Source organism: Myotis nattereri (assembly GCF_964212035.1).
Source record: "Myotis nattereri genome assembly, chromosome: 3".
In the NCBI taxonomy this organism is placed as follows: Eukaryota; Metazoa; Chordata; class Mammalia; order Chiroptera; family Vespertilionidae; genus Myotis; species Myotis nattereri.
In genome coordinates, this window is record NC_138077.1 from 84,997,688 (window position 1) to 85,574,403 (window position 576,716).

At 39.9% G+C, this 576,716-nt stretch overlaps 4 protein-coding genes and 3 pseudogenes across 7 annotated transcripts; 2 read left to right on the forward strand and 5 right to left on the reverse strand.

Annotated features, from left to right (window-relative positions):
• Positions 1–106,451: 106,451 nt before the first annotated feature.
• LOC308515404 (peptidyl-prolyl cis-trans isomerase A-like) lies at positions 106,452–106,944 on the reverse strand (annotated as a pseudogene). Its single transcript has one exon. The product of its transcript is annotated as a peptidyl-prolyl cis-trans isomerase A-like (transcript).
• Positions 106,945–141,522: 34,578 nt separating this feature from the next.
• Positions 141,523–142,856, reverse strand: LOC308516369 (adiponectin receptor protein 1-like; annotated as a pseudogene). Its single transcript has 2 exons — positions 142,684–142,856; positions 141,523–142,480 (listed from the first exon to the last, which is right to left on the reverse strand). The product of its transcript is annotated as an adiponectin receptor protein 1-like (transcript).
• Positions 142,857–155,537: 12,681 nt separating this feature from the next.
• NSUN3 (NOP2/Sun RNA methyltransferase 3) lies at positions 155,538–227,236 on the reverse strand. The gene is made up of 6 exons (XM_081086754.1): positions 227,120–227,236; positions 226,266–226,375; positions 209,652–209,995; positions 191,298–191,452; positions 190,140–190,261; positions 155,538–157,636 (listed from the first exon to the last, which is right to left on the reverse strand). The coding sequence occupies exons 1-6, from the start codon at positions 227,132–227,134 to the stop codon at positions 157,366–157,368; spliced, it is 1,017 nt and encodes a 338-aa protein (XP_080942880.1). The 5' UTR covers positions 227,135–227,236; the 3' UTR covers positions 155,538–157,365.
• A 5,073-nt stretch (positions 227,237–232,309) lies between these two features.
• ARL13B (ARF like GTPase 13B) lies at positions 232,310–317,737 on the reverse strand. Its single transcript, XM_081086295.1, has 10 exons — positions 317,374–317,737; positions 290,898–290,968; positions 282,223–282,472; positions 248,160–248,265; positions 246,913–247,115; positions 243,831–243,945; positions 240,361–240,583; positions 237,942–238,058; positions 236,893–236,961; positions 232,310–233,184 (listed from the first exon to the last, which is right to left on the reverse strand). The coding sequence occupies exons 1-10, from the start codon at positions 317,430–317,432 to the stop codon at positions 233,108–233,110; spliced, it is 1,290 nt and encodes a 429-aa protein (XP_080942421.1). The 5' UTR covers positions 317,433–317,737; the 3' UTR covers positions 232,310–233,107.
• STX19 (syntaxin 19) lies at positions 269,896–270,780 on the forward strand (the record flags this gene model as incomplete). The annotated part of the gene is made up of 1 exon (XM_081088119.1): positions 269,896–270,780. The coding sequence occupies one exon, from the start codon at positions 269,896–269,898 to the stop codon at positions 270,778–270,780; it is 885 nt and encodes a 294-aa protein (XP_080944245.1).
• A 4,083-nt stretch (positions 317,738–321,820) lies between the features above and the next one.
• Positions 321,821–322,795, reverse strand: LOC308515405 (large ribosomal subunit protein uL22-like; annotated as a pseudogene). Its single transcript has 3 exons — positions 322,651–322,795; positions 322,192–322,426; positions 321,821–321,958 (listed from the first exon to the last, which is right to left on the reverse strand). The product of its transcript is annotated as a large ribosomal subunit protein uL22-like (transcript).
• Positions 322,796–339,648: 16,853 nt separating this feature from the next.
• PROS1 (protein S) lies at positions 339,649–425,891 on the forward strand (the record flags this gene model as incomplete). Its single annotated transcript, XM_081087262.1, has 15 exons — positions 339,649–339,832; positions 360,622–360,779; positions 363,745–363,769; positions 374,028–374,114; positions 376,600–376,722; positions 376,822–376,953; positions 381,352–381,477; positions 383,583–383,704; positions 385,480–385,595; positions 399,040–399,229; positions 404,827–404,994; positions 406,898–407,066; positions 416,904–417,052; positions 419,517–419,742; positions 422,989–425,891. The coding sequence occupies 15 exons, from the start codon at positions 339,649–339,651 to the stop codon at positions 423,147–423,149; spliced, it is 2,136 nt and encodes a 711-aa protein (XP_080943388.1). The 3' UTR covers positions 423,150–425,891.
• Between the last annotated feature and the right edge of the window lie 150,825 nt (positions 425,892–576,716).

The window sequence follows — 576,716 nt, forward strand, 5'->3', positions numbered from 1 at the left end:
TGAATTTTAATTAGTGATATCCATACCTTAACACCCCTCCCCGCCCCCCCCAGACACACATATGCAAATCATATTTGGATCCAAAGAGGCAATAGAAAAAAAGTTCCTCCGAAAAAAAATTTTACTTTAAGAATAAATAAATCTCTAAAACTTCAAGTCTTTAAAGAAAGTTGAAACAAGTACAATTAATCTCATGTTTATTACTATACTATAATATTCTATAAGAGAACCTCTGAACACTATGTAAAGCATCATTACAATTGTTTATCTCATTGTTTATATTTAAAATATTCTTTAAAATACTAGTAATTCTGAATAGCATTTTTTATTGTCTTGAGTGACTTTATCTCTGATTTTACACTTATTTCTAAATTATTTTATTACCATGAACCTTATTTTTTAAGGGCCTGGGATTACTGGTTTTTGCCTGTCACATTTTTATAACCATTATAATTCATGTCACCTCATAACACCTCTGTGAAGCACCATGTATTTTTATTTAACAAGTGACATGGAGTTGGCACAATGTTCAGGCTTGGAAATCTGTTCATCGTGTATTCATATTTTTTGATATATTTACTAGCAGCTAGTCCTTACTTTCTGTAATTTAGAAAAAAAAAATTTAGATTCTATTCTTAAATTTGTTTTTTTCTTGAGATTTGCTCCATGCACAATATGGAAATGTTAATTTAGCGGAATGTCTTTGCCAAACTATAATATTGTTTATGGTTATCCTGCTCAGGCCTAAGTGCTACACACCAGTTTAAGGGAGACATCATGGGATGGGTATAGGGGCGGGGGGGGGGGCGCTTCTTCTTGACTTTGTAGCCCCAGTTTCAGCAAAGCTATGCGTCCTGTCAAGTTGATGCAGTTGTTACACAGACCAACCCAACCTGGATATTTACCACTCAGGAAGTTCAAAAAGATGTCCTAGCAGGAAAAAAATGGTCTGACAGCCCAATTTGTATCATGTAAAATGATTGCTTCATTTCCTCACATAACCCCTAAATGGTTATTCATGAAGTATATACAGGCACACCTCGGAGATAATGCAGGTGCAGCTCCAGACCACCCTAAAAAAGTGAAATATAATCTTTCTTGCCTTCAACTTGTAAAAAACACATCTGTGAAGCTCAATGAAGCAAAGTGCAATAAAATGAGATGTGCCTGTATTGCATTTCCCCACCTTTACTTACATCTAATCATTAGCAAGATAAAAGCATCTATAAAGCCAGTGCTTGCCTCCAGCTCTAGCACAGGGTTCTCAACCTTTCCTGCCTGTCACAATCTCCTTGAGGACTGGCCCACCCTCCTCGAGTTCCTGATGTGGGTGGTTTGGGGCAGAGTCTGATAATTTATATTTTAATGTGTTTCCAGCAGATGCTGATGCTACTGGTCCAGGAATCAGGCCTTGGGAAACACTGTAGGCCCCATGGCCTTTCTGCTTATTGTAACATCATGCACAATCCTACCATCCGTTTAAGTCACAAGCACAGTCTCCATGCAGATGGTAAAACTATCTACACCAGTGGTTCTCAGCCTTGGCTGCACATTAGAATCACCTGGGAATCTTTCTAAAATCCTGATTTCTGGGCCTCATCCTCCAGAAATTCTGTTTCTTTGTTACTAATATTGTGGCCTCACCCCATAACAAAAAAAAAAAACAGAGTTTCCAGAGGATGGGGCCCAGAAATCAGGATTTTAAAAAGATTCCCAGGTGATTCTAATGTGCAGCCAAGGTTAAGAACCACTGATCTAAACCAAGATATTAACCCCAGTTCAAAGTAAGAGTTGCCCAGTGTTCCCTTGTTTGAGTCTGGTGCACCAATGGAAAGGAAGGACTGCCAATGCCTGCTCTCTCTCCACTCATCTGCTCCCCACTTTCAAACTTTAGGAGCACACCCTACTAGCAGGGGGTGGGGGGACATATGAGGAGGAAAAAATTCAGGGAAATAAGATTACAAAGTTCTGAATTATAAGCACAACCAACAGGGCAAGTGCCGGGGCTTAGGGGAGGCCGGGGGGAGGTCAGTGGGGAAAAAAAAAAAAAAAGGAGACATATGTACTATTATTTGTAATACCTTAAACAATAAAATTAAATTAAAAAAAAAATTCTGAATTGGCTGCTCTCTGTTGCTGTCCCAGGCAGGCTTTATATACTTATTTTTTTTTTTTTTTAAGAATCCAAGGAGCAACACCTTTATTCCGGTCTCTAGCAGACAGTTCCCAATTTCATTCCCCTCATCATCACTAGTAACAAGAATACGGATCCTGGGCCACTGAAGCAACTGTGGTTCCCTGGCTCCTGGGCCCACGCCCTCCTTAGCCTGCGGGGAGGCAATCTGTGTCAGAGGTAGAGTTGGCACCTCCAGAGGGTAAGCAGAGCTGGGCAGATGCCTGGGCCGAGGACAGGAAGAGCAGGGAGCAAGGGTGTCAGTCCATGAGTCCAGCTGGAGCTTTTACTTGCTGCCTGCCATGACCTTGAGGTCCTGCAGGGCATGGCGAGCAGCCTGGCCACGAGCTGCCTCTCTGGGGGCTGCAGAGCCATGACACACGGTGTTCAACTGTGTGGACAGCCCACCAGACACTGGCAGAGCCCACTCAGACTCAACTCCTCAGTATCTAGGAGTTGACAGGGAAGGCCTGCTCCTCAGACAGCTCGCTAGCTAGAGGACACTGCAGCAGGCAGGGCCCAGGCACCTAAGGAGCCCAGGGAGCAGCTGCGGATGTAGAAAGCTCACTTCAACATCCTTGCTCCACTTCCTCCTTTTGCCATCCTTACAAGTTGAGAGACTTCCTACCTGTTCTCCTTTTCTTTGAAAAGCTGCATTTTAGTCTGGCATCTCACTAAAAGTGTCTTATCTCTTATCTCTCTGGGAGCCCCAGCTGAAACTTTCAATGTTAATATCCTCTAACCATGGAAATCTTGTATCTTCTGGAGCCAAACTGTTTGCAATACTCATCCCCAAGACTGTGTGTTCTCCAAACTATTCCCTATGCAAATGCCCTGATGAAGAGTGAAGATTTTATTAAAGGTGCCACAGGGACAGACCAAAAGTCACCTATCAGATACCCCTGTGTATCACACCCGAAGCCAGTGATGGCGAACCTTTTGAGCTCAGCATGTCAGCATTTTGAAAAACCCTAACTTCACTCTGGTGCCGTGTCACATATAGAAATTTTTTGATATTAACCATAGTAAACCAAAGTAAAACAAAGATTTATATTTTTGGTATTTATTTTATATATTTAAATGCCATTTAACAAAGAAAAATCAACCAAAAAAATGAGTTCATAGGTTTGCCAATCACTGCTCTAAGCTCATTCAGCCATTCCCTTTCTGGGTTCAACTTCTCTTTTCTCTCCAACCTTCCAAATCCTTCCTTGGGAATATCAAACCCTTCGCTTCTTTATTATGCAGAGTAATTCTTCCTCAGGCAAGCTGGACCTAGCAGACATTAGGGTCTGGGAGGTTCAGATTCTTGCAAGTAATCGCCTCAGTAAAATCAAGTGGGAACCTCTACAAGCTCCTTAATTTTACTCCTTATTGTTGTAACTATGTTGTCTCATTTAATCTTTAGGATAAATACTGTGGATAAAATATTAGAAGAGTTATTATAAATGTTTAAAATGGGATACAAAGATCTTAAGCTACTTACTCAACTTCACAAAGTAGAGAAATAGCTAAATTTGTTTTTTATATCAGAGGCACAGTCCATTATCAGTGAATCCCATGCCAGCATGCCTTACCCACAGCCTTCCTTCCTAGTCCACCCAGGCATATCCTGACAGGCTAGTGCCAGAAGCAGAAACGGGTGTGAGCAGATAACCTGGCCCAAGGACAGGGAAGGCTTAGTACCAGCTGACCAGAGCCAGCACTCCATGAGAAATGGAATTGCTTTTTAGCCAGCAGCTGCTATCGTCAACAATTGCATTGGCCACCATTTAAAAAAGGTTAATTTCAAATTCCTTGTATTCAAAATTCCCACCAATTAGCTCAGACTGACACAGTTGTGTGCATATTATAACAAGAGGGGCAGCCATCCTCTCCTGTGGGGGAACAAGGGATTTACTTCCGAAGCTACTATTATCATTAATGGGAGCCATGAATCTACCTTGTCTCATTTCAGTGGGGGAGAGAGCTAGCTGCATGATGAATGTAGATAAGATTATTCTATTCAAAGCATTGCTCACAATTTCTATGAGGCCCTAAGTTTATCTCCCTATATGTTTTTATGAACCAAATTTGGCTCCAAAGTCATAATGCTTTACATTATCAGCTGTATCAGGTAATGTCACCAATGATAAGCACCTGCTGTTAAAATAAATGCGGCATTCTGTTCTGCATCTCAACTTTTTTTTTTATGCAGGCTCCTAGGGGCTGTGCAACAGTGGGAATCCATTTATCAGCACAAAACAGCCTCCTGTTTACACATGACCACTTGGTAATCATGCAGCCTGTGTACAAGAAGTCAAGAAAAATAATAAGCATGGCTCAGACTGCAAGGCTGGAACAAGGGGGCTGTCTTTTGACAATCAAGCACTATTTATGAGGATTAATGTGGCTTTTGATAAACTGTCAAACCACCATGGAGGCCAGCTTTAGAACAGGGCACACTGAAGACCTTTTGTGCTCTTCATTTTCATGAAGACTCTTCACAGGGCATGCTGAGCAATTGCTTGCTATTGGAAATCAAATCTATTAAAAGAAAGCAGAGCTTATGTATTCTCCCCGAAAACTCAAGTTATCTCACTTATTCTCTTTTCATACCCAAAACATCATGTTCTGCAATCATAAAAGGTAAAGATATCGTATCTTTTTTTCCCATAAACCCAAGGCCCCAAAGCATATGTACACTTTTCCTGAATTTGAATTTATGCTCCTGGTATGAGCATAGTTCCACAGAGGAGCCAATTGCTACAGAATTTCTGAAATGCTACAAAGCCCTGACAACTGCAAAACTTTCTGGTCATCTCATATGGTTGAAGTGGGATTACAATAATATTTTCAAGGTAAGTGTTGGGAGACAGTCCTTCATGTATTTCTCAGGCTTCTACACATCTTGCTGGGCATGCCAGGAGTGAAATGCCATGAATACTCTACACAGTGCCTTTATCAGGACTATGTTTGCATTGAGAACCTTGAAAGATGAGTTAAGCTATTTCCCCAAAGGACAGGCTTACTGCTTGCTATAAAAAGTAGTGAGTTCCCAAATTATTGTTTCTCAGGTATGATGCAAAACCTCTGCATGTGTGTCCATCTCACGTGGGACTGAGGCAGGGAAATGGATATGAACATACTAATGCTCATGCTGCTTGCTGTACCATGAGTAACAAAGCCCATCAACTCTGACAGAGAGTCTCTTTTCTGCCAGCATCCATGAAATAAAAACAGGATGATGGATTAGCTTACAAGTAGGATAAAATTTAACTCTGGGCCTGACACTAAGATGTAGTATCTGTGCATAATCCAATATCCAGAAGACTACTGGTAAAATAATGGGAGAAAACTCTATTAATATATTAGCACATTTTTTCATCCTTCCCTTTCTCCTTCCCCCTTCCCTCCTCCCTCCCTCCCTTCCTACCTCCCTTCCTTCCTCCCTCCCTCCCTTCCTTCCATCCTTTTTCCTTCCTTCCTTCCTTCCTTCCTTCCTTCCTTCCTTCCTTCCTTCCTTCCTTCCTTCCCTTTCTCCCTTCCAGAAGTGGAAATGTGATCCATTCCAGGATTACACCCTCCTGTTCACAACAGTTGGTTCAGGAATGCAGCTCAAGCCAAGTAAATGAGACTCAATTTATTGTATACCAACTTTAAAATAAAAACTATTCTAGCAACTGCAAATATATTTAGAAGGAAAATAGAGAAGATTTTTCTTTGGAAAAGCTTATATATGAGTGGAATTTTCCTGGAAATATTAGGAAAGAGCTGCTGTCATTGAGCTGGGGTTGCTAATGTAGTAGAATGTATGACTAAATTTGCGGTGGTCATCCTATCTCCTCACTGGGATATCCTATGTAATAATGAACTTACCCCAGACGAAAGCAGAGGAAGGGATGGATTCCATTTGAGAACCTTGTGTACCCATGAATGTCTGATCCAATCTACTCCTGGATAGTTGAGTCACATAGTAGATCAATTCCATTTTTAAGTCAAGCCATTCTGAGTTATGTGTCTGTCACCTAAAACCAAAAGCTCTATATTATTAAGTAAATTTGGGTAATACTGAATACTATACTGGAGAAGTCCTATGCAAGTTAGCATATTAAAGTCATATAAAGTCCTACTATAAAAAACATTGTTTAATTTGGAATTTCTCATACTATTTCCCATGGACCTTTCCACATTTTTTAAGTAATATTTATCAACTTTTTATAAAACTGATGTCCCACCGCAAATTTAGTCATACATTCAACTGGAGAATATTGGAATATTCTTTTCCCTGCAAATTCACCATAAACTCATAAATCATAGAATAAAGCAAAATAAACAGAAAATGTGTACACACATAAAAGTGTTCATCTGTATAAGCTTGTACTTATTCCACTAGCATTTAATGAAAACCCACTATGTGTCAGACAGTGAAGGACACTGAATACATAAACTCCAAAGGAAAATTACAGCAGATTATTACACAAAAACCAGTGCCTTCCTATCGATCATAGAAGCATTATAAATGTCTAAAAAATGTTGGAGTGTTTAATTCCCATAAAGAAGTATTATATTAAACTCTATCAGGAGAGTTTAATCAGAGAAATGGTGGTGTAATGGTGCATCTTTTCCTCTCCCCCTGAAATTTCAACAAGTTAACCATCTATAATTCAAAAAGGAAATCCTGCTCAATGCAGATGCATGCCTGAGAGACCCATGGAATAAACACCTGAAGTTGGGCAACTGGGAATAAACTGGGAGACAAGACTCAGCCCTACAGTTTGGAGCTCGTGGGCCAGGAGAGGGAAGAAAGCCGGCAGTAGCAGGGACTTCCTTTGGCCATGAGGAACAGAGAGCTGTGGGGGGAGGGAGGTGATGGAGATAGCCTAGCAGGGTGAGTGGCAAACAATGAGAGTGAACAGTGTCTGAGTCAGCAGATACCTGACAGAGCATGGAGTTCCACCATGTGGCTCCCCACTGTGGGGCTGGGCCATGGTGTTTCAGACAAAGAAGCAGAACCACAGAGCCATGTTACTAATTAGACTCCCAAAACTCACCTCCCATGGCCCTTGGAGTTGGGTCCAGGAGCATATTATCTGTAAATCAAGAGCTATTGCACTAGAATCACTATTTCCCTCTGTGACTCTTCCCCAGGAGGGGAATTGGGACAGGACCCCATGAGGTCAGGGGTCAGCATTATGGTGAGGGCAAAACAAACCCCACCCCCAAGGAGCAGGGCTGTGCTGTCTTATGGATGCCCTGGAGGTTCAAGCCTGGGAGACCACAGAGGTAAAATCTTGCAATTCAGCACCATCTACAGGAAATAATAGAAAGACCTCTTCAGAGATAAAAGCATAAGCAAAGTAGGACAGCAAATACCATGAAGAACCACAGTAACAATGATGACCAGAAAGAAAATGATAAATACCCAGAAAGCAATCTGGAATATGTGGAAATATGATATAAATGACAGAGATTTCAAGATTGAAATTCAGAAAGCACTCAATGATATGCCAGAAAATACTGACAGGCAATTCAGTGCATTCAGTAAACAAATCAATGAACAAAATAAGTACTTTACCAAGGAGATTGAAACTTAAAAATAAAAATTGGAAATCCTAGAAATGAATCATGCAATTAAGATTAAGAGTGAACTACTGAGCATAGGAAACAGAACCATCGAGACAGAGGAAAGAACTAGTGATATTGAATATAGGAATTAAGAAATTATGCAGAAAGAAGAAGAGAGAGACCTGAGAATAAAGAAAAATCAAAGAGTTCTATGAGACCTATCTGACTATATCAGAAAAAAAGCAATATTAGAATTATGGCATTGCAGAAGAGGATGAATGGGAGCATGGAGTAGAGAGTCTATAAAACAAGCAGTGGGTGAGAACTTCCCAATCTATGGAAAGAACTAGATTCTTGAATCCAAGAAGCAAATGGAACACCTAGTTACCTCAATCCAAAGAGGCTCTCTCCGAGGCAGTTTGTATTGAAGCTGTTAAAAATTAATGACAAAGAAAGAATTCTCAAAGCAGCCAGGGAAAAAAGGGAAATGACCTATAGAGGAAAAGCCATCAGAATTTCATTCAACTTCTCAGCAGAAACTCTACAAGCCAGAAGGTAGTGAAACCAAATATTCAAATGTCTGAAAGAATGAAATTACCAGCCACGCAAAATATATCCAGCAAAATCATCTTTTAAATATGAAAGGAAAATGAAGATGTCCCCAGACATACAGAAGCTGAGGGATTTTTATCACCAGAAAACCTCCCTTGCAGAAAATACTCAGGAAGTTATTCTACCTGGAACAAAGAACATAAGGTCACAACTACAAGTAAGATCACCAAAATCTTACAGCATAAACAGGGATCATTTGTGACAACAAAAACAAAAAAGGGAATGGGGAAAAGTCTGAACTGGCAAAAGATGATGAACATCAGGTGCACTCAAAAGGGTAAAAACTATGATATATATTCATTTTTAATAAACCTAATGGTAATCACACACAAAAATCCTCAAACCAGACATATAGCTTTAAGAAAGAGGAAAGAAACAAAACAACTCACAGAAACATAAAGCAAAAGAACCAAGGGAGGCACAGAGCTACCAGAAAACAAAAGATAAAATGACTATAGGAAATCCTCATATCAATAATTACCTTAATGTTAATGGTCTGAATTCACCAATAAAGAGGCACAGAGTAGCAGAGTGGCAAAAATAAATAAATAAATAAATAAATAAATAAATAAATAAATAAATAAATTACATGCTGCCTACAAGAGACACATCTGACCTGCAAAGACAAAGGTAGAGTCGAAGTAAAAGGTTTGGAAAATGATTCTCCAAGCAAATATCATCCACATAAAAGCAGGTAAAGCCATACTTATATCTGACAAGATAGATTTAAAGATAACAAATATAACAAGAGACAGAGATGGACACTTTATAATGATAAAGGGAACACTCCATCAAGAAAACATAACCCTTCTTAATATATATGTGCCCAATCAGGGAACACCAAAATATATAAAACTACCACTCACAAAACTAAAGGGAGAAACAGATAAAAACACAATCATAGTTGGAGATTTTAATACTCCACTGACAGCCCTAGACAGATCAACCAAAAATTCAATAAAGAACTATTGGCCTAAATGAAACGCTAGACCAAATGGACATGATTGACATTAACAGAATCTTTCGCCCCAGAATATCAGATTATACATCCTTCTCCATTGCACATGGAACATTCTCAAGGATATATCATATTTGGGGTCACAAAACTAGCATCAATAAGTTCAAGAAGATTGAAATTATACCAAGTATATTCTCTGACCATGATGCTTTAAAATTAGAAATCAAATGCAGAAAGGAAAAAAAGAAACCCACAAATACATAGAGATTAAACAACATACTACTAAAAACTGACTAGGTCAAAGAAAAAAAAAGAAAACAATGAGATCAATAAATATATAGAAACAAATGAGAATGACAGTACAACATATCAAAACCTCTGGGATGCAGCGAAAGCAGTAATGTGAGGAAAGTTTATACCTTTACAGGCCTATCTCAAGAAACAAGAGAAATCCCAAGTAAATAACCTAACATCAAATCTTAAAGTACTAGAAAAAGAAGAACAAAAGCAACCCTAAGTCAGCAGAAGAAAGGAAATAATAAAAATTAGAGCAAAATTAAATGAAAGAGAGGACAAAAAGACTTTACCCAAAAAACCAATAAAACAAAGAGCTGGTTCCTTGAAAAGATTAATAAAATTGACAAACCCCTGGTTAGACTTACTAAGGACATAAGGGGAAACACCCATATAAACAAAATCAGAAATGAGAGAGGAAGTCACCACAAACATCACAGATATACAAAGGATCGTACTAGAATATAATGAAAGCCTTTATACCACCAAATTCAATAACCTAGAAGTAATGAATAAGTTACTAGAAATATATAACCTTCTTAGACTAAATCATGAAGAATTGGAAAACCTAAATATATGGATCAGCAGTGAAGAAATTGAAACAACCATCAAACCCCCCTCCCCGCCTGGACCAGATGGCTTTGTTATGACAAAATTTCCAGGCAGCAGAAAGACATACAACCCGGCACTCAGAAAATGCACTTGATTTCAGGAGTACCAGTGCTATGGCTCAGGGGAACTGGCTCCTAAAGCTGCGCACTGATTGCAGCAGGCTTTCTTACAAAGAGCAGTAAGTTCTTTGTTCCCAGTTCCCGGGCTTTTTGTGGGCTTTTGCAGCCCCCACTTATGACAGTGGTATGGGGGAGATGAGCCTACAATCAAAGGCTGCAGCTGGCATCAGCAGTCAGCTACCCTTGTGGGGGTTATGCATGGTTTACGGCCCCTGTAAGGTAAGTATTCAGGGAAACAGGTTTTTCAAGGCTAGGGCACAAGTGGGAAGTGAGTTGGGGTACAAGATGCAGCTATGTGCAGGCCTGAGGGATCCACAGACGTCAGCTATTGTAATTAGTCATCAGGCGATGAGATGATGTTGTTGAGATGATGTGCTGAGATGTTTTGACTCCTGGTGGGTCAGCCTGACCATGCCTATCAGTTCTGCTTGCTGGATTCACAGCTGAATCACTTCCCCAATCGTTTCCCACAGGCCTTGAAAAGGAAACTTTAAGAAAAACTTAACTCCCTATTCATATACTAGAGACCCGATGCATGAAATTCTAGGCCTGGCTGGTGAACAGGGCTGGTCAGTTCCCCGCCTCACTGTTTCCTCCTTTCCTTGCGGCCCATGCGCCACCACCTCATGGTTCCCCACCTTCCGGCCTCCACGCCTCCTCCTTCCCTCACTCCCTCAGTGCCCCACCACCACCACTGGTCACCCACCATGTTCCACGCTGCACCCTGGTGGTCAGAGCACATCATAGTGAGAGTTCAAATTCCCGGGCTCTTGGTCAAACTCCTTGGGGGACAATTTGCATATTAGCCTTTTATTATCTACACTAATAAAAGAGAAAGATGCAAATTGACCATACCTACATGATGCCCACCAGCCAATCAGGAGTGAGTATGCAAATGAACCCAACAAAGATGGTGGGTTAATTTGCATACACAGGTGCCGAGCGGCTGGGGGCAGGATGCTTGCATCATTGTCATGGCAACAACTCAGGTCTTACTCACCGCCCCAGCCGCTCTGGGCCTCTGGGCAGTGTGGGAAGGCAGAAAGGCAGCTCTGGCCAGAGCAGAGGTGGTGTCGGCAGCCAGGGGAAGAAAGGCCCATTCTTGCATGAATCTACGTGCGTCGGGCCTCTAGTGTAGGATAAGAAATTTAACCCCCTGTGTACATAAGTATATGTATTCTAAGATTTAACATAATATGATTACCTTTTAGATTAATTCAGGTGCTCTATCTATCCTATATAGTAAAGCCCTAATATGCAAATTGACCACTCGGCGGAACGAATGCTGGAACAATCAGTCGCTATGATGTGCATTGACCACCAGGGGGCAGATGCTTAATGCAGGTGCTGCCCCCTGGTGGTCAGTGTACTCCCATAGTAGGAGCGCTGCTCAGCCAGAAGCTGGGCTCACAGTTGGTGAGCACAGCGGCAGTGGTGGGCGCCTCTCCTGCCTCTGCTGCAGGCAGGCGGTAAGGAGCAAGGGGTCCCGGACTGCGAGATCCCTGGACTGCAAGAGGGATGTCTGACTGCCAGCTTAGGCTCGATCCATGGGGGATTGGACCTAATCCGACAGGCAGACATCCACCGAGGAGTCCCAGACTGCGAGAGGGTGCAGGCCAGGCTGAGGGACACCCCCCCCCCAGTGCACAAATTTTGTGCACCATGCCTCTAGTTAGATTATAAGTCCCCCTATCAGCTTCACTAGTGAATTCTACCAAATGTTCAAAGGAGATTTAAAACCTATCCTTCTCAAACTCATCCAAAAAATTGAAGAAGAGACAATACTTTCTAACACATTCTATGAGGCCAATATAACCCTGATACCAAAACCTGGCAAACACACACACACAAAAAAACCTACACATAAATATCTCTGATGAATACAGATGCAGAAATCTTAAAAAAAAATACTAGCAAATTGAATACAACAGTACACCCAAAATATAATCCATCATGATCAAGTGGCGTTTATTCTAGTGGCACAAGGATGGTTCAACATATGCAAATCAATCAATGTAATACACCACATTAACAAAATAAAGGATAAAAATCATATGATCTTGTGAATAGATGCAGAAAAAGCATTTGATAAGACACAATATCCATTTATAATGAAAACACTCAATAAAATAGGAATAGAAGGAAAGTACCTCAACATAATAAAGGCCATTTATATATATAAAAGCCTAAGTGACCAAATGACTGAACAACTGAACGACTGGTCGACCAATCGACCGGTTGCTATGATGCACACTGACCTCCAGGGGAAGACACTCAATGCAGGAGCTGCCCCCTGGTGGTTAGTGCACTCCCACAGCCAACCTCCTACAGTTCCTCTCCCTGGCTGGCCAACCTCCCACAGCCCTCCCTGGCTGACTGACACGCTCCCCCCAATTGGCCATGATTGCCGGCCAGGCCAATGGACCCCACCCATGCACAAATTTGTGCACCGAGCCTCTATATATTATAAACCCTTAGCTTATATCATAATCAATGGTGACAAACTGAAAGCTTTTCCTCCAAGATCCTCCAAGGATGTTCACCCCCACAACTCTTATTCAACTCTAGTGGCCCGGTGCATGAATTCATGCACATTGAAAGGAAATTTATTAGAAATACTTTAATATCGCTATTTGCCCTTTCTCTATAAGAAGTGTCAACCAAATTCACAATCGACAATGACAGATCGAAACACACATGTGCAATTGGCACCAGCAAGAGCTTTATATATATCGCGCATGTGCGAGTCAACTTAGCCTTTTATATATATAGAATAAACTTGTTTAATTAGACCTGCTTCTTGATTTAGCTAAACTTTTTCCAGCCAAGTGAAATAACCCATCTTCTCTTCCAGGTAATTGTCAGCAACACAGCAGTAAATATCAACAGGAAGCAGATAATTATTATAGATCATGCAGGGAGAACAAAGAGTAAAATATTTATCTGCTGCAGTGTTTGACTATATTCTGTGCAGTGAGAAAACCTGAAGTCATTTTCAAGGTCCACCATTTCTTACTTCTTTTCAGTCAGGTCAAGTTCCTAAGCTTTCTAAATCTCCATTTTCTGGCTAATGAAAAGAAAATAGGATTCTACTGAGTCTCCTACTCCAGGACTTCTGTGAGGATCAAATGAGATGAGGTATGGGAAAACACTTCATAGACCTTTGGTTAAAGTGTAAGATGTTTGCACCTGGCTATAAAGCAAGTCATGTTCCCGTGCTGAAGAAACTCCAAGAAGGCTAGTCGCTAGGGAGAGGAAGCTGAGCGTTGCTATGTGACATCCTTACCCAATGCCCACAGCCACCATTTCTGGGCTGGGCTGTGGGCTGCATTTTTCTCCATGGGGTCTTGGCAGTGTCAGCTGCGATTTGGTGGGGTATCACTCCAGGGTGGTGGTGGGGCCTGTGTCCCACTTGGGGGAATCCGAGAGTTGCTTTGTGGGCACCAGGTCCGTGGTGCCATTTCTCTTTAAATGGCCAGTGCGTAAGTGCACATCATGGCAGCACCTGAGTTGAGTGTCTGCCCCTTGGTGGTCAGTGTACGTCATAGCAACTGGTCGGATGGTCAGACACTTGGCATATTAGCCTTTTATGTATATAGATAGTGCTGGAAGTCCTAGTTAAAACAATAAGGCAAGATAAAGAAATAAAAGGTATCCAAGTAGGGAAGGAAGAAGTCAATCTGTCACTTTTTGTGGATGATATGATTCTGTATATAGAAAACCCTAAACATCTCACCAAAAAACTATTAGAAACAATAATCAAATACAGTCCATTTGCAGGATACAAAAATCAATGTGCAAAAATCCATTGTCTTCCTTTATACCAACAACAAAACTTCAGAAAAAGAAATGAACAAAACAATTCCTTTTGCAATTGCAACCAAAAGAATAAAATACCTAGGAATAAACTTAACAAAGAACGTGAAAGACCTATATACTGAAAATTACAAAGCATTATTAAAAGAAATTGAAAAAGACACAATAAAATGGAAAAATATCCCATGTTCATGGATTGAAAGACTCAACATAGTTAAAATGGCCATATTACCCAAAGCAATAAGCAGATTTAATGCAATCCCAATCAAAATCCCAATACCATTTTTTAAAGAAATAGAATGAGAAATCATCAGATTTGGACCTTGAGAGCTTGTTCGGAGTTTTCAGCAGGGGAGCGCAGCTACTCATGTACCCTTGGCCGAAGGCTGGTCCTCTCCTGAGTGGGGAAAGGACATCCTCTTCGACTGAGCGTGCTTCAGGAGGGATGCACCTGGATCGGTGAGGGACGCCTAGTCAGCCAGATTAGCCAAATCAACCATGGAGATCAATAGAGTGACAGATGTCACAGCCAGCTCACTGTCACATCCAGAAATCATCAGATTTGTATAGAACCGTAAAAGACCCTGAATAGCCAAAGTAATCCTGAGAAAATAGAACAAAGCTGGAGGTATCATGCTACCTGACTTCAAATTATACTACAGAGCTATGATAATAAAAAAAGCATGTTATTGGCAGAGAAACAGATGCACAGATCAATGGGACAGAATAGAGAGCCCAGCTATAAAACCATATGTATATGGACAGATAGTTTTCCACAAAAAAAGACAGAAACACACAGTCTCTTCAATAAATGGTGCTGGGAAAACTGGAAAGCCACATGCAAATGAATGAAACTGGACAAAAATTTGTCCCAGTTTTTCCCATGTGCAAAAATTAATTCAAAATGGATTAAAGACCTAAATATAAAACCCGAAAGAATAAGTTACATAGAAGAAAACATAAGTACCAAACTTATGGACCTGGGTCATAGAGAACATTTATGAACTTGACCCCAAAGGCAAGGGCAGTAAAGGCAAAAATAAATGAATGGGACTATATCAAATTAAAAAGCTTCTGCACAGCAAAAGAAACCAACAACAAAACAAAGAGGCAGCCAACCAGATGGGAGATGATATTTGCAAAGAGTAGCTCCAACAATGGTTTAATTCCCAAAATATATAAAAATCTCATAAAACTCAACACCAAACAACACAATCAAAAAGTGGGCAGAGGACCTGAAAACACACCTCCCTCCCAAGAAGACATACAAACAGCCAGTAGATACATGAAAAGATGTTCAACCTCACTGGGACTTAGGGAAATGCAAATCAAAACCACTATGAGATACCACCTTACACCTGTTAGAGTGGCCATTATCAACAAGACAAGCAATGACAAGTGTTGGAGAGGTTGTGGGAAAAAAAGAACCTTCATTCACTGCTGGTGGGAATGTACACTGGTACCACTATGGAAAGCAGTCTGGTGAGCCAGACCGGCATGGCTCACTGGTTGAGTGTAAACCTATGAACCAGGAGGTCACGGTTCAATTCCCAGTCAGGGCACATGCCTGAGTTGCAGGTTCAATCCCCAGTGTGGGGCATGCAGAAGGAAGCTGATCAATGATTCCTTTCATCATCGTTAATGTTTCTATCTCTCCCTCTCCCTCCCTCTCTGAATATATTATAAGATAAATATATTATATCTTTTTGTACAATATATTTATACAATATATTTATACAATATATTTATATAATATATTTATACAATATATTATAAGAGAGAGAGAGAGAGAGAGAGAGAGAGAGAGAGAGAGAGAGAGAGGGAGAGAGAGAGAGAGAAAAGAAAGAGAGAGAAAGCAAGCAAGCAGCCTGGCGATTCCTCAACAAGTTAAGAATACAGCTACCATACAACCCAACAATCCCTCTCCTGGGTATATACCCAAAAAACTCGAAATCATGTATTTACAAAGATATATGCATTTCTATATTCATTGCAGCATTATTCACACTGGTCAAGACATGGAAACAACAAAGGGTCCTGCAATAGAGAATGGATAAAGAAGATGTGGTACATATACACAATGGAAAACTACTCAGCCATAAGAAAGGATGAAATAATGCCATTTGCAGCAACATGGATGGACCTTGAGAACATTATGCTAAGTGAAATAAATCAGTCAGAAAAAGCTAAAAGTCATATGGTTTCACTCATATGTGGGATATAAAACTGAAATTCATGAACACACACAGCAGTGTGGTGGTTGCCAGAGGGAAGTGGGAGGGGAGAGAAAGAGGTCCTAAGGTGACAGGAGGAGATTTGACTTTGGGTGAGAGGCAAATGGTGCAATATATAGATTTTGTAACATAGAAACCCACACCTGAAACCTATATGTTCATGTTTACCAATGTCACCCCAATCAATTTAATAAATAAATATTTTTTAAATAAAAAACACTCTATCATATTAAAAATTAATCTTTTTTCTTGATTTTTACTAGGAATTACAAAGTCAATTTCTCAGATTAAAAATATTCATGACCTCTCAGAAGATAGAAATAGTGAAATATCCAACCTATTTAGAGCATGAGGACAATGTAATTTTGTAATAGGAAACTTAATATCAGATGTACAGCCACATTATAGTCCAAAGTGTTCCAATTCGGTCAGGAAATAAAACCTAAATCAATAACCTATGTGTTGAATATTCTAAACAATGAATGGAAATGCTTTGCAATATTATAAAAAAGAAAAAGCACATAAAAGAAGAGCAAAAATGTAATCTTGAAACCAGACTCCCAGGAAATGAATCGTGTGAATCAATTCAACTCAACAAGTTTTTTGATTCCTACCATTTGTCTAGTGACCTCGTGGTCAGCAAACCGCGGCTCACAAGCCACATGCGGCTCCCCAGGCCCCTGAGCGCGGCTCCTCCACAAAACACCACGTGCGGGCGCGCACGTACAGTGCAATTGAAACTTCGTGGCCCATGCGCAGAAGTCGGTATTTTGTGGAAGAGCCGGTATTTTGTGGAAGAGCCACACCCAAGGGGCCAAAGAGCCACATGTGGCTCGCTAGCTGCGGCCCTCCGAGCCCCAGTTTGCCGACCACTCTAGTCCATTGTTAGGCACTTGGGGCTATGTTAGCCACAACAAAACTTATTCTACAGTCATTTTATTTAGTGAGTAATCAGCCTGGAAGGCAGGTATCAGTTTTGACTTGCCCTCTAAGTGCCCATGAAAAATCAGAGCACACAAGGTATCCAGTCAAGATGCAAGCTCTAGACACCGAGATTGAGGGAGAAATGAATCCCGTCAGAGTAGCAAGGAGACTCTGAAGAGAAGAATTAATATATGCAAAGCCTGTATTTGGGATGTTTTTTTGTTTTGTTTTGGTTTTGTTTTTAGTTCATTTGTTTTTAAACTACAAAGTGTACATAGTGTAACTGCCTTGACTGAGGCAGAGGGAAAACATTGACAGGTACCTGGATTTACTAGTAAGTTTGGGCAGGAAGGATAGGATTGATGACAGACAATAGGGATAAAAGGGGGACATATCTTGTGCATTTATTTTAACAAGCATTTCTTTTTTTAAAAAACATATATATTTTATTGATTTTTTACAGAGAGGAAGAGAGAGAGAGATAGAGGTTAGAAACATCGATGAGAGAGAAACATCGATCAGCTGCCTCCTGCACATCCCCCACTGGGGAAGTGCCCACAACCCAGGTACATGCCCTTGACCGGAATCGAACCCGGGACCCTTCAGTCCGCAGGCCGACGCTCTATCCACTGAGCCAAAACGGTTTCGGCAACAAGCATTTCTTGAATACATTATGGCAAGCCTTTAAAAGTTTATAATAATTAATAATTTCCCAGATTTGTCACCAAAAAGTGTCAATAAAATCAGCTACACAAAATAGTGCCCTGAAAAAAGCATGCAGCAGGGGATGTATGATTGAAACAATTGCATGCTATTGAAGGCCAAAATGGGGTAAATTCCTTCCGGCTCAGAGTTAGAAACAGCTGGATACGTTCTGAGCCTTAACAATGAGAGATTTTGACAGGTGGAAACGCACATGAGAAAGAGTGAATAGAACTTGATAATTATAGCATAGAGAGAATGTAGAATTCTACCTCAAGGGAGAGAATGGACTTGAAACCATTTTGAAATGGTCTAGCACAGTACACCTGTAAGGGATTACACAGTGGCTGGGTCAGCTCACTCCCTGTATCTGAGCCTTGTTTCTTCAACTGTGAATTCTAGACAGTCATGCCTCTTCTGTATGTTTCACATGGCTTTTGTCGAGGCTTAATAAAAAGATGAACTAAAACATTTTTAGTAATTTTGTTATCATATGTGTTTCTTTTTTAAAACAAGTTGTTGATATATAACTAATATACAAAAAGGACTGGACAAATTTAAGCTACACAATCTGATGAGTTTGGGTATATGTATGCACCCGCAAACCACCACCACAATCAAGGCAATAAATATATTAATCAACTCCAAAAGTTTCCTCACATCTCTTTGTTTTTTTTGTTTTGTGGTAAGAACACTCAACATAAGGTTCACCCTCTGAACAAAATGTTTTAAGTGTACAATACAACATTGTTAACTATAGGCGCAGCATTGTACAGCACGTCTCTGGAACTTATTCATTTTGAAAAACTGAAACTGTGTATCTATCCACCTCCGCATTTCCCCCCTCCCCATTCCAGGGCAACCACCATGCTATTCTCTGCTTCTATGAGTTTGATTATTTTTTAGATAGTTCATGTATGTGGAACCATACAGTATTTGTCTGACCAACATATTTTTGTTATCAATCACTTTAAATGTAAAGAGTGGGTTTGTTTTTTTTTTTGCTTTATTATAGTTTTTTATATTTTTGTACACCCTAGTGACCAGACATTACATAACTTAATATGTGATCATCCCAATAAATCCCACACCCATCCAGCACCAGGCCTAGTTGCTAGAATAGTATTGACTATATTTCCTAGGCCAGCCGTGGGCAAACTACAGCCCGCGGGCCGGATCCGGCCCGTTTGAAATGAATAAAACTAAAAAAAAAAAAAAAAAAAAAAAAAAAGACCGTACCCTTTTATGTAATGATGTTTACTTTGAATTTATATTAGTTCACACAAACACTCCATCCATGCTTTTGTTCCGGCCCTCCGGTCCAGTTTAAGAACCCATTGTGGCCCTCGAGTCAAAAAGTTTGCCCACCCCTGTCCTAGGCTGTACTTTACATCCCCATGACTATTCTATAATAACCAATTTGTACTTCTTAATCCCTTCACCTTTATCACCCATCCCCCCAACCCCAAGTTTATTTATGACCCCCAAACCAAAACCTGCACCTTTAGGTAAGTTGGTCAACTCTACTAGTAAATGAAGTTAAAATAAAAAAAACAGAAGAATCATTTCCAAGCAAAACCAACAAAGCCATCTGACTAAAGATGCAAATATGAAAACCCAAATACATAGATTTACAGGGAAAAAATGAAATAAAATCTACCTCTCTCTCAGCCTGCTTGCAATGCAGGTTTCTGCCATAGCCTTAGAGAAATTCTAATGTGCTTTGACATATTTATCTGTGGGAGGCTCTGCCATTGCATTAGCATTCTTCAAATTATTTTTACATTTAAATTGATTTCAATTACATAGACATTTCAAAACATTAATATTCATTTGAGATATTTCTGATATCGTCTCTCAGTGTGCTAAACTTTTTTGGCACTGGTTCATAATTAACTCACTCCACACGTAACTGCTGGAGAACAACCCTATGAAATTCTGATTAGTGTAAGAGCCTTTTTTGCATATGCTCGAAGATCCTTAGTTATAAACATTCCATTGGCAAAGAGTCCACAGGAATAAAGTCTTCCACTAAGATTTCACTTTCAGGTTTCTCTCTCTCCTATTGCTTGAAAATAAGTAACTTAGATGAGAGAGAAGCTCAAGCAACAGATACATTCATTCGCTTATTATGAGGAAAAAAGGGAGATAGGGAAGGGAAATAGAACCTGGAGAGGGAAAAGGCAACTTGACCCCCATGTGGATCCCCTGAAAGATTTGGTGTGAATGGGATGAACATCCTACAGAAACATATGGAAAAACTATATTGATTTGTGCAAATAGAATCAGCAGAGACAATTTCAGGAGCCAAGACAGAGCATTGTTATTTTTTTATTATTATTTTAGAAATCTTTGTTGTTGAAAGTGTTAATAAGTCCCCTTTTTTTGCCCCATTGACTTCTTCTAGCCTGCCCCTGTCCCCTGCCCCAAGTCTTCACCACACTAGTGTCTATGTCCATTAAAAAAAAAAAAAAAAAAAAAAAGAGCTAATATACTGATTAAACCAAACAGCAGAACAACCATCCAGACGACCTTCTGGATGAAGCTGGGGTTGCGAGGGCTAGCTGAGGCTGCAAAGGGCTACCAGGGCTGCGAGGGCCGGCCAGGGCTATGAGGGCCGAGCCCCTTGCATGAATTGCATGTGTTGGGCCTCTAGTCCTATATAATAAAAGCCTAATATGCTAAATGTCAGGTCAGCAGGTCAGCAGTTCAATCAATCAAAGCATAATATGCTAATGATATTCTAAGGCCACTCAACCGCTCTCTATGATGTGCACTGACCACCAGGGGGCAGACACTTTAACCAATAGGTTAGTTTGCTGCTGGGATTCAGCCGATTGACACTGAGCAAGACAGGCCAGATGCACCCTGGGACCCTCCCATGGTCCCTGCCTGGCTGGCCAACCTCCCGTGTCCCTCCCCTGATTGTGCACCAATGGGGTCCATCAGCCTGGCCAGTACTCTCTCACAATCAGGGACCCCTCAGGGGATATTGGAGAGTCAGTTTCAGCCTGATCCCACAGGCCAGGCTGAGGGACCTCACTGGTGCATGAATTTGTGCACCAGGCCTCTAGTGTAAGATATAAAACTGAAATCAGCAAATGAAAAAACAAGGCAAACACAAAAAATCATAAACACAAACAACAGTACAGTGGGAACCAGAGGGAAAGAGGGTTAGAGAAGAGGTAGAAGAGAGTAAAGGGAGTATGATGACAGAAGGAGATTTGGCTTTGGGTGATAAACGCACAATGCAATATACAGATGATGTATTATAGAATTGCACATTTGAAACCTGCATAATTTTATTAATAAATGTCACCCCCGCCCAATAAATGTAATTTTAAAAAAGAATATGTCTATAATAGAAAAATCCAATAATCAAAGTTATTTGGGAAGAAAGAGACCAAAAAATATTTTCTAATTTTTCCATGGGGTGACAGTGTGGACAATAATAGATTTAGATAAGCTGGGATCCACTGAATTATATAGCTTTACTTGTCATACCATTTACAGAGTGCCTACCAATGTGACTGATTTCTGATAAAATATTACAAGTTTTTATTTATTTATTTACTTTCAAAAGTAATTTTTCTCTAACCATTTTTATGCCCTTTTGGAGAACAAAGGCTGTCCTTAAATAATTTAAATTTGACTCTTGGATATCCCTCACTCTTCTTTTTGAAGCAGGGTGCCTGGTTCAATGGAACTTAACCCTAACCCATAAATCTGATCCTCAAAGGAGCTTCCATTTGAAAGTTACCATGTTATTTTCCGTGTAGGCAATAGGCACTCAAAGCCCTGAGAAAAATATGCAACAGAAGAAGATGGGCATGAACAATAGCAGTCATGATCTGGTCCCTCTAGTGTTTCAAACAGAAAGAAAATTAATACGAGCAGTTAGGTGCATACCCAACTGTCAAACATGCCAGAGGAATTGGCATCAGGAAATTTAGCCACTAGCATTTAGGAGATGCTATAACCTCTTGGAGATTCGAAAATTTGCAGTAACCACAAGAAAATGCTGATGGTGACCAGAGCTGCCTCTAGCACTGAAGTAACTCATTCACAAAACAGTACTGAAGTTCCTTACAAAATCTCACATCAGTTGAAGCCCACATATCTGACCACAGCGATCAAAAGGAGTAATAATGGATTTCTGGTTCTCTCTCACCTTCCAAATTTCATACAAGTGAGGCTAATAAGAAAAGCTGTGCTTCCCCCTATGTCAGGGACTGGAAGTTCTCAGGCAGCATCCAGACTTCTAATCATTAGAATGACTTCTGGCAGGAGAACACTCTAGGTCCCATAAGAAGCACTTATTGTTAGGGATGATCAATCTAAACTGATGACTCAGGCATATTTAGTGAGGCATTGTCCTGGGACAACATGTAGCTGAAATTGGAATCTCATTTCAGTCAATGGGGGCAATATGCTGGAAACATTAGCTAAGCATGTGAGTCTAAACTAAAAAGATGTGACTCTGAGAAGAGTGAGGGTACCTCATCAGAGAATCTGTGCAAGGATAGAGACCCGCAAAGCATAAATGCAGCAGCGAATCAGTCAGTTCTCTTGTTCTCTCTTGGTTAGACAATTGTAAGCAAGGTTTGCCCCTTTGAGTAGTCCCTGGAATCATTATACAGTTCAGAAAAGAGAGGGGAAAAAAGACACTGGACATCCTGCTAATTTGGAAATTATAAAATTGAGTTGGTTTTCATGTCAAATTTTTAAGTTTTAAATATAATAATCAATAGATTCAGAAAAAGCATTTGACAAAATCCAATACCCATTTTTGATTAAAAAAAAACAACTCTCAGCAAAGTGAGAATAGAGGGATCATACCTCAACATAATAAAGGCCATATCTAACAAATCTACAGCCAACATCATGCCTAATGGGCAAAAACTAAAACCATTTCCCCTAAGAACAGGAACAAGATAGGGATGTATGTTTTCACCACTCTTATTTAACATAGTACTGGAAGTCTTAGCCACAATGATCAGACAAGAAGAAGAAATAAAGAGCATCCAAATTGGGAAAAAAGAAGTAAAACTGTCATTATTTGCAGATGACATGATGTTGTACATAGAAAACCCTAAAGACTCCACCAAAAAATTACTAGATTTAATACATGAATTTGACATTATAGCAGGATATAAAATCAACACCCCAAAATCAATGGATTTTCTATACATCAATAATGAATTCTCAGAAAGATAAACTAAACAAATGATCCCACTTACCATTACAAAAAAAAAGTAAGATACTTAGGAATAAACTTAATCAAAGAGGTAAAAGACTTGTACTTGGAAAACTACATGACATTGAAAAAAGTGATAGGAGAAACAATAAATAAGTGGAAGAATATACTATGTTCATGGATTGGTAGAATTAACATCATTAAAATGTCCATACTATCCAAAACAATCTACTCTATATATTCAATGTAGTTCCTATTAATATGCCAATGGTATATTTAACAGATCTAGAACAAAGACTTCAAAATTTTATATGGAACTAAAAAAGACCCCAAATAGCCACAGCAATCTTGAGACAGAAGAACAAAGTTGGAGGGATCACAATATCAGATATCAAATTATACTACAAAGTCACTGTGCTCAGATCAGCCTGGTACTGTCACAAGAACAAGCATATAGATCAATGGAACAGAAAAGAGACTTCAGAAATCTACCCAAGCCATTATGTTCAATTAATATTTGACAAAGGAGGTGAGAGCATACAATGAGTCAAGATAGTCTCTTCAATAAATGGTGTTGGGAAAAATGTAACTAGACCACCAACTTACACCATACACAAGAATAAAACTCAAAATGGACAAAAGACTTAAATGTAAGTCATGAAACCATAAAAATCCTAGAAGAAACCAAAGACAGCAAAATCTCAGAAATCTCCTGTAGCAATATGTTTGTGGATACATCTATTTCCTAGGGCAGTGATGGCAAACCTATGACACCCATGTCAGAGGTGACATGCGAACTCATTTTTTTGGTTGAATTTTCTTTGTTAAATGGCATTTAAATATATAAAGTAAATATCAAAATATAAATTTGTTTTACTATGGTTGCAAATATAAAAAAATTTCTATATGTGACTCAGCACCAGAGTTAAGTTAGGGTTTTTCAAAATGCTGACATGCCAAGCTCAAAAGGTTCACTATCACTGTTCGAGGGCAAGGGAAACTAATAATAAAATAAACAAATAGGACTATATCAAAATAAAAAAGCTTCTGCACAGCAAAAGAAACCATCAACAAAATGAAAACGGAGCCCACTGTGTGGGAGAACATATTTGGCAAAGATCCATCTGATACAGGGTTAATATCCAAAATATATAAGGAAGACAAACAGTCCACTTCTCCAAAGTGGACATACAGATGGCAAAGACACATATGAAAAAATGCTCAAAGTCACTGATCATCAGAGTGATGCAAATTAAAATGACAATAACATATCACCTCACATCTGTCAGAATGGCTACCATCAACAAATACACAAATGACAAGTTCTGGAGAGGATGTGGAGAAAAGGGAACCCTAGTACACTGCTGGTGGGAATGTAATCTGGTGCAGCCATTATGGAAAACAGTATGGAGTTTCCTCAAAAAATTAAACATGAAAATGCCGTTTGACCCAGTGATCCCACTTCTAGGACTATAACCCAAGAAACCAGAAACACCAATCAGAAAGGATATATGCACCCTATGTTCATAGCAGCACAATTTACAATAGCTAATATTTGGAAACAACCTAAGTTCCCATCAGCAGATGAGTGGATTAAAAAACTGTGGTACATCTACACAATGGAATACTATGCCATGATAAAAATGAAGGAACTTTTACCATTTGCAACAGCATGGATGGAACTAGAAAGCATTATGCTAAGCGAAATAAGTCAGTCAAAGAAAGATAAATATCAAATGATCTCAATCATAGGTGGGATATAATGATCAACATAATCTGATGAATAAGAATAGATCCAGAGACAAATGGCAGGGGAGCGGGTTGGGGGGGGGGGGGAGGGCGGGGAGAGCAACCAAAGGACTTGTATGCATGCATATTGGCATAACCAATGGACACAGACACTGGGATGGTGGGGGCTTTTCCAGGGTGGGAATGCCTGGGGGGGGGGTGGGGTAGGGGATCAAGCAGGGAAAAAGGAGACGTATGTAAAACTTTAGACAATAATTAAATAAAAGAAACCAAAAACAACAGTCTGAAAGAATGTATGCACCCCTATGTTCATAGCAGAACAATTTACAATAGCTAAGATCTGGAAACAGCCCAAATGCCCATCAGTAGATGAGTGGATAAAAAAGCTGTGGTACATTTACACCATGAAATACTATGCAGCCATATAAAAGAAGGATCTCTTACCCTTTGAGACAGCATGGAGGGACCTGGAGAGTAATATGCTAAGCAAAATAAGCCTGTCAGAGAAAGACAAGTATCACATGATCTCACTCATATGTGGAATCTAATGAACAAAATAAACTGATGAACAAAATATATGCAGAGTTATAGAAACATCTCAGAGGGAAGGTGGGATTGGTTGGGTGGGTGTGTGGGAAGAGATCAACCAAAGAACTTGTATGCATAATGCATAACCCATGGATACAGACAATAGTGTGGTGAAGGCCTGGGGCAGGGGGTAGTTGCAGGCTAAAATGCGTCATTGGGAAAAAGGGTAGCATAGGGAATACAATGAATAATCTAGCTATAATAATAAAAGCCTAAGCAACCATCGCAACCGAATGGATGACCGAACAGGCTGTGTGGGGCAACTAGGCCAGCAGGGGGGTTAGTGAGGAACAACCAAAAGACTGAACAAGCAGGCTGCATGGGGTGACCAGGCCTGCAGGAGGGGCAGTTGGGGGTGACCAGGCTGGTGGGGGGGGGGGGGCAGTGATGGGCAACCAAACAACTGAGTAGCAGGCTGCATGGGGCGACCAGGTCAGCAGGGGGGTTAGTGAGGGGCGACCAAATGACTGAGCAGAAGGCTGCATAGGGCGACCAGGCCAGCAGGGGGGTTAGTGGGTGCTGACCAAATGAGTGAGCAGAAGGCTGCATGGGGCAACCAGGCCAGCAGGGAGGTTAGTGAGGAGTGACCAAATGACCGAACAGCAGGCTGCATGGGGTGACCAGGCCCACGGGGGAGGGGGGGAAGCAGTTGGGGGCGACTAGGCTGGCAGAGGGGGGCAGTGAGGGGTGACCAGGCTGGGGGGCGGGGCAGTGAGGGGCAACCAGGCCGGCAGGGGGGACTGTAAGGGGTGACCAGGCTGGTGAGGGGGGGAGTTAGGGGTGACCAGGCCAGCAGTGAGGAGCGAACAGGCTAGCGGGGAGGGGGGGGGGCAGTAAGAGGTGATCAGTCTGGCAGGGGGCCAACTAGGGACAACCAGGTCAGTGGAGGTGCAGTTGGGAGCGACTAGGCTGGCAGGGGGTGCAGTTGGGGGTGACCAGGCCAGCAGGGGGGCAGTTAGGGGTGATCAGGCAGGCAGGCAGGTGAGCAGGCAGGAGCCAGTAGTCCCAGATTGTGAGAGGGATGTCCAACTGCCTGGATTGAAGAGGGTGCAGGCTGGGCTGAGGGGACCTCCCCCCCCCACACACGAATTTCGTGCACCAGGCCTCTAGTCTGTATATATACTAGAGGCCCGGTGCACAAAAATTTGTGCACTCAGGGGGGAGGGGGAGGGTCCCTCAGCCCGGCCTGTGCCCTCTCGCAGTCTGGGACCCCTTGGGAGATAACGACCTGCTGGCTTAGGCCTGCTCCCGGGTGGCAGAGGGCAGGCCTAATCCCTAGGTGCAGCCCCTGGTCGGGCTCAGAGCAGGGCCGATTGGGGAGTTGGGGCGCCGCCCCCAGTCATGCACAGAGCAGGGTGGATCGGGAGGTTGCGATGCCACCCTCAGTCATGCTCAGGGTAGGGCCGATTGGGGGGTTGGGGCACCGCCCCGTGTCACAATCAAGGCAGGGTCGATGGGGAGGTTGCGGCGCCACCCCCTGTCACGCACAGAGCAGGGCCAATCAGGGGGTTGGGGAGCTCCCCCCTGTCACGCACAGAGCAGGGCCCATCACGGGGTTGGGGAGCTCCCCCCTGTCACTCACAGAGTAGGGCCGATAGGGGAGTTGGGGCACCACCCCCTGTCACACACAGAGCAGGACCGATCAGGGGGTTGGGGCACCACCACTCTCACACTCAGGGTAGGGCCGATGGGGAGGTTATGGCTCTACCCCGTCACACATAGGGCAGGGCCCGTGGGGTGGAGGGGTTGGGGCGCCACACCCTGTCACACACAGAGACACAGGGCGATCAGGGGGTTTGGGCGCTGCCCCCTGTCACGCTGATCCCAGTGCCTGGAGGCCTCACGGCTCCGCTGATCCCGGTGCTGGGAGGCATATTACCCTTTTCCTATATAGGATAGAGGCCTGGTGCATGGGTGGGGGCTGGCTGGTTTGCCCTGAAGGGTGTCCTGGATCAGGGTGGGGGTCCCCACTGGGGTGCCTGGCCAGCCTGGGTGAGGGGATGATGGCTCTTTGCAGCTGGTCACACACCCTTCAGGGTGGGGGTCCCCACTGGGGTGCCTGGCCAGTCTGGGTGAGGGGCTGAGGGCTGTTTTCAGACTGGGACTGAAGCTCCCAACTGCTCCTTTTTTTCTTTTTTTCTTTTTTATTCTGGGCCAGCTTTAGCCTAGCTCCAGCTCTGAGGCTTCTGCTTCTGAAAGAAGGTATCTGGTTTGTTTCGGTTCTATAATCGAAACAATGTATAACTCCAGCTCTGAGATCCCAGCTCCCTGAAAGCTGGTTTCTGGGGTTTTCTTTAGCTTCTATTTGTTACTATGTTTCTTAAACTGCAAGCTGAGAGGCCAGCAAGGCAGGCAGGGAACGTTGCAGTCCTCCGTCACTGAAGCAAGCAAGCCTCATGTTCAGTTTAAGCTTCCTGGCTGCCGGGCGCCATCTTGGCTGACAGTTAATTTGCATATCGCCCTGATTAGCCAATGGGAAGGGTAGCGGTCGTACGCCAATTACCATGTTTCTCTTTTATTAGATAAGGATAAGCCTAAGCGACCGAATAACTGGTCGCTATGATGTGCACTCACCACCAGGGGCACATACTCAATGCAGGAGTTGCCCCCTGGTGGCCAGTGCACTTCTATAGCCAACCTCTGGTGGCTGGCCAACCTCCCACAGCCCCTCTCCTCTCCTCTCCCCAAGCCAGCTGGCCCCCATTGGGACTGGGCAAGATGGTCGGATCAGCCCCAATCACCACCCAGGCCGAGGGATCCCACCTGTGCACAAATTCATTCACCAGGCCTCTAATATTGTAATAACTATGTATGGTGCCAGATCAGTACTAGAGTTACCAGAGGATCACTCTGTAAATTATATAAATGTCTAACCACTGTGCTGTACACCTGAAACTAATATAAAGTAATATTGAGTGTCAAATGCAACTGAAGGTTTTTTAAAATAGAAATTAAAATAAGAATTAGAATGGCATTAACTTTCTCAACATGAAAACAGAAGCTAGCCAAAACCAGTTTGGCTCAGTGGATAGAGCATCGGCCTGCGGACTGAAAGGTCCCGGGTTCGATTCCGGTCAAGGGCATGTACCTGGGTTGCGGGCACATCCCCAGTAGGAGATGTGCAGGAGGCAGCTGATCGATGTTTCTCTCTATGTTTCTAACTCTCTATCTCTCTCCCTTTCTCTCTGTAAAAAAACAATAAAATATATTTTAAAAAAAACAACAACAAAAAAAAAAACCCCAGAAGCTAGAAGAGAGTGTAACATTGAGATCTGAATTACAGAGGGACATAATATTCCACCTAGAATTTCAGACCCAGCCAAACCAGCAGTTAAGAGTGATGGTGTAATAATAAAGACAGTTTTAAACATGCAAGGACTCAAAAAGTTTACCTATTGTACAGTTTTTTTCAGACTGCTGATAGAAATTGTGTTCCACCAGAACAAGGGGTGAACCGAGAAAAGAAAGGCCGGGAAGCTTGGAAATGCAATCCAACAGCAAAGAGAAATGAAAAGACTCTTTGGGGGGATAGAGAAGAGAGATGTCAAGACAGTGACTGTGCGCCAGGCCCAGAGATCAACCAGTCTATAGAGGAACAGAGAAATGTGCCATTAAAAAGATGACATTGAATGACAATATCTGCAATACTGACATCATCTTGAGAGGAAATTTAAAGGGCGGGGAAAGTTGGAGATAAGATAGTGGTAATAGTAGTACTAGTAGTAACAGCAGCAGGAATAGTGTTTGTATTACAGAAAAAATTAATTTACTTCAACCTGGCTGAAGGAAAAGAAAAACTGTGAAGGAAAAGAATAAATCAAATAACATAAGAGCGTGTATGAAATACTAGCAATTTATAACTGAGTAGTCAGCTAAAATTGCAGACTTTTAAAATGTCTAGCTCTGCCTATAGGTTGATTGTTTCAATTTTTCACATTCCATTTTGTTTCTCTTTTCAGGAACACATCCTCTCTGGATGCAGAAGATAGCCTATGTTGCCACTATGAAGATAGACCTATCTTTTCTTTCTGGGTGTGGCCTAGATTTCACTTTTTCATAATTGTTGCCTTTAATACAAAGCATTAAATTGAAATCATTTGGTAGCTCCTGTAAAAATATTGGCAACATCTTCAAACTCCTATTAAAATTTTGATCTTTTAAACCATAAATTATGTCCTTTGAGGAAAGGTATTGGCAATTCTCTGTGAATGTTATGCAAAATAAAGTTAATCTTTAATAATTAAGAACAAGAAAGGCAAGTTGGAATACTGCAAAAGTAGGAGAACTACCTATCTATCTGGTACAATTTGTGCCAGCCATACCAATTAGTACAAATTTAATACTTGCAGGAAATTTTCCATAGTAAGGAAAAAAGTAAGCCATATTACTTTGACCTAGCTTAACAGACTTCAGGAATCGTCTTTATTCATACCACAACAGAGCTTACATGAGAGGAAAATATAACCCTATCTTGCTTAAGCCAGGGTTTGGGGGATTTTCTGTATGTGTGTGTATGCATTTTCACTCAATCTCTGCTAATGACACCAAATTCACTCCTCCCACCCCAACACATCACAACTTCAGGTCAGATAACATAGTGTGAAACACTGATTAAGGGGAAAGATTAGCAGGGTTTCTCAAAGGGCAACTTGTGAATCACATACCTAAAAATTGTCTAGAGTATTTGTTAAAAATGCAATTTACTGGGCCCTGACACAGAACAACTGGTTCAAAATATCTATGGTAGGTCTGATTAGCTGATTTATTATTTACAAATATCCGATGTGATTCTCATGCTGCTGAAATTTGAAGATGCACTGATTTAGGATGTGGGATCCAAAGGTCTGGTCACTCTAGAAGTCTTACTGCCATAGAGTTCAAGCAAAGGCAAGAGACTTTCATTCTCAGAGGCAAAGGCAAGATAAGGTTCCTTCAGAAGCCACAGAGTCACTGAAATTGGAGAACAAGAAACAAGCCTTGAAGCTACAAGTTTGCAAAGGCTGAGAATCAAAGACAAACATTTGAAGACAAATCCTGGTAAGGTTCTGCCCAATTTTCTGTAGAGGTAGAGGTTTGTGATTGTGCATAGACATTCTTGGACTGTAATATTATGTTATTACTTTTATAACTCTAATTTTATAAATTTTCTTTTAAATAAAGAAGTGAAACAAAGCAATGGAGGGATGGGTATATTTGGTGTCTTTACCTATTATGATTGAGTATAGCTGCCTATATAAGAAAACTAACCCTGGTGTAAGCAAGATGGGAGTTCTATTGTCCTCTGGCATAAGAGCTGATGAAGCAGGTTGAGAACTTCTTTAGGATGCTCCCTTCATCCTAATAGTCTGGCTAGGAGCTTATGTTTACACCATGGCTGCTGGGCTCCAGGCGTCGTATCCTGTCCCAAGCAGGAAGGACCGAGGACAAACATGTACATATCAACCAAGCCAGCCCCCTTTTTAAGGCACTTTCCCAGAAGCCCTACAAAACAACTTCCAGCTACATTTCATCAGCCAGTTCATTTCTGTCTACTATGCAAAGGAGCCCGAAATGTCGTTTTGTCTGGGCACGTTGCTATCTCCTGCAAAATTGGAGTTCCAATGCTCGAAAAGAGTGGGAGAACTGATATTGAGTAAAGAAGTCCAAAGTCTGGCCTGTAATTAATATTTGGCTGAGGGAAATTCACCCCTTTTTCCCTCTCGGCCTCAGTTTACTCACCTGTAAAACAGGAGCTGACACTTTTCAGCATTGTTAAAACATTTAGAGGTGACATACATAAAAATCTTGACATACATTAGGAATATAATAAATGAAACACTTACCAAAAAAAAAAAAAAGCTCCAGGGAAATCCAAGCTGGCAGCCAGCAGGACAGAAGTGAGGGAGAGTGTGAGGGAGTGAGGGAGCGAAAGGAGAGTGCGTGGATGTGTGGGGCGTGTGTGTGTGTGAGTGAGGGACAGTTATATTTCACAGAACTGCTGAGGCTGGTGGACCAGGCTCTCCTAGCCGGGCAGCCTCTGCTACCACTGAAATCTCTCCCAGGGTGGCCGGCTCTGCCGCAGAGACCGCACCATCTTGAAGGGAGAGCGACTGTGACTAGGAGCCCAGCCTCACCTCCACCCAGGGAGACCTCAGACACCACCTGGGACACTACAGCCACACCAGCCAGGGACCTGCTGCCTTGGCTGGGAATCCACGAACATTGAGACTCCAGCCTCCCCAGCCACGGGCGCCTAAGAAGTTTGTCCAGGGGGGAGACAAGGTGGTGGAAGAATAGGCAGACAGGTCCTGCAACTTCTTACAGATTAGATAGAAGGAACAGCTGAATTGAATAATATCCACCAGGAATTGGGGAATTAACACAGCTGGTGAGACCATCCGAGACTGGAAAGGACAGAGGATGCCTGGAGAAAGGTAGGACTGGGGACCTGGCCTGGAGAGAGATACGTGTGCAACAGGGACTAGAGCAGTGGTTCTCAACCTTGGCTGCACATTAGAATCACCTGGGAATCTTTTTAAAATCCTGATTTCTGGGCCTCATCCTCCGGAAATTCTGTTTCTTTGTTACTAATGTTGTGGCCCCACCCCATAACAAAGAAACAGAATTTCCGGAGGATGAGGCCCAGAAATCAGGATTTTAAAAAGATTCCCAGGTGATTCTAATGTGCAGCCACGGTTGAGAACCACTGGACTAGAGGGTCAGAAGAAAACTGCGCTGTGTACCAAATCCGCGTCCCTTGGGGATACACGTAACATTCGACTCTAGAAGGGTGTCCACAAGGCTGCTGGCAGCGGGGGGATCTAGATCTAAGCCCACAGCCATAGGAGGCTGCACCCAGAAAGGCAGCCTGAAGTTCTGTACCGGCAGTGAAGTGCCAGGGCGAGAGAGACTCGCAGAGGCACCATTGCTCTGTCTTTAAATTTTCCTTGCTTTCACTCGCTACTAGTAAACCCGGTACACAGGATCTTTCAATTACAAACACTTACTGAGGCTGCGATGCAGGTGGAGGTGGTTTGGTGGAGGCTAGGGAGCAAAGCAAGGAGAGGCAACCAGGAGTCCAGCTCTGAGATAGCCCAGTCCCTCCACCCCTGAACAGTCACTGTTCTCCAGAGGAGCTGCAGCCCCCTCCTAGCAGCCCCAGAAACGAATACAGCAACACCGCCACCTAGAGCCCGTGTCAGCAATAGATGTTTGTGTAAATATGAAAGCAGGCAGACAAAAAAAGCAGGCAGATTAGTCCCGCAGCCATGAACCCAAGGCTGTGGATACAGACACAGAGGAGCGGTAGATCACTGGGAACTTCAACATGGTGCTGACTACCTCACAGGAAACTGAGAAGTGCCAGACAGAACAGTAGAGAGGGGTCTTAATCCAGCGCCCATGGGACATTAAAACTCAGCTGAAGCAAACGACACTTTGCCACTTCACTTTTTTATTTTTTATCTTTTACTTAAGAAAGGGAAAGAAATTTTTTTTCTTTTTTCTTTATTTTATTTTTATTATTATTTAACCTTTTATTTTTTATTAGTATTCTATATTTATATCATTATTTTACTTTATCTCACTTTTTTCTTTTTGCCAACCTTTTCTTCCTCATGTCTCCCTTTTTCATCCTATTTCTCTTCATATTTCTGCTTTAGTTTTTCTCTCTCCTTTCTTTTTACCCTGTTAAAAATTGATCTTTTTATCTGCTTTATTGATGCATTAATAGTAGTCTCTGATGGCTTACTCATATATCCAATTTCCTCTCCCCTGCTCTAAGTCCATGCACCCTTCTCTTTTCTCTTTCTTCGCTAGCCTATTTATTTTTTTTAATGCTTTTCTTTTTCCTTTCGTGGCCTGCTCTCTTCTTCTACTAATTGTTTAATTAGTTTTACTCACCAAACTCAAGCCTATTTGCTCTCTACTCTATTCTCCTTTTCCAAAAATAGTTGAATATATAGATAGCTAGATTAAAGAAAAGGGAAAATTTTTTTATCTTTTTAAAATTTACTGACTATTTTGTTTTTTACTTTTCTTCTCATCCACTCATTCTATTTCTACTTCCTCTACACTGAACCTTAGCCATTCCCCCATTCAGTCAATTCCTTTACCTTATTTTATGAAAATAAGCTCTGCCTCTTCAGATTCAGTTCCCCCCTTTTTCTCTAGGTGTTCGTTGCTTTCATTTTTTGGTTTGTTTGTTTGTTTTGTGGAATTTTTCTCCCCATATACATATTTTTTCCCCTTTTTCTTTCTTCTTTTTCTTTTCTCTCTTACCTTTTTTCTTTCCTCAATATCATTTTTGTGCTCTTTTCTCTCCCCTAATTCTCTTTTCTATAGTGGTCACCTTTATTAGGGTTATCGGTGTCATGAATACATTCGTGTTTTGATCCCTCTGTGTTGTGTCTTGGTGAGTAGTATTTTGTTCCTTTCAGTCAATGTGGTAGAGAGTGAGCCACGTAACCAGATACCCTGTTTCATATGGGGAGAAAAAGAAACACAAAGAAACAGCCCCCATACAAAAGAAAAGGAGAAATCACCAGAAAAGGAAGTAAATGAAATGGAGGCAAGCAATTTGTCAGAGAAAGAATTCAGATCAATGGTCATAAGGATGCTGAAAAGAATGGAAGACATATTCAACAATATGTGGAAGAATCATAAGGAAATGAAGAAGACAAAGCATAAATGAAGAATGACATATCTGTAATAAAGAACACAATAAAAAGCATCAATAGTAGACTAGAAGAAGCTGAGGACTGCATCATCAAGCTAGAAGACAAGGTAGGAAAAAACATCCAAGCAGAGCAGCAACTAGAAGAAAAAAAAAAAACAAACTTAAAAAGTAGGAGGAGAGCCTAAGGGAGCTTTGGGACAAATGAAAAGAAACAACAACCACATAATAGGGGTTCCAGAAGGAGAGGAAACTGAGCAAGGAATAGAAAACCTGTTTAAAGAAATAATGACAGACAATTTCCCTGATATTGAGAAGAAAAAACTCACACAAGTTAGTTAGCACCCAGAATTCCAAACAAGATGAACCCAAAAAGACCAACACCAAGACTTATCATAATTAAATTGGCAAACACCAACAGCAAAGTAAGAATCTTAAAGGCTGCCAGAGAGAGACAGAAAGTTGCCTATAAGGGATCTGCCATTAGCCTATCAATGTATTTCTCAACAGAAACATATCAGGCCAGAAGGGAATGGAATGAAATATACAAAGTGATGTAAAGAAAGGGCCTGAGCCCAAGAATACTATACCCAGCAAGGCTGTCATTCAAAGTTGAAGATGAAATAAAGAGCTTCATAGACAAAAAAAGGGCTAATGGAGTTTATTACCACCAAGCCACCAAATGCAAGAAATGCTAAAGAACTGTTGTAAAAAAAAAAAAAAAAAAGAAAGAAATAGGAAGGGAAGAAGGAGTACAGGCATAAACAATAAAAATGGCAACAAAGAAGTACCTATCAATAATAAACTCAAATGTAAATGGATTAAATGCTCCAATCAAAAGACACAGGGTAGCTGAATGGTTTAGAAAACATGACCCATATATCTGCTGTCTACAAGAGACCCACCTCAGAACAAAGGACTCACACAGACACGTGGTAAGGAGATGGAAAAAAAATTCAGACAAATGGAAATGAAAAAAAGCTGGGGTAGCAATACTTATATCTGACAAATTAGACCTCAAAGTGAAGGCCACAATAAGAGATAAGGTTGGCCACTTCAGAACATTAAAGGGAGCAATTCAACAAGAAGATATAACTCTGGTAAACATATATGCACCCAATACAGGAGCACCCAATTATATAAAAAAAAAACTCCTGGAAGATATCAAGGGAGAGATCATCAGCAATACAATCATAGTAGGGGACTTTAATACCTCATTGACACCACTGGATAAATCCTCTAAACAAAAAATCAGCAAAGAAACATTATTCCTAAATGACTCACTAGTTCAGATGGAATTAATTGACATCTTCAGAACATTTCACCCCAAAGCTATAGAATATACATTCTTCTCAACTGGACATGGGACATTTTCAAAGATAGACCACATATTGGGACTCAGGCAAAGTTTCCTCAAATTCAAGAAGATAGAAATCATATCAAGTTTCTTCTCAGATCACAATGGCATAAAATTAGAAATCAACTGCAATAAAAACAATGAAAAAAATAAAACACTTGGAGGCTAAATAGCATGCTATTAAACAATGACTGGGTTACCAAGAGAGATCAAAGAAGAAATAAAAAGCATCATGGCAACAAACAACAATGAAAACACAACAATCCAAAATCTATGGTACACAGTGAAAACAGTCCTGACAGGGAAGTTTATAGCTCTACAGGCCTACCTCAAAAAACAAGAAAAAAATGGTAATAAATTATCAAACCCTGCAACTTAAAGAACTAGAAAGAGAGCAACAACAAAGCCCAGGTTAAGCAAAAGGAAGAAAATAATAAAGATCAGACAGAAATAAATGACATAGAGACAAAAAAATAAAAAAGATCTGCCTGGTAATGGCACTAACCAAAAGCTGGTTCTATGAAAGGATAAATAAGATTGATGAACCTCTATCTAGGCTCACCAAGAAACAAAGAGAGAGGACCCAAATAAACAAAATCAGTAATAAAAGAGATGAAGTAACAACAGCCCCCACAGAAATACAAAGAATTGTAAAAAAATAAAATAAAAATACTACAAACAACTCTACTCAGACAACTCTACTTGGACAACCTAGACAAATTGGACATATTCTTAGAAAAATACAAGCTTTCAAAATTCAATCAGGAAGAATAAAAAACCTTGAATAGGCCAATAACTACTGATGAAATGACGCAGTAATAAAAAAATCTTCAAACAAACAAAAGCCCTGGTCTGGACAGCTTTACAGGGGAGTTCTACCAAACATTCAAAGAGGAAATAAAACCTATCCTCCTTAGACTATTCCAAAAAATTCAAGGGGAGGGCACACTTCCAAGCTCTTTCTATGAAGCCACCATTACCCTAATTCCAAAAGCAGATAAAGACACCATAAAGAAAGAGAACTATAGGCCAATATCCCTGATGAACATAGATGCTAAAATCCTCAACAAAATCCTAGCAAATCGGATCCAGCAATACATTAGAAAGATCATACACCATTACCAAGTGGGATTGATTCCAGGAATGCAAGGCTGGTACAATATCTACAAATCAATAAATGTGATACATCACATAAACAAATTGAGAAACAAAAATTGCATAATCATATCAATCTATGTAGAAAAAGCATTTGACAAAATCCAACACCCTTTCTTGATAAAAACTCTCAGCAAAGTGGGAATAGAGGGATCAGACCTCAACATAATAAAAGCCTTATATGACAAACCTACAGCCAGCATCATACTCAATGGGCAAAAACTAAAACCATTGCCCTTAAGAACAGAAACAGGACAGGGATGCTGACTTTCACTACTCCTGTTTGACAGAAGTGCTAGCCATAGCAATCAGACAAGAAGAAGAAATAAAAGACATACAAATTGGAAAAGAAGAAGTAAAACTGTCATTATTCGCAGATGACATGATATGGATATAGTAAACCCCAAAGACTCCATAAAAAAACTACTAGACTTAATAAATGAGTTCAGCAATGTAGCAGGATACAAAATTAACACCCAGAAATCTATGGCTTTGTTATACACCAATAATGAACTCACAGAAAGAGAAACTAAAAAAACAATCCCATTTTACCACTGCACCAAAAAAATTAAGATACCTAGGAATAAAGTTAACTAAGGAGGTAAAAGACCTGTACTCAGGAAACTACAGGACACTGAAAAAAGAGATAGAGGGAAACATAAACAGATGAAAGAACATACCGTGTTCATGGATTGGTAGAACCAACATCATCAAAATCTCCATATTACCCAAAGCAATATATAGATTCAATGCACTCCCCATTAAAATACCAATGACATATTTCATAGACCTAGAATGAACTCTCCAAAAATTCATTAGGAATATAAAAAAGACACAAAATAGCTGCAGCAATCCTGAGAAAGAAGAACAAAGCAGGGGGGGATCTCTATACCAGATATCACGCTGTATTACAAAGCCACTGTTCTCAAATTGCCTGGTACTGGCACAAGAACAGACATACAGACCAATGGAATAGAATAGAGAACCCAGAAATTGACCCAAACCACTATGCTTAATTAATATTCGACAAAGGAGGCAAGAGCATACAACGGAGTCAAGACAGTCTCTTCAATAAATGGTGTTGGGAAAATTGGACAGGTACATGCAAAAAAATGAAACTAGACCACCAACTTACAGCATCCACAAGAATAAACTCAAAATGGATAAAGGACTTAAACGTAAGATGGAAAACCATAAAAATCTTAGAGGAATTCACAGACAGCAAAATCTCAGACATATGCTGAAACAATATCTTCACCGATACAGCTCCTGGGGCAGTGATGGCAAACCTTTTGAGCTCGGTGTGTCAGCATTTTGAAAAACCCTAACTTAACTCTGGTGCCATGTCACATATAGAAATTTTTTGATATTTGCAACCATAGTAAAACAAAGACTTATATTTTTGATATTTATTTTATATATTTAAATGCCATTTAACAAAGAAAAATCAACCAAAAAAATGAGTTCGTGTGTCACCTCTGACACACGTGTCATAGGTTCGCCATCACTGTCCTAGGGCAATGGAAACTAAAGAGAAAATAAACAAATAAGACTACATCAAAATAAAAAGCTTCTGCACAGCAAAAGAAACCATCAACAACACAACAAGAAATCCCACTGTATGGGAGAATATACTTGCAAATGTTATCACGGATAAGGGTTTAATCTCCAACATTTACAGGGAACTCATACAACTTAACAAGAGGAAGATAAACAACCCAATCAAAAAATGGGCAATGGACCTAAATAGATACTTTTCAAAAGAGGATAAAAGGAAGGCCAAGGGACATATGAAAACATGTTCAAAGTCACTAATCATCTGAGAGATGCAAATCAAAACGACAATGAGATACCATCTCACACCCGTCAGAATGATTATCATAAACAAATCAACAAATGACAAGTGCTAGCAAGGATGCAGATAAAAAGGAACCCTCGTGCACTGCTGGTGGGAATGCAGACTGATGGAGCTACTGTGGAGAACTGTATGGTTGTTTTCTCAAACAACTAAAAATGGAACTCCCATTTGACCCAGTGATCCCACTTCTAGGAATATATCCCAAGAAACTAGAAACACTAATCAGAAAGGACATATGCACCCCTATGTTCATAGCAGCACAATTTACAATAGCTAAGATTTGGAAAAGCCTAAGTGCCCATCAGCAGATGAGTGGATTAAAAAACTGTGGTACATCTGCACAATGGAATACTACGCTGCTCTAATGAACTCCTACCATTTGCAACAGCATGGATGGAACTGGAGAGTATTATGTTAAGCGAAATAAGTCAGTCAGAAAAAGATAAATATCACATGATCTCACTCATTTTTGGAATATAATGAAAAACATAAACTGATGAACAAAAACAGATCCAGAGACAGAAGCAACGATCAGACCATCAAACCTCAGAGGGAAGGGGGAGGGGGGGCAAGGGGGAGGGATTAACCAAAGGTCTTATAGGCATGTATATAAGCCTAACCAATGGCCAATGGACACAGACACCAGGGAAGTGAGGGCATGAGCGGGGAGGGGGGGGGGAGAAGGAGTCAAGGGGTGGTTAAGGACACATATGTAATACCTTAATCAATAAAGAAAATTTTAAAAAGCCTGCTTGACTAATAAAACAGGTTGGCTTCAGGAAAATATTTTTAAAAAATAGATTCAGAAACTAAGAAACACTGAACAGACAGTCCAACTTTAGAGAGAAGGCAGGGGAGGGGTATGTAAGAGATCAACCAAAGGACTTGTATGCAGGCATATTAGCATAACCAATGGACTAGGACCCTGGGGCTGTGGGGGCTTGTCCTGGGGGGAGGAGTGGCTGGGAGGGCAATCGGGGGAATAGGAGACATATGTAATTCCTTAAACAATTAAAAAGCTCTAACTTCTCAAATATAGTTTTATAGTTATTGGATGGTGTTGTAGAAAGGCTAACTATCTGATCATGTATGTAATGTCATCAAACACTGGCATTACATCCCACTGCCTTGCCAGTGTAGTCCAACCGCTTCATTGTATCCAATCCCATCATCTCCATACCCCCCTCTGGGGAAGTACTGATTAGGAGCTAACAGACTCTTTTGAGGTTAGTCAATTGCTAAAGAAAATTGAGTATCTAGAAATAATGGGAAGGACTAATAATGAAGGGATTCACACAGCACCTGTGATGGATAATCCAAATCCATATAACCCTTAACTCTCCACCAAAACAATGGCTTAATTAGCACATTAGACATTTTGTCTTAAATTCACACCACTTTCCTTTCTTAAAGTTGCAATAATGTTTCTATAAGGAGATTGAAGAATCTAAGCATGTTTATTCCACTATTGTCATTTCTCAACTTGTTTTTGTAGATCAAAAAATATGACTACCAAGTCCTCCCATCCCAATATGTACATGTCCCTTTGCAAAGTGATTTATCACTTTTCCTATCAAGAGTTAGATAGTTCTATTTCCTGACCTCTTGAATCTGGCCAGGCCTTGTCCTTACTTTGACCAATAGAAAGTGTCAAAAGTGACGTGATATAACTTACAAGACTGGGGCAGGGCCCTAACCAGTTTGGCTCAGTGGATAGAGCATCAACCTGCGGACTGAAGGGTCCCAGGTTCGATTCTGGTCAAGGGCATGTACCTTGGTTGTGGGCACATCCCCAGTAGGGGGTGTGCAGGAGGCAGCTGATCGATGTTTCTCTCTCATTGATGTTTCTAACTCTTTATCCTTTCCCCTTCCTCTCTGTAAAAAATCAATAAAATATATTTAAACAAAAAAGACTGGGGCAGGGGCCTCAATAGGCCATACAGCTCTGGCTTCACCCACTTGGGGCATTGCTTTGAGACCACCATGAAAGCAGGTCTAGCCTGTGTGGAGGCAGAGGTTGGTGACCAGAGGATGGCCAGCACCAACTGCCAGACATGTGAGTTACCACATCAAGCTTCTAGCCCAGGAGATACCTCAGCAGAAAGCAACCACATGAGTGAGTGAGCCCAGAATAAATCAGCATAGGAACCACCCAGCCAGCAGACAAAATGGTGAGATGTAACAAACCTTTGTTACTATAAACCATTAAGCTTTGAAGAGATTTGCTACCCAGCATTATAAACTGAAATATTATTACTCTGTGAAGAAATACATTGAAGCTTTTGTTTACCTTACAGTGGTCTCTGACCATGTAAAAGGAAACCTAATATAGTCCCAGTACATGGTGGGTCCTCAAAAATTATTGTAAAATGAATGAATAAATGAGTCATGATAAGCTTCCTTTAACTCCATAAAGATCCATGGTTTGTAATCTGCATCATTAAATCTCCACCAGGATCAAGATCAGAGCGCCATCTATTGGTCAGTCAGATAATTTTGAAAAGGCAAAGCAGGAATGAGCTCCCTTTCAATGTGAAACTGAGTAATTCAGAAACGCTTCAGAGTGAGCCATGTGCTCACCTTAGAGAAGAAATTATATGGATACCCTGGTGCTTTTCTCCTCTGCTCCCTTTTATATTAGGAGCAGCTTCAACATAAAATGGCTTCCATTATGTTATTGCTATTTAAAAAGCTAGCCCAAAACAAAACTCACTCTTGTGGACTCAGACTCTCCAATATCAAATGGGATCATTTCTAACTTTTCCAATGTAAAAAAAAATAAAAATAAATAAAAAAAAAATTTAGTTACCTGGTGTACATTTTATATCTAGTTATTGTTATAAATCCCCGGGAATTCACATGGCTCAAAAGTAAATGTTTTAGGAGTATCTTACTGAGATTTTTTTTTTTATCACCACAATGGAAGATCAGTAACTGTCCTTTGAAATATTTCCAGGCCTAAATCACTGAGCCTATGTTTTATGATGCAGAACTTTAGTGCATCAATTGCCCATCTGAGTGTTGGAGTAAACCCAAATTGTCTTGCAAAGAAAATCTTGGCCTTGCACACCAAACCTCGTGAGGCACATACCCACAGAAGGCTGTGTGGCCTTCAAATCAGACTTATGTGCTTTGTGTAAAAGAAGATTCTCCCTTTACTGCTAACCTTTACACAGCAAATAAAAGCAAGAGTAGTGCCCAGCAGCACCTCACATCCACAAGCCACTTGGTACCTGTCAGTTGGTACTTTATAGACCTGCCCCCAGCTTGAACAAGAAGGCATGGATCCCTTTCTGAAAGCAAACATCTTCTGTGATTAGGGGCCCCCTTTTCTAAGAAGTGTTTTTCCTTTCTCTGTGGCCATTGGCTTCCTGTGAGGGGGATCTGTGTAATCTTTGTAGTGTAATCTGTGTAGTTCCTTGTAATTCATGGAAGATTGTGATTAGGGCGCCTTGTAGCAATAACCGTGGTCTCCACAGAGATAGCTTGTTATAAAGTGGGGCAGGGGCCAGAGGTGACATAGAGTGGCCTGCAGACACTCTTAGATGAATAGAGGTGATGTGGTCCTCATTACTGCTTAAATGTCAGAAGAGATTTCAGTTAACTATTGAAGCACATACAGAATTTGTGCACTTAAAATTATTACCAGGAAATGTAATCCAAAATCCCTTCTATTATTTAATTCTTACGTAAAGTGTGTGTGTGTGTGTGTGTGTGTAAGAGTGTGTGTGTGTGTGTGTGTGTAAGAGAGAGAGAGAGTGTGTGTGTGTAAGAGAGAGAGAGAGAGTGTGTGTGTGTGTGTAAGAGAGAGAGAGTGTGTGTGTGTGTGTGTAAGAGAGAGAGAGTGTGTGTGTGTATAAGAGAGAGAGAGAGAGTGTGTGTGTGTGTGTGTGTGTAAGAGAGAGAGAGAGAGAGTGTGTGTGTGTGTAAGAGAGAGAGAGAGAGTGTGTGTGTGTGTGTAAGAGAGAGAGAGTGTGTGTGTGTGTGTGTGTAAGAGAGAGAGAGTGTGTGTGTGTGTGTGTGTAAGAGAGAGAGAGTGTGTGTGTGTATGAGAGAGAGAGAGAGTGTGTGTGTGTGTGTGTGTAAGAGAGAGAGAGAGAGTGTGTGTGTGTGTGTGTAAGAGAGAGAGAGAGAGTGTGTGTGTGTGTGTGTGTCTGTGTAAGAGAGAGAGAGTGTGTGTGTGTGTGTGTAAGAGAGAGAGAGTGTGTGTGTGTGTGTGTGTGTAAGAGAGAGAGAGAGTGTGTGTGTGTGTGTAAGAGAGAGAGAGTGTGTGTGTGTGTGTGTGTCTGTGTAAGAGAGAGAGAGAGTGTGTGTGTGTGTAAGAGAGAGAGAGAGAGTGTGTGTGTGTGTGTGTGTGTTGGAAAGACAGACACAGAGACAGAGACAGAGACAGAAGACCGACAGTGAGAGAATACCTAAAGGTCATTTCATGTTTCATTGCTTTAAATATTCTAAAATGTATCCTGGGATCAAACCAGACCATAAGAGTAAAGGACATGTGTATTTCATTGTTTTAACCACCACATAATTTCTTTCATTTGATCAACCATCATCTTTTGTCAGGATTTCCTGCAGTGTCTTCTCACCTGGCCTCCTAATCTCGGTTTTCATACCCTCTGATGTATTCTCTACATGTCAGACTGTTCTTTGAAAAATGCAAGCCCTATATTGCCACATGTGTGCTTAAAACCTTCTGGAACTTCCTGATAAACTTTACATTAATGACAAAATCTGCAACATTACTAACAGGGCCATGCATTATCTCATCCCTACCTACGCCTTTAGTGTCTTTCTAGGTCACATATCCCCTTTCGATAACCTAATGGAGTAAAAGGGAGGAAGCCCAGTAGACAATGTCCCTCTTCCCTATACAAGTTCTAAACCAGCTGTGTAGGCAAAAGAGCAAAGTAAATGAGAGACTTTAAAAAATGTATTTATTACATATTATATTGGCATTGGAGAATATAACCTTTAAATAAAGGGAAATTCTAAAGGCTGAACCTGAGAATTAGCTTTCCCACCCAGGTACAGGCAACACTGAATGACTACCTTCATGAGCAGAGCCGCAGCTGCGATATCCCTCCCAACTGTTATCCAACTCACGTGGGTGTGGTTCTAACCCTTCTGCGTCGCTGCCCCTCCTACCAGTCTGGATGCACCTTCTTCTCTGTATCTTAGTAGCAGACCTCTCTCTGTTCAGCTAAATTTCAGGCAGTTTTGAATGATGGGTGCGCTTTAGTTTAGTTGTAATTTCTATGTGGTTGTGGGCGGTTCCAAATACTATATTGCATGTACTTATGCTGCCATGTTGACCCTGACTCCTAAACTCTTCTACCTTGACCCAAAACTTCCCCCTAATGAGCCTGTATTATCAGGTTCTATTCAGGCGCAGTGACTATGAGCACTGCCTCTGGAGTATAACAAATGAGTTGAAGTTATGTCTGAGCAGCCAGGAGCAGTTTCTGGGCCTTGGTTGTGTTCGTGTTACTCAAACTCTCAAAGCCTAAGTTCCATCATCTGTAAAATTATAATTATTATTATTATTCACAAAGGAGTGAGATCATATTTTTAAAGTACTTAATAGAGTACTAGGAACATACCAAGGACTCTATAAATTATACCTGTTATAATTATGTGGAATAAAAACGTCAGGCAACTGGCCTTTGGATATTAAAGGATATACCCTATTTAAATTATTAAATTGAAAACATACTTATTCTCTTTTGCTTTGAATAGTTGAAGATAATGATTGTATTCAACATTTATTTTCTGAGGAACACAGAGCCAGTTAACAGTATCTTAGAATCAGATTCATTTATTTGCTTGTTTGTTTACACAAATGAATAAGCTGAAATCAAGGCAATCTATGATGGATTTGTACTCACATCATTTGTTAGCAAAAAAGCCAAGAACTAGATTTTAATTTCTCTGACTTTCAGCCCAGTGCTGTCTCCACTATACCATGATCCATGCACCCAGCCATACCTAATAGACCTAACACTTACTGAGTGTCATATAAGTACATGCCAGTAAAATTCAAACAAAAATGCCTCTCCCAGGAAAAGGTGGAAAAACACTTTCTGTTAGATCAGGCTGACTTCCATTTATTCCATTCGGCAGCCTCTGTGCTTATGGAAGGGACTGCAAGGAGATTACTTCTGTATTAGAAGATTGCTAATATGTGGTATTAAAAATTAATTCCATTTCTGCATATTCTGAACAAAGGGGGATATTATCAGCCATCTGCTGCTGAGTCCTCTGTTTTCTAGGTTGCTTTTATTTATGCTAATGAAAACTCAGCCCTCAGAACTCTCAAAAGCTTTTGTGCTTCTCTGCTCCTCACACACACCCTAACCAGAAAAAGAGTAGGACTGAGACTGAAATTAGATCGTTGTGAATTAAATTTCAGTGGACAAGTGTCAGGAGGCAAATTTGGGCCTGAGGAAGGAAGTAAGAGAGCAGGTGTTGAAGAAGAATTTCTTCAAGTATTGATGGTTTTGGTTTGGGAACTTGATTTAGTTGAGAAAAGAGCTTTGAACTTGTGTTTGAGTCGTGACTTCTTGATGTTGAATTCTACTGTTAATTCAACTGTGGCCTCATTTTAATATTTTCTTTTGCTTGACATTCATTTTCTCATCCCTAGAACACCTTCTATAACTGATCTATGAAACTAATATAATTTTCAGCAGCTATAAGATGAGAGGATTTAAAGCTTTGTATTTCTTTAAAATACAAAGAAAGCTCATATGTCTCAGGCACTCAACATACTACACAGCTACATCAGTCTCATAATTATTACTATTATTGTTTTATTTAAATCCTATTGACAAATCAGAGAAAACTTTTTCCTTTAAAAATATTTAAGATTGAAAAGAGTACATTTCCTGTCTTTTAATAAATAGAAAGGAATACTATAATTAGAAAAGAGGATGCATTGGAGACACTTACATTGGCAGATCAAAGAAATGTTAACATTTAATGCATGGAATGAAAATGCAGGCATAGAAAAACAAAATTTTTCTTAACCACTATATGCATTTTATGAAATGACTATATACTGGTATTTTATGTTATTTTAAAAGCACAACACATGGAGATGGCATCAATAATTCCAATTACCTACTTTGTTTATGGGCTATATTTTTCCCTCAGATAGTAAGTAAACAGATGATCTTGTGGTATTCTTGAAAATAAGTAATGTCACCCTATTGCCTTCTATAAAGAACTTCAAAGCAATTTATTTCTTATATATGCATCATAGTACTGACTCTGAAAAGTGAAACAGTATGGAAAGCCCACAAGGATCAGTCTCAAAGGAAACTGATTTCCATCTTAATAGTCTGGCATATTTATAAGAGTATCATTTTCAAGGAATTTTGTTTAATAAAGCATTCAAAACTTGGTGGTTAATGACAATAAAAACTTAATTAATCCTATCTAATAAAAGAGTAACATGGTAATTGGCGTGCAACCGCTACCCTTCCCATTGGCTAATCAGGGCGATATGCAAATTAGCTGCCAGCCAAGATGGCGGGCAGCAGCCAGGCAGCTGGAAGCAAACATGAGGCTTGCTTGCTTCAGTGACGGAGGACTCCAACGTTCCCCGCCTGCCTTGCCAGCCTCTGAGCTTGCAGTTTAAGAAACATTGTAACAAATATAGAACTAAACAAAACCCCAGAAACATGCTTTCAGTGAGCCGGGATCTCAGAGCTGGAGTTATACATTGTTTCGATTATAGAACCGAAACAAACCAGATACCTGCTTTCAGCAGCGGAGGCTTAAGAGCTGGAGCCTCAGAGCTAAAGCTGGCCCAGAATAAAAAAAGAAAAAAGAAAAAAAGGAGTGGTTGGGAGCTTCAGTCACCCGCCAGCCTGAAAACAGCCCTCAGCCCTCACCCAGACTGGCCAGGCACCCCAGTTGGGGACCCCCACCCTGAAGGGTGTGCGACCAGCTGCAAACAGCCATCATCCCCTCACCCAGGCTGGTCAGGCACCCCAGTGGGGACCCCCACCCTGATCCAGGACACCCTTCAGGGCAAACCAGCCAGCCCCACCCATGCACCAGGCCTCTATCCTATATAGTAAAAGGGTAATATGCCTCCCAGCACCGGGATCAGCGGAGCCGAGATGCCTCCCGGCACCGGGATCAGCGTGACAGGGGGCAGCGCCCAAACCCCCTGATCACCCTGTGGCTCTGTGTGTGACAGGGGGCAGGGCCACAACCTCCTTATCTGCCCTGCTCTGTTCGTGACAGGGGAAGGCGCCCCAACCCCCTGATAGGCCCTGCTCTGTGTGTGACAGGGTGCGGCGCCCCAACCTGCCCCCCCACACACGGGCCCTGCTCTGTGTGTGACGGGGTAGAGCCATAATCTCCCCATCGGCCCTGCTCTGAGTATGACAGGGGCAGCGCCCCAACCCCCTGATCGGCCCTGCTCTGTGGGTGATAGAGGGCGGTGCCCCAATTCCCCTATCGGCCCTACTCTGTGAGTGACAGGGGGGAGCTCCTCAACCCGCTGATGGGTCCTGCTCTGTGCGTGACAGGGGGGAGCTCCCCAACCCCCTGATTGGCCCTGCTCTGTGCGTGACAGGGGGTGGCACCACAACCTCCCCATCAACCCTGCCTTGAGTGTGACAGGGGACGGTGCCCCAACCCCCCAATCGGCCCTACCCTGAGCATGACTGAGGGTGGCATTGCAACCTCCTGATCCACCCTGCTCTGTGCATGACAGGGAGCGGTGCCCCAACTCCCCAATCAGCCCTGTTCTGAGCCCGACCAGGGGCTGCACCTAGGGATTGGGCCTGCCCTCTGCCACCCGGGAGCAGGCCTAAGCCAGCAGGTCATTATCTCCCAAGGGGTCCCAGACTGCGAGAGGGCACAGGCCGGGCTGAGGAACCCCCCCGCCCCCCTGAGTGCACAAATTTTTGTGCACCAGGCCTCTAGTTTTAAAATAAAGTTCCTTTTTTTCTCTGTTTATATTCTTCACAGTGAACAGATATGTTGGTTATATTATCCGAAGAATAAGAGACTAAGGAATACTTTCTGAAGTAATTTTATCTACCCTTATTTGTGTACTCACAAAAGTACATTAAACACAAATGCACAGTATGGCAAATAAATTTAAAGCAAAACACCTATGTATCAACCACCCAGGTCAAGACATAGAGTTCTGCTGGCCCTATCAGTGTCTCCCATAAGTTTTTTGTTTGCTTGTTTGTTTTTGTTTTTGTATATACCTTCTCTCTCAACTTGGGATACCACTATCATGACTTTTATCAAAATATCTCTTCATTTTCTTTATGCTATTATCACCAAAGTATTTATCTCTAAAAATATAGTTTGCTGCAGCTGCTTTGATCAGTATGTATTATTTTATGACTTACTTCTTTTTTTTAACATTATGCTTCCTGCTTGCAAGCTAACAAGTCATAGCAATAGTAATAGGAAGAGAGTCAGCATTAGCACTGGTTCCCTGGGCCTTCATTTCCACAAGGTGACACAAAGAGGGCCAGATAGAAGCCTATAGACAGAGTGGGCTGCATTACAAAGCAGAACCCTAAGCTCAGGAAAACCCAGTTTTTATAACACACAATAAGCCTAACCAACCTTTGCTTCAGTAGGGATATTGTCTCTATCTTCCAAGCCTATTTTCTGCACAAATATTCTAGAAAAGATAATCAGAAAAAAAGGCAATTAGTGCCTCTGCCCAACAGATGCAAACAAATATAAGGAAAACATGGAGAATCATCTCACAATATTAGGTAAAGGCCATTGTTATCCATTTTTTTCCATGTCGTTTTTTTTAAAACATCTATGGGAGCTATTCATGAGTTTGTGAAGATATTAAAATTCCCATTTACGAATATATCTTAAACATAAAATGAATTGTTAGAGGCAATTTTTAAATGTTTTCTTTTAAAAATTCTAAATTTTATGGTTTAAAAATTATTGTTTTATTTTCTTATTTGATAGCTGATAATATAAAACCTTCCAGAAACTATTCTTTATTTCTTCAAATTCTTAAGGAAAATTCTAATTCCATGCTCCAATCTCTAATGCATTTTAGATAACAGTTCATCACTGTAATGCAACTCTAAATGCATTAGTGGTTTGCACAGGAGATATAAGTGAGTCATCATTCAGAGGAAGGAAAATACTAAACTTTGACCATGACCCAAATTCATTCTCAACACCAAGGTGAACCTCAGGTCAGTAAGTAGAATGTCATCATGACCCGCTGCATAAACAGATTACATTAAGCAACAGCCTTGCTCAAGCACCTATGGGATTCAGCAAGTGCTACTAATCAGATTGTGTTTTGTTGACATTTTTTAAAAAACATTTACCAGCTGTAATAAGCATATTTCTTTATTCTGATGCTTAGATATCTTGGGACCTTGCTGACACTGAAAGAGACTGCCCCTTCCAACATAAGCCAGTTCCTAGAGATAACAAACAACCCCTCCGGCAACGTGACTTTCATATGCAAGTCAACCAACCCAAAACCTATACCCCACAACTACCTCCTTTATCTAGCCCTCATGCTCAGAGCTACTACTCAGGACCAGATATCAGAAAACTAGGGACAGCCCTATTTCCCAGAGCCCACTAAAATTATTCAAGTTAGTTCATCCTAAACCTGTTTAACACATCTCACCTGCTTCCTGTCATAGTTCTAGGAGTCTTAGCTAAAGTAGCAAAGCAAAAATAAGTAAATAAAGGAAAAGAATGCCTAGAACCCAGATTTCAGTTTCTAAATACTTTCTTCCAAGAAAAGGAACGAAGACTCTTAGAGGAATGCCTCTTGCCCACATTGCCTTTCACTCCCTCTACCTCTGACCAGCCCTGCTATTTCCCCCTGTGGCCAAGCATGGTATGTCATGCACCATGTTTCTAGGGATCTATGAGTATAAATACTTCCTCCTTCATGACAGCTATTCCTGTGTCTACAGGTCTTACTAAATCTGATTAAAACAAATCCTACTACATTTTTAAATATCAGTACATCTCTTATAGTCATCAGCTCTAACTACATCCTACCCACACAGCATATTTTTTACAGTTATCAAGAGGTCCCTTTGTTTCTGCTCATTTTCTCATCTTGGTTTACAAATAATAAAGAGAAAGCACACACTTTGGACTTTACCTTAAATGTAAGTAAAGAAGGCAATAAATAGTGAAATTCAGCATACATATTAGCCAAACAAACTCACTGGCAGGCTATTGCCAAGGAAGAATTATTCTATTACTCAGTATGGACTCCAAAAAAGTTTTTAATAGGGTTGCTGAAGACAGCAAATATCCATGCATCCCTCTCTGCCCACCCCAGTGTATCCCATTCTGTTTGTCTCTGTGACACACAGAAATGGAGAGCATTGGCCTTATCAAAGTTGGAACTCTCGCCCTGACTGGTTTGGCTCAGTGGATAGAGCGTCAGCCTGAGGACTGAAGGGTCCCAGATTCGATTCCGGTCAAGGGCATGTACCTTGGTTGCGGGCACATCCCCAGTGAAGGGTGTGCAGGAGGCAGGTGATCAATGTTTCTCTCTCATCGATGTTTCTAACTCTCTGTCCCTTCCTCTCTGTAAAAAATTAATAAAATATATTTTTTTAAAAATAAAAAGTTGGAACTCTCCTATGATTAATTTCTCTGGTATTTTACAAATGATTGTTAGGGGAAGAGTTCTTGAGGAACAAGGGAGCCAAGAACAGTGTGTCTGCCAGGAGCCTTAGAGGGGCAATTCAGGTCCCGCATCTAGCTGCTATGAGCTAGAACTGAAGAGACCTGTTTGGAACAAAAGAACCTGATATAGCTAGCATATGCAGTAAAGAATCTTAAGACAGTGTGTCATGACTTGAATGGACTTATCTTTTCTGATGAAATTTACTTAGAAAGATATTGACTCAGATAGAGCCAGATTCAATATTGAGAACTTGGAAGGAAATCCAGCAAGCATCAGATAAGCAGTTATCACCCAAGGAAAAAATGTAAGAGAGAAAAACAGAAAATAGGAAAGAGTGCAGGCCATGGCTATAGCCAAGTTACAGAGGGAATCAAAATGCAACACAAAAGAAAGGGAGACGCTCGTAAATGAGGGGGAAGTCGGATGATTATTACTGTGCTCTCCTCTAAATCTCTCACAGTGCTAAGAAGAAAGGCAACCCGCTGACCTGAAATGACTGCAGGAAGCCAAGGAAAGCAAGAAGGAAAGATGTAGGCGGTCACTGAATAAGCCGGTCGTGTGGGAAGTATCTACACAAGAAAGTAACCCTTCCAGATCAGAGCATGCACTTCGGTATTGTTGGCTCCAGAGAAGAACTCTTTTGCAAAAGCCTGTCGCTGTAAATTAGACAAGGACATTTGTTTACCCAGCAATGTGCCAGAAGCAGAGGGAGGAGTGTGGAGGCTGAACAGAGGACCACTTACTATATTTAACCAAGTTTGAGGGTGAACTTGGGGATCCTGTCTGGGAGCAAAGCAAGACAAATAGGAGAGGAGCAGAAGGGCAGTCAGGTGTTTGCTGAGTCACCCGGGAAAATGACTAAAATTATTGTGGAGACAATGACTGTCTCTACTGTGAGCTCACAGACTCCAAGATAATAAATGGAGTTTTGTTTTTTTTAGAAGAGGCAGTGACTGGTTCAAAAACAGCAGTTCTCAAGCCCAAAGGTTCCTGTGCTTTCTTTCAAAGGCTCTAGTGCTTTTATTTCCCAGACACCCTCAAAAGATCAAGGAGCACGGGGAGGAAAATGGATATGATGAATAGCTGGACACCTATGTGCATAATAAAAAATGTAAACACTGCATTTAATTGCACTCTGTCCACAAGGCAATTGTTTATTCAGAATAAAACAAGTCATAACCTTGAAGTTCTGCAATTTGTACAAATGATGTATAAATGCCCCCGTCTCTAAAACCACCCTGCAAGGCTCCACTCCCACTTCATCTCTGAAGCTGCTACCAGTTGTTGCTTTGCCTTTACTCATATCTCCTAGTTTTTTAATTCTATCAGTTAGTACCATTGAGATTGCCACCTAATTGTCTTCTACTTGTTTCATGCATGCTAATTGCCATTGCTCAACTATCTTATCAGATCTGTGAGGAAAGATATCATAAGTTTCCTTAAAACATTTTAATTCCCAGACCATCTGGAGTAGCACTAAGGCAGAAAGTAAGATCTCCATAAAGAATTATTTTTTTAAAATGGTGCCTTAACCAACAATACTTTTTTTCACTTCAAAATGAGATAGTAGAGTAGGCTGAAAACAAAACTTCACTAATTAAAAGAAGCATTTTTAAAAGACTGGTTCCAAAATTTCAGTTTAATATTCAGAACTTTCTTGGCTTAGTATGGGCAAACATTAAAAATGTAATGCAGTACCACTACTATAAAGTTGTTCTTGTGTGCAATTAAGACATATGGTGGTTAAGATGAGAATTCTGGAATTAGGATGGCTTGGAGTCACTTTGTCATTTAATGAGCTGGCACTACTGGGTATAGTGACATAACTATGTCAAGGCCAATTTCCTCATTTGTAAAATGAGCATACTAATGAGACCAACTTCAGAAAAATTATATCAGAATTAAATGTTACTAGTATGTATATATATAGTTACTAGTATTTATATATATATATATATAAATCTTAGCATAGGGCTTGAAAGATAGTAAATACTCAATGTATGTTGGAACCTACTCACCTACTGGACATCCTAGTCTATCTGTAGGACACTTACAAATTCTAGTCAACATCAAAGATATTGGCTCAGTGTTAAAAGTATAAGATCATTAAGTTATCCCTTTAATTTGGCTTATGTTTGGAACAAACTGTTTTTTAGAAAACCTTTAATATGACTCTTCAGTAAGTATTTGTTTAGCACTCATCATGAGCTTACAGAAGTGATTCAAATAAAAAGTTTTGGATATATAAGATAAATGAGATATCATACTAGACTCTGGATTGATAGAATGAAAAAATTCATAAGACATAATTTCTGAATTTGTAAAAGACAATAATCTTGAGAACTAGAGAAGCTAAGATGAGCTGTATGCCAATGAAAATGCAGTAAATACTTTTCTTCAGACTGAGAAGAAAACACAAAAAAATATGGGACTTGGCCAGTGAACTTTCAGGTTGGAAAGTCAAGTTATAAATTAATTTTTTTAAGTTTTTATTTTAGTACATAAAAAGGGTCCAAATGAGTGATACAAAAAGTAAGCAGGTGTGAACAATAAAAAAGATTTGGAAGTAGTAGCAGTGGTGTGCTTGTTTAAAAACTGGTTCTGGTAAGAGAGGGAGGGCTGATTTTTACTGTTTGCCAATTGCTGTTGTGTAAATATTCCCACCACTGCTGAATTCAAACTGCTAATAAGATATCACTGAACACAAAGTTGGGAAGAGGTGCGCACACTTGATTCAGGCATCCGCCCACCAGTGTCAAAATTTGAGGGAAGCCTTGAAGGACAAACTGAATTGGAAAAAAATGTTGGAGAGTAGAAAAAGTTCCAGTGGAGAAGAAGAGCTGGAAGGAAGCATCTGAGTGAGGATGAAGCACAGAGAATTAAGGGACATGGTACAAAGTCAGTCTGATAAGAGTATAAATGGTGAGTTTGGAAAAGTGGATTCAGGCAAGCTTTTGGCAATTTCTAGTAGACTAAAGGGCCTGAACTTCATTCATTAGCAAATGAGGATCACCAAAGAGTTGTGAGGAGACAGTTGACCTGATGCAAGTAATTCTTTAAGAGGAGCTATTAGTTTGTTGAATTCTGTAAGTATCAGAAAAGGAAAGTGACTGGAGACATGATGACCTGGTACAAGATGAAAGCAGCATGACAGTGAAAGGCAAAGAGAATTAGAAGTGACAATCTGGCAAAATAATTTTATGGCATCTGAACACTTCTTGGATACAGAAGAAGAAGAAAGAAAAGAGGATAGTGACTAAAACATTCATTTCTGGGTTTAGAGTAGAATTATCATCTAACTGAACAATTTAGGAGAAACAATTGAAGGAAACTAGTTTATTGGAGCAGCTAGTAAGTTCAGCTTTAGACATATCCACCTTAGATTCAGTAACATCTGCTATACTCCCTGCCCTTTGGCATTCATGGGCCACAGAGACCTAGGGCCCCTCCCCATTTACTGTGTCCTGTCATTCTCAAAGTGCAAACCCCACTGGAATCCTCTCCAATTAAATGATACAGCAGAGACGTTAAATTCTTTTTCTTGTTGGATTCACCCCTCCCTTCTCACTTATTGATATTTGCACCTATCTTCTTCATCTATTTACTCTCTTTTAATCCAAATCTAAGAATCTTTCTTTTATAGAAAATATTCTCACTTAAAAAATTCCTTTTTAAAGGAATGCAGTACATTCCTGTGCTAAAATAGTGTTGTAGTGTTATAATTCATATTCTGAATATCTCACTTTAGATATACAAGTGTATTTATTATTCCATTCTTTCTCCTAAAAAGTCCTAAGAGGTAAGTGAGGGTAGCTGTAATTAACCTCTTTCTGTAAATAGAGAACAAAGGCATAAGAGATAATTAATACAATCAAGTAACTGATTTAGAAGCATTCACTGATTTAAGATTTCCTTCTCAATATCCTACTCAATAAACAAAATGCTGCTTCCAACCTCTTAATTTCCTTAGAAGAAAGATGCTGCATAAATTTGTTTTTGTTGTGTATGGTAATACAATTGCATCTCAAAGCAATGTAAGATAAAGTCTAAACTAGAATTAAGAATAAATGTCTCCTAATCAAAATTCCATTGCCTTTTTCCAAACTTGACTCGTTTTTTAGGATTATCAACAACAACCAGAGGTTAAGATTACTAAACAAAATTCTGAAAGAAGATAATTCTATGCTTTTTGATCTTGTGTGCCATCATTTACTACTCAGGTAAGATAGATTAGAAACAAAACACTTAGCTTTCGTGACCCTCTCTGGCCTGAACACAGAAGCCTTATAATGTTTAGCATCTCTTCAGAAGCAGTAGAGCATGTTTAAATACAAATAATAGGATACAAAGAGGAAAACTATGCATGGCAGCTCTAGGTCCAAGAGGCGCATACTCTGTAAGTGTCTCAAACTGTAGTCTCCTCACGTCTCAGATCCTTAGCAAAAGGCATGCAATCAAGCCTCCATTCTGAGCTGAATGCTTCTAAGTTATTAATGCTAACAGACAAGATAAGGGAAAAGAAAACCTCTGAAGCATGTAAATTCCATTGTTTTAATGTACAAGTATTTTTAACCCTAGAGGAGAGCTCACCAGCTATTGAGGAGCTCTTGAATGCTGAATGATGTCCTTCAGTCTTCTTTCTGAGTTCAACACAATTGTTCCATATATGAACAACTGCTCCTCAAAACACTGATTTTAAAACTTAGACCAGTTGTTCTCACTAATGGGAAACAAACCTCTGAAAAGCAATATATATATGGCCCAGCAATGGTGTCGGCTGAATGACCAGAACAACTGGTCGCTATGATGCACACTGACCACCAGCGGGCAGATGTTCAATGCAGGAGCTGTCCCCTGATGGTCAATGTGCTCCCACACAGGAGCACCGCTCAGCCAGAAGCTGGGCTCACTGCTGGCAAGTGCAGCGATGATGGCAGGAACCTCTCCTGCCTCTGTGGCAGCACTAAGGAGCGGAGAGCCAAGCGGTAAGGAGCGAGCAGGCAGGTAGTTAGGAGTAAGCAGGTGGGTGGTTAGGAGCAAGGAGTCCCAGATTGTGAAAGGGTGCAGGCCAGGCTTAGGGACCTCCCCCCACCCAGTGCACGAATTTCATGCATTGGGTCTCTAGTAGGGATATAAGCATATTGAATGTAGACTGAGGGAATGATAGTTTGCATTTACAGAACGAGGTTAATTAGAGCTATCTTTACTTATCTCATAGGATTTTTTCAGGTTAATGTATAGAATATTAAACATTCCAGCATGATTCATAGTAGATTTCCTAATCATGTATTTTCTAGTCAATGAACCTAAAAATGCAAGTTCTACCTCCTGGCATCTTCAAAATATTTTGTTACAATGCAAGGATTTTCATACTATAAAAAAGTTGGGATCCATTACTTAAATCCTAGAGTGGGCAGAGTATTGCACTAGTGGCAGTATTATTATCATTTAATACTTTCTGATATCTTCATTTTATATACCTTGGAATATATTTTTCAATCAGCGAACAAACATGAGAGCCATGTATAATAAGCAATACATGTAAATATAAAGAAAGAAAGGTTATTATTATAAGGGTCTCTCTCAAATTTGAATGTCACCATGAACTATCTTTGATTATGTCTCACCTGAAAAATTTGGAATTTAGGGTACTTTATAATTTCCTTATTCATGTAACTATTTTTCAACATTTTAAATTATATTAATAGTAAAGTCATATCTATAAGAGCTTTGAACTCCTTGGAGGAAGGGAGTATGTAAATGCAAAGCATTACTATTGTTACTCTGTAATAAATCCCAGCTAACAGAGTAGGTAATTAAGGGAGGGAGCTGGGGAGTAATTCAAAGTAATTGATATCTCACCTTCCTTCGAAGGTGGTGTTTTTGCTGTTCCTTGATACCTTCAAAGTAGTGTCAAGTACAAAAAATAAATACTTCTTAGACTTAGATGAAAGCAGAAATCTGTCAAGTCTCCTGTTTCTAACCAGGTCACTCTGCACACAGTATCACCAACCTGAGAGGCACTCTCAGTAATGCATGGACCCTGATATTAACCGAAACCAAGTTAAGAGGTTTCAGAGTCCACCATGGCATCTAAGGTCCTGTGTTTCTCACATGAAGGTGACTGTGAGAGCACTGTCTGGTAATAGTCTGAACATAACTGCCTTCTGATTCCTTGGGATGCTGGTATAAAGTACATTGTTTAGTGCTCAAAAACACATTGCTAATCATGCCAGTTATGAGAGACTGGAAAGGCTGTGGGCACCGAGATCTTCTCACAGAGATTCCCCCTGCCTCCTTCACTTCTAGCAAAGACTGGTCTCTAGATTTTAAGTAAGATTATCCCCACAGGCATGAGTTTGTTTATGTTTCAACTAAGAATGACTTGCCCAGCCCTGGTTTGGCTCAGTGGATAGAGTGTCAGACTGTGAACTGAAGGGTCCTGGGTTCGATTCCAGTCAAGGGCATATGCCTGGGTTGCAGGCTTGATCCCCAGTGTGGGGTGTGCAGGAGGCAGCCGATCAATGATTTTCTCTCATTGTTGATGTTTCTATCTCTCTCTCTCCCTCTCCCTTCCTCTCTGAAAGGAATATATATATATTCCTTAAATTAATTAATTGAAATAAATTTAAAAGAGAATGACTTGCCCATTTTCCTCTCTCACACAAAACCCTCTCTCACTCTCTCAATCACCTTATCGAAGTGATCACTTCGTAAATTATTTAAATGTCTAATCACTATGTTGTACAGCTGAAGCTAATGTAGTATTGTATGTCAATTGTAATGGAAAATATTTTTAAAAATTTTTAACTTGTCCATCACTCAAGATTAACTCTTCCATAATTTCATTTTTCAGACAGAATTCAGATGTGCCTTCCTAGGATCATATTTAGAATTTCTTTTTTTTAAATATATTTTTATTGATTTCAGAGAGGAAGGAAGAGGGAGAGATAGAAGCATCAATGATGAGAGAGAATCACTGATCGGCTGGCTGCCTCCTGAACACCCCCTACTAGGGATCGAGCCCACAAACAAGGCATGTGCCCTGACCTGGAATCAAACTGTGACCTTTTGGTTCATAGGTTGACATTCAACTACTGAGCCACACTGGCCAGGCGATATTTAGAATTTCTTGCTACAAAACCTTGGAGATTCCTAAAGATACCAGTCACACAATAAGACAGTGCTGATATTCGGGAAATACTTTCTGACCAAGGTTATGCATGCTTTTTGGAATAGGGAAGCAAAGGAAGTTTGAAAACCTTTTGGTATCCTTTCAGACTGTCATAGCATTGCCCTTATCAATCCATGTAAATCACGCTGGAGTAAGGCAGGTGGGGCAAAATTGACCAGGGCCAGTCATCTCATTATACGGGAGGAATCTCCTGAATTGTTTTGGTGTGAAGCCAGGTCCATAATTAGCAGCACAAAACAGTTTTTCTTCTGCCCTGGCATTCTATCTCCAGTCTGGCTTTAGTGTTTCCTCCAACTATTCTTTTAGCCTATAGGCAATGCCTACATATTTAAGTAACAACATAGTTTTCTCAGCAATAACCTTGTGGCTTTCTTCCTTCCCTGCTACACGGCTCCTTGTGATAGCTTCTTCTGAAGTTATCATATCAATGAAGCCGCCACCTCCACCCGCCCAAGGTGCCTCCACTGCTGGTTGTGACGGTGGCAGAAGCTGCCCGAGTCTGCAGATGTCTCAACAAGTCAGAATATTGGGAGTTGGGATTCCCAAGTAATGGGCAGTTAAGATAGATGTAAAGAAAAACACACACACACACACACATTTAGAGGACTTGCTATGCGAGGCATTAATGCTGGTACATCCCTATTCAGTTAGTCCTTACAGTAGTCTTGTTGAGGACACGGCGACTTGGAAAAGTTAAGTGGCTGTCCCAAGGTCGCATTCCCTCAGAACCAGGATTGCAATGTAGTCTGTGTCCTTTCAAAGCCCTTCATTCTATTGTGCACATCTGCAGGGTCTAGTGTCCAGGAAGCAGCGAGTCCACTGAGAGTGCCACCGAAGTGAACAGCTGGGTGCGTTCAGGCTGTTTATTCTCTGAAAGGTTTTTACTGTTGGTTGAGTGTAGAGATTGGGGGCTTACCATGGTGATTATAATCAGACAGCTTCTAGAAACTGCAGGTAAGTAAACCTGCCTTCAGGGGACCTGGGACGGAAAAGATGAAATCTCTCCCAAATGTGAGTTGAAATCATAAAATAAAAGGAAACCAGCATTGTGCAACAATCTTTGGAGAGCACTTCTAATGAGTGACTCTCTGTCAGTGCTGCTATGTACACAGAGGTCCCTGCCACAGGGAGACAGTGGCTTCCTCATTAACAGCACCCCTTAAGTGGAAACACTGTGAGGGACACAGCAAATGCATGTCATCAGCCAGAGACTGGCTTGCTGTTTTCTACGAATTTGACATATCCCTGTTCTCCCATGTCTGGCCTCTTCCTGCTACACATTGCCTTCCCACTCCCTCCTCCTCTTCATTTGTCGCCTTCTGTTCCCTCCCCTGCGTCTTCTGTTTTCAATGTAATGACGTTAAGTGTTTTAAGTGTGGAATAATATGCATAATACTGAAGCTCTTCAGGAGAACAGTAGAAATATATGTACCATCCCTCTGTGTGTGCACATGATCATAGTGTATGAACCATAGTAATAACATTCACAATAATATAGCATGACCCCTGAAATAAATGGAAATAAAAACATGAAGTAGTCCAGGGGCACTCTAACTCTCCTTCTTTGTACTTTGATATCTGCTGCTATCCATGTATCACTACAAAAGTGCTGGCAAATGCAAGAAGCTCTGATGACTATTCCACAGAGCAGTGTAAAGGTCTGCATGGCTCTAAGATGCTTTGAGTATGTTGGCATGGCAACGTAGCATCTGCTGGGGTATCCGAAGGATGTTAGTAAATTAAAGCATTACACATTTCTCCAATGTTGAAGAACCTCAAAGCACTTTATAGATGACAGCCAGATTTACAGACAGAGATCTCAAGCTCACAATAGTGTTCTTTGTATGAGTAATATTTGAAAACTAGTGACCTTTGAAACAGCGTTCACCATACAGTAATACTTGGATTAGCACAAACTTTCCTGAATCAAAGGTCAAATGTGGACATGGTTGGGATGACTTTTGCTGTTCTTAGTATGAGGTCAACCAAAGTAGCAAATGAAGAAGACGAGATAGTGATTTTTCAAGCAGATCAATTCTGGGCCTGAGTGGCACAAGCACACATTCTGGGGCAAGGAAAATTGGATCATCAAAACAAACAAGGGTTTTCTGCCTAAGCAAAATAGAAGAAATGCACAGGGAGAAAATGTTCTTCCCAAGACACTTATAGGAAGGAATCTACCTTCTGAAACTTCCTATATTACTCAGTAGCAGGACTAATGGTGGAGACAGACATAGCAAGAAATAGCCGTAAGTCAATGTGACAAGTGTTGTAATGCTATGGTATAGAAGAGAGAAACCCTTCTTTGACTTTGAAGTGTGCGGTTTTCAGAAAAGATACCAGAGAAGAGGTTGTGTTAGAGCAGGTGTTAAATCATAAGTTGAGTTTTAGCAGAATGATAGGATAGAAACTTGATATGGTAGGGAAAGCATATGCAGAAACAAGGAGGGCATTTAGGAAATGATAAGGAAGTCAGCTACCGGAGGACAGGGCATGCTGTGGGGAGTGCTCAGAATAGTGTTTTGAAATGTATGATAGGGTTAGACACTGAAGTATTTTGAAAGCCAGTCCATGGAGTTTGGACCTGGCACTGATATTAAGCAGGAGTGTGACATGATCAGATTTTTGTCTTTAAGAGGTAAGTCAGAAAACAGTATAAATCATAAATTAAGGTGGTGGTGAGATTCTGGATAGCAAACAAAACTACTGAATAGATACTAAGGAGTCATAAGATCTTAATAATCTAACTTGTACTGGAAGTAGAGAAAGAGAGAGAAGATGGGCAGAGGAAAAGTGAAGGAGGGGGAAGTCCTGGGTATACAGATTAGATTTATAGAGTGTAAGGGAGATAGGACAGACAAGTAGCACATTAAGATTTCTCTGCTTAAGGGACAAAGTAGATGGTGATGCTTTCAAACAAGACAGAAAATATAGCCCAAATGAGTAGCCTTCCATCTGATAATAGTAGATCCTCAGCTTCCATCTCACAGTTTTTTTTAAAATGTAACCACAGACGGTAAGTCAGTTACCATCATTATGCTGTACCTCCAGTCTTCTAGAGAGGACTTGCTTGGGCTCCCACTAACCCACATGTGCTGTCTGCAAAGAAATTTGGAACAGCTTCCCCCTCTGCCATAAGAACATGCTTTTCCAAAGACCAAACCAATGACACTATATCTAAGGCTTCCATGTTGGCAGTCTCCAGAATGCCACTGCATTCGATGCCAAGGCAGAACACTGGGAAAAGTGGGCCACAAGAATTTCTCCTACATTAGAATGTATGTTCTGAGTACAAAAATTTTTATGTTTCATTTACTGCAATACCTCCTGTGTCTGTAATAGTTTTTGCCACATAACAGGTGCTCAATAAATATTTTAATTAAACTTTTTATTTTAAGGTAATTGTAACCTCAGATGCAATTATATAAATATATATATATATATATATATATATATATATATATATATATATAATAATAGAAAGGCCCTGGTAGCTTCCCAGTGGTTAGAGCATCATCCAGATACGTCAAGGTTGAGGGTTCGGTCCCTGGTCAGGGCACATATAAGAATCAACCAGTGAATGCATAAGTAAGTGGAACAACAAATCAATGTTTCTATCTATATATCTATCTATCATCTATCCATCCCTCCATTTCCCTCTTTCTCTCTAAAATCAATAAATTAAAAAAAATAATAGAAAGATCCAATGTACCCTTTAACAATCTTCCCCAGTGGTGACATCTTCAAAAACTACAGAATAATATCACATCCAGGATACTGATGCTAAAGCAACCAAATCAAGGAACATTCCCGTCACCACAAAGATCCCTCACGCTGCCCTTTGATCACTGCACCCACTGCCCTCCAAAGAGAAGTTGCTCCAAATACTGCTGTCCAGTGAGGACTATGGGAAGCAACTGTAAAAGATTGAAGAAAATCTAGAAGAATTCTAAACTCATTGTTTCACAAGTAATTCAACTGTACATCAGTTTAAATAAACTTTAAAAATGTGACAAATTGAAGCTGAGCTTTAAAGAAAAGAAAAAGAATTCTAATCAGTGAGCTAATTAGATACTGATCCTAAATCAAAAGACTGACAAATCACAGCAGGTCTGGGGGGTTGGGGGGGGCAACAGGGGATTAAAGGGGGAAAAGGGAGACATCTGTAATACTTTCCACAATAAAGATAAATCTAAAAAAATAAAATAATATAAAAGATTGGCAAATCATTTTTATTCACATATTTATTTATGCTAAAATGAATTAAAGATGTATCTTTTAAGATGATTATTCCATACTTAATAAAACCTTTTGATTAAACAACTACTGGCCCCTAATTTCTTGGATAAAAGGTCTTCTACTCTGAGGCCATCACTCTGGTTATGTTGTCTTTCACTCTCAAGAGAGGGACAACCTCAGGGAACTGGAGGGGGACAAATGCCCTCCCTCCTGTTTCACTTTTCTTCTTTTTAGCCTTTCCTTTCATCCCCAGTTTTGTTCTCCTCTTTTAATTACAGAAAAATATTATGAATATTATTTAAAATACTATGTGAGATGTTGAGGGGAAGGAAGAATGAAGGTCACCATCTTCAAGCAGCAGCAAGTCACAAATGCACTCTTACTTAAACAGAAAAAAAAATTGAAGCAACAGGAAGTTTAGGGGAGCTGGCAACCAGAAAACAGGTTTAATGTTGAAGGTGTTATGCTTCAAGACTTGTTCCCTATATCCATCCTCTACAGACCCACAAACTTGCCCCTGTCACTCCCTGGCTTGACTGCCCACTGCCTAACAATGCTCAAAGCCATTCGCATGGTCCATTGGGATCCTCCAGGCTCTGGTCCTGGATGTTTCTCCTGTCTTTCACCTGGTGCTCCCTGCCTTGTACTTTCTCTCTCCTGAAATGCTGTCTGACATTTTCCTACAGAAGTGTGTTCCTTCAGAACCTCTGCTATCCCCTCCATCCTGACTGCCTCCTCACCCTCACATTTCTCCCCTCACTTCCTCGGGCTAGAGCCTGACTCTTATTCTCTTACTTCTGTCTCACTTCACACATTACTTCTTCCACAAAGCTTTCCTGGAAGCCTTCCCTGCCACCTGCTGAGTTTGATAACTTGAGCCTATTTATTAATAATCCTTTTCTCTAAGCCACAGAAACCCAAGTCAAGTGAGCTTAGGAGAACAAAGGAAATCTATGTCACTCAAAAGCAAATTATGGAACGAGCATACTATAGATGTTTATTTAACTGTGAAAAAATCTGCATTGCTACACTTAATACATGGTATTATCATTTGTTTATCATCTGTCTCCCTCCATCTATATGCATGAAGTTATTCATTTTAGGATTTCCCAAAGTTAAACACAATGCCCAGTATAGTAGAAGTTGAATATATCCTATCTAATAAAAGAGAAACATGGTAATTAGCGTACGACCGCTACCCTTCCCATTGGCTAATCAGGACGATATGCAAATTAACTGCCAGCCAAGATGGCAGCCGGCAGCCAAGCAGCTTGAACCTAACATGAGGCTTGCTTGCTTCAGTGATGGAGGAAACCAACATTCCCCGGTTCCCCGCCTGCCTTGCCGGCCTCTGAGCCTGCAGTTTGAAACATTGTAACAAATATAGAAGCTAAACAAAACCCCAGAAACCTGCTTTCAGGGAGCCGGGATCTCAGAGCTGGAGTTATACATTGTTTCGATTATAGAACTGAAACAAACCAGATACCTGCTTTCAGCAGCAAAGGCCTCAGAGCTGGAGCCTCAGAGCTAAAGCTGGCCCAGAATTAAAAAAAAGAAAAAAAGGAGTGCTTGGGAGCTTCTGTCACCCGCCAGCCTGAAACAGCCCTCAGCCCCTCACCCAGACTGGCCAGGCACCCCAGTGGGAACCCCCACCCTGAAGGGTGTGTGACCAGCTGCAAACAGCCATCATCCCCTCATCCAGGCTGGCCAGGCACCCCAGTGGGGAACCCCACCCTGATCCAGGACATCCTTCAGGGCAAACCAGCCAGCCCCCACCCATGCACCAGGCCTCTATCCTATATAGTAAAAGGGTAAGATGCCTCCCAGCACCGGAATCAGCGGAGCCGTGAGGCCTCCTGGCACCAGGATCGGCTCTGTGTGTAACAGGGGGTGGGGCCACAACCTCCCTATCGGCCCTGCTCTGTTCGTGACAGGGGAAGGCGCCCCAACCCCCTGATCAGCCCTGCTCTGTGCCTGATAGGGGGGAGCTCCCCAACCCCCTGATCGCCCTGTGGCTCTGTGTGTGACAGGGTGCGGCACCCCAACCACCCCCCCCACGGGCCCTGCTCTGTGTGTGATGGGGTAGAGCCATAACCTCCCCATCGGCCCTGCCCTGAGTGTGACAGGGTGCGGCACCCCAACCCCCTGATCCGCCCTGCTCTGTGTGTGACGGGGCAGTGCCCCAACTCCCCTATCGGTCCTACTCTGTGCGTGACAGGGGGCAGCGCCCCAACCCCCTGATTGGCCCTGCTCTGTGCATGACAGGGGGTGGTGCCACAACCTCCCCATCGACCCTGCCTTGAGTGTGACAGGGGGTGGTGCCCCAACCCCCCAATCAGCCCTACCCTGAGCGTGACTGAGGGTGGCATCACAACCTCCCGATCACCCTGCTCTGTGCATGACAGGGGTGGCGCCCCAACTCCCCAATCGGCCCTGCTCTGAGCCCCAGCAGGGGCTGCACCTAGGGATTGAGCCTGCCCTCTGCCACCCGGGAGCAGGCCTAAGCCAGCAGGTCGTTATCTCCCAAGGGGTCCCAGACTGCAAGAGGGCACATGCCGGGCTGAGGGACCCCCCCTTCCCCTCGAGTGCACAAATTTTTGTGCACCGGGCCTCTAGTACTTGTATAAAGGAAATCATTACATTTTCTTTGGAAGCTCAAGAAAGTGATATCCAGAGGGAATATTCTATATATAGGAGATCTTATTTATAAGTATAGATAAAGCACTTGGTGTGTAGAGTTTCTGAATGAGAAAAAAGTTATTCTAGCCTTACAGTTTGAACTTGGGGGAAAATAGGGATGTCTTTCCATTGAGATGGGAGGAAAAAACAAAATTAGTAACGATGCAAGTGAGATCAGATCAGAAGTGAGAAGACAGTGGTATTTAGAACTGGGGTAGGAGGTTAGGAAAATGGTAACTTATAGGAAAAAATACTAAGGAAAATAAGAACAGTTCCTTCCAAGGGACAAGGAAAAGTAAAGTGGAGGGAGACTTTAACCCATGCTTGACCACAGACCATATGCCTCACAATTCAACAAAACAACTGGCCAGGATATTCCATGAATGTTGATGCACAATTTTATTCACTACGTTCCCAGAAAGCACTCCATTCTGTTTACCTCTATCCTCAGACCTATATATTTTAACCTATCTTTGCCTCCTTTCCTTCTTCTAATAAATATGTTCAACTTATCCTAAAAGCAAACAAACAAAACACAACTTTTCCTTTCCATGTAACTATAGCCTTTTCTCCTTTTCATCCCCAGAATTTGTAAAGAGTAGTAATTACTCACCCTTTTCTTATTTACTTTCAATTCCACTCCCTCGGCCACTGCTCTCTGACTTTGGCTCCAGTACTACTTACTGAATAACTTCTGCAAAGGTCACTATCACCCAGAGACAGAGAACTATAGCCTTGTTCTCAATCTTCCTTCTTTCTGGTTGTCTGAAAGCTTCTCAGCCCATTGACAATCCCCTCCTCTTGAAACATGCTCATCCTCTGGCTTTGGACATAGGAGCCGTCATAGGAGGTGAGTAACTGCAGTGGTACAAGGCAGAGATCGTGGCCTCACTCCAACCATGCGGTTTCCTCACTGTGTGGTGCTAGAGAACTTTGGTCTCCACACCGCAGTTTATGTAGCTGCAAAAACAGATATAATGCCCATTTCGCAGTGCTTTCTTCAGAATTCGATCATTTAATACTTAAGAAATACTGAACACCTACTGTGTACTAGGCACTCTCTTGTGTGCTTGAGATACATTAGAGAAAAAGCGAAAAAAAGTCCCTGTGTTAGCGAACTGGAAAGGACAGACAATAAAAAGTACATATAACAAACATGTATATGATATGGCATGTTAGCGGGTGATTGTGATGTAGAAAAATAGAAACCAGGGAGAGGGATTGGCAGAATGGATTGCAACTTTAAATAGGGAGGCCTTATTGAGAAAATGACATTTGAGCAAAAACTTTGAAAGGGAGGGAATTAATCATGTAGAAATTTGAGACAAGACAGTTTCTGGCAGAAGAAACAGACTGTGTAAAGGTCAGTGGGAGATGGGTTCAGAGCAGTAACAAAGCATGGGGTGTGCTTTTTAGGCCATTGTGAGGATGTGCCTTTGACTCTGAGTAAAATGCAAAGCCTGCGGAGGGGTTTTGAGCAGAGAGGTGACATCATGTCTAAAGTGTTGTAACAGGACCACTGTGGCTAATGCATAGAGAGTGACTACATGGGGTAAGGACAAAAGCCAGAACCCAGGAGCTACTGTAGCAATCCTGGTGAAACAGGATGGTGGCACATACCAGAAAGATGGTAGCAAGCCGTGGTAAAAGTGGTAAGCAGTGATGGGACTACAGGCGGATTTTGAAGGTAAAAATGAAAGTATCTTCTGATTCGGTTGGCTGTCAGAGCAACAGAAAATAAATGTATCCTCCCAGGCTGGGCTGGCCTGGGCAACAGGAAAGATGAGGCTGCCATCTTCTGTGATGGGAAAGACTGGTGGAGGGAATGAATGTCACATAATAAAATCTGTAACCTGGCAAGCTTGGCTCAGTGGTTGAGCGTCTACCTATGAACCAGGAGGTCAAGATTTGATTCTCCGGTAAGGGCATATGCCTGGGTTGCGGAATCAATCCCCAGTGTGGGGCATGCAGGAGGCAGCCAGTCAATGGTTCTCTCTCATCATTGATGTTTCTCTCTCTCCCTCTCCCTTTCCCTTCCTCTCTGAAATCAATAAAAAATATTAAAAATAATTGTCTAGTACAAATTTAGAATCTGTGTTTTGAATTTGCCTCTTTGATTCTAAGACTTGAAGTATTTGTTCCCTTCCTTATCCCATAGCATTTCAGCATTCTTGATGTACATTCATATGCAAATTTTCATTTGTTTTGATATTTATAACCATTTGTTATAGAAAGGCAGGAAATATTTATTTCCCATGTAACTGATGAGATGATTAGGGCTCAGAAAAGCTATGAGGTTAACCTAAGGTCCCAACATTGTTAAAATGGATTGTAACCTAAAACATTGGGCTTTTGACTCTTTACCTGGTATATTTTAAATCATATAATGCTTTCTGAGAATCAGTGTAAGATAACTTCAAGGTCATGCAGTCCAAAGCATTCCACATTATCTCTGAAGAAACTAACTCAGAGAATCCAAGTAACCTGCTCTGAATCACTCATTTTCACTTTTGGAATCTTCTAGAAATTTCCCCAAAATGAGACTGCATTTTGGGTTTTGAATGACTAATGTGCTGCATTTTCCAATCAGAAAAATGCCCAGTAGGGTAGGAAGGATGCCAGGAGACAGCAATGTCCTGGAAGCCAAATTTAAAAAGTGGGCGAGGAGGGTGACCTCCTGCGCCCAATGCTGCTAACTGAGCACGAAGGATGCGGCCTGAGAACGGGCCATGGGCTTTAGCAACGGGACCATCACTGCGGACACAGACAGGAGCAGTTTCAGAGCAGTGATGGGGCAAAACCCTGACTGGAGTTGGTAAAAGTGAAGGGAGGAGAAAACTTGGGAGAGAGCAAGGAGTTTATTACAAATTAGAGCAGAAAAATAGAGTCAAGAGAAAAGATTTCTTTTTTCTCGTGTTTTTTTTTTTTAAATATAATATTCTTCTGGCTTAATGGAAACCTAACAGTTGTGATGGTCGTGTTTAACCCCTTGGTTCAGTAATGAGAGGGATGGGCAGGGGTATCGAAGAGGTACGAGGTACGCAAAGATTTAACATGACAACAGTTATGTTAAATAACATAACAGTTCGCATAATCCTTAGCCCTTCTGAGCAAGTCCACATGGGAAATCTGTGACAAATGCCCTGTAATGTGGTGGCTTCCGTCTATCAGTGACCATTCTGTTCATGTGTTTTAAGCACTGAGAACTAGATTCAAAGTTTGCTCAACAAGCTTATTAATACTAATAATCCCTTATATGAAAAAATAGTTTAAATTTGCAAAGTTCAAGATAAAGCATACTTGTTTTCATAATTACTTTTAGATACAATTGAGACTCACTATACTGTACATAATCAGTATGTGCACAGGTAATTCTAGTTACCGTATTTTATATTTGTTGGTCATCAACTGCACAAATGTTATGCCCCATTTGCAAACTGCTCCCAAAAGAAATGATCAACCCAGCAAAATGGTTACATTTAATTTTTTTAAAAGACAAATAAACTAAACTTAAGGAAGAATAGGCTTTTCCTGATATCTCATTTTCAAATTATTGCTACAAACTTAGTGAAAGAAATAATTACATATTTTTCCCCAGCATCAAATAATCTGCAGAAAGTTTCCAAGATAGACACATTTCTTGTTCCATTTCCAAAAATAAATAAAGGCTTTCTAACTGAAAGCATTTGCATTCTTCCCTCTCTAGAGTAAACATAAGAAGCAAAGTACAAAACAATGGTCTCTTGGCTTCTGAAGAGTTACAGTAAGAATTTTCTGTCCCAACACTGCCTCAAATTCAAAAGAGATTTACTTCCTAAGAGCATGGCAAGCAGTCTTCATCTCAAACCAGTCAGTCCGTTTCCATGGCAACACTGCTGGATTCCTTGGCTACCATAAGTCGCATCAGTTGACTGGAATTTCTCAATCTTCTTTACATCTTGAGCTTGGTCTGTTCTGTACACCAGACAAACTAAATCATCTGTTACTTTATACACAAACTCCCATCAGAATGCCTATATTTGAGAACCACACGTGCCCTCATGGGGTCGGCGAGGTAGAGCTTCTGGGCCGCGCGCCTGAACTCCTCCCAGGTCTGGAACTGCGGCATCGTGGGCCCGCGGCGGAACCGGACAGGGAGGCAAGGCCCCGACCTGAGCGGCGCGACCCGGCCCACCTGCCTTCCTACCTCCCGCCGCCGCCACCCTTTTCTCGTTTTTTAATATGGGAGAAAAGCAGGTTTGTGTACGAATGAAAGTAGCCTAGCAGAAAGGAAACAAACTGGTGATGTAGGAAATAGAGGAAAGAATGACGGGGTAATGCCCTTGACTTGGCAGGAGGGATGAAAACGAGTGCCCAAGGGAAAGAATTGACATTCGGATGAGAGCTGTGCCATTTCTGTGTAGCGGGTAGGAGAGTGAAGTACGCAGGTGCAAGGGCTGCTGGGCAGGAGGCTGAGGGGGAGTCTTGGAAGTTCTCTCCGGGTGCTTCTGGGTGCACAGTGAGGTAGGAGTGGGTCATGTGCAGAAAATGAGGACTAAGGAAGAGGAGCTGAGAGTTAGAGGAGAGAGACAGTGGTGTAAACAGTCATGTAAAAGCTTGGGTGAACGAACAACCTCGGCACAGACAGCACGATGGTCAGGGTAAATTTAAGGACGTACCTGACGCGCCTGGTCCGGGGCCACAGTCCAGGGCGGGCAGCCTAGCAGCAGCACCAGAGAGCCCCTGTGTGCTCGGCAGTGGTAGCTATGACTGTTGTGTTACTCCAAACCATTCTCCCTCTTAACAGAGGTGTTCGAGGGCACGAGATTATCTACCTGAAAATTGCTCAACATTTTTTAGACAGAAATTTAAGAATTTCCTCTTTAATATCCAATTGCTTGGCATTTCCATAATCCTTTACATTTGCAAACTGCTCCACAGTCATGCTCTTTATGTCTGCTTCACTGTATCACTGACTGACTTGCACATAGAACAAAACCAAGTGAAGTAAGTCAGGAGGCACAGGGCTTCGTTCAGCTCATGCTGGCAGCAGGGAACAGACAGGAATCGTACATCCTGGATTCAACAGAGTACAGCAGTATTTCCCCAAAGTGCATTTTGTGGACTATTAATTCCAAAGGATGCTCCTTGAGTCGAGAGTTCTGTGGTCAAACAAGCGTGAGAACTTTAAATGTTATATTGCACTCAGCTTGTCACAACACACATTCGTATCTTTGAGAAGCCTGGTGTTAAAGAGATCCACACAACTTTATTTAACTCGGCATTTCTGAGGCTTATTTGACCACAAAAACATTTTTTTAAACAGAGACTACTTTTACAGGCGTATGGAGCATTCATTGATAGCATCACTTGCCATAGCCATCTATACTAGTACCTTCCTCCTTTCTAGTGGAATACTAGTTTTAGCTGGGCTCATTGCTGCTTAGCCAAATGGCGTTACTTCCAGCTCCCTTTGCTGCTAGTCCTGGCGGTGTAACCAAGTTCTGATCAATGAGATGTAAGTGGAAATTATATGCATGACAACCTGGAAACAGCTCTAAAAGAAAGGAGCACTCCTTTGTTGGCACCACCTCCCTTCTTCCTTTTGGCTTGCTGGGATGCAGCGTGATGGCTGGGGCCTTAGCATTTGAGTCTGTAGGAAGCTCACAAGAGACAAGAGAGCAGGAACCTGGCTCCTTGATCATTGTGGAGTCACCACCTGGCACACAGTGCCTACTCCAGACTCCTTCAACTGAGAGAGAGTTCATCTTCCATCTTGCATAAGGCACTGTTATTCTGGTGTGTTTTATCTTCTGTTACTCAAGGCTGAATCAAACCGTAGCTAATACAATACAATGCTTACCTTCATCTCATAGAACAGCGTTCTTCAGAAACACCAAAAAGTGCAGATCTAAATTCAGCCACTGAAACTCCATGCCCTTTCCTCCCAACAAGTGCATCTTCGTCTGAGTCCAAACACATGGAATCATCACCTATGTTTGGTGTTTGCATTTCATTTCAAGTATTCTCACATGAAAGGCAATAGGTAACTGGAAAGAGCAATGGCTTATGTCAAAATATAAGTGTTCAAGTCTCAACTCTGCTTCGTGACCTTAGGCAGGTACACTAAAATCAATTCCTCTGTTTCCCTGAAAGCACAGTAGTAATAGTATGTTTTCTGTTTCACAGAGTTGTTATAATGGTTAATGAAATACAAGCCACCACACACCCCCGCCCCCCAAAAAATCCTAATTATGTAGTACACTACACGAAAGATCTTACTGTTACTGTTTGTTATTCCGCCATACCAGAGGGCACTCTGGTCCCAAACTTACTAATGTGTGGGTGTGTGCATTTGAGCTCTTGCACATCATTTCTATAAATGTCACGTCTCTGTGGACAAGTTAAACCAAACAGGCTTCTTGATGCCATTTCAATGTAAACTCTAAGTGCAAATGTTATTCTCAGAATCTTAATATTAGTGTTAGCAACTAGGGTTACTGGCTGGAACCTCAGTTCTCGTCAATGCTGAAAATAATTTAAGGCCAACGAAAACAAAAGTAAAGCAAAGTAGGATTTGTTGAAAATACAAGGAGCAAGGAGCAGGCCAGTCAAGAGAGAAAATGGCCCCAAACTCCCTTGGTTATTTGGTTTAAATAGGGGTTTTCTGGGTGGAGACTTTTATTTGCATCCAGGTATGACTGACAGAAAAGGGTTATATAACTATATTTCTTCTGTGCATGCCCTTACCCATAATGCATACAGAAAAACCCACGGGGGGGGGGGGGGAGCGGGTGCCAAAACTACAATTCAAATCTATATACATAAAAGCCTAAGTGACCATTACAACCAAATGACCGGTCGACCAGTGGCTATGATGCGCACTGACCACCAGGGGGCAGATGCTCAATGCAGGAGCTGCCCGCTGGTGGTCAGTGCACTCCCACAGGGGGATTGCTGCTCAGCCAGAAGCCGGGCTCATGGCTGGTGAGCGCAGCTGCGGCAGTAGGAGCCTCTCCCAACTCTGTGGCAGACACAGCAGGCCGGGATGAGCAGGAGCAGTGAGCTGTGCAGCACCCAGCCCCAACTCAGGTTCCTCCCTGGCCACCTGCCACTTGGAGCACTGCTACATCCCTCAGAGGATGTCTGACTGCTGGTTTATGCCCAATCCCTGTAGGCCAGGACAGTCGGACATTCCCCGAGGGGTCCCGGATTGTGAGAGGGCGTAGGCCAGGCTGAGGGAACCCCCCCAATACACGAATCTGTGCACTGGACCTCTAGTTTTATTATAATTCATCCAGGGCCCTAGTAAGGCCATATTGAGGTCATGTATTTTCCTCTGTACTTGTGCCAAAAACCAGCTCATTCTGAACCCGCCCCATCCTAGCTGCTCATGTCTAGTTTCCTACCTAACACAGGGTGGGGCCTTTGGAAGCTCATAAGTCTATGTCTCTACATTAAGGTGAGATATCACATAAACTATCCTGAAGTTATTAATGTATTTGTTTATAAAGATCCTGGAAGAATAAATTCTAAATCCTTGCCCGCAAAATCATATCAGAGAATTTAACAGCCTTCACTATAAAATAGCACCTGAGGATTAAATTTCAATTCCTTAACCTGATTTAAGTCTCGGCCTCTTTTGTGCATATCAGGAAAAAGTTGGTACAATGTGTTCAACATTAAATTTTTATTCATTTGAAGACAGTTCTGAAGACAACCCTCACATGAATATTGAGCCTAAAACTCACACTTGCCATGGCAACTGGTGTTCCTATTTTTATTTTTTTTTTAATTGTGGAAGATATTCAACTCACTGATAAGGGTTTTCATGAACATAACAGTAGTACTTTACTTTTAAAGTTATGGATATTTAGAAATACATTTCTAAAAAAATAAACTGGGTAACAAATTTGCAAATCCAAACATGCATTAAAGCTAAAAGTATCATTTCTAAACTAAGTAGCTGAAAAAATAAGCCTATTAGTTAAAATAGGTACATATATTATTCAAATGAGATAGCTAACATTTTAAGCTTAAAATAAATTAAAAACAAGTACCTAATTGATATTCATTTATTCCTGTCACTATGTAACCACAACAGTGAAAACTAGTTTTGTATGGCATCATTCACAGGAAGAGTGTTCCAACATCCTTTACAAAATTAAAATAATGCATAATATTAATTTTGTTTGTTTTCAGTAGCTATAACATGTCTGACATATATAACGATATATTCACTCTCAGTTTGCTATTTTTATTATAAGTCCTGATGAAAGGGTGTTAGCATTGTACTCAACAAATCCATCAAATGATCGATTTTCTTAAACCAGTATGACATTAGCCTAGTAAAATGGAATTACTTAAAAACATTAATTAAATGTCTGTGTTTGCTTACTAACCCTGATCTCCTGTGCACTGTTTAATTGCATAATTCTACAAAGCTGGAATATCCATTTGTCTCTTGACAGACTTATTTATAAGATCTAAAATGCAAGGAAAGTTGAAGGTAGAAGTAGAGACAAGGGGGCTACAAGAGGAGAGTAACTCTTTGGTAACTATCAAAAGCCAATTTCCATATGTAAAGATCTATACTAATAAAAGGGTAATATGCTAATTAGAGCAGATGTCTTCCGGACGTCCATCCGGATGTCCATCTGGACAAAGCCACAGCAGCTGCGAGGCCCGGGCTCAGGAAGCCGGGGGCTCAAGCAGCTGTGAGCCCCAGCGGCTGGCAGTGGTAGCAGCAATGGGGTGATGGGGGTGGTGCCTTCCCCTGATCAGCCCGGTCACCTCCCACATAGGGAGGCCAGACTGTGGGAGCCCATGGGGAGCGGGCCTAAGCCATCAGTAGGACATCCCCTGAGTGCTCCCGGACTGTGAGAGGGAGCAGGCCAGGCTGAGGGACCCCCCCACCCAGTGCACGAATTTTCGTGCACTAGACCTCTAATATTATAGAAATGAGAGTGCATTTTCTCATAGAGAAATGAATTATAAATAAATAAAGAAGGCTAGAACAAAATCTATGGTGGTGGATTAAAATAAGAAGTTTCTATATCAGTTTTTAATAGAAATATGACTAGACATGTGGTGGGCAGTTAGACAGACATGAGCAGAGCAAAGATGATAGGCCAGGTGGAATGTCTATGGAACACACCTGTGCCTTTAAGCACCCACTGCTCCCAGACACATTTTATTTGCCTCTTTCTTCCTCCTAAGCTCCAAGGGCCATTCTTTTGCCTCTATAAGTTGTTTCCTGAGCCCATTTCTTCTATGGCTCACTTCTTCTACCTTTGTGACTTTCTAAATAAACTTTCTCTTATAGTGTGAGTCTTAGATCCGAATTCTTTCTTAGCCAGAACTCAAGCACTGAAGTTGCTGAACTACTGTCTGGTCTGACTCCACTGGTCTAACACCTGGTGCTGATTTGCCACCAATAGATAGTTATAGAAATAAATACAGAAACATCTGTATGCATAGGTTAGTTTATATGCATGTATATCCCAGCTCTGTCCCAGCAATACTGTTCCAGTAGTAATGAGAATACCTAGTTTCTAGATTTTAGTTTCTAAATACTTTCATCCAATGAAAAGAACTAGGGCTCCTGGAGGAATGGTGGATACCAGGACTAAGGTAGGGGAAATATCAAACAATCTTGAAATATCTTGTGGTGCCAGAAAGAAAGGGAATGTTAGAAAATGATGGAAGTACAATGACAAACAACTTGAATAATTTCAATAGGCAAATCTGGACCAATTTAAACAATGAAATAAATGACATATTGTATTTTTTATAGCATGGTGAAGTATGGATTATACAATGACATCCTATATAATAAAAGCCTAATGTGCAAATTATCCCCTCTGGCAGGTCGTTGGACCACCAGTTGAACTGGGAGAGCGGGAGTTTAACAGCTCGCTATGATGTGTGCTGACCACCAGGAGGCAGTGCAAAACATGGTGGGCATTGGCGATGCGGTGCTGGCAGAGGCGCTGCCAGCCCCGATAAGCCCCAATGAGAGCCAGGACCACAGCGGGATGGTGGAGCAGGTGAGCAGGTGGCACAAGGCCAAGGCAGGGTGCCAGACGGGGCTGCGGGGCTGCGGGGCTGCGAGCCTGGGGGCGTGAGCTGGGGCTATGGGGCTGAGGGTGCAAGCTGGGGCCCAATCTCTGCAGGCCACCTCAAGGGACCCCACCTGTGCATGAATTCGTGCACCAGACCTCTAGTATTATATAACCCATAGTGCACCATGATATAAAAAAAATAATTGAATAAATAACTAAAGGAAAGAAGGAAAAGGGACAGCTTTTGTTATAGTCAAATTCTAATTAATATGTGTAGAGAAACTATGAAAATAGAAAATCATCACTGGGCAAACCCCTCAGTAATAATTATTGCTGAAAAGAGTAACAGATGGATGCTAAAATTGGTAGATAAACATATTATAAGAAACAGGATATTAGCATAGTTTCAAAATATCACCTTACCAGGTACTTATTAATTATGAAGAAAACCAATGTTTTGCCACTCCAAAAATGTGCCTTTTGGAATATTGATTTAAACTTGGTTATTAAAGAAAATGGGGAAGAAAAAAAACACCTTTGAACTTCCCCCCTTTTCTGTGTGAGATTTGAGATGGAAAATTCAGTTCCAGGAAGGGAATCTTATATTCACTTAGCATTAGATAAGAAGGGTCTGAGCAGGAGGCTGTTAGCTAGATTTCTCTGAGGCGTTCCATTGTTTCTAGGTTACCTAACAGGAATTTGTTTGCTATATGTGTTCTGCTCTTTTCAGCTACATATGAATTGCCTTTTTTTCCCTCTCAAAATCCAAAACCCTTAACCCTTTTGCTCCTTTGTCCACAATAGCATATAAGTCTCAACTTTCCAATGAGTGTTGGGTCACATTCTTATAGCTCCCCCCAAATGGGCATTTGTTTATTAATTTTTTTTCTTTTAATCTGTCTCTGTTAGTTTGATTATTAGTCCAACTAGAAGGTGGAAGGATTTTTTTAACCCTCCACAATTACAAATGAAACAATAATCTTACAATAGAGAAAACTGGTAGATATCACCTTAACCAAGTGACAAAAGTTAAAATTGCATAATAAGATACAATGAATGAAGACATATCTTAATGCTGTACCTGATACAATATACTGAGAAGGTACTTCCTTGATATTCTTGCCAAAAACCGCATAACTTGAACTTAATCATGAGGAAACATCAGATAAACCCAAATTGTGACATTCTACAAAATAACTGGTTCATGCTCTTCAAAATGTCAAGGTCGTAGGAGACAAACAAAGACTGGGGAATTATAATAGATTTGAGAAGGTTAACAAAATATAATAACTGGAGGCAAAGTGGGGTTCTGGATTGAATCTTGGACTAGAAAAGCGGCACTAATTGTTCAACTGGAAAAATTCAGAGTCTCTAGGTTAGTTAATGATATTATTGTATAAATGTTCATTTCTGATGTCATTAATTTTGCTGTGATTATGCAAGATGTTGCCATTAGGAGAAGCTGGGTTAATGGCATATAAGAGCTCTTTGTGCTATTTTTGCAACTTTAGCAAGTGTAAGATTTCAAATGAAAGCCAATTTAAATAAGTACATCTATATCCCCCATCCCCATAAACTTCAGTAAACAATACCTTTGTGTTGTGGTTATATATTGTTGTAAAATAAATCACTACAATCCATAACATTTTTTATTATGTCTCATGATAATATAATAAGATGAGAAAAAGAAATAAAAGAGAATCATATATGGAAGAAGAAATAAAGCTATCTTTGTTTGCAGATGCCATGATGGTCTATGTAGACATTCCCCCCAAAATTACAAAAATATTATTTAAAAAAACCACACCCAACTTCTTGGAAATAATAAGTGATTATAGCAAGCTTGCAGGATACAATATTAATGTACAAAACTGAATCACTTTTCTATATACCAGCAAAGAACAAGCAGAATTTTAAATTGAAAGTACATTATCATTTACTTTAGCACTCAAAAAATATTTACATATAAATAAAATAAAATATTTACAAGATATTTGTGAGGAAAACTACAAAACTCTGATGAAAACTATCAAAGAAGAAGTAAATGAATGGAGAGATATTTCTTATTCATGAATAGGAAGACTCAATATTGTCAACTTGTCATTTCTTCCCACTTCATCCAAAGATTTAATATAATCCAAATCAAAACATCAGCAAGTCATTTTATTGATATAAATAAAAGGATCCTAAAGTGTATATGGAGTGGAAAAAGTCCTAGAAAAACCAACTCATTACTGAAGAACAAAGTTGGAGGACATATATTATTGGACATTAAGACTTATTATTAAGCTGCAGTAATCAAGACAATGTGATATTGTTGAAATAATAGACAAATCAATGGAACAGAATAGAGAGTCTGGAAATAGATCCACATGCATACAGTCGACTGATCTTTGATAAAAGAGGAAAGACATAAAATGGCGCAAAGATTGTCCTTGTAACATATGGTGCTGGAGCAATTAGACATCCATATGCAATATATATAGATATTGATACAGACCTTATCCCCTTCAAAGTTAGCACAATATAGATCATAGTGCTAAATTTAAAACACAAAATTATAACTCTTAGAAAATAACATAGAAATAAATCTAGATGACCTTGGGTATGGTGATGGCATTTTAGATAAAATACCAAAGTCTTGATCCATGAATGAAAGACTTGATAAGCTGGACTTCATTAAAATTAGAAAGTTATACTTTGTGAAAAATAATGTCAAGAGAATGAAAAGACTGAGCCACATATGGGATAAAATATTTGCAAAAGACATATTTGATAAAAGAATGTTATCCAAAGTACACAGAGAACTCCTAAAAATCAACAATAAGAAAATAGACAACCCTACTTTAAAAATGGGCAAAATATCTCGACAGACACCTCGCAAAAGAAGATATACAGATGGCAAGTAAGCATATGGAAATATGTTTAACATCATATGTCATTAAGCAATTGCAAATTAAAACAGCAATGAGATCCCACTACTCAAATATTAGAATGGCCAAAATACAAAACATTGACAACACAAATGCTGGTGAGGATGTGGAGCAACCGGAAATCATTCATTGCTGATAGGAATGTAAAATGCTATAGTCACTTTGAAAGGTGGCTTGGTGGGCTCTCAGAAAAGTAAATATTCTTTTACCATATGACCCAGCAATCACATTCCCTGCTATCTACCCAAATTAATTGAAACTTATGTTCACACAAAAATGTGCCTGTGGATGTTTATAGCAGCTCTATTCATATTTATTCACAACTAGAGGCCCAGTGCATGAATTTGTACATGGCTGGGTCCCTCAACCTGGCCAGCCTGATGGGGCTGGCCAGGGGGAGGGCCATGAGAGGTTGGCTGTGGGAAGGCACTCATCGCCAGGGGGCAGCTCCTGCATTGAGCATCTTCCCCTTGGTGGTCAGTGTGCATCATAGTGACTGGTCGTTCAGTCATAATGGTCACTTAGGTTTTTGTATATCTATATACTAGAGGTCGGTGCACAAAATTCATGCATGGGAGTGAGGGTCCCCTCAGCCCAGCCTGCACCCTCTCCAATCCAGTACCCCTTAGGGAATGTCCAACTGCCAGCTAAACAGGCAGTCGGACATCCCTCTCACAATCCAGGACTGCTGGCTCCTAACTGCTCACCTGCCGGCCTTTCTGATAGCCCCTAACTGACCCCCCTGCTAGCCTGATCAGCCCTCATTGCCCCCCCTTCCAGGCTGGTTGCCACCAACTGCATCCCCTGCCAGCCTAGTTGCACCACACAGCCTGCTGCTCAGTCGTTTGGTCGTCCCTCATTAATCCCCCTGCCGGCCTGGTCACCCCACACAGCCTGCTATTCCGTCGTTTGGTCATCCCTCACTAACCCTCCTGCTGACCTGGTCACCCCACTCAGCCTGTTTGGTCATCCTTTTAGTTGTTTCAGATGTGACAGCCCCTGGCTCTTTATATATATTGATAGATTGTCAAAACTTGAAAGCAACTAAGATGTGTCGTTCAGTTGGTGAATGGGAAAACTGTGGTACATCCAGACAATGAAATATTATTCAGAGCTTAAAAGAAATGAGCTATCAAGACATGAAAATACATGGAGGAAACGTAGATGCATTTACTAAGTAAAAGAAGCCAGCCTGAAAAGGCTACATACTGAATGATTCTAATTATATGATCTTTTGGAAAAGATAAAACTACAGAGGCAGTAAAAAGATCAGTGGTTTTCAGGGTTAGGGTAGAGGAAGGGATGAATAGACAAAGCACAGAGGATTTTTAAGGCAGTGAAATTATTCTGTGTGATCGTACAATGATGAATACGTGACAACTATGACTTCCTGATTCATATGTCATGATGGCCAGGCTTATGGAAATACTTCGTAAGCAAGGCACAAGAGGTGCCAACCAAAAATGAAAATATTAATTACCTGATTACATTAAAATTAGGAACTTCATTCTGGGAGAAGATATTTGTAACTCATTCATTTCCAGAACAACTATAAAAGAAGTACAAACAATTCAATAGAAAAGTAGTAAAGGAAATGAATAGGCATTCACAAAAGAGGAAACCCAAATAGAAATAAAACAGATGCATAACCTCACTAGTAATCAGGAAAATACAAGTTAAAACCTCAGTGAGATATCATTTCACATCCATCAGTTCAGAAAAATTTTTAAAACCCAAGCATCGATCAGACTGTCAAACTTCAGAGGGAAGGTAGGGGAGGGTGGGGGTGAGGGGGAGAGATCAACCAAAGGACTTATAAGCATTCATATAGGCCTAACCAATGGACCAGACAACAGGAGGGTGAGGGCATGAGTGGGGGACATGGAGGGTAAATGTGGGGATAAGTACACATATGTAATAATTTAATCAATAAAAAAATTTAAAAAATAAAACTCTAAAATTACTAATATTTGGTGTGGGTATGGAGAAATACAAATCTTCTCTCCAATGATGGGAGAATAATTGGCACATCCAGGATAAAGAGCTATTTAGCAATATCTTGTAAAGTTAAGAGGAAAACACTCAGCCATTCCTAGAGATAGTTTTTCCCTTGTGAATAAAAAAGTACGTACAAAAAATTATTGTTACAACATAGTTTAATTTAAGTGTCCACCAGCAAGAAATGATAAAGTAGATTGTTATATATTCATTCAATGAAACACTGTACAACTGCTAAAATTATTAAATTAGAATTCAATGCCTCATCATGGGCCAATCTCAAAACCAGAGTTGAGTTGGGGGAAGGGGGAAAGAGTAATTGAAAGGTGTATACAGTATAAGAATATTTATTTAAAGCTAGAAAATCTGCAGAACAGTGCTCCCTATTGTTTGTGAATACGTGAAGTTTTAGTTATTATGTAAAAACTTGCAGAGAAATGATAAATACTAACTTGGGTTCATCTCAGGAGAGGGAGGTGATTAGATTGGGGATAGTACGGTACCTAGGGTAGTTTCAGCTTAATCTGCAAAGTTTTATTTCATTTAAATGTTTTTAATATATTTTTATTGGTTTTAGAGACAGGAGAGGGAGAGAGAGAGAGAGAGAGAGAGAGAGAGAGAGAGAGAGAGAGAGAGAGAAAGGAAGGGAGACAGAGAGAAACATTGATGGGCTGTCTCCTGTACGTCTACTGGGAAGTGAGCCTGCAACCTGGGCATGTGCCCTGACTGGGAATAAAGCCTGTGACCTCTCAGTGCGTGGGATAATGCTCAACCAACTAAGCCACATTGGCCAGGGCTTTTTTTTTAAGCAAGTAGAACAAAAGTGTTATATTTTATATAACATTCTTTGAAATATTTCTGAATTATGAAGAAATGTGATAAAATTGAACAATTTAAAAAATATGTTTTCTCTCATTATCGCCTATCCTTGGCATAGGCAAGGGATTGTTCTTGAATTTTACAGGTAGAATAGAAGAGATTTTGTAATAATATGATTTTAACAAAAAAATTAAAAACAGTATCGAACATCAGGACATAAATTTGTAAGAAAAATACATAGCCACGAATCCCCAAATCATGAAAATGAAAGAATGCCTCCAGGCATCATCTTTCACTGTTCAGTAAGAGAGGAAACCTGACAGAAATTGAGTATACCAAACACAAGATTGTATTTGGTTCTCTAGTTATTAGATGAGACTTCACTCAGGAATTGAAATTATGCAGAGTTGCCATCTGTAAGTTTATAACTCATCGTAGTAAATGAAAGGCTAGCCTTTCATCCTGAACTGAGAAATTAAAAATCATTCCTAGGTGAGAGTCTAAATTAATATGCAGGAACTTTGTACCTTGTGTTTGATGGCGGAACTTCTGCAGGAGGGACGATGACATGGCGAACAGTTTTGCTGCAGGAGCATCCAAGGATAGCATTGCCACGAGAGGAATAGAAGAGACAGCTATAATCCCAAGAGAAATGTATTCAAGAAAAACTCTTGAACCTCTTGATTAGCTTTCCTATTCCTTCTATTCTTGTGCTATTATTCATTTCTCATAGATTGGCTTATAGATATTTCAAAGCTGAAAATCTTCTATCTTCCTTGAACTGAATGAAAAGGTGGAAAGTCAACAACGTCCTCAAATGCTATTGTCACAACCCGCACAGATCTCATTCCCTACCGAGCGAGGCCTGAGAAGGAAGGAGATGGTTTCCTTCATTTCTGAGGTTTTACACAATTTCATTCCAATTATATTTGACTTTACATTTCATAAAGCACCAAAAAGTAAATGTCATGTTATCAGCTTTCAGTTCTAGGGCTAAAGGAAAAAAAAACACCCTAAACTATTAAACTATTTGCTTCTTTAATAGTTTGACTCTCGCTTTTCTGGGGCCTTGCATTGCAGTGCAATGACTCCCAGGTGGGATCTAATGTCATATCCAGATAAAAATTTAAATTCATAAAAGACCAAGACTAATATATCTTCTAATTATAGAAAAGTATATATTAGGAAAGCCTTCTAGATAAGTAACTGAACTTTATTTTCATTGCTCTGTTTGATGTTCTTTGACTTTAACCTATGTAACAGATATAACAGACACATTTTTGCAACAAGAAAAATGGATAACATGGCAGAGTGAGTGTTACTATTTATGAGTTTATGGACAGTTAATTTTGCTAGTAAATCATTTCCTGAGGTTTCAATTACAGCCTCAAAGCATGCGGGGTACATCACAAAATTCACGAGAAGCCCTTATACTAGTATTTGAACAAAGGAGTGCCTACAGCATTGATGGCAAACCTATGACACGCGTGTCAGAGGTGACACACGAACTCATTTTTTTGGTTGATTTTTCTTTGTTAAATGCCATTTAAATATATAAAATAAATATCAAAAATATAAGTCTTTGTTTTACTATGGCTGCAAATATCAAAAAATTGCTATATGTGACACGGCACCAGAGTTAAGTTAGGGTTTTTCAAAATGCTGACACGCCAAGCTCAAAAGGTTCGCCATCACTGGCCTACAGCATGCTGTCTTGGTTTATTTTACAGCTTCCATTGGAAGGGAATAGAAAGGTTTATAATACTGATGTTTTAAGTACTTGAGTCCTTCCCAATCACAACCCCAATGATGAACTAAGAAATTAAATGAATGATCCCCATGCCCTCTGCCTCATGCTGCCTTCTGGCTCAGTAACATGTCTTAAGGATAAAACTGCATCATTGCATTTGTTTCCTTCTCTTAAGTTGGTGGAGTGCCTGGTATACAGTAGGGTTTCAATAAATGTGACAGCAACAAATAAATTCCCCTTGTTTCACAGATGTAGAAGCTGAATTCAGAGTTGTAGGGGCTTGTGCAAGGTGGGGAGGCATATCCCAAGCCTGGCTGACATCAGCAGTCCCCTCGCCCTCACCCTCGCCCTCACCCTCGCCCTCACCCTCGCCCTCACCCTCGCCCACAGTAAGGTCTGGAAGGCCCCTGGTGCTGCATTCTTGTTAGGCCGCTTCCTAGGAAGACTACAGGTTTCTTCTGTTCCTCAAATGAAAGGTGGCTCAAAGAGAGTGAAACCTAATGAGTAGGATACTTAGTGGAAAATGCCATTTACCATAGTGATAACATCCTGCGCCAGTAAACTAGTGATGACATTTCTGACTGCTGCCTTACTTCTCAAAGCTGCTAAGAAGGGTCATTTTCTGTTTCTAATGATTAAAATCCCTTGAGATCTTTTTATGCTTAATGTAATTAAAGAAGAAAAGTGAACATTGCCCCCTAACAAGCGTACTTGGAAGCATTTTCTCTTCCCGGGGATTATATAACAGACACCTTTCAGACAGTTCGGTGTCAATTAATAGGAAGCAAACCTTCATTGTGATTATGGATACTTAAGCCAGGTGCGATTACCCTTGCTGTGTTTAGCCAGATCTCCTGCAGACCCTTCCCATGCAGCACCTCTCATTTTGGTCTGATCAAGGTCGATTGGCATCCTTTTCAGTTCACTGTGGCACAGCAAGCTTCCAGTGGAATCTTGTCAGTGCAATTTCACACACTGGGAGGGCAGATGTGTTCTGAATATTAGGAAAGGCTCCTGTTTGCCAACGCAACAGGTCTTTTATTCTGAATTCATTTAAAGCCTCACATGAGGTTACAACGGTAAATATCACAGAGGAACAAGTTAACAATGACAGTCACGGTTCTCAAATATCTTGGCTTTGTCCACCAAACCATCTAGGAGGAGACTTGCTATACTGTGCTCTGTTCTTGCTGCTTTTTAATTAGTAAGGCTCTGATTATTTTATTAATGGAAAATATGTTTTGTTTTTCATTGTTTATAAATTAAATGCATAGGGAAGGTACGATTAACTCTCATTTCTTACTTGATGCATTTTATATTGTTTGAATTTTCAAGTAGCATGTGCTACCTTAGTAAGTTTATATATTAAGAAATAATTTTAAAAATAATGGACAGTTTTCCAAATAAGCAAACACAAGCAACCTGCTTGTGTTTTTAAAGTCAAATAATGCCAAAATATACAAAATAGAAAGCAATCCTACCATCTAGAGACATCAACTGAGAATATTAGCATGTACATATTAAATTGTGAAAATACTTTTAACTTGACTAATATAGTTTAGTTATGTATTTATTTTATTTGTTTATTTTAATTCTTAATATTTGTCTTTATTTTTTTAATCTTTATTGTTGAAAGTATTACCTATGTCCCCCTTTTTCCTCCCATTAACCTTTTATAGCTTGCCCTGCCCGCCAGGCCTCCACCACCCTATTGTCTGTGTCCATGGGTTATGCATATATGCATATAAGTTTTTTGGTTGATCTCTTCCCACCTTCCCTCTGAGTAGTTATATATTTCTTTGCTTAATAATACATAATGATCATCTGTCCATATAAATGTACGAGTCTCTGCAACATTTTTTTAAATTCTTTATTGTTTAAAGTATTACATAAGTCTTCCTTTTCCCCCCATTGACCTCTCCCCAGCCGCCCCCACCCTCAGCACATATCCTCACCCCCTACTGTCTGTGTTCATGCAACATTATTTTTAATGGCTTCAAAATATTCCAATTTGGGCATGCCTTAAATGTTTTTTAACCAATCCCCTAAAAATACGTTGATTTGCTTCCAATTTCTCAATGTTATAAATATGTTACATAAACATGTATGCACTTCTGTGATTAATTCTTTAGGATAAGGAGGTTGAAGAGGATGCAGATTTTAAGTCTCTTGCCAAAGCATCATCCTAAAGTTTGAACCAATATGTATTCCTATCCACAATATAGTAAAATTACCATCCATTTATAATGGTTATATTTTACCACAGGAAAAAAAGAGAGAAACTATTTTAAACATTCTAATTAATGAAAATAAAAGTTAGAAAAGCAAAAGTACTAATACCAGTACCAGCTTTGTTCAAATTCCTTTTCTTGGGAGGAAAGAAAAAACTAACTACATTTTGTGGAGTACCGATAATGGACCAGTCACTGTGCAGTACCTTGGCATAAGGTATTCCATTCAGTTTTTATTAATGACCTTAGTAATAGGTACATCTTATCTCCATGTTACAGATAAGGTCATTGAAGTTCATGAAGGTCAAGTATCTTGACCAAGGTTACCTAGATAACTTTGACGACCTGAGATATGCAGGTAGATTTGTCGAACACCATGTTCTTTTCTCATTCAGATTATTCACCAGATTCCCAACTGGCTACCATGTTAGTGATACATGACCTTGCTGAGTTCCATGTAATGCAATGTCTCAGGTATGGAAGAAATACCTGGTTCAACATATATATCATTTATTGTTAACACAGAAAGCAATTAAGGAGTAAATTAGGAACGATATTAATTTGTAACATCTATAATAATAAAAGCATAATATGCTAATTAGACCAAACAACCTTCTGAGCAACCTGCCGGACGACCACGCTATGACACCCACTGGCACCAGGCCAGCCAAGGCGGGTGCGATGCAATTGGTCAGGGGCCAGGCCATTGCCCCATGATCTCCCTGCAGAGGGAGGCCCAGGCCACTGACTGGCAGGCTGCAGCTGGTCAGCAGGGCCTCCCTCTGCGAGGAAAGCCCAGGTCCCAGGTGCCAGAGGGGAGCCGGTGATGGCTGCCGGGGGAAGGAAGGCCTACACTTGCATGAATTTCATGCATCGGGCCTCTAGTCTTACCTAATAATAGACAAACATGTAAATTAACCATCCCTCTGCTATGCTCACCAGCCAATCAGGAGAGTATGCAAATTAACCTAACAAATATGGTGGTTAATTTGCATATGTAGGCGCGAAGCGGCAGAGCAAAAACTGAAGGCTCTGGCCAGAGCCGCGAAGATTGAAGGCTCCAGCCAAAGCGAAGGCCTGGGTCCCGGGGGCCGGAGGAAAACCAGTGCAGGCAGCCAGGGGAAAGGAAGGCCTATTGCATGAATCTCTTCGTGCAACGGGCCTCTAGTTTTCACATAATTTTCAACTCAGGGGTCATTCATACTCTGTAACACTTCTCTCAAAGTTTGAGACATAAAACTTTTCAAATGGGTTTTGGGAAAAAAACATTATAAGCTACACACTTTTGCCTTAAATTAAAAAACAACTTTAACTTACTAATGATATGCACCTTGAGAAATAGACAAAAGAAAAATAAAAAGGCACAATGAAAGCTAAGAAAGCAATGCTTTACATCAGGAATATGCACTTAAGAACAATAGTGACAACGTCTAATGCATAACTCACTTCCCACACACTCTTGTGAAAGGCAACATCTTAAGTAATAGACTTAGCTGTCAATTATAATAGCTGTTCTCACACTTAGTGTTAATAAAATGAGCAGCAGGAGAAAACACATTTTTTGTTAGAATAATTAGGTGACTTCATTTGCTCCAACTGTTTAGGTTCCCTTTGTTGACTACATTTTCAGATTTTTTTTTTAAATGTTGCATTTTAATCATAAAGTCACAATTTTGAAAAGAGAATTACCCTCTTGTAATACCCAATGCAGTATCTTCCTAACATGTATAACTTCAGTTATGTTTCCTGCAGAAGTGATCACTCTTGGCATTTGAATGAAGTAGGCAGAGCAACACAAAATGTTTTCAGCCTTCTCCCCTTTTTCTTCTTATCAAAACCTTTTCTAAAAATATATGCTGTGACCCAATTCTTATAGGAAATTCTCAAAATTCATAGGAAGCTAATCTTGCTGTTTTGTCTCACAACTTTGCTTTACAAAATGGAAAATTAAAGTCAGAAAAGAAACTAGGAAAATCCTTGCTTACACTTGGGAGAGAGAAATGTCTTTTTTCTTTTTCTGTTTGTACATAAAAGCCTAAAGAGGAAAATTTAGGAGCAGAAGTTATACTGGCATTATCATCTAATCTAATAATTGTTTGAAAAGCAGATCTTCATTCTTATTTATCTACTAGAGGCCTGATGCACGGATTTGTGCACTGGTGGGCTCACTCGACCTGGCCTGTGGAGATTGGACCGAAACCTGCTTTCTGACCTCCCCCAAGGGATCCAGATTGCGAAAGGGCACAGGCCAGGCCAAGGGACCCCACCGTTGCACGATTGGACCAGGGAGGGACCACGGGAGGGCTCCAGGGCATCTCCATCCTATCTCACTCAGCCCTGATTGGCCAGACCCCAGCAGCAAGCTAACCTACCGGTCAAAGTGTCTACCCCCTGGTGGTCAGTGCACATAATAGCGACTGGTAGAATGGTCAGATGAACAGTCAGACACTTAGCATATTAGGCTTTTATTATATAGGACTAGAGGCCAGGTGCACAAAAATTTGTGCACTCAGGGGGGGGAAGGGGGGGGTCCCTCAGCCTGGCCTGTGCCCTCTCGGAGTCTGGGACCCCTCGGGAGATAATGCCCTGCTGGCTTAGGCCTGCTCCTGGGTGGCAGAGGGCAGGCCCAATCCCTAGGTGCAGCCCCTGGTCGGGCTCAGAGCAGGGCCGATTGGGGAGTTGGGGTGCCGCCCCCTGTCATTCACAGAGCAGGGCGGATCGGGAGGTTGCAATGCCACCCTCAGTCACACTCAGGGTAGGGCCGATTGGGGGGTTGGGGCACCGCCCCCTGTCACACTCAAGGCAGGGTCGATGGGGAGGTTGCGGTGCCACCCCCTGTCACACACAGAGCAGGGCCAATCAGGGGGTTGGGGCGCTGCCCCCTGTCACGCACAGAGCAGGGCCCATCAGGGGGGTTGGGGCGCTGCCCCCTGTCACGCACAGAGCAGGACCCATCAGGGGGTTGGGGAGCTCCCCTGTCACACACAGAGCAGGGCCCATCAGGGGGTTGAGGAGCTCCCCCCGTCACTCACAGAGTAGGGCCGATAGGGGAGTTGGGGCACCGCCCCCTGTCACACACAGAGCAGGGCAGATCAGGGGGTTGGGGCACCACCCTCTATCACCCACAGAGCAGGGCCGATCAGGGGTTTGGGGCACCGCCACTCTCACACTCAGGGCAGGGCCGATGGGGAGGTTATGGCTCTACCCTGTCACACACAGAGCAGGGCCCGTGGGGGGCGGGGGGTGGGGCGCCTCACCCTGTCACACACAGAGCAGGGCCAATCAGGGGGTTGGGGTGCTGCACCCTGTCACACACAGAGCCGCAGGGCGATCAGGGGGTTGGGGAGCTCCCCCTATCAAGCACAGAGCAGGGCTGATCAGGAGGTTGGGGCACCTTCCCCTGTCACAAACAGAGCAGGGCGGATAGGGAGGTTGTGGCCCTGCCCCCTGTCACACACAGAGCTGCAGGGCGATCAGGGGGTTTGGGCGCTGCCCCCTGTCACGCTGATCCCGGTGCTGGGAGGCATCTTACCCTTTTACTATATAGGATAGAGGCCTGGTTCGTGGGTGGGGCTGGCTGGTTTGCCCTGAAGGGTGTCCTGGATCAGGGTGGGGGTCCCCACTGAGGTGCCTGGCCAGTCTGGGTGAGGGGCTGAGGGCTGTTTTCAGGCTCACAGGTGACTGAAGCTCCCAACTGCTCCTTTTTTTCTTTTTTTTTTTTTTTTATTCTGGGCCAGCTTTAGCTCTGGCTCCAGCTCTGAGGCCTCTTCTAGGTTCTATAATCGAAACAATGTATAACTCCAGCTCTGAGATCCGGCTCCCTGAAAGCAGGTTTCTGGGGTTTTGTTTAGCTTCTATATTTGTTACAATGTTTCTAAAACTGCAAGCTCAGAGGCCGGCAAGGCAGGTAGGGAACGTCAGAGTCCTCCATCACTGAAGCAAGCAAGCCTCATGTTAGCTTCCAGCTGCCTGGCTGCCAGCCGCCATCTTGGCTGGCAGTTAATTTGCATATCTCGCTGATTAGCCAATGGGAAGGGTAGCGGTCATATGCCAATTACCATGTTTCTCTTTTATTAGATAGGATACTGTGGGAAATCAGTTTTAACCATGCTTTGACAAACAGCATCTTCCAGAACCCTATGCACCAATGCACATAGGGTGGTTATCTTCTATCTAAGATGAAGTCCAAAGTGTTCCTCCACCCTCACCCTCCCTCACGCACACAGGGGGTTCCTGTCTTCCTCACAGAAAACCTTTGGAATAACCCATGTCATTTATTCAGCACTCATCTCAACTGGAGCACTTCTTATATCAAATCAATTATTTTAATCCTCTGACAGAAATCTCTCCAAATGAACAAATACTAGAATAGTATGGCCTTATATTCACTGAGCATCAGAAGTTTTAGATTTAGCAACATGCAGTATAGTGACTAAAATGAATGACTTTCTAACAAATACAAGACATTGGCATTCATTGCTCACACTATTAAAAGGAAAAAAGGCATGATTATACTATATGTGATGAATCCCAATTTTAAAAGCCACAGATAAACTCTGTTTAATGTAATTTGTATTGGTCAGAAAGCATCCTTCAATTCTCTTAGACATATTGGGAACGTAGCCTCATCCAGCTCCCATGTCCCTGCCTGAGCTAAAGCAGAAATTCAAAGGTGAGAATTCTGCCATTAGAATGTGTAAGAGGCAGGACAGCTGTGCTCAGCTTGGCAGGCAGTGTTCATTAGAACTCTGCTAGCTGAGATCTCTCACCAACTCAATTTAAGTAACTTTTATTTACTTAACACCTAGAAAGCTCATAAAGAAAGAGCAGGTAGCCTTCAGGCTATTCCTAAATTACCTCAGGAATAATACAACTCTTCAATTCTGCTGGGTAGGGAATCCACTTACATTTCCAGAGAGGAGTTCTACTTTCCCTTTCACTTTTATTGACAGCAGCTTTGGGTCTTCTGCTGAGATTCAGGCCTGGGGGCAATTTTAATTAGAGCAGGCAGAGGCTTCTTAGGATTCTTACTATTATTTTGACCCAACTGCCCTAATACCCTGGGTTGGACAACACACAGATTGGAAGCTGGTGTTTATACACAATCTATACATCCATCCTTGCTACATTACAAAAATGTAAGATCGGAGCACTGAAAATGATGATGAGGGAACACTTAAAGTCATTGGATTTTTTCCAGACCATGAAACGCCACCTGTGCGGCAGACCTGACATTAACCATCAAAATGCATCTGAAGTGTTGGGTGGAGGGGAGGAGCAGGGGAGGCCTGGGGGCTTGCAGTTGTGAAAAGGGAGACCCAAAGTTTAGTCCACAGAGAACAGTTGTTACCTCTTATAAGTAAGAAGTTGAAATATTTTAAATTTTACATTCAATGTTTTAGATATTTTAGAAGAGATCATTTCAAAGTGTCTATACTATATGTATGTACATTAATGAGCAAATATGAGTTGTTTATTTAGCAAACACACAGTGCTTACTTAGTACTAGTCGCTGTTCTAAGTGCTTTACTTATATTAAACTCCCTAATCCTCACAACCCTACAAGGTGGAAACTGCTTTGATCATACTATTACAGAGTAGAGAGCTGCAAGTTTAGATCACTTACTCAAGGTCACACAACTAATAAACTAGCTGGTGGAGCTGGATTCATGCTGAGGTATTCTAGTTCTAGAGTTCATGCTCTTAACCATCACACTATACAACCTCTTTTCAGTTTTTGGAAAATAATTACAATTTACTTTTGCTGTAAGCCACCATATAGAGATATTAACTTGATTTATTCTCAGCACTCAATCCTTTCCTCCATTTCCAAATGCCCTGAGTTTATCATACAAGTATGCACATTGAAGTTTTTATTTTCTCAGAGATGATTGTGTAAATAGCATAACATTGTTTGAAATTCCCAACTAAATGCAAATAAAATTTTGAGTCAACATTTGATGTGCTAACAAGCTGTGCCAAAGCAATTTTTATTAGCATAAAAGGCAAGTTTCAATGGCCTGATGAATCTTTTGTTTATTTATTTATTCAATTATTTGAATAACATCTAGAGCATATAACATCTAGAGCATCTGATCTTTTGGGTTAATTTTACAGGTGAAAAATCTCAGAGATTGGAGAAAATAACAGATGGTGTAATTCCAGGAAAGGCCAGGAAAATTAGTAGTTTTCTACATAGCAATTTAAAGTAAAATACGTATCAAAACTGAAACATGTGACTAGTCCAAGAAGGCAATCTGTTGTCTGGGTTAGAGTTTACAGGAAAAGCTTAAGTTCACCAGTAAGCACATCATCTCTGACTCCAGGGATGTTCCCACACCCTCTCATTGGGCCATTCTGTACTAATCAATACATTACAAGCACCTAACAGACACTCCTGCAAATCCTAGGGAAACACCTTGCACCACAGAAAGCCATGTAGCCCTGAATACTCATACCCAAGTGCAAATGTTAATTCATGCAGTGCTTGCTTTAAACTGGCCTAATTATCTACTGAAGGAATCTGTTAAAGGCATGCTGTCAATCCTAGAAATTGAGTTCAGCAAAGTGGAACTGAATTGCATGCTTTTCAGCTATTTACAAGATTCTGCCTAGCATGCTTTAAGAATGATAAAAAAATAAAATAAAATAAAAATTTACACACAGCCAGGACACAGTTCCCCAACACACACTGTCTCCTTTCTTATCATCAAGAAAATACAAGACATGATGATATAAGAAGAGAGGTACAGCCTAGGAGACCAGTGTCCCTTCTTTACATCATATATATATATATGCCTAATAGGCAAATTGTCCCCTTGGGAGTTCCACCAGGAGACCTGGAGTTTGATCGCTTGCTATGATGTGTGCTGACCACCAGGGAGGTGGTGCGGAATGAAGGGAGGCCCCAGCCAGCAGCCAGCAGCCAGCAGCCAGCAGCCAGCAGCCAGCAGCCAGCAGCCAGCAGCCAGGGAAGGGAGGCCCCAGCTGGCAGCTGGAAGGCCCCAATCGGCACTGATCACTGGCCAAGCCTAGGGACTCTACCCGTGCACGAATTTCGTGCACTGGGCCTCTAGTGGTCTCATAAGGAATGTGGCATGCCACAGGTACCCAGATTGTTAAGAAAATTTAGGCTGCATATAATTGGGTTTTCGTTGTATTTATTGCAATAACCAATAACTTTTAAACACTTAGAGATATTCCTCAATGGCTATGTTTTGTATTCCTACATATTTAGCTAAAAATACTCTGCCTATAGAATTATGTTTGCTTTTGTCTCCAATAGTAAGCTAAAAATCCAAGAGGAAAGTAGGAGTCTTCCCTTCTGCTTCTCCCACATTCTCTAGCTTGACTGGGTCTCAAGTTTCAATCAGCTCATTTCACACTCAGATAATACTGAATAGACTTTATAAGGAGTACAGAGAAAGCAGTGTATAATATAGCAATATCTAGTTAATATACCAAAATATTTTGTGGGGTGGTGCCAACATGCTGTCAAAACCAGACATTCTTTTCCTCTACCTGCAAATGTTCACTATCACCCAGTCCAGCCAGAATTTCCATACCCTCTTGTCACATAGGTTTCATACTATCCACACCTGGGTTTAAAACAAATAGAAACACTGAGTTTCAAAATAATAAATAACCCTGAGCTATCAAATAGGCTGCTTCAGCATCCTCATGTTATTATGGAAGCCACACAGCATTGAGGATATTTTACAAATATTACCCTCCAGGACTGATGATTAAATTTTTCAGAAAATTCATTCTATATTTATATCCTCTTTCTCTCACATGACATGTCTAAAAATAACATCATGTCTTGCTTAGACCACTGCAATAGCCTCAAAATCTTCATATGTGATCCCACCTTTGCCGCTCTCTTAGTCTATATCCCCTTCACACAGAAGCCATAACATAGAGATAATATAATAAAGTCAAAATATAAAAATCATGTCAAATTGAAATAAGCCAGTCACAAGATGACAAACACTGTATTTTTTCACTTAGATGAGGTAGCTAAGTAATCACACTCATAAAAAGAGAAAGTAGAATGGTGATTTACAGGTGTTGGTAGGAGGGGAAAAGGGGAAGTCATTGTTCAATGAATACAGAGTTTCAGTTAACCAATGAAAAAGTGTTTGAGACCTGTTGCACACTGTGGGCATAGTTGACACTACTGAACCATACAGAGAGAAATGGTAAAAAAAAAAAAAAAAAAAAATTAACAATTCATGGCAGAGCTTATCTTTCCTCTACTCAAAAATCTTCCCATGACTTCACATGTACTTACTGAAATTCTAAACCTTTTCCATGGCCCAGAGGGCTAAGCATGATTGGTTCCCACTGCCCTGTGCAGGGTCTACACCAGTGCCTACCTATCCTACCTTACCTCCCATTCTCATTCTCTCCAGCCAAACTGGCCTTCCCTCCTTTAATGCACCAATCACTCATTTACTCCATGCAGGGCTCTGAACAAATATCACCTGTTGGGGATGATGCCACTGAACTATCTGAAATCCCACATGTGGGCAGTAACTTTTTCCTGATTTACTTTTCAGCATTTATAAGCACCTGATTAATTTTCTATCTATTTCTTCTCTCTCTTTCCCAACTAAATATATAAACTCCAAGAGATCAGAAACATTTTTTTTCTTCACTGCTCAACCCCCAATACTTGGAACTTGTCACTGATCAAGAAATATGTATTGAATAAATGAATGAATAAATGGCATGAGTGAATGTGACTGTGGATAACTAAACCATAAAAGGAAATAAATTTCATTAATTTTTGTTTGAAAAATCTTTACAGCAATTCCTGACCTCAATTCCTAAGGATGCTCAGCTTAACTCAATATTATTTTTACTAAAGTGGACAAATTTTTTATAGGGACTAGAAAATATGTTAATATATGAAGTACAAAAGTATTTTTGTCTAGTTTTTGATGATGTATGTATTTTTTTCATTCTCCTGAAGTCATAATATACCCAAAGATATTATGTGATATGAACAGTATTGCTTAGCAAAGCTGTCCTGAAACACAAGTATTGAATAGTCTCATTTCTGCCTGGGGTGACATAGGGAATTAGCCATAAATTACAGATCAATTACACACACACACACACACACACACATCAAAATTTGTGTTTTCTAAAGCTAAACTTTAGCCTGCAATCCTGACTACCGATATGAATAGGTGCCAAGAGGTCTGTAAGAATAAATTTTTTAAAAATAGGAATGTAAAGAGGAGAAGCATTGTTAAGAAAACTGGAGCAAAAGATAGAAATAAAAGAACTTCATTTGCAGCAGGCAGGAAAATCAAAGCCTCTTTAAAAAAATGAAAAATTTCAGAAATGCAATATCAGAAGTTAAATAAGGTCATTCATAAGAGAATATCTGTAGCAGGTTTCCAACCCACTGTGGGAGTAAAACTCATGAATAATATTAAAGGTATTTACATGATCCACTGTTCTCCTGAATAGTGTTTGCTAATATAGTAAGACATGGGTAGCTTGAGAAAAACACAAATTTGTAGTTATAAGACCTAAACCTGACTGCCCATGTTATTAAAAAGAATACAGTAGTTTACATGAATATCATCACTCTGTTTCATTTGTTACAGATCATTGTTATTAAATTAATACCCTGTAATACTTATACTGTACTACCCATGATAGAGATTCTATTCTCCTCTTTGAGTATACTTTGATGTTGGTTTCATTTAAAACAAAGTCTTAAAATTAGAATTTAACTTAAACAATCATAGACTTCCTTTGTAAATAACATGAGAAAAATGCAGCTTATTCTAAAGAAAACAGAATATTCTTTAATAAATTAAAATTGCTCATCTTTCCAATTTTTATAAAGTCACTTTTTTTCTGGTGTTTTTGCAGTTATTTAAAGCAACTTTATCTTTCATTAAATTTATTGGGGTGACATCCTATATAATATAGAGGTAATATGCAAATTGACCATCACACCCTCACACGAAGATGGCTGCCCCCATGTGGTCACAAGATGGCCACCACAAGGTGGCTGGCAAGGGAGGGCAGTTGTGGGTGACAAGGCTGGCAGGGGAAGGCAGTTGGGGGGGAGGAGGGGAACCAGGCCTGCAGGGGAGGGCAGTTAGGGATGACCAGGCCAGAGGAGAGTGGCTAGGGAGTGATCGGGCTGGCAGGCAGAAGCAGTTAGGGGCAATCAGGCAGGCAGGCAGGCTAGTGGTTGGGAGCCAGCAGTCCAGGATTGTGAGAGGGATGTCCGACTGCCAGTTTAGGCCCGATCCCTGCAGGGTCCTGCAGGGATCGGGCATAAAACAGCAGTTGGACATACCCCAAGGGGTCCCAGATTGGAGAGGGTGCAGGCTGGGCTGAAGGACAACCCCCCCTCCAGTGCACAAATTTTGTGCACTGGGTCTCTAGTTGGTTATTAAGATCATATAAGTTTCAAGTGTACATTTCTATGATACATCATCTGTACTTGCCTTGTGTGCCCACCACCCAAAGTCACATCAGAAGAATTGTCCAGATGACTCACAGATGACTCTTCCATTACCATATATTTGATCTCCTTTCCCCATAATTACCCCCTTCCCTCTGGTAACCACATACTGTTGTCTGTGTCTATGAGTTTTTGTTTGTTTTTCTTGTTTGTTCACTTTTTTAAAACATACATCTATCTCATTTTCTTCTAACTTTTAAAAATTGACAGATTCACATTTAAAAATGCAAAAGGCAACTATTTACAGTTAAGAAGATTTCCTCTTTCTTTTTTTTTAAATCTTATCTCAATGTATATATATATATAATGCATTTATATATATATATATATATATATATATATATATATATATATATATATATATATATAAATTTTGGGGAGAAAATGAGTAAAATAACTCCTTTATTAATATCAAAATTTCTAGCAGAAACATGTCTCTCAAATTCTATGAGTGAGGATCTCTTGTCTTTATAATTTAACTGTATTTTACCTGGAACTTATCTCCAGATAGTTAGGTCCTCATGAGAATAATTTAAATGCTTGTTGTAAAAGGCTTGCTTTATCCTTTATTAACATCATTACCTTGGTTCAACTATGGGAAGCGTTTTTTAACTGCACCTTTCCTGTTCTCCGAGCACAAGTTTGTATGGCTTTGGCTCCACCAATTTTAACTTCGCTGTGGCTCAAGGCAGAACTTCCGGCCCTTTTGCTTCCCCTCCTAGTTGTTTTGTTGTTCTTAGCCAGCATTTTAACTATCTGAAGAAATCAATCCTATCTCTTCTCAGAAGCACCAGATGACTGTTACTAAGTCAAGTTTAATGTGTTTCAGTTTTCCTCAATAAATAGGGAAGTATTTCAACTATCCAAATAATAATAGGAAAGCACTTTGAGTTTGCAGTATGTCCATGCTCCTTTAAAGCCATGTGGATGTGGAAGAATGTCTCAGTACAGCACTCCCTGTGCTCTTTATTGCAGATTCCTATAATTGATTCAGCAAATATTCTGAGAGTCTGTTGTGTGCAATGTGCCATGGAAGAGGAGGAGACGAGTTAGGAATGTTCCTTGTGCTCAAGGAGCTCAAAAAAACTAAGGGTTCGCATTTTAGTTTTATGTATCACAGTAAGTTATGAAACATACAGAAATAAGACAATTGTGTGAAATGTTTGACAAGCAAGAAATTTTGTGTAAGCATTCTATCAGATACTGAATCTGTAAAGAAAGAAATTGTGGTAGATTGCCAAAATGCCCTCAATTCCTCACCTTCTATTCATGCCCTTTGCAATGTGGTCCACTCCTCCCTTCCAAAGGTAAAATCCATTTCCCTGCCTCTTGAATCTGGACTAGACTTTTAACTTGCTTTGGAAAACAGAAAGTGCCAGAAGAGTCCATGTGCCAGTTCTGAGCTTGGGTTTCAAGAGGCTTAGATCACTCTTCTCTTCCTTGGAACCTTCCCAACAGTAGGTGGACAAGACCAAGCTAGATGGCTAGATGGTGAGATGCACCTGGCCCGGTCACCGCCATCACACTAATCAGCAACCAGCACCCAGACAGATATGAGTTAGGCTACTCTAGATGAGGCAGCCTCCAGATCTGCCAGATTTCCACAGACATGTGAGCTAGCCCAGCTGAGATCCGCTGAGCCTGGTCCAGATCGGCAGAACTATCCAGATGACTTGCAGGCTTATAAGCAATAACACAAGTTTATTCTTTGGAGCCCCTGGGCTTGAGATAGTTTATTGCATGGAATAATGTATTGTTGCAATGATACATAACTGATATGGGATAGTGGATATAGCACTTGCAAATGCATGGGGAGCCATGGCTTTCTCTACCAGGAGTATGTGACTGCATCTCTGTAATTTGAGTTGTCTATATGTTTCAATGTTAAAAATAAAATAAATGAAATTTCATGAACAGAAATGTAGTAAAAAAAAATGTACGTTCTACAAAAACATGTATTTTTTTTTCTATTTTCTTCACTGATGGAGCCCAAGCATAAAAAAGAGCGACTGGCACAGGGTATGTGCTCAAAAAAGTTTTGTTGTTGATAAAATCAATGCATTTCTGCAAATATTTATTTGATTATCTCTGAATGCAGAGTTAAAGCCTTGGGAAAAGGCATTTAATGGATTCTGAGGAACTGAGTAGAGTCCAAGAGGAAAATAGAATGCTGTAGTGATATTCCAGGTGCCCTATAATGAGATTTTAAATTGGAGTGGTGACAGCAAGAACAGAAGAGGAAGGACAGATCCATTTGGCACCATTTAATGGGCTGCACTTACCCCCCAAATATGTGTAACAACCCATTCTCTAGAATCCCTTCATCTATCCACTTCAAAAAATAATGAAAATGTGATAGAGTTTCCAATCTCAAGTATTCACAGTCTAATGATGCAAACATTCTAGCCATGGCTTCTTTGTATTACAACTCAATTTGACAGTGCTATGATGAAGGGAAATGTAGGCAGAAAATGGGGATGCAGCAGAAGCATTTTCCTGGGGAAAGGTGATCTGTTGTTGAAGCCAAAAGAAATACCCACATAAAGGACCAGGTGAAGGATGTGTAGGGGAGAATCAATGAACACAAAGAGCTGAGGCAAGAGAGAACATGCATTTGGAAATTGCAAATAATTCAGTCTGGCTGAAGTAAAGCTCCCAAGAGGAAGTGAGGCAAGAGAAGAAGTAATCAGGGATTAGTCCATAAAAGACCTTGGAGATATCAATAAATTTTCAGTTTCATGAGGAACCTCCAAGGTTTCTTAAACAAAAAGTTTCCATAATGAGGATTAGAATTTAGAAAGATCTTCCAAATGTACCATCGGGGTTGGGAGGAGAGAAGCAATAATGATGTCAAGGAGCACATTCAGAAAACTGCCTCAGTGCTCCCAGTGAGAAATGGTGGGTGCCTGATGACCGTACTAGGACTGAAGATGGATGTATATAGATAAATTTGCTATTTTGGAAAGGAAGTATGAGGCCGTAAAGAGTAGGTAAATAAAATTCTGATTTGGGCAACTTGTGAGTAGAAAGGTCAATCATGAAACTAAAAGATAGAGGCGGGGTAGCAGGCTAGAGGGGAGATAGTAAGTTCATTCTTTGACATGTTGTGTTTGAGATCATTTGAATACTGAAGTAAAGATGTGCAAGAGAAACCATCCACTTATCCAGACTTTTGTCTAGTCCTGTGTGGTGCCTGAACAGCAATCAGTGCTCAATAATTCATTTGTGAATGAACAAAAGAAGCTTAGTGAAGAGACCTGGACTTAAATGCAGAAAAGGGAATTGATATATACCTGGAAGAATTTAAATCCAATCTGTTCAAAGTGTGGACTGCACACAATGCTGGTTGGTCCTCAAACTGTCATCTGTTCTCAATGAGGTAAGTATAGATATAAAAATAAGCATTCTGAAATTTTTGTAGCAATTTAACAGAGTAAATTTGTTTGTTTTACCTAACATAAAGAAATTGATCTAGTATTCTATGTTTTTGTTTTCCTGTTTAAATTACATTTTTCTAGTAATTTATTCTCTTTGTACTGTTACAAAAGCATTGGTCTGTAATGGGTTGTATTTAAAAACAAACAAATAAACAAAACAAAAAATCCTGGTCCCTCGCCACAGGTAGTTTAAGTGCTGAATTAGACCATTTGGGGAAAATGTTTATAGCAGCTCCTCTTTGACCCATTCTTACCTTCTATTCTTCCGTCTTAACTGTTTTTCTAACCCAACTTTATTCCCTCTCTGGGATCCCAATAGTAAACTAAAGCCTCTTTTTAAATTTTGTATGCTTATCCATTTAGCTCCAAAATTGTTTCTATCGCAAAGATAAAAGACACTTCTTTCCCTTGCCTGAGTCCTGTAAGAAATATAGTGTGGGAGACAAAATTCTAAGGTAACTCTCTGGTGTTATTACCTGTATAATCCATATTCTTTGAGTTTGGGCAGGACCTATGACTTGCCTCTAATCAAAAAAATATGGTAAGCATGATTGAATGTCACTTTCTTGATTGATAGAATAATAGAAAGAAACACAGGTAGGCAATTGATCTTCTGGCAAATTTACTCTTGCACTGGCTCTGAGGAAACAAGCCACCAGATATTCTAAAGCAAAAGGAAGGAAGGAAGGAAGGAAGGAAGGAAGGAAGGAAGGAAGGAAGGAAGGAAGGAAGGAAAAGAGAGAGAGAGAGAGAGAGAGAGAGAGAGAGAGAGAGAGAGAGAGAGAAAGGGAGGGAGGAAGGAAGGAAAGAAGGAAGGAAGGAAGAAAGAAACAATTTCTACCAACAACCTGTCTGTGGGGGCTTAGATGTAGACCCTTTCCCAGATGAGCCTTCAGATGCACCCTCACTCCCAGCCAGTATCTTTACTTTAACCTTATAAGACCCCAAACTGAGGACCCTGTTAGTCATGCCTGGAATCCTGACCCAGAGAAAATGTGAGATGACAAATGTATGTTGTCTTAAGTGGCTAAATTTGTGGTCATTTGTTATGCAACATAAACAACTAGTACAATCAGACAGGCGGTAGTTGCTTGGATTTGAGTGAAGAGAAACTTGGATAAATGGATGCTGATGGTGCCATTTTTATCATTCAAAGCATGAGGGGGGAAACTGGGAGGGGGAAAGAAAATTAATTTTAGATGGAATGAATTTACAAGACTGAAACTAAAAAAAAATATCTAAATATCTTATGCTTAAAACTTAGAAGTTTGTTATCCATTTGTTATCCGATATTTGAGTGTGACTCATTATTAAACGAAATGTCATATAACAGAAGAACACAGAGAGGTTGGAAAGAAGAGCTATGGGGAAGCCAGGAGTCATGAGAAAATCTAGGAAATGAGGAAAAGAATTCATGAAGAAGAGAATTGAAAACCAAGTAAAGTGCTTAAGAGATGCAAAAAGAAGAATTATGAAAGGCCATTATCCTATATAATAAGAGCCTAATATGCAAATTGATTGAACAGAAGAATGACTGGTCACTATGACGTGCACTGACCACCAGGGGGCAGATGCTCAATGCAGGAGCTGCCCTCAGCCCATAGGCCCCAGTCCAGCCAAGGCGTATGCCAGTGGGGGGGGGACCCCTGATGGCCCCATTGGTTGCCCCACAAATTGGCCCTGATCGCTGGTCAGGCCTAGGGACCCTACCCATGCGCAAATTTCATGCACCGGGACTCTAGTATGTCATAAGAAAATGGAAAGTGTCACTGGGCCTCTTGAGAGCAGCTTCTCTAGACTTGGAACTTCAGAATCAATATTGTAAGGAACTGAGAGAGAGGATGGATGGTGCAAATTTGGAGATACTGACTATAAATAAACAGAATAATTTTTGGAAGTTAAGGAAAGAAGAACTGTTTAATGTAACTTGGGTGATACAGAATGAGGATTAAGGAAACCATATTTCAAGATGGTGGAAGTAGAAAGAAGGAATGAAGTTGAATAAGTACTAATGATGCTGAAGGAAGAAGTGAGGAAGGCATGGCACCTGGAGCTTAAGTGAAAGTGTTGGCCCTGAAGAAAGATACTTTTACTCTCAGACTGTTAAAAAAAGAAAAAGACAAAGACAAAAGAACGTGGAGAGAGGAGAGGATATTTTTTTAACGCTCACATATAATCTCTAACTTCTTGATAAAGAAGAGAAGTTGTCCACTTCAAAATGAGAGGGAAGGATGGGCCCCTGAATTGGGAGTGAAGGTTTGGAAAGCTCTTGTGCAGACTGTGTTAGAGGATCAACAAGAGATTAATGAAAGGATTAAGAAGCAATTAAAGTCAGGCAGTGTGAATTGGTAGGAGGCCAAGTCTGTAGTTTCACTTGAAATCTGTCACTGATGCCGGGTAACAGCTAGCAGAAAAGCTGGATTGATGGCGAATCGCTGGCTCATAGAAAGCACAGCATACATCACTAAGGATGAGGCCTGCCTACGCGACCTGATTCGAAAGCTCAGCCAGGAGATGGAGATTTTACCAGAGTTGGCAAAAGTGCTTTCAGCTACCTATGACACTGGTCAATTTTTAAAATTCAACCACTAGAAAACAGAAAACAGCCTACAGTGCTTTTATCGCAGCCTATTCTTGTATTTTCCTTAATAATCCAGTTAACTTCTTTAGACCAGTCCTTTTTATTCCCAAGTTCCTTATATTTTTACTTAAAAATACATACAAGAAACTGCCATTTTCTTAAAATGTTTGAAACAGAAACAGCATGGCCCATAAGGAATTTGTAAGTAGAGCACAGTGTTCTGGTTCACTAGTTTCCTTGGGAACGTTATTTCATCTCTCTGTGCCTTAGATTCCTTATCAAAAGAGGACAGTAATCTCCGACTCTCAGTGCAGATGCGATCATTAAGTGAGATCATTTATCTATTGGTATCATGGCGTGTATAATAACGCTATTCAAATTTTGTCATTAAAGCAACATCATTCCATATACCATTTTTTTGCTTCCTAAAACAACAAACAAGAAAAGCCAGTGAAATACTGAGAAAAATTAGAGCACACAGAAAAATAAAAGAAAGAAGGTAAAAGTGATTTTTAAAAATCCAGCACTCAAGCATTAAAACTTTTAATATTTTAATACCAAATGTAAAATTTTATAACTTTGAGGCCATAAAGTTCAATCCCTGCATTTTACCGATGAGAAAACTCAGGTGCACAGAATACAGCTGGCTTTCCTAAGAGCACAAGCTCATTAGCTACAGAGCCTGGGCGAGACTGAGGTCGTCCACCTCCAGAGCTTCTCCACCCGCTGTGATGAGGTGGGTGAAACCCTGCACACTGTCAACAGCCCATACTTATTGGGTCCACACATACTCGGGGCATTCACTGCTCTGAGTGTATAATCATATTTGTTATAATTTCACACCTATTAAGAAACCAGTTGAAAGTGTACATGTAGATCAGCAAAAAGACAATCTTTCTAAACAAAGTGGGGAAAAAAACACCTTATACCTATGCCTGCAGCATAAACTGTACAAAATTCATTTCCTCCAATATCATAGTTTGCAAAAAGTCTATTTTTGCAAGAGAAAAACATCATTTTTTTTCAACTGTCCTTGATATCAAGGAAAGCATGATGGCTCTAAGTCATCCACTTTGTAGCTCTTAAAACTCAATCCCAGGGGCCCTTGTGCCCTATCAACAGGCCTAAATGATGTAAATTCGTTCAGGAAAAAAATTTCCCAGTTATTAAAGACCTCAAGCCTAGCCCAGGGACTCCATACTTAATGTGGTAAGGCGCAAACTAGCGTTTAGAGGTGAACAAGGTGAAAAACAAGGAGATACAGAGTAACCTGAAAATGATGTTCCCTGGAGGTCCATGTTTGAGTTCAATTTGCAGATGATAATTTAGCAAAGAAATAACTGCAGAATATTTTCTTGTAATGATTTAAACATCAGTTCCCCAAATCTTGTTTGCACAATTTTAAAGTTATTTGCAAAAAGAACACTTCTGTCTGCTTCTTTTAAAACACTAAGAAGTTGAGGATTGTTAATTGGACAGCATACCAGCCTAGGGGCATCCCTCCAGCTCAAGGTATGTTTATGGAGTGTGTGCACAGCATGTATGGTCAATGTGAAGAGCCAGCTTTGGCCAGTGCAAACATTTTACTAGTAATTTGGATTAATAAAGACTATCTGCCTACTATGTGTTAGTTTTTTTAGGCCCTTGAGGATACAAAGCTAAGAAAGTCCCACGCCCTGCCATCCAGAATTCTATAATCTTCTCAGGGATGCAGACACAAAAACAGATAGCTTCAATATGTTAAATTAGAGATATAATGAGGACTCTATTTTAGAGCACAGAAGGGAAGTGGGTGGGAGGGTGGGCAGTATTAAGCCTCATCTTTGATTCAGGATTCCTGAAGAAGATGACTAATGTACTGGATAGGATGACTAAAGAGTTAGCAAGGTAGTAAAAGTTTAGAAATGCAGCTAGGCACAAACAAAGACCTAAGGCATGAGTCAGTATAATATGTTCTGAAAACTGCAAGTTGTTAGGTACTATGAAATAATACATTTCAAAGCACATAGTAGAAAGAGAGAAGGATTAAGAAGTATTTATGGCCAGTTATTGGAGAGACTCGGGTACTTGATTCTGTAGCTCACAAGGAACCAATCAGGCAGGAGTGAGTGGTAGAAAGTTCCCTGGGCAGTGTGGTGGGTGAATTTAAAAGGGACTGGACGAGAAGGACTCTAAGGTCCAGGTGAGATATGGTGAGGATCTCATGCAAGATACTAAGTGTGCATGAAAGGAGTTCATAGATGAGAGAGCGTTTAAGGAGGTAAGCTTGGAGGAGGCCATGATGCATCCGAGGAGGAGAGGGGGGGAGTCCAGGAGGACACGTGGTTTCTGGCATGTGTGCCTTGATGTTCTTACCTATGGTTAGGAAGACAAGAAAGAGCAGGCAAGGGGAAAGGAAGTGAGTTCAATTTGGTACATGTTGAAAGTAAGGTGTCCGAGAAACATTCAGGTAAGCGGTCTGGCAGACAGAGGCCACTAAGACTGATGTCCGGAGGTTCCTTGTGATGACTATCTTCCTCCTGCCCAGTGGCTTACGGCAATTCTTCCTGGCACCGGCCCCAGGAAGAACGTACCCAGAGAATCCAGCTGACAGCATATTCCCTTTGCCCTTGGAATATATTCCCTCCTGGGAAGCCTCTCCAGAGTGGCTAGGAAGCTAGCTCTGAGTAGGGACCAAGAGACTCCAGTAGGATTGCGTGGCAGGTGAAAATTGTGGTGCCTCATGGGACACCGCAGTCAGTTACTTCTCTCAACCTGTTCCTACTGACCATGTGGGACAGCTTCAGGTACCGAAGACAATGGGGTTGCCAAGCATGTTCCCATACCTTGTAGCCTGTTCTGCTTTTGTCTCCCCATCTCATCACAGAATCCCTTCCAACAGAATTGGATTGCTCAAGATCACATTCAAGTCTAACTGCATGTCCCAGACACCCACCTTTCCATCTTCCGTGCTTCATGCCAGACACGTCCCTCTGCCACCCCTGCCTCACCCACCACCCCAGATCAGTCAGCTCATTTGGTCTTGCATTTCACTCACAACATGGATATAGGTTTTATTTAGTAACCTATTTTTTCCTCCCATATTACAGACTTTGCAGCCCATTTTGTAAACTCAAGGACTTTTTATTAGTGGCGAGGTGACGCAGTGAACTTGGATTTGTATCCCAAATCTACCACCGGAATATGGAAATATAAATAAAGGTAAAAATATTTCCTTTTTTTAGATTGGCATGAAAATTAAACAAGAAAGCAGGTTAAAGAGTGTGGAATGTGGTAGGTAGACAATAAGCATTGTCTTTCCCTTCCTGTCCTCTCTTTAATTCTAAGCTCTCATCTCTTCTTCATAGTGCATTTCATGTTTGTTTTTCTGCTTTCATATTTTTTTGAGTTTTTATTCCCTCATCCAATTTCCCTCCCCAAGTAACTCCTTTCTGGTTTCATACTCCCAGTGCAGAGATGAGGAAGAGCTGTGAAGAGAAACCTAGATTGCAAAACATGTACAGTTATATCAATTTTCTTCTCATGTCTCTCATTTCTTTTAAAGAAACAGTCTCCCGGAGCAAGACATATCTTTACTTATTTCTATAGCTAAATAGCCACCCAATAGCTACTTAGTCAGCATTTCTAAATCATTACTGATGTGTATCTCAGTGGATTAAGTATAAGTGAGTCTCCTTTTTCTCTGCCACTTTTCTATGCGCTCCTCTTGTCCCCATTCCATAAGACCGAGGTAATCTGCTCATTAGTGCTTGTGTTTCTCACCCCTGTGTCCTGAGACAACTTCTCTATAACAAAAGGTTGCAGGTTCCTTTCTGCATTCATTAATACCAAACCCCTAGCTATGCAGCTCACTCCATAAATTAAATTAGGTAGATTAATAAGATCTCAGGTCTCCAAAGCTGTTTGTTTCTTTAACCATGCTAGAAAAGAAAGGAGATATTTTGTGTGCTGTTTAATTAAAGCATTAAGGGAATGGCAGTCTCCTCCATAGAAAAAAACTCTACAAATTCAGGATATTTGATTGCATCAAATACACTTTCAGCTAATTAACAGAAAATCACTAAAAGTGGCTTCAAACTTTATCTCATATTTTAGAATCCAGAAGTAGCATTCATTTGTGGTTAATTCGGTGGGGCAGCCTTGTCACTAAGGACCCAGGTGCTTGGCATTGCACTAATCTGCCATGTCATGCATGTCAGCCATCCATGCCTCACAGATGAAACAGCTGTGGCAGAGCTAGGCATCGCTTACCAACAAGACCATGTTTAGCAAAGAAAAGAGCTTCCTGCCTGTGTATTCCTTTTTATTAGGAAGGACACTTTTCCCAGGAGCACCCCAGCAGAATTCCTCCAGGTCCCACTCACCAGGACTGGATCACATACTCATGGCAACCAATCACCGGCAAGAGGCCGGGCACCATGCTTGCCTTAGACTTATCCTGACTCAAAGATCATGACACACCCTGTAGAGGAGGACAGAAGCTCATTCCTGAACACAGAACTCTGTGGAGGCACCTGAATAAAACTCAGTCTGTATCAGCTTGACAAAAAGAAGTGGCTGTTAGAGTTGCAACCTACAGTGTCTTGCCACAGTCATAGCAAATATTGGTTAAGTACTATTCCCCGGCATAATGCAGTGGATCAGAGCCAAGATTAGAGCTCCTGAGGCACAAAATTTAAGGCGACATTTACTCTTTTTGTTGTTGTTACTTAGTTTTTATTTCATAATCATAAACTTAATTCTGCAATTCAGCTAGACTGGGAAGGGTAGGGAAATTATGGAACCCAATGAACTGGGGCAAGAGCACAAACATTATAGAACACTAGAGGCCCAGTGCATGAAATTCGTGCACTGGGGAGATGATCCTCAGCCCGGCCGGCACCCTCCCGCAATCGGGACCCCTGGGGTATGGTCCCTAAGCCTGGCCAGGGATCAGGACCTATCGGGACTTTCCTTCCCCCAGCTGCCAGCAGCTGGCCCTGCCCCTGCACTGCCACTGTTTTCCATCTATGCAGTGCTGCCCCCGCTCCCCACCACCGGTCACCTCCCTCTGTGGGTGACAGACATGGAGTGCGATCACTTGGCTGGCCTGGGCCTCCCTCTGTGGGATGATCGCTGGTCAGCCTCTGGCACCCACCACAGTGTCGCTAGCCAGTGGGGCAATCAATCACGGGGCCCCCAGATCGATCAATGACAGAGGGAGGCCCCATCCACCTGCCGTTGTGCCACCAGCCAGGTAGCCTCGGCCTTCCTCTGCTAGGCGACTGATGGGGAGCCCTGTGATCAATGGGGAGCCCTGTGATCAACTGCCCCAAAGAGGGAGGCCCAGGCTACCCAGCTGGGGCTCCACAGTCCATCCCTGTACAGAGGGAGGACCCGCCCACCCACCGCAGCCTGCTAGCCTGGGTCTCCCTCTTTGGGGGGGATAGATCATGAAGTTCCCTATCAATCATCACCCAACAGATGGAGGCCCTGCCCACCAGGCTGGAGCTCTGCAATTGATGGCTCCACAGAGAGAGGCCTCACCCACCTGCCACAGTGCCATGGCTGAGTAGCCTGGGCCTCCCTCTTTGGGGCAATTATGGGGCGATGGCAGGCCCCCCCCCTGACCAATCGCATCATACCCGCCTTGGCTCCAGTGCATGTCATAGCGTGGTCGTCTGGAAGGTAGTCCAGACAGTCATTCTGTTATTCGGTCCTTCGGTAGATTTGCATATTACGCTTTTATTATTATAGATTTCAAGCTAATGGGGGTGAGGGGGTCCTCTCCTGAGTTACAGAAGGAATGGTCTGGTAGTTAAGATAAAACACAATTCAAACTTATAAGAGTTGTCCACAGTCAGCAGTGGTGATCTTCTTGCTGGTCTTGCTATTCCTGGACCCAAAGCGCTCTGTGGCTACCACAACATCCATGCCCTCTCTCACCTGACAGAAGACCACCCACTTGCCATCCAACCCCTCTGGCTTGGCAGTGCAGATGAAAAACTGGGAACTGTTTGTGTTAGATCCAGCATTTGCCATGGACAAGATGCCAGGACCTGTATGTTTCAGGATAAAGTTCTCATTCTCAAATGTCTCCCCATAGATGGACTTGCCGCCTGTGCCATTATGGCGTGTGAAGTCACCATCCCGGCACATCAATCCCAGAATAATTCTACGAAACAGGAACCTCTACAACCAAATCCTTTCTCCCCAGCGCTCAGAGCATGGACGTTTTCTGCTGTCTTTGGAACTTTGCAAACAGCTCGAAGGAGACGAGGCCCAAGGGCTCGCCATTGATGGCGATGTCAAAGGACACGGAGGGGTTCACCATGGCTGGTCTCGGCAGCTCCAGGGTGGCGGCATCTGCAAAGCCAAGACATTTACTCTTTGCACTTGTCTGACCCTAACAGTAGATGACTTCTTAAATTTTGTGTCCTAGGAACCCTGGTGGATTCAACCTAGTCCTGCCGCTGGCTGTGGACACAGTACAAGCTCAATAAGTGCATTTTTTTTTTTAATTTTGAAGGTGTGTTAGGAAACCCATTTGCCCATAAATATCTCAACTGATTCTTAAAATTCTATCAGTAGCAGTTTATTCCTTTGTGTAACGCCTTGTTATTTTCCTTCCTTCAAATGCCCCTACAGGAGTTCATTAAACTATCATAATCTTTGCTCCTACAGAACAGATGCATTTTGGTTTTTTGTTGTCTTTTTTTAACTTTAAGATAGCATTATTCTTCTTTTTTCAATGTTTATTGGTTTTTAGAGAGAGAGGAAGGGAGAGGGAGAGAAAAAAACATCAATGATGAAAGAGAATCACTGATAGGCTGTCTCCTACACACTCCACACTGGGGATCCAGCCTGCAACCCGGACATGTGCCTTTGACCAGAATTGAACCCGGGACCCTTCAGTCCACAGGCTGGTGCTCTATTCACTGAGCCAAATTGGCTAGGGCCAGATGCATTATGAAATCAAACCAGTGGGTTATTTGCACATATTGTCTGTGTGAGACTTGGGATGCTTGAGGCAACTTCTCTGGGAATGTTGTACGTCAGCAGAGTGCCTTCAAAGCATCACGGTATCTTCATAAATTTTGAGGACAATATCACTGGAAAGGGATAAAGTAGGAGAGGGTAAAGGGAATGATATTGTAAGCAGTTAGCTTTGGCTGCAGAACAAATCATCATAAAACATAGAGGCTTAAAACAACAAACACATTACCACTCAAGAATCTACGCATCAGCTGACAGGTTCTGCTGATTTGGGATAGACTCAACTGATACCCCTTCGGCTCACTCATGTGTGGTTTGGACAGGAGCTGCATGGTTTTGGATAGTCTCACTGTACTGGGCCATGTGTCTTCCATCATCCAGCAGGCAAGTCCTGGCTTAAAACCTTTCTCTTTTCCACTTATAAGAAGAGTATAGGAGCAATCCCCAGAGTGCAAGTGCTTTTTCAGGCCATGTTTGTGTTATTTTGCTCATGTCCCATCGGCCAAAGCAAATCACACTGCCAAGCTGAGAGGGGGATGTGTGAGGATGGGGGTGGGGGACAGGATGCTAATAGGGCATATATAGAGGGTGCGTGGGTGTGTGTGTGTGTGTGTGTGTGTGTGTGTGTGTGTGTGTGTGTATTCATGGCCATTTTTGCAATATAATACAGGAAATGTTCTTGTAAGGCACCTGCAGAAGGATTCCAGAAATTACTGGTAGGCTTGCTATGGATGTATGTGAGCCAGAGGAAAACCTATTGTGTAAAGAAAGAGTATATCATTCAGAATAGTTGTTTCAAAGGAAACAGACAAAGCTGACACTGTGACCAATACTGGCAGTATCTATCCAGGTACTGTCAAGGAGAAGGACACCCATAAAATCCAGACAGACCTTCCTGTGGCCATGAATATCCACCTGTGGAGATGGAGGAATCAGGTTCTTTGAATCACAAGCACCTTTGCCCAATGTCTTGCTCATAAAGCAAACCTCCTGCACTTTAACGTATGAATTTATTCTATAGAAGGAACAATACAGTAAAAACGAAATGAAGATCTGGTTGCTTGACATATCTATTCCTCTGTAAAAATTACTACATTAGCATTGCGGCTTATAGATTTCATTATTGTATGAGATCTTAACAGTACCTTAGGTTTTATTTCCAAAACAAATCACAGATCTTTTCATATCACATTGCTACATGAAATATTTGCAAGATACAATTTATATTCATCACTACTTCACCAGAACTTGTTATTTATTGAGTTGATAAAGAGACATAGATTACCATAGCATAAAGTTTATAACTGTATTTTAACATAATTTTTATTACAAATAATCACTAGCAAATGTATTTTATTTTATGGCTTTAAAAAATTATTCTGAAAACAGATCATTGAGCTTAATAAGATTGCAAAGGAGGAAAAGGCTTTTAAAAGGTTAATATCCTGAGTTACCATAAGCCAGCCTTACCTGGTATAATAAAATCTAAAGCACTGATATGAGTAATTGGACTTGCAAAGCTAAGAAGCAGATCCTAAACCAAGTAAAGTTGCTATGGATATGCCCCTCTTTGTATTGTAAAATTACATAGATATCCTCCCATACTTAATAGTGAGCTAGAAATACTAGGGTGACCCTGAAGTGAGGATATTGGACTAGGCAACCTCTAGTGGCCATTTCAATCTAACATTCTACATATAACTCTGTCCTACCTCAGCCCTGGACCCAGTCATTCTGTAACTAAATGGAGAAACTTCTATTTGGTCTTTTAGAATTGGATCACAAACTCCTACCCACAGGTCCACTAACTGTTTTGGCCTTGCTTGTGAGGGAAGAATGTTTTCTACATTTTTAGTGGTTGAAGATGTCAAAAGAAGACTATTTTGTGACACTCCAAAATTATATGAAATTCACATCTTAATGCCAATAGATTATGCTTTTTTGTAGCACAACCCCATTCTTTCCTGTGTGGACTGTCTATGGCTGCTTTTATGCCACCCTGGCGGCATTGAGTAGATGCGACAAAGACCATATGGCTTGCAGAGCTGGAAATATTTACTGTCTTGCCCTTTACAGAAAAAGATCCCCAATCCCTGTTCTGGAGGAAGAAAACCGAGCATCTGATCCTCTGCTCCTCTGTTCCCATTAATGTTCCTTCTCAGATGAAGCAGACCTAACATAACCTGCCCCGTCCCTACCTTTACTGCCGTGTGGAGAGGTTTCAGTGTGTGCTCCACATCACAGGTAGCATGTCAGGCAAATCACACATATAATTCACATTGTAAATGAGTTAATTATTTAAGTGCTCAATCTTTCAGTCCATCAGCCAGCGTTATAACTAGGAAATGAATAAACATGAGGACACTTCATCTCCCCCGCCCCACCCCCATCATTCATTAGAAACGTTTCAGAGATGCATTAGGAGTTTAAGCAGCCTTTCTAGTAAGTAGGCTGATAAGATGCCAGGCATTACTCTCCAACTGCAGGAGTATCCCCTAAATGGAGGGAGTGAAATTCCTGTCCACTCAGTAGAAATTAGCGGCGACTCAGCCTCTCACTGCCTTTCTCTAGCTCTTCAAGAAAATCTAATTCCATCTCTGTGATTTATTTAAATTGCTGGAAAAATGGTGAGGCAAATAAAGCACTTGGATGCATAAAATGAGGTGTCACTTGCATACCATGGAGTGCTTTCTGTTCTATCATCAGGAAATGAAAGAGAGGAAGAAAAAAGCAGGCAGTCCTTAACAGGAGTTTAAATCAGAACACTGCCCACCCAGCCTCTCTCATGGCTCCTAAAAGCCTCCATTGTACTTTGTCCATTTTATGACTTTACGACGGCAAACTATTCTTGTACTTTAAATTCTCTTTCCAAAACACAGTGTTGCTTTTAAACAGCCACACTGGCAGCGCCGCTGAGTAACTTGTGCTGAAAGGCACACAACTGTCTGTGTCTTACTCCTAGCTGCCTGGTGGTCCTCCCTCTAGCCCCCACAGTGCATGTATTGCAGCAGGACGGTGGACAGTGACCTTCGGGAAAGTCCCTTGGGTCCAGAAGCTTTTGGTGGCATTTTATGATATTTCATTTTTATGGCCTCTTGCAGTTTCTCTGCTCTCCTCTGGTTGCTGGGCTCATTTGGGAGCTTATTAAAAAGAGCATTATGTTTCAATAAAGGAGCAGTCACTTGAGAGGGGTAATGAGGAAGGGGTTTATGCTTCCATTTTTGTGTCAAGGTCTGGAGAATTAAATAAAATGAGTGTCTTTTGAATGCTTGTAGTTTTCTCACTTGCTCTTCGTGTTGCAAATCCCTAGAGTTCAACCTGTGCCCCCGGTGCCAGCGTGGCATCTGTTAGCAAAGGTGGGATCGATTAAATTGTAGACTCCTGAGAGCTGGCTTCAAGTTCCATGAGTTGAAAGTGTATGCCTGGTGGGGAGAAATGTTTGTTTTGGCAGAAAGGGAAAGGACAGCAGATTGGAACCTTGAGCCGCCACTTAAAATTAAAGTCTGCCTACCCCCTACGAAATGGTAACACTTGGCAGTAAAGTGCTTCTGATGCAAAATAATGAGCTCGCTCATTAAAAAGCAATCGTTTGCAAAGTAAAATTTCAAAGCATAATTGATGAGCTTGTGGAAAGTGCCAGGAGAGCAGTAGCCTAAATGTCAGTGTTGAGTGTGACACGAGTTTCTATGTGGCAGGGAGGATATGTGCTGGCAAGGTTTGAAGGTTTACCCAAAACCTCAAACAACTTTTTTCTTCCATAAAGGTCTTTACTACTTTCTTTACCACCCATTGCTGATCATACTTCCCTTGAATTTAGAGTCTAAAACATTTCAATTAAAGCTTTTAAAAACATATGTAAATTGTCATATAAAAGCTATTAAAATGTTTTTGTGAGAGCCAATCACTAGAATGAGCCTCAAACTAGAATGATTAAATTTTCCAATGCAAAACTTTGAACACATGGTCTCGCAGCGGAACAGAATATTTAAATCAGGATTGTTCCAGAAAATCCAGGATATTTGGCTACCATAATAAAAAGTTAAATATAATATTGCAAATGCATTTACTCTTAGTGAAGTAAACCATGGTGCCTACTGCGTTTGTCGGCATAATATGCAAGCATCCCGTCCCTCCTTTTCTGTTGACAAATACTGCCCAGTCCCCCATCCCCTGCAAAAAGAATGAGCAAGGGTTGGCCATGGGTGCTCATCGCACCATCCTGGCCTCTGTGACTCCTTCACTGGAGGGTGAGCGACCAAGCAAAGATCCAACAGAGACTCTTCCTGGCATTTCAAATGGAAACTGGGGGGAAAGTCTTGGCTCTCTTTGAAGATGATAAGCTGGTATTCTAGAGGCTGGGGAAGTGGGGGGTGGTGCCAGCAGAAGAGAGCTGGAAGGGCAATAGGAGAGATTGCGGCTGACACAAAAAAAGAGGTGGAGCTGAGTAGTAGAGAGAAAAAGACCTGAAGATGCCATTTGTATCCTGGATCTGGTAAAACTTGGTACCACTTTCTTTTCTTTCTACCAGGTGCTTAATCAATAAAGTGCATTGTTTTGCTTAGGCTGGTTTGAGTTGAGTATCTGTCTCTTATAACTTAAAAAGGTCTGACAATCTGTCAATGGGGGAGATAATCTCTCATAAAGAGTGCGAGGTCTAGGTATAATGAGAAAGTTATTGAAACTGTATGTAATCAACTCCATGGCAACTGTATACCAGGGAATGATATAATTTGCCCTTTTCTAGTTAAAATAAAGAGGATATTGAGCAGGAAGAAACAAAAGATTAATGATAGCTATCTTCAGAATATTAGTGCCATAGAATAATGTTAGATGAACTGGCCACCTTAGGGAGTCCACAGAATTCACATAAAATGAAGAGTTTAAAACTATAAAATAGACAATAGCAGGCATACTAGTTTTGTTGAATTTTCAGAATTTGGGGGCTTTCATAATTTTCCAGTGCTTACAATTTCAGTGCCATATAGATATTTCCATACAGATTAAAAGAAAAATTCTCTAAAAGTTCCCTGTCACTGTAGGATAGATGAAAACTGAAGACATATTCATGAAAGTAAAGCAACATCTAGGACTGAGGAATCAAAACTTAAAGAGCGAGCCCTGGTCGTTGTGGCTCAGTTGGTTGGGCATCGCCCTGTGCACAGAAAGGTCGCAGGTTCAATTCTTGTTCAGGGCACTTGCCTGGGTTTCAGGCTTGGTCCCCAGAAGGGGGTGTGCAGGAGGCAGCCAATCAATGTTCCACTCTCAGATCAATGCTTCTCTTTCTCTCTCCCTCTTCCTCTCTCTCTCTCTCTCTCTCTCTCTCTCTCTCTCTCTCTCTCTCTCTTTCTCTCTCAAAAAGTCAATAAAAATGTTTTTAAAAAAACTTAGAGAAAGACAACTTTTACAATAATGATTTCAAGGTTGTGCAATCTTAAAATTGGTTACATATACAAGTTGACAGCACATGCATTTCTTCAGCAGCATAGACCATAACTGAGCCTAGTTAGCAAGACAAATTAGTCAAAAAGCAGCAGCTGCCAGGTGGTGCACATTGTTAATCATCCCATCTGTGAATTACAAGGCTGATTTGTGGGTGCATTTGATGCTTCTTTTCTTGGACAGCAAAGTCAGTAGTAACAGCTTTCTGAAGGTGCCTGGGTGCTCTAGTGGCTTCACACGTAACTACTCAGCCTGGAATTTTGAGGAAAAGTAGCTTCTTCTAGCCCAATAGTATCATGTCACACAAAGGAGCAAACTGTGCCACTAGTACTTGGGGTTATAGTGAATGGTCCTCTTTTTCAAAACCTGTGGGGAGCCGATATAGGGTTAAGCCTCGGACTGACCTGTTAGCAAGTCACAAACAGGTCTTCCGAGTCTTAAACAACCCAATCCGAGAGGTGGCCGCTGATTTACACGCGCTGTCATTTAAAAAATAAAAATGGGGGAATTTGCCGGAAGCCGGTCCACTCTTGCTGCTTGACACAGTCGCTGCAGGGAAGAAACATCTGCACAGCTTATGTTTCAAGGGACCTGGCGTATATGGCAAACTATTCTTAATATGTTTGCTCCCCTTCTTAGCACTATGTGTTCTAGTCAGGGCCACCTCCCCGAGAAAGGACTTATGAAGACCTTGGACTAAGACTGTTGGCAATAAATTTGGGACTTGTTGGGCCCACATCCCCAGGGGTCTGCCCACCAGGGAAAGCACCAAAGCCTATACCCCTGGAGATCCACCGACACAGGGCAGTCCCAGGGAAGGCAAGCAGCGAGGCTGGGAGGACATAACCCTTACTGGGTAGGATAATCTCCTTCAGTCACTTCCTTGTAGCCTATCAGTAGATCAGCGACCTTGGAATAGCCCTTATAATGGAACACAGAGATTAACCTAGACAAGATTAAAATCAACAAAACTAGATAGAGACAGAATTTTTGGCAAAGGTCAGATAAGAAACAAGGAACTGTAGAACGTTACCCAGAACATACCATGATGTGATTATAGAGGCATGCTTATAGGATCAAATGGTATAAATATAGATGTAACAGGACAATAAAAAAAGAACCTAGCTATGATGATCAACAGAATGCTGTCTCCGTGTCATTCATTCTTCGCAGACTCCATCCACATCTTTGGGAATTCCTGGAACTGTTGGGGTTGGACCCCAACAAAAATCTAGGAAATTCGTAAAATGAAAAAGGCTTTAGAGTGTTAAACTGTACCTGGATAAGGATATAGATGTGCAAAGTCACTCAAAGGAGCCAATCCTCTAGGGACAGGAGTTTGTGTCCAGCCAGGAAGCAAAGAAAAAGGAAGGAATGGGGACTCAGTCTTGGCAGAGTATAACTTTAGGAAAAAAACACTCAACACTTCAACTGCCTTCAAGGAGTCCTCGTCTCACTGGCGAGGTTGGACGAAGGTGGCATATGGAGGCTACAGGCAACAGATTTTGAGTCTCCAGGTAGGTACACAGACATTGGTATTTCAGACTATGGTATTCTGATGTCATTAGACAGCTTGATTCTTTGGATAATCTATTTTATTTTTGTATTTTGTTTTTATTGAATTTATTTGGGTGACATTGGTTAATAATATATACATTTCAATTGTACAATTCTATAATACCTTACCTGTATATTGTATTGTGTGGTTTACCACCCCAAGTCAAGTCTACTTCTGTCACCATTTATCCCCCTTTACCATCTCCTACCACCCTACCCCCCTTTTCCTCTGGTAATCACCATACTGTATTCTGTGAGTTTGGGGAGCTTTTTAGTTTAATCCCTTCAGTGTTTCTCCCAGCTTTGCAACTCCCCTCCCTTCTTAGAGATGTCAGTCTGTTCTCTTATTCTGATTCCAAAAGCAAACGTCTGACTCCAAAGTTGGTCAGTCTATACCGTAGAATGTTCTAATTATTTGAACCTCAAGTATTTCTATGCATGTTATGGTAATTTTAAACTTAATAAAGTACTTATTAATTATTATTGTCTTTTCATGTATTAAGTTAAACCTTATAAATGTGATAATATTTAACTACTTTTAATCTACAAAATAATACCTTTATAACTTGACTACATCAATAAAATGAATTAAAAACACAGGCATCAAGAATTTTTTCTACATGTCACTTAATTTATTTTGCAAGCAATAAACTGGTATTCTAGTGTTACCTCAGAACCATTTGCCTTTAATTTAGTGTAATACATGTAATCATGAAAAGTCATAACTGGAAAGTACCAGGTATCAAATAGTCCAATTCTCTAATTTTATAAAAGAGTAAACCAAAGCCCAGACTGGTTCAGTGACTTGTTTGAAGGTGTAGAGTGTCCCAGTGTCAGAAGTAGGTCCCAACCTTGGCTTCCAGTAGAGTGGTTTTCCCATCATATTATGTGGAATACGCTATGCACCAGGAACAGCTAAGGAAAAAAAAACCTGACCTAAAATAAGAGATGAAAGCCTTGTTCGAGCTCTTCCTTCAAGCTTTAACTGTTTTGTTGTTGTTTTTCCTTTTTTAACTTATTATCTAAAGTATTACATATGTCTCCTTTTTCCCCAATTGAACCCCCTCCACCAGCCATTCCCACCCTGGGCAAGTCCCCCACCGCCCCAATGTCTGTGTCCATTGGTTATGCTAATATGCATGCATACAAGTCCTTTGGTTGCTCTCTAACCTCCCCCCAACCTCCCCTGCCAGATCTCTGGATCTATTTTTGTTCATCAAATTATGTTGATCATTATATCCCACATATGAGTGAGATCATGTGATATTTATCTTTCTCCAACTAGCTTATATCGCTTAGCAACTGTTTATGCTGTTACTAGGGGCTCAGGGCATGAATCCGTGCACCTTGAAAGGAATTGTGGGCCATGAGGCTGTGGTGGGCACAGGTGCGGGTCTCGGCCCATCCTTCGCGCCCCCACCCAGCCCCTCCCACTGTGGCCCCCCAGCCCCTCTCTGCCGCCCTACTTCTGCCACCACCACTCCCATGCACTGACAGCACCGGCTCCACTCGCACCTGCTGATGGTGCTGAGCAATTAGGGCTGGCGCTGGGTGACAACAGCAGGTGTGAGCACTGGGTGGGACTGCAGCGAGCAGGAGCAAAGAATTTTCAGTAACCACCAGAGGCTCGCCCTGATGACAGTGACCGGAGCCCTGCCTTGGTCTGGTGCCCCTGTTCACCTGCTCCCCAATCCCACTGCAGCTGACACCTGCCATGTTCTGTGCACACCCCCTGGTGGTCAGCACACATTATAGCAACTGGTTATTTGGTTGGTTGTTCTGCTGTTTGGTCTATTTGCACATTAGGGTTTTATACATATAGATTATTATACACACTGTAAAGGTACTGTACAATTAAAAATATGTAGTATTCTAGTTATAATTTTAAATGTCTTTTATACTATTGGAAAAATGCACAAATGTATGCCAAATAATAAGTATGATCTATAAAAATGATATTAACATTTGACTTATGTTAACTTTTTTCTAGGCACACATTTGTGTGTTTTGCTTCCTCCACATGCCCAACAGTACCTAGCAAAGAAAAGGAAGAGCCTATGTGGATTAAGAACACAGACTTAGGCAAGAAACCAAGATGGCAGCATAGGTAAATACTGGAAATTGCTGCCTCCCACAACAAATTCAAAAATACAACTAAAAGACAAAACAGACATCATCCAGAACTACAGGAAGGCTGGCTGAATGGAAATTCTACAACTAGAAGGAAAGAGAAAAGCACACTGAGACTCAGAGGAGGTTCAGAAGTAAAGTGCAGAGGTACAGAGATGCACGTGGAAAGGGCTGGCAACTGAGGACACGGTTTCAATAGGGAGGGAGTCTCAAGCTCCAGACTGCTCTGAACTCCAGTTCCGGGAAGTTTCTGGGGACCCAGAATTGTATGGGGAGAGACTGGACGGTCTGGCAGCAGGCAGAACTCGGAACTCGAGGGCGGCTTTCCCTCAGAGGTGCTTGCAGCAATTACCAGGACACTGAGACTCGGGGCCCCTTAGGGCAGGGCTGAGGATCAGCCATAGCTGTTTGCTCCACCCTATTGATCCCCTGAGACCCCACCCCACCCAAGCTGCGGCACAGTCTTTTGCATATGAATGCCCTGGCCTTTTGCAATCTGAAAATTACCTAACAAACTGCAGCTGGGCCAGACAGACCCAGAACTTCCAAGAGAAGGCCCAAGGCTCCACAGCAGCTTGCATTGCTTCACAGCTGGGCCTCAGTTGGGCACCTCCAAACCCCAAACAAGGAAGGGGAATCTGCATATATCTTTGTAGCTCCTGCTGGGTAGCCTCAGGAAGAGGCTAAATTAGCACCTCCTTAGATCCAAGAGCCAGTGTACCCAGTGGTCAGCGTGGGACCATCCAGATTACAATTTCTCATATCCATAAGGGACACACTCAGGGGGCAGACTCAGTGAGCACCAAAGCCCCAATGAAGCAAGTCTTACCCCATAAGGGTGTCTTCAGCACAGAAGTTCTCCCACTGTAGACACAGCTGATTCTCACAGACAATTGGCCTGGAGGTCAATTCCACCCAGTGATACCTACAACAATCAAGGCTTAACTACAACAAGACTGTGCACAAAGCTCACAAAGGGGTGCACCAAGAGTATCCACCTCAGGTAATAGGGGAGGCTGAGCCACTGGGCCCTATAGGACACCTAGCACACAAAACCACTCTACCAACACAGGGAAGCATAAAAAATGCAGAGACAAAGAAACAGGTCACAAATGACAGAAATGGAGGAAAGCAAAATACTGGATATAGAGTTCAAAACCACAATTTTAAGGTTTTTCAAGAACTTTCTAGAAACCACCGATAAATTTAGTAAGACCCTCAAAAAGTCTGGAGAGACAGCCAATAAATGTAGTGAGACCCTCAAGAAATCTAGTGAGACCCTCGAGGTTATGAAAAAGGACCAACTAGAAATTAAGCATACACTGACTGAAATAAAGGATATTATGCAGAGTTCCAATAGCAGACTAGAGGATCGCAAGAATCAAGTCAAAGATTTGAAATACGAAGAAGCAAAAAACACCCAACTGGAAAAGCAAAATGAGAAAAGAATCCAAAAAATACAAAGATAGCGTAAGGAGCCTCTGGGACAGCTTCAAGCGCACCAACACCCGAATTATAGGGGTGCAAGAAGAAGAGAGAGAGCAAGATATTGAAAACCTATTTGAAGAAATAATGACAGAAAACTTCCCCTACCTGGTGAAAGAAATAGACTTACAAGTCCAGGAAGTGCAGAGAACCCCAAACAAAAGGAATCCAAAGAGGACCACACCAAGACACATCATAATTAAAATGCCAAGAGCAAAAGACAAAGAGGGAATCTTAAAAGCAGCAAGAGAAAGACAGTCAGTTACCTACAAGGGAGTACCCATAGGACTGTCAACTAATTTCTCAACAGAAACTTTGCAGGCCAGAAGGGAGTGGCAAGAAATATTCAAAGTGATGAATGCCAAGAATCTACAACCAAGATTACTTTATCCAGAAAAGCTATCATTCAGAATTGAAGGTCAGATAAAGAGCTTCACAGATAAGGAAAAGCTAAAGGAGTTCATCACCACCAAACCAGGATTATATGAAATGCTGAAAGGTATCCTTTAAGAAAAGGAAGAGGAAGAAAAAGGTAAAGATACAAATTATGAACAACAAATACACATCTATCAACAAGTGAATCTAAAAATCAAGTGAATAAGTAATCTGTTGAACAGAATAAACTGGTGATTATAATAGAATCAGGGGCATAGAAAGGGAGTGGACTGACTATTCTTGCGGGGGGAAAGGGGTGTGGTGGATGCAGGAAGAGACTGGACAATAATCGTGCACCTATGGATGAGGACAGTGGAGAGGGGCGGGGGGGGGGTGGGAACCGGGTGGAGGGGAGCTATGGGGGGGAAAAAGAGGAACAACTGTAATAATCTGAATAATAAAGATTTAATTTAAAAAAAAAAAGAACACAGACTTAAGGCAAAACCATGTTCTGATTGTACTGACCATGTGACCTTAGGTAATTAATGTCTTTCCTACTCATAAGGTCAAAACAGCTCCTACTTCATTACAAAGTTACAAAGATTCAGTGACATTAATATTTGGACATGCTTTGAATAGTCCCTGGAATATAAGTGCTAGATAAATATAAATAAAATAAACAAATAGGTGCTTAATAAATATTTGTTGGATAAATAAATATATGTGTACACACATTAAAAAAACTGTAATAGTGAATACAGAGTTCATACCCTGCTTGTTTCTCTAAATAGTATATTGTTAACTTTTTCTACATTAATAAAAGAAATCCAATTTCATCAGTTTTTCACTTTCTACTGAATCATTCCTATCAGTTTATATATTACTATTTCCCTTCAGATTTTTGCATAGCTAACACCATCACTCAATTTTTTATCATACTGCCTTCTCTGTGAGACCCACCCTGGCCATTTTGCAGCCACCAATCCCAGCCTGCAATACTTTGCTCTAATTTATGTTCCCCAAAGCCCTCATATTCTATAAATATTAATTATAAATATTAATTTATTATATTTACTTTGTCTTCTTCACTGGTCCATAAATTCCCTGAGATCAGGGAAATGATTTTGCTCACTGATATGCCCCAAACTCCTAAAAGAAAATCTGTTACAGAGCACATGTTCAGTAAATATTTGCTAAATAAAAAGGGTTCTTTCCTCTTTTTTACTATTATAAATAACTAGAGGCCCAGTGCACGAATTTGTGCACGGGTGGGGTCCCTCGGGGTGGCCTGTGGGGTTTGAGCCCCACCTTGTGCCCCTAGGCTCATAGCCCCAGGTCATGCCCCCAGCCTCGCATACCTGCAGCCCCTCCTGGCACCCTGTCTTGGCCAGGCACTGCCTCCTCACCTGCTCCACCATCCTGCCTATGGGGTGATCGGTCAGGGCTGGGCCCCCTGTCTGGCTCCTTCAGTGCCTGGGAGCCGGCCACTGCTGGTCACCATCTTTGGGGCTATCGGCTGGGTGATCAGGCCCCCACTGGCACCCATTCGCACCCACCTTGGCCTGGTGCTGCCCGCTCACCTGCCCCACCATTCCGCTGAAGTCCCGCTCTCAGAGCCCGTCGGGGCCAGCAGCGCCTCCACTGTTGCCTGCTGCCAGCGCCATGTCGCCAACGCCTGCCATGTTCCGCGCCACCCCCTGATGGTCAGCGCACGTCATAGCGAGTGGTCGCACTCCTGGTCAAACAACCACCTGAGGAAACAATTTGCATATTAGGCTTTTATTATATAGGACTAGAGGCCAGGTGCACAAAAATTTGTGCACTCAGGGGGGTAGGGGGACACCTCAGCCCGGCCTATGCCCTCTCGCAATCTGGGACCCCTCAGGAGATAACGACCTGCTGGCTTAGGCCTGCTCCCGGGTGGCAGAGGGCAGGCGCAATCCCTAGGTGCAGCCCCTGGTCAGGCTCAGAGCAGGGCCGATTGGGGAGTTGGGGTGCCGCCCCCTGTCATGCACAGAGCAGGGCGATTGGGAGGTTGTGGTGCCACCCTCAGTCACGCTCAGGGTAGGGCCGATTGGGGGGTTGGGGAACCGTCCCCTGTCACACTCAAGGCAGGGTCGATAGGGAGGTCGCAGCGCCACCCCCTGTCATGCACAGAGCAGGGCCAATCAGGGAGTTGGGGCACTGCCCCCTGTCACTCACAGAGCAGGGCCGATCAGGGGGTTTGGGGCTCTGTACCCTGTCACCCACAGAGCAGTGCCAATCAGGGGGTTGGGGTGCTGCCCCCTGTCACGCACAGAGCAGGGCCCATCAGGAGGTTGGGGCGCCGCCCTCTATCACCCACAGAGCAGGGCCGATCAGGGGGTTGGGGCGCTGCCACTGTCATACTCAGGGCAGGGCCGATGGGGAGGTTACGGCTCTACCTGTCACACACAGAGCAGGGCCCATGGGGGGGTGGGGGGGGTTGGGGCACCGCACCCTGTCACACACAGAACAGGGCCGATCAGGGGGTTGGGGTGCCGCACCCTGTCACACACACACAGCCGCAGGGCGATCAGGGGGTTGGGGAGCTCCCCCCTATCAGGCACAGAGGAGGGCTGATCAGGGGGTTGGGGCGCCTTCCCCTGTCAGGAACAGAGCAGGGTGGATAGGGAGGTTGTGGCCCCGCCCCCTGTCACACAGAGAGCCGCAGGGCGATCAGGGGTTTTGGGCGCTGCCCCCTGTCATGCTGATCCTGGTGCCGGGAGGCCTTGTGGCTCCGCTAATCCCGGTGCTGGGAGGCATATTACCCTTTTACTATATAGGGTAGAGGCCTGGTGCATGGGTGGGTGCCGGCTGGTTTGCCCTGAAGGGTGTCCTGGATCAGGGTGGGGGACCCCACTGGGGTGCCTGGCCAGCCTGGGTGAGGGGATGATGGCTGTTTGCAGCTGGTCACACATCCTTCAGGGTGGGGGTCCCCACTGGGGTGCCTGGCCAGTCTGGGTGAGGGGATGATGGCTGTTTGCAGCTGGTCACACACCCTTCAGGGTGGGGGTCCCCACTAGGGTGCCTGGCCAGTCTGGGTGAGGGGCTAAGGGCTGTTTTCAGGCTGGGGGTGACTGAAGCTCCCAACCACTCCTTTTTTTCTTTTTTTTCTTTTTTATTCTGGGCCAGCTTTAGCTTTGAGGCTTGGCTCCAGCTCTTAGGCCTCTGCTGCTGAAAGTAGGCTTCTGGCCTTTGCTAACAATGTTGCGATCCTGCTGGCTGAAGCCCGGTGGACTAAAGCTCGTTTCTGGGGTTTTGTTTAGCTTCTATATTTATTACGTAGTTGCTTAGAGTTGCAGCTCAGAAGCCTGCAGCGGCAGGCAGGGAACGTTGTAGTCCTCCGTCACTGAAGCAAGCAAGCCTCATGTTAGTTTCAAGCTGCCTGGCTGCCGGCCGCCATCTTGGCTGGCAGTTAATTTGCATATTGCCCTGTTTAGCCAATGGGAAGGGTAGCGGTCGTACGCCAATTACCATGTTTCTCTTTTATTAGATAGGATGTGGTGACAAGCATTTCTGTATGTAAAGTTTTCTCACAATATGTATTTATGTCTTTCATATCCTAGAAATTGTTAGATTAAATGATGAGAGCGCCTTTAAAGTTCCTACTATTTATTGCCAAACAGTTTTCCAGAAAGTTTCTCTCTTAGGGAAGATAAATTGTATAGTGTGTATGGGGGTGGGGGGAAGGGTGAGAGGGCGGAGTGTGAAGTGAAATATCAACAACCAGCCCTCCCCCATGCTTCTGCTGTGCCAACCTGCTTCCAAAGCAGTGGGGATATGCTAATCTGATCCAAATCCTGGACATTGATTGGTCAAAACATAGTAAAAACATAGAAGTGAATGAGGCAACTTTGTACTATATTAAAAGATGTGGCATCTATGTGCATTCTCTCTCAAGTAGTTTTCTTTATTGGAGCACCTTCAGGAATTGTAAACACACACCTCTTGAAGCAGCCAATTATCTTCTTATTTCTTTTGATTCAGTCTATTTTCTTCTATGCATTGGGTCTAGGTCCATATAACTAAATTTAACTAAAAATACAAACCTTAAGTCCATTGAGTTGACTAAATATTTGAATATGTTTCATATATGACATAGATTTTTAAATATCCTAACATTTTGAATGTTCTTTTCTGAGAATAGCTTTGTTTCTATTCTTTTAACAATTTGCTATTCAAAATATAATGCAATATTCCAACAACTGTCTGAGCAGAGTATGCTATCCCCTTTCTCATTCTAGATAGCATTCTGTTAATACCCATTGGGTTTGTTGGCTGCCACAACACCCTGTGGTTCATTAAGTTTCTTGCTGAATTTATCTCCCATTTGGCAATTTGTGCTGACACCCAACCTACTCTTCTCTATACGTATGTCCCTGTATTTTGGAATAAGGTTCCAGGTCTTACATAGTGTTAGTTCTCATAGAAAATAGACTAATATTCATTCCATAAAAACCATTTGTTCATTCCTAGAGAGTTTTCCCAACTCCATTGTAATCTCATGCTTATAATAAGCATTGTTCAAAAAGAAAAAAAATATAAACATGGTATATGGGGTACATGCCATACGCAGTCAGCAAGGGAATTTTCAGCATTTTCTGTAGCAAAATTCTAAGCCAATTTTGAAGGATGCTGACTATAGAAAACTGGTACAGGAAATAAGTCAGCAAATGAATTTAAAACACAAAGGACAATAGAAGTACTAAGCACAAAAATGGCAATATGAGTTGGTTTATACATATGGCAAAATTAGACTGTCATCTTTAAGCACTCATTAGTTAGATCTTAACTTTGTACCTCTTTCACAGACATAAGTTTTGTGTGTAAATCTCACATAAGTGTTTAAACACTCAGATTATATATCTATATTGCTTTGGTGGAGTACCGCTGGGAGAATTGCTTTAATTACATTTAATCATATTTAAGACTGATAGAGAAGCATTATAAAATACTGGAGGAGAGGGGTAGATGTAAAGTTCAGGTCAGAGGTTTTCTATGTTCTTATGTGTTTCTTATGTTCGCCCCTCCACTACTGCATATAAACATTTCTAGGATCAAATAGTTGGGTAGCAAACCAAGAAAAACTGGGAGAAATATGTGCCACTTGCTTTGAAGAATTGTATCTTTCTTGGAAGGCCATACTTGATGGAGAATTTGTAAAATGACAGATTATATTTCACATTTTAAAGTCATGATTCCTGTGTATCTCTCTCTTCTCTCAATGTAATTTTCCCTGATCTCCTTCTACCATCTAAACTTCCCTCTCTTATGTTTTGTTCCATTGGGAACCAGCTAGCTGACTAGCTAATTAATAACTTGGCATGGGATAAGGATTGTTATTTTTGAGAACCTATGTATTGATCTTAGGGGACTCTGGGAAGCTTTGGACAATTCCTGAAACTCAAAGTACCTAGATGCTCTCACCTTGTGCCTTAAAAGAAACATAATGAAAGTGGTTTGTGGTTGCCAATTTCCCAGGTACCATGTTCAGACACTATCAGCAAGAGCCTTGTACTACTCAGGACAGCATAGTGGTTAAAAATAAAGTCTGTGATAAAATTATAACTCTTCCACTCACTAGATGTGTGAGAAGACCTTTCTAGGCCTCCATTTTCTCATCATTTAATGAGAATAATGCTGCCAATTCAGAGAATTAGTATGAGAATTAAAGCATTGCTTGTACATGGAAGGCATTCAAGAAGTGCAGCGATTATTATATTCATTAACTACTGCTATGTAACAAATTACTTCAAAACTTAACAGCTTAAAACAATGAAAACCTTTTTATCTCATAGTTCTTATGGGTCAGGAGTTGGGAGCAGCTTAGCTGGGTGGTTCTGCTTCATGGTCTTCCGTGACAGTGTAGGCAAAATGTTGTCCAGGGCTACAGTCATCTGAAGGCTTGACTGGGGCTGAAAGACGCACTCCCAAGCTGGTGTATTCACAGGGCTGTTGTCAGGAGGACTCATTACTTGCCCTGTGAATCTCTCCAGAGTATTATATTAATGACCTCATGACATGACACCTGGCTTCCCCCAAAAGCAAATGATCCTAGAGAGAAAGCCTGAAGCTGCAGTGTCTTTTATGACCTAGCCTCAGGTAATAATTTCCACAATATCCCACTTGGTTGCACAGGTCATCCTGATTCAACATGAAGAAAACTACAAAAGAGTGTGAATTCCAGGAGGCAAGAATCATAAGAGCCATCTTGAAGACTAGGCGATGACAACAATGTTGATGACGCAGATTCCAGGATTCAAGAGCTCAGACAGAACCCAGCCGAAATGAGTGACACTCCCTTTTGCCTCAGACTACAGAAGAAGAAGCTGGGTATGCAATGTGACACTCTGATCATTTTACAGTGCCTGGAGAAAGTTCCTGAGTGAACTGTACTCTTGAAGAACTATATAACTTACCATTTCCCAGGTTCCTAAAATATAACATATTCTAATCTTTCTCAACAAATATTGCTAAGTGCTGGGAATTCTTCTATCTGCTTGAGATACATCAGTGAACAAAACAGATGAAGATCCTGCCCTAGTAAAGCATTTATTATAGTGGAGAAAGAAGCAATAAAAACTAATGAATTATGTGGTATGTTAATGATAAGTGAAAGAAAAGGAAGGTGCACAGTATAAGGGGGATCTGTAATGTTGGGCTTGCGTAGAGGCTGGTGCAGGGCTAAATAACATATAAGCCTACCTCTGAGTCTGAGAGAAAAAAACTTCAAGTTTATATATAGTGAGGAAAATAACTTAAAACACTAACTAAAGCAGTAGCTTATAGAACCTGAAACACATACTTCACGTGGTGTTGGGCCTCAGAACACCAATGAGAGTAGCTGTTAGACTGGACACAGTAGGAATAGCACACAGAGGCCGTGGATCTGGACACTGTGTGTGGCAACCAGCAATTATCCAGTGTAGTCCGATCACTGTGAATGAGGCCCAGCCAAAAGAAAGGGTGGTGGACTGGTAGCTTCGTCCTATCTGGAGGTCTCCAACTTGTAGGCCATGTAGTCACCTTTAAGGCAGAATTAGCATCTATATTACACAAAAGAGAAAAACAACTATTCAGAAGCCAAATGGCTTACTAGGCACCTGACTCTTCAAAGACTTATGGTGTGCTTCCCATAAGGCATATCTCTTCTTCCTGAATGTACAAAGGCATCGTGTGGGATGCTAAATGTGGGACTCAAGAAGGGACCACAAACCTAAAATTTATAACTGCAGTATGGCATGTAGTGTCTGTGCTGATCTCTTCTTAACATCTCAAACAAGATTTCTTAAGCTTCATGAGGCATAAAGCTAAACATGACTGAGAACCTCCTGTCTCTCTTGCTCTCTACTGAAGGAGCTATACATGTCATGGAAAGTACAAGTAACAGAACACAGAGACTGCTCTGCACACATGGAGCTTCGGGACTTTCCTTCATGTGCCAATAGGAAAGTGAGGATCACCCTAGAAGAACCTGCATTCAACATGGCAGCAGTGGCTAGTGGAGGGGAGGAAAACTTGTCCTCAACCCTCTTAGGGTCCCTGGCTGGGCCCACAAATTAAACGGACAAAGAATAGCAGGAGAAATTCAACAAATGTATTTACATGACATGGAAGCCTTCATACGAAAATGAAGACCTGAAGAAATAATTAATCTTGAGTGTTTTTATAGTAGGTTTGAGGAAGAGTGGAAAGTTGTGGGGAAATGTGATAGGATAAAAGGATATAAGCTAAGGATACAAACTGAGGGAAACAGCAACACCCACTCCTTTAGATTCTTCTCCGAGACCCTCCAGAGAAAGGATCCTTTCCTTTGGGTATAGGGAGGGCATCTCTCACACAGGATCTTATGACCTGCTTGTGGGAGAAGAGGGAGGTCACCTGCTGATCCTCAAATTCCTCCAGTTTAAGATATTCAATATGCCAATAGGTCAGTATTTGGAAGTAGCATGTCCTCAATCCCATGACTATGAATTTGGATCAAATGGCTCTCACTTAACCAACTCTGTTGACAAGTACACAGAATGCAATTAATCCTTAATAGCCCATTAGAAAATTCATTATGTGCTCATACTCATGATTATCCCTTAGTGAAGTTGGACTAAACGATTTATAATTCTTATTTTTTATACACAAATAGCTTGACTGCTAAAACAGCATGCTACACCAGAGACAGAGATAGAGAAGACCTACATGTGTATTGCCAAAGAATTGTGAAGGGCTGGTGATCCTTATGTCATTTTTCTACTTTCTAGAGGTAAAGACCATTTTTTGTAGCCTTAATAGAAAAGGGGGAGAGACAGGGGTGACAGCTAAAGAAATCATGCCCCTAGGATAAAATGAGTGGTCTAGAGTATTCCTCACAACATAGAGGCAGCTCCCATACATGGGATTCTTTGGAAACTTCCTGCAATGGTCCAGTGGCCAAGCACCCGTCCAAGTCCATGCCCTTGCTGCATGGTATTGAATAATTGTACATGGCATACCAAATGTATGCTGATGGCTTAAAGGCAAATGAAGCCAACAGTAACTTCTGAATAAATACAACTAAAACCTCATCTTGCTCTTTGTAAAAAAGAAAAAAACAACTATGTATTCCTATACATAAATCATAAAGCCACTAAGCTCAGCCTCGGAATTTGATACCAATCTTTTCTCTTGAGAGTCATTACTCAGGTTCTCATCTTTGAAAGAGAATGGTGACATTTTTGCTTTAAAAAGAACTCATTTTAATTTTAATTCCTACCCACCATGCATATTAAATTATTAAACCTAGCAGTGTGAGCAGTGGAATGCTTGCCTCTGCCCCTGCCAGGCCCAGAGAAGCCAGTCCAGAGGAGGAAAGGGGAAGAAGCAAAACACCAGACAAGCCTTTGAGAACCTGCGGATGCCCAGGGCAGGCAGAGGCCTCGGCAATCAACACAAGCTTTGACACCTGTCACATCACTGCTGTCATCTCCCTTTTACCAATGTTCAGCTCTTATCATATTCAAGAATTAAACTCTCAACTTTGAGGGGGGGAAAGAATGGAGATAATGTTTATTCCACATACTCTTATCTCCGGTTTGCCAAGCTGAGTTCTGAATATGTAAATATGTTGCGCACGGAGATGTAAAAGACTGTCTTCTTGCACTTGTTAAAGATAGGAATTAAGCCAGAATGTTCTCAGGGTAGGCTGACAGAGAAGGCAGGGAGGTACATTTCCACTAGGGTAGCTGTTGAAGCTAATTTATCTAGAAATCCTGACAAAATGACTAGGTACTTTGTAATTGCTGTTTTAGAAATACAGGTTTATGTAGATGGGGGAGGGGGTTGGGAGAAAATAAAGGGCTTTAAGGAGAAAGAGTGTTCTACTGTTGACAGGTTTTTGTTCCAAGGTACTCACCAGCGGGGCAGCCTGCCAGCATAATGCATGGCTCCCTGAGCAGAGCCCGGGCATTTGCTTAGCAATAGCAGCTTATGGTGAGACTCTTGGGAGTCATTAGGCCTTTGAAGTATTTTGATCTGGCAGCACTTGAAATTTGTGACATTAGATGCTATGAGTAGAGACACATCACACTCAGGAAATAAAATATTCTTATAGTGCAGAGTGAAATATATGATTAGTACTTTGACCATTTCTTGAAATAAGGCAGATTTGTGCTCTACATTTGGGAATTTGCTTAAGTATTGATAAGCCATTTTTGACGGAGACCTTCACATAAGGTTGGACATTCTGGTACATCTTTTTGCCCTCTTGGCTGCATTTTAGAAAAAACAAACAGCCAAAAAGGAGACAGAGTGGCAAAAAAATACATTACAAGAATGTTAGAGAGACAGGCTCAATGCATTCCTCTGTCACCTCCTTTCTAAGTCCCAAACCTTTAGTAAAGGTTATTGATACCCACAGAAGTAAAATCTGTTAATAATTCTGAGGGACAGTTTGGGTTTGTTCCTTTGATGGAGAGCTACTATTGTATTTACAAACATGCTGAGGGCTATTTCTACTGGAGTTGAATCAGAAAAGTAGGCACAAGCTACGTGAAGGTTGTGCCAAATACCTTTTCTCACAACTGTTCTGCGATGAGGTTTATTGAACATTGCATTCCTTCCTTCCTTCACTCATTTATTCACTTACTCCCTCATTCCCTCATTTATTTAACTAGCATTTACTTTTTAATTTTTTAAATATATTTGTATTGATTTCAGAGAGGAAAGAAGAGGTAGAGAGAGATAGAAACATCAATGATGAGAGAGAATCATTGATCAGCTGCCTCCTTCACGCCCCCACTGGAGATGGAGCCTGCAACCCAGGCATTTGACCTGACTGGAAATCTAACTGTGACTCCCTGGTTCATAGGTTGATGCTCAACCACTGAGCCACACTGGCTAGACTCAACTAGCATTTATTGAATGCATACTATGTTCCATCATTCTAGGGTGCCAGAGATAAAAACTAAGTAAGATAAAATACCTTCCTTTAAGGAGCTCACTATCCTGTGGCACTCCTCTCAAGCTGCTGGGATTCTGAAAATTACAGAGATTAAGCCTAAGAAAAATGAAATTACTGAAAGAGTCTATGGACAGAGAGACTGGTCCTCTGTCATTGATATTGATACAAAGGAACTGCTCAATGAGTTCACTGGAAGCTATAATATATGAATGTGTAAGATTATAATTCCTCATAAAGTAATAATTGTGTGAGAGGATAATGAAAGTATTTTATCATATTCAAGAATTAAATTATCAACTTTGAGGGGGAAAAAGAATGGCGATAATGTTTATTCCTACATACAATATATATATATATATATATATATATATATATATATATATATATACATATAGGCAATATATATTGCTCTTTTATACTTGAGCTTGTTGGTGGAGGAGTACTTGCTTCTGTATGAGGGGGTCCCCTTATGAATCTCTTGCTTCGACACCTATGACATGCAGAAACAGCATTAAACTGGGAAACTCAATGTTCATGTTGTAGTCTTAACTCTACCACTAATTCACCATTATCAGAATCTTAACCAATTTGGGTATATCAGCATCCTTAACTGCAAACCAAGAGGGATATAATATATAAGATTTGGCTATGAAGTTCTATGATTCTTTATATCTTGCGTTCCTGAATCAACTAGTAATGTGTATAATCAAAAGGTAATAAAATCCAGCCCTGGCAGGTTGAAATCAGTTGATTGGAGGGGTTTCTAGTTGGATTCACAGTCGAGGATACATGCCCAGATTGCAGGCTTGATCCCCAGTGGGGGGCATGCAGGAGGCAGCCCATTGATGTTCTGCTCTCATATCAATATGTCTTTCTTTTCCCTTCCTCTCTGAAAATCAATAAACTGTTCTTTAAAAAAAATAAAAAGGTAATAAAATCCAGATAGGCCACTGCACTTCCACTCTTAAATCCTCAAGCCTTCTGTTCTCACTTCTCTGTTAACAGCTCAGCATATACAGTCACCATCTCTGAACCTCAAAATTACCAAATCCAAGAGGCTGTTGTTACTGTGCTTTCCTGTGAGCTCTTTATAGCACTTGACGCTGGTGGGCAATAGCGCCTCTTTACAATTAGTTCTTCCTGGCAACTATGGAACCATCCTGCTTCCATCTCAAACTAGTCCTACAACTGAGCTCTGACTAAGCATTGGCGCTGTGACAGCTCAGCTAGGGTTTCTCATCTGAGGATGGCATGCAGACCCCACGCTTTAGTAGTCACCTCACTGCTTTTCTCCCTCTCCCCAAAGTCTTTCCAGGAGATTCCATTCTTACTAGTGGTTTACAATGTCATATATCTACATAAATAAAAATGTAAATGTTCGTTTGTTCAAAATCTTAAATCTCTGAAAGTTCTTCACCAATTGCTTTGAAATTTTGACGCAACATTGCATTCAAATACACGCGTGTTTTTATATACCTGTATACCTACTATTATATAGATGTCACACCTGTGACAGGTAAAAACATGCTTTCTTGAAAAACAGCGCCATCTGTTGGACATAAAAGCAACACACGCTATACTAAATATTTTATGATTCCATTTCAATGTTTCTGTTTACAATTATAAATTGTAGATTAAATTAACTACAAATATGCATGTCCAGCTACAAAACGATCCATCAGCTGAGATATTCTCACATCAATTGCTGGAAATTGGGAACGGAAAGGTGCCGGTTGATCTGACCTCAGGACCAATTTCATTGCCTCATAACTTCTGCAATTTAGTGATGTCAAAAGAAGAATTGGTTGAAAAAGTGTTTCCCAATATTCAAACCAATTATAAGAATCACGATTGGCTGAGTGAACGAGCTATTCTTGCGGCCAAGAACAAAGACATCTACGAACTTAACAGTATTCAGTCTAACATTCAAAGCGAAGTAGTCACATACAAGTCCGTCGACACTGTTGTGGAAGCAGATAAAGCAGTTAATTATCCAACAGAATTTTTGAATTAACTCGATCTGCCAGGAATGCCACCGCACGTACTGCAATTGAAAATCGGCGTGCCAATTATCATGTTGCGAAATACCAACCAGCCAAAGCTTTGCAACAGCACGCGGCTTGCAGTAAAAAAATTAATGAGCAACGTTGTAGAAGAAACAATCTTGATAGGACCTTTCAAAGGTAAAGATGTCCTCATTCCTCTCATTCCTTTGATTCCAACGGATATGCCATTCCAATCTAAGAGATTTCAATTCCCAATTCGATTGGCGTTTGCAATCACCATCAACAAAGCTCAGGGCCAATCTTTAAAATTGTGCGGTTTATATCTAGACGCAGATTGCTTCTCACATGGACCATTATATGTTGTGTGTTCTAGAGTCAGCAAACCAGACAATCTCTAGATCTGCACAGACAATGGAACAACAAAAAATATTGTATACCCACAAGCATTGTGAAATTAAACATATTAGAAACGTGCGCTTTCTCTTTTCTTTCTTTTCCATTTAACCAGACTGAGCCACAGCAACGCGTGGCTGGGTACAGCATATATATATATATATATATATATAGTCATTTGCTTACCTGAAATCGCAGTCAGGTATTTCCAATTGCCCGAAAAATAGTTTCACTTGCATGTGAGAATCCACCCTCAGACCCAACATATCCAAAATGAACTCTTTGTCCCCTCAAAGTAGTTCTATTTTTAGTTTTTGCATCAACAATAATACAGGTTCACTATCCTATATCTAAAACCGTTAAGCTGTATATGATTTGAAATTAGATATTTTCAAACATTAGGAAAGTAATGTGTTACATATACCAAGTATTTTTAAAAATGCTTAGGAATATCTCAATCAGTACTCAAATTTGTTCCTTTGGTTGAGCTGCATAACAAGATGAGGGCTATGTATTTACAAAGATGCTAAGGAGTTGAGTCAGGAAAACAGACAAATCGAGGTCATGAAGTTGAAGCAAATACCTTCTCTTACCCTAAACATATTAATATTCAGGGAGTAAAACATATTGTTATCTACACAGTAAATAAAATAAAAAAATTCTTCAATTCAGGAAAGGTCATGCTACTAAAAGATTTCAAGACAGTTGATCAAAAATATATTTTCAGAGCTTAATGGTTTGGGAATTGTGAATTAAAGAATATGGTCATAACAATTTTAAAATTATTTTACTAGAAACCAACAAGCATTCAAGCACTGTGCTAGACATTTTATATACATAACAATAATAATACAAATGTGTGCTTACTATGAGTTAAATACTCTCATTACCTTATTTTATACGCAGGAAAACTATACAGTACTACCATCATTTCTTAATAGCCAGGTTGGAAACCCAGTCATCTTTAGTTCTCTTCTTTCTTCCTTCCCCATACCTAATTAGTCTTCAAATCCTATTAATCATTCCTTTCCTTCTATACCTCCTTTTGAAGTACCATTGCCATGATATGACCTAAGTCAGATCCTATTACTCCATAGGCCATGTCTCAGATCCATAGTGTTATATAGACCAGAGCAATATTCTCTTTCCTCCAATTCAACCTTCCCCCAATTATTACTCTCCTTGAAATAATACTTTTAGTATATATTCATTCTTTTTATCTAAGAATACTTATTCAATATTACTCTGTGTGGCATCCCTCTTCTGAAAAAAAGGCCAAAGGATTGCCATTGACTATTGAATTAAGTCCAAAATCCTTGGATTCATATTTGAGGATTCAAATAATACCTACATTTTCTATTTTATCTCTTCCCATTCATTTAGTTGAACTGTGGACTGCAGCTAGACTGCCATCAATATATTTCACTGTGTGCCATCTGCTCATGTTACCCCAACCTCCTGGAATATCCCCTTCTGTTTTCTCCATCTGGCGACACCCTGCCCATCTCTGTAGTTTAGCTGTGGTCCTTACTTCCCACAGCCATCTTTGACATCTCCAGACTATAATTCCATCATTTAACACTCTCTATTCATTTGGCTTATAATTATATACTTCCTTCTACAGACACTTAACTCTGCACATTTGTATCTTACCTTTACAACTGGATTGAAAATTTATTGATAATAAAGGTAATTGCATAATTTGTACTTCCTACAATGTTGACTATAACTCAACTGAAAGTTATAACAAATTTTCTGTCTAAACAACCTGGTACAGTACAGATTTTAAAAAGAGAGAGAACCAATATCTTCATAACTCTTTACCATTTCAATCATATTTCTCTCACTGGTTATCTCAAGGTGTCCTAGATGATAATAATTGTAATAGGAATAATATAGTAAGGTGGTTTCTTTATTAAATTTTGGGTCTAGAAACAGAGTATTAAATGTAAATAGCATATAAAATATTGAAAAAAATCTCTTAGGAAACTGCTATATTGGGGATCTACAAGCTGCCAATAAATGTAATATATCCAGCTTTTCCTCCAAACTTAGAAAAAAATGCTGGTTCTTCAATTTAGCACCCTAGATTAAATAGTTAAGGGCCATGTTATCTAATTAATATGTGTATATAAATAGTAGACTCATACTCAGAGAGGCAAGATGTTTACAGTAACAAAGACCTACAGTGAGAGTACATCAACCATAAGCCTCTCATCGTACACTCACTACAGTATAAACTCTCACTGAGTGTGGAATGGTGGAATCAAATGTGATTCTCTCTTTTTAGTCACTTGTTTCCCAAAACTTAAATGCTTGTTCAGAGAGGATCTGAAATTACTTCTTGTGTTAGGCAGAATTCTAAGATTACCACCTCCTATGACCCACACCCTTATATAGTTTCCTCTTCTTGAGTGTGAGACAAAACTGAGACTATGATGGAATGTTCCTCCCATGACTGGTTTACTGATAAGTGACTCTGAGTTCATCAGATTCATCAGAAGGGAGATTATGCTAGGTGGGTCTGACCTAATCAAGTGAGTACTTGCAGGGACTGGGAAGCTTTCCTGAAGGAAGGGATTAAAAAATTCATAGAGTGAGATGTGTGGAATCTAAGTAACAAAATAAACTGATGAACAGAGCGGATCCAGAGACATGGAAGCATGGAACAGAGTGCAGAATCTCAGAGAGAAGGCGGGGGAGGGCGGGTGGGTGAGACTAATCATCCAAAGAGCTTGTGTGCATATATGCATAACCCATGGACACAGACAATAGGGTGCTGAAGGCCTAGGTGGGAGAGGGTGCAGGGAGGACTGGAGGAGGTCAATGTGGGGGGGGGGGGGAGAAAGGTGACATATGTAATACTTTCAACAATAAAGAATTATTTTTAAAAAATTCATAGAGTGAGAGGGCCATGTGGCAAGAATCTATCAGTGACTTCTAGCTGCTGAGAGTGGTTTGAGCCAACAGCTAGCATAAAAATTACACCAATAAACTAAGGGAGCTTAGAGAGAAATCTCTCCCTAGTCAAATCTCTAGACATGGCTTATACTTCATTTTAGCCATTTGAAACCATATACAGAGGGCCCAATGAAAATATGCTTAACTCTTGACTTATGAAAACTGTGATAATAAATTTTTGTTTTTTTAAGCTGCTAAGTTTGCAATAATTTGTGACACAGTAAAAGAAAACTTAATACATCTGTTTTCTATACATAAGACATTGTGCTCAGCACTTTAAATTCATGATCTTTTAACTGTCCTTAGTGTAGAGGTAAAGGATCTGACATTTAAAGGAGTTATATAACTTGCCCAAGTTTGCATAACTATGAAGTGATGGAGAAAGGATTTTATATCCAGATGTACTAACAAAGCCCATGTTCTTAAACATGGCTGATAGGAAAGTTGAGCATTCTCCTTTGGTCTCATGGCCTCAGCTAATGTTCTGACTATCAAATTCTCTGTGCTTTCATCAAACTCTGTGGGGATTTTCACTCCTTTTTACTGAGATTGTTTTTGCTTTATTGACATTGAAAGGAACCTGTTTAATTAATTAGTTTTATTAAAGATTAATGAAATGCCTACTATAGGAAAACACTGAATGAAGTGCCAGGGGAATCCAAAAATTAATAAGATAGTCCCTGACCCTCAAGCTTCTTGCATACTGATGGGAAAATAAACTCAGACATAAATATCATGAAGGAGTAAGAGGTAGGGTGGAATTACCCAGCCTCAAGATTCCAAGACAAAACATTCATCTGCTAATTCATTTGACAAAGGAACATTTATAAAATGAGATGCAGGACACACATGCTCACTCAGGTGCTTATGGGACTTGCCTGATTCTGTAACCCTGGGAAATAAGGAATCCTTAACTAATTGTATATTTGCTTCTAAAGATGGCACTGGTAATTGCTTCATCATTTTCCCCTTACTATAGGCTAAGCAATATTCTAAGAATTTAAAAGTATTATCTCATTTAGCTATAACAAAAACTTACATTATATAGATATTATTATCCTAATTTTACTGGTGAGAAAATTAAGATACAAAGAGGTTAAGTAATTTGCCTGACATCACAAACTCAGCCGTTTAACTCTGGTACATATTCCCTTAGCCAGTACATCTTCCACAATATGATCATTTTATCAAAAAAGGAGGATAAAGGGAGAATAAAAGCCATGTAGAGAATGGGGTATGTGAAGGGAGATAAAAATATCTGCTGCAACTGATGATAGTATTTAGCTATGTTACTCGCCACCCAAGCAAAATGAGAAAAAAAAAATCTTAATTTACATAGGTTTCCTAACCTAAAAACATTCATTCAAATCTAACAGAAATTCATAATAAGGGTCTTTATATGGGGAGGACTTTGAATGACATAATGCACCATGTCTTATAGAAGGTGTTTTTTTTTTTTTATGTTTTGAAAGTGACTCTTACTTAAACCAAGAACAAAAGAGTAAATTGAAGTTCTGTAAGAACACATGGAAATCAATTAACATAGTACAGTTATGTACCCTTTTACTTCACTTCATACAGAAGGGAATGGCTTGTTAGTAGTGTTCTCAAACTGCAAACCACAAACCATTAGTGGGTCATGAATTCAACTGAATGAGTCACACCATTTTTTAAAATAAATTTTATATGGGCAGGTACCTCTTAAGTTTAAGGATATTGTGGAGTATAAATTTTTGTATGTCTATAGGTTTGCATGTGTGTGTCATTTGGCAAATGTGATTCACATAGTTTTACAAAAGTTTGAAAGCCACTGCCATTCATCTTGACTATCAATGATCTCAGCTGGGATCTTGTCAAAGCTCCTTTAAAAAAATAACATCAGAGGAAAGTCATTAGTGAGTGCTCGGAGTGCTGCATCTGAGCTGTTGATTAAAAGGAGATCCTCATGCTTTAGATTTCAGGCAGAGAAGTGGAAAAGAAGTCATTTTGTAATTAGAGACTTTTATTTGTGCTCAGATTGGGGAGCATCTTATTTCTGCCAAAAGGGGGCTGTAGGAAAATGTGCAGGGAGGACACCAGCCCTTCTCAGGAAGCACGAGAGCTATTGATCTATTCAAACGAATGAGTGCCCACCCTCACCTTGCCCGATGCTCATTTGGGAAGACCACGTGATCTGTGTGCCCATGATAGTCCTAGTTACACTGGTTGTCCATTATTTTTTTAATACATTTTATTTTTTTTTACAGAGAGGAAGGGAGAGGGATAGAGATTTAGAAACATCATGAGAGAGAAACATCAATCAGCTGCCTCCTGCACACGCCCTACTGGGGATGCGCCCACAACCAAGGAACATACCCTTGACTGGAATCAAACCTGGGACCCTTCAGTCCACAGGCCGACGCTCTATCCACTGAGCCAAACCAGTTAGGGCTGGTTGTCCATTATTAATAGCTTGCCCTTCCACTCTCAAACATATCCTGGTTGGACAATAAATTACAGGACCACCTTTTCCATTAGCAAGAAAAAAATGTCCCTGGCTTGGAAAGAAACTTTCGTAAGGAAAGGCTGTGTACAAAATATGTTTTTTTCTTTTATTCAACTTATGACTTTCCTGTGCTTTCTTTCTCCTGGCAAACCCTCTGAGACATACTTGTCAGAGTAGACTCCACATTTTCCTATTCAGGAGTGTTCATAAAGACCAGAGAAATGTTTCTCATACCGAAGCTCATGGACTTGATGGTTCTCAGATAATCCTCAAGTAACTGAGCTCCCTATAAGAATTTGGGTAATTTTACATTCCATTTAAAACTATTCTAAATTTAAAAAGTAAAATGTAGGCATACTCTGCATCATCTAGATGATTACAATAATATTACAGTCCTAAAGATGTTTCTGTTATCATCTAGTTAAATCAAGCAGTACTATTTTAATATCTGTTACATAATAATTTAAAAACCCCAAAAGTGTTCTTAATATATAAATTCTGTACTCATGAAAAGTTGGAGACAAAATAGGACACCACAAAAATGAAAGGTTTTTCTTCTACAGTCCAAAGAGAGAAAACTGGTGAAAGAAGTGAGAGATTATATGATGCATGGTAGCTGAGACAGGCTCAACTTCAAAGCCCTATATATTAAGTACCATGCTTGGATTTCAAGTGGTGCTAGAGTTTCAACAGGACAGTATCATCGGAGCTGTTAAATTAATGCTGTTAATTTCAACTTTTAAAAACCTTATAAGATTTTGTGGGCTTTAGAGTTGTATAAAACTATACACATACAGAACTTAACATACCGTTCTATTTTAAATACTTGATAAAACACTGAGGCCTCAGAGACTATTTGCTTTTAATAAGGGGGACCTATATTACCAAAGTGTGAGGTACATAAGAGTGAAAAACTGCATGCTTGGAAACAAAGACTGGTTTTCTGCAAAAAATAAACAGAAGCAACCAGGCTTGTTGACATGTTGGCTTAATAGGAATGCCAGTTTAGCAAAATGAATGTTAATTGCCAAGAACGTGAACTAAATCGGGCAGCTGTCCTCTCCAACCAGGCCCTTCTGTCTGCTTCTCCCTAATCAGCCCCATTGCCTACTCAGAATTACTCTTCTATTTATCAATTCCTCTTAGGTCTGCTTTGGTTCTCCACTACTGTCTATTTTCCTTCTTGACTTTTGTAAACAGAGTTAGCCCTTTACCTGAATCTCAGTTACAGTTAGAGAACTTTTAGAAAAAAAAGATTGGAGTACATAAAATAACAAATATATAAATACTTAAAACAATGCCTGAAATAGAGTAATGTCTCAAAATATACTCAATTTTCTTAAAAATAACTTTTTACTTAAAAAATTAGGCAACCAAGGTTTAGAAAGTCCAAGACTCATTTAATGTCATAGATCAAGTTGAAGGTACAAGTATTTCTGAGTCATATTAATTTTCACATTTCAAAAAGAGAAAAAAAAAACTCTGGAGTAACTGATAAGTTTATATAGAATAAGATTTTTTTATAGTTTCTGCAAGTCTGCTTTAATAATCTATTTTTGACTGTCCTTGATGTGCTGAAATATAATTTCTTTTTCTATTTTAAGACATTCTTGTCTGCTGTTCTGCCCTTGATATTCCTTGTGCATCTGAAGTATCCTCCAGAAGACAATTATGAATTTATCCATTGGCATTCCAGCCTTATTATTGAACCTATTTCATTTTGAAATTTTCCCACACTGTATGCATGACTAAGCATGCCCATAATATAGTGGATTCTCTATTAATTTACAACTCTCAGTCCAATGCACAAGCTTTTGAAAATAGTTTCACTTTTATTTCAAATTTCTATGGAAAAACTAAGCAGTACAGAATAACTTTTTCACATAGGGGTAAGTAACAACAAGACTATACTTTTAAATATCTAGAACAATTAGATAAAAAAATAACAGCAGATTCTCTAGTAGAACTCTAGCTAATTATAGAGTGAAAAATGTGGCCCGTTACTTAGCCAGTATCCCAAACCATAAGTTTGGGACACTTTTTTTGTTTTTTAATTTCTCTTTTATTGTTATTGAATTTATTGAGGTGGCATTAGTTAATGAAATTAGGTTTCAGGTAAACAGTTCTATAATACATCATTTGTATATTGTATTGTGTGTTCACCACCATAAGTCAAATCTCTTTCCATTACTATCCCCCCCCCCCTTTTTCCATTTTTACCTCTCCCCATACCCCTTCCCATCTGGTAATTACCATACTGTTGAGAGTGTCCATGAGTCTTCCTTTTTTTCCTTTGCTTAATCCATTAACCCTTCCCACCCAGCCCCAACCCCACCCGTATTACAGCTCTCAGTCTTGTCTACCTATGAGTCTACCTCCACTTTGTTTGTTAGTGTATTTTGTTCAGTAGATTCCACATATAAGTGAAGTCATATGGTACTTACCTTTCTCTATCTGGCTAATTTCACTTAGTATAATACTCTCCAGGTCCCTCGATGCTGTCGCAAATAATAAGATTTCCATCTTTTTTTGGCCAAGTAGTACTCCATTGTGTACATGTGTCACAGCTTTTTTATCTTCTCATCTACTGATGGGCACTTGGGCTGCTTCCAAATCTTGACTATTGTAAATAACACTTCTATGAACATAGGGGTAAATATATTCTTTCTAATTAGTGTTTAGGAATCACTGGGACATAAGGAAGTTCCATTTTTAATTTTTTAAATGTTTTGGTTGATTTTTTAAAGAGAGAGGAAGGGAGAGGAATAGAGAGATAGAAATATTAATGATAGAGAAACATCAATTGGCTGCACTCCCTCACAGGGGATTAAGCCTGCAACTCGGGCATGTGCCCTGACTGGGAATTAAACCAGTGACCACTTGGTTCCTGGGTCGATGCTCAACCACTGAGCCACATCAGCTGGGCCATCTTTAATTTTTTGAGGTAACTTCATACTGCTTTCCATGGTGGCTGCACCAAAATGTGTTCCCACCAACAGTGCACAAGGGTTCCCTTTTCTCCACATCCTCGACAACACTTGTTGTCTGTTGATTTTTTGATGATAGCCATTCTGACAGGCTATCATCAAGAAATCAACAAACAAGTGTTATCTCACTGTAATTTTAATTTTAATTTCTCTGATAATTAGTGACCTTGAGCATCTTTTCATATGTCTATTGGACACCTGAATGTCCTCTTTGGAGAAGTGTCTATTCAGGTCCTTCCCCCATATTTTAATTTATTGTTTGGGGTTTTTTGTGTTTTTTTTGGTGTTGAGATGTAGAAGTTCTTTATAAAGTTTGGAAATTAACCCCTTTAAGATATATCATTGGCAAATATGTTCTCCCATTCAATGGGTTGTCTTATTTTGTTGATGGTTTCCTTTGTAGTGCAAGAACATTTTAGTTTGATATAATCCCATTTGTTTATTTTTTTCTTTTGTTGTCCTTTCCAGAAAGATATATCAGAAGATATATTGTTATGAAAAATGTCCAAGATTGTACTGCCTATGTTTTCTTCTAAGATTTTTATGATGTCAAGTCTAACATTTAAGTTTTTAATCCATTTTAGTTTATTCTTATATACGTGTATTTTCATTTTTTTGCATGTATCTGTCCAGTTTTCCCAACACCATTTATTGAATAGACTATCCATTGTGTGTCTTGCTTCCTTTGTCAAATATTATTTGACCATAAAGGCATGGGTTTATTTCTGGGCTGTCTATTCTGTTCCATTGATCTATATGTCTAGGGTTATGCCAGTACCATGCTCTTTTAATTACTGTGACCTTGTACTACCAGTAGAATTTGATATTAAGTAGCATGATTCCTTCAACTTTGGTCTTTCCCAAGATTGGTGTAGCTATTTGGTGTCTTCTGTGGTTCCACACAAATTTTTGGTATATTTGTTCTAGTTCTATGCCATTGGTATCTTGATAAGAGTTGCATTGAATATATAGATTGCTTTGGATAGTATGAACATTTTATTTTTTTTGAATGCTAATTGTCTTCTGCACTTCCTTTTATTGTCATCATAGCCTTTGCATCAGGATACACAGCAATGATAGCAAATTTCTTTTTAAAGCTTAGTATTAAATATTAACTATCTCTTCCCATTTTAATTTTACATTACTCTGCCAAGAAAAAAAATTAAAACTCAAGTTATCTGAAGCCTGGACACACTTCCATGATTAGCTGCTGCCTCAAAGTTGGTGCCTTCTTCCTGCTGTCAGCAGATCCAGGCCCCAGAGACGGAAGCGCTACAATCGTTTCTGAAAAGTGTGCTACAAAATGGATGGCCTGTTCCAAGCCAGGTTACAAAGTAAGGACAGAGGTAAGGGAGGGACATTTTCTTCCAGAAATAGAATTTCTGTAGAGTGCCAGCCCATCATTTTTCCCAAAATGGTTGGAGGAGGGATAAAATCTCACTCAGCATGAGCTTCAGAGCGCTCTGTGCCAAGGGGACAGAGCTGCCTTGCTGAGGAGAGCCGTGGCCAGTGGATTCTGGCACTGAATTCTCTAAGAGGTTTCTTTTAGAAACAGACAACTCAGACGCTTCCTTTCACTTCAGCAAGGACGTTATTTTTGAAAGAAAGCACTTGGGAAGTTCCCCTCCAGCCTCGAGTGGGAGGCTCAGAGAAGAGAGTCATCGGTACAGCCGCCTTCCAAGCCGTAGGAATTGCTGAAGGTTGGAGACCCCACAGAAGTGGGCGAAGGCTGCTGCCACCACCAAGACATGAAAAATCGGATGCGACCGGAACCATATGTCAAACTTCCCAGGAAAGAAGCGCTCAGGAATCCGAGCAGCATAGAGGCCGGCCCCGGTGATGTACATCACGGCCATGGGGAAGAACCAGCCCATCTGGCCCACGGTGGCGGCCTTGACAAAGCCCTCGGCGATGGTAAAGTGCATGGTGGGCGCGACGCCGCTCAGACCCAGGCCCAGGAACACCCCTGCTCTTGTCTGCCGGTGCTTAGGAGAGGCAAACCGGTCCCCCCGTGCCACAATGATGGCGGAAATGCCCAGGACACAGATGATGGAGAGGTAGGTGAGCCGTGGCTGTGGGGAGCAGCAGAAGGAGTAATAGAGCCAGGGGACAAAGCTCCCCATAATCAGCAGGGCAATCCCTGAGTAGTCCAGTTTGGAAAAAGTCCGAGAGACTTTCTCTGAGTGACAGTAGACGGTGTGAAAGAGCCAGGAGAAGCTGAGGCAGAGCACCGTGCCCAGGAAGAACATGCCGAACACCACCTTCCCTGCAGGGGCGCCAGGAAGTACACGTTTGGTCTCAGCAGGGTCAAGATTCCCAGGAACAGAAACAGCACGAAACCAAGCAGATGGGTCCAGACTCCAGATATTGCCCGTCTCTGTGTGGATGCGGAAGATGCGCCGGAAGCAAGCCCGGAAGGAGGGCATGGGCGGCCTGTGGCCGTGGAGCAGGTAATCGCTGTCTTTCAGCCAGTCAGGGAGCACACTGTATGGGAGGACCCTCCAGCGGCCCTCCCAGACCTTATACACGAACTCCTCCATCTTCTCCATGGCATGGTGTGCTTGCAGGGGAAGTGTCAGGACCCTCACCACCTCCTCCTCCTCCTCCTCCTCCCCCTCCCCCTCCCCTTCCCCTCCCCCCTCCCCCTCCTCCTCCTCCTCCTCCCCCTCCCCCTCCTCCTCCTCCTCCTCCTCCCCCTCCTCCTCCTCCTCCCCCTCCTCCTCCCCCTCCTCCCTCCTCCTCCTCCTCCTCCTCCTCCTCCTCCTCCTCCTCCTCCCCCTCCCTCCTCCTCCTCCTCCTCCTCCTCCTGGGGCACTGGGCATGCTTGCTCTTCTTCAGCTTTGGCTGGGTCAGCAGTCCCGCGTTTGCCCTTCTCTTCCAGCAGGGGTCCCAGTTCGCCAGCTCCACCCTGTCAGTCTCCCTGTTACTGGCAGGAGCCCCATTGCCCTGTGCCACCACCGGTCCTTTGTGAGAAGACATCTAGCTGGTGCCTCAGGACCCTGCAGCTTCAGCTTGGGGACAGGCTGGGTGTCTCAGCCCCAGGGAGCAGACACGCCGGGCGACGGGCTCAGCTGGGGCCGTGGACCACGCGCTATGTCCCGCAGCTCCGCAGGCGGCCGCAGCCCATCGGACTGATCTTGACGCTCCCCGCGCCGAAAGGGGTAGTATGAACATTTTAATGATGTCAATTCTTCCTGTCCATGAATATGATATAGACTTCTACTTATTTGTATCTTCTTCAATTGCTTTCTTCCGTGTCTTATAATTTTCCAAGTACAGGTCTCTTACATCTTTGATTAAATTTATTCCTAGTTTTTAAAAATATTTTGATGCAATTGTAATGGGTATTGTTTACTTAGTTTCCCTTTCTGATAGTTGAGTATTGGTGTATAAAAATAAAACTGATTTCGAATATTTATTTTGCATCCTACTACTTTACTGAATTCATTTATCAGTTGTAGTAGTTTTTTTAGTGGAATCCATAGGGTTCTCTTATACTAGTATAGTATCATGTCATCTGCAAAAAATGACAGTTTTACTTCTTTTTTTCCAACTAGAATACCTTTTATACCTTCTTGTTGTCTGAATGCTGTGGCTAGAACTTCTAGTACTATGTTGATAAGAGTAGTGAAAGTGGACACCCTGTCTTGTTCCCAAGGTTAAGGGAAGTGGTTTTAATCACTGAGTATGATCTTGCCTGCAGGTTTGTCATAAATGGCCTTTATTATGTTGAGGTATGCTTCCTTTGTTCCTACTTTGCTGAGAGTTTTCATCATAAATGGGTGCTGGATTTTATTAAATGCTTTTTCCACATCTATAGATGTGATCATGGATTTATATATTGTATTTGTTTATGTGGTGTATCATGTTTATTGACTTGAGGATATTGTACCAACCTTGCATCCCAAGTATAAATTCCACTTGAGTATGTGTTTGATCTTTTTAATGTACTGCTGAATCAGGTTTGCTAATATTTTGTTGAGGATTTTAAGATCCATGTTCATCAGGGATATTGGCCTATAATTTTCCTTCTTTATAGTGTCGTTACCTGGTTTTGAAATTAGGATAATGTTGGCCTCATGGAATGAGTTTGGGAGTCTTCCCTCCTCTTAAAATTTTTAAAATAGTTTGAGAATGATAGGTATTAGCTCTTCTTTGAATGTTTGGTAAAATTCACCTGTGAAGCCATCTGGTACATGACTTTTTGTTTGTTGTTGTTGTTGTTGGAGTTGTTTTTTTTTATTACTGCTTCAATTTCACTACTTGTGATCTGTCCTTTCAGATTTTATGATTATCCTGATCAGCTTTGGAAGATTGTATGTTTCTAGAAATGTATCCATTTCTTTCAGATTGTCCAATTTGTTGGCATAGTTGTTCATAATACTTTCTTAAAGTTCTCATATAACTTTGGTGCCAGTTGTTACTTCTCCTTTTTCATCTCTGATTTTATTTATTTGGGTTCTCTCTCTCTTTTCCTCCCCCACCCCCTCTTTCTCTGATAACTCAGCTGAAGGCTGTTCAATCTTGTTTATCTTTTCAAAGAACAAGCTCTTGGTTTCATTAATCTTTTTTATTGTTTTTTCAAGACTCTATTTCACTTATTTATGCTCTGGTCTTTAGTATTTTCTTTCTTCTACTCGCTTTGGGATTTGTTGCTTTGTTTCTAGTTCTTTTAAGTATAAAATTAGATTATTTATTTGAGATTTTTCTTGTTTCTTGAGATAAGCCTAATAACACTAAGAATTTCCCTCTTAGGACTGCTTTTGCTGTGTACCATAGATTTTGAACTCTGTTCTCATTTTCATTTGTTTCAAGGTAACTTTTGATTTCTTCCTTAATCTCATTGTTAATCCATTAATTGTTTAGTAACATGTTATTTAGCCTCCATGTCTTTGTATATATATTTTTTTTCTTGTGGTTGATTTCTAGTTTCATACCATTATGGTCAGAGAAGATACCTGATATAATTTTAGTCTTTTTAAATTTACTGAGACTTGTTTAATATCCTAACATATGGTCTATCTTTGAGAATGTTCTATGTGCACGTGAAAAGAATGCATATTCTGCTGCTTTGAGGCGAGATACTTTGAAGATTTCAATGAAATCCATCTGACCTAGTGTGTCATTTAAAGCTGCTGTTTCCTTGTTGATTTCTGTCTGGACGATCTATCCATTGATGTCAATGGAGTGTGAAAACCGCCTAGTGTGACTGTATTACTGTCAATCTCTTCTTTTATGACCATCAAGATTTGCTTTACATATGTTGGTGCTCCTATGTTGGGTACGTAAGTGTTTACAAGGGTTATATCTTCTTACTGGATTGCTCCCTTTATCATTATGTAGTGTCCTTCTTTTTCTCTTACCTTAGCTTTCTTTTAAAGTCTATTTTGTCAGATATATGTAATACGACACCAGCTTTTTTTTCTCCTTTCCATTTCCTCTCTATTTGCATGAAATAGCTTTTTCCATCCATTTACTTTTTAGTCTGTGTGTATCTTTTGTTCTGAGGTGGGTCTCTTGCAGATAGTATATATGTGGGTCTTGCTTTTTTATTCATTCAGCTACCTTATGTCTTTTGATTGGAACATTGAAGCTATTTACATTTAATGTGATAATTGATAGGTAGGTATTCATTGCCATTTTACTTTTAACTATGTTCCCTTCCTTCTCCTCCTTCTCCTGCTGCTCCTCCTCCTCCTCCTTCTTACTTCTAAAAGATCCTTTAACATTTTCTTGTAGTACTGGGTTGGTTGATGGTAACAAGTTCCTTTATCTTTTTCGTGTCTGAGAAGCTCTTTATTTCTCCTTCAAATATAAATGATAGCCTTGCTGGATAAAGTAGTCTTGGTTGTAGGTCCTTGCTTTTCATCACTTTAAATATTTCATATCAATCCCTTCTGGCCTGAAATCTTTCTGTTGAGAAATCAGCTGATGGTCTTATGGAAGCTTCCTTGTAGGTAATTAACTATCTTTCTCTTGCTGCTTTTAAGATTCTATCTTTCTCTTTAATCTTTGTCATTTTAATTATGATATATCTTGGTGTGGGCCTCTTTGGGCTCCTCTTGTTTGGGACTCTGCACTTCTTGTACTTGTGTTTCTTTTTCCTTCCACCAGGTTACAGAAATTTTCAGTCATTATTTCTTCAAATAGGTTCTCAATCTCTTTTTCTCCCTCTTCTCCTTATAATAACCCTATGATGTGGATGTTTTCCCAAAGGTCCCTTAAACTACCTTTTTTTAGAGAGAAAGAGGGGAAGAGGGAGAGAGAGAGAGAGAGAGAGAGAGAGAGAGAGAGAGAGAGAGAGAGACATTGATCAGGGGCCTCCCATACATGCCCCTTTGGGATCAAACCCACAACTTAGATATGTGCCTTGACTGGAAATAGAACCTGCAAACTTTTAGTGTATGGGAGAATGCTCCAACTGAGCCACATCAGCCTTGGCCTCATTTTTTTTAAATACATTTTTCTTTCTACTGCTCTGATTGGGTGTTTTCTGCTACCTTGTCTTCCTAATCACTGATTCAATCCTTTGTTTCATTCAACTTACTATTTATTCCTTCTAGTTTATTCTTCATTTCAGATATTGTATTCTCTATTTCTGAATGTTCTTTTTCATGGTTTTTATGTCCTTTTCATACTGTTGTAGTTCTCATTAAGTTCCTTGAGCATCCTTATAACTATTTTTTAAAACTATTTATCTGATAAATTGTTTGCCTCTGTTTCATTTAGCTCTTTTTCTGGAGATTTCTCCTGTTCTTTCATTGGGGCATTTTCCTCTGTCTCCCCATTTTGGTTGCCTCTTTGTGTGTGTTTCTATGTATTAATTATATCTGCTATGACTCCCAGTCTTGGTAGGGTGGCCTTGGTAGCAGGTTTCCTATGGGAAGCAGTGATGCATTCTCTTTGATTACCTGAGCTGGGTGCATCAGGAATGTCCCTTGTCTGGGTTATGTGGGCTCTCCTGTTGCAAGTGAGTCTTGATTGCTCTTGGCACGTTCATGTGTGGGGTCGACCCTCAGAGGTTCTTGGCCCTCAGGTCCCTGTGTACAATGTTTTTCTGGTGACAGTAGTGCACAGCCGATACAATCTGTCTAACTGGCTAACTGTAAGGCTCAACCCTGACCACAATGTATGAGCTATTCCATATGTGCTGACCACACTAAGCGGAAATTTGCCTCAGCGGGGTTTTGTGCCTGTTAAGATCTTCCTTTAGATATGCTGCGTGTGAAGGTAATTGGATCCTACTCTGATGTTGTCTGAAGCTGGCTCCTGGGCATGTTGGTTTTGGTGCCTCTTGGTAAAGACTCTGCTGTAGAGCAATGTCAGACCCAACCTGTTTGGAGCTACAAAACCATCCACAGTTTGTGGCAGCCTCTCCTGGACCTGGATGTGTGAGGGAAGGACCAAATTGCATACCAAGGCCAGCTTTCACCAGCACCAGGCCCAGGGGATGGTCAGAAAAAGCACCAAGACACACCACATGGCCTCTGCCTGCCAGATGCTTGTTAGGCTCAGTCACTGAAAGAGCCTCAGGCAGTTCTCAAGTTGAATGAAGTACGTTCTCAGTGCGTCACCAGGGGAGGCCAGTGGTGTTCACTAGATTGATATAGGTTCAAATTCAGTGCCAGTGCTGGGTCTGAGGCCACTCAGCAAATACCCCAGGCCGCCTTCTGGTTGTTTGCACAGCTTTTTGGTGGGGTGGGTATCTCAAGGATTCATCAGGGTGAAGCCAACAGAGTTTATAAGGCCCAAACAGACCAAGATTTGGCCAGATGAAGGGAGGATTTTGTACTGGTCAGGTGTGCAAGGGAAATATTTCCTCTGTCCTAGAGCCACACAACTCAATCTGTCCCAGATTCTGTCTGGAACCTGATCTCAGCAGGGCTTCACTACTGGTTTATTAAGTTAAAGAGGATGCAGGTGTGTGTGTGTGTGTGTGTGTGTGTGTGTGTGTGTGTGTGTAAGAGAATAAGAGTGTGCAAGAGAGATACAAATCGCAAAGTTAGAGGACCTAATATGAAATGCTAAGGGTTCTAAGGGTTCAGATTTCATCCTGTAGGCAACAGGGAACCATTAAAGAATTCTGAGCAGGTAATGCCATATTAGGATTTTGTTGTGGGATGAGCCCTTCTGCAGCAACAGGCAGTGTGGACTGTGAGGTGTGAGGTAGCAGGTGGGAAGATGAATTGGGAAGAAAATTTAATAGGCTAGAGAAACCAAGATGGCGGCATAGGTTAATGCCGGAGATTGCTGCCTCGAACAACCAATTCAAGGGTACACCTAAAAGACGGAACGGACATCATCCAGAACCACAGGAAGGCTGGCTGAGTGGAAATTCTACAACTAGAAGGAAAGAGAGTATCATACCCAGACTCAGAGGAGGCGCAGTGCTGAAGTGAAATACTCAGGTTCGGAGTGCGCACGGAGCGGGCTGGCGGCAGAGGGCGCGGTTGTTGTTTTCAATCGGGAGGGAGTTTCAGACTCTGAGCTCCAGATCCGGGTGAGACTCTAGGGACCCAGACTCAAACGGGAGAAGCGGGACTGTCTGGCTTCAGTCGGAACTCGAAGGCAGCTTTCTCTCCGAGGTTTGCAGCGGTTGCTGGGACTCTGTGAGGCAGAGCCCCTAGGGACGGAACTGAGAGCAGCCATTACTGCTTGATCCGGCCCACCCTGTAGATCCCCGGGGACCCACCCTGCCCAAGCCCTGCGCAGAGCCACTTGCCTGATAGCCTCAGGCAAACACTAGATTAGCACCGCCCTGTGATCCAGCACAGAAGCTCTCCCACTGCAGACACAGCTAACTCTCATAGCCAGTTAGCCTGGAGGTCAAATCACCCCCAGTATTGCCAACAACAATCAAGGCTTAACTACAACAAGGCTGCGCACAAACACCACTAGGGGGTGCACCAAGAAAAGATAAAAAAATGCGGAGACAAAGAAACAGGACGCAAATGTCAGAAATGGAAGATATAGAGCTCAAAACCACACTTTTAAGGTCTCTCAAGAACTGTCTAGAAGCTGCCGATAAACTTAGTAAGGCCCTTGAAAAGACTGGTGAGACCGCCAATAAATGTAGTGAGATCCTCAAGAAATCTAATGAGACCCTCGATATTGTGATAAAGAACCAACTAGAAATTAAGCATACACTGACTGAAATAAAGAATATTGTACAGACACCCAACAGCAGACCAGAGGAGCGCAAGAATCAAGTCAAAGATTCGAAATGCGAAGAAGCAAAAAACACCCAATCAGAAAAGCAAAATGAAAAAAGAATCCGAAAATACGAAGATAGTGTAAGGAGCCTATGGGACAGCTTCAAGCGTACCAACATCAGAATTATAGGGGTGCCAGAAGATGAGAGAGAGCAAGATATTGAAAACCTATTTGAAGAAATAATGACAGAAAACTTCCCCCACCTGGTGAAAGAAATAGACTTACAGGTCCAGGAAGCGCAGAGAACCCCAAAACAAAAGGAATCCAAAGAGGACCACACCAAGACACATCATAATTAAAATGCCAAGAGCAAAAGACAAAGAGAAAATCCTAAAAGCAGCAAGAGAAAGAAACTCAGTTACCTACAAGGGAATACCCATATGACTGTCAGCTAATTTCTCAACAGAAACTTTGCAGGCCAGAAGGGAATGGCAAGAAATATTCAAAGTGATGAATGCCAAGAACCTACAACCAAGATTACTTTATCCAGCAAAGCTATCATTCAGAATTGAAGGTCAGATAAAGAGCTTCACAGATAAGGAAAAGCTAAAGGAGTTCATCACCGCCAAACCAGTATTATATGAAATGCTGAAAGGTATCCTTTAAGAAGAGGAAGAAGAAGAAAAAGGTAAAGATACAAATTATGAACAACAAACATGCATCTATCAACAAGTGAATCTAAGAATCAAGTGAACAAATAATCTGGTGATCATAATAGAATCAGGGACATAGAAACAGAATGGACTGACTATTCTTTGGGGGGAAAGGGGTGTGGGAGATGCGGGAAGAGACTGGACAAAAATCGTGCACCTATGGATGAGGACAGTGGGTGGGGAGTGAGGGCGGAGGGTGGGGCGGGAACTGGGAGGAGGGGAGTTATGGGGGGAAAAAAGAGGAACAAATGTAATAATCTGAACAATAAAGATTTAATTAAAAAAATAAAATAAATGAAAAAAATTAAAAAAAATAAAAAATAAATGGAAAAAAAAATTTGATAGGCTAGATGGTCTTAACTAAGGCAATGCCAATAGTAGTAAACAACAAGAGAACAATATAAAAGGTAAGATTTGATTATTATTTAGAAGTGAGAATGAGACAGAGATACATAAAAACTACACACGACTTCCTGTTTACTAACTTGTGGGGTCAGATAGATGGTGGTGCTTCCAAATATAAGGTGTATGCATCAGGAATGATTACGGACATTCACTCTGATGACCACCATTTTCAGAAGAAACTAGGAGGCAGGGGTATCTTCTAGGGAGAAAAGAGGAGAGTGTTTATATAAGAGAGTAACAGAGAATAGTGGAAGTTTGGACAAACCACTAATGAGAATGGAAAAGGAAGTTGGCCAAAGAAGAGCCAAAGTTACTGAGCAGTGTAAAAGTCATAGGAGGCAGGTGAACATGAATTTGTAGTGAAATCAATCTGCACAGGTGTGTAAATTTTCAGCGCCATCAATCTGTACTGCTCTATGATTTTCTTTTCTAAACAATGCTCAACTATCTAGATATGTCAGTAGAAACATGGACTATTGGACCGATCTAGAGATGAAAGTTTAAATATCAGATGCAGTGGAGTATAAGAGCATGAAGGAGATGAAAGTACTGTGAGAAATTAGTTTAGGGAATCAACCATAGCATCCAGAATCAATAAGGGAAGGAGACCAGGGGAGGAAACTATAGTCTTAGGGAATGAAGGTTTAAAAACAACAGGTGTCAAGGAAATTGGATTGCAGTTTTTAATGAGAATAAGAGAGATGAAAGAACAGAAGGTACTGAGATTAAATTTTCCTAAGTGGAGAAATTTTAGATCTGTGCTATCCAGTATGAAGGTCACTAGTGACATATGGCTATTTACATTAAAAATAATTAAAATTACAATTATTTTCCTCAAGTGTTCAATAGATTTGCAATGGTTACCATACTGGACAGGGCAGATAAAAAAATTTCCAACATGTAGGAAGGTCAATTGAGAGTGTGGCTCCAGACAATGCCAAGTTCTAAGGAATACCTAGGAGTGTGAGTTGCTGAAGACAATGGAGACAAGAGCCACTGAGGAGGAATCAGGAAGGCAGGATATTGGACAAGTTTTTCATAGAGATGTTCAATTCAGCCTGTGGCAGGAGTTGCAATGGAGAAGATATGAGCTAGACACTGACATCCTCAGTAAATATAGAGTGTGTGACCAGGTAGATGAACACATAAACCTTTTTGGGAGTTGTAATGTGCTTCCTGTGTATACTAAACCCTCCAGGCCTATCATAGTGTCCTTCCCTTCTGAAGCATGTTTGACTGACTCATTCCAGACCCTACCCCAAAGTGATATTTCAGATCCCACTTAAACCTCTTCAGAACCACTCTCTTGGTTAAAAAAAATCACCTCTTCTGAAACTATCAAATTGCTTCAGCCAACTCAATACTGTGGGATGGAAAAGAAGCCTGCTGAGTTAACTCTATGTGGTCAGGTTAACTAGATAGCTAATAATGCATCTATGGGCATAGCTATAGCTTCATAAGGAAAATGTAACAGAGATTATCTGTACCAGAATATATGAAAAAAGAAATATTTTTATTAAAGAGCATAGGTAGTTTGTGTATTGTTGAATTTATTAAACACACTTGTTATAATTTAAGACTTACACATAAATTTTTTTATGATTAAGTCAAGACGGATGTCTATCAATGTAGAAATGTGGTATAGCTTGTTATGTTGGCTATTCATGGCTAAAAATATCACACATCACCCAAAACAATTTCCAGTAGCATCATGCTACTTGCCACTACCACATCCCCACTTTCCTTTTCTTAAGAGTTGCCAGCTCTGAGCTACAAACAGACAGTAATCCTTCCCACTAACAAATCATGAGTGAGCACAAATTCTTCTACCCCTCAAGCCAGTGTACTGCTGTGAAATAAGAAGGGGAGAAAGGTTTACCATTTTGGAAAGTTGTTAACATCTTGTTTAGGTGAGTAAATGAGTAATCTCTCTATAACTTAATTATAAAATGGAATAAGCTCGTCCCTCTTTTCCCCTGTCACCAATGCTAATCCCTCTTAAATTTATTCATTCTTGTTAATATGTGTACTTTTACTCCTACTTTTTTTTAAGAACTAGGGAATAGCTGTGTGCTATAGTCCTGTTTCTTATTTTTCAATAGGCAATACATTTTTAGTCTTTGTTGAATCTGCTAGGTTGAATAGTTATTTGTGAATAATGGGCTCTTCCACAGCAATATACAGCAGAAAATTCCTTTTGACAAGCCATAGCAAGCTTAATTGAATCATAACGTATTCCATCAAATAGCTTCCAGTGAGGAAAATAGTCCTTTTCCTAAGGTAGCATATGCTTTCGCACAATTTCAACATGACTGTATGGTCTCACATGATTGAAGAAATTCATTTATGAAAAGTTACAGAAAGGTATGGAGTTAATATTTGATTGAGCTAATTAAATTTTAAGGAGGTATATACTCTAGTCTCAGAGGGAAGGTGGGGGGAGGAGGGAGGGTGACGAGGTGTGAGTGGGTAGGTCGGGGGAAATCAACCAGTGAACTTATATGCATAAAGCATGGACACAGACAATGGGATGGTGAAGAGCTGGTGTGGGGGGCGGAGGTGGGCTAGAACGGCTACGTGGAGGAAACAGAAGGCATATGTAATACTTTCAACAATAAAGGTTTTAAAAAATAAATAAATTAAGAAGTATACACTCTAGGCTTTCTTCCTCCCTAGATTTAATGAAACCTATTTCTTAAAAACCTTACTACTGAATTACAGATCAATTTTACATTTTTTTTACTCTATTGTTTTCCTAGTGAGAATCCCAAATCAATTCTTTTTTTATTTTAAATGTCATACAATAATATGAATAGAAACTATTCTATCAATTTATTGAAGTAACTGGTTAATAACAAATTTCAGGTATAAAAATGTAAATTGATACAGCCACTATGGAAAACAGTATGAAAGTTCCTTTAAAAATTAAAAGTATAACTACCATATAATCTAGCAATTCCTCTACTGGGTAGAAAAATATGAAAACATCCCCTTGTAAAAACAGTATTTCTGATTCACACCCAATGACTTTGCAGCCTGAAGCCACTTCAAATTATAATATTACTTTTAATGTTTTCAGGACAGATGTTGTTAGGGCTTTTGGAACAAAAAGTAGATTATCAGCAGATATTAGTTAACTTATGAACTTTCATCTGAATACCCTTCAGATACCCATGGGACCTGGGTGATATTATAGCTCAATGTCAGCCAGAAGAATTCCATCAATCATGGGCACCATCCTTTCTTCCCTCCACAATGCAACAATAAGGCAAGGAAAGAGAGACTATAAACCATTTATTTGAACCATATAAATGGGTTGAAAGTAAAATGTGCTGTTCTATTTGTCCCCAAAGTCAAATTTACCTAGCACATAATACAAGTAGCCCGTTCAATTGCATCAAAAGACTTCCAGGTATCTAATAAAAGTGTTGCTATTGGTTCCAGTTTTTTCTTTGTATTCCAGATGAGTTACATTAGCCTATGCAGATTATCTGATGCTTATCTCCCAAGATACAGCCTAGTTGGATAAGGGCCTATTGGATTTGCAACAATAGTTGCATAGCCAGTGGTCTGGTCTCTATTATTTCATTTAGTTGCATAGCCAGTGGTCTGGTCTCTATTATTTTATGTCTACTCATCCTGTATAAAAGGATATTTTTCACAATACTGCTAAGGGGATAACATGCAATCTTGAGCATAAGGCTAGATGGATATATATAATTGGATAAAAGGACTGCAGACTGCCTTGATTCCAAACCACAGATAGTATCTGATGCTTTAAAAATTCAGTACACACCATTTAAATGCATTACATTTATTCATAGTCTATTTCTGAAACTAGTGGCTGTTCAGTGTGCTGATGGCAGAGAGAAGTTAATGTGTTGGTAAGCAACCTAAATTTTTATAAAGCTATTTTGAAAGTAACTCAATGCCACAGAAAGTAGTATCAATTACTCCTTGCTTTTCAATTGACATTGCAAGGCTGCTCCAAATTTCTATTCTTCAGTTCAGCATCTGCAAAGAAAAGGAAGGCACAGAGTATGTCCTTGGGATATTTCTGGGTATGACAATCACAAGAAGTACTTCTTTAGAACACACCCTAAAATATTTGGGGTAAAAAAAAAAACCCAAATATTGACTCACCCTAGATTCCCTGTGGATAGGGAATTGCTTTAGAAAACTGAGCAATGGAGAATAAGGGTAAAGCCAGTGGGTGACCCTGAGGGTTCTTATAACCTACTAGAGGCCCTGAGCACAAAATCGTGTGGGTAGGGTCCCGAGGCCTAGCCTGCGATCAGGGCCATCTTCTGCCCATTCGCCAGTCCCCAAGCCTAACGCTGCCTCCTCCCCCGGGGGCGGGTAGGTCGCAGGTGTACCCCACAGCTTCTGTCAGCACTGCAAGCCCCAGCAGCAGCGGCAGCAGCGGCGCCCATGTGAGCAGCCCAAAGCGGGCAGCGCATTCCATCAGCAGCTGCCCAGCGCACACGCATGGAGGTGAAGTCGCCAGTGTCTGCTTGCCCGCTGGCCTGAGCCCCCGAGCAGCTGGGGATGAGCTGGGGATCCCAACTGCCTGACAGCCAGCCTGGTCCTCCCACCACCCACCCCCGTTCCCCAGTTCACCATCACTGATCTATTGGAGCCTACAGGCCAGGGGGAGGTCAGCTGTTCTGCCTACTAGCCAGTCCCCAGTCCCACCCCGCCGCCACCCACTTCCCCATGGTTCCTCCCTTGCCTGCAGGCAGAGGTGGGAGGATGGGGGAGGTGGGGGAGGGGAGGGACTGAGAGGTGGTCAATGCACCTCATGGCAACTGGTTGAGCGGTCCTTTCGGTCATTCTGCTTATGGTCCCTGGCCCTTTATTATATAGGATATCCTGAGAGACAGCATAGTGCAGAGAGGGACAAGGGCCTGGCCTTTGGAGCTAGTTTTAATCTTGGACCCAAGAATAGTACTGAGCTTGGTTTTCTCATCTACAAAAGGTAGTTACAATACTCACTCCTGAAACTGTTTAAAAGATCAAAAAAGCTATCTATCTTTTTTTAAAGTTGTATGTATATATAACAATCAAATATTTAATGGTCAATAGATAAATGTCAGCTGTTTCATTATAATGATTGTTAATAATAAAGTGAGATATCTATATACACATATATAGTTGCATTTTTAAAGTACTCATAGGAAGGTCTAATCCAATGCACACTGAGTACTCAGAACAGGCTTCATGGCATTGTGTTGGGGAAATAATGACATTCAATGAAGTGCACTGTGAAAATTCACTTTGTGATTAACCTACTCAGAATGAATGCACTTCTTAAACCTACAGTATCTAAAGGCAGGATTTCATATTGAAAAAAATTAATGAGCACACACACACAAACAAATACCTTTTTCCATTATCGTTAATCTTCTTTATTATCCCAGTATATCTGATTGAGTCTAAGAGATCCAGCTTTTCTTTAAATATATTGATTAGATATAAAGAAAAAAATGGTTGTGCTCGCTTCAGCAGCACATATACTAAAATTGGAATGATACAGATAAGATTAGCATGGCCCCTGTGCAAGGATGACATGCAAATTCATGAAGCATTCTAAAAAAATAAAAAGGTTAATGGAATGAAGGTATAGAATAAACATTCTTCCTCAGACTTCCCAGTTTCAGTAACCCAGTTATACATGCTTGCAAAACAAAAAAAGCTAATAGGTAAATAGTCTATTTACATGCACAGAATAGGATAAACAATTCAAAAAGCTTCAACTTCAGCATAATTTTATATTTATACTAGAGGCCCAGTGCATGAAATTCGTGCATGAGTAGGGTCCCTATCAGCTACCGGCAGCCGGCCGGGACCTCCCTTCTCCTGCCCCTAGCTGCCTGCCACTGCTACCAGCCAGGGCCTTCCCTCAATTGGCTGGCCAGCCCCGCCCCCTGGTCGAACTCTGGGTTGAACTCCGGGCTAACTCTCGGTCAAGGGGACAATTTGCATATTAGGCTTTTATTATATAGAATAGTCAGAGTTTTTTAAAAAAATGCTTATTTCCAAAATGATATAATCTTTTGAAGTGTGCATACTTTTTCTTAACAGTTGGAAAAATATGTTTGGACTCTAAGTGAAGCAATTTCTAGAGAAAACACATGATCCACCCTGAAACTAAAACTCTAAGTACATATACAGAAATGTGTACAACATTCCCAAGATATATGTAAACAGGGAGAGCCACTTAGTAAATGTATTGGGTTTTAGTAATAATATAATCCACTCTCATTAGGCATCTCCCTCTTGTGCATTAACATGTGACATCATACTCTCACATAACATTTCATAACAGAGTGAAATAAAAAGCCCCTCCAGATTGCAACTCTAAGATAATCAGATTCGGTGGTGCTCATTATAACTGCAATTATGTAACAAAACTCTCCGAATATAGTTCCAGTTATTGCAGTTATTAATCATTCTGGTTTTGTTTCAAGCACTTGCTTTATAGTCTGCTGGACAGACTCCATTATTCTACTAGCTGAATGTCGAAAGTCAAACATGTGCATGTGAATCTGCTCTTCTAATGGCCTTTCAACAAAATTCCCCCTTTCAATTTGTATTTGTGAATACAAAAATCGTGCAGAAATAAAGCTGATGTCAGTAGAGTCACTGACCTTTGCAGTAAACAGAAGACAGTCCTTAACAAAAAACAACTTAGCAAGTAGGAAACATATTTTGCTAGAACTAGAAATAGAGCTGCTTAAGAAGTTAGTCTCAGAATACCAATCAGTTCTTAAGAAAAAGGGGGAGGAAAACTCTCAAAGAATCTGTATATTTGATAAGGAGACAAATCCTAAGAGGGCCAGCAAATGTGCATTTTTAAAGGTTCAAAGTACCAACCTCATGGATAGGATGTACTTCCAAACATCCTATGCACAAAACCATGTAGATTAATTTAACTACAAAATGCTACGTAAAAGACAGCAATTTTATTATACAGAACAAACACCATCTGCACCACCTTAAATCACTGCTGTAGATGTACTTCTAGGAAAAATATACACCTGTAAAATTCTCAAGCCTAAACTCTGAGATGCTAGAGTATTAACTAGCATCTAAAACTAGCAACCTGGATTCCAAAACAGATCTCCATAATTATTTAAATGTTCACATGTAGAAAGCCCAGAAAAAATAAATACAATAGTACATGGACACAGTTTCCAAAGTGCACATCACCAAGTTCATACAGTCCACGATTTTTTCAGTTTGGCTACGTACATTGGGCCCCACGCTTTGCCCTTTTCTGGAATCACCAAAAGTCCACACTCCTGGCCAGTGGGCGCAAATGCGAAGTCTTGGGAGCAAGTCCTTGCCATTTCCTCTATGTTCACAGGCATGATATTACTGCAGGAATTTAAAATTTCACTGATCACATCCTGATTTTCTGCTTTGGAAAGTGTGCATGTAGAGTACACAAGTAACCCTCCAGGACGCAACGCCTTAATTGCAGACCTGCGTGTAATCAGGAAAATGCATTAGATTGGTTAGGTACATTAAAAACAAGCTACAGCGTTTGAGGGCAAGGAAACTTACATACTTGAAACTTTTTTGCAATCTTGACTCAGACTGCAATAACTCTGGATGTTTTCTAGCCACACAACTATTTCTCTCTAACTAGGTGACTAGGAAAATGGTAATCAAATCAATCAACATGGGAAAGACAGAGTGTATTTGATTTGTTGGCTGTTGATCTTTTAAGGATAAGAGGATGGGGGTAGAACATGATGAAAAAATAGGTTTATCTTTGACTATATTGAGTGGTATGTACGGGTAGGTGGAACAGAGCAGCTGACCTTCAGTAAAGAGATTAGGGCTCAGTGACAGATGAAGTCATGGGAATAAGTAGGATTTCCCAGGAAAAGAGCAAGAAAAACTAAAGTGGACTAAAGACAGACCCTGAGAGAATGCCTATTTAAAGGGAGGCAGAAATTAAAAAAGAAATTAAGGCTTCACTAGATGAAAGAGTAGCTTCAGGGAAAAGATAGGAAGAAAGATTTATCTGTCTGTCTGTTTGTTTGAAAGAGAAGACTTACAAATATTTGTAAATGTAGATCCAAGAGAAGAGCAGTTCCAAGTTTCAGACTACAAATGGGGAAGTTAGTTTTTGAAAAGATAGGGTTCAACTCTTCATGAAAAACAGGATGGGAGCATGGATAGGAAACCAGGATGTTTTAAGGTAACAAAAGTTCATGATAGGCTGGCTGGTGTGGCTTAGTGGCTGAACTTCAACCCATGCACCAGGAGGTTGCCAGTTCGGTTCCCCGTCGGGACACATGCCCAGGTTGCGAGTTCCATCCCTGGAGGCAGCCCATCGATGTTGATGTTTCTATCTCTCTCAAATAAAAACAAAACAAAACAAAAAAACCCATTTTTTTTCTTAAAGAAAGTTCATGATAGCCTCAATAAGAAGAGTAGAGTGAGAGGCAAGGTGATCTACTGAAACATAAAACTAAAAAAGTTTTAATCTTGATGCTGTAGTGATAACCCCAGAGCAATTACTAATCAGTAACTTAAAAAAAAATGATGTTCCACAACCTCTACTGGATTTGAGTCCAGTCAGCTCCATGTCTCACAACTATATTTAAACAATTAAAGCGCATCCCCAATAATTGAGATTTAACAATAAAGATCTACATGGCAGAAGGACATTTGCAGATGTGATAAAATTAAGGCTCTTGAGATAGAAAGATTCTGGATTATCTGAGTGGGCCTAACGTTTTCACAAAAATATTTACAAATGGAAAAGAGAAGTAAGAAAGTCAGAGAAAGAAAGTCGGTAACTGGTGCTAAGGATGGAATGGCAGGATTGCTGGCTAAAGGCCAGGAGCCAAGGAGTGCAGGCTGTTGCTAGAAGTTGGAAAAGGTAAGGAAATGATTATCAACTGACTTTACCTGTGTGGTCAGTTCAGGCTGCTACAACAAAGACACCATACACTAGGTGGTTTAAACAATAAACATCTACTCCTCACAGTTCTGGAGGTTGGAAAGTCCAAGATCAAGGTCCTGGTAGGTTTGATATCTGGTGGAGACCTGTCCTCACATGGTGAAGGGGAGAGGGAGCTCTCTCTGGTCTCTTTTATAAGGGCACTAATCCCACTCATGAGGGCTCCACCTTCATAACCTGATCACCTCCCAAAGTCCCCATTCACTAATACCATCACCTTCGGGATTAGAGTTCCACATATAAATCTGGGGAGGACACAAACATTCTGTATATTGCATCCCCTACAGCTTCCAGAAGGAACACAGCTCTGTCACACCTTGATTTTAAAGTTTTGACCTCTAGAAGTATAAGATAATACATATGTATTATTTTAAGTCATTAAAATTGTGGTAATTTGTTATAGCAGCAATAAGAAACAAATACACACTCGGTGATGTGGTGGGGGGTTTTTTAATAATAATATACTAAGGCATCAGTATATTTTGCTACAATTGTATAAGTTACAGCTACACTCAGTTTGGATCACTTTCAACTGACTACAGCAATGAACAAAAGACTTTCTTTTAAAAAGTTAGAGTATTGTGCAAGGGATATAGGCAGATATGAATACAGATATCTGAAACTTATAGTAAAAAGAATTTTTTTATCCTAGTTTCACAATTAGCAAAGCCAGTCCTTAATCAAGTAAGTATAATTCTTTCTCATTACAGTTGTACAAAAGTATACAGAAGCCTCATCATTCACAAACAATAAGTTTCTGGCTTGATGCAAATTTAAATTAATTTCTATAATGTTGCCAATGTTGGCTAATTCTTCTGCTTTGTTTTCATTCCAACATTCATAATTTATCTTTCTAAAATTAGGTTGGTATAACTTAACTGGTCTCATTAATTTCTAAACAAGGAAAGGCTTTTTTATCAATTGGGTTAATCTCAACACCCTACGACAGTGGTGGGCAACCTTTTTGTGAGTGTGTGCCAAAACCAGTAAAATCTCTGAGTCAAAATTCTTCTGCGTGCCAACCCTAATTTTTTGAGAACATGTTACGCCTACTTGATATCTCTTACGGTGTACGTATGTGAAGAACTTTGAAGAAATAATAAAATTCATTTGAGCAACAAAAACACAGTATATGATGATGAAAAATAGATTTATTTTTTTAAAAATATATTTTATTGATTTTTTACAGAGAGGAAGGGAGAGAGATAGAGAGTTAGAAACATCGATGAGAGAGAAACATCGATCAGCTGCCTCCTGCACATCCCCCACTGGGGATATGCCCGCAACCCAGGTACATGCCCCTGACCGGAATCGAACCCGGAACCCTTCAGTCCGCAGGCCGACGCTCTATCCACTGAGCCAAACCGGTTTCGGCAATAGATTTATTTTTTAATGTATACATGTACACTGATAGTCCGACAGAAAATTTTATGACTCCGTTTGATATCAGTGGGACTTTTGCTGCTGCATCACTGATGACAGAGATTTTACATCAGGTTTATATTTCGTGACCTTCAGAGATATGCATGAGCTACTACTTTCAACCGTCAGGCTACTCCTATTACGAGACTTAACAAAATTCATCACTGAGAACAAAGATTCACAAGCGTATGTGGATGAAACCAAAACACTGGTCGGATCTAGGAAGGCAGGGAGAGTTAAGGCAGAGGCATAGAAATTGCTCTTCCCCTCTCTCGTCAATCCATGTCTATGGTCTTTAAGATAACTTTTTATGTAAAATTATTTATTTATCTAAGATGCACCTACACTGAATTTATCTGAAAAATAAAAAAGTCGATATTAAGAAAAAAATGTAAATGGAAGATTATAAGAGAGGGTTTCACGTGCCAGCAAAAGTTACTGGCTTGCCATGTTTGGCACGTGTGCCAGGGGTTGCCCACCCCTGCCCTAGGGCAAATGTTAGGAATTCCTATCAAATGGTTGTTGCTGTTTTGCTGTTCATGACTGTTCTTTAAATACCATTTCTATCCTTTTGCTGGTAGTAGTTATACATTTTAAAAATACCATAATTTGTATTCAAAGATCAAGGAAAATAGGCAATGTGGGGGGAAAAAATCACTTCCAGGATTCATATAACCAAGACTTTTCTATACTAAGAAATATGTTATGCCATAGAAGGCATTTTTCTCATGAATTGAACCAGCTCATACTGAGGTTACACTGGTTATGCAGAAAGTGTAAATCTATCTCTACATTAGCATTTATAAATACACATAAGAATTCCTTTGCTTTTGATACATAAATGGCATTAAGTACTCAATTTTAATTAAGACTAGAGTATTAACCACTCTACAATCAAATGATTTAAAACCAATACTTTTGGTATTTCAATAAAAATCAAATGATAGAAAAACTGCTGATGTCAAGACCAGCTGCACTGAAATGCCAATCCATCAATGGAGACCACAACCCTGGAAGGACACACATGAAAAACTGCTGAATATTCTATTGAGATCTTCCCTAGGACCTCCCCTAGAATCTCCACCCTAAACCCTTAGGAAGGAGGACCCAGTGCGCTCTAACTCCTGGGAGCATGCCCCTGTCTTTTCCTACCCTTCCTCTCCCCCACCCCCAAGGCCTCTTACCATTAGCTTCCTCACTTCCAAGCTCCAAGGGCCCTTCCTTTACCTCCATAATGGCTCTTTCCTAAGACCATTTCTTCTAGGAATTAATTTTTCTACTTCTATAATTTATCCAATAAATGTTCTCTTACAAAAAAAAGAGATAAATGTAGTATGTGTTTTACAATATATTAAATGAAAATTAACACATGCCTAAAATATAAGTACCTAAATATATAGTATTTTGCCCACTACAGTAGTGCCTAGGATAAATCATCTGCTCCCATAACAATTCACACATGTTTTGAAACAGTCCATCAGATTCTAGTAACTGTTATTACAGGTTTCATCCAAATCATAAAAAGAAGACTGTATATGTATTTGCAAGACAGGCAGTAGGGTGTGAGAAAGATTGTGTTGCTCTGGAGAGAAATGATAAAAATGGAAGAAAGATACTACTTAGTAGTTCTTAACAAGCCCAGTAAGAAATTAAAAATTCTGGAAGGTGAAAAAAACATTTAGACGTTAGAGAGACTGGAGTAGCACTAATACACTGGCAAAGTTGTGGTAATGACCATATAAAGAGGTAAGTCCGGATCACAGAAGAAAAATAAGACATGTTGGATCTGGGTTCTGATAGCAAAGAAGGCAGAGAGTTCTCAATGCTTGTGTCAATTTCTGTGCCATGCAAAGTTATTCTTATGTTTGTTTGTTTTTAAATAAGAGGAAGAAAAACCAAACAACTAAGCAACATCCATTTTGGCATAATGCTATCTTCTGCCAATCTCCAAATGAGCCGTGCCCCCTGATTTCTTAATGGCTGTAAGTTTTATGGCTTAAGAAGATCCTGAGTAATGGATTATTTTTCACCTGTGCTACACCACTAACTATATTGCATGAAATTACTAAATAACAAGTTGTATTATGATTGGAATTATTTACCATTGAATTATGAGTGATGGTCAGCAGAGCTTTGTAATCGTACAAAAAATGTCATGACTAACTACAATAGATGAACCAAAAGTATTATTCTGATCAGATTAGGGAGAAGGCAAACCTAATACTTTAAACAGAAATGGGAACTAGTAGACATCATCTTAGGTTTTAAAATATTATGTAAAATTCAATACACAATGTCCAACTGTAAATACAGGGCTGGGGGAAGCAGACTTGCCACATAATACAATCCTTCACTCATTTTCCTGAAACATATATGTTCCCCTCAGAAGCCTCTTATGTAAGTGATTAGACTTAGCCCTACTTGAAATAAGAAATAAGATTCTATCTCACAACACTGTTGCAGGAAATAAAACTGACCCTGATTAATAATCCTATCTAATAAAAGAGAAACATGGTAATTAGCGTACGACCGCTACCCTTCCCATTGGCTAATCAGGGCAATATGCAAATTAACTGCCAGCCAAGATGGCGACCAGCAGCCAGGCAGCTTGAAACTAACATGAGGATTGCTTGCTTCAGTGACGGAGGACTCCAACGTTCCCCGCCTGCCGCTGCAGGCCTCTGAGCTGCAACTCTAAGCAACTATGTAACAAATATAGAAGCTAAACAAAACCCCAGAAACCTGCTTTAGTCTGCCTGGCTTCAGCCAGCAGGATCGCAACATTGTAAGCAAAGGCCAGAAACCTACTTTGAGCAGGGGAGGCCTAAGAGCTGGAGCCAAGCCACAAAGCTAAAGCTGGCCCAGAATAAAAAAAAAAAGAAAAAAGAAGAAAAAAAGGAGCGGTTGGGAGCTTCAATCACCCACCAGCCTGAAAACAGCCCTCAGCCCCTCACCCAGACTGGCCAGGCAGCCCAGTGGGGACCCCCACCCTGAAGGGTGTGTGACCAGCTGCAAACAGCCATCATCCCCTCACCCAGGCTGGCCAGGCACCCCAGTGGGGACCCCCACCCTGATCCAGGACACCCTTCAGGGCAAATCAGCTGGCACCCACCCATGCATCAGGCCTCTATCCTATATAGTAAAAGGGTAAGATGCCTCCCAGCACCGGGATCAGTGGAGCCGCGAGGCCTCCCAGCACCAGGATCAGCGTGACAGGGGGCAGCGCCCAAACCCCCTGATTGCCCTGCGGCTCTGTGTGTGACAGGGGGCAGGGCCACAACCTCCCTATCCACCCTGCTCTGTTTGTGACAGGGGAAGGCGCCCCAACCCCCTGATCAGCCCTGCTCTGTGCCTGATAGGGGGGAGCTCCCCAACCCCGATTGCCCTGCGGCTCTGTGTGTGACAGGGTGCGGCGCCCCAACCCCCTGATCGGCCCTGCTCTGTGCATGATAGAGGGCGGCGCCCCAACCCCCTGATGGGCCCTGCTCTGTGCGTGACAGGGGGCAGCGCCCCAACCCGCTGATTGGCCCTGCTCTGTGCATGACAGGAGGTGGCACCGCAATCTCCCCATCGACCCTGCCTTGAGTGTGACAGAGGACGGTGCCCCAACCCCCCAATCAGCCCTAACCTGAGCGTGACTGAGGGTGGCATCACAACCTCCCGATCGCCCTGCTCTGTGCATGACAGGGGGCGGCGCCCCAACTCCCCAATCGGCCCTGCTCTGAGCCCGACCAGGGGCTGCACCTAGGGATTGGGCCTGCCCTCTGCCACCGGGGAGCAGGCCTAAGCCAGCAGGTTGTTATCTCCCGAGGGGTCCCAGACTGTGAGAGGGCACAGGCCAGGCTGAGGGCCCCCCCCCCCCCCCCCCCGCCGAGTGCACAAATTTTTGTGCACCGGGCCTCTAGTATATAATAAAATAGAATGGGAAATGCTTTTACCCAAAGTACTCCTAACAGAAAAAGAATGATGGTTTTCTTGCAGCAGAATGTATGCCTAATATCCTGTTGCTTTATGGCAAAGATTGGCTGTACACATTTCTCCAAATCTTTGATTGTCTTTCAGTGTTTATGGAATCGGCTGAAATACATTCTTGTGCTTGAACCACCTAGTTACTAAAACAGAACAACACATACACTAAAAAATAAAACCATTAAAAATAATATAATGTTAAATTAAAATTTCCCTATTTACAAACAGAAAACCTTACTGATTTTTGGCAGTTCGCAGAGTAGACCTGAATACTAGATTTACACACTGTTGTGAAGGCCAAAAAGCTCTGCAACCTACAGTTTTTTCTTAAGTTTGTGGCAGATTCAGCCTCAAAATCTGACCTAAACTGATGTAAAGCTATTTATGATCAAGACTTACCTCCTGTGGTATAACTCTTCATACATTTTGCTGAAAACATATTTATTTTTTATTTCAGGGTGCTTGCTGTCCTAGAAACTACTGGGGAAGCTGGTGATGTGATATGCCAAATATGTACATCATTACCTTTTTATAAATAAAAGAAATTTGGAATTCTGAAATACATCTGGCCTCAAAGGTTTAGAATAAGATTTTGTACTTGTATTTTAGATTCAAATGAGTTATAAATATATTATATACTCTATCAGTATAATAAACTAGCCACATAGTTATATGATGAAAGCTCAATTTAATTACCTTTTAAAAGTTAACTATTTAAATGTTAACTTTAAAAGCATCAGATAGGCAAATCTGCAGTCTAGATGCAGGAATCCAACAGTGTTCTCTTTATTCTAGCACAAAGTAAGAAGGAAACTGGATTGTTTTGTGTTCTCTCAATGCATCAAGCTTCCTCTGCAGCCTCCTCCAACCCTACTCCACAAAAAAGTGTTTTAATTTGTATGTTTGTTATTATTTTTTAATATATTTTTAATTGATTTCAGGGAGGAAGGGAGGGGGGAAATGAGAGATTGATCGGCTGTCCCCTGCATGCCCCCTACTGGGGATAGAGCACACAACCTGGGCATGTGCCCTGACTGGGAATGGAACTGTGACCTCCTGGTTCATAGGTCCACGCTCAACCACTGAACCACACTGGCTAGGCAATATGTTTGTTATTTTTTAAAGAACAGTTTGTACAATCAATAATAAAGCCATTTTTTTTTCAGGAATTCATTTTGTCTTTTTGTTCAGTGCTTTCACTAAATTTCTCCATCCTTGAAAGATCTGCTTAGAAAAAAATAGAGAACTAAGTCTCAAGAGTCATTTAAAATACTGGCTTAGAAACAACATGAGAAAGTGCTGCTTTCCCAGCAGAAGAGAGACTACTTTTATATTTCCAGATTTATAGTCCATGTAACTTTCCAACTATCAAGTAAGTAAAATATAATGACCCAGGAAAATAAAAAGAAAAATAATTACCTAATTTTAATACCTTGAAGAAAATAAGTATTATTCTAATGAAAGCATTAAATTCAATGACCTTGAAAAACTAAACAAACAAAAAACTAAAATATCTTGGAACCCTGACAATTATCCAAGTTCCAGAGGGAGGGTATTTCAAACCTGATAACTGAAAACATGAGGCAGGGTGTCCTGTTGTTCCTATGGCAAATCTCTGAGTCTCAGAGAATGTTATTTTTATACTTAGCTATTAAAACAAGCTAACAATTTTTAAAATGTAAATTCCACTTTTCTGGTCCATTCTTCAGGTCCTTGATTAGAAATCTGGCATTCTATTGGGAGGGTCAGTATAAATTAGATCACTAAATTTTACTGTTTTCTGCATTTAAAAAGACTGAGCCCAAATTGCAGAAGAAAATAATCAGCACAGCAATAGTGCCATCTTTTGTCCGAAGCAGAAAGTAACTTTCCCCCTTTTCATTAATTCCTCATGATTTATCATCAGGAGATATATTAACTTCTTTTTATGTCTTCCTTGTAACACGTTTCAAGCTACAACTACTGTCTCTCCTATAATTTGTGATGCAGAAGTAAAACAATCATACATGCCTATACTCTCAAAAATTTTACGATTACAGCTAAACATTACTGCAATTAATATGCTTATTCTTTCTCTTTCTTCTTGACTTTTCTATTATAATTAAAGCATCAGGGCAACAGCTACCACTCTTTCAGATGTAAATATGGGGAAGCAATCAAGTGAAATAGAATTAAAGGTTCCTTATGGTCACAATATTTTTCAAAAATGTTTTATTGATTTTTTACAGAGAGGAAGGGAGAGGGATAAGGAGTTAGAAACATCAATGAGAGAGAAACATCGATCAGCTGCCTCCTGCACACCCCCTACTGGAGATGTGACCACAACCAAGGTACATGCCCTTGACCAGAATCAAACCTGGGACCCTTCAGTCTGCAGGCCAATGCTCTATTCACTAAGCCAAACCGGTTAGGGCACAATATTAATTAGCAAGCCTGTCCTTGTCCCCCTTATCTTAGAAACTCTGGCACTAAACTTTTTTTAAAACCAAGTATGATTGTAGTAATTTAAAAAATTTAAAGTCATAGGAGCATCAATCCTGCAATTGGTTCTTTGTAACCATTTAATATTCAATTGATATTTCAGATTCTATATAAAGCTACTTTATAAGGTCACTTACAACTTATGAGGAAAACAGTTTCATAATTAATAAAATGAAAAAAAATATATGAAAGCTCCTGGCAGACTTTGTTTCTTAACTGACAATTTAACTAAATCCAAAACTAAGAAGGTGAAATGCTTACAGAGGACACTGCCCACATTCTTCCATGAGGAAATTATTATTTTCAGAATAGAATAGAATAGAATAGAATAGAATAGAATAGAATAGAATAGAATATTCCTGAATCAATGGGAATGTGGATTTGGTCCAGGAATAAAATGAGATGCTGATGTTATCGAGTGAGGGACAAGTGATCAGCCTAATTAAGAATGTTACCTTATGTTTATTTGGTGCTTAATTTAAAGAGTACTTCACACATGGAGTCTTAATAAAACCTTATGAGGTGCGCAGGGTGAAGAGTCTGACCCAACTTATCAAATGGAGAGTCACAAAGACTCGGTGACTTGTCTGAAGTTACACAGCCAATTAATTTAGCACAAAGACTGCCAACCTAATCTAATACCAGGAAATGGACTACAAACTTTGCCAGTGCTACATACCCTGAAGCAAATATTACCACTGCTAAAATAAGATGGAATCTGGGGCAATAAGACAGAGGACGCTACATGCATACATTTTATCTTCCCAACTGTCCCAAATATTCACTGAAGGTAAAGAATAACTATGTGCTTTTAGGCACTTTTAATATAAAGAACTAAGAATTAAAAGGTCTGAAGCTATACCCTGAGAAGCTGGGCTACCTGCTTCTTTTATAAAGCATACAACCTTCACCTATTAAAGTACTATTGCACAGAATTTATGATGAGATAAATGAAAGTAAATAACTCAAGCTGAGACATAATTTGAGCCTTTTCATTATAGACTGTCATCTAAATCATATTTTTAAAGAATTTTAATAAATTAGATTTAAGTTAGAAACTCAAAGGTAGTTACTTCATTAACATTCCAAATAATCTGGAGTAATTTGGTAATTATTCTAAATTCCAAATAATCTGGTAATTCATTGAACCAAATTTTGTTCCCATAACTCTAAAAGGTAGATATGTTTTCCTCAGAAATTTGTTGATAAAATCAGTACAAAACCAACCTCTAAGTTAAAAGGCTTATTTTCAGCCCTCATCTTACTATAACTATACTATTGGATTCTTCCCTTCAAAACTTTGTACCACTTTGGCTTCCTGGATGTGACTCTTTGTCCATCTCTCACTTTTCTGAAGTTTTCTTGTGGCCTCCTTCTGTACCTTTTCTTTTCTTCCTATCCCTTAAATATCTGCTTTCCCTATACCTTTATCCTTGCTTTATCTATTTTCCTAAACTTAGATGCTTTACGTATTATTTCATTCAATCTTTCAATTAAGTTTTGAGACATGAATTATCAGTCTCACTTTGCAGGTAAGAAAACCCAGGTAAGACAATTAAGCAACTTGTACAAGTCGACTCAGTAAGTGTCCAAACCAGGACTCAAATCTGGACACTAGAGCTGTACATAGCATGCGCTTAACCACAGTTATCCTTGACACGTTCTTTTCCCTCCCACTCCAGAGCCAATCAATTACCAAATTTAATTAATTCTCCACTGAAAATATATTGCAACAAGTCTGTCCACATGGGACCTTTGTCATCTACTTCTTTCAAATTGGCTTTCTTATTAATTTTCAGTGTTCTCTGATCAAGGAATTTCCAACTTGTGACAGATACTTCTAATTGTTCTTCAATATCTGTTCTCATTTTTCTTTAGTAGTAATGAGATTTTTAATTGGCATAGCTAAGGCTAATTTCCTAAACTGCCTTTCACTAAAGGTAGTCATATGACTAAGTCTGACCCATGAAATGTGAGTGAAAATAATGTGTAGTATGCTCTTTTGGAATGCAAGTCAAATAGCAAAAGCTGGAATAGCAACCCTGGACCATGAGGTAGAAGACAGATGGGGCCTGAATCCCTGATAATTGTGGAGTCTGGCAATCAACTGATCACCAGAGCAACCCTGAGAAACCTGCTCAGACTTTTATTAAGTCACTATTGTTTTGAGTCTCTCTGTGTCTTTCTCTGCCTATCACTTTCTCTGTGTGTTATATTAGGAAAAAAAAAATTAACTGATACTGAAATTGGCACCAAATGTGGAATTGCTTCAGCAGGATATAAAAGGAAGAACTGGCGCCCAGCGGCTCAATCCCTGGTAGGGGGTGTGCAGGAGGCAGCTGATCAATGATTCTCTCTCATCACTGATTTTTCTCTCCCCCGCTTCCTCTCTGAAATCAATAAAAATGTATCTAATTAATTAATTAATTAAATGCAGAACTGGCTTATTATGTAAGCAGGCAATACGAGACAAAGTCAAACATATACTACAGCTAGAAAGCCAGTGATTACTAATTTTATATGTCAACCTGGCTGGGCTACGGTGCCCAGATGTTTGGTTAAACATTATTATGGATGTTTCTGTGAGGGTATTTTCAGATATGATTGACTCCTAAATTGGTGGACTTTGAGTAAAGCAGATTTCCCTCCACGATGTGGGTGGGCCTCATCCAGTCTTGGGAAGGTCTGAAAAGAAAAGGCTGACTGACCTCCTCTGAACAGGAGGGAATTCTGCCAGCAGAAAGCCTTCGGACTTGACCCACAACATAGACTCTTCTCTGCATCTGAAGACTACTGGCCCACCCTGCAGATTTTAAACTTGTCAGTCTCCATAATCATGTGAGCCAATTCTTTTTAAAAATCCCTTTACACACACACACACACACACACACACACACACACACCCTTTTGTTCTGTTTCTCTAGAGAATACTAATACAGCCATGGAAAAACATTTAATAAAATCACTATTTATGATATCTTGCTAAGGCAGATCACAACTAAACAATAGATCACATGCTAAACAAAGCTTATATAACTCTAAGATGACTAGAAGAAAATCTCAAAATGCTAGTATGTGTTAACAAGAGAAGGCTCAGGAAATATCTTGGGAATGTGGAAGCAGAGATGGAAGGAATATAGCCTGTGGATTATAATCTAAGTCAACTACAAATTCAGTAATTTGGGCCTTGTGGGATTGGAAAAGTCAACAGGTTCTGTGCCCCAAAGTGAAGCAGTGATGAAAAGGTATCCCTGAGGAGGCAGCTCTTACAGAGATGAGATGGTGCCCAAGCACTTCTGAGTAAATGTTCTTGTGTGGACAAGAGGATTCAGTTCAAAAGCAAAGATGTTGTTTTCTTACCTCACCTAATAAAATCGAACAAACTTCTGATACACACAATATGATAAACCTCAAAAACATTATGCTGAGGGGAAAACCCCAGATAAAAGAATACAAGTTTGACTGCACTCTTATGTAGTTTGAGAACAGACAAAGTTGTTCTTCAGTGAAAGAAATCAGAGCGATGGTTGCCTCTGGTGAGTGGTGTGACTGGATTCTGAAAGAGCGCTAGGAGTCTTTCTAGGGTGATGAAATGTCCTATACTTGATGGGGCCATGGGTTACATATGCCTATGTAACTGTCAACATTCCTTGAAATGAATATGTAGCTTAGTGTACCCACATGTTTTTACAGATCCACTGGCTCAACTTGTGGGTGGGGTGGGGGGCTTGGTTTAATCACTTTAAGAAACTTCGCCATCGCAGAACGACTCCAAGCTTGTCAGCTAGATACCCCATGAGTCCCATTGTTTCTGAGCTGCCTAGCAAGTTCCTGCCATACATGTTCCCTCTTCCTCATCACTTGTAAATCGTTTATTCTCTTATATCTAACACCCTCCTCCCCCCCCCCCATTTCTTCTTTGTCTAAAAATCTCTTATCACCGTCTTTGAAATTTTTATGGGATGCCCCATGCACATGTATTAGAACTTTGATTTTTTTTCCCTGTTACTCTCTCTATTAAATTTGAGTATTAGCCCAGTCACAGAACTCAGAAGGCAGGAGGAAAAGTATTAAAATTTCTCAATACCCACAATAGAAAGGCCTGGTTCCTCTTTCTCTTCCTGGGTTCTAGTGTGCCTTTGTCCTTCCCTCCAGTTCAAGTGCTGGCCACTGACCCTGCTAACTTGGAGCCCCACACCAGGAGTAGGGAACAATTACACACAATTTCTATAGCCTGCTTAACCAGCTCCCATGATTAAGATCTAATTCCTATAAGAAATTGCTTACATCATTTGCAGGGATTCCTCTCTGACCAAACCCTGACAGCCAGTAATACCCTGCCCCATGTAGAGTAAGACAGACACAGTTGTATAATTAATTATCAATTCAAGGAATTAAAATTCATTCTTTGCCTCATCTTTCTTGATGCTTAGCAAGTTGTAATGCTTACATAATTATTTTTCAGTTTCCTTTTGACTAGGCAAACTTTTATTCTTCGTCTAGACCCGGGGTGGCAAACTTTTTGACTCGAGAGCCACAATGGCTTCTTAAACTGGACCAGAGGGCCGGAACAAAAGCATGGATGGAGTGTTTGTGTGAACTAATATAAATTCAAAGTAAACATCATTACATAAAAGGGTACGGTCTTTTTTTTTTTTAGTTTTATTCATTTCAAACGGGCCGCCCGCGGGCTGTAGTTTGCCCACGGCTGGTCTAGACCCACTTCAAAGCTCACATAGACTCTGAAACCTTCCCTGATTCCCCATAGAATTCTTCCCTTTTCAGTTTTTCCCAAGCAAGACATTTTTAGCTTCTTGAAAACAGGCTTTATATTATATTCATTTTGTTTTATATATAACATGACTAGAAAGAATGTTCCCAAAATAGGTTTATTAAACAAGTAAATGAATGAGTGCTATTTTAAGAGGCAGATCAGGCAGAGAATTTTTCAGTGTAAAACAAAGGGATATATCTTTTAGCATAGGTAGCTGGGTATTAATAAAGGAAGGGAGTAAAGGGAATCAGACATCAAGCCTAACAAACTAGGAAGCATAAGCCTGCTTTCCTAGGAAGTTGCAGCATTCATAGGCACCCCAGAGGATCTCAGCATTTCTCTGACAAGGGGATTAACACCCCTCCCTCCCTGTGTAGGGAGAAAAGACCAGCTTTCCAATCTCCTCAGGGTACAAATGCTCATTCCTCACAGATTATGGGGGTGGAGGAGTGGGGGAAGGATTAAAACAATAAAGGGGAAATTCCTCTGCTGGGTACAAGGCTAGTAAAAGCCACGGTGGCAACATGGAAGGTGCTTCTACTATGACACATGTGCAATAGGAGCCAAGTTGATGACCAGAGACCTGTCATTTTAGCCTGAAAAAAGAATAGATTGGATAAGGGACACAGAACCCTGGAAGATCTAGAAAATGGGTTAGGGGAAGGGTCCAGTAACAGCCTGAGAAAGCTTGGGAAGATGACTGGTTAGTTTGAAGAAGTGCCTGGTATTTTTCAAGCCCGAGATAATATAACCCAAGCTTAACAAACAGCTCTCACTCCCTCTTGTCTGGCAACATGCACTTGCCTCCTTTGTGCATTCTCTCTCCACAGCAGCCATGTGGGCACTAGTAGCTGCGCGGGGTCTGCAACCTGGCCTCAAGGGCTCCAAATGTGGGCCCAGGCACAGCCAGACGGAGTGCAGCCGGGAATCCAGACTGTGAGAGCTGAACAGTGACAAGCACTGGATAGGACTGAGCCAATGGCATAGAATTTTTCGATCTAGGCCTTTGTACTGGACTTGATGAAGACAGAACTATACTTTTTCCATACGGAGGGACATACGGAGATGCTGTGGTAAGCAATTAGACACACATGAGCAAGGCAAGGGCGATGGACAAGGCACAGATGGACCAGGAAGGAAAGCCTCAGGTGCCTCGCAGCAGACAACTGTAGGGTAGGATCTCATCCCAAGGGCAACCTTTCCTCTCCTAGCATAACACTGCTCATAGACTTTAGACTTTGACCTTTCTCCCCTAGAGATAACATCCAGGCCTCAGTTGTATTTCAGCTCCAGGCCCAGAAAAGCTGCAAAGCCAGATAATCAACACCACCTCAGGTCAAGCTGCACTGAATAATGACCCCTGCTCTGGAACCAACCAATCAGTGGAGACTTAGACCCTGAAAGGACACACATGGAAAGCTGCTTAATATTCCTCTGAGATCTTCCCCTGTGACCTCCCCTAAAACTCCACCTTTAACACCCTTAGGACAGAGGACCCAGACTGCTCTCCCTTCTGGGAGCAGGCCTCTGCCTTTCCCTTCTCCCTCCACTTTCCCATCCCCCCAGGCGCAACACCTTTACCCTTCTCACTTCTAAGCTCCAAGGGCCCTTCCTTTGCCTTTATAACCTATTTCTCAGTCTATTTCTTCTAGGAATTACTTTTACTCCCTCTGCAATTTTCTAAATAAATGTCATCTTACAGTTTGATTCATGGCTCTGAATTCTTTCCTAGCCAGAACTCAAGTCGGAGGTTGCTGAACCCAGGTCTGGTCTGATCCCACAGCTCTAACACCTGGTGCCATTCCCACTGCTGACAACAATGGGACGTCGGGAATCTGGGGGCATTCTTCTATTTCCACCGCAAAAATTCCTACCATGAAACCACAACCATGCATGGGTCTCCCAAAATGCTTTTCTCTTGACCCCGTGAAAGGACACCATTTCCACTGGCAATATAGCAAGCATCTAACACTCAAAGATTCTGAATAGGGAACAACTCACACAACCTACAACTCTTAATTTTAGAACACATAAAAATTATAGAAGCCAGAGGCTTTATTAGGAAAAAAGAAAATTAAAAATTTTGTCAACAAGTAATTTATAAAAGTGAGAAAGACTTTTTTCCTCTTGCCAATAGGGGACATAGATAAATTCCTACAGAAGTAAAATAATCTGCTAATGAAGGTTAGTACTTAGCCATTATGGTCGCATTTCTGATTTAATTGAAAAGTTTGGTAACTTTCAGAAAGTGAAATGGACTCTATGAAAACTATGGCCACCACTTTTAAACTGAGATAAGGTGGTACTATGATACTGTAATTTATAATATGAAATATATATTTGGTCTTCATCCCCTTTTCTGCACACAGCTCCTAAAACCATGGGATTTCCTAAATGATGAGAGAAACAAAATTGTCTTCTGTTATGCTAGCAAAGTGACTCTGGGAGGGGACCTAAGTTTGGGGGCTAGTTGCCAGGGGAAATAACCACAGGACTAGAGGACTTTCAGATCAATCCTTTGACCTCTGGGGAGGGAAAAGGGGCTGGAGGTTGAATCAAGTGCTAATGGCCAATGATTTAATCAGCCATACTATGTAATGAAGCCTTCATAAAAAAACATAAAGGGCAAGGGTTAGATAGCTTCTAGGTTGTGGACCAGGTGGTGGTGCTGGGAAAGTGCCATACCCAGAGAGGGCATGGAAGCTCTGTGCCGCTTCTCATGTACGTTACCTTATGCCTCTCTTCCATTTGGATGTTATCTGTAACCTTTATTATACACTTTAACAGACTGGTAAATGTAGGTAAGTTGTGTTTCTAAGCCCTGTGATCTTTGCTGCTCTAGCAAATTAACCAAACCCAAGGAGGAGGTGTTGGGAACTTCTGATTTACAGTTGACAGGTTAGAAATTCAGGTGACAACCTGAATTTGCAATTGGCATCTGAAGTGGGGTGGTGGTAATCTGGTGGGACTGACTTGAGTCCTTAACCTGTGGGATCTGAGACTACCCCTTGGTAGATAGTTAAACTGTAGGACACTCAGCTGGTGTTGAAGGAAATTGCTTGGGGGTGTTGGGGGAAACCCTCCACCACTACATTGAAATTTGTACCAGAATACTTTTTAGATATCAAAAATTCCATCAAGACATATTTAAAAACAAAAGTTATCCCCATGACACTACCTTTCTGGAAACAAAGGAAATCTAACAGAGCAGATGTTAGTGTAGGGAGCAAACAATCTTATTTAAAAGAAAGAAAATAAATCTAGTCTTTAAAAAAAAATATTAGACTAATTTGATGTACCTACATATACGTGTATGTATGTGTATGTGTGTGTGTGTGTGTGTGTGTGTGTTGTTAATCATCACCAAGGATATATTTTTCCATTGATTTTTAGAGAGAGTGCAAAGGAGGGAGACAGAGAGAAAGAAACATCGATATGAGAGAGACACATTGATTGGTTGCCTCCCACACATGCTCCAATCAGGGCAGAGGATTGAGCCTGCAACCAAGATACATATCCCTTGACTGGAATCAAACCCAGGACCATTCAGTCTGTGGGTTGACACTCTATTCACTGAGCCAAATTAGCTAGGGCCCAATAGATATATTTTAATTACTACAAGATAACTTAATAAATGGTAAAACCACACTTTTAACCAATTATTATGAACTCCACAAAGCTTTTATCTCTAAGTTGTTCCTTTTTTGCCTCACCCCACCCTAAATGTTTATTACTCTACATTTCATATCTTTTTTCCCTCTCAGCATTTCAGAGATTTTTGTTTCATTTACTTTTTCTTACCATTCCATATATTTTTTCTATGTTATATTGTTGGCTTCTAGTATTCCTTTCCAATTTTTCTATCTTTGCTCCTTTTCAGCAGTTTTCATTTTTCCACTGCTTGTTTCTCATCGTTTCACTCATTTGATACATTTGTATCAGTTACTATTTCTGCTGGTAAACAGCAGTCTGGGCAAGAAAGCAAATAAAAAATTCCTACCACTATTATACACTAAAACCAAAGAAAACATTAAGGTGAAAAGTAGAAGTTCATGTACAATCTATCAATTAAATGCAGATTTAAAATTAAGTTTCAGGTATGATAAGTATGTAAAACAGATTGTATTTCTGGGTTGATAGTTACCTAGTGCTAGCATCGTTTTTTTGTGTTGTTGTTTGTTTTTAAATATATTTTCTTTATTGATTTTAGAGAGAGAGGAAGGGAGAGGGAGAGATAGAAGCATCAATGCGAAAGAAACACCAAATGGCTGACTCCTGCAACCCGCGCATGTGCCCTGACCAGGAATTGAACCAGTGACCTCCTGGTGAATGGGTTGACGCTCAACCACTGAGCAACACTGGCTGGGCCCCGTGTTTTAAACATATTTTACAAGCCCTGAGGGTACTCTTTACTGTGCTCACAATAAGTTATTAAAATTCCAGATACCAGGGAGCATTATCTTAATTCATTGATATTCTACTTCCAAGCAACTGTCAACAATTTGGAGCAAATAAACTCACACAAATCCTTTACAGGTTTGAATGTTTCTTCACATTAACATATGCATTAAGAAATGATTTATATTTATTTCCATTTTTAAAAAGGGGGGAAAAATTTCTAGATACCGAAATGTTTATTCTCGAAGAAGTTCTGTAAATTTAAGAGAAACATGACTCCGCTTGCAATTTTCAGAGATACCATACCCAGCAGCTATGCCTTTGTCAACCTAAGAAATGAAAACAATGCTGTAATTATCCTTCTCCACTAGCAATAAGTTTTTATCTTGAAGAAGGGTATCTTTATACAGTACTGGTAGAACAGAATAATGACACTAGATACTCCTGATACAGATTAAAAATGACAAGTTTTTGCATATTTAAAATCAGTTTCTACTTGGAGATCTCTAGTTTAATACATCTTCACAACAGTTAATTTCCTCAAGACGTCAGAGGAATGGCTGTTCCAAGGATGCAACTTTTCCTTTTCCCCTGACATTTCAACAAGTTAACCATCTATAATTCAACAAAGAAATCCCCGCTCAACACAGATGCACGCCTGATAGACCTGGGCAGTTAAACATCTAAAGGCTGACAGATGAGAAGGGAGGAAAGTGCAGACGGCCCCACAGACACAGCCCTGCAGCTGGGAGCTCCTGGCTCAGCTGGGAGAGGGGAGAAAGCCAGTAGTAGAACAGAGAGTTGCAGAAGGGAGGGCAGGGGCAGCCTAGCAGGGTGAGTGGCAAGTGGGAGAGTGAACAATGTCTGAGTCAGCAGATGCCTGACAGAGCATGGGCTTCTGCTGTGCAGCTCCCCACTGTTGGGCTGGGTGGTGGTGTCTCAGACAAAGAAATGGAACCACAGAGACCTGCCTTTGCTTGGGCTCCCAAAACTCGCCTCCCTTTGCCATTGTAGTCCAGGAGCATATTATCTGTAAACTAAGAGCTGTTACAATGAAACAGCTGTTTCTCTCTGCAACTGATCCCCAGGAGGGTAGCTTGGGGCGGAACTCCATGGAGGTCAGGGGTTGCCATTAACACAAGGGTGAAACAAACCCCACCTCCAAGGAGCATGGCTGTACTGTCTTATGGAAGCCATGGAGGTTCAAGACTGGGAGACCACATAGGTAAAAATCTTGTGATTCAGCACCATCTACTGGGAAATAGTAGATAGATCTCTTTAAAGATAAATGCAAAATCAGAGGACAGTAAATACCATGAAGAGCCACAGTAATGACAATGACCAGAAAGAAAATGAAAAATCCCCAGAAAGCAAGCTGGAACACATGGAAATATCTATACTAATAATAGCCTAGGAGCCATCACGACTGGAGGGATGACCAAACGAGGAGGGGTGGGGGAAGGGTGGGCGCTGCGAGGTCCTTAGCCTCCAGCCTGAGCCTGCTGGGAGGTTGACTCCAGCAGGACCTGGGCCCTCCCCTCTGTGGACCAGAGGCCCTTTTCCTGATACCATGTTCCCAGATCTCTCAGACCCGTCTGTGGAAGTCAGAAAACACTGCGTGTGGTCATCCCACCCCGGGAACTCCCAGGGCTTACAGGGGAGGCGGCCTTGGTGGGGTCCCCTCTGTTGTGGCTCCGGAGTCCCATTAGTGTTTCCTGCGGTCCTTGCCTTGCCTCTGGCAGGACCTGGGCCGGTCCTCTGCGTACCTGAGGTCCCGCTCCCTGTACCAAAGCCCCGAGCCTCTGAGACCCAGATGCAGGAACCGCCTGCTGTCAATTCCCTCCTCCCCTGCACCCACCTCACCTCTCCGCCGCTCAGGAGGCTGAAGCCATGGAAGCGCAGCCATCCACCTTGGAAGACCGTCTTGGAGGCAGTGTGTGTGCCCGGAGCCCAGCCCGCCCCCGGGCCTGCACTGCCAACAGGCCTGGGCCTGGGCCATGGACAACTTCCCTGCACTGAGCTGCCCCTCCTGCGACCCCACCTCTGGTTCCTGGAGCGGAGCTGCGGGGCCCTCGGGGCAGCTGCCCCAGCCTGGCCCCTGGGACGCGGAGGTTCCTGGAGCTGAGAGGGGCCAGGAACGGGGCCCAGACCCGCAGTCACCTCAAGGGGAGGCCCAGGCACCGGACCACACGGCCCTGTGGCTCCTGAACCAGCCAGGAGGTGCCAGCGCCAGAAGGGACGGAAGGAGACGGGCTCCTGGTGCCGTGTTGTAACCAAGCCACCTGCACCAGCGCCGAGCAGCCAGGCTGCACCCCAGGAAGCGGACAGAAGGCAGCTGACCTGCTCCAGGAGCCCGCACCCCTGCGGAGCCCTAGACGGCCCTGTAGGCAGCCCTGTTGCTTCTTTCTCTCCTGCTGGACGCACAGACTTTCCTGGGACAAATCCCTCCCCGAGTGCAGTCCATAACATGCTAAGGTACTGACTTGGCTTTTGCATCTACTTCTCATCTCTCTGTTCTCTTCTGGAACCTGTGGACCGCGATTAAACCACAGATCCCATAAAAAAAAAAAGATATTGCCTGTTGTCATCATCCTGCCCTGGGTGGGATGAGTCTGTTCTAGGGTCCAGGCTCCCTCCCTCCTCCCTCATGTTCCTCACCTTGAGCCCTGGCAGGTCCCAGGATCCTCCCTCTGTTGACACAAGGCTGGACTCCTCAGATCCAGCCTCACTGCCCTGAGTCCTCTGCAGGAAGTCAGTTAGGTCACATCTGGTACCAAGCCCAGCAATTCCAAAGCCTGATGGCAGGGGCTGAGATGGATTCCGTAGGGTCCTTTAGCCCTGTCTCTGATCCACACTTGACAGGGCCTGGGCCTCCTGTCCTCTATGAGCCTGAGTCTGCAATCCTCAGACCAGGGGTCTGACTGCACAAGTTCCCTGAGGAGGTGGGGCGGCGGAAGGTGCGGTTTTCAACATACAAACAGGAAGCCCAACTTCAGGAATTTAAATTTCTGCCTCATTCACCTTATACTGTTAAACCCCAAATCTAGATACCATATCTACTATGATCACCCCCAAGATTTTAAACAAAGCTAAGATAACCAGTTGAGCAACTCTATTCATTAAGGACAGCCTAAAGGCAATGATTTCAACCTTGAAAACAGAAAGTTGGGAGAGACATATGGACAGTGGAAAAAGGGGGGTGAGATGGAAAATTTCTCTGGTCGTAGCCAAGAAGTGAATGGTTTTCAAGGTGCATAAGAGCAACCTGTACTAGAGAAGCAGGATGATTCACATCTCCACAGAGACAGTCACATTACCTAGAAAAGATCTTAGGTAAATCTTATGAAAATGAGCTAATGGTGAAGGATGAGAAAGAACAATGAGCCACTAAATGGGTGTCCTAGGGAAAAGTTTGGAGGAAGCATCATCTCCCTACCATGTGACCCATCAGAATTGAACATAGGGTCAATAGGTTTGAGAAGGCTTAGGAGAGCAAAAGAAATGCCCCCTTTCTCTTACCAAAGCATCTCGGCCTCCTCACCCCTCCCCATGGAAGTGTCAGAATGGTGCTGTATGATGTCTAAGTTTCTCTCCCAGAGCTACCATTAGCTGGAGGAGAGGCTTCCTGACTAATTAAAGCCTATGGGGTGTGTCCCCTCATTGTCCTAGAGAAAAGCATATGTTCAGGAGGACTGGGTAGGGCCCTGGGAAATTTTGACATGGTGAAGATGACCAGGAAACCACAAACTCCTAGCACAGTTATGTAACAACCAACCCCATTCACCAAAAGAAGGTAAAAGAGGAAGAAGCCCTGTTAACCTAGGTCCAGTGTCAAGGATGAAAGGACCACACCCAAACTTCTCCTCCTCTTTAGTGGCATATCCCCAAGACTCCCTGGTCTTGCCTGGAAGATTCCATCCTCAACCCATACTTTTTCTCATGAAGACTTTTTTCCCTTTCATCCCAGCCATTTCCCCACAAAGCAATGTCCTTCTGCACTCACTCTGTTGTCCTTCCAGGTACTAAAGGTATCTATAGGGGTGAAAAGATGTCTTTAAGGGAGTTCAAGGAAAGGAGCCTTTCCAAAAATTCCTACCCCTTCAAGAAAACCTACAAAAGCTATAAAACCAACAATATGTGGCCATTATCACAGGCCAAATGAGGAACTGAATAAAAATGATCCAGAAAAAGACCAAGACAATGTAGAAAAATTCACCACCTCGAGTGATAACTTGGGCAGCCAGTAACTTCAGAGCAAGGCCAAAGACCTCAGAACTTCTAGGACCTAGGTAAAGTACTTGTGTTGTTCACTGATTGATTTTCTGAGTGCACTGAATTGCCTTGCATCTCATTGAATATTTTCAGAACTGCAATCTTGAATTCTCTGTCATTTATATCACACTAGAGGCCCGGTGCACAAAATTAGTGCATGGAGGGGGTTTCTCTCAGCCCAGCCTGCACCCTCTCCAATTGGGGACCCTTTTAGGTCCTAGGAGAATGAAACTAAAAAAGAAGCAATAAGAAATCCTGAAAATGAAGCATGCAATTAAGGAGATTAAGAGTAAAATACTGAGGATAAAAAACAGAACCAACAAGATAGAGGAAAGAATTAGTGATATCTAAAATAGGAATTAAGAACTGATGCAGAGGGCCCAGCTGGTGTGGCTCAGTGGTTGAGCATCAATTTATGAACCAGAAGGTCACGGTTCAATTCCCAGTCACGGCACATGCCTGGGTTGTAGACTTGATTCCCAGTAGGGGGCATGGAGGAGGTAGCTGATCAATGATTCTCTCTCATTAATGATTCGCTCCCTCTCCCTTCCTCTATGAAATCAGTAAGAAAAAAAAAAATACACACACACACACACACACAAACTAGAGGCCCAGGGCATAAATTCCTGCATGGGTGGGGTCCAGCTGGCCCAGCCCCAACTGGGGCAGATCGGGGCTGGGCCTGTCGGGAGAAGGAGACAGCAGGAGGTTGGCTGGCCAGCCTGCCCTGATAGGGGCCCGATCAGGGCCAGGCTGGCTGTGGGGAGGGGCTGTGGGCAACTGGCTGGCGGGCCCTGCCCCCGATTGGGGTTGGGGGGGCTGATTGAGGGTGTGGCCAGCCGTGGGGAGGGGCTGTGGGTGGCAGGCCAGCCAGCCCCATGCCCAAATTGGGTGGGGGGCCAATTGGGGGTCAGCGGCCGGGCAAGGGGCCATGGGAGGTTGGCCGGCCAGCCCAACTCCCAAATGGGGTGGGGGGGGAAGGCGACTGGGGGCCAGCGGCCTTGGGGAGAGGCCATGGGTGGCTGGCCAGTCGGCCCTGCCCCTGATTGGGAGGTGGAGGGCTAGTAGGAGGCAGAGTTGGCTGGGGCGGTGGGGGGGGGGGAGAGACACGGGCCGATTGGGGTGGTCGGGGCCCATTGGGGGCATGGCTGGCTGGGGGGAGGGGCCACAGTTGGCCTGCAGGCCCTGCCCCTGATTGGGGGGGGGGGGCAATCAGGGGCAGGGCCGGCCACGGGGAGGTGCCATGGGGGGGTTGGCCGGCCATCCGCCCTCAATTGGGATGGGAGAGGACGATCAGGGCCAGGGCCAGGCAAGGGGAGGGTCCACAGGAAGTTGGCTGGCTGTCCCCACCCCCCTCGATCGGGCAGTTTGCTGGCCATGGTGGCCATCATAGCAACTGGTCGTTCCAGTCATTCCAGCATTCCAGTCACTGGCTTTTATATATATAGATATCTCACATGATCTTATCAGTAGATGCAGAAAAATTATTTGATAAGATACAACATCCATTTATAATTAAAACATTCAGTAAAATAGGAATAGAAGGAATAATAAAGGCCAGCTAATATTATACTTAATGATGATAAACTGAAAGCTTTTCCTCTAAGATCAGGAACAAGACAAGGATGTCCACTCTCACCAATATTATTCAACACTAGAGGCCCAGTGCACAAAATTTGTGCACTGGGGGATGGGACAGGTCCCTCAGCTCGGCCTGTGCCCTCACAGTGTGGTTGTTGCCAGAGGAAAGAAGAAGTAGCTAATGTAGTCAATGAATGGTATCCATTGTTATTGTCTGATTAGTGGATGGAGATCAAATGGATCAAGTCACTATTCATTAGCATTAATGACCTCTTGTTTTCTTGGACCTACCTGAGCTCTGGTACAACAGGTCCTATCCCTTCATCCTCTCAATCATGATTCCATGAACAGGATATAATCATGTTCCTAGCAGCTGGCTGGATGAGATGACTGAGTTCCAAGATTTAGATGTGGGGCTGGAATAAGAGGTTTGCACTTGGGACTCTGATCCAAATGATGTTTTCAATTTAGCTTCATTAGAGGTACCTAGCTGAGATTTAGGGGTGAGCTAAAACAAAGGATTAGATTGTCAAATCAGATTCTCATGAACCAGAGATCTTACCTACTATCACGCTTAACTAATAATCTCAAGTATACAAGCAACCAAGTGGCATAAGAGAAGCAGGGACATTCAATGCAGCTTCCTAAATCCTGTTTCTAGCTCAGAATGTTTTCTAGTCAGTAATAATAGATGAGCTCTCTAAGCAAAATTCACTGATCAACTCACACATGGTAAGCATTTAGCTTGTCATATCTCAAGAGTTGAACAGTTTATAGGATACTCTCCAAGAAGCCATGCCTCATAAATGTATAGATTCTAAGTTGTATTTATCACAGGCAGTCCTAACCAAGGGCATCCTCCTCAAAGTAAGCCATAAGCAAGAGGTTTCCTCTTAGAGTTTCCCTCTTAGTAAAGTTCATTAGTTTATTTACCAAAGAGGTCAGTTATCAACATGTTTAACTGGGTTACCTACCTACTTTCTTTCCATGAGAGTGTCTCCTGGGAAATCAAAAGAGAAATGATCACAGGCCACCTGCTAACTCCTTCCCCCAAAAGTTATCAGGCTCTTGCTTGGATCATTAAAAAAAACCTCATGTTTTAATCTCCATTAAGATATGTTTTGTAATTATTAATCAATCAGATTCTATTATTAGAAAAAGCAGTCTTTCATAGTCCTACCTGAATAAGTGAATGAATGAAGTGATTTCATATGATGCCATTTCATAAGTATGATTTCAAGGACTACTTAATAATTAAATTTTCCTAATAAATTAAGTAGAAAAAGATATCAAATTGTGTATCACTATAATTTCTATTTTATAAATACTATATGCAGTCAAAGGAAATGTCAGTAAAATAAGTTTCTTTCAATAGATGGTTTATATTATTCTTTATATTTTTTGTATGTTCCAATGGCTTTATGAGACTATATTACTTTTATGATTAAAAAAAAATTAGAAAATATATTTTCAGTTTAAATATTTACCTGTTTCTTGTTTGGTAAAATAGACCTTCTTAGGCCCATACCATATCCTTATCCTCAGCAAAGTTAGGTGTCCCCCCTCTTTCTCCCTCTGCACCCTAACTATTCCTTCTATTATTACATTCTTATTACGTTTATGATAATTGCCCTGCAGACCTTGAGAACAAGGATCATTTCCTATATATTTTAGTATCTGCAGTTCCTAGTAACATTCCTAATACAAAGTAGATACTGAATAAATGTTGAATAAATCAATAAAGCTGATAAATTATTTTAACTATTGTATGTCATACTGTTAATCTACATTTGACACATAATTTTATGACAGAAAATACAATAGCTACACGTTATAGCTATGGATGTCTTCTCAATCTTTTATAATTTCACTTAATGTGGAATATTTTGATCTGTATACTCTTACTGAAAAGAAGCATGAACTTTGCCCCAACAAATTACAAACTTTTAATTTCAGAATCTCTGACTCCTGACACCTAACTTAAAGAAAACAGAAGAAAAAGGAGGAGGAAGAAAAAGAAAATTAGTAGTTAACAACAACAGTAGTAGTAGTAGTATTAACAGTGGCTTGCCTTTGTCTTAGAGATTTCAAACATAAGACTAAGCATATGATGATAGCATGCAAAGTTAAATGAATTAGTTAACTTTAAAAAGAAAATATATACATATCTGAAATAGTGGTGGGAATATTCCATTCTAATCCTATATAATAAAGAGGTAATATGCAAATTAACCCTCACACCGTCACAAGATGGCTGTGCCCACAGTGGAGGCAGGGTTCCCGTAATGAGCCATAACGAGCGATCGGTAGGCACTGGGCCAGGGCAGGGGACCTGAGGATGCACCCCCTGCCCAGCTGGGCTTGACAGGGGACCTCAAAGTGTGCCCCCAACCTGGGGGACCTCAGGCCATGCCACCACCCCAGTGCCAGGATGGGGGACATCAGGCCACTCCCCCCTCACCTGGCGGGTCTTGACAGGGGACCTGAGGCTACGCCCCCTGCCCAGCGGGGCTTAACGGGAGACCTCAAGGTGCGCCCCTGCACCCAGACCGGGGTCAGGGGACCTCAGGCCATGCCCCTCGCCCCAGTGCTGGGCCGGGGGACCTCAGGCAGTGACCTCTGTCTTGGCGCCGGGCCAGAGGACCTCAGGCCCCATCCCCCACCCTGCGGGGCTTGACAGGGGACCTCAGGCTGTGTGCCCCACCCTGGTCCGGGGACCTGAGGCTGCGCACCCTGCCCAGTGTGCTCCAGGGGACCTGAAGCTGCACCCCCCCGCCCCTGCCCGGCAGGGCTTGACAGGGAATCTGAGGCTGCGCGCCCCCCCACCTGGTGGGACTGGACAGGGGCCCTGAGGCTGTGCTCCCCCACTTGACAGGGCTTGATGGGGGATCTGAGGCTGTGGCCCCCTCCCAGCGCCAGGCTGGGGGACCTGAGGGTGCACCCTCTGCCCAGCGGGGCTTGATGGGGGTGGGGCCGGCCAGGTCTGGATCTAGCCCAATGGGGGTGGGGCTGGCTGGGTCTGGGTCTCGCGCAATTTCAAGGTGTGTGTGGGTGGGCGAGGACTTGACTCTGGGTCCCACAGCGTGCCCCAGACTCTGACAGGAAGAAGATTTTCATATACATTTTACTAATTTTCTTTCATCTTTGACACTTCTATTAATTACCTTTTAATGTGCACAAATTTCATGCACCTGGCCACTAGTATAATTATATGTCTAAAGATTATTTTTCCACTATGAACACATCAACATTTTGGGTGCTGTGTTGATGAATGATGAAGGCCCATGCTCCACAGTCATTAGGTATCTCTTAGCTCAAGAGCATAACAGGTACAATGTTGGTGCTGTTTTTTTCAATGTTTCTTTTGAAATACAATTTTCACTGTCAAAGAACCACTTTTTAAGGACTGTTGTACGGATGATTTATACGAATTTTCAAAATGTTACAAAATAATCTAAGCTTCCTTTTTCAATGAGTTCACAAACTGGATTTTACTTGTCAACTGATGAGAAAAGAAAACCCAAAGGGGTCAGTATTTTAAATGCAATTGACTTCCTCTGAGGAAATGGATGACATGAAACATTACTGCAATAAGATACCTATATTTTTGTTATAAATCATACTCTTCAATTCATACTTTCCCACCTAAAAATCATGTAAATTTCTCTTGCACAGAAAACATGGTCACTTTCTAAAAAGACTACATATAAATCATTTTTAGCATACTTCCCCACTGTTTTTCTTAATATATTTAAATTAAAAATGAGGCAGACAATCTGATTATGTAGTATGTACATGTATATTATGTAACAGAAATGGTCTCAGAAATTATTTTGAGAGATAATAATAATAAAGGTATACTTTCAATTGGCACTCTATAATTAGAACTGGCTTCTCTTCAATTATTCCTTATATCCCCTTCCCACATTCTCATCTTCTGAAAATGATTTGGGGGGACAGATGTTTGAGAGAAGTTGTATGTAACTTTTCATGTTTTATCAAGTAAATAGAAGATTCTAACTTTTCTAATTCTGTGTGGACAAATCAGAGTGTCCTTAATAAGTATACAATGAGCTCATCTGCTTTGAGATCTTTCTCTTGTCATCACTGTGCCTTCCAGTATGCTTTTCATGTTAAAATATCAGGTTAGATTATTTTCATGATTATATACATTCATTAATTTTTTAAAGAATTTTTGAAAGACTATTACATATATTTTACTATACCATATCCATTAACATTAGTCCTTCTAAAAAATTTAATATCAAGAAACTTCTAATAAATAAAGTGTCTATTTTCATTTAAGTATCACATTCATAAAAATTTGTACAAGATTAATATTTGGTTGTAGAATATAGTGTTTTCATAAGCTAAAATTCTGAATACTATGCAGGCTGCCTATTTACTATAAATATGAATGGTTTCTGATAAGATAAATGACTATATAGCCATAGAGAGCATCAAGTACCTTTGAATACATCTGTCAGCAAACAAAAGCAGATACAAGTCTAGGCCAATCAAGAAGTCTTCCTGCCTGACCAGTGGTTGAGCTTCAAGCTATGAACCAGGAGGTCATGGCCCAGTCAGTTGGAGATGATGCAGGAGGCAGCCAATCTCTTATCATTGATGTTTCTATCTCTATCTCCCTTTCCCTTCCTCTCTGAAATCAATAAATAAATATATATATATATATATATATATATATATATATATATATATATATTGCAAGTCTTCCTTATTTGTTTCTCACATATCCTTTCTATTCCTTTTCTCCCTCTGAGTGCCATCTTGTCAACAATACCAGGTTAGGCAGTATTTACTTGCTAGCTTTCTAACTGTTCTTTGCAAATACAAATGAGGATCCATTATCAATCCAAAAGAAAGAGAAACTTTTTTGTATGTGATACAGTGATCGATTCATCCCTGATGAGAAAAATACTATAGACTTTCTTCATTTTTTGCAGTCAGGAAATAAGAGAGATTGTGGCTGGAATTATTTTTGTCCCATTATCTTTTTAATCCCCAGACTTGTAGATTTCAGAGAATTAGAACCATTTTCTGTGCCTATAGCTGGGGCATCCCCACCATCCCCTTTATCATTATAATCACACAGCCAAGGGGTTCAAGAATTTCAGCTGCTTCAAGTGGCTCCAAAACCTCACACAGACCAAGCAGCAGAGTCAAGGAATATAGTTTAACTGCTCAAGGAAAAGAATGGGCGATGGCTGGTATGATGGTCTTTCCCCATCACATATGACTGCATGAACACCTACAACCATTTGACTGAGATGTCAATTTTGTGCCCTGTGGATACGCTACTAAAGAGATGTGGTGATAAAGCCAATCCTTTGCAGGAGTAAGATGATGGAAGAGAGGAGAGGCCACTGAAAAAGAGCCCCAGTTGTTAGGACATAAGAAGGTGCCTATATGAGCTTTATGTAAATGCAGGGTCTTCGTGATGATTGAAATCTTATATGACGTTAAGGGAAATGTATTTACATGGGGAAAACCTAAACTAAACTATTGCTTTTAAGTAAAAGCAATACTAATAAAAATAAATTATGTGAACTGTTTTACATTTAAGCCTAATTACCATACAGCACGATAATGATCATATCATTATTTTTGTCAGATTAACTTTGCTCTAAATTTAATTACAGATGTGGATTCTAAATACTCAGCCCTTATAATTTCGTGTTTTTAAAAAATTATTTATTGACCCCTCCCCCTTCTACATTCCAAGAAACAAATCATATAATGGGAATAAAAACCCTTAGACAATCCCTGCTCCCATGGGGCTTATGGTAATGTTGAGGAGAGAGACAAGTACTGGGCAAATGTCAAGCACAGGAACTAACAATCAATAAATTTTTAAGTAAAGTGAAAGACAGAAGGGGGATATCAATCTCAGTCCTAGGAAGTCAGGTAAGAACCAGTAGAGTTAATCAAGAGAAAGGAGAGAATGAGTTAGAAGAACTTTTAAGCAAAAGGAACAGGAAATGCCTCAGAAATGAGATACTGTAAAGTGAGTGTGAGGAGCTGCACAGTTGGAACACAATGCAATGGAGTCCTGAAACATGAGGTAAGTGAAATAAGAATGAACCATATCCAAAAAGGACTTCAATATCATACTAAAGAACTTGACATCGTATGGCAATGGGGAATTACTGCAGAATTTCAAAAAGAAAAATGACAAGATCAGATCTACATTTCAGATCAGATTTGGCTTTATCATGGTGAGTGAAGTAGAGCTCACACCTGGAGAAATTCAGGACAGTTAGGAGCCAGTTGCAATAATTTAGAGGACAGATGCTGGTAGCTTAGATTAGGCTAATAAGGATGAAAAGAGTTAGATGGGCTTGAGAAATATACTGATACAACTAAAATATCATAGTGATAGATTGCATATGAGAAAGGGGTGTTGGAGATGAACTTTGACTTGGGCAAATGCAAGGTGGTAGGCATGGCAATTATTAAGATACTAGAGCAGTGATGGCGAACCTATGACACGCGTGTCAGAGGTGACACGCGAACTCATTTTTTTGGTTGATTTTTCTTTGTTAAATGGCATTTAAATATATAAAATAAGTATCAAAAATATGTCTTTGTTTTACTATGGTTGCAAATATCAAAGAATTTCTATATGTGACATGGCACCAGAGTTAAGTTAGGGTTTTTCAAAATGCTGACACACCGAGCTCAAAAGGTTTGCCATCACTGTACTAGAGGCCTGTTGCACGAAATTCGTGCACTCAGGGAGCAGGGTCCCTTAGCCTGGATTGTGAGAGGGTGCAGGCCAGGCCAAGGGACCCCACCAGTGCACCATCAGGACTGGGGAGGGATGCGAGAGGTTGGCCAGCCAGGGAGGGACTGCAGGAAGGCTCCAGGGCATGTCTGGCCTGTCTCGTTCAGTCCCAATCAGCCGGACCCCAGCAGCAAGCTAACCTACAGGTCTGAGCGTCTGCCCCCTGGTAGTCAGTGCATGTCATAGCTATGGTCGACCAGTCGACTGTCTGCCCCCTGGTGGTCAGTGCACGTCATAGTGAGCGGTTGAGCAGCCTTAGCATATCACTAGCATATTATGCTTAGATTGGTTGAATAGATGACTGGACGACCAGACACTTAGCATATTAGGCTTTTATTATATAGGATAGAAGAGAGGAAGAGAGACAGGTTGGTGGGGTTTCTATTTTGTTTTTTGTTTTGTTAATGGGTGGGGCAGAAGTTCACTAGAAATTATGAGTTCTCTCTTGACAAATTGAGTTCTGTATGTCTGAGTGACTTCCAAATAGACATCTCTGGTAGAATATTGAATATAAAGTTCTGAGACAAAGGAGAAATATCTGAGCTTAGACCCATATTTGGGAGATAGTGTCTTATATCAGTTGAAGCCATCTGATAAACAGAAAAGAGCTCTAACTAACATTAGTTGCCTAAGGAAACCCAAAATTTATGGGATAAGCTAATTAAGAGAAAATTAAGAATATAAATAGAAGGAAAACATAGGATCCAAAGCTGCATTCTGGTTCAAATCCTGATGAAAGAATAAGGTGATGAAACCTAGGTTTGGGATGGTCCCAATAAGAAAACAATTTTAAACCACAGTAGAATCACTAGTGCCTTTTAAAAGATAATGCACAGTAATACAGTACTTCATTATCAGGGCAGGGGCAGAAGGAACATTCCAGCATGAGAACTGAAAGGGAAGAGATTGAGAATTACCTGGGTGTAGTCTTTGGAGGAATAAGATTGATAATTACCTGGATGCAGCCTCGAAAGGGGTAAGATTGAGAATTATGAGGATGCAGCCTTTGGAGGAATAAGATTGAGAATTACGTGGGTACAATCTTTGGAGGAATAAAATGGAGAATTAAGAGGGTGCAGTCTTTGGAGGAATAAGATTAAGAATTTTCTGGGTGTAGCCTTTCCAGGAATAAGATTGAGAATTTTCTGGTTGTAGCCTTTGGAGGAATACGATTGAGAATTATCTGGGTGCAGTCTTTGGACATCTACATAGGAAACCTTCTATTTGGGGACTTTCTTGTGTCATGTTTTGTCACATTTATTTAAATTACATTAGAACCAAAATAAATGTTTACATTAACAGCCCTTACCTTAAGAGTTCTATCTGTAGAACCGGCAACTTTCTCCTTTGGCTTATCCTACAGGCTGCCTTCTGAGAATCAGAAGAGAACAACCAACTTCGATCATTTGAACATGGAGCATCAACTAACACCTAGGGAAAAAGAGGACACATAATGCAAATATGTGCTGAAAATACATCCTCAGACACAAAGTATATAGGGAAGCTATGTAAAAGATGACCAAAAATAGCAAATAAAGACATTTCTTTTAAAGCCAAAAATACACCATGATAATTCTTTATGACATTTCTTTACTAATACTTTGAACAAATTTCCTGTGCACTTTCAGTGTTTGAATTTTTGGAGGGGGGGTGGGGAGAGAGAGAGAGAGAGAGAGAGAGAGAGAGAGAGAGAGAGAGAGAGAGAGAATATGAATGGGGGGAGGACTAAAAATCTACTAATGTCCACTAATATTTCATATACTTGACAACTATAGCAGAAGATTTTATTAAAGTGACTCATTTTAAACAGATATTATATTTTTGCATTCTCAGCATTTATTTTTAGTAACTAATATTTCAATTTCAGTTTACTGAAATGTTCTTTTTCTTCAACTATCATACTCTGATATGAAATGTTACCAAATTAGAGCAATACAATGCACATGTTTGTGTACTGACACAAGTACTATCTGATCTTTTCCTAAATATCTTTTAAATAACTGGAAATAAAAAACATTCTATAATCTCCAATCCCAATGTTACCGCTTCCTTTGAACCATGCTGACCACCAAATGAAAACTACTTCCAGGTTCACTTATCAGAATTTCCCAGGGTACTAAAAAAATGTATCAGGCTTGCCAAAACCGGTTTGGCTCAGTGGATAGAGCATCGGCCTGCGGACTGAAGGGTCCCCGGTTCAATTCCGGTTGGGGGCATGTGCCTGGGTTGCGGGCACATCCCCAGTGAGAGATGTGCGGGAGGCGGCTGATCGATGTTTCTCTTCCATCGATGTTTCTAACTCTCTATCTCTCTCCCTTCCTCTCTGTAAAAAATCAATAAAATATATTTAAAAAGAATGTATCAGGCTCTGTCTGGAAACAGATGGAAAACAAAACAAAACAAAACAACACAACACAACAGTGGTATATCTGGGCGTCCATCCGTTTGTCACAATGTAATAAAGTACCTTGTCAAACTTTTCAGGCTGGGCATCTCCCATTTCTCTGCCATCCAATTCAGACACTTTAATTACATTTTCCAAAGGCTCCGGGATGAAAGATTCTAACGTCTGCCTCAGCCACCTCAATCTCAGACTATCATATTCATTACAATGAAGATAACCTAAAGATAAAGAATTTTAAAGTTTTAAAATGAATGCAATGGAATTGTTAAACTTCTACTTTTGGTTGACTAAATTTAAAAAGAAATAAATGTATTATATTTATGCAGAAATAGGGCTCAAAGGTAAATATTATTATTATTATTATTATTTAAAAAACAGAAACTCACACACACTACATAAAACATTAATAGTTTTGCTTTTATACAGCTTCTCAGGAACTTTCAATATTTATTCATTCAAACTTAATTTTGGAAGTAAAAACCTGTAATATACAACAGATACCTCAATTCTCCCTTAAAGAGAATTGAGCTGTTAAGAGTAAATGACATATTCTATTACATATACAGAGCTCCTTCCAGAACGGAACAGCTTCATGTTAAATAAAGGAAGATATGTGGTATGTGGGAAAAGCATGTAAAATGCAATTATCACTATGGTTAGAAAGACATGGGCCCAAGTTATGGGCTGTGAGACTTCACTGGGTGGGGTATAGAGAGAGCATGGTTAAGCCAAACAAAGGGATGATTCACATCTGGGGCAGATTGGAGCAGGGCAGTGTAAGATTTCATTATGCTACTCAGAATGGAGCACAATTTAGAACTCCCTGTTGATTTCTTGAATTTTCCATTTAATATTCTGAGATCATGGTTAACCTTGGGCAACTGAAACCACAGAGAGAGAAAATGTGGATAAGGGAAAACTACTTTACAGAAGGCACTTAGCAAATGCCTCTCCCCCTAATAAAATTGATGTTTTGATTTTCCTTTATTTGAATATATATATATTTTCATTGTGCTATATGTGTAATATAATTATATCCTATCTAATAAAAGAGAAACATGGTAATTGGCGTACGACCACTACCCTTCTCATTGGCTAATCAGGGTGATATGCAAATTAACTGCCAGCCAAGATGGCGGCCGGCAGCCAGGCAGCTTGAAACTAACATGAGGCTTGCTTGCTTCAGTGACGGAGGAAACCAACGTTCCCCGCCTGCCTTGCCGGCCTCTGAGCCTGCAGTTTAAGAAACATTGTAACAAATATAGAAGCTAAACAAAACCCCAGAAACCAGCTTTCAGCCGGCTGGGATCTCAGAGCTGCAGTTGATACAGAGTTTCAATTATAGAACCGAAACAAACCAGATACCTGCTTTCAGGAGCAGAGGCCTAAGAGCTGGAGCCTCAGAGCTAAAGCTGGCCCAGAATAAAAAAAAAAGAAAAAAGAAAAAAGGAGCAGTTGGGAGCTTCAGTCCCAGCCTGAAAACAGCTCTCAGTCCCTCACCCAGACTGGCCAGGCACCCCAGTGGGGACCCCCACCCTGATCCAGGACACCCTTCAGGGCAAACCAGCCAGCCCCCACCCATGCACCAGGCCTCTATTCTATATAGGAAAAGGGTAATATGCCTCCCAGCACCGGGATCAGCGTGACAGGGGGCAGCGCCCAAACCCCCTGATTTCCCTGCGGCTCTGTGTGTGACAGGGGGCGGGGCCACAACCTCCCTATCGGCCCTGCTCTGTTCCTGACAGGGGAAGGCGCCCCAACCCCCTGATCGCCCTGCGGCTGTGTGTGTGACAGGGTGCGGCACCCCAACCTCCCCATCCCACAGGCCCTGCTCTGTGTGTGACGGGTAGAGCCATAACCTCCCCATCAGCCCTGCCCTGAGTGTGAGAGTGGCAGCGCCCCAACCCCCTGATCGGCCCTGCTCTGTGGGTGATAGAGGGTGGCGCCCTAACCCCCTCCCTGAGGAGCCCTACTCTGTGTGTGATGAGGTAGAGCCATAACCTCCCCATCGGCCCTGCCCTGAGTGTGACAGTGGCGGCGCCCCAACCCCCTGATCTGCCCTGCTCTGTGTGTGACAGGGGGCGGTGCCCCAACTCCCCTATCGGCCCTACTCTGTGCGTGACAGGGGGGAGCTCCCCAACCCCCTGATGGGGCCTGCTCTGTGCGTGACAGTGGGCAGCGCCCCAACCCCCCTGATGGGCCCTTCTCTGTGCGTGACAGGGAGTAGTGCCCAACCCCCCTGATGGGCCCTGCTCTGTGGGTGAAAGGGGGTGGCGCTGCAACCTCCCCATCGACCCTGCCTTGAGTGTGACAGGGGGCGGTGCCCCAACCCCCCAATCAGCCCTACCCTGAGCGTGACTGAGGGTGGCATCGCAACCTCCCAATCTACCCTGCTCTGTGCATGACAGGGGGCGGCGCCCCAACTCCCCAATCGGCCCTGCTCTGAGCCCGACCAGGGGCTGCACCTAGGGATTAGGCCTGCCCTCTGCCACCGGGGAGCAGGCCTAAGCCAGCAGGTTGTTATCTCCCGAGGGGTCCCAGACTGCGAGAGGGCACAGGCCGTGCTGAGGGACCCACCTTCCCCCCCCCCCACCCGCAAGTGCACAAATTTTTGTGCACCGGGCCTCTACTAATATATATTTAAATACAAGTATTTTTTAAAAAAATTTATAAAAGTATGAAGAAAACACATTAAAAATTACCTGAAACTTTGTCTTCAGATAACTGTCATTTAATATTTTGATAAATAATCATACTGTATCTCTTTATACATATACCAGCACAAAAATTTACACAAATAGGATTATCTTTTGTGGTATCATTTTTTTCATGTCATTCTTCATCTACCCCTTCCACCAACTGCCCAACCACTCCATCCTTTATTCAACTATTACCAACTATTGGGCATTCACATTGTTGTCAGTAATAACAACATTCAATAAACATCCTTGCTTATTTTCATAATGTGGTTTTACTATTATGTGGTAGTACCAGAGGAATGGATAGGTTTGAGTAGGGAAATTATTAATTTTAGTAAATACTACTACAATGGCCCTCCACCAAATTCCCACAAGAAGTGTTATTAGCTTGACATGGGATGCGATGTTGTGGTGTAATCCTTGATCTCTTAACAACTGAGCATCTTTCCATCTGTCTATTCACCATTTGGTTTTGCTTTTCTGTCAAGTGCCTATTCTTAGCCTTTACCCCCCCCCCCTTTTTTCTATTGTATTATTTATATTTTTCTCATTAACAAGACATATATTATAGTTATTAACACTTTATCTTCCATCTGATTTGTAAATGTTTCCTAAATTGTCTTCTGAATTCATTTGAAGTATCTTTTTTAATATATGTTTCACAATATTCTTATGGTCAGTCATATCACTTTTATAATTTTGGTCTTATTTAAAGTGTTCTTTTCACCGTTTGATTTTCATCTGATTTAACTAAACATTCAAGCAGATCACATTTGTCACCAACGTACACAGGACAGGAACCAGCTTACCAAGAGGGGAGGGTGAGACACTGCTCTTTCATGGAAGGCCTTCTGATGGTCCATTCAGGATGAGACTCACATTGGGAGGGTGGAGCTGTCCTGGCTTAAAAGCCCCACATCCCACAGGTGCCCATACCTCGTCTAACAACTCCACAGGCATAGCTTCCAGGGCCCCCACAAGGGACATGCTAAGTTAAGAATCACTGCACTTAGGGCTTATTTATTCTTTCTCCCAGTGCACATGCATTTTACCAATCTGGTCATTTTTATCAGAAGCAATGCTGCCTAGAAACATAGTGATAATCTCTGCCAGGTTACCAGGGAAGCAAAGTAAGAGAACTAATTGAAGTTGAAACTCTAATGCAGAGGGGGATACATTTTTGTAAACCCTTGTCTCAAATACATACATGTATGTACAAACGTGTATATGTGTATATACATCTCTATGTATTTATAACATGTGTTGTCTTCTTCTGATTGTCACTCTATTGTTAAAAACTTTTAATTGACTTCCCATCATCCACTAAATAAAATTCAGGTACCTAGCCTTCAATTCAAGGTCTGTAATATTGAAACCTCAAGACAACCTTTCCATTTTAACCTCTCACTATTCACCAACATACTCTGTACTCCATCAAACCTGGCTGACTAGTCCGTTTCTCAAACATATTTTGTGCCTCTACTATAGAAGTTACCACATTTTTATCTCAGATGAGAGGTGTTCAAGTGTATTGCTTATCTTTTCTACTACCAGGACTCCAAATTTCTATATGGCAATAGCTCAGGAGATGGCATCAATTTTGTTAAAGGGAGGAAGAGGTAGAAAATCAACTTAGAGCTGCATATGCACAGGTAGGATATTTTTTATTATTTAGTTTTCATGTTTATTTTGAATGGTTTCTGGAGGATTTGCTAATGAAGCTTATGGAGAGGTGTCTCAAAGTTGTGTCTTAGCCTGGCATCACTAGAACACAGCTTAAGACAAATGTTTATGTTATCAAAAGGGTGCAATCCCAGGAAAGCATGAGCGAGAGAAAAAAAGGAAGTAAGTCATTCAAGGAGGGAGCACTAATGTAAGAGGGTCTGTTACCAAGCTGGCTACAGCTTAGCTCAGTCTCTCACGATATGTCCACAGTCTGGAATTACTGAGCCTTGGAAGAAAAGACAAAGAACAATCTGCTAGTTTCTTCCTGTCTCCCGCCTTTCCTTGGTTAATGTTCATTCCAAGTGTTGGTAACTCCCACACACAGCGGGTCTGTGTTACCTGGTCCTTCCAGACAAATGCTAAGGAAGCCAGAGAGTGCCAAGGCGAGGTATTGCAAGCACTCAGGCGTGGTCACCTCTGCTTGTCAGCTGGCCCCCTTCCAGAGGCTCCTCGATTAATGGCAGTGGTAGCATTGGCAGCAGACACCTGCAGGAAGGCCATGAGCCTTGGCTAGGATTCTCCAGTCTGGAAATAAATCAAAGCAACTCAAGCTTTGAGGTGAGGGGTGGGAAGAAACACCAAGCCAAGCAAATCTGTGTGGTTCATAAACTGGGGCAAAGAGAGCCCCCCAAAGTTACTCCCTGTCTCTACCACTGCTTAGTAGGTACCCAGAGCCACAAAGGGAAAAAACAAACATGTCTTAATTATCTTCAATTCTATTTCTCCATTTTATGGTTTACAGATTTCATAGTCTATTTCTAGTCTTTTAATAGTAACCCTTAAGGTTTTAACATGGATATGTAAAAGAAAAGTCTAAATTAAGTAAAGTTTTACAAGTCTTCCAAAAAGATTCTTACAAGAATCTTGCAAGAATCCTTACCCAATTAGATGCCACTGTTATTATATATGTGGGTTTTATTTGGCTTACATTTTTAACTGCACAAAACATTATCATTGGCTTCTATAGCCAATGCCTGTTAGATTTTCCCAGGTGGGAAAATCTTTATTTTTTGGTATCTTCTATCTTTCAACTAGGATAGAGTTTTTCTTTTTCCTGAAGCATATCCTTCAGAGTTGTTGGTGGCAAACTCTTATCTCTTTCTTTTTGTCTTAAAAAGGGGGGGGGGGGCGGGGATTTCACTTTTGCTCCTCCAAGATTTTTAGGTGACTATACTTCAGGAATCACAGTCATCTTTTCTTAGCCCAAAGAAATCATCATTCCTCTGAATGCAGGGTTTCCGTTGTTACTCTCAAGGTCAACTCTCAGTCTAACTGTTGTTCCTTTGCAGGTAAAATGTCCTCCCTGGCTTCAATTAAGATCTTTGCAGTTTCAGTGTTCTGTGACTTCACTATAATGGTGTACATTGCCTTAATTGTGGTTCCAAAATTTCAGAGGGTATTTCCCGCCCTCTCCCACCACCAAAGTTGAACAGTCCCTTGGAAAGGACAATTTCTTCCTAGTTTACCTGACATAGAGAGAACAGCACTTTTATGTAACTTAATCTAGTAGATGTTCTACTTGGGCAGTTTCTGGCTTTGTCTTCTATTCCTGTATTTTCATGAAGTAATAATCAACATGTAAGTTTTTTAAGATTAAGTAAATGCACTCAAGAAAGTCAAAAGCCACCTTCAATGCTCAATGTACCTTCTAGGTTCCTCCTATCTCTTAGATTTTGGCCATTGAGTATTTGGAAATGATTAATACATTTAATAATAATGTCTTTCTTTAATATTATACCCTACCTACCCTTTTTGATTGTTTTCAGCAGGAGGGTTGGTTATGGTACCTAGTCTGCCATATCTCAGGAAACAGAAGTCTTAGTAATTTCTATATCCCTCACTGCTCTACACCTACCATCCAATGCCTTTCACAAAATATGTACTCACTAAATGTGGTTGAGTTTATTTGAAACATGCCATTATAATAAAAATACTTAAACATAATAGAATATTTACTACAACTGAAAATCAGGTAGTTTTTCATTAAATTATAGTGTTAGTAAGGATTCTCAATTCAGTGCTTTAAAACAGCTCCCAGTTGAAATCTAATTTTATCATAAATTACTGTTTTGCTTATAGAATTTAATTTTAAACAGTCTTAGGTTGGTTAAACTTTTAAAAATATGTACTGTACGGCATCACAACCCAGGTTTCATATAAATATTAAGTCTTATTACACTGAGATAAATTTCATGCTGAGATTGTCAAAAACTAAACAAAATATTGATGTTTTCATCTAAGTAGAAGGGGAGAGGTGAATTTAACAAATTCCTGAAAGAGTCATTAAGGCATTTATACATGCCAGCCTTTGGTCCATGAAAAGGAACTAAAAAAAAAGTTTCACTCACTAATTTATTTTGGTACACATAATTTAGAAAAAAAATAATTCTGCTTATTTTTTGTTCTAATTATTCCTTGGAGCCATAAGTCATAATGTGATTATTTCTTTGTTTGTCTAGTTGAATTTATTGGGGTGACATCCTGTATAATAAATGTGTAATATGCAATTTGATCGTCACTCCCTCGCACAAGATGGCAGCCCCCATGTGGTCCAAGATGGTCACCACAAGATGGCCTGCAGGGGAGGGCAGTTGTGGGCAATCGGGCCAGCAGGGGAGGGCAGTTGGGGGGACCAGGCCTGCAGAGGAGGGCAGTTAGGGGTGACCAGGCCAGCAGGGGAGGGCAGTTGGGGGGGATCAGGCCTGCAGGGGAGGGCAGTTAGGGGTGACCAGGCAGGCAGGCAGGTGAACGATTAGGAGCTAGCGGTCCAGGATTGTGCGAGGGATGTCCAACTCCCGGTTTAGGCCCGATCCCTGGGATTAATATTTGACAAAGGAGGCCAGAACATACAATGGAGTAAAAATAGTTCATTCAAAAAATGGTGTTGGGAAAACTGAACAGATACATGCAAAAAAATGAAAATAGATCACCTTTTTAAATGATATACAAGAATAAACTCAAAATGGATTAAAAAACTTAATATTAGACTTGAAACCATAAAAATCCTACAAGAAAATATAGGCAGTAAAACTTCAGACATCTCTCATAGCAATATTTTTTCTGATGTATCTCCTTGGGCAAGGGAAACAAAAGAAAAATAAACAAAATGGACTAAATCAAACTAAAAAGTCTTTGCACAGCAATGGACATCAACAAAATGAAAATATAACCCACAGAATGAGAGAACATAATTCCTGATACTTTTGATAAGGGATTAATATTCAAACTTATAAATAACTTTTAAAACTCAACACCAAAAATCCCCAAACAATCCAATTAAAATATTGGCAAAGGACCTGAGTAGACACTTCTCCAACGAAGACATACAGATGGCCAATAGACATATGAAAAGATGCTCAACATCACTAATCATCAGAAAAATGCAAATTAAAACCACAATGAGATATCACCTCACACCTGTCAGAATGGCTATCACCAATAAAATTAACAAACAACAAGTTTTGGCAAGGATGTGGAGAAAAGGGAACTCTCATGCACTATTTGTGAGAATACAGACTGGAGTAACCACTGTGGAAAACAGTATGGTATTTCCTAATATGATTGTTTTATATGTCCTTTTCTATGAAAAAATTGTAATAATGATACTGTCCATATAGTAAACGTGCTGAAAAAGCTATCTGGAAACAATGTAACAAATTTACACAGAAATACAAAATGGTAATAATGAATTTTAAAATACATTTGAGAGTATAAATACCCTAAGGTTCTGGTTTATTAATCACCTGTTATGGACCAGGAACAGTGCTAGTTGTTACAGACACAAAGGCAAACTTCCAGGAGCTGGCTAATGGAGGATGTTGGACAAGACAGCAGTTGGGTAACACTGAGAGAATGTAGAACAGAAGCAACAGCTAATATTTTAGTGAAAACTTGCCACTCACCTAGGGCAATTTAGGCAACTTCTTTTTGTTTTGTTTAAAATGGGGACAATGCCCAAATAATGAGTTGCAGCATTAAATGAGATCATATGTACTGTGTTCCTCAGAGCCCTAGGACTTCAGAAAGATGTTTATAAAGAAATTTAATCTAAGATGCTAGAAGCAGAGACTACTAAAAATGTTTGAAAAACACAGATTTATGCAATGTGGTTAATTTAGTCCTTGGCACATACTGAGTGTTCCAAGTTGTTTTTTATTTTTATTATCCCACAAAGAAGATGCAACTAATGCAGGGAATTTAGGGAAGTGGATTCTTGAGTAAAAACCTGAAGAACAGAAAGGAGTTAGTAGGAGAAAAGGGGAGAAATAGCACCTATAGCAGTGATGGCGAACCTATGACACACATGTCAGAGGTGACACGCGAACTCATTTTTTGGGTTGATTTTTTTTTTTTGTTAAATGGCATTTAAATATATAAAATAAATATCAAAAATATAAATCTTTGTTTTACTATAGTTGCAAATATCAAAGAATTTCTATATGTGACACGGCACCAGAGTTAAGTTAGGGTTTTTCAAAATGCTGGCACGCCGAGCTCAAAAGGTTCGCCATCACTGACCTATAGGGTATGAAGGAAGCCAAGAGCAATTCACAGTAAAGAAAGGAATCTTTTTAATCTTCTCTATCACCAAAGATTAACCTGATGTCAAAAATGTATCACTAGAGTGGGGCAGCGGGCTGGGGGCGCTGAGTCCCGCATTGCCCGGGCCCGGGGCGGTGACGGTGTGGGGTGCGGGCCCTCCGGCTCCCCTGGGCTCGCTTTACACTCGCCCTCCCCCCTGCAGGCAACAAGGAGCGCGGCTGGAACGACCCGCCGCAGTTCTCCTATGGGCTGCAGACCCAGGCCGGCGGACCCAAGCGCACCCCGCTAACCAAGAGGGTCGCCGCTCCCCAGGAGCCCCCAGAGGTGCGTGGGGGCCCAGGGCGCAGAGGCCGTCCGAGAATGGGCGGTGCCGGGGATAAGCTTGTCCCGCGGTGAGGAGAGGTTGGAGCCCCAGGAAGGGCCTCGGGGCAGGCCCTTTTCTGAGCCCCTTCTCTACTGCCCAGGTCAATAAATGGTACGTTGGTTTCAAAAAAAAAAAAATGTATCACTAACAACAAAGAGAATTTCATGCCTGGAGAGATACAGCATGAAACTGATCAAGCCACTCTGCCAAGGTAAGTCATTCTTCATGTATTATTGTTTTCCTATTTTGAATCTGAACTGTTTGCTCTTTTTCTATAAACACCAGGACTTATCACAGACTGTGTTGACCAAAACAAACAAACAACAACAACAACAACAACAAAACCAATGGATAGTCTGTCACTGTGCTTACAAGTGGGAGTAGCTAGACCAACAGAGAAGTAGAATAATTTTTTTTTTAATCAACCTCAAACATGAGCTATTTAATCCTTCAAAGTTGTAAGCCTCCTGGCCCAGAATAAAGTTCAGTACTGATGCAAAGAAATTTGGTGTATAAGTGAACATTTAGCCAAGCCATCACTTTAAATTTTGCTTATAAAAGCTTTGATTAGCATTGCTTCTGCATTCCAAATTCAAGCACTGTAGCTAACCTAATTTGGGCTTTGAGCATCAGCATGAAGACATCTGTACTTCTTAGTAAACCATTATCATTAGTCCTACTTAGATGAAAAGCTACTTTACTTGGACCACTGCCTGTAGTTCATTACCCTTGATGTAAGAACAGAAGATTCTTCTCCACTTCAAAGTCCTAGAATATATTAATTTGTCTTAGGATTCCTCAATCACCTTCAAATCATCTTCCCTACCATAAGCATGTAAAATATTTACAGCCTACTAATAAAGATAATTTAAGATTAAAACGCCCTCTCTTTAAAATACCAAAAATTGACATTTCTTTTCCACCTTTTGCAATACTAAAAATTCTATTTTCAAAACTGATATAACAGCCAAAATAAGAATACTGTCAAAGAGTACAGAGTGAAAGTAAAGCCCAGTACTCCTTATGACACGATTCCATAAAACTTCAGCTTAAATTATTACAAAATAATCTTTTGTTATTTCTTACATAAAAATACAGCAAGCTGTAATATCAGAGTTTTAATCACCATTCTGAAACACACAGGATGTTTGCTCTTAAATACATTGTTAACTATATATTTGTACCAAAGCTTAATACAACTGGATTCCTGGTTCTCATAAAAATGTTTGTAATCTGTTTCAACAGGGAATGCTCTCAAATGGAGATATAAATGAGCAGTCTTCAAACTGGGATACGCATGGCCCGGGGATACACACAATGTTCTAAGGGATACAGTGGGGCCTTGACTTACGAGTGTCCCGACTAACGAGTTTTTCGAGATATGAGCCGTCTCTCGGCCGATTTTTTGCTTTGAGTTGCGAGCTAAAATTCAGGTTACGAGCCAGCTTCAGATACCCCACCGCTAGTTGGCGCAGCAAACGTCACAGTGAACGCCACATCAGCCCAGCATCACGTGTCTCACTCGTTCACTTTAGGCGGTTAGCTCTTAGTTGAAGCATCAGTGTTGTGCTCGCATTTGTGCTTGCAGTTATTTTGCAAAACTTTGTTTTTTCAACCATGGATCTGAAGAAAGTAAGTGCGAAGGACAGTGCTGAGAAGAAGCGGATGATGTGCACTGAATTAAAGAAAGGAATTATTGAAAAACATGACCAAGGTGTGCATGTAATCGACTTGGCGAAGCAGTACAAGCGTAGCACTTCTATGATCTGCACCATACTGAAGCAGAAAGACTTGATGCTGGCTCCAACTCCAGCAAAGGGCGTTAAAATAATTTCTAAACAGCGGACATCTATCCATGAAAATATGGAGAAGCTGCTAAAGGTGTGGTTAACAGAGAAGCTATAATCTGCGAGAAGGCACGAGCTATTTACACTGATTTGCTGCAGCAGACCCCAGGCACTTCAATGGACGAGGCATCGGGCGAGCCGTTTAAAGCCAGTCAGGGCTGGTTCGAAAATTTTAAAAAGAGGACCGGCATTCACTCCGTTGTCAGACATGGTGAGGCAGCGGCGGATATAAAGGAAGGTGACATCAACGAGCTCATCGAGGAGCACTCCGAGGAACTGACAACGCAGGAGCTAAAGGAGCTACAGACGCAGCAGCACACGGAGGTTTTGCAGGAAATAGATGACACGGAGGAGGAGGAGGTTATCTCTATAAGTGAGATAAAGGAAATGTTGGGAATGTGGGAGAAACTTTCAGACTTTATTCAAAAGAAACACCCAGAAAAAATTGCAACTGGGCGTGCGATGGAGCTATTTAATGACACTTGCCTAACTCATTTCAGAAATATTCTGAAAGGGAGGATGAAACAGATCTCATTGGACAGGTTTTTATCGAAAACTCCTGTAGATAAAAGTGATGAAAGTGTGGCGAAAAGGGCAAAAATCAGCAAATAAGATTCAGTTATTCAGTTATTCAGTTCAGCCTTTCTCCTCCAACTCCATCAGCATCTTTAAGTCGTTTGATCTCCAAGGTAAATGCTGTACATTAAACTTAACAAAACAAGTTTATTGCACTACATTCTATTGTTCAGTATTGTGTTTTTATACGTATTCATTATTTTTAAATACATTTTTCTTATTTAAAAACATTTAACAAAACAACTGCGGTGTTTTTTGGATGTCCAAAACGGATTAATGGCATTTCAATTCATTGTAATGGTGAAAACTGATTTGACATACGAGTAATTTGAGTTACGAGCTCTGTCACGGAACGAATTAAACTCGTAAGTCAAGGCCCCACTGTATATGGGCGTGGACAGTTTCGTAAGAATCAATTTTCAGATCAACTTCCTAAAGGGGGAGAAGGCTTGAGTCAGGGCACCTTCACCAACTTTACATATGGGGAGCCAACTTCCTACCCATCCAGAAGCTTATTACTGAAAACTGTGCCAGGGCGTAGAAACCTCCAAAGCACCAAAGTTCAACACATTGGAGCCTTGGCTGAGAAAGTGAATGAGGTGACAGTCACAGCCTTTTGTAACTGAGATGGTTCCAATACTTTGCCTTCAACAAAATAAAAAGGGAACCTAGAGAGTGCTCACCTAGCTGATAATTAAAATAAAGCTTGATGAAAGATAACTGTGAGGTGGGTTATAATTCAGGAACTTAAAAAACTAGTCAATCTACTATATAACACAGTTCCCACTACTTCCATCTTCCTACCTATGTGAACAATAGCATTTGCATTTATAAAAACAAAACCATCAAACAAACAAAAGAGATAGAATTAATGCTAAACCCCATCTCATCTAGCTATAAGTAATTTTTTTAAGTCCCATGGTCTCATTAAAAAAATGATGATGAATGTTGACTAATTACTTTTAACAAATATTTATGAAAATACACATTATATATATTTCATCATTTTTGTACTAGGAATAATGGTAAATGACAATTCACTTCAAAAGAACTTTAAATCTTTTAGAATTGCATTGTCCCACTTGTGGGCTGGTTCAAATGAAATGAGCTGTAAGTATAAAATACACACTAATTTTGGAAATTTTCTAAGAAAATAAGAATGCAAAATATCTCATTAAAATTTTTATTCTGATTTCATGTTGAAATGAAATTTTGGATGTACTGGATTACAATGTATTATAAAAATTAACTTCATCTGTTTCTTTCTACCTTTTTAATGAGATGAAAGGGACCAAAGTTTTGCAACCCTAGAGCTGACTTTTGGGATATTGACTTTAGTATTCAGAAAGGACATTTTGGTACCGTTGTAATCAACCTAGTTATTAATAACAGGAAAGGAGCAAAAGAAAGGCCAAATATTATAGGTGTGCCATTTGTGCAGATTTGCCAGGGAGCTGCAGTTTAACACTCCCCAGGGAATCACCAGTCTATCCCCCACAGATTGCTGGGGGAAGGGACTGGACAAGGGGAGAATAGACGCATGCCCAGTAAAGTCTGGGTGAAATAGGGAAGGTATTTGTCTGTCAATCTTACCTGGGAACAGGTCATTGGCCAGAATGGGCATGACCACAGCAAAAGCTCAAAATTTGGGATATTTAACCCCCAAAGCAAAGGAATTTGCTCTCTTAGTTCCTCTTGGCTAATTCCTGGCTTGCAGGGCACTGGCTCCTGCTTCCTGGCATTCTCCTGTGCGGCCCATGGCCATGTGGATCCCACACACAATGGACTAATGAACTGCAACTAGCCTGATGCTGAACTGGACCCAGCTGCAATATGGAATGGAAACTCTGCACACTGGCTTTCTCTTTAGCTCTACCAAATCCCCAACTACACTTCTTCCAGGACTGGATTAAAGGAAATGGGATGTTTGAAACACAGAGATGAAAGTCTATACAAATGAAAATCACTTATCCTCCTGTGCGAATCTCAGAAAATTCTTTTTCTTAAGATACTGTAAGGACTCCACCCCCAGCACAATAACAACTTGATTCTCCCCTTTTCCTGTCCATAAAATTCAGATGGAAAGACTTGCTGTAGGAAAGAAATCTTAGCTTACTCATCTTACCCTAATTTGAATTAAGTATGATGGATAGGAGGGCTCCAAGCGGGGGCCTGGTAACTAGATTACTCCTTGAGTCCCACCGATTCTGGGTTGCCTAGTAAGAATGTGCCTACAGCCTGGTCAGCGTGGCTCAGTGGTTGAGAAACAACCTATGAACCAGGAGTCACAGTTCCATTCCCAGTCAAGGCACATGCCCTCACTGCAGGTTCAATCCCCAGTAGGGGGAGTGCAGGAGGCAGCCAATCAATGATTCTGTCTCATCATTGATGTTTCTGTCCCTCTCTTCCTCTCCCTTTCTTTCTGAAATCAATAAAAATGTATTTTTTAAAATGCACCGACAAAGCTTGTTCTGCTCTTCCTCAACTAGCTGTGAGATCTCAGACTCCTGCCCGCTTTCTCCTTTGTCCACAAAGACATATAAACTTCAACAGCCCAATGTATTGGGGTCATATTTCATGACAACCCCTGGCATGTACATCTGTAATAAACTTCGGACCTTTTCTCCTGTTAATCTGTCTTTGTTAATTTGATTTTTGTAGGAAATAGGCCTCTGTGATCCATCTTCAGCATGGACCACTTTTAGAGAAAACGAATAGCATGTGGCCAGTTGGTTACTGAAGTTTCCCAGAACAAAAAGGATGTAGGGAGGAGGGGAGAGGGTATAAGAACAAAGAACTGTGTATGTGACCAGTAGCACATTTTCAAAGAAGACTTGCCACAGCTAAACAAAGGGAGGTGGAGGTAACTAGAAAAGGCCTCAACTCATTTATTTTTAAATAATCCAATGGGAGACAATAGACCTAGGCAATGTATGGAGAAAACTGTTAACCCCATAGTACTCAACCAATGAGGAACTGGGGGAGGGACTCTCACACACTAGGAATAAAAAGCCTGTGATCACCGATCACCGCTCCAAGTGTGTGCCTGTTCAACCAGACGACTGATCTTGCAAGACCGCATTAAAAGTCTTGTTTTCGCCATTCCTCTGTCTTTGAGTCCATTATTTGAATTTGCACAAGTGAGTGTTTCTCACAATTATTAACTGGGAAAAAACATAAAACTATTTGTTTAGCCCTCACAAAGAATACTCAAGTTTTAAATTATATGTAAACTAGGGGCCCAGTGCATGAATTAGTGCACCTTTAAAGGAACTGTGGGCCTTGAGGATAAGGTGGGCACAGGGGCAGGTCTCGGGCCCATCCTCCACGCCCCCGCCCAGCCCCACCCGCCACAGCCCTTGGTCCCCTGTCTGCCAGCAGCCCCTCTCCCGCCTCCGCTCCTACACACTGATGGCAATGGCCCCACTCGCACCCGCTGACAGCGAAGAGTGATTGGGGCCAGCGCCAGCAGCGGGTGCGAGCGGCAGCTGCTGCCCCAATCACCCATCAGAAGCAGAGGGAGGTGGGGAAGCTCTCAGGAGCAATGGGGGCCAGAAGCCGCCGCTCATACCCGCTGATGGTGTGGAGTGATTGGGACCGGCTCCAGCACCGGCAGTGGGTGCGAGCGGGGCCGGAGGTGGCAACAGGTGCGAGCACTGGGCAGGACCGAGGCACACAGGTGCAAAGAATTTTCAGTAACCACCAGAGGCTCCCCCTGCCATGGTCTGGCGCCCCCGCTCACCTGCTCCACCATCCCACCGTAGCCGACGCCCGCCATGTTTCACACTCTGCCACCTGCTGCCGATGTCTGCCATGTTCCACGCACGCCCCATGTTGGTCAGTGCACATCATAGCAACTGGCTGTTCGGTTGTTCTGCTGTTCGGTCTATCTGCATAGTAGGGTTTTATATATATACTAGAGGCCCGGTGCACAAAAATTTGTGCACTTGGGGGGGAGGGGGGTCCCTCAGCCTGGCCTGTGCCCTCTCGCAGTCTGGGACCCCTTGGGAGATAACAACCTGCTGGCTTAGGCCTGCTCCCAGGTGGCAGAGGGCAGGCCCAATCCCTAGGTGCAGCCCCTGGTCGGGCTTAGAGCAGGGCTGATTGGGGAGTTGGGGCGCCGCCCCCTGTCATGCACAGAGCAGGGAGGATCAGGAGGTTGCGATGCCACACTCAGTCACGCTCAGGGTAGGGCTGATTGGGGGGTTGGGGCACCGCCCCGTCACACTCAATGCAGGGTCGATGGGGAGGTTGTGGCGCCACCCCTGTCACTCACAGAGCAGGGCCCATCAGGGGATTGGGGAGCTCACCCCTGTCACGCACAGAGCAGGGCCCATCAGGGAGTTGGGGAGCTCCCCCCTGTCACGCAGAGCAGGGCGCATCAGGGGGTTGGGGAGCTCGCCCCTGTCATGCACAGAGCAGGGCCCATCAGGGGGTTGAGGAGCTCCCCCCTGTCACTCACAGAGTAGGGCTGATAGGGGAGTTGGGGCACCGCCCCCTGTCACACACAGAGCAGGACCGATCAGGGGGTTGGGGTGCCGCCCTCTATCACCCACAGAGCAGGGCCGATCAGGGGGTTGGGGCGCCGCCACTGTCACACTCAGGGCAGGGCCGATGGGGAGGTTATGGCTCTACCCCATCACACACAGAGCAGGGCCCGTGGGGGGGGCTTGGGGCACCGCCCTCTATCACCCACAGAGCAGGGCTGATCAGGCGGTTGGGGCACCGCCACTCTCACACTCAGGGCAGGGCCAATGGGGAGGTTATGGCTTTACCCTATCACACACAGAGAAGGGCTGATCAGGAGGTTGGGGCGCCGCACCCTGTCACACACAGAGCAGGGCCGATCAGGGGGTTGGGGCGCCACACCCTGTCACACACAGAGCCGCAAGGGCGATCAGGGGGTTTGGGCGCTGCCCCGTCATGCTGATCCCGGTGCTGGGAGGCATATTACCCTTTTACTATATAGGATAGAGGCCTGGTGCATGGGTGGGGCTGGCCGGTTTGCCCTGAAGGGTGTCCTGGACCAGGGTGGGGGTCCCCACTGGGGTCCCTGGCCAGCCTGGGTGAGGGGATGATGACTGTTTGCAGCTGGTCACACACCCTTCAGGGTTAGGGTCCCCACTGGGGTGCCTGGCCAGCCTGGATGAGGGGATGATGGCTGTTTGCAGCTGGTCACACATCCTTCAGGGTGGGGGTCCCCACTGGTGTGCGTGGCCAGTCTGTCTGGGTGAGGGGCTGAGGGCTGTTTTCAGGCTGGCGGGTGACTGAAGCTCCCAACTGCTCCTTGTTTTCTTTTTTTTTTTTATTCTGGGCCAGCTTTAGCTCTGGCTCCAGCTCTGAGGCCTCTGCTGCTGAAAGCAGGTATCTGATTTGTTTGGGTTCTATAATCGAAACAATGTATAACTCCAGCTCTGAGATCCCGGCTGCTGAAAGCAGGTTTCTGGGGTTTTGTTTAGCTTCTATATTTATTACAATGTTTCAAACTGCAGGCTCAGATGCCAGCAAGGCAGGCGGGGAACGTTGGTTTCCTCCGTCACTGAAGCAAGCAAGCCTCATGTTCGCTTCCAGCTGCTGGGCTGCCGGCCACCAGCTTGGCTGGCAGTTAATTTGCATATCGCCCTGATTAGCCAATGGGAAGGGTAGCGCTAATTACCATGTTTCTCTTTTATTAGATTTCTACTAGAGGCCTGGAGATGGGATTCGTGCACTGGTGGGGGTGTGGCCTGCAGGGACTGGCCCTCTGTGGGAGTGCTCATCCTGGTCAGCCGAGTGGCTGTGGACCCGCCATCTGAGCGGCTGCTCCCTGGTCCGGAATCTTCCATGGAGCCAGAGCACTCGCCTCTCCAGGGGACCCGATCGAGGCCAGGCCCCAGGACAACAGCACTGAGAGGCGGCGGAGTAGCTCTCAGTCCCGGGGCAGCCACAAACCCACCTCCCAGCTTCCAGGGTCAGCACTGTGAGCCTGGCGGCAGCACTGCACAGCCTGTGGTGTCTGGAGGAGGCATCAGGGAGCAAGGAGGAGCCTGGGGTAAGAAGACGATGATCACAGCCCAGGTTCCTGTCGGCCCGGGGTTCGCAGCAGGAGCAGCCGCTCATCTCGGTCAGCTGTGGTACTGCACTGACCACCAGGCGGCAGCTCCTGCGTTGATCGTCTGCCCCTTGGTGGTCAGTGTGCATCATAGCGACTGGTTGACCGGTCGTTCTGATGGTTCTACCATTTGGTCCCTGGGCTTTTACTATATAGGACTGGACAGAACTGCCATCGAACCTTATGGTCCAATGATATAAAAAAATGATCCTAAATGTATATATTTCTACTTCATAGTAGTATTACAAGGAAGTCAATATGACTCTTAAGTATGAATGTAATAAAATTTTAAAAATCTTTGTTATTGGTCTATCAGAATTCATATTATCTGATAGATTTTCATTCCCAAAATGTAATTTTGTTCCCAATTACCTGCTAGAATTAAGTAACTGGGGGAAAATATTATTTACACTGATTTCCTCAGCTAAAATTTCCATTCTCTCCATATTGTCCTGGTTTCATGCTTACAAAGTCTGCAAACTCAATCTCATGTTTCTCCCCCAGATATTTTAAAAGCACTTTGTACAGATGGACATTGAAAAGTGGTTGATAACTGAAAGAAAAGCACACTACCTGGACAAGCACACTGCAGCAGAGCGACTGATTTGCCTCCAGGAGCAGCACACAGATCCAGAACCTTCTCTCCGTCCCTTAATTCAAGAGCCAGTACTGGGAGAAGAGAGGCAGCATTCAGGAGATAGTATTTTTTTAGGTTTCCAATTTGGTGTCTTTCTGAAGGTATCCGGTGGGGAATTCTGCTAAGATAACACTTCAATGATTTAGGATAATAGGGTAAAGATCCTTGAAAGAGTGTGTGATAGCCCTTGAAATGTAAATCCTTTTCCAGTTCAAAAGGGTAATTGAATCGGTTAAGAAGAACAGCATGTTGCCAGCATGATGGAGATGTTAGTATATCCCTAGAAATACAAAAACAAAAGAATATTATTATAAACACTAATACAATTGTATATTACTAATCTAGGAACTGTGGTCCTAGTTTTACATTTTACTGACCTGAGATTTTCAGAGCCAAGATTACTGACTTTCCTTTTGACTCAGGCTCCGATATGACTCTACCCAGCACTTATAATCCTGTCTTTATTTAAATCTTTGACATTTTGTTCATCTTTGCTTTTTATATCAATTTTGGCCATTAAAATATTATTTATGTTGATTATAGATAAATAAATGTTAGGTGCCCTTAAAATTCTGCAATGTTGAGGAATGCCTCACTTGCCTCAGCTTAGTCCCTCCCTGCAGAATATCTTGCCAAAAAAAAACACACAAAAAACCATGGCCTGCCTTTACATACTTCTAAATCCATCAAAATAGATTCTAGTCAATCATTCTTTGCACAAGGAAGTGTTTTTCTTAGAGACAAAATTTAAAACCTGAGACTATTAATATCAGAAGGAAAATTACTATCATTAAAGGATGTTTAAATTATGTGTTAAAATTTTCCTTATGAAGATAAGAGTATGGAAAGCTAACTACAGTGAATTGTACAGTAACAGAGTTAATGAAGTGATCAGTGGATGGCTGAAAAATCTCTTATGGATGGTGCAGGCTCTCACTCCTTCCCACAGCAAATTTAACTTCCTAATGTTTTATTTAGTCCAACAGTTAGGTCTCTTGACAATCACAGGTTCTCATCAACTGGCAGATGATACACCAGGAAATATTTAATTGATCTATGAGCTGACCTTTCTAGCTGAGTTATTTGGCAGCCTCATTAACCATAGTCAATTAAATAAATTCCAGCTGCTGCTCACCCTGGAGGTGTCCATGTGAGGAATGGCTGAATTGAAATGTAACACCTGTGACTTGAAGTGTGCCACGTGAATTTCCATCAGGAGCTTATTTGTAAGTCTGCTTTCTCCTTTTTATTATGATGGTGCATCATATGAGCCCCGTGCATCTGTTTCAGCATTCTAGAGGATGACAAACCATTTCTTTAATAATGCGCTTCACAAACTTTAGCATGCATCCAGTGTCCGTAAAAGACTGCTGGGAGCTAATGCCAGAGTTTCTGATCCAATAGGTAGTATGTGGGGACTGAGAATTTGTATTTCTAGTTGGGTCTCATATGATACTGATACTGCAATCACAAGACCACTCTGGGGACCACTGCATTAAAATGAGCCTCAAAGGGAAAACCGTGAATGCCACTAACGTAAATCTTATGTCAGTCCATCCTGATCTTAACTCTGCAAACAGTAAAAATCTACCCAAGGTTCTGAGTCATGTAGTAACAGGGAAATAATGATTAGAAACGTAATTAATACAGATTGGAGTGGCTTGGCTTACATCACGTGTCCACCCTTAACTGATAAGGGTAGAAAACTTCCAATTGGTTAATATCTGACGGGGCAAATCTCCGTTCTTTTTTTTTTTCTTCATAATTTCCAAATCTACTTTATGTTTATTCTTTCAGATGAACTTTAGAATCAGGTAGTAAGTTTAAAATAATTATAAAACATCTGTGCAGCTAGATAGTAACTTTGATTAGAATTATATTAAATACACTAAATTTGGGGAGAATTAACACCTTTATTGTATTCAGTACTTCCAAACCTAACCACAGTATTTATTCACCTTTCTTTCAGATCCCTTAGTAAAGGTTATTAATCTCGCACAGTTCCTGTTAGCCTTATTGTATAAAAGAACTGTTAGCTTAGGAACACAACCGATTTTTGTACATCATCCACTATCTTGAAGGATGAGGAGGAATTTGCCATAGGACGCAGTGAGAAAGGAAATTCCAGGGTGAAGGCAGCAGCACATGTCCAGGCACGAGGTTACGAAGGACAGTGCATTTTGGGAATTAAAAGCAGTCCATTGTGACTTGTGAGAGACAATTATATGGGTGAAATATAATATGATAAAGTTTTAAAACTGTAACTTATAAGTGATGGGAAGTCACTGGAAGAGTTTAGGGGGGAAGCTTGTTAGACTCAAAAACAAGTGCTTATGGCAGAGGAAGGCAAGAATCTTCTGAAAGTATCTCTCATTCTTTAACAACACCATCAAAATAAAGCCCTACTTAGAACAAATACATTTTCTGATCCCTCCTAACTCACACCCAGCCCTACTGAAGTTCTAGAATTTCCTGTACCAAGTTTTCTTCAGTCTTTACCAGGTTCAATATAAAGTGTTCCCTCTGCCTAGAATGAGCTCTCCTCTTTCACCCACTTGTAGCCTGGCTGGCTCTCCTACTCTCTACTGGAGGGCAATTCAGGCTTTATTTCTTCAGGGAAGGTTTTCTACCTACCCAATCCACCTCACCCAGATTATATTAATAACTAGAGGCCCGGTGCACAAAAATTTGTGCACTCGGGGGAGTCCCTGTGCCCTCTCACAGTCTGGGACCCTTCTGAGGATGTCCACCTGCTGGCTTAGGCCCGATTCAAGCTGGCAGTCAGACATCACTCTGGCAGCCTAGCAGCCCTCTGGGGATGTCCACTTGCCAGTTGGGAGCAGGCCTAAGCTGCAGTCAGACATCCTTAGCGCTGCTGAAGAGGCGGTAGAGGCTCCCGCCACCACCGCTGTGCTGGCAGCCGTCAGCCTGGCTTGTGGCAGAGCAGAGCTCCCCCTGTGGGAGTGCACTGACCACCAGGGGGCAGCTCCTGCATTGAGCGTCTGCCCCCTGGTGGTCAGTGTGTGTCATAGTGACCAGTCATTCCCAGTCGTTCTGCTGTTAGGGTCAGTTTGCGTATTACCCTTTTATTATATAGGATAGAGGCCTGGTGCACGGGTTGTCCCAGATCACGGTGGGGGTCCCACTGGGGTGCCTGGCCAGCCTGGGTGAGGGGCTGATGGCCCTTTTCAGGTTGGTCACACCCCCCGGCAACCCAAGCGCCCAGCCTCTCCTTCTTTTCTTTTTTTTCTGGGATTTATCTTCTATAATTAAAACTTTGTAGCCTTGAGCGGAGCTCAGGGCTGGCCAGGGCAGGTGGGAAGCTTGGCTTCCTCCATTGCTGGGGGCAACCCAAGCTTCCTGCTCACTCCAGCTCTGTGGCCACTGCCATCTTAGTTGAGTTAATCTGCATACTCACTCCAGATTGGCTTGTGGGCATGAGTGTAGCAGAAGGATGGTTAATTTGCATGTTTCTCTTTTATTATATAGGATAATTAAAATTACTGATCAGATGATTACAATGTGCATTCTGCATGCTTACCTCATTTAACCATCAAAACTGTGGTTAGGTAACTGAAGCTTTCAGAAATTAGACATCTTACCCAAGGACACATTGCTATTAAAAAGTACCTAATTCAAAATCTGGCTGGCTTCAAAGCTTAACAGGGGTGTGAGACTCTGGTACTGTAGCACTAATGTACACAACAGAAAGGAACAGAGAACTTTTACTCTAACCTTCACCTAGTGCAGTGATGGTGAACCTTTAGAGCTCGGCGTGTCAGCATTTTGAAAAACCCTAACTTAACTCTGATGCCATGTCACATATAGAAATTTTTTGATATTTGCAGCCACAGTAAAACAAAGACTTATATTTTTGATATTTATTTTATATATTTAAATGCCATTTAACAAAGAAAAATCAACCAAAAAAAATGAGTTCGTGTGTCACCTCTGACACGCGTGTCATAGGTTCGCCATCACTGACCTAGTGCCTGTGGCCCCGCCTTCCTGCTATTGTCTCTAAGAAAAGGGAAGAACTTGACACATGCTGCAACAGGACCAACTCAGTGAAAATATTGCTCAGGCTGCTCAGGTTGGTGCTTCCTAGCTCTGAGAAAGCAAACTGGTGTATTAATGTGGGTCTCAGCTACCCCTTCACACACACACACACACACACCCACTCCCTGCAGGTGAACTCCCTTCCTCCAATACAGACAGGCACACACCCTCCAGTGCTTGAACTGGTGGGATGACAACCTGGGGCTGGCAGGACGGAGGCTACTCAAGTCTAAAGCTCTGATGGATGGGCTAGCAGTCCAACAGATAGCAGAGTGAGTGCACATTAGAAGAGTCAAGACAACGCTGGCCAGGTGCCATACTCCAGGCCTCCTCCCAAGATTCACGAGGAGGAGACTGAAGCTGCTCCACACACTTACTGATCTCTAAAGCCAGAAGTTCAAGTACACCAGTAGCCAGCAGAACTGGGACCCAAAACGTCAGTGGCTGCCAACTATTTTGCTAGGATATTCACTGATATCATTGTAATAACAATGATGTACCCTCTGGTACATTTTCAGTTGACATCAAAATCTTCATATGTTCAAGAATGTGATTTCTAGTATACTGTAAAAAAACTGACATTTAAAATGTTATATTACTTTTTCAAGTGTATCCCATAGAACCTAAATATCAGAGTGATTTTGAAACCCATTATTGTCCATTTAAACTTCATGGACTATTCTTGAACAGATGAAAATTTTACACTGTTCCTTTTTCTCTTTTACTTACATTCTATTTTCCTATATAACTTTATCCTAAAATATTACTGTGCTTTATATCTTTTTTTACTATCCTATACTTCTTTGACACACACACATACACACACACACACACACACATATGTATATACTAAATTTGCTTTCACTGTGGCCTTAAATCTCTAAATGTTAAAATGGTAACTTCTGGATTCAGTTATAAATATAATTATTAACACTAGTTGATCAAAATAACATCACAAATTTAATAATTATTCAACATAAAAAGGAAAGACTGATAGAAAACGATCTCTTAATGAAATTAGTGTTTGTTTTTTCATATATCCAGGGATAAATATACCTGGTGCTATGATTCAGATATTCAACATCAACTTTAGCTCTATTTTGTGATTTTATAAGGGCCGAGAAAAAGCCTCACTTAAATAAGTGGGTGAGAATTAAATACATTTGTTATAGCAATGTCTCCCTTTTGTTGAAATTTTTTCCAAGTTATATTCCCAAAGAACTTATTATCATCAAAAATATTTTAACCCTAGCTGGTTTGGCTCAGTGGATAGTGTCAGCCTGTGGACTGAAGGGTCCCAGGTTCGATTCCAGCCAAGGGCACATGCCTGGGTTGCGGGCTCAATCCCCAGTAGGGGGCGTGCAGGAGGCAGCCAATCAATGATTCTGTCTCATCATTGGTGTTTCTATCTCTCTCTCCCTCTCCCTTCCTCTCTGAAATCAATAAAAATAAATTATTTTTAAAAAGGTCTTTAAAAATATTTTAAATGACCTGTTAGCTGAGAGGGAAAACAATGGAACCTACCTGACCGGTCAAAGAACTTTAGTCATAAGTCACTTAGTTTCTAAACCCTTACAATGACATTCCAGTAGACTGGCCTGTAGAGGTTCTGACACTCAGAGGAATGCAATGCAGAAGAGTCAATCTTTGTAAAAAAGGAGAAAGACAATTATATAAGGACAGGCTGGGAAAGAATATTACCCCTTAGGCACATAGACAGCAGAGTAATTTTCTGAAAAATTATGTGGCAGTTGAGGATATGAAAGTTGACTGTTATAATTTGATTGGGCCTACATATTCCTTAAAAAATTGCATAGTGTATTATTTGCACAATGTTTGTCATTTAATAACATGATTTTCATTCAATTTTTCTGTGACTTTATTCTTTTACTCTTCTATTATTCATTGTAGCTTCCTATATGAGAACATTTTATCTAGAATGTTTTACCTAAAAATTGCTAAGCACAATTGGTATCACCCTCTAGATTACAAAACCAATTCACTTTTCATGGTTAAAAAAAGAAATCCCTGCCCTGGCTGGTATGGCTCCATTGGTTGGAGCATTGTCCAGTACACCCCATCAGGATACATACCCAGGTTGCTGGTTCAGTCCCTGGTCCGGGATTGTACAGGAGGCAACCAATCGATGTTTCTCCCTCTCTCCCTTCCTTTCTCTAAAATCAGTAAAAAATTTTAAGAAGACACAATGGAATGCTATGCAGTAGTAAAAGAAGGAACTCTTACCATCTGCAGCAGCATGGATAGACCTGGAGAATATTATGTTAGGCGAAATAAGCCAGTCAGAGAAAGGTAAGTACCACATTATCTCACTCATATGTGGAATCTAATGAACAAAATAAACTGATGAACAAAATAGATCCAGAGACATAGAACCATGAATCAGACTGATGAGTTTCTATGGGGGTCTGGGAGGAGAGAGAATAACGGGGAAATTGTATGCATATATGCAGAGCCCATGGACACAGACAGTAGTGTGATGAAGGCTTGGGAGGGGTGGGTGTAGGGAGGAGGGGGTCAATGGGAACTAGGAAAGAAAAAAAAGTTGTTAGAAGAAAACATTATTTATTATAATTAAGAAAAATAAAAAATTCCTAATAGAAGCAGTTCACTTAAATGATACAACTGCCATATCAAAGTACACTTCAGGTCACATATATCAAAAAGGGCCAATGTTGATATGAAACTGGCTTTCGGGACATTTCCTATGAAGAGATGTTGCATTTGCAGAATGCCTAGTATGACAAGTCCAAATGCACTTCACAGGTGTCATAAGGTCTTACAATCTTCATGCTTCATGAAAATCTTCTACAAGGTTCCTCTAACAGTTGTGTTTATTCTTATTCATTTACTTTCAAGTTCAAATCAAATCTCAGAAATCTGAACTAGAGGGGAAATTGGAGATGATTTCATCTCTTCCCTTCCAACTCATTTTCAGATATGATTTATTGAGACCCAGAAAAGTCTGGTGATAGGTCCAGTGTCTTCATCCAGGTGATGAAAGGACCAAGACTGATTGAAACCCTGGTTGCATGCCTCACTGTCCATCGGTGTTGCTCTCAATATGCCACTTGATCAATGATCTTGCATGGTGCCCTGACAACTTCTTTGGAATTTCATACTCTCAATAGCCACCTGAGTGCACTGCATCTGGCCATTTAAAGAGCAAGTTAAAAAAGAAACAGGAATATGTTCATGGAATTCAGAACTAGCCAAGCTTTGTCTAAGTCACAGAACTATTGTAAGGATCAACTGACATAAAGTAGGTAAACTGTTAAAACAGCAGGTTTTGTAAACTGTAATGAATGATACATATATAAGAAATGTTCAAGGTCATAAAACCTAAAACATAACTATTGAGAGTTTCTTAAAGAAAAACCTATACGTCTTGTCAAAAATGCAGGTATGCCACAAAATATCTATGCCAAATTTTACCCACAAAGAAGTTGATTGGATACATTTTAAAGATATATTAAATATATATTGTTAGGAGTAATCTTATAAAAATATAACTGAGGTGGAAATAAACCTGAAATTCAGCAAAAATGTAACCAGCATTTGTAGAACTTTGGCTGCTTTCTAAAACTGTACCAAAATGTTAATTCTAAGAGTAAAAGGTTAAATAAAATCATAATTTCATGTTTTTATTTAATTAAAAAAATACATTTTAAATTTAAAAAGAAAAACAATTTTTCAAAAAATTCCTTTTGTTTCCACGAGAGGGCACTCATTCCCTCACTTTTAAAGTCTGGTTTAGAAATGAAGAATAACAAATACACCTAAGTATGTTTTCCCGCCATTTCATTTTTATTCTTCAAAAATTCTAATGATGAGAATTTCCTTCTACTCTTTCTTGGCACTGTTTCCTCCTTGTCTCTCATACAAGGGCAATCTATGTCCATATTTGTTACCACAGCATCTCAGATAAGAAGTCCTGAGTGAAGGTTTGTTTCTGGTGGCAAGCGTGAAAACACTGCACACAAGGAGTCGCATCTGTGAGGAAAAGGTGGGTATACTCCCAAAACTGGACTACAGACCTCTCACAGCAGTACGTTAGGTAGAAGAAAAGGCAGAGACTTTCGAGTCATAGGTCTTGACTGGCCATAAACTGAGACACCTGGCAATTTTTCTAACCTCTGACTACGAGGGGCTGAAAGTTACTATCTCCCAGAGATTTGCACGGATTAATGTTGAAAATGTACATAGAGCCAACATAAGCACAAAACAGGAACCAAGCCACTAGTCATTTCTGCTTCCCCCAACTACCTCACTCCACTCCACCCCCCTCCCCCTTCAGATTCTGGTAATGCAATCTGGTTATATAATAGTTTCCCCTCTAAATGTGAACTATGTGAATGCTGGGTTAGTGAAGACAGTATCCAAATAAAAATATTTACAGACAGGCCAGGCTTAACAGAGGTTTCCCTGCCCCACCCCCGAAGCTTTCTACAAAGTGCCCACAAAATTCCAAAAGTTTGTAACATTTTCAATTAATCCTCCCCTCATATATATTTGAGGGCAGAATATATAATCCATCATTGTATCCCCAGTGCTTAGCAAAATGCCTGGTATATAAAAAACACTGCCTAAATTGTGAAAAAGTAGATGACCTGCCCAAATCTTAAGGTATTGGTTCTTAAAGACCCTCCCTTGGCAGGGAAGAGACAGCAAGCTACTAAATTATGACAATTCAATCTTGAAAGAACTACAACAGTTGTGTCAATAAATTGCAATGGAAACACAAAGGGCAAAACTAATTTTGCCAAGGGTATATGAGACAGCTTGATGGAGAACTGGTTATAATCACAGTAACAATAATAAAAAGAACACTAACATATATCAAGGGTATATCATATATCAAATACTATTCTAAGCCATATATATATATATGGCTTAGAATTTTATATACATACTAGAGGCCCAGTGCACGAAATTCGTGCACTGGGTGGTGGGGTTCCCTCAGTCCATCCTGCCCCTCTCACAGTCCGGGAGTCCTCAGTGGATGTCCTACTGATGGCCACAGTCTGGCAGCAGAGGCTCAGAGCAGGCGTCCCGTGTGTGTGTGTGTGTGTGTGTGTGTGTCTGTCGGCTAGGGCCTGCCCCCAGCTGCACCACGTAGGCTCAAAGCAGTTGCCGTGTGTGTGTGTGTGTGTGTGTGTGTGTGTGTCTCCCCACTGGGGGTCTGCCCCCAGCCACATTGGAGGCTCAGAGCAGGCACTGTGTGTGTGTGTGTCTGCTGGGGGCCTGCCCCCAGCCACACCATGGAGGCTTGGAGCAGGAGCCCCTCTGTGTTAATCTCTCAGGCTCCTGGCCTCCACTGCATGTTGTACTCTCCCTTGAGCTGTGGCCAGGATGGGGGTGCTGCTTGCAAGCCGGGTTTTCCTGTTCCCGGATCGCCATGGCAACCAGGGAGCAGGCCCAGCTGGGGACTGCCCACAGCCCAGGCTTTCCCACTCCCAGGTCTCCATGGCAACCGGGTAGCAGGCCCAGCTTGGGGCTGCCCACAGGCCAGGCTTGCTTTCCTGCTCCCGGATCACCATGGCAACTGGGGAGCAGGCAAAGTTTGGGGCTGCCGCAGGCCAGGCTTGCTTTCCTGCTCCCAGATCAGGCGCAGCTGGGGGCTGCCTACAGGCTGCACTTTTTTACTTACCGATGAAAGGACAGAACAGGCCTGATAGCTGTGTCCTTAACCCCTCTTCCAAGAAAAAGCCGCAGAATGTATCAGTTACTCAGCCTGCCCTTATCTCAGCCAATGGGAAAGCGGGGAAACTAGCCCAAGGCCAAGAGTATGCTAGCCACCCCCCTGTCTTTGTGTAACCACACCCTAGCTGCACCCTGCCCTTGCGTCACTAGCCCCCGGCCCTCACTCAACCAACCGGAATCGGCCAAATCAGTGGTCAGAGTGTGCCACCACGCCCCAACCCCAAGCCCTATAAATTCTTTGTTCCCTTGGGACTCGGGGCTCTCTCTTGCATCCAGTAATGGAGGCGGGGGGGGGGGGGGGGACCAAGTCCCGGGCTTGAATAAAAGACTCTATGCTTTTGCATCGGACTCGGCTCCCTAGTGGTCTGTCTTGGGGGATCTTGAAATCTGGGCATAACACCGATGGCCGGATCACCACAGCGACCCAGGGCCCAGAGGCACTTTCCTGCTCTCCAATAGTCATAGGGTCCCAGCTGGGGGCGGGACTTAGCAGTGTGGGGCTTAGGCAGCATGGAGGTCCCGGCTGGGGGCTCAGGTGGCACACAGGGGTCCCGGCTGGGGGCGGGGCTTATGCCCTGCTGCCCAGGGCTGCACATGGGGCCCAGATGGCAGCTCGCGCTGTCCCGCCCTGCCTGTAGTATAGGATAGAGGCCTGGTGCACGGGTGGGGGCCGGCTGGTTTGCCCTGAAAGTGTCCCAGATCAGGGTGGGGGTCCCACTTGGGTGCCTGGCCAGCCTGGATGACGGGTTGATGGGCTGAGAGCCGTTTTCAGGCTGGAGGGCAACTTAAACTCCCAGCCTCTCCTTTTTTTCTTTTGTTTTAATCCTGGGATTTATTTACCTTTGATAGCTGTCACTGGAGCTGAGAGCCGGCTCCAGCTCTGAGGGCTGAAAGCAGGTTTCTGGGTCTGTTTGGCTTCTATAATTGAAACTCTGTTGCCATCACAGCAGTTCTAAGCTCTGAGGCCGAACCTGGCTGAAAGCAGGTTTCTAGGTTTGTTTGGATTCTATAATTGAAAATCTGTTGCCATCACTGTAGCTCTAAGCTCTGAGGCTGAAGCTGGCTGAAAGCAGGTCTCTGGAGCTTGTTTAGCTTCTATAATTACAACACTGTTTCTTAGAATGCAGCTCAGAGGCCGGCAGCGGCAGGTTGGGAACGTCGGCTTCCTCCGTCACTGGAGCAAGTAAGCCTCCTGTTCGCTTCAGCTGCGTGGCTGCCGGCCGCCATCTTGGTTGGCAGTTAATTTGCATATCCTGCTGATTAGCCAATGGGAAGGGTGTCGGGGTTATGGTCAATTTGCATGTTTCTCTTTTATTAGATAGGATATATATACACATACATACACATATATACTAGAGGCCCGGTGCACAAAAATTTGTGCACTCAAGGGGGTCCCTCAGCCCGGCCTATGCCCTCTTGCAATCTGGGACCCCTTAGAGGATGTCAACCTGCTGGCTTGGGCCCACTCCCTGAGGGACCGGACCCAAGCTGGCAGTCAGACATCCCTCTGGCAGCCTAGCAGCCCTCTGGGGATGTCCACTTGCCAGTTGGGAGCAGGCCTAAGCTGCAGTCAGACATCCTTAGCGCTGCTGAAGAGGCGGGAGAGGCTCCCACCACCACCGCTGTGCTGGCAGCCGTCAGCCTGGCTTGTGGCTGAGCAGAGCTCCCCCTGTGGGAGTGCACTGACCACCAGGGGGCAGCTCCTGCATTGAGCGTCTGCCCCCTGGTGGTCAGTGTGTGTCATAGTGACCAGTCATTCCTAGTCGTTCTGCTGTTAGGGTCAATTTGCATATTACCCTTTTATTATATAGGATAGAGGCCTGGTGCACTGGTGGTGGCCAGCTGGTTTGCCCTGAAGGGGGTCCCGGATCAGGGTGGGGGTCCTGCTGGGGTGCCTGGCCAGCCTGGGTGAGGGGCTGATAGGTGTTTGCAGGCTGGTCACACCCCCTTCAGGATGGGGGTCCCCACTGGGATGACTGGCCAGCCTGGGTGAGGGGCTGATGGCTGTTTGCAGCGTCATACCCCCTTCAGGGTGGGGATTCCCACTGGGGTGCCTGGCCAGCCTGGGTGAGGGGCTGATGGCTGTTAGCAAGCTGGTCAAGCCCCCCTCCCAGTAGGGACCCTCACCTCATGGAGGTTTGGCTAGCCTGAGTGAGGGGCTGATGGCTGTTTTCAGGCTGGCCACAACCCCTTTAGGGTGGGGAGTCCCCACTGGGGTGCCTGGCCAGTCTGGGTGAGGGGCTGAGGGCCGTTTTCAGGCTGGAAATACCCCCCGGCGACAGAAGCTCTCAGCCTCTCCTTTTTTTCTTTTTTATTCTGGGATTTATTTACCTTCTATAATTGAAACTTTGTAGCCTTGAGAGGAGCTCAGAGCCGGCCAGGGCAGGTGGGAGGGAAGCTTGGCTTCCTCCATCGCCAGGGGCAACCCACTCCAGCTCGCTCCAGCTCTGTGGCCACTGCTGGCTGAAAACAGGTATCTGGGGGTTTATTTACCTTCTATAATTAAAACTTTGTTGCTTTGAGTGGAGCTCAGAGCCGGGCCGCGGCAGGCAGAAAGCTTGGCTTCCTCCATCATTGGGGCAACCAAGCCTCCTGCTTGCTCCAGGTCTGTGGCTGCTGTTCGCCATCTGGTTGGGTTAATTTGCATATAGTTGCTCTGATTGGCTGGTGGGCGTGGCTCAAGGTGTAGCGAAGGTATGGTCAATTTGCATGTTTGTCTTTTATTAGTGTAGATATATATTTCATTTTACCTTCCCAAATAACTATATGAAATAGGTACTATTTTTTCCCATTTTACAGAGAAGAATGGTGAGGCACAGAGATGTTAAGTCTCTTAGCTAAGTCATATGCTGTAATATGCAGAAATGAAATTTGAACCCACACTTTAACCACTGTACAGAGGAAGAAGGGAGCTCATTCCTGGCAGAGGGAAAAGGACCTAAAGAATAAAGGACTCTGTCTAGTCATGATAAATATTTAGTCTTAACAATGCAAACAGCAGAGGAGCAAAGGAGGCTGTACTCTAGTAGTGACACAATGGAGTATGGTTCATTAAGAAACAGCTCCCAAAGCTCTTCCAAATGTGAGCTGTATATCATTGGGTAAGTTACTTAAACTCTGTGTGCCTCAGCTTTCCTATCTGTAAAATGAAAATAATAATAACTACCTCAGAATTTTGTACAAAGGATTATATTACTATTTATAAAGTGATTAGGATATTGCTTGGCATGTAGTACTTGCTAAAATAAGCAAGCAAATGAATACTACAAGTGGCAGACGATGCTGGGGGCTGTTGTAATATGCCAGGTAAGAAATGATGAAGACCTAAGTAAGCAGTAACAGCAGAGACAAAGTGAGATCTAAATTAAGAAATTTCTCAGGTAGAACAAAAGTATTTGGTGGGCATTTAGACTTGGATGGGGGCAGGGCAGTGGTGTGTGGTAGTACCTAGGGGAATACCCAAGACCACCCTAAGCTCTGACACCAACTATAGGATCAGGGTCCCCATGACCACTTTCAGGTTTACTTATTAGCTAGGAGGACACACAGAACTCACTGTTATACTCACGCTTATGGTTATGGTTTATTACAGCAAAAAGATATGGATTAAAATCAGTCAAGGTAAGAGATGCATGATGCAGAGGGCAGAAAATTTCAAAGCATGAAGCTTCCAGTTGTCCTCTCCAGTGAAACATGAGTAAGGATAACTTCCTTGCCACAACGTGTGATAATTCACATAGGAGTACTGCCAACTATGGAGGCTCAGTGTCTACATTTTATTTTGCCTCAGCCATACAAAAATGATAGACAGCCTTATGTGGCCGATCGATGGCCCCTCAAGAGGTTGGAGATCAAAGGTCACAGGCCAAGCTGATGCTGTGGCCCAGAGCCCTCACCATAAATCATATTGTTAGACTTTACTGTGTGACTTAAGCCCCCAGGAAAACAGACACTCTTAGGCAGGGCATGGCAAGGACTGAGACCACCTCTAAGGACCTGAGGGAAAATGTCAGACCTGTTTTTGAGTAAAGGTCATTCTTAACTGCAAAGGCAGTGAAGGTGTGGAAAAGAGAGGAAACTAGATGGATGGGATGCCTTCAACGGAGATAAAGTATGCAAGTAGCAAATACAAAATAGAATTGGAAAGGAAAAATAATAATATGCTTTTGAGTTTGCTTGGCATAGAACTAAATGAAGTTACCAGAAAACACCTAGAAGTATGGGACTGAAGCCTGGGAAGGACTGGATAGCTTGAAATGACGGCATAGTGAGGGAAGTTTATAGACATGCCATGAGGGGCCTCACTGAAGGAGAACATGCAGGCAACAGGTAGAGCAAAAACAGAACCAGGGTAAACTCCAACTGATAGGGTTGCTCAGAAGGTGCCTGTGCAAGAGTGTTCATTACAAAACAATAAAATTAAAATAAATACTAAATCTTCTCCTCTACCACAGGAAACTGAAAATACTGAGCAAATTACTTTCTAGGTAGGACTAAAATACCCTCGCCTTTCCCTGGATGTAGACTGCAAACTAGATTGTACACAACATTATGTCTTGCAAATAAACCATCAAAAAACAGAAATATTTTTTTCTTCCCCCATGCTATTTTTCATGCTCAGACTACTTTCTAAACTGAGAAAGCCTTTATTTTGCCTATGGCAAATTTAGCACATGTTTATGCAAAACTTAAATCACCATGAAAACCCAACAAAAAGGTAGATGAAGCAGAAGGCACAGCTAATTAAATGGATTTGAGGTTCACTGCTCATTTTGTTTAGGGTCAAGTAATACTTTATAAATTTGTCTGAGCATATTAAATACAAAAATAACTCATTACAGGGTATGGGCAGCCAGATTACTATAAAGTCTGCACACAATATACCTCCTGAAACCTGTGGTTTTTAAAAAACCATCCATGTATGTATAATTACATCACAGGTATGAGAAGCATACAGAATAGAAGTTGGCAGTGGGAGTTCCTGAGTCAGAGCCTGGACACACATCTCAGCTCTGCCACTTACTAGGTGGATGAACTTAGGAAAGTTACTTAAACTCCATCCAGTTTCCTCAGGCTGAAAAATGGGAAACAAACCTCCTAAGTTCATTCTGAGGATCACAGTTAGTGTTGGGCAGCACGTAATAAGCATGCAACAGGAGTTTGGTTACTTGGTTCAATACATTGCATACTGAAAACCTCATGAATTTACTGTTCACTTCACTATCCATTCTTTCTCATTTATTCTCTATGACAGAAAATACCTATTTTAAAAACTAGTTTTGAAATAAAAAGCACAAAAATAAAGTACATTTTCATATCACAGTATTTACAAGTTATCAAACCTGCTTAATTTGTCCTAAAATTATCTCACAATCACCTCAGACTTAATCTCTTTGTTTTAAAAAGTGCTTTAAACTTCCTTTGTATAGAAGGAACTGCTATTGAGTTGACCCAAGAAGAGATGACTAAGACAGCCATCTGATCAAGTTCCAGATATTATCTATAGCTGTGTCACTTTTCTTCCCTGAGCAGAATGCACCAGGTTTTTGTCCCTAACTTCACAAGCAATGCTCTCTTCCCTCCGTCTAAAACGTCTGGCTCCTTTTGCCAAGGTAACTACAGACAGTCCTCGGATTACGTTGGACTTGACGTACGTCGTTTCATGGTTACGTCGCCATCTCCCATTTATTTATATAAAAAAAGTTCCATCATTTTGACGTATGTACATACGTGCTTTATGCTTTTTATTATTTATTTACCACAAGTAAAGGTCAGGAATGATCTTTCTTTTACATTTTTTTTACGGTCTCACTCATCACTGCTGTGTATGTGCTCCATGTGAGTGACGCAGGTGCTTATGTGGGTGGGTTCCGACTTAGGGTGAAAATCGCATTACGCTGCGCCTCAGGAACGGATCTCTGACGTAACCCGAGGACCTGCTGTATATAAGTCACCGAGACCTGACTGCTCCTCAGGCCTCTGCTGGCACCGTCGGATAAGCCCAGGTGCTCTGCCTATTTCTGTCAGGGTACTTACGGAATTAGAGGTTTCCATAGCTTTAACCAGGCCCCTCTCCCCCGTGACCACAGACTAAAAGCGCAGTGAGCACGGGGACTGTCTTGCTCTTTGCATCCCACAGGGCACAGTAAGCGAAGGGCTCAGTGTGAAGAGCCCAGAGAGTCACATCCCGAAAAAGGAAAAACTCACTAAACACACAAATCAGACTTCCCTCACTTACTTCTACGGGTTCAATGCTTATCTGTTTTCTATGATACATTTAAGGAATCTGTGTCTATACGTGTGCGCAAGCTCCCACGTGTGTTCAAAACATCGCTGCCATACAGAGGGAAGAAATAAGATTGCCAAAAAAAAAAAACTTTAACAAAGATAAAGCAGTGCTGGCTTTAAAGATGTGCTGTATTATCTTCTGGATTTCAGAAACAGGTCAAACATCCTCAAAAGCTTAACAGGGATTTCTGTTACAGTATAGCTAATGTTGTCAAATTGGAGGGCATGCCTGAGTCAGAGATCAAAGCAACTGCTGACGGCAAGGGCGTAACCACCCGTGTGTGCTGTCGCCGCGGCTGTCACCTCCCTGCCCGTGCCCCTGAGACGGACCCGCCTCCCCCGGCTCTCCCCTTCCGCAGCCTCAGGAGGCATCCGGCCAAGGTTAGACGCCTCTCCTTCAGTCCTCACGGCGCCCTCCCCTCCACGGCTCCTCTCTTACTCTCTGGCCAGAACTGAGTAACTCAGGGGTGCGTTTGACTGACCTTGCCGCGCTCCAGGCCTCTCCGAGTTCTCCGGAATACTGTGTGTCAAAATGGGCCAGTACCACTTTGCAGAGCTGCTTGGCAAGCGTCCTCTCTGGTTTTGCTGTCAGCTATGACGATAAGAAAAAGCTGCTGACACACCTTTGATACTACACATGTATTGAACCTCCACGTTAGCAGGCTTTTTTCTTAAGGGCACTTCAGATAATCACCAGTTCTTGCAATGGGAGCAGTACCTCACACACGAGCTAACTGTACTACCGCGCTCGGCTCCTGATTTTAAAAAGTGTTTCTCCGGTCGACTACGGCTCCGATGTACAGCAAGGGCAAAAGCGGAGTCTAGCGCTGTTAACACAGAAAGCCCACGGAGGTCATCATTTCAGATGTTAACATTAGGGGGGACTGGGCGAAAGGCATGTGGGAAGTCTGTATTGTCTTTGGAACTTTTTGGTAAATGTAGTTATTCCGAAATAAAGTTCATTTAGAAGAAAAGTCACTCTGGTTTCCTCGGAGACTTCCTTGCAATTGTTTCATTTACGCGTCCAGGAAAGGCTTACGGAGGGACGACTAAGTAACCGGCACTCTCTGCGCTGCCAGGCTGAGCGGGCCGGAGGGCGCCCGCCCCCGAGGAGCCGCCATCCAGCTCAGCCGACGGCGCAGGTCCTGCAGCCCGCGCGCGGTGCACAGGTTACCTGCGGCGGAGGTGCGTCTTGGACGAACACCACGGGCAGCGCTCACGAGCTAGCCTTCTGGACAGTGAAACCTGAGAAACCCGGGGACCCCCCCAGTTCCCGAGTCCCAGCGCCCTCCGGCCCCGCCCAGGCCCTTCCATAAGCGTCCGGCCCGACCCTCACCCGGGCCAACATCATCCCGCCAGGAGATGCCAAACAAGAGGTCTCCACCGTCCGACATCTAAAGCACCAGGGAACCAAAAGCGCCCGGCTTCGGCGTTTCGCCGGAATTTCCTTCCTTGACGTACTTTCACCTTCTCGCGAGATACTGCTTTGCCAGCGTTATCGAAATCTCGCCAAAGTGGCTTAGGTCCCGCAAGAGGCACTCGCGGAGTTCCTTCCAACCGCGGCTGGAGGGGGCGGAGCCTACCCCTGGGGGCGTGGCCGGGGTCCCTGGGCGGACCCGCGTTAGAACTCCGGCCGCGCGCTGAGCCCACTTTTTTTGTGCTCTTGGGGCTCCGTAAAAATTGTTTTTAAATGTTTTCAGAGGTGAAGCTAGTTGCCGAATCAATCTACCAAATCTCATTTCGTCTCTGTTAGCCCAGATACGCAGAACTCAGGATAAAAGGATGGATAAGGTGAAAGAGAAATGTCACATTTCCTAGAGATGGCCCATGGGGTAATCTTTTAATTTTAATGGGGGTTACATGATCGAATTGATTAAAATAAACAAGTAGAGCGCTTAGCGCAAAGGCTAGGAATCAGTAAACGCTCGAATGTTAGCTGCTGCTGTGCATTTTCACTATCATGATTTTTATGGTTATCACGTTCTGATACCAAATGCCTGAAGTTCAAAATGACCCACACACCGGCCCCCTCCCCTGTGCTAGGGGCGGTGTTACCGGCTCTCAGGTGAGGGGCTGCAGTTTGTTCTTTAAATGCTACTTTTCAGCTGCTCCCTTGTAACAGCAATCAGCAGCCTAAGAGAAAACCAGTGCTTAATGTGATCCCTGATATTTAATGAGCATCATGATTTTGAGACCCTTGACACTCAAAGTATCAGTGTAGGTGTGTAGGCTATAGGTGCAAATCTTAGGGCCATGTAAACAGGTAAATGTTATTACCACTAATGTGATTTGAAACTTTATTTATTTAAACAAGTTCTCCAGGAATCTAAATATAAATTTAGATTTGGTCGTGAAAAAATATATGGTATTAAGAAGTGAGATGAGCACTGTGAATATGCTTAAGCTACAAAGCATATTCACTTTCTAGAATACAGCATCTTAATAAGTTACTACTAAACAGAAAAGTATTTTTTTACAATCTTAAGCAATTTTATTGTTAAGTCATTTATCTAAGAAATGTTTCAGAATAAGTATACTTCATAGACTCCTATACTGTTTATGGATATTCATATTTACATAAGACATCTCTCCAAAAACTTCATGTTTATATAGAGGTTTATGTGTCAAAAAGCAAAGATAGACTTTATAGTAAAACAATCTGACATTAAGAGAACATTAAACCTGGCCGGTTTGGCTCAGTGGATAGAACAGCCGTGGGCAAACTACGGCCCGCGGGCCGGATCCGGCCCGTTTGAAATGAATAAAACTAAAAAACAAAAAGACCGTACCCTTTTATGTAATGATGTTTACTTTGAATTTATATTAGTTCACACAAACACTCCATCCATGCTTTTGTTCCGGCCCTTCGGTCCAGTTTAAGAACCCATTGTGGCCCTCGAGTCAAAAAGTTTGCCCACCCCTGGGATAGAGCATCAGCCTGAGAACTGAAAGGTCCCAGGTTCGATTCCGGTTCACAGCACATGCCCGGGTTGTGAGCTCGATCCCCAGTGGGGAACTTGCAGGAGGCAGCCGATCCATGATTCTCTCTCATCATGGATGTTTCTATCTCTCTCTCTCCCTCTTCCTTCCTCTCTGAAATAAATAAAAATATTGTTTTAAAAAAGAACATTAAGATGGCAGGAAAACACAGGAGACACCTGCCATCAAGCAGGAGAACCACGCATAGTTACAGGCACTTGGACTTCAGGTGAGCAGCTAGTTAGCTGAGGCTCTCAATTTAGGCTTCCAATGCCATGTGTACAAATCCCAGCAGACAACCCACTGAGAGTGGGAAGTAAATGTAATAACTTGTATTTTAATTTTATCTAATCTTTAAAAAATGTTTAGGGGGATATATGTATGAAGTACAATAGACCAGCGCATATAACGATTACGGGCTGAAACGTATCCCCTCAAAATTCATATGTTGAAGCCCTTAACGCCCAGTCCCTCAGGATGTGACATATTTGGAAAAGTGTCTTTCCAGAGATGATTAAGTTAAAAGGGGGTCGTTAGGGTGGATCTGACTAGAGTCCTTATAAAAAGATGAAATTTGGACACGAGGGGAGAACCTACACAGAGACAAGGCCATGTGAAGACACAGGGAGGAGGCCATCTGTGAGCCAAGGAAGAGAGGTTCCAGAAGAAACCATGCCTACACCTTGACCTGGCATTCCAGACTTCAGAATTATGAGAAAATAAATTGCAGTTATTTAGGTCACCCGGTCTACTCAAAACGCTTACTGAAAGGGATGCATTATTATAAAATTTGAAGACCACTCGTTCATTCCCTAACTCATATATTCTGTTTCCTCATCAGCACACAGAAGAAATTTACAACTCAGGTTCTAAACATGCAAATGATTTTTGTCCTGATTTTCCTTTAATTATAAGCTAATCCCCTTATTAAAGGAAATTCATTTATGATTTCCTATTTTTTTCCCAAAAGAGGGCTTTTAGTCTTCTGTTTCCACAAGCTATAGGATTATCACTATTTTGTTAATTTATACATTTTAATATGCATTTTGAAATATCTGAATTTTTTGTTCTTTGGATGAGCTGGACTATATATATTTTTTCTTTTTTTGGAATCTATTTCTTGGTAAATTAAATAGTCACTATTAACAGAATTTGATTTGCAACATAAACTCCTCTTATAGAAAAACTTATAGCAAAAGGTATTACAATTTATAAGTTACAGCTTCAGTTTCAGTTTTGATAAATTTTTGCTATCTGGAAGCATTGGTTTCTTTAGTGTGGAATGGGAGAAACTGAATAATATAAATAGCTTGGCATATAGAACCAAGTAAACTAAAATATTGTCTTAGTAAAAGAACACTTAGTAAGAAATCAACTGCAAATATACTGACTGGCATATTCTACAGTTGAATGTCTCTGAGCTACTGACAGGAAGTTTTACATATTAAGTGAATTCTATATAGTCCTTCATATGACACTTAAACGAGTATTTAATTTTAAACTTGCATAAAAATTTCAAATTTTCTTTCCTATTATACAAGTAAGCAAAATTATAAAAATTAGCTTGAAAATTTGAGGAAAAAACACAACCAATAACTCTAAAACAGATACTATTAGCATTTTGCAACACTTCTTTCTAATGTTGTTTCCATACCGTTTTATAATTGAAATCAATTATATACAATACTAGAGGCCTGGCGTATGAAATTCCTGCACTGGAGTGGGGGGTGTCCCTCAGCCGAGCCTGCGCCCTCTCGCAGTCTGGGGCTCTTGCAGTCCGGGACCCTTCGCTCCTTACCTCCCACCTGCAGCAGAGGCGGGAGAGGCTCCTGCCACTGCCACTGAGCTCTCCAGCCGTGAGCCTGGCTTCTGGCTGAGCGGTGCTCCCCCTGTGGGAGCACACTGACCACCAGGGGGCAGCTCCTGTGTTGAGCGTCTGCCCCCTGGTGGTCAGTGCAAGTCATAGTGACTGATCATTCCGACAGCCGTTCTGCCATTCAGTCAATTTGCTTATTAGGGTTTTATTATATAGGATTGTACATGTTATTTATGCATTTTACATATAAAGGCATAGAGAATTATCTTTCATATAAGTAAAAACATATCTTTTGGTCAGTAGCTTTAACTTAACAAATGACAGACATCAAATCATAGAGAATCATAAGATGATTTTTAACTGTCTTTAAATTATTTCCCACATATATGAAACCTTTTGCAAATTTTTCCCATGTAAAATAGCAAAAAATTATTTTAATCTATTGACTAAAATGTCTTTCAACAATTATATTTTAAAAGCTTTCTATTATTTTATTATCTCAAAGAAATAATTTAAATTTATCAAATGATAAGAAAAAACAGCATACTAATATAAATTATGTTTATTGTTGAAATTGCCATAATTTATGGTATGTTAATAAAAATGCAGCATATAACAAAATAGACATTTAACTGTTAAAAGCCACCTGGATTTACAAAACTTCTTTTAAAGTATTTTTAGAATCCTTTAAGAATACAAATTAATTTTTGAGATATATAAAACATGAATTCTGCTTCATTAAATATTTAATTTCAAAATTATTTTAATTAAATGGGCTCAGTGATTATTGTATACTACAGTAACCACAAATTTTTTTTAAAAAAACATTTATTCTCAAATTAGATGAATTTTAAAAAGATGGCAAAAGTATGAGTTTAGTTTTTTTTAAAATGAAGAAATGTAAACGTTACAAAAGAAACCAAAAAGATATACAAGTGAGTTTTTTATCTAAAATCCAGTTTAAAATTTATATCTGTCTCCTTGTGTTGATTTTCCTTTCATTTCAGCTGCCTATCACATTTAGGTTGTTACGAATTTTATATCTGAAGTAGAATGCTAGGTGGGTTCCATGTACAAAACTCAAAAAAGCTGACTCGAGTAATAAGTGACCTGATTAATGAAAGTTCAGGAAGTTTAAAATGCAAATAAATGGTGATGCTCTCAAGTAAAACTTTCAAATAATCACACTAAACTGCCTTCAACATACTTCTCATATTATTGTCAGTACAAGTTACCAAGTTAACCAATTTTGACAAGGTTATCTAGAAATCATACCGTTTGTAGTATTTTTACCGTGACAGAAATATGTGCTTTCAATTAAATGCAACATTATGAATCTACTCCTCAAAACATACATCTAAAAGCCAGACAAATAAAGAATCCTATAGATGCCATTCTTCTGTGCAAGAGAAATGCTATTATTTTAAAATGAGAAATTATTTTGGAATTATTTATTTATAAAAATTATTTTGGAATTGTTTCTTCATTCTTGCTTTAGTACCCAAGTATATCCCTGTTATGAAACACAAGTTTCTGAAACTTCAATAGCTTTTCGGTCTTTTTGCCTTTAATTTCAAGGCACTAAAGAATTACAATAACCTACGAGTCACTGTAGCTGCTGTTAGACAAAGGAGTGACAAGGAGAAATGATCTTGGAAGGGTTTTATCTTTTAAAGAGGGGCTTATTGGGACTTTTAATAATATCTCACATAACCTTTTAATTTCATTTTTCAAGTCTCTTTTATTAGGATCATCATCAAAGAAAACAACAACAAAAAATTGAACTTTCTGCTTGGGTAGTGCTTTCAAGTAATATAATTTGTTAGAATAGAGATCTGAGAATCTATTTTTAAAAAGTATTATTTTAAAATTAGGTCAAATTAGTATGTATACCTCAAGAACAATACTATTATAAAACATACCTCAAAACATATAAATATATCCTTTGTATAGTTAATGTTTGTCCAGTATACCAACTGTATTTTCCAGATACAATTTAAACAAAGCATCTATAGAAAAGTATACTGTCAATATTATAGTAATAAAATTCTTAAACAAAAGTTTTAGAAAAATATAAAAAGTTAAAAATTTAGGTTATAAATTCCCAAGAGTTCCTCTTCCATGCACATGTATCTTACAAAAAAGGTTTACGGTACAGAAATAAAGACTATTAAACAAATAGTAATGAAAGTGTGCAAAGTCCACTGGCTTTTTCTGAAAGGTTTTCCTTCAGGAATATGCCCAAGAGTGGGGATGTATAAACCAGAGTCAATACTAACTCCTGCTAATTTGATACATAATGCTCATCCCATCTGCTGGTCTTTTTGCTTCCTTTTTTTTTTTTATTAAACCATGAACAACATGAATAAGTAATTATCAGATCAGTGAGATCTTTGGTTGTCAATCTCATTGCTGAATTGCTATGGTAATCTTGCCCCAGTCATCAATGTACAGGGGTTTTCTTTTTTGAGAAAGAAGGTCTTCTAGGTCATCTTGCTGATATTAAGGCAGCTCATCCATGCAACTTGGTTATGAGATCATGTCATGAGCATCACCGTTTGGTCTCTGTCGCACCGCCAGCGGAGGCAGTGGCTTCCCATAAAAATCTATGTAGAGAAGGAATAATAAAAATACCAAACAGTTATGGTAAATAAATATTTCGGACACAATTCATCATTTGCCAACTAATACCTTAAAAAATAAAAAGAGATCTGACTTGACAGATGAAGCAATGGGAGAAAATCACAATCAAACTCAAAGAAAACTTGAATAAATTTAAAAGACAACCATAGAGTAAATTCTTAACTCTGGATTATACATTAATCTCTACTTCATTTAATAAAAAGTTGCACATAATGTATACATTATATTTGTGTTTCCAATTACACATTCACATTAGAACGTATTTTAATTTACATAATTTCAGAGTATAATAAAATAGGAACTAACCTATCATAGTCAATAAAAGCATTGTGATGTAAAGTCAGTCAACCAAACAGATGTGATTTCACTGTAATTCTGATATAGCCTAACGACAAACTTTTCTGTCTGTATTTATTTATTTTATTGATTTTGAGAGAGAGTGAAAGAGAAACATCAATTTGTTGTTCCACTTATTTATGTATTCATTGGTTACTTCTTGTATGTGCCCTGACAGGAGATTGAACCTATAAATTTAGCATATCAGGATCATGCTCTAACCAACTGTGCTACTGGCCAGGGCCAAACTTTTCTGTTTTTAGACATGAAAATAAATATTTTAAAGAAATATTTCATTACTGACCTATAGTATTCTGAAAAAGAAAGCAAAGAGCACATTTATATTTATATACTCTTTGAATAAAAGTATTTTATACAATTTCAAATTATATAGTACAATAAAGCTTTTTTAAAGATTACAATTCTGACTTTTTTTTTTTCTAATAGATGGGTCTCTGTAGGAAACCAAACTCTAGATTAGGTAAACAGAGTCATCAGAAAGCAAATTGCATGAACATACAATGGAGTCAAGACAGCCTCTTCAATAAATGGTGTTGGGAAAATTGGACATACATGCAAAAAAATGAAACTAGACCACCAACTTACACCATACACAAAAATAAACTCAAAATGGATAAAGGACTTAAACATAAGATGGGAAACCATAAAAATACTAGAGGAATCCATAGGCAGCAAAATCTCAGACATATGCCGAAGCAATTTCTTCACTGATACTGTTCCTAGGACAATGGAAACTAAAGAGAAAATAAGCAAATGGGACTACATCAAAATAAACAGCTTTTGCACAGCAAAGGAAACCATCAACAAAACAACAAGAAGACCCACTACATGGGAGAACATATTTGCAAATGTTATCACCGATAAGGGTTTAATCTCCAACATTTACAGGGAACTCATACAACTTAACAAGAGGAAGATAAACAACCCAATCAAAAAATAGGCAACAGACCTAAATAGATACTTTTCAAAAGAAGACAGAAGAAAGGCCAAAAGACATATGAAAACATGTTCAAAGTCACTAATCATCTGAGAGATGTAAATCAAAATGACAATGAGGTATCATCTCACACCTGTCAGAATGGCTATCATCAACAAATCAACAAATGACAAGTGCTGACGAGGTTGCAGAGAAAAAGGAACACTCGTGCACTGCTGGTGGGAATGCAGACTGGTACAGCCACTGTGGAGAACAGTATGGAGTTTCCTCAAAAAACTAAAAATGGAACTCCCATTTGACTCAGTGATCCCACTTCTAGGAATATATCCCAAGAAACCAGAAACACCAATCAGAAAGGATATATGCACCCCTATGTTCATAGCAGCACAATTTACCATAGCTAAGATTTGGAAACAGCCTAAGTGCCCATCAGCAGATGAATGGATTAGAAAACTGTGATACATCTACACATTGGAATACTACGCTGCTGTAAAAAAGAAGGAATTCTTACCATTTGCAACAGCATGGATGGAACTGGAGAGCATTATGCTAAGTGAAATAAGCCAGTCAATGAAAGAAAAATACCACATGATCTTACTCATTTATGGATAATAAAGACCATTATAAACTGATAAGCAAAAATACAGAGGCAGAGCAGCATGGAACAGACTGTCAAACTACAGTGGGAAGGCTGGGGAGGGTTGCGGGGGGAGGGTAAGAGATCAACCGAAGGACTTGTATGCATGCATATAAGCATAACCAATGGACACAAGACACTGGGGGGTAGGGGAGGACAGGGGAAGGTCAAGGGGGTAAAAAAATGAGACATATGTAATACTCTTTATAATACTTTAAGCAATAAAACAAAATTTAAAAAAAAGAACATAAAAATAAAAATTCCATTTTGCTAGCACTGTCTCTACATTAGAAATGGAGTTACTACTTTAAAATAAATAATGAGATACTTAAAAAAATAAGATACTCAAAATTTTTTCACTGGTTCTCTACTACCTACAAATAAAGTTTGAATTCCATAAAATAAAAAAAAGAAACTAGAAACACCAATTAGAAAGGATATATATACACCCTTATGTTCATAGCAGCACAATACACCATAGCTAAGATTTGGAAACAGCCTAAGTGCCCATAAGCAGATGAGTGGATTAAAAAACTGTGGTACATCTACACAATGGAATACTATGCTGCGGTAAAAAAGAAGGAGTTCTTACAATTTGCAGCAGCATGGATGGAACTGGAGAGCATTATGCTAAGTGAAATAAGCCAGTCAGAGAAAGATAAATACCACATGATCTCACTCATTTGTGGAATATAATGAACAACATAAACTGATGAACAAAAACAGATCCAGAGACAGAGAAGCATCAATCAGACCATCAAACCTCATAGGGAATGTAGAAGAGGGTGGGAGTAAGGGAGAGAGATCAACCAAAGGACTTATATGCAAGCATATAGGCCTAACTAATGGACACAGACAACAGGGGGGTGAGGGCATGAGTGGTGGGGGGGAGTAGAGGGGGTATCGTGGGTATGAGGACACATATGTAATAACTTAATAAAAAAAATAAAAAAATAAAAGCATAAATACAAATAAAAAAGCAAATTGGATGTTATTGATGGAGAAATCTATTGAGCTATAATATACATATATTATCCTTTTTGCATTCCAGAAATGTATCTTTGAAAGAATTTGGGCTGATGGTCTAAAATCAGAAATTCTGCCTGGTACAAGGCAGTCCTTTACTCCCAAAGGCCCTTTCTCTAGTTTTCCAGTTGTGGAGTTCTAATGCCATATGCTGGCTAGATTATACCTTATGTCAATTTCATCTAAAGAAAATTACTTTCTTGAGGCAATAAAGCCCTCGTAACTTTCTAGTTAGCTGAAGTTTATTTGGTATACTTTGATTAGTCTGATTCTACAACTGTGTTGATCTTTTTACTTCATTTTAATATTCAGCAGGTTGGTGTCTTATTAGAAGAAGAGGAAGAACAATTATATGACGTCATTCAGTATATTGAGTACATACATATAAGACAATGCAGTTTGTAAGCACTATAATTTTAATGTCTATTTAATTTAAATTGCTGTAAAGCCTTTCCCTATCCATTACTATTTACATAAATAAATAATGGATAAACATTTTTATCTCTGTATTCTAAGGTAAACATCAATTCAAATTATTTAGAGGCAAAGGGGCATTAAGAATAAAAAAATTAAATAGAAAAAGAAGATGTATAATGAAAAAGGATGGCTGTGGATTTGAAAGGCTTCCAAAAATAAAAGCTTGCTGAAGTAATGAGGTAAAGAAAAGTGAATGTAATATGTACAGATATTTGAAAACTGATCCTTTTGCATTACCATTATGACGTGTTTCACCAAGAGGCTCAAGTTTTGGAAGTCTAGTGACTTTGGGGGTTCCCCAGCCAACTAAAGAAAAAGAAAAACATTTAAAACACTGTTAAATAATATATCTTTAGTTTGGTTGAGAGGATCCCTCCCTAGACAGGAATGTATATAACATTTAATGTCAATTCATATATACTGAATGACACAGTACTGAATAGCCATAATCCCATTTTAAATTACTTCTATTTTAAAATATCACTATAGGCTGATAACATTTGCTTTAAATTTTTATTTGCCTTCAGTTAAAAATACAATCATCTTCACTACTACCATAAATAACCTTAGGCTATTGTTGTAACCGCTATCAGAAGCTATAAGAAATGTTTACTTATTAAATGGAATGCTAGAAATGAGTCTTCAAATAATTCTCAAAGGAAAATGTTACCATATAAAGCCTTCTGGCTGAGCTAAAAGGACACTATAAACATATATGTTTAGATATTTATTAAGCACCTATAGTATACGAGGTTCTGTGTCTAATGCTGAAAAATTACAAATATTATGCAGCTAATAAGTCCCAGGACTTTACCTGCAGTATTCCATTTAATTCTCATAACAAACTTAGAAGGTCAGTATGTAAATTGAAAATATAATGGAAAAATTCACATATGTTGGTTTCAAGTGTTTACTTTCAGGATGAAAGATGCAATTTTTTAAAAGCTCATATTAGCCATCCATTCAATAAGCTTAAATTCCTTTGAGCATCTGTGCACTGATATTTTAAATAAGATTGAATCCATTCTAGGAAGTGCCTGCGTAAGATTTTTTAATTAATTTTTACTTATTTTTTTTACAAAATTTTACATTTTTTTATTGTTAAAAAAGCAATAGGCAACTTATGTTGATAAAATATGAACAAAAGAGAGCAAAGAACTCTAACTTTTCACAAATTTACAAGATAATGAATATACTGAATAAAAACTACACAATTTCTTCCTTTTTCTTCATTGTTTAAAGCAGTATAAATTGTATAAATTCAGTATCGATATTAAATTACTCACCCGGAGGGGGCGGCGGGGGGGGTACTGGGCTCTTAGGAGCAGAGTCATCTGTAGTCACAGGTTCCACACGGTGACTCCTTTTTATTCGCAGTTTCTTCGTTTTCTTTTTACTGTTATCTACAGAATTGAAACATGGAATTGGGAAAATTAAACTTCTATAATAAAAATTAAGAACAAAACTAGAATATTGATATTATTACCATAGAAATATACCTTCAATTCAACCTTGAAATTATTACTAGTAATGAAATATGAACTTGCTTTTACTAAGAATTAAGCTATTAATGTTTCCTTATTAAATAATTAATGAATATGATACCAATAACAAAAGCCTGTATTCTAAGTTCTAAAAGAAGTTATTCGGAATACAAAGAAAGTTCATATAATATATTCTAGGTATAAATAGTCCAAAATAATTCTTTGAAGTGTGAAAAAGACCCCAATCAAATCTAAACACATTACCCATTAAAATAACCCCCAAATAAGTAAGGTATGCCCAAATATATATATAATCAAAACCCACATTAGACTTTGCAGAACTGAACTTGTGTTCTTTGAAAAAAAATAATTACAGTGTAATTACATTTTAAGGACGTGTATGCTGTTAACATGTAGACTTTAACAATGTAAGTCAAGATGGCATAGTCGTTAAATAAACAAACATTAAAGTTACTGAAATATTTTCATTGACAATCCCAAACTTACTTTATATACTATATATTTTCTAACATGGGAATTATCTATTACTTAAGAAATTACTTTTTAAAATGTATACACTCTGTAACAGCTGATAGCTCAATTTTGAAAATGAAATGTATTTTAATAAACACTGCCTTTATAATTACTCAAAGTGTGTGTATACATTTTGGGGGGACACCCTATAGTCAACATCTACAAAACCTACAAAGCAATGAGAAATACAACAATATTTAGAAACATATTTTCTAAATCAGTTAGTGTAATTTGACACATTTACTCCAGATAGAAACAAAGACATCTTTCTATAATTAGAGCTGCAAGCTTTACAGCTAGAAGAACGGAAAGAGAGCCTCCATAATGATATGGTACTTTAGGATGGACAGCAGTTTGGGTCATGAAAGAGTATACAAGATAGACCACATGATCCAAGGTGGGGTCTCAGCACAGCCACAGACAAGATGTATGATTTTAAATGCCATAACCGTCTATAGACACTTTAAAAAATAATTTTTCATGAGAAATTTCAACTGAAAATATTCAAGAACCTCAGAATTATGAGTAATATATTTACTTTTATAATACATCCAAACTTACAAAAAGTATAACTTTCAAATCCAATTATTGCTATATAGCAAAACACCCATGTTAGCTAATCTATACCTCAAGATTGAAATCTTATTTTTATAAACTTTTTGATACTACATAAAAATTCTCATATATAATGGAACCATACCGCTAACGAGGAATGGAAAGGAACTAATTAATTAGGTAGCTCCCATGTGTCAGGCCCATGCTCGAACATTGTAGAGTTATTCTTACTATAAGTAATCCTAAAATCCCTCTAAAAATGATGCTTATTTCCATTTGAGAGATGAGGAAGACTGAAGAACATCATATAACATAGCATGTGTCTAGTACCATGGTCGGCAAACTGCGGCTCGAGAGCCACATGCGGCTCTTTGGCCCCTTGAGTGTGGCTCTTCCTAAGCCTTAGGAGTACCCTAATTAAGTTAATAACAATGTACCTACCTATATAGTTTAAGTTTAAAAAATTTGGCTCTCAAAAGAAATTTCAATTGTTGTACTGTTGATATTTGGCTCTGTTGACTAATGAGTTTGCTGACCACTGGACTAGTAGATGGAAAAGTCAGGGTTCTATCCCAGGTTGTCTGATTCCAGACACAGGCTGTGTCTTTATGATACCAAAAGACATGAATTTCCTGTTAAATTACATAACTACTGAGAAAAAGAAAAATAATTATGAATTGAAATTTTTTGATATTAAAATAACAGGAAAATGACTATGTGATAAGACTTTTAGAATGTTCAACTAATTATGTTTGCAACCTACAGAAATAGCATGTCAATAAATAAAGTGAGGCTGATTATAGCATTATCAGTCTTAAAAAGAAACAAGGAAAACCTCAAAAAGGCTTAAAGGTATTTAATACATTCCAATGATTCCTGGGCTATGCTATATTCCAAATTTATGAAAGTAAAATTAAAAATTTCTGCTGAAATTCAAGTTACAAAAGAGTACATTTTAAGACATCATGAATAAAAACATGTTAGCAAACTAATGAGTAAAAACCATGAGAAAACCATGATAAATACTGCATTTGCAGATAAAAAAAAATTTTGTGTGTGAAAATAATGACAGGTGAAAGAAGTATAATTAAGTTATATATGTATATCTTTTTTATTTAATAACCAGATTTACCTGATTCTGATGATGGCTGGTCTGTCTCTTCATTCTCCAACTGCTGTGTTAATGCTTCATTATAATTTTCTACGGTTGCAAACTCATTGCTTTTCTGGCTACTGTCACTGATCTGGCTCTGTGTTTCCATTTGCTCACGCTCCATTTTATTTCTCAGGGGGCAAGCATCACAGTCTTTTTCCACATTTTGCCTCTTTTTCTCTCTTTCAAGTTTTTTTTCATTCTAACAAAAATGAAATAAATCATCTTTAATATAACAGTTGTATCTAAGATAATTTTAAGGGAAAAATGAAGTAATCCAAGAGCTTTCTGTACCTTCAGGGAACTGTGATATTTCCATTAAAAACTATTTGTTAAAAACATCACTGAAACATACTAATTGCCAAACATTCAGAAAAAAGATTGTATAAAGGAATGAAACAACTACTACCAGTAATTCCATAATCTAGAGATGACCACTAGTTGGTGTATAATCACTAAGAGATGTTTCTCTTTGCCTAACCGCACACGTACAGACATACACCACCCACAAACATACACAAATGTGATAGATTGTTTCTCTTAATATATACATATTTATTATTTGTTTTTAAACAAAAAAGAACTAAAGTTTTAAATTAAGAATATATATATATTTTTCTTAGAATAGTGCCTGACACCTCATAAAATATTAGCTATGTAAATGACATATATGTTAGCTATGATTACTTTCACCAATTACATTATCATTTTGAATGGTTATATCATAACTTATTTTACCAATTCATAATCAATGAGCTAAGAGGTTACTTTCAATTTTCACTATTAAAAAAACACAACTATTAAATTAGTTATTTAGAATAAATTCCTAACACTAGAATTGTTGGTAATGGGTAAGCACATTTTTTAAAATGTGACACACTACAAATTTCACTTCAGAAAAACTGAAGTCAATTTACATTCTAGGCAAAAGGTTGAAACTAATAAATGTTACTAATGTTTTTACCTTAGTGTGGGATTAACATACTGATTTCAATACTGTTTATCACTTTGAAGGTGAACTATTAAATACTGTTATTGCCATATTTCTTTTTCTTTAGGGAATTACCCATGGTAACCCAATATACACTTTTCTATTTGATTATCATTATTTTCATAGTAATTTTTAAGGGTGTTTTTTTTTTTTGTCCTATGTGTCTCAAATATTTTTCATTAGGGTTTGGTCACTGCCTGTAAATTTGTAGAAAAGCTCCTAAAAAAAATGAATATAATAAGATCTATCTATTTTTATTTCTTGACTTGTGGTTTGATTGTCCTGCTTTGAAAGTTTTTTCTCCTCCACATATATACAAATGTTTATATTATGTGCTAGTATTTTTAAGGCTTACTTTTTAAAAATACCTTTAAGTCTTCTAGGGTTTAATTTGGTATATACAGTGTTACTAATTTTACATTTTTCAAAATGATTATTCAGTGGTCTCAATATCCTCTTCTTCCACATTTGAAAAGTCACCTTTATCTTATACAAAATGGTTCAGTCATAATTATGTTTATTGAATGTTTATCAATGTTCCATTAATCTCTCTGTTCTAGAACCAATACCTCACCAGTTGTATTATTTGTGGTAAAAAAAAAAAAAATAAAAGGAATGTGAGGTGCTTCTCTAAAATACCACATTTTGAAATTGTGTGGGGAAAAAAAAGAAAATATACTTGGTATAAAATAGACTACAAGTAATTGGTTTTCATTTGTTTCATATATTTACTGATCATCTTCTTAAAATTATTGTAGCTTAACAGCATAATAAGTGCACGTTCCCCATGCCACTAATTAATTCAGGGATTTTCAATATAAGATATTGTTTACATCTTTAATCAGTGAAAAATACAATGTCGGTAGAAGTACTAAGGCCGTTTCTAAGTAACCATGTATAACAGCGGTTCTCAACCTGTGGGTTGCGACCCCTTTGGTGGTCGAACGACCCTTTCACAGGGATCGCCTAAGACCATCCTGCATATCAGATATTTACATTATGATTCATAACAGTAGCAACATTACAGTTATGAAGTAACAATGAAAATAATTTTATAGTTGGGTCACAACATGAGGAACTATATTTAAAGGGCCAGAAGGTTGAGAACCACTGATGTATAACAATAAAAGCATAATATGGTAATTAGACCGAACGACCTTCTGGATGACCTTTCGGAGGAAGCAGTGGCTGGGAGGGCTGAGGCAAGCCACCACAGCAGTTAGGGCCGAGCCCCTTGCATGAATTTCGTGCATTGGGCCTCTAGTGGTATTATAAAATTGGTCATCATTTACAAGGTAAGCTTTATTACACACACAATAAATGTTTCAAAGTTAAAAGTCAAACTTGATTTCTCTCTTCATCAATATTTTTAAAGAGCATAAAAGACAAAAATAATATTTAATAGGATGGAGACAAAAGGAGAGTTTAAGTTATTAAGACAACTTTACTGTACTTAGAAAAGCACACAGTTAAATGCAACAGGATTAATAAAAAAACTAAGTACCATTAACCTTCTGGTACCTAAGCAACTTAAGTACAAATAGTTCATATTGATAATTAATTTGCAAAATAAAGCAATACCAAAATTATCCAATCATCTTCTTACCTGTGGAGCTGCCTCCCTCCTCAGCAGCAGCCCCAGGAAGAAACAATCATCCACCTTTCCAGATGAGCACCTGCGTGGAAGGAGGCAGTGACAGGGGAAGAGGAATGGAGAACATGCAGGCAGTGGGACCAACAAACCAACTGCCACATTAAGCTCTGGTGAATGGAGGGGAAGTTGAGGAAGCTCTGCCTCTGAGGAGGCCTGGCTGCTGAAGCAGGGCAATTAAAGTAGGTCTAACGCAAAGTCTCTGTCGAAAATGAAAACAAAGACACAAATACAGACATACACACACACACACACACACACACACACACACACTTAACTTCTTCATGATTATAATCTACAAATTAATTTTGGTAAAATTTCTCATAATTAAAATAAAAATAAATCATATTTACATATAGAATTTATGATCATTTCAAACACTCTTAAGTATCCTGGGTAAATAAGTAAAAATTCATTTATGCATCTAAACATTACTGTAAAGAGATGACAGTAACAGCAATACAGGGACAAAGAGACAATATAAATAAGAGTAAATATATTACTATTATCTGAAATAAATGCCAAAAAAACGATTTATCAGAACAGTAACTATTACAGTTGCTACATTCAACCTTCATTTTCATTCTCAGTTAATTCTGAAGTCACCTTTCCTGTTTATACTAGATCCAAAGATAAATTTGAAGAGGATGAAAAAGCAGCAAACCTTAACCTGTCCCTCCCACTTAATGTTTTTAGAAATAATTGGTCTATGATAAAACAGTTATTTCTACCTCCCTACCTCCTTTCTCAATTCCCTGCCAACTTTAAAACTTACGATATAAAAATCACATGTGCCACTATTCATACCTCAATGATTACAGTTGCTATCGGCTGGAAAGGATTAACAATAATTGGCTCTGGATCCACCTCAGCCAGACCACTGGTTCCATCGAGTTCAGCCTGCTCTCGCTCTCTTTGTTCTCTATTGTTTGAGGGGAAAAAATTGTAATTCCTGAGAAAATGCTGAACCATGTTTAAGAACACTTGCAATAGGTTTAAGGCTATTAAATTTAGTAATTTAAACATCTGGATATGGCTTTAAATTACTGATTTTCAGAAATCCTTATGCAGTTTACAGGCCTCTACCCCTGTGTAAAGATTATTCATTTGAATTTTTAAAAGACAGAAATGACAAAAATAACATTCCCTATGACTGATTTCTTAATGTCAACAGTGCACATTAATTATCCTATGTGCTATTTATTGTATTTCGCAATTTATTAATTACCATCCCAAACCAATGCTGTCCTCTTCATTGATGTTAACAGATAAATGAGTCCTCTTGTTAACCCTCTTCTGAAGGGCTGTGTCAAATTACTTACCATATATGAACTAGGTAACGACTGCTGCTTTGCATAATAGAAGAGGCCATAAAGATAAGTTGCACTATATCACTTATATTAAGTAATTCCATACTTGTTACTACTGAAACATTTACTATCTCTGTGACTTTTAGTTAATGTTACCCCATACATGAAGAGTAATTAAGTTATAAAACAATTAGCTGGTGACTAGCGTAGATCTGCAACTGGGCTGCAGGTTTAGTACAGCAATGTGAATGTTCATTGCTATGACGTTTATTAATTATGTCCTCTGATGGAAAGATCTATCCTTTCATTCTGAACCTAGCAAGCCAAGATTTAGAGGGCTGCAATTTATGACCTCTTTGACCTCGGACATGTACCTGGATCTTTGAATGACAGTTTTCCCATGTGGATAAAAATATCTACTTCATAGGGTTGTTTCAGCTAAAGCAATATATGTGAAAGCACACTGTATATGAACATACTTATAGGACAGTAAATGTTATTAATATTACTAATTTATTAGTAAGCAGTTTCAGGTATTTAGTATTATTTTCAGATACCAAGAATAAATTTTTTACAGTTTTTCAAAAATACCTGAATCTATTAGATTGGATTTAATGAAGTAAAAAGGTTGTTTTTTTTAATAACTCCTCTCTAAATGCCAATTTACTTTTAATTATGGAGACTGTGCTCAACGGGAGAGGTCTTAGACCACACGTAGCATGGCTGGGAGAAAGGAGGAAAGGGGAATGGGTATTAGAAAAGCCTACCATCACATGACCTAGAACATCTTTATGGAAAAGGTAAGAACTTGGGGGTGGGGTGGGGATGGGGGAAATGACTAATATCAGATTTCTTTTATCCAACTCATTATTTTTTGTTCTCTTTGTTTTCTTAATGGAAAAAAAAGCAAAGGAGTCTTCAGAAAAGTATGGCCATATATTTTATTTTTATAAGTATACAAAAGGTAGACTTACATGAACGATTGGTTAACTGAGCTTTATATCATGAAAATGTACAGTAGGATAGAATACCAAATTTCTCACATGAACTAAAACCTTATATCAGTATCAAGAGAGATCCTAGATAAATGATCTGCTCATATTATTGAGCACTTGGCGATGGGGAGTTATCACTACAAGTATTTCTTTCCTTTAAGTCCTACCTATAAATTAAATGAAAGATACCTGTAATCAGAGGATTTCCTTTCAGAGTAAGAGAATACCTCACCAAGGCACCACCAGGGGCAGTTTAGTGGGTTCATGTCTACTAGGCTGCAAGTATGTTAGAGGACATGGAAGGCCAGTATTTCTTAGTTAGATGGGAGACAACTTTAGATCTTGCAAGAGCTCACTTAAATATCTTTTGATTTCTCCCCTTCCCTATTATGCAACTATCTAGTTGAGAAAAGAAAGAGAAATCTTGGGATAAAGTACTAAATTTGACTTTTAATCAAATATGAGTACTTTTTCACAGCATTAAGATTATTAGAAACTAGAGGCCCAGTGCATAAAAATTTGTGCACTCGGGGGACGGGGGTCCCTCAGCCTGGCCTGTGCCCTCTTGCAGTCTGAGACCCCTCAGGGGATGTCCACCTGCTGGCTTAGGCCCACTCCCCAGGGAATTGGGCCTAAGCTGGCAGTCAGACATCACTCTGGCAGCCCAGGAGCCCTCGGGGGATGTCCACTTGCCAGCGGGGAGCAGGCCTAAGCCACAGTCGGACATCCTTAGCGCTGCTGAGGAAGGCGGGAGAGACTCCCACCACCACCACTGTGTTGGCAGCCGGCAGCCTGGCTTGTGGCTGAGCAGAGCTCCCCCTGTGGGAGCACACTGACCACCAGGGGGCAGCTCCTGCACTGATGATTCTGTGGTAGAATTTATGAAATCAATGTTTTTTAATTCAAAGTTCACTAAATTTAGTTTGAAAGGTCCCTTTGAAAAAAATTTGAAAAATATATTTAAAAAACCTGAGACAGTATAATTTAGTTTATTTTGTGAGAAAACTAGTGTTGAAGATCAGATTTTGTTTCAGTTGATTGATCCACTATCAGCTTGCCTTCTGTCTTTGCTGAGACTAAAGAAGCATTTCTCAATAATGGACAGTGGACTCAATAATTCTCTGTTGTAGGGGACTGTCCTGTGCAGCACTAGCTGATGAGCAGCTTCCTGGCCTCTACCCACTAGATGCCAGTAGCACTCCACCTTATCCCCAGCTGTGACAAGTAAAAATGTCTCTAGACACTGCCAAATGACCTCTGAGAAGCAAAATCAGCATACTGATCGAAAACCACTGCAATAAAGGTACTCATAAGAGATAGAAATTTTAAATCTTAGAAATAATAAACACATAAGGAATAAATTTAACTACCCTAATACCACCAGGAAAAGTAGAATCCTGTCACCCAAACTTGTGTAGAGAAAGATCCATAAAAACAGAAAATTTGTATAGTGTCTTCCTTCAGACACAAAAAAGTAACTAAATAGACAGAACTAATAAATTATTCCTAAAATTGTGGTGGTTTTTTTGTTTGTTTTCTTTTTTATGTTTCAAATGCACTGTGGTATAAAATTAATCTACTTACCTTTCTTCTCGTAATTTTCGCACTCGTTCAGCCCTTTCTCGTTTCTCTTGTTCCTCAAGAGCACGTTGTTCTGTTGTGTCCTTTTGGATGCGTTCATTTAAGGCATCAAAGTCTCTTGCAATGATATCTAGCAGCCAATAAAGGCCTTTTTTAATGGACTTGTCAATTTTCTTTCCAGATCCCAAGATTGCTGAACAAGGTTCCTGAAAAACACCAATTTATTTGGCTTAAACAGTAAAACTGAAAGTTCTCCACAAAAATCTACTCAAAAACCATTAAGTATAATTATTGGTAAATCAAAATTAACCCATTAAATTAATGATATAAAGCACCTGCTTATTTAACTCACAAAACAGACCATTGAAATGACCACTAACATTAGTACATAGGAGCTGAAATATTTCAAGTACAATATCTGTAAGCTATGAGAGATACTATAACACAGGAAGTCAACAGTGCCAATTAAAACAAACTCACTGGAAGACAAAATCAAACTTCCAGTCCTTAAGGAATTTATAGCAGTAAACATCTTTTAAGTTTGACAGTCTTAATGTCCATCTTATGAAGCCAGAATTAATACTTAAATCTTCTGCCCATCTTTCTTAAGATTATATAACTCTCCTGATAAGATTTTTCAAAACTCATTGCAAACCTCTCATATGTTTAAATTTTGTATTTATATGTTTTCTTTACCATTTAAAAAATTTGCCTGGCTGGCATGGCTCAGTGGTTGAGCATCAACCTGTGAATCAGGAGGTCACGGTTCGTTGATTCCCGGTCAGGACACATGCCCATGTTGTGGGCTCAATCCCCAACAGCAGGCAAGCAGGAGGCAGCCAATCAGTGATTCTCTCTCATCATTGATGTTTCTTCTCTCTCCCTCTCCCTTCCTCTCTGAAATCAATAAAAATATATTTTTTAAGAATTATAGCAAGACGTGTTTGTATAGCTTACAAGTCCTGTCAGCAATATCTTAAACAAAAAGCAAATTTGGAGTCTTTGAAATCTCAAAAGACAGTTAATGGAAGTCAATAACAACTAAGCAGAAAACAAATATTACAATATAAAATAATAGCAACAAAACAGTGAGAATGCGATTTCCTGGGTAAAAAAAAAAAGTTCTTTCAAAACACTAACACATTATTTTGTTAGCTGTCTGCCACCTAATTGCCTTTCACCTTTACAAAAACTAAGTTCTACTGAACATATTTCACAGGGAAGAAAGGAAAACAAACCCCAACACTTACTATCTGACATAGGCACTTGTGTTCATTGACCATTTTTTCCAGAGACAGACATTCAATCACATCAGCTTCTCCTAAAGCCCCTTCCTTGTCTTGTTTATTTGCCAACCTACAGAGATATAAATAAAGTGTTTTTATAGCAAATGTATAATCAGACAGCCACTTAAAGATACTTTCACCACGTTCTCATCCCAAAGTTTTAAACCTATTGACTACAGAATATACTGGTTTAAGAGAGTACTACAGAATTTATTTCACCATTTTTTCCTAAAATAAGTTCGTGAGAACTGACCTAAGAAAGAGAAGTCAGGTAGGTTAAGAAAACAAGCAATACGTCAATAGGCCAACAAGATAGAAAGAGACTAGTTTCGTACCCCTCAGCGGTCAATTCTAATTTTCACATTATGTCTTTATCGTCTTAAAATACATGCACCATGATGCAAATACGCTTATCTTATGTCCTTATCTTCTGACAATACGAAATAGTCTTGTTTTAAATACTCAAATGTTCATTCTGAGCTTGTAATATTTGAGCTCATCTGTATTTCCAGTGTGTGAATGTGTCCACATAAATCATGCAATTTATGGAGAGGTGGAGCCACTTCTGTCTCATTTACTTTGCATAGCACTGCACATAAAGAACATTATATTCAATTAGAAACAAACTGGGAAACAACAAAGTGAAAAACATCAAAAGTTCTTTATATATATATACACATATATATGTGTATATATATATATATATATATATATATATATATATATATATATATTTATTATTATTGATTTCAGAGAGGAAGGGAGAAAGAGAAACATCAATGATGAGAGAGAATCACTGATCCGCTGCATCCTGCTCTTCCCAAACAGGGGATCGAGCCTGCAACCCGAGCATGTGCCCTTACTGAAAATCAAACTGTGACCTCCTGGTTCATAGGTTGACAATCAACCACTGAGCCATGCCAGCCAGACCAAAACAAGTTTTTTTTTTTAAAAAAAGAGTTATCACAAAATAACACAATTTGCTATCAGATGGCAGAGGTCAAACAGTTTAATAACACGCTGTCTAGGTTAGGTTTGATAGGTATTTCAGGTGAAAATATATTATTTAATGATTATATAGAACAATAAATCTAATGAACCCTTATCACCTATTTTTAAAAATTATCCACATCGCCCAGCTGGCATGGCTCAGTGGTTGAACGTCAACCTATGAACCAGGAGGTCAAGGTTCAATTCCGAGTCAGGGCATATGTCTGGTTTGCTGGCTGGGGTTGTGGAGGAGGCAACTGATCAATGATTCTCTCTCATCATTGATGTTTCTACCTCTCTCTCCCTCTTCCTTCCTCTTTGAAATCAACAATATATATATATATATATATATATATATATATATATATATATATATAAATAATGTATATTTTAAAAATTATCCACATGGTGGTTACTTTGAAGGCCTCTGGTTGTACCATTTAGTGATGTAAGATGGATCACTGGAGTCAGCTGAAGTCAGCCTGATTCAGCTAAAATACTTCCATCTAATGAATTTAGTATCCACTGATGACCTTTGCTAAATTCCATTATTTTGTAAGAGCTTATAAAATATGACTTTTCTATTTCTATATTCCTTTTGCATTTACTGGCCGAATTTTTGCTAAAAAGTAAGCTTTCATCAACTACCTGCTTACTCTTACTTAAATGCAATTTAGAGAAAAGTCGAGGTAAACCTGTGATCCTTTGGCTTCATTTCCTAATTTTCATAATAATAAATTGATGCTCTATCAACCTCCAAACGTGATCAAGTTGCTTTCTTTGGTTTGTGGGGCGCACAATTATGAAATAGGTTTTTAAAATACATGTTTCACTCTATTATAGTTACTTTTTAAAGATTTTTTTCATTGATATTTTGAGAAAAAGATGAAACGGGAGGGAGAGAAGAAGAAACATTGATGTGAGAGCGAAACATTGATCAGCTGCCTTTCACACTGCCCATACTGAAGATTGAGTGGTGGGAGGGGGGTTATTTTTGAGGCTCAAAATTACACAATTTGGTCAGTGGGAGTCCCCATGGTGTTGGCTTCTGTGTTCTTCCTGTACAACTTCCAGAGTCTTTGATATCTTCTTGCTTTTTTGTAAGAAACAATATTTCATACCTGGAATCATCCATCTTCCTAAGGAGCCCTTGTTCCTTCAGTGAGGAACAAGTGTGTGTTTTAAAGACCACAATCTGGGTGCTATGAACTTTTATTGCTATTGACTTGCCATTGTTTCCTAGACCTTTTCAGTGGACAAAACTGAGGGGAGGGGTGTAGTTTTTTTAAGAAAGAAAAATTTAAATCATGAGCCAATATTAATTTTCCCATTTTTAATCAAATATTACCACATTCTACTTAACTTCTTAAATTGTATCACTTTTTTCTTATGCTGAAAACTATAGTTCCTAATAATGCTGACATTGACTACTTGCTTTATCCTATATAATAAAGCGGTAATATGCAAATTGACCATCACACCCTCACAAGATGGCTGCCTATGACCAGGCTGGTAGAGGGGTTAGTGAGGGACAACCAAACAACTGAACAAGCAGGCTGCGTGGGGTGACTAGGCTGGCAGGGGGGTTAGTGAAGGACGACCAAACAACTGAACAGCAGGCTGCGTGGGGCGACCAGGTCATTGGGGGGCCGTGAGGGGCAACCAGGCCAGAAGCGGGGACAGTTGGGGGTGACCAGGCCAGCAGGGGAGGCAGTAGGGGGCAACCAGGCCAGCAGGGGGGGAAGTTAGGGGTGACCAGACTGGCAGAGGGGGGTAGTTGGGGGCAACCAGGCCAGCAGGGGGGGCAGTTAGGGGCAGCCAGGCTGGCAGAGGGGGGTGACCAGGCCAGCAGGGGGGTGACCAGGCCAGCAGGGGGGGCAGTAAGAGGTGACCAGGCTGGCGGGGGGGAGGGTTCAGTTGAGGGTGACCAGGCCAGCAAGGGGGCAGTTGTGGGTGATTAGGCTGGCGGAGGGGGGCAGTGAGGGGCAACCAGGCTGGCAGCAGGGGCAATTAGGGGCAACCAGGCCGGCAGCAGGGGCAATTAGGGGCAACCAGGCCAGCAGAGGGGGGCAGTTGGGGGTGACCAGGCCAGCAGGGGGGCAGTTAGGAGTGACCAAGCCAGCATAAGGGAGCAGTTGGGGGCAACCTGGCTGGCAGGGGGGGCAGTGAGGGACTAGGCTAGTGGAGGGGGGACAGTTGGGGTGACCAGGACAGCAGCAGGGGCAGTTAGGGGCAACCAGGCTGGCAGGGGGGCCAGTTAGGGGAGATCAGGCCAGAACAGAGAAGCAGTGAGGGGCAACCAGACTGGCAGGGGGGACAGTTAGGGGCAACCAGGCAGGCAGGCAGGTGAGCAATTAGGAGCCAGTGGTCCAGGATTCTAAGAGGGATGTCCGACTGCCGGTTTAGGCCGGATCCCCGGGATTAGGCCTAAACCAGCAGTCAGACATCCCCCGAAGGATCCCAGATTGGAGAGGGTGCAGGCTGGGCTGAGGGGACCGGCTCCTGTGCATGAATTTCATGCACCGGGCCTCTAGTCCTACAATATATATAAATTTCAACACAAGAATAATGATATCGTTGGTATTAACTAGTTGTAATATACTCTTATGAGTAACTGGAAAGGGGCAAAGGAAAGGCCAAATACTAGAGGCATGCCTAATAAAGTCTGGGTAAATAGGGAAGGGACTTACTTGCCTGTCAGTCACACCTGGGGACAGGTCATTGGCCAGGATAGGTGTGACCACTGCAAGTATAGGAAGATTTGAGATATCTAAACTCCTAAGCAAAGGAGTTTGCTCTCTTGCTTCTTGGTTCCTGCTCCTGGCTTGCAGGACTCTCATGCTCCTGCATTTGCCCACATGGTCCATGGCCAGGTGGACCACACACACAATGGACTATTGGACTGCAACTAGCCTCATGCAAAACCAGACCCAGCTCCAACATGGAACAGAAACTCTGGCCACTGGCTTTGCTTCTAGCTCTACTGAATCCTCAGCTGCACATTATCCAGGACTGGATTAAGGGAAATGGGACTTTGGAAACAGAGGGGTATAATTCCACGCAAATAAAGCTTTCTACCACATCTCATCCTCCTGTGAGTGCCTCCGGAAATGCTTATTCCAACAGCAGCACTCCAAGAACCCCACTCCCACTATGGAAAAAGACTATCCACACATTTCTCCGATAACAATGCCAATATTATTAAAAATAAGATTACTAAATGTAGGTTAAAATCTCTTCGTGATTATTCTTGCCTCTAAAATATATTCCACAAGAAAGGCACAGTCAAAATACTGACTTTTAAATTAATTAAATAATCCCTCTCTGGTTACGACACCATCTAGATATATAGCTAGGTTCACTTTTTCAGGCTGCTTTTGCTTTTTAGTTTTATTTATTATTTTAAGATTGAATTTTTAAAACATTTATGTGGTTCCAAAGTCAAAATTATAAAAACAAAGTACAACCAAAAGTATTACCCAACTCGGTCCCTTTTCTTCTTTCTATTCCATCCATTCTCCTATAAGTAACCCTTTTCATTCCTTTTTAGTTCACCATCACCCGCTCCCCCCCCCCCCCCCATTATTTCTTTTTGAAAATATAAACGTGTGTTTGTGGAAAACGATAAAGGTCACAATTTGGGTCCTACAGATATTCACTGCTATAGATTGATTGGGAGATGTTTGTGTATGTGAGTCTCCACACTCCCTTTCTTCCCCCAAAACTAGAATGTTATATATACTCTTGTGTATCACCTTCTGTTTTTTTTAAACAGGAAATCTTAAAAGTACCCTGAAGTAATGTAAAGACATTTTCTTTATTATTATAGTCTCTATAAATGAGCAAAATGCTCATAGGCTGTTTTATCGGTTATTCATCCAGGCCCACTCGGAAGGAACTTTTGGGTTGTTTCCAGTGTTTTGTTTCCACAAGGAGTGCTGTGAAGAATAACTGTGGGAACGAGTTATTTCTTATTCTGGGAACAGATTCCAGGAAGTAGGGATACTAAATCAAAGAATAAAGGCAATTGTCACTTTGATAGAAATTATACCAGTGTCCCTCCTCTTACCCTCAAATCACAAAAATCATGCAGAAAAAAAGGGACGGTAAGGAAATTTACTAATGTTAGAGACATTTCATTTCTAATTTTTCAAATAAATGTTTCACTCTGGTAAAAATTAATTTTGAATTGTTATATTGATAAAACAAACTGCATAGCATTGTGGCCCAACTTCAGTTTTTCTATACTGAAAACTCTGGAGGAAACTTATTTTAAAATAAAAATACCAGGTACAATAACAAGAAAAGTGGGGTGGAAGGTTTAAAGACAGGAGTTCTTTTCTGGCAGTTGTCATTCTGAAAATCAATGATTTTATGAGTGAAGCCCTTGGGATTTCCTAAAATAGAATAGAATTCAATCATTTTAAAGTAAATGGAACAAAAAGCTTTTACACCAAGCTTCTTTCCATTCCTATTTATTCTGAATTCTGTATATTTTAGCAAGTTTTGATACCTAAAAAAACCCAAAGAAACCTTTAATTACAACCCCCTTTTTATTAACTAATGCATTTTATATGTAATATAGAAATGGAATTACCGAGCCTGTGCCAAATACTCTATGTAGGCAGTTTAACAAGGACTTCCTGTTACCAACCCGCTCCAATGAAAATGATCTTCCTTTAATCTAAAGAATGGGCGGTTAACTGGCAGAACCGGATTCTCCAGGTGTGAAGTAAGCAATTTGTTCTTCTCAGCAAAAGGACAACTTTATCTCTAACTTATTTGGCTTCATAATTTGGCTTTCAATTAAGTTAATGATATGAAAATGTACAGAAATTGCCTGTGAACTATAAGATAGAGACAAATAATTTGATCAAAACGTTACAGAGGATAGGTTTTCCTCTCACAGGCAGGACTCCAACACCGCAGGTGGAAAAGCAAAAGGAACAAGACAAAGGTAATGAACCACTCTTTTCTGTGTTTTTTAATGTGAGACACCCGTAGCTGAAATTTGTGGCATTTAAAAATAGCTCAATAGATAATTAAAATCACTTGTTTTGTTCAGATTTGGACCAGGCTACCAGCAGCTGATCTGCTCATATATATTGCTAATAAATTGATCTTGGTTTAGAGATCTCAGAAATAGACGACCATAGTAAAAATCAACTTCTTCTTTTAAGTCCTTTAAAAAGGAGCTTCTCATTTTGGAAACACTGGAAATTCGGATCCTATAAAAACAAACTTTAAAAAAAAACAAAACTTAAAATTCTTTCTTTTATAGACTGGTTATAAATTAGTCATACTGTGCTTGCTTTACAGAACACTTAACACTGAATTCTGAAAAGAAGCTTATGCCTAAATTTGACACAAATGTATAACCTTTAAAAAGTTAACATAATTTTGTAGAAGGTCTTAATTAATTTATTCATTGTTGTTTCCCAGAATATTGTAAAGTTAATCTGAGGAAATTAGAACATAATCTTGTAAAAGGACCACTGTGAAATATCAAAGTATTAACTTTTAAAATGTTTTAGCTAGTATATGAAAAAGTATGTAATTGTAAAACTTAATATATTATACTTGATTTACAGTTTTACATTTTTAATTCAGAATCATTTAATTGCTACATATATATGATGTCTAACACTTTCAAAATAAAGCAATATATAGAGAGAGGCTTAACCAAAACACACTTTATTTTCTTATATTTCTTCAAAGTTATTTTATAATTGTTAACAAAGTATGTATGTACAGCATACTTTCATCAGGTAAGAGTCTTAATATTTAAACAAGTCAGTTAACAATTAACTTACTTAAACTAAATAAAAAGTAAAATAAAAAGGCTCTGAAGGACTGCATTACAAAAACATCATATAATTCAAACTTTGAGAAATTATATACAACTTGCAATCAGTTGTTTCTTTCCTCATTTAAGTAGCCAAAGTGGTGACCATTCCAATAACATCAGCTCCTTTCACCTTGAACTAGGGAAATTCTGCAAGCGGGTCTCATTCACAAAAGCCAAAAATAAAATAAAATGCCCCATTTTATGTTAGATAACAACTGGTTCTGATTACATTTCTTGAAATATTTTATTTAATCAATATAGTAACTATAAAAAGAAAATACCTTTAAAAATCTATAAATCTGTAATGTCTCTATCCCAGGGTATATTTCTTAAAGCACTAGATAATTTTCATATATATTCCTATTCCTGGAAATGCTCTCTGTCTGCATTAGGGTGGAGAAACTTTTAGTTGAGTCATATAAGTTTACTTTTCTATTTCCCAAAACAGTCAAAGTTGATTAGCATGTTTAAAAATTAATGCTCTTTCTTTTTGCAAATATGTTCAACCTAAAAAATATAGTCAATTATTGACAGTAGAATTCAAAACAGTATAGTAATGCATTAAGTTAAACATGCTGAAATATGATTCATATTTGAACAGAACTCTTCCAACATTAAGAAAATAAATTTAAGGTATAGTAAAGATTGTGTAAAATGGTAGTCTCATCTATTTCACCTAGCCTAAGCAATTAAATGATAACTGTGAGCTTAATATTTTATGTTCATAAACTTTGTCTCTTCTACCTTTTAAATTCTAATATGATTACATGTCTCACTTTGCCTAATATTCTATTTTATAAAGATATATTTTAAATTAAGCAATTAAATTGCAAATAGTTATACATGTAGTTATAAGTATGTAACTACTAGAGTACAATTTGCATACAGCATGTTAAGTGCACTTGAGTACCTACATTAAGTCGATTTCTGCAGAAATGAACAAGGATTTGAGGAACATTCTGAATTGTTAGCTCTGTAAAGAGAATCATTATGGCTCTGGACAGTTTGGCTCAGTGGGTGGAGCATCAGCCTGCGGATCAAAGGGTCTGGGTTCAATTCTGCTCAAGGGCATGTACCTTGGTTGCAGTTTCCTCCCTGGCCCCAGCCCTGGTTGGGGCTTACGCAGGAGGCAACCAATTAATGTATCATCAATGTTTCTTTCTGTCTTTCCCTCTCTATTCCACTCTCCCTAAAAATCAATGCAAAAATATCCTTGGGTAAGGATTAACAACAACAACAAAGATAATCATTATGACCTTCAGTCGAGATGAACAGAACAGAAATCCTCCCCTCTTCTACATACAGAAGTGTTTGATATGATCTTGAGAAAAGAAAAGACAAATTTTAAAACTACATATCATATTTGAAGTAAAGAAATTTCCAACTACCAGAGATAAGGAGGGAACATAATCATAACCAAAGCAGAGAACAGCAATTAAAGCAACTCCATGAGCTACTAAAAGCTGAGTTTTAGGTTTTTTTGCATAATAGGGAACTAAAACTGAGCTTCCTAGATGAAGCATCAACCAGAAAAAATAGAACACAGTCTATATACAGAGATAGGAAAATCTCTGTTGGCTTGTCCAGGATTACAACAAGAAGTGAGGGATCCACTCAGGCTATAAAATTAGGCCCATATTTATACTGCCTGGGTTACTCCATGGGGCCCCAAAATTGGATAAGACTGTATCCACATGCAGGGCACTGCAGGCATTCTTGTATAATATAATTCCCCACTGAAGATAAACTACTGACAAACTTCACTAAGTCCACTTGTCCACCACCTAGAGCAGGGCTGGGCAAACTTTTTGACTCGAGGGCCACAATGGGTTCTTAAACTGGACCAGAGGGCCAGAACAAAAGCATGGATGGAGTGTTTGTGTGAACTAATATAAATTCAAAGTAAACATCATTACATAAAAGGGTACGGTCTTTTTTTTTTTTAGTTTTATTCATTTCAAACGGGCTGGATCCGGCCCGCGGGCCGTAGTTTGCCCACGCCTGACCTAGAGAAACAGTTCATGACTACAACAAAGATATTTATTCCTCAGAGATCAAAATAACCTAATAATGTAAAGGATTTTTAACATAAATACCCTTTAACTATTCAAAGGAAATAAATGAAGACATGGGACCCATAAACCAAGATGAACACAGTATATAAACTTTATAGTTAATTTTATATAAACATCACTATATTATGCATGCCATGATATAAAGCCCCAAAAGGAAATGTTTTTCCTATAGTATCAGTAACATATAGAGATTCATATAAAAAAAAAGATTCAGCATATTTACTTGGTTTTTTTCCTAGTCAAATTATTAAGATTAATGAATACAAAATACATATCAATATATTTTGAAGAGTTCCTCAAAGTAACTTTTATTCAAATATGAAAGTATGGTAGGTACTCTTTCAGGAAACTGTTCTTCCACAGACAGGAGGAACCCAGGGAAAGACAACCTTTACAAGGATCAGAGTCAAAAATCTTGGTTTCCACAATCAGTGACAGTAACATTCACCTTCCTAAAGTATTTTGTAAAGGTATACTGTGCTACAATATCAATTTGAAATATTCTATTTCTTAAAAGCAAAAAATTTAATCTATGATGCTTTGGAAAAACAGGCTTTTGATGGAATTGGTCATTTATTTCTAATTTTTTAAAAAAAGGAAGACCCATCCAGCCATAAAAATGTTAGCGGGGTTGTTTCAGGATTTGTTCTAAGTCATACTACCAAAGAGAAAGTTGGAGACCTTGTAGTTTTTGAGAAATTGAAAGGTTGCTAGATGCTTCTTAGCAGTTATATAAACATCTTAGATAGAAGTTGATTCTCATAAATAAAAAATCAGAATGTTTTGTTTACATCCCCCTCATAGCTCATTGGAGTCTCCAATACTGTTACTCTTTTCTTTTTCCCATATTATCAGTATCACAAGACCATTTAAAAAACAACAACAGTGCACAAACAGCATATCTGCTATATACTTTGAAGCTATAAGAATTCATAGTTTCAGGTTAGTACAAGTGTAGGAAACAGGCTCGGCCAGTATGGCCCAGTGGTTGAGTGTTGACCTATGAACCAGGAGGTCACAGTTTGATTCCTGATCAGGGCACTTGATCCCCAGTGTGGGACGTGCAGGAGGCAGCAATCAATGATTCTCTCTCATCATAGACATTTCTATCTCTCTCTCCCTCTCCCTTCCTCTCTGAAATCAATCCTATATATGGGTAATACGCAAATTGACCCTAACGGTAGAATGACCAGGAACAACCAGTCACTATGATGTGCTCTGACCACCAGAGAGCAGACACTCAATGCAGGAGCTGCCCCCTGGTGGTCAATGCACTCCCACAGGGGGAGCTCCACTCAGCCACAAGCCGAGCTGACGGCTGCAAGTGCAGTGGTGGTGGCAGGAGCCTCTCCCGCCTCCTCCTCAGCGCTAAGGATGTCTGTCTGCGGCTTAGGGCCACTCCCCGCAGAGAGTGGGCCCAAGCTGTCAGTCAGACATCCCCTGAGGGCTCCTGGGCTGCCAGAGGGATGTCTGACTTCTGGGGAATAGACATCCCCGATCCCCTGGAGAATAGGCCTAAGCCAGCAGGTGGACATCCCCGAGGGATCCCAGACTGTGAGAGGGTGCAGGTTGGGCTGAAGGACTCCCCCAGAGTGCACGAATTTTTGTGCACTAGGCCTCAAGTACAAATATATTTTTAAAAAAGATTAGGAAACAGAAATCTCTGTATGTAAATAGTAATGAAGTATACTTCACTTCCATCTGTGTTATCTCAGGCTATGACTATGAGCTAAGGCAGAAGAAATTATAACAATCACAGTTTCTACATGATGTCAAGGATAGAATTCAAAATTTCTTAGAGACTTCCTGTGACCTAGGTCTATGAGATCAGTACTAATTCCTTTTCCTTTTCTCAACTGTAAAGTGTTTAGTTTGGTCTGATTAAAGATCCTAATAAAGCTGCAAACAACATAATTATTTTGGATCTGATATGCTATATTACCTTCAATAAGAATTTTTTCCTTTTAAACACAGTATCTTTATAATAAAAACCCAGAGGTTCTGACACTGTAACGACCAAAAACCGGCCACCAGGAGGCTTCGCGTACGGCGAGGCACACACAGGTGGGCAGGGCTGCGTGCACTGCGAGTTGCATGTGGGTGGCCGGGGCCATACGATTTCGCACACTGGGCTTCTAGTTTATAAGAATATTTGATACAGATCAACTTCATTTGTATGTTTCACTAGGATAATCCATCACTATGGATTAGGAAAAAAGAACAAGTCAGGCAGATTTATATCCGAATGTAGGCTCTGCCACTTTTTAGTTGTGTGGCCTCTGACAAGAAACTTTACCCTGCAGACACTAGGAATATTTAAGGTAGTTAAGGAAGTCACCATCCAAATAAGGGGAACTTCAAAGAAAAAGTTTACAAAGAAAATGGAGAAGCTGAAGTTCTTTAAAAAATTAAGATCTGTGCCCCCCAAGAAAATTCTAAACACATGAATTTTCAGATTGAGAAAGCTACTAAGTGTCTAGCAAATTCTGCATAAGGACATGCCCTGGGCTTCTTATTGTGAAATTTTAGAACACCAGAAATAAAGAGAAAAGGCCAAAAGTTTCATGAAAGGAAATTTTTTTTTTAAATCTCAGATTTTACACAAAATATCAGGAATCAGATGGCAGATTTCTCAAGGGCAACAAAAGAAGTTAGAAAAAAGAGCAAAATTTTCAAAATGCTAAAGGAATATATTATTATTTTTTAAAAATATATTTTATTGATTTTTGACAGAGAGGAAGGGAGAGGGATAGAGAGTTAGAAACATCGATGAGAGAGAAACATCGATCAGCTGCCTCCTGCACACCCCCTACTGGGGATGTGCCCACAACCAAGGTACATGCCCTTGACAGGAATCGAACCCAGGACCCCTCAGTCCGCAAGCCGACGCTCTATCCACTGAGCCAAACCGGTGCTGGCATATTTTTAAGTAAGAATGATATCCACAGAAAACATATCATTCAGGTGTAAAAATAGAATAAAATATTTTCAAAAATAGAAGTTGTTAGCACATTTACATTTTAAAAGGAAGTATATGGCAGGAGACATACTAGAAAGGAGAAAAAAAAATTCCAACACAACAGCTATGTGGTAAATCAGGTCAAGATAGAGGGATCTGGGGAAGAAGTCTCAAAAGATGAAATACTACAATGAAAAGGAAAAAACACAATACCTACTATATTTACTAGTAAATGTATTAAGAGGGTATTTTCAGCTCAACTTAAGAGTTTTGGAAGGAATTAGTGATGTATATGTAGAAAGTGAAGCAACTGAAAAACTTAGGTAATTAATAATTTCAAGAAAAATTAAAAAGTTAAATGGTTCTTGAGCATTGTGATGATTATATGGGTATGCTCACTTTGTGAAAAATCATCAAATTACACATTTTGTTTTAGGCACTTTCTGTGTATGTGAAAGTACGTCAATGAAAAGCTTTCCGAAAATAAAAGTGTAAATCTCTTAGCTCTAGCCACAGAAATGGCCTAGAAACAAACAAAAAACTTATTTGAGAAAGAAAGTATATAGTACCTTAGGTGACTCTAATGTGTATGATATTTGGTTATAAATGCAGAACACTGATTAACCCAAAACTGTGATATAACTATATTGAGGTAAAATTTGAGGAGATGATGGGTATAAAAAAAGGTTAAGTCCACATCTTTCACAACAGATATTCAGAATAATTTTTAAATCTAAAAAAGCAGAGATACCTACATAAGCAGATGACCAAGAAATAGGGAGTTTAAAAGCAACTTGTATCTAAGGAACTGACAATGACTTCCTTTGGGAACTGGGAACTGAAAATGAGGTGTTATGGGGCAGGCAGAGGTTGGCTGTATATCGTTATAAGCATTGAAACGATTTGACTTCTTAAGCTGTGTATATGTAATAACTTGATGAAAATGAAAAGCATTTAAAAAGAGACAATTTGGCCCTAGCTGGTTTGGCTCAGTGGATAGAGCGTCAGCCTGTGGACTGAAGGGTCCCAGGTTCGATTCCGGTCAAGGGCACATGCCCAGGTTGCGAGCTCGATTCCCACTAGGGGGCGTGCAGGAGGCAGCCAATCAATGATTCTCTCTCATCATTGATGTTTCTCTCCCTCTCCCTTCCTCTCTGAAATCAATAAAAATATATTTTTTAAAAAGGGAGACAATTTGTATTCCCACCAACAGTACACCAGGGTTCCCTTTTCTCCACATCCTCACCAACACTTGTTGTTTACTGATTTATTGATGATAGCCATTCTGACAGGTATGAGCTGATTCCTCATTATAGTTTTAATTTACATTTTTCTGATGATTAGTGACCTTGAGCAGCTTTTGATATGTCTATTGGCCATCCATACGTCCTCTTTGGAGAGGTATCTATTTCAGGTCTTTTGCCTATTTTTTTAAATTGGATTGGGGTTTTTTTGTGTGTGTTGAGTTTTATAAGTTCTTTGTAAATTTTGGATATTAACCCCTTATCAGATCTATCATTGGCAAATATGTTCTACCATTCAGTGGGTTGTCTTTTCATTTTGTTCATGGTTTCCTTGGATGCAGATTGGTGCAGCCACGTGGAAAGCAGTAAGGACTTAACCAAAAACAAACAAACAAACAAAAACTGCCAACGATTCCACTTACACTAATTTGAAAGAATATATGTAGTACCCCTATGTTCATTGCAATGTCATTTACAATAGACAAGATTTGGAAGTAGCCCAAGTGTCCATCAGCAGATGAGTAGATAAAAAAAAAAACTGTGGTACATTTACTCAATGGAATACTACTCTGCCATAAAAAGGAAGAAAATTTACCCTTTGTAACATTATGTCTGAACCTGGAGAACATTATGTTAATTGAAATAAGCCAGTCAGAGAAAGACACTTGTAAGTACCATATGATTTCACTCATATGTGGAATTTAATGAACAAACTGAACTACCAAGCAAAATAGAGACAGACTCATAGAAAGCAGGCAAATAGCTGGATGTGGGTGTGGGTGGGGGATGGAAGATTGAACAAATAAAAAATAAAAAGAGAGAACTCATGGATAAGGACAATAGTGTGGTGATTGCAAGAGGGGAGGGGATGGGTGGAGGTAGAAGAGGGCATAGAGAGGATAAATGGTGGCAGGAAAAATAAAAAAATTTAAAAAGCAACAATTTAAAAAAGGAAAAGCTATGGCTATATCAAAAGTGACATGATATCTTAAAAAACACTTTTTTAAAATATATTTTAAAGTTTTTAATTTTTTAAATTTATCTTTTTATTGTTGACTGTCTTACAGATGTCCTCCACCCCCCCCCCTTGACTCCCTCCCACCCAGCCCCCACTCCACCATAGGCCATCACCACACTACTATCTGTGTCCATGGGTTATGTATATATGCATATAAATTATTTGGTTAATCTCTTAAAGCCCCCACCCTTCCCTCTGAGATCTGTCAATCTGTTCCATGCTTCCATGTCTCTGGACCTATTTTGTTCGTTAGTTTATTTTGTTCATTAGATTCCATGTATAAGTGAGTTCATGTGGCATTTATCTTTCTCCGACTGGCTTATTTTGCTTAGCATAATCTCCAGGTCCATCCATACTGTCTCAAAGGGTAACAGACCCTTCTTTTTTACACCTGCATAGTTGTCCATTGTGTAAATGTACCACAGCTTTTTTAAAAATTCTTTAATTGTTGAAAGTTTTACATGTTTCCTTTTTCCCCTATTGACCTCTCCCAGCCCACTCCGGCCTCCCAGCACAGGCCTCACCCCCTAGTGTCTGTGTTCATTGGTTATGCTTCTATGCATGCATACAAGTCCTTTGGTTGATCTCCTACCCCTCCTCTCCCCTCCCCTGCTTCCTGCTGAGGTTTGATGGTATTCGATGCTTCTATGTCTCTGGATCTTTCTACAACTGGCTTATTTTGCTTAGCATAATGCTCTCCACACCCATCCGTACTGTTGCAAATTGTAAGAGTCCTTTCTTTATTACAGCAACATAGTATCCCATTGTGTAGATGTGCCACAGTTTTTTAATCCATTCATCTGCTGATGGGCATTTTGGCTATTTTCATATCTTAGCTATATAAATAATGCTGCTACAAATACAGGAATGTATATATTCTTTCTGATTGGTGTATCTGGATGCTTAAGATATATTCCCAGGAGTGGGATCACTGGGTCAAAACACAGTTTCATTTTTAATATTTTGAGGAAACTCTATACTGTTTTCCTTAATGGTTGCACCAGTCTGCATTCCCACCAGCAGTGTACTGGGGTTCCCTTTTCTCCACATCCTCACCAGCACTTGTTGTTTGGTGACTGATGGTAGCCATTCTGGCAGGCATGAGGCAATAACTCATTGTGATTTTTAATTTTCATCTCTCTGATGATTAGTGAAATCGAGCATTTTTTTATGTCTATTTGCCATCTGTCTGTCCTATGTGGAGAAGTGTCTATTCAGGTCCTTTGCCCATTTTTAAAAAATTATATTTTATTGATTTTTTACAGAGAGGAAGGGAGAGGGATAGAGAGCTAGAAACATCGACGAGAGAGAAACATCAATCAGCTGCCTCCTGTACACCTGCTACTGGGGATGTGCCCACAACTGAGGTACATGCCCTTGACCGGAATCGAACCTGGGACCCTTCTTTCCGAAGGCCTTTGCTCTATCCACTGAGCCAAACCGGTTAGTGCTCCTTTGCCCATTTTTTATTGGATTGTCCTTTTGTTGAGTTGCATTATATATTTTGGAAATTAATCCCTTACCAGATATATCATTAGCAAATATGTTCTCTCATAGTAGGATCCCTTTTCATTTTGATGATGGTTTCTTTTGCTGTGCAGAAGTTTTTTAGTTAGATGTAGTCCCACTTGTTTATTTTGTCCTTTATTTCTCTTGGCCTAGGACCATGGTCAGCAAACTGCGGCACGCGAGCCACATGCGGCTCTTTGGCCCCTTGAGTGTGGCTCTTCCTAAGCCTTAGGAGTACCCTAATTAATAACAATGTTCCTACCTATATAGTTTAAGTTTAAAAAACTGGCTCTCAAAAGAAATTTCAATCATTGTACTGTTGATATTTGGCTCTGTTTTTTTTTTTTTTTTATTAATTAAATCTTTATTGTTCAGATTATTACATTTGTTCCTCTTTTTTCCCCCCATAACACCCCTCCTCCCAGTTCCCGCCCCACCCTCCGCCCTCACTCCCCATCCACTGTCCTCATCCATAGGTGCACGATTTTTGTCCAGTCTCTTCCCGCATCTCCCACACCCCTTTCCCCCCCAAGAATAGTCAGTCCATTCCCTTTCTATGTCCCTGATTCTATTATAATCACCAGTTCATTCTGTTCATCAGATTATTTATTCACTTGATTCTTAGATTCACTTGTTGATAGATGCATATTTGTTGTTCATAATTAGTATCTTTACCTTTTCTTAAAGGATACCTTTCAGCATTTCATATAATCCTGATTTGGTGGTGATGAACTCCTTTAGCTTTTCCTTATCTGTGAAGCTCTTTATCTGACCTTCAATTCTGAATGATAGCTTTGCTGGATAAAGTAATCTTGGTTGTAGGTTCTTGGTATTCATCACTTTGAATATTTCTTGCCACTCCCTTCTGGCCTGCAAAGTTTCTGTTGAGAAATCAGCTGACAGTCGTATGGGTATTCCCTTGTAGGTAACTGAGTTTCTTTCTCTTGCTGTTTTTAAGATTCTCTCTTTATCTTTTGCTCTTGGCATTTTAATTATGATGTGTCTTGGTGTGGTCCTCTTTGGATTCCTTTTGTTTGGGGTTCTCCACGCTTCTTGGACCTGTAAGTCCATTTCTTTCACCAGGTGAGGGAAGTTTTCTGTCATTTCTTCAAATAGGTTTTTAATATCTTGCTCTCTCTCATCTTCTGGCACCCCTATAATTCTGATGTTGGTACGCCTGAAGCTGTCCCAGAGGCTCCTTACACTATCCTCGCATTTTTGGATTCTTTTTTCATTTTGCTTTTCCGGTTGGGTGATTTTTGCTTCCTCGCATTTCAAATCATTGACTTGATTCTTGCGCTCCTCTGTTCTGCTGTCGGGAGTCTGTATAATATTCTTTATTTCAGTCAGTGTATGCTTAATTTCTAGTTGATTCCCCAATATAACATCGAGGGTCTCATTAGTTTTCTTGTAGATCTCATTAAGTTTATCGGCGGCTTCTAAACAGTTCTTGAGAGACCTTAAAAGTGTGGTTCTGAACTCTAGATCTCCCATTGACAATTTTGTCCTGTTTCTTTGTCTCCGCATTTTGTTATGCTTCCTTGGTGCACCCCCTAGTGGTCTTTGTTCGTGGTTTTATAGTTAAATCTTGATTGTTGTAGCTAATTCCAGGGAGGGTTTGACCTCCAGGCCAAGTGGCTATGAGAATCAGCTGTGTCTGCAGTGAGAGAACTTCTGTCCTCTAGGGAGGTGCTAATCTAGCCTTTGCCTGAGGCTATCCGGCAAATGCCTGTGTGCAGGGCTTGGGCGGGGCGGGTCGCACAGGATCAACAGGGTGGGCCGGAGAGAGCAGTGATGGCGGCTCTCAGTCCTGTCCCCAGGGGCTCTGCCTCTCTGAGTCCCAGCACCCGCTGCAAACCTCGGAGAGAAAGCTGCACTCGCTCTGACCGAAGTCAGACAGTCCCGCTTCTCCCGTTTGAGTCTGGGTCCCTAAAGACTCGCCCGTATCTGGAGCTCAGAGTCTGCGACTCCCTCCCGATTGAAAACGCCAACCACGCCCTCCGCCGCCAGCCCGCTCCGCGCACTCCGCACCTCAGAATTTGACTTCAGCACTGCGCCTCCTCTGAGTGTCCGTATGCGTTTCTCTTTCCTCCTAGTTGTAGGACTTCCACTCAGCCAGCGTTCCAGTGGTTTTGGGTGATGTCCGTTCTGTCTTTTAGTTTCACTTTTGAAGTAGTTGTTCAAAGCAGCAAACTCCGGCGTTAACCTATGCAGCCATCTTGGTTCTCCTGGCTCTGTTGACTAATGAGTTTGCCGACCACTGGCCTAGGAGATGTATCAGTGAAAATTCTGCTACGAGAGATGTCTGAGGTTTTATTGCCTATGTTTTCTTCCAGGATTTTTTATGGCTTCACGATTTGCATTTAAGTCATTTATCTATTTTGAGCTTAATCTTGTGTATGGTGTAAGTTGGTGGTGTAGTTTCATTTCTTTTAACGGTTTCAAGAAATTTATTTCCTATTTTTTCTTTTACAGTTTTTAAAATTTATTTTTATTGTTGAATGTATTACAGATGTTCCCTTTTTTCCCCTTTGACCCCTTCTAGCCTGTCCCGACTCCCTGTCCGCCCGGCCTGCCCCAGGCCTTCACCACACTATTGTCTGTGTCCATGGGTTATGCATGTGTACATATAAGTCCTTCGGTTAATTCCACCCCTGCCTTCCCTCTGAGATTCAATAGCTTGTTCCATGCTTCTATGTCTCTGGATCTATTTTGTTCATCAGTTTATTTTGTTCATTAGATTCCATATATGAGTGAGATCATGATATCTGTCTTTCTCTGACTGGATTATTTTATTTGGAGGGGAAGTGACAGAGAGACATCAATGTGATAGTTTCATTTTTAATTGTATATTGTCCATCTCCCCTTGGATAGTAAATTATTCAAGGACAGGTATTATTGAAAATATAATACAGCACTTAAAACTTTGCATATAGTAAGCCATAGTAATTAATTGTTAAAATGTCAGTCCTTTAAAAACAAAGGAATATTATCAGGACATTGGTTTAACTTTTTATGCAATGCAGGCATCGTTTTTACATCCTCAACTGGGTCATCATTGAAGAACATCTTGAACATCTCCAGTGATGGCAAGCTTATTATCTCATGAAGCATTTCATTCCATCTCAAGACAGTTCTGCTTGCGTGAAGAGTCTTCTTTATACCAGACCAAACCTCTCTCCATATAATTTCCACCTTTGGAGTTAGGCCAAGTAAGTCGAATTCCTTTTACATATCCAGTCTTACACATTTTAGACAACAGTTGTAGATATTGCCCATATCTTCTCTTTTGCAGGGCAAATATTTCCATTCCTTTGAATAATTCTCCATATATTACGTATGGTCCTCCAATCTCATCCTTTCCATGACAGTTTGGAAATTTCTAATTTGTGAATTTTCGTCACAAAATACCACATTCAGAACTTAACACAATCCCTCTCCCATTTGCTTTGACTAACAGAGTCAGTGGAACAAATACCTTTCTTAGCACTATTACTCATGAGAGCAAAATGACTATTCTGATAGTTCTGATAGAAAGCTTGTATCTAACTAAAATCTCCAGTAATTTCATAAGCCCTGCTATGAATGCAAGGGCCTTCCATTTTGTAGATGTGAATTTGTTTTCTAAACAACTGGTGAACATTTTATATCTACCCTGATTAAACACATTGTTGTAACTTTTAGTATAGAGTTCCATGTTATTTTAATCTTTGAATCCCAACTCTGTACTTCCACATAATAAAGACCCCTCCAAATTCTGTGCCATCAACATATTTGATAAGCATGCCTTTATAAGAACATCTAAATCACTGATAATATATTTGCATAAATAGCCTCAGCCAGTTTGGCTCAGTGGATAGAGTGTCATCCTACGGACTGAAGGGTCTCAGGTTCAATTCCCATCAAGGGCACATGCTCAGGTTGCAGGCTCAGACCCTAGTAGGGAGTGTACAGCAGGCAGCCAATCAATGATTCTCTCTCATCATTGATGTTTCTATCTCTCTCTCCCTCTCCCTTCCTCTCTGAAAGCAATAAAAAATATATTTAAAAAATATTTGCATAAATATATTAAAACTGAGTCCCATAGCATAACAGCATAACATTAGAGTTCTTTTCTTGTGATTGATATTAATTCAATGTGTAGTTCAACGAGCTATTTGTAGCTCCCTTAACAGCTTCTTCTTAGCTGCAAAAATATGATGAAAGGTATTATTAAATGCCTTTCTAAAGTCAAGATGCTCTATAAAAATTAAATATTAACAAAGATTGCTTTTTATTCACTTCATTTCAGATATATATATATATATCATTACATATAAATTATGCACATCAACTTAATCCTATGGATAACTACCAACACAATGTCAATATTATCAGTGCCCCTAAAATAATAATTTATATTAATACTAGAGGCCCTGCACGAAATTTGCAGTCTGGGAGCCCTCGAGGGATGTCCGACTGCCCACGGAGGCAGGAGAGGCTCCCGCCACCGCCGCTGCGCTCGCTAGTCGTGAGCCAGGCTCTGGGGTTCTGGCTGAGTGGCACTCCCCCTGTGGGAGCGCACTGACCACCAGGGGGCAGCTCCTGCTTTGAGCATCTGTCCCCTGGTGGTCAGTGCATGTCATAACGACCGGTCATTCTGTCATCAGGCCAGGACTGGCTCTCCAACATTCCCCAAGGGGTCCCGGATTGCAATAGGGTGCAGGCCAGGCCGAGGGACCCCACCAGTGCACAATCGGTGCACAATCGGGGCCAGGGAAGGATGCGGGAGGTTGGCCAGCCGGGAAAGAGCCGTGCGAGGGCTCCAGGGCTTGTCTTGCCCGTCTTGCCCATCTTGCTCAGTCCCAATCGGCCAGACCCCAGCAGCAAGCTAACCTACCAGTAGGAGCGTCTGCCCCCTGGTGGTCAGTGCACATCATGTCAACTGGTCAACTGTCTGCCCCCCTGGTGGTCATGGCATGTCATAGCAAGCAGTTGAGCTGCCTTAGCATATCATTAGCATATTATGCTTTGACTGATTGAACAGCCAACCGGACAACTGGACACTTAGCATACAGGCTTTTATTATATAGGATATTCTCATTTTTGTAAAAATTTTCCTAATGTAAATTTTGTTCTAAGACAGTCTGGATATCTTTGCAGAATAATGCTACAATTGAGAAATCAGCAAAATCAGACCAAGACTAGGTTTCCATACGTATGCAATGGATAAGAGAACAAAACTATATCAAATAGTGCATTACTCTGGAAGCCTCAGTTATTTTAAGATAAATTTAACATTATCTATATTGCTTAAAGCTCTCATATGAAATCTTCCCTGTCACTATACTGGTTTTAATTAAAGCAAGTATATTTAGCAAAATGAGTACATGGACCAAATTAACCCAGAACAGTAGCTTTAGTAATAAGGGCACATCCAAGTGCCCTTTCCACTTTTAAAGTTAAAGATACGGTCAAGTAAAATCTTCCATTCCAGGACATATCTTCCCATATCAAAAAAAAAAAAAATCTATTATTATGTGACAGCATCATGACACAAAATATTATTTTGGGGCAGCCCAGCCAGTGTGGCTCAGTGGCTGAGCATCAATGCAAGCATCAGGAGGTCACCAGTTCTATTCCCAGTCAGGGCACATGCCCCAATTGCAAGCTCATCCCCAATAGAGGGTGTGCAGGAGGCAGCTGATCCATGTTTCTATCTCTCTTCCTCTCCCTTTCTCTCTCACTAAAAATCAATAAAAAAGAACTTATTTAAAATTACTTGGGGGCAGTTGTATCTCTGTCACTACTTTCTCAGCTACTTCACACAACTGAATAGACGCATAGTAGCCCCACAATCATGCAAAGTAATTTAGACATTATTTTACATCACTATTTTATCGATGCTTATGAGGAAATTCTTACTGATTTTTCTAATTTTTTAACCTCTTTTCAGAAAACTGGGAGGATTTCTCTGGGAGATAGAGATAGCTTTGTGAAGCCAACTAATCCATGGGGAAATGCTCACCTTTTCTTTGTTCAACTCAACCATTTTTGCTTCCTAGGAATAAAGGGAAGATGAAGGATCGACTTCAAGAACTAAAGCAAAGAACAAAGGAACTCGAACTCTCTAGAGACAGGCATGTGTCAACTACAGAAGCAGAGGAACAAGGAAGGATTCTGCAGCAAGCTGTTATTTATGAAAGAGAGCCTGTAGCCGAGAGACACCTACATGAGATCCAAAAACTTCAGGAGAGTATTGACAGTTTGACAGACGATGTTCAAAAATTTGGGCAGCAACAGAAAAGTCTGTTGGCTTCAATGAGAAGATTTAGTCTCCTTAAGAGAGAGTCGGGCATTACGAAAGAGATTAAAATCCAAGCAGAACACATCAAGAGAGGTTTGGATGATTTGGTAAAAGAAGCAAAAAAATCAGAGGCTGAAACTGGTCCCTCATCAGTGGTCACAAGGATACTTAAATCTCAGCATGCCGCAATGTTCCACCACTTTCAGCAAACCATGCTGATATACAATGACACAATAGCAGCAAAACAAGAGAAGTGCAAGACATTTATTTTCCGTCAGCTTGAAGTTGCTGGAAAGCAAGTGCCCGAAGAAGAAGTAAATGATATGCTTCACCAAGGAAAATGGGAAGTTTTCAATGAAAGCTTGCTTACAGAAATCAATATCACTAAAGCACAACTCTCAGAAATAGAACAGAGACACAAGGAACTTGTTAACCTAGAGAATCAAATGAAGGATTTAATGGAGCTTTTCATTCATATATCTCTTTTAGTAGAAGAACAAGGAGAAAGCATCAACAACATTGAAATGACAGTGAATGGTACAAAAGAGTATGTTAACACTACTAAAGAGAAATTTGGCCTAGCTGTGAAATATAAAAAAAGAAATCTTTGCAGGGCACTGTGTTGTTGGTGTTGTCCATGCTGTGGCTCAAAATAAAGAACCTGTTTTAGAAAACTCTTCAGCTTTAGAATGAAGGATGCCCTGTATTTCAGTATCTTGGTTTTCTTCATTTCACAGATTCATTCACATACTTTCTTATTATTGTTATAATTTCCTCCTTTGGTCCTTACCCACTAGAATTGCGTACACTTCCAAAGCCAGTGACATAAAACGTCTTCAATTACTAAACTAAAAACATTATGCTTAGCTGTTGAAAGTGAGGTGAATGATCTTGTTTCTAATCAGGTATGTATCAAGCTCTACCATATATTTTTGTAATTTCCAATGTCTTTAGGAGATGAACGTCAGTAAGTGACAACTAGTTAAACATTCTTTTGGTTCATTTGAGAATATTTTGGTAGGTACGAATTGTATAAAATAAGACCTCAAAGGATACTTACTATATTCAAGCAAATTTAACGGCACCTGCATCAAATCTTTTATGTTCAGATATTGCAGATAATTCAGTGGTCAACTAAATCCTGATAAAATCCAGCTATATACTTGATGAAGACTCTAGTTCAGCCGTGGGCAAACTACGGCCCGCAGGCCGGATCCGGCCCGTTTGAAATGAATAAAACTATTGAAAAAAAAAGACCGTACCCTTTTATGTAATGATGTTTACTTTGAATTTATATTAGTTCACACAAACACTCCATCCATGCTTTTGTTCCGGCCCTCCGGTCCAGTTTAAGAACCCATTGTGGCCCTCGAGTCAAAAAGTTTGCCCACCCCTGCTCTAGTTGGTAACTGGGAGCTGAATCTAGTTTAAGGCCTAAGAAGGCAAATTAAGGCACTGTTTCCCTGAACTTGGGTTCATTCGGGACACCGTGTAACATACAGAGCAGGAAGGTTGGGAAATGAAGTAAAAAATAAAGGTATTCTCAAAAGTTTCTCCATCACTTTTTTGTAAAGCCAGACACTACACTAGGAGCTAGGGATATAACTGGAACTCACAAAGGCATAGAAATCTGTAATTCACACTCTAGTGGAGAAAACAGATAACAAACAAATACAAATATCAGATCATGCTGTCTTGGTAAACTTAAAATAAGGGTATGGTGAGTTAGAGACTATCACTGCCAGAGTGGCATCTTTCGGTTGGGCGGTAAGAAAGGTAATATTAAGTGAAAATCTCAATGATGAGGACAAGGGATGGTATCTTCCAGGCATAGGATACAAACAGTAGAAAGACCCTGAGGAGGGTAATTTACTCTGGTCAAAGAAAAATGAACAGTATAGCTATATCACAGTGGCTAAAAGAGCAGTAAGGGAACAATGAAGTTAAAAAAGATCAGCAGGGGCTATAGTTAAGAGTCACGTAAGTCTGAAAATTACAGCACGTATAATCAATGAAAAGCCCGCAGATTATTTTTTTTGGGCCTGGGAATGTTATATAATCTATATCTGAGAAAAGTCATTCTATTGTATGCAGAGTGGGTTAGAATGGATTTGGGGGAGGTGAGTGGAAAATAGGAATATAGGTATAGAAAACAATTGGAAGGTTAATGAAGTAGTCCTCATAAGAGATGAGAGAGGCTTATACTAGGATGGGAATGGAGGTGGTGATGGTGGTAGAAGCAGTACTCATACTCAAGATGAATAAAGTACTTGCTATGTTCCAGCATAGTTCTAATAATTTCACAAGTTTACCAACAAGAACACTGAGATATATAGCGAGGTTAAGTAACCTGTCCCAAGTCACAGAAACTGTATGTGGAGAATCAGGATTTGAACTCAGGCAGTATGATTCCAGAATCAGCTATTAACTACTATATACTATACAGTGGTGATTTAAAAAAAAAATTAGACTAAACTGTGATAGATTTAAGAGGTAGAAACTACAGGGTACTGATTAGATGATATTGCCATTTATTGAGATGGGAAAAGACAGAAATGAAGGTTTGAACAAGGGAATCTGTGAGGATAATAAAATGTCCAAGTGGAGGTTTCTAAGATAGTAGTTAAATCAGTAGCAACTCTTGGGAAATGTCAGGGCTGAAAGTATAGATTTGGGTTATTTGAGTAAATAAATGGTATTTAAGATCAGCTGACTTTAGGATGAAGTCATCTAAAAAGTATATAAAAAAACTGGAGGCCCAGAAAGGAGCCTGAGGTATTTAAAGCATAAAAGGAGTTACTGAGAAGAAACCATCAATAATGTAGAAACCAAGAAATGTGCTACAAAATGCAAAAGAAGTGTGTTTAAGAGGAACCAAGTTGAGGAAACTGTCAATTTTATAGTTTGGCCAAGTGATAAACAAGAATGGCAAAGTGACAGGGGTTTTGGTAACATGGGGATATTTTGCTGAATCCAACAAGGGCAGTTTCAAGCAATTTTAGGGATGGAAGCACAAGTGGAGTATATTGAGGAAAGAATATGATATGAAGAACTACAATGGCCACTACAGACAATTCTTTCCAGAAGTTTGAATAGACGACTATAAAAAGGAGTCAAGAGCTGGGGAGGGATGTGGAGTCAGGACTCTGTAATAATTAAAGCTAAGAAACATGAGAGCACATTCTGCTATTGGGAATAATCCAGAGAGAAACTCTTGAAATAACAAAGGGAAGAGAGAAGATGGAGGAGTAGAGAGGGGTGGGATCTGGAGTACCAATGGAGAAGCTGGCCTAGGATAGGAGCAGAAATAATTCTTCCATATTACAGGAAGCAAGGAGAGGGCTAGGAATGAAACCGGATAGTTGGGCAAATTTGGTGTGGGAACTGAGAATTCTTATAAATGACAGTTTCTATTTCCTCAAGGAAGCATGAGGCAAAATTATTAACTGAAAGCACAGTGGGATTAAGAGAGAACAGAAATATACATACACATACCTCCTAACACTATAATTTTTAATTTATAAAATATAAAGATATTGAAGAGCTTTCCACTCTGTCAATTATCAACTATTACTGAAGAAAAAGATGTTTCACATATGCCAGCTTCAAATGTTTCAGGAACATTATAACAAAGATAAATGTAGAACTGATGATGAACTCTCCAGGTAATGAGGTAGCAGACATATTTCTTCTGCCCCTTCCAAAGCTGTGCTCTATCCTTTTATCTAGTGCCTTACCCATATTTGTTAACAACTGTTCCTAATTTTTTTATCATGAAAACAGAGAATATTAAGTACTATGTAATGTTCATTAGCATAATTATATCCAGATGGATTTATAAAATAATAATTTTCTAACAGCACTTATAGCTATACTTCGCATTTTAAAGCAAGACTTCAGCACAGAAATTTTCACAGCAATGTAATCACATACAACTTTGCTATATTTTAAAACCATAGTATCATCCTAACTTAAGCAACAAAAATAACATGATATTTAACTAATTAGTTGCTGAACATTTTGTATATTTTATTCACATATTTAATAGGCACTAATAGTAATTTTTCCTTCAAATCACTACCTTAATGGAAAAAAATTCTTAATCATTGGAGGCACAAAATATTAGTAAACTACTAGTTCTGAAAGTATGCCATATTAAAAATAAAAATATTATGAGTACTTGGGCTCATATTCTTACCCACTAAACTCTACTGTCTCCTCTAATCAAAAGCTTCATGTTGCCTAAATTCATATGATGAGACAGTGCCAAACTGGATCTCCTAATTCATCTCCATCTGGACACAACATAACATCAATAGTAATTATTCATATCCACTATCACATTTATAGAACACTAATAAAATACTGCACTATGTGCTTTAAGCACAGTATTTGGAATTTGCATGACGACACAGGCATTAAAAACCTTATTTACAAGTGGAGACACAGAAGCTCAGAAAGATTAAGTAAGCTATCAAAGGACTGACTCCAAAGCCCACACTTCCCCATATCCCAGGAGTTCTCAGTTTTTGCTGTGTACCAGAATTATCTGGGGAAAACGTGTGAAAGAAAAACAGATGTATTCCTGGCCCTATCCTCTCAAGTTTAGGGGCCTGGGCTGATATTGAAGCAGGCATTCCCTGAACAACATCTTGCTGCCTAACAACCCTATGAACAAGCTTTTCTGTTATTTTGTCTTTAAATAGAATGTGTTGGGATGTGGGTGGGGAAGGATGGGCATCTATGCAGGTTGCTTGTGCATAAATTACCTAGGACATCAAGGAACTGAGAAGCTTTGGTGTGAACTACAGCTGCCAGAGTGAAGTTGGATGCCCTAAGAGAAAAAGGAAGCCTCAGCAAAAAAGTGTGGAGGTGAATCAACAGCATAAATAAGATTTGTGAACATGAAAGCTTGGTAAAGTTTCACTGAAATAAGAGAAATCTTAAGTCCATGGACCATAGGGGTTTCAGATCTTAAGACCATAGGGGTTTCAGATGGTAACAATAGTAAAATTAGGGGACTCAACACTAGATCTGAGGGTGAAGTGAATCAGTGACACAGGTAATCCATACTTGCATACCTCTGGGTCTCCAGCACTCTATAAAGGACCCAGGTCCTTCTGGTTATTATTTAAAAGTCTAACTTAGTAAAAGTACTAATGAGAGTATTAGTAAAATCATAACCTAGTTAACTTCTTCTGGATACATAGGATAAAGAATATGATTTTTTTTAAAAAAAACCCAAAACTTGCAAAGTAATATTTGCCTGTTAATATTATCTAGAAAGAAGGTGAGTCAAGTAGGCATATAAAGGTCAGAGATGAAAATCCCATATTGGAAAAGGTAATAATAAAAGTTTAGTTACTGTGTCATCTAATATGGAAGCTCACTGTCATAGTTTTTAAGCTTTTTGGTCATAAACTCCTTTCAGTGTTTGATGAGAGCTACATTCTGCTCCCAAGAAAAATGTCCATGCACTTAGAATTGTGTATGTGATTTCACAGGGTCCGGTAGGCCACCCAGGTGCACAGACCTCTAAATCAAAAATCTCTTTTTTAGATATTGATGCTGTGTCATCCGTCTGCTTCCAGAACAAGTACCCAGGCCCCTCTGATATCTCCTGAATGAGAACAAGGGGATTTAATAAATGAATTTTAAATGTGCGGGGGAAAAAGTCTTTTTTTATTGAAATGTTCATAATATTTCATAAGATCATGTCAGAGATATTATGTTTTCTTCCCTTAGTGAAATCCCTCTATATTCATCACTTTTGTTGTAAAGCATCCAATTTGTGAGATTTGGCCAAAACTTAAGTTAGGTCATATGACTCCACAGAAAAGCAGGCAGTATGTAATGAGACAGTGGCGCCATTCCAAGAGTTCAAATGTGCTAACACAGGTAGAATTGTTATTATCCTGGGAGGAAATTTTAACTGGATCTCCAGCGTTATTCCAATAATAAATATTAGGAGATTCATCCATAAAAACGGAGGGTAATTTACTGTTTCTCAGAGGCTTACTTTCAAGACTACACGAGAGAGAGGAGATGTAGAAAGAGCATGTGCCTTCTTAGAACATCAGTGTAAGCTTGGGCTTCTGAAAATTCAATAGGCCGAAATGTTTAAAATAGCTCCCAGCTCAGTTCTTTCCATGGGTCATTAACAAATGGAAACTTTTTATGGTGGATGTTGAGCTTCAAATTTGGAATTACTGCTTGATTTTAGTACTTTTTAAAGTTGCAAAAGTTATTTACTTTTTCTTGGAAATGTTTTCTTTATGTCAAGATTACCAAGTTTTAGGTTTAAAATAAAGTTATAAATAGGCACGAGGGTATATAACATAATTCACACCATAATAAATCAGAATATAGGCTAAAGTTCATCTCTATATAGATATGAGAGAAAAATACTTTCTCGGAAAATAAACAGGTTAATTACAGAACAGAATGTTTGCATGGCATCTATTTCTGCTCTCTTTAGAAGGAATACAAATCACTTTTACCTTTTTACTGAAATGGATTCTTGGGATAACTACAGTATGGTTCATGTGACTATATATGGTGGAATACAAATGCATAATTAGAACACTTTACAGCTGCTTTTATTATAGAAGAGGTATTCAACCACTATCTGCGGAACAGACTTCAGGGCTAATAAAACGCAGAGGCCTAGTGATATTGTATGATTTTGATCTTTCAGGAGAACCCTCAAGCCTATGACATGAAGTGAAATTTGGCCGAGGCTTCATTTGCAATGACAGTTGCTGTCAGACTCATGTGCATGAGCAAGGTAGGCAGAGGTAGACTGTCCAGGACCTCTGTGGTCATCTACCCTGCTTCCCATAATATGAATGAATCTGGCTCTTATCAATTTGTAATTTTATGATTATAGACAAGATTCTCATTCTTCAGGTTTATTTTTCTTCTGTTGAATGACTGGCTCTTCTTGAGGTCTGTGGTTGTTCTCTATGTGCTCATAACAGGGTGGGAAAAGAAAATTATCTAGGTGTTTAAGTGAGCTCTAAGAGGCTTTGTGGGACCTACTAGTAAACTAGTGTAGGCTCAGACAAGGGTTGAACAAAAGAAATCAAATGCTGTAATTGGATTTTGCAGTTGAGAGGCCCAAATGTCTGTGGGCAGAAAGGAAGCAGCTGTGTGCAACAAGGAGCACTGTAGACTGCCTCCTAAGTCAGGGGCCCTCCCCATACTTCTCCATAACCTACCAGTCCTTAGCACTGAGCTTAGTCGGATTCAGCTGGAGGTCCTTCCCACTTATTATCCACCACACTTTCCAAGGCTACAACTATTAGGTGCTAGAGTTATATCAGTTAAAAAACAGAATTTATTAGCTGCATGACCCTATGAAGGCAACCTGAAGGTCTGTAAGCAGAGGAGTAGCAAAATGATCAAATTTGCATTTTAAAAAAGAAAGCTCATGTTCCTTATATCACTTGCTTTATATCACTTGTTAAAGAATCTAAAAGCATGTACCGGCTTTATAATTTTAAAAACATCAAATAAAAGAGCTCCTGCTAGAAACATAGAGGAGATTGGAGAATAGGCGAGTCTGCTGGCAGGGAGAGAAACTTGTTAGGAAACCACTGCTCTCAGTGACATGGAGGAAGTGATGAAGGGATGAAAGAAGGTAACAACAAAGGGAATAGAAAGTAGGAGGGATATGAATAATATTCAGTCAGTAACATCAAGTGGAAGAAGTAGCAGGAGAACTCTCAAATATGGGACTTGGGGAGATAGTCAAGAGGAATATAAACATAAGAAAGAATAGGATACAAAATTGTATATATTATGTGGTCACTGCATACATTATATTTTTACAAAAATATGCACAGGAATTCATCAAAATAGAAGTGGTTCACTCTGCATGGTAAGTCAATCATTTAAAAAAAAACAACTCCTCCCCTGAATCTTTTATATTTATTAAAAATATACTTTTTTGTACATTCTGTATATTTTTGAAGCACATTCATTTCGAAAGCAGTTCACCTTCTTAATAAAAATCCTATGGTTGTAAAACTCCCTTGAGAAAAATTGGTCAAACCAAATGGCAAACCATATTTCATAACACGTTATACCACCTATAATTAATTTTCATGTCTTTGTGAGATCTCATTGACTATAAAATTGGAATGGTGAAGCAATCACCCTAGCTGTGGGTCTTCTCTTTCTATTCTAGAAATTCACAGCTGAGAGAGGTGATGGAATTGCCAACAGTCATTTGATTACTCAGTAATCACTGTAGTCACTTATGAATTGCATGCTCCTGCCTAGGGACTTTTCCACTTCCATCTGTGTGACTGGCTTTCATCTCAAGTGTCATACTCTCAATAACATCTACTATGTTTATCCTGATTATAAGAATAACTAGTGGCCCGGTGCATGAAATTCATGCACGGGAGGAGGGTGTCCCTCAGCGCAGCCTGCACCCTCTCCAATCTCAGACCCTTTGGGGGATGCCGACTGCTGGTTTAGGCCTGATCCCAGATGTCTGACTGCCGGGATCGGGCCTAAACCAGCAGTTGGGCATCCCTTTCACAATCCTGGACCGCTGTCTCCTAACCACTCACCTGCGTGCCTGCCTGATTGCCCCTAACTGCTTCAGCCTGCCAGCCTCATCACCCCCTAACAGCTCCCCTGCCGGCCTGATTGATGCCTAACTACTCCCCTGCCGGCCTGATCATCCCCAACTGCCCTCCCCTGCTGGCCAGATCACCCCCAAAGCTTTTATTAGTATAAATATGACCCTTCACAGAAAATTTCACTAACCCTGCTTTACAATAAGGGATTGACGATTGAATCATAGGGGCACCAAGATTTCCTTTCTTTGAATAGTGGAGGGAATAATTATCTTGTCTTTAAATTGCCCTGAACATCAAATGAGATAATGAATTAGAAAGCATAAAAGCACCATATAAAGACAACTGTCTTTTTCATATACTGAAAAGACAATAAAGTGGTAAAATGAAAAACACTATTTTTATTCTCCCCCTTCCTTCTTTTACAGCCTTTATTTAAACTTTGAAATTTAGAAAAATTTCACTCCTATTTTCATTTCTTTACATTCAATATTATTTTGTATTAGTTTCAGGTTTATTAGTTATAGAATAGTGGTTAGACAATCATATACTTTGCAAAGTGTTCCCTGATATTTCCAGTATCCACCTGGCTTCATACCATCATTACAACACTGTTGACGCTATTCCCTATTTAAGTGACAATAGGTTTACAGGTTCCTTCCAATCTTTCTTTTGTGTTGCCCGCCCTTCCTTTTCTTTCTCATGTCCTCCCTCATTTTCTTTATATCGTATCTCAATTGGCCCTCAAAGCTCAGTGAAGGCACTGGGACACGCTTAACACATTTTACAGAGCAGGAAGCTGAGGCCAATTCCAGTTGGCTGTGGAACTGGACTCCTCGCGCAGGGAGCCCTCACAGCCGGCTCTCCGCCTTTCCTAAGGGACAGCCGCAGGGCAAACAGAACGAACCTCCCCAGGAGGCTTCCAAGCCTCATTCTCCAGCACATCTTCATCAAGGATGCTCCACATTCTTTCCTCTCCCCTGACCCCACCCCATTCTTTACTGCCCCCCCTTCTGGGGAGCAGGTGGTGTGCACCCCCATGGAGTGGGGCGAGAACTTGGGGCGGGGCAGGCGCAGGCTTGTTTTTGGGCCAAGGCAGGAGCAGGAGTTCTGGCCTCTCAAGTGTGCAGGCCGCGGGGAGGCCGGGTCAGCGCCAGGAGCTTCACCAAACCGCCGCAGTGGGGTACCCAGCAGTGCAGCGCTCCTCCACTGAGGTGGCGCCGCCCCTCCACCCCCGCCTCAGGGCTGCGAGTCTGCACCCCTCCACCCGGGCGTCCTTCTATGCCTGCAGTCATCGCCTCTTATTTCCCGCCTATTGGGGCCAATACAGAACCTCACTCTCCCCAGGCGAGGCACATCCCCCGCCTGCACCCTGCCCAGGCCTGAGCCCCGCCCAGTGCACCCCACCTTGGCACTGCTCTGCGCCCCTTGGGCCGCCCGCTTCCTGGCCAGCCGCTTCCCCGAAGCCATGGCACTTGCCCAGGATCCCCCATCAGGCGGAGGCCTGTGCACACGCCTGCAGACCCCATGGCCTCGGCTCCTGGCAGCCACTTTGCCAAAGGTTCCTCTACCTTCAGGCTCTCTCCTCAGACCCCCAGGAGCTTGGCTCCCGCGGCCCAGCCCTTCTGTGGCTCCCTGCAGCCCCCGCTCTCCTCAGCTCTCCCGCCACCCACCTGTCAGGATGCTTCCGGGCGCCTTGCTGCGGGCAGTGTGGCTCTGGGGCAGGGGCTGGGGGTGTGGGTAGCAGCTCCAGTAAAGTTTAGTAAACCCCAGGCCCCCAGCCCCTCCTTGAGTGGAGCCCAGGGCAGGCTGGGGGGCCTGGGTCTGAACACTGCAGCTGCGGAGGCCCTGCCCGCCCAGGGCCTCACACAGGGGTCCCGGCTGACGTTGGGGCTTAGGCGCCACACCAGGCCGGATGGAAGCTCGAGCTGGCCCTCCCTGCCTATAGTATGCAAATTAGTCGCCATCTTGGTTGGCAGTTAATTTGCATATCGCCCTGATTAGCCAATGGGAAGCGTGTCGGAGGTACGGTTAATTACCCTATTTGTCTATTATTAGACAGGATGTGTCCCTGTCACCACCACCACCACAGGATTCCCAATATTGTTTTACCTGCTTTGTTTTCAATGCACTTATCACCTTGAGTCTGCAGGCCGATGCTCTATCCACTGAGCCAAACCAGTTAGGGCCACACTTATCATCTAATATGTGACATAATTTATTTATTTTATTCAGTGTTTCACCCCCTAGAATATAAGTTCCTGAAGTCATACATGGATTTTTATTGTTTTTGTTCCCAAACGTGTCCGCAGCATCAGAACACTACTAGCACATAATCGATACTCAATAAATATTTGTTGAATTAACATATGCATAAATGAATAATGCATGAAAGAATAAATTAAATAACTATTAGATTTAAACAATCACATGAAATTACTTTACAAATGAATATCAGTCATTACTATTTTCTACTTTAGAAGTTTCTGATTTTCCGCTTAAACATTTGTAGAGACTAATTTAGCCTATGGAGTTCAATAAAGTTCATTCTTCTTATATATATCTATTAAAGTTTTCTGTAGATTCAAAAAGGTGAGGATCGTGTTAATAAAATAATATCTCTAATTAATTAAATGTATAAAAATTAAACAGTATAAGCTTTACCAATAAATGATGTAATAAAGTTTCACTTTTTGTAATTAGAGCTACCAAACTGTCTTTAAAGATATTCATTTGTGGATGAGGACACTGAGAAACCATGCTCACAATTTCTCATTTAACCACGTTTGTCTAGTTTTTTTAATCGTTAGTAATGAACAAGAATGAGGGCAAATGCACGAGAAGGGAAGGGCACACATTCAACTTCAAATATAAGAGCAATTTAAACTACTTCACTATGTCTTGGAGTTATGGCACCCTCTAGTGTTTACTATGCAGAAATGCTATGAGAACAAATAATGCAAAAGTCTAGTCAGCTTTTTTAAAAAATTTAGGCAGCTGGACAAAATGATATAAGCACATGACTAAGTGACAGATCAAATGTTTAATTTTGAAATATATAAGGAAAGTTGAGAAATCAAGGTGGCATAAGAATAAACCATTTAAATAACTTTGAAACAAGAATATTCTTCAAGAAAAAAAGGACAAAGGCAAATTAGTTATTAAAGAAGGAAAAACTTGAAAAACTTTCTAGAACTCTGTGAATAAACCATTTCAAAATGTAAAATTTGATAAAAGTAAATTATCAAATAACACAAAGAATTTATCTTTGAATACCCAGGAGCTATAATTATAAGGCTTTTTCATAACATAGCCTCAACCCTTAAACCCTATGGATAGCATTATAACAAGGCCTCAGTAGATTAAGAGCTCCCAGGTAACTAAAAAACATTTTATTATACTAGGGTGTGACTATTTCAGCTTATTCAGTATTTTCTAACTTAGGTAAATTTCTTTATTGGCTAATGCTGCTCCAGGTACATTTGCAATGACACTAATATTACTTACACCAATATAGGCTTTCCCGATATCCTAGGATGTCTTAGCACTTCTGACATTGTCTCTTTTGTCTCTTCCATTCTCTCTTCATCACTGGAATCCACGACAAATATTACCCCATAGGACTCAGCATAGTAATTCTTCCAGATTCCCCGAATTCTTTTTCCACCTCCCAAGTCAAAGATGGTGATTTCAAATTTCCCTTGTCTAAGGTCAATTTTGGAAAATCCAACAGTAGGAGCTACGTCTTCAGGATATTCTGTTTTGAATGATAAGCAATAAAAAATCTTTAGACTTTAAATTAATAACAATTTAACTTCACAACTTAAATAACGTACAATGGAATGAAATGTGATGGAATGGAATGTTGGAATAGAATGCTTATTATTTCCTTACACAATGAGCATTACATCTAAGCATACTGGTCTGGGGGAAGGGTGGATAATATAAAATACCCAACTAGAATTCACTCTCCATGCAGATAAGAGTTTCTGTCTATTTTTATTCATTTGCTTTTATTAATATATACCTAGCTCCTAGAATCATCCCTAGTGTATAACAAGTACTTAATAAGTATCTGTAGAATGAATGAATAAATGAACTTTTGCCTTTAAGATATTTACTCTCCGAGTTACAAACAAATTTCAATCTTTCAACACCACAGACATCTCCAGGAACCATAACAACATCTACACAGTTATTTTTTTTAAATCTGAACATTTAGAGAACAGTTTAAAAGAACCAAAGAATGGCAGAAGCTAAGGACCACTCTTTTTTAATTAACTGAATTCAAGCTATACTTAGAATTAATAAGACTTGTGAGGGCAGCTTATCAATATAAAAAGTATATTTCATTATTTCTACATGTTTTGGATGTTCTTGTAAATTTATAATTGAATTTTTTTACTTCTGTATATGACCAAGATGGTACTAGAAGTATATGATTATAACTACTAAGGATTGGTAATGACATTAAGGGATTTAAAAGATCACTAAGGTTCAAGAAAGACAAACTAGAAGCTGGGATTTATACCTTAAAGCTAGGAAGGATTTAGACAGAAAAGTGATCTAAGTAACAGAAACGGTAAAGGCAAGAAGTACGGACAAGTTGAACACTGTGGTTGGAGCAAACCCTTAAGATTGTTAATGCAGACTGAAGAGAGTTCTGAAGAGAGAGAATTGTGAGCCACAGAAGATATTTGAGCAGACCAATAATATAATTAAGGTGACTAGAGTGTGATTTATTAAGATTCATCTTTGCAAAAGTCTCCAGAATTGACTGGAAATACGAGTGACAGCCACTTTTCAAAGAGAAATGAAAATAAAAAGACATTATGAAAGAGTAACAGGACCTGTGTCTCAATGGTTATGGAGAAAAGTTTAAACTTTATGTCTGTTTCTTCCATTCTCTCTCCACCACTGGAATCCACAACCAATATTATTCTATGGGGCTTTGTTTATAGTTGCAGGGCTGAAAATTACATGGGGCTTTTAAATTTTAAACCAATAAAATAAAATAAAATAAAAAATTCAGTTCCTCAGCTGTATTAGCTACATTTCAAGTGCTCAAAAACCATATGTGGCTAGTTGCCCACCTTACTAGACACAGCCAATCTAGAACATACCCCTCATTGCAGAAAGCTCTAATGAATAACCCTGGTTTAAAGGGTCTTACCCCGCCCCCTCAACATGTGCATTACAAAGATAAATTTGAAAGGCTTCTGCTGCTAAGCTTAGGTGTGACTGACAAACAGACTTCCACTAAGCACTCTAGGGCACTTTACACAGCTTCCTAGAGAAGTTACAGGTCACATTTTTGTAAGACTTCCTTATTTAGAAGGAAAAAAAGGCAAGTTTAGAAGCAGTATAAGCAGCCAGATATTCTAAAAACAGGATTACACTAGACATTTAAAAATGTGAAATCTAGTCCAGGCCAGAACTGCTTTCCACAGTTAAAATAGGCAGCTGGTCTTTGAGTAGGATTTGAGAGCTATCCTCAGGACATTATCAGTGAAAATAAATAACTATGCTGGAGTAGGGACAAGGGAACTAAAATGTACAGAACACCTACTGTACCAGGATTTGTTAGGCCGTAGGATGTACAGGTAAATCAGATAGGGTTGCTATCCTCCAAGAATACACAGTTCAATACAGAGACAGCATATTAGCACGATTTTAGCATCATAAGAACTAATACATTAGACTGTGAAGGGGTTATGGACTGCATGTCTGTGTCCCCACAAAACTCTATGTTAAACCCCACCCCGAATGTGATGATATCTGAAGGTGGACCTTTGGGAGGTAATTAGGTTTAGGTGAAGTCATGAGGGTGAAGCACCCATGATGAGAGTAGTGTCCTTATGAAGGACACAGAGAGCTTGTTTCCCTTCTTTCCTTCTTCCACCTGAGGACACTATGAGAAGATGGTTGTCCGTAAACCAGGAAGAGGGAAACACCAAGAATCCGACCATGCTGGCACCATGATTGCAGACTTCCAGTGTCTGGAATCGTGAGAAATAACTGTTTGTTTCTGAAGCCATAGTCTATGGCATTCTGTTATAGCAATCCAACTAATAAGACAGTGAGCATTGTTTATGGCATTCTATTACAGCAGCCCAAACTAAAACAGAGGGCATTCAAGGGGAAAGGGATAAAAAGAGGGGTGAGTTATGGTCTAGAAAGGCTTCAGAAAGGAAAGGAAATGGGACTGAAGTCTGAAAAGCTACAAAATTATAACAAAAAAGGGATAAGAACATTCTAGACAGGAAACCAATGTAAACACAGATAAAATGATGGCCACATTTGCAGGAACCCAATCAAGATTAAGTAATTTTTTCAAGGTCACATGGTAGGCAGAGCCAGAACTCAAATACAGGACTTTATTTTTTTTTCAATTCTTTATTTTTAAAAGTATTACATATAGTACTACATATGTCTCCTTTTTCCCCCATTGACCACTCCCTGGCCACCCCCACCCCCAGTTCAAATACAGGACTTTAAAAGCCTGCTTATTTTGATACATCGAATGTCCTACCCTTCTTCTCTATTCTTTCCTCTGGTTCCTACGCATGATTCTGTGTTTCAAGATTCAAGACTAAATATTCAGGTTACAATCTTCCCCTAAATCTTTCTCTGACAATCCCTTCCTACTTTCAGCATCATAAAATTTCTTCTTGCTGGTTTTCACAATAGTCTATAACTTCCTAATAGCTGGAACCTATCTCTGTAGTCTTAGCATTCAGCACAAAGCATATAGTGGCTCCATCCATAACACCAGACTGCTAAGATAGCTGAAGCTGCTATCCTTATGTCTATTCTTCTTTTTCCTTCCATATATTTATCCACCCACCCATGCTTACAATCATTTATTGAGGGCCTATTATATATTGGCATCATACAAGAATCAGGGATAAAAAAAACATATGGTTCCCAACCCTGAGGATTTCATACAGTATGTGTTCAGAAAACAAATCTATAAAGTCTAAGATAAAATTAAAATACATAATAACTATTTATTAAACATCTGTTATGTGCTATGCACTGTGTAAGGTACTAGATATCTAAAGATTAATAAGGCCCAATTTTCTGATCTTAAAAGGCTATTACATAAGAAAAATAGGAGGAAACATATAAACAAATAACTATAATATAATGAATATGCATTAATATCCAACAATCGTAGGGACCAATTTACACAAAGAATTTTCCCACCCAAAATACCGATAGTTCTTTAGGAAATTTTAGGAAACAGCATTGGCTAGAGAATCCTGGATTATTTTATCTGAGCACATGGCTTTTTAGGATAAAGACTGCAGGCCCTAGTCTCTACAGCAGTCAGGTGTGGCTGAGAGAGCAGGTTCTAGGTAGTGTGCTGGTGGCATATTGTTAGACGTTTAATTGGGTCAGTGGAACTCTGATAGGTAGTGTTTACCATGTCCATGGTGAAAATACTCCCACTACGGACAATTTCAAACTACCAACATGAGATACCAGAATACAGAGTTGGAAAAGAAATGTGCACACTTGGCTCTTGCTTAACTGATAAGAGGCAATAAGCAGGAGCCAGACCCAGAACACCACTGATTCCAGTCAATGGCAGGTGGTGTCCTCTGGTCCCGCACTTAAAGGAAAGGAGGATGGCCTCCCCTTGCCCTTTATCTCTTCCTTCCAGCTGAAATGCATTAGGGTCATGAGCCACCGTGGACCACATAGGCAAGGGAGAATACTTGTAATGGCAAACAGGAGAGGGAACTTGAGTCCCTAACACCATGGAGATACTATACCAGCCATAGACTGCTTTTGGCTGCATTGTTATGAGAGAGAAATACACTTCTATTTTTAAAGTCACTGGTATTTTAGGTCTCTGTTAGAACAACCACATCTATACCCAATTCATACAAACATTTTGACACCCCTGAAGAAGAGAAGTTGATGCATAACCCATGGACACAGACAATAGGGTGGTGAAGGCCTGGGGTGAGGGACGGTCTGGAAGGGGTCAATGGGAGGAAAAAAGGGACATATGTAATACTTTCAACAATGAAGACTTTTTTAAAAAAAGAGAGAAATTAAGCTCAAGATAGGGAAAGTACTCTTAGTTTAGGAGGCTATAGTAATGCTATAGATGAAAGACACTGTAGGTCTGGATTTAGACAATGGCAATACAGTTAAAGAGGAAGGAGATATATCTCAAAAGAAACAAGCAAATATCAAAAACAAAGAAACAAACAGAGAAGAGCCAGAAATAAGCTGAAGAGAAGTCATGAGTAAAATGTTTTAAGAATATTGGCTGCAACACTTAAGATGTGACCTAAACTGTAAAACAAATAAAACTATCCTTTGGGAATTTACAATTTGGAGAGGTGGAAAGATACATAAACAAAAAGGCAATTAAGTGGTGATTCAAGCAAATTTAGTAAAGGTAAGAGTAGACCAAAACAGAGGAAATAGTTCTACTCATGATAACAGATGAAGGCAGCAGAAGATCAGAAAGGATTTCATTAAGAAGGCAACTGTATTACAAAAATATATATTCGGAGATAAGTAGCTATTCTATCTTAAAGCCTCAATTTGAAAAAGTTCAAGTACTTCTATATAACTGGAATCTTTAAAAAAGAAAAAAATTAGTCTCTGGAGTGTGCTGAAGAGTAAATATGAGGTGAAGAACAAAATCAGAGCCAAAGTTAAAGGTAGTTTTGACTATTTGTTCACTTGACACCTTGAACATTTTCTAACTCTGATAAAGAAACGAATGGATACATGAAGGTGGAAATCAGAAGAGGAAGGTCCACAGGGGAGGAAACCTTTTTTCTGCCAAGGGCCATTTAGCTATTTATAACACCATTTGTGGGCCTTATAAAATTATCAACTTAAAAATTAGCCAGCAGCCCTAACCGGTTTGGCTCAGTGGATAGAGCGTCGGCCTGCGAACTCAAGGGTCCCAGGTTTGATTCCGGTCAAGGGCATATACCTTGGTTGCGGGCACATCCCCAGTGGGGAGTGTGCAGGAGGCAACTGATCGATGTTTCTCTCTCATCGATATTTCTAACTCTCTATCCCTCTCCCTTCCTCTCTGTAAAAAACCAATAAAATATATTAAAAAAAATTAGCCAGCATTTGATCAAACATTTAATTAACTCACAGTTAATGCCTTGGCAGGGCCAGACCAAATGATTTTGTGGGCCTTATATGGTCCGCAGGCCTGAAGTTCCCTACCCCTGGTCTAATAGAAAGAGGATACTCTAGGTACACATAACAAATTAGATGATCTGATGAGCAGATTCCTAGAATCTGTTCCCTTCAATGTTAAGACTTTGAAAGAATAGAAGAAGGGAAGATGTTTAAAGGAGTCATGACTGGAAAGCCAAATCTGACTCACCAATGCTGTTGTTTTTTTTAATCCTCATCTGAGGATATGCTTTTACTGATTTTAGAGGGAGAGGGGAAAGGAGAAGGGAAAGGAAAGAGGGAGGAAAAGGGGGGAGGAGGAGGAGGGAGAGAGAAACATGGATGTGGGATTGACACCAATAGGTTTCCTCCGGCACATGTCCCAACCTGGTGCATGGGATGACACGCCAACTGAGCCAACCAGCTACAGCTTGCCAACTTTTCGTTTGTTTGTTTTTAACAGGTGTTGATCATCACAGATTTTGCTGCAAGAATCTTTGATTCTGAAATATAGGAGCCTGTGTAATTTTATCTCTAATTTTCCAAAGGCACCAAATGCCTGCCATTGACTTTTTCATTGAGCGCCTACTGCAAAGAATGTGTAAATCCTCTCTCATTTTCTGCTCTTATGACTGCAGTTTTTGAGTTCTCAGGCTAAGAATATGCTTTACATCTTAAAATAATTGCAAAAATAGAAAAAAGAAAATTTCATAACACACCAAATAAAGTTTCATTAGAACATGATCATGCTCATTTGTTTACACACTGTGTATGGATGGCTTTCATACTAGTATGTTAGAATTGTATAGTTGGAAGAGGGCATATGATCCTCAAAGGCTAAAAGATTTACTATCTGGCTCCGCAGAAGTTTGCCAAGCCTGGTTTAGATGATGACAGCAAGTGCTCTACAATATCTAGGAGATAGCATGAAGGTACCATAGCTTTAGAACAGTGGTTCTCAACCTTCCTAATGCCACAACCCTTTCATAAAGTTCCTCATGTTGTGGTAACCCTCAATTTCATTGTTACAAATTGAACATAATTAAACCATAGTGATTAATCACAAAAACAATATGTAATTATATATGTGTTTTCCGATGGTCTTAGGCGACCCCTGTGAAAGGGTTGTTTGACTCCCAAAGGGGTCGCGACCCACAGGTTGAGAACCGCTGCTTTAGAAGAATCCACAGACAATATGCCATTTACATCTAATATCACATAGTAAAATTTGGGGTGACAAAGTATTTTTCTACAACAGCAAGTTTTGCAAAATGTTAATTTTCTTTTATAAACTTGCATAAATAAAAGCTCCCTGACTGTCTGTATACATGGTATCTTCTTGAAACATCCATTTTCAGAAACAAATATATGTTAGGTTTTCTCCCACTTCATTCCCTTCAGACACCTGGCTGGTGCTATCTCTCCTAGGTACACAAAAAACTCCCTAGCACAGTTATTTCTATACTAGAGGCCCAGTGCATGAAATCCATGCATGGGTAGGGTCCCTAGGCCTGGGTGGTGATCAGGGCCCATCAGGTTCCCCACCTCCCCACCTCCTCGCCTCCCCGCCTCCTCCTTCCCTCACTCCCTCAGCACCCCACTGCCGCTGTTGCTGGTCTCCCACCATATTCCGCGCCAACCCCTGGTGGTCAGCACATCTCATAGTGAGCAATCGAACTCCTGGTCGAACTCCTGAGTTTGCATATTAGCCTTTTATATATATAGGTTGTAGTACAAAGCACTGAATTAAGACTAAATAAATACATCCAATAAGTTATAATATAAATGGCATAAAACCCTTTAACAATACAGAGGTCCTATCTATATATAAAACCCTAATATGCAAATAGACCGAACAACCGGTTGCTATGATGTGTGCTGACCACTAGGAGGAGCATGTGCGGAACATGGTGAGCGTCGGCAGTAGGCAGCAAAGTGTGGAACATGGCAGGCACTGGCCATAGCGGGATGGTGGATCAGGTGAGCAGGGGCGTCAGACCAAGGCGGGGCACTGGTCACTGTCATCGGGGCGAGTCTCTGACTGTTACTAAGTATTCTTTGCTCCCACACACTGCGGTTCTGCCCTGCACCCACACCTACTGCTGGTGCCAGCCCTGCTTGCACCCGCTGCCAGTGCCAGAGCCGCTGCTCATACCCTCTGCTGGCGCCGGCCCCGATCGCTCAGTGTTGTCAGCAGGTGCGAGCGGCAACTGCCGGCCCCAAGTGCTCCTCAGGACCTCTCCACCTCCCCCTGCTCCTGAGGGGCGACTGGGGCAGCAGCCACCGCTCACACCCACTGACAGGGCCGGCCCCACTCACACCCACTGCTGGCACCAACCCCAATCACTCTGCACCATCAGTGGGTGCGAGCGGAGCCGGCTCGGTCAGCACGTGGGAGCGGCAGCAGCGGGAGTGGGGCTGCCAGCAGACAGGGGAGCAGAGGCCACGGCAGGAGGGGCCGGGCGAGGGTGCAGAGGATGGGCCAAGACCCACCCCTGTGCCCACCGCAGCCTGGCAGCCCACAGTTCCTTTCAAGGTACACGAATTCGTGCAATGGGACCCTAGTCTTCAAAATAATTCTAAAACTTACATATCCTATTGAAAACATCAAAAGATGCAGACAATTGTGCTGGCTAATTATATTTCTACCTCCCTTTCATTTAGTGTAGCCTTGTGACTAAATTCTGGCCAAGAAGGTATAAGTAGAAGGTGGGTATTCTTAAAAACAGGGGCATGTAGCTTTTTTACTTTTCCTTCCTATGGGCTAGAAGACCAATGTAATCCCTATTAGCTGATAAAAGACCTCAAGGAGCCTCTGCATCTTTGCATTTATTCAAATATGAAACATGAAAACAGGCTGGTATTATGAAGGCGAAGTCTATTCACCACATTAGCCACAATACAGTGAGAATATAAAATAACGGAGTGCACGCTACCTGTACTCAAGGAATATGTAATAGAGAATGTAAATAGATAAATAAATTGGAATAATTTAGTAATAAATATTTCCTGCTTACCTCCTTGGATTCCTTTTGCCGTTGCCGTTTTACCAGCATTATCAAGTCCCACCATCACAAGAGTCACCTTTCTTAAAAGAACAAAAATTTTAAAATTACTTTGAGTTAATTCAATACTGAAAAAAATAAAAGCAAATACATTCATCCAAGCAACATTTAGGAGGATCTGCTATACAAGACAATCAGCTAGATATTAAGGGTAAAATGATGAATAAATGTAGACTAAAGAGCAAAATTCATGAAGAATACCTTTAAAGTATTATCCTTTCATTCTCTAAGAAAAAAAAAAAAGAGGGGAAGTGGGTTGGATTGTACAATAGAAACCCAAAGGATAGAGAAGAAATAAGGAAAAGAAAAGAGAAAAATGGAGGGAGGGAGATGGATTCTGACATGAGTTATGTATCATGACTAAAGATGAAATGTTCTAGTTAATTGAATTCTAAGGATTATCAGAAATCTGTTTTTCTTATGAAATTACATAAGAAAAGAATTATTGTTATATTCTAGGCACTACTTGTGTGCTAAACTGTTTTTAGAAATATGTAGCACCTTACCAAGTACAAATCTTACATATAGTATAGTCACATGACTATTAAGTGCTAACATATTTTCAAAGAGCACTACAATTACAAAGCTTAAAATGTATCTGGTGATATAGCTAAACTTCACAGAATCAGAAAAAAAAATACAGTCTAGTTCAATTTTACAGCTGAAAGTCATAAGCCCAGAGTTGGAAGACGTAAGACAATGAATAGGTTTAACAAGAACCAAAACCTAATTAATTCACCTAAATCCTAGAAAATTCTTTAACCTGGGACAGGTACAAAGGAACAAACCTATTATACTGGTCCTATTAACATGACAATTCAGTCCACCACTAAAACTCATTTCTGTTCTAGGCTACACTACTACACAATATGAGATGAGACTGTCCATTAACAGCATGGATTTGAGAATACAGAGAGAAAGCCACAGCATAACACAGCTAGTTGCTGGGTTAAAACCACAAGGCACCCTAGCCAGTTTGGCTCAATGGATAGAGTGTTGGCCTGTGGACTGAAGGGTTCTGGGTTCGATTCTGGCCAAGGGCACATGCCCGGTTTGTGGACTTGATCCCCAGTGGGGGGGTGGGGGGGGAGGAAGAGGAAGATGCCGGAGGCAGCCAATCAATGATTCTCATCATTTATGTTTCTCTCTCTCTCCCTCTCCCTTCCTCTCAGAAATCAATACAAATATATTAAAAAAAAAAAAAAAAGCACAAGGCTATGGGAGGCAACCAGTCAATGTGTTGCTCTCACATCGATGTTTCTCTTTCTCTCTCTCTCTGTTCCTCCCTCCCTTCCACTCTCTCTGAAAATTAATGGAAAAAGTATCCTCAGGTGAGGATTAACAAAAAATAAAATAAGTAAATTATGAGTTATATAGTATGTTGGAAAGTGATTAAGTACTATAGGAAAAAGAACGGAGCAGGATAAAGGGAGCAGTAGTGGGGATGGGAGGTGGGCTGCAGTTTTATATAGGGTGACCAGGGTGGGTCTGATTGAAAAGGTAAAGCCTGAGCAAGGCCTTGAAGGAGGGAGTTAGTCATCTGGGGCAAAAGAGAACAGCTGGACCAAAGGCACTGAAGTGGGGACATGCTGGCATGTTCCAGTGTCAGCAAGGAAGCCACTGTGGTAGAACTCAGTGAGAGCCCCGGCCCGATGGCTTAGTTGGTTAGAGAGTCGCCCAGTGCACTAAAAGGTGGCAGGTTCAATTCTCGATGAGGGCACATATCCATGTTGCAGGTTCCATCTCTAGTCAGGGCCCATATGGAAGGCAACCAATTGATGTTTGTTTCTCTCTCTCGCTCTCTCTCCTCTCTTTCTCTCTCCCTTCCTCTCTCTAAAATCAATAAAAGCATATTCTCCAATGTGGGTTAAAAAAAACCAAAACACAAGAGTGAGAAAGCGGCAGGGAAGGGCAGATCAGAAACACATCAAAGGCAAGATCATGCAGGACCTTATACACTATGGTGAGGACTTTGGCTTTTGTGAGTGAAATTAATGTACTCTCCATGTTAATTTCCTTTGTTATCCTGAAGCCTTAGTCTTTTCCAAATGTTTCAACCATCCCTACCCAGGATGGGGAATAACTGGAAGGATGTCTATGCTTGAGTCAGTGAAAGAACAAAGCAAGCCACAACTAGCAGCATCCCCATACACCATGCCCAGTCAGCCAGTGCCGGGATCAGAAAGCCAAAGAGATCAACAGCAGATTATGAATTTAAAGAGCTGAGATAGTATGCAGGTACTACTATCCATGTGAAAATTTTACCTGCATTATCAATTTTGAAAAATATCAGTTTATTTCTTGAGAAAGCTGTGAGGTATTTAGAGTATAATTTATTATTTTGTTTGAAGAAGTTGTAACTACCAAATATTCAGGAATGAGATTTAAATGCAAAATACTTTCCTAAACAAAATATAGTAAATGACTATACTAAAAAAGGTAAATAATGTAGCATTTTAAGCAATATTTTAGAAAATTCAAGACACTACATATACAATGAATTGGACTAAAATTATATTAAAGTTAATTCAATTGTTCTTTACTAATTTATAATTCAGTTCAAGATCTACAGTACTACTAACATCACCATGAGCCAAAACAATTACTTTTGGGAACAAATCACCATTCACTGCTTGTTTGCACCATTTATTCTATAAATATTGATTAAGCACCTATTATAAAATAGCAAATAAACATCCACAATCCCCAGCCCTCATAAACCATAGAGCCTAGCAAGAAAATAGGCGATGGAGAGGTAATTATGTGTGATGACTGTTGTCCAGGGAAAGCACAGGCAGCCACAGGAAGAGATAACAGGCAGCTGTGCCTATTCTGGAAGTCAAGGAAGACCACACTACACATATGCAGCAGCTGGGTCAGCAGTTCCTAGAAACATCATAAAACCTTTCAAATCCCTTATAAGACAAAGTAAACCATCTTAAATTACCTTTTAAGGAAAATGGCCCCTCATTCTCTTAAATGGGTAGCATCTTATGTCCACCTCCCCAACTCCATCCTTGTTAATATTTCAGTTTTAAAAAAAACTTCCAGCCCTGGTTGGTGTGGCTTAGTTGGTTGAGTGTCATCTCATGTACCAAAAAGATCAATGGTTCAATTCCTGGTCAGGACACATGCCTGAGTTGCAGGCTCAATCCCCGGGGGGGGACATGCAGGAGGCACCTGATACATGTTTCTCTCACACATCAAGGTCTTTCTCTCCCTCCCTCCCTCTTCCTCACTCTCTGAAAATGTTTGTAAAAATATTCCAAATTATTACTATTACACATTGTTCTTAAAGCTAGCTACCAAAAATGTTAGCTTTTACCTTAAATGTTTTCATTATTTAAAAGTGTATCTTGCCCTAGCCGGTTTGGCTCAGTGGATAGAGCATCGGCCTAAGGACTGAAGGGTCCCAGGTTCAATTCTGGTCAAGGGCATGTACCTTGGTTGCGCGCATATCCCCAGTAGGGGGTGTGCAAGAGGCAGCCAATCAATGCTTCTCTCTCATCATTGATATTTCTCTCTCTCCCTCTTCCTTCCTCTCTGAAATCAAAATATATTTTTTAAAATGTATCTTTATTGTTGAAGGTATTACAGATGTGCCTCTTCCCCTGCCCACCCCCCCAGTTGACCCCCTTTATCCTACTCCCACCCCACTCTCAGGCCTTCATCACACAATTGTTGATTGTCTATGTCCATGGGTTATGCATATCTACACTAATAAAAGACAAACATGCAAATTGACCATACCTTTACTACACCTTAAGCCATGCCCACCAGCCAATCAGAGTGGCTATATGCAAATTAACCCAACCAAGATGGCAGCCAGCAGCCACAGAGCTGGAGTGAGCAGGAGGCTTCATTGCCCCAATGATGGAGGAAGCCAAGCTTCCTGCTTGCCAAGGTGACTCTGAGTTCCACTAAAAGCAACGAAGTTTCAATTATAGAAGGCAAATAAACCCCAGGTACATGCTTTCAGCCGGCTGTGGCCACGGAGCTGGAGCGAGCAGGAGGCTTCCCTCCCGCCTGCCCTGGCCAGCTCTGAGCTCCTCTCAAGGCAACAAAGTTTCAATTATAGAAGGTAACTAAATCCCAGAATAAAAAAAAAAAAAAAAAAAACGAAAAAAATAAGAGGCTGGGAGCTTCCGTTGCTGGAGGGGGCTTGGCCAGCCTGAAAACGGCCCTCAGCCCCTCACCCAGACTGGCCAGGCACCCCAGTGGGGACCCCCACCCTGAAAGGGGTGTGACCAGCCTGTAAACACCCATCAGCCCCTCACCAAGGCTGGCCAGGCGCCCCTGGTGGGGTCCCCACCCTGATTCGGGACACCCTTCAGGGCAAACCAGCTGGCCCCCACCCGTGCACCAGGCCTCTATCCTATATAATAAAAGGGTAATATGCAAACTGACCCTAACAGCAGAATGACTGGGAATGACTGGTCACTATGACACACACTGACCACCAGAGGGCAGATGCTCAATGCAGGAGCTGCCCCCTGGTGGTCCGTGAGCTCCCACAGGGGGAGCTCTGCTCAGCCACAAGCCAGGCTGATGGCTGCCAGCACAGCGGTGGTGGTGGGAGCCTCTCCCGCCTCCTCAGCAGCACTAAGGATGTCCGACTGCAGCTTAGGCCTGCTCCCCAATGGCAAGTGGACATCCCCCAAGGGCTCCCGGGCTGCCAGAGGGATGTCTGACTTCCATCTTAGGCCCAATTCCCCAGGGAGCGGACTTAATCCAGCAGGTGGACATCCCCCAAGGGGTCCCAGACTGCAAGAAGGCATAGGCCGGGCTGAGGGACACCCCCGAGTGCACAAATTTTTATGCACTGGGCCTCTAGTATTCATATAATTTTTTAACAGGGTATTAGGTTCAAATAAAAAGAATTCAAACATGAAATTCACTTGGAATATTGTAATCATCCTGAGACGAGCACAAAATAAGCCTCTCTCTGGATTTCTATTTACTTTGACTAACCTTGCAAATTAGTTAATTTTGAAGATCATTAAGCCATATACTTGAAAACATGGATTTAATTAAATATTTGGGGTAATTAAAGCCTTAATGAATAATTATAACATTAGCAGTACAAATAAAAATCACACTGTGAATTCCGACATTCCTAATAAAACATTAAATTTGTACATTCATAATAGAATGAGTTTACAAGGTTAACATTTACCTAACACTCAAAATTCTATTTAACTCTTTATATAATGAAGATGTTACAATCTAATACATGTTAAAACGTACATGCCACTATAGTTTTTTAAAATATAGTAAATTATCACTGACTGGAAACAGTTTGGCTGTGGTGGTCTATGACCAACAATAAGAAGAAAGATTGTCTATGCCTGTTAATCTTGTGATTATTGATCAAATGCATTAGTCCTTCAATTGAAAAAAAAATAACATACAGTGTTCTTAGATTTACAGTATCTAGAAAAGTTGCCTAGTAATAAATCAATCATTTAGTCATTTAGTCAGACAGTAATTTATGAAAAAGTACATCAGACACTAAACATTGTGGACACAAAAATGCCTGAGACATATTCCCTATGCCAGAGTGCTCATCCTCTGAGAGTGACTAAAATGTAGACAAATATTGGTAGATTGTGACATGATAACAGTTTAAAAAGCTCATCTCTATACACAAGATGCTAAAGGAAAACAGAGCAAGGTGACTTTATCCAGCCTAGAAACATAAAAAAAATCAGGGAAGCTTCTTTCACAAAGTAATGCCTCAGCTAAGTTCTTAAACTGGAGGAGTCTGCCAAGCAATGGGAATGTGAAAGCAGAAAAAAGGAGGAAGAGATTCCAGACTGAGAACACTGTCTAAGGAGACACCACATCAAGGGGGTGCGAATTGGCAGCGTGTTGAGTTGCTGAACCCAGGAGTTAAGAACACACTTCAGTAGAGCAGCCTTAAACAAAAGGAGAACATGCTCGTTAGACTCATACATAATCACAAGTCAGTACAACCGTGTATTGAGTCTAAAGGGAACTTGACATCTTCTACTTAAGAAATCAGTATTGCCTGGCCCATGTGGCTCAGTGGTTGAGCATCGACCTATGAACCAAGAAGTCACATTTCAATTCCTGGTCAAGGCACATGCCCAGGTTGTGGGCTCAATCCCCGGTGGGGGGCATGCAGGAGGCAGCCAATCAATGATTCTCTCTCATCACTGATATTTCTATCTCCCTTTCCCTCTGAAATAAATAAGTAAATACATATATATGTGTGTGTGTGTGTGTGTGTGTGTGTGTGTATTACCAGTATCCTCAAATAGTAAGTAATCTAACCTTTACAGAAGTTGAAAGTGACCAATTCACTCAGTACAGTTATTCCTGATGTTCAATTATATAACCAAACTATAAAAGCTGATATGGGAAGAACTCTGGTATTGTAAGACATGCATTACATTTGTATAGTAAGTAACATAAAAGGGACTGTAGGCACTCATATATAGCCATAAACCTGGTGTAAGATCTGTGTTCAAATCCTAGATTTGTCACTTCCAAGCCTGGGACACATTATTTAATTTCTCAGCATTTCATCAGTAAAATGAGGATAATAACAATATCTAATCCAAAATTAAATAAGACAATGCAAGTAAGGTGCATAGTGCTTGTGGCACATATTAAGTGCTCAACCAACAACTACTCTTATTACAGTACCAAATTCAAGACAGGGAGTCCACGAGATGAGACCAGAAAGATGGGCAGGTACCAGGTAAGGAGGAGGATTAAGGAGTTCAGTTTTGCACATGTTAAGAGTGGTACTTGTCTGACACTGAAGTCTGAAGCTGGAGAAGATATTTGGACTGGGTTTATGAGACATATCCGTGGTAGTTGAAACTATGACAACAGACAAAAGAGCCAGAGAGAGCACAGGAGAAAGAGGCGCCGTGGACAGGGGAACATGGAACTCTGGGAATCTTGGAAGAAATGCTTAAAATTGTGATGAGAAAGAAATGAGCAGACCAAAGACATGGCAGCACTGGAGCAGTTTCCAGAAGGTAAAAAATGAACACTATCAAAGAGTGCAAAGTTTTGTAAAATAAAGGTATGTTTTTAGTAGTTGTTCCAAATTAAGTACCTCAGAAATAAATGCTTTCAGTTTTTCCCAAACCCTGCAATAACCAATGCTTTGAATTTATATAGCATGTCTTGACAGTCCAAAGCTATTTTACCCTGTCATTTATCTTCATACTGTCCCTGCAAGTGGAAGAGGTACAAGTTACCCAAGGTTATGAAATAAGTTAAAGCAGAATTAGGTAAACAGTGTAAGGAGTGGAAGAAGGAGAAATCATGGAGCTAGCTAAAACTACAAAATGTTTTGCAGAAAAAACAGGATAGCAGAAACACAGGATGTTTTTCTTGCAAGTGCAAAATAAAATGTTGTAAAAAGGCCAGGAACCAATCACAGAGCAGCACAGATAGACAAAGAGCGGGCCTTTAGCAGATATAAGGAAAAGAGCAGAATGCTTTGGTGGCAAACCATTGGGGGTTCCCTCTCGGAGTGGGGAGTCTGTGTTTGCCTGTAATAAACTCCTGCCTTGCTTGAATTCCTCTGGTCTATGGCTTCACTCCTCGATTCCATGAGACACGACCCTGGGAAGAATTCCAGCTCACCAGATCCAGTATCAGTTACAGTGATAATAAGAAGTTAGTCAACAGCAGTTTCCATGTGAAGTTTAAATACAATGGTTTGTAAAAACAATAATTATTATTATTTTAAAGGATAACTTGAACCATTTTGATAACTTGAACCATAAGATTTACTCACATTCATATGTATACTAGAGGCCCGGTACACAAAAATTTGTGCACTTGGGGGTCCCTCAGCCCAGCCTGTGCCCTCTCGCAGTCTGGGATCCCTAAGGGGATGTCCACCTGCTGGCTTAGGCCCGCTCCCTGGGGATTGGGCCTAAACTGGCAGTCAGACATCCCTCTGGCAGCCCGGGAGCCCTTGGGGGATGTCCACTAGCCAGCGGGGAGCAGGCCTAAGCTGCAGTCGGACATCCTTAGTGCTGCTGAGGAGGCGGGAGAAGCTCCCACCACCACCATCAGCCTGGCTTGTGGCTGAGCAGAGCTCCCCCTGTGGGAGCTCACGGACCACCAGGGGGCAGCTCCTGCATTGAGCATCTGCCCTCTGGTGGTCAGTGTGTGTCATAGTGACCAGTCATTCCCAGTCATTCTGCTGTTAGGGTCAATTTGCATATTATCCTTTTATTATATAGGATAGAGGCCTCGTGCATGGGTGAGGGCTGGCTGGTTTGCCCTGAAGGGTGTGCCATATTAGGGTGAGGGTCCTGCTGGGGTGCCTGGCCAGCCTGGGTGAGGGGCTGAGGGCTGTTTTCAGACTGGCCACACCCCCTTCAGGGTGGGGGTCCCTACTGGAGTGCATGGCCAGCCTGGGTGAGGGGCTGAGGGCCGTTTTCAGGCTGGCCACACCCCGTTCAAGGAGGGGGGTCCTGCTGGGGTGCCTGGCCAGCCTGGGCAAGTGGCTGATGGCCGTTTTCAGGCTGGCCACACCCCGTTCAAGGAGGGGGGTCCTGCTGGGGTGCCTGGCCAGCCTGGGTGAGGGGCTGATGGCTGTTTGCAGGCTGGCCACAGCCCCTTCAGTGTGGGGGGTCCTGCTGGGGTGCCTGGCCAGTCTGTGTGAGTGGCTGATGGCTGTTTGCAGGCTGCCCAAGCCCCCCAGCGGGGACCCTCACCCCATGAGGGTGTGGCCATCCTGGGTGAGGGGCTGATGGCTGTTTTCAGGGTGGCCACGACCCCCAGCCACCCAAGCTCCCAGTGGAGGCTGGCTGAAAGCAGGTATCTGGTATTTATTTATCTTCTATAATTGAAACTTTGTTGCCTTTAGCGGAGGTCACAGCCGGCCAGGGCAGGTGGGAAGCTTGGCTTCCTCCATCATTGGGGCAACCAAGCCTCCTTGCTTGCTCCAGCTCTGTGGCTGCCGGCCGCCATCTTGGTTGGGTTAATTTGTATATAGTCGCTCTGACTGGCTGGTGGGTGTGGCTTGGGGAGTAGAGGAGGTGTGGTCAATTTGAATGTTTCTCTTTTATTAGATTAGATATACACATAGATATACTAGTACATCAGGTATCCAGATAGTCTGCCTCATTTCCATCAAGATAATTTATAATTTTTTCCCCACATTTAGGCCTATCAGAATCATAACCTAGTTTCTGGACGTAATAGGTATATTACCTAATTATAGGTAAATTAACTAAAGTCATAAATTGCATGCTGTTAATAAAAGCTACCCATGATGTTGATGAAAATCAAGTCATAGTATTTTTCTGCTTAAAGTCCTTAAACAGAATCAAGAACAAACTCTGTAGACTCTTCTTCTGCCACTCCCCAGCAGGCCTATAAGACCAGGAATTCTCCCAGTCCTTCCTGACCATCTGTGCGACCACAGTAAATAGATCCTAACTTTGTCATGCAACTTATCATACAGTCTCCTCTACTAAAATCTCTCTTCATCAACTCTGTAGCCCCAGGATCAAATGTGTGAGGCATCCTTACTGAATGAAAAAACATAAATATAACATGTCATTCCCCCATTTGCTGAGTAAAAATTAAGCAAAATTAAAGTATATAACATTAAGCAAAAAGGTACATATACAATTTATAAAACTCTTTACCTCAAGGTAAAAGTTCAGTATTAAAGAATGTAATTAAAATCAGATATCTTCTAACATCAAACCGAGTAAGGTTTTCTGAAAAAGTTTACATGCTCATGGTTTCGGGGTAATAATTAACAGTGTTTATTTCAATTAACAGTTAAAAATTTTTTTAAAACTGAAATAACTTCCAGTAAAAAAAAGGAAAGTAGGGATTAAGAGAGTAAAGGCCTGTTTTATATATTTTATCTCATGGTCTCTTTTTATATAAAAATGTACAACGTAGCATACCAGAAATATAAGCAACATAATATTGGAGTTTTAACTTAGACTCAGAAAACACTTGAATTTGAATATTTTCTGAATGACATTACTGCAATCATTTGAACATCTACAACTCTAAGGAAGACAATACTTCAAAGGAGGTCATTACATAAAAGCTATTTCTAAAAAGTATTATACAAATCAAAATAAAATATTTCATTAAAAAACAAAACTTGAGACATCAAAACTGATATGTATTACCTAAAATATTTAAAACTATATGGAGCAGGTTCTAAATTTACAAGTAATAAACACATACATGAAAAGGGATTTGGAAACACTGTTTTATAACAGATATTTAAGAGAATGAAAAAAAAAACCCTACCACAAAGAAAATGACACAATGAAAAAAATTATGATGTGATTTTATTGTGCAAGTGTATGACTTTCTGAGATTTTAATTCAGATAGTACAGCCCAGGACAATAGCACACCAAAAACACTATCTGAACTCATGGAGTACTAATAAGTAGTAAGAGGATCAAACTTGGGATCATATGCTTTTAAATCTTGGTCAAGTGAAATTTTTAGTGTCAGTTAGTTGATTTCTAAAATATAAAGAGATAGAATCAGGATATCTCTAGGTCCTAACATACCCTGAAATTCTAAAATTCTTACCCTGAAAAACAAGAAGCTGTAGGGGGATAAAAAGAAATGTAGGATATTCCAGTTCTGCATACAACACATCAGATAATCCCTGCTAATCTGTATGTACAGCTTAATTTAAAAAATTAGGAACTCTGCTATTTCTAGAAATGGTATAGATTTACAGTTATATTTATTTACAACAAGAAAGATGGCTATTAGAGTGCTAACTGTTCCCCCACTGAAAAAAAATTCACAGCAAGGATGACATTGCATATCACTGTATGTTTCCCAGACACCACACTGGTCAATGCACACTGCTTACTGTGACATCTGAGGCTCTTCCTTCAGACTTGGTCACAGTGAATAGCAATTTACTTAGAAATTTGAAGGAAAGCTTTGCTTGTCTGAAATATGACATCAAAAAACACAGGTGGACAAGTAACTAGTAATTCCAGGGAGTGAGTAACTGTGGGGAGGAATGGTAGGAGATGAATATAGTGCAGGGAACTTCAAGGATTTATTGCCTTTTCTTTAGGAAAAAAAAAAAAAATGACATGTCATGAGCAAAGGTAAATATTCTTAAAACTTGGGTGATAAGCACATGAGTACTTACTATATTTCTCTTTTTGTTTAAATGATGGTAAAAATACTCTTATTATTTTTACATTATAATCCTATATAATAAAGAGCTAATATGCTAATTAGACCAAACAGAACAACCGTCCGGACAATTGTCCAGAAGATGCCAGGGCTGCGAGGGCTGAGCCCCTTGCACAAGTTTCGTGCATTGGGCCTCTAGTATTACATAAAATTCTTGCTGTAAACATTCTTTCACTTAAATTACTGTGAATTCACTTAAATTTTCTGCTTCTCATAAGGGGAGCATTCCTGAAATCATGCTCATAGTAAGCTTAGGGAGCACAGATTTCTTCAAGACCCAAGTAAAATTAAATCCCTCCCAAAATCCTGCTACCAATTCCTGATAAAAATCTTGAAGATCATCTTTCAACTGTTGAATATTCTCTCCTACTTTATATGCACTATTTCATCAACTAGATGCTACTTAATATAAAAATAGGAGTTCAGAGTAGGTAGGTGATAATATGTTAGGATGAAGACGTGCTTACAGATATTTACTGGTCCAGATATTTACTGAGCAGCATGGTTTAACAGACCTTGTGTTGAGCCCAAGATGAAGACTGCTCCCGATACACAAAATAAATCTGAATAGAGATCTAAATGTTAAAAGTTAAAACATAAGTGTACTAGAAGAAAGTATAAGTGAATATAATCTTGGAGTAGTAATGAATGTCCTAATTTTACACTGAAAGAATGATGTATTTGAATAAAATATTTTAAAATTGTGTGTTTCACCATTTCCCCTAAGAACAGGAACAAGACAGGGATGCCCCCTCTCACCACTCCTGTTCAACATAGTACTGGAAGTGTTAGCCATTGCAATTCGGCAAGAAGAAGAAATAAAAGGCATCCGAATTGGAAAAGAGGAAGTAAAACTGTCCTTATTTGCAGACGACATGATATTACACATACAGAACCCTAGAGACTCCATCAAAAAGCTACTAGACTTAATACATGAATTTGGCAATGTAGCAGGATACAAAATTAACCCCAAGAAATCTGAGGCATTTCTATACACCAATAGTGAACTTTCAGAAAGAGAGATTAAAAAAACAATCCCGTTTACCATCGCACCAAAAAAATTAAGCTACCTAGGAATAAACTTAACTAAAGAGGTAAAAGACCTCTACTCAGAAAACTACAGGACGTTGAAAAAAGATATAGAGGAAGACATAAACAGATGGAAGAACATACCGTGTTCATGGATTGGTAGAATCAACATCATTAAAATGTCCATACTACCCAAAGCAATCTATAAATTCAACGCACTTCCCATTAAAATACCAACGGCATACTTCAGAGATCTAGAACGAACTCTCCAAAAATTCATCTGGAATAAAAAAAGACCCCGAATAGCTACAGCAATCCTGAAAAAGACCAAAGTAGGTGGGATCTCAATACCAGATATCAAGTTGTATTACAAAGCCACTGTTCTCAAAACTGCCTGGTACTGGCACAAGAATAGGCATATAGATCAATGGAATAGAATAGAGAGCCCAGAAATCGGCCCGAACCAATATGCTCAATTAATATTTGACAAAGGAGGCAAGAACATACAATGGAGCCAAGATAGTCTCTTCAATAAATGGTGTTGGGAAAATTGGACAGATATATGCAAGAAAATGAAACTAGACCACCAACTTACACCATACACAAAAATAAACTCAAAATGGATAAAGGACTTAAATGTACGAAAGGAAACCATAAAAATTCTAGAAGAATTCAAAGGCAACAAAATCTCAGACATATGCCGAAGCAATTTCTTCACTGATACAGCTCCTAGGGCACTTGAAACTAAAGAGAAAATGAACAAATGGGACTACATCAAAATAAAAAGCTTCTGCACAGCAAAAGAAACCATCAACAAAACAACGAGAAAACCCACTGTGTGGGAAAACATATTTGCCAATGTCATATCTGATAAGGGCCTAATCTCCAAAATTTATAGGGAACTCATACAACTCAACAAAAGGAAGATAAACAATCCAATCAAAAAATGGGCAAAGGACCTAAATAGACACCTTTCAAAAGAGGACATTCAGAAAGCCAAGAGACATATGAAAACATGCTCAAAGTCACTAATCATCCGAGAGATGCAAATCAAAACAACAATGAGGTACCATCTCACACCTGTCAGACTGGCTATCATCAACAAATCAACAAACAACAAGTGCTGGAGAGGATGTGGAGAAAAAGGAACACTTGTGCACTGCTGGTGGGAATGCAGACTGGTGCAGCCACTATGGAAGACAGTATGGAGTTTCTTTAAAAAACTGAAAATGGAACTCCCATTTGACCCTGTGATCCCACTCCTAGGAATATATCCCAAGAAACCAGAAACACCAATCAGAAAGGATATATGCACCCCTATGTTCATAGCAGCACAATTCACCATAGCTAAGATCTGGAAGCAGCCTAAGTGCCCATCAGTAGAGGAATGGATTAGAAAACTGTGGTACATCTACACGATGGAATACTATACTGCTCTAAAAAGGAAGGAACTCTTACCATTTGCAACGTCATGGATGGAACTGGAGAGCATTATGCTAAGTGAAATAAGCCAGTCAATGAAGGAAACATACCACATGATCTCACTCATTCATGGATAATAGAGACCATTATAAACTTTTGAACAATAATAGATACAGAGGCAGAGCTGCCTCAAACAGATTGTCAAACTGCAGCAGGAAGGCCGGGGAGGGTTGGGGGGCAGGAGGTAGGGGGGTAAGAGATCAACTAAAGGACTTGTATACATGCATATAAGCATAACCAGTGGACATAAGACATTGGAGGATAGGGGAGGCTAGGGGACTGCCTAGGGCGGGGTGATAAAATGGACACATATGTAATACCCTTTGTAATACTTTAAGCAATAAATTAAAAAAAAAAATTGTGTGTTTCACAAAAACCACCAAAAAATTTAAAACCATAATAGAAGAAAAATATATTCAACATATACTACACAGAAACAGTTCCTGCGATAAACAAAATCTTTTTTTAAGAAAATTCAATAAGAAAATGAATGCAGCTGCCCAAATAGAAAAACATCAACGAGAATCATTGGGAAATTCCCCAGACAATACAAATGTCCAAGGAAAAATGTTTAATCTTACCAGTAAACATGAAAATAAAAACTGCCCGGCCGGCGTGGCTCAGTGGTTGAGCTTCAACCTATGAACCTGGAGGTCACATTTCGATTCTGGATCAGGGCACATGCCCAGGTTGCAGGCTCGGTCCCCAGTAGGGGACCTGCAAAAGGCAGCTGATTGATGATTCTCTTTCATCACTGATATTTCTATCTCTCTCTCCCTCTCCATTCCTCTCTGAAATCAATAAAAATATACATTTTTTAAAAAAAGAAAAAACTAAAACTAAATAGTGTTTTCCTTTAACAAAACAACTCCTGCTTTTTAAGGGGAAAAAGGCACTCTTAAACACTGCTAGTAGGAGTAGAAATTAGTTTAAAAAAAAAAAAAAAAGCTTTTCTGAAGAGGAATCTGACAATATATATAAAATGCCTTAAACTTTTTCATATTATTTGATCTGGAATTTTCAAAGATATTTATATAAAAATGCTCCCCAAAGCATTGTTGGTAAATAGTGAAATATTTTAAACATTCTAAATATATAGTAACTAGAGGCCTGTTGCATGAAAAGATTCGTGCAATAGGCCTTCCCTTCCCCTGGCTGCCGGCACCGGTTTTCCTCCGGCACCTGGGACCCAGGCCTTCGCTCCGGCCAGAGCTGCCTTCAAGCCTTCACTGCTCCGGCCATAGCCGCCTTCAAGCCTTCGCTGCTCCGGCCAGAGACACCTTCAGTCTTCACTCCACTGCTTCGCACCTACGTATGCAAATTAACCGTCATCTTTGTTGGCGGTTAATTTGCATATCTCACTGATTAGCCAATGGGAGGCGTAGCAAAGGTACGGTCAATTACCATGTTTGTCTGTTATTAGATAGGATAGGAATGATTAAACACACTTTAATGAATGTATGCAACACACTACTCTGCTATTAAAAATGATGTTGAAAAAAATACGTAAGGATGCAAAAAGATGTGAATTATACATTAAAGCAAAAATAAAAAATAAAAAACTATGAAACAGCACTATTACTTCATTGTTGTTTTAAAATTTACATGTCTGTAAGAAATTCTGCACTTAAAATACTAAAAATGGTAATCTCTAGAGGCATGAGCTAATGGGTAACTTAAATATCACTTTTAGCTTAACTGAGCCTTCAATGTTCTCCAATAAACATACATTTTTAAATAGCAATAAACACAAATTATTTTTAAATGTTTGAAAAATAACAATAGTTCCTGTCTACAAGATATCTTGGAGAACTAGTGAAAAGATTAAACATTTCACTACAATAAGTGATTAAATGTAGAGACAAATACAAGGTGCTAGGCAAATACAATGAAAGTGTGAAGAATGTAGCTGGAATTCAAAGACAGTTTCCTGAAAAAAATAATCTCCCAGCTCAGATTTGAAGCATGATAAGGAAGAGCCAAAGAAGAAAAGGCATTTGGAGGAAAGGAGGAACTAGAGAACTTAAGTATCCCAAATTTGGCATGACAACAGGAGAAAGAATGGCTTATGAAGAGTCCAGTTAGCCCAGGGGTCCTCAAACTTTTTAAACAGGGGGCCAGTTCACTGTCCCTCAGACCATTGGAGGGCTGGACTATAGTTTAAAAAAAAACTATGAACAAATTCCTATGCACACTACACATATCTTATTTTGAAGTAAAAAAACAAAACGGGAACAAATACAATATTTGTATTTGCATGTGGCCCACGGGCCGTAGTTTGAGGACCACTGACTTAGTCAGTTCAGGACAAATCATGAATAACTTGTAAGTAATAAGATTAGATGCTATTCGTAAGGCAATTAGGAAAGATTTTGAAGACTTAAAATCCATTGAATACTACAAAAGACCACTGACAGCAGTGTGGAGGATTAATCAAAAGGGGATAGTGGAAAGTCTGTCAAAGAAATGGGAGAGCCCAGCAGGCGTAGCTCAGTGGTTGAGCATCAACCTATGAACCAGGAGGTCACAATTCAATTCCTGGTCAGGGCACATGCCCTGGCTGAAGGCTTGATCCCCAGTGTGGGGTGTGCAAGGAGGCAGCCAATCAATGATTCTCTCTCATCATTGATGTTTCTCTCTCTCCCTCTCCCTTCCTATCTGAAATCAATAAAAAATATATTTAAAAAAAAATCTGGGAGAGAACGGAATAATGGATAGAGCACTGGGTATGGCAAAGCTGAAAAGAGTGCAAGATAATTAAGTGGTTAAAAAACAGGTAGAAATCAAAGGATTTTGATGATTTAAGAGAATAAAACAAAAGGGTGTCCAGGATTACATTTGGCCTCTGATTTGGGTAACAGAAAGACACAAGCAATTTGTCATGGAAATCAGAGACTTAAGCGCAACTTGGATGTGGTGGGATTGAGGGTTCTGTGAACTGGATATGTATGTCTTCAAGTGGTAGATGAGTCTTTGTGCTGGAAACTTGTACTTGGGAGTGAATGTTGAAGTGGTAGATGAAGTCCCAATATTAGGTGAGATTGACCACAAAGAGAGAATATGTAGAAGAAAATAGTTGAAGACAAACCCTGGGGCAATCCTGGGGAGTCAAATGAAGAAAGGCTAACTGGCAAGTAGACACAGAAAAGGAAAAAGGCAGAAAAGCAAAGATTTAAAAATTCAGGGGGAAAAACATCAGAGAATTTTAAAAAGGGAGTTGTGTTTTTTAAATTTAAATACTTATTGTTGAGAGTATTACAAATGTAATACCCACTTCCAGCAAGTTCCCACCCTGCCCCAGGTCTTCCTAATTTTTGTGTTCATAGTTAATGCATATGTACATATGTTCTTTGGTTAACTTCTTCTCCCCCACACCCCCTGCCCTCTGAGATTCATCAGTCTGTTCCATGTTTCCATGCCTTTGATCTATTTTATTCATCAGTTTATTTTGTTCATTCGATTCCTATTGATTTTGATTTTTAGATTAAATCATTGATGGATATGTATTTATTGCCATTTTATTGTTCATGTTTTTTCTTCTCCTTCTTTTCCTCTTCTTCCTGAAGAATACCCTTCAATATTTCATGTAATACTGATTTAGTGTTGATGAACTCCTTTAGTTTTTTTTTGTCTGTGAAGCTCTATATCTCACCTTCACTTCTAAATTATAGCTTTGCTGTGTAGAGTGGCTGTAGGTTCTTGCTATTGATCACTTTGAATATTTCTTTCCACTCCCTTCTGGCTTGCAAAGTTTCTGTTGAGAAATCAGCTGACAGTCATATGGGCACTCCCTTATAGGTAACTAACTGCTTTTCTCTTGCTGCTTTGAAGATTCTCTCTTTGCTTTAACCTTTGGAATATGAATATATATATATACATATACATATGCATATACATATACATATATATATAGACACCCTAATATGCAAATATACTGAACTGTGGAATAACCAAACAACCGGTCGCTATGACGTGGACTGACCACCAGGAGGCGCGCAGAACATGGCAGGTGTCGGCAGCAGGTGGCAGAATGTGGAACGTGGCGGGCATCAGCCGTGGTGGGATGGTGGAGTAGGTGAGCGGGGGCACCAGACCAAGATGGGGCGCTGGTGGCTGTCATCAGGGCAAGCCCCTGGTGATTACTAAAAATTCTTTGCTCCCGCACACAGCGATCCCGCCCAGTGCTAGCACCTGCTGCCAGGGACCCCTTAGGGGGTGTACGACTGCCAATTTAGGCCCAATCCCTGCAGTCGGACATCCCTCTGGCAATCTGGGACCACTGGCTCTTAACCGCTCACCTGCCTGCCTGATCGCCCCTAACTGCCTCTGCCTGCCTGCCTGATCTCACCCCCAATTGCTCTCCCCTGCCAACCTGGTCTTGCCCCCAGCTGCCTCTGCCTGCCTGGTTGCCCCTAACTGCCCTCCCCTGCTGGCTGATCTTGCTCCCAACTGCCCTCCCCTGCCAGCCTGATCACATCCCCAATTGCTCTCCCCTGCCAACCTGGTCTCACCTCCACCGGCTTGATCACTCCTAACTGCCTCTGACTTGGCCCCCACCATCACGGCTTTGTCCAGAAGGAAGTCAGATGTCCCGAAGATGGCTGGTCAACCCGGTCTAATTAGCATATTACCCTTTTATTAGTATAGATGATGCCAAGAGATTGAAAATAATTCATTGGATATAATAACCAGGCTGCATCTAATATAGTACAAACAACTGAATTGAAGGGTCTATGTCAAGCATGTCAAACTCAAAGGCTAATATGGGCCAAATATATAAGGTTTAAGTTTATGTGGGTCGCAAAAAAACAAAAGCTTCAATTTCATAGAAAAATAGGTTTATTTTGATAGAGACATGCTGAATACAAAGGGCTGAAATAAACAAGTAATCATTAACATAAAATAATGGAACATTTTAATAAAAACTGATATTTTTTCTTGAACATTAACTTACCAGACACTGAATAACTGCACAAATTAATAAGCATAATGCAAATAAACCTATTTTTCTTGTTCTCAAAAAGCGAAATATTTCCTATTGTGCACACCAAACAAGTCAGTACAAGACAAATGACTTGCCAATTGGCTGCTAAAATATTCACTTCTAGTATTAGTGAAGAGAAATGGTGCACCTGCACATAAGGGAAATGAATGCAACACGATTACAGTAATCAGTTATTAGCAAACATAGTTTGTTATTAATAACTAGAGGCCCGGTGCACAAAAATTTGTGCACTGGCGGGGGGGAAGGGGGTGTCCCTCAGCCCCACTTGTGCCCTCTCGCAGTCTGGGACCCCTTGGGAGATAACGACCTGCTGGCTTAGGCCTGCTCCCGGGTGGTAGAGGGCAGGCCCAATCCCTAGGTGCAGCCCCTGGTCGGGCTCAGAGCAGGGCCGATTGGGGAGTTCGGATGCCGCCCCATCATGCACAGAGCAGGGTGGATCAGGAGGTTGTGATGTCACCCCCAGTCACACTCAGGGTAGGGCCGATTGGGGGGTTGGGGCGCCGCCCCCTGTCACACTCAAGGCAGGGTCGATGGGGAGGTTGCGGCGCCACCCCGTCACGCACAGAGCAGGGCCGATCAGGGGGTTGGGGCACTGCCCCGTCATGCACAGAGCAGGGCCGATCAGGGGGTTGGGGAGCTCCCCCATGTCACGCACAGAGTAGGGCCGATAGGGGAGTTGGGGCACCGCCCCCGTCACCAACAGAGCAAGGCCGATCAGGGGATTGGGGCACTCCCCCCTGTCACACTCAGGGCAGGGCCGAAGGGGAGGTTGTGGCTCCACCCCATCACACACAGAGCAGGGCCCATGGGGGGGTTGGGGCGCCACACCCTGTCACACACAGAGCAGGGCCGATCAGGGGGTTGAGGAGCTCCCCCCTATCAGGCACAGAGCAGGGCAGATCAGGGGGTTGGGGCATCTTCCCCTGTCATGAACAGAGCAGGGCGGATAGGGAGGTTGTGGCCCCACCCCGTCACACACAGAGCCACAGGGCGATCAGGGGGTTTGGGTGCTGCCCCCTGTCACACTGCTCCAGGGGCCAGGAGGCCTTGCGGCTCCACTGATCCCAGTGCTGGGAGGCCTCGCGGCTCCGCTTGACACCGGGGCAGTGAGGCCTCGCTGCTCCGCTGATCCCAGTGCTGGGAGGACTCGCTGCTCTGCTGATCCCGGTGCTGGGAGGCATATTACCCTTTTACTATATAGAATAGAGGCCTGGTGCAAGGGTGGGGGCCGGCTGGTTTGCCCTGAAGGGTGTCCTGGATCAGGGTGGGGGTCGCGCTTGGGTGCCTGGCCAGCCTGGATGAGGGGCTGATGGCTGTTTGCAGCTGGTCACAAACCTTTAGGGTGGGGGTCCCCACTGGGGTGCCTGGCCAGTCTGAGTGAGGGGCTGAGGGCCGTTTTCAGGCTGGCGGGTGACTGAAGCTCCCAACCTCTCCTTTTTTTATTTTTTTTATTCTGGGATTTATTTACCTTCTATGGCTGTCACTGGAGCTGAGAGCTGGCTTTAGCTCTGAGGCTCAGCTCCAGCTCTGAGACCTCAGCTGCTGAAAACAGGTATCTGGGTTTGTTTGGCTTCTATAATTGAAACACTGTTGCAACTCCAGCTCGGCCAGCTGGCTGAAAGCATGGGGTTTGTTTAGCTTCTATAATTGCAACATAGTTGCTTAGAGTGCAGCTCAGAGCCCAGCAGCGGCAGGCAGGGAACCTTGGCTTCCTCCTTCACTGGAGCAAGCAAGCCTCCTGTTCACTTCAGCTGCCTGGCTGCCGGCCGCCATCTTGATTGGCAGTTAATTTGCATATCGTCCTAATTAGCCAATGGGAAGCGTTTCGGAGGTACGGTTAATTACCATGCTTGTCTCTTATTAGATAGGATTATGTATAAAGGATATTGTAAAAGTTAAGTTACAAAATTTTTATTAAAACACTAGAGGCCCAGTGCACGAAATTCATGCATGGGTAGGGTCCCTAGCGGCTGCCAGCTGGCGCTTCCCTTCATTCCACGCTGCCCCCTGGTGGTCAGCGCACATCATAGTGAGCAATTGAACTCCCAAGGGGACACTTTGAATATTAGGCTTTTATATATATAGACTAGAGGCCCAATGCACGAAATTCGTGCAAGAGTAGGCCTTCGCAGCCCCGGCTGCCTCGCCCGCCCTTGCATCCCTGGCTTCGTCTGGAAGGTCATCCAGACAGTCGTTCTGCTGTTCAGCCGTTCGGTGGATTTGCATAGTACACTTTTATTATTATAGATTTCGTACATACCGTTATATTGGCTGGGCTGCAAAAATATTCATTGTGGGCCTCGAGTTTGACATGCTTGGTCTAGGCAGAAGTCTTCTAATGAAAGATGTTAAGGAATATATGAGAGGGGAGGGAGCTGGTTGAGAAAGTGCCTGTAAGCCATTGCCAACTGTTGAGTTTGGGGTGAAGGGAAGGAGAAAGGGTAGTTAGTGACTGCAGGGAAAGAGGGTTATTTAATATGGTAGACACAGAATAATGGTTCCCCAAAGATGTCCACATCCTAATCCCTGGAACTTGTGAATATGTTACCATACATGGCAAAAGAATTTTGCCAAAATGATTAAGGTTCTTGGAGGAGGAGTATATCTTTGAGTATCCAGGAAATCACAAGATTCCTTATAAGGGAGAGACAGAAGATCAGCGGAGAACATGCTATGCTGTTGGCTTTGAAGATAGAGGGAGGGGCATGGGCCAAATAGCAGAGAGCCTCTTCCTTTGGTGGAAAAGACAAAGAAAAAAAGATTCTCTCATAGACCCTCCAGAAGGTATGCAACTCTGCTGACCAATTTTAGGCTTCTGGAGTCAAAACTATGGGATAACGAATTTGTGCTGCTTGAAATCACTAAGTTAATATAATTTGCTACAGCAGCAAAAAGAAACATTTAGTTTGCTTTGTTTTTGTTAGGTAAGGAAGCTGAGGGACTTTATGACTTTAATTAAATTTAGTTTTAAATCCTAGTTCTAGAAATCATATCTATCTCTATATATACCCCTCAGAGACCCAGGCTTTCCCCCACATAATCAGCAACCCCAAGGCAGAAGACTGTAGCCTAGACCTGACAAATGGTCACAACATCTGGACCTCTGGCGGGCTAACCACAACATCTTGACCCAAGTTAGGTTTCAGTTCCTGAGCCCTAAGGTGGAACCACCACTGGCTATTTTCCCATGAGACCAGACAGAGAGACACTGGAAAAGACCGCAGAGCTGTCCTCATGACCTGAAGAGATGATTCACTACCCTTACTCCACCTCCAACCAATCAACTCCCAGCTCAACCCAAACCCCTAATGCACCATGTCTTGAGATTTTGCCCTATATAATCTGTAACCTACACGCCACAGAGGAGTTCCAGCTTCTGAGCATTCGCTTCCCATTCTCCTGGATGGTGCCATTCATCAATACATTGGTCTTTCTCCACTGCAATTCTCAGGGTCTAGTGTTTGGCTTTGCTAGAGCCGAGTGAACAAACTCTTCCTGTTCTATAACCACAGTAAAAGGAGCTTGAACATGTTTATGTACTAAAGAAGAAATAGAAGCGAAGCTCTGAGGGAAAAACAGAAAGACTTATTTAGTTTGGATAATAAAATTGAATAATCAATTTTGGGATAAAAGTTTAGATTGATTCTTGCATCCCAGAAGTCCTATCACTGATCTCTAGCCAAATGCTGAACAACTGAAGTTCACCAGGAAGTGGGAAGAAATGAAATAAAGAGCACAGGCATAAGAATTAGCCTGGGAAAAGAAAATGGACCCTTCCTCCACTAACATAGAAAATGATAAGTATAAAATGAATCGAGGAGGGTAATTTACTAATTAGCACTTGTCTCCTAGGATCATAGGTGATATTTACTGAGTAAATACTATGTGCAAAGCATCAAGTACTTGGGTAAATTTTCTTTCTCAAAATGCTGCATGACAGAAATTATCCACACTTGACACATAAAAAAAATGGCCAAAACTCCTAGGATTCAAACTTGAATCTGTTTGACTCAAAACACTATACTGAGAAACTGGGCTGACACCACCATTCCAAGTGATCTAGGACTCGGTTAACACCACCAGTAACAAGACATATCAACATCACACACTCCTGGATGTAATATACTGAGAAGGATACCTCACCTTTGTGGTATCCCTCTGCCCAACTGATGCAACACCTTTACCAGATCACAACACCAAACACATTGAAGGGGGATTCTACAAAACAACTAACAAATACTCTTCAAAGTCTCAAGGTTATAAAAGACAAGGAAAGACTGAGGAACTACAGATTGAGGGAGCCTAAGAGACATGGCAAAGCAATATGGAATCCTGGGCTAGATCTCTGATTGAAAAAAGGGCATTAGGTGTTAAAACTGGTAAACTCAGAACAAAGTCTATAATTTAGTTAATAGCATTGTATCAAAGTTAATTTCTTAGCTTTGACCACTATATTGTGGTCTCAAAATAAAAGTTATTTTTTTAAAAACCCACACTGCCTGGCTGTTGTGACTCAGTGGTTGAGCATCAACCCATTAACCAAGGTCACCAGTTTGATTCCCAGTCAAGGCACATGCTCAGGTTGCGGGCTCGATCACCAGTATGGGGCATGCAGGGGGGAAGCTGATCGATGATGTTTCTCTCTCATCAATGTTTCTATCTCTCTCTAAAAATCAATAAAAAAATATTTTAAAAAATAAATAAAAATAAAAACCCAACACTATATTGCACTGCTTCTATAGGAGCACGACACTTATATAACTATGGGTCTAGCTATTAGTCTATTCAAAACTAATTTACATAGATTGAAAGCCTAGTTCAGATTCTGACTGTTGGTTAACAATAGCATGCCTATTGTCCCTGAATTATCTGGTATCTTGGTCCTCACTCCTGACCTAGACTGCTGCCTTAACAATTGATCTCTGACTCCTACCTTGTCCTTATCACAGGTTCCGAATACTGCATCTAATCCCTGATTATTGTAGTTTTCTACAATAATGTCTCCCTGGGAAAGCAGCTAAGTGAGGACAGGTGGGTAAACCCAAAAAGTGCTGGATATATTAGGTAAGTCAGCAAAGTAAACTCAAAACATAATGTATTAATAAACATCATCTTCTCTTACATCTCACATCTGTAAACATAGCTCCATAAAATATGAACATGAAAAGAAAATGCAATAAGGAGCAGCATAGCAAAAAACCTTCAAAATACAAAACAGTAGCTCATAAAAGCAAAAATTTGATATATACTTTAAATCAGTTTGCTCACCTCTCATTTATTCCAGTAACTGCAACTACATATGCCAATATTATTTACATTAAGATGATTATTGCTAAGGAGTGATCAAAATACATGCAATATTTTGCAAATATTTATTTAGGCACTATTATGAAGTAGGCATTGAACAATGATACTTAAAAGATGGGTGTAATCTAACTTGTTTTTAATTCCTTTGGGTGTAAACTCTATCCAACAATGAGAGATACTAGTATTTACCTATGCCTCTACATTAGGCCATGTAGATCAGGGAGTTCCCACAGAATTACACTGTAAACCAGGGGTCCTCAAACTTTTTAAATAGGGGGCCAGTTCACTGTCCCTCAGACCGTTGGAGGGCCGGACTATAGTTTAAAAAAAAAACTATGAACAAATTCCTATGCACACTGCACATATTTTATTTTGAAGTAAAAAAACAAAACCGGAACAAATACAATATTTGTACTTGCATGTGGCCTGCGGGCCGTAGTTTGAGGACCCCTGCTGTAAACCATATGTGTAAGTTTAAATTTTCTAGTAACTGCATTTTAAAAGTGAAAATAAAAGGTGCAATCATTTTACTATAATTCATTTAATCCTGTACATGCAAAGTTAATTCAACATGTAATCACACTGAAAAAAAAGACATAAGATATTTACTTATTTTACTTTTTGCATAATAAATCTTCTAAATCCACTTTGTATTATATTATATACTTCCGCATCTCTATTAGGACTTGCCACATGCAGCAAGTCACTACTCTACTGGACAACACAGATCTAGATGCTACTTAGACAAAGATACATTCTCCTTCCTCTGAACTCTATCTATTCTTTAAACAATTAACCCCGATGTTACACTATACCTGCTAAGAGAAGCAAACACAAAGAATGATGAATTAAACTGAAAACTCCTTTGGAGTGCAAGCTTTTTGGGTGTTTTAGTTAAAAGAAGACATGGTATTGTGCCCTCTTCTAAAAACAAAATACATTTTAAAAAAGCAGAAATAGGGGGTAAAAAAGAAGAGAGACCTCAAATCTCAGTAGAGATTCTGTTATCAGCACATAAGATGATTGGAACAAATCTATACACCCAAACACATCTTTGACTCTATCAATCATATTACTTATATTTAAACATTCAAATCCAATTAAGAGAGAATAATTTTAAAAGTTTTGTTTAAAGCACATTTCTTTTCCAAATGTAGACATACACTTTTTCCTTATAATATACAAGTATAGCTTTTCAGATTTACTCTTTAAAGGATAGCTCATCCTTACTGCAAACACTATGCTTGAAATGTTAATTAAAAAAAAACAACAACACAAGCCCTGACCAGTTTGGCTCAGTGGATAGAGCGTGGGCCTGCGGACTCCAGGGTCCCAGGTTCGATTCTGGTCAAGGGCATGTACCTTGGTTGCGGGCACATCCCCAGTAGGTGGTGTGCAGGAGGCAGCTGATAGATGTTTCTCTCTCATTGATGTTTCTAACTCTCTATCCCTCTCCCTTCCTCTCTGTAAAAAATCAATAAAATATATTTTTTAAAAAAGTTTAAAAAAAATTTACTACAATTTACCCTTGGCCTAATTCCAAAGTAGAACTGTAAGAAGTTGTTATTTTTTATAAAGAGTAACAAACTTAAGCTTTCTTTATAGGTTGAGCCCCTCAATTTAAAACAAAAAACATCACTTTTCACTGACTCCTTCCTAGTACAGTGCCTCTGGCACATAATATTTTCTCAACAAATACTTATTGAGAAGTGGATGAATGAATATCTGGTATCGGGCAATGAATATTAACATATCTGGAATTTCAAAATAAAAAGTTAAGAATTAGACTCTTTCAATGAAAAGGATTAACTAGATTTCATATGAAAATTGAGGCGACCCTCCAGTTAAGAAAACCCTTTCCATCAGTTACTCGCATTTAATACAACACTCCTGAGGCACAGATGTTATCACCCCTCATTAAATATATGAGGAAGGTGGGGCCAAAAGCCTGTAAAGTCATACACTGTAATTATGCAGTAGTGGAGCCAGATTTCAAGCCCACGTCCTCAAACGAAACGTGTGTGACTGTGTTGGAAAGGGGTGTGTGAATGTTATGAAAACAATATCCCATGCGTCTCTACTTAAAAAAAGAAAATCCTCATTACAGAAACTTCAGAGGATTAATACACACGTGTACAAAATCCACCACTCTTAAAGTGTTTTGAACCCATTGAAATTATAACAACAACAAGCGCTCTTGCTGAAGCCTTAAACGCAGCTCGACGAGAAGGCGGCATCCTTCCGTCCTTCCCTCCGGGGACCAATCAACCCGGGAGCGAAAGCATCCCCGCGGCCTGGGACAGGCTCGCCCGGCCCGAGAGGGGCGGCTCCCCGCCCGACTGCTCGGCGCGGCGCGCGGCGGCCCGGTCCCCGGGAAGGCGCGGGCCCGCGGCCCAGCCTACCTGACGGGCTCCTGCCGCCGCTTGAACCAGCTGCAGCAATTGGCCATCAGCCTCAGCATCCCAGGCTCCTCCCGCCGCCTCCCATCCGAGCCTGGAGCGGGGATGGGCCCCCGGTGGCCCCGGGCCGCGTCCCGAACCGCCTTCACTACGAAAAGCCGCGGCGCGGGGAGCCTCGCAGGAGAGGGCGGGAGGGGGGTGAGGGCGGCGGTCAGTCCGAGCGGAAGCCGCTATGATCGCGCCGGCCCGCGAGCCGACGACTGCGCTCCCGGCCGGGGCGGCGGAGGAAGAGGCGCAGATCCACAGACCCGAGCTGGGTAGCGGGCCGACCGGAGAAAACCCCCGCGTCGACGCGCTGACGTCCCTCCCCGGCGTGGCGGGCCCTTCCAAGCACCGCCCATACGCCCCTCCAATCATCGTTCGCGGGCCTGCGGTGGGGGTCTCTGAGTGGCTGGAGGACCCGGCTCTCCTCCCCTCCCGCCCCCCCGTTTCTGCCCGAGAGGTGGGAGGAAGAAGGGGGAGGGGTCTAAAGAAGGCGGTGTTGTCCCGGGGAGAGGATTCTCGTTACTAGGCAACGGGAGCGTCCAGCGATGATCGGAAGATCCCGGACAAATCTCAGGCGAGGTTTACCTGTACATCCATGCAGAAGTGTGTTACCGCCGAGGGTGCTGCTGCTCCTCTGTCTCCAGTCACAGCTGAGATCCAAAGATCTCAGGTCTTGTGCGTGTTTTGTTTTGTTTTATGCACCAGGGATAGTGATCCACTGGGATTATAGCAGGCTCTGCACAACTATAGAAACAATACATTGGGGGAATTATTACGAAGACAAGGGGAAAAACTCATTTCCTAATTATATCAACAGTTCAGATGAGAGTGACATGTTCATTTGTATAATGTTATTGCTGTTTGTTACATAAATGTGAAATGGAATTGTATATTGTGTGGGGTGGTACGATTACTAAAGAAATATATGTTTATTGTAGAAAATGTAAAAAAATAAAATAAAAACCACTAAAAAAGGAATAAGATTTAGAAAATAAGATGTCATTACCCAAAGAACATACATTTTGATGTATGTTCTTTCCAGGTATTTTAGATACATAGATTGCTAGCTATTTGGTTTCTGAAAGATGGAGTTGGTGATCTACTGGCTCTTTTGCAACCTGTTTTGTATTATTTAAAGAGATATGTGATATATTTTTTAATATTCTTGGAAAAAGAAATGGCAAGTGCATTCTTATAGGAAAAAATCATACCTAATGTATAAGGGCCTGTGTATGCATTCAGTTTCTACTAATATATTTTCAAATCCTGGTAAAAGGAGAGAGGGCCCTGGGAAACCCAGTGTATCCAGGGGAAAATAGTGGTTTGGAATTAAGAGTTTTTAAATTATTCTCTGTCTTTACTATGTAATCCTAATTCAAACTCATATACATTACTTACAGTTTACTATCTCTGAAACAAAGTACCCCAACTATAAAAGGAGAATAATAATGCCTCCTTTGCAAGGTTGCTACGATGATGAAATGAGAGAAATAAAGCTCAAGTGCTATTTGTAACAAATGAGAGCAGATTTTGAAGTTGGTGTTACCTGTCTCAGAAACATTAATGGCACATATCCTCGTACCTCTTTCCAAACAGCTAGGATCTTATTCACCACTAGTGACCCTGTGCACGGATTCCTGCACATTGAAAGGAAATTAATTAGAAGGTGGCTGGCAGGGCAGGACTGGGCGAGATGGGCCAGACACACCCTGGAGCCAACCTCCCATGGTCCCTCCCGGACCGCTGCACCTGGGGTGGTGCTGCAGCTGGAAGGGTGTCTGCAGAGTGAGCGGGGTCCCTCCAGCAGGTGGGGTCCCTCGGCCTGGCCTGGAGGGATTAGGTCAGAACCAGCTCTCCAACACCCCCCGAGGTGTCCCGGAGTGTGAGAGCTCCCTCCTCTCTGGTTCCGGGGTGCATCACCAGAGAACCACCGCTGACAAGTACAGCAGCTTGGCAGCTCCTGCATTGAGTGTCTGCCCCCTGATGGTCAGTGCGCATCATACCCACCGGCCAGCGGGTCGGATGGTTGGATGGTCACTTAGCCTTTTATATGTAGAGATAGATTCTCACTCTCCTACCTTCATAACGTCAACTTCCTTTACGATTACTCATAGATGTATGACCTCTACTGATTATCCTAATTTAACCTGCCCTTCCTCATCAGTAAGAGGTGCTGCCTCTGCCCAGACTGTTCTGCCCATATACTAAAATACCTCTAGAATACAGTACTAATGAAGAAAGTTGAATGACATCTTCCACACATTTTCTTCCTTCTCTGTTATTCCTGTTTCTTCTTAATTTCTAATAACTCAAGATATCTATAGTTCCTCTTTTCCAAGGTTAACCACTTTCCTGGGACTTTGAAAAACATAATTTTCCACTTTTCTGAAATCCTCATCCTTCAAGTATTTCTTCGTCCTCCAATATTTTAAATATATTACTCCTCATTTTCCCCCCTAGATCTTAGGCTACAGTCACCAGGGTGGGATGGGGGTGAGAGAGCAGAGCAAGATAAGGCTACAATTCCTCCTTAACTATGACCTAGGTTACTACTGTTCTGCTAACTCTTTAATTTCACAACCCAACTTCATAAACGAATGGTTCACAAACCCCAAAGCACTATATTTTGCTGTTCAATTGTTTTAATCAATTTACTGTGATTAGGCTTCTGTCCCATCTAGCTACTCAAAACATATTTTTATATAATTTATGTCTTCCTTACCAAATCAGTTCTCATTTTCTTTCACATTAGTTAATACTTTTAATACAGTTAACTCATCTAAAGCTCTTTCCTCCCTCAGCTTTTCACAATTATGCACTATTCTGGTTCTCTTCTCATCTCACTGGTCATTCCTTCTCCAGCTTCCTATGTGTATTCTCAAGATCCAACCATATCCCTCTGTTTTGTTTCTTTTTTAAAAAAAAATATGTTTTTATTGATTTTAGAGAGAGAGAGAGGAAGGGAGAGGGAGAGGAGAAAAAAAGCATCCATAAGAGAGCACCATCAATCAGCTGCCTACTGGGGATCCAGCCCACAACCTAGACATGTGTCCTGACTGGGAATAGAACCAGTGACCTCTCAGTGCATGGAATCATGCTCAACCCACTGAGCCACACCGGTTAAGACTCTCTGCTTTCCTTTAAAGAAATTTTTCTCTTAGAGAATCCAATGATTACTTTTGTGCCTGAGGGCCTTATTATGTGATGTTGCTTGAGCATTTGGATCCATACTCAACACCCTGTTTCCAAAAATATTTTCAACCAGTTCTACTTCATGGCTTTCCTAGTTCTGATAGTGATCCAGTAACAAACATTTGTAGTGCCAACATACAGTCTGTCAGTCACTAGCATATTACCCTCCAGTTTCATCCAATTAAGTTGACTATTAGCTTTCAATATAGTAAGTGATTTGGTAAGCATAAGTCTGCTCACTATTTCTAGTTCTCTTTTCCTCACAAGCACATGAAATAGTTATCCCCACCCTCTCAAAGTCATGGATTTGTTTCCTCCAGTAAAATGTGTGTGGTAGTAGTGTCACTTCTTGGTGAAAACATTTAAAAGCTTATGTACAATTCACTATGTTCTCTCTCCCCTTGCAATGTTAATTGTGGACGCCTATGTTAACTTTGAAGTAATATAAAATCAAAACAGCATGGAATACTGAGCCAACACATGGAGGACAGCTGCTTGGAAAGTCCTACAGTGGACTTCCCATGAGCAAGAAATAAACACTTGCCGTAGCTGTTTTGGCTCATGGATAGAGCACGGGCCTGGGGACTGAAGGGTCCTGGGTTCATTTCCAGTCAAGGGCACATGCACGGGTTGCAGGCTTGGTCCCCAGTGTGGGATGCAGGAGGCAGTGATTTTCTCTCATCATTGATGTTTCTATCTCTGTCTCCGTCTCTCTTCTTCTTTGAAATAAATTAAAATATATATTGGGAAAAAATAAATAAACACTTATCTTAAGCCACTGTAATTTTGTTGCTGTTTTATCACATTATAATCCATTTCATTTTGAATGATGAAAACAGTCTTACTGCCATCATTCTAGTCAAGAATCTCATTTCATCTCCCAGAGATTGTTGAAATAGAATCCTAGATATTATTTGGTTTCTGTTATTTTTTCCATCTTCACTGAGGTACAGCTGATAAACAAAATCATAATACATTTAAAGTGTATAATACAATGATATGATGTATATATACATTGAGGAATGGTTCTCATAATTGAGTTAATTAATACATAAACACTTTTTTTTTCAGTGAGAACATTAGAGAGCTATTCTTTTAGCATATTCCAATACAGTATAATTAAGTATACTCATCATGCTGTACATTAGATCCTTAGAAGTTAATCATCTTTCTTTTGTTTTTTACTTTTATTAGCATTTATTTTATGCTCAATTTACTCCCATGCCATAAGTTTTTGTTTCTTCTGTTGTATCATTTTCTTCTGTGCAATCTCCTCTTCTGGTTTAGGAACCATCTGATCTTTTTCAGTGAGGATCACCTCAGTGTGGGAGGGAGAGCTCCCATATGGGCTCTGTGCCATGTCTTAGGACAGTGATGGCGAACCTGTGACACGCGAACTCATTTTTTTGGTTGATTTTTCTTTGTTAAATGGCATTTAAATATATAAAATAAATATCAAAAATAAAAGTCTTTGTTTTACTATGGTTTCAAATATCAAAAAATTTCTATATGTGACACGGCACCAGAGTTAAGTTAGGGTTTTTCAAAATGCTGACACGCCGAGCTCAAAAGGTTCGCCATCACTGTCTTAGGAGCTTTGTTCACTTGGATATGCTTAATGACCAGAGAATCTACATCTAAACCTTTAAGTTCAGCATTACTCTCTGCAATTTTAAGCATGTCCAGCAGTACTAGTAATGAAGCACTCTTGTGGGGCCACCGACCCTGTGTCCAGCCTACTGTTTGGCTTGACCACACCGACAAACTCCACCATTGTAATGACAGAATGGCACACATTGCTTCTGTGAAATGACATCCTCTAGATCAGGGGTGGGCAAACTTTTTTACTCGAGGGCCACAATGGGTTCTTAAACTGGACCAGAGGGCCGGAACAAAAGCGTGGATGGAGTGTTTGTGTGAACTAATATAAATTCAAAGTAAACATCATTACATAAAAGGGTACAGTCTTTTTTTTTTCAATAGTTTTATTCATTTCAAACGGACCGGATCCGGCCCACGGGCCGTAGTTTGCCCACGGCTGCTCTAGATACTTGGTGGCTTTACAGATCGGCATACCCTTCATGGCCTGGGCAGTTTCACGAGGGTTCTTTAAGAGAACACAAAAATTTGAACCTCTTGTTTTGCATGATTTTGTGGGGTTTCCTGGGTTCAGTGAATAGCAAACCATTTTCAGAGGTCACCTCAGGCCACTTATGGGAAGAGAACTTACTCATCTTACAATTGAAAATGTATACATTTTGCCAACCTCTCCCCTTTTCCCATATCCCTCAGCCTCTGGCAACCACCATTCTACTCTGTTCTGGTTTAAATTTTTTTTTTAATTCCACATAAATGATACCATGCAGTATTTGTCTTTCTCTGTTTGGCTTATTTCACTAGCATATTACCCTCCAGTTTCATCCATATTGTCACAAATAGCAGTCTTTCTTTCTTTCTTTTGGAGCGGGGTAAGGCTTAATATTCTATTATATATACTTAATATACTTATATATGATACATATATAATTCATAGTATATTTATATATAACATTGGCTTATTCATTCATCCATAGATGAATACCTAGGTGGTTTTCATATCTTGGCTATTGTAAATATGATGAACATGGAAGCACAGATATCTCTTTGCGATAGTGATTTTATTTCCTTTGGTTCTATACCTACAAGTAGGATTGTTGGACTATATAGTACTTCTATATGTACTATACATATAGTAGTTCTGTATATATAGCTCTATTTTAGTACTTACATAGTATTTTATGCTACTATAAACATATAGTGTATCCTATCTAATAAAAGAGAAACATGGTAATTGGCATACAACCGCTACCCTTCCCATTGGCTAATCAGGGCAATATGCAAATTAACTGCCAGCCAAGAAGGCGGCCGGCAGCCAGGCAGCTTGAAACTAACATGAGGCTTGCTTGCTTCAGTGACAGAGGACTCCAACTTTCCCCGCCTGCCACTGCAGGCCTCTGAGCTGCAAGCAACTATGTAACAAACATAGAAGCTAAACAAAACTCCAGAAACCTGCCGGGTTTCAGTCAGCAGGATCGCAACATTGTAAGCAAAGGCCAGAAACCTACTTTCAGCAGCGGAGGCCTAAAAGCTGGAGCCAAGCCTCACAGCTAAAGCTGGCCCAGAATAAAAAAAAAAAAGAAAGAAAAAAAGGAGAGGTTGGGAGCTTCAGTCACCCACCAGCCTGAAAACAGTCCTCAGCTCCTCACCCAGACTGGCCAGGCACCCCAGTGGGGACCCCCACCCTGAAGGATGTGTGACCAGCTGCAAACAGCCATCAGCCCCTCACCCAGGCTGGCCAGGCACCCCAGTGGGGACCCCCACCCTGATCCAGGACACCCTTCAGGGCAAACCAGCCAGCACCCACCCATGCACCAGGCCTCTATCCTATATAGTAAAAGGGTAATATGCCTCCCAGGACCGGGATCAGTGGAGCCACGAGGCCTCCTGGCACCGGGATCAGCGTGACAGGGGGCAGCGCCCAAACCCCTTGATCGCCCTGCGGCTCTGTGTGTGACAGGGTGCGGCGCCCCAACCCCCTGATCAGCCCTGCTCTGTGTGTGACAGGGTGCGGCACCCCAACCCCCCCCCCACACACACACACCTCCCCCCCGCATGGGCCCTGCTCTGTGTGTGAAGGAGTAGAGCCATAACCTCCCCATCGGCCCTGCCCTGAGTGTGAGAGTGGTGGCATCCCAACCCCCTGATCGGCCCTGCTCTGTGCATGACAGGGGGCTGCGCCCCAATCTCCTGATTGGCCCTGCTCTGTGCATGACAGGGTATAGAGCCCCAACCCCCCTGGTGGGCCCTGCTCTGTGAGTGACAGGGGGAAATGCCCCAACCCCCTGATTGGCCCTGCTCTGTGCATGACGGGGTGGCGCCGCAACCTCCCCATGGACCCTGCCTTGAGTGTGACAGGGGATGGTGCCCCAACCCCCCAATCGGCCCTACCCTGAGCATGACTGAGGGTGTCATCACAACCTCCCGATCACCCTGCTCTGTGTATGACAGGGTGCGGTGTCCCAATTCCCCAATCAGCCCTGCTCTGAGCCCGACCAGGGGCTGCACCTAGGGATTGGGCCTGCCCTCTGCCACCCGGGAGCAGGCCTAAGCCAGCAGGTCATTATCTCCCGAGGGGTCCCAGACTGCGAGAGGGCACAGGCCAGGCTAAGGGACCCCCCTCCCCCCGAGTGCACAAATTTTTGTGCACCGGGCCTCTAGTATATATATATTCTATTTTAATTCTTCAGGGAACCTCTATACTGTCTTCCATATGGCTTCACCAATTAAATTCCCACCTAATGTGTACAAGGGTTCCCTTTTCTCCATATCCTTGCCAACATTTATTTGTTGTCTAAATGTTACTTTCTAATCTTTCCCACCTTTATTCATTTTGTAAACATTTCACAAGGTAACATTCTTAAAATACAACCACAAAAATCACACAAACAAACATATAGAAAACAAACAACAAAAACACAAGACTAATCCTTATTTCCTATGGCTTAAACACTTTAGCCTGGTTATTTGTTTTCACCAGGGAAATATTAAAAGATTATTGTAGAAAAATAAAATGTACCATTATGGAAAATAATACAATAATTAAGTAATGATACAAGAATAAACTGTTTTGCATACTCACAGCTATAAACCTACTTTTGCCCCATTCTATATAAATCAGCAAAACAAAAATGATCCATAATCCCACCATTAGAAATGATCTTTGTAGATATTTTGGCATAAATATTCCCAGAGTTGCACCATTAAATTGAATTTAGTTGAACGTTTATGTTCCAATCACTGTTCTGGGCACTAGGAATATAGCTGTGAACAAAACATTTTAAAAAATTTCTATAAAAAAAAAAAATTTCTATCCTCAAAGATCTACATCTAGTAGTGGGAAGGATGAGAGGACAGTAATAAACATAATAAATAAACTAGACCATGTATTAGCATCCTATCTAATAATAGACAAACATGGTTATTGACCATACCTTCGCTACGCCTCCCATAGGCTAATCAGCGCGATATGCAAATTAACCTCCAACAAAAATGGCGGCTAATTTGCATACTGTAGGCAGGGCGGGACAGCGCCATCCCACCTGTCCTGCCGCCATCTGGGCCTGCTATTTGCTACCCAGGGCAGCGAGCGTCGTGTTCGACCCAACCCGGGGCGGCCAGGCAGGGCAGCAGCGATCGGCCGGCCCGCCAGGGCATCCCGTGTGCAACCCGACCCAGGGTGGCGCCCCAACCCCAGGATCAGCCCTGATGTGTGTGCGACCCGGGGTGGCGGGGCAGGCACTGAGGGATCAGGCCTGCCAACTGCCACCCGGGGAGCGGGCCTAAGCCAGCAGGTGGTTATCTCCCAAGGGGTCCCAGACTGTGAGAGGGCACAAGTGGGGATGAGGGACACCCCCACCCGCCTCCCCCGCCAGTGCACAAATTTTTGTGCACCAGGCCTCTAGTAAGATTATATGAAGAAATATAAAACTGGGTGAAGGAATGGGGCTAGAATTAAAACTGGGAATGGTTTTAAGATTAGGACTGGGAATGGGATTAGATTAGTAGTTACATATTTGATAGGATTTAGTTGCAGATTTAGAACCGTATCAAAACCAAATTTTGGCCAAATAAAATTGACGAGGTTTTTATTGATATTGAGCTAAAGCCACATATCACCATCTCAGATTTTTAATTCTGAGATAAATTAAAAATTCAAAAATTTTATCCAAAGATGTGTTATTTAATTTTAGTCTTAAAATTTTCTGTATATAATTTTTCAAAGTTTGATGTTACAATATAGGCAGGATACAGTTTTCCAGCACTGGCTAGAATTGCTGTCACTGTAATACACATTTGTGGTATTAAAAAGTTTTTTAAAATTTTGCTGTCATATACATATTTTTTTTTTAGAACATCCCCTTTATTTGTGACTTAGGTGAAATGTGAAACACAAGAGATCAGATTGTTCTCCAGATAATTAACAAATACACAAAAACAAATAACTATAAATCATATGTTTAAAATCAAGTGAAACACCAGGATCACCATACATACAAAATAAAAAAAGTCTACCCTAGCCAGTTTTGCTCAGTGGATAGAACATCAGTCTGTGGACCAAAGGGTTCCTGATTCAATTCCAGTCAAGGACACATACCTTGGTTGCAGGAGGCAGCTGATCTACATTTAGCTGATCTACATGAGAAACCAATCCATGTGTTTCTCTCACATTGATGTTTCTCTCTGTCTTTCCTTCTTTTTAAAAAAATTAATGGAAAAGTATCCTCAGATGAGGATTAACAAAAAACAAACATATACATACACACACACACAAACAAAACAAATTCCCTGAACCTTGCCCTTTCAAAAGTAAGTTAATTCAGCCCAGCCAGTGTGGCTCAGTTGGTTGAGCATCATACCATGCACCAATACGTCACTGGTTCAAATCCCATTGCCCAGGTTTTGGGCTTGACCCCCAGTACAGGTGGGGAGTGCAGGAGGCAGTTGATCTACATTTCTCTCTCACTGTTGTTTCTATCTCCTTCTCTCTACCTCTCCCTTCCTCTCTCTCTTAAAAAAAATCAATGAAAACATATAATTTTTAAAAGCTAATTTAAATACCAAGCCAGCCCTAACTTTTCCTCGCTCTATAGCACACTTGAATAATAATACATAACACACTCTTTGTTTCTTTTTATTTGTTTGTTTTTTAAATATATTTTTATTGATTTCAAAGAGGAAGGGAGAAGGAGAGAGGGATAGAAACATCAATGATGAGAGAGAATCATTGATTGGCTACCTCCTGCACACCCCCACTGGGGATCGAGCCCACAATCTGGTCATGTGCCCTTGACCAGTATCAAACCTGGGACTCTTCAGTCCACCGGCTGATGCTCTATCCACTAAGCCAAATCAACCTAGGCCATAACACACTCTTTGTATTGTCCTTGGTGCTTTAATACAAATAGGCATTAATCATACCTCAAACTAGACCAGTGGTCAGCAAACTCATTAGTCAGCGGAGCCAAATATCAACAGTACAACGATTGAAATTTCTTTTGAGAGCCGAATTTTTTAAACTTAAACTATATAGGTAGGTACATTGTTATTAACTTAATTAGGGTACTCCTAAGCTGGCCTTTGCTAAAAACATCCTTATTCTGATTGAGGTACGTTCGCTGAGGTCGACCCCTTCCAACTCTCCCATCCTCAACTTGTGCATGAATCACCCCCCCCCCCCCCCCCGCCCTGCGCTGCATATCCTGCAGCCCGCCTGCACTGTGTCTCCCGTCGCCCGACCACGGACACCCCCCACTTCTTCTAACACCACTTCTTCAAAATAGACTCGCCCAGGCCGAAAACCGACTTCTGCGCATGGGCCACGAAGTTTCAATCGCACTGTATGTGTGCACCCGCACGTGGTATTTTGTGGAAGAGCCACACTCAAGGGTCCAAAGAGCCGCATGTGGCTCACGAGCTGTGGTTTGCCGACCACTGAACTAGACAGTAAGTTCCTTAGAGGACAGAGTCATAACAGTATCTATCACTACTGTGTAATACGCACCTATCAAAAACTAGCTGTCATTTATTATTTATTTATTAATTTTGTCATTTATTTTTTAGCAAGCATTTCTCTATGATCCGGTTGTAGTGAGAAGGATGATGTGTGCTGGTGGTAGGATATGGATCTAGGACAGTAAAATACAAATCACAAAACAGAGAGTCAACATCTAGTGGGCATTCAATGCAATCCCTATTAAAATATCAACAGCATATTTCACAAATCTAGAACAAATACTCCAAAAACATATATGGAACCAAAAAAGACTCCGAATAGCTGCAGCAATCCTGAGAAAGAAAAACAAAGTTGGACGGATCAAAATACCAGACATCAAGTTACACTTCAAAGCCACTGTAATCAAAACAGCCTGGTATTGGCACAAGAACAGGCATATAGATCAACGGAATAGAACAGAGACCCAGGAAATTGACCCAAGCCATTATACTCAATTAATATTTGACAAAGGAGCAAGAGCATACAATAGAGTCAAGACAGTCTATTCAAAGTCACTGATCATCAGAGAGATGCAAATTAAAATAAATGGGGTTGGGAAAATTGGACAGATACATGCAAAAAAATGAAGCTAGACCACCAACTTATACCACACACAAGAATAAACTCAAAATGGATTAAAGACTTAAATGTAAGTCATGAAACCATAAAAATCCTAGAAGAAACCATAGGCAGTGAAATCTCAGACATCTCTCATAGCAATATGTGTACAGATACATCTCCTAAGGCAAAGGAAACTAGGAGAAAATAAACAACTGGGACTACATCAAAACAAAAAACACATCAAAAGAAACCATCAATAAAACGAAAAGAAAACCCACTGTATGGGAGAACATATTTGGCAATAATACATCTGACAAAGGGTTAATATCCAAAATATATAAGGAACTCATACAACTTATCAAAGGGAAGACAAACAATCCAATCAAAAAATGGGCAAATGACCTAAGTAGACACTTTTCCAAAGGGACATACAGATGGCCAAGAAACATGGAAAAATGCTCAAAGTCACTGATCATCAGAGAGATGCAAATTAAAATGACAACGAGGTATCACTTCATACCTGTTAGTATGGCTATCAACAAATCAACAAATGACAAGAGCTGGGAGGATGTGGAGAAAAGAGAACCCTAGTACACTGCTGGTGGAATGCAGACTGGTGCCACCATTATGGAAAACAGTATGGAGTTCCCTCAAAAAATTAAATACAGAAACTGCCATTTGACCCCACTTCTAGGAATATATTCTAAGAAACCCAAAACACCAATCAGAAAGAATGTATGCACCCCTATATTCATAGCAGCACTATTTACAATATCTAAGATTTGGAAACAGCCCAAGTGCCCATCAGTAGACGAGTGGATAAAAAAGCAGTGGTACATTTATATCATGGAATACTCTGCAGCAGTAAAAAGGAAGGATCTCTTGTCCTTTGAGACAGCATGGAGGGACCTGAATAGTATTATGCTAAGTGGAATAAGCCAGTCAGAGAAAGACAAGTATCACATGATCTCACTCAAATGTGGAATCTAATGAATAAAATAAACTGATGAACAAAATAGATCCAGAGACACAGAAGCATGGAACAGACTGTTGAATCTCAGAGGGAAGGTAAGAATGGGCGGGTAGGAAGAAAGGGCGGGTAGGAAGAAATCAAGCAAAGAACTTGTATGTGTATATCCATAACCCATGGACACAAACAATAGAGCAGTGAAGGCCTGGAGTGGGCTGAGGGGGGGGGGGTTGGAAGAGGGGAGCAGGCTATAAGTGGTCACTGGGGGGAAAAGGTAACATATGTATAACTTTCAACAATAAAGATTTTTTTAAAAGTCTAATGGGCTGGCTAGACAAAAGGGCTAATATAGCTTTGATTTGCTAATACTAAAAGCCAAACTACAGTATAATTCTCAACAGTACAATATTTAAATGGAAAAAAAACCCTAAACACATGCACACTTTATTACAATCAAAGATTAGATTACAATTGTAACTACTACTCTATTTAAGGTCATCAACATTGTAGGTAATGTATAACCACAAAACATGCTGAAGATACGGTCATTCAGTCAAGAGCAATTCTGATATTGGTTTCCTGCTCCTTGTGAAGAAGATCCTCAAAAATCTGTGCTACCTTCCTTTGCAGCGTGCATTCTGGTTAACCAGCACAGAGGGTCCATTTACTTTCAGCTGAAGTCTTTGGAAGAGTAAAATTCTTCTCTGAGTAATTCACTTCTCTGTTTCTCTAACATTTCCTTTCATTACAGCCTTTTTTCTTTAATGTCTATATTGGAAGTGATTTGTTATGAATGCTGTTGAATCACAATTTTGGAGGTTTTCCCTCCTTGTGAAATTTTGGGATATCAAAATTGATATTCTACTCTTAATTCTTTCTCACAAGATGAGAAAGACCCGTGGCCTAAGTGCATTTAATAAATAAACATAGTACTTAGAGGTTATTTTGTTTAATGATATGATTGCTAGCACACCAAACAAATTCACAGGGATTAGAATCCTATCTAATAAAAGAGAAACCTGGTAATTAGCCATACCTCCGCTACCCTTCCCATTGGATAATCAGGGTGATATGCAAATTAACTGCCAGCCAAGATGGCGGCCGGCAGCCAGGCAGCTTGAAGTGAACATGAGGCTTGCTTGCTTCGGTGAGGAGGAAGCCAACGTTCCCCGCCTGCCGCTGCCGGCCTCTGAGCTTGCAGTTTGAAACATTGTTACAAATATAGAAGCTAAACAAAACCCCAGAAACCTGCTTTCAGCCAGCCAGGATCTCAGAGCTGGAGTTGAAACAGTATTTCAATTATAGAACCCAAACAAACCAGATACCTGCTTTCAGCAGCGGAGGCTTCAGAGCTAGAGCCAAGCCTCAGAGCTAAAGCTGGCCCATAATAAAAAAAGAAAGAAAAAAAGGAGAGGTTGGGAGCTTCAGTCACCCGCCAGCCTGAAAACAGCCCTCAGACACTCACCCAGACTGGCCAGGCACCCCAGTGGGGACCCCCACCCTGAAGGATGTGTGACCAGCTGCAAACAGCCATCAGCCCCTCACCCAGGCTGGCCAGGCACCCAAGGGGGACCCCCACCCTGATCCAGGACACCCTTCAAGGCAAACCAGCCAGCCCTCACCCGTGCACCAGGCCTCTATCCTATATAGTAAAAGGGTAATATGCCTCCCAGCACCGGGATCAGCATGACAGGGGGCAGCGCCCAAACCCCCAGATCACCCTGCGGCTGTGTGTGTGACAGGGGGCAGGGCCACAACCTCCCTATCTGCCCTGCTCTGTTCATGACAGGGGATGGCGCACCAACCCCCTGATCAGCCCTGCTCTGTGCCTGATAGGGGGGAGCTCCCCAACCCCCTGATCGCCCTGCAGCTCTGTGTGTGACAGGGTGCGACGCCCCAATCCCCTGATAGGCCCTGCTCTGTGTGTGACAGTGCGGCGCCCCAACCCCCCCTCCCCCCCTACATGGGCCCTGCTCTGTGTGTGATGGGGTAGAGCCATAACCTCCCCATCGGCCCTGCCCTGAGTGTGACAGGGTGTGGTGACCCAACTCCCCTATCGGCCCTACTCTGTGAGTGACAGGGGGGAGCTCCTCAACCCCCTGATTGGCCCTGTTTGGTGCGTGACAGGGGGGAGCTCCCCAACCCTTGATGGGCCCTGCTCTGTGCGTGACAGGGTACGGAGCCCCAACCCCCTGATTGGCCCTGCTCTGTGCGTGACAGGGGGTGGCGCCGCAACCTCCCCATTGACCCTGCCTTGAGTGTGACAGGAGGTGGTGCCCCAACCCCCCAATCAGCCCTACCCTGAGCATGACTGAGGGTGGCATCGCAACCTCCCAATCCGCCCTGCTTTGTGCATGACAGGGGTCGGCGCCCCAACTCCCCAATCAGCCCTGCTCTGAGCCTGACCAGGGGCTGCACCTAGGGATTGGGCCTTCCCTCTGCCACCCAGGAGCAGGCCTAAGCCAGCAGGTCGTTATGTCCTGAGGGGTCCCAGACTGCGAGAGGGCACAAGCCGGGCTGAGGGACCCTCTATCCCCCCCGAGTGCACAAATTTTTGTGCACCGGGCCGCTAGTATATTTATAATTTAATAATTTTGGGTGAAAAATAAAGTGGTGAATAGACTGACATGGTTGAATCAGACAGCAAAATGAAGAGAACTTAAAGGAGGGAAATGTAAAAAAATCTATAATTCTTTTGTTCTTATAAAAACGGTTATTTGGCTGTGTTTGCTCAGTGGTTAGAATGTCGGCCCATGGGTCTACCAAAGGGTCTCGGGTTTGATTCCCAGTCAAGGCTACATACCTCAATTGCAGGCTTGATTCCCAGCCCACCAGGCCTTGCGCAGGAAGCAACCAATTGATGTGTCTCTCTCACATAGATGTTTCTTTCTCTCTGCTCCCTCCCACCTCCCTTCCACTCTATTAAAAAGAAAAAAAGAAAAACAGCAATGGGAAAATATCCTTGGGTGAGAATTAAATAAAACAAAAACAAAAGAAAAAAACTGACTAGCCTCAACCTCATCCAGTTGGCTCATAGAACTGTGGTAGGCAGTTAGACAGATGTGATGTGAGCAGAGCAGGGCAGAAAGCCCTAGGAACCTAGCAAAGCACAATTGTAGGATAAGACCTTGTCCCCAGGGTGACATTTCTTCCCCTAACATATCACTGGTCAGACAGAGCTAGCACCTCAGGTGGGCCAGACAGAGCTAGCACCTCAGGCCCTGAGGCAAATCCTGTTGCTCTCTGGAAGATTAGAAACTGCCAGGTGTCCCTTACCTTGGAAGCTACATGAATTTAGGTTCTCATTTATCCAGCAAAAGATTTTGTTCACACACTCAGAAAGCAACTCCAACTGAAAAGCCAAAGTTAAAAAGCAATCATTCTTCCTCTCCCCCCTCCCCCGTCCTTAGTTATCTGTTCTTATGTTTAGCCTAGTGTCTCTCAACCCTTAACCTTTAGCTTTACTTCTAGGAGCTTATAAACAGTTTAAAGAAAGCCAGCCTTTTACCTTAAAACAAGGAGGTTGGGAATTCCAAGAAAAAACTCACCCAAGTCCACCTGATGCAAAGCAAGGAGCCAGTGGGCACAATGGGCCCCTGTTGGTACTGAGCACTGGTCTGGGTCTGCAAGGCGGTCCTGGATGGGTTCTCCCGAATCTTGCCACACAACCTTAGAGTCCAAGAACCTTAATACTGTGGGAGGGAGGAAGGGCACCAGGTGTCAGACTGATGGGATTGGACTGAACCTGGGTTCAGCAATCTTGGTACTTGGGTCCTGGCTAGGAAATAATTCAGAACCCAGACTCAAACTATAAAAGAACATTTATGTGGAAAACCACAGAGGTAGAAGTAATTTCTAGAAGAAATGGGCTTAGGAAACAAGTTATAGCAGTAAAGGAAAGTCCTTTGGAGCTTAGAAGTGAGGAAGGTAAAGGTGACTGTCTAGAGGTAGGGGTAGGGGAAGGGAAAGTCACCCGTATGCTCTCAGAAGAGTACTATGTCCTAAAAGTTTTAAGGGTGGAGATTTTAGGGGAGGTCCCAGGGGAAGATTTCAATAAAATATTTAGTAGTTTTCTAGGTGTGTCCTTTTAGGGTCTAGGTCTCCACTGATTGATTGGTCAGTACCAGGGCAGGGGGTCTTTACCCAATGCTGCTTGTCCTGAGGTGAGTTGTGGGATTACTTGTTTGTTGTTCCTACCTTTCTGAGCCTGGAGCTGAAATACAACTGAGGCCTAGATGTTATCTAGAGGGAGAAAAGGTCAGGGAGTCCAAACCATATGACCAGTAATATGGTAGGGCAGGAAATATCACCTCGGGGTAGAGGTACCACTCTACAATTGTGCTTTGCTAGCACCCAGGGCTTTCTACCCTGGTGACCTCCTGTACCTGGCCCAGCTTCCTTGCTCAGCTCATGTCTGTCTAACTGCCAACCACAGAACCATAGAAAGCTAGACTGGAAGAGACTCTTTGAAATATGATCAGCCTATCAAATTTAGCTCACACACATAGGGAATCAATTGATATATTCATTTGGTCAGAAATACTAGGTGTGGTAATAGTAAATATGTCTTAAGTACTACTATTTGATACACACTAATTGGTTTATATGTGTTATCTCTTTAAATCCTTACATTAGAGAACCTACCTAATACATAATCACAAACCCAAACAGACAACCAAAATGAGGAAACAAAGAAACAACTCCCAAATGAAAGAACTAGAGAATTTTCCAGAAGAAGAGATAAATGAAGCAGAGATAAGAAATTTATCTGAAACAGAGTTCAGAGTAATGATGTTGAAAATGCTCAACAGTATGAGAAAAGATATAGTAACTATGAAAAAAGAACAGTTTGAGATAAAGAATGACATAACACAAATAAAGAACACATTGGAAGGAATACACAGCAGATTAGGGGAAGCTGAAGATCGAATCAGTGAATTAGAAGACAGAGTTGAAAATATCACTCAATTAGAGAACCAAAAAGAAAAAAAAAACACAATTAAAAAACAGGAGGACAGCTTAAGGGAGCTGTGGGACAATGTGAAATGTAACAATATTAGAATAACAGGTGTACCAGAAGAGGCAGAAAGGGAGAAGGTAACAGAGAAGGTGTTTGAAGAAATAATGGTAGAAAACTTCCCTAACCTGGTCAAGGAAAAAGTCACACAAGTTCAGGAGGCACAGAGAACCCCAAACAAGAAGAACCCAATAGACCCACACCCAGACACATCATAATTAAAATGCCAAAAATTAAAGACAAAGGGAGAATCTTAAAGGCAGCAAGAGAAAAGAAAACTGTTACCTACAAAGGAGCCCCCATAAGGCTGACACCTGATTTCTCATCAGAAACTCTACAGGCCAGAAGGAAATGGCATGAAATACTCAAGGTAATGGAAAGCAAGGATCTGAGACCAAGATTACTATATCCAGCAAGACTATTATTCAAAATAGATGGTCAAATAAACAGCTTCCCAGACAAAAAAAGGCTAAAGGAGTTCATCTCCTCCAAGCCAGCATTACAAGACATGCTAAAGGGAATGCTATAAGGGATTGCTGAGAAGAAGAAACAGAGAGAGAAACCTACCATACAGAATTAAAATGCTATAAATAAGTATCTATAATAATAAAAGCATAATATGCTAATTAGACCAGACATCCTTCCTTCTGGACAAAGCCACAGCGGGCAGGGGCTGAGGCAGAGGCAGCAGAGGCCCCTGGCTGCAGCAGCAGTGGATGGGGACCAGGGCCAAGGCTCTTGCACGAATTTCGTGAATTGGGCCTCCAGTCTCTCAATAATAACCCTAAATGTAAATGGATTAAATGCTCCAATCAAAAGGTGTAGGGTAGCTGAATGGATACAAAAACATGACCCAACCATCTGCTGTCTACAAGAGACCCACCTAAAAACAAAAGACACACACAGGATGAAAGTGAAGGGATGGAAAAAAATTTTTCATGCAAATGGAAAGAAAAAAAAAACTGGAGTAGCAATACTCATATCTGACAAAATAGACTTTAAAAGCAGCATGCTAAGTGAAACAAGTCAGTCGGAGAAAGATAAATATATGATCTCACTCATTTGTGGAATATAATCCTATATAATAAAAGGGTAATATGCAGATGGACCGAACGGTAGAACAACCAAACAACCAATCAAAGCGTAAGATGCTAATGATATGCTAAAGCTGCTCAATCGCTTGCTATGACGTTCACTGACTACCAGGGGGCAGATGCTCTGACTGGTATGTTAGCTTGCTGCTGGGGTCTGGCCCATCAGGACTGAGCGAGATGGGCCAGACACACCCTGAAGCCCTCCCACGGTCCCTCCCCGGCCCAATCATGCACAGGTGGGGTCCCTCAATCCTGCACCCTCTCTCAATCCGGGACCCCTCAGGGGATGTCAGAGAGCCAGTTTCAGTCTGATCCCCCAGGCCACTCCCCTTGGGAGGGTGCCAGACGCAGGGATCATGGTTGGCGAGCACTGCTGTTGCAGCAGCGCAAGCCTCTCCTGATCAGGACTAACCGGGCATGAGCCTGCAGCAGGCACAGTGGGGCCCGGATGAGCGGGAGTGGCAGGTAAGAGCTGCAGGCAGTGTTGGACTGTGGGTTTCAGCCCAATCCCTACAGGCCACTCAGAGGGACCCCACCGGTGCACGAATATAATAATAAAAGCATAATATGCTAATTAGACCGGAAAGCCGAACATAACAATCTTCTGGACATCCTTCCGTCCTTCGGGACGACCTTCCAGATGAGCCGGGGCTGTGAGGACTGAGGCAGCTGCTGTGGCTGCGAGGGCAGAGCCCCTTGCTCGAATTTCATGCATCGGGCCTCTAGTGAACAACATAAACTGAGGAACAAAAATAGAGCCAGAGGGGGAAAGTATTCTAGAATATAATAGAAGTAATCCTGTTATTTGCAGATTTTTTATATTTCCTACAACTTTTGTGATATCATACTATGTTAGTACAGTTTTGGTAATATTATTATACTTAAAATTCTTTTATTCTTGAAATATTAATGTATATTGCATGTAATATTATTATATGTAAGATCATTTTTCTTGAATAATTGGTGTTTATTGCATGTAACATCATATTTAACACATTGTATGCGGGAAACGTATTTATACGTTTTATGTTGACTGGTAGTAGAGTGCATGACATGTATTAATACGTTTTTTATAGACTAGTGGTAGAATGCGGGTAACGTATAAATACGTTTTTTTTTATACTTTTTTATTGCTCTAAAGGGATGCTAACATACAGATATACGAATTCCAAAGGACAAAATTTGGATCTCTAACACATACAATGGTGAATTATGTATGTACTTCCAGGTATAACGGTAATCTATTCAACTGTGTAGAGTCATCCATTCACACAATTCCAGTATTTGTCTGTTTAAAATTTAAGAAAAATAATTCAGTATACATTTTATAGTAAATCACAAAAAGTTTCATTGAAAAAAAATATGTAAAACTAAAGTTATTGTAATTTTACTGAACGTTGCCATTTGCGCAAAAAATTAGCAAAAATGGCCCGCGCCACCTGTTAGTGTGCGATAAAACTACCTGCAAACAATGTGTTAAAATCATTTTTCTTGAAATAAAAAAACTGAAAAAAAAAAGAGTGACTTCCACTAGTTTGTGTTTGTGTGATTGTACAGAAATATATAATTGAATAAGGATCATGTGACATTTTTGGGAAAAGTATACTTAAATAACACAAAATTTTGTACCTATATTTCCATATATAGATGTGAATAACCCATTGAGTACATAAACTATTAACAATTTGCTGTAACCTTAAAATGGCATTTTTCTTTATCATTAACCTTGAGATTAGTTTTGCTTTGTAAATGTGATCATCCCTGTGTGATTTTTAAAATTTCTGTTCTTCTTATTGAAGATTTTATTTTATCTTTAAGGATAAAAATTATTAAGGTAGACTTAACAATTAACTCACTTAGGTGATATGCTCATTCATATTTATCAGCATTGGTAGTAAATAGCCAATTTATACCTGTACTCCCGATATTTAAAGAGAGTTTCCTTCCCTGTCTCTTATAGCAAAGTACAGATCAATGAATCATTTATAAGAGAATGTCAGTTACTCTATTTTGACTTGTTGTACTATGTAATAAAATTAAAACTAATATATGTAGCTGATACTAAGACTCTGAAAATTAAATAATTAGTTTGCAAGTAATTTAAAACTTTTATTTAAATAATGACCAATTTACAAGGGATGTAACTACATTGTTGAAATACCTAAGCTGGTGATATATAACAACTGAATGCAATGAGTGAACCTTAAGTAGATCCTGATTAAACTTAAAACACTCTTGGCTGTTTAATCTCAAGGCAGTCAATAGGATGAAGAACTTATATCATAAGTATGTGACTATCTCAACTTTTGTTGTTCTTCTCTTGTGACTCTGAGTCTGAATTCTCCAAAGAACTAATTTCGAGGGAGGACTGGATTGCAGAAGAGTGGGGACAACATTCACTCAAAGATCTCACATATTTTATTGATGCCATACTCAGCAGTGAGGAATTCTATCCATTTTGGGAAATCTCTGTAATTTTTGACTTGTAAGACATATCTGCATTTTATGTGTGTGTGATTTGAGGGTGTTATCAATGTTAAAAAAATACATTAACACTTACATTAACACTATTATGCCCATTTTACAGGTGATAATGAAGCATGGTAGCAATCACCTCGGGTAAACACTGCTGTTTAATTTTTAACCCTGCTGTTCTGGCTTCTGTACTTATTTGCTTGCTAAAATAATAGAGAAGTTATTTTGATTTTCTGAACTTATATAAATCATCCCATTCAATTGAATACCCCATTGATTGTGGTTTTACTGGTCTTTCAAAACACATTTCTCTGCACCTGGAGACCAGGAAGCACAATTGCTTTAATTGCTTTGTGGCTCCAGAAAATGTGTTTCTGTTGACGCAGTGGCCCCAAGACCTGAAACTATAATTAATCTTTGTACATAACTAACTTGCTTATTTTAGCTTCTGTAACAAACTGCTTTTGCAAACCAGATTCCTCATTCCAAACCTCGAGATGTAATCGATACCTTTGTGATATTTGCCTTTATAAGCCTGATGTTATGGCCAGTCGGGGCTTTGAGATTTGGAGAGCATTTGCCCCCTCGAAGCCGCCGGCTCTGAAATAAATGTGGCTCCTTAATTCGACTTCTTGAGGCGTCCTTGTGTGATTCGCGGGGTACAACACAATACAACTGAGGCTTAGAGGGGTTAATCAATTTGCTTAAAGTCACATAACTAATAAGTGGCAGAGCATTTCGATTTAAATCCAGGCAGTTTAGCTCCACAGGCAGTCTTCAACATTAAATAACACACATTTCAAAGGAGTATGCCTAAAGCACAAAAAGCAGAGGTAAGATATAAAAAAACAAAATGAGCTCTCTAAGGTGATGGAATTTCATACATTTTCTTTTTCTTCCCATCAAAACATTATTTCGCCATAGTTGTTTTAGACCATACGTGCAGGTACAAAATAAAAATGTTGGTGGTCAAACCCTCCCATTTGCTTCCCGTATCCCTGTGTTCTCCAGTCTTCTTGGAGTGGCTTCACTCACTTCTTGGTTTCAGTTCATGTCCTCACCCCTGATGTCTCTCTCCCCGTTTTTCTTCCCAGCAGGGATCCCCTTTCCCCGGAGTCCTCCACGTTCTCCTGGCCACTCAGCCTCCCAGCCTGGCTCGCCGGAGCTTTTTACTTCGCCTGCCGCCCCTTCCCCTTGGAAGCTCCCCCCTCGGGAGACCTGGGCCGAAACGCGCGAGTTGGGGCGCGGGCCAGGAAAGCTGCCTCCGCAGTGTTTACTGGGCCGCCAGCGCGTCCCCCGAGCCCTGCCCCCAGCTCCGCACAGCTTCCTGGAAATGTCCGCGTTATCACTTCCCCGCCGCGGCTGGGGGCTGGGAGCGGGCGGGCCTCCCCGCCCCCGGCGCCCGGGCCGCCGCCGCCCGCAGTCCTCGCGCAGCCCGGCCATGAGAGTCCTCGGCGGGAGCTGCGGGGCGCTGCTGGCGTGCCTCGCCCTCGCGTTCCCCGTCTCGGAGGCAAACTGTGAGTAATCAATAGCGTCTTGTCTTCTTCTGTCCGCAGCGATGCCAGCCGAGCCGCCAGCCTTGCTCCCGTTTGTTTTCCGGGGCTGCAGCCTCCTAGAAACTTTCCAAGCCCCGACAGCCCCCGGCGGAGGGAAGCAGCCCTGGGTCTTGCGGGCAGCGGAATGGTGTGGGGCAGGGTCGGTATTTGCTCTGCGCCGTGTTGCTGCCCAAAGGACCGAGGGAAGGAGCCGAGTAACACTAACTGTTAAAGAAGGAGTTAGAACACCTACCCATTTGCCCCCAGCAGCTGAAGTTCCCGGTCAGAGGACAGGGATGAGCACATTCCAGCATGAAAGTAGGGGAAAAGGCATCCCACTGTCTTCCCTTTGTACCCGCGCCTGTCCCCAACTCGCACCCCCTGCTGCAGCCTTACCCCACTTTTGCAATGTCTGGACTTTGAGCTTGGTTTGCTTATTTCAACACTGACAAACGAATTGTTGTAGGTGAGTTGAATTTTGCATAGCAGTTGGCACATAGTATCTGACCTTGAAATCAAAAGGACTGTTAAACATCGTATTTCTTAGATCATTTTGTACTGAGGATATTTGACACTGAGTGCCACTGATCTGAAGTCCTGGCAGGAGTTTTTCGTCTTTATCTTTGAATGTCTAGTTCTTTAGGTTCCCGTGCCTGGACTCAAGGCACAATATTGAGTTTTGTCTGAAAAATATATGAGGTGTATTAAGGCATTTAGAACATTTCAGTTGTCAGTTAACTCATTTGTTTTCTAGAGTTTAAGCATGTTCATTGATTAAAAATGCTTACTTGTACTGTTTTACTCTCAGGAAATGACATGGGAGAGATAAACTATGAATTAAAAATAACTTTTAGGTTGCGTAAAGCTCTAATATAAAAACTTCAAAGAAGTAATTTCAGGAGAATTAAGTAGGAATTTACTAACATTACACTAGTTTTTATTACTGCTCGTGATGAATGGAATATTTTAGCATTCTAATTTAGAGGCTAAAACATTATTTGTTGATTTTATATTAAAGAGCTACAATAGCAGAACTTCAACACTCATACCCCTATCATCACTACTAGTAAGCCTGCATGTGGACCATAGGCACTTCCTTATTACCTATGTAGGCCATTAGGATAATCAGATATTCGTTTGTTAATTAGTGCTTTGGAGAAGAGAAAGAGGCAAAATGACTAGCCACACTTCCTGCTTGTCATCACAGGAATTTTCTCAGCCCTTTCTTTTTATAGAGATTGTCATATTTTCACTGAATCTAGGCAGAGTTAAAAGTGTGTGTGTGCGTGTGTGTGTGCACATTATATGTAGGTATTCAAACCATATGTATGGAGAAATACAAGTGTTATGTATAGATACTGTTAGATAAATTAATTCTACCAGGTTACATATAAAGGCCCTATAATCTCTTAACTTAAAAAAATAGGATAGTTTGCCCTGGCCAAGTAGCTCAGTTGGTTAGAGCATCATCCAGATACATCAAGATTGTGTGTTCAATCCCTGATGAGGGAACATACATGAATCAATCAATGAATGCATACATAAGTGGAATAATAAATCAATGTTTCTCTCTCTCTTTCTCTGCCCCCTCCCTCCGTTCCTCTCTCTGTAAAAATCGGTCAATAAAAAATTGTTAAAAGTTTAATTGGATTGAAAATTATCTTGGTTTACTGATGAGAAAACTGAGATGAAGGTGGAATTATTTTACTCTTTAAGATTTTAAATTTGAAATAGAATTAGAACTCTAAATAATTGATTTACAATTCATGTTTAGTCCATAGAAATATAGTTGATATTTAAAGAAAATCAAATAATAGGTTTAGTTTTGAGAGAGTGAGAAATCATCCAGTTCAACCTCTTTGTTTTAACAATAAATTGTTCAGAGATGTTAACTGACTTTCCAGACATTTCTAGACCATATGCAGAGAGAGAGATTTAAAAGATATACTGTCTACATATTTTGTCATTTCCCCTTGAGGGCTGTGGTGAAGAGAACTAGAAGGAAGGGGAGTCCCGTTTTGGCTGTGCTAATTTGGCCCTACGGAGATTTCCACTTCTGGATGGATGTAGTCCATCCTAGACATTACGGACTCATATTTTCCTTCTCTGTTTTACTCTTTACTAACTGTTACTTTCATTGTTTATCCATCTTTGTCTTTACTTGAAGTCCCTTTATTTCAGAGTCCAAAATGTTGCACTGGTGAAGAGATTTTATCAAGGTTAGGTTAGAGTTGGGGTTGGTGCTAGAAAACTTAGAAGCAATTTCTGGTATGCAACAGCACCCTATGCCATATTCTCTTACCACTAATTATATGTAAGGAAACATAGTAATATTTTTCATAATAGGCCTTTTCTGTCCACCAAGTTATAAACTAGATAAACTAGAGGCCTGGTGCATGAAATTCATGAACTCACGGGTGGAGGGGGGTTCCCTCAGCCCAGCCTGTGCCCTCTTGCAGTCCGGGACCCCTTGCTCCTTACTGCCTGCCTGCTTGCTGCTCCTTAGCACTGCTGTGGAGGCCGGAGAGGCTGGCTTCTGGCTGAGCAGCACTCCCCCTGTGGGAGTGAACTGACCACCAGGGGGCAGCTCCTGTGTTGAGCATCTGCACTCTGGTGGTCAGTGCGCATCATAGCAACCAGTCATTCCACAGTTCGGTTGATTTGCATACTAAGTTTTTATTATATAGGATGTTCTTTATGCATAGGTAATTTTCAAAATATGAGAAAAAATGTAAGAAGCCTGGTAATACATATATCAGTATTCTTTATTTACAAGTAACAGCAATGATAAGGGAAGAAGGAAGAAATGGAGGGAGGAGGGGAGGAAGAGAAGGCAAGGAAGGGGAAGGAAGGAAGGGAAGGGAAGGAAATGTAAGGGGAAGGAAGGGGGAAAGAAAAGAGAAGAAAGAGAAAGGAAAAAGGAAGGAAGGAAAAAAGGAGCCAATGGATTTATTGGAAGGTTACTGAATGGCATGCTGAATAAACAGGTTTAGGGAAGCCAGGGACTGGGCATTTAGGTGTTCCCTACAGTGGGAACTCCCGTGCTCACTGTGTTAGGATCTGCCACCATGTGACTCCTAATTGCCTTCTAGTCCTGTGTGTCTCTACTCATGATTGAAATTCCTACTCATGATTGAGAGTCTCATCATTTGGGCTTAGCTTATTTCTGGAATCCTGTGATTGACACCTCACTAGAATCAGGTAGAGCCTGGACAGCTCCCACAATGCTGGGAAGGAAGCAGAAACAAGAGAAGTCTACACGTTCTAATTATACCCTGTGCAACATACACACATGACCTTCTTTCTATTAACACCACCTGAAAGTATTTCAAATATTTGCACATATTTATAATATCATGTAAATAAGTAATATACAACACAAAGTATCTCCTGTTGAATAGGTTTTAGTCATCATAACCAGAGAGGAAGGCTCAAGGCTGCCATTTCCTACTTTAGTATCCTTGGGTGATGTCCGTGCCTCCTCTAGTTCTGTCACAATCCCCTATCAATGTGGTCTGCTTTATGGACAAAATGATACATTGTAGTGTATCGACACATATTATATGCCAAAATGTAATAATAAAAAAGAGGGGAATACAGGTACTGGCTTTAGGGATTGGCTGTCTCTCTTGGTTATAAGCTTGAATTGGTATTTATGAGGGACTTCATCCTTCACTACTCAATTCACATCTCTCTTCCTCTCAGGGAGTTCCTCATGCTTGGGCTTTTGTCCGCTCCATGAGCTGAATGAACCACACCCTTCAGGAAGAATTTGAGCCCTGTTGTTCCTACCTGTGGAAGGCTCTATTAATCTCTTCTTTTAGAATTTCTACTGTTTACCATAGTTATCCTGGAGGAGTAACACTCCTAACCCTCATTTATATGTGGTAACAACACTATTTTGCCTCGATTATTGTCACTCCAGACAATCCTCTTTTCTTTTTTTTCAATGAGAGTAAGGAATTTTAACTGGCCATAAAGCAGGTTCAGCTTCTAATTCAGTAGAAAATATATTAGGTCCCTCATGAATGTATTCCTCCCTGGTTCGCCAACTTCTAGATGAACAGAACCCAGTTATGAAGGGAGAAAGCAAAAAATTCAAGAATAGGTCTTTGAATTAGTTTCTTAGGTCTGTTGGAACAAAGTACACAACCCTCACCCTAGCTGGTTTGGCTCAATGGGTAGAGCGTCGGCCTGTGGACTGAAGGGTCCCAGGTTCAGTTCCAGTCCAGGGCACATGCCTGGGTTGCGGGCTCAATCCCCAGTAGGGGGCGTGATCCCCAGTAGGGGGCGTGGAGGAGGCAGCCAATCTCTCTCATCATTGATGTTTCTGTCTATCTCTTCTCCCTTCTTCTCTCTGAAATCAATAATAATAATTTAAAAAGTACCACAACCTGGGTGGCTTAAACAACAGAATTCATTCTCTCACAGTTTTGGAGGCTAGAAATCTAACATCAAGATTTTATCGGAAAGGGGACCAGCCCTGAGCTGGTCTGCTGGTAGTGTGTGGGTTCTTGACTTCATGCAGGAAAAATTTCACAATATGGGTCCAGGTGATTTTTAAAGGACATTTATTAAAGCTGGGGACAGTGAAACAAGGAAGGGCCTCGGATTAGAAGAAACGACAGGAGAGAGACTAGGGGGGGGAAATGAGCCTCGGCTGGGCTTCTCCGGCTCACTAAGAAGTCGGAGAAAAGGGGATGGTGGGGACAGGTTCAGGGGGTTAGCCTGGAATGAGCTGAGGACTAGGAGGGAGAATCTGTTCCATGCTTCTCTCCTAGCTTCTGGTTTCAAAAGACATTCTCCCTATCTTCACATCATCTTTGCTCTGCACATGTCTATCTCTGTTCCACATTTCCTCTCTTGATAAGAACACAGTCATAGTAGATTAGCAACTACCCTATGACCTTGTCTTTCCTTGTCATCTGCATAGTTCCGATTTCCAGATACGGACAGGTTCACAAGTACTGGGGAATTAGGACTTCAATATCTTTATAGGGGACACAGCTGAAATCATAATAGCCACCAATCATGACAAAACCATATTTTTCCAACCCCAAATTAAGAAATCAATATTTTAAACATAAAACAACACATTTTTATTTATTTATCTTTTCATTTTTTGACATCTTTATGGGCTCAGAACGCTCAGTCCCTGTTGCATTTGCACACTCTCCACCTCTACCTCCACCTCCAATTATGGCATCAGCTGACATCAGTATCAATAAGGCTCGTGATTGGAGGAAGCCTGTTTGACCAGGTATGGGCAGCTATGCACCTGTGCGGCTCCCTCCTCGGCTGACTTCCGTGTATAAGATGCCCCTCGATTTTCAGTCTATTTTAGAAAAAAAATAGCATACACGGAAAAATACGGTTCTTATGTCTTTCTACCTTCATTTCTGACCTGTGTATTTTGGCTTAAGGGAAAAGAGCACCATGTATGAATGATTGCTAGTATTGAGAAGATACTACCTTTTTTTTTTTTTTTTTTTTTTGCCACAGTGGAAGATAGTGTTGTATCACAAAAGGCAGTGACTGAGTCCTCACTAATTGGTCAGTCTCTCATTCCCTGAGGCTACCTCCTTTAAGGTGTTAGAGTATACAATAAGAACAATGAAAACCACCATAATCATCCCATTCACTTATTTCCTTAATAAGTTAATTCCTTAGTTAAAGGTAATTTTGTGTGGCTTAGCATAAAGCATTGAATTAGTCTACCAATAGTGGTACTGACAGAAAAATTTAACCCAAATACAGAATAAATGCCTCTATCTCTGAGCACAAATTGCTGTTCCTGATAGAAAAGCCCTAACTAATCAGCCATCCATTAAGTCCCTGGTTCGATTTTGTAATACATCCAGGGCTGAGTCTCATCTGAAGCTCTTCTAGGCTCACTGGCAGAACTCATTTCTGGCAGCTGTAGGACAGAGGCCCTCAGACCCGGAGGCCTCCCCCATCTGACCATCTCCTCAAGGCAGGTTGCTTCTGAAAGGTAAACCAGAGGCTCTGCTGCTGCGCCTTGACTCTCACTTCTCTTTCTGATGTGGCATATGAGGCTCATGATGGGGAGGATTCCAGAGCATTTCCTGCAACGGACCTTTCCCTGCCTCTCTTCTCAGAGGGTCACTCTATCCTCCCTTCCCTGTGGTCTTTCCCCACGCCAGTCCTGTTCGGAAGACTTCCCTTTTACAGTCCTCCCACAAGCATCCCAGGTGATCTGTCTAAAGGCTTCTCAGACTTTAAGATACTTTATGAGAATTTGTTCTTTTTTTAAAGAATCATGGATTGGCATGTGATCAAGCTTTCTAGGATAATTACAGTGGGGCCTTGATTTACGAGTTTAATTCGTTCGGAGACCGAGCTCGTTAAGAAGCTCGTTAACTCAAATTACTCTATCAACTCAATGCAAAAAATCGGGGGAGAGACAGCTGGTATCTCAAAAAACCCGTTAGCCGTACACTCGTAAGTCAAGGCCCCACTGTATCTCCCTATTTATATTAAAGGATGATTTAGACAATTGTCCATTTTCTTTCTTTTTTTTAAAAAAATATATCTTTATTGATTTCAGAGAGGAAGGGAGAGGGAAAGAGAGATAGAAACATCAATGATGAGAGAGAATCATTGATTGGCTACCTCCTGCACATCCCCCACTGGGGATAAAGCCCGCAACCCAGGTATGTGCCCTTGGCTGGAATCGAACCTGGGGCCCTTCAGTCCGCAGGCTGACGCCCTATCCACTGAGCCAAACCAGCCAGGGCGTCGATTTTCTTGATTGCTATTTTTGGATACTGTATTTCAAATATATTTGGGGCATTTATTTATTTATTTTACTCTTGCTTTACTGGTAATTTTATTCAAGGAATAAACAGAAGTTATTCTGTCTCTAGAAGTACTGTCTACCTTTCAGAAGTACTCTGTCTCTATTTACTATCTATCTATCATCTATCTATCTATTTATACATTTTTGCTTTCTTTAGAGTCCTCTGATTCTTAGAATTAACAAAACAGCAAATTAGCACTTAGTAAATAACATCTGTTACTAGCATTAAACTATTTTAAAATTTTCATAATCTTTTATTACTTTGGATAAGATATGCTATAATATCTTTAATAACAATTTAGTAACACTTTAATCTCCAAATCTGCAAATCTCCAAATCCTAGTAGTTTAGCAAAATAAGAGTTTCTTTCTTTTTTAAAAAATTAATATATTTTTATTGCTTTCTGAGAGGAAGGGAGAGGGAGAGAGAGATAGAAACATCATCATGAGAGGTGATCATTGCTTGGCTACCTCCTGCATGCCCCCTACTGGGGATCAAACCTGAAACCCAGGTATATGCCCTTGACCAGAATGCCCCTGCAACCAGGGCATGGGCCTTTGACTGGAATCGAACCTGGGACCCTTCAATCCACAGACCGACGTTCTATCCACTGAGCCAAACAGGCTAGGGCAAGAGTTTCTTTCTTAATTGTGTAAAGTCCAATTTGGTTTTTGTAAATCTCTTCCATCTTTAGTTAAACTGTCTGGTACACATGGCCTCGAATGTCCCTGCAAGAAAAGAGAGCAGTGGAGGAGATGTATTTGTTCTCTACGGTCTTAGCACAGAAGTGACAAGACTCACCCCTGCTTAGGGTTCAGATAGCCACATCCCAAGGCAGCACATGGAGTATTTGGTCAGCATTGTTTCTGTTACAAATATTTTTCTTCTAAGGTTAAGATGTTAAGATTATGGTTTCTTTCTCTAAGAGAGGTGCAGGTACTTATTGCCTATTTAAATTTGGTCATATATATTCCAAAGTGTGAGGTTGTTGCAACTATGTGAAAAAAATTTGTGATAGACAGAGGGCACAATTAACTATGCCTATTATGACACAACACCTGGGGACTTAATATAATGACATTGAGTTGGTTGCTGATGTAGCAGGATGAAAAATAATATGGTAATAGCTGGCATTGCAATTGTTCCTCTGGTGAGAACTGCCATTATTTTAGAAATTACCTTCCACAATGGCTTTACATTTAGGAAGTGAAGTTCTGAAAACACGGTCTATAACTTTGCTACTCAAGCGGAGCCCATGGACCAGCAGCAGCAACATTTCCTAGGAGCTTATTGGAAATGAAGTATCTCTGGCTCCACTCCAGATCTGCTGATTCAGAATATGCATTTTAACAAGATCCTCAGGCAACTCCTCTGCACACTTAAAGTTTGAATCATGTGGTCTGTAAGGGGATAGCAGGGAAGATAGATAAATGGTTCTGCATAAGAAGTGAACAGATTGCATGGGTGGCAGTAGCGGGCAGAGAAGGGAGAAAAGAAGCTGAGCCACAGAGAATGCAGCTGGTGTGGAAGGTCTCCTGGCAGAGATTATTAGATGCCAGGTGGACAAAGGATTTTAGGAACTGGCATTTCTAGGTCTCAACTTTAAGTGGCAAAAGTTGCTTTAAATGTAAACTGCCCCCAGGGTTTCTTCAGAAGAGGTTGATTTTGCCCTAGCAGGTTTGACTCAGTGGATAGAGCGTCAGTCTGCGGACTGAAGGGTTCCGGGTTTGATTCTGGTCAAGGGCACATACCTTGATTGCAGGCTCCTCCCCAGCCTGGACCCTGTGTTTCTCTCACATCAGTATTTCTCTTTGTCTTTCCCTCTTCCACTCTCTCTAAAAATCAATGGAAAAATATGCTTGGGTGAGGATAAAATAAAAAAAAAAAAGAGCTTCATTTCCACATCTAGGCTGATTAAGAATGAAGAGAAGAGAGTAGTGAGATTGTATTTAAAGGGCCAGAAGGTTGAGAACCACTGCTCTAACGTATCTTATAAGGACACTAATTTATTAGAATCTGGGCCCCACCTCTATGATCTCATTTAACCTTAATTACTTCTTTAGAGTCCCATCTCCAAATATAGCCACACTGGGGATTATAGCTTCCGCATATGAATTTCTGGAAGAAGCAAACATTCATTTCATAATGACCATCAAGTAGAACACAAATGCTTATTTTCTTATTACTATGGAAGAAAACAAGTACATTTTATATTTTGTCTGGGTGGTTGTTTTTTCTTTTTCCTTTTTTTTTAAAAAGTGGCCCTGAGTTTCTATATGTTACATGCATCTTTCCTTATAATTTGTTTTATTTTCCTTGACTCCTTATCCCAGTCATTTTCTCTCCTTTTCTTAATAGGTTATCATTTTATTCCATTGTTATTTAGCCTTTTGGAATGTCAACAGGGAATTCTGAGAGGCTGACAGAAATTGTATTGAATTTTAAACACCTACTCAATGATATACCAATATGTCAAGTAATCTCACATTCACATCTGCACTTAAAAAATATATATATATCCTAAGAGTCAGAAGGGAAGCCATTGAGATCTACAGTCTTTCTAAGCCTGTAAGTATACTTCAGATTTGCTTATTGTGGAGATCTGGGAGGTATTGCAGGAAGTGGGATATTGTAGCATTAGGCCAACAGTTTCATTGTTGCCTTAAAAACATGTCCAAAAACAATTTGCCTGTTGCTTCATAAATACACACACAGGCCAGTGAACTAATGATATAATTGATGGCATCCTAAAAAAATAGGTCAAATAGAACAAAAAACAAAACATTTCCTGTGTTGTAAACTCTTGATACATGACATCAAAATCACATGGTATTTTGGTCTCCCAGAGTGTAGCAAATAGAAAAGACATGAGGACTGACTGCCGGAATATCTTACTGCACGTCACAGAAGAGACCTCCCACTACAGCCTCAGAAAGTATAGCCAATTGGCAATGTAGTAGTTGAGAGAAGAAAAGACAAGGCTATAGAAAATTCCTCTTCATACCTTGCAATAATCTGAACTCTTATGATGTACAGTAATTTATCATTTACTGAGAGCAAACAGATCAAATAAAAAAGATGGTCCATATAATTATTTCCTGAGTAATAAAAGGCTACCTGTTCTGTCTTTTGAGTAAAATGTACTGCTTCCTCTCTTTGTGGCTGAATGAAAGGTGATCATCTTGAGGAAACAATGGCAGAATGTTTGATTTATTCTTTTCCCCCCCTTAGACTGAGGCAGTAAATTAAACATTTAGTTAAATCTCGGAGTAAGGAGAGGCCCATTTCACTTCTGTTGTGACTGAACAGTTTAGGCATTGTTTCCCTATTCATTCATTGATCTGACCCAGAATGGAGGTCAATGGCCATAGGTTTGTTTGCATGTTTGTTTTTTAATGCCAGCAATGGCTTTCCTATTTCTAAATAAACGACAGCCCTCACTCCTTCCAATCCAAATGTTTTAGAACTCACTTTTATGAGTGCAGCATATAATTCATAGATTATTTCATCTTCTTTCCCAGATTTGTATCTGTATCTTTTATGATCTTTGACTACCTTAAAGCCAGCCTATTTATTGCTCACTCCTTTGAAGGACAGAGGCATAGTTCACCTTTTCTTACATTTTTCTTACCATTAGCACAATAACATTCGGAGAATCAGCGTTCAGCAACATAGTGCTCAATATGAAAAAAAAAAAGTGAAATCTAGAGAAAAGCAAGGGTAATACCTTTCTTTAAAATTTTTTAAATTGATGTATATTGCACATACAGACATAGCATTTCTTTCTGAAGGCTAATAAAAGCTTTTCTGAAAGTTCATAATAATTATATAGACTGATGAATGCCCAAGTAAAAATCTGTCTTTGGAGTTTTCTTAATATTTGCAACCTTCACTTTTATAAATATCCCCTCAATTGAAAATCTTCTGTAGTAGATTTATTTATTTAAAAAATTAAATTATAGTTAATTAATATGTGATAACTTAAAATTTGTAATACCAGGTATGTGGTCACATGTTTTCCTATCACTATTTACTAAAAGTTTTTCTATATTAACATGCAATTATATTTTTTTTCAGGCTTTAACTAAGGAAAACATGCCATTTTAACAGTTGAGACATTAGAGGTACAATTATATCTCAAATTATTATCTAGTTGTTCTGTTTGTACTTTGAAAGCCATTTTCCCTGAACCCATCCCACACTGAAGCAGAAACAAAGATTCAAAGATTTTGATAACTCAAATGCTAGGCAAAGATTCTCTTCTCAAAACAAACACACAGAAAAACAGTAACAAAAAACAAACACACAAAAGATTCTCTTCTCAGACACATTATTTTAGGGGCAGTTTTTCATTTTGGGATGCCAGATAATGAGGGCCTGGGGAAAGGAATGACAGAAAGCAAAACTAAAAAAGAGATGACCTTTTGGAGGGAGGAATGTACGAATAGTCGTTCCAAGGACAAGAAAGCAGAATGGAAGTGATTCAGAGGATGAGCTGCTACCTCCTCCATCTGCTACCTCCTCTTCTTCTGACTGATCAGTTTTGGGCAACCTGCAGACTTACGGTCCTGACCCACCTGAACACAGGGTAGCAAACTTGGACAACCAAGTGGGAAAGGGGCCTGAAGAAAGGAGTTCCCCTTAACCGAGACCGAGGTTCAACTGAATAGAACAGTGAGGAATTTTCTTGTGAGTATAGGCATTACTAACTCCACTATCCTTATTACGGATGCTTAAGTGACGCATCTGTAATATGCTTAAGGATAAATTACTTTTTTGGAGATAAACTTGTGCTGGAAAAAACACACAAAGATTTGTTCCCACAGAAAATATTGAACCTGTGAAGGCTGTGAAGACCATTTCAAAAGAGAATTCCGGTTAGTGTTTGAACAGTGATTATGTTATTGACATAGTTGTTCAACTGGCTGTGGTCACTTTTTGGAGAAGGGGTGACCCAGATAAGTTAAAAAAAGAAGCCGATTCAGTTATGCTTCTAATCTTGAAAGACTCATAACTAAACATTACAACCTAAAAGTTTGAATCTGAATGTAGCTCTTTTCAAGCAACATAGTTGGGTTTTAACAAGGATTTTCTTGAAAAACTTCTCCATTTAAAGAAGTGAAGCAAGCGATTTAAGACCGAGTGGTAATGCAAAAAGAGAACAGGTTTTGGAGGCAGGCTTGGTTTGTTCTCAGCTCTGTGAACTTGATAAAATTAAACTCAACTTCAGTTGATTTTTAGTTCCTGTGTAATATGGGAAAATTATTATATATTTAGAGCAGTTGTGATTAGGATTAAAGGAGATTAAAACAAAACAGCATTTATCTGCTTATATGCCATGGCTATCATGATGATATTTAATGGAACTTTTTGGACATTACTGCAGGCCAGTAGGTTGGGTGTTTTGGGGCTTATAGATTGAACCAGCTGTTTAAAGCATGTCTAACCACATTATTATTCTCATCCTACAGTTTTGTAGTTTTTAGTTTGGATCTGTGATTTCCTATTTATACCTTTTGACAAGGAATAGTAGACTCCTTTACAAACACACTCTGTTGGAGGGGTTTATTTTATAAAGGACAGTAAATGTCTTATTTACCGTAAGCTATCAAACTTGTCCACTCCACAACCACATAATTTCTTTTCCTTTTTAAATTAAGTGCATTGTGGGTGTTGGAGTGACAGCATGCATAGAAGAAAGAGCACTGGATTAGGAGGATGGGGATAACTTCACTTATTTATTTATTTTTAAAATCTGTATTGTTGAGAGTATTAAAGATGTCCCCTCCCCCAATTTCCCCCCTCCACCTAGTTCCCACCCTGCCCCAGGCCTTCACCACCCTATTGTTTGTGTCCATAGGTAATGCATATATGCACACAAGATCCTTGGTTAATCCCTCCTGCCCCCCCCCCCCTTTCCCTCTGAGATTCCTTAGCCTGCTCTATGCTTCCATGCCCCTGATTCTATTTTATTCACCAGTTTATTTTTTCATTACATTTGTTCATTTATTTTGATTTTTAGATTCAAATGTTGATAGATATGTATTTATTGCCATGTTTATTGTTCATATTTTTTATCTTCTTCTTCTTCCACTTCTTAAAGAATACCCTTCAACATTTCACGTAATACTGGTTTGGTGATGATGAACTTCTTTAGCTCTCTCTTGTCCATGAAGCTCTTTATCTGACCTTCAATTCTTTTTTTTTTTCACATTTATTTTTGAATGTATTTTTTTAGTATTGATAGTATTACAGATATCTTCCATTTCCCTCCCCCTCTTTCCCCCTTCCTCCCAGCCCTTACCTACCAGCCCCCCTGCCAAGTCTTCACCACCCTATTGCCCATGTCCATGGGCTATGTATATAACTATATAAGTTCTTTGGTTTATCTCTTCTCCTCCCCCTAATCCCACATTGAGATATGTTAGTCTGTTCCATGCCTCCCTGCTTGGGGTCTTACTTTGTTGGTCAATTCCTTTTGTTCATTAGATTCCACAAATAAGTGAGATCATGTGATATTTGTCTTTCTCAGTTTGGTTTATTTCACTTAGCATAATATTTTCCTGGTCCATCCATGCTGTCCCAAAGGGTAAAAGAGTCCTCTTTTTTTACAGCTGCATAGTATTCCATAGTATAAATGTCCCATAAGCTTTTTTATCCATTCATCCACTGATGGGCACTTGGGCTGTTTCCAGATCTTAGCTATTGTAGATAATCCAATTTTTTGATTGGTGTTTTGGAGTTTTTAGGATATATTCCCAGAAGTGGGATCGCTGGGTCAAACAAAAGTTTAATTTGACCTTCAATTCTAAATGATAACTCTGCTGGGTAGAGTAATCTTGGTTGAAGGTCCTTGCTATTCATCAATTTGAATATTTCTTGCCAATTTCGTTTGGCCTGCAAAGTTTCTGTTGAGAATTCAGATGACAGTCCTATGGGTGCTTCCTTATAGGTAACTAACTGCTTTTCTCTTGCTGCTTTTTTAAAAAATATGTTTTTATTGATTTCAGAGAAGGGAGAGAGAGAGAGGGAGAGAAACATCAATGATGAGAGAGAATCATTGATTGGCTGCCTCCTGCATGCCCCCTACTGGGCTTTGAGCCCGAAACTGGGCATGTGCCCTTGATCAGAACCGAACCTGGGACCCTTCAGTCTGCAGGCCGATGCTCTATCCACTGAGCCCGCTAGGGCTTCTCTTGCTTCTTTTAAGATTCTCTCTTTGTCTTTAACCTTTGGCATTTTAAATATGATGTGCCTTGGTGTAGGCCTCTTTGGGTTCTTCTTGTTTGGGACTCTGTGCTTCCTGGACTTGAAAGCCTATTTCTTTCACCAGGGGAAGTTTTCTGTTATTATTTCTTCAAATAGGTTGTCAATATCTTGCTCTCTCTCTTCTCCTTTTGGCACCCCCATAATTTGAATATTGGTATACATGAAGTTGTCCCAGAGACTCCTTATACTCTCTTCAATTTTTGGATTCTTTTTTCTTTTTGCTCTTTTGATTGTGTTTTTTTTTGCGTCTTCATATTCCAAATTGTTTATTTGATTCTCGGAATCCTCTACTGTTGAATCCCTGTAAATTATTCTTTATTTCAGTTAGTGTATGCTTAATTTCTGAGTGGTTCTTTGTCATGTCTTTGAAATTCTCACTAAGATTCTTGAAAATCTCACTAAGTCCCTTAAAGCTCTCATTAAGATCCTTGAGCAACCTTATAACCATTGTTTTGAATTCTGTACTAGTAGTTTGCTTGCTTCCATTTCTTTCATTTGTGACATGTTTCTTTGTCTCCACATTTTGGCTGCTTTGCTGTGTCTGTTTCTAAGTATTGGGTAGAGCTGCTATGTCTCCTGGAATTGGTAGAGTTGGCCCTGTGTAGTAGGGAGCCCAGTAGGGTCCAGTGGCTCAGCCTCCCCAGTCATCTGAGCTGGGCCCTCTAATTGCACCCCTGTGTGGGGTGTGTGTACATTCTTGTTGTAGTTGAGCCTTCATTGCTGTTGGCATCACTGGGAAGAATTGATCTCTAGGCCAACTGGCTGTGAGAACCAGCTGCAACTACAGCAGAAGAGCTGCTGTGCAGGAGACACCCATATGGAGCAGGACTTGCTTCAGTGGGGCTTTGGTGCTTACCGAATCTGCCTATTGAGTATGTCATGCGTGGATGTGTAGAGTTGTAATCTGGTATTGTCTGAAGCTGTCCACCAGATGCATTGTCTCTTGGGTCTCCAGGGAGGTGCAAAGTCAGCCACTGCCTGGGGCATCCAGCAGGAGCTACAGAGAGATCTGCAGATTCCTCCTATTTGTATTGGGTTTGGAAGTGCCCAGGTGAAGCCCAGCTGTGAAGCAAGGCAGGCTGGTGCTGGTGCTGGGTCTTGGGCCTCTTATTGATAGGTTTGGGGCATGCTGAAGCCAGCTGCTGCTTGTTTGAGAGGTTTTTTTAAAAGAGTGAAGGCTGAGCTGGGACAGGCCATTCATATGGAAAAGACTCTGCAAACAGCTTGGGTGGGCTGTAAGTTGGATGAGGAGGGTCTCAGGGAATCACCAGGGTGGAGTGAACAGTGTGGGCCATGCTTCTGGAAACTCAGATATAGCTGTCAGTCGGCTCTGCAATGGGGAGGTCCCAGCATAGGAACAATAACCCCTGTGAGCACCCCAGTCTGGGAGAATGCTGCCCCCAAGTTCCTTCCCCGATGCCAGACAATCCAGTTCCTCCCCATATGTCCCTGGATCTTCCAATGCAAACCCCCAGTGCTGGAGGAAGCAGGACCCTGTAAGTTTATGTGCCAACCCTTTAAGAGGAACTCTGTGAGGCTCTATAGCCTCAGCTTCACTCAGTCCCAAACCCTGATGGTTTATACAGCCCGGCTCCCAGGCACTGAGGCAGCCAGGCAGGGTGCCCAGCCCCAATCGATCGATCTGCAGGCGGGATGGTAGAGCAGATTTTTGTGTAACAGATTTTTGTTTCTTGAAGAGGAGTTTGAGGTCTTTGATGGGCTTACAAAAATAGGTCTTAGGTTGTAGTTCCTGTGGGGACTCATAAGAAACAGGTTAAATTTGAGATAAGTGAGCCCAACTGGCTATCGCTGTGAGCTTTACTGGAGTTGGGGTGCTTAGTAGGATCTGATGTGGGCCCTTCGGTCTGGTTGTAGTTGGGATCAAGACAATTGTATTTCATTTTGTAAGGCCCAAGAGACTTCCTCTGTGGTGTAGGAGGGCCTTTTAGGGGCCGAGGGAGGTTGGGGAACAGGTTTTTCTCTAATTATAAGACTCCAGTGAGTGCTATGAGTTCAGCTTTTTGGGCCCAACTAGTGGGAGACAGAGGTTTTACCCCTTGTTTCCTGAAGATTGTTAATGGCATACCCAGCCCTTCTGACCCCATCCTTTATAATAAAAGCTTAATATGCAAATTGTTCAACCGGGAGTTTGACCGGGAGTTCAACTGCTCGCTATGACATCTGCTGACCACCAGGGGCAGTGTGGAACATGGTGGGCATCGGCAATGTGGCACTGCAATGGGTGGCAGTAGAGGTGCTGCCGGCCCCAAAGGGCCCCAACAAGAGTGGGACCATGGCAGGATGGTGGAGCAGGTGAGCGGGCAGCACCAGGCCAAGGTGGGTGCAAGTGGGGGCCCAATCGCCCGTCCAGTTGCCCCGCAGATGGTGACCAGCGACAGCAGTGGGGGGTGGGGTCACCGCCTGGCTCCCAGGCACTGAGGCAGCCAGGCAGGGGGCCCAGCCGCAATCGATCGACCCACAGGCAGGATGGTGGAGCAGGTGAGGGGGTGGCACCAGGCCATGGTGGGGTGCCAGGCAGGGCTGCAAGGCTGGGGGTGCAAGCTTGGGCTGTGAGCCTGGGGGCACGAGCTGGGGCCCGATCCCCACAGGCCACCCCAAGGGACCCCACCGTGCACAAATTCGTGCACCAGGCCTCTAGTCTTGTATAAAACTTCTGCCATCTATAGACTATTCTGTTTCAAGATGAGGTAAAAGTTCATCTTTTATGTCAGGCCTGCTTGAATGTAATTGTTCAGTAGTTTCTATGGATTGGTGTGTGACTTGTTTTTCTATATTTATTGGTAAGAGGGTGGCAGGACTAAAAGTTTGGAAGACCTTCAAGTTAATGCAAGAGAGTTGAGGAGGAAAGCCTGATATTTACTTAGCCTTCCCCTGTGAGCCATTGAGAGCCCTTTATTTCTGTTGTGGGTAGTGAGACTGGCACCAGGTGTTAGCCCAGTGGGGTCAGACTGGACCTGGGTTCAACAACCTTGTCCTTGAGTTCTGGCTAGGAAAGTACTATTCACAATCGAGATTCAGACCATAAGAGAACATTTATTTGGAAAATCACAAGAGGTAAAAGAAGTAATTTGTAGAAGAAATGGGCTTAGGAAACAAGTTATAGAGGCAAAGGAAGGGCCCTTGGAGCTTAGAAGTCAGCTATATTTCCCTCCAATCTGTTGCTTGATGTTGAATTTTGTTATGTAATGTTTGTTGTTATCCAACTATTTAAAATTTTTCTTCTTTGCCTTCTGTTTTTTTCTTGCATAGTCTTTATATGATGCCATTAAATATTTTTAAACAATAAAATAAGTGTTATACTACCAAATAGGAACATGTAATACGTTAGTCATATTTAATTATATTACTTATTTTTTAAAGGTGGACAAATCTTACATAATATTGGTTTGTCACAATATTTAATAATGTTAGTTAATTAGTTAAATTCCTCAAATTTTAAGAAGGAAATATTTCCTTTGGTGACAGCATGGATGGACCTAGAAAGTATTATGCTGAGTGAAATAAGTCAAAGAAAGACAAATACCATATAATCCTATTTATATGTGGAATCTAATGAATAAAATAAACTGATGAACAAAATAAGTCTAGAGGCATGGAAACATGGAATAGACTGATAGTTGTCAGAGATGAGGGGGGAGAAGGGGACTGGATGAAAGAAGGTGAAGAGATTAGCCAAAGAACATGTATGCATAACCCATAGAGACAGCATTGTGGTGATAGCCAGAGGGCAGTGATGGGGCTGAGGCTGGAAGGCGGTGGGCAAAGGGGGAAAATGGGACATCTGTAATAGTGTTGACAATAAAAATAGAGCTAAAAAATAAAAGAAATTGAAACTGTGAAGTGATGGATGTTAAACTAAACTTATTGTGGTAAGAGTTTATATATATAAAGTTATAATGAATTTTGTTATGTCATTTTTGTTGTTATTCAACTATTTAAAAATTTTTTTCTTTGCTTTCTGTTTTTTTCTTACATAGTCTTTATATGATGCCATTAAATATTTTTAAACAATAAAATAAGTGTTATAATACCAAATAGGAAAATGTAATACATTAGTCATTTTAATTATATTAATTAATGAGATTAGCCAAAGTATAATCTATACTAATAAAAGGGTAATATGCTAATTAGACTGTGAGACCTGCCTGGGAGGCCAGTTGGGGGCCATGAGGCCAGCAGGGTAGGGCAGTTGGGGGCGATCAGGCTGGTGGGGGGGCAGTTGGGGGCAATCAGGCTGGCGGGGGGGCAGTTGGGGGCGAGCAGGCTGGCGGGGGGGGGGGGCTGTTGGGTGTGAGCAGGCCGGCAGGCAGAGTGGTTAGGGGCAATTGGGCAGGCAGGCAGGTGAGCGGTTAGGAGCCAGCAGTCCCAGATTGCGAGAGGAATGTAACTGGAGTCAGATATCCCCTTAGGGGTCCCAGATTAGAGAGGGTGCAGGCCAGGCTGAGGGACGCACCCCACTCCCCCCATGCACTAGTAAACCTAGTGATTACTAGTACTATATATATATATATATATATATATATATATATATATATATATATTAGTTATATATAATGATATAAAACGTGCACCTAAAACTAATACAGTGTTATATATCAATCATATCTCAAACTGGAAATGACAACTAAAGAAATTCCTAACATTTTAAATAACTTTGTAAAAACTAATCTTTTTCAGATATTCAAGTGTCACAGATAGTGTTGCCTGATTTTTTAAAATCTTGACTCATAGTTGGTTAAAGAACATGTTTTATTAATTTAATTATGGGAGTTTTAAAATGAAAACATACACCAGTTGAGGTGGTGAGAAGTGATCATATGTTTTATAAGTATTTATTTATTTACTTATTTTTAATCCTCAGCTGAGGATATTTTTTCATTGATTTTTAGAGAGAGTGGAAAAGAGAGGGAAAGACAGAGAGAAGTATCAGTGTGAGAGAAACACATTGGTTGCCTCCTGCACACACCCCAACCAGGGCCCAAGTCAGGGAGGAGCCTGCAACCAAGATGTGCCCTTGACCAGAGTCGAAACTGGAACCCTTCAGTTCACAGGCTGATGATCCACCCATTGAGCCAAACTGGCTAGGGCTGTTTTATAAGTCCTAAAGAGAAAGCTGAGAGGATTTTGTGATGATGTAGAATTGGGTTTTGAGGTAGGGGGAGAGGGGAAAGGGGAATGAAGGATTATTTCAAGATATTTTGTCTGAGCTCTAGAAATTACCATCAATTGAGAGGTCAAGTGGAGGCAGTCAGATGGAGTGTGGAAATTAAAAGTTCACTTTTATGATGCCATATTTGAGATTTTTGGTCATCCAAGAGATGCCCACTAGCCAATTGGACATATGATCTGAAGTGAGGAGGGAGGCTCTAGCTAGAGATATAATGTATCATTAGGATATAGCCATGAAACCTCAAATAACCAATATTTACAGGTCAGTAAAAGGGGTCTGGGTCTGGTCAATGAGATACAAGAATAATGAAAACTGCCTTATGATCTGTAAGTTAGGTTTAAATATTGTGTCCATGAAGCAATAATCAAGGCTGTCAAATAATACTTGTAGGTCATGGAAGATGAGGACTGATAATTAACCTTTAGAGCTCGTATCAGGATCTTGATAAAAGCAGCATGGTTAGAGTCACACAGAAAAGCCTGATTGGTGTGAGTGTGAAAGAATGGGAGGGACAGCTGTGCCAAGTGGAGCAGAGAAATGGGAGCATTTCTGATACGATTGAAATGCCCGTCATTAGAGGATGAAGAAGGCCATAGAGGGCATGCTAGGATTAGTCTCTGTGGATTCTAGAGTCTTCTGTACGGGCTTGCTTTTACCATGAATTTTTAGCTTCCTGTTTGTATGAATAATTGTGTTAGCCTATTGAATATATTTTAAGTAGCTGATTGGACTATACTTCTGCTTTAGTGATCATGTGAGTTTTTCATTAAAATTAAGAAAGTGGCTTTCAAGATGGGATAGCTATGACTTTTTACATAGTCATTTCAGCATGATGCTATTTCCAATGTAGTTATAAGATAAACAGAAGTATCATCTGGTATGTATGACCTCCAGCATGAGCATGAAAAATTTGTGTAGATCATTATACTAATGCTATAGTTGGACACCAAACCTACTCTTTGAGTTGTTATCAAAGTGCTGTATATCTGCACTTTTTTTTTTCAGTTCAACCATACTGATTTTAAATGTCATACAATTCGAAGGCAGAAAATGATTCCAATTATCACTAGAGGCCTGCTGCATGGATTTGTGCACCAGTGGGGTTCTTTGGCCTGGCCTATAGGGATTGGGCCAAAACTGGCTCTTTAACATCTCCAAAGGGGTCCTGGATTGCGAGAGGGCACAGGCCAGGATGAGGGACCCCACTGGTGCACGATTGGGGCTGGGGAGAGACCACGGGAGGGCTCCAGGACGTTTCTGGCCCGTCTTGCCCAGTCCCGATCAGCTGGACCCCAGCAGCAAGTTAACTTACTGGTTGGAGCATCTGCCCCCTGGTGGTCAGTGCATGTTATAGAGACTGGTCAAATGGTTGAACGTATGGTTGGACACTTAGCCTATTAGGCTTTTATTATATAGGATTGTTTAAAAAATAATATATTTTATGTGGAGAAATGAAATATTTCTTTATATAAACTTATTTTTTTCCTTCAGTTTTGTCAAAGCAACATGCTTCACAAGTTCTGGTTAGGAAACGCCGAGCAAATCATCCCTTTGAAGAAGTCAAACCGGGTAATCTTGAAAGAGAGTGCATTGAAGAACTGTGCAATAAAGAAGAAGCCAGGGAGATCTTTGAAAATTACCCTGAAACGGTAAGAGCTCATGACAATTAACGTTAGCACAGTTAGTCATACAATTATAGACAGAACAGTTTCAGCTTGAGTCTGTGTTCCTTTTTAATGTTAAGTGATTGTGTATATATCACATTTCACATGTAACCATTGAAGTATTTCAGAAGGAAATACCTTCAAAGGAAGGTGGACTAGTCAGGAAGATGCTATTGCCAAAAGCAATGCTCTTACCAATCTAGTATTTAATTATAAATTAAATACTACCAGCAAATAGTATCAACCTCATGGTTTGTAAATACTTTCTTCCAACTATAACTTGGTAATATGGGGTAGGGAGGGAGGACATCTTAAATATAATGTGTGTGCATGTTTGTGTGCGCATATATACAGACATGGGTGGGTACCAACATGTGATTGCATTGTTATCACTATACTTAATTAAATATCTCCAGGCATTTTTAACCAGCCTTTAATCTAGAGCTTGGTACATAATAGGTACTCTGTGAATCCTTACTGAAGAATTCACTCAGGCCCTAGCCCGTTTGGCTTGGTGGATAGAGCGTCGGCCTGTGGACTGAAGGGTCCCATGTTCGATTCTGGTCAAGAGCATGTACCTTGGTTGTGGGCACATCTCCAGTGGGGGGTGTGCAGGAGGCAGCCGATCAATGTTTCTCTCTCATTGATGTTTCTAACTCTCTGTCTCTCTCCCTTTCTCTCAGTAAAAAAATCAATAACATATATTAAAACAAACAAAAAAAATGAATTCTCTCAGCACTGTATTTCCTGAGTATATTTTGATTTATTCCATAAATCCTTGAGAACTTTCCTGAGCCATTTTATATCATCAGTCATTCCTAGGGTTAGAATTTACATCTTAGTGTATTAATTTTTCCAAGTTAGTTTACAAAAATCTAACCATAAACATCTCTAAATATGCAGAAATACGACCTTATCTTTAGTCCTCTTACTTCCCAGGCCAGGATATTCTCCAAAATATACTGTAGGTGGCAGTATAAATAGTGCCTCTAAGAATTCAAGTTTGATAACCTTCATGGTCACCTCAGATATTTTCTTTTCTGAGATGAACTATATAACCAAAAGGAAATGAGGAAGAACATATATACAAAGGCCCTCCTGTACCTCTCCCATGGCTCTTAGGACCATGAGATAACGAGGAAGAATCATCTCTATAGTTGGAGAACTTGTCCAAGACAGTAATAAGTTGTGTTCTCTTTAATTCTTTTACCTCCACCTACCTTTATAGGTTCAAAAGGAATTTTTTCCAAGGTACCTAAAGATTCATTTTTAATACCCTCTGGGATTGAAGCAAAATGTTTCTCTTAATTCTGTTGCTTTTGTGGATAAGCACTTGGCAAGAGAAAAATATTTTCTTCCACACAATATACAGAGTATTCTTATTTTTTAGGAAATAGATACACACACCTTTATTTTTATTATAGAAATTTAAAATATATACCAAAATACAGAGAACAATATAATAAACCCCAATATACCTTCCCTTCATTCTCAACAATGATCAGTAATCTACCATACTTGTTTTACCCGTTTTCTACTATGCCCACTCTAGTTTTGTTTTGTTTGCTGGAACATTTTAAAGCAAGTGTGCATGGCTGAGATATCATACTGTATCACTCATACATAAATACTTGATTATGTTAGCATCTGAGTAGCAAATAGGGAGTGAGGCCGAAGACCATAATGGAGTGAAGGGAAGGTAGTGGGGAAGGGAACTCATGAATGTTTTTTCTCTCCACTCATTCTGATGGAGGTCTCATTGACAAAAGAGAAAGATATGACAGACAAAAGAAGAAATGGGAAAAATAAAAGGAAAGAAGAAACATTTGTTACTGCTTCTCACTTCCATCCTGCCTCATCCACTCACTGTCCACGTCCCTAATACCCTAATTCACATTCCCAATCTCTACCCCATTGTTTACCTCCCCATTATCCCTAATACATTCCTTTCATCCATCACATAATCTCCTTTTGAACCTATTCATTATTGCTTATCCTCCTGGCTTCTGTTCTGTAGAAGACACTGCTGTCTGAAACACTTGATGGGAGATCCTATCCTTATAAACTAGTAGATGTGTTGTGTAGGTTTATATGTGAGAGAAAGAAACAGTGAAGACTTTTGACTCTGTGTTGGATGAAGTTATAGTTTGCACTTCATTATGTTTTTGTGTAGAAACACTGGTTCCTCATGGGGTGTTCTTGTGCTTCTAATGTTACACATTAGATATATTATGGCTTAAGAAGGCTTTTGTGAACCAGCCTGAGAACCTTACCATTAGAAATCATTTTTAAAATTTTCTCTCTCTGGTGAAGTGTATTTCTTAGTCCAAATTACTGATTTACAGACAAACTTTTGGTACATAGCCAATTAAAAAGTAAGGTATTACTTGTACTCATGGATGCTAAAAGATAAATGTCCACTTCAATTCAGTTCAGATGATGTCAGTCTTATTCAGCATTGGATCTGGTATGTGTAATCAGCATGGCATGAAATGTGTCAAATGATTATCTGATCTCTATGGGAAAAATAAAGGATTTACAAAAAGGGGACATATATGATTATAATTGATAGCTTCAATAGAACCTGTTTACAGATTAGAAATTTTTGAAGCATAATTTAATAGATCACTATTGCCTTAAGACTAAGCATCTGATTAGCTGAGTGTTATTAGTTATCTACTCCTAGTATGTTTTGCTATAGAAAAGAATCTTATAATGTGGAGATGACAATTGTATGTAACTTATTTGCATCTTTAAAAAGATATATATTTAAAGTTTTTCGCCTTCACCATTTATTCCCCCTATACCCTCCTCCACATTCACCTACACCCCTCCCCTCCTCTCACCACATATTTGCATCTTTAAAGTAAAAACACATTTCAAAATTGTTTTAACTCTATAGTGAAATTTAACTTTCTAAGATAACTTATTTATTTTTCTTTCTTTCTAGGAATATTTTTATCCAAAATATTTAGGTAAGTTCAAAGGCTTTTATTCACATAATTCTAGAAATGGAAGGGAGTTAGATATGATCAAGTCTAGTCCTCTACTTATATATGTCATCCAATACAATTTCATTGGCCTTGGGAGGAAGATTCCATTCTATATGCAATATTGCTGTTCTTTTATTAAAGTTATGTAGAAAAATTTTAGAATTGTCCTTTAATTACCGTGTGGAATTTTGACAATTAGTTTTTTCAATTTCCTGTCTTTCTCATAGAGTCATTGGGCTAATACTAAGTTATATTTAGGTCCTGGGTTATCTTTTAATAAAAGAAAATATCTCTGAAAGAAAAACTCCCCAGAGCTGTGGCATAAATAATTATTGAAATGATTAACAACTTCTCCCTTGGCAACATCACTTTATCATTTCCTCCAGTATCTCTCTCCATGTTTTGCTTTGGTACACAATTCTGGACTTCCCAGGAGTGAGGTCATTTTTGTACCCAAACAGATGAGATGATTTCAACTAAATATCAGTTAAAGATAACTAGGTTTCGGTTTGCTTTAAGGAAATATGAGAACATTTGTATTAATATTACTTGGGATAGTTGTTAGCATTCTCAGCAATGAAAGTCGAGTATAATTTTCTCACCTCTTTCTGATGGGATTCTCTGTAGGTGGAGCCCACAAAGGTGTGCTCTTGTCCTCTTTAGGCTCAGATTACTCCCCATTGGTGCCTCTTTCCATCCCACTCTCATCCCAGCCAACGTGAGCTTCGAGCCCTGTGAAAAAGAAAAATGAATCTTCCTTAAAAAAAAAAAAAAAAGGTAGAAATGTACTCTGATACACTATGTAGCTTAAAATTTATTGATATAATTTTGCGAATAACTTTCTATTACTCTATTTTTTCTCTTGAAATTTGAGGGTTTAATTATAGTTTAGAGCTTCACTTTTTGTTTGTTTTTGAATACCCATGCACAGACTCCAGAGACCATGTTTAGATTGGGTATATCTCTTCTTTCCCCCCTTTCCTCGGGAGCCTGATATTGAAATGATGGTATGTGCTTATATCTTCCCTTCAGGACAATTAACAATTAGGAGCCTAAGACCACTGTGTAGAAGACCCTTTTAGGACCAAGTGCTCGTTTTCATAGTCCTGAAGTAGTTACTCTTTCATTTATGAGTGTCCACAATGGTCTGGCTCACTTTCTTTTTTTTTTTTTTTTTTTTGGTAATCCTCACCTGAGGATATTTTTCCTTTGGTTTTTAGAGAGACTGGAAGGGGCAGAGAAAGGCACAGAGAGAGAAACATCACTGTGAGAGAGTCACATCAATTGGTTGCCTCCTGTACACGTGATAGAGCCTGCAACCGAGGTGCGTGCCCTTGACCAGAATTGAACCCGGTACCCTTCAGTTCGTGGGCTGAAGTTCTATTCACTGAGCCAAACTGGCTAGGGCTATACATGACTCACTTTCTAAAGCAAAAAGTACAGGTTTGCACTGTTAAAGTGGAGAAAACATAGAATAATAAGACTTTCAGCTTCTCAATATTAGGTAGAAATTTGATTATATTATAATTAAAACAGACAATATTTGAATATTAAAAAGTTACAAGCTTGCATTAAAAAACATAGTGTTAATCTCTATTTCTTAAGTCCATGTATTGAAACTGTTTCTGTAGGTGTCTAAACTCTAGAAAATATATACATTTGATCACAGAGTATATTTCGATAAAGATAAATAAGATTTTAATAGAATATTATGTGTTTTGGAGGAGTTCCTTAGGTAAAACATTTTTCCTTTATTTTCCTTTTATTTTTCTCAACTTCCTCTTTGCTGGCTCAACCCAACTTTCTCTTCTCTTTACCTGTCTTATTTGGCAGCATGGTGGAAAAGCTAAGTATCAAATAAAAAAATAAGTAAGTAAGATGTAGGCTCTAGTTAAAGACCTAAATCATTTCTACTGTGTTAGGTTATGCAAGTTATTTAACTTTTTAGCTTCTGTATTTAAATGTACACTATATTTTTTAACTTCAGAACTATTGGGAATACCAAATAAGTACATTTATGGAGATACACTTTTTATTGTGTTAATTTTTTTAAATGTAAAGTATTATCATTTAACCAACCCATATATGAAATAAAATATATTCTTATTATGGTTTATTTTTTTAATTCACATTTCATATTTTGGACCTTATTTATACACAGGCATATGTGATTAATTTCACTGTTGAAGACAGAAAAGAAATGCTCTAAGTTAAACTTTTCTGTCATTTGATTTATATATTTTGTAGGCCAGATTTTTCTACTTGATAAAAAACCTTTAAAATCCTATCCATGGTAATCCTAACATTAATTTTACTAATTACCTCAGTCCATGCATAGAGCTCCTTACCGTGAGATAAGAACACCCAAGAGATCAGATCACTAATAACCCATACTTTTTGGAGAGTGTTTAGATTTGGAGTTTCAGGGGTTTAGAAAGCACTTCAATCTCTCCACATACCCCATTACTGCATTGAAAACATAGAATTTGGACAGAAATGCTCTGTTTGTTTTTATATTTATTTTTTCTCAGGTTATTTTTTAGATTTTTTAAAATTAATTTTTAGAGAGAGAAGGGGAGAGGGAGAGAGAGATAGAAATATCCATGAGAGAGAACCATCATGGATTGGCTGCCTCTTGCACACCACCTACTGGGGATTGAGCCCCAAACCCGAGCATGTGCCCTGACCCAGAATGGAACATGACCTCTTGGTTCCTGGGTTGATGCTCAACCACTGAGCCACAGCAGCTGGGCAATGCTCTGGGTTTTCAAGTTGTGTTCTTTTCCTTAGAAAATAGAATAAATAACTCTACCAGATATATTACCTTTAAAATATCACCTGATAGAGTGGAAGATTCTATTAATGGGAGAGAAACTTTTTGGGAAGAATGCTAAATTCTGAGCCTAAATATAAACATTAGAAATTATTTTTAATTTCTAGTTCTTACCAAGTTGGTGAATTAGCCCAGACTGCCGACTTCCCTTAAAATCATCTCAAGGGAAACATTAGCATTCCAGGCACTAATAATAACAAAATAAAACTTTAAAACAAAAACAAGAAATATGAGAAACCCATGGGTAGACTAAAGACTGGTTTGACCTAGCATGGGAATCGGGGTGCTGACTGCTGATGCAGCAGTTGGAGGACAGATCAGAATACTTAAAAAAATGATCTAAGCATTCCAATCAAGAAAAACTTTTGAAGGTAAACCCTGAGTAACAAGGAATAAGGAAATAATAAAATAGGGATAGAAATAAGTTAAATGGAAAACAAAAGAGAGATTAACAAAAACAGTATATCTTTCTTTGAAAAGTATAAATTAGACTGACCTCTTGTAAGAATAATCAAAGAAAAAGAAAGAGGGAATGCCAAAACAAAGTGGAGGATAAAAATGGGAAATACTGGAAACTCCCAATATAGATGAGATTTATAATAAAATAAAGATCATCATAAAATAAAATATTACAAATAGCTATACCAAAATATATTTAGAAACTGGATAAAATGGACAGTCCTAGAAACACATAAACATCTATAATTTTACATGAAGAAATAGAGAACTTGATTTTATAAATAAGAACTAAATAAGTTAACCTCCTTCCCACTTAAAGCTTTCTCCTTTGTATTCCCCCAAATCCGAACCCAGATGTTATAGGAATGAGTTCTTCTACATTTAAAATTGTCCTAGAAAGTAGAAAAATAGAAAAAGATCTATGTTGTGAGTTTATTCTAAAAGACTGGTATGGATCTTGATTCCAAAATCAGATAAGGACAACACAAGAAAATAAAAATATAATTCCTTTTCATTTATGAATTAGTTCTAAGTAAAATTATATCCAATCTGATGTAAACTATATTAAAAATAATGTCATGGTAAAGTAGATTTTATTCCAGAAATTCAAGGAGGTTTAACATCAGAAAATCCATTAATGTAATTCTCCACATAAATAGTTTATTAGTACCTCAATTCATACAGAAAAAGTAGTTGATAAAGTTCAACACTTAATTATGATAAAAAAAACTTTTGGCAAACTACAATTACTAGTATAGGAGAACTTTCTGAGCTTTGTAAAGGTTATATATAGAATAACCATGTAATTTATCTTTCAAATTTTGATATTTTGTTTAGGTCTAATATTACACTAGATAAATGCCAAGTAAAAAAGAATAAATAGGACTCTTCTGGGTAAATTGGCATGCTAATGATATACACACAACATGAGAGAAAGAAAGAATGGAAGGATGGAAGGATAGAATAAGAGAAAGAAGAAAAGGAAGGGAAAAATAAGAACAAAACATTATACTTAATGGGTAAACTTTAGATATAGTCTCTTTATGATTGATAGCAAAAATAGAAGCACTGCAGGTTACAGATAACTCAAGGAAAGAAAAGTAAGAATAGTATAGATCATGAGGCAAAATCTATGACTATCATTATTTGTAATTGATATGATGATATGTTGCTAGGAAAAAAACATTATCCACAGACAAAATATTAGAACATGTAAGAAATATTAGATAGTTCTGAGTCTACCCCATAAAAATCAGTAGTAGTTCTTTATACAAACAACTAGTAGCCCTGCACACGAATCCGTGCCCCTCTCATAGCTTGCTGCCCTGTCCCCTCCTGTAGTTCTCTGCTGCCCGCTTGTAACCAATAGCTTGCTGCCGCCCTCCTGTAGCTCTCCGCCAGCTGCCCTGCCCTCCTGTAGCTCCCCATGCCCCCCCACACCCCCTTCATAGCTTGCTGCCCTGCCCCCTCCTGTAGCTCTCCGCCACCTGCTTGTAGCTCACTGCCCCACCCTCCTGCTGATCCGTGATCTGGTTGTTACGTAATGACCATTTGCATATTACATCTTTATTATATAGGATAGTCCAGGAAAAAATAAAAAGTTGATACCATTCACAATAGCAGAAAATCCAATAGAATATCTACAAATACCTTAGGAATATATAAAACCGCTAGAGGGAAAATTTTAACTCAATTTAACACATTGTATGCGGGAAACGTATTTATACGTTTTACGTTGACTGGTAGTAGAGCGTGGGACACGTATTAATACATTTTTTATAGACTAGCGGTAGAATGCGGGTAACGTATAAATACGTTTATTTTTATACTTTTTTATTGCTCTAAAGGGATGCTAACATGCAGATATACGAATTCCAAAGGACAAAATTTAGGTCTCTAACACATACAATGGTGAATTATGTATGTACTTCCAGGTATAACAGTAATCAATCTATTCAACTGCAAAAATGGCCCGCGCCACCTGTTAGCGTGCGATAAAAACTACCCGCAAACAATGTGTTAAGGTCATAGAAGATGAACTGAAATCATAGAAAAATATTTCATGTTCTTGAATTGAGTGATGCAGTAGCAGCGGGGTGATGGGGGTGGCACCTTCCCCTGATTGGCCAGGTCACCTCTGGCAGAGGGAGGCTTAGGCTGCGGGCCAAGGTAGAGGTGGTTAGGGGCAATGCGGCTGGCAGGGGCCAAGATGGGGGTGATCAGGTTGGCAGGGGGCAAGGTTGGGGCAATCAGGCTGGCAGGGGGGCAAGGTAGGGGTAATCAGGCCGGCAGGGGGGCAAGGTAGGGGTGATCAGGTCGGCAGGGGGGCATTTAGGGGCAATGAAACTGGCAGGCAGGCAGAGGCAGTTAGGGGTGATCAGGCAGGCAGATAGAGGGGTTAGGAGTGATCAATCAGGCAGGCAGGCAGGCAGGCAAGAGTTTAGGAGCCAGTGGTCCTAGATTGCTAGAGGGATGTCCATCTGCCAGTTTAGGCTCGATCCCTGCAGGCAGTCGAACATCCCCTGAGGGGTCCCAGATTGGAGAGGGTGCAGGCCAGGCTGAGGGACACATACCCCCCATGCATGAATTTTGTGCACCGGGCCTCTAGTTAATAATACAATGCTATAGAAACAAAACCACTTGCTATTGTCAAAGGAACATGTAGACTAATGAACTTAAAGAGTTTAGAAACATCCATTTATATATGGAACCTAATATTTGGTAAAGATGATACCATATGTCACCTTGAATTGTTTAGAAGATCATGTTGGAAAGACTCGCTAACTATAACCAGAAAAATAAATCTGGGTTCCTAACTATCACCAAATGAAAAGATGGATCATAGGTGAAATAAAAATACACAGTAATGTTAAAATAAAGTAAAACAATTGAAACGAAACAAAAACTATATGAGAATATCTTTATGATCAATGTCATGGAACAAAAAAACCTCAAATGCACAAACCATAAGGCAAAATAATTGGTAAATTTGATTACAATAAAATTAAGGACTTCTCTTAAAAGACAAAAGGGATATGATTAAGAGACAGGTAAGAGAATGAGATGATATTATAAATGTTTAAAGTTTTGCAAACCTACATGAACAATGGGTAAGTGCCAAAAGAAAAATGGTTACAAAATAATTAACTATTCAGAGAAGGAAACCCCAATTTTTATTTATTTTTTAAATATTTACTTATTTATTTAGTGTTAATCCTCACCTAAGTATATTTTTCCATTGATTTTTAGAGAGAGTGGAAGGGTGAGGGACACATCAATTGGTTGCCTCCCACATGTGCTGGACAAGGGCTGGAGATCGAGCCTGCAACCGAGGTCTGTGCCCTTGACTGGAATCAAATGAGGACCCTTCAGTCCACAAGACAATGCTCTGTCCATTGAGCCAAACCAGCTAGGGAAGAAACCCCAATTAAAAAAAAATGAGATATGCTCCATCTCAGTGGAAATCAGAAAAACAATGAGATGTCACTTTATTACCCACTAGAGGCCCGGTGCACAAAATTCGGGCATGGATAGGGTCCCTAGGCCTGGCCAGTGATCAGGGCTGATCGGGGCCTTCCAGCTGCCAGCTGTAGCCTCCCTTCCCCAGCTGCCAGCCAGGGCCTTCATTTGTCCTGTGCTGCCCCCTGGTGGTCAGCACACATCATAGCGAGCGATCGAATTCCCAGTTGAACTCCCAAGGGGACACTTTGCATATTAGCCATATATATATAATATATATATATATTAGAGACCCGATGCACAATATTTGTGCAAGAGTAGGCCTTCCTTCCCCCAGCTGCTGGCACCAGCTTCCCTCTGGCACCCAGGTGCGGGCATCCCTTGCAGCCCTGGCTTTGTCCGGAAGGTCATTCGGAAGGACGTCGGTCTAATTAGCATATTACACTTTTATTATTATAGATATATATTCTGGAAACAATTAGAAAGCCAGAATACGAAAATTCTTATGCTGTGATGGTGGGAGTGCACCTCTGGAGAGCCCCTAAGTTCATGCCTAGCTAATGATCCCGCAATTCCAGAAACCCTTTAGAATCTATTCCATAGAAATTTCTTATTCATGTGCTAACGAGACATGCATGAGGATATACCCATTGCAGTGCTGCTTATAGAGGTGGGAAATTGGAAGCAATCTGAGTATTGCAGATAGAGAGGATTTTTAAAATGGTGATTGCATGCCATGAGTAATATTTAGTAGTTAGAAGCAATAAGTTATATATAATAGCATGGGTAGATAGATCATAAAAGTATAATGCTAAGGAAGAAATATCAGAAAACATGATACATATTACACAACCATTTATAGAAATGAAAATTCATGTACACAAAATTATAAATCTATATTTTATAAGAACACATACAAATAAAAAATGCATGTTAATTAATTAGAATGATTGCATAAGGAGTGATTGGGAGTGGAAATGGAGATAAAAAGCTGCAAGCAACAGGCTTTTTAAAGACAGATAATAGTAATGTATCATCAAGAGGGGAATATGAATAACAGTCTTCCACTTAATGAACAAACACTTAGATTTTTATGTGATGGCATCTTCTGTGATATAAAGACAGAAAGATGCAAATGTAGTTTCTCAAAGAAAAGAAAAATTTGCCAGACTCTGGTTCCACTACAATGCCAATAAAACTTTTGTTTAGGGCAATTTGAACTATTTTTTAAAATTGACCAATTCAGATAAGTAGTTCAGTGGTGCCTATATCAGGTGGTAAAAGAGAATCAAATAATTTGGTCCCTAATAATATTAATGAGGAAAAAGGTGAATAGAAGGTGTGTGTAGGAATTTTCATAGTCTAGACCAGTGGTTGGCAAACTGCGGCTCGGCAAACCATGGCTTGCGAGCCACATGCGGCTCTTTGGCCCCTTGAGTGTGGCTCTTCCACACAATACCGGCTCTTCCACAAAATACCGACTTCTGCGCATGGGCCACGAAGTTTCAATCACACTGTACGTGTGCGCCCACACGTGGTATTTTGTGGAAGAGCCACACGCAAGGGGCCAAAGAGCCACATGTGGCCCGCGAGCCACGGTTTGCCGACCATGGGTCTAGACCAAGTGTAATCATCAGGGTCCTTATAGAGGGAGGCAGGAGATCAGAGTAGGTAGTAGGTTATATAACAATGAAGCAAAAGTTGGTAGTGATGTGAAGGTAGGCCTACTGGTACAAGCCAAGGAATGCAGGTGGCTTCTAAAATCTGAAAAAAGGCAAGGAAATCAATTCTCCCTTGAAGTCTCCAGAAGGGATGCAGTCCGGCTGGGACTGTAATTTTAGACTTCTGGTTCCTATAGCTGTAAGAGAATAAACTTACGTTGATTTAACCACTAAGGTTATGGTAATTTGTCACAGCAGCAGTAAGATACTAATGTACATATTGACTTCAAATGGAGCCTCTGAATCAATCTGTTATACATTGTACCTTCCACAAATGGCTGCAGAAATATCTCCCATCACACATACTCTTCTGCAATACCTCTTGCCACTTCCCATTCACTACATGGAGTCCATGCTTGCCACCTCTCCCCCTTGAATCTGTGTGGAACCTGGGACCGCTTCGATCAATAGAATGGTGGAAGTGACAAAATGCCTCCTAGTTGGCCTGGCAACTTCCACTTTTTCCTCTTGAAAGCTAGCTACCCTGAAAGAAGTGCCATGTTAGAACCAGCATGCTAAGAGAAACTCAACCACATGGAGCAGCCCTGCAGCATGATGTGCCATATGGAGAGAGAGCGATGCCACAGAGCCTGAGCTGTTGGACATGTGAATGAAAAGCTATCTTGGAGGTGGATCCTCCAGGATGTGCAGCAGAGACAAACAACCCAACACTTTCTAAATATTTGACCCACAAATTCATGACTAAAGTAGAATAGTTATTTTAAGCTACCAATTTTAGGGTTTGTTTCTCAGCAAAAGATAATGAAATCCACCTTTTTAGTAAGCTGATGATTGTCCGCACAGTGAAGTGATATACTGTTGTTTTCGGGGACTATTAAAGAACGTATTGTTGGCACTGAGTGACCCCTAGTTACTTCAAAGACTGTAAGTATTTTATCTCTATTTTTTCAGCTGTTATTTCTGCCAGATTGCCATATGTAATTTCATAGCGTTATAGTGAGGAACAAAATGAATGCAGTGAACCTGCTTTGCTTTGTACTATTGAGGCATTAGGCAAATACTATTATGTTCATCTCTATTCAACATTGGAACAATTGGAAGTTGTTTACAGCAACCAGAAACACTAACTAATTCTATTGACTTAATTACAGACACTTTCTAAATCAGGCTCTGATCTACAGATTTGAGGAAAACTGTATAGGTCTTTGCTATAGAGATTTTTGTGTGGCAATAAATCTCTTTGCAAATCCAAGAACATTTTCACTTCTGGCTTTAAGGTTCTTTTCCAAAGAGAACTTTCATAAATCTACTAGAGGCCCGGCACACGAATTCGTGTACCAGTAGGGTCCCTCGGCCTGGCCTGTGCCCTGTCACAATCTGGGACTCCTCAGGGGATGTTGGACTTCTGGTTTCAGCCTGATCCCCACAGGCCAGGCTGAGGGACCCTACTGCACCGGGCCTCTAGTATGCATATAAGATCTTTGGTTAATCTCTTCCTGCCCTCCCTCTTTCCCACTTCCTTCTGAGATTCATCAGTCTGTTCCATGTTTCCATGCCTGTTTATTGAGCGTCTGCCCCCTGGTGGTCATTGCGCATCACAGGTACTCATCGAACTGTCAAATGGTCGCTTAGGCTTTTATATGTATAGATTTTTCATGAATCTGTATTTTTGCAATATTGCTTTGAATGCTGAATCTGTAAGTCCACAGGAATATAAATAATGTGCCTCTTTGCATAATTTCTACCATGATTTCAGATCATGTGAGCATGCCCACTCTAAAAAGATTACATTTGTTTGTATTTACAGGCTGTCTTGGCTCCTTCCGAGCTGGATTATTCACTGCTGCACGTCAGTCAACTAATACCTACTCTGATCTAAGGAGCTGTGTCAAGGGTAAATACCTCTGCAATCAATTTAAAAACAAAACCCAACAAAAACCTGGGAAAAGTACACCCATGTAAATATGTTTAAAAATTAACAAATGAACCCTTGAAGGTTATGCCCAATAGGGAGGTTGGCTTAAAATGCACTTGAAAGAATGCTTGTCATATGTAAATGCTACTGTTTTATTAAAAATGAATTTTTCACCTAATGTTTATTGAGCCTTGTTTACTAAGCTTTAGGTCACGGATTTCAGAATTTTATTCCCAACAGCTTTATTTTGTCTATTGTTGCATAATCATGTAATATGACCAAATGTTACAGTTAATAGATCAAAATTGAGCCAAGTTATTTTCCTAACTATTGGCATCAATAACGTAAGTGTGGAAAATGTTATGATCCCAAATTATCCTTCTCCCTCTGAAGTTCACATAAAGTCTAGTGATAATCCTGGTACATTGTCTATCTCTGATTTACCAGTTTCCTGAGAGTCATAGTGAAAAAGGTGAAATTGCAAGAAGTTGAAAATGCAAGATTGGAATGTTTGTCCAGTGAATGTTTTACATGGAGCATTGGCAATATCTAGATATTTATCTGAATTTTCTCTAATATAAAGTTAGTTAAACTTACATAAGTATAAAACTATTTGAACACACATATTTAATTCACACTTTATCAGTTTTTTAATTTACCAAAGGACAGAAAAGTAATTTGATAACAATTTCTGATTGGTCTTTCTGTTATTTTAATTCCTAATTTATTACTATTTTAACAAACAACTTGATGAACTTATGAGGACATTTAAAAACATGTGGTAATTAAGTTTCAGCTAGGTTTAAAATGATTTTCTTTGCAAGAAACAGAATTTTCCTCTAGCTAACCTAAGCAGAGGGGGCTGTTTGGGAAGTACGGAAGGAACTCGCTGAGTTGACTAGGAAGGCTGGAGAAGCAGGCATGGAAATGTGTAGGAATCAGGGACCCTGCAGTGTCCCGTGAGGAGAAAGAAACCACAAATGACTAAAGAAACAAATGGGCATGTCATTAAGATGGTGATAAAGTGCTCTGACATTTTATGAAGAAAATTCCTTCCCCTAAGGATCACAGTACTCTGCTACCTTTTTTTAAATGTCTGAAAACCATTATTTCATGTATTTTGACAGAGTTCTATTTATCTAAGGCAGGAAGATAAATCTGGTCTCTGTTATTCCATTTTAGCCCAAATTGGAAGTCCCCAATTTTTTTTCTATTAATATTGAGAGTAGTTTTATGTGTCCTGTATATCTCATGGAACTGTTTTAATGGTCAAGTATGGTAATATATATGAAAAAATATCTAAATTACAGTTATAAAATACTGTATATATTTGCAAATATAAGAGTAGTTTCCTTTTGCAAAATAAAAAGATTGTCTAATGGACTCAGTATTTTATGAAAAAGTATTATTTGAAAGAAGGATTTACAATTTTTTGTTTGTTTATTATAGGCTTCATGCACAGGATTTCTTTTTTTAATTTTTTTTCTTTATTGGAAGGAACTCTTACCATTTGCAACGGCATGGATGGAACTGGAGAGCATTATGCTAAGTGAAATAAGCCAGTCAATGAAGGAAAAATACCACATGATCTCACTCATTCATGGATAATAGAGACCATTATAAACTTTTGAACAATAATAGATACAGAGGCAGAGCAGCCTCAAACAGATTGTCAAACTGCAGCGGGAAGGCCGGGGAGGGTTGGGGGCAGGAGATAGGTGGGTATGCATGCATATAAGCATAACCAATGGACATCAGACACTGGGGGTTAGGGGAGGCTAGGGGACTGTCTAGGGCAGGGGGGGGGGGCGGAAATGGACACATATGTAATACCCTTTGTAATACTTTAAGCAATAAAAAAAAATAATGAAAATAAAAATAAATAAATAAATAAATAATTTTTTTTCTTTATTGATTAAGGTATTACATATGTGTCCTTATCCTCCCATTGTTCCCCCACCCCCCAGCTCATGCCCTCACCCCCCTGGTGTCTGTGTCCATTGGTTAGGCTTATATGCATGCATATAGGTCCTTATGTTGATCTCTTCCCCTTTACCCCCACCCTCCCCTACCTTCCCTCTGAGGTTTGACGGTCTGATCGATGCTTCTCTGTGTCTGGATCTGTTTTTGTTCATCAGTTTATGTTGTTCATTATATTCCACAAATGAGTGAGATCATGTGATATTTATCTTTCTCTGACTGGCTTATTTCGCTTAGCATAATGCTCTCCAGTTCCATCCATGCTGTTGCAAATGGTAAGAATTCCTTCTTTTTTATCACAGCGTAGTATTCCATTGTGTAAATGAACCACAATTTTTTAATCCATTCATTTGCTGATGGGCACTTAGGCTATTTCCAAATCTTAGTTATGGTAAATTGCATGCACAGGATTTTTATAAAAAAGTATATCATTTTATTTACTATGGCATGTGGTAAAAATTAACTAGATGTCTATTTCCTTTAGCCATTCCAGACCAATGCAACCCTCTTCCATGCAATGAAGACGGATATCTGAGCTGCAAAGATGGCCAGGCTACATTCACTTGCAAGTGTAAATCAGGTTGGCAAGGAGAGAAGTGTGAATTCGGTATGTATGATATACCCATTTGGCTTATCTGGATCAACCCCCTGAGGAATTTTCTGAAGGCTTTATCACTTTAATAATAATTTATGTTCTGGTTTTTAGATATAAATGAATGCAAAAATCCCTCAAACATAAATGGAGGTTGCAGTCAGATTTGTGATAATACACCTGGAAGTTACCAGTGTTCTTGTAAAAGTGGTTTTGTTCTACTTTCAAATAAAAAGGACTGCAAAGGTAAGAGAAAGAAGGTAGAATAAGAAGATATTTACCATGTGAGAGCAAAATTCAGTTAGAGAAATTTCCCTAGGAAATTCTTGGGAAACTCTCTGGTTATAAGCTGTTATAATAAATATACATTACTATGCACTTTGAAGCCTTTCGATATTAAGGGACTGCCTTTTAATTTTTTATAGGACATTTATTGTTTTCTTTTTGTATTTAATATTTATAGAGTATTTTTTATTGCATATGTATGTGTGCACACACGTGATCACATTTTAAAAATAATTTCATTATGCCCTGGTCAGGTGGTTCAGTTGGTTGGAGCATTGTTCTATACATCAAAAGATTCCGGATTCGACCCCCTATCAGGGTGTGTACGGGAAGCAACTGCTCCTTGTTTCTCTCTCTTGCATTGATGTCTCTCTCTCTCTCTCTCTCTCTCTCTCTCTCTCTCTCAAAATAAAACATATCTTTAGATGAGGATAAAAAAAAAGAAAAAATAATTTTGTTATGTGGTGATAAAGTGAAGTTTCAGTGCAAGTCCTTGCATACTACAGTGCTTGCAAAATTGTTGTTTATACTTTCTATGACAGACACTATAATATTATACCTTTATTCCAATGAGATAAACAACTATACGAAAAAATCCAACACAATGCTTAGTAACTTTTTTCGTTGTATTTTGTTTCCTTGTCAGAAATATCTCTTTAATTTCCAATATAAACCCTTCATCTTACACCTCATTTCCTGTTGGAAATTTGGGGAAAATGAAGCACAGACTTTCTTTCTTTATACTACATCTAAGAGCACATCATTTGTCATTAGTCTTGTTTTTTTTTTTTTTAAATCTCAGACTTTAGTGATTCCTGTCAATTTAGCTTTATAACAGTCATTTTGCTATAGTATATTTCTTTTTTTCTTTATGCTTCTCTGTTCCCCGAGTTTTGACTTTTTTATCTCTGCATGTCTTTTCCATTAGACTACTTTATCTTCTAAAGATTTAACTACTTCTAAAGATTTAACTACTTCTAAAGATTTAACTACTAAATCTTCAAGTGTAATTGGTAGGTATGTGGATGACTAAAAAGGGAAATTTCCAGCCTGAAGTTCAATTTTGCCTTAAGAAGCTAGAAGTTTTTCTTTCCCTCCCTCCCTCCCTCCCTCCTTCCCTTCCTTCCTTCCCTTCCTTCCTTCTTTCCTTCCTTCCTTGCTCCTCCTTCCCTCTCTCTCTTTCTCTACTACTCCTCTACCTCCTCCATCTCTTTTTGCTGCAAGGTGAAAAAAAAAAATAGTAAATTAAAATGTAAAGTTTTCTCCATTCATATCTGCTTTGGTAAATATACCAAATTGAATTCATAGTCAAGGAAAGGCCTGCCCCTCAATGCACTGCAGTGTTTGGTGGGGTATAGTTTACTATAATATTATTTAAACTGCAGTTCAATGACTAAAGTGAAGTGTATGAAATAACAATTTCTTCTAAACCTATACCTAATTTGTAACCATATTATATCTTTCTTATTTGCCTATATGAAAGTCTGTTTGAGGTTTAAACATTTAGAATACCAATATCATTAGAACATCAGTTATAGAAAACCATCATAATGCAAGATACCATATGCATGCCATAAACAAATAGTACCCATTCATACTCTACATTAAAAAACTTAAATAGTCTGTTCTTCTAAAGAATTTGTGACATATTTTTAATTAAAAGTTATTTAATCCTTATACACTGAAGTTATACATGTGCATGCAAATTATCACAAAAAGTACTCATAAATAAGAAGGTCCCGATTGACCAGAACATATGGTCTTGTGTACTTCATTTGCATAGCTTTTTATCCATGACATCTAATTAATAGAGTACAGAACTCTGAGAAGAATGTGTATACAGCTATTACAATGAGGCCTTTGTCAACATGTGGATATGCTTGGATCAAGTTGCCAGGAAATGTCTGAAAAATTCAAGAATCGAACTTTTCATCAGTCATTAGATGTCAGTGTAGAGTCATAAAATCAATGAGCTGTAGCCTGAACTCATATGATTTAAATAATTCCTTGCCATTTTTCTCAGACCAAATAATTTAGGCATATGTTTTCACTTTCTTTTAAAAATATTAAATATTTTATTTTGAAGTAATATAGATTCACATGCTGTTGTAAGAAATAATAAAAAGAGATCCCACGAACCCTTTGCCCAGTTTCCCCTAATTGTAACATTTTACAAAACTGTAGTGCCTTATCACACCCAGGATACTGACACTTATGGAGTCAAGATATGGGGAAATTCCCTTACCACAGGGATTGATTCTGTTATATTTGTGCATGTCATTTTATGTTTATTTTTTTAATATATATATTTTATTGATTTTTTACTGAGAGGAAGGGAGAGGGATAGAGAGTTAGAAACATAGATGAGAGAATAACATCGATCAGCTGCCTCCTGCACACCCCCCACTGGGGATGTGCCTGCAACCAAGGTACATGCCCTTGACCGGAATCACACCTGGGACCCTTCAGTCCGCAGGCCGATACTCTATCCACTGAGCCAAACCGGTTAGGGCTATTTTTATTTTTTTTTATCCTCACCCTAGAAGTGAGGATATTTTTTCTGATTTTTAGAGAGAGTGGAAGGGGTGGGGGAGGGAGAGAGAGAGAGAGAGAAGAGAAAGAGAAGAGAGAAACATTGGTTGCCTCCCATGTGTGCCCTAATGTGGGTGGGAGAAAAGGTGGGTGGGAACCAGACCTGCAACCCAGGTGCATGCCCTTGACCAGGAATCTACCTGCGACTCTCTGGTGCACAGGCCCATGATCCAACCACTGAGCAATGCTGACCAGTGTGCATGTCTTTTAAAATAGAATAATGTCTGAAATGTTGGTTATTAGTCTGTGGAAAAGTTAAAATCCCAGCTTTTAAAAGAAATACATATTTTTTTATTTATTTCAGAAAGAAAGGGAGAGGGGAAGAGAGAGATAGAAACATCAATGGTGAGAGAGAATCATTGATCATCTGCCTCCTGCATGCCCCCCACTGGGGATCGAGCCACAACCCAGGCATGTGCCCTTAATCGGAATTGAACCTGGGACCCTTCAGTCCACAGGCCAATGCTTTATCCACTGAGCCAAACCAGCTAGGGCAACTTCCAACTTTTTAAAGTAGAAAGTATATTTTTCATTCTAAACTTGCTTTCAGAGAGTACAAATGAGAAAAGTTCACTTCTAATTAGATCTCCATTGAATTATTTCTATCACTTTTTTTCTTTCTTTTTTTTTTTTTAAAAAAATATTTTATTGATTTTTTTACAGAGTGGAAGGGAGAGGGATAGAGAGTTAGAAACATCGATGAGAGAGAAACATCGATCAGCTGCCTCCCACACACCCCCTACTGGGGATATGCCCGCAACCAAGGTACATACCCTTGATTGGAATCGAACCTGGGACCTTTCAGTCCGCAGGCCGATGCTCTATCCACTGAGCCAAACCAGTTAGGGCCACTTTTTTTTTCTGTTTTTACAGGTTCTTATCTAGTAGCTAGTTGCAATCAATACTTTGTCTCCTACTCTACTATGTAATGTAATAAACACATCTGAAATTTCAGGAATATTAATTTAGCATTACAACTTGTATTGGATTAACTGCAGCTTTATAAATACTTTGAGACCTTATTCAATTTCACTTTAAATTTGAGTCACTCTTGAATATTTTAGGTAACAATAATGGTATGCAGTTTAGCTATTGTTTTTCCAAAGGAAAAACATAAGACTGATGAGCCATCTCATATTTGTTTTTTATATTTGTGATAATGCAGATTGTATATACTTTTAAGACCATATTTCAGAAACATGTATTTAGAAATACATATGAATAATATGGTGGCTCTGGCTGGTGTGGCTCAGTTGGTTGGGTTCCATCCCATTCAATGAAAGGTTGCTTGTTTGATTCCTGGTCAGGGCACATGCCTGGGTTGCAGTCTCAATCCCCAGAAGGGGCCTGCAGGAGGCAGCCAATGTTTCGCTCTCACGTTGATGTTTCTCTCTTCATCTCCTTCTCCCTCTCTCTCTAAAAATCAATTATATATATATAGATATAGATATTAAAAGAAATGTGTATGGTAAATCCTTTATCCCATTTATTTTCATACTGTAGCCTGGTAGATAAGACAATAACTAAAGCCCTGTCTTTCATTTACGTAACTACACATTGCAAACATCAATCAAATTCTCTGCACTTGCATGAAGATATAATATTTAGTGAACTAAAATATGATGATAGATTTAATATTTTGTTATTCTCAGGCCACTCTGTTATCTTATTTTATATATTAAACCAGATCCAGGAAACACAGATCAAGGGTTTTTTGCTAGCTTGGTATGGGAAAAATGTCTTTTAATACATTGGTTTCATTTATAGATGTGGATGAATGCTCTGTGAAGCCAGGCATTTGTGGCACAGCTGTGTGCAAGAACACCCCAGGAGACTTTGAATGTGAATGTGCTGAAGGTTACAGATACAATCCCACATCAAAGTCTTGTGAAGGTAGAGTTGTGGTCATGTCATTGTTGATGGTGGAGAGGGTGGGTTTGAACCCTGGTTTGGTATTAGAAGCATTGGTTCTGTTTGACATCAACAATCAGATTTTCTAAGATGGTCAAATCCATCTTAGTTTGTTCAATTGAATAATCATTGGCTTCCTTCCAAAGTAAAAATATGCAAGACACATGGTCTTTAGTTTTAGTGTTAGTGCTCCAGTGGGCCCTCTAAGCTAAATATGGATTAGAGACCCCCCAATGTATGATAAAAGCAAAATAAACATATTCTCACATCACTTAAATAATATTCAAAGATAAAAAGAGTTTCAAGCTGGAAGGAATAACACACACATACAAAAAAAAAAAAAAAGACAAGTTTAAAAATCACGTGGGAGTTACTTACAACAGGGGTGGTTAGAAACCTTCAGTTCAATACCAAGCTTATCAATGATTTTTTGTGTGTAAGTTTTATTTATTATAAAATAAGAAATGACAAAGTTCTATTATAAGTAAAAGCATATGAAAGAAAAAAATAATCATAACCAAATGATAGCTAAGTTCTAGAAATGAGAGAGTACTGATTAGTAGTGTCAGTGCCTGTGGATTAGGAAGAGCCCTTGGACTTGCTGCTTCATTTGGCCACAGCAGTGCTTGGACGTCATAGTGGATTATTATTTTTTTATTTTTTATCATGGATATATACAAATTATCTCACATCCTCCTTTAAATTTTTTGAAGTTTCAAAATGAATTTAATACCATGACTAAAACCGATGAAATGAATATCAGTTTTGACAAAGTATATTTGAGATACAATGTGGTCATTTAACCTTTTTTAAGTGTACAATTCAGTGGCATTAATTACATTTTATATAGATATGCAGCCATTGCCATTATCTGTTCTAAAACAACTTCACCACCCCAAAGAGAACTCTGTAACCCTCCTCCAGTCCCTGAACCTCTAATCTACTTTCTCTTTCTACAAATATCCCTAATCAATAATAATTTTAGAATAGGGTTTTTTCCAGCTACATATACTTCTCTTGAGATTTTGAGGCCTTATCTCTTCGTGCATGCACCAAAAATACCTGCTCGTTCTGACACACATACGTCATTTCTACTCTCTCACCACTCCAGATGAAATTACTGTAGTAAACCATAACCATTTATAGATGGTAATTAGCTCACTTCATCATCTATATTGTAGCTTTATTCCATGAACAACAATTAAAAAACAAAATAACAGATTTATATGACATACAATATTTTATTACTTTAATCATATAACATTTTAATGGCATTGAGGGATCACTAATATGGGGGTTTTGTTTTAAACAGTTGTGTGCTATAATAGCATTTATGAATTTGGGAATTTTCAAAGATATCATTGGTTCATTCATCGAAAAAGTCAGGATCTTAGTAGCTCTGGATCTTAGTAGTGGGCTTTAGCTAAAGAATATTGTTACAACTTTTCAAGAATGACTTTCTCAAAATATGAAGATGGGACAGGGATCATTATACAAGATTTCACAATATGGGAGGTAATATAGCACAGTGAGTTTTTAATAAAAATAAGAATACAGATATGCCCTTTAATTTAATGCCTCTATTAATCATTGCATCATGTAGAGTCAAATGTTTATGATATTATCATTTAGTTATCAATTACATTGACCTTCAATTAAAAGGGATCTTTTCATCCCTATCTTCCCATCCTCCCCTTCCTTCTCCTCCCCTCTACTCTCCCCTCTTTTTCTTCAAAGCAAAGAATAGGAAAGGTAGTCTCAATGGAATTATATAATCAGAAATGCCAACTAACTTGAGACTGTTGGTCTTTTTGCCTTCAAATTCAAAACCAGGAAATTAGTATACTTGTTATATTTTTGTTAAGTATTAATAAAATTTAAATATTAAATTTGTTATTTCCAGTGTGTAAATAAAAAGAAATTAAACTTGTGACTCATTTAAATTTTCATGCCAGTGTTTAAATGTAATTTGATGTCAGAAATTTCTTTCATTATTGTCACTGATATCGCAGATTAAAATCAGAATACTTCTTCTGTTGGGTTGAGCATTTAGAAGATATTAAGATTTATGTTCTCTTTTTCTCTAGATGTGGATGAATGCTCTGAGAACATGTGTGCTCAACTTTGTATCAATTACCCTGGAGGTTATTCTTGTTACTGTGATGGGAAGAAAGGATTCAAACTTGCCCAAGATCAGAAGAGTTGTGAGGTAACATTTTGCAATGCTAAACTTACTATCTCTTTTCTAAAATAAGAGACCCAGGTACTTATTTCCACAGAGCTGAGATAAGTCAGGAAAATACAGATGTTCTACAATAATTTCTGTAGTTCCATCTAGGCTCTGAGTCACAATCTATTTACTAATTATGGATGTGTAAAGTTGTAAACAATTGGGAATAATTAGTGGCCGGGTAAAAATAAAAGCTGCAGGGTCACAGTTCAGAGAGTACAGCATGTACATTTACAAAATACAAAATATATGCTTATTTAAGAAACTTAAGGAAAGCTGAGGTTTATACTGGTCTTTGTGAGAAAAAGAATCTTCCATAGAAACTTTAATGAAAACATTTCTCAGTGTCCACTTTTCTTTATTTACCATTCTGACAACTTTGATCAAGCCTTAGGCATGTTAGTACTTTCAAGAATTGTCATAAAATCTTGGGTGGAAACATTGTCAGACTAGAAGAGTTAGTGGGACTTACATATATCAAAATTCAGAGAGTTTGATTTTGTTAATCTGTATCTCTTAAATTTGCTTTTAGTTACTCAGATTTAACACATAATTGACTCAGAAATTGAATGTTGGGGTAGATTCTAGTTTTTCCTTAATTGAAATGAATAGATCAATCTCTGAAGCTATTTTTTTAAAAAATAAGGATCATGTGTTAATGATCCTTAGTCCAATTATTGTATCTCCTTTACTTTTTTTCAAGTAAAAGTGAAATTTATATGATTCTGAGGCAAACAGTAAAGATACAGAAATCCTTAATAATGATTTAATCATATGTACACACATACCTCTTTATCATCAACACAAAGCTTAAGTACTCCAAAAATGTAACATTCAATATTATTCTACCTACTTGATAAAGGAAGATAAGGTAAGATAGTTGCCTATGTACTGACTTTAGTAGTACAGTACTTAATTGAAATGCCATGCTGTGTGAATGTCTATTTTGTAACTTAGTCTCTTATGATTTAAGTATTTGTTGTAGTTAGACATCACCATCTGCCTCAGAATAGATTTATTAAAGTTCTAAGAGGAAATTAAATGTTATTTCTGGACCTAGATTTAATACAGTGCTATGTACATAATTCCTTCCAAAATAGCCATTTATAAGACTTTCCATTTTAATGTTTATTTTTATTTTTAGGAAAAAAAGTACTTAATTTCATATTTAATGATTCTAAATCACTGTTTTTGTAGCTTCCTTGAAGACTATGATGATATCTCATTTCTTTTTATTCCATCCAGGTTTTCCAGTATTCCCTTTGCTACCTAGATAGCACAGTTTTTGCACAGAAATTTTTTGCTTAATAATGAATGAGTGAATAAATGAGGTCCTATTTATTGGTACATTAATTTTCCCACCTACTTCTGACTCCAAATAAAAATTATTTTCAGACATAATTCATGGAAGGTCTGATACCTGTATCAGTTGAATAAGGGATCACTTGTAACTAGAGGAAAAAGTTTGTGTTTTTGGACTGCAATTTATAAAGGAAATATTAAAGACAAAAATATAAAGCCATGCACATTGAACAAAATTTTAAAAAACACGTATTTTTGGGGGTTCCACTGCTAGACTAGACAAGGAAGTAAAGGTTATTGCTTTATTATTACCAGGGTGTCTTTAATTCATTTTAGTGTATCATGGAGGATACATTTGACAAGAACACTAGGAATCAGAGAAAGGATGCATAATCTGACAAAAAACAAGCAGTTAACTATAGTTTTTGTTTGTTTTCTTTTCTTTTCTCCAGGCTGTCCCAGTGTGCCTTTCCTTGAACCTTGAGAAAAATTATGAACTCCTTTACTTGGCAGAGCAGTTTGTAGGGGTTGTTTTATATCTAAAATTTCGCTTACCGGATTTTATCAGGTAAGGTACCACTGTCAATGATAATTTCTAGCAGTAGTCAGGTTAGAACAGAAGAAGGAGGGGACTACAAAAGTTTGAAATGTATGAAATTGCATTATAAATCAGATGATTTAGGTATATTATCATTCAGATGACTTGGGGAACCATAAAGCTAATTTGCTCCTTCACACATGTAATTTTCTTTTTTTTTCCTCTTTTTTTATTTTTTTTAATTTTTCTATTGCTTACAGTATTACAAAGGGTATTACATATGTGTCCCTTTTTTCCCCCCCGCCCTTGACAATCCCCTGGCTTCCCCTACCCCCCAGTGTCTTATGTCCATTGGTTATGCTTATATGCATGCATACAAGTCCTTTGGTTGATCTCTTACCCCCCTCCCTCCTGTCCCCCAACCCTCCCCGGCCTTCCCGCTGCAGTTTGACAGTCTGTTTGAGGCAGCTCTGCCTCTGTATCTATTATTGTTCAAAAGTTTATAATGGTCTCTATTATCCATGAATGAGTGAGATCATGTGGTATTTTTCCTTCATTGACTGGCTTATTTCACTTAGCATAATGCTCTCCAGCTCCATCCATGCCGTTGCAAATGGTAAGAGTTCCTTCTTTTTTACAGCAGCATAGTATTCCATCGTGTAGATGTACCACAGTTTTCTAATCCATTCATCTACTGATGGGCACTTAGGCTGTTTCCAAATCTTAGCTATGGTGAATTGTGCTGCTATGAACATAGGGGTGCATATATCCTTTCTGATGGGTGTTTCTGATTTCTTGGGATATATTCCTAGAAGTGGGATCACTGGGTCAAATGGGAGCTCCATTTTTAGTTTTATGAGGAAACTCCATACTGTCTTCCATAGTGGCTGCACCAGTCTGCATTCCCACCAGCAGTGCACGAGTGTTCCTTTTTCTCCACATCCTCTCTAGCACTTGTCGTTTGTTGATTTGTTGATGATAGCCAATCTGACAGGTGTGAGATGGTACCTCATTGTTGTTTTGATTTGCATCTCTCAGATAATTAGTGACTTTGAACATGTTTTCATATGTCTCTTGGCTTTCTGAATGTCCTCTTTTGAAAGGTGTCTATTTATGTCCTTTGCCCATTTTTTGATTGGATTGTTTATCTTCCTTTTGTTAAGTTGTATGAGTTCCCTATAAATTTTGGAGATTAGGCCCTTATCAGATATGACATTGGCAACACACATGTAATTTTCATGCTAGAACCAATTTGGATCATTCTAGGCTGGCCTTCCTAGTGATCCTTCAGTCTTCCTTATTTATTTATTTATTTATTTATTTATTTATTTATACCTATACATATGTATTTATTCTTTGACAAACATTGAAGTCATCCTGTACATGTAGTTTTGTAATCTGCTTTTTTCCAAATACCAGTTCACTATAAGCATTCTTCCCAATATAAATATTTCTACAGAATAATTTAAAAAAAATCTTTATTGTTGAGAGTATTACAGATGTCCCTCTTTTTCCCCCCATTGTCCCCTTCCACCTAGTTCCTGCCCCACCCCAGGCCTTTGCCACCCTATTGTCAGTGGCTATAGGTAATGCATATATGCAGATAAGATCTTTGCTTAATATCTTCCCAATCCCTCACCCCTTTCCCTCTGAGAATCTTCAGTCTATTCCATTCCCATGACTCTGATTTTATTTTATTCACCAGTTTATTTTGTTCATTAGATTCCTTGTTCGTTTATTTTGATTTTTAGATTTAATTGCCGATATATATGTTTTTATTGTCATTTTATTGTTATACTAGAGGCCTGATGCATGAAATTCATGCAAGAGTAGGCCTTCCTTCCCCCAGCTGCAAGCACCGGCTTCCCTCTGGCACCCATGACCTGGGCTTCCCTCTGGCACCTGGGACCCAAGCTTCCCCCTGGCCGCCAGCAGGCACCCAGAACCCAGGCTTCCCTCTGGCCGCCAGCAGGCACCCAGAACCTGGGCTTCCCTTGCAGCCCCAGCTTTGTCTGGAAGGTTGTCCGGAAGGACATCCAGTCTAATTAGCATATTATGCTTTTATTATATAGGATTTTTTTTCTTTATTGATTAAGGTATTACGTATGCGTCCTTACTCCCCCATTGCCCCCCAACCCCTGCACTCATGCCCTCACCCTCCTGGTGTCTGTGTGGATTTTTTATCTTTTTCTTCTCTTCTTCTTAAAGAATACCCTTCAACATTTCATGTATTACTGTTTTGGTGGTGATGAACTAACTCCTTTAGCTTTTTGTCTGTGAGGCTCTTTATCTCAACTTCAATTCTAAATGATAGCTTTGCTGGGTAGAGTGATCTTGCTTGTAGGTCCCTGCTATTCATCACTTTGAATATTTCTTGCCACTCCCTTCTGGCCTGCAAAGTTTCTGTTGAGAAATCAGCTGACAGTTCTATGGGCACTCCCTTGCAGGTAACTAACTGCTTTTTTTCTTGCTACTTTTAAGCCTCTCTCTTTGTCTTTAGGCCTTGGTATTTTAATTATGATGTGTCTTGATGTGGGCCTCTTTGGGTTCCTCTTATTTGGGGTTCTCTGTGCTTACTGGACTTGTAAGTTTATTTCTTTTACCAGATAGGGGAAGTTTTGTCATTATTTTTTCAAATAGGTTTTCAATATCTTGCTCTCTTCTCATTCTGGCACCCCCATAATTTGAATCTTGATACACTTGCAGTTGTCCCAGAGGCTCCTTACACTCTCTTCATATTTTTGGATTCTTTTTTCTTTTTGCTCTTCTGATTGGGTGTTTTTGCTCTCTCATATTTCAAATCGTTGATTTGATTCTCAGAATCCTCTACTCTACTATTGAATCCCTGTCAATTATTCTTTATTTCAGTTAGTATATGCTTAATTTCTGAATGGTCCTTTTCCATGTTTTTGGCTTCTCACTAAGATCCTTGAAAGTCTCACTAAGTCCCTTGAAGGTCTCGTGAAAATCCTTGAGTAACCTTATAACCATGGTTTTGAACTCTGTATCTAGTAGTTTGCTTTCTTCCATTTGTGACATGTTTCTTTGTCTCTGCATTTTGGCTATTTCCCTGTGTTTGTTTGTATGTGTTGTGTAGAACTGCTATTTCTCCTGGAGTTGGTAGAGTGGCTTTGTGTAGTAGGTGTCCTATAGGGCCCAGTGGCTCAGCCTTCCCAGTCACCTGAGGTAAGCCCTCTAGTTGCACCCCTTTGTGTACTGTGTGCACAGTCTTGTTGTAGTTGAGACTTGATTGCTATTGGCATCACTGGGAGAAACTGACCTCCAGGCCAATTGGCTATGAGAAGCAGCTGCAACTACAGCAGAAGAGCTGCGGTAGGAAACACCCCTATAGAGCAGGACTTGCTTCTGTGGGGCTTTGGTGCAAATTGAGTCGGCCCCTTGAGTGTGTTGCTTGTGGATGTGTAGAGTTGTAATCTGGTATGGTCTGAAGCTGTCCACTGGGTGTATTGTCTCTTGGGTCTCCAGGAAGGTGCATTGTCAGCAGAGAGATCTTCAGATTCCTCCTATTTGTATCAGGTTTGGAAGTGCCCAGGTGAGGCCCAGCTATGAAGCAAGGCAGGCTGGTGCTGGTGCTGGGTCTTAGAGTCATACACTCTTTGAAAAAATGAAATTGGAGGTTTGTTGGAATAAAGTAAAGAAAACATGTTTAGACTGGCTATAGAGTCCAAATTTTAACATTTTCTTTTAAATATATATTTTATTGATTTTTCACAGAGAGGAAGGGAGAGAGACAGAGAGCTAGAAACATCGATGAGAGAGAAACATTGATCAGCTGCCTCCTGCACATCTCCCACTGGGGATGTGCCCGCAACCCAGGTACATGCCCCTGACCGGAATCGAACCCGGGACCTCTCAGTCCGCAGGCCGACGCTCCATCCACTGAGCCAAACCGGTTTCGGCTAAATTTTAACATTTTAATTAAATAAGCAAGGTGACCTAGAATTTAATTCATTATATATGAGTGATTATTCATTAACTATAAATTCATAGAAATCTTTGCATTAAGAATCATTGAAATTTATTCTAAGATTCCCTGATGTAATTGTGCTCCTTCAACACTCATTTTCCACTATGACCTGGTTTTCCCCTTTAATATCTCAGAGCAAATAGTATTGTCTGATGAGATAGACTGGAGACAGTATTCCTTGCTATGCAAATAATGAGAATGACAGAGAAAAAAAATAATGTTTGCATACTTTCAGGCATGTTCAGGGGTATTGCTTTCTCAGAGACAATTCATAATAGCTTGGGCTCAAACAGTGGATCAAATTGGACAAATAATAATTTTTCCTGGTATTATTTAGTTAATTAGTTAAGCTTTTTATTGAGATAAAATATATACAGAAATGGACATGTCTGAAATGTGCAGCTTGATGAATTTTTTATGAACCTCACCTGTGTAACCAACACGAAGAACAAGCTAGCTCTTTATTACTTTATTTTTTTTTTGCAAATCCCTTCTGTTGTTTCCTGTAATCAGATACTCTACCCAAAAGTACAGATTCACTAACTTTAAATGTAAATGGATTAAATTCCCCAGTCAAAAGGCATAGGGTAAATGAGTGGATAAGAAAACATGACCCATATATCTGCTGTCTACAGGAAACCCACCTCAGAAAAAAAGACGCACACAGACTGATGGTGAAGGGATGGAAAAAGGTTTTTCAGGCCAATGGAAGTGAAAAAAAAGCCGGGGTAGCAATACTTATATCTGACAAATTAGATCTCAAAGTGAAGGACATAAAAAGAGATCAAGAAGGCCACTTCATAATACTAAAGGGAGCAGTCCAACAAGAAGAAATAACTCTGGTAAATATATATGCACCCAATATAGGAGCACCCAAATACGTAAGAAATCTTCTGGAGAAGATCAAGGGAGAGATTGACAGCAATACAATCATAGTAGGGGACCTTAACACCCCATTATCGCCACTGGACAAATCCTCTAAACAGAAACTCAGCAAAGAAACATCAATCCTAAATGACTCACTAGATCAGATGGAATTAATTGACATCTTCAGAACATTTCACCCCAAAGCCACAGAGTATACATTCTCCTCAGGTGCACATTTGTCATCTTCAAAGATAGACCATATATTGGGTCACAGACAAAGTCTCTTCAAATTCAAGAAAATTGAAATCATATCAAGTATCTTCTCAGACCACAAAGGCATAAAACTGGAAATCAACTACAACAAAAACAATCCAAAAAAATCAAACACATGGAGACTAAATAGCATGCTATTAAACAACGAATGGGTCACCAGTGAGATCAAAGAAGAAATAAAAAACATCATGGGAACGAATGACAATGAAAACACAACAATCCAAAACCTATGGGACACAGCAAAAGCAGTCTTGAGAGGGAAGTTCATAGCTCTACAAGCCTACTGCAAGAAACAAGAAACAATGAGAATAAATGACCTAACTCTACAACTCGAAGAATTAGAAAGAGAGCAACAAAAAAAGCCCACTGTAAGCAGAAGGAAGGAAATAACAAAGATCAGAGCGGAGATAAACGACATAGAGACCAAAAAAACAATACAAAAGATCAACAAAACCAAGAGCTGGTTCTTTGAAAGGATAAACAAGATTGATACACCTCTAGCCAGGCTCACCAAGATACAAAGAGAGAGGACCCAAATAAACAAAATCAGAAATGAAAGAGGAGAAATAACAACAGACCCCATAGAAATACAAAGGATTGTTAGAAAATACTATGAATAACTCTACTCCAACACACTAGACAACCTGGAGGAAATGGACATATTCCTAGATAAATACAACCTTCCAAAACTTAACCAGGAAGAATCTAAAAATCTCAATAGGCCAATAACTATGGAGGAAATCGAAGCAGTAATCAAAAAGCTTCCAGCAAACAAAAGCCTGGGGCCAGATGGCTTCACAGGGGAGTTTTACCAAACATTCAAGGAAGACCTAAAACCTATCCTCCTCAGACTATGTCGAAAGATCCAAGAGGAAGGAACACTTCCCAGCTCATTCTATGAAGCCAACATCACCCTAATCCCAAAACCAGATAAAGACAATACAATGAAAGAGAATTATAGGCCAATATCCCTCATGAACATAGATGCCAAAATCCTCAACAAAATCCTAGCAAATCGGATCCAGCAGTACATCAAAAAGATCATACACCATGACCAAGTAGGATTTATCCCAGGGATGCAAGGATGGTACAATATCCGCAAATCAATAAACGTGATACATCACATAAACAAATTGAGAGAAAAAAAACACATAGTCATATCAATTGATGCGGAAAAAGCATTTGACAAAATCCAACACCCTTTCTTGATAAAAACTCTCAGCAAGATAGGAATTGAGGGGTCATACCTCAACATAATAAAAGCCATATATGACAAACCCACAGCCAACATCATAATCAATGGGCAAAAACTAAAACCATTCCCCCTAAAAACAGGAACAAGACAGGGATGCCCCCTCTCACCACTCCTGTTCAACATAGTACTGGAAGTACTAGCCATTGCGATCAGACACGAAGAAGAAATAAAAGGCATCCAGATTGGAAAAGAAGAAGTAAAACTGTCCTTATTTGCAGATGACATGATACTGTACATACAGAACCCTAAAGACTCCATCAAAAAATTATTAGACTTAATAAATGAATTTGGCAATGTAGCAGGATACAAAATTAATGCTAAGAAATCCATGGCATTTCTTTACACCAATAGTGAACTTACAGAAAGTGAAACTACAGAAGCAATCCCATTTACCATTGCACCAAAAAAATTAAAATACCTAGGAATAAACTTAACTAAGGAGGTAAAAGACTTATATGCTGAAAACTACAGGACACTGAAAAAAGAGATAGAGGAAGACATAAACAGATGGAAGAATATACCGTGTTCATGGATTGGTAGAATCAACATCATCAAAATGTCCATACTACCCAAAGCAATTTATAGATTCAATGCAATCCCCATTAAATTACCAACGGCATATTTCACAAATCTAGAACGAACGTTCCAAAAATTCATCTGGAATAAAAAAAGTCCCCGAATAGCTGCAGCAATCCTGAGAAAACACAAAGTAGGTGGGATCTCAATACCAGATATCAAACTGTATTACAAAGCCACTGTTCTTAAAACAGCTTGGTACTGGCACAAGAACAGACATATAGATCAATGGAATAGAATAGAGACCCCAGAAATCGACCCAAACCACTATGCCCAATTAATATTCGACAAAGGAGGCAAGAGCATTCAATGGAGTCAAGACAGTCTTTTCAATAAATGGTGTTGGGAAAATTGGACAGATACATGCAAAAGGATGAAACTAGATCACCAACTCACACCATACACAAAAATAAACTCAAAATGGATAAAAGACTTAAACGTAAGACGGGAAACCATAAAAATACTAGAGGAATCCACAGGCAGCGAAATCGCAAACATATGCCGAAGAAATTTCTTCTCTGATAATGCTCCTAGGGCAATGGAAACTAAAGAGAAAATAAACAAATGGGACTACATCAAAATAAAAAGCTTTTGCACAGCAAAGGAAACCATCAAAAAAACAACAAGAAGACCCACTACATGGGAGAACATATTTACCAATGATACCACCGATAAGGGTTTAATTTCCAACATATACAGGGATCTCATGAAACTTAACAAAAGGAAGATAAACAATCCAATAAAAAAATGGGCAACGGACCTAGATAGACACTTTTCGAAAGAGGACATACAGAAGGCAGAAAGACATATGAAAACCTGCTCAAAGTCACTAATTATACGAGAGATGCAAATCAAAACGACAATGCGTTATCATCTCACACCTGTCAGAATGGCTATCATCAACAAATCAACAAACAACAAGTGTTGGAGAGGATGTGGAGAAAAAGGAACCCTTCTGCACTGCTGGTGGGAATGCAGACTGGTGCAGCCACTGTGGAGAACAGTATGGAGCTACCTCAGAAGACTAAAAATGGAACTCCCATTTGACCCTGTGATCCCACTCCTAGGAATATATCCCAAGAAACCAGAAACGCCAATTAGAAAGGATATATGCACCCCTATGTTCATAGCAGCACAATTCACCATAGCTAAGATTTGGAAACAGCCTAAGTGCCCATCAGCAGATGAGTGGATTAGAAAACTGTGGTACATATACACAATGGAATACTATGCTGCGGTTAAAAAAAAGGAACTCTTGCCTTTTGCAACAGCATGGATGGAACTGGAGAGCATTATGCTAAGTGAAATAAGCCAGTCAGAGAAAGATAAATACCACATGATCTCACTCATTTGTGGATTATAGAGAACAACATAGACTGATGAAAAAGGACAGACCCAAAGACTGAGAAACAGCGATCAGGCTATCAATCCCCAGAAGGAAAGTAGGGGAGGGCGGGGGTAAGGGGAAGAGATCAACAGAAGGACTTGTATACATGTATATAAGCCAAACCAATGGACATGGACAACGGGGGGATGGGAGCATGAGTTTGTGTGTGGGGGGGAGGTTGGGGGTTAAAGGGGGGGATGAGGACACATTTGTAATACCTTAACTAATAATAATAAAAAAAAAAGTACAGATTCACTATTTTTTTACTCTTTAATACTTCTGACAAAGAATGAATTGTTCCCCAATGTGATGAATCCGCATATTGATGTATTTCAGAAAGAAAACATACAGAACAGGACTCAGAATTACTGGTTTATCATGATTTTACAAAGAGACAGAAATTATCTCCATAATAGGATCAAGTTATGGAAAATTCTGAGCATACACAGATTAAGGTTTTGGCAAGATAACACATGCTTTACATCAGCAAGATGTGATGAGTATGAAAAAGAATGGAAGCACTTATTATAAGCAAAATTCTTTTTCTTATAAAATAATTTGGGTTCAGTGAATTTCTACTACATTGCTATCCATTCAACACACTTTACTTCACATTTACATCTTTAGAATATTTCCTATCACCTTTTCTTTGTTCCATTTGAGGTAGATCTGTTTCCCATTGCAAATGGTGCCTGTGTTGTTATTACTGCTATATGTGGGGATAAGGTGTGTATTCCTTACTTTATTTAGCAATTATTTGAAATCCTAACTTTTTAAGTTAAATTATCTTTATTTTAACTAATCATTATACCAGTACTTTTCTATTCCCTTTTGTCTTTTTTCAGTCATTTTGATTTGCTGGTCCCTTGGAAACTTTATTGCTGATTCTCATTAGATAGTGTCCTATGGGCACTGAATCAGCATGTGTTATTTAAAAATATAGCGTGCTTAAGATTTTTCCTCCCTTGTGGTAGCTACATATATGTCCAGAGTCTTTAATAGGCATTGCCAGAGCTCTGATACCCCAGAACACATGGCTAGACTTTATCTGTTTCTTTGAAGGTAAAATTGATATATGACATAATATGTCTCAGGCATACAACATTATCTGTAATAATAAAAGCATAATATGTTAATTAGACTGGACATCCTTCCAGACGACCTTCTGGACGAAGCCAAGGCTGCGAGGGAAGCCTGGGTCCCGGGTGCCAGAGGGAAGCTGGTGCCGGCAGCCAGGGGAAGGAAAGCCTACTCTTGCACAAATTTCGTGCATCGGGCCTCTAGTAATTTGATATTTGTATATATTACAAAGTAGTCACCACAAAAAATCTAGTTATTGTCTTTCACCATAAAATTGACCCCTGCAGACTTCTTACTCACTCCCCACCCAATTCTCCTCTGGTACCACCAACCTGTCCTTACTTATATATTTGAGTTTGTTTTTGCTCATTTTTGTTGTTGTTGTTTGTTTGTTTGTTTTAGATTCCACACATGAGTGAAATTTTTCAGTATTAGTCTTTCTCCATCTAACTTACTTCACTCCATTTGTTTTGTCTCAAATGGCAAGATTTAATTCTTTTTATGGCTGGGTAGTGGTCCGTTGTGTGTGTGTACCACATTTTCTTTATCCATTCATCCATCAGACACTTAGGTTGTTTTGTTTTTTATATCTTAGCTATTGTAAATAATGTTTCGGTGAACATAGGGGTGCATTTATCTTTTCAAATTAATGTTTTGTATTCTTTGAGTAAATACACAGCAGTGGAATTGCTGGATCATATGGTGACTCTCTTCTTAAATTTTTGAGGAATCTTTATACTGTTTTCCATAGTGGTGTGCTACTTTACATTCCTACCAACAGCCTATGAGGGTTCTCTTTTCTCCACATCTTCTCCAACATTTGTTGTTTCTTGTCTTTTTGATAATAGGCATTCTAACAGGTATGAGGTGCTATCTCATTGTGGTTTTGATTTGCATTTTTCTAATAATTAGTGAAGCTGAACATCTTTTTATGTACCTGTTGGCTTGCAGTATGTCTTTGGGAAATACATAGTCAGATTTTCTGCCCATTTTTTAAAGTCGGTTGATTTTTTGTGGTTGTTGAGTTTTGTGAATTCTTTGCATATTCTGCATATTAATCCCTACTTGGATGTATAGTTTGCAAATATCTTCTCCAGTTCAATAGGTTGCATTTTCATTTTGATGATGGTTTCCTTTGCTTTGTAGAAGTTTTTTTGTTTGATCTGGTCCCATTTGTTTATTTGAATTTCTGTTTTCCTTTCCTTTGGAGTAAATTCACAAAAACATTGCTAAGACACATGTCAAGAAGCTTACCTGCTATATTTCTTCTGTGTATTTTATGGCTTTAGGTCTTCAATCCATTTTGATTTAATTTTTGTGTATGGTGTGAGATAGTGGTCTAGTTTCATTGTTTTGCAGGGGGCTATCCAATTTTCTCAGCACCGCTTATTGAAAAGTCTGTCCTTTCGCTATTGTATGTTTTTGACTTCTTTTTCATGAATTAGTTATCCATAAATGTGTGGGATTATTTCTGGACTCTCAATTCTGTTCCATTGATCTGTCTATATTTATGCCAATATCATACCATTCTGATTACTATAGCTTTGCTGTATAGTTTGAAATCAGGAAGTGTGACACCTCCAGCTCTGTCCTTTCTCTAGCTTGCTTTAGTTATTGGGGAAGTTCTGTGGTTCCATACAAATTTTAAAATTATTTATTCTACTTTAGTGAAAAATGCCGTTGGAATTTTTTGTGTGGCTGGTATTTGAGGAGACAGCTCATGGGGACTGATAGGTGGTTCCCCCTGCCCAGATGGCCGTGGGGGTACCCAGGTATGGAACTGGACAGTGCCCTTCAAAAGGGGCTAAAAGGGGGGAGACTCTGTGGAATGGGAGAGGGTGGGCTGTGGACCAGGAAGGTAGAGCGGGAGAGAAAGAGGACCGACAGAGGTGGAGAAGAGGAGGTTCTGAGGGATGGGAGAGACAGAGAGTTCCAGTGGGAGGAAGCGGAGGGAGCCAGGGCGAGAGGGAGAATGACCAAAGGACAGAAAAACAGAGAAGGGAGGGAGAGACTGAGAGGGGAGAAAGGGGAAGAACAAGAGAGAGAGAGAGAGAGAGAGAGAGAGAGAGAGAGAGAGAGAGAGAGAGAGAGAGACTGAGAGGGGAGAAAGGGGAAGAACAAGAGAGAGAGAGAGAGAGAGAGAGAGAGAGAGAGAGAGAGAGAGAGAGACTGAGAGGGGAGAAAGGGGAAGAATGCGCGCGAGAGAGAGAGAGAGAGAGAGAGAGAGAGAGAACAGAAATTGAGAGAGAGAGAGAGAGAGAGAGAGAGAGAGGGGAGAAAGGAGAAGAACGAGAGAGAGAGATAGAGATAGAGAGAGAGAGAGAACAGAAATTGAGAGAGAGAGAGAGAGAGAGAGAGAGAGCGCACACTGGAGGGGGTTTAGACAGAGACAGACACAGGGAGACACCTAGAGACGGAGGTGGGTGGAGAAAGAGGAAAGAAAACAAAACCAGCCCCAGTGAGAGATGAGAACAATGAGTGGTCAGGAGAAGGAGGATTGTGGAGGGCCAGACCCTTCTGCCTTGGGAGAGAGGGCCCTGTCGCTGGAGGGCGGAGCCATTGGAATTTTAATAGGGATTGCACTGAATCAGTAGATTGCTTTGAGTAATATGGATATTTTAACAATAATAATTCTTCCAGTCAATCAGCACAAAATGTTTTTCCATTCATTTGTGTCTTCTTCAGTTTCTTTTATCAGCGCCTTATACTTTTCAGTGTATAGGTATTTCACCTCCTTAGGTAAATTAATTCCTAGGTACACGTATTTTATTCTTTTTGATAACATTGTAAATGGGATTGTTTTCTTAATTTCTCTTTCTGATAGTTTGTTATTAGCATATAGAAACACTACAGATTTCTGTACATTAATTTTGTTTCCTGTAGCTTTGTTGAACATTTATTAGTTCTAACAGTTTTTTTGGTGATATCTTTGGGGTTTTCTATATATATATGCCATTTCCAAATAGTGAGTTTTAATTCTTCCTTTTTGACTTGGATGCCTTTTCTTTCTTTCTCTAGTCTAATAAAAGTGGCAAGAGTGGGCATCCTTGTCTTGTTTCTGCTTTCACTTTTCCCAATTGAGTATTGTTGTTAGCTGTTGGTATGTCATATGGCCTTTATTATGTTGAGCTATGTTTTTCTCTATACCCACATTGTTGAGAGTTTTTACCATAAATGGATATTGAATATTAGCAAATATTTTTTCTGTTTCTATGGGGATAATATATGATTTTTATTCTTCATTTTGTTAATGTGGTGTATCACATTGATTGATTTGTGGATGTTGGATCATCCTTACATCCCTGGAATAAATTCTCCCTGATCATGCTATATGATCCTTTCAATGAATTGTTGTATTTGGTTTGCTAATATTAGACTATATCTTTTAAACTTTTTTTACCATGTAATCTAGTATAGTGATTTATGCTGTTAGAGTTTGGGAGACCCTTTGAAATCAAGCTAATAGATAAATTTTAAAGCTTTTGACTTTACCTTTTTCTACCACACATGAAAGCTTAACTGTGTTTGCAATCATTCAGATGCTGAGTGATTCCTTCCTGACATATATGAAATCATAGGGAGAATATGCTTTTTGATGGATAAACCAATCATGAAATTGTAATATCTTTCACTAACCACTTACAGATACAGCAATAAAAGAATCTTAATCAGATTATATAGTGTATAAAAGGTTCCAGAAGAGATTCAATATGTCTAATATTTGTACATGTGCCTTAATTCCAACATTTGAAAGAGTGCCTCCAAAACAAATGCCAAAAAAAAGATGAAAAATTACCAAAGTATCTGTTCTCTGGGAAAAAAAAAGACTCCAATAATAAGCAAGAAAATTTAATAACTTGATTTTAAACACACATGGAGCCAGAGATAATACACCAACAATCTAATTCTGCCCTTTTCTTTTATTAATTCCAGGGACGGAAGTAGTTGACTCAACAGAATGCTTTTTGCCAGTACAAGAAAAAAAAGAATAATACATTGAGCCTTCCATGTTCTCACTATTAAGGCTCTCTCTTTGTCCGTTATTTAGATTTTCAGCCACATTTGATTTCCGGACATATGATTCCGAAGGTGTTATCCTGTTTACAGAAGCTCTTGACCACTCAGCTTGGCTCCTGATTGCACTTCGTGACGGAAAGCTTGAAATTCAGTTTAAGAATGAACATACAACCCAAATCACAACTGGAGGCCAAGTTATTAATAATGGTCTATGGCATATGGTACGTTGTTCAGATTTCATAAAGAATCTGTCCACTTTGACACAGTTTGTATAAAATCATTAATAATTTATTTTTATTAGGTTTAGTGGTACCAAACCTAAGTGGCTTTGGTTTTAATCTGATGTTATATGAAGTATATTCTATGTACTGCAAATCCATGAAACAGTCTGAGGAAGGATAACCTCCCTTAATGTATTTAAGATTTCTCATAACTGACGTTGTTTCCAGTTATTTGCCTGACCTTGTCTGTCTTTAGCTTCTTACCCCTTTTAGTGTCTGTCACTGGCTGAATAGTTCAGAGATTATTAGCTAGCAAACTAGTTTATGTAAAGACACCACTGATCGAGGACAAGTATACTGGATAGCCAACAATTTTTTTTTAAATGTAAAGAATTACACTTAGGAACAAAATCAAAGTTACTTCAGCTTTAAATATTAGCAGATAGATAATCAGTTTGTACAGTTGACATTAGCTGGTAGCAATCAGAGTGCCTAGAAACTAGCATTTTTAGATAATCCCTAATCATGAGCCTTCATTTTAATAATAACATTTTAATCAGCTGGATCATAGTGGAGATTTTCTTTGAGAAGGGATTGCTGCAAGTCTATAGCGAAGAGAATTCTTTTCTGCAATAGAACCAATCATTTCTTCCAGGAGAGGCTAGCTAAGACCAGCTTCACCTTAGAATGTGGCACCCCAAAGAGGAACTTTCTATGCCTGTGGGAGCTGATGAGAGTCCATGTGGCGATGCCATGTGAAGTCATCACTAAATTATTTCATTCCATTATTTACCCACTCATGCACTCATCTATTCAGTACACTTAAAGTGAGCACTTTCAAAGTGCTAAGTTCCTAAGAACTGGTCTTTCTTACTCTTGAACTTAGCACCTCACAATTTAGTAGTTGATGTTGCCTTATGAATTAGTTGTCCATATCTGTGTGGGTTTATGGACTAATGCAGTGGAATGTGAAATATGCTACAGTAGAAGGAGTGATAAAGTCAGTTGAGCACAAATGTGGTTCACCAAAGAAGGGCTTTCTGTCCTTTGATAGCCATAGATTTTGGGCTCCTAACTCTAAAAGAATACTGTCTGCACAGGTTTAGATGCAACTGTCAGAAAAATCACTAAAATTCTCTGACTTTGTATGCTCTCATTAGATGCTTTGCTACTGTGTCTCTCCTATTACCCCTGTATCAAGAGCAGTTTATGAATCTAGCTAAAGGATATATTTTACTGCCTAATGTCCCAAACGCATATCTCAAATCACTAAAATCACTTTCAGCAAGAGGATAAACATTTTCCCCCAATGAGTTTATACAAATAGAAAATAGCTGTTTGAAGGAAAATTTGGTAAATGTCTAAGTAGAATATATTATGTATAAGGAAGAAGGTAACTATTTACCTGTGAGATTAACAACATGAATTGTAGATTGTATTTATTTTTTAAAATTTTATTTATAAAAGGGGACCTAAGAGATGGTGACAGAAGAAGATTTGACTTTGGTGGTGGCCACACAGATCTTATATCCTAGAAATCTACACCTGAAAACTATATGATTCTATTAACCAACGTCACCCCATAAATTTAATACAAGAATCAAGAAAACAGAAGGGAAATATTTAAAAACAAACAAAAAATTGTCAATGAATCATACTGCTGAAGGCAAGATTAATGGTTGGATGTAAGGCAGCAATTCAGTTTAATGCATTTTGTCCTCTATGTTTATGATCCTTGTTTAAAAGAAAGTATTTAATGTATATCCATGTTTCAATTAAAACATTTTAATTAAATTATTCCTTTATAAACAATTCAATTTTATATAAAAGTAAAATGTAAGAACTATAAACAAGTCAGAGAAAAACTTTAATCTGGTAATAAATTTGGTATTGGTAGTTTTTCTTAAATTCTTAATTCAATATTTTAACAATTTATGAATTCCTCCCCACCATATAAGTGGGATTTTTTTTCTCACTCTGTATCTTTTGTTTTTAAAAAATTACCACGTGCTATTTTACCAGCTTATGATTTTGATGGTTTATTAATAAATTATACTATTTTGCTGAACAAATTTATTCAGCACAGAAATTATTTGAAATAAATATTTTAAGTTAGTAGAGTATTTACTATAAAATGACTGTTTCACCAATTTTAAATTATTTAAAAATTTAAAATAAAATACTTAAAAAATAAATCAAAATTGAAATGCATGACAATTATTTTATAATTCAGCTAAAGTGAATAGAATGTGTACTTATTAAGTACTTATAATGACTATAACGCAAATAAATAAATACTGATTGTTTAGAATGATTATTATATCTCATATTTGGGTTTAATCCTAATATTGGTTGGAAATCTATAATTTATATAATAATTTCATTCATTTAGCAAAATATTTATTGCACTTTATGTGATATTCTGTCTAGGTGGTGAGGATACAATAATGAATAAAATAAAGTCACTGCTCTTATGGAACTTTCATTCTAGTAGTGGTGAGATGAAAACCACAAATACACAAATAAATAGATATATCAGATATAATGAATGCTATGAGGAAAAAGAGAAGGCCAGGCAATAGAGAATGATGATGGTGAATGTGCAAATGGAATCAGGAAAGCTATCTCTGATTAGATTACATTTGAGCAAATATTTGAGGCAAAAGTCATGAGAAATATATGGGGAAAGATGATTCTGTGCCATATGAACAGCAAATACAGTCTTAGGCAAGAGGATGTGTTTGAGGAATAACACAAAGGTCAGTGTAGATGCAGTGGAGTGAGACAGAAAGAGAGCATGTAGAAAATGAGGTTAGAAATATGATATGGAATAACATCATGTAGGGTTGGAGAACATAGTGAGTACTTGGATTTTTTTTTTTTTTTTTAATATGGAATGCTTCACGAATTTGCATGTCATCCTTTGCGCAGGGGCCATGCTAATCTTCTCTGTATCGTTCCAATTTTAGTCTATGTGCTGCCGAAGCGAGCACGAGGACTTGGATTTTATGCTAAGTAGAAAGATATTGGATGATTTTGAGACATGACATAATCTAATTTGCATTTTTAAAGATAATCTTGATTAGGTCCTCATGGCTTTGTGGAAACTAGATAGTAAAGAATAAGGGTAGAACAGGACACGGAGCCAGGAGACCATTGAAATAACCTAGAAGAGAGAAGATAGTAGTTTTGGCTGGAGTGTTGATCGTGTGAGTGGTGAGAAGTGATCTGATTCTGGGTATATTTTTAAGGTCAAGCCTTCAAGGTACATATAAACTTTCAAATATTTAGCATAAAGAGGGGGTTAAAGGCCATGAAATTGAGTATATCAACTGGCGGTTCTAAACTCTCTCATCCATTGCCCAAATGTTTATAATGTTCTTTTACTGTCCTATAATGAAATGCATCAATAATGAAAACCACCTTCACATATCCCTAATAGAAACCAATAGAATGCTTCAATTATTATATACATGAAGGAAAGCAATTTATAAGAATACATATTTCAATTTATAAATGTTCAATACAAGTATAATACTTGTCAAATCTTGCTCCTATACATAGAATAATGAATAATGTGGAAGCTATAAATGAAGACTTATGCTGAGTATTGTACTGGCAGCTCAAATACCATAACTGCATAAATGGGTTTGCCATCAGTAATAGTAATTTAATCCATAAATTATTTTGATGGTTTATTAATAAATTAATTGCTCTTATACATAGAATAATGAATAATATGTAATTATATATGTTTTTTTCTGATGGTCTTAGGCGACCCTTGTGAAAGGGTCGTTCAACCCCCAAAGGGGTCGCGACCCACAGGTTGGCGACCCACAGGTTGAGAACTGCTGCCCTACAAGAATAGCCAGTATGGTTATTTAGAAGGTTTGCAGGATATTGGATTTTTTATTATTTATTTTGCACAATTATCCTTCATATTACAATGTCAGCATACTTCCTACTCCTTGTGACAACTGAAAGTACCCCCTCCACCCCACATTTTCCAATGCCCTAGAGTGGAGCATAGAGTTCCCATTTAGAAATACTTGTGCGGCTAAAGGAAAAAGGTCAGGAAGCTGAGCTCTGGGGCTTATAGAGATTGAGAAGAAGAGGAGAATCTAGCAAGGAGACTGAGAAGAAATCATAAGAAGGCAGAAGAAGCAAGGTTATTAGGAACATCTCCCCCCTCTGCCCCCCCCCTTTCTTTTCTTTTCTTTTTTTTTTAGGAAATGTCTTTCAAAGAGGGAATAGTCATTAAGGCAAAGTGACATGATAAGCTATATATATATTTTTTCCTTTACTGATTAAGGTATTACAAATGTGTCCTTATCCCCCCATTGTTCCCTCATCCCCCCACTCATACCCTCACCCCGCCTTCCCCGTGTCTGTATCCATTGGTTATGCTTATATGCATGCATGCAAGTCCTTTGGTTGATCTCTCCCCCTTAGCCTCACCCTCTCCTGCCTTCCCTCTGAGATTTGAGCATTGATCGATGCTTCTCTGTCTCTAGATCTATTTTTTGACTAGCTATATTAAGGAGAAAGTACACACTGCCTAAATCTGTACATGCTACCAAATTTATTTTGCTTTAGAGCGTAGGTTTTCTTTCTATAGTGGTGTTTTAATATGCCTTTTGTTTGGCCTCCATTAATAATTAATAAATGAAAAATTTGCATGTTGAATGATACAGTTTAACATGAGATTGCAACAATGGTTCTTTGGGTTGCCTTTATAGGATTTCTTAATTGTTGTTTACCATTACTACCAACCTTTATTTTAGAACACACACTACTTTCAAAATTGGAAAAAAAGTTAAAATTTCATGTTTTGTGCTTCCTAATGATCTCAATTACTTTGGAATTTTGAAACAAAATATTATTTGTTGTGTAATAACCAGAATGATGGATGTACTGATTTCTCTTAATTTATATGAATACTTTATTTACATTATTGATTCTTTATGTGTATTATAATACAATTGTCAAGTAAGAACACAAACATTTTCTAAGATTTTGTAGAGTGACTCACTTTTTTTTTTAATATATTTTATTGATTTTTTACAGAGAGTAAGGGAGAGAGATAGAGAGTTAGAAACATCGATGAAAGAGAAACATCGATCAGCTGCCTCCTGCACATCTCCCACCGGGGATGTGCCCACAACCCAGGTACATGCCCTTGACCGGAATCGAACCCGGGACCCCTCAGTCCGCAGGCTGACGCTCTATCCACTGAGCCAAACCGGGTTCGGCAAGTGACTCACTTTTTAAAAACTATCTATTTTATGACATACTGGCTTGAAGAATACATATTTTAATTGGATGTTTAAATTTAACAGAATAACATTGATTTTTTTAAACTTTAAAAGACAGTCATTTCATTTTTAATCATGTACTATTCATTTAAAACACATTTTTTTATCATCTCTATAATCAGTTGACATTTCAAATGTATTGGGGCAAATTAATAATTACATTAAAATGATTACTTTAGAAAACTATTTACTGGAATATTAACAGGATTATTCAAAATTAGTATTTAATATGACATTCAAGGATCTTTGGTTGTTTGATAATCTCTGTCTTTTTAATTGTAGGTCTCTGTGGAAGAATTAGAACAGAGTATTAGTGTGAAAATAGCTAGAGAAGCCATAATGAATATAAATAAACCAGAGAGCCTTTTTAAGTCTACAAGTGGATTTGTAGAAACCAAAGTATACTTTGCAGGCTTACCTCGGACACTGAGGAATTCACTCATTAAGCCGGTAAGGATCCAAGCTTTTTACATTCATTCATCAGGGATGAATTCCTTTTATTTGTAATAGATTTGAAAAGATATTGCCAAAGTCAAAAGAAGTTATTTTATTGAACACACCAACTGTGACAACTTGAATTGAACATGGAAAAATAACATTAGTGGCCCTTGAAGTTATATTAAGAAAACAGAAAAATGAGTATAGTGTTTTTGAGCCCATTTAACCTCCAGCAATTTTTATTATTTTTTATTTTTATTTTGGCACCAGAACTTGGAAAACATTTATTAGACATGATAGGGAAAGTTCTCATGATGCATTATAAAAAGGACAGCCATATATCAACTGTTACAAAAATGAAGTAAGGTGAACATTTTTAACAAACTGAAGTATTTTCTTAAAGAAACTTCCTCTACTGTCAGAGATCTTGAAAGGCCTCTTGGTCAGTCGTTGGAAGCAATGCTTCACATAACTGATAAGCTTGTCTTCCACTTTGGGGAGAGAACCACCTTTTTCTATTCTTGCTTGCGGTGAAATAGAAAATTTTAAATTCTTAAGCTTTAATTCACAGCTAACATCATAATTGCACATAGCCATTAAACATAAAACTACATATATTTGAATCCCCAAATACATTATTTTATAAAGTCAGTTAAAGAGCCTTCTTAGGTCTACTTTAGAACTTAAATTTGGGAGATAAGAAAGGCATATAAGGTGGAACTTTTTTTATTTAAGAAATCTTTACTAGCAGTATGACTGCAGCTTGTCATAAATTGAAGTTACATACAGTAGATGATTTTCTGAATGTGATGTTTAATAACAGTGGAATAGGTTTCATGAAGGAGACTAATCACTGTCCTTAGAGAGTTTTAAATATTTCACCTGTATTCATGGATCTGCCAATTGCACCTGCTGATTTAACTTAAATATTTACTATTTTATATCTATCTTTCACTCATGGCAATTCAGTTACCTTAAGTTAAAAGATTTCTGTAATATGATATAAAACCTGAATTAATTAACCCATGTCAGAGTGAATATACCTGTTCTTTGAAATTGATAAATCCAGACACTTTAACAATAAAATAAATTATTCAAAAAGAATCAACTATTTATGACATGGCCACCACATATCTTCAGTCTGACTGGATGCCATGGTGAGGCTACAGAATGGAAACACATGGGGTCCTCTAATTGCATTTACCACACAGGTCTGTCTTGCCAATGTTTGAGTCTGATGGCAAGACAAATCTGTGTAGTAAATGCAATTAGAGAAAAATAGAAACCAGCCTAGAACCCAGGGCCACAGCTAGACACATATATGGAACTTGAGAGCAGGAAAGTTACCCCTGCATGCCATAGAAGAGGCATGTAGGGCTTGAGATATTAAAAATTATTAGGATCTTAATGGAGGCCTGTGGTGGCATAAACTCACTACCTGGAAAAGACTATGCATCTGATAGTCTTTTCTTTGATGTCATTTAAAAATATTTTTAATATCTTGAATTTTATCTAAAATTTTCTTTTCAAAGTGTTCTTCAGATGGATAGTCTTTTCCAGGTAAAGTGAGTTTATGCCACCACAGGCCTCCATTAAGATCCTAATAATTTTTAATGCCTCAAGCCCTACGTGCCTCTTCTATGGCATGCAGGGGTAACTTTCCTGCTCGCAAGTTCCATATATGTGTCTAGCTGTGGCCCTGGTCTCTATGCTGGTTTCTATTTTTCTCTAATTGCATTTACTACACAGATTTGTCTTGCCATCTGACTCAAACATTGGCAAGACAGACCTGTGTGATAAATGCAAAAAGAAAAGATTGTCCCTCTAAGTGAAAGCCTGTTTCTATAATCAGTTAAGCCACTATCAGTCTGACAAGTTAAAAATGCACTCCTTGACATATATTCTATTTTGTTAGATTAATCCTCGTCTAGATGGATGTATGCGAGGCTGGAATTTGATGAATCAAGGAACTGCAAGAGTAGATGAAATTATTCAAGAAAGACAAAATAAGCATTGTTTTATCACTGTGGAGAAAGGTTCCTACTATCCTGGTTCTGGAGTTGCTCAATTTAGCATAGATTATAGTAAGTGATTTCCCATTTTATCTCTCTTTTCTCATTAATGACTAAATTTATTCATTGACAAATAGCAGTAATTCCTTCAGTAAACATTATGAGTGCCTACTTTTTGCCAGGCATAGTATTAAGCTTATTCATATTATTATATACTTTTTATAAAAATTTCCCCAGCATATTGAGGGAAAAAGTAGTTGAATATGCCTATGTTATTTTTTTTTAAAATATATTTTATTGATTTTTTACAGAGAGGAAGGGAGAGAAATAGAGAGTTAGAAACATCGATGAGAGAGAAACATCGATCAGCTGCCTCCTGCACATCTCCCACTGGGGATGTGCCCGCAACCCAGGTACATGCCCTTGACCGGAATCGAACCTGGGACCTTTCAGTCCGCGAGCCGACGCTCTATCCACTGAGCCAAACCGGTTTTGGCTTTTATTTTTTTTTTAATATATTTTATTTATTTATTTTTTACAGAGAAGAAGGGAGAGGGATAGAGAGTTAGAAACATCGATGAGAGAGAAACATCAATCAGCTGCCTCTTGCACACTCCCTACTGGGGATGTGCCCTCAACCAAGGTACATGCCCTTGACCGGAATCGAACCTGGGACCCTTGAGTCCGCAGGCTGACGCTCTATTCACTGAGCCAAACTGGTTAGGGCCCTATGTTATTATTTAAAGATTACTGGCACATAGCCTGATTGATTTTGGGTAAATTCAATTGAAGCTTCAACAATTTCTCAGTTGTATTGAGTCTACTAATTAATATAATTAAAAGGATGCATCTTCATTTCTAGTATTTTCATTTGCTTCTTTCTTAAAATTTTCACCTCTCATGAAATTTCTTTTCTGTTCATACATGTTGTCCCATCTTTTCCAATGAGCCTTCAACATATTAATTATAATTTTTTAAAATTTCCTGTCTGATAGTTCCAATGTCTGTGTCATATCCAAACCTGATCATGTTGATTGCATTGTCTCTTGACCATGTGTTGCTTTTTTCATTCTTTCTTCCACATCACATAATTTTTGTTTTAAAGGTGGGCATCTTATGCAGAACAGCAGAGACTGAGATAAATAACATTTAGATCTGGAAATGAGCGCACTTCCACTTTTGTTAGGCTCTTTACTGAGGGATGATGAATCAATCTACTCAAGTGTTGAGCAGCTTAGATTTTGTTATTTCTGTGACTACTTTTCAAATTCTTTTAATATTATCTTGTGCTTAGGGTAGCAGTTGGTAATCCAGAGGTTTTTTTTTTTTTTAATTCTGTATGTTGAAAGTATTACATATGTCTCCTTCCCCCTTCCCCCCGTAAGTGACCTCTCCTAGCCTCCTCCCATTTCCCAGCATAGGCCCTCACTCCCCTATTGTCTGTGTCCACTGGTTATGCTTATATGCATCCATACAATTCTTTTGGTTGATCTCTTACCCTGTCCCCCTCCACCTTCCCCTGCCTTCCCTCTGAAGTTGACAGTCTGTTCGATGCGTCTATGTCTCTATTTTTGTTCATCAGTTTATGTTGTTCATTATATTCCACAAATTAGTGATATCATGTGATACTTATCTTTCTCTGACTGGCTTATTTTGCTTAGCATAATGCTCTCCAGATCCATCCATGCTGTTGCAAATGGCAAGAGTTTTTTGTTTGTTTTTGTTTGTTTGTTTGTTTTTACAGCAGTGTAGTATTCCATTGTGTGGAAGTACCACTGTTTTTTAATCCACTCATCTGCTGATGGGCACTTAGGCTGTTTCCATATCTTAGCTATGGTAAATTGTGCTGCTATGAACATAGGAGTGCATGTATCCTTTCTGATTGGTGTTTCTGATTTCTTGGCTATAGTTCTAGAAGTGGGATTAATGGGTCAAATGGGAGTTCCATTTTTAACTTTTTGAGGAAACTCCATACTGTTTTCCATAGTGGCTGCACCAGTCTGCATTCCCACCCGCAGGGTTCCTTTTTCTCCACATCCTCTCCAGCACTTGTCTTTTGTTGATTTGTTGATGATAGCCAGTCTGACAGGTGTGAGATGGTACCTCATTGTCATTTTGATTTGCATCTCTTGCATGATTAGTGACTTTGAACATTTTTTCATATGCCTCTTGGCCTTCTGTATGTCCACTTTCAAAAAGTGTCTATTTAGGTCCTTTGCCCATTTTTTGATTGGGTTGTTATCTTCCTTTTGTTAAGTTGTATGAGTTCCCTATAAATTTTGGAGATTAAACCCTTATCGGATATAACATTGGCAAATATGGTCTCTCATGCAATGGGCTCTCTTGTTGTTTTGTTGATGGTTTCTTTTGCTGTGCAGAAAGGTTTTATTTTGATGTAGTCCCATTTGTTTGTTTTTCCTTAGTTTCCATTGTCTTAGGAGCTGTATCGGTGAAGAAATTGCTTCGGCATATGTCTGAGATTTTGTTGCCTTTGGATTCCTCTAGTATTTTTATGGTTTCCCGTCTTACATTTAAGTCCTTTATCCATTTTGAGTTTATTTTTGTGTATGGTATGAGTTGGTGGTCTATTTTTATTTTTTTGCATGTATCTGTCCAATTTCCCCAACACCATTTATTAAAGAGACTGTCTTGACTCCATTGTATGCTCTTGCCTTCTTTGTCAAATATTAATTGAACATAATGGCTTGGGTTGATTTCTGGGTTCTCTGTTATTTTTCATTGATCTATATGTCTGTTCTTATTCAAGTACCAGGCAATTTTGAGAACAGTGGCTGTGTAATATAGCTTGATATCTGGTATTATGATCTCTCCAACTTTGTTCTTCTTTCTCAGGATTGCTGTGGCTATTAGGGGTCTTTTTTATTCCATATAAATTTTTGGAGAGTTTGTTCTAGGTCTGTGAAATATTCCATTGGTATTTTAATGGGGATTGCATTGAATCTATAGATTGCTTTGGGTAGTATGGACATTTTAATGATATTGATTTTACCAATCCATGAACATGGTATATTCTTCCACTTGTTTATATCTTCCTCTATCTCTTTTTCAATGTCCTATAGTTTTCCCAGTCTTTTACCTCTTTAAGTTTATTCCTAGGTATCTTAGTTTTTTTGTTGCAATGGATTTTTTAGTTTCTCTTTCTGTGAGATCATTATTGGTGTATAAAAATGCCATAGATTTCTGGGTGTTAATTTTGTATCCTGCTATGTTGCTGAAGAGGATTTTTCTTAATAGCTTATTTGTCCCAAGGTTTAGGTGTTCTTTCTTTCTCTCTCTCTCTCTCTCTCTCTCTCTCTCTCTCTCTCTCTCTCTCTCAATTTTTATTGATTTCAGAGAGGAACAGAGAAGGAGAGAGAGAGAAACATCAATGATGAGTGAGAATCGTTGATCAGCTGCCTCCTACATGCCCCGTCCTGGGGATCGAGCCTGCAACCTGACAGGGCATTGAACCATGACCTCCTGGGTCATAGGTTGATGCTCAACCACTAAGCCAGTTCGGGCCAGGCTAGGTATTTTCTTTATGACATCATCAACAAAGTGTCTCTGCATGGTCTTGCCTCACCCAGCAGAGTGTTCTTACTCATTCCTTAATATTTGCTAGCTTCTTAGAGGGGTTGGGGGGTTGCAGGCTAGAGATGGGAGGAGTATTCTCTATTATTCTGGTGCAGATTCAGTCTTAGTGTTACCGGGGAGATGATGAAACCTTGGGTCTTGTCTTCTTGAAGGAAATATTCCAATCGAGAGACAAAGTGTAGCAAAGTAAGTAAGAATTTACAGGCTGCAGCAAAAATATACTTAGGACAATAAAACAAAGAAGGGCATAGAAGAAGCAATAGGAAAGCCTACGCTGGGATGCTTTGGCTCACTGAATAGTCAGAGAAAAGAGGGCTTGGTGACAGGGCTTGGCGGTTAGGCCTGGACGAACTGCTGCTGCCTATTGCTCCCGTGGTTGCAAGACTTGTGGGACCCTTAGAAGGAAGGAGGGCAAAGGGAATAGTGCATGTGTACTCCCCTGGAGGGGGCAGGGGCGGGGAGTGTGCACTGTGTCCTTAATTCTGAGCATACTTATCTCTCTCTTGCAGGTGGAAATCTTAGGGAGGTCTCAGGGGAAGGTCTCAATAGAATATTCATCAGCTTTCCAGGTGTGCCCTGTCAGGGTTTGGTATCCACTGATTGGTTGGTGCCATGGCAGGGGGTCATTAGTCAATGTAGCTGGTCCATAGCATCACTTGTCTGGTTTTGCTGCTTTTTTGGGTCTGGAGTTGAAATACAACTGAGGCCTAGATGTTATCTTTAGGAAGGAAAAGGTCGAGGTGGTATTCTAAACTTGCATGACCAGCAATATACTAGGGGAGGAAAGGTTGCCCTGGGGATGAGGTTCTTTTCCCCCCCAGTTTTGCTCCTTGTTAGGCATCTAGGGCTTTCTGGTCTGGTGAGTTTCTGTACCTGGCCCACCATCCTTGCTCTGCTCCTGTCTGTCTGCCTATATAACATTGGGTGAGTGTTGTATTCCTGGGGCTCAGGATTGGACTTTTCATTGTCTCTCTCCCTCACAGCAGTGGGGAGATGTCTTGGATTCAGGTATTTTTCTGTTTCTCCTTCATGGTAGATTGTTTTTGTTTTCTTGTTTCCTTTCTATAATCTGTAGGTACATGGGTCTTCATATGTGTCCTAATGGTGGCAGGTTTTCGACTTTCCCCCCATGCTTTAAGGCTTTAATTGTGTGGAAGACACAGAGAATGATCTGGGTGAGACTTTGTGCCTTTCCTGCTGGTTACTGCTTCTCTTTCCTAGGCCTGCACTAGGAAAAAGGCACTCTTTAAACTCTTTCTCTGCCCCCAGTTTTTCTCTTGAGCACCCAGTAAGGTCTGTGTAGAAAGCCTATGAATGGGTATGAATTTATAGTGTTTCTGCAGTTCCCACAGCTTATTTATCACACCAGCTCCCACTAAGACTTTAGGAAGTTGTTAAAATTTTACCTAGTTCTAGAACCAAGATGACGGCATAGGTAAATTCCAGTACTCACTGCCTCCCACAACCACATCAAAATTACAACTAAAATACAGAACAGCCATCATTCAGAACTGAAATATGACTGAATGGAAGTCCTACAACTAGAGAAGTAAAGAAGAAAGCATATTGAGACTGATAGGAAGGGCAAAGGCGTGGACCGGCTTGGTCCGACACCCATGTGTAGCATGTTTTTAATCAGGAGGGATATCTAGGCTTCAGAGGCCTCCAGTGGTGAGCAAGGCCCACACCAGACTCCTCAGCCCAGGGTTCCAGTGCTGGAAGAGAAGCCCCCCCAAAACTTCAGCTATAAAAACCAGCAGGGATTATGGCTGAGTGACAGGGAGACTGCTGGAGTCCCAGGCAATTTCTTTTAAAGGGAAGCACATAGACTTACTTAGACTCACTCCCTCTGAGCTCCAGTGCTTGAGGCAGTGGCTTGGGAGGATCCAGGGACATACAGGAGGAACTGGATTGTCTGGCATCGGATCAAGAACTTGGGGACAGCTTTCTCCCAGACAGGGTTCCTTGCCGGGGTCATTGTTCCTATGCTGAGACCTCCCCCTGACTGGCAGGCACCATATCCAAGTCTCCACCAATCTGGCTCATACTGTTTGCTCCACTATGGTGATTCCCTGAGATACCACCCCACTCAATTTGCAGCCCCACACAAGCTGTTTGTAGCAGCTATTCCATATGAATAGCCTGTCCTGGCTCAGGCTTCAGATTTTCCTAAAATATCACAAATAGGCATCAGCTAGCATTAGTGTGCCTCATACCTCTCAATAAGAGGCCCCAGGCCCAGCACTAGCAGCAGCCTGCCTTGCTTAACAACTGGGCTCTCCTGGGCACTTCTAAGGCCAACACAAGTAGCAGCCATCTGCAGATCACTCTGTAGCTCCCGGTAGGTGGCCCCAGGCAGGGCACAGGCAGTGGCTGACTTTGCACCTCCCAAAGGGCCCCAGAGCCAATGTACCTGGTGGACAGCTTCAGACCGTGCCAGATTACAGCTTTATACATCCACAAGCAACACGCTCAAGGGGCAAACTCAGTGAGCACCAAAGCCCCATTGAAGCAAGTCCTGCTCCATAGAGGTGTCTCCTGCATAGCAGCTCTTCTGCTGTAGTTGCAGCTGGTCCTCACAGACAATTGGCCTGGGGGTCAGTTCCTTCAATTGGCCTGGGGGTCAATTCCATCAACAGCAATCAAGGCTCAACTACAATAAAACTGTGCACAAAGCTGACACTGGTGTGCACATAGAGTGCCCATCTCAGGTGACTGGGGAGGATGAGCCACTGGGTCCTACAGGACACCTGCTACAGAAGGCCACTCTTCCAGTTCCAGGAGACATAGCAGCTCTACCTAATACATAGAAACAGACATGGGGAAGCAGCCAAAATGTGGAGACAAAGAAACGTGTCACAAATGAAATAACAGAAGACATCTCCAGAAAAAGAACTAAATGAAATGGAAATAAGCAAACTACTAGATACAGAGTTCCAAACAATAGTTAATAAGGATGCTCAAGGATCTGAAGGAGAGCTTCAAGGATCGTAGTGAGAATTTCAAGGAAATTAGTGAGAACACCAAAGACATGAAAAAAGATCAGTCATAAATGAAGGATACACGAATTGAAATGAAGAATAATTGATAGGGAATCAACAGTAGAGTAGAGGATGCAATTTGGAATATGAGGAAGCAAAAAATACCTAATCAGAAGAGCAAAAAGAAAAAAAATCCAAAAATATGAAGAGAGCGTAAGCAGCCTCTGGGACAACTTCAAACATACTATCACTCACATCATGGGGGTATCAGGAGAAGAGAGAGGGGAAGCTATTGAAAACCTATTTGAAGAAATAATGACAGAAAACTTCCCCTACCTGGTGAAAGAAATAGACTTACAAGTATAGAAGCACAGAGAGTCCCATACAAGAGAAACCCAAAGAGGCCCACATCAAGACACATCATATTTAAAATGCCAAAGGATAAAGACAAAGAATCTTAAAAGCAGCAAGGGAAAAGCAGTTAGTTACCTATAAGGGAGTGCCCATAGAACTGTCAGCCAATTTCTCAACAGGAACTTTGCAGCCCAAAAGGGAGTGGCAAGGCTCTACAGCCAAGATCACCCTCCCCAGGAAAGCTATCATTTAGAATTGAAGGTGAGATAGAGTTTCACAGACACAAAAAAAAAGCTAATGGAGTTCATCACCACTAAACCAGTATCACATGAAATGTTGAATGCTAATCTTTCAGAAGAAGAAGGAGAAGAAAAGATAAAAAATCAATAAATACATATCTATCAACAATTAAATCTAAAAATAATAAATGAACAGGGAATCTAGTGAACAAAATAAATTGATGAATAAAGTAGAACTAGAGGCATGGAAATATGGAATAAACTGACAAATCTCAGAGGGTAGGGTGATTGGAGGGTGAGAAGAGATTAACCAAAAAACATATGCATATATGCAGTACCTATGAACACAAACAGTAGGGTAGTAAAGGCTTGTGACCCCGCGCAAACCAAGTGGATGGGGGGCAATGGGAGAAAAAAGGGCAACATTTGTAATAGTTTCAACAATAAAGATAAAAACATTTTTTTAATCTAAATTCTTCTTACCAAATTGTATAGTATGTAGTGTTTGCCTTGGGTAAGTGAGTACTCTCATCCTGTCCCTCCTTGGAAGCACCTGTCTTTCTTTAGGTTTCTAATTAGTTGCTCTGCCAAGACAAGCTGTGATTATGTAGATAATTGGGCTCTTGATGTTGTAAGGGCGGGGACAGTGCTCTTTCCAGTTTTCTACAGACTTGCCAGACTGATCCCAAGCTTTTACCTTTGCAAATAATTCTTCCATGAGTATCCTTGGGCATGCATCCTTGTACCTTTATGTAATTAAGTCTTTAGGATATTCTTAGATTATTTCTCTCAGAGGTTATGCAAATGTACTTCTTACTGTTTGATCAGATTCTCTTCCAAAGATTTTTGTCAATTTCTACTTCTACCAACAGAAAAAACAGGTTTATGCCTGAGATTTCTTTTCAATTGGAGAATTCATAAATTAAATCTTATACATAGTTTTAAATAGTATTATCCCAATTTTTACTAAAGTTGAGTATCTCTCCATATGGTATATTTTAATTATTTTATTGGGTTCTTTGTCTTTTTCTGTTTTATGAGTTCCATATTTGAGCTACTAAGAGTTTACATTATAAAGTTAGTGTTAATCTGATATCTCTGCTTTAAGAAAACATTATATTTTAATTGTGTTTATTTGCAATCTGAAAAAGACTTACTACAGTTTTACGGAAGAGTCTTATACCAATACTTTCTGTTTCTTTTTTTTAACATAAATTAATACAGTGCTTTAAACTTTTATTTCTGTTCTGTAAATAAAGGCTTTTTGTTGTTGTTGTTGTTAATCCTCACCTGACGATATTTTTGCACTGGTTTTTAGAGAGATTAGAAGGGAGAGGGAGAGACAGAGAGAAAGAAACATTGATGGGAGAGAGACTCATCGATTGCTTGCCTCCTGCACATGCCTGGACCAGGCCAGGGATTGAGCCTGCAACTAAGGTATGTGTCCTTGACCGAATCAAACTGGTGACCTTTCAGTTTGGGCTCTATCCACTGAGTCAAATCGGCTAGGGCTAAAGGATTTTTAAAAATATTTAAAGTGGATTGATTACTGAATACAGGAAAATAATTGGCCTACAACAATTTGTTGAATTGAGGAAAAAATTCAGAAAAAGAGGAAAATAAGAATTATATTGTGTCTGAAAAAAGAACTTTAATAAGCAAGTAGTTTTTTATGGGTAATTTGAAAGAGATCTTTTAAATTAATATTTAATTTTACATTGTAGTTTCTGAGCATTTGCACGTTCATTTTAGTTTGACTTTGTTATTGCCTTAAATTTACTTAATTCAAAATGATTACATAAAAAATATTTTTTCTTGAAGGGAATTAGACTATTATAGTGAAAAAATATAATAGCATTAGATGTGGCTAAATGGAAGAACATGTTGTCAAAGGAAAATTATGTTGTCCATTCACATTCATCCTTTCAAAACCCCTAAGTGGTATTTGAGTTATTGTTATATTTTACTTTATTAAATGAGGAAGGCTGCATTCAGATTGTGAACTAATATTTTTAGGAATCAAACAATTTTGGAAACATTAATTCAACAAATATGTGTTGAGTGACTTCTGTGGAAAACACAATGATGGTAGAGACATGTAGAGAGCTTGCATCGTAATGTGGTAGGCAATTAACCTAGTAATTAAGAAAAAGAATGTTAGGTATTATGCAAGAGAGTAACAGAAGAGTCTCTATCAAATGTCAAAGTTAGCTGTTGACTTAAGAGTATCTCTCTATTATCAAACTACCCAACTCCCCTATGCATAGAAATCATATTTTTCCTTTCTATTGCTCTAACCTCACCTCTTTATGGATGGGAAGTGGTGATGTTGTAATGACAGCTATACCCAAATTTTCCCTCAGATATATTACAATGAAGTTGTTGAATTTCCTTCTAAATGTGTACTTTAAAATATGACCACTCTGAGATTTGAGCATTGGTGAGTATGCACAGCAGAAGGAAGAGCTGTTAAAGAGCAAACAAGGAAAATGCATAATAATCCTAAATGCCACCGTCCAGAATTCCACTCTGGGAAGAACAGAAAGATGGGGTTTTGTTTATGTGTTTCTTGCCTGCATTAATGTTTCTCTGTGTTTTGTTTTGCCTACGTCATATAGGTCATTGAGCAGGAAGAACTAAAATCTCTAGTATTACACAAAAATGGCTTTGAATAGTAATGAGATTATATTTATTCCTTCTGCTGTACTTTGATCCTAATTTTTGTTTGTTTGTTTAAACAGATAATATATCAAACCCTGATGCTTGGCATGTAAATGTGGTTTTGAATATTCGTCCATCCACGGGCACTGGCGTTATGTTTGCCTTGGTTTCAGGGGACACGGTGCCCTTTGCCTTGTCCTTGGTGGACTCCTCCTCTGAGAAGCTTCAGGTAACTTTATTCTAACCCTTTATGATCCGTGTTTTTTGTTTTTCTTTTTAAATATATTTTTATTGATTTCAGAGAGGAAGGGAGAGGGAGAGAGATAGAAACATCAATAAATAGAGAGAATCATTGATCTGTTGCCTCCTGCATGCCCCACACTGGGGAATGAGCCTGCAACCTGGGCATGTGCCCTGACCAGGAATCAAACCATGTCCTCCTGGTTCATAGGTCAACGTTCAACCACTGAGCCATGCCGGCCAGGCTATGATCCTTGCTTTTTATTTAAATCTGTAAAATGAATTTAATAGCAGTCTTTACCTCAAAATGCTATTCTCATGATTAAATGAGATAACTGATGGTGAAGTATTTGATACAATCTCTAGCACATCATTAAGGACTCAATAGATATCCATTATTGTTACTTTTTTGCTGGCTTATTTCTGAGGTCTGAACCCAGAAGTAAGGGTGAGAAATTGAAAAGCTTTATTGCATCTGTAGCTAAGATTAAGCAGACTCACACACAGGCTGCTTGGGGCCTTTCCAGAGTACATAGGGATCCACCCTTATTCAGAATTTTGGAGGAATCATGGGAATTAGTCTGTACTGGCACAATAGAAATGAGTCTGACTACAATCTGCTCTCAGCTATTCAGTGCCTAATTATAATGCTTGTGTTTTCTGGCACACGTAATCTTTTCTCCCACGAGTAAATTAGGAAAGACTAGAGAAAACTAAAAGCAGTTCACGTGGCTTCTTGCTGGCAACTCTGGTTTAAAATTAGGAGGCAGAACAGGAAAAACGCTTGCTTCAAAGGAAACATGAGACTTATCAGAAGATCTGTATTATTCCACTTTCTATTAGAGGCTGATAGCTCTGTTCTCATGTTACCCACTGTGGATTCCAACAAGCTACAGCAAGAAGCTTACATTTGTGCCAAGGTTGGCGTGGATGCTCTCTGGAGCTTTTAGAAAGAGATATGTAATTGAATAATGTCTGTAGTAATAAAAAGGTGTTGTTTGCAACTTAAAAGATGACCTGGAGGAGTTTCTGGTAGTTAACTGTAAGCAACCTGAAAAGATCCTGCTGAGTTTTTATCTCTAATCTACCACCACAGGAGCTTACCATACTGGGATCACAGCTTTTTGTTTGCTTGTTTTTTTGTGTTTTTTTTTTTAAATAAACAAAATGGAATTCCTATCTTTAACATTACGTTCATCCTCCTGCTGGCTATGCCTTTGATATTTATGTCATCTCTTTGCCATTTGTCTCCGTGACTCCCTATTTTGGCATGTCAGATTGCTTTCTCAGGATCTGTGTACTTTGTTTTATAATATTATTCCACACGCTACTGATCATTCTGGAACAGCTTTTCAGCTGACCATCTTTAAGTCTAAAGGAGTTCAAGGATCTGGAACATGTAACACAGTAACAGATCTTCCTGAGTAACCTGTATTTGAGATGTATAGACTTAACATAAGCATCTTGGATGCCTGAGTAGGCACTTCAGACTCTCTCTGCCATCTGGGAAGCATGCATCTAGCACTGCATCTCTCTGGTTTTGATTTTATTTTCTCTCTTCACATTAACATTTCCTCTGTACCCAAATAAGCTATATGCATAAATCACACTCAACAAGTTGAGTACTTTTGTGTATCAGTAGTTTGAAAAGTTCAGCAAAATAAGTACATTTTTTCTTTTGAGAATCATCTGTTAAATACTCTGTAACTTACTGCTGGTGATCCCTGTTGTTTCTCTCTCCTGGTTTACTCATTCACTTTTTCCCAAGTCTATAAGATTGCTTAGGTGATACAAAAATCTCTTCAGTCTTACTAGAGCACTTTAAATTTTCCAAGTCTTTTTTCCTAACAAATAGTGATTCAGGATATATATATATATATATATATATATATATATATATGCAAGTCTTGCATATATATATGCAAGTCTTGAAGTGAGGAAGGTTCATAAATAGAAAAACATTGCTTCAGACACTAGGTTCTTGTTGGTATCACAACTCTGATGGTTTATTGAATTTTCAGAAGTCACTGTACATTTACATCTTAGCTAAACCTGAAGTTTATAAAACTAATGTATATTCTAAAATTATGATTATTGCTAGAGGCCCGTTGCACGAAATTCTTGCATGGGTGGGGTCCCTAGGCCTGGCCAGTGATCAGGACTGATTGGGGCCTTCCTTCCCCAGCTGCCAGCAGAGTCTTCCTTCATTCCGTACCACCCCCGATGGTCAGCGATCGAACTCCTGGTCTCCCAGTCAAACTTCCGAGGGGACACTTTGCATATTAGCCTTTTATATAGAGATAATAATTAGTAGTGTTCTCATTTAAATTTGGAGGCTCTATCATACATGTTTTTCTCATTGAAATTCAGTTTTTGAGTTTCAAAAACCCTAAATCACTCTTAAGTAGTATTACCATCAGTACTTGCTTATACTGTGTCTGCCTATTCTTTAGGATATCCTGGTATCCGTTGAAAATACGGTAATATTCCGGATAGAGGCCTTAAGTCTGTGTTCCAGTCAACAATCTCATCTGGAATTCAGAATCAACAGAACAAATCTGGAGCTGGTGACTCCACTTAAATATGACATCATCTACTCTGAAGATCTTCAAAGAGAATTTGGCATCTTGGACAAAGCAATGAAAGGAAAAGTAGCCACTTACCTGGGTGGCCTTCCGGGTATCTGCTTTTTCTTCAGTTTTAAAAAGTGTATTTTTAATCACAGGGATAGTTGTTAGAGTCACCAAAGGAGGAACGCATGAGGCCAAAGTGGTGAGGGATTATGAATTTATTAGGTCGTCTGGATAACAGATGGGCTGAGCCCCAACATGATGCCAGCACCCAAATACAGGGAGTCAGAGATTTTAAAGGACTCTAGGCAGGTTTTTTCCTGGGCAGAGTATTCTCTGTGCAGGTCCAGATCCTGGGAAAGTCCAGAGGGGAGAGATAATGGCCTTAGCAAGTGGAATGTGGTCTAAGGGGAAGGGAATGTGTATTCTGAAGTGGCCTACAGGTCAGTTCCCAGGGGAGGGCTAGTGATTCAATTATTTGATCAAACCTAACAATAGTATTTTAAATAAGTAATTTTAGTAAAAGGACATCGGAGGGGAAAACAAAATTCCTATATCCATTATTCTTTTCCTCATGGTTTGAATTGACATTTTATTGTACATTTTTGTTTATTTTTTTTAAATGTGAACTGAAACTAACCACATTTTGCCTCATTTGGCTATCCTAGCCAGAAAGAATTTATTATTTCATTTCATCCTCATAATAGTCTTGTGAATTCAATATTTATTCTTCAATTCATCCATTCTTCACCCAGTATTTCTTAAGAATCTACATCCTGGCACTAGGAATACAGTAATAAACAGATATGATCCCTGCTATTAAGGGTTTTACAATCTAGTGGCAGAGGCAGACATTAAGCAAGTAATTAGAAAAATTTTAAAAGATAAAATTGTCGTAACTTCAGTCTCCTTCCATTACCATTTATTTCCCCTTTAGCCTCTTCTACCTCTCGCCACCCAAGATATAAATCTGGTATTTGAAGGATTAAAAGAATTTAATCAGGTGGTGGGAGTGGGGATTAGCATTAATATGCAAATAAAATGGTCCATGTGCTGGAAAAATGGGAAGGGGTTGACATGCTTGGGGAATATAGAGATCAGTATGGTGATAGCACACTGAGCAGGGGGATGGCAGTGCAGGATGAGGCTCTGAACTGGGTGGGGGTAGCGGGGAATTAGGAGGCTTGTACTCCTGGGACAGTGTCCTGAGTCTAATTTTAAGAGCTATGAAAATCATTACAAAGTTTTAGACAAGCAAGTTGTATATCATCAATATAGCACCCTGTATAATGAATGGAGATGGACAGATGGGAGGAAAAAATGGACAAGATGAGTTGGGGGCTCCGGAAGTAGTCCAGGTGAAGGCGCAGTATTAATAACAGCAGCAACAACTGTACTACCTGTTCATAGTGCTTCACATGTATCCACTCACTGAATCTTCAAAACAGTTTTGTCAAGTAGGTACTCTTATTACCCCATTTTACAGATGAGGATGCTATTGAACCACGGTGATGGCAGTGGAGATGGTATACAGTGATTAAATTGGAGATGTATAAGAGAAATGAAACTAATAGGATTTAATGATTACTGGGGTAGGATCTCCTAGGCATCCGGCATGAGCAGTAGCATGGGTGGGGGTTTCACACCAAGATGGAAAAAACTGGAGGCAAAGCAGGTTCATCTTTAACTTAATATTAGAAAATACGAAATTGGCATAAATATTTTACTTTAAATGGCAACAAAAAAAAATTTGAGGCAGAAAGTTCTTTAAAATAATTTTCAAATACCTTTGCAGGTTACTCTTATGGGGAGAATTCTGAGTTTGATGTCTGGACTTTAGTAACCTTCATTCCATTACTTTAACTGATCAGGATCTTCATTTCCCATATATGGCATTTATATCTGGGTTTTGGAGGAATAGAAATAAATAGGCTCTAACAGTTATAGATAAATAGACAGATAAAGATAACTATGTAAAGTTGGTTGATTATTAGGAAGTTAGTTAAGTTAGCATGGTTAATTATTAGGAATTATAATTAGAGTTCAAATGAGTAAATTCTACATTGAAACCCACTACTATCTCATTCACAAATTATTTGAATGCAGTTTTTAAAAGAAGTGAAATTATGAAAACTTCAGTGGTTCCAGGACTTTGGCAACGGCACTGAAGACTGACTTCAGGCGAGATGGGTTTAGAAAAAAGAGGAAAAATTAAGGGGAACTGAAAATTGAGATATTAAGAGTGTATGTAAACTGTCGGATGGGTAAATTATAATTGTTATGCAAAATAGGCATAATAAATTGCATGTTATGAATTGAAAATCAGGGAAAATTGATCATTCTGCGGTATTTTTATAATAGTGGCATAATCCATAGTGCTCAGCCACAGTTAAAAGGGTTTCTTAATAAATATAAGCCCACAGAAAAGTGTATTGTCAAGTTAGTGTAGAAAATTTAAAGTATATATGCATATATGTATATATATACATATGTGTGTGTATGTATGTGTATATATATATGTGTGTGTATATATATATGTGTGTGTATATATATATATATATATTTGCTTAAGGTACTGAGGAAGAAGAGTAAGGACTGAGAATATCTATTGGGAATTAAGATTCATGGAGTGGAGGTGCCAAAAAAAAAAAAAAGAGAGAGAGAGAGAAAACAATAGAGAGATAGATGTTTTTATGGTGAACTGTAGTTCTTAGGAATCCAAGGATGTTACCTACGTATTAAATTTGATAAAGAGAGTGAAAGTATAGAAAGCCCCAGAGGCCATAAACTATTCACTGAAGCATCATTAAAATTGTTATTTTTTTAGAACCAAACATTACATAAAAGTGAATTCCCTATCATGATCTGCCAATGTGTGCTCAGCAAGAAACTATTTCTTTGGAAAATAAAGAAATTTGCTTTAATTCCAGTAATAATAAAAGAAACATATTCATCATGGCATTTAAAAAAGATTTCTAAGTAACTATAATTTAGAGTTGAAAAAGTGATTTAACAGTACTTAAACTGTTGCTCAGATTTAAAGAGACAATAATGAAGTTCCACATTATAAGTAAGAATGTGCTCATTTCTCCCTAGTGTGTTTATCTTAGGTTTGGGTGGAACTGATTGTGTTTATGAAATGAAAGGAACTCATGTATTCTGAGTTCAGTGCTATGCTCAGTGCCTTATACACATAGACTCTCTTATATAAATTTATTAAATAGAATTACATTATTAACTTTTCCCTTAGGGGTAGAATTTGGTTGGAAATGGGAAGTTTGAGTGATTCCACTAAGTGTAAGGAAATAAGATGGTAAAAATCTTGGACTAATTTTTTTAATATTCTCTTTTACAGTTGTACCATTCAGTGCAACGCCAGTGACTGCCTTTTTTAATGGCTGCATGGAAGTGAATGTGAATGGTGTACAGCTGGATCTGGATGAAGCCGTTTCTAAACACAATGATATTAGAGCTCACACATGTCCATCAGTTTTGGAAAACAAAAAGAGCCCTTAAGTCATCTTTTGTCTGCTGATAACATCTTTTCCCCTTTTTGTAATTATACCTACATTTCAAAAATAGTTGAAGGGTTTTACTTATGATGGGCAGACCTTAATTATTTTATGGTACTTTGTTTGACCTTGGAATTTTAAAAAGGTCCTTTTTTGAGAAAACAAGATTCTCTTGTGATATAAATCACATTAAAAAGTTCTTACCTCTGTTGCTGTCTAGAAATTAAATAATGAAAAAACATAAGAAAGTTAATTTGAATTTTTGCTACAAATGACATTTCTTCATTTTTATGTTTGTAAAGGTAAATTTTAATTGTGTCATCATGAACTAGTGTCTAAATATCTAGTTTTCTTGGAAGGCAAGGAAGTAAACCTAAACAAATGTTCATGAAACTAAGTACTATTGATCATAGCAGGTACTATTTTGTTTTTGTTTCTTCCTAATGAAAGCAGAAGAGACAGCGAGTGGCCTATTCATTTGAGTTGAGTGGGAGGCCTTACAGCTTTATTCCAAAACAACTCCTCAGGGGCACCAGCTTCGGCTTCACCTTTCTTTCACTGGCTTCACATTTGAACCAGTCGTTTTACTGAATTAGAGAACAAGTGGACACATTTTCAGACAGCAGCACATGAATCTTATCAGTTACTTACTGGATTCCACGAGGATGAGCTACCAGATGGTGCTGGGATGGGTGTGGAAACTGGGAGTGGGTACATTCTTTAAATTTGACTGTGCTGGTCACACAAGCTCCAGATTAGAAAAAGTAGAACTTAATGATGGAAAGAATGAATGATTCCAACTTTAATTACCTGAATAAGTTGCCAGAGTGTGACTGTTTATTGAAGGATAAAGGGAACTATGAAAACTAAAATAGGTTTTAATGAAAGAGTAACAACAGAGGGACATCGTTAATATTGTGTCTTTGGAGCAAGTAGTTCTATCACTCCTAAACCTGTGATTCACATTAAGAATGTATCTTATGTTTCATTGACAGTTTTAGAGAATAAACTATTTTTTTCCCACTAGAGGTATTTTATATCATGTAAAACATAATAAATTGCTGTATATTTTTAAAATTTATATGAATGTTATCTATATTCTATCAACTCTTTGAACAGAACATAAAGTTATAGACCTGGCCAGGTAGCTCAGTTGGTTAGAACATTGTCCTGATACTCTAAGGTTGTGGGATTGATCCCTGGTCAGGGCACAATACACCAGTCAACCAATGAATGCATAAACATGTGGAACAACAAATCTCTCTTTTTCTCTCAACAATCAATAAATTTTTAAAAATTGCTTAAACAATATAAAATTACATAGTATGCATATAACTCTTCATGCAGCACAGTAGTTCTTTAGTTCAAAGATAGATAAAGCTCAAATATCTGATGAATAGTTAAGGCTGCATTGTACACACGGGAGCTGAGAAAGGAAGAAAAGCAAAAGTCACATGTATTAAATATTTGCCAGAAATTGTGCTAGACCATCTTAATGGATGTAATTTTTCTCCCAATTACTACCATGTACTGTGGGGAATACATTTCAGCAAGCAACTACTGATGATTACTTTGGTGTAAAAAAACTAAGGAAGTGGAGTGGTGGCCTGTGTGGCTCAGTTGGTTGGAGCGTCCTCCCAGGAGGGCACACCGGAGGCAACCGGTGGATGTTTCTCTCTTCCTATCCCTCTCTTTAAAATTAGTAAAACATATCCTTGGGTGAGGATTTAAAAACAAATAAGGACCTAGAAAAACAAAGTTTATGAAGAGAAAAAGAGAATGGAAGAAAGGGAAAAATGAATTTTTTTTGAGAGGGGAGTTCTCTGATTCTCATTTAACTATGTCCCACTGCACTGAACTATACAGATCCATTCCACATTTGTCATTAGAAATAGAACCTTCCAACGTGCAGTAATCTTCTTAGAGGCTCCATGTACTTATTTATAAATTTCATCTATCTTTGAGATGGACTCACATGTGGCTTAGAGAGAGAAGGTGTCTAGACCTCAGGCTAAGAATCTTTCATTTGACCTTTGATCTTGATGTTTGCCAAGAAACATAGATTCCTAATTTTAAAGAGAACTCTGGTACTGAACATTATGCAAGACAGGTTGTAGATTGCCAGCTTGCTGATTAATACATTGGAAAGTATAGATCTGCCGCAGCATGCCCAGGCGCAGTGTTCCTGAAAGCATTTGGATTCATCCGAAGGGGGGCATTTAGATACAGCAGGTGTGATGACTAACAAGGATGAGATTTCATATCTGCGGGGAGGCATGGCCGGAAAGCCCAGGGGTACCCTGATAGAATTCTTGGTTCAGTTCAGGGAAGACGGTGCTTAGTTCAGATACTCTAGAATTCCTTCGTTCTGTCTTAAATGGGCAGTTGAGCTTCAAAATATTTTGCAATGGATATGAAAATCTGTTAAAGGAAACAAAAGATAGTATTTCAAATACAGGAAAAAATGAAATTTGTATGCCTTGATTTGTTTTTTTCATTTTTATGCAGAGATTAAAAAATATAAAGCTATATGTTGCTTAGCAAAGATTTTTTAGATACCCTATATGTAGGATGATTGATTAGAAAAACAAACCTAATCACTTTTCAGAGTATATGTTCTTAATTGAGGAATGAAATTGTATTTCAGATTTGTGATGCCAGGAACATGAACAAACTAAAAGTTACTGTGCAGTTTTCAGAAATAATAAATCCAGCTTTTTATGAAAAAATAAAGAGAACAGTGGTTTATATTTGGTGCTATTTGAGCTTTGTGTCATGAAAAATCCAAGTGACAGAGTCATTACATTGTCCCCCAGAACTTACTATTTTCAGACAGGTTATGGGTCAGTAATAATAGTGGTTCATTTGTGAGAACAGAGTTACTAACCTTGGTTTTCCTGTCTGAAGTTTTAATTCCTGTATCAATCCCTGTGAGTCTTATAATCTTTTCATTTTGAAAGTGGTATTATTGATAGGGAATTTTTTTGGAGGGTATATTTGTTTAATAATAGACATTTCTTTGGGAAACCCCTTAAGCCTTTAATCTCTACAGTCAGTACAGAAGACTGGGATATTAGAGGAAATTTTATTTATTTAACCCTCACTGGAGGATATTTTTTCCATTGATTTTTATTTTTATTTTTTTGTAATTAGCTAGTTATTATTTTAAATCTTTATTGTTGCAAGTATTACATATGTCACCTTTCTTTCTCCCATTGACTTCTTATAGCCCACCCCCACCCCCATCCCAGGCCTTTACCACCTTATTGTCTGTGTCCATGGGCTATGCATATATGCATATAAGTTCTTTGGTTGATCTCTTCCCTCCACCTACCCACCCACCCCTGCCTTCCCTCTGACATTCATCAGTCTGTTCCATGCTTCTGTGTCTCTGGATCTATTTTATTTTATTCATTAGATTCCACATAAGAGTGACATCATGTGATACTTGTCTTTCTCCATGCTGTATCAAAGGATAAAAGATCCTTCTTTTTTACTGCTGCATAGTATCCCATGGTGTAAATGTACCACTGCTTTTTTACTGTTATGAATCGTAATGTAAATATCTGATATGCAGGATGGTCTTAGGCAACCCCTGTGAAAGGGTCATTCTACCGCCAAAGGGGTCGCGACCCACAGGTTGGGAACCGCTGCTCTAGAGACAAGTGTGAAAAATTTCTAATTCATTTATTTAGCAACAAATATTATTGAGTAATTACTCTGCATAAGGTAGAATGTCTGAAGAGATAAACCCAACTGAATAGGAAATGACAATACTCAAGTCAGCCTGTGGTAGGCCTCATATTCCTATTCCTTGGGGTTACAAAGCAGGTTCTTTCAAGTTGTACTAAGAAATGGAGGCAATACAACTTTTGATCATTGTTTCTACATTAAGTAGTTTGTTCCTTACAAACAGATTGATTTGACAGTGATCTTACACATGGGTTACTAACTAATATCAGGTTTCAAGCTTTCACAGAGAATTTATATTTGAAAATTGGGCTTTCTTCAATGGAAGAGACATTGGTCAAAGGTTCATCCAGTGATGTACTTGGGTCCACTCCTAGCTCTTGGCTATCTTGTGTTCATGTTTGTAGAGTATGACAGTGAAGGGCAGTTTCATGGATCAGCATCCTATGCGGTTTTCTGGTACATATTAATATAAACACTGCAAGGTCTGATTACCAAATCAGATTGATACCATGAAAAGATTGAATCAAGATAATGTGAAGCTAAGAAGGTCAGAAGTGGAACGAACTGAGTATGGAGTGGTTTGGAACAAGTAATACCCTGAGGTTTTGAGGCATATCCTGAGCCACAGCAACTACTTCTGCAATGCTGCAGACCTGCCATGGTATAGCAATGACCTTGTGGATAAGAGTAGCATCCAGTGAACTTACAGACTCACTTCTGTGTCCTGCAACTACTTTCCACAGCAAGCCCACTCCAATGATGACAATAGTTCTATGTGAGAAATTGTACAATACAATTTGTATTTTACTGGTGAGAAATCTTTCCTGCTAAAGTTTCAAATGGTGGAATCTGAAATATTATTCTGTAACTAGAGGCCCAGTTGCACTGAGGGGGGCGGGGGAGAGTTCCCTTAGCCCGGCCTGTGTCCTCTCGCAATCCAAGACCCCTTGGGGGATGTCTGCCCGGGGATCGGGCCTAAGCCAGCAGTCAGACATCCCTCTCAAAGTCTGGGGCTCTCGCAGTCCAGAACCCCTTGCTCCTTACTGCCCACCTGCAGCGGAGGTGGGAGAAGCTCCTGCCACTGCCACTGTGCTATCCAGCTGTTGAGTTTGGCTTTTGACTGAGCAGTGCTCCCACCTCTGTGCTTGCCAGCCGCGAGCCCACTGTGAGCCTTTGCATGGAGGTCAGTGCTGCGCTTGCCAGCCATGAGCCCACCGTGAGCCTCTGCATGGAGGTCAGTCATTCCACCAGTCATTCCACCCTTTGTTCGATTTGCATATGAAGGTTTTATTATATAAGATTAGTCTCCAGATGGAAAAAATAGCTTGGTACATTTGATCCTTCTTCAAGTTGATTTGAACAGAAGGGAGATTAGGCTAATATTTAACTGACATAGGGAGAATCTAACATTATTATCTGTAGTTCCCTAGTCATAAGCAAACAAAATAATAAATTATATAAATGTAAGTAATAAATATAATGCATATTAAAGTGTAGTTAAAGCCCTATTGAACCTTGGAGTTGATGCTGGAGCCTTCCTGAGCCAATTTGGCATGTACAAGGTAGCCACAGAGGACTAGTAGCTGGCTTTCCTGAAAAATAGGCACAGACTTAGTCTTCTTTATACATGCAACTAGCAAGATGTCAATCTGGAATTGTATCCCAAGATGTACCCAAATTTGAAACTATATGTGCCTTTATTCTTATTAGTTATCCCATCACTTAGTAAATGTTATATTTTTAGAGTAAACAAATTTTATCTCCAACTCTACATACAGCCTGCTGTATCATTGAATCCCAGCCAATAATATTATCAATTTAATAGTTCTGAAGACAAATGTGATATTTTTTCAATTAAGCAAATGCTGATGATGACTCTGAAAACTTGTATCTATACTAATAATAGAGGAATATGCAAATTGTCTGGGATGCCGTCACAGTAACAGTAATGACCAAACAGCAGGCTGCGTGGGGTGACAAGGCCAGCAGGGAGGGCAGTTGGGGACAACCAGGCTGGTGGGTTGGGCAGTTAGGGGCAAGCAGGCCGGCAGGGGAGGGCAATTAGGGGAGACCAGGCCAGCAGGGGAGGGCAGTTGTGGGTGACTAGGCCTGCAGGGAGAGCAGTTGGGGGTGATCAGGCCAGCAGGGGAGGGCAGTTGGGGGTGAGACCAGGCCAGCAGAGGAGGGCAGTTGGGGGCCATCAAGCTGGAAGGGGTGTTGGGGGCAAGATTAGGCCAGCAGGGGAGGGCAGTTGAGGGTGACCAGGCCAGCAGGGAAGGGCAGTTGGGGGTGATTGGGCCAGCAGGGAAGGGCAGTTGGGGGTGATAGGGCTGGCAGGGGAGCAGTTAGGTGTCAACCAGGCCAGCAGGGGAGTGGTTAGGGGGTTATCAGGCAGGCAGGCAGAAGCAGTTAGGGGTAATCAGGCAGGCAGGCAGGCAAGCGGTTAGGAGCCAGCAGTCCCAGATTGTGAGAGGGATGTCCGACTCCCCGTTTAAGCCCAATCTCTAAACCAGCAGTCGAACATCACCCAAGGGGTCCCAGATTGGAGAGGGTGAAGGCCAGGCTGAGGGACAACCGCCCCCCCCCCCGTGCATGAATTTCATGCACCAGGCCTCTAGTAATCATATAATTGGAACTCTGGGCTAGATACTGTCCTAGGAAACAGTGAAGAAAATGCTCTAGTCCTGCCACCAACAGTTTTATAGTCTAGGGCAGTGGTTGGCAAACTCATTAGTCAACGGAGCCAAATATCAACAGTACTTCTTCAAAATAGACTTGCCCAGGCCGAAAAACAACTTCTGCGCGTGGGTCATGAAGTTTCAATTGCACTGTACGTGCGCCTGCATGTGGTATTTTGTGGAAGAGCCACACTCAAGGGACCAAAGAGCTGCATGTGGCTCGCGAGCCGCAGTTTGCCGACCACAGGTCTAGGGAATAGAAGACAAATGGACAAGTAATTAAAACATGAGCTTGAGTTTGATAAGTGGTGCAGCAGAGAAATAAACATTTCAGGAGGCTATGCGGAGGAATAAATGGATTACAAATGGAAGCTTAGTGAAGTAGGCCCTATTTGAATTAGGCCCAATAAGATAGGAATTTCCATTAGTTTCTCTGCTTCCAAGTCCTGTTGCCCACAATGTTTCCAGATGATCTCTCACACAAAGATCATATTTCACTATAATCCTCATAACCTCCTTTGTTTATCTATTGATTATTGCCTGAAGTACATATGATTAATTGGGCTTTCAAGGGCTGTCATCATTAAACCAGTGGATCTTGACCCAAGATGCTTACCAGATTCACTGGCCCCATCCCAGACAACTAAATCAGAAGATTCCCATGGGTAACCAAGTAATAAGCCACAGATCCAGCCTCTGGGTTACTCTCTAGTCCAGTAATTTTCTTTTTTTTAAAAAAATTCTTTATTGTTTAAAGTATTACTTATAGTATTACACATGTCTCCTTTTGCCCCCATTGACCTCTCCCCGGCCACCCCCACCCCACAGCACATGCCCTCACCCCCCTGGTGTCTGTGTCCATGGGTTAGGCCTATATGCATGCACACAAGTCCTTTGGTTGATCTCTCGCCCTCCCCTCCACCCTCCCCTACCTTCCCTCTGAAGTTTGATGGTCCGATTGATGCTTCTCTGTCTCTGGATCTGTTGTTGTCCGTCAGTTTATGTTGTTCATTATATTCCACAAATGAGTGAGATCATGTGGTATTTATCTTTCTCCAACTGGCTTATTTCACTTAGCATAATGCTCTCCATGCCCATCCATGCTGCTGTGGATGGTAAGAGTTCTTTCTTTTTTACAGCAGCGTAGTATTCTCTAGCCCAGCAATTTTCAACCAGTGTGCCGCAGCATACTAGTGTGCTGCAAGAATTTTTAAAACACGCAATGCCTGACTAGCCAGGGGCACTGACCTCTTTTTCCTTAGTTTGTCAAATAAAAAAATGACAACAGTCAACACAACAGTAGCTATCCAGTTGAAGTATAGTAATCTCCATCTTGGGTAAAAACTGCTGTTTAAAATTTTAACCCTGCTATTCTGGCTTCTGTAAACATTTGCTTGCTTAAATAATAGGGGAAATAAGGCTACTCCCCATTCCAGAGAAGCCATAAACTATGCCCCAGACAGAGTTGTCAGTGCTGGCGCCAGGCCAGGCCTTGAGATATGGTCTCACAGCCCTGTCCCAGCAAACAGGACTTTTTCTCAGAAGGTCCGGAAGTCTCATTCCAAATTTGGAGACAAAGAGCTGAAAAACATATAAATTGAAAAGACTTCCACCATATTGGGCCCCAGAATTTGAGAAGCAAGTGTTCTTCTGGGCCTGCTAGTGCTAGCGAAAATGAACATGACTCCAGTTAAATTTGGCTTATTGATTAAGGTGTCTTCTGATTTACAATATAGCACAGTGTGAACCATAAATATATAGGTCATGTAATAGAGTTGCATCTTATTGGTCATGTCATATAATAAAGTTGTGTCTGATTGGTTAATTCTTGGTACTGAAACCCTTATAAATATGTCTAGGCATCTGATTTTTAAAAAGTCACTTTGGAGAAAAAAGGATAGGTAACTACTGTTATTATTTGTAGATCAGTCAAAATTATACCATTTTTTTTGTCAGATTAGCAAAAAATACAATTTATTTTTTGGTATGCTGCAGAATTTTAGTAATTTATGTGTATCATGAAAAAAAAGGTTGAAAATCACTGCTCTAGCCTCATGTATTCCCTTCCCCATTCCTTTTGTCTCCTGCGTGTATATGTACACACACACACACACACACACACACACACACACACACACCAGAAGGGCAGACAAAGCATGAAATTGAGTGAAAAATAGAAATAAAGGAAAGGATACAGAGGACCAGGTGTGTGTACAAAACCAGGAGAGAAAAAGACAATGAAGAAAAAGTATATGAAAACAAAGATTCACTGAGAGGTTTGGTAAGATACAAAATAAATAATGAAGTGGAAGAAAGAGAAGAAACAAAGACTACAAAAGATACTGGATGAATAGGATAAGATAGAAATAGAGAAAAATTCAAAAGGAAATGAAATATCTACTTCCTTGTAGTCACTTAAATAAGAGTAGATAGAGACAAATTGAGATACCCACAGAAAAAGAGAGATTTAAAGGGGACAGAGATGATGAAATAGGGACAGATATTTAAAAGACAAGCCAGCTGTAACCGGTTTGGCTCGGTGGATAGAGTGTCGGCCTGCGGACTGAAAGGTCCCAGGTTCGATTCCGGTCAAGGGCATGTACCTTGGTTGCAGGCACATCCCCAGTGTGTGGTGTGCAGGAGGCAGCTGGTCGATGTTTCTCTCTCATCGATGTTTCTGACTCTCTATCCCTCTCCCTTCCTCTCTGTAAAAAATCAATAAAATATATTAAAAAAAATAAAAATAAAAGACAAGCCAAAGAATGAAAGAAAAAGGAAAGAAAAAAAAGGGAGAGCGAAACAGAAGAAAAAGACCAAGTAAGCATGAAAATAGGGGAAAATATTAGGTAGAGGAAAGGAGGATGAGCCAAATATAGAGAAGGGAAGAGTGAGATGGGAAGAAACAACAAATACTAATGGAAAGAAAGAAGGAAAGAGCTCCAGGAGGAAAACAGCAAGGAGAGGCAGACATAGAATTATATAAAAAGGGGAATATGTCTGGAAGAGGAAAGTGGGAACAAGAATAAAATAATAAAAATTAAAACGGAAAAAATGGATGGAGAATTAGACAAAGAGACTGAGAAAAAGAAAGAAAAGGAGAGAAGTATAGAGGGGGCAGGGTAGTTTTATAGTTGTGAGTATTACAAACACAGTTTATTCTCATATTAATTTTTATATTATTTTCCATATGAACAACTATAAACCCACTTTTGCCCCACCCTGTACAGAGAGAGGCAGGAAGAAGAGGTTGTTCAGCTAGTTTATCCAAGGTGAGGATGGCAACCACAAGGACATAATGGGATGGCATTCCATGCCCTGATGTGCCGCCCTTGGCCAAGTAGCTGCTGAGAGTGTACAGTCAGTGTTCCTGAAATCAGTCATCAGGGAAGTCCCTGTAGGAGCTGATTGTTCAAAATCCAGGTGCCAGGGGTTTAGTTTTTTCTAAAGGCTGTGAGGGGAGGATCTGTTTCAGGAAAAGGGTAAAGTTTTAAAACCTTGGAAGATGTATTGATGCTATCTGTTTTCACCATTCCAATTTTCACCAACATCACTAGAACATACATTCAGATTTACTATGATGCAAGATCAGAAGTGCTGTTCAGTTAAGCACTCATGTTAATGTTCCTTTAACAAAAGACATAGATTCTGACTCATAAATTATGTTAGGGGGAAGGTAAAGAACCTAGAAAATAATTATCTAACATAAGTAATGTAGATGCATTTCCTCTGAAAGCAATAAAATATCTTTGCTGCTTCCTGCAGAAATGACTTTAAGGCATTGATATATTGTGGTTCTTCTACATAATATTTAGATAGTGTGGTTTAGAAAGTAAAAAAAAATACTCTAGAATTTTATATTCAACTTTGCCCCCATTTGTAAATCATAAATTTATTCAAATAAAAATTATTTTCCAATTATATATGCAGTTATTATTCAATGCTTTGTTCTGTGATTTTTTTTTATTTATTTTTAAAACCCCTGTTATTATATACAAATATAAGACCTCTTTGGGTAGGCAGGATGGGAGATACTAAATAACTCAAGTATTAAATAAGAAAGAAGTCAGTTTTAACTAATAAAGCTGTTTCTGAAAGTAGTTTCTATCTACTTCTTTAGTTTGCCTGAATAGAAACTGGAAAATGTCAGGCTATGAGATCTAGAAAAGTGATCTGATGACCATGCTGAGGTAAAGTCAGAAAAAGAACATATATTTCAAAATTTTCCTAGGGATTCTCTATTACTTTGCATTCATGGGACTACTCTGTAATACTTCAAACGTAAGACATATTTAGCTCTACTAATTGCATAATAAAGTGTACCATACTCAAGTACACTTAGGGCTGAGAAAACAAGCTGAAAATATTTATTATGAGCTGTTCCAAATTCAATAATATGATTAGATGCTTTTCATTTTTATTCTTTTTTTAATTAAATCTTTATTGTTCAGATTATTACATTTGTTCCTCTTTTTTCCCCCCCATAACTCCCCTCCTCCCAGTTCCCGCCCCACCCTCCGCCCTCACTCCCCACCCACTGTCCTCATCCATAGGTGCACGATTTTTGTCCAGTCTCTTCCCGCATCTCCCACACCCCTTTCCCCCCCAAGAATGGTCAGTCCATTCCCTTTCTATGTCCCTGATTCTATTATAATCACCAGTTCATTCTGTTCATCAGATTATTTATTCACTTGATTCTTAGATTCACTTGTTGATAGATGCATATTTGTTGTTCATAATTTGTATCTTTACCTTTTTCTTCCTCTTCCTCTTCTTAAAGGATACCTTTCAGCATTTCATATAATCCTGGTTTGGTGGTGATGAACTCCTTTAGCTTTTCCTTATCTGTGAAGCACTTTATCTGACCTTCAATTCTGAATGATAGCTTTGCTGGATAAAGTAATCTTGGTTGTAGGTTCTTGGTATTCATCAGTTTGAATATTTCTTGCCACTCCCTTCTGGCCTGCAAAGTTTCTGTTGAGAAATCAGCTGACAGTCGTATGGGTATTCCCTTGTAGGTAACTGAGTTTCTTTCTCTTGCTTTTTTTAAGATTCTCTCTTTATCTTTTGCTCTTGGCATTTTAATTATGATGTGTCTTAGTGTGGTCCTCTTTGGATTCCTTTTGTTTGGGGTTCTCCGCGCTTCTTGGACCTGTAAGTCCATTTCTTTCACCAGGTGGGGGAAGTTTTCTGTCATTATTTCTTCAAATAGGTTTTCAATATCTTGCTCTCTCTCATCTTCTGGCACCCCTATAATTCTGATGTTGGTACGCTTGAAGCTGTCCCAGAGGCTCCTTACACTATCCTCGCATTTTTGGATTCTTTTTTCATTTTGCTTTTCCGGTTGGGTGTTTTTTGCTTCCTCGCATTTCAAATCATTGACTTGATTCTTGCGCTCCTCTGGTCTGCTGTCGGGAGTCTGTATAATATTCGTTATTTCAGTCCATGTATGCTTAATTTCTAGTTGGTTCCCCAATATAACATCGAGGGTCTCATTAGTTTTCTTGTAGATCTCATTAAGTTTATCGGCGGCTTCTAAACAGTTCTTGAGAGACCTTAAAAGTGTGGTTCTGAACTCTATATCTTCCATTGACAATTTTGTCCTGTTTCTTTGTCTCCGCATTTTGTTATGCTTCCTTGGTGCACCCCCTAGTGGTCTTTGTGCGCAGTCTTATAGTTAAACCTTGATTGTTGTAGCTAATACCAGGGAGGGTTTGACCTCCAGGCCAAGTGGCTATGAGAATCAGCTGTGTCTGCAGTGAGAGAACTTCTGTCCTCTAGGGAGGTGCTAATCTAGCCTTTGCCTGAGGCTATCCGGCAAATGCCTCTGTGCAGGGCTTGGGCGGGGCGGGTCACACAGGATCAACAGGGTGGGCTGGAGAGAGCAGTTATGGCGGCTCTCATTCCTGTCCCCAGGGGCTCTGCCTCTCTGAGTCCCAGCACCTGCTGCAAACCTCGGAGAGAAAGCTTCACTTGCTCTGACCGAAGCCAGACAGTCCCGCTTCTCCCGTTTGAGTCTGGGTCCCTAAAGACTCGCCCGTATCTGGAGCTCAGAGTCTGCGACTCCCTCCCGATTGAAAACGCCAACCGCGCCCTCCGCCGCCAGCCCTCTCCACGCACGCACTCCGCACCTCAGAATTTGACTTCAGCACTGCGCCTCCTCTGAGTGTCCGTATGCGTTTCTCTTTCCTCCTAGTTGTAGGACTTCCACTCAGCCAGCGTTCCTGTGGTTCTGGGTGATGTCTGTTCCGTTTTTTAGTTTCACTTTTGAAGTAGTTGTTCAAGGCAGCAAACTCCTGCGTTAACCTATGCTGCCATCTTGGTTCTCCTTCATTTTTATTCTTAACTTAGATTTAAACGTAGCACTTTGGATCCACTTTCCCTCCACTTATGCTTTCGGTTTAATACAGAAGTAAAACCCATGGGAACTAGGGACACATGTGGCAACTTGCTATACGCCCTCAGTTCCTTTCCCTGCCTTTTCACTCACCTGCAAAGTTCTCCAGTCATAGGAGAATGCGTACATCCTCACTACAGACAAAAGAGAGGTGAATCCTGTTGTTAAACTCATTTTAAACACAGACTACTTCCTTGGCTATTAATTGCTTTGTTTTAATCTCAAGTTCTCTACAGGGTTTCCAAGGCCCTTCCTAATCTTTCCCTTCCTCCTGTCCCCAGACATCATCTCTACCTCTTTTGATCAGTTACTCATGGCCCTTCGTGGGTTACCATTTAACCCACTTGTCTTCATTCTGCTTTGGCCTGTGATTTTCATTTGACTCATGGAGCCCTCCCATCTTTATTCACCTTGTAACATTTGTAGATATTTTCATGTATATTGTTTATTTATGATGTGTCTTTCCATAGGCTGTAATTTTCATGAAAGAAGGGGCATTATCTGTACCCCAGTAGCTGGCACTTAATAAGCTATACATATTTGTTAAATAAATAAATTCTATTGTTTACATGCACTGGCTTTACTTCCTCTCCAGCTAGGTTGTAAACATTTATGCACATGGAAAATACCCGTTATTCTTTTTATCCAGAGCTGCTTTGGGACAACCTCATTGCCTCCTACAATACCATTGACTTCATGGATACTTAATAAATCTAGGCTCATTAAAATCTGGAGGCACTAGTGAAAATCAAAGAGAGCATGAGGAATACGGTAAACAGGAGGGAGGCGTGAATGTTTTGTAAGCACTGTTCCAGCATGCCGAGATGAGCTGTGTTATGCTTCGCCTTCCTCTGGTCCAGAAGAGAGAATAATTCGACAGTGAAGAGCAGAACATCTGCAGCAGATAAAGGGAAACACTGAAGGTGTCTGTGTTCTGTCTGGACGGAAGCAAGAGTGAGGGGCTGTCCCTACTCAAGTCCACAGCACGATGGCTTGGGGTAAAAGGCCTTGCACTATAAAGGGACACTGCACTGCAAGGAAGATGTAGACATGCAAAGACTCATCCTGCTTTTCTCCTCATTCTTGGAATTTCATGTCCCAGGCTAAACAGATGACTCTTATTACTGAAGAGCAGCCCACATCCACAAATCTTGGCAGGACTGTCTCACAGGAAATCCTCAACTTTTATATCAACCTGGACATGTGATTCCCCCCCCCCCCCCCAAATACTCTTGCAAAGGAGTGTTTCATCATGTCTTTGACATCCTTGGGAATAACTCAAATGAATTCTACTCAGTTGCAAAGAAAAAAATCATCTCCAATTATTTACATTTAACAGACCTATTTTTCCCCTCCTGACATGAAAGCCCAACATCCAACTACATTTTTGGAGGTACATTTTATATTCTTGCCTGCAATCCTGCCTTTGTCTCTGTCTGCCTTTGATGATAAACCCACATTTCAGTCGTAATTTGTTTCATGTCAGTAAAGTTAAAACAGAACTGTAACGCATTTGGCGGAACACGTTACGGTGTTTGGGAATCCTGCTCTCTTCCTTCCTATTGTCTCGTACTGACTGCTTGCAGCTTTCCAGGCCCTCGCGGCTGCTCACTACTTTTTTCTTTAATTGAAGTAAGATTCACAGAACGTGTAATTTGCCATAAAGCCTACCCAGCGATCGGCCCCTCCTCACCCCTCTGCCCCCCAGAGCGGAAGCAGCAGTGTTTCCCCTGACCAGGGTGTCTCCTGTCCCATGTGTCCAGCTTCTGGGTGCCCTCTGCCACCAAATATTTTGGGGATTTGTTACCTTTTCTCAATTACCACTGCAGCGCTGCTGCCCTAGGCTCACAATCTCTCTCACCGGACTCACCGCATTTGCCTTTCAAATGTCTTTCTGCCTCAAACTTTCCCATTTCCTTATATTCATCTTCTTTTTTTGTTATTATTTATATATTTGAAAATAAAGATCCATCAAGTTATTTTTGTACCTTACAACGGTCTTTGGCTGTCCGCCGCCGAGAGGAGGAAGTTCAAACTCATTTTCTGCTTGCCTGGGTTTCCATCACTGTTTCTTCTATGCACTCCACAGTTCATCCACTGTGCATGCACTTATTTCCCGAACACATTCATTTCCTCAACAGCTGCTGTATGACAGCATTGTGATGAGTGCCGAGGACAGGACAATAAATGCACCGCTGTGAGCTTCTGCTCTCAAGCAGCTTCAGTGGAAGCGTCCACTGGTTTGGTAGTGCGTATGCATAGAATCAATAAGGACTAAATCATGTTGCAACATGATTGTAAGTTCCCTCTTTATGAGCAAGACTCACAGATTCCTCATAGTGGGAACCTCAGAATCAAATACAGTGCCCGAGTCATAATAAAACATGTAGTTCAGGCATACTGTGCTGAATTGGGTTTTAATTATTTAGCATAATAATGAATGTGTAGTCAGCGACAGATGCTCTATGTTTAGTGATCTGTAAATGTGGTTCAAATGAATGGATGGAAGTACAAATAATAAAAAACACGGTAATGTAGATTACAATTAAGTTTTGTATTATTTTCATTAATTTCTATGATACCTCAGTTTATCTTAATGATTAAAAATGTACATTCTTATTTTTCTGATTTTCCCTAAGGTGGGCATTTTTTATGGTCCCTGATATACAGCTTCAGTGGGACAAAGCCATATCTAAATTCCTATTTTCAACAAAGACAATCAAGAACTATTCCTCATCTTTAACATTATTCAGTGTCTTAGGTTCTATCTAGCTAATTTTCTTTAAGAAAATAACCATTGTAGAGTGAGAAAGCATTTGGTATGTTCTTTTGCCTGTTGTCTAATTGCACTTAATTCAGTTCAGAGACCAGAGCATTTAAGCTTGTTTGGAAGTTCTTACAGGAAACCAGATGAAGGTTTATAACCCCCCATAGAGGAGGTGTGTGCACATTCTGCAAAGCTGGACAAGGCATGAAGTGGACCATGTATACATGCTCTTTACCCTTCATGAGTCTTCAGTCCTCTTCCATTAATACCATACACCTTAGAGAGGACTTCTGAAAAGGAAGTGAGGCTGGGCCGCTGGCATAGTGGAACAAGCACTGATTAGGAAACAGGATCGTTGGTTGACACACTGGGGGAAGAGTTGTGGACACAGGTTAAGATGGCATGGTTGGGAAGAAATGCCCTGGACTTTGCTAGCAAAGATCTAGGTCAGGGGTGGGCAACCCCTGGCACGCGTGCCAAACATGGCACACCAGTAACTTTTGCTGGCAAGCAAAACCCTCTCTTATAATCTTCCATTTACATTTTTTTCTTAATATCAACTTTTTTATTTTTCAGATAAATTCAGTGTAGGTGCATCTTAGATAAATAAATAATTTTACATAACAAGTTATCTTAAAGACCATAGACATGGCTGACTTTGAAATGCAGTTGATTGAATTTCAGAGTAGCTCAATTTGGAAGCAGAAACTTATTGACCTTAGAGTTGACCTGGAAAACATTGGAAAAAAGCGATTAGAGACAGGAGTACCAGAGAGAAGTGTCGAAAATGAACTATTGAAGCCTTGGAATGCCATTCCAGAAAATTTTTTCTGTTTAAAAAACTTTGCAACAGTGTTACTCTCCATGTTTTCATCCACACATGCTTGTGAATCTTTGTTCTCAGTGATGAATTTTGTTAAGTCTTGTAATAGGAGTAGCCTGATGGATGAAAGTAGTAGCTCGTGCATATCTCTGAAGGTCACGAAATATAAACCTGATGTAAAATCTCTGTCATCAGTGATGCAGCAGCAAAAGTCCCACTGATAATATCAAACGGAGTCATAAATTTTTCTGTTGGCCTATCAATGTACATGTATACATTAAAAAATAAATGTATTTTTCATCATCATATACTGTGTTTTTGTCACTCGAATTTTATTATTTCTTCAAGGTTCTTCACATACATACACCTTAAGAGATATCAAATAGGTGTAACATGTTCTCAAAAAATTAGGGTTGGCACACAGAAGAATTTTGAGTCAGAGATTTTGCTGGTTTTGGCATGCACTCACAGAAAGGTTGCCCACCCCTGATCTAGGTTCTCTATCCAGGTTACCATCCTTGTGACTGTGATTGAATTATTGCTTCTTGAGTTTCAGTATGGGGATCTTTAAGATGGGAATAAAATACATTTCAAAGAGCGACTATGACAAATCAATGAGAAATTTAAATACAATGCCTGGTATATAATAGGTATTTATTAAATACTAGAAACCTGGTGCACAAAATTCGTGGGGGGGGGTGGTGGTTTCCCTCAGCCCGGCCTGCACCCTCTCCAATCTGGGACCCCTTGGAGGATGTCTGAATGCCTAAACCAGCAGTCGGACATCCCTCTCACAATCCAGGACTGCTGGCTCCTAACCGCTCACATGCCTGCCTGCCTGATCACCCCCTAACTGTTCCCCTGCCAGCCTGATTGATGCCTAACTGCTCCCCTGCTGGCCTGGTCACCCCAATTGCTCTCCCCTGCCGGCATGGCCACCCCCAACTTCCCTCTCTGCTGGCGTGATCACCCCCAATTGCCCTCCCCTGCTGGCCTGATCACACACAACTGCCTTCCCCTGCTGGCCATCTTGTGACGGCCGTCTTGTGGTGGCCATCTTGTGATGATGTTGCACATGACACCACCTAGGCTTTATTATGTAGGATTATCTAGCTTTTAAAAAGTGATGATAACATTGTATTAAATCACAGTTAATAGAAAAGTTATGTTAAATTAGTCTAACCCAGTGGTCGGCAAACCATGGCTTGGGAGCCACATGCGGCTCTTTGGCCCCTTGATTGTGGCTCTTCCACAAAATACCGACTTCTGTGCATGGGCCATGAAGTTTCAATCACAATGTATGTGCGCGCCCGCACGTGGTATTTTGTGGAAGAGCCACATTCAAGGGGCCAAAGAGCCGCATATGGCTCGTGAGCCATAGTTTGCCGACCATTGGTCTAACCAATAAAATTCCCAATGACCAAGTTGTGATTTTAGTCTTCTGAAAATGGCTTACTTATTAAAATTTTTTCTTTATGTTTCATTCTTGCTAAGCTTTTTCTCTACTCAAAGACAAATACATTATGGGTCCAGGATATGCCTCTCTGTTAATCAAGGTTTCCCCGGTTTGCTTCTCTAGATTAAGACTCCAAGAATAAGGCTCCTCAATTCTTCCTCCAGCAGATATTTCCTGTAGCTTGAACTTGTGTGGTATCTGGCCACACTATGCACCTCTTCTCTTAAAAGAGGAGAACATTCTTAAAAGTGTGGCACCTGGAAGTCATTTGTATATTTTATAATTCTACTGATCCTACCCAATATCATTACCATTTTCTCCCAATATAATCTGGGCCAATTAGATTCACATCTATTCAACACTTGAATGGTACTGAGAGAAAAGTAATCTGGTTTATCACTATAAAGAGTTTTGTAATTGTTTTAAAGCTGTGAAGTCATCCTTTTCTATTAAAGCTCATAGAATAAACTGCTTTTATGTGAAACTACTGTAAAAGTTATAAACTGTGGAAAGTTACTATGTTAAGTGGAAAGAACTTTTAAATTGAGACCCCAAAAGTTTTGTTGAATTAATAATTTATGTACAGTAAAGCAAAGTCAGGTGTGTGCAAAGAAAAAATAAAATAATCATGTAGAGAGAAGCAGATAGTTCATGAGGCTCTGAAGGTCCAGAGAGAGCTGGATAATCTGGTCTAGTTCCTCAATGAGGTTTGGATGCATATATTTTGTTTGTATGAAATAGCTTTTGTCATAGGTTGGGTTCTCCAGACTAAGGGGACATTAAGCAAGGTATCTATTTGTGTTGGGTCAATTTCTTCCAAATAAAGGGACCTTAGGCAAGGGATTCATATGCAAAAGAGAGAAGCAAGGGTACTATTTCAAGCAAGGGTAGTGACAGCCAAGTTACAATGCACTGTCTGTCTGTCCTGACTCAAGGCAAAGTTGCTGGGCTTTCACACTACCTCACCAACCAGTCATTGGCTTGTGGCTGCAGTGGTGGTTATAAACTCTTAAGTGCTTCCTGCTCTCTGCTTATGCTGGCAAAGGTGCTTCACTAGCTCAAAGCCCCCTTTTAAAAATCATGAAAGGAGTGGCCTCCAGAACTGTGAGAGAATACATTTCTGTTGTTGTTAGCCACTAAGTTTTTGGTAAATTGTTGCAATGGCCATAAGAAACTAATACAGAACCTATACATATTTTTCTTAAAATTTAAAAATAATCAAACAAAAGTACTCTATCAACTGTTACACAATTTTCTAAATGCTTAATTTCAATTTCTATAACTAATCCCATCATGGTTTTTGGATTGCTCTTTGAGTAGCACCACACACACACTTATATATTTCAGAGAGGAAGGGAGAGGGAGGGAGAAAGACAGAAACATCAATGATTAGAGAGAATCATCTATTGACTGCCTCCTGCAGGCCCCTCCACCGGGGATCAAGCCCACAACCTGGGCATGTGCCCCAACTGGAATTGAACCGTGACGTCCTGGTTTATAGGTTGATGATCAACCACTGAGCTACGCTTGGCAGCCACCTCCCCCCTTTTTAAAATTGTTTGATTTGATTTTGTTGCTAAACACTGATCTGCAGAAGCAAAGGGAATGTGTCTGATATTCACTGGTGTTTCCCTTAGCACTCAGCCCAGACTAGGGAACACTATATACTAATATCCAAACAATGAATGCCACTTCTTTGCTTAATCGAAAATGAGTTTCTGTTATTTGCAGTCAAAAGAACAGTTGACTAAGATTGTCTCCAGTCTTTGTTCTTCCTAATAGAACAGATATGTATCTGTGAAGAAGCTGACCAGTACTCCTTCTTTGATGTTGCCCATGGCCAGAGCTTCTGGACACCCTTCATCTCCTTTATGGGGATTGAAGATTCAGGAGACTTTTGATTTGTAGCCTTCCCATCAGCAGCTGCCCCTGACACTCCTGTTGAACCAGTTTCTGGGATTGTCAGACAGTTAAATAACTTGTTAACTGGTCTTAACTAGTGGCCCCATCCCCCTAACTATTAAGTCCTTTAACTGTGTCAAGATTCCATTAGGCTTTCTACTTGTTTTATTACTGTATGTCTAGTTACTGGGTTTGTTTTATTTTCCATAATAGACACTCATAACCAAAATAATTGTGTTTATATAATCTTTGGGTTAAATAAGCTCTATGTCTACTCAATACATTTTTTCTTTCTTCATTAGGATATGTACTAAGTCATTTTTCTTTTTCTTTCATATACAGATATACTTCTTTTCTACTAAGAGTGATCAGAACAAACTTATTTTACATAAAACTATCATAAACTCATGAACATATTATAGAAAGTCACTATATTAAATAGAACATATAGAAGTAGTGACAGTTTGAAACCCCAAATTTAGATTTATAGTTATGTTCTTTCTGGTTTTATATCTGTTGATAATTTTATATCTTTTAAATGTAATAAGCAATTTGCAGTTGGTGTTCAATAGAGAATAGAAAAGTAAATTAGAAATTTGTTCCACAAAGTTGACTGGTGTATTTAAATTTTATAATCTGAGCTCTGGCTGGGTAGTTCAGTTGGTTAGAGCTTTGTCCTGATACACTAATGCTGTGGGTTCGAACCCTGGTCAGGGTACATATAAGAATCAACCAATGAATGCATAAATAAGTGGAACAACAAATTGATGTTTCTCTCTCTCTAAAAAGTTAAATTTTATAAATTTGAAAGCACTTGGCATTTTAAAAATAATATATAAATCAGTATAGTTTAAATGACCAAATTTCTCTCTTTTTATTCTCAATTAAAGGGAACAGTTTCATCAGCTCATTTAATGCTTTATAAAGTAAGAAAAATCATTAACAGAATTGCACTTCTCCATAGGTTTTACTATGTTTAAATTTTAGTAATGTTTTATACCTGAAAGAAATTTAAGGATTTATAAAAATAACTTCTGTATTTAAATCCTGAATCACTCCTTTACCAACTTGTGTTTTTGATTTCTGTGTTTAGACCTTGAGAGAAAAAAATTTTACTTTTAAAATATCAATCTGCATGATACCCTCCAGGTCAGAAATACTAGTAAGCCAGTCAGGGAAAGACAAGAATCACATGATCTCACTCAAAGTTGGAATCTAAACAACAAAATAAACTGATGAACAAAATAGATCCAGAGACATGGAAACATGGAACAGACTGTGGAAACTCAGAGGGAAGGTGGGTGTGGGTGTGTGGGAAGAGATCAACCAAAGAACTTATATATATAATATTCATAACTCATGGACACAGACAATAGTGTGGTGAAGGCCTGGGGTGGGGGAGGGAGCAGGCTAGAAGGGGTCAGTGGGGAAAAAAGGGGTGCATCTGTATTACTTTCAACAATAAAGATAAATTAAAAAAAATAAAAATGGCTTCAAACACACACACACACACACACACACACACACACACACACACGCTGTTAAAATATCCTCATTGTCACCCTAACCGGTTTGGCTCAGTGGATAGAGTGTTGGCCTGCGGACTGAAAGGTCCCAGGTTCGATTCTGGTCAAGGGCATGTACCTTGGTTTGCGGGCACATCCCCAGTGGGGAGTGTGCAGGAGGCAGCTGATCGATGTTTCTCTCTCATCGATGTTTCTAACTCTCTATCCCTCTCCCTCCCTTTCTGTAAAAAATCAATAAAATATATTAAAAAAAATAACCTCATTGTCATGATTTAAATGATTATACCCATCAGTCAGTATTAGAGATGATATTGAAAATTAAGTAGAATAAAGTTGGAACAAAAGTTTTGCTTTGTACTTTTGAAAATAGATGCACATGATTTAAATGAGAAAAGAACAATGTCATGCTATGTGTTTAATATATAAATTGCTCTGATTTGCCCCATATGTGCACTTAAACGTGTCTATCCATATACCCAGATTTTTTTAGTTAGATAAAAAGGTCACTATGGTTATATCATTTTGACTGTAACTTGTGATTTTGGAAATAATTATAGAAATAACACAACTTTGAACCGTTGATAGGCCTTTTATATAAGATGTCCAAATATTAAACAGTTTTGAAGTGGGAAGAGCTATTTGCTGCCTCAGGTCTTCTCAGCTATGTTGACTTGGTTCTGACTTCAAACAAGCACCATCTGAGCCTGCTGGTAAGTCAGTGCCTGGGCTTAGGTCTGTGCGATGAGGTGACCACAGCCAACTCTTTTTAGGCGCTTTTTGATAAGATGAAGGTTCTCAGCTTGAACTAAATCCACCAAATAGCACATTCTTTCTCTTTTGGGACTTTTAAGACTTTCAAATCAACAGGTATGTGCTTGGCTGACCACACGATGGCGCTACATGAAAGCCTTACAATAAAAGCAAGAAAGAAAGCTTGTCAGACTGTATAATGTAACAACCCAAATTACCCACTTACAATGTGAATGTGACCTAATCCAGTTCTCTTATTCTACAAAACATGTTCATACTGAAAATATTGTCAATGTATGCTATTTATATTGATGTTCTCTGCTCCCCACCACATACATAGGATTATTAGGAATCAGTGATAGCAGGTAGATGTTAAAGGCATTGTTGTTTTGGTTTTATTTTTAGTAAATGATCAGAGGCATTAATAATGGGGAGGAAAACAGTAGCATTAACTCTTTATCAACCTATAACTCTTGCAAACCTCATTATTTCATTTTTATAAGTTTTTTTTTCTCTTGTATTATTAATTCTCAGGACATTCACCAGAGGTAAGTAATAAACTAAGTAGTTATTATTTTCAAAATGAACAATATGTTACCTAGATATTAAAATTTAAAGATAGGTGATAAATAATAAAAGTTACCATTTAGAAGGGGACAATTTTGAGATCAATGTTAGTACCCTTATCCACCAAACTGAAATAGAACCATGGTTAGGAGTATACATATTTTATTTTATTTATTTATTTATTTTTTAATCATTTAAAAAATTTTCAATTACAGTTGACATACATTATTATATTAGTTTCAGGTATACACCCCAGTGATTAAACATTACATAACTTATTAAGTGATCATCCCAATAAATCTCGTACTCATTCTGACACTATACACAGTAATTAGAATATTATTATCTATACTAGAGGCCCAGTGCACAACATTCATGCACTTGGGGGGTGGTCCTCAGCCCAGCCTGTGCCCTTTCACAGTGTGGGAGCCCTTGGGGGAAGTCCAACTGACAGCTTAGGCTGCTGCGGAGGTGGGAGAGGCTCCCAGCACCGTCACTACACTTGCCAGCCATCAGCCTGGCTTCTGGCTGAGCAGTGCTCCCCCTGTGGAAGAGCACTGACCACCAGGGGACAGCTCCTGCATTGAGCATCTGCCTCCTGGTGGCCAGTGTGCATCATAGAGACCGGTCATTCCGACGTTCAGTTGATTTGCATATTACCCTTTTATTATATAGGACTCCTTATGTGTACTTTACACCCCTTTGACTATTCTGTGACAACAAATTTGTACTTCTTAATCCCTTCATCTTTTTCACCCATCCCTCCAGATCCCTCCCATCTGACAACCGTCAAAATGTTCTCTGTATCTATAAGCCTGTTTCTATTCTGCTTGTTCACTTTTTTTTTTTAGATTTAATTGTTGATATATATGTATTCATTGTCATTTTATTGTTCATTTTCTTATCTTATTTTTTCCTTCTTCTTCTTAAAGAAGACCCTTTAACATTTCATATAATATTGATTTGGTGGTGATGAACTTCAGCTTTTTCTTGTCTGGGAAGCTCTTTATCTATCCTTCTTTTTAAAATGATAGCTTTTCTGGGTAGAATAATCTTGTTTGCAGATTCTTGGTTTTTATCACTTTGAATATTTCTTGCCAATCCCTTCTGGCCTGAAAAGTTTCTGTTGAGAAATTAGCTGACAGTGCTAAAAGAACTCCTTTATGGGTAAATGCTTTTCTCTTGCTACTTTTAAGATTTTCTCTGGGTATTTAACAATTTGCATTTTAATTATGATGTATCTTGGTAGGGGCCTCTTGGATTCATCTTGTTTGGGATTCTTTGTGCTTCCTGGACTTGTATGTTTACTTCCTTCACTAAGTTAGGGAAATTTTCTGCATTATTTCTTCAAATATGTTTTCAATATCTTGCTCGCTCTCTTCTCTTTCCAGTACCCCCATGATGCACTTATTGGTATGCTCAAAGTGGTCCTAGAGGTTCCTTACACTACTCTCATTTTTTGTTTTCATTCCTTTTTTTTTTTTTTACTGTTCTGACAAGGTGTTTTTTTCTTCCTTATATTTTAAATTGTTGATTTGATTCTTGGCTTCATCTATTCTACTATTGATTCCCTGTAAATTATCCTTCATTTCAGTTAGTATATCTTTTATTTCTGACTGGTTCTTTTTATGCTGTTGAAGTTCTCACTAATTTCATTGAGCATCTTTATAACCAGTGTTTTGAACTCTGCATCTAGTAGGTTGCTTGTCTCCATTTTGTTTTATTCTTTTTCTGGAGTTTTGTTTTGTTCTTCCATTTGTGACATGTTTCTTTGTCTCTCCTCATTTTGGCAGCCTCCCTGTGTTTGTTTCTGTGTATTGGGTGAAGCTGCTACATCTTCCAGGCTTGGTAGAGTGGCCTAATGTAGTAGGTGTTCTGTAGGGCCCAGTGGCACAGCCTCCCCAATCACCCAGGCTGGGCACTCAAGGTGCACTACCCGCGTGGGCTGTGTAAACCCTCCAGTTGTAGTTGAGCCTTGATTGTTGTTGGCATGTCAATGGGAGGGATTTACCCTCCAGCTGATTAGCTGCAAGGACTGGCTGTGACCATCAACCACCACGGAGGGTCAGCTGTGCAGGGGCCCACCTCACAGAGCAGGATTTACCTCAGTGGGGCTCTGGTGCCCACTGAGTCCACCCATTAAGTAAGTTGCTTGATGGATGGGTGGTGCTTCAACATGGTCTAAAGTTGTCTACAGGGCCTGCTGGCTCTGGAGCCTCCAGGGAGGTATAGACCAAAGTTAGCCACCACCTGGGTTGTGCTTGGGACCACCGACATGAGCTACAAAAAATCTGCAGATAGTTGCTGCTTGTGCTGGGCTTGGAGAGGCCAAGCTGCCGGCCGACCTCTAGTGCCAGACCTAGGACACTTAAGGAGAGGTATGGGGCATTCTAAGACCAGATCTGTTTGTGTGAGAGATATTAGGGAAGTCTGAAGCCTGAGCTAAGACAGGCCATTTGTATGGAAAAGGTACTAGAAACATCTTGGGTGGGCTGGCAAGTTGGGTGGGGCGGAGTTTCAGGGAATTTCCAAGGTTGGGCAAACATTATGAGCCAGGTTGATGGAGGCTCAGATATGGTACCTGCCTCCCAGCTCAACAATGGAACAATGGCCTGTGCCAGCACTTCTGTCTGGGAGAAAGCTGTCCCCCAGCTTTCACCCTGATGCCAAATAATTTAGTTCCTCCTCACATGTCCCTGCTGCCTTTTGAGTTGTTGCTTCAGCATTGGAGCTTAGAGGGAGTGAGTCTGAGTAATTTTGTGCACTGGCCCTTTAAGAGGAACTGCCTGGGACTCCAGCAGCCTCCTTGCCACTCAGCTACAATACCTGCTGGTTTTAAAGCCAGAAGTTATGGGGACTTCTCTTCCTGGCATTGGAACCCTGGGCTGGTGGGCCTGTTGTGGGGCTGCGACCCCTCACTCCTTATGGCAGACCTCTGCAGCCAAGATATCCCTCCAGATTTTTATTCCCCATACATGGGTGTGGGACCAGCCCTGTCAGTGTCTCCACCCCTCCTACCAGTCTCAGTGTGGCTTCTTCTTTAATATCCGAGTTGTAGGACTTCCATTCATTCAGATTTCAGGTGGTTCTGAATGATGGTGTTTTGTTGTTTAGTTGCAATTTTGAGTGGTTGTGGGAGGAGGTGAGTACTGTGTTTACCTAAATTCCACCGTCTTGACCAGAAGTCGAGAATACATATTTTAAAAAGAGAAGTGAGACCATAGAAAGTGAGATGAATTTGATTATTTATATTACATTTAAACCTCATATTTTTTTTCTATTTACAAAATGTAGGTAAAAAAAAGAAAAAGTCATTCCTATTATTCATACATTTTCATGTGGCACCGTATTTCTTTTAATTGTTGTATTTTCAAGCACCTTATTTGTTTGAGGTTTTAAAAATGCATGTCAGCCCAGCCTGCAGTATAATCTCACTATTTGTGAGTTCATTCTAATAACGAGGTAATAATACTAGTCCATTTAGGTTGCCCTTTGATTAATAGAAATTCCAAACTTCTATATAATCTCTGTACACAATCTTGCTTGTCTTCATTATTTTTACTTATTTCCTCAGCCTTCTTGGATGATAGAAGTCAATCATTGATTCAAATTCCTCTAACAATTTTCCCCCTAAATCTTCCCATGTGTAAACTAAACACAGAGCTCCTGGTTGTCTTGTGGATGCTTCTGAGAATAGACAACTATTGACCTGTTTCCCTTTATTAATTTATTTGGATGTGTAAACTCTAGTACGTGCACAATCACAGAGGATGTCTATTAAAAGAAAATCTTGTCTGTTCTGATTTCATCCTTTGGATAAATCAATTCTTTGTTGTTCGGCTTACTGACTTAAATCACTTTGAGTGCAGATCATCAGAGCTATAGAGAAAGGACTCATATAACAAATTGCACCTTTTTTTCTCTCACCTCTTTTATCCTTCTCTTTTCTTCCTCATTCTTCATGTTCTCTCTTTCTCTTCTCTCTCCTCCCTTATTCTTAAATTTGGAATTCTAGGTTATCAAAACCAGACAAGAACAACATGGAATCAGAGGTGTGGGGTGGGGGGAACACAACTGTCAAATTACAACCTCAAGAGACACAGTAATAAACATCAATCTGAGGTTATTTTGGATTAGATTGCATAGTTTTTATAAGTACATGCAAACCAAATGTAAATAAACTTATGACCCACTTATTGATCTTGGAAGTTACAACTAACTTCTTCAACACTGCTCAATCTATCATGACATTTCTCTGTCCTCAGCATGAAAGATTATCCCTATTAAAAGTAACATCAATATTTTTATTTCTATAGCTTTAAATACAGAGCCAAAATAAGCATTTGTGAACTGTTGCTTCATCCTGTCATCCTCATCTATTCAGCCACAATAATTATACTGCTGTAACCAGCCTGAATTCTCCTGTAGCTCTAATTCTAAAGTGATCCACGTTTCTGTGATGAATATGTGTTTTTATGGAGCGGCTTCATTTCCTCTTCCTCACGATTGGGTGATTGTGTTTCCTCTCTGGATGAATTAGAGCAGTATATTTGAGATTATATTTCATTAGTTTTATTGCTGCTTGTTAAAGTTTTATTATCCTCCCTGTGTTATATTTCAGGATGGCAACTCTTGCCAGCAGTGCTAAGTGACTTGATATATATGAATCATAACTCTGTGACCTAAGAATATGATGTCTGAAAATATAATGGTGTCTTAGATGTGATACTCTGTAATGCTATTAAACATATGCATTCACAGAATAAGCAAATATGCTTAAAACACTTTTAAGCTATTTAAAATTAAGGAACTCTATTTCAAATTTTTTTTATCCCAGTTAAAGTTCTTAACATTTCTCTTAAGAGGCAAGTGGTATACAATATGTTTTAAATAATAATTCATTCACTGTGTATGGTTTTCATTTATTTCATGTCATTGTTATCGACTACTCAATTATAATTCAATTAGAGGTCCGATGCATGAAATTTCGTTCAAAAGTAGGCCTTCCTTCCCTTGGCTGCTGGCAGGCACCTGGGACCTGGGCTGCTTCCCTCCTCCTGCTATCCACAGGCACCCAGGACCCAGGCTGGCTTCCCTCTGGCCCTGGCTTTGTCAGGAAGGATGTCCGGAATGATGTCTGGAAGATGTTTGGTCTAATTAGCATATTACCCTTTTATTATTATAGACTAGGGGCCTGTTGCACAAAATCTGTTCACTGGGGTGGCCTGTGCCCTCTCACAGTCTGGGAGCCCCACAATGGATCGCCCTAAAGAGGTAGGCCCTGCCTACCCAGCCAGGGCTCCTTGATGGATTACCCCTGCAGAGGGAGACCTCAGCCCACCAGTCAGTGGGCTGGGCCTCCCTCTTGGGGGTGATCGTGGAGCTCCCCGATTGATCAATTGCCCTGCCAGCCAGTGGACTGTGCCTCTCTCTTCAGGGTGATCATGGGGTGATGGCCAAACCCCTGACCAATCGCATTGCACCCACCTTGGCTGGCCTGGCACCAGTGGGTGTCATAGAGTAGTCATCTGGATGGTCGTTCCACTGTTCGGTGTTCTGTTGATTTGTGTATTACACTTTTATTATTGAAAATAATGTCTTTTAAGCAATCTAACACTTGGGTAAAATCTGAAACTTGGTGCTCCTTAGGTTGATGTCTCTTCACTCAGCTGAATAAATAGTTATGTGGATATAAAGCATAGTTACACATCACATAATTATAGTAGTACTAGACAGGGCAAGGGTTGACTAGGAGGTATGTTGGAATATTCTAATATTTTCTAGCATAATTCTAACCCCTACTCCTCTGAACTCTCTATACTGTGGTTTCTTGTTATGTAAATGAGATTAAGTGTAGCACTCCCTGATACATTTAGAGTTATTAAAATGTGTGCAATATTATCATAGAGAACATGATTTAAATAAACTCCCTGAAATTGTACTCTTTAAAGCAAATTTGCTTAAAGAATTTTTGTTTTTCAGAAAAAAGTAATGTTTTAGTTTTCTAGTAAAGAGATTGTCATATGCAATCACCATCAAAAATTTAGTCTTTAGAAGGAGGATGATTCATTTCTGAATATTTATCAAGGTCTTACTATGTGCCAAAGGGTACCTTAAATTGTGTTTAACACATTGTTATTTTTGTATCATTTCACTTTATGCAATTGAAACTAGTGATTCATATAAATATCTCTAGTTAGCTAGATGTTCACTACCAATAACATAAAATTCTTTGACTATTTTAGACAAAAAGGAATGTATTCCTTGTTTTTATAGCGTTTTTCTTTCTTGGTAGTACTCTAACATTTAAAAATTAAATAAAATTTGATTAATTGTGAAATTGAACTTTTTCTTACTCATTAAAAGCAGAACAGGACAAAATCAAAGTCTGTGGGGGAAAAGGAGGCAAGGTGGAAATGCCAGTTCACGAGTTCTTGGAGCAGCCATGAATTCCACGCCTGTTTCCGGTGAGTGGCAATGCAGAAAGCCACAAGTCTGGGAGCACCGTGTCTCCACGCTTCATCTCAGGTGCCAGGAAAGCATTTGGCATCTCTAAGGTTAGAGGACTCCTCAGGTCTCTGTGGTTTGACATGGAAATTTCTATGTAGTTTCCCACTGATTTCAAAAGCCCAAGGGATCCTGAAAGAGAAAACTTCCTGAGAATTTTAATTGTTTTCTGAAGAGCCTGGAGTTTGAGAACAAAATATAACATAATAACAGTAAATTGTTTAGAAACTAAGTATTTACATGTGATGGGAACAAAAAAAACTTAATGTGTGCAAGCTTTCCCATCTCCACATTTGCCCCTTCTTTTCTCTTTGCCCCTCACCTCCAAGGAGAATTCTTTCAGTTTCTATATTTCTTAGATGCTGCTGCTTTGAGTCAATGGTGCAAGGGTGTTAGGGGGGGGAGGGAGGGGAAGAGGATGGGATATTTACTTTGGGAAGAGATAAAAGAATAGTGACAGAAGGAAAGAGAGAGGAAGGAAAAACAAAAACCCTCATGGGATGGTGGGCTGAGTAGAGTGGTTGGTTGGAAGTTGAGAGTATCAGAGAGAAAGATTTTTAGGACTTGCTGCTATCCATGTGGGGAATGTTAAGAGTTAGACAGATGGGCAGAATGGCTATTTAAGAGGATTTGTGGTTTTAAAAGTATATTTTCATACTGTTGCCATTTTTTAAAAGGACGTCTTTAAATAATTTGAATGTCTTTTAATCCCTTCTGGTTTCTCTATTGTGTTTCTTTAATAATACGTCTGCGTTGAGCCTGGACTGGATGGGCCTGGCTCTTCTTGGGTTACTCTTTATTTCCAGAAGACATCAGGCTGCCAAATGTAGGAAACTCCTGTCTTCATTTTGCTTATTTTCTCCTGGGAGCTTGCATCTTTCCGGGAGTGCAAGGATGGACGATACTTACTCTTCACCTTGATATTCTAGGCCCCTTCAGCAGACTTGTCATTTTCTAGTGTCCTAGGAGTAAGTTCCAGTTAAGGAATTAGAAGACTCTGGGCAGAGTTAGGGAAACTTTTGGTGCATGTGGGAAAGTGAGCCTGTCAGAAATGCTGTGGAAGGAGGCTTGACTCAGTGTCTCTGACTTGAACTTTATTCCTCAGAGAAGCTGAAAATTGGAGACTCCTAGGGATGCTACTGAAAACTTCACTCAGCATGTCCATTGCTCTGTGTGTCTGTGTTGAAAGAAGAGAGGCTGTGGTCAAAATAATTAAAAATGTTAGTGATTGTGCTTTTCCCAGTAGCAGAAATGGTAGCAGCAATCTTGTCCTGTCGTCACTTCTCATGTTGTTTAGGCATTAACACCACCTTCATTTTCTTCTGGTGGTCACCAAAAGGACGGAGAATTCAACACAGTCAAAGCCAAATGCAAGCTTTTCTCTCATGAGATCCCCCCCCCCCCCAGACTTACTTTGGCATTGCTCCCCTGGTTTGGAATTTAGAAATAATCTTTTATTTTTATCTTTGCTCTTGTCCAATCTTTCATGACAGATAGTTTTTCCTTTTTAATGTTTTTCAGACCCTGATTGTTGCCAATGATAATATTTTACTCAAGTTGTTTCTCCAAATGGGGACGCCTGCCCCCTTCTCTCTATCCCATCCTTTTAAGAACAAAATCGAGTCTCCTGCCTTGGAGCAGTGTCTGCTCCTCACTCTAATGCTCAGGCCTTTCCCTTCTCCATATGTGCTTAGCGATTACTTTATTGCTGTGGGAACGAATGTGGGGGTGTTAAAATGCATTATTGCATGTGTATCTGTCCTATATGCTTACTGAGTCTGTAAGCTATAAAAATTACCCTGCTTGCTTTATTTCCTTAATTACTGCGTGATCCTCGAGTATCCCTTTGAATACATATGAAGTGCAGGATGTGTAATAAATTCTCATTACCCGTTGAGTTTTCTTAGAGAAACAAAGCTTTGCTTGTATAATTCAGGGTAAGAAATGCAATTGACAGTTCACTGGGCCAGGGGGGAAACAATACAGTCTTACTCAAACGTTTCCTCAGAAGTCCCCCCTGAAGCAGTGGTGAGTATCCAGGTAGCTGAGGTGTAGCCTGAAGCAGCTGTATCATGTATGTTTGATGTCTCTGGTTTAATCCTAAACATTGGGGGAATTGTTCTCATCACTATGTTTTCAGTATTTGTTTTAATATAAAAACAATGTTTTAAGTTATATATAGTAGTTTAACAATTTCTTTTCTGATTCTGTCTCCCAAATCTTGCTATAAAATAGATGGTTCAGGAAAATTTGTTGGATTAATGGTCTTTCTCATCCTTTGAAAGATAACTTAGTTTGAGATTTTAGAAATTTGCTGATAATGAGACCGGCAGTATGCAGAAAATGAATGATGTATTAATAACTATAAAACAACAGTGGGGAACTCTCACTTAAGTAAATTTGTATATATTTTCACTTACTGATATTGTAAATATAGTAACAGATTTAAAATTTGAAACCTTTGTTTGGATCATAATGATTCATGTTTATTCAATTGCAATTTCAGTATATATCTCTAAAATATAAGATGTAATTTCAAAAAGTGTTCTATAAGAGATTAGTTTTACTTCCAAAGAGATCTATATGAACTTAATGTTTGAAGGCAATGTTTCTTAATCATTAAAAAAAATGAAAACTTGTATTAGGTTAGAGGTAGTATTAGAATGTTAATATCAAAACTGATTTGTTCAAATGACACATACATATGGTCAAATGATTTAATTATATGCATAAAATATTACACATTTGCATTTTAATTATGTATAACATTAACATAAATAATTGAATAAAATAATAAAATTATTTAAGTAAATATATTAATATTATGCAAAATTAATTATAAAATTAATTATTGATATTATGTTTCTAATCTCATCTATTCTTTTTCTATTTGTAAATATGTTTGCAATTATTTTGGTTATGGCACAATTGCAAACAAAATGAAATATTACTAAAATATTAAATATATTAAAATGAACACAACAAAATGCAACATTAAAAATATAACCAACATAACCCACTTGAGAATAGTATATTAATGACTTGTATTTTTAAAAAATGTATTGTAATTATGTAAATGTAATACTCATATTTATTGTAGATGATCCCCTGGCATGCTGGTAATCTAAAAATTTTCTTTCCTTAAATTCCACTCAGTACACTGTTTTGTCAAACATTTTCCCCCCACTTATACATTTAAAGATATGTGGAAAATTTATTAGACATTCAAATTTTTTGGCTATAAAAATTAGGTTAAAATTGTCTAATTGTAAGTGGTTCCAATTTTCCAGAGCCCTACAGTTGTTATTTGCATATTTTTGGATGGGGCAGCTGGTACTGAGAAGGTATAAGTAAGTCTCATAATTTCAATTTCAGAAAGGTAGACAAGGCCAGACTTGATGCTGTCCGTAGACGCCTAATCCTGCTCTTCACACCAAGTGCTTTCAGAACATAGCTTGTTAAAATTACTTTAGTTCATGGGGACTATGAGTTTTCTCAGAAATATTTGCTGCACTTGATCAATGCTTAAGGCTATGTTTAACCACACTGGTAGCATTTCAGTCAAAATGGTCATAATGATGAGATTTGGGTGGGGGTGAGGAGAAGGAAGTATGGCATCAAGGCAGTTACCTTTATAATTCAACTACAGAGAGAATTAACCACTCTATTTACAATTTCAGGTGCATTATTTTGTTTGTTTATAAATTGCCTCCTTTGGATAAGATTTTGTGGTAGCTAGATTTTTACCCCCAGATACTAAGATATTCTTAAATCTAAAATCTGAAGTATTTTGGGAATAATAGTTCCCCAATGTTTCTTATTCTTTGTATACATTAGTTCTTTGAGATAAAAGTTCAAAGTTGCTCTGTGAGACTGACAAAATATCCTGTAGTATAAAAGTCTTCTGAAGATTTAGGTTGCTTTCCTAAAATCAAAGTATATATATGTTTATATATTTTTTTTATTTAGATATGTGTATATTAAAAGATATGTATTTAAAATACCTTAGAAATTGAAATAAATAATTTAAAACAATTCATCCTCCACCAGCCAATCACTAATACTTATTGAAGTCCTGTCTGGGCTTGATCTGTTGAGATTCCTCAGTTGATTTAAAACGGGGCCTCGGCTTTACTTGGTCAAATGTCACAAGAACACTAGAGGGATGTTTGCAGAGTATTTGTCTTTCAAGCTCATCAGACTAGCAAACCAAAAGCCAATTAAGGAAGAATAGCACTCTATCCTTATTCATTCTTTTCTTTTATTTATTTTTTTTAAATAGTGTTATGCCTAATTCATAATTGAAATTTTCAGTGAATAAAAATTATAAAGTTGAAAGAATGGGGAGTTATAAGGTGCTTAAGATCTCTATTTACTTTTCCCCAAAGCTTCGTCTAGCACTAGGCTGTTTCCAAATTCTGTTAGCTACAAGTGTAAAGTTTGTAACTATAAATGTAAAAGTGGTACTATAAAGATTTTATGTATTTTATGATAAATAGTATTGTCTATTTTCTTTACAAACTCAGTGACCTCATTTTTATAGTTTCTTTGTAATATAAGGCAGTGGGTGCTCAACCTTGACTGCATGTTAAAATCACCTGGGGAACTTTTAAAATACAGCAATTCCCCAGCCATCATAGATGTTCTTTCTTAATTGGACTAGGGAAGAGTTCTGGCATCTGTATATCATAAAAGCCTATAGAGTGATTTATTTGAATTATTTGGAACAATCCCATCACTGGGCATATTCATATATCCTGTGTGGATAGTTACATAGCATATGTTTTAGAAAAGCTCCCCCACCAGTTCTAATTATGAAGTAGACCCCAGTGTGTAACACAAGTTCCTCCATGTGTTTTGTTCTGCTGTCCACTGCAGGTCTTTGGAAAAATAACGTTGGCGGGAGTTTGGTTTATTCAGCCGCATAAAAATTAGTCAGTGTCAGCAAACCATCTCCGTACTTCCTGGCATATTGACACTCTAGTTTGATTTGTTGCTGTGGACAACCTAGCAGGGTGGAAACAGTGCTGGCGCCCTGTCACCAAAGTAGAGAAGATGCTGGGAAGGAGAAGAGCCTTCTTCGTAATTGTACCAAGAGTTGATCCTGTGTCTATTTTTTCACTAGTGTCTCAACGTTTTATTTAGAAAGCTGTTCCTGTTGGGTGACTAAGTGCATGAGAACTTTGTCACTGATTGTGACTAAAACCAATCACTTTGAACATTCAAATCTTATTGTTTCTACCAATATATGATTAATCTGATTTTTTTCAATAGTAGTCTGCAATAATAGATTCTGAGAAAAAAGGTTATTTCTTTTTCATATTGGGTTCAGCACTTGTGTACAGATGAGAACATGTGTGGGTAATTTTGTGTGTCAGCTTGACTGGGCCATGGTGCCCAGATATTTGGTCAAACATTATTCTGGAAGTTTCTGTGAAGGCATATTTTTTTAATATTAACATTTAAATTGGTGGGCATTGAGTAAAGCACATAATAATCTGGGTGGGTCTCATGAGCTGAAGGCCTTCATAGAACAGAGACTGACCTCCCCCAAGCAAGAAGGAACTCTGCCAACAGAGAGCCTTGGGACTGAAATTGCAAGACCCTGGGTCTCAAATCTGCTAGCCTACCTTTCAGATTTTGGACTTACCAAGTCTCAACCATCATGTTAGCCAATTTCTTAAAAAAGAAAGAGGCATAAAGAAAGAAAGAGAGAAAGCAAACAAAATACCTAACTATATTTATATCTATACTTCCAGATGGTTCTGTTTTTCTGGAGAACCCCAACTAACACAGGCCATACTTAAGATGTGGACAATATGATGGTTACTATGGACTCACATGCCCCAAATTCTGATCACTGGACCAGCAATATGAGCATTCATGGGAACCTGTTATAAATACAAACCTTTGAGCCTTATCCCAGATCTACTCATTCAGAAACTCTGTGGTGTAGCTAGCAATCTTTATTTTAGCAAGTCCTCTCAGTAATTCTAATGCACACTAAAGATTAAGAACAACTGTTATAAGTCATAGAAATTTTGAAAATTAGCATCGCTTATTTATCTCTAACCTCATTGTGACTATATTTTCTAGAGGTGGCCCACTTCGGTAAGAAGGAACACAGATTGGTGGTTCTTAAACTTGGCTGCACATTGGAATAACCTGGGAAGCCTTTAAACATTCTAATGCCCGGGCTGTAGCCTACACCAATTATAAGTACTTCTAACAACTGCCCTGGTGATGCCAGTGCGCAGCAAGTTTGAGAAGCAGTGGCATACCTAAAGAAGCTTCATGTCCTGATGGGAATAGAGAAAATAGTTATAGTGTCATACAGTGAAAATGTCCTCTGAGTAACTGTAAAGTACCAAATATCCCATATAATAAAAGGGTAATATGCAAACTGACCCTAATAGCAGAAAGACTGGGAATGACTGGTCACTATGACACACACTGACCACCAGGAGCTGCCCTCTGGTGGTCAGGGCGCTCTCACATGGGGGAGCTCTGCTCAGCCACAAGCCAGGTTGCCGGCTGCCAGTACAGCGGTGGTGGTGGGAGCCTCTCCCACTTCCTCAGCAGCGCTAAGAATGTCAGACTGCAGCTTAGGCCTGTTCTCCTCTGGCAAGTGGACATCCCCCGAGGGCTCCTGAGCTGCCAGAGGGATGTCTGATTGCAAGCTTCGGCCCAATCCCCCGGGGAGTGGACCTAAGCCAGCAGGTGGTGTTCCCCAGAGGGGTCCCAGACTGCAAGAGGGCACAGGCTGGGCTGAGGGACTACTCCCCCCACCCCGAGTGCACAGATTTTTGTGCACCAGGCCTCTAGTAGCAATATAACTAACATTCATTTTTTTAGTTTTACAAATACATATGAACTCATTTAATTCTTGTTGGGGGCCAGATGTAAGCTGGCAAGGTCCTTGCACCTGAAGGGGCTAGCAAGGCTGGGACCCTTACCCACACAGTTTTCCCAGACCTGTTTGGATGGCGGTTATCAGTAGAATAAGAACAACCTTTGTAGAATGAGAACAGCCTTTCATGGCTTACCAAGAAGTCTGTAACTATTTACTGAGATATGCTGTACCGAGAACTTGTCCTTCTGTTCTGTCCCTCCCTTAGAGATTAAGAGAAACAAAGAATACATTCCACTTGACAGACCTCCTATTCAGTGTGTTGTGTATAAATAGGATTGTATAGCTAATAAAATTGCTTCAGTTCCTCAAGAACTGGAGTCCTCCCGATCCCGCTTTCCTGTCTTTCTCTCTTTTCTCATTTCCCACTTCCCTACCTCATCCTGGCTCAGCCTGTCAGGCTGGCCCTGACAAATTCTCATAACAACTTTGTACTTATCTTCCTTTTGCAACTGAGGCAACTGAAGTGAAGAAAGTTAAGTGACTTGGTAAAAGGTACAGGACAGGAACTTGACTGAAGCCCTCTGGCTCCAGCGCTCTTGCTCTATTATTACCCACCACTACCTTGCACATGGCAGGTCATGGCACTGAAAACAGCTGGCTCATCACTTGAGGAATGCTTGCATTTTCCATTCTTGCTAATTGGCTCTTAGGGATCTCCACAAGCATTAGAAGACATAGTTAACCAAAGGCCAGAACATAAGTCACCACTCATTAACAATTGAATGAAATTAGACTACGGGTAAATAGAAAAAAATCTAAAAAATATGAAAAGCTTTTTGTGTTAAGCCCAGAGGAACAAAAAGAAAAAAAAAATGAGCAGATTCTGATTGGTGAAAAGGAATTGTCCTCTCTCTTCATGTTATTAGCCTAGCATTGGCCTGGTTCAGTGGTCGGCAAACTCATTAGTCAACAAAGCCAAATATCAACAGTACAACGATTGAAATTTCTTTTGAGAGCCAAATTTTTTAAACTTAAACTATATAGGTACATATATTGTTATTAACTTAATTAGGGTACTCCTAAGGCTTAGGAAGAGCCACACTCAAGGGGCCAAAGAGCCGCATGTGGCTCGCGAGCCACAGTTTGTAGACCATGGGCCTAGTGTCTTCATTAATGGAGTCATATAATATCATCAGGGATGTATTCGTGTGGAGAAAAACACCACACATTTTCAGAAAGGATTTTTGTTTTGTTTTGTTGCTGCTGAATCTTTAAATCTGGTTTCCACATTGGTAGTTGAGACAGGGACCTCACTCAAGAAGGTTTTTAATCAATTCTTGCATGCTCTCACTCATGATGTGTTGTATATGATGCAAAGAAAAATACTGTGTTTGCATTATATGCTTGTTAAATGTTGGGACTTTCTAAATATAGTATCCATTGAATCTATTTAATGTTCACTATATTAATTAAGTCTGAAACTTTTTCTGTTTTATCATCTACACATAATTAAATTTGGGGTTACAGTACCATTTACAGATTCCCTCTGACAGGATTTTAATTCAACTTGCCAGTATCAGGGTCTAATTTTGGGAAGGAAGCAAAAAAATATATCAAAGGCATAGCTGAAGAACAGCTACAGTGACTTCTTTGTGGACGTCAAACACCAATCTGATTGATTTCGGTAGTTAACACGATCTTTTTGTTACTTGAGAATTGTAATACAGTGGTGATTGTTTGATTTCACAATATGGATCTGTCTTAGACATAATGGCAGGCTATCTGTGTTGCGGGGTGGTAAGAATGTGCCGAGTAATTCCCTTCCTGTGAAAGGAAAACTCACAGACATGAAGCGTGGTACATACATATCCTATCTAGTGATTTCGTCTCAAGCTCAGGGAGAATGACAACCCTTTTCTCAGTTTAGAGATGCACTCAGTGCTTATTTACCAGTATATTACGGGTGTAAAACTTACACTTTGAAACATTCTTTAAGCATTTTAGAACATTTGGATATATGCTTTATTTTGGTTTTATTAAAGTACGAGAGCTTCTGAAGAAATTGACTAGTTTACTTTGAAAATGTTTAACTTCTTCAATGACCACTAAACAGATGTAGAAATCTATTCTTGGCAATCACATCACATGAATTCCTACTAAAAAGTCTATACTGGAGAACAACTGGCCTATTTCCTGTTCATTGTAAAAGTATTGGGCTGCAGAATACAGAGGCACTGGTGATCTTTTCCCTAATGAAACTCTTCATCTACTGCTATTTGTTGACCAATAAAAATCTTTGTTATTGTCTTTGTTGTAAATTCAGAGGAACAGTACATGTAAACATATAAAATATAAAAACAACACAAAAGTATAAAATTTCCCCCCAAATAATAGGAATTCAAGGGTGTAAAGTGTATACAAAGTAAATTCAGTCTCATAATTAGTTTAGCTGAAAGCATTTGTTAAACCTAACACATTTTCTCTGAAATAGAAGTAAATAAAACCAGGTAAGAGACCATCTACTAATCTTCTATTAGCTGTTATTTTGTAAAAATAAAACACAAAAACCAGAAAAGAACTTTATACATTGATACATTAATAATAAAATGATACTTCTTTTATATTTATGTGTGTGTGTCTGTTTGAGAGAGTGAGAGAAAGAGAGAGAAATATTGATGTGGGAGAGACACATGGGTTAGTTGCTTCCTGCAGGCATCCGCACCAAGAGGAGGATGGAACCTGCAATCCAGATATATGCCCTTGGCTGGGAACCAAACCCACTGACCCTTCAGTGTGCAGGCAGAAGCTCTAACCACTGAGCGACTGACCAGGGTGAGAGTTTTAATTTTTAATATGTAGTAATTTAGCCATGCATATATTTCCATAAGAAGTTAGAGCATGGTTAAGATAGAACTGATAAGCAGAAACTTGACACACAAAAAATGATTCTCCTGTAGTGGCAGCACAGCATCTTAACCTTTTTATCACTTAAGACTTAAGATAGATTTTTAGTTCTTAGGAAAAGAGTGATGTATGTATATCATGAGGAATTGCTTTCACGTGCTAAAAATAAAGGTTTTTCTAAGAAATTCATTATCATACTGATGCCACTTTTAGTTACTCCATGTCAGGAAAAAGGAAGAGGTCATTGCTGATATATAGTAAATAAAATAATGTATGTAAGTTACACTGTAAACAGCATACAGGTATTAATTTGAGGTGTATTTTAGTTTCCCCTCTTAAAAAAAAAGCCCACAGATACCATTGACAAAGAAAGTAATCCATTTGAAGGGGCTAGAATTTTAATATAATGATTTTAGGAAGTAGACAACTTTGAAAGGAGATGATGAATTGCCTAACTATATCTCATCAAATATATAATTTATACAGCTTTATCATATTTCTCTCATCTCTTCCTTGTCTTTTTTCCTTATATTAGCTTCTTGTATGACACTTGCTAAGTTAGTTCCCTAAATATATCAGCTCATAATGATTAATAAAAATCAAAAAAATTCAAATATAGTTTGAATTAAATTGCATTATTCTTGTAATAACAGTTTTTAGTATATTAGAACAGATGACACAGGTGTATAAACTTTAACAATATAAATAAAAGGATAGATAGTGAGCACAAAGGAGCAGATTCAGATAGTGGGTAAGAGCATGAACTCTGGAGTCATAAAGCCTCTGTTCAAATCCAAACTTTTACTTTCTTACATGTGACATTTGGCAATTAACCTCTATGTGCCTCAGCTTATTGTCCTGTATAATGGGATTAATAATGTACTTACCTTACAGAATGGTTGTGAAGATTGAATTAGCTGACATATAAAATGTGCAAACCTTAGCTCTATTGCAAACAAATCAGAGAAGCACTTGAAATTGGTGATATGTGTAAAAGGCTCATAAGCTGGGGAAATTGATTGGTTTACTTTAAAAGTAGGAGAAGCCGAAACCGGTTTGGCTCAGTGGATAGAGTGTCGGCCTGCGGACTGAAAGGTCCTAGGTTCGATTCCGGTCAAGGGCATGTACCTGGGTTTCGGGCACATCCCCAGTGGGGGATGTGCAGGAGGCGGCTGATCGATGTTTCTAACTCTCTATCTCTCTCCCTTCCTCTCTGTAAAAAATCAATAAAATATATTAAAAGTAGGAGAAAAATCCTGGGGATTTTATGTTGCAGTTTTGGGGAAAAGGAATGTGTCAACTTCCTTCTATTAACTATGGAAAGCTTTGAGGAAGAAGGAGAAAGAGTAGGAAGGTTGATGTGTAGACTGCGAAGGAGAACTTAGTTGATGACAGTGGAAAAAGAGAGTTAGGCATTGCAAGCTAGAGAGATAGCAGTGCGAATTCAAATGAGCCATGAGAAAAAGGTTTTACTTTTAATCAGATATTATGGGAAACCATTTTAAGAGTGTGAAATAAGTCATACTTAAAAAAAGAGATAGGATTAACTGTAGCTTTTGTAGCAAGAGGAAGTTTGTATATAGAAGTTACTGAGGTAGAGTGCTTGTGTAGAAATAATAGCATTTATATATAAGATACTATATTATAGTTCTAGCTGGTTTGGCTCAGTGGATCAAGTGTGGGCCTGCAGACTGAAGGATCCTGGGTTCGATTGCAGGTCAAGGGCACGTACCTGTATTGCAGGCTTCCTCCCCAGCCCCTGTCAGGGCACATGTGAAAGGCAACCAATCGATGTGTCTCTCTATGTTTCTCTCTGTGTGTCTCTTCCCTTCCCTCCCACTCTCTCTAAAAGTCAACGGAAAAATATCCTCAGGTGAGGATTTAAAAAAAAAGAGAGAAAGATTATATTATAATCTTATATAGATTAATAAAAATAATAGAATTCATATACATACACACACAGAGACATAGATAGATAAGAACAAAAGATTTTAAGGTTAATTTACTTGGCAGTTAGTTTTTGATAACTCTTATTTCATAGACTTCAGAGAAGGAAAAACCAAAATAGATTAAGTCTAGGCATGAAGTGTCTATAGGGAAACTCATACTCCATGGAACAGATGGGCCTCTATCCATATTTCCGTTTCTGGTGGTATAATCACTTGTAATGGCTAATATGCATGGTATAATTTGATAAATCATAAAAAGTCTCTCTCCTTTTACCGGAGCAATGTAGTAACTGAATCATAATTTCTTTTGTGTCCAGTGCCAGCCGATGTTAAGCATGGCAAGATCATATAACTGTGTGTCTAGCGTAGGTCTCTTCCCTTTGCCTAATTGGTGTCAGCTGAATCTGATCCTTCTCAGTGCCCCACTTTTCAATAGAGGTCAAGTGCTTAAACCTTTCCTTCATTAAAAACTCTCAGGCCTCAGTTTGAGCATTTTTCGTCAAAATGCTCAAAAGTTGTAAACGAATTAGATCATTTTGTAGACTGGTCAGTGCTCTGCTGTTAATGATTTTCACCTACAGTGAGTTCAAAAAGTTTTGAAGGAATCTTCTTCACTAAGTATAATGCATTCAGACTCCTTAATCCAGGGGAATAAACTGTTCTTTTTACTGGGTAGAGCTTCTTACCCAGTATTTTTTTATAGATTCTCTTGACCTCTACCATATTTACTAAAGGTAAATTATCAAATGATGAACTATGTTATTTATCTTAGAAGGTAATAAAAATAGATTCAATGATAATTTCTCCAATATATTTCTGTATTCCTTTACCCTTAGGATTAAACTAAGAGTGATATATATGTCACCATAGGTAATATATATATGCACAGTTTTAGTATAATTAGCCAAAAGATTTTTTCCTTATTTTTAAATATATTTTTATTGATTTCAGAGAGGAAGGGAGAGGGAGAGAGAGATAGAAACACCAATGATGAGAGAGAATCATTGATAGGCTGCCTCCTGAATGACCCCTACTGGGGATCAAGCCCGCAACCCAGGCATGTGCCCCCAGCCAGATTCAAACCCGGTCATTCTGCAAGCCAACGCTCTATCCACTGAGCCAAACTGGCCAGAGCAACATTATTTCCTTCTTTAAAATATTCTATTTAGATTGTCTTAATCTGGAGGCATATTTTATAGGACGTTAAAATTTCTAATTATTTTCTAGATCATATTTATTACTGATTCAAAGAATATACAAAGGTAAGACCTTACATGCTCATGTTCCCGTTATTTTCTGTCATTTTTTTCTATTTCTCCTCCTTTCATTCTCTCCATGTCAGCCAAGCTCCTCCTTGCTCTTCCTCAAACAGCCAAGCCGACTCCTGACTCAGGGACTGGGCCCCTTCTGTGACTTCTCCCTGAAATTCAACTCATTTAAATATTGGTCCAGTTAGTTCCTTTGTGCTTTCAGGTTTTGCATCAAAATTCACCTTCACAGTGGGCCACTGGAGTCAGTACTTAAAATTGCAGCCTTCTGTATCCACACTCCATATCATCCGTCCCTATTTTACCTTTTTCTCCTTAACATTGATTACAGCCTAACACATCATATAGATAATTTATTTTCTACCTTCCATATAACAATTTATATCCCATGAAAGCAAGATTTTTTTTTTTACTATCATATCCTCAGTGCTTAGTAGAATGTTGGCACATCTAAGTATTCCATAAATGGTTGTTAATTTAATTATTGAAAATAGAATGATTTCATGATGTCTTGGCATATAACTAAGGTTTTTCTTCCTCAAGTGTAGTCTGTGCTCAATGTAAATCTCTCCTTCTGTGTGTAAGTCCAAACTCAGAATTTTTGGAAGGCATAGAATTAGTTTAAAACCTGTATGGCATCTGATTTGTTATTGCAAATAAGGGTCAATGTGTTCAGGTTGTACATGCCTTTTGTAAAACCCTTGGATAAGTACGTTATATTTGTGTCACATTGCTTTATTTTTATTCTAAAGAATAAATAAATCAGCAGAAAAATATTTAGATAGGTGGTATGCAATGACACCATAGGGAACAGTATTTGATGACTTTCAATAACCTATGTTCCAAACAAATTATAATTGCTGCCCAAGAGACAAAAGCAAAAACCAAGAACTGTTTCTGTCTTTATTTGGTGGGAGTTGTGTGCATATAAGGTTGACAAAAACTAATGACAAAGAAGATGTACAACTATCTGCAGCCAAATATTTTTAATTTCACAATTGGATACATATCAAATGAGTCTGCCTAAAATGGAGGGAAGTCATAAAAGTTTTCAAAAGCAATTCCTAGAAAAAATAAGAGCTGACCTATTTTATTTTTTTCAGTTATAGTTGACATTCTATATTATATTAGTTTCAGGTGTACAGCATAGTAGTTAGACATTTATATAATTTATGAAGTAATCCCCTCTATAAGTCTAGTACCCACCTGGCACCACACATAGTTATTACAACATTATAGGCTATATTCCCACGACCATTTTGTAACTGTCAATTTGTACTTCTTAATCCTCTCACCTTTTCACCCAGCCCCCCAAACCCTCTCCCATCTGGCAACCATCAGCATGGCTGTTCTCTGTATCTATGAGTCTGTTTCTATTTTGTTTGTTCATTTATTTTGTTTTTTAGATTCCATATGAGAAGTGAAATCATATGGTATTTGTCTTTCTCTGTCTTACTTATTTCACTTAGCATAATACCCTCTGGATCCATCCATGTTGTCACAAATGGTAAGATTTCATTCTTTTTTATGTTTGAATAATATTCCATTGTATATAGTTGCCACATCTTCTTTATCCAGTCAACTACTGATGGACACTTGAGCTGCTTCCAGAGGTTGGCTATTGTAAATAATGCTGCAATAAACATACAGACACATATATCTTTTCTAATTAGTGTTTTGGATTTATTCAGGTAAATACCCAGAAGTGAAATTGCTGGGTCATAAAGTAGTTCTACTATTAATTTTTTGAGGAACCTCCATACTGTTTTTCATGGTGACTGCACCCATTTGCAATCCTATCAACAGTGCAAGAAGGTTACTTCTTCTCCACATTCTTGCCAACATTTGTTATTTGTTGATTTATCAATGATGGCCATTCTGACAGGTGTGTGGTAATATCTCACTGTGCTTTTAATTTGCATTATGATTAGTGATGTTGAGCATCTTTTCATATGTCTTTTGGCCATATGTATAAGAGCTGACCTATTTTAAAAGAGCCTGTTCTTTGTGCCTGGAACCGTGCTAGAGACTTTGTTCACATTAACCATTAACTCCTCCAGCAACACTGTGCAGTGGCTACTATTCTCTCCATTTTGCAGATGAGAAAATTGAATCTCAGAGAGGTTGTGCACCTTGCCTAGTTACTGCACAGCTGTTAAACAACAGAACAGAGATGCTTTCCTGGGGCCCCTTAACTACACAATATATTGCTGTGCATTGGGGCCATAACTCAGATACAAACCTAACAGCCACTTTTGGCTGTTTAAGCTCAACTCTATGCAGCCAGACATCTTTAGGGCATCCCTTAGGATTAAATTACCCAACTGAATAGGAATAATGAATGTATTTTATAACAACTCTTTTACATCCAGTTTTTCATAGTCATCAGAAGCAGAAAACAATCCATGGGGAATATAGTGTTCTGGGTTTACATCAATTCTTTAACTAATTTATCTGAGTTCTGAAGTCAAAGTTTTGACCAGATTCTATATCTGAAAGAGTCAGCCTTACAGAGTTGACACTTGAAAAGATAAAGGTAAGTCAGGAGAGCTAATTAAGCCAGATGATTCAAAGATGGATAATCCCTATGTCCCCTTGACAGTGAGATTTTGCATCCTATAGAGCAGTGGTTCTCAACCTTGGCTGCAAATTAGAATCATCTGGGAATCTTTTTAAAATCCTGATTTCTGGGCCTCATCCTCCGGAAATTCTGTTTCTTTGTTACTAATGTTGTGGCCCCACCCCATAACAAAGAAACAGAATTTCCGGAGGATGAGGCCCAGAAATCAGGATTTTAAAAAGATTCCCAGGTGATTCTAATGTGCATCCAAAGTTGAGAACCACTGCTATAGAGGGAAACAGAGGGGGCAATAAAGCAGTAAAGAAAATGTCAAGCTTAATATATATATGCTATGTAATAAAAGCCTAAAATGCAAATCGAACGAATGGCAGAATGATCAGTCGCTATGATGCGCACTGACCACCAGGGGGCAGATGCTCAACGCAGGAACTGCCCCTAGCCTGCAGGCCCCAGGCCAGCCAAGGTGGGTGTCAGTGGGGGCCCCCCCAACCACCTCGCCTGTTGCCTCATAGAGGGACACGACTGGTGGCGGGGAGTGGGGCCGGCAAGCAGGCAGCACCAGGCTGGCCAAGGCAGGTGCCCTCTGATCCCCCCGAGGGTTGCTCCACAGATCAGCCCTGATTACTGGCCAGGCCTAGGGACCCTACCCATGTATGAATTTCGTGCACCGGGCCTCTAGTATATACATAGAGTCTGGTTTGAATGTAGTAAACATTTGGAAGTGGGGCAGAGATGATCGAGATTTGTAAATATACAGACTAGAAGGAAAGATCGTAGAAAAAGCCACCTTTTAGTTGGTTGCTGTTCTTTCTATTACTCTGGCCATTCCTTTTTTGGAAGGAAAGGCTTTCAGGCATGTTTTCCCACATTGTTCTTTACTTCCATCCTTCTTAGCAGCTTCCTGACCAAGGACTGCCTAGGAGATGTTTTCAAACAAATTTGATCACGGTCACCAGTTCTGCTGACTTGAATGCTATTAAGCAATGCATGACTTCTTTTTCAAACTCTGGAGAATATAATATATGTATTATAAAGCAATAACTATTTCTTCTCCTCTTTCCTCTCTTTGTTTAAGTTTCCACGGCTATTCTTAAAACTATACCCACTTTTCCCTAGCCACAAAATTCTTCCTATATTGTTGTGTTAAGTTAGTCATAATCCATGGTGGATTTTATCTTTTGTGATAGTAATTTAATCTGTTACAGCATAAGCAGGTTCAATTTGTTTACTTCAGTGACTGACTATGCTGGAGGGTTTTTTGTTTTTTTTTTTTTAAAGCCAAGTTCCCTTATGAGAGTTTTAAGCCAAATTCCCTCCGTCCAGATGGCTCCTTCCACCAAGCCAGGAAAATGTAGAGCCTCTCTCTTTCCTACTGATTTGTTTACCGTGGCCCTTGATTGCTATTAATGATCCCCAGCTGTACCAGGTCCCTAGCCCTGTCTCCCTCTGTCTCTCCCCCCTCATTAACACCTTGGGGTAGGTTCCTGCTTCTTCGCTGTCTGATCCTTCGTCAATTCTTTGCAAAAGTAACAAAACGTGAATTTCAACAACTTTCTAGGAACCTGGAAAAACAAAAGTAATCAGTTCTACCCATAAAGAGGGAAATGGCAATGCTGAAACCTGAATGATTCCTTCTATTTTTCCTAACTTCGTACTCATGTACCACATACATGATCATTTTCATTCACTTAAAAAATTTTTTTAATTTATTTTTTTTAGTGATTAAGGTATTACATATGTGTCCTTTCACTTTTAAAGAAATAATAAATTCTGCAGCATCTAAAAACACTAAAGACTCATGTATACACACACACACATATATATACATTTTAGATGTTTTTTTTACAGGTATTTTAGGAAATTTTTGTCAAATCTTTAAGGTTTCTCATTATTCAAAGCCCATTTTTGACTACCACCTCCTGCTTCTTCCTTATCTGTGTTATTTATTTTAGACTAGAGGCCTGATGCATGAAATTCGTGCAAGAGGAGGCCTTCCTTCCCCTGGCTGCTGGCACCGGCTTTCCTCCGGCACCTGGGACCCAGGCTTCCCTCCCAGCCCCGGCTTCATTCAGAAGGATCTTCAGTTTAATTAGCATATTATGCTTTTATTATTATAGATGCCCAACATAAATAAAAGTATCACAGTGTTACCAAGTTCCCATTATACTCAGAAATGGAATATTTCTGTAGCCTGTGTTTGAAATAGAATCTATAATAGTAAAAGTGTAATATGCTAAATAGACCAGACAGCTGAATGACCTTCGGATGAAGCCAGGGCTATGAGGGCTGAGCCCCTTGCACGAATTTCGTGCATCAGGCCTCTAGTGTTCTATAAAGAAAAAAAGTAATGAAATGGAGACTCAACCCACCTTTTATCCTTTTAGCATCTAGGTAGAGCATAAAGCAAATATCCTCCATGAACTGATGTGAAGTCAAGTAAATTGAAGTGTTTATACCTTTGGTATTTTTCTACTTTCTCTTTCACTGTTCTTTTCTCTCTTTCTGCCTTAAATATTAAGCTAAAAATTCTTTTTAAGAATTTCTAGGTTGCTTCTGTGTCCTTTAGTGGGCAAGGTCAATGGGAAAAAAAGAAGACATATGTACTACTATTTGTAATACTTTAAACAATGAAAAAAAGAGCTAATAGCCATAGAACATGTTCGAGTTGTCACGTATTGTACCATATATTTATATTCGCTCCTTTATTTATCACAAAAACTTTTTAGATAGAGCCCTAGCCGGTTTTGCTCAGTGGATAGATTGTCGGCCTGCAGACTGAAGGGTCCCAGGTTCGATTCTGGCCAAGGGCACATGCCTGAGTTGCGGGCTCGATCCCCAGTAGGGGACGTGCAGGAGGCAGCCAATCGATGATTCTCTCTTATCATTGATGTTTCTATCTCTCTCTACCTCTTCCTTCCTCTCTGAAATCAATAAAGAAATATATTTTTTAAAAAAACTTTTGAGATAGATTTTTAAATCATTCCCATTTACAGAAGGAGGCACTGAGAGTCAGAGAGCTTGGGTATAAATAGCATCCGGGCAGTTCTTCCTTAAGAAGTAATTGAATAAATTCAATATCTAAGGTTTGTCTCCAAGCAAAAGCGCTGAAGCTAGAGTGACTGAGGAGGAGGAATCCGTAACCGTTACTTTAGGGCAGTGACTTTCAACCTTGTTCATCTCATGGCACACATAACTGATTACTAACTTTCTGTGGCACACCAAAAATATATTTTTTTGCCAATTTGACAAAAATATTGTTATAATTTTGATTCATTCACACAGGGTGACTATTGTGTTGGCTGTTGTCATTTTTTATTTGACAATCTAAGGGAAAAGAGGTCACTGCCCCTGACTAAATAGTCACATATTGCATGTTTTAGAAATTCTTGGCACACACCATTTGGAAATCACTGCTTTAGAGAAAAGAATCTGAGAACTGGGGACAGGGGACTAGCTGATAAATAGCAGCCGCAGAAAAGCCTGGAAGCCTCCAGCTGGGAGCAGGTAAGAAGGACTGCTAGTATTACTGGAGAAAAACATGTCTTGTCTCCCCTGGTTGCTAGTGGGAGTGGGGTTCTTGGGGTACCACTGACATAAGCATTCTGGAGTCCCCCACAGGAGGATGAGATATGGCAGAAAGTTTCATTCCTGAGGAGTTACATCCCTGGGTTTCCAAAGTCTCATTACCCTTAGTCCAGTCATAGAAGAAGTGTAGCTGGGGTTTGAGTAGAGTTAAAATCACAGCCAGTGTCCAGAATTTCCTTTCCATGTTGGATCCAGGTCCAGTAGAGCATCAGGCTAGTAGCAGGCTATTCATTGTGTGTGGGGGTCCATATGGCCATGGGCTACATGGGAGAATGCCAGGAAGCCAAGCATGAGCCATGAGCCAAGCCAGTCAAGAGAAACCAAGATAGAGAACTTCTTTGTTCAGTGGATTAAGTATCCCAAATCTTTAGGCACTAGCAGTGGCCAGTGACCCATTCTGGCCAATGGCTTCTCTTGCTAGGTGTGACGGACAGCAAACACCTTCCCTATGTCACCCTAACTTTGCTGGGCATGCATTTATCTTCCCTATGTAGTTCCCTCCCCCAGTGTTATGAAGGAAACATTCCTATAATGTCTGGCCTTCCTTTTGCTCCTTTCCTGTTATTAATAACTAGTTAATTACAATGGTATCACTTGGATTAAATTGATTCAATAACCTACCTTCTTTTTCTTTCTGAGGAAGGAGGATCAGATTGCTCTTGTTTTCCTTGCTTGGATGGTAGAAAGAAATCCCCCCGTAACAGGAATAAAGAATATATGTATTTAAAATGTAAAGACTTAGAAGCTCTATAATAAACTTAAAATGCCAAAGATTAATATATACTAATATTAACAAGTCTCATAATCTGGCCTACTAAGTTATTTTAGAATCTGCAGACAGTTTTTCTGGTATTTTGTGACCTAGTTCCTTGAAGAAGTTGCCTTTTAACTGTTCTAAATTTCAGGCAACATCGATAGATCATATACTGGATCATTTGGGGATTATCTTTGCCACTTGGTCTGATTTTTAGCTTTTGACATTTCCCCCCCTAATCTGAATAGTTCCTGTTTTAAAATAACCATTAGCAGATAGTTCGTTTTTAGGGCTGTGACCAGTGAGGGAGATGCCTTCCTCTGTGCGTCCAGGAGGGAGGTTTGGTTTCTGGGAACACAGGTTTGCTGAACTAATTCCCCAGGTACAGATATGCTATCAGAAGCAGCACATTATGGTGCACTTTGAGTGAACAGATATATTCCAAAATCAAATGAGGGCTCGGGGAATTGCCCACATTTAACCAAATAACCAGCTGTGCAAATGTTAAAATACAATTGATCTACTGCAGTGCTTGAGAATCATGGAGGGTCATTTAGTTCAATACTCAGATGGTTACCCAGCAGACATGGAAGCTTTGCAGGTCCAGCCATGATGAGATTGGTCATTACTGGAGATGATCACAAAGGCTGATTGAGCCTCTTTTAATCCAGCTACCATTCCAATGATGCTTTCCTCCCCTCAGTTCCTAGATCCTGTACATTCCCTCCCTCAAATTTGGCAAAGCACTTTTGTTTTTTATTCTTTTTTGTAGATATTTTTTTCCTCCTTGTTGAATTCTTGCTCCTACATAGAAATGACAAAATTAAACAGAGACGGAGTGAAGAATCAAAGGTTTAGTATCAAAGGGAAAAATGAGAATCTTAGAAAAAAACGTTTTTGTTTTCTGGGCTCCTCCTTTCCAGTTTACCCCTCATGCTTTAGTCAAATTTACTTTGATGATTTTTGGCCTCTGAAGTCTGTATTCAACTTCTTTTTCTTCCAAAGGGATATTAAACTCTCATACAAATCTTAGACTTCACATTGTTCTCTTTTCTTTGTTGTTTTTTTTGTGTGTGTGTGGGCTCTCAATTTTTTCCACCCAGTTCTATTTCAATGAGTTATTCTTGGTAACTAAAATATTGTCTTGGTTTATATATTTTGCTTTCTCACAAGTTCATAAATAATTAATATATAAAAAGAGTTATGCACTCCACTTAAAATTATAACAGCATATTTTCATACTATTTAGAATAGGGTTGTGTGAACTATTGAATTGATAATCAAATCCTTTGCTCTTTAGATAAGGGCTCTTACAGCAAAAAAGAAAAAGCATTTCCTTTTGGCTACATGTAGCAATTTGAGTTTCTCAAGTGTTTCGGAACAATGATTTGGAACACATTTAAGAACTATAATTTTGACTCATATAAAAAAAGTACTTATGAAAGAGTAGCTTAGGGCTGAAATTTCACATTTTTTGATGAGATGCAGGCCAAAAAAGAATCAATTCAAATTATTCTCTTGCTTAGATAAATAGCAATTACATTAGAATATGTTGAAAAGTCATACCTCAGCAGAACATAGAGTTTTATGGAAAGCAGTGTTGGTGTGTAAAAGGGCCGAGGAACAAAACGGTGGAAGGAAAGTGGAACTACTAGGTGGACGGAAACTTCTTTCTCTGTGTTTGCTTTAGTGGGGCGGGGACAAGACGCCAAGAGGCAGATAACTGGTCTTAGAGCTCTCTCCCCCACCTGGTCATGGTGATTCCTGTGATCCCTTTCCACTCGCAGGGTCTATAATTTCTAGAAATATTGACCTGGACATTGTTTCATAAGTCATAAGTACAAACCAACCAATCCAATCACAGACATCAGGCCCAGGCATGATCCTCCAGATTTTCCATCACCATAGCCCGAGCCAAAACAAAACAAAACAAAACAACTCACGTGAAGTTACTGAAAGGTCGCATTTGAATCAGACAATTTCAATGTATCTTGAACTCTGAATTTCAGGGGCAATCTCTTTAAGTTTACCTTTACCTTGTTTCAAGGCCTGAGAGTTTCAAATGATAGCCTCTTTCTTAGGTGGTTTGTGTGAAGGACAGGACTAATAGGCACCTCCATTGCACTCTACATACTTTGAAGTTAGACTTCTATTTGTATCTCTCACCACTAAGAAGTATAAGGAGCTATCACAATGCATATTAAGAGCAACTTTTATTACCTAGATTTAAAAAATCTTGTGTCTGCTTCTTCACAAAAGGATAATTTAATTTAATTTACAAAGTCACTGGAATGTTTAGTATCTAGAGTCACATTACAGGCTTTCCTTTGTCTCATTTTGTGTAGGGTGGAACACTTTTTATACCAAAATTATTCTATCTTTCACTATACCTAGCAAGGATGACCAGCACTTTTAGAACACCAATAAATGTTTGATGCATCTGAATTAAATTATCCTCTGATAATAAGTGGGTAGATGAAGGATAGTTATGCTCAGCAGCTAAGCTACATTTCTTTTCTTTTTTGGTCATTTTGGGACGACATGGGCCATTTTTTTTCTATAAACTTGCCTTTGAATTTGCAATCTAATACTAGGCCAGGTTCAGGGTTGGTGCCTTGAATAGTTTAATTCATGTTGTTAATCTTGTGTAAACTGATAGCCATTTAAATATAATATTCTTTTGGAAACCAAGATTTTAATCCTTGCCTTCTGCTACCCAGCTCTCTTCTGTTAAATTTGGCTTCTCTCTGACACCACTGACTAATTAGTTCAGTTAGCTATTTAAGTGCATCTCCACAAAACCAATATAACCGTTCCAACCAAAAACTTAATAAAAATGAACGTACATATGTTTCTGGTTTAGGAATAGAATAAGATAAAATAAAAAGGAGGATAAGGCTGAACATTAGAGATAGGAAGAAATTTGCCAAAAAAGAAGGGAGGGTGAGTTAACTAAAAGTCTGGCTCAAGTCACTATGCAAAAAAGGGGGGAGGAAGAGTTGTCAAAAAACATTTCAAGGCCACATATGTAGAAGGTGCAATATAGTGGATGGAGTAGCAAAGCACAACCATGTCTTCAAATTATTGCAAGAAAATGAAGACTAAAAAAAAAAAAGATAAGACTAAAACATTGAAAATACTTTGTTTCACTGATACCTGGAATATATGAAGCCACAAGCCCTTAACAAAAATTGATAACAAGGCTTGTTGCTAAAACCAATTAAATATTGTTAATCTTTTTATGACTCAATGTAATTAGATTTTCATTATAAATAAGGTAGCATATATTATGGAAAAGCTAAGACATTTGTGCAAATTGCATACAGGCTTAAGTTATTGAGAAAGCACAATTCTGGAAGAAATAATGAGTGACCATGCTAATAGAAAAAACCCTTATGTCTAATTACTGTCCACTTTAGATGCTGATATAATGCACACTATGGTCCACACTGCCTTCTAAGAGTTTATTTCAAAAGTTTGGCTATCACCTGGTATTTTTCTTTATTTTTTGGTTGGGTAGCATTTTTGTTTACCTTATCTCTGGTTATCTGCTTTTGTTGGTCATAAGTCAGTAACTATTGGAATTGGTTTGTGGTCTGACTTGGAGAAATTTTCATCTTCAACTTGGTATTTGCAAACCGTTTATTTTAAAACAAAAGCTCTACTTTTAAGCTAAGCACAGCCTGAGCAAAATGGGAGCTTAGTGCAATGAGCTAGGCCATTTATTTATTCGTAATTAGTATTCTCTCAATTATACAATTCTCATAGTCAACTGCTTTGCTAAATTAATTCCTTGTCTTCCTTCAAATTGTATTCCCTTTAAGTAAGTTCCCAGTGGTAAGAAAAGCTGCAAGTAAGAAATGTGATCTATGATGTCAATGACAAGGCTTTATTTTATTCTATTACATTGTTATACACATAAAAATAAATACATTATTCCCAGCATGGGTATTATTATATTAGTAAGATTCTTTAATACTGCAGGAAAGAGGCACATAGGAATTACCTTGGCAAGGGAAGCTTATTAAGTTTATATGGAAATATTAGGTTGAAAGTTCTTCTAAGATTGGCATGTACTGCCCCTTGAGGAGAACTGAAACCGTAATTCAGTATTATCTGGGATCTAAGAGGAATATGAAACATCTTTTCACTGAACTTTTATGTTTATAAAAACAAAAGTATTTGATTCGTTTGGTTTATCATCTTTCAATATGGGGCAACAGTATTAGGTAAATGTTCAGACTGAAGCCCTTCTGACCTGGTTGGCCTCACTTTCAATGTGTGTGTGTGTGTGTGTGTGTGTGTGTGTGTGTGTGTGTTTCACTAGCACACTGATTATTGCTACAATCAGTAGTGGCCAAAACTGAGCTTGGTTTCACCCAATATACATTTGAAAGCATTGTATGCAGTTCTGGTTACTTCCCTTAGGAGGATACTGTGGGCTTGGAAGTCATCTGAGATGACAGGGATCTCTCTCTCCACCATGTCCAGTAAAAATGCCATTAGGATCCTCTTTCTTCGTTAAGTTAGTTAACTGAATTAGATTAGTTATTTTCTTCTTTAAATTAGTTAGAAAATGTGGTGGGAATAAAAGGATTCAGGAAAATTGTTCTATGTTAAAGTACTAAAATACAAATGTTTTCTTATCAAGAGATTAGCTTTGAATTTCATAATTTTCTTCCTTGAAATCACACACATTAAATATGAGTGTATTGCATTTATGAAGGAGTTGGTAGGTACTGTTTAATAAAAGTTAAAATTTCAGAGCTTATTATGCCTGTGATTTGTAGGCTTAGCTGTGAAATGCATGGTGTAAGGAAACAGAATTTCTCAGAGACTTGTGAATTTCCAGTGATAACTCATTGGGATGTGAGTCTAGAGCAGTGGTTCTCAACCTTGGCTGCACAATGGAATCACCTGGGAATCTTTTTAAAATCCTGATTTCTGGGCCTCATCCTCCGGAAATTCTGTTTCTTTGTTATGGGGTGAGGCCACAACATTAGTAACAAAGAAACAGAATTTCCGGAGGGTGGGGCCCAGAAATCAGGATTTTAAAAAGATCCCCAGGTGATTCTAATGTGCAGCCAAGGTTGAGAACCACTGGTCTAGAGAGACCTTCCCTAAATGTAGAGTTTAGTTTTACGACATAAAAAAACAAAACAAAACACAGTGTCTCTTCTTTTTTTTAAACAAGACATTCATAGAGACAGAACAAATAAAAACCACTGGCTTTCTTTCACTCGTTTTTGCTTTTGTCCCGGGCTAGCTCATGAGGCAGTTAGCAGGAAGCAGCTGACACTCTACATTTGGGTGAGGGGCCAGTAAAAGAGCAGTGGCAGGGGAGACGCTCCCGAGGTAACTCAGCAGCCTCCTAAAACCGAGTTCTGCAAGGACTTGTCAGATTCAGTTGTCACATCCTGAAAGAGTCCGTGTGCTCTGGGAGGAAGTTTCTAGTGGGTTTAAAGGAGGGTTTTGACACACAAGGCACAGAAAGTGTGGAGCTTAACATTTCCACTTAGCCAGTCAAACCAAATTAAAAACAGAGACCTGGCGAGAGGTAGCTTGCAACTCTAAACTATGTAGTAACAAGAGGTTAATTATTGAACCTCTCTGGCCATCTGCACACATGTTCAAAGGTTGAGAGAAACAGTAGGTTGTATTATTTTGATGACTGCAGAAGAAATGCACTCACACTGTTTACAGGATGTGGGAATGAAGCTATTATTTATGCCAGGTTATTATATGTGTCATACTGCATGAAAATGCTTTTTCTATATCACTTATAATCAATCCTCAACACTTTTTGTCTTGGGCATTATCATCCTAGTTTACATCCATGAGAAATGAGCCCAGAGGGGTTAACTGGTTTATGTAAGGCCCCACAGGTAGTAAGAAGCCCATCTGGAATGGAGACCCACAGCTGACTAATTTAAAGGACCAAGTTGCCTTCAGGGACTTGGAAAATATTTACTATAGTTCCGGGAGCAATGAGAAGCTTCCTCGTGGAGTTAGTATAGAGAACTGCTTGCTAATTAAAAGGATATTAAACAACTTGTAAATAGTACCTCTTTCATTTATTTATTTGTTCAACAACACCTTCCTTGAGACAGTGCCATGGATATTCAGTGTTTGACAGAATAAAACAGATATAAATAGTTCACAGTATCTATCCCCAATAAGGAGGAGAGATGGCTATATGAATAAAAATTACTATATCATATAAAAAGAGCTAGAACATCAGATAAAAGTGCTGGTTTCACCAGACATTATTCATTTAAATATTGTTGTTTTTTTTATATATATTGAGGCAAAGTGTATACACAATGAACGAAATGTTGAGATCTCAAATGAGATCTCTAATAACTTTAAAAAATATATATTTTTGATGATTTTAGAGAGAGAGGAAAAGAGAGAGAACATGGATGCACCAATCAGCTGCCTCCTGCATGCCCCATGATGGGGACTGAGCACACAACTTGGGCATGTGCCCTGACTGGGAATTGAACCAGTGACCACTGAGCAACACGGGCTAGACTCATTTAATGTCTTTTGATAAATGTATGTACTTCAGTAACTAACATCCAAAGCCAGACATAGGACATTATCATCATCCTAAAAATTCCTCTCATACTCATTTCCAGTTGTTCCCTATTCCTTGGCAACGATTGTTCTAATTTATGTCATCATAGAATTTTTTTCTTTATTGATTAAGGTATTACATATGTGTCCTTATCCTCCCATTCCCCCCCCACTCCCCAACCCCCCGCTCATGCCCTCACCCCCCTGGTGTCTGTGTCCATTGTTTATATTTATATGCATGCATACAAGTCCTTTGACCGATCTCTCTCTCTTACCCCCACCCTCCCCTACCTTCTCTTTGAGGTTTGACAGTCTGATTGATGCTTCTCTGTCTCTGGATCTGTTTTTGTTCATCAGTTTATGTTGTTCATTATATTCCACAAATGAGTGAGATCATGTGATAGTTATATTTCTCTGACTGGCTTATTTCGCTTCATACAAATGAAATCAGTTAGTATGTATGTTTTTGTTATTATTTTTAATATACATTCTTGCTCTTAGCATTGCGTTTTGGAGATTGTCCATATTATTGATTTTATCCATAATTTCTTCTTTTTTATTACAGAGTAGTATTCCATTATATCAATATACCACAATTTGCTTATCCATTCTCCTGTGAATGGAGATTTGGGTTGTCTCCAGTTTGGGACACATCTATTGTTATTTGATATCTAGCTCTTTCATTAGAGAACTGGTCTCCAACTATTTTTGATTATTCCAGCTATTTATTTATTTATTTACTTATTATATATACAAATACCATTATCATTAACCAATTTCTCAATGTACAATTCCAATGCTTCTCACCTTATGATGAGGTTATGTTCTGGTAAACCCATTGTAAATGGAAAATGTCTTAAGTTAAAAAGCATTTAACAAACTTAACTTACTGACCATCCTAATTTATCTTAGTCTACCTTAAAAGTTCTCAGAACAGCCCCAGCTGGTTTGGCAACTAATCAATGATTCTCAGTCATCATTAATGTTTCTATTTCTCTTTCCCTCTCCCTTCCTCTCCAAAATCAATAAAAGTAAAAAAAAAAAAAAAAAGTTCTCAGAACACTTGCATTAGCCTACAGTGGGCAAAATCATCTAATATAATGAATACCCTGTAGCGCAGGGGCTGGGGAACCATTTTTCTGCCAGTGGCCATTTGGATATTTATAACATCACTAGAGGCAGGTGCATGAATTCATACACAGCTGGGGTCCCTAGGCCTGGCCGGTGATCAGGGCCGATCAGGGCTGGGCCGATTGGGGCCTGCCAGCTGGGTGGAGGACAGGGTGTGGGAGGGAGGGGCCTGAGAAAGGGGCCACACCCGCCGCCACCCACTTCCAGTTCCCCATCGTGGGACCTGAAGGCCCTGGTAGGGTCAGGAGAGGAGGAGACTGTCACCAGGCTGGCATGGAAGGAATGGAAGCTGCCACCATGGGAGATTGGCTGTGGGAGCACACTGACCACTAGGGGCAGCTCCTGCATTGAGTGTCTGCCCCCTGGTGGTCAGTGCGCATCATAGCATCAGCACGTAACGGTAACTTAGGCTTTTATATATATAGATTCTCCAGCCATACAAAATTATCAACTTAAAAAATAGCCTGCTATATTTGGTCAAACATTTACTTAACTCACCCCTAATGCCTTGACAGGGCCAGCCCAAATGATTTTGTGGCCCTTATACATCCTGCAGGCCGGATATTCCACACTCCTGCTTTGGAGTATCAGTTGTTTACCCTTGTGCTCCTGTGGCTGACTGGAAGCTGTGGCTCACTGCTGCCACCCAGCATCACAGAGAGTATGTACCTTGGCAAAGATCACTAGCCTTGGAAAAGATCAAAATTCGAAGTACAGTTTCTACTGACTGCATGTTGCTTTCACAACATTGTCAAGTTTCAAAAATCATAAATTGAATCATTATAAGTTGGAGGCCATTTATATACATTTAGGGTAACTTTTTTTGTTATTGGCAGTGGATATACTGGTACGTTCATATTTTTAATAATCTTGGTAATTATAATTTTTTGTTGATATCTTGTCAGATTTGATTAGACTTATTGATATTACTTTGTAATGTGGTCAGTGAGGCTCTCATACTAGAATTAACAATAATGTAATTCTAGCCATGTGTCTATTTTGTGTGGGTTTAATTTAGTTGAAACTGGGTGATACAATTTGGAAATTCAATTGTTGGTTAAGATTGAGTAATGTGATCTATAAATCCACTTTCTGGTGCAAATGTAAACTACCACATGCATCAATAAGATGAAGGCAAATGCACAATTGAAGGAACCTCTGTCCCGCGAGTCCTAATTGTAGATGTCCCACTCTTTTCTCAGGATAGCTGATTATTGCAGGTGACATGAATATCTGACATATATATCACCCTAATGAGGGGACTACTACCGATCTGTATATTAAAATCTTGTGAAGCTTAATTCCTTATTTCTTTTTCTCTTTTAAATATACAAAGTAAATATAATTAGAAATGCAAGCATTTTCTGTACTCAGTACAGTAACTTGGTTTATGCACTCTACTTTGCAGACCCTTGACCTACAGCATGCCTCAGTGGAAACATTGTGTACCTGTTAGCAGTCAGAACACTTATTTTCTAACTACATCTCATTCTCTGACTCACTGTAGAATACTATACCAGCCACTCCATATCTTTGGAACAGGGGTTTGCAAGATAGGGCATGTGGACTACATAAATGTGAAGAATATGCAGTTAGCATGACTTGGCTGACTCCATCTTGAAGTTGACATAACCAACTCCATCTTGAAACCTACCTACCAAGTGCCAAGTGCAGCCACTTGGCTGCCTGATAAGGCTGCCTACAACATCTTGTCAGACAGACACCGAAGCTAAAGGGTGTGGGCCCTTGCAGCAGACAATGACAAATATTTACAAGTTTGTTTGTCACATCATCTGTAACACATTATCACAACTTAACAGGCATGCCAGGACTCTATAAAAGCTGAAAGCACAAACCAGCTGCTATTTGCCCTCCTACGAATGAGCCATGCTGACCAACTTGTGTGCCTGGCTTGGTGACCATTGAGTATTCCGGGTCTTGCTGTCTTGAGCTGCCTTCCTTGCAATATGTGGACCCCCTGGATGCCAAGGCTTCCAGGACTTGCCCATCAGGACAGTTCTGAGTGGCCAGTAATTGCTCTGCGAGTAGCACAGAATGAAGAACATTTGTGTCTCTTGGACTTTCAGTTCATTAACCCCCAATACTTGTATGTGTTCTCTGATGTGTTTGTGATTTAGACTAATCTGCAAGTAATAAAAGCTAAATTGACAGCATTGTCACCTGTGTTGTCTATTGTTACTTGGTGTCAGGAACCTAGAGAACCAAGAGACCCTAGGGTCACAGCCTCAGTCAGGCGCCCCTGATACTATCTGGGGGACAGGACATCAAAAGACTTATGGAAAGACTATACTCTTAGCCAGAGTGCTTGGGACAATAACCTCTAAGATATTCTGGATCTAACATTGCACAATGTTGAATTCCTTATGTCTTTGTGCCCGTTTTAGCTTCTCAGGGAGCCCATCTTTTCTTAATGCGATCTCCATAATGCGATGCCTTCTAATAGCCTTTTAGACAATAGTGAAGGCTCAGTTAGTCTCTTGCATATCTTTTCCCCCTTATAGTGTAGCTAAATGTCACATTCCCAAAAGACTTCCAGTAGATGTTCTGTCAGGTGAAGTATGTAGGAGTCTATGATGAGCAAACCCGGGCCACCCAACTGAAAAGATACTGAAGCAAATGTTCAAAGTTGAGGATGAAAAAAAGGATAAATTCCTACAGCACATACCCACTGCCCTAGAAAAGAACACTTCGCAGCAGGTATAGTCACAACAGGAAGTTTATCTCATTGTTTCCTTGGCTGGGACTTAGTTTTAGTGCAAACTGGTATATTAACCTTAAAGAGAAAGTTCAGCATTATTCCAAAGATTGTCATAAAAGCTGGCAACGAGAGTAATTTGAATTGTCATAATCTTACTACTGAATATTTGAAATACTAACTTTGAATTACTGAAGGGGAGGTACTTAATTCATTCAAGAACTACCTAAAAGGGAATAGGAGATTGAAGTGAGAGTTGAGATAGAAGCTCGGTCGGATTTTGATTGGATTGAATGTCAGGCTGCAGTATTGGGATTTCATCTTGTAGGTAATGAGAACCATGGATACATTTTGAGTTGGTTAAGACCTAGTTCTTAACCATGATTTGGGGGAGGTGGGAAGATTGCTGAATATGCATAATATAGGAAACATAGGAGTTAAAAATAAGCATACTTAGAGGAAATCAGACATGTAGTGATGGGAACACATGAAATGGAAAAATTGAAATAGGTCTAAAAGTAAACATATATACAAATTGATGACTGGTTGATTATAGGAAGAAGGAAAGAGAAAGTCTCAAGATGATACTGAGATAGCTGAAAAATTACTTCTCCTGGATTTAATGCATTTAAGTGCAGTAATTATAAATGTATATGTTGTTATGACATCTATACATATGATGTAGTATATGCATATATTTTTATCACTTAAATTCTACCAAAGCTAAATTTTCTGAAGAATTATTATTGCTCCACAAAAGAACCACGAGGAGCATACTAATGAAAAACATGAAGGTTTGCTCTCACCGTATTTTTCCACTCCCTATGGCAGTGCTGTAATGAGGAGCTATTAGTATTCTAGTTGTCAGCAGCTACTCATGCAAACTACATTAATTTTGTTGAAAATGGTCATTAGGAAACTTAATTATTTTAAAAGTGTTAACTGATTATTGCATAAGTATTATCTATTCATTAATTATTATTCCTTTCCATTAATTATATATAATTACTTAATTCCTAAAAGCAGATGATTCTTATTTTGCCATGCTGTTCACTTCTGCTAATTTGACTTACCAGATAATCCTTTGTACTAATGCAGAAGCATAAACTTGAGTGTTCAGAATAAATTTGATAAACATTAACCTGTTAATCCTAATGACTTCTTGGAATAAAAATTAAAAGCTCTTTTTTTTTTTTTTTTTTTTGCTAGCTTGTGTCTTATTGTCACCATCAACTTGACAATTGAGTAATATCTGAATAAACAAAGATAATGAAACCATATATAATGCTGGGTAATCCATGGGAATTAGTCCATTTCCAATAGAGAAGGAAAATAAATCATACCTGAGATATAGAATTAAATTATTCTGCTTATCTTGTAAATACAGAAACTTTAAAGATTGCAGTTTTAATGTAAAGAGGAAGTAAATAAATATAGACCAACAAATACAAATTAGGCAGATTTTATATCCACATTTTATGTCTAAATGCACAAATTGAAATTTATTTGCAGATTAATCTAATTTTGGGACACAGTCTGATACAATTTGCTGCACTATATAGATATAAACAAATATGCATGAAACAATTTAATGTGCTATTTTTCTACTTTCAGTATATCTGTCTTTATTTTTTATTTTAATTTTATTTTTCAATATATTTTTATTGATTTCAGAGAAGAAGGGAGAGGGAGAGAGAGATAGAAACATCAATGATGAGAGGGAATCATTGATCGGCTACCTCCTGCACACCCCTCACTGGGGATCGAGCCTGCAACCGGGCATGTGGGGACCCTGCAGTCCTCAGGCAAAAGCTCTATCCACTGAGCCAAAACAGCTAGGGCAGTATATTTGTCTTTAGTAGTTCCCTCCAAATGTTAAAATGATGGATATGAGTGTCAACAAATTCCATCTGTTAATCAAAACATGTTTCTTTTCTTTTCTTATACTTTAATCCCTACTAGAGACATTCAATATAATTTCAATTATATTTGCAAATATCTCTTCTCTCAAGATATGACCATCAACATTTTATATAATAGTGAAAACAAAATGCTGGGGTTTGAGTCTGAGTTCATTGTCTCCCAAAACCAAAGAATGGATTTGCGGACAAAAACAGTTAGTGGAAGCTAAGTTTATTGAGACCAGTCCTGGAGAAGGTGCAGCTAGGATACCAGGAGAGTAAAAGCAGGCCAGTGCCCAGGGCTTCCGTTCCATGTTACAGTTGGGTGTAGTTCAGCACTCAAGTGAGTTAAAGTCTATTAGTTGATGTATGGAGTCCCACATGCTATCAGGAGAACAGGGGAGCATATTCCCCCTACGTATCAGCCATACCAGAGAAAAGAGAGCAAGAGAGGAGTGTGCCCCTCTTTTTGTATACATGCTTGCTAACTTCTGATTGGTTCCTTCAAAGGATTCTGTTTTAGCAACATCCTTGGGATTGGTTATATGGCTCACTGCCTTGTGATTAGTTAGCTGCAAGCTGTCAGTCTTAGCAACATCCATACATTTTAAAGCTCATGTCTCCTGCACGCTCCCTTCTTTCCTGCCTAGATGGGTTCCCCAGTTCTTCTTCCTTCTTCCATGGTCCTGTCCCTGTCTACCTAGCTTCATCTGTCTACTCAATAGCAGCTTAGAAGAGAATCCGTGAGAAAGCAGAATAGTGAATGATTCACCATAAGACAGAATAAAATGGTTTAGCCTTATATTTTCTGTAGTATATTAGAACATGTTTCACAGATCATTTTATATGCTTCTGATAAGCACTGTAGGGAAATAAACAATTATATAAATCTAAGCATTTTTTATTTAAATGAGAGGTGATTTAGGTCAAATGAACATAGGGAGTTAGTTATTTGTTAGTCAAGTAACAGTGGTAGAAAATGTGAATTAAAAACTGACTGCTCACATTTGTTAAGGTCAATAAATATGAATATTACTGATGGTCTTATGAGAAAGTCACTTTGCTTAAGATAGAAGAGAGACATTCATCATAAAAAAATGAGCTGTTCCATTCCATTAAAAAGCAGCTAGGTAAAAGGCAAGGAAACTAGTTTGTTATTTCTATGCACAATTATACAATTACTAGAATAAACAGGAGAAAACAAATTGAGGAAAAAAAACAGGTTGGTGTGATAGAAAATACATTAGATAAAATGATGTTTGTTTGGAAGTATTTTCTAATTGTAATGCAATTCACTGTTTTAATTTATTAATTTAAATCATTAGACGTGGGTCCTATTCCTAATTTGGTAAACTAATAAACAGGGAGATCTTGGGTAAGTGTTTCATTTTCTCTTGACCTAAATTTACTCTACTCTAAGTATAATTGGACTATCTCACAATGCTATTTTATTAAAGTTGAAATAAATATGTAGTAGCCTAGATGTGCTAACTACACAATTAATTACATAAAATAGAACCTCTAGATCCAGATCCATTTACAAATTATCTAGTATTGAAATGTTTTCATCTCTGTACATTTCTATAAATTTAGGTTCAGTTTTTTATTTATGCTAATGTTTAAAAAATGTAGACATGTGTGAGTGATTTGTCATCTACATTTAAAAGTTAGATTAATTTTAGAGATTATAAAAAATAAGTTTAGGTTTATAATGTGATGAAGGTTTCACCTCTGAACTTAGTTATTTTTTTATTTTTATCACTATCTATATATATAAAACCCTAATTGACCGGCTGACCATTTGACCCATCGCTATGATGAACACTGACCACCAGGGAGCAGACACTCAATGCAGGAGCTGCCCGCTTGGTGGTCAGTGCGCTCCCACAGTGGGAGCACCGCTCAGCTGACCGAGGGGTGCCAGATGCATGGCTCATGGCTGGTGAGCACAGCTGCAGTGGCGTGAGCCTCTACCGCCTCTGCAGCAGCAGGGCCAGGATGAGTGGGAGCGGCGAGGTGCCCTGCCTGGGCTCAGACTCCTCCCTGGCTGTCTACCGCTTCACACAGTACTACAACCCTTGGGGAATGTTGGACTGCCCAGTTTCCGGCAGTCTGACATCCCCCTAAGGGTCCTGGATTGCCAGAGGGCACAGGCCAGGCTGAGGGACCCCACTGGTGCACAAATCCATGCACTGGGCCTCTAGTATAGCATAACATATTTCAGTGTAAAATACAATCTTATTTAATAGACATGACTGGATTTCATAGACTTGATATGATTTCCAGAGAGTCAGAATTATCACAAAGAAATCTCTAAGAGAGAAAGATAAATATCACATGATCTCACTTATATGTGAAATCTAATGAACAAAAGAAATTGACAAATAAAATAGGTCCAGAAACATGGAAGCATGCAACAGACTGATGATTCTTAGAGGGGAGGGGGAAGGGGTGGCCAGAAGAGATTAACCAAAGAATTTATATGCATGGTTATAGACAATAGTGTAGTAAAAGCCTGAGGAGGGAAAGGGAGTGAGGAGGAGGGAGTCAATGGGGGAAAAAAGAGGACATCTGTAATACTTTCAACAATAATGATAAATTTTTTGTTGTTGTTCATAATTTGTATCTTTTTTTCAATTAAATCTTTATTGTTCAGATTATTACATTTGTTCCTCTTTTTTCCCCCCATAACTTCCCTCCTCCCAGTTCCCACCCCACCCTCTGCCCTCACTCCCCACCCACTGTCCTCATCCATAGGTGCACAATTTTGTCCAGTCTCTTCCCACATCTCCCACACCTTTTACCCCCCCCCCCCCCAAGAATAGTCAGTCCATTCCCTTTCTATGTCCCTGATTCTATTATAATCACCAGTTCATTCTGTTCATCAGATTATTTATTCACTTGATTCTTAGATTCACTTGTTGATAGATGCATATTTGTTGTTCATAATTTGTATCTTTACCTTTTTCTTCTTCCTCTTCTTAAAGGATACCTTTCAGCATTTCATATAATACTGGTTTGGTGGTGATGAACTCCTTTAGCTTTTCCTTATCTGTGAAGCTCTTTATCTGACCTTCAATTCTGAATGATAGCTTTGCTGGATAAAGTAATCTTGGTTGTAGGTTCTTGGTATTCATGACTTTGAATATATCTTGCCATTCCCTTCTGGCCTGCAAAGTTTCTGTTGAGAAATCAGCTGACAGTCGTATGGGTATTCCCTTGTAGGTAACTGAGTTTCTTTCTCTTGCTGCTTTTAAGATTCTCTCTTTGTCTTTTGCTCTTGGCATTTTAATTATGATGTGTCTTGGTGTGGTCCTCTTTGGATTCCTTTTGTTTGGGTTCTCTGCGTTTCCTGGACCTGTAAGTCTATTTCTTTCACCAGGAAGGGGAAGCTTTCTGTCATTATTTCTTTAAATAGGTTTTCAATATCTTGCTCTCTCTCATCTTCTGGCACCCCTATAATTCTGATGTTGGTACGCTTGAAGCTGTCCCAGAGGCTCCTTACACTATCTTCGTATTTTCGGCTTCTTTTTCATTTTGCTTTTCCGGTTGGGTGTTTTTTGCTTCTTCACATTTCAAATCTTTGACTTTATTCTTGTGCTCCTCTGGTCTGCTGTTGGGTGTCTGTATAATATTCTTTATTTCAGTCAGTGTATGCTTAATTTCTAGTTGGTTCATTATCACATCGAGGGTCTCATTAGATTTCTTGTAGATCTCATTAAGTTTATCGGCAGTTTCTAGAAAATTATTGAAAGACCTTAAAAGTGTGGTTTTGAGCTCTATATCCTCCAATTGTGACATTTGTGTCCTGTTTCTTTGTCTCCACATTTTTTATGCTTTCTTGGTGCACCCCTAGTGGTCTTTGTGCTCAGTCTTGTTGTAGTTAAGCCTTGATTGTTGTAGGTAATCCTGGGAGGGATTTGACCTCCAGGCCAACTGGCTGTGAGAATCAGCTGTGTCTGCAGTGGGAGAACTTCTGTCCTCTAGGGAGGTGCTAATCTAGCCTTTGCCTGAGGCTATCCAGCAAATGCCTCTGTGCAGGCCTTGGGCGGGACGGGTCCCAGGGGATCAACAGGGTGGGCGGAGGGAGCAGTTATGGCTGCTCTCAGTCCTGTCCCCAGGGGCTCTGCCTCTCAGAGTCCCAGCAACCGCTGCAAACCTCGGAGAGAATGCTGCCTTCGAGTACCGACCGAAGCCAGACAGTTCTGCTTCTCCCGTTTGAGTCTGGGTCCCTAGAGACTTGCCCGGATCTGGAGCTCAGAGTCTGAGACTCCCTCTCGATTGAAACAGACAACCGTGCCCTCAGCCACCAGCCCACTCTGCATGCACTCCGCACCTTAGTATTTTACTTCAGCACTGTGCCTCCTCTGAGTCTCAGTATGCTTTTCTCTTTCCTCCTAGTTGTAGAACTTCCACTCAGCCAGCCTTCCTGTGGTTCTGGATGATGTCCGTTCCATCTTTTAGTTGTATTTTTGAAGTAGTTGTTGGAGGCAGCAAACTCCGGCGTTAACCTATGCCGCCATCTTGGTTTCTCCAATGATAATTTTTTTTAAAAGAATTTGAGAGACTACAGGTCACCATCATCCCAGAGTAATTCATCAGTGATGAGGCCACCCAAAGAGAGACCTGGAGGCTGCTGAAGGCAGTTCAGTGAGGGAGCCCAGCAGTGCAGGTAGGAAAAGGGGTTCTGGGGCCAGCACTGTGGCTGATTAGCAAAGCTGCTCACCTTCTCCAATGGCCAGGGTCCTCATGTGGCAAGTCTGGGTATGAACCCCTGCCTTGCAGGCTTCAGCACATGATGCTTGCTCAGTAGTTCTTAACCTACTTCCTTTTTTGATTCAAACGTTGAATATTGAAGCAAGAAACCACTTACTGAATATCACTTAATTGAGATTTCCCTTGAGGTTCAAGGAGGATGAGGATGAGGAGGAGGAGGAGGAGGAGGAGGAGGAGGAGGAGAGAGAGAGAGAGAGAGGGAGACAGAGAGAGAAGGGAGGGAGGGAGGGAGGAAGGAGGGGGAAAATATGAAAGACAACTGGGTTAGGGGTTAGTAGGGTGAAAGGGTGAATATTGTCCCCGGAGAGTAATAACCCTGACTTCTAGCCTTGGGTTTTACTGATGACTGTCTGTGTGACCTGGGGAAGCCTCATTTTCCTCATTTCTAAAATGAAAGCCATAATCTAGGAAGTAATTTCTAGTGTATTATACTACACAAAAATTCTGATCCTTGTCTCACTCATTCAAGTTGATTATATACCTTTCACATGCCAGGAACAAGTGCCTGATGTCCCTATTCTCAAGATGCCTGTGTCTGGGGAGGGAGACAAATAATAAATGGATAATCCATGGTGAAGGTCAGATAGTAATGAGCCCCACTAAGGGAAGTAAACATGGCAATGCGATGGAGACAGATAGGGCTGAGGGGCGCTGGCTTACACACGCAGGGAGGAAGTGCTGTGTGAGCAGAGAGCTTAGTGATAGGAGGAAAGGAGTTCAGTTACTACTTGGAAATGTTCCCGCCAGGAGCTGAAGCGGGTCTGAAGCCCAGAGCTCCCATCAAGAGGACCAACGGGTTGGAGTACACTCTTTGGGGACGGGGAGCCTGGAGGGACAGGAAAGGGGCAGAAGGAGGAGACTGGATTTCATTCCAAGTGTGAGGGCTTTCGCTTGTTTCCGCTCTCAGACCTGTGGTTGAGAGTGTAACAAGTAAAACAGCTTCGTCCAGCCCCCTCCCTGTCTGGGTGGTGGCAGATGTAAGAGGGAGAGGTTGCGGGGGGGGGGGGGGGAGAGCGAGTGGGCATGGTAGGGCTCTTTGAAGGACTTGTGAAGTTGATGCTGAAGGAAGAAGCCTGGAAACAAGACACAGCGAAGTTCGTGTTGTATTTTCAAACTCTGCATTCACTGTTTAGAATGAGGAGAGAAACCCCGTTTCCTTCCATCTTTCCTCCATCTCCTGGAGTTAGAACACAGAGATAACTGATGTCAATGCCTATCCTTCGTCTCCTGGCTTATTTTTAAAGTATTTGCTAAGCACAATAATAATGTGTTATACAGAAATCATGTGTTATCTTCCAGAGCTGTCATTTCAATACTATTTTTTGAAAACCAAGAAGAAGAAAAACTACTACTTTCCCAGCCTTGGGTTTCTTCTGAAAAAACAAAACAAAACAAACAAACAAACAAAATAAATGAATTAAAAATAAAACAAATCTTTGAAAAATACAACAGAATTTCATCTTTGTCTCCTTTGCATATTGAGAAAAATGAGTGTTTATTATTTTCTGTATGGAGTTATCTTATGAATTAATATACTGAAATTCTGTTAGAGTTTTCCATTTTTATAGACAAATACTAAATAAGGAATTTTCAAGGGCATACACAATAGCTAAAAAATTGAGTCACATTCATTTGATTAAAAAAGAGTGAACTTTTGTTATATGCATATGTATACATATTCTCCCCCCACCTGTTAGGGTAAAATGCTTAAACCTAATGGTGTTAATTACATCAATTTGTTATTATTTATATTTTTATCAACCCCTTTTAAAGCCCAGCAAGGGATTTCTAGTTACCTTCCTTTAAAGGCAATTGGGCTAGTCTGTGAAAACTATTAGGATTCTGCTTTTCTTCAAGTTAAATTTACCAAATGAAAGAGAAGACAGAAGGTCTCATATAACATGGATGTACTTTTCAGGAAAAGGAGGTACTATAAAGATAAGATTTGTATTCAGAGAGATAGAATTAATGCGAACTTTAGCAAATATCGCTTACTTTCTTGTGATCATACTGTTCAAACCCTTTCTGAGAAAAACGATATTAGAATGGAGGCTGAGATGGATAAGGTGGCAAACCCAATACACATTTCTGGGAAAAAGCAAAGAAAAAGTTCCCCTTTCCTTTTATATTTTACTTCAGCAAAATTAAGTTTCTAAGGCACATATTTATGGTAGAATTACCAGAGGGTGGCAGAATTAGTTCTGGAAATGTATTGTAGTACCATCAATGCAGGTGATAAACAATGACCCATATCTATAGCCAATAATGAGCATTCATTCGGGCATTCATTTGAACTAAGACACCAAAGTTCAGATCAATCAAAACGAATCCACTTAACCAAAAGCTATTAACTTATTACAATAAGATCACTTATGGCTTGAGAATAATTTGGTGGCAGGATCTTTTTTGCTTTCTAAAATGCTTTACTCAGAATTCCAAACTATAAAACAGATAAAAGTAAGGTTTTATTTGTATACATTTTCCTTATAATTAATCTCATATTTGTTATATACACGTGTAAAACCAACATTTGGAAAAATACTCCATTAATCCACACTAAATATAAATTGTATAAGCACCCTAGTTAAATGTAGAGTTGTCAAGACAAAAAAGCAAACCTGATCTATATATTGTCTGTAAGAAACTCACTAGAAATATAAAGACATATAGCTATGTTAAAAGTATCTTCATGGACAAAAGATGAACTATGCAAACATTAAACATAAGGAAATTGGTGTGATTATACAACAGGATAAATAAACTTCAGATTATTTCCAGAGATAAGAAAGATAATACATAGTGATAAAGGGGTCACATCATCAAGAAAATATAAGAATTCCAAGTATGTATGCTCCTGATGACAGAGCTTCAATTATGAAACTCCAAACTAGTAGAGATAAAAGGATGAATAGCCCTAACTGGTTTGGCTCAGTGGATAGAGCATCGGCCTGCGGACTGAAAGGTCCCAGGTTCCATTCCAGTCAAGGGCATGTACCTTGGTTGTGGGCACATCCCCAGTAGGGGGTGTGCAGGAGGCCGCTGATCTATGTTTCTTTCTCATTGATGTTTCTAACTCTCTATCCCTCTCCCTCTCCCTTCCTCTCTGTAAGAAAAAATCAATAAACTATATTTTTAAAAAAGGATGAATAGATAAATCTACAATTATAGTTGAAGATTTTAACACTCAGCTTCTTGCTGTGTCCTCCTGGTGTCTCTTCCTCTTCTTACAAGGACACCTTCTTATAAGGATGCTAGATTGGGGTCACACCCTTTTGACCTCATTTAATCTTAATTACTTCTTGAAGGCACTTTCTCAAAGCACAGTCACCCTGGGGTCAGAGCTTCAACATGTGAATTTGGGAGGAATACAATTCAGTTTATAACTTTCTGTCCTCTAACCCTAAAATTCATGTCCTTTTCATTTATAGTACATTCACCCCATCCAACAGCCCCCTAAATCTTAACCATTCTAGCATCAATTCCAAGTCTAAAGTTTCATCTAAATCAGGTATGAGTTAGACTTGAAGTATAATTTTTCCAGACTTAAAATTCCTCTCCAGCTGTGAGCCTGACACTAGACAAGTTATGTGCTTCCAAAACACAACTGTGGGACAGGTGTAATATAGATATTTCCGTTCCAAAAAGGGAGCGATCAGAAATAAGAAGGGGTTGCAGGTCCCAAACAAGACAAATTCCATTAGCTCTTAAAGCTTGAGAATAACCCTCTTTGGCTCCATGCTCTCCGCTCTGGGTGAAAATGGTGGTGTTGTCACTCCCATGTCCCTAGGTGGCAGCCCCGCCCCTGAGGTTCTGTGGGGTGGCCTTGCCCCTGAAGCACTGGGCAGCAGTCTCCTGGCCCACAAAAACTGAAACACTGAGGCATCCTGAGGGTCTCTGAGTTGCCTTCAGGGTCTTTCTTCCCTTTCTTCAAAGGACAATGCACGTCCAGAGCTGGATAGTTGTAATATTCCATCCTGTGGAATTCCTGAAGTCCAACAGCCTTCCTTCATTCTGTCCCATCTTCTCTGCCTACTTTAGTCCCAGCTGGCAGTGTTTCTGTCATATTTTACATACTTTTTATAGCAGTACCCTTGTTCCTAATACCAAGCTCTGTATTAGTCTGCTCAGGTTGCTGTACCAAAATGTCACAGACCAGGTAGTTTTAAAAAACACATATTTTTGATCAAGGTGCCAACAGGTTGGTTTCTGGTGAGTTGCCTCTTCCTGGCTTGCAGAAGGCCACCTTCTCACTGGCTATATCTTCACATAGTCTTTCCTCTGTGAGTGTGGGGGGCGAAAGCAAGAGAGCAAGTGCTCTGGAGTTACTTCCTCTCCTTATAAGAACACCAGTTCTATTGGGTTAAAACACCACCAATATAACCTTATTTAACCTTAATTATCTCCTTAAAGTCCCTACCTCTAAATATGGTCACATTAGGAGTTAAAGCTTGAAATATATATATATATATTTTTTTTGGGGGGGGGGGGGGATATGGCAGGGGGCAGTTCAGTCCATAACCATAACAGATTTACAACACTTCGTGGCTTAAAAACAAAACATTGATTTTGCTCACAGGTTTCCAGTTGAACAAGGCTCAGGAGGTTCAGCTTGTTAACAGGGCCAGACAGAAGGCTGGGTGTGGAGTCATTTACTCATATGGGTAGCAGCTAATACTGGCAGTCACGTAGGATTGTAGCCGGGCCGTCAGCTGAACACCTACCAGTTCCGTGTGGTGGCTAGGTTCCAAAGGTCAGTGTCCCAAGAGGTTGAGAAAGAACAAAGCAGAAGCCATATCATCACTTAGAACCCAGCCTCAAAGTCACACAGCATCACCTGTGGTACATTTTACTCATAAAGTCCCACTCGCTTTCAAGTGGAGGGAAAACAGACTCTACCTCTTGATGGAAGAATAGCAAAGATACGGATATATTACTGAGGAACAAGAAATATTGCTAGGGCCATTTTCTGAAAATGTGCTCTTGTCATGCTGCATGTATGGTTAACAAGCTTTGAGCAGTATAAATTGGAATCTCTTCTTTGGTTTACCAATAATCACATCTTCTCTTGCATTTCTCTAGCATAGCAAGTAATTAATCACAAATATTTTTTTTCTCCAGAATTACCGAAAAGACAAGGGCAGAAGCCAACAGGAGTTTATGCATGGCTCAGCAATTTGCAGACTTAATGGACAACATTTATATTTAATCTAATAAATATACCTATATTTATAAAGAAAGGCAAGAGTCTTAGCACAGACAACTTTGTAAAACTATTTTTAACCTGAAAGGTGGCTGGATGTATGAAATAGGAAGAAAAAGAGAATTATAATAACTGTTATGGAAAATACTTTGAAAACCAATGATAGCCCTAAACTATTCAATAGCCTAACATCATAAATTGAGGCAATCATGTGGCATGTTTGCTCAAGTCAATGTGGTAAAGTTATTTAATTGCTTGACATTAATATATTATTTGTTAAATTTTAATAATATGTTTATGTAATAACATAAATTAAAATTTTTATTTTATTTGAGTTTGAGCATTCATTCTTTTAATTAATGGTCTCTGTACAACTCCCCATTTTTGCATAGTTTACTAATTGCATATTATGGTACAATGGTCCCTTTTTTCCAGAACTTTGTTAGAGAACATTGCAAAGAGAATCAGATATTCACTATAAGTGCTTTTTATTGTCACTTTTCTTTTCAGGTTAGATGCCAGAAGCCCATGGTGGCCACAGAGGAATACAAGTTGGTATTTTGTGCCCCCCAGGAACTGGCTGTGCGTTTGTCTTCACTATTACTGGCATCAGGCAAAAATGAGAAGCAAAGTTGTGTTGAATCACATAATAATTGTAATGGGACTTAAAACTTAAGTTTGTCCAGAAAGGAGATGAATTCATGAATTGCAGATCAGATCTTTTGAGTAAGAAGTAAAAACATACAATGAGGTACAATACAGTTTTATATGCAATATTAAAATTGACCAGCATTATTTTTCAAAGATATTCTTACTTTTGAATGTGACATGCAATTATTTAGTTTAGACAGTTTTAGTCAGTTCTGGCTGCTATAACAAATTAGCATAGACTGGATGGCATAAATATCAGACATGTATTTCTCACAGTGATGGAGGCTGGGAAGTCCAAGTTCAAGGCACCTGCAGATTCTATGTCTGCTGAGAACCCACTTCCAGGTGTAGGTGACTATATTCTTTGTGTTTCGTCACATGACAGATAGCAGTGAGAAGCAAGCTGTCTCCTGATTTTTATAAGGGCACTAATCTCATTCATGAGTGCTCTGCCTTTACCACCAAATCTAATTTTAATTACCTTCCAAAGGCCCCCCACCTCCTAGTATGATCATACTGTGGGAACAATTTCCACATGTGACTGATGGGAATGCACAAATATTCAGTCTATGGCAGACCAGTAAGTTCTCTTTTTAAAAAATATGTTTTTATTGATTTTTGAGAGAGACGAGGGAGTGGGAGAGAGAGATAGAAACATTGATGAGAGAGAACCATCGATCTGCTGCCTCCTGTCCACCCCCTACTGGAGATTCAGCCTGCAACCCATGCATGTGCCCTGACCAGAATCCGGTGATCCTTGGCTCATAGGTTGGTGCTCATACACTGAGCAATACTGGCCGGGTGAGACCATTAAGTTCTGAGGTAAAAAAGGAAAAAAAAGGAAATACAAAACAAAAATGACACCTACATTTAAAGAAAGCAATATATATTTGGAATAGGCGAAATGCGTAAATATTATTGAATGTTTGATAATGTCAGTATGTGAGATACTTATTTAGAATCTACAGAAACCTATCATTGCTAAGCAGATACGGTTTCATATATTACTTCCCATAGACTGGCATGCCCACTAAATGCTGGAGCCCTCTAATGAGCAGACTGTTGCATGCCACCTGGATTTGAGGGGATAATTTATTCACCGCTGGATTTTTCTTGGACTAAAAAGATAAACAGATAGATAAATAACAACCAAGCTTATGAAGGCAGGTTCTTATTTTAATTTGGAACAGTTCTACTCTTATAAAATTGTCAGTCAGAGCATACAAATGGAATCTTATTTATTTTATTGCAATTAAGTCATGAGTGGACATTTTCCACACTATCCCTTAAGAAATAAACAATAAGGTAAGTTACTTGTTACACTATTTATTTTCCCAATGTGAAACTAATTAGTGAGCTCATTCTTTTAACAGCTGCCCTTGTGTTCAGGATTTTCCTAGGAAGATTAGGGCCACTGGATGGAAAATAGAACTGAAAAATCTAATAGTAATAATAAAAAGCCCACAAAGCATGTCTGAGGAATTAAGTAAAAACAATAAATAAGTCATTTTACAAGAGTTCAGTGATCTTGAACTTCCTATTCCACTTATCCACATTGAGGTTGTGTTGGTTAGTGTCAGTGGGAAATCTTACCGTAAAATGGAAAAATATTAGCAATGAGTCAACCTCAAAGGGTTCAAAATGAGTGTAAGTATTCTGAGTTCAAAAGTCTATTGGGATCTTAATTAAACCTCCACAATCTTCTAGAGCAGACCAAAACTCATAGAGAATTGGCTATTTTCCAGTATTGTCTCAGCATCTTCTTGTTTCTATCAGAATGTTAATTTCCAAATTCCCATATCCCTTAAGTTTAATATCTTTTCCATTCATTCTCAGTGGGTGTTCCTTCACCACAGACTTAGTAAAGTTGAAAGTAAGTTTATATATGCATAAGATATGCAGTGGTAATAAAAAGGTAAAAATTTAGTGCCAAAGAGGTAAAACTCAGAGTTTTAGAACCTTTTTTTCAAAGTGAATATGAAAAACAAATGGTGGAAAAAAATGTTAAGAATTCCCCAAACCATACAAAAATACATGGCAATAGGTAAAAACGGTGTTAAATTAGCTGGTTACATTCACTAAATGTCATTTGACTAGATCTTTATAAATATAATTCAATTATTTGTCAAATACACTTCAGTAAAGCTAGGGGAAAAATTAAGGCTATTAGTTTTTTTTGGTTTATACTGCCAAGCAAAATTAGTCCATTATCTGCTCCTCATTCTATCAACATTTCATATAATGTATCCCAAGTAATTTCTAAAAAGTGATGTGGGGGCTGGGACTTCTGAACACCAATATTTCTATTACTAGTATTTCAGACTCTCCTTGTCTTGTACAAATCAGATCTTAAGGTAGGCTGTTTTCCATCCAGAGTAAGTCTCTTCTGATTTTATTGATTGCAGCCATGATAACCCAAAATTGTGTGCTAGGGCTTTCAGAGTTGAACAAATTAAGAGGAGATGGGGGATAGAATGGGCTCATATCCTACATGAATTATCATTGAATATTTTGCTAACATTTTTGGTAATATCTAATAAAATATTTGATTCAGGAAAGGATTGTTAGTGGATGATAAAATCACTAGATGAAAGATTGCTACAGCTATTGATAGGATACCACCATATCATCACAAATATTTGCACGTCACAAAGGGAAGATAATATAACTTTACAAAGGAGGAATCAGCCCTCCATCCCCTTACCCAAGAGTTCAATGTTAGCATCACTAATAGTGTAGACATTATGGACATTATGTGCTTTCTATTGAGTTACAGTGATATGAGTTACAGAGCATCACTTATAAAGTATTATGTTCATCACACCCCAACACAATATTTGGTTCTTAATTGGCTTCTTGTTTGAATAAATCCTTTTTTGATCATTGGAGACTTTAAAGATGGAGTGACTATTAAATGATATATGTATATATATATTTGAAGGAATTGGCTCACACAATTATGGAGGACGGTTAGTTCAAAATCTGCAGAATGGACCAGCAGGCTTAAGACCAGGGGAGAGACCATGTTGCAGGTGAAAGTCTAAGTTTGATGTCAGAATTCTCTCCTGCTCCAGAGGGTCAGTCTTTTGTTCTATTCAGGCCTTCAACTGATTGCATGAGGCCCCCTCATTTAATGAAGAGCAATCTGCTTCACTGAAAGTCCACTAATTTAAATGTTAAGCTCATCTAAAAACACCTTTACAGAATAAGGTTGGCCAAATATCTGAGCACCATAATCCAACCAAGTTGACACATAAACCTAACAATCACAGATGGTAGATGGGAATTTATTATATTACTCTCTCTACTTTTCTGAAAGATTAAAAACCTTCAAAATAAAAGCTTCAAAATAGCTTTGCTTGAAATTATATTGTACATATCCATTTCTCATAAAATGGCAGTTAACTGAAAATATTTTGCTTCACAAGAAGTATTACACAGATAACAAGAAAAAAAAAGGAAAAAAATTTAGTTTAATTTGTGATTTTGAATAACAACAGCACACAACCACATTTCCCATACATACATAGTTCAAGAAGCATAACAGTGATACACATACCACTCAAAAATATGTGATATTGTCTCCGTTAAATGTAAATAAAATGGATCTACAGACTCACTCTCTCAACATGATCATATGTGAAATCATTTGTATTTAAAGCTATATAATACATTATGTCTAGCCCTTCAATCTGGGAAGCCTTTGGCAAGTTACCTGACTTTTTCTGGATTTTGTTGTCTTTTAAATGGTGGCAATATTCAAGTCTGCATAGAAAACTAATAATTGAGTTCCAACTCTGTGCCAAAAACTGTTTTAAAAATATTTACAACATGTGATAAATATTATTTTCATGTAATAGGAAAGACAACTAAACTTCAAAAGGAATATAAAAAGGGAAGATGAAAGTCACACAGCTACAAAGTAATAATACATAAACTACCTATTCTCTTCCAATCTAGGATAAAATAAACAATGCAAGTGATTACACTTGGAAACTATGAAGCATCATAGATTAATAATTCTAAGGAATTAAAAAAACCTCAGTCAGCTTTCATCATTTTAAATAAAAAAAGGGATTTTAAAAAATCTGTTAAGCTTGTGGGCAGCAAATCTTAACACAAAATTTTAATCCGTCAAGAGGAGGAATTGTGTTTTATCTCCCCCCCGCAACTTAATTTTCTATGATTTGCTTTATTTTTAAACATGTATTGAAATTTTCCTAAAGTCACTCAGTTTTTCACTTTTAAAAAGTTTTGAATAAAGGGAAAAACAATGTTCATTCAGGTAATGTCAAAATATGTTTCATCCACTAGAGAAATGAGAAAGCCTCACTATTCCAAAAAAATTCACCCTCATTTGATAATATTTTTTACTAGAGGCCCAGTGCCACCTCTGTCTCAGCCCCCGCCTGCTATGGTTTTGTCCAGAAGGAAAGATGTCTGGAAGGGCGTCTGGTCTAATTAGCATATTATGCTTTTATTATTATAGATTGACAATATCCTCCTGCAAATCTATTTTTTAAATAAACTTTCTTTTTTTCTAAATCCTACTCAAAATGCAAATACTCTATATCTCATTAAATCTCTCTTTACTTGAGTCCCATCAGTATTTAGACTACACGCCACATTCTTTCATAATTAATTATATGTTAAAAGTTATTTACTCTGAAAGGAGACTATTTTTCATAGGAACATCAAATATTCGATGATAACAAGTTTTGTTTCACATTGCTACCTATTTTTATTCAGTATATTATTGTTTTTCCAAGAAAATTATAAACACTTTGAAACAAGTTATATTTTCATTATTGTGCCAAAAGCTTTTAGTAACAGCTATTATTTTGTGGTTGCTCACATATTTAATTAGTATCATTACTGCAGCAAAATTTTATTATTATAATGGTTCTTTAAACTTTCCCACTACTATTCATGTAGAGTCAGCTTCAATCTCTACTAAGAACCTTATTTTAAAAGTTGAAGAAAAGATTGCATAAGAAATAGTGAAATAATATCTTACATGCTTATATTTTCTATAATTATTTCAATAAAAATATTTAAATACTGTAAATTAATTATTCATGGGAAGGAATAAGTGAAAAAAAAATTGTTTCAGACAAATGATTCTCATTTAAAACCAGATTGTAATAGACTCATAGATACAGAGAAAAATTTGAAAGTTGCCAGATGGGAGGGCAGTTGCAGGGATGGGTGAAATGTGCAGGGATTAAGCACACAATAGTTACAGAATAGTCACAGGGTGTAAGGTGCAGCATAGAGAGTACAGGCAATGATATGATAATAGCTATGAATGGTGTCAGATGGGTACTAGATTTATTGGGGTGATCACTAAGTTACAGAATGTCTAATCACTGGGCTATCTACCTGAAACTAATATAATATTGTATCTCAACTGTAATTTAAAAAACAAAAAAATAGTTATTTAAAGTACAAAATAAGTAAATAAAACCACATTTTATATTGTCAACCAGAAGTCATTATTACCTGGTGGTAATGACTAACTTAATGTGGCTTTTTCTCTCCTTGTTCCACAGATATCCCCTAGCAACAAAGAAATACCCATCCTCCTATCACAGCTATTATTGGTGCCAACCAAAGAGCCTGGTAACGTTTCTGTTAAAGTAGAAAGGGGGATTGTGTAAATGTAAACTTTCCCTGAAACTTTCTTTCAATCTGGCAAAATGCAGGTCAATAACTCTAAATCCCTTCTGACACTGGGCCCATAGAACAGTCATTGTTGGGGTCAGGTCCAAACCATCTCTGTCTTTCAATACGTGTGCTGACTTGAACACATTCAATCATAAGGCTTTATTCAGTTCCAACTGCAAAAAAAACAACAACAATCAATCTTAAAATTTTAAAAGAATCTCTTTTAATACCTCTACCCTCACATTTATGAGGGCTATCAGGAGAAAAGGAATTGTGAGACTAGATCATGACTCTGATACGGCATTTTTAGAATCAGCTTATCCAGGTAAGAGTTAATGCACTTCACCAGGTAAATTGTAGAAGAAATTGTAGTCATTGCCCTGCTAAACCTTGGAAGAACTGAAGAATTTCAGTCTTTGGTGCTGTCAAACAGACACCATTCATCATCCTTGAATTGGCTTTTGGCTTTAAAATAAATAAAACAAACCAGAAATTCCCTTTAGATTCCGCAATAAAGGCAAATCCCTATAGTAGCTTGTCTTGGTTTTGTAGTTGATAGCAACAACAACAACAACAACAACAACAACAACAAAAACAAAAAAAACAAAAAGAACAAAAATAAAATTTAAGTCCTTAATACTCCCAAGACTGCAACTCACACCAGAGTCAAATAATATCAAGGAGTTACTGAACTAGGTATTGATTGCAGACACTAAGGTTGTTTGTTATTGGATTTTCAATTTTTGAGGAATGAGGTGAAATTCACATCTCTCCAAAAGACAGTATGCTCTGATTCCTGAAAGCCAGAGTTTACGTGACTTGAGTTCATTGGAAAAGAGTGGTATATATTGGCCTGAATAAATAATGTCCTGGGGTTCTAATTGTCTAAACAAGATATATAATACTCTGAGAAAAAATGTGGACCACATTGTAAGGTATCCTGTATTTTGTATTATGAACAACTACAAGAGCAAAATCTTTTCAAAATCATCTATCCACTTAGGATTTTTAGGTTGGCTTTGTCAAAAAGGGTCCTGGCTTCGCTGAGAGACAGGGGCAGCTGTGTTGTAATCAACTGTCTCCTTGCTAAGCTTGCCTGGTAAACCTGAAAACAAATGCTTTACAAAGGATATCAGAATGACATTGTGCCCTTTTATCAAATCTCTCTTCATGAGAAATAATAGTTACATAGCCAGTGAATTTTATGAAACCATAAACCAATTTGTTTGGTGTAAGAGAGAAAATTTCTGCAGTTTTAAATCAGGTTGTAGGTGGAAACCTCCCCAGCTGTTACAGATTACGCCCTGCTCACTGCTTCTGGTGGATGTATCTGTTCTGAGTAGTATATTTGTAGGTTTTGCTTCCTTTGTTCAGATTAAATCTTAACTGAACCAAACTCCTTTGAATTAACTTAATCACAGTTGACTATTGATCACCATCCTCCTGAATTCCCTCTTTTACAGATCAAACTTTTGTTGGTTTCGGGTCAGTAAGAATATTTATAATATTACATATAAAAATAGAAACTTAAATCCTAAATAATGTGCTTTAATTCTAAGGATTAAAGATATCTGAACAGGGGAGTGATTAAAACCAGCTTTTATTTCAGTAAATGACCAAACAAACAGGAGTTGCACAGGTTAAAGGAAAGAGCATGGATCAGTAATGAAGAAATATTAATTCTGATCCCAGTCTGCCACTTTGAGCTATGGGACTAAGAGCAGTCATATGACTCAGCCTCACTTTTCTTATCTAAAATGTACAGATGATGGGATGAGATTCTGTCTAGCATTAAAAATTCTGTGGTGAGCTAAGGTTCTGCAGTGAGCTGTTTTAGATTTTACTAGCCTAAAGGGAGAGCAATAAATTTACTTTCCTTATGTAGTGCTCCTGGTAGAGGCATTTGTGAATAATGGAATTTTACAATGGTCCATTTACACAGACCATTTCACAAACACCTTTGGCTTCCTGAAATCTATTCTATTCTCACTACTGAGAACTAAATGTCTTACTTGTAACTGTGATGTGAGAATTAATTTAATTAACTAAGATGTTATTTAATCTAATGTGATTTCTGAAATTTGAATGCCAGTTTATCACCTAAAATATATGGGGTGACGTCAAGCCTTACTCCACATGTTGTTTGATGCATGTATTGCTTTTCATGTGTTGTGGTAAACTGAAAAATGATTCCCTAAAGACAGCCACTGAAGCCTGTGAATATTACTTTATGTGGGGAAAAAAGGGTCTTTGCAGATGTGATAAAGGATTTTGAGTTGGGAAGAATATTTTAGATTGTCAAAGTGGGCCCTAAATATAATTACATATATTGTCATAAGAGAGTGGTGGGGGAGATTTTCCACACACGGTTGGGTCCCTAGGCTTGGCCAGCAATCAGGGCCTATCTGCAGGATGACGGGCGAGATGATTAGGGGCCCCTGCTGGCACTTGGCTGGCCTGGAGCCTGTGGGTTGGGGGAAGCTCCTGCATTGAGCACCTGCCTCCTGGTTGTCAGTGCGCATCATAGCGACTAGTCGTTCCACTGGTTGTTCTGTTGTTCAGTCACTTTGTATATTAGGCTTTTATTATATAGGACATATATTCCTTTTCTATCAGATTGAAATTATCTTTGTATTTCTCTGGACTTTACCCATATTTCTATTTTGATTTCACCATTTTATCATTAAAGTCTCTCATGAAAGTCATCTTAAAATTCTTCCCAGAACAAGGAAGTGTGCACACACTAAATAAGTAATATGAGCACTACAGCTCAATTCTATCCAACACCTAGAGATTCATTAATAATAGAATTGCGATGGTTATAGGTAAACATTTAAAAGTGTTTTGTCTCAATGGGTAGAAAATAATTTGTTACATAACTTGTTTTCAGTACATATATCATTTTTTTTCCCCTCAAATCATCCAGAATACTTATCTACATCAAGTGAAATTTCATGGTCCTCTAACCCCTTTGCAATGAAATAACTCTATTAAGTTAATAAAAATAACTTAACAAATAAGGATATCATATGACATAACTAAGAGGCAACTTTATTTTGTCTCCTACTTCCCATTTAAAATGCATTCATTTAAAAGAGAAAGTAAGGCAGAGGGAGAGAGAAACATCGATGAGAGAGAACCATCAATTGGCTGTCTCCTCACTCTCCCTACTGGGGTTTGAACTCACAACCCAGACATGTGCCTTGACCAGGAATTGAACTGGCAACCTTTTGATGCATGGGACAATGCTCACCCAACTGAGCCACATTGGCCAGGGCACCATGACTTTTCTATCATTCTATTAGGACTTCCATTAACTTTATGTCTCAAACGTTATCTCAAATTGGTTAATAAAATGTCTAGTGCTACATTAATAAAAGAAAAACAACTGTGAACCTGATTCACTATCAAAATCTTTTATATTTATCACCAGGTTGAGCCAGCTTCAGATGTGGAAATCTGCAGTAGGGAAGGAGCAATGCGTGGTTTCTCCTCTTTTCCTCTCTCATGCCTGAACCACCACATGTTGCTCCCAATACTTGTTAGCTCCCTCCATTTACCAGCTGTTATTTCTTATCCTGCAAGTTAAAAGGCAGGGCGGGGGGGGGGGGTGTTGGGAAGAGAGAAGAAATGGAAGTGAGGGATTTGGAGAGTTCTAACTTGAAATTGTTCATCTTTAGCTCACTGTGTGCTCTCTGGGTCCAGCAGGCAATTCTTTCTACATAGTGCCCATTCAAGGTCTTTTTGGGGTCCCTTGTCATGAGCAGATAAACTACTAATCTCTCTCTGGGAGTTCATAAAGACTCAGGACCCTCACTCAGGTCCTGGGCAGCTAATTTGAAAACTTGGCCTTTTTTGGCTGTTTTTTTTTTTTTTTTTTTTTTTTTTTTTTGCTAATTAGAAGGGTTTATGAAATAGGACCCAAGGTGACCCCAGGCCAACCCTTTTTCCCTGGTCACCTTTGAGATGGCAGCCTAGTGACCAACTGTTTGAAGGTAGTTGTCATACCTTCTTTCCATCTCTAGACTGTCTAGGAGTTAAACCCAGGTAACTGTTTGTTTCATCATCTCAATCATAATTTGGCACCCGTTCTCAATGTCACCCAACTCCAGAGAATACATTTCAAAGCTCTCAGAGTTATGCACTTTGAAACATGTTGCCCTTTGGAAGGTTTGATGTGAGGAGAAAGGCATCTTTCCATTAGATGATTGAAAACGACTTTCCCCAAAGATATTTTCCTCATGGTATCTTTAGCCTTTTTTCACACTCTGACTCTTTTTATTGGTCCATAATTTGTTGGGAAGATTCAAGAGCCATGAAATTGTTTGACAGAGATGTTGTTTGAATATTTTCATATGTGCATTCCTCTCATAGCTCCTGCAGTGCTTGCTCTTTCCTAGGACTGACACCTCAGTTGCTGAAGTAGAATGACTTACACTCATAAATCCTAATAACCTGTGGTCCTTTAACCCTGGGTTGTGCATAGAATCATATAAAACGTGTTCTAGAGCACACATGTCTAGATTCCATCCCAGACTATGAATCGCAACCTCTGTGTCCAGCAATTAGGAATCAAAATTTCGAAAATCAAGAGATAATTCTGAAGGGCTCTTAGGATTTTGCTTCATTGACAGGCATGTCCCAAGATGTATAAATGACATGATCTCATGAGACTTTCATCCTCTTTTGGTGGAAAAACATGGGTTTTATGAATGATACTTTTATAAACTATTCTAAATAGTTTGTACTATAAAGTTGTGTTTGTATTTATAAGAATGTGGCAAATTCTTGGCCTAACTGGTTTGGCTCAGTGGATAGAGTGGCGGCCCACAGATTGAAGGGTCCCAGTTTGATACCGGGCAAGGGCACACATCTGGGTTGCAGGCCCCCCCCTCCCCCCCGCCTCCTGGCCCTGGTCAGGGTGTGTGCAGGAGGTAACCAATTGATGTGTCTCTCTCACATCAAAGTTTCTCTCTGTCTCTCTGTCTCTTGCCCTCCTTTCCACTCTCTCTGAAATAAATGGGGAAATAGTCTGGGGTGAGGATTAACAAAACCCCCCCCAAAAAAACAAAAAGAATGTGGCAAATTCTTAACAATATCTTTGTAGAGATATTTGTAATCCATGAAGTTTTATGCATTTAGATGATTTTGACTTTTCTTTTAATTTCCTTTTACTGCAGAGTCATTTAGTAGCTAATAAAATATGTATCACATGCATCCATAATCTCTTGATGTGTGTCATTGCTAGAGGCTAGCATTAGTGGAGAAACCATGGTTTTATTTGCTATCAATTCAAACCCCTTCTGGGGCTTAGAGTTCCCTAAAAAAAGTAATAATATTGTAATAATATTGGAATATGTTTTGATTTACTTTCAGAGAAATCAAAATTTCCAGGAAAGTCTGTCCCTGAATAATAATGATACTAGTATAAAAATACACTATTTGATATTTTAACTAAGAATTATATTGAAACATTCTGGTAGCCAAATAAAATTAAAATAAAGAAAATAACGTTCTCTGCTGATTTGTTTATACCTTTGTGCTTTGGGATAGCATGCAGAAGTGACCTGATATTACTGTGAACCCTTGGGCAATGTCAGCATGGAGCTTCCAAATCAATCTGGTAAGTCAATGATATTTCACACCAAGTATTGTACTCATGGCCTTGTTTTGATATAAATTTAAACTTAACTCACCCTTGAGAATCTTAAACCACAATCTTAAACCTGGAATCAAACAAAAATTATAATTACTATTTCATGGGAAAACAAAAGTTAATATGTTAATTCAGAAATAAAAGGCAGTCAGCCATGTGGAATGACTTAGAGTTTGTGTGAGACAAGGTAAAATCCTTACCCATAAATATAAGTGCTTGAAATATCAGCATTAAATACTTTCTCCTTGTCCTCTCTCTTCAAATGCAAATATTCCCCTACATTATGACCAAATTATACTTTATCAGTAATAAATTTGGCAGATTGAGTTCCCTTTTTGACAAGGAGGTCAGTGACAGATAAAAGAACTGAGAATCTGGGACCCAGAAATGGTAATGAAAGAGAGGACAGAAACCCAAAAACATTCTTGATTTCCATCAAAGATTTGTCCTATGGTTACTATTTATTCATTTATTATCTAATTTGCTCCCATGATTTTAACTGCTATGTGCTGTATTAGCTATCTACTGCTGTGAAACAAATTACATCACAACCTACTGGCTTAAAAATAGCATACATTTACTATCTCACATTTTTGTGGGTCAGAAATCTGGACACAGTTCAGCTGGGTCTTCTGCACCAATGGTTTCTTGTAAGAATGTAATCAAGGTGCTAGCCAGAGTTGGAGTCTCACAGGGCCAGTGCTTTACTAGGGAAGGATCCCCTTTGAAGCTCACCTGCGTGATTGCTGGCAGGATTCAGTGCTTTAAGTGTTGTTGGACAGAGGGCCTCAGCTCTTCACTCCCCACTGGCTGGAGGTTGTTCTCAGTTTGTGCCATGTGGGCTTTTCCAACATGGAGCTTGCTTCATCAAAGCCAGAAAGAGAGGAAATCTGTTAGCTAAGTAGAAGTTGTAATTTTTCTAACCTAATTATAAAAGTAATATACTATTGCCTTCACTATATCTTATTGATTGGGGGCAAATTACTAGGTCCAGCTCACTCGCAAACAGAAGGAATTACATACAGAAGGATATGAATTCTAGTAGACAGGAATCACTAAGGGGCAACTTAGAAGCCTGCCTACCATAGCCACCAACATGCTAGGAACCCTTAAATCTAAATCTTCAGCTCAACAAAGCAAACACATGTGTAGTCCTTCAAGAACCATAACCCAAATAAGTCCAAATCTACTTCTCTTGTCTTCTTTCATTCTAGTTAAGGCATCATCAGCCAAAGAACTTCCTGTGCTATAAACTTGATGTCATGCTCAACAACTCTTCATTTTTTCACCCAAATGTAGTTCATCCCTAAGTCATGTAGATAGATGCTTTGACCCGAATTTTCTTGAATTTCTCTAATCTACCCAACTATCACTGTTCTCAACTGAACATCCTTTACTTGGACCACTGCGTGAGCCCTCATAGACTCTTCCATGTGTCCTTCTCATTCCAATTCATCACTTCCATAATTTGGGACTTTGCTTGGGTTATTTCTTCTTCAGGGAATACTCTTTTTTTCTATTACCTTCTTTGCCCAGAAAACGTATTCATTCATTAAGACCAAGTTTAAATGTATCTAATTACTAAAAACCTGGTTATACCACATTTGACACAGCAAAAGCACTATTTCTGAAATGTTAGAGAAAAATGATATACAATATAAAGATGACAAGAAAATTTTACTCTAAAGAGAAAACTTTCCCGATATGGAAAAGAGTTGTATTTATTATTCATCTAAATTCAACTATAAAAATCTACATGCATTTTTAAAGTAAAGAATGCTATCTCCAGCCCAGCCAGCATGGCTCAGTGGTTGAGCATTGACCTATGAACCAGGAGGTCGTGGTTTGATTCCTGTTCAGGGTACATGTCTAGATTGTGTGCTTGATCCCCAGTATAGGGTGTGCAGGAGGCAGCTGATCAATGATTCTCTCTCATCATTGATGTTTCTATTTCTCTCTTTGCCTCTCCCTTCCTCTCTGAAATGAATTAGAATATCTATATCTATATCTATATCTATATCTATATCTATATCTATATCTATATCCTATATAATAAAAGCCTAATATGCTAAGTGTCCAGTCAACCTGTGGACTGTTCAACCAATTAAAGCGTAATATGCTAATGATAGGCTAAGGCCGCCCAAGTGCTCTCTATCATGTGCACCTACCAGCAGGGGGCAAACAGTCAACCAGTCAACCAGTTGCTATGATGTGCACTGACCACCAGGGGGCAGAGTCTCTCTGACTGGTAGGTTAGCTTGCTGCTGGGGTCCAGCAGATCTGGAGTGAATGAGACAGACTGAACATGCCCTGGAGCCCTCCCGTGGCCCCTCCCTGGCTGGCCAACCTCCTGTGTCCCTCCCAGGCCCCAAACATGCACCTGTAGGGTCCCTTGACCTGGCCTGTGCCCTCTTGCAATCCAGGACCCCTTGGGAGATGTCGGAGAGCCAGTTTCGGCCTGATCCCACAGGCCAGGCTAAGAGAACACACTGGTGCACAAATTTGTGCACCGGGCCTCTAGCCTATATAATAAAAGCCTAAGTGACTGTTACAGCAGAACAACTTGATGGGTCACTATACTGTGCACTGACCACCAGGGGGCAGACGCTCAACTCAGGAACTTCCCTCTGGTGGTCAGTGTGCTCCCACAGGGGGAGTGCCACTCATCTAGAAGCTGGGCTCACGGCTGGTGAGTGCAGCTGCCATGGCGGGAGCCTCTCCTGCCTCTGCAGCAGTGCTAAGGATGTCTGACTGCCAGCTTAGGCGGGGAGCGGGCCTAAGCCATCAGTCGGATTTCCCCTGAGGGCTCCTGGACTGCAAGAGGGCTCAGGTCAGGCTGAGGAAACCCCCCACCCCCACCCCAAGTGCACGAATTTCATGCACTGGGCCTCTAGTTTCTCTATAAGCAAATTACTTTTAAGAGAATTTTGTTCTAACAAGTATTGTTAATTTAAGTATATTCATACCTTTATACTGCTGTAAAATTACTAGCTCTGAACAACTTAGAAAATGTAAAACAATTACAAATTCAACTACCCATTTAATTTTATTTAATACATTGATTTATCATTTTTTTGTGGCTTTCTGCAATATAGATCCATTTCCTGAAAAATTAATGTTAAAAAATGAAATCATCTTATAGCAATTGTCTTAGTTAAAAGTCTAAGACTGCACTTGGCAGACCATGCTTCTTATTATATTGCACATAGAATTAACATACATATTATTTTACATTAGGCTACTCTCAGGCTCTGATCACTAGCAAAATTGAGAATTTTCCTTAACTTTCTATTTAATTATTGGAATTGGGAAAATATTTTGGTTTTAGGTATGCTATGATTTAACATAAAAATTTTTAGTGCCTTTTGTTTTCCTGTAGTTGTCTACTGTATTATGGGTAGTGGTGAAGGAAAAGAGATATAGAAGTCAGGGCTCTGGTTTCACTTTTACACTTGCTAGATACAGAAAAGTAGAATATGAAAACATCATTGAAGAAATAGTGTTGCAGACCTGATTTCTTACAGTAGGTTTTACTTTTTATTTTCTTGCTGTTAATATAACATCTTAGTCATTTGGGTGATCTGCTAACATGATCTCACTCACATGTGAAATCTTATGAACAAAATAAACTGATGAACAAAATATATCCAGAGACATAGAAGCATGGAACAGACTGTGGAATATCAGAGGGAAGGCAGGGTTGGGTGGGAAGATATCAACTAAAGAACTTATATGCATATATGCATAACCCATGGACACAGACAATAGGGTGGTGAAGGCAGGGATGGGGGCCAACTAGAAATGGTCAATAGGGGAAAAAGGGAACATATATAATACTTTCAGTGATAAATATTGTAAAATAAAAATGTAAATTAAAAAAAAAAGTTGAGTGACAGTAAACCTTCTAATTCTCTGTTGAGAGCTTTGGGTGAGCAACTGAATATGGCCCAAGACATGAAAACTGAATGGCTCCTGTGTCTAAAATGACTTCTTTGATATGTGATATATGGAAATTGTATAAGAGATGTTTTCTGCATGTAACAAATAAGGTAGAGAACTCCCAATAGAGGTGCTGTATTTCCTATAATCAGGAAACACTAATATCCTATATAATAAAAGGGTAATATGCAAATTGACCCTAACAGCAGAACAACCACTGGACCAGTCACTATGAGGCACACTGACCACCTCTTGGTCCCTTTCCCCGGCTGGCAGGCTCTGATGGCCTGATGGCCACCTGCAGTGGAGGCCGGGCCGGTGAGTGGGAACAGCTGACCTCTCGGTCCCTTTCCCTGGCCATCAGGCACTGATCACCCGATGGTGAATGGGGAACCAGGGATGGGTGGTGGCACGGGGGTGGGGTTGGCTGCGGGCAGCTGGGGAAGATGACCCTGCTAACAGGCCAGGCCTAGGGGCCATTCCTGCACACGAATTTCATGCGTCAGGCCTCTAGTATATAAATACTAGTAAAAGACTAAGTGTCCTACCAGTTGCATGACATGCACTGACTACCAGGGGGCAGAGGCTCAACGCAGGAGCTTCCATGGCACGCACTGGCCATTAAAAAATAAATGAGCACCATGGACCTGGCGCCGACAAGGCAACACTCGGCTTCTCCCAAGTGGGACACAGGCCCCGCCACCACCCTGGAGCAACAGCCCAAAAATATCACAGCCAATGCTGCTGAGACCCCATGGCAAAAAATGCGGCCCCCAGCCCAGCCTGGAAATGGTGGCTGTGGGCACTGGGTAATGATGTCACGTAGCAACACCCGGCTTCTTCTCCCTAGCGAACAGCCTCCTTACAGTTTCTTCAGCCCAGGAACACGACTTGCTTTATAGTCAGGTGCAAACATTTTACATTTTAACCAAATGTCTATGAAATATTTTCATGTGCCTCATCCCATTTGATCCTCACAGAAGTCCTGGAGTAGGTAGACAGGAGACTCAGTAGACTCTTATTTTCTTTCCATTAGCTGGAAAACAGAGATTTAGAAAGTTTAGAAACTTGACCTGACTGAAAAGAAGTAAGAAATGGTGGGCCTGAAAATGACTTCAGGTTTTCTCACTGTGCAGAATATAGTCAAGTACTGCTACAGTTAAATATTTTACTCTTTGTTCTCCCTGTGTGATCTACAATAATAATCTGCTTCATGTTGATATTTACTGCTGTGTTGCTGACAATTACCTGAAAGAGAAGTTGGGGTGCTTCACTGGGCTGGAAAAAGTTTAGCTAAATCAGAAAGCAGGTCTAATTAAGCAAGTTTATTATATATATATATATATATATATATATATATATATATATATATATGGCTAAGTTGATTCGCACATGTGTGATACATATAAAGCTCTCACTGGTGCCAATCACACATGTGTTTTTCCATATGTCATTGTCGAGTGTGAATTTGGTTGACACTTCTATTATAGAGAACAGGTGAATAGCAATATTAAAATATTTCTTCTAATTAATTTCCTTTCAATGTGCACAAATCCGTGCACTGGGCCACTAATATTTAACATATTAAGATCACTTATAGGCTTGATTCATCACAGGTTTGGCTATTTCATTGCTTTGTGCAATTATTGAAAATCTACTTCTCATGTGTACCCTGATTCCTTGATGATAAATATGAATTTTATAAGAAGAATCAATATTAGTTTAACAAGAAGAATCAATAAACTGGTTAAGTCATTGCAATACTAAAGACATTTTCAGGATTACTTTACATTCATTCAACATGTTATTGAATGCCTATTCATTGATAGGTACTAGCCTCAAAGATGAATGCTACATAATTGTATTGCTGTTATATAAAGATACCCTGTTATGCAGGAGGAGAGTCAACACTAAGTGGGAACCTGCCAGCTATGTTAGAATCTTTCTATCAGACCCTGCAGAGGGATTATGACCAGTGAATTATTGGATGGACTATGACCAGTGAACTGTTGGATGGATTCTGGCAAGGCCTATTTTTTTCCAGCTTATACTAGACATCTTTTTTGTTAAAGTGCTTCCACTTACTGCCAGAGCTGGACTTTCAGGCCTTAGAAGAGATCATGGGCAAAAAACAGAAAGTGCAAGTTATCTATGTGAGAGATCTGAGGATATCTAGCATAATATTACAAAGAGAATAACTTCTGAATGCAAGCACTAAGAAGAAGCATTGTACGGCAACCTGTCTTAATGTGGCACACCACACCAGGGCAAAAAACTTCTCAATAGAAGTTGACTGTTCAAAACATGCTCTGAAGTTCCTTATGTCCCACCTTAGTTTTGCTGCAATGGGCAGAGCTGTCTGTGAGTTATTTTTAGCCCAAGGATTGCCAGACACTATCATGTTTTCATTTACTTAACTGCGTTAAATGGATTGGTAGGCAGAAGCATCAAAGTAAAAATGTTACTATTTTGGGGTTGGATTTAACTAGTCTTCAATCCTGGCTCTGATAGCAGGTAAATTATTTAAGAACTCTGTGTTTCAGTTTTCTCATTTGCAAAATAGAGTAATACCTATCCTATCAAGTAGCTGCGGTGATGAAATAGAATGCAGTGCTATTAGTGGCTAAATACTGAAGGAGTCAAAGAGATGTCTAGCCCAAGAATGTGGTCAATAAATGCCAGTTTCCTTTTTCTTCACATGATTTTTCAGGAAATAATCTTCTAACAATGAGCCTATACTCCAAATTAGGTAACCAACATCTCAGAGTAGAGTGTTTTGCATAGTAGAGAGTAGTGTTAGGAGTACAGACTCTATAACTTTTTTGGGTACAGACTTCAGCCCTGATATTAGCAAGCTGAGTGGCTATGAGAAAAGTTCTTAATTACTTTGGGGCTCACTCAGTACGTAAAATATAGCTTTCCTCACAGACATGACATAAGAATTACATGAATTAATCAATTTAGAGCACCTGGCACACAGTGAGCTTTAAAAAACATTAGCTCAACATAAACAAAAGGCACTTAGAATAGTGCACAGAGCAACATTCTCTAGTCAGAAGTCAGGGCCCTGGCTTCACTTTTATACCTGCTAGATTTCTAAGCCAGGGTTTAACCTTACTAAATCTTAGTTTTCCTATTTAAAAAATTAGATTAATATTATCTTCCTGTTCGGCCTATATTATAAGGACAAACTAAATGAGATGATATAAGTTGATGATGAGCATATTTTGAGCAATATTATTATACCAGAGGCCTGGTGCATGAAATTCATGCATGGGTAGGGTCCCTAGGCCTGGCCAGTAATCAGGGCCGATCTGTGGTGCAACCGGTGGGTGATAGGGGGCCCTCGCTGGCACCCACCTTGGCTGGCCTGGGCCTGCAGGCTGGGGTGGCTCCTGCATTGAGTGTCTGCCCCTCGGTGGTCAGTGATGTCATAGTGAACGGTGGTTCCACCGGTCATTCAGCCATTCAGTCTATTTGCATATTAGGCATATATAGATATAGATATAGATATAGATATAGATATAGATATAGATATAGATATAGATATAGATATAGATATAGATATAGATATAGATATAGATATAGATATGGCAGTGTTGTCTGAATTATCTACAATTTACCTATATTATGAGAAAACCATTTATTAAATAGTTATATATGCACTATTTTAAACTCTGCAGGCTGACTTAAATGTGTATTCAATCCTATAATCACTAGATCAGGAAGACAAACCACAGAGATCTTAAGCTATGCTTCAACTGATGCCCCATACCTTAATTTTCTCCTCTTTTTGCTACTTTCCTTGTATAATGACTAATTGATAAGAAGTATCTTCTTGAATTTAGGTTCTGGCTTTTAAAGTTAAATTCTGAAGACTAAGCTCAAGGCACATTCATACTTTTATTATTATTCTTTTTTAATCTTCAACCAAGGATATGTTTACTGATTAGAGAGGCGGGAGACATCCATGTGAGAGAGAAACATCAATCATTTGCCTCCTCTATGTGCCCTGACTAGGGATCAAATCTGTGTATGGGACAACACTCCAAATAACTTATTCTCCCACCCAGGACTATTTTTACTTTTTTACTAATAAAATTTAATTATGTGAATCAAGTAAAGAAGCTACTTCCACAAGTAAAATTTTAAAATTATTCAATAAAAGCTTAACATTTCAATTGTTTTAACCTATTTAAGGGGACAAGTGTTGCGCTGGGATTAAGTCAATCTAATTAATTTGTGGAAAATATATGAAAGATGTTTTTCCATAAGCAAGAATGAAAGGTGATAAGGCTGTGACAGAATGTGTCTGGTTTTCATGGTGAATTAATCTGAACCTTCTCACCATCTTACTCCTCAAATGCTCACTGCGTGATTTCTTTCCAACCTCATTAACTTTAATGTGAATTTCATGTGTGAGGGAGATAAACAGGGTTGGAGCAAGAACAATGAGTGGGGGAGGAAAGACAGGTTTTCAAGGTGAAAAGACTTGTGTTTTTCTTCCAATACAAAGATTTAACTGTTCCATTTTGGAAAGTTCTCTATATTTATTTGTTATGTTTAAATACCTCATTTTACTTTTTGTATTATTTATTAAAGTATAGTTGACACACAAAATTATGTTAGTTTCAGGTTTTCAGCATAGTGATTCAACATTTATATACCTTTCACATGAGGATCTCTTATTTTTCTGCACATAAGATCTTTCAGAGTTGTGCTGTACCCTGAGATATTTTTAATGAGGTCTGTTTCTATTATTGCTTGTGAAGTTGGGAATAACTGTAATAGCAGAAGAGAGAACAAGGTGGGGTGATTGACTCCTTAGCTGAGAAAAGACTGGTGAGATTACAAGATTAAGAGTGCCAGGCCCTCTGCGCCTTCTATGTCAGCTTTCTCACACCCTCTGACCAGCTTAGACACACTCCTGAAGAAGGGAAAACCTAGAATTTATGTAATAGTTTTCTTTCATTTCAGTTAAATGTGGCTCTACATAGAAATAAAATTGAATAATAAAAATATAAAGCAATAATTCTTTTTTAAACTACATTTTGTAATTATTTCACATGTGCAGAACAGTTGCGAGAATAGTACAAAGAAGTCCCTCATTGCAGATTCTGGATGTGTTCTGTCAGCCTTTCTTACTATATGTAGATATCCATTGTTACCTGTTGTACTGGTAACAATGTGAAAGCAATCTGCAGTTATGATGCCCATCATTCCTAAATATTCCATTGTTGACCTCTCCAAAACAAAGACACACTCCTATACTCCATAGTCCCTGCATACTATCTACCTCTCCATACTGGCCTACCTCTCCATGCTAGCCTACAAATCAGGAGGTGAACAATGATGCAATACTACCACCCAATCCACAGATGCCATTCAAATTTCAATAATTTCCCCAATAATGTTTCTTTTTGCTTCATGACCTAGAAATCTATGTTAAATTTAGTTGTCATGTCTCTTCAGTTTTGTTCCATATGGAACACTTCCTCAGTGTTTCTTTATTTCTAACATTGAAATAACATGATCCTCAACATGAGTTCAAATGATTTCTCCCAACTATATTCAGGCCATTCATTCTTGGTAGAAACAGCACATAAATGATGCTTTTATAGAAGCATATACGTTGAGTTGTCCTTGTCCTACTGCTAGTGATGTTAATTTTGATCACTTAGTCAAATTAGTGTGTACCGGGCTTCTCCATTTTGAAGTCTCCATTTCTCCCTTTTGTAATTAATTACTTTTCTGTGAGGAGAAATTCTGATATTACACTATTCTTCTGTTACATATTAAACCTCCAACTGAATTTAGCATCCATTGATGACTTTCACCTGAATCAGCCATCAGTCTATAATGGTTGTTAAATGGCTGATTTTCTATTTCCATCATCTGTCTCCATTTATTAGTTGTTATGCTATTGTAAGGAAGAACCTTTTCTTTCTTATTCATTTATTTATTATATTTTTATAATATAAGAATTTATATTTTTATTATTTTTTTTATTTTATTATATGTCTACTTAATAAATTCTTATTTTATTAAATGGGTTAGTAACCCATTACTTTCATTTATTTTGGTGAAAAATGTGAAAGATGTGTCCCCTTCAAGCTGAATCCTCATATTATCCGCCATAACAAGATGTCCCTCATCCCAGACCTGGAACCAGACATTTTCCCAAGAAGCTGTGGTTCCTTTTAATGGAGGGTGGTGTTCAGGAACCAAGATCTAGGTACTCCATGTATTCATTTCTATTGGGATGACTTTGCTTTCAGGATTTCTCAGAAAACAGAATGAGGAAACACATGTATATATATCCACACATCTATAAACACACATCTGTATGTAACTAATATTGTAAAAAAGTTCCTATCTCTTATTTAAATTCCCCTGAAGATTCTTTCTTTCCTTCTCTCTGTTTATGTTTGTAAATTTCTTCTTTGACAGTGAGAAACCCACTTTCTTTTTTTATTATTATTATTAGTTAAGGTATTACAAATGTGTCCTCATTCCCCCCATTAACCCCCAACCTCCCCCGCTCCCCCCCCCCCTGCACACTCATGCTCCCATCCCCCTGTTGTCCATGTCCATTGGTTTGGCTTATATACGTGTATGCAAGTCCTTCGGTTGATCTCTTCCCCTTACCCCCGCCCTCCCCTACTTTCCTTCTGGGGATTGATAGTCTGATCGCTGTTTCTCAGTCTTTGGATCTGTCCCTGTTCATCAGTCTAGGTTGTTCTCTATAATCCACAAATGAGTGAGATCATGTGGTATTTATCTTTCTCTGACTGGCTTATTTCACTTAGCATAATGCACTCCAGTTCCATCCATGCTGTTGCAAAAGGCAAGAGTTCCTTCTTTTTTACCGCAGCATAGTATTCCATTGTGTAGATGTACCACAGTTTTCTAATCCACTCATCTGCTGATGGGCACTTAGGCTGTTTCCATATCTTAGCTATGGTGAATTGTGCTGCTATGAACATAGGGGTGCATATGAGAAACCCACTTTCTTTATCTTCTCTCTATCTCTATCTCTCTCCTTCTCCATGCATGCAAACACACACACACACACACACACACACTTATTTGCACCAACAGTTTACTCCTCTATTATTACCAATCTCTCAGTCACACTGGCTGTCTCTGCACCTACTCACTCTGCATATCCCCCAACCCATTCAGCTTCCTTGGCTTCCAGGTGTCCGGCTGATGCGTCTGTGTGGCATCTTGCCCCTTTGCGGGCTGCAGTAGCTGGCCCTCTGTGATGAGAATATCTTTCTTACGCACCTGATTTTTATGGCACTTATATGTTCTTTGCAAAATGATAAATGTGTGAAACTCTAAATCAAGTCTCAGTTAAAATAGTACCTCCTCGAAGCCTTCTCAGATCCTCCAAGGGAATCACTTTTTCCTGCTTTTGTCCTTCCATTTTCACCTCTGCCCTCAGGGTGTTAGGTCTTGAGTGAAGACTTCTTGCCTCTCTTTCTGGCAGTTGTTTCCTGTGAAAGGTACTGAAATTCAATGAGTTGTCTTTCTTTCACTCCATGTAAATATTATCATTGTATCTGGCCTTCATTTTACTATTGCCCTCACTTGCGATCCAACATGTTCTCTGTATATTTTTGTTTGGTCTCTGAATGCTGACCCCATTCTGGGGTGCAAGTTTTGACCCTGTTTTCCCCCACCTGGACTAATTTTTTTCCTAACTCCTGTAACCATTCATTTCAAGCCAGCCTCTACTGGAACTTGCATTTAGTGCTTCTATCATGGATTGCATAGTTCTTCTAACAGTGGTGCCCAACCTGCACATTATGCTATTAGCTCCTCAAGGTCAAAACTTTTCTCCTTAATTTTTATTGTCTCTATAGAACATAAACCAAGGCCTGGAACATGATGGATACACAATAGATATTTTCTAAGTTTGAATATGTGATAAACTAACTGTCTCTGATATCCCACACTAAGATAATTCCACATTTGGTTTATTAATCTGTGGCTAGAATTTGATTTAATAGTTATTTCCAGTATTATAAGTCCATCATGTATAATATGGTCCAGTGCAGTATAGTGTGAGTACAGGTCTGGAAAACTTCTTGAAAACAATGAAAAATAATGTATTTTTTTGCTACATTTAATATATTTATTTGTCCTATATTTGGAAATTCCAAAAGACTTGGATTAATGTGAAGGTAGTTTTCCACAGAAAACCAAATTTAAGGATAAACATTATTGATTTTTTTGGGGACTCTCAGTTTCCATAATTTCAGAATATTTTCACCCACCTAACAAATGAAGGCACCATACATAGAATTTTATTGGCCATTTCATATGTTTTCCAGGTGATGACTTGTCATCAAGAGGCTAAAGTTTAGCCACTAAAATGATAGTTCAGAGACAATTATTTTTCAATACAACACTTTAAAATGTAATATGTAAAGTGCCAATTAATTTTTAAAATCCCCATGTGTTAATTTGCTGACTTACCATTAGATAATATAAAAATAGTTCCAATAAATAGAAAACTAAAAAAGTCTATGTACTTCATCTCTGGAACCTATAGGTCCACTGATGTTTAATTTCATTTCTTATGTGCTTTATCTTGTTAGCCTTGTAAGAAATATTAGGGATAAATTTATAGTTAGAATTTGAACTCTCTCTGTGTTTTTTTTTTGTTTGCTTTGGTTTTTTTTTTTTTTGCATTTCCCTTAATAAGCAGATATCCAGGTACAGTGTCTCTCAGAATTGCTCATATGGGGCGAGTCTTAGTTAATATTTGGTTAGTCAATTTAATTCATCATAAAGATTTTCTCATGCCCAAAGGAAAGATAAAGCAGGCTGTTTATAAACCCAATGTTTTATCCACTTAAAAACTAATGTGCAGTTGGCAACCATCTAACCCTTATTCTCATGGATTGTTTAATTAATAAGAACTCGATAAGTGATTGGTGAATAGGCTTTCTTGGGGTTTCACTTTTGTTTCTCTCTTCTTGTTCAGTTTCTTTCTATTTGTGAAACTCATTCTTGTTTTAAGGTCCTTGAATGCACAAGAGAAACCTTTTCAATGGAAACAAGATTATTGCTAGAAGCATAAGTTTTAATGGATTTTTAAAAAAATATTAAATACAAAATACTTTAAGAGAAAAGAGAACCTTTAGGTTTTTCATAAGCATCACCATGAGTGATTTCATATTTCATATATTAAGTTCAAAACATCCAAAAGAACATGTAAAATAAAAATCAGAAATAAAATCTTTTACATTTTTGTCAGCTAGTATAATCTCATTTTTAAATTTGACAGTCATCCAAATTTGCTCTGTAGGACCCTTAAAAAATGGAAGGTTTTTTCCTACATTGTTTTTTTCTATTTTGATGTGAGAGACACAGATTTAGTTACCGTGATTGCTTCCTCCTTTTGCCAAGACCAGGCATCTCCACTTTTGGACTATTTTATATTTGTTTATGAGAGCATATGAATGAATAATAACCAGGTTTGGGTTTGGCTTATTATGGAATAAGCTCTCAATAAATATTTGTTGGATTGGAAGTGCCTTGTGAGGCACTGATGAGAAATCATAGGATATTGATGATGTCTGCTGACCTTCCATCACAGCCACTTTGAAGTCAGACATCAAGTCTGTTTTCTGTTGTCAGTCTGGAGAACCTATTATCCTTAAAGGCTTTGTTTGCAAAATACATTATCAGTAAAAGCAGAATATGCTTTTAGAAAGATATGTGTGTTTACACAGAGCTCAGTAAACTATTTTACACAGTAGTAAAAAATAAAACCAGCTGTATCTCCTCTTTGCCTGTAATGTAAAGTACTGTAAACTTCTAGGTCTCAAAAACAATAATGAATGTGCCCCAGGAAACCATAATATCTTAAAAAATCATAAATGTATTCTCACCAGAAAACTTTGCATTTGATTCATTGTGTTGGAACAACCATTCTAAGTTTTCTTACAAAATAAATTTTGCATATTGTACCTGGAAGGCTCAAGTACTGAATGTACTCTGCATTGCAAAGCCAAACACATACAACTGCAGCTAGAAATTCTATTTTACTTGAAGGTTTTAATACAGATTGGCCCAAAGACAGAAATCATAGAATAAGTCTCATCAAAATTGGGTTTGGTATCAATGTTATAAAAAAGTAACTTTTTATAAAGTCTATTACCCTTCTGGCTGGCTTGCTCAGTGGCTAGAGTGTCAGCCTACAAACCAAAGGGTCATGGGTTCAATTCCAGATCAAGAGTATGTAACTCAGTTGCAGGCTTGATCCCCAGTCTGGTGGGGCTGCATGTGGGAGGCAACCAATTGATGTGTCTCTCTCACATCGATGTTTCTCTCTCTCTCTCTCTCTCTCTCTCTCTCTCTCTCTCTCTCTCTCTCTATCTCTCTCTCTCTCTTTTGCCCCCTCCACTCTCTATAAAAAATTAATGGAAAAAATATCCTCGGGTGAGGATAAATACAGCAACAGCACACAAAACTAAAATAAAGTCTATTACCCAATAAAGAAATAACTATGAGGTAACCCTTGCTTAGAACACAAGAGAGGTCTCCACAGCCAACAGTCCTTGTTAGTTAAAACCCACCGATATTAGTTTATTTCTAACTACTAAAAACTCTGAAGAATGAAAGGAGTACTATTTCTAGAACATTGTTTCAATATGATAGCCAGATTGGATCCGGGCGGAAGCAGAGAGTGGACCCCAGAGAGCCCTGAGCTGCCCCACCATCTCCGTGGGCCTCCTTACCCCCAGAATGAGCACAGCTGCCCCCCATCCCCTCCCCGCAGACCTGGAAGCCAGGAGACCCGGCTGGTGGTGCAGGGAGCGACCCTGGGGAGGCTTCACAACCCCCTCACCCGCTGGCAGGAACAGCAAGGTCCTTGCAAGGCAGGTTTGGGGACAGTAAGATGGCTCAGTGTAAAAAACGTATATGGTTTCATCCATAGGAAGGACACCAGGGAAGATGTATTTATTCAGCAGACCTACCCCATGAAGGAGAATAACCCCAGGAAATGCCTTGGCAGTGCAGGAGATGGAGAGACGATGGAAGGAGCAGAGGGTAGGGAGGTGGCACCTTCGCAGGCCAGGGTGGCGTTCCAGGGCCAGGGGTACACGTGCGGCAGGACCAGCGCACTCACTTCAAGCAGTTCCCCACCGGCTGAGGGAAATAGTGAGAGTGGGAAAGAATGAAGGTCAGAGGAGTGTTCCCGAGGGCCAGACCCTGCCACAGGCCACGGCGCCCACCTTCATGTGGAGACCCCAGGGGCGCCACCACACCACTCAGGCGTCCTGTGCAGGGAGACGTGATGGAGGCTGCCGACCCCCGGGGCAGGAGAACAAGGTCGGCCAGTGAGACAGAGTGCGCCTCCAGGGTACAAACAGCAGTTCCTCAGATAACACAGTGGAGGAAATAATGAAACGAAACAAAACACAGGCTTTGCTTGTGAGTGACCATGTGGAATAGTAAAAAGAACGTAAACCAGGAGTAGATCTAAGTTCTAGTCCAAGCTCCCTGATCCACTGTGTGATCTGGAAATATTTATGTCACCCCTTTGGGTCTCCGTTTCCTTTTCATAAAGGGAAGGACTGGGAAAAGCAACCTCTAATACTGTTTCTTGCTTTAAAATCATATAAATTGTGTTCATTACTATTTATTATTTTTTGCTCCCAAAAGTTACCAATGAATTTCACATGAAATTAAGATGCAGATTTATTCTATGGTTTTAAAAAGTCATCATGTTGAGTATTAGTGAGAGGGAAATGAAGGACGGAATTAAATTTATCACTTGCTTTTATGACCCAAAGGTTCAAATACTGTAGCGGTCATCTGGGCAATCCAGCTGAGCAAGGGGTGCGCAACTCTCCCATTTGCCGGTGTGGCAGGAGGCACGCCACAATCTACGTCAACACTGGCTCTTCCTTAGTCCCGCCTTCCTTTCTACTTAGTACATCACATTTAGTTTTTCATTCTGTTATGTGGTACTGGATTCACTCCTGACTTACTGTCTTTTTAGTTGCCCCTTGATTTGAAAATGCTTTTGCTTAAATTTATAGAATATTAACTGTCTGCAAGTCTTCCTGTGATGTGAGTGGCAGAGCGTTGATAAAACATAATGAGCCTGGGCTTAAGTAACTATAGGGTATTATTATTGATAAGTAATTCAGTTTAAAAAGAAAGTTGACTACTCCAGATTTTTGTTTGTGTTAGCAACTTACTTGAAATGATTGAAATGACATTTGTGTTGGACTGTCTCCGAGGGTCTGGCCTTAGGGGCTGTTTGAAAAAGAACAGTAATTTGTCTAATTGAAAAAATTATGCCTGTTATGATTTCCCATATTGAAGCAACTAAGTTTACATTTGGTGGTAGTTGTTGAGCTCGGAAGTAACAAAATGCTTGAATCCTTACAGTGTGCACGTGACTGTGAACATCGGTCTGCCAAACAAGCTATCAGCAGCATCACACACAGACGGTGACTTGTGCAGGAAAAACTGCCAGACAGACAAAGAATTATTTAAAATATCACAGTTTCCTGCACTGGTTCTTCTTGGCCATAAGGGAAAGAAGCGGATGTAAAGACATCTGGAAGGCTTTCATAAAGTGAGAGTTTACTTACCCACCTCTGGGTAGATAGTTTTAATTTCCAAGCTCTTTAACTTTAAGGGGAATATATTTGTTCATCACTCTATGGAGTATTGTAGGGTAAGACCTATTACAAATAACAGCCCAATGTGGCTGAATCTTCCACATGTTGAAATTAAAGATTTTTTAAAACTGGAGAATGTAAGAGTACCCAAGAGACTTATTTTTGTAGTAGTAGATATTAAACATAAGCCAGTATGTCCATTCCATGGTGTCAATTGGAGAACATTTTTCTATTTTCCTATCTGGATTTATTTGCTGTGATAGATCATTAACATGAGTTTAATACAAGAGAAGAATATGAATATATATGTAACAAGAAAAAAAGAAGTTTGAAGTGGGATTTGCAATTCGGACATGTGGATTAAGCATTTCTAGCTTTTCACTTTTTTGTTGCATCTGAAGATTCTACTTTTGTGCTAATTGGAAATTTGTGCTTGTTTGTATGTGTCTCTTCTGTGATTGATAGTCTTAAATTTCAGAGTTTTTGCAACTGAATTACAGATTTATTTGTAGTCCTGTGTGCTGACAGCTATTGGACTGGACCAGAGATTCTCAAAATACCAGTGTAAGAGCTAAAGAGCAAAAAGTGTGAGAAAAATATTCTTTGATAAACAGACGTGATTCTCATTAGGCAGGTTCATATAAGAAAGAGGCTTTAATTGTTGCAATCCACACCTTGTATATTGGCTCCTATTGTTCAGGGAGTTGCTGTTGACAATACTTTGGGTAAACTTAGAAAATGTATGTATAGAATTTTAGTAAGATAGTTTTTGAAGTGCTTTTGAAGCTAAGTTATTTAAAATAACATAGACTATAATCTAAACATAAATTTAATTTATGTGCAAATAAACTGATAATTGTAGCTTGCTATAAATTGTGTGTTTTTTTAAAAAAAATATATTGAATTGAAACCAAATCCCCATCTTCCAATCTGATAAAAACTCTGGTCTTTCCACCTAGAATTACTACTATTGGTTTTCTGATTATATGCAAAAAAATCAAGTGGAATGAAAGGTTCAAAACTACTAAATTCATAGCTTGAGTTTTTAAGATGCTCTGGGTTGTTTTCATGGAATGTCAGACATACAGTGCCAAGAATACACATTTGTTGTCTTGGTCTCTCTTTTACCAAATCCTTTATTTTTCACAGGAAAACTTTATCTCATTCTTTTATTAGTTTTCTTTAAAACTAACAATACGTTAGTTGTTAGTTATTGTGTTTTTTTGTTATAGAAGGTGATAAAAAAATGAAAAGTGTCTTATTATGGAGATCAATAGCTTAGAGGAACCCACATCATTTAGACATTTCTTGAGGCTGTCCCACAGGCCAGGCTGAGGGACCCCACTGTTGCACAAATTCGTGCACTGGGCCTCTAGTAATATATAATATATAAAATAAGCTGCTCTTTATTTTAACTGGCAGTGTCAATTCTATTTTTAATTATCATTTAGCTAACATATTAATATTAAATGTTTTTATTACTTAAAAAACTTACAAATTATTTTTTAAAGAAAGTGTTTCATAATCATAGGCTATGTTATTTGTGGTATGTCAAAATTCATGAAAAAAAAATGAAAAGAATCTTTGTTATAAGTCATTGACAACCAAATATTAAGACTTTAAAAATGTTGTCTAATTGTGACACATATGTGGTGACAATAGACGATATAGATTAATAACATATGCCTAATCATTTAAAGGAGGTAGTTGCATCTACTCTCAATATACCTATTCACTCTTAAATTGTTTACTCCTTCATTATAAAATTTATAGATTGCTTATGTTGTTTTTAGAGAGGACCATATTGCCTTATATCTTACTTAGAGTGTACATGTTTAGGAAACTATATAGCACTACATTTTGGAGAGGAGTAATCTTTTTCTTTCCCAAGCCAGTTTTCTGAGGGTTCTCCCTGCAGCAATCAGTTTGTACCAGTAGGGGTCAGCCTACATGAACAGATGTCCATGTAGTATTTTATTAGGTGTCCAATTTTAGGACAGAATTATCATTTGATTTCATGCATTGTTTTTCATTTTTGGATAGAAGAATATCTTTGAACACTTACATGGTAATATATAGCTTCTTGCAACTTAATTTTCTAGCTACACTCTTGGCAGGGCATTTCTCGAAGGATTTCAGTATATACTAGTAACTAGTAGCTAAACTGTTCTTTTCCCTTAGCTGTCCAGTTTCTCTTCTGTCTGTTGTCAATTCATAGCCTTCATTGAAATTAAAATGCAGGAAAAAGAGAATGGCTGACAACAGAATCATAATTCAGGAAGATGACAATTGCTCACAGAATGACTTATGTGTGAGGGTTACATTATAACTATGCCGCCTTCTGTAACTGTTGGTTTCTATTCCCCCCCCCCCCCCCATATTTTCTCTGGATTCTTGAAGACATTGAGTTTTCTCTTCCCCACAGCATCTAAGGTAAGTTCTTCTTAGGAAGGGGTTATACACTGAGTGTCCAGATTATTACGGCCACCTGACGTTTGTAGACAAATTAGCTATAGTTTCACCCTGAAGTTGCTAGAGGGACAGACCATTATAAATAGGGAAGCAGGTTGTTTACCACGACAGTAGAAATGATTTTTTTTTCTGAAGATATGGGTAAACAACGCGATTTAACAGCCTTTAAATGTGGGATATATATACTGAGTGGCCAGATTATTATGATCACCCCAGCAGTACTTCGTTGGGCCACCTTTGGCCTTCAATACTGCGGCGATTCTTCTTGGCATTGACTCCACGAGATGTTGAAGGGTGATGCGAGGAATCTGACACCATGCCTGATGAATAGCACTGTCCAGTTCTATGAGATTTGATGGCTGTGGAACCAGCTGCCTGATGGCTCTTTTAACTTCGTCCCACAAATGCTCAATTGTATTGAGATCTGGTGATTGCGGGGGCCACCTAAGCAAGGTAAAGTCTCCCTCATGTTCTTGAAACCACTCCTGCATAATACGAACACCATGGCATGGCGCATTGTCTTGTTGGAAGAAGCCATCTCCATTGGGATATGCCATCAACATGATAGGATGAACCTGATCAGCAACGATACTTAGGTATGTTGTGCTATTCAGACATTGTTCCACATGAATTAAAGGGCCCAAATCATGCCAGGAAAACATGCCCCAAACCATAACACTGCCCCCACCAGCTTGAAGGGTTGTACTCATGCATGTGGGGTACATGCTTTCATGCTGTTTTCCCCAAATTCTCACTCTGCCATCTGCATGATGCAACTGGAAACGTGATTCATCGGACCACATGACTTTTTTCCAATGCTCAACTGTCCAATCCTTGCATTCCTGTGAGAATTGGAGATGTTTTATCTTGGTAACTGCAGACAGCAAAGATGTTCGAACAGGCCTTCGGCTTCCATATCCCATACGATGCAGTGTACGGCTAATTTGCCTACAAACGTCAGGTGGTCATAATAATCTTGCCACTCACGTTCAAATATATCCCACATTCAAAGGCTGTTAAATCGCATTGTTTACCCATATCTTCAGGAAAAAAAAATCACTTCTAACCTGCTTCCCTATTTATAATGGTCTGGTCCTCTAGCAACTTCAGCGTGAAATTATAGCTAATTTGCCTATAAACGTCAGGTGGTCATAATAATCTGGCCACTCAGTGTACATTAGCCATCTTTACTTTTCCAGTACTTAGCACAACATTGACAAATAGTTGGCACATGTGTGTTTTTTTAAACCTGAACAGTAAATACTAAAATGCCAGAATGATCTACTACATTGTTATTTTTATTGGTAGAGAATTATCATTAATGGAAATATCCATGTAATGATGGGCAAAAATAAAATTATCCATTCTTTTTCTTTATAAAGAAGGAGGAGAGTATACATAGTTTATAAGTAATTGGGTCAATTTGGTCCTCTATTCAAGTTAATAATTGTTTTGAGTAAAAATGCCTCTACGTTTTAGGCAAAACTCAGAAAAATATTTCTATGTCTTTCCCTGAGGAGGGCATTCTTGTTAATTTGAAGACAGCAGTGTTTATTTCTCAGAATACAAATCTTTTCTCTTTATTCTGCTTCACGGCAAGTTTAACATCACATTGGCCATATTAGAAAAGTAGTTTAAAACTGTAGAATCCAGTTGTTGGGATTGGGAATGAACTAATTATTTAGCTCACATCATTGTGCTTTGTAGATATATTTTTCACTTTTAAGCAGAATTAGTACCAAAATTTGTTAAAAGAATGGTGGCTTTAGTTATACTGAAATATATATATATTACTGTACTAAATTATATGTATCTATATAATACTATACTAAATTATAGGCTTATACTATTATACCATGGTTAAAGATGAGGTTCAACTTGTGACCACTGGGAGGCACTGTGTAGCTGTCACAGCTGAGGAGGCTCCCACACCAGCCACACCAGCTCACTGGGTTACAGGGGAGATAGCACACTCATCTCTTTCCCCTGGCCACTGGTATTTATCCATTTGCCAACTGGTAGTTATTAAGTGCCCACAGAGAGCTGGGTGCTGTGTTAAATTAAGCAACACAGTGAGAACAAGCTGTTTGTGTGGCTAGCCATGTTTTCCTGCCCCACCCCCACACCAGGCAAAGCTCTTCAAACCTCCCTATGATTTATCAAGTTCATTTATTTATTATTACTTATATACTTTTTTTGAGATGTTCTCTTTCCTACCAGGGGTCCTTGACAGAGAGGTTTATATCTTTATTTGTTAACTGCTTATCCCACTGGCTAGTGGTATGTAGTAGTAAGTAGATCCTTCTTACATGTTTGAGTGACTGGATGCTACCTCAGTTATTTTCTTATGTCCTTTTGAATTTGCTGTTATTCCTTCTTGACTGCACTACTACCTAGTTATTGACACCTACCCTGCATTACTCTCTGCTCATTTAGCTCTAATGCTTTTGCAATAATGAAATGGTTATTGGTGAAGTTTTCTCTCATGTGTATTGTTGTTCCTCCTTCATTCTGCTGTAACATTTGAGAGGTCTTTTTTTATACCACATAAAAATTAATGACATCAGCTATCAATGGCGGTATTAACAGTTTCATTTTTGTAAATGGGGACAACGATAAACAATATATATGAAAAGTTATGTGGCATTGGAGAACAGCATTAGTTACTGGAAAGAATACTAAGTTCACATTAGAATTTCGTATTTTTCACCAATGAACTCCTTCAATATGGAGAAATTATATTAAATCTCACTATTTCCCTTTCTCCATTTACAAAATCCATGTAACTTTTGTTAAATGCATTTGGAGGCTAGGTGACGTACTAAGAGTTGAGGGTTGTACAAAGTTGAATTCAGTAAAGCCTAATGTCTTAAAAGGCTGATGATTGTGGGTGGAAGCTAGAAATAACATGAAACAAACTTGATCAAAAAAGAGGACATATGTAATACTTTGAACAATAAAGATAAATTAAAAAACAATAACAAAATGAACTTTGTGACACTTAAGTGTTAAGTAAGTGGAAGAAACCATAGGAATTTAGACCTGTGAATGATTCCATTTAGATTAGATCTGTCAAGATTGGCTTCATAAAATTGGATTTTGCCTTTGGCTTTGAAGTATTGAGACAATCCTTTCCCTGGATTGGAGAGTAGAGGATGTTTTTGGGAGAGATGTTCAGGTATGTCTTGACAGTAATGAGGAAAATATATGTGAAGAGGAGAGCATGTCTAGGAAAAACTATTAAAAAGGTAGAGAATCCATTTTGTGAAGTACCTTGAGAATCTTTCTCATCATGAATTTTGGGACCATAATGGATCATGCTTAAAACTGGGTCTTGAGGTTAACTCCTCATTTTATATCCTACTCTTCTTGCTAGATCAACTGGATATTCTATTTGAGTATTACTGGAGTTACCGTATCCAGTAATTTTTTTTTCCCTGACACTGGTTATTACTGAGAATATAAGTCAAAGGATCTCTGCTTTCTTGGAGAGAAGGTGACATTTCATCCAAAGAAATTTTGCCTTTTCACATGGCAGCTTCTGGAATATATTAGGCCCAAAGGTGACCCAGTGTTTGGGCACCTGATTTGTTACAAAAAGAGCATAGAGCTCCAGGCCATATCATGGATTTTCAGTTTTCCCTTTTGCTTCCATTAAGAAAGAAATTATCCGGGAAAACTTTCTGCCAGACTAAGAGCCACAAAACACGGAGGCCCTTGAGGATAAATTGGTGTCAGAAAAGTTGCTTGAGTTAATTATATTTGTATTTTAAAATATTTTAATCATTTGATAAATAGAAATGTGTGCTTAGGGTATAATTAATAACATAATTTTGTTCCTATTCTATTCACCTTTTTCTTACCTTCTATTTGCCATGCTATGTGTAAGGACTGCCAATTAAGAGGAACAATCCTTTATTCCCATAATTGAGAACCAACCTTTATTCCCATAAATGCATAAAGATTTCTGTTCCTGTTAATGCCAATAGATTTTTAGTCCCATTAAGGGAAATGGATCTTTATTTTCATGAATGTTGTAGAATGAGATGGCTGGAACCTCACAGGTAATAAAGACCAGACAAACTGATTAAATGAAGAAACCATAAAGAAAACAATTGATTTATGATAATGATTTTTTGTTTGTCCAAAAAAATTCTCTATAGTTAATTTTTCTCTCATGGGAGTGATAAAGAATACATTTATTTAAAAAATGTGAGTGTGTTTCTGATTTTAGGCTATGAATTTTATTATTTTATAAGATTTCCTCATAAAGTAAGATTACCCTGAACTCTCACTTAACTATAAAGCACATTGTTAAAGCTACAAAGGTTGATCAATCACAGTTTTTAACATAGCAGCTAGAAGAAGTAAATAGACTTCTTGATACAAAAACACCTGACTTTACATTTGAAGGACAGGCAAGAGACTGTGTTAATCTTACATCTACCCAAGGCTTGAAATATGATTGGGAAAAAAACATCTCAACAGGAATATAACATTTTACTCAATAGATATTACTATAGATTTTAATTGTCTTTATTTTTGGAAATAATATAAACAAATTTATTGTAGTAAATGGTTCCCTAAATAATTGTGCACAAATTTATTTTTAAAAATTAATTATTATGTAAGTAAAAATAGTTTCCTATTAAAAAATTACAGGGATTTTTTTGTGATTAACCTTTTTAATGTTGCAAATAATCTTTACATATATAAAATGTAAACTATTCTTAGTAAGCTTGAGTTTTTAATGTATCAAGATCTCTTAAAATTGGCCAAGTGTGCAATTCCTTCTGTTTGGAATTAATAAAAGACACGCCTACAGTTTCTTTAAAATGACAACAGGAGCATGCTCACTGGTGAGCTTAACCTAAAGCATTGAGCTGAGAGAACAGAATGGGTCTGCAGGCCATTAAAACAATCAAACTTAAACAGTTTGGCCCTGGACAGGTGGCTCAGTTGGTTGGGGCATTGTTCTGTGCACCAAAAAGGTTGCGGGTTCTGTTCCCAGTCCAGGCACATAACTAGTTGTGGGTTTGGTTACTGGTTGGCCACTTACAGGAGACAACCAATTAATGTTTCTCTCTGTGTCTGTCTGTCTGTCTGTCTGTCTCTCTCTCTCTCTTCCTCTCTCTCTCTCCCCCTTCATCTCTCTCTAAAATCAATGAAAACATATTCTTAGGTTAGGAATAAAAAAAATGAAACAGAAGTTTGGTGATTCGTAAAGATATTTATTTTTAAATAAACACATTTAATTATTTACAGGAGTTTTAAAGTAAAAAATCTGAGCCGAGCCTGTGTGGTTCAGTGGCTGAGCATTGGCCTGTGAACCAGGTTCAATGCCCTGTCAGAGCACATACCCGGGTTGCGGGCTCAATCCCTAGTGGGAGGCGTGTGGGAGGTAGTTGATCAGTGATTCTTTTCATCATTGATGTTTCTATTCTCTCTCCCTCTCCCTTCCTCTCTGAAATCAATAAAAATATTAAAAAAATTTTTGAATGGTGTGAGGCTGAGGTTCTATAAGTACAATTATAAATTACAATACAAAAAAGTCAGATGGACAGGTAAGATAAATCCATGAAGTTATTGGACTGTGTTTTAAAAAATGATTGGAAAAATACCTAAAGTATTTTAATTTCTATTCCTTCAAAATCACTTCTTGAACATGGAGTATTATTTATATTTGTGTTTTTAATCTGCCTCTTCCAAACATGCATCTGTCATCATGGTGGAGTGGTAAATCTCATAATATTAAAGGCAAAATTAAATGAACAAAACATTGGTAAATGTAAACTGAGCTCATATATTACTTTTGGTCTTGGAGCAGAAAAAAAAGTTATTTTACACATAAATGGACACTTGTCCCTAAGTAATCCTTAGACAATAGAGAATGGTAATTTTAGGTCATGTCTCTTTGAGAATATAAAGGGATTTCCTTTTTTAAAAAAGAAAAAAAGGAATTTTATATAGAGTAGTGAAAAACCAGAATTAGAATGCTTTAGAAAAGGAAACTAGGAAAGAGGGAATTAGAAAGAACCTTAGAAATTATCTAAGGACCAGTACATCTCCCTCATACATTGATGGGGAAACTGAGCCACAGGAAGAGATAAGCATGGGTTTATTGACTTTTTTCTTCTAACTCTTTATTATAAAAATGTTTTTAACATGGATAAAAATGAAATGAATAGTATAGAGAATTCTGTGTTCAATCACTAGCCATGTGTGGCTACCGAGCACATTAAAGGAGTCTAGTGACACATGGATATGGCAATATTTTGGATATATTGAGTTAAATAGAATATACTTAAAAATGAATTTCACTTTACCTTTTTAAATGTGGTGACTAGAAAATTTGAAATTACATATATGGCTCACATTGTATTTTTATCAGATAGTGCTGGCGTAGAACCCCTTTTCAACAGTCATCAACTCATGACTCATCTTATTTTGTTTATGCTGCATGAACTTTAGAACTGCCTGGGGTCATACAGGTGACTGGTTTCAGATTTGGCATGCAACACCTGCTTATTGGCTATACTTCCTTCACTGCTATACTTTTAAATTGACATCTTTTGTGTGTGCCAATTTTACTATCTCCTAATTAAGATTACATTTCTGAGATTTACTGATTTTGACAAGTTAATAATGCATTCATTCATTTCCTTTATGGACTATTATTTTAATTTAATTGATAAAAATTCTTGGATCAAATCCTCCATTTACTTTACTAAGTAAGAGTGGATTCATTTATAAATCATTATTATTTCTTGTAAAATCCTGATCACCAAAGGACAGCAAAGGAGTTAGTGCTATCTTGATTCTTATTTATATTTCTCACGCAAAGTTTCACTATTCTCTTACAGCAGATATTAAACAAGCATAATTGTCCAATAATCAATAAACATGTTCATTGAATATTTACTATGTAAAAAACTCAGTGTGTGTGTGTGTGTTCATGGACACACACACACACACACACACACAACATCATTCAGGAAATTAGTAGCCTTGGGATGAGAAGAGAGACGAGGAAACATAAATTTGTCTCTAGATGTGATGGACCCGAAGCGTCAGGGAGAGTCCAATGCAGAAATGTCTAGACACCCCTTCTCTTAAAAGGCCAGATGTATTGTCTTATTCCTTCTGGGTTTTCCATCCCTGCCGGGTACATTTTGAACTCCCCTCAAACTACCCTAATTTGAATGTGCCATCTGTTTCCTGTGGGGTCTTGAAAGTGTATGAGGATTTCCAACCCTCACGTTAGAATTCTTGTTTGACCCTGGATATATCAGCAATTTCACCTCAGTAACTGAATTTCTACTTGGAAAAGAAATTGACTTGTTACTGAAGGCTCTGGGACATTGATCAAAGGTTACAGAACAAGGATTTTCTCACATTCCTTTCTACCTAAATAATAAAATGTATGCTTCACTGGAGTGAAATATAGAACTGACATTCCAGAGTATACTTGAAAACTAAACAATTCTTCAAGGTATACTTGCAATTAAACTAAGGAATGATGTGGCAGCTGCAGCCCTGAAGTCAATACACTTGGACTTGACTTTAAATTGACACCACAGACACATTTGGCCTCATGTCACTGGCAACAGCATTAAGTCCTGGAGCACTTAAGAGCTTCAGGTTTCTAATAAGCATTTTCTTCAAAGCAGTGGCTTCATTTGCTCTGTGATTTTTGTCAAGTGCATATCATATCAAAGGATAAGTGTTTGCCAAAGCTTTCTTCAGCCACAAAAGGAGGAGTTTTGTCTGAAGAAAGTCAAGTTGCGCTGACTGGCTCCCACTGGGAAGATGAAAGGAGTGACTGGATTTCCTGTTACTCTGCTGTTGTTTGTATCCTTAAAATATTTTAATCAGCATGAAAGAACTTGTTGCACTGTGAGAGCAGTGCAATTTGAGAGAGCCATTTAGAGGCCACAAAATAGATTCACAGTTAATAAAGTTGTATTTGTTTGTGATGTCAAAGACCAGATTTATGGAAGATGATTAATAAGGGCCAGAATGACAGGCATGGAAAGATGGTCAGGAGATTATTTTCAAAATGGATTTCCCATTGCAGATTCTTGATATGCATTATGTACATTTCAAGAAGCAATAAGATAGATTGTAAAGGCTGATTTTGGTCTAGTTACAATATAACATTGAAACATGATAATGATGTAAATCATATACATAATTATGATATAAATCCGAGTGAATTCTATATAGGTACATGCCTAATGAATCAAAAATATTAATTTTAAATTGTAAATTTAAATTTTTAATTAAATCATCTATATTTTTTTAATATGGAATTGTTCATATTATTTCTGTAGAGTATTTTCTTGTTAAATTTCTGTGATATATATATATATATATGTGTATATATATATATATATATATATACATATATATATATATATATATATATATATATATATATATATAATAGACCCTCAATACATGTTTCTTCAAGGAATGAATGATTGGATAGTTCATTACAACATTACAGTGATATGATAATGCTGTGACCTAAATACACACATACACACACACACACACATATCCTATCTAATAAAGAGGGGTTATGCTAATTGACCCTCACACCATCACAAAGATGGCAGCACCCACAGCCATAAGATGGCTGGCAGGGGAGGGCAGTTGTGGGTGATCAGGCCAGCAGGGGAGGGCAATTGGGTGGACCAGGCCTGCAGGGGAGGGCAGTTGGGGGCAATCAGGCTGGCTGGGGAGTGGTTAGGGGGTGATCAAGCTGGCAGGCAAAAGTAGTTAGGGGCAGGTGAGCGGTTGGGAGCCAGTAGTCCTGGATTGTGAGGGGGATGTCTGACTGCCGGTTTAGGATCCTTTGAGATTGGGCCTAAACCGGCAGTCAGACATCCCCAGAGGTGTCCCAGATTGGAGAGGGTGCAGGCTGGGCTGAGGGACACCCCCTAGTGCATGAATTTCATGCACCGGGCCTCTAATATAAATATACTAGAGGCCCGTTGCATGAAGATTCGTGCAATAGGCCTCCTTTCCTCTGGCTGCCAGCACCAGTTTTCCTCTGGCACCCAAGACCCAGACCTTCACTCTGGCCACTGCCTTCCATCTTCACTCTGGACACAGTCTTCACTGCGGCTGGAGCCTTCAGTCTTTGCTCCTCGTGCTGGCCGGAGTCTGAAGACTCCGGCCAGAGCTGCTCCTGTAGCTCCTTCCTCCCCCCACCCTCCCGCTCATAGCTTGATCACTGCTTCGCCTGCAGACCTCCCCGACGGACTCCTGGGTCCCAGGGGACCGCCTTGCCTACCGCCCGGCTTTCCGATCACGATCACGATCATGATCACGATCACGATCACGATCACGGGTGGCAGGCAAGGCAGCTCCTGGGTCCCGGGGGCCGCCTTGCCTATGGCCTGGCTTTCCAGCGGCTCCTGGGCTCGCACATGGGGGCCTGGATGTCGGCTCCCAGTGTCCCGCTCTGCCTGCAGTATGCAAATTAGCCGCCATGTTTGTTGGTGGTTAATTTGCATATCGCACTGATCAGCCGATGGCGATGGTAGCGAAAGTATGGTTAATTACCATGTTTGTCTATTATTAGATAATATATATATACATATATATATGTATTATCACTGGATTTTTTAATAATTTATAATTTCCAGTAAAGGAATTAACTGCCTAACCTGGCTGGCATGGCTCAGTGGTTGAGCATTGACCTATGAACCAGATATGGTTGAGGGCTTGATCCCAAGTAGGGAGCGTGCAGGAGGCAGTCGATCAATGATTATCTCTCATCATTGATATTTCTCTCTCCCTCTCACCTTCCTTTGTCTGAAATCAAGAAAAATATATTACAAAAAGAAATTAACTACCTAGGATATTCTTACAGAGTGAAGCAAGTCTCAATTACCTTATTGTCAGTGCTTAAGGAAACAGAGGAGAATTATGGCATTAAACATGCTCTCTCAAAAGGCTGAAATCTGCATCCCTTCATGATGGCAAACAAATGGAGAACACCACCCTACTCATTATTTCTTTTAGTTTGAGTGTCATCTTTTCATGTACTTACTTTTTATATTTTCTTGTTTTATATATTTTCCCTTATATGTTAAAAAATTATACAAGAAGTTAATTTAATCATATTCCTCAGTTTATGGGACACACTCAACATTGCTCTGAGCAATATCCCTTTCCTATTTCATTTATTGGTGCATTTTCTTTATTCCTATTTTTTCACTCCTTTCTCAAAAAAACAAAAAACAAAAACAAAACCACAACAAAACAACCATAATGTGTATCTTTCTGTTCTTATGTTTTTATAAAATGTATTGCTATTTCAGATATATCTATTTTTTTCTAATATATTTTTATTGACTTCAGAAAAGAAGGGAGAGAGAGAAAGAGAAACATCAATGATGAGAGAGAAGCATTGATTGGCTGCCTCCCACATGCCCCCCACTGGAGATCGAGCCTGAAATCTGGGCATGTGCCCTTGACTGGAATAGAACCCAGGACTCTTTAGTCCACAGGTCGATGGAGCTATTTTTTAATTTATATAAATGATATTGGAGTAGGTCTTTTCCATGTCTTATTATTTTTTCTCATAGCATGTTTTACAATTTTTTATGTGGCTATGTGTAATATGTCCACTATGTGTGTATTCACTATGTGTATTCACTCTCCATTTCCTCAGTGGTGTCACTAGTAATGTCTGCAGCCATCTGTCCTATATATAAAGCTTTGTAATCCTATGGACCTATGTGAGGAACTCTTTGATATGAACAGGGTTGCTGCCCATTAGGTTACATGCATATAAATTTTTATTTAAATGTATTACAATGTTGATTTCTGAATGTGTGCATCAGTCCACATTCTACCTGCAATTCCTGAGGGCTCTCATATTCGCACAAGTCTGCCAATACTTGGAATTATCTAGTTTGCTAATTTTTGTTGGTATGGTTGTAAAATGATATTTCATTGTATTAGTGCTCATTTTTTCAATGAGTTTGAACATCTCATGTTAGCTGACTTTTTATACTACCTCTTCTGCAAATTGCTGGAACATATACTTTGCCCAGTTTTCAGTTGGGATTTATCTGCTTTCTTTCTTGATTTTCTTAATGTAATCTATGTATTAGAACCTTGATAGTTTTAGACACTGGAAATTTCCAGTCTTCCATTTTTCTCAGATCCTCATTTATTATGCCTTTCCTTGAGCAAAATCCCCAAGTTTATGCAAAAGTTATGTCTACTTTCTGTGTGTGTGTTTTTGAGGTTTGTTTAAGCAGTCATTCTCCACCAATATAACCTAAGGTATTCTCCCATGTGACCTATTATTAACTTTATAGTTTGACATTACATATTACAGATAGATAGAGTCCCTAATCTACCTGGACTCTACATTTATATGTGGATGGAGATTGCCATAGACTGACTATGTGTGTCCCTCTCCCAAACTCCACCAAAGTCATACATTGACATTCTATAAGGGGTGTGGCCTTTTGGAAGCTGATTGGGTCATGAGGGTGGAGCCCCAATGAATGGGATTTATGCCCTTATCAAAGAGACTCCAAATACCTCCTTTAGCCCTTCAGTCATGTTAGGATGCTGTAAGAAGATGGTTGTCTAGAAACCAAAAGGCCTCAAAAACTTTGAGAAATAAATTTCTGTTGTTTACAAGCCACCCAGTCGCTGGTCTATTACTGGAGCTTGATGAGATGAACACAGAGATCCCGATTTCTTTTTCTCTATGTAGTGCATTGTTCCCAGTTCCACCTGCTAAGCAGTCTTCTGTTTGCCCATTGATTGTGCTGCCACCATTATCATATGTATCTGTTTACAGGACTGTGTCTGAGCTTTCTATTTTTCTTTTATTGGGTCATTGTCTGTTCTTGTGCCAATAACATACTGTAGCATTTTTCTTTTTCTTTAAAAAAAGAACACCTAAGGCTGTATAAGTATGAACCTATCTGATGTGCCAATTTTCTTTTTCTTTTTCTATTTTATATAGACTTTGTTATTTTTGGATCTTCCTTTTTTCATTCTAAATTTAGAGTAAATGCATGAAATTTCTCAAAAATTTCAAAAGAATTAGGATTATCTTAATTTAGAGGGAAGATATGACATGTTTATACATTTAAGTTCTCTTGCCCAAGAGCATAGTCTATATCTCCATTTATTCAGCTCATCTATGCCCAACATTAGTTTTAAAATATTCCTCAGAGTCTTGAATATTTGTGTTTAGAATAATTCCTAGATATGTATAGTGTGTAAGTAGTATCTGATTTTTATTATATTTTATGATTATTATTTCTTTAAAGAGATGCTATTTAATTTTGTAATTTGCTTTTTTTAAAAAATATATTTTATTGATTTTTTACAGAGAGGAAGAGAGAGAGATAGAGAGTTAGAAACATTGATGAGAGAGAAACATCGATCAGCTGCCTCCTGCACATCTCCTACTGGGGATGTGCCAGCAACCCAGGTACATGCCCTTGACCGGAATCGAACCTGGGACCTTTCAGTCCACAGGCCGACGCTCTATCCACTGAGCCAAACCGGTTTTGGCAGTAATTTGCTTTTTATATAAGAATATTTTGGTCAATTTCTTTTTTAGTTCAAATAGTTTAGTATATTGATTTCATGGATTGTCCTGCAAGATGATGATTCATCATATTGTTGATATTTACTAGAATTTATTCCTGGCTGATTACAGGTGCATTTTCTCTTTTTATTTTCTTTGATTCTAGCTTTCTAGATTACAAATGTTATCAAGGTATTTGATAATGTTACTTTATAAAAAATTTACATTTACCTTTATCTTCTTATTTCAATACTTTCTTTATGATTGTTTACAACGTGACTTTAATATGGCAAAATAATATGCCTGAGTAGATTTTTTTTATCATTTCCTAATATTTAAACAATAATATACTATATAATAAAGAGGGAATATGCAAATTGACCATCACTCCACCACAAAGATCGCTGCCCCCACAGTGATGTCCAAGTTCCCGTAACCAGCCTTAATGAGCAATCAGCAGGGACCTGAGGCTGTGCCCCCACCCCAATCACCTCCCCCCCCCGTCCTCCCCCCATGGAACTTGACAGGGGACCTCAGGCTGCTCCCCCCACCTCAGGCCATGCTACCCCACCTGGCAGGGCTTGACAGTGGACCTCAAGGTGTGCCCCCTGCCCATTAGGGCTTGATGTGGGACCTCAGGCCACCGCCCCCACCTGGTGGGGCTTGAAGGGGGACCTCAGGCTGCGCTCCCCTCCTGGCGCTGGGCCAGGGGACCTGAGGCTGTGACCCTGCCTGGTGGGGCTTGACAAAGGTGGGACTGGCCAGATCTGGATCTAGCCCATTGGGGGTGGGGCCAGCTGGGTCTAGGTCTCGTGCGATTTTGAGGCGCACATGGGTGGGTGGGGACTTGACTCTGGGTCCCGTGGTGTGCCCCAGACTCTGACAGGAGGTAGATTTTCATATACATTTACTAATTTTCTTTCATCTCTGACACTTCTATTATAGAGAAAGGGCAAATAGCAACATTAAAATATTTCCTCTAATTAATCCCCTTTTAACGTGCATGAATTTCGTGCACTGGGCCACTAGTGACTATATAAAATTCTTACATTAAAATTATTTCCCTTCAGTGGAGTAAAGCATGAACAATTGCTACAGAGAAATCTTAGGAACACTAATTACTATCCTTTTGTAGGTTATCTGCTTTTCCTCTTGGGAAGCTTCCCAAAAGAGAGAAGGAAGAAAGAAGTCTCCTTAGTTTGTAATCCACTAGCCCTGAGGATGGGAAGGCAGAAGGTGGTCATCTTGGATGAGCGCTGGAGGACAGAAGATGGCCAGCTTGGATCTTTTCACCCCAGCAGGGTTTTTGCAATACCCTGAGATTATTCTGTAGATGCTGGTAGCCTAGGCTGTTATCTCTGTAAATAGCTTTTGTGACCAAGAAGCAAGAAATGATTTCCTAAGCCAAAACAGGAGAAGGGGAAAGGCCAAATAGAAACATTTTCCTGACCACAGACCAGTTCAGGGAAATCTATAGTCTCCTTAGTGTTTTTTGTGGGGGGCAGGTGTTTGTTGTGGTTGCTTTTTTTTATTTGCTCCAGTAACATTTTCTTTCTTGTACTTTCTCTAGTTCTTCAGGGGGAATCAGTAGAAACCTTCTAACAGTTTTTCATTATTTTCTATTTATTTTCTCTTTGTCTCTTTCTTCCTATATCTCCAATTCCTTTCTATATCCTTTTTCCTCCCCTCTCCTCTTCCTGTTTTTAACCTTTCTCTTCTCCAAACACTTGATAAGGAAAACAGTAAGGTTAGAGGAAATAAGAATTGGAATAATAAGCAGCAAAGGATTACTGTTTTCCTTCTGCCCACCTAACAAGGCCTGTTCTATAGTTTTATAATATGTGCAGCACCATGGGTCAAGGTTTGGAATATCCCCAAGAAACTGTTCAGTTCTCTACCATTGAAAGTGTTTGCTCAGAGACAGAGGTTGTTGTAGACAATGGCAATGTTTAGGAAATTGATTCATTGGCTCTTTCTTTAAAATCTTTGTGAGCTTTTCTATCCTGTAGTTATTCTGTTGCCATTTTATTTACCATTTCCTGGGATTAATTGCTTCCATATTACATATAGCTCATATGATCCCAAAGTTATCAGACCCCTAGAGTTTCCAGTTGCAATTGGTTAAAGTACAATTATTCTAAGAACACCCAAGAATTGCTCAAGTATTCTTCAGAGAAGTTCAATTCTGTATGTTTTCTTCATAAACCACAGAATTCTCAAGAACTTTTTGGCCTTTATCACATTTCTAGTAACAACTTCCATCTTTCTTAGAACCAGACAGTTAACTATAGTTATCTCAAGATGGGATTAGAGATGAACTTTTTCCCAGTTCAGTTTGGTTTTCTGTATTTAAAAATTTTCCCCAGCAAGTTAGTTTAATATTAAAACATACAGGCAAAGGTGTTTAAAATGAGTACAGATTTAAAAAGTAATAACATTAAGAGAAATGCCTAAAGCTTTAGGACCTGTTAGTAAATGCTGTCATCATTCAATTTTTTAAATTTATTTTTATTGTTGAAAATATTATAGATGTCTGCTTTTCCCTCTCATTGTCCCTCTCCTCCCCAATCACTCCCCCTCCCCAGGCCTTCACCACACTATTATCTGTGTCCATGGGTTTTGCATATGTTTCTCCCAGTTCAATGAAGTATCTGGAAACAAATTTTCTTTTAAAGTCACTGTATAAATAAAACATATGTGCATTTATTTCTACTATTTCACACTTTATAGAAACTATATTAAATATAAGATGAAGCCCTGACCAGTTTGGCTCAGCGGAGAGAGCGTCAGCCTGCTGACTGAAGGGTCCCAGGTTCGATTCTGGTCGGGGGCATGTACCTTGGTTGTGGGCACATCCTCAGTGGGGGTGTGCAGGAGGCAGCTGATCGATGTTTCTCTCTCATCGATGCTTCTAACTCTCTATCCTTCCCTTTCCACTCTGTAAAAAATTCAATAAAATATATTTTTTAAAAATATATAAGGTGAAAAGCAGATAATGTTATAACACCTGACTCCTGGAAAATATTTAATCATAGTTAAGAATAGCAGAGGTTTTTATCTTCTACACTTGGGTCAACATGTAGACATCTTTGTGCGACACCAGCTAGTGCAGCATATTGCCCACATGTTGGGCTTTATTTTTTTTTGTTTCTTTCAGTAATAATTGAAATGAACAAAAAATAAGACATCTTCATAACCTTATATAGAGAAGGGGAGGTAAGGTCCCTTGGGCCTTCAAATTGAAAATTGTCATGCAAAGTACTAAAGATTTAACAAAAATTATTCCTTTCAGTTATTAAAAGATTTTGTCTTTTGGGCTCCCAAACTAAACACAGTTGGATTTCTCCATAACACTGAAATGGTACTGTGATGAGAAGTAGCTGCTATTTAAAGTATGGTGTCCTTTGGTATAGATTTAATTTGCATATATATTCTAATGTTTTACTCTGAAACCTGGTATTTCTTCACACATTTGGTTAACCATACGCCTTTGATGACAATCCAGTTTTAAACCATTGCTTCTTGTAGGGTATGAGAAGTATAATTAGGCTAAAATTTTAGACTAAGTCTGTAATGCATTTGATTTCTCATGAGGTTCTAATCTAGTTTACAAAATATTTCCAGATGTACAGGCTAGTTCTGGATCAATTTTTATGTACAGAATTCCTAATGCCTAAATTACAAAAATATAATATTCATATTCATTGTTGTACAAGTTCCATTTCAAACACTGTCTTATTAAGATCATGGGTAGTTTGCCCTAGCCATTTTGGCTCAGTGAATAGAGCATTGACCTGCAGACGCTTGGGTCCTGGGTTTGATTCTAGTCTAGGGCATGTACATTGGTTGCAGGCTCCTCCTCAGCTCCGGCCCAGGTCAGGGCTTGTGCAGGAGGTAACCAATTGAAGTGTTTCTCTCACTGATGTTTCTCTCTGTTTTCCCCTCTCTCTTCTACTCTCCCAAAAAATCAATGGAAAAATATTCTCGGGTGTGGATGAACAAAAACAACAACAAACAAACAGAAAAAAGAACAAAAAAGATCATGGATAATTTGTACAGAATAATTTAAAGAATTTTGCATATGTGTTCAAAATTAGTGATGGTAATATTTGAAAATTTAGGTCCTATACATTAATCTCAGAGAGGTAAGCTATTTAAATTTATTCTATATGATTTTCTATTGCATCTTCAGAGATGCATTGTATTGTGAAGGACAGAATTGGGGTAGGGAGCTGGTGCAACTTTTTTTGTAATTCTTTGATTTTGAATGTTTCCTAAATTTATTTGTTCCTTTATTTAATAACTAGAGACCTGGTGCATGAAATTCATTCACTGGGTGGTGGGGGGATGGGGGGGCCCTCATCCCGACCCGTGCCCTCTCACAGACCAGGACCCCTCGGGGAATGTAGCAGTGTGCCAAATGGCAGGCAGCCAGGGAGGAGCCTGAATTGGGGCCAGGCACTGCTCACACCCGTCTTGTCCCACAGTGCCTGCTACCATGGAGTTGGGAGAGGCTTCCGCCATGGCTGCTGCGCTTGCCAGCCATGAGCATGGCTTCTGGCTGAGTGGCGCACACTGATCACCAGGGGGCAGCTCCAGCACTGAGTGTCTGCCCCCTGGTGGTCAATGCACATCATAGTCACTGGTCATTCCAGTCATTCTGCCATAATGGTCGCTTAGGCTTTAATTATATAGGCTAAGAGGCTCAGTGCATGAATTCATGCACCAGTGGGGACCCTCGGCCTGGCCTGCAGGTTCGGGCTGAAACCGGCTCTCCAACATCCCCCGAGGGGTCTCGGATTGTGAGAGGGTGCAGGCCAGGTCAAGGAACCCCACCGGTGCATGATTGGGGCCAGGGAGGGATGCGAGAGGTTGGCCAGGCAGGGAGGGACTGTGGGAGGGCTCCAGGGTGTGTCCAGTCCATCTAGCTCAGTCCTGATCACCCAGACCCCAGCAGCAAGCTAACCTACCAGCCTGCCCCCTGGTGGTCAGTACACGTCATAGCAAGTGGTTGAGTGGCCTTAGCATATCATTAGCATATTACACTTTGATTGGTTGAACAGATGACTGGACACCTAGCACATTAGGCTTTTATTATATAGGATATATCAGTTATGATGCTGGGATTAGAACTATAAAGATGAACAAAATAATATTCTGAGAGCTATATACTATGACATGGGAAAATCCCCAAGAAAAATGAGTGCTTATGGTTTTCAAACTACATACAAAAGAATGTTTACTGCAGCTTTATCCATAATAATCTCATAATAAAACAATTAAAACTCTACCAACAGAATAGTGGATAAATATGTTGTGGCCCATTCATATTGTGAATACATCAATGGGAAGAGCAAACTAGAATAACTGCATGGATGCAATCACACAGAGGCCAGTATATGGATGAATCCCAGAGACACAATGTTGAGCAAAATGAGCCTGACACAAAAAAGAACATACTATGTAACCTCATTTTTATAATGTTCATTAATGGTGAAAATGTATCTTTTTATAGGAGTTAGATTAGATTTGGGAGGATATTGACAGTACTAGGAGCCATACTGGGATGCTAACGTGTTCAATATTAATTACATGGGTGTATGTATTTGTTGTTAGCTCCAGTGATAGCCCTCTTTCTGGAAAAGGACCCCTATCTAAGTTATTTTAGGCACCTAGGGAGAAGTTCAAAGTTTCTTCCTGAGTCTTTAGTTTCTTAAGAGAATTCTTATTCCAGAAAGACTCATTTTAGGGGAGCAAATTTTGTTTTCCCACCCCACAAAGGGTGCACCTGTTCTTTTCCCTTAGCAAGTCTTATACAAGAAGAGTTTACATTCCATTTTCTAATGCCAGTTTTATGAAGGTATAACAACTGCACTAGATCTACTTTAAGGAGCTTGAAATATTTTCACATTCATTACCTTTCAACTTCTTCTGCAAATAATCAGTATTGTTTCTCCAAGTGACATATTTTTAAAAATTTATCTTTATTGTTGAAAGTATTACAGATGTACTCTTTTTTTTTCCCATTGACCCCTTTCACCCTGCACTCAGCCTTCCCAGGTCTTCGCCACACTGTTGTCAGTGTCCAGGGGCTATGCATATATGCATATAAATTCTCAGGTTATCCTGGCTGGCATGGCTCAGTGGTTGAGTGTCGACCTATGAACCAGGAGGTCATGGTTCGATTCCTGGTCAGAGCACATGCCCAGGTTGCAAACTTGGTTCCAAGTGTGGGGCCTGTAAGAGGCAGCCAATCAATGATTATCTCTCATCATTGATGTTTCTATCTCTCTCTCCCTCTTTCTTTCTCTCCGAAATAAAAAAAAATATATTTAAAAAATTCGCTAGTTAATATCTCCCCACCCCTCCCACTCCCGCTTGATAAATTTTAATATAGTGTTTTAAACAGAAGAATAAAGTAAGTATACTCTATTTAGGAAATGAAATTTCTAATTAGTTAAAACTATACTTTTAGCCATGCTATATTTCTAAATTCAACTTTCTATTATTTTATTATTATTTTATTCTATTATTGTTTACTTCATTAAATGTACCTAAAATATAAATATGATAATTTTCATTTGAAAAATCCCAACATTTCAGAAAATGAACAGAGTTTTTTGGCTCCCAATTATTCATTCAAACTGCCTGAGGTAGCTTATCAAAAACAAAAACAAGCACATACTGTATTATTCTTTTTTTCAACCTTCCCCTCCCCTGCTTCCCAAACTTCACAGAGTAGCTCACAATTTCTTGGGTTTTATCTATGCAAATTGACCACCTGGTATTTTATGCAAATTAGCATGTTCTGTACAATGATAAAAAAGGAGGGAATGTAATATTCTTTAGCCCAACTGACTTAACTAGAACATTATAAAATGCGTAACTTAATTCCAAAATAAAAAATAAAAATAAAATGACTAATTCGATTCTGATGCTTATTTGAATTTTTTCTTAAATGTTGCCTTGATCAAATCTAAACTCATAAGATAATATTGTCAAACAACAATAGAAATACATAGGATGGCAGACCTACACTCCAGATTAATATCTTTCTTTACCAAAAAATTTTATGATGACTGAATGAGATAGGATACTTGAAAGGGTTTTGCAAGTATACAAATATGAGGTGCTATTATCACTCTTTACATTTATGAATTTAACTTCTATTTAAAATCTATTTCTTGTTCTACTTGTCATGCATATGTGGCTGGTTTTATTTAATAGAATCCTTTCCCTGAAAATGAGACTCATAATGGATTCTTATTAAAATGGTATAAATGTCAATGTAAAATTCAGATGGGGGAAATTAGTTCTAATATCTGCAGTACAGTTCAGCACTCAATCAATTTACATATCTAGAGTTAATTTTTCTTAAACATGCTGTCATTACAAGTTCCATGTAAGCCTACTGAGGTATATTAAAATTCTATTAAGGTAGTAGAGCTATTTATTTCTTGAATGCAACATAGGTCAACCTCTTACTTCTTCAAGAAGGAACTTTTTTTCTCGTTTCTCTGACACTGCACGCCAAGAATGATAATCTGGTCAGGTAATCTAATCAAGTTGCAAGGTGTAATATACCTATCCTGGCCATCAGACAATAGAGTGTGTGTGTGTGTGTGTGTGTGTGTGTGTGTGTGTTCTGTTAAATGTCCAATGCAAGATTAAGGATAAATAGCCATCATGCTGTCACTGCCAGAGATATATTTATCAAGAGGATTTAATTAATCAAATGCTGTGAGTCACTGTCTTTTCAAGCTTACCTCTGAAAGGAAAGCATATGCTTCATAGTGGGAAGAGAATGATGAAAACTATTTTCAGACCTAAAACCAACTTTGATTGAGTTCATAGAATGACATACAGTACAGAAAGTTGTGAGAAATTGACTTTTCTCATTAAGGAGATAGTGGTTACTAATCAAGAATCTCCAGGTCCAGCCCTAGTCCATTTGGCTCAGTGGATAGAGCATCAGCCAGTGAACTGAAGGGTCCTGGGTTCAGTTCTGGTCAAGGGCACATAACTTGGTTGCAGGCTCAATCTCTGGCCCTGGTCTGGGCTAGGGACTCCTTGGGAGGCAATCAATTGACGAGTCTCTCTCAAATAGATGCTTCTCTATCTCTGTTTCTCCCCCTTCCTTCTACTCTCTAAAAATTAGTGGAAAAATATCCTCAGGTGAGGATTAACAAAAAAACACAAACAAACAAACAAAAAACACAAACCAAAAAAAGAATCTCTAGGCTGAGACAGAAGGAATGAGGGGCATGGAAAGGCAGTCAAGGAAGATTTTGGAGCTGATATCTGACTAATTACTTTTAGGAAGTTTAAGTAAAGAGGTTTGCTTCAGCAGATTAAATAAAACCTTCTCTTTTGTGGGTTCTTTTAGGTCATATGAAATTGAGTCAAGGATTTAATGTAAAGCATGATGATTATTGTTGATAACACTTTATTGTGAAATTGAGAATGGAAAGAGAGTAGAATCCTTTTGATACCTGACCAAGTAGGGGTCCTCTTCCCCGCTGCGTGATGCTGGGGGTGGAGTTTTTATAATACCACAAGAAAAAGAATTTTCTGAGACTTGCAGGGGAGAATGAGTGATTTTTATTTGCATGGAATTAAATCCCTGTGTTTCCAAAGTTCCATTTCCCTTAGTCCAGTCTTGGCAAAAGTGTAGCTGGGGTTTCAGTAAAGCTGTAAGCATAAGCCAGTGTCCAGAGTTTCATTTCCATGTTTAAGACAGGTCCAGTACAGTGTCAGGCTAGTTACAGTCCATTAGTCCATGTGTGTGGGCTCCATATGGCTGTGGGCCATGTCGGGGAATGCAGGGAAACAGGAGCAAAAGAGCCCCGCAAGCCAGGAGTCAAGCACAATGCGCCAAGAGTAACAAGAGCATGAGAGTGGGGAGGGTGGGTGGGAAGAGATCAACCAATGAACTTGTATGCATATATGCATAACCTCTGAACACGGACAATGGGGTGGTGAGGACCTGGGAGGGGGGCAGGGAGCATGGGAGCTGGCTAGAAGAGGTTTATGGGGTAAAAAGGAGGACCTATGTAATACTTTAAACAATAAAGATTTTGTTTTAATAGAAGAGCATAAGAGCTCAATAGTTTCTTCTTTTGGGGAATTAAATATCTCAAACTTCTAAGCACTAGCAGTGGCCATGCCCATTCAGGCCAATGACCTCTATTCCCAGGTGTGACTGACAGCATGCACCTTCCCTACCATCCCAACTTTACTGGGCCTGTGTCTATCTTCCCTTTGTTGGACCCTGGGAGTGTAAAGTTGTAGCTTCCTGGTGAAGCTGTCTAAATGACATGCCTGTGATATCGGGCCTTCCCTTTGCTCCTTTCCTATTATTAATAGCTAGCTAATTGCAATAGTATCACTTTCACAATGTATAAGAATATCAAGTCACCACAATGCACACTTTAAATATATTACAGTTGTATTTGTGAATTATACTTCACTAATGCTGAAATTAAAAAAAAGAAATTGTCTTTCCTATATTCTGGGGAATGTTTATCTCTTTTTGTGAATAGAGAGAAAGCCTATGGGTACTTCTTTACTCTGTGTACACAATAGGTCTCTGCTTGGTATAAAGACTATCTCTATAATAATAGGGTATTATGGCCAGAGAGAGTGCAGCCATCCTCCAGCTGTTTGCCTGCATAAATCAGACACTGCTGGTCAGGTGGGATGCCCTCCTAGTCTTGGATGTTAGTTCTGAATTCTCAGTGGTGTCACTGGGCTCGACCTCCAGGGTGATGGCCTTGCCAGTCCGAGTCTTGACAAAGATCTGCATCTCTGTGTGCTGGGAACGCTGTATCGCTTCATTGAAGAGAAAGAGCAAGAAATGCTTTCTTTCAAGGAGTGGGCAGATCATTTTCTTTCCTATATGTGTGAATGTCAAAATCAGGATCATGGTTATTATAACTTAATTTTAATATTAGCAGGAAATTTGAATCGAACACTCAGACTCCATGGACAACAGTTCTTTGGAACATACTCAAGCCCTCTCCATAGTCTTATTTGGGTAATCCTTTTCCCTCGATTATTCACACACCTGAACTTCAATGCCATTTAGAAATGTGGATGTGGGTAATTAAACATAAAGTTAAGCACTCATGCTTAAGTAAATTGCTTTCTGATGGAAGGCAGGTTATTTTCAGGCTGATTTTAGTTATATTTAGTGAAACTGAAAGGGTAAATATTAAACAACATGCTAAATTGGCAGATGGCTGCTTATTCCTTCCCTCCCTCCCTTCCTCCCTCCCTTCCTTCCTTCCTTCCTTCTTTCCTTCCTTCCTTCCTTCCTTCCTTCCTTCCTTCCTTCCTTCCTTCCTTCCTTCCTTCTCCCTCCCTCTCTTCCTTTCCTCTCCCTCCTCCTCCTCTCTCTTTTTCTTCCCTTCCCTTCCTTTCTTTCTTCGTCCCTCCCTCTCTTTCTTCCTCCTTTTTCCTTTTGCTTCCTTCCTTCGTTCTTTCCTTCCTTTATTTGTTTTTCTCTCTCTCTCCCTTGATCTCTCTCTCTCTTTCTCTTTCTCCCTTAGCTTCCCTTCTCTTTTCTTCCCTTCCCCTCCTTTCCTCTATCTTCTTCTTACTTTTTTCTTATAAGAAGTTTAACAACCCAATAGACTTACCTATCATCAGGATAAAAATGATGGAGCCATTGAACTATTGAATTTATAAACACATACTCATTTACCAAGTGAATCCAAGTTTTACCTTACACAGTCTATTTCAAATATATGCAATAACATTTGGTGACATATAACTCATACTTCAAAATTTATGAATCATATTGAAAAAGGTTGATATTTAATGAGAACCCTCAATTACAATGTAGTAGTAAAATAATACTTCAGAAATTTATGTGTAATACCAGCGTTAATAATTCTTTTTAAAAATATTATCATTTTTGTATATATAGATCCAGCAGCTGCATGAGTGAAATACTTTTATAATGTTGAAATTCAACTAAAATGCTTAACACAGCTCTGGCCAAGTGGCTCAGTTGGCTGGAGTGTTGTCCCATACACCAAAAGGTCATGGGTGTGATTCCTAGTGGGGCACATATCCAGGTTGAGGGTCAGATCTCCGGGTGGAGTGCACATGGGAGGCAATTGATCGATGTTTCTCTCTCACAATTCTTTCCCTCTAAAAAATTAATGTAAATATATACTTGAGTGAGGATTAAATAAATATAAAATAATTAATACAAGGCATATTCATAAGAACATGTATAGCTCGTTTCTATTATCTAAAATATTGTTTAAATATTACCTGTGGAATATTTCTGATTCTACTTTATAACAATAAGAATCAGTTATAAAACTTACTTGAGACAAAAACAGCAACCAACTGAATTACCTTACTTGGATGTTTGCCAACTAAAAGACATAGGAAGTTTGAATCATTATTCTTATGTTGTTCTAATTATAAACTTTAAATGAACCCAAATATATTAACATACTGATATTTTTAACTGAGATGCCCCTACTAGTATTACATCCATATGCGCTGGTTATAATTAGTAGAAATTAGGCTTAACGTTTACAAGAAGTGAGGCCCCCAAAACAGCTGTTCCCAAGGCCTGTGTCCCCTTTGGGCCTCTATACTCACATGTCCCAGAGAATATATATTTCTGTTATCTATTCCAGAAAGGAGGAAGTACATTCTCAACAATTGTGGAAACAATCCAGTTTGCAAAAGTTTTATAAATAATTTCATGAATGATCTGAAAGCATAACAGACTTTAATTACTCATATTCTGGCACATTCATTCTGTTAAACAGGCATATACATAGCAAAATTTAAATGACCACATGTTTGCACAAAATACAAAAATATACAACACTCATGAGATTTAGTATAATTGCCATGGGACTGGATACTGCTTGTAGTTTTTCCTTTTCTAGTACACATTTTTGGAATTGCCTGAAGGGTTCGTCATAGACAAATATGTAGTATTGCTCAACTGGCAAAGCAATATACTAAGAATTATAATCCCACTTTAATAATTTCTAAGAAGAACTTTTCTAAACAATTGTCACTGTGTTATTTAGTATCTTAATATTTTGATGGAAAAATATAAATTTTCCAAATTGTACCTATGAAATAAAGGCATGTCTGTCTAAATTAAGTTGCAAATTAAGTAAAAAAATATTTATATTTTTTTTTCAGTTGGAGTCTAGTGAGAACTATGCTCTTGTATATGTCGCTGCTTAACTGAGAGGGGAAATTTGTCTCTTAGGGGAAAAAGTGTACTTATTAATAACAATAACTAGGGAAATTATATGCAGTTTCTTTTCATTCTGAATTTCCTCTAATCTTCTATACTAACTATATAAATTTGCTTTGAAAATGCATATGATTGTAGAGAATTGTAAAGGATCTGAAATTTTACTCTAAAGAGTTAGCCTGCTACAGTTTTATGAATTCTGGCAAGAAATTTGAGATTCTTGGGTCAGAGACAAAGGACTCCCATCACAGCAAGCAGTATGAGCTTCATGTGTGTATCAGTTCCCCTTGGCTCCCAAGACTCAAGATAAGGCGGTACAGAAGAGCTCAAGTAGATGCTGTATATGTAGAGTTTGCATCATAGCTAAGAAACCCCAAGCTTAAGTAACCCCAATATATTATAATGCACTGTAAGCAGACATGTCCAACCTTTGCCCTATAAGAGACATTTTCTTATTTTTGAGGGTTTATTTACTCTTTATTGGAGAGAGACATACTAGCTCTATATTTTAAGACTATTTTATATACAGACATTCTTAAAAAGAGTCCAGAAAAAAACATAGTTAGTGGTATTTAGTGTCCTGCTCACAAAGTTTGCAAAAATATGTGATATCCATGAAGAATTGTCTCTAGATAATTGCATCCCTTGTTTCTGCAGTGCCTTTGTCATGACAGATATTTTTAATAGTATAACACTCTAGTTTATGTACCTGACAGAAACTGGGACCAAATCTATTTAGTTAATCTTCTAGAGCATTTAATTAAGGTTATTTCCAACAAGATTTCAAGCAGAAGAATGAGGCTAACATGTACTATTTATCTCAACCATGCCTTGCCTTCATGAATCATTAGAAAGCCAGATGGTTTCTCCTTTAGTTTCTGTATTGACCTTTCCACTTGGCTTGAGGAATTAAGCCAGGTATAGAAAGATGTATTAGAGATTGCCTAGCTCCCACCTTGTCCTGCAAAGAAGAAATCTAGCGCAATTCTATCATTTCATATCAACCCTGGTCAGTAAGTTCAATACCGAACTGAATGTCTCCCTGGCCTGAAGAGTGTTTCTATAAACATTGAAAGTCTCTTTTGAACCCCACTACAGTGCCTGTGACAATTTGGGAGTGGAGGGAGCCATATTAATGCCTTGCTCCCATATGAAAAATATAATCTTAAGGGTGCCCCAGGAAAGAAGTGTTTAGCCCAGCTGGAGTTGCTCAGTTGGTTGAGTGTCATCTTGTGCACCAAATGTTTGCCAATTTGATTCCTGGTCAGGGCACATACCTGGGTTGTGGGTTTGATCCCCGGTCAGGGTATGATGGAAGGCAACCAACTGATGTTTCTCTCTCACATCAATGTTCTTCTCTCTATCTCTCTCCCCCTTCCTGTCTCTAAGCATGTCCTTGGGTAAGGATTTAAAAAAAGGTATTGTTATAATTGATGGTGCTACTCATACAGAACCTACATCAGTCATGGGGCATAGGTTGAGAATGCTTCCTGTGTCATCATCTGGCTGGATTGTAGGCTATAAAAATCCAAGTTTGAATAATTGAGTCTATTCCTTATTTTTAGAGGGACTACAGTTTTTACACACTATCCCCTGGTTGACATTTTTCTGTCCAACAGAATGATGAGCAATTTGGGTGGAGAAGAAAAATTTTGGGAGTCAAGCTCATCCAGTGTTCTTTCAGATATATAATTTCAGAAAGTTAAGAGGAATGGCAATGAAATCATGGTCAGAGTCATCTGGAAGGGGTTGGCACATCTGGAAGGGGTTGAATTTAAGGCATGAAACCTAAGTTTTGATGAGCCACACTGGAGCATTTTCTTTTATGAAGAAAGCTCCACAGGAGGTTATGAAAGGAAATGGTCATTAATTTTCTTCCTCTCCCCATTCTTTCTGGTATCAAAGGTGTTCCTTTCCCAGGTACCAAGGTTGTTGCTCTACTTTCATCTTTACAAAATCAGTGTGTCCGTTTAAGTAGTTATACCTTTAAAAAAAATTATAACCCAGTTTAAATCTCCTAGGCTCCATTTTGGCTTGGCAGCCTAAAAGAAGATGTTACAACCAAGCCAGTCTAGGGTTACTCTGAGGAAAAAGAAAGAAGCATCAGGCCCAGAATGGTGAGAATAGAATCTCACACTTTTCAAAATAAGTCTCTATAGCTACCCCCTTCCTTTGGTCATCAACATCCAGGAAGTGGCTTAGATAGGATTATGCCTTTCTGAGATGACTACATTTATTATATTACTAGAGGCCCGGTGCATGAAATTCGTGCACTGGGGGTGGGTGTCCTTCAGCCCAGCCTGCACCGTCTCCAATCTGGGACCCCTCGGGGGATGTCTGACGGCTGGTTGGACATCCCTCTCACAATCAGGGACTGCTGGCTCCCAACTGCTCTTCTGCCTGCCTGCCTGCCTGCCTGATTGCCCCTAACTGCTTCTGCCTGCCAGCCTGATCACCCCTAACCACTCCCCTACAGGCCTTGTCACCCCCAACTGCCCTCTCCTGCAGGCCCAATCGCCCCCAACCGCCCTCCCCTGCAGGCCTGGTCCCCCCCAACTGCACTCCCCTACAGGCCTGGCCCCTCCCCAACTGCCCTCCCCTGCCAGCCCGATTGCCCCCAAGTGCAATTCCCTGCCAGCCTGGTCACCTCCAACTGCACTCCCCTACAGCCTGGCTCCTCCCCAACTGCCCTCCCCTGCCAGCCTGATTGCTCCCAACTGCTCTCCCCTGCAGGCCTGGTTGCCCTCAACTGGCCTCCCCTGCAATCCATCTTGTGGTGGCCATCTTTGACCCCATGGGGGAGGCCATCTTGTGTGAGGGTATGACGGTCAATTTACATAATACAGCTTTATTATATAGGGTAGGATTATTATTTTATTTTTTATTTTATTAATCCTCACCTGAGGATATTTTCCAATGATTTTTAGACAGGGTGAAAGGGAGAGGGAGAGATTGAGAAAGAAACATCCATGTAATAGAGACACATGGATTGGTTGCTGGGGATCAAGGCTGCAACCCAGGTACATGTCCTTAACCAGAAAGGAACCTGCAACCGTTTAGTCTGAAGGCCGATGCTCTATTCACCGAGTCAAACAGGCTAGGACTACTTTATTTGTTATTTATTGATTTGAAAAAGAGAGAGAGAAGAGAGAGAGACATAGATTTGCTGTTCCACTTATTGATACATTCACTGTATGTGCCTTGACTGGAGATTGAACCTGCAACCTGGTGTATCAATACAATGCTCTATCCAACTGAGCTATCTGACCAGGGTCTGAGATGGCCACATTTAATGACCAAACTACCTTACTAAGGTGTGTGGACAGGGGGAGGCTGAGAAAACTAAAGATAGAAAATGTTTGAAGTTGGTTTTGAGGAGGTAATTTCAAAACTAAGTAAAAGCAGATACTTGGGGATGTCAGGGAGTGTGGAAGGCCCATTAAATATCTTGACTCCTAAGCAGTTGTTGAGTGAGTTTTGCAATGAAAAGCATATCGTTGTCTGACTGAAGATGGTCTGAAAAGAGCAGTATAGACTTTGCCCTTGGACACCTAAGAGCTAATCTCCAGGCTCTTGGAATGTCCTGCCTGGTAGCAGTATCTTTGTTTACCTATGGGCAGAGGGACCTTGAAATCTGTAGACAGAAAAGTATAAAACCCTAAACCTCCACCAAGTGGGGTGCTCAGACAAGCTAGGTTACCCTCTTGTGCTGTATGCCAAGTGCATTTTTAGTAAATTTGCTTGCTTTGCTTCAATGCTGCTGTCTGCCTCTCATCTGAAACTTTTCTTATGAGACTGACAAGAGCTGAGGTGGGGTCAGCCCTGCCCTTCTGACTCAGGGGGCTGTCCAGTAATACATAGGATGGTAAATTGGGTTCCTATATTCAACATAGCCCTACAAGTTTGAGACCTTCCTGTCCCTGAAGTTTCTCAGTGTGCTTGTATAGGTACATATGGTTTTCCTCGGTACCTAATGAAGACAGGAAACCATAGCCCACCCCTAATTATGTTTCTCCACAAAGCAACTGAGATTAGGGTATTGGGAGGAAAGAGACAGAGAACATGGAGGGAGAGAATGACTCTACACCAGTAAGCATGGCACATTTACTTTTGGTTTCAAGTGTTCCTGGAACTGCACGTGGCTCAACTGAAAAAAACCTTTAATGGTTTTGACCTACCCAATGTCTCTGTTAGGTTCATCATTGCTGACACAATCTATTTCAGCTTGAGGGAATCCTTGACTCATAGGATGCTTGCTGCCCCATTTTTATGATAACGTTCTTATCTCCTCTTGTCTGAGGACAGTGACAAGCACTCACATTACTATTGGGGCAGCATGATTAAGCTCTACCTTTCATCAGTCTCTCAGCCTCTGAGCATTTATTGAAGGGTGGGGCAGTATCATACACTTATTTATTTCCTGTCCATCCCCAACTCTTGCTCACCTTTAGTAAGAGCATTTTATCCCAAATCTCAGGGTTTCTTTTAGTATAGGTCCATAAGGCTCTCATTTTTTTTTTCTTTCTAGAAAGCCATGGTCTATTAGCATCTCATCCTCACTGATGAAAACGCTTCATAAAATAGCAAGTTAGCCATGCATATTTTCATGGAAGCTGGAGGAAGACATGAGATTCCAAATTAGAAACAAAGGACTTTATCCCTCATAGCACCACAAGAAGTGAAAGGAATTTGAGAGACAAAATAGGCTGGTTTAGAGAGTCTTAAAAATAAAGAGGGTCTTTGGGAGAGTAATGCATAGATGAGGGCTTGGAGACTGAAAATGCTTATTTTGTACAGAGGATAGATAAACACCACATGGTAAGGGAAGAGGAAGGCATACATTCATAGAGGATAAAGAAAAGTCACAGGATATTGGAAAGGAAACATATTTTCATGGAAGATAGAGGAATGTTGTAAGACAAGGGAGAAAATAAAGATTAGAATAGAGTCTGTTATGGGTTGAAGAATGAGAAAACAGTGAGCCTGTTGGAGGTTGGCATGTGAAGACAAAAGTGAAAAGTCACTGAGAACTCAGCTTACAATTGGTTGGGCATACTGTTCTACTAATAAGTTAAAGTTTATTAATTAATGCAGCATATATTTATTGAGCACCTGCAATGTGCTAAATACTATTTTTGTTTTGGGGCATACAAAAGCTTGAGAGAAGAAATGTAAACTATAATGCAGTTATGGTTAAGAATACTGATATGGTCATACTTTTGGGCAGAGTAGTAGGAATCAAGTAAAGAATACATGTGTACCTGACCAGTGTGGTTCAGTGGTTGAGTGTCAACCTATGAAACAGGAGCTCATGATTTGATTCCTGATCCAGGCACATGCCCGGATAGTGGCCTGGGTCCCCAGTAGGGGGCATCCAGGAAGCAGCTGATCAATGACTTCTCTGCCATCATTGGTGTTTCTATCTCTCTCTCCCTCTCTGGAATCAATAAAAATCTACACTAATAAAAGAGAAAAATGGTAATTGGCGTACGGCGCTACCCTTTTCATTGGCTAATCAGGGCTATATGCAAATTAACTGCCAACTAAGATTGGCAGTTAACTGCCAACAAGATGGCGGCTAATTTGCATATGTAGGCACAATGCAGGGAGGCGAAAGGGAAAGCAGGAAGAAGCCCCCTGACACTGACAGTGATCGGAAACCCAGGGGGAATCTAAGAGCTGGGGGGCAGGACAAAGGCAGCCCTGGGGCCGCCTTTGCCCTGCCCCCCAGCCATGATCGGAGAATCAGGTGCCTTTGCCGCCCTGGCCAGTGATAGCAGGAAGTAGGGGTGGAGCCAGCAATGGGAGCTGGGCACGGTCAAAGCTGGCAGTCCCGGGAACTAGGGGTCCCTTGCCTGGGCCTAAAGTGGAGCCCATGATCGCGGGGCCGCTGCCACTGCGGGTCCCCGCTGCCCGGGCTGGACGCCTAGGCCAGAGGTGTTAGGCCTGGGCAGGGGCAGAGCGGGAGATCGCGGGGAGGTGGGGGTCCCTTGCCCAGGCCTAATGCTTCGGCCAGAGGCGTTAGGCCTGGGCAGGGGCGGAGCCTGCAACCGCGGGGAGCTGGCGGTCCCCTGCCCAGGCCTGACACCTCTGCCGGAGGCCTCAGGCCTGGTCAAGGGGCCGATCCAGTGATTGGTGATCGGAGGGTGATGAGGGTCAACTCCTCTGGCCGAGGCATCAGGCCTGGGTGGGGGGCGGAGCCGGGGATTGGAGGGATATGATGGTTCCCTTGCCCAGGCCTGAAGCCTGGGTCAGAGGCATCAGGCTTAGGCAGGGGGTGGAGCAAGCGACCAGAGGGAGATGGGGGTCCCCTGCCCAGGCATGATTCCTGGGCCAGAGGCCTCAGGCCTGGGCGGGGTCAGAGCCAGTGATGGGGGGGAGATGGGGGTCCCCTGTCCAAGCCTGACACCTCTGGCAGAGGCGTCAGGCCTGGGCAAGGGGCCGATCCTGCGATTGGAGGGTGATGGGGGTCAACGCCTGAGGGCTCCCAGTATGTGAGAGGGGGCAGGCTGGGCTGAGGGACACTCCCCCCCCCCCACACACACACCCAGTGCACGAATTTTGTGCACTGGGCCCCTAGTCCTATATAATAAAGAGGTCATATGCAAATTAACCCCACACCATCACAAGATGGCTGCCTACAACTAGGCCACCAAGGATGTTAGTGAGGGAGAACCAAACAACTGAACAAGCAGGCTATGTGAGGTGACCAGGCCAACAGGGAGGTTAGTGAGGGATGACCAAACAACTGAACAGCAGGCTGAATGGGCAACCAGGCTGGCAGGGTGGGGGGCAGTTGGGGGTGACCAGGCTGGCAGGGCGGGCAGTGAGGGGCAACTAGGCCAGCAGGGTGGGGGGTCCCATTGGGGGCAACCAGGCCAGCAGGGGGGGAGTTGAGGGTGATTAGGCTGGCAAGGTGTGCAGTAAGGGTGACTAGGCCGGCAGGGGGGGCAGTTAGGAGTGACCAGGCTGACAGGGAGAGGGAAGTTGGGGGTGACCTTGCTGGCAGCAGGGGGCAGTTAGGGGCGATCAGGCCAGCATGCAGAGGCAGTGAGAGAAGATCAGGCCAGCTGTGGGGGCAGTTAGGGGCTATCAGGCAGGCAGGCAGGTGAGTGATTAGAAGCCAGTGGTCCAGGATTGTGAGAGGGATGTCCGACTGCCGGTTTAGGCCTGATCCCCCTAGGGGTCCCAGATTGGAGAAAGTGCAGGCTGGGCTGAGGGGGCTCCTCCTCTCCATGCACAAATTTCGTGCACCAGGCCTCTAGTCCTACATAATAAAAGCCTAATATGCTAAGTGTCCAGTCATCTGGTTGGCCATTCAACCAATCAAAACGTAATATTCTAATGATATGCTAAGGCTGCTCAAACACTCACTATGATGTGCACTGACCACCAGGGGGCAGACATTCTGACCGGTAGGTTATCTTGCTCCTGGGGTCTGGCTAATTGGGAGTGAGCACTCCCATGGTCCCTCCCCAGTTGGCCAACCTCCCATATCCCTTCCCAGCTCTGATTGTGCACCAATGGGGTCCCTTGGCCTGGCCTGCTCCCTCTTGTAATCCGGGACCCCGCAAGGGATGTTGGAGAGCCAGTTTTAGCCCGATGCTGCAGGCCAGGCCGAAGGACCCCACTGGTACATGAATTCGTGCACCGGGCCTCTAGTATATTTTAAAAAGAAAAAGAACACGTGTCTTTACTTGAGTCTTGAAAGTATAGTGAGAGTTTTCCAATTGTAATGCAATTGGTGGGGACAGGAATTCTATGAAGGAAGAAGTGCACTGGCAAATATCTATAGAGTATTTCAAGTAATATTTGGTGGCTTGACTGAAATAGAGAGATGAAAGAATGACATTAGATATATAACTAGATAGTAAGTGGGGGTCAGCTAATTGCAAGCAGTGATTGCTATACTAATGAGTTTGGGTTTTACTTCCAGGATGAAGAGAAAACCTTGAAGATTTATAGATGAAAGTGTATGGCAATTAATCTACATGTGTTAAGAACTTGTTGACTATTGTAAATAAATGCCAGAAAGGATTGAATTGGAGAAACAGTTCAAAGCCAAATGTGATTATACTTGTGAAATATACTAGGGGGATAGTCAAGGTGATAGAAGGGAGTGGAGGATATTAGGAACTTTGGACACAGTCTTTTGAAACTGGATGGGAAGGTGTATGTGTAAGGAGAGCAGGGGGTGAAAAGACACCCATGTTTTAAAACTTGTTTATTGGAAAAATGGCAACTGATGCTATTTTGATGATGATGTCATTTTGATAATGGTAGAGCTTTGATAATTCACAAAACTTCTAAGTATAAAGTTGTTCAATATTCCAAGGTAAAGAATGTGCTTGAATTGACATGATCTTCCACTGTCTCATTTCATTTTATGTGCTTGTAAAGTCGCATAGATTGAAGGAAACTTTCCTCATTGCCAATGTTACACATTTGAAGTAATCTCTTGCAAAATGGAATGAATGTTTGGACAGTTTTCTCCTGCCTTTAACTATGGCGACTTTAACTTTCTTATCAGAACCAATAAAACTATTTGCTATAAATTTTAAGACTTAAAAAGTATTAGACCAAATACTCAAAGAGTCACCAAAACTGTAGCTTTATTAAGTTTGAAATCAAATACTTAATCATGAAAACTCTACCTTTGTTCAGTAATTTTGAAGTCAAATATCTAATATCTATACTCAGAGACTATTAATATTGCTGTTATAATCTCAATAGAGTAGGCAATATAAAGGAAACTTTTATGTATAATAATCTGTGGCTTCATGCAGAGATAAAAAATACAACGAGTCCTTGCAAATAATTAAACATCCTAATTCTGGATGGTCTTTGATTAATACATTGGAAGGCAAAGCACCTTTGGTGTCTTAGATTGTGGTTGTGTTAATACTGCAGCTGATCTTTCATTGTTCTAGCTGAAGATTAATTACCTCCCTTCCTCTTATAATATCCGTTTAGTGCCTTATAAATTGGATCCAGCTATTAGTGCTATTCATTTATTTCCTGTGAAGATAGTTGAAGCTTTATCTACTTGAGTGTTAGATTTAGTATCACTTTTATTTTCTTCTTAACTAAATACAATGTTCTTTTAGACAGCTTTATTCTAATCTTCCCCTCACTTCCCACCACCCCCACTCCAGACACAAACACACTACACACACTCAGACACTAATACAAAAGAGCTTTTTCTTCCTTTCTTGGTAATTTTGTAATAAATTTATTGTATTTGTCGAGTTTGAAAAAAAGTATCACAAAGTGAGGGAAAGATTTATCATGATTTTTAGTGAGCCGGTGACTCCGGACTCTGAGCTTCACAAGTGTTCCGGTTTTTTCTCCCAGCTTTTGGGCTGGAGTTGACATCACTGGTCAGTTAGGCTCTGATAATACCCCAGCTTGGTTAGGATCTGGTTAACTAGTTTCCCTTGAAGGCAGGCCTTGTTAAGAATTGAGAACTCTAGTGTATTTCAAAATGTTTTCTCTTCCCCTTCCTTTGATGGAAGCAGATTTTTCTCTGGTATTTACAGAGAGAACCTGGTTGAGCTCTTGGTGGTAAAACTCACGAAAGTGAGGGGGCCCTCTATAGCTGGATCCCCCGGAGCTTTTGAATGTCAGCCTTGTCTGCACTGAGCTTCCAGCAATTCATCAATTACAGTTCACGTTTTCTTACTCCTGCTCTGGTTCCCCAGGCCTTTTCAAGCTACTCCTGTGAGCCCTGACTTCCTGTAACTGCCTGCCTGTTTATAGTCTTGGAGGAGCAGTTTTTCCTGTGTCCTCATCTCTATTGTGGATCCAAGAGGTCATGTTGATTTTTCAGTTTGTTCAGCATTTTTCTTGTTAGGACACAGTGGCAATTTCCAAGCTCCTTACCTGTGGGATTGGAAACCCTACCATGACTTACAATTTGTGCTAGCTCATGTGATGTCTTAGCAATGCATGTGGATAGGGAAAGAAAAAGAAGCTGGATTTCAGTAGGTGCCCATCTTCCAAATTTAGGCAAGTGTAGGTAGGTATAGTGTTTTACAGAGATCAATTTTCTTGTTTTGTTTCTATTAATGTAGGAAAACATTCAAACCTGTAAAGAATTTTTGTGAGCTTATTTAAGCAAAACTGTCGACAATTGCCAGGAAGCAGAATCTCAGCATTGAGACAATGCTCGGAAGCATGGTGGCTTTTCCCTTAGTTTTATAAATTTCCATCAAAGGAGGAGATGTAAATGGGTTACATGAAATCCATTGGTGATAGATTAGGGAGGCAGGAGAAATAAAAGCAGGGGGGACCTCTGGGATTGGGTAAAAAGTGAAATGATAGACATGTGCTTCTTTACATAGGCGGGTACAAGATAGTTAACAGCTGACAATTAACATGATAACAATAATAATGAGGGAATTTGTGGTCTCTGCTCTGGTGCCATTTGTTGTGACCAGAGGGGTCCTGAAAAAAGGGAAGTTACAAGTCACCCTGGCATTCCACAGGTATGTTATCTTAGATGCAAAAAGACAATAGGCTCAGTAAAGATGGAAGTTCATCTTTGTCAGGGAAGATACTGACCTAGGACATGACTACCCACTATAAACTGCTTTTTAATTAAAGGTTTTAATTTCAGAGACCATCTTTTGTGGTTACTTTAGGTCTCCTGAGTTTGCAAGGCCACAGCACAGGCCTTTCCTGAGTCAGTCAGGTTAGCATGTGGCCCCTTTTCGTCCACACTTCTATGTTGAGAAGTCATGGAATTAGTCTGGCCACTGGGCACTAGGCAATCTAGTGAGCCAAGTGACTCTTTTTTTAAGAAATACATATTTTATTGATTTTTCACAGAGAGGAAGGGAGAGGGATAGAGAGTTAGAAACATCAATGAGAGAGAAACATCGATCAGCTGCCTCCTGCACACCTCCTACTGGGGATGTGCCCGTAACCAAGGTACATGCCCTTGGCTGGAATCGAACCTCGGACCTTTCAGTCTGCAGGCCAACGCTCTATTCACTGAGCCAAACCGGTTAGGGCGAGCCAAGTGACTCTTATGCTTCTAAGATATCTTACTTAATTGATGTGTACCCCACAAAGACTGGGAAGAATGAGCTGGATCTCAGGCCTATGGCCAAATAATTGCAGTAGTCTTCATGATAATTCTGTACCCAGATGGACCAAACAAAATACTGACAGGGGAAGTGATCAGAAAAGGAAGATGTTGGATTTTTTTCTTGGTAGTGTCATTTATGGCCTTGATTAAAATGAATATTTGTCCAAGCTTTGCAAGGTGATTTTATGCTTAAAATATAATAGAAGAAAAATTAATATACAAGATCACAAAGGACAGAAAATAAGTGGAATTGACTATAAAAAGTTAATATTTGTTTTAGATTTTTGTTGTTCTATCCAAGTTTCTTTGACTTCATTAAGCTTGCTAAGACATAATGAACTGTGTTTAACTAGGTGGGCCCAGGTGTCAGAGTAAGTGGGTTTAGATATTGACTCTAATATCCAAATGATTTACACAAATCACCAGCTATGTGATTTGGGTAAATCATTTAAATTCTCTGTGCCTTTATTATCTCATCTGTAAGAGGAGTAAGATTGCTAGGGTTGCTGAAGGAGGAACGCACGAGGCCAAAAGGGATAAAGAATTATGAATTTATTAGGTCATCTGGAAAACCAGATGGGCTGAGCCCCAAAATGACACTAGCAACCAGGGACTGGGAGTCAGAGATTTTAAAAGACTCTAGGCGGGCTTTTTCTGGGTGGAGAATTCTCTGGGTGGATCCGGAGGGGAAAGATAATGGTCTAAGCAAGTGGAATATGGTCTTAGCAAGTGGAATGTGGTCTAAGCAAAAGAGAATGTCCCTTGTGAAGTGGCCTAAAGGTCAGTTCCGAGGAGAGGGGGTGTTGATTCAATTATTTGATCAATCTAACAAAGATAATACCTTATTTTGTGAGGATTTACATGAACTGAAATATTAAAGTACTTAGAACAGCACTCGTTTGGCTCATCATAGACATTTAATAAATGCTAGCCTTTGCTACTATTTTCTAAAGTTAACAGTGATGCTGTGAGATGAGCTCTTTATAATCATTAATACCAAACGTAGAGCCCTAGTTTTCCAGTATTGGAAGTACCATCAAGCCCAGTTAGGTGGAAAATGTTTTATAACTTGGTGATTATTTTATTCTTATGTTATAGGCCATAAAAGATCTTTTAAAAAGACATTATTATTGTTATTTTTTAGTGTAAGGACATCCTTAAATCTTTACTCATCTCTTTATTGTCCTAAAGATGCTGAGTATCTGGTCTAATACCTTATGAAAATAGTAGGTTTACTGTCCTAAAGATTATTCTTTGTCATATAGTTTGATAGTTTCTCATTGAAATAGTTTGTTGAGTTGATTTTCTTTCTCTCTCTGTTTTCTTACTGTTGTTTGTAGAGAAATACACACTTTAAAACTTATTTCCCACTCTAGTTATGATTTTCTGTCATCTCTTTGAGTACTTTCTTTTATGTGGCAGCAAGAAATATTGAGGTCCTACACAGCAGGGGTATTGTCTGTTTTTATAGTGTTATTCTCTTATGAGACTGTTACTCAATTTGAAGAATAAATTGCATTCTATGTGAAATGCCATAAGGCAGGGTTGTACAGATTTGTAGACTTCCAATTTTTAAAGGTATACTTTTGGTTACTGCCCTTTTGGGATAGAAATATGTTCCATGTTTCCAGTCTGTAGTCGTCTATATTAGCAGTTTCAGTTCCAGACCATAGAAATAGGGAGATACAGAAAATAGTCAGAACTTGCACTATTTTCTCATGCTGCTAAAGTTTCTTTTAAATTTTAGAGATAAAACTGAAAGCTGATTTTGTTATGCTGACATAATTTTATTATTGTATTTACTTTTTAGAATAATTTACTATATTAAAGGAAAAAAAGACTTTTTCCTTGTCTTTTAAGAGTGAAGAAATTAAATAATTTGGAAACCTGGTATGTGAATTTAGGAAGATTTTTATATTAATCAGGAGCAAATACAGCTGGAGGAACCTTCAAACATTCAAAGTTTAAACAAAATTCAGGTGTGCTTCCAAGATGTAGAGATATTTTTCTTTCACAAGAAGTTACTGCAATCCCCTGCAATTATTTTTGCATCTACCTTCTTTCTGGAATGTTACTGATTTCATTATCTATTGAGACTCTTGATGTCAAGTAGAAACTTGCCTTAAGGCTGAGAATAAAGCCATGTTCCAATATTTGGCAACTTGCTGAGTCATTGCATTTGCCTTACTTTCTTATATAATACACTAGAGGCCCAGTGCACAAAATTTGTGCATGGGCGGGGGTGTCCCTCAGCCCAGCCTGCAACCTCTCCAATCTGGGACCCCTTGGGAGATGTCTGACTGCCGGTGTCAGACATCCCTTTCACAATCCAGGACTGCTCACTCCCAACCACTCGCATGCCTGCCTGCTTGATTGCCTCTAACTGCTTCTGCCTGCCAGCCTGATCACCCCCTAACCACTCCCCTGCTGGCCTGATCGACATCTAACTGCTCCCCTGCCAGCCCTATTGCCCCCAACTGCTCTCCCCTGCTGGCCTGGTCGCCCCTAACTGCCCTCCCATGCCACCATCTTCTGGCTTTAGGAGCCACCATCTTTGAGGGCATGGCAGTCAATTAGCATATTCCCTCCTTATTGGCAGTGGTCGCCTCCATCTTTGAGGGTGTGGGAGTCAATTAGCATATTCCATCCTTATTAGATAGGATTATTTTTATTTATGTTGTGAGAAATATATTTTAACTAAAGTAGTTCCAGGAAGGTCATGAATTTAACAAAAATATCCATTTAATAAATTGCTTTTATCAATTTTGTTTTTTAAACTATTAGATTGCGTATGTCTCTAAATGAGAATTGTATGACATTCAAGATACTATTTGCATTTAAATAAAGTACCTGGAATGGAAATTAAGTTTTTCAAGTTAAAAAATGCATACTACTGAAAAAAACATTGCTAGTTTTTAATTAAAAAAAAATTGTCATCAGCTATTTTTTCACTCCCTAAAGAGACATGTTCATATACCGATGGGAGTAAAGAATCCTACCATTTCAAATTTATATTGAATACATGAGGCAATATTTTGTTTGAAAAGGAGAATAGTCTCCCTAACCGGTTTGGCTCAGGGGATAGAGCATCGGCCTGCAGACTGAAAGGTCCCAGGTTTGATTCCGGTCAAGGGCATGTACCTTGGTTACGGGCACATCCCCAGTAGGAGGTGTGCAGGAGGCAGCTGATCGATGTTTCTCTCTCATTGATGTTTCTAACTCTCTATCCCCCTCCCTTCCTCTCTGTAAAAAATCAATAAAATATATTTAAAAAAAGAAAAGAAAAGAAAATGAGAATAGTCTGATACCAGAGTTGTGAAGATTCTTCATGTCTTTTACTATAACACAACATTTAAACTTTAACAAATGTTTGATGATAATGTAATTAACTTTCAATGTGAGCGAATTTGCAGATGGTGCTGAAATTTGAATTTTATTTTAAAGAACAAACTTATAGTGGTTTCTGAACATGAGAAACATTTAATCCTTAATTGGTACAAAGCAGAAAAAGTAATTGGCTATCTAGTTTCTACTTTTGAAACATTGACATTTAAATGATTAACTTTAAAAACTTTTTATTGCCAATTCATATAGAAAAACTAATAACTAACTTATTGCCAGTGAAGTGAGAATTAAATATATGGACAATAATAGCTATAAATGTATATAATTTTCACCAAGAAAGATTCATTCAGTCTTCATTAGATAGAAATTTATCTCAATTAGCCATACATTGAAGTGGGAAAGAATCACAAAACCAAAAGAGCAAAATGCCTGGGAAATAAAATTATAAACTTTGCTACAAAATATTAACTTCCTGTTCTTCAATTTCAGCAAAGAGGGAATATCACATTACTTTGTTTTTAGGAGAGGCCAGTAATATAAAACACTGACCTAGATTCTCATTCTATAAAACTCTGTGGGAGAATTATACTCCACTGGCAAAATTCAATCTGTAGAAGCAGAATCACAATTATTGTATTTTTTTCCTAGTTAAATTAATTCCCTGGTTATTTAAATAGAAAAAAAAAGAGGTTCTTTGAAACTATTCAATAGCAAAATAGATTAAAAAACTATTTCCTTATAGTGACAACTTCTGCTTCCTTCACATCATTAGTTGATACAATCTTTCCCTTACTCAGTAGTAGCTTTTACCATCCTCATTTCAGTTTTGAAAATGAAATTCCCATGGACTGGCAGAGGCAAATAATTTAGTTCAATAAGATTGTAAATTGAGATTTAGTAAGGCATCTCTCTCCTCTATTACAATTTTACAACCAGAGAAGCTAAGCTGAAGTCATCTCTGCTCTTTCTGAGAAACAAATAGATTATTGTATTTCAATTTTGTGGAATTAGAAGCTGCAAGCTTAATTTTAAAAGACCCATATTTTAAAAACTCAATAATGTTGGAAATTTCTCCTTTCACACTTTTACTCGATTGTTATAAATTCTGTTTGAGCAGTGAGTTTTCAATTTGAGAAAATAGAAAGAGCATAGTGTTGGTTATTAGAGGATTTGCTTCTAATCCTAGTTTTGCCACTAGCTGACTCTTCAACATTTTTCAATACACCTAACTTCCTTGGGCTTAATTGTCTTCATTAGTAGAATAAGGATGTTTTGTAAAATGAACCTTTTTGGTTTTCACTTCCAGGGTTTGCTCCTGCTGTCATTTGCTCTAATACTGAGTCTACATGTTTTGAAAGATTTTGAAGTTTCTGTATATAATTCATATTTATTATAGTATATTCTGTATTCACTTTCTGATATTTGTGTACTTTGTGATGTACATAAAGTTCATATTTCTTATATAGTTACAGAGCAGAAATCTGATTGTGTAATTCATTTAACAAGTTCCTTAGGATACATCGTTAAACAAAATAAGAAAAGATCTCAGCTTATAGTTTACTAAAGAGATAGACAAGAAACAAAAAAATCCATCTATCCTATATAATAAAGAGCTAATTGCTAATTAGACCGAACAGCAGAACAACCATCTGGACGACCTTCCGGATAAAGCCAAGGCTGTGAGTGCTGGCCAGGGCTGCAAGGGCCAAGCCCCTCGCATGAATTTCATGCATCAAGCCCCTTGCACGAATTTTGTGCATCAAACCTAAGTGACCCAACAACCGAACCAAATGACTGAACAACCGGTCGCTATGACGTGCACTGACCATCAGGGAACAGATGCTCAACGCACAGGATCAGGCTCCCTCCAGTCTGTATTTGGCGTGTGGGTATTGGGCTCCCTCCTGTCTGGATTGGGCCTGCAGGGATCGGGCCGAAACCGGCTATCTGACATCCCTCGAGGGTTCCAGGATTGTGAGAGGGCGCAGGCCAGGCTGAGGGACCCCACAGGTACATGAAGGCCTCTAGTAATATAAGAAACAAAAAAATGGATATGTAACACTATGTTAGATGCCCATACATGTTATAAAAAAAGAAAAATACAACAAGTAAGGGGATTGTGGTAGATTGCTTTATTAAATGGGGGACTAGGGGAAGTAGGGTCATCAAGGAGAAGTTAGAACAAAAACTTAAAAGAAGTGGAGTTAGCCAAGCCAGTATGTGGGAAAGAGATTTCTAACAGAAGGAATAGCTATTAAGATCCTAATGTCGGAAGGGGTCTATTATGTTAATAAAACAGCCAGGAAATCAGTATGGTTGGGGTTGTGTGAGCAAAAGGAAAAATGTAGTAAAAAGTTAAAAGTGCAAATGATTCATGTCATTAATGGCCCCAATATTTTATGTCTTCCTGTCTCCATATCCTTTGATAGTGCTCAATAGTGACTCTGGGTTTGACCACGTGACTTGCTTTGGGCAATGGGATGGCAGCAAACTTGATTCAAGGGAGCTGGTAGAATGCCTTTTGCTTTCTCTTGGAACCTGCCACTGCAGCCATGGAAAAAGCCCTGGTAACCCGGGAGAATGGAAGACCAGATGGAGCAAAAATGAGGTATTCGCCTGAGGCCCTCCTAGACCAGACAACCCTGCGAACACTGACCGCGAACACTGCTCAGATCACCACGAGGCCCACGGGAATGAATTAAGTGTTATTCTAAGACAATTTGAGGTGGTTTATTTAGCAGCAGTAACTTGCTGATCCAAGAAGTATTGTTGGTCAGTGGAGATTGGGGGTAAATCCTGTGAGTCCCTGGTAGGATTGTAAAAACTTTTGCTTTTATTCTGAGTAAAATGAGCAATCATGATGAAGTTTGAGCAGACATGTGGGATGGTCTTTATTTTAAAGTGCTCACTCTAGCTGCTGTGTGTCTCAATGCCTCTTCATTTGAATTCTCGATTCCATGGCCCATCCTCATTCATATCCCCAAAGTGTGGAAGAGGGATTGGTACCTTACTTAGCACATTTGCTCAGTTTATGAAGAGAAATGTTATTGTTAATTTATCTTGGATTCAGCATGACTTTCTTTATAATGCATAAGTTTGCTGTGGCTTTTCATCTTTCTTCCCAGAATTTTTCTATTACCTTTTGCTCAAGGATGATTTTTGTATGTCATCTATGACTTTCTTATCTAATTCCCATGTTTAAGAGAGCTAGTGACTTTACACGGAATTAAGTCTCATATATGTTGTCAGAAAAGAGCCAAGAGGGGTAGAATCTTCTCATATTGTGGAATATAGGATTCCTGGGAATAAAGCAAGTAGATGAAATGACTTCTAATATTTAGAATTCTTCATTCATCTAACATTATAGTTTAATATCTCACACAAAGTGATATTTCTTGGACACCATTGGCAACAGATATCACCCAGCATTCGTTCTAGAGCTCCAGGCTTCTATTTCAAGTAATAAGAGACAGATTGTTTTTGCTAAATCAAAACCCAAACTTCACATGTTTTTAAGGATGATTTTACTTATTGGTTTGAAAATTATTTAAGGAAAAGTTTTAGCTTAGGTGGGGTCTTTTCTATCTCTGATATTAAATAAAATTTTGAGTAAATTCAATATTAGTAAGTTTTTCAATCTCTCCCCCCCACCTTTCTTCCCTCTCCTGCCTTCTGTTCTTGTGATTTAGTTATCTGGTTATCCTCTACTCAAGAAATACAAGGTCCCGAAGAACTATAATTCTTATTAAATTATGGGATATCAGAGTGCTTTAACCAGGTCCTGGTTCAATCATATAGTGTGGGGCATAGATCACATATCAATTTCTATTTTTTATTTATATTTAAAATTGTTAGTAACTTATAAAAAGAGATTTATTTTGCAAAGTAAACTTTGCATCATTTCAACTAATCCTCACAACAACAATTTGAGGAAAATATTAACATCATCTGCATTAGCAACATCTAGGTTACAATATATTTCTAGATATTAGAAAAGCCTAAGTATAAGGTAATTTTTCATTAAAGAGAAGAGTAAATAGGTATCTGACAATATTAAAAAGTAAACGATTAAGGCTATAGATGAAATAGTCAAGTGTGTAGCATATATTGGCTACACACTAGGAGACCTTATTTTAGAGACTAATCAAATAGAGATTAAATTTTTTTCACATTGAAGAAGCTTAGAAGTTAACAGCTTAGGGTCGATCTAGTGGCTTCGCTCTATTCTCTGGGATCCAAACTTCTACTTTTCTGCTCTGCCATGCTTTTGTGTGAGGCATCCATTCTCAACATTGGCACCTTGTATTTCAGAAGATGCTTTCTCCTTCTCCCCTTTTCTCACCGCCCCCCTCCCCCCGACTCCACATGTAGATAGTTTATGCATTCCTGGCATGAAGAGGGCAAGGGAATGTGACAAAATTATGTGCCAACTATTCTTCACACTTTTAAAGAGATCTCTTGGAATCCATACTCAGAGTTTTATGCTGAAATCTTATTGGTCAGAAATAGAAGCCTTGGAGATATAACTGTTTATTGCTGTTCTTAACAAAATCTGGGTTCTGTTGGTAAAAGAAAAAGAAAAGAAAGAAAAATAGACATTGGTTAGTATGATGGTATGGTGCTCAGTTGTTTGGTCAAACACAAGTCTAGATGTTACAGTGAAGATATATTTTAGATGTGGTTGACATTTGAATCAGTACATTAAGTAAAGCAGATTACTCTCCACAGTGTGGGGGGGCCTCATTCAATCAGTGGAAAGTCTAAGAAAAAAGATTGAGGTTTCTTGAAGAGAAAAAAATGCTGCCTTCAAACTCAAGATAGCAACCCTTGAGCTCGGAAAATGGCGGAGGTATAAGCCGACGTGTCCTGTGCCTTGTCCTGGAGCAGATAAGGGTGAGCAGCTGAAACGGGTAACATGCAGCCCTAATAGGCAGAGGATTTTCCGCTGAGAGACTGTCTGCAGCTAGGAAAGACCAAGAACCCCCAGGAAAAAAAGGACGGTTGGAGACTGCGGCTGAAGCCTCTCCTGGTGCGCCAGCTAAGCAGCGGAGACTGCGCCATCTTGGGTGGTTGTTGCCAGCATCCAGAGACCAGCTACTAACCTGGAAACAAGGGATCTCAAGCAGCGTGACTGTGTGAACTCAGACGAGCACTGCTTCTTCTCACGGAAAGTTTGGACATCCCCTAAAGGTGCGGTTTGCAGTTCGGGTTGGAGGGAGGACCGAGCTCGCGCGCGCGGGGCGGAATCTGCGCCCCACAGAGTCCGCAGCCGCTGGGACCAGCGTGACCCGCGAGTGGGGAAGGGGCCCCACAGGGCTGCTGGCAGAAGGGAACGCGAAAAATGAGCCCATAGCTGGACTGGATGTAAAGGAGCAGCCTTGGACTTTGCCAATCTGCTGGCTGCTTGGTGCCAGGGGCGAGTGGGCACGCGGAGACTGCGCTCGGAGACTGTGCGCAGACCTGGAAGGTGGAGGCTTGCGAATTCGCACAACTATCAGGCTCTTGTTACAGTTCCCCTTAGATCCGTGCATTTGATTATTAAACCCAGTGCATGGGATTCCCCAGTTGGGGTCATTCGCAGAGCCTGTAGGGGAAAGTTCTTTTTGGGGAGCCTGGGAAACAGTGGACAGTGGCAAGGAACCAGCTCTGGGCAGTGGTCTTTCCCGAATCAGTTCCAAATACCATAGAGGACAAAACCCTACTGATAGAGAGGACTTAGAGCCTCGGTGGTAAATCCAGACACACTGCCACCCAGAGGCAGAACCACGAACTGTCTCTTTTGCGATCACAAATAAAGGCAGTCTGGTAAAAAAATACAACCTGCCTTAAAATCAGGTCTGTGGTTTACTGCACGGAGGGTCAGTGTATCGCAGGGAAGTTCAACACTCCCCTGAATGCCTGGCAGGACTGAGGCGTGCCAAAAAGAAGAGTGGAAGATCTGAAGCACCTTCACTTCCGAATATTTTTATATATATATTTTTTAATTCTTTTTTCACCATTTCATTAAGAACCTATTTTATTTTTTATTTTTTTCATCACCTGATTTTACCTTTTTAATTACTACATTTTTTTAACCAGTATTATTGCTATCCTTTTACCATTTTTTCAAGTGTCATTTTATTTTTTATTATTTTTTTTATTTTTCTTTATTTTATTTTGGGATTAGTGTTCTACACTCTATTCTCATCGTTCCTTTAGCATCATTTCTCTCTATCTCACATTTACCCTTAAGCCAAAACTCTCTTCCTCACTTTCCCCCTTTTGTTGTCCTGTTTCTCTTACCCTATTCCTGCTTTGGATTTTACCTATTCCTTCTTTCTACCCACTGTCTAAATTTCACCCTACTTATATATCTAATTTCCAATCCCTCGCTCTCCCCATACAAATAGCCTCTTCCCCACCTCTATTTCATTCTCTTAATTTTTTTTTTTGTTTTTGTTGTTGTTGTTTATTTTATTTTTTTTTTTGTTTTTTTGGTCTTTTTGTGTTTTTTTTTTCTCTCCCTTTTCCCAATCTCATTTCAGCACTCCTTTTTGTTTTTTATTTTTCTCTCTAATATTTTTCTCTTTTTTCTTCTTTATCCCCTAATTCTCTTCGCTCGGGGGGGTGTCACCTTTATTTGGGGTTATTAATATTGTGAATGCATTTAGTTCGGTGCCTTGTACGTTGTGCCTTGTTGTGTTGTATTTTGTGCCTTTGAATCAGCACAACAGAGAGAGATCTACATAACCAAACACCTTGAGAAGAGAAATCATGGTGAAACAAAGAACCAACCCAAATATGAAAGAAAAACAGGCATCATCAGAAAAGGAAGTAAATGAAATAGAGGCAATGGAGGCAAGCAACCTGTCAGAGAAAGAATTCAGAGTAATGGTCATAAGGTGGATGAAAAGAATGGAAGACCAATTCAACAATATGTGTAGGAACCAAAAGGAAATGAAGAAGAACCAAGAGGAAATGAAGAGAAACCAAGAAGAAATGAAAAACGACATCACTGCCATAAAGAACTCAATAGGAAGCATCAACAGTAGACTAGAAGAAGCAGAGGACCGTATCAGCGAGCTAGAAGACAAGGTAGAAAAAAATACCCAAACAGAACAGCTTCTAGAAAAAAAAAAAAAAGCAGGAAGAGAGCCTAAGAGAACTCTGGGACAATGCTAAACGAAACAACATCTGAATAATAGGGGTTCCAGAAGGAGAGGAAACTGAGCAAGGAATAGAAAACCTGTTTCAAAAAATAGTAACAGAAAATTTCCCTGATATAGGGAGGAAAAAACTCACACAAATCCAAGAAGCTCACAGAGTCCCAAACAAAATGAACCCGAAAAGACCGACACCAAGGCACATAATAATTAAATTGGCAAACACCAACGACAAAGCAAGAATCTTAAAAGCAGCCAGAGAGAGACAGAAAGTTACCTACAAAGGATCCCCCATCAGACTAGCGACCGATTTCTCAACAGAAACACATCAGGCAAGAAGGGAATGGAATGAAATATACAAAGTCATGCAAAGGAAGGGTCTGAATCCAAGAATACTATACCCAGCGAGGCTATCAATCAAAATTGAGGGTCAAATCAGGAGCTTCACAGACAAAAATGGTCTACGGGAGTTTATTACAACCAAACCAGCAATGCAAGAAATGCTAAAGGGTCTGCTGTAAATAGAAAAAACAGGAAACAAAGAAGGAACGCAGCGGTAAAGAACAAAAATGGCGACTAACAAGTTTCTATCAATAATAACTTTAAATGTAAATGGATTAAATTCCCCAGTCAAAAGGCATAGGGTAAATGAGTGGATAAGAAAACATGACCCATATATCTGCTGTCTACAGGAAACCCACCTCAGAAAAAAAGACGCACACAGACTGATGGTGAAGGGATGGAAAAAGGTTTTTCAGGCCAATGGAAGTGAAAAAAAAGCCGGGGTAGCAATACTTATATCTGACAAATTAGATCTCAAAGTGAAGGACATAAAAAGAGATCAAGAAGGCCACTTCATAATACTAAAGGGAACAGTCCAACAAGAAGAAATAACTCTGGTAAATATATATGCACCCAATATAGGAGCACCCAAATACGTAAGAAAGCTTCTGGAGAAGATCAAGGGAGAGACTGACAGCAATACAATCATAGTAGGGGACCTTAACACTCCATTATCGCCACTGGACAAATCCTCTAAACAGAAACTCAGCAAAGAAACATCAATCCTAAATGACTCACTAGATCAGATGGAATTAATTGACATCTTCAGAACATTTCACCCCAAAGCCACAGAATATACATTCTCCTCAGGTGCACATTTGTCATCTTCAAAGATAGACCATATATTGGGTCACAGACAAAGTCTCTTCAAATTCAAGAAAATTGAAATCACATCAAGTATCTTCTCAGACCACAAAGGCATAAAACTGGAAATCAACTACAACAAAAACAATCCAAAAAAATCAAACACATGGAGACTAAATAGCATGCTATTAAACAACGACTGGGTCACCAGTGAGATCAAAGAAGAAATAAAAAACATCATGGCAACAAATGACAATGAAAACACAACAATCCAAAACCTATGGGACACAGCAAAAGCAGTCTTGAGAGGGAAGTTCATAGCTCTACAAGCCTACTGCAAGAAACAAGAAACAATGAGAATAAATGACCTAACTCTACAACTCGAAGAATTAGAAAGAGAGCAACAAAAAAAGCCCACTGTAAGCAGAAGGAAGGAAATAACAAAGATCAGAGCGGAGATAAACGACATAGAGACCAAAAAAACAATACAAAAGATCAACAAAACCAAGAGCTGGTTCTTTGAAAGGATAAACAAGATTGATACACCTCTAGCCAGGCTCACCAAGAAACAAAGAGAGAGGACCCAAATAAACAAAATCAGAAATGAAAGAGGAGAAATAACAACAGACCCCATAGAAATACAAAGGATTGTTAGAAAATACTATGAACAACTCTACTCCAACACACTAGACAACCTGGAGGAAATGGACATATTCCTAGATAAATACAACCTTCCAAAACTTAACCAGGAAGAATCTAAAAATCTCAATAGGCCAATAACTATGGAGGAAATCGAAGCAGTAATCAAAAAGCTTCCAGCAAACAAAAGCCCGGGGCCAGATGGCTTCACAGGGGAGTTTTACCAAACATTCAAGGAAGACCTAAAACCTATCCTCCTCAGACTATGTCAAAAGATCCAAGAGGAAGGAACACTTCCCAGCTCATTCTATGAAGCCAACATCACCCTAATCCCAAAACCAGATAAAGACAATACAATGAAAGAGAATTACAGGCCAATATCCCTCATGAACATAGATGCCAAAATCCTCAACAAAATCCTAGCAAATCGGATCCACCAGTACATCAAAAAGATCATACACCATGACCAAGTAGGATTTATCCCAGGGATGCAAGGATGGTACAATATCCGCAAATCAATAAACGTGATACATCACATAAACAAATTGAGAGAAAAAAACCACATAGTCATATCAATTGATGCGGAAAAAGCATTTGACAAAATCCAACACCCTTTCTTGATAAAAACTCTCAGCAAGATAGGAATTGAGGGATCATACCTCAACATAATAAAAGCCATATATGACAAACCCACAGCCAACATCATAATCAATGGGCAAAAACTAAAGCCATTCCCCCTAAAAACAGGAACAAGACAGGGATGCCCCCTCTCACCACTCCTGTTCAACATAGTACTGGAAGTACTAGCCATTGCGATCAGACACGAAGAAGAAATAAAAGGCATCCAGATTGGAAAAGAAGAAGTAAAACTGTCCTTATTTGCAGATGACATGATACTGTACATACAGAACCCTAAAGACTCCATCAAAAAATTATTAGACTTAATAAATGAATTCGGCAATGTAGCAGGATACAAAATTAATGCTAAGAAATCCATGGCATTTCTTTACACCAATAGTGAACTTACAGAAAGTGAAACTACAGAAGCAATCCCATTTACCATTGCACCAAAAAAATTAAAATACCTAGGAATAAACTTAACTAAGGAGGTAAAAGACTTATATGCTGAAAACTACAGGACACTGAAAAAAGAGATAGAGGAAGACATAAACAGATGGAAGAATATACCGTGTTCATGGATTGGTAGAATCAACATCATCAAAATGTCCATACTACCCAAAGCAATTTATAGATTCAATGCAATCCCCATTAAATTACCAACGGCATATTTCACAAATCTAGAACAAACGTTCCAAAAATTCATCTGGAATAAAAAAAGACCCTGAATAGCTGCAGCAATCCTGAGAAAACACAAAGTAGGTGGGATCTCAATACCAGATATCAAACTGTATTACAAAGCCACTGTTCTTAATACAGCTTGGTACTGGCACAAGAACAGACATATAGATCAATGGAATAGAATAGAGACCCCAGAAATCGACCCAAACCACTATGCCCAATTAATATTCGACAAAGGAGGCAAGAGCTTACAATGGAGTCAAGACAGTCTTTTCAATAAATGGTGTTGGGGAAATTGGACAGATACATGCAAAAGGATGAAACTAGATCACCAACTCACACCATACACAAAAATAAACTCAAAATGGATAAAAGATTTAAACGTAAGACGGGAAACCATAAAAATACTAGAGGAATCCACAGGCAGCGAAATCGCAAACATATGCCGAAGAAATTTCTTCTCTGATAATGCTCCTAGGGCAATGGAAACTAAAGAGAAAATAAACAAATGGGACTACATCAAAATAAAAAGCTTTTGCACAGCAAAGGAAACCATCAAAAAAACAACAAGAAGACCCACTACATGGGAGAACATATTTACCAATGATACCACCGATAAGGGTTTAATTTCCAACATATACAGGGATCTCATGAAACTTAACAAAAGGAAGATAAACAATCCAATAAAAAAATGGGCAACGGACCTAGATAGACGCTTTTCGAAAGAGGACATACAGAAGGCAGAAAGACATATGAAAACCTGCTCAAAGTCACTAATTATACGATAGATGCAAATCAAAACGACAATGCGTTATCATCTCACACCTGTCAGAATGGCTATCATCAACAAATCAACAAACAACAAGTGTTGGAGAGGATGTGGAGAAAAAGGAACCCTTCTGCACTGCTGGTGGGAATGCAGACTGGTGCAGCCACTGTGGAGAACAGTATGGAGCTACCTCAGAAGACTAAAAATGGAACTCCCATTTGACCCTGTGATCCCACTCCTAGGAATATATCCCAAGAAACCAGAAACGCCAATTAGAAAGGATATATGCACCCCTATGTTCATAGCAGCACAATTCACCATAGCTAAGATTTGGAAACAGCCTAAGTGCCCATCAGCAGATGAGTGGATTAGAAAACTGTGGTACATATACACAATGGAATACTATGCTGCGGTAAAAAAAAAGGAACTCTTGCCTTTTGCAACAGCATGGATGGAACTGGAGAGCATTATGCTAAGTGAAATAAGCCAGTCAGAGAAAGATAAATACCACATGATCTCACTCATTTGTGGATTATAGAGAACAACATGGACTGATGAAAAAGGACAGACCCAAAGACTGAGAAACAGCGATCAGGCTATCAATCCCCAGAAGGAAAGTAGGGGAGGGCGGGGGTAAGGGGAAGAGATCAACCGAAGGACTTGTATACATGTATATAAGCCAAACCAATGGACATGGACAACGGGGGGATGGGAGCATGAGTTTGTGTGTGGGGGGGAGGTTGGGGGTTAAAGGGGGGGATGAGGACACATTTGTAATACCTTAACTAATAATAATAATAATAATAATAAAAAGATAGCAACCCTTTCCTGGGTCTTTAGCCTGCTAGACTGCCCTACACACTTTGGAATTGCTATCCTTCACAATTGTGTGAGCCAATTTTTTATAATAAATCGTTGCATATTATATATATATACTATTGATTCTGTTTCTGTGAGAAACCCTGAATAATACTGATTTTGCTTGGAGAGCAGTTCTAGGAGAACCAGATCTCAAGGATG

Coding starts and splice junctions, on each gene's coding strand:
- NSUN3 (XM_081086754.1), bottom strand. Junction 209,996..226,265: donor GAGGCCTGGAGCGCGGCAAG/GTCAGTCAAACG, acceptor TTGTATTTCTAG/GGATATACTAACATCTCCAT. Junction 190,262..191,297: donor AGCCTGAAAAGTTTGACAAG/GTACTTTATTAC, acceptor CTTTTTCCCTAG/GTGTTAGTTGATGCTCCATG.
- ARL13B (XM_081086295.1), bottom strand. CDS start 317,432: ATGCTGAGGCTGATGGCCAATTGCTGCAGCTGGTTCAAGCGGCGGCAG. Junction 236,962..237,941: donor CCCCCCGCCGCCCCCTCCGG/GTGAGTAATTTA, acceptor CTTTTTCTTTAG/TTGGCTGGGGAACCCCCAAA. Junction 233,185..236,892: donor TGGTGAAACACGTCATAATG/GTAATGCAAAAG, acceptor TTCTCTACATAG/ATTTTTATGGGAAGCCACTG.